At 38.4% G+C, this 521,461-nt stretch overlaps 26 protein-coding genes across 39 annotated transcripts; 17 read left to right on the top strand and 9 right to left on the bottom strand.

Moving 5' to 3' along the window:
* The first annotated feature begins 14,658 nt into the window (after window positions 1-14,658).
* tgfbr2b (transforming growth factor beta receptor 2b) lies at window positions 14,659-34,970 on the top strand. Its single transcript, XM_087787706.1, has 7 exons — window positions 14,659-14,901; window positions 18,533-18,674; window positions 19,770-19,960; window positions 24,273-25,045; window positions 25,122-25,263; window positions 32,008-32,132; window positions 32,651-34,970. Exons 1-7 carry the CDS (start codon window positions 14,829-14,831, stop codon window positions 32,828-32,830), a joined length of 1,626 nt encoding a protein of 541 aa, XP_087643832.1. The 5' UTR covers window positions 14,659-14,828; the 3' UTR covers window positions 32,831-34,970.
* An 18,015-nt stretch (window positions 34,971-52,985) lies between these two features.
* Window positions 52,986-99,013, top strand: stt3b (STT3 oligosaccharyltransferase complex catalytic subunit B). The gene is made up of 16 exons (XM_087787705.1): window positions 52,986-53,510; window positions 68,962-69,070; window positions 75,512-75,799; window positions 80,110-80,175; window positions 83,566-83,665; window positions 85,299-85,397; window positions 86,996-87,142; window positions 89,542-89,590; window positions 90,269-90,423; window positions 92,166-92,377; window positions 93,075-93,262; window positions 94,032-94,203; window positions 95,236-95,409; window positions 96,041-96,154; window positions 96,722-96,928; window positions 97,039-99,013. Exons 1-16 carry the CDS (start codon window positions 53,245-53,247, stop codon window positions 97,111-97,113), a joined length of 2,421 nt encoding a protein of 806 aa, XP_087643831.1. The 5' UTR covers window positions 52,986-53,244; the 3' UTR covers window positions 97,114-99,013.
* Window positions 99,014-99,825: 812 nt separating this feature from the next.
* LOC148084602 (oxysterol-binding protein-related protein 10-like) lies at window positions 99,826-142,045 on the bottom strand. Of its 2 annotated transcripts, XM_087787703.1 has the most exons (12): window positions 141,608-142,044; window positions 134,584-134,759; window positions 128,604-128,683; window positions 124,377-124,574; window positions 114,317-114,542; window positions 110,029-110,159; window positions 102,663-102,812; window positions 102,102-102,600; window positions 101,436-101,622; window positions 101,171-101,353; window positions 100,963-101,116; window positions 99,826-100,851 (listed from the first exon to the last, which is right to left on the bottom strand). In XM_087787703.1, the coding sequence occupies exons 1-12, from the start codon at window positions 141,850-141,852 to the stop codon at window positions 100,804-100,806; spliced, it is 2,277 nt and encodes a 758-aa protein (XP_087643829.1). In that variant the 5' UTR covers window positions 141,853-142,044; the 3' UTR covers window positions 99,826-100,803. The 2 variants fall into 2 exon arrangements, with proteins under 2 accessions (XP_087643829.1, XP_087643830.1); XM_087787704.1 differs by lacking the exon at window positions 124,377-124,574 and having other exon boundaries at window positions 141,608-142,045.
* Window positions 142,046-145,903: 3,858 nt separating this feature from the next.
* On the top strand, window positions 145,904-150,074 carry LOC148084601 (transmembrane protein 42-like). Its single transcript, XM_087785980.1, has 3 exons — window positions 145,904-146,139; window positions 146,444-146,590; window positions 149,285-150,074. The coding sequence occupies exons 1-3, from the start codon at window positions 145,963-145,965 to the stop codon at window positions 149,429-149,431; spliced, it is 471 nt and encodes a 156-aa protein (XP_087642106.1). The 5' UTR covers window positions 145,904-145,962; the 3' UTR covers window positions 149,432-150,074.
* A 1,249-nt stretch (window positions 150,075-151,323) lies between these two features.
* Window positions 151,324-155,800, bottom strand: LOC148084600 (palmitoyltransferase ZDHHC3-like). The gene is made up of 6 exons (XM_087787701.1): window positions 155,498-155,800; window positions 154,917-155,041; window positions 153,814-153,910; window positions 153,034-153,115; window positions 152,659-152,789; window positions 151,324-152,308 (listed from the first exon to the last, which is right to left on the bottom strand). The coding sequence occupies exons 1-6, from the start codon at window positions 155,798-155,800 to the stop codon at window positions 152,150-152,152; spliced, it is 897 nt and encodes a 298-aa protein (XP_087643827.1). The 3' UTR covers window positions 151,324-152,149.
* A 1,951-nt stretch (window positions 155,801-157,751) lies between these two features.
* exosc7 (exosome component 7) lies at window positions 157,752-160,742 on the top strand. The gene is made up of 8 exons (XM_087785979.1): window positions 157,752-157,826; window positions 157,895-157,996; window positions 158,316-158,410; window positions 158,483-158,648; window positions 158,727-158,797; window positions 159,553-159,676; window positions 159,743-159,898; window positions 160,599-160,742. Exons 1-8 carry the CDS (start codon window positions 157,770-157,772, stop codon window positions 160,701-160,703), a joined length of 876 nt encoding a protein of 291 aa, XP_087642105.1. The 5' UTR covers window positions 157,752-157,769; the 3' UTR covers window positions 160,704-160,742.
* Window positions 160,743-161,351: 609 nt separating this feature from the next.
* LOC148084598 (tetranectin-like) lies at window positions 161,352-164,505 on the top strand. Its single transcript, XM_087785978.1, has 3 exons — window positions 161,352-161,499; window positions 161,565-161,663; window positions 163,874-164,505. Exons 1-3 carry the CDS (start codon window positions 161,403-161,405, stop codon window positions 164,278-164,280), a joined length of 603 nt encoding a protein of 200 aa, XP_087642104.1. The 5' UTR covers window positions 161,352-161,402; the 3' UTR covers window positions 164,281-164,505.
* A 587-nt stretch (window positions 164,506-165,092) lies between these two features.
* Window positions 165,093-174,241, bottom strand: cdcp1b (CUB domain containing protein 1b). Its single transcript, XM_087787694.1, has 13 exons — window positions 173,881-174,241; window positions 171,446-171,661; window positions 171,013-171,348; window positions 170,729-170,944; window positions 169,737-170,087; window positions 169,442-169,657; window positions 168,962-169,318; window positions 168,475-168,834; window positions 168,215-168,412; window positions 167,120-167,476; window positions 166,699-167,055; window positions 166,539-166,623; window positions 165,093-165,799 (listed from the first exon to the last, which is right to left on the bottom strand). The coding sequence occupies exons 1-13, from the start codon at window positions 173,927-173,929 to the stop codon at window positions 165,301-165,303; spliced, it is 3,597 nt and encodes a 1,198-aa protein (XP_087643820.1). The 5' UTR covers window positions 173,930-174,241; the 3' UTR covers window positions 165,093-165,300.
* Window positions 174,242-183,263: 9,022 nt separating this feature from the next.
* On the bottom strand, window positions 183,264-184,954 carry LOC148084596 (transmembrane protein 272-like). 2 transcript variants are annotated; one of them, XM_087785976.1, is made up of 5 exons: window positions 184,865-184,954; window positions 184,731-184,793; window positions 184,620-184,670; window positions 183,741-183,932; window positions 183,264-183,579 (listed from the first exon to the last, which is right to left on the bottom strand). In XM_087785976.1, exons 2-5 carry the CDS (start codon window positions 184,789-184,791, stop codon window positions 183,329-183,331), a joined length of 555 nt encoding a protein of 184 aa, XP_087642102.1. In that variant the 5' UTR covers window positions 184,792-184,793; window positions 184,865-184,954; the 3' UTR covers window positions 183,264-183,328. The 2 variants fall into 2 exon arrangements, with proteins under 2 accessions (XP_087642102.1, XP_087642103.1); XM_087785977.1 differs by having other exon boundaries at window positions 184,620-184,667.
* Window positions 184,955-185,214: 260 nt separating this feature from the next.
* LOC148084595 (uncharacterized) lies at window positions 185,215-188,176 on the bottom strand. Its single transcript, XM_087785975.1, has 4 exons — window positions 187,785-188,176; window positions 187,390-187,439; window positions 186,282-186,852; window positions 185,215-185,526 (listed from the first exon to the last, which is right to left on the bottom strand). The coding sequence occupies exons 2-4, from the start codon at window positions 187,431-187,433 to the stop codon at window positions 185,248-185,250; spliced, it is 894 nt and encodes a 297-aa protein (XP_087642101.1). The 5' UTR covers window positions 187,434-187,439; window positions 187,785-188,176; the 3' UTR covers window positions 185,215-185,247.
* A 2,649-nt stretch (window positions 188,177-190,825) lies between these two features.
* On the top strand, window positions 190,826-193,320 carry rpz2 (rapunzel 2). Its single transcript, XM_087787692.1, has 2 exons — window positions 190,826-190,926; window positions 192,387-193,320. The coding sequence occupies exon 2, from the start codon at window positions 192,428-192,430 to the stop codon at window positions 193,118-193,120; it is 693 nt and encodes a 230-aa protein (XP_087643818.1). The 5' UTR covers window positions 190,826-190,926; window positions 192,387-192,427; the 3' UTR covers window positions 193,121-193,320.
* Window positions 193,321-194,083: 763 nt separating this feature from the next.
* Window positions 194,084-199,491, top strand: krit1 (KRIT1 ankyrin repeat containing). 2 transcript variants are annotated; one of them, XM_087787690.1, is made up of 18 exons: window positions 194,084-194,282; window positions 194,417-194,479; window positions 194,946-195,119; window positions 195,239-195,395; window positions 195,509-195,601; window positions 195,661-195,790; window positions 195,852-196,095; window positions 196,569-196,678; window positions 196,749-196,892; window positions 196,955-197,111; window positions 197,192-197,299; window positions 197,416-197,572; window positions 198,226-198,377; window positions 198,438-198,604; window positions 198,661-198,748; window positions 198,815-199,021; window positions 199,083-199,199; window positions 199,279-199,491. In XM_087787690.1, the coding sequence occupies exons 3-18, from the start codon at window positions 195,018-195,020 to the stop codon at window positions 199,366-199,368; spliced, it is 2,223 nt and encodes a 740-aa protein (XP_087643816.1). In that variant the 5' UTR covers window positions 194,084-194,282; window positions 194,417-194,479; window positions 194,946-195,017; the 3' UTR covers window positions 199,369-199,491. The 2 variants fall into 2 exon arrangements, with proteins under 2 accessions (XP_087643816.1, XP_087643817.1); XM_087787691.1 differs by lacking the exons at window positions 194,084-194,282; window positions 194,417-194,479 and adding an exon at window positions 194,509-194,634.
* Window positions 199,492-200,509: 1,018 nt separating this feature from the next.
* On the top strand, window positions 200,510-204,967 carry cyp51a1 (cytochrome P450 family 51 subfamily A member 1). Of its 2 annotated transcripts, none has more exons than XM_087787689.1 (10): window positions 200,510-200,725; window positions 200,786-200,881; window positions 201,647-201,823; window positions 201,882-202,008; window positions 202,711-202,885; window positions 202,946-203,065; window positions 203,130-203,325; window positions 203,481-203,576; window positions 204,137-204,305; window positions 204,561-204,967. In XM_087787689.1, the coding sequence occupies exons 1-10, from the start codon at window positions 200,570-200,572 to the stop codon at window positions 204,737-204,739; spliced, it is 1,491 nt and encodes a 496-aa protein (XP_087643815.1). In that variant the 5' UTR covers window positions 200,510-200,569; the 3' UTR covers window positions 204,740-204,967. The 2 variants fall into 2 exon arrangements, with proteins under 2 accessions (XP_087643815.1, XP_087643814.1); XM_087787688.1 differs by having other exon boundaries at window positions 200,783-200,881.
* A 984-nt stretch (window positions 204,968-205,951) lies between these two features.
* akap9 (A-kinase anchoring protein 9) lies at window positions 205,952-253,403 on the bottom strand. Of its 6 annotated transcripts, none has more exons than XM_087787695.1 (51): window positions 253,196-253,402; window positions 246,742-246,990; window positions 244,495-244,539; window positions 244,176-244,238; window positions 243,336-243,479; window positions 242,405-242,560; window positions 242,122-242,319; window positions 238,939-241,704; window positions 238,109-238,189; window positions 236,135-236,261; window positions 235,277-235,499; window positions 234,055-234,103; window positions 233,106-233,444; window positions 232,543-232,812; window positions 230,835-230,956; window positions 230,601-230,773; window positions 229,991-230,217; window positions 226,222-226,384; window positions 223,452-223,546; window positions 222,267-222,384; window positions 221,677-221,715; window positions 220,533-220,765; window positions 220,240-220,359; window positions 218,271-218,447; window positions 217,934-218,038; window positions 217,233-217,385; window positions 216,934-217,020; window positions 214,779-215,753; window positions 214,381-214,515; window positions 214,262-214,306; window positions 214,069-214,203; window positions 213,950-213,994; window positions 213,022-213,810; window positions 212,852-212,909; window positions 212,499-212,620; window positions 211,836-212,009; window positions 211,601-211,768; window positions 210,817-210,922; window positions 210,587-210,746; window positions 210,300-210,450; window positions 209,894-210,229; window positions 209,543-209,824; window positions 209,292-209,476; window positions 209,119-209,227; window positions 208,312-208,506; window positions 207,979-208,182; window positions 207,680-207,906; window positions 207,531-207,619; window positions 207,312-207,459; window positions 206,493-206,617; window positions 205,952-206,426 (listed from the first exon to the last, which is right to left on the bottom strand). In XM_087787695.1, the coding sequence occupies exons 1-51, from the start codon at window positions 253,241-253,243 to the stop codon at window positions 206,383-206,385; spliced, it is 11,577 nt and encodes a 3,858-aa protein (XP_087643821.1). In that variant the 5' UTR covers window positions 253,244-253,402; the 3' UTR covers window positions 205,952-206,382. The 6 variants fall into 6 exon arrangements, with proteins under 6 accessions (XP_087643821.1, XP_087643823.1, XP_087643822.1 ...); XM_087787697.1 differs by having other exon boundaries at window positions 209,119-209,224; XM_087787696.1 differs by having other exon boundaries at window positions 233,106-233,441.
* Window positions 253,404-255,682: 2,279 nt separating this feature from the next.
* dus3l (dihydrouridine synthase 3-like (S. cerevisiae)) lies at window positions 255,683-260,152 on the top strand. Of its 2 annotated transcripts, none has more exons than XM_087785973.1 (16): window positions 255,683-255,770; window positions 255,944-256,045; window positions 256,371-256,614; window positions 256,680-257,031; window positions 257,318-257,370; window positions 257,457-257,546; window positions 257,621-257,662; window positions 257,725-257,877; window positions 257,934-258,050; window positions 258,198-258,263; window positions 258,335-258,445; window positions 258,869-258,965; window positions 259,136-259,211; window positions 259,517-259,705; window positions 259,772-259,900; window positions 259,963-260,152. In XM_087785973.1, exons 2-16 carry the CDS (start codon window positions 255,951-255,953, stop codon window positions 260,033-260,035), a joined length of 1,887 nt encoding a protein of 628 aa, XP_087642099.1. In that variant the 5' UTR covers window positions 255,683-255,770; window positions 255,944-255,950; the 3' UTR covers window positions 260,036-260,152. The 2 variants fall into 2 exon arrangements, with proteins under 2 accessions (XP_087642099.1, XP_087642100.1); XM_087785974.1 differs by lacking the exon at window positions 255,683-255,770 and adding an exon at window positions 255,785-255,802.
* Window positions 260,153-261,193: 1,041 nt separating this feature from the next.
* On the top strand, window positions 261,194-265,389 carry LOC148084589 (zona pellucida sperm-binding protein 4-like). Its single transcript, XM_087785972.1, has 12 exons — window positions 261,194-261,361; window positions 261,879-262,259; window positions 262,320-262,429; window positions 262,488-262,677; window positions 263,108-263,230; window positions 263,289-263,458; window positions 263,519-263,616; window positions 263,874-264,031; window positions 264,095-264,272; window positions 264,345-264,480; window positions 265,199-265,274; window positions 265,346-265,389. Exons 1-12 carry the CDS (start codon window positions 261,226-261,228, stop codon window positions 265,363-265,365), a joined length of 1,776 nt encoding a protein of 591 aa, XP_087642098.1. The 5' UTR covers window positions 261,194-261,225; the 3' UTR covers window positions 265,366-265,389.
* Window positions 265,390-271,449: 6,060 nt separating this feature from the next.
* tpbg1b (trophoblast glycoprotein 1b) lies at window positions 271,450-277,201 on the bottom strand. Its single transcript, XM_087787686.1, has 2 exons — window positions 274,015-277,201; window positions 271,450-273,147 (listed from the first exon to the last, which is right to left on the bottom strand). The coding sequence occupies exons 1-2, from the start codon at window positions 274,302-274,304 to the stop codon at window positions 272,298-272,300; spliced, it is 1,140 nt and encodes a 379-aa protein (XP_087643812.1). The 5' UTR covers window positions 274,305-277,201; the 3' UTR covers window positions 271,450-272,297.
* A 146-nt stretch (window positions 277,202-277,347) lies between these two features.
* Window positions 277,348-281,016, bottom strand: tmem222b (transmembrane protein 222b). The gene is made up of 6 exons (XM_087787687.1): window positions 280,828-281,016; window positions 280,480-280,564; window positions 280,080-280,111; window positions 279,250-279,346; window positions 279,033-279,163; window positions 277,348-278,030 (listed from the first exon to the last, which is right to left on the bottom strand). The coding sequence occupies exons 1-6, from the start codon at window positions 280,944-280,946 to the stop codon at window positions 277,943-277,945; spliced, it is 552 nt and encodes a 183-aa protein (XP_087643813.1). The 5' UTR covers window positions 280,947-281,016; the 3' UTR covers window positions 277,348-277,942.
* Window positions 281,017-284,493: 3,477 nt separating this feature from the next.
* Window positions 284,494-287,134, top strand: paqr7a (progestin and adipoQ receptor family member VII, a). 2 transcript variants are annotated; one of them, XM_087785971.1, is made up of 2 exons: window positions 284,494-284,614; window positions 285,641-287,134. In XM_087785971.1, exon 2 carries the CDS (start codon window positions 285,651-285,653, stop codon window positions 286,704-286,706), a length of 1,056 nt encoding a protein of 351 aa, XP_087642097.1. In that variant the 5' UTR covers window positions 284,494-284,614; window positions 285,641-285,650; the 3' UTR covers window positions 286,707-287,134. The 2 variants fall into 2 exon arrangements, with proteins under 2 accessions (XP_087642097.1, XP_087642096.1); XM_087785970.1 differs by having other exon boundaries at window positions 284,494-284,618.
* Window positions 287,135-289,642: 2,508 nt separating this feature from the next.
* sh3bgrl3 (SH3 domain binding glutamate-rich protein like 3) lies at window positions 289,643-294,880 on the top strand. Its single transcript, XM_087787685.1, has 3 exons — window positions 289,643-289,884; window positions 293,178-293,345; window positions 293,589-294,880. The coding sequence occupies exons 1-3, from the start codon at window positions 289,840-289,842 to the stop codon at window positions 293,652-293,654; spliced, it is 279 nt and encodes a 92-aa protein (XP_087643811.1). The 5' UTR covers window positions 289,643-289,839; the 3' UTR covers window positions 293,655-294,880.
* A 388-nt stretch (window positions 294,881-295,268) lies between these two features.
* trappc9 (trafficking protein particle complex subunit 9) lies at window positions 295,269-373,752 on the top strand. Of its 2 annotated transcripts, XM_087787682.1 has the most exons (23): window positions 295,269-295,317; window positions 296,141-296,736; window positions 298,206-298,351; window positions 299,102-299,227; window positions 301,165-301,191; window positions 302,378-302,499; window positions 303,601-303,726; window positions 304,615-304,831; window positions 307,770-307,913; window positions 308,661-308,787; window positions 311,593-311,735; window positions 313,013-313,098; window positions 315,745-315,871; window positions 315,966-316,098; window positions 318,517-318,674; window positions 321,256-321,408; window positions 321,522-321,640; window positions 330,966-331,108; window positions 335,781-335,891; window positions 348,464-348,617; window positions 349,012-349,102; window positions 372,070-372,293; window positions 372,754-373,752. In XM_087787682.1, the coding sequence occupies exons 2-23, from the start codon at window positions 296,153-296,155 to the stop codon at window positions 372,931-372,933; spliced, it is 3,441 nt and encodes a 1,146-aa protein (XP_087643808.1). In that variant the 5' UTR covers window positions 295,269-295,317; window positions 296,141-296,152; the 3' UTR covers window positions 372,934-373,752. The 2 variants fall into 2 exon arrangements, with proteins under 2 accessions (XP_087643808.1, XP_087643809.1); XM_087787683.1 differs by lacking the exon at window positions 301,165-301,191.
* A 9,739-nt stretch (window positions 373,753-383,491) lies between these two features.
* kcnk9 (potassium channel, subfamily K, member 9) lies at window positions 383,492-407,287 on the top strand. The gene is made up of 2 exons (XM_087787681.1): window positions 383,492-384,459; window positions 405,375-407,287. The coding sequence occupies exons 1-2, from the start codon at window positions 383,889-383,891 to the stop codon at window positions 406,253-406,255; spliced, it is 1,452 nt and encodes a 483-aa protein (XP_087643807.1). The 5' UTR covers window positions 383,492-383,888; the 3' UTR covers window positions 406,256-407,287.
* A 5,936-nt stretch (window positions 407,288-413,223) lies between these two features.
* On the top strand, window positions 413,224-415,750 carry LOC148084582 (uncharacterized). Its single transcript, XM_087785969.1, has 2 exons — window positions 413,224-413,259; window positions 414,869-415,750. Exons 1-2 carry the CDS (start codon window positions 413,224-413,226, stop codon window positions 415,475-415,477), a joined length of 645 nt encoding a protein of 214 aa, XP_087642095.1. The 3' UTR covers window positions 415,478-415,750.
* A 3,078-nt stretch (window positions 415,751-418,828) lies between these two features.
* On the top strand, window positions 418,829-461,671 carry col22a1 (collagen, type XXII, alpha 1). The gene is made up of 65 exons (XM_087787679.1): window positions 418,829-418,906; window positions 422,116-422,256; window positions 422,344-422,910; window positions 426,996-427,076; window positions 431,193-431,304; window positions 432,308-432,431; window positions 432,680-432,955; window positions 433,048-433,128; window positions 433,951-434,064; window positions 434,181-434,216; window positions 434,323-434,385; window positions 434,573-434,611; window positions 437,632-437,685; window positions 437,771-437,824; window positions 437,919-437,972; window positions 440,994-441,047; window positions 441,113-441,157; window positions 442,324-442,377; window positions 442,448-442,501; window positions 442,731-442,766; window positions 443,133-443,162; window positions 443,243-443,296; window positions 443,385-443,438; window positions 445,054-445,107; window positions 445,523-445,576; window positions 445,660-445,713; window positions 445,800-445,853; window positions 445,971-446,024; window positions 446,119-446,163; window positions 446,246-446,308; window positions 446,507-446,560; window positions 446,716-446,757; window positions 447,476-447,508; window positions 447,594-447,647; window positions 447,835-447,888; window positions 447,967-448,020; window positions 448,092-448,145; window positions 449,455-449,508; window positions 449,714-449,818; window positions 451,270-451,314; window positions 451,537-451,614; window positions 452,097-452,132; window positions 452,203-452,256; window positions 452,523-452,567; window positions 453,003-453,038; window positions 453,114-453,227; window positions 453,496-453,549; window positions 455,214-455,267; window positions 455,353-455,406; window positions 455,518-455,571; window positions 455,736-455,789; window positions 455,867-455,920; window positions 455,999-456,052; window positions 456,130-456,174; window positions 456,254-456,307; window positions 456,383-456,436; window positions 456,535-456,588; window positions 458,818-458,889; window positions 458,965-459,000; window positions 459,075-459,119; window positions 459,193-459,372; window positions 459,448-459,514; window positions 459,582-459,764; window positions 459,928-460,005; window positions 460,081-461,671. The coding sequence occupies exons 2-65, from the start codon at window positions 422,166-422,168 to the stop codon at window positions 460,272-460,274; spliced, it is 4,857 nt and encodes a 1,618-aa protein (XP_087643805.1). The 5' UTR covers window positions 418,829-418,906; window positions 422,116-422,165; the 3' UTR covers window positions 460,275-461,671.
* Window positions 461,672-463,025: 1,354 nt separating this feature from the next.
* On the bottom strand, window positions 463,026-481,736 carry col9a1c (collagen, type IX, alpha 1c). The gene is made up of 37 exons (XM_087786076.1): window positions 481,673-481,736; window positions 479,199-479,270; window positions 478,303-478,432; window positions 475,352-475,748; window positions 475,085-475,165; window positions 474,239-474,256; window positions 473,586-473,675; window positions 473,483-473,518; window positions 473,075-473,146; window positions 472,968-473,012; window positions 472,846-472,881; window positions 472,754-472,777; window positions 472,623-472,676; window positions 470,573-470,644; window positions 470,325-470,363; window positions 470,140-470,196; window positions 469,010-469,063; window positions 468,846-468,899; window positions 468,722-468,775; window positions 468,600-468,653; window positions 468,481-468,534; window positions 468,353-468,406; window positions 468,236-468,289; window positions 467,945-467,998; window positions 466,870-466,914; window positions 466,726-466,779; window positions 466,608-466,661; window positions 466,484-466,537; window positions 466,302-466,373; window positions 466,182-466,217; window positions 466,071-466,115; window positions 465,975-466,007; window positions 465,456-465,602; window positions 464,832-464,886; window positions 464,558-464,752; window positions 463,370-463,456; window positions 463,026-463,228 (listed from the first exon to the last, which is right to left on the bottom strand). The coding sequence occupies exons 1-37, from the start codon at window positions 481,734-481,736 to the stop codon at window positions 463,026-463,028; spliced, it is 2,799 nt and encodes a 932-aa protein (XP_087642202.1).
* An 8,787-nt stretch (window positions 481,737-490,523) lies between these two features.
* fam135b (family with sequence similarity 135 member B) lies at window positions 490,524-519,541 on the top strand. Of its 2 annotated transcripts, none has more exons than XM_087787678.1 (20): window positions 490,524-490,901; window positions 496,269-496,365; window positions 497,465-497,544; window positions 500,377-500,513; window positions 503,562-503,632; window positions 503,763-503,936; window positions 505,305-505,431; window positions 510,249-510,396; window positions 510,487-510,536; window positions 510,788-510,943; window positions 511,263-511,336; window positions 512,153-512,307; window positions 512,407-513,985; window positions 514,569-514,732; window positions 514,976-515,067; window positions 515,146-515,243; window positions 516,015-516,166; window positions 516,239-516,349; window positions 516,640-516,753; window positions 518,311-519,541. In XM_087787678.1, the coding sequence occupies exons 2-20, from the start codon at window positions 496,289-496,291 to the stop codon at window positions 518,514-518,516; spliced, it is 3,765 nt and encodes a 1,254-aa protein (XP_087643804.1). In that variant the 5' UTR covers window positions 490,524-490,901; window positions 496,269-496,288; the 3' UTR covers window positions 518,517-519,541. The 2 variants fall into 2 exon arrangements, with proteins under 2 accessions (XP_087643804.1, XP_087643803.1); XM_087787677.1 differs by having other exon boundaries at window positions 490,525-490,901; window positions 500,374-500,513.
* The last annotated feature ends 1,920 nt before the right edge of the window (window positions 519,542-521,461 follow it).

Here is a 521,461-nt window from a genome sequence, read left to right as displayed (position 1 = left end):
TCAGGCCAAAGATTCACTCCAGCTGTTTTAATAAACAACTATTCATATTGAGAATTCATACTAAATAAGACATTTCCAGAATTTCAGGCCCTCTCTGCAATTTTAAGACCCAATTTCGACCACATTTTCAGTGGATAACTAACATGTATAAAACATGAACAGCATAAAACAGTAAACAAAAGAACTTGTAAGAATGGTAGAAGTCGCCTCTACTACGGGGCGTTTCCTTTTCTCCACTTGGTATGAGACCAGCTGGAGACATTATATATCTCTCGTCAAACTTTCATTGTTCAGAGTTGGCTTTATGACCATCATTGGTGACACTGATGCCTACTCTACGTTCGATTCTTCTCTCTGTCGCGCTGCACTCTTTTGTGTCTAGGGACAGTTGTGTATTTCTTGGCATGCAACGTTCTATTTGTAGCATTCCTTAAAACCCCTGAAAGAGCAGCTGGTTTAGATCCTTGGTTTCTCTCAGAATTCAGCTTTTGTAGAAAAAAAGACAAGAATTCCAGAAATGCTGTGTCTGGAAGCCTCCCCCGCATCGCTGACCAAGTTCCTGACAAGAATCATATTGTCCTTCTCGAGCGAGACAAATGACTGAGAAGAGACAGCTACAGCAGAACATTTCGAACTTCTTGACACTACAGAGGAATTTACTAAATAAAAATTGTTGCCTTCACTCGTCGTAAAATGCTGATCTCTGAGATTTTGTTATGAGTACACTAAATAGATATTTCCATTGTTAATATTTCCCCGTTCATTTGGGTTTGTAGGCTCTTGCTTTGATTCCTCCTTTTGGATTTTTTCAAGATTTAACAAACTTTATTTTCTGCTACATTAACAGTAGCTGAAATACCCAGCGTTACCCATGTCAGGTACACATGTTTTCTTGAGAAAGGGTTTAAAGAAAAGGGAGAGAAGTTTATAAAAGAAATATATAAAAAACAAAATAACAAACATACAATGCAATAAATAAGACATTCACTGGACTGAGAAGGGAAGTATTGTCAATGGATCATTAGTTGGTTTAATGTTAGGAACACCTGAATAGGGCGCTTCCAGGAAACTTCTTGACAGGATGCTTGAGCCACCACAACCGGTTCTCACTAAGTAAAGGAGCATAAGTTGAACTCTGAGAACATGGCCAATCTTCTCACCCTAAATTTAAGAAACAATCCAGACAGAAAATGTCACTTCAAAGGGGTGTATCCCGACTTGTTCTTTCGCCTCTAGCTCATATTAATCCGCTTGTTAAAAGATCCCATTTCCAGGAAGCTTTGCCCTTTTTGCCAACATAAGAGGAGCCGATTAATAGAATTAAACATTTCTCTTGAGCTGTCTCCATGAACTCTTAAAATATTGCACCAAGACAGGATTTTGGATGAAATGAAGTTTATGCCCGATGAGGGACCCCAAACTGATTCTTGATCATTATTGCAGCTGTAACGTCTTTAGTTTCTCAAGCTGGTGCACTTTTGGGCTCTGAAGTGGCTAATGATGAGAGCTGGAGAACAAACATCACAGAAGGAAGGAAAGGAAGCCAAAATCAACGTGAGAGAGAAACCTCCGGCCGCCTCGCCTTACTCTGTCAGAGTTCCACCACCAGCCCAACATCTTTACAGCTCAAACTTTATTGCTTTTTTTTTTCATTTTAGTCTCACTGCCCATCTGTCTGTGTGTGAGAGAGGGCGCTCAGTTGCCATGGCATCTGCAGAACAACAAGTGTACACAGAGGATGAAATAAAGAAGTGTCGGCTAAAAGCTAACACAGCTTGTTGAGACCGACTGGAAAGAAAGCATCATGGAATACACTTCTGGCCATTATTTATACTCAGTGTTAAAAAATAAGTTTACAATGAGAAACCTCGGTACTACCTCCCACCGTGAAAACAAACAGAGCCTCGTTTCCTGCCAAACAATACTCTTTTTTGGTCTTTTTAAAAGCATCTCACCGTGCCCTCGGTGCCACAGAAAAGTAAAAAAATATTTGTGATGCAGCTATGAAGCAGATTAAATTATTTATATTCACAGCATCTGTTGTTTTGAATTTTGGAACTTTGTGTTTCTCTGTTACAACAGGCCCACCCAAATTCTATGACCTATCATTGTGGGGCCTGAAGGGAGGAATTGTTTGTGTTTAAGGAGATAATAAAAAAGATGTTACACAAGCTACCAACAACTGCCAGACTTTCTGAGTTTAGCTGGGAGAGGATTCTGATTTAAGTGACCATTGACTTCAGAAAAGCAGACACTTTCGTCTTTTGCATCAAATTCAATTGAAGCATCTTGAGAGATAAAATAGCTGCAAGTCAACAAGCTGGTTAAGTAACACTTCCCTTATGTGAGAAAAAGCCCTGTTCATAAAGTAACATCCATTGGCAACAAGCTAGCGTGTCTAACAATTGGTGTTACAATTTTTTTCTTCTCAAATCATATAAGTCGCCTACTGAGGCTTATCATGTTAACAATGTTTCGTCATTTGTTTTATCCATTGGACTCACTGAGGACAACGAAGCGAGATAAACAGGTATAAAGAAACCCCTTCCTAACACCTTTAATGTTGCATGAAGCAGCAGATTCAGCTTGTTGCTGCCGGCGAAGACTCTGGAGATGAAGGAGTTTTCGTAGGAGTCTGTTCGGAGGGCAAGTGGGTAGTACTTTCCTTATATATGATCATCGCTGACGAAGAGCCAAACGCAAAGAAAACCCTCTTATAATAAAGAAAGTGTTGTATTTTTGAGGTGTCAAACATTTTATCAGATTAATCCCAGGGCTCTTTGGATTCTTTAAAATTAATCACAGTTAAATAGTAATCTTTTTTTTTTGGCATAGAATCTAAAAGGAAGGTATGTACAGTATCTCTTCCAGCTATTAAGACAAACATGCTCTTTGATTTGAGCAAAGTGCCACCAAACTCAGAGATTTACAAAAATATTTTTAACTATGGTCTATGTGATATAATTTATATAATATAATCACAGGGTTGCTGTAGATTCACATAGATCAATAGTATTCCTTTTCATTTATTTTATTTAATGTTTTATTTAGCATGAACATTTAATTAGCTATTTGCACATCTAATGTAAGTTAAGGAATCCTTTTTTTTGTTTGTTTTTATATTTATCCACATGTGACCAAAAGAACAGGTTTGCAGGTATATGCAGGTTAAATTATTTTTCTCCAGAGGGAGGCTCTCCTTTAGAGATCGATAGCGAAGTACAGTCATCCAGGAGAGGCTCAAAGTAAAGCCGGTGCTTGTATAGAGAGGAGTCAGTCGAGGTGACCTCACTTAAAACTGAAGATATTTATCCCCATTAATGGAACTATTGTTCACATACTTTCAACAAGTTCCAAACAAATGAAGAAACCTTAGAACTATTTTTATTTTTGTCAATATATCATACAGTCTGCTAACTTTTAGAAATACTGTCTGACTGAGTCATTCTGTGCTGCAGACAGCTTTAGACAATTTAATCTGATTTATCATGACAAGGGAATATCTGGATTCAGCAGAATGCCATTGTTATTTTTCATTGGAAATCTCAGAGTCAGGCAGGGCTGCCGGTAAAAAACCAACCCTACACCACCAAAATAACAAACATGGAAGAATAAATTGACACCTGACACTTCTGAAAAACACTCTTGCCAGTGGCTTAATGTGAAAAAATGATTTTACAAATTCAAAAGTTGCCAAGTCTTCTGTTTAAAAAAGAAAAAAATATGTCAGGTAGTTGATGCATAAGTATCCAATTGTGTATTTTTCCTCCTCTTGATGCCTTGAAACGAGGCTCATGCTCTGTAGAGATCTAACTTAGCAGCTGTACTTAACACTCTGGCAACACAATGAGGTAAAAATTGAGCCACAATGGCAATACTTTTTACCGAGGTCGCACCACAGAGGCTGGAAATAGTCACGGCCCGGACCATTCCCTGCGGCAGGTCTAAAGACGGAGCTCAAAATACCAGGACGATGGTAGATGGAAGTCGGACTCTCCCGACACCAGTCGGAATTTTAATCTTTGCGGATGTAGGGAGCCCGAGGGATGCAAAAGAGCGACGACTGAATGTTGCAATTCTAATGTAAGATATTGAGTTGTGATGGATTTCTTAATCGCCAATAAAAAAGACTTGTATTTCATGCTGGACGATGGGATTTCATCATCTCCCTCTGCTGAGTTGAGAATTTGTGTTAATTAAAAAATCACACGTTTACGATATGTTTGGGTTTCTTTATAAAGCTTCAAGAGATATTCTTTGCCGGAATTTGAACTTGTAAAGGAAGTGACATATTGCGTCACACTTTCATACATTGGCTTTTAACTTAACGGTAAGTTAGAGTAAGTTTTAGAGAGTAAAGTAAGTTAGTCTGCAGCCTACAATAATACAATGAAACAACCCTAACTGTAACCTTTTATTGTGATGGAAGCCACAGCAGCAGAAACCTGGATATAACCAAAGTGACACCGGACCATCACTAAAAAATGACGTGGATTTTTTTAAACTCAAACCGTTAAGATGTCAACAGTCAAGAGGGGCTTAAGACGGAGTACCTATAAAGACAGTGAAACCCTGTTGAAGAGTGACAGATGATTTAAGATTAAAGGAGGATTACATCAGCTATTCTTGTTACTATTACTATTACTATTACTACTACTAACAGACTGTTGGACGATGTTAGGAAGGAGTGTCCATGGATGATGATGTTTGCTGATGATATAGTTATTATAACTGAGAGTAATGGCGGTGAAGCCAGAGAGGAGATGAATGAAGATCCGTAAAAGGAAGTGAGTTAAGACAGACCTAGAGAAAGAGAAGCTTTATAGTGGTCCTGCCTTGATGTGTATTTCCGATACAGTAGCTCTGACATGAAGACAAGAAGCTGTGATCCATTGAAGAAGTTCAGGTTTCCTCTTTCCTGATCCGCTATCGCACATGCATTTTCTCTGCACTTTAACTCCTTAAAGGTCAATGTTTTGTTGTTGGAAGATTTTTTTTTTCCAATGCAGTGACTTTAGTGACGAAGCATTTGTTTTGCTAAATCTGTCTTTTCTGACATTTATTGCTTGTTAGAGACAAATTATACAACATTTTCTTTCCTATTAAGTCTTACAGATTCAATAACTGTTTTTGTTTTGGGATTGTTTTCCGAATCCTTATCTATCATGCATGTGTGTGTGTGTCAGTCTAATGTCTTATAGACTAAACAAAATAACTTGAATGACCGTCTAGACTTCTGACCTCTCAGTGAAGGTTTTAGGGTTGGGGGGGGGGCTTGATCAATCAGGTCAAGTGGGTCAGAAGACCTCCATGAAAGTTCAAATATGACCAGTTTTGAACAACATTATATGACATTTAATACATATTAAATAAGTGTGATGTTCATTTCAGTTTCGTTCACCAATTGGAAGGCCCATATTCTGTTTGAACTTTCTCTTTTATCTCTTCCCACTCTCTCATCAGAGTATTATTTTAGTTTAATGATTTATTTTTCATCAGTTAATGATAACTTTTTTGGTTTTTATAAGTGCACTTATCCTTGACTTCTTGGTGGTACTCAACTGGGGAAAAAAACATTGGTACAACTACTTCTTCTATAACGACCAATAATAAAGCAAAAGATAATGAGAATTAACAGCAGTTTAGTTTTATTACATGTTTAACTTAAGTATTTATATATTTAGTAGTTTCAAAAGCATTTGCAGTATGTCCTTGAATGCTTCATCTGACCGTTGGTGAACCGAGGGAGACAATAATAACATTTGCAAGTGAATGGTTGATATGTTACTTATATCAAAAAATGGAACCAGATACGAATGAATTACAAAAAAAGGTCGAACAAAGCTGAGCTCAGAGTCCTTTAATTGAATAGGCCTTCAGACCAACAGTCCACGCCAATGATCATGGCATCAAACGTTCATTTGAGAATGAACAGAATTTCTGAAAACCAACTGATGGGAACACAGCAACTGATATTTATTGGGGTGTTTAATGATTAGACTATAATAATTCTCACGCTCAGATTTATGTCAAAAATAAGTGTGATTTCCTCAACATAGCTTCGTCATCAGCTTTTCGGTAAAGGAACTGGGAGTAGTCTAAGACACAGTGGGAGGGCTGCCAGTAAGAGCTCGAGAAGGAGCTGCTCCAGAGTAACTTCATTAGATCTGAAGAGTCAAAGTGGAACTGATGCTGCAGCGACTTCATTTGGAAGTAGCAGGCCGTCCTCGCCCTGAAATTCCTCGCTTGTATTTAATGTTCATTATATTACGTGTCCATCAGCGGCTTGTTGAGAGATGCAATTCCGAGCAGTTTACTCGACGGAGGCACCAGCAGCTCAGTCGAAGCACGAAAGTAATTTTCTTGTCGTTTACATGCTGCGTTGGTGCGATCAGGGATCATACAGATCACTTGCAAAGGATGTAATTGTGAGGCAGTTCTCTCCGATCGAACACGTCTATGGGACTGTAAATGCTTGTTCACAGTCACGCTGAATTTACAAACCGAAGAGGGAGACATGACTCCCTCTGCCTCTGGAATGACATGTTAAATTGAACCCATTTGCTGACGTCATAAGTTTCTTCAAATCTCGGATGTGGTGACTTGAGTTTCTGCTTGAATTTAACGAACGAAATAAACCTGCTTCAGTGTTCATTCATTCACTTTGGAATCCTCATCCCCAGCATGTCATGGTACAGGGTAGTGAAAACCTTTGCTAAGAAACAATCATGCCCAAACACAATTCAGTGCAGTCACACTGAGGGTCACATTTAGTCCACTTTATCTCTGGTATCTCACATATACTGTAAATTTGTTTAGCAAATACAATAAATGCGATTGTGTGTCAGCTACACATTTCATCCTCCGGTTAACTTGAAAAGGTCTCTGAGTGCAACTTCCATATAAAAAAAACACTCCCTCTGGCCTATTCTAAAGCACTTCGGCGAGCACATAGGTGACTGGGTGGGTGACTCGGTGTGCCCTGTTTTGAATGTGATTCTTATAAAGTTCAGTTTCTTTTCCTTATCTGTGTGTGGTATTTCCTGTCCACAACAAGAGCAGAAGGTGGCACAGGATGAGTGTTGCTTCCTGTTGGCACACCCAACATCTACTCGCCGCCAACCTCCACTACTGGCAGAGAGAGCGAGAGAGGTGTTGATTCCAGCATAAAATTACTTCATATGTTGGTCTGAAATCAAGAGCTGAGTGGCGACTCCTGCCGCTCTCGAAGGACGTGACTGAGCTATTGTGATCTTTGAAGTGGTTGCCTGCAACTGGACAATGATTTACTTTCAGAGGAAACGGTTTGGATGGTTTAAAGAGCCACATAAATGTCGGGGAATTACAATTCCGTTTTCGTAAATCTGTGGGCTGACACAGTCATTGCACACTATGAATTTTTAAAAATGGCTGCTTCTTCTAATATTTGCTCTAGTGATCTCTCAATTCCAGGCAGAGTCGAAACTCAAACAGCATCTACTCAGAGAGAAAACTTCAGTTGAATTTTAAAAGACTTAAAATACCAGATGAAGATAAAAGGCTCCTCAGAAGAATCTTTCAGATGTTAATCTGACGATTGAAAATAATAAGCATCTGCTCGTCTCTGCGACTGATGATTTGGGGCACTTTCATTTGTCCTCCTGATGCTACCCTCCGGCTGAGGAGTGATATTAATACACAAACTTACTTTAAAGCTTGGAATGTTGTCTCATCCCGGCGTGGTCTTTCTCGTGGGAAGCACAGTGAGGGATCTTTGCTCTCAACAGGGTGAATCTGTTTGTAAATATGCAAGGGGCAACCAAACCCACGAGGTCTCGGCCCTCAAACACTCGCTGAATCTTAATGTTCATCAGAAGTGGGTTTTTTGGCGAACCATGATCACCGGTCTTGCTCGACCGGCTGGAGTCGGTTAAAACTCCCATAATAACTGAAGTGCAAATCGGATCGTTTATGTATTCGAGACCCGGAGATGTAAAATTAAAATTCCATGCTTTGACTTTTTAATGGAGCCTTTGATAGAAAAACTGAAATAATTTTAGAGGAGCCAGTGAGACATCTTCAACTTTAAAGGTGCGATAAAATCGATGAACAAATAAAACACTTTCAACTTCAAATGCTAGCCAAGTTAAAGAGATTTTCTGTGGGACATATCTACCTAGAAGTACAGATCTTTAAGTAGGTTTAAAGGTACATTCCAGCGGCTGTTTTAACCTTGTCCAACACTCACAAGCTCATTTTTTAAAATCAAATTAATAAAAACTTTTATAGATAATTTATCTTAAGACATATGAATAGTTTTGTATAAATTGTTGGATTAAAAAAAATGTATTCTTGTGTTTTTGTTTAATTTGCTTCTACATCATGTTGCTCTGCCCTCTAGCCAAGCTTTGCTATTTGGTCATCCTGGAGGGTCTGCCTTGCTTCTGAGAAACTCAATGAACGTGCCACCCAGGGGCGTGTCGACCCCCTGCCTCAGCAGAAAGCTCCTGTCGTGTGAAAAAATGTGATCGACACAGGCAAGTGCCACGTACATTGACATCTGTGTGCATGAAAGCCTGGTCTTCCAGCACTGCTTGCCAGAACAGGAGAGAAGACGGCAGCAGCTATAATAACGGGGGGTACAAATAACAAGGTTCTACGAAGGGTGCAAAGTCCTCTAACCACGTTACCCAGATTCCCGCCCATTTGGACTGAACCTCTAAAGGACGTGCGGCAGGTATACAGGTCCTGGGGGCTGCACAGCTAGAGTTTGCAGAACCTGGGTTGTGAAAAATGTGTATTTAATATTGTCGATGCCGGATGGAAGTGATCAACAACATAACCTGCCACCACTGGATTTTAAAGATCTGTAGGACCAGTCTTGTGAGACAGACGCTTACTAACTCTTTTGCATCTATGTTCTTTTTTATTGTGATGCACCATTTAGTTTCCTGTAACTCCTTTTTTTGTTATTTAAGTTCTTGTGTCATATAGAGTTATTAATATGACTTTGTCCGCCGGCTGTTTGCTCGTTGCTCATCGTACCACATGGGTTCCACCCCTCATGAATCATATATTGCGGATATGATTACATATATTACTTGCAATACTTTTGTTGCTTCAATGCCACTTACCACATGTGCATTTGTTTAGCAATTTAGAGAAGAAAAAAATATATTGTGTCAGTTACATGTTTATCTCTTAGTCACTTAAAATTAATTTAAAATTCAAGAAATCATTCAAAAAAAGTTGCTGCCTTAAAGCAAGACACCTATCATATCGTGCATTTGAGGGTTTCCTCTGGAATCCAAAAATCATAAACCATCTTTGATCTGAGAGCTGGTAAGCATGATTTCTCATCTAGTTTCAGTCCCGTGTAATTATATCTTCCCAAACAAGACACAGCCACGTTGAACCCATTTATTCTGGATGAAGCAGCAGAATTTTCTCAGGCTGCTCTCTAATTTAGGTTTGGTGATTGTCCTCGTGAGGCAGGGACATGCAGTTCAACCTTCAACTATCGTTCTTATCCCCTTGTTGGTAGTAATAGATCAATTTTCAATCGTCTAATTTTGTTTTTGTTGTTATAGAAGCACATATTTAGAATGGATTTGTATCAAACAAACATTGTTCATGTTTGTTTTTTCACTTTGAAAGCTTTCATATGTCATAAGTAACATTAAAGTGTCCTCCATTGTTCATATCCTTGGATTATCCAGTGAACGAACAACTAACCAGCTCCCTCTCTTTCTGCTGGCGATTGATGTTGCGGATTTTAGGGGGTTTTAATGTTCTTCATGAAAAAATCACATGGTCTTTTGACATCATTTGTACAAGTGAATATACTTAATTATCATGGTTACATTGAACAGATGTCAGTGCCAGCAGTGTGGACTCATGAAAGACTGCTGAACTCTACTGTGTCTTTCACTTTTAGGACATCTAAACAGAAATGTTTGTGGTCAGTTTATGTTGGAACAGGCCATGGCCACACACCTACCAGGAATTTTGTCAAAATCCTTTGATTTTGATCCAGAATAATATACAGAACATCCCATACAGAACAGCTGTGTCTGCATAGATATGTAGCTGCTGATATAATTTATGGTGACTGTCCCTGTGAAAGTCAGCGTTTTGTTACTTATTAGAAAAGATTCAAGCCAAGTGCAAGTGAAACATTATACATATATTTATACATTATAAAATTTGTCTCCACAACACACTTCCTTTAACTAAGTTACGGACAATATGATTTCACAAAATATCTTCATTTCTGTTGTGACCCCCCAAGACTCCACTCACCTGGCAGTGGAACCACCAGTTTGAGGATCAGCTTCTTTCCCTCGTTATATTGTTTATTATTCCTATCACCGTTGTTGTAATTATAGCTTTTCACTCTTTTTTTTAACCTACTAATGTGACTGCCTGGAGATAATTATTGTGTATTTTGTGATAAACATAAGACTTTCTATCTGTGAGTCTATGTTGCTATATAAGCATTATGACACGTGTGTCTACAACTGGTAATTTCTTAGGATGTCTACTATAAAATGAATAGCATAATTTGTCACTAACATGACCTCAAATGATGCATCACATTACTACACGACCCACACACACCTCTGAGCACCTTCCTGCTTCCACGGGTCATGTACCTCTGTCACAGAACAATAGACATGAATGTGTCACTGACATAAAGATCATGACCTCTGTGGCTTTGACAATAAACTCAGCCTTTCTTCTCAAAGTGCTCTGGTGCTGATAGAAAGAACCCACTCACAGTAGATGGTGGAGGCGGACACAGAGACGCTGTTGTCGTCAGAATGCGACTCTATAGGTTGTAAAACAAGAAGATGGTTTAAAAGTGGGTGCTTATGTGAAAGACTTGATCTGTTCATTTCTGATACTGTGGTGAGCAAGCATTCCAATTATATACCAACACCATTTGTGGTTACATTTGACATTTGGGAGATGAGAGCTGTGAGATCACGTGGACCACAGATGCCCACCACATCTCTACAAGAGAGCTTGTACTGTGTCTACTGTGTTTAAATAAAACTTATCACCTAGTATAAATTAACCTTTTTTTTGGTGCAAAGACAAGGTCCTCCAATAGGTGGCAGTGTTCCAACATCAGTATTTAGTAAAACAAGCAGAGCCAAGTTTAAGGGAAACATATGGCTATAAAAAGTGAAGTCAAGTACAAAATACTGCCATTCATGAAGTGTCCACTTGAGGCTGGCTGCACGAGGACTAGAAGTCACGTACATGCAAAAAAATTCAACATTATAAAATAACGTTCAGCCTTGTTTATCTGAAAATCTGAAAGATTTTTTTTTTTAATTTAATGTTTATTTCATTTCTTCAGTTGTTGTGTTGAACAGGCCTAACAGTGAAGTCGAGAAAAGGTAGTCAACAGTCCTTCACTGAGCTGATATACTGTATATGCTTTCCTCGTGACCCTGGTCTGTGAAAGGTGCTTTACAAATAAAACGTAATTACTTATCTACTATAGAAACTCACAAATAACCAGGGTTGCCTCTATCTGGGTGTGAACAATTTTGCTATAAGGCTGCAGCACAAACACCCGTTGGCCTTTATTCACATTTCAAGCATGTTTCCCAGCTCAGCCCACATCTCTAATGATTACCATCATCTTGAAGTGAAGTGAGATATGCATATCATCTTGTGTGGGAGATGAGCAACTCGCTGCCAACGAAAGACGCCTGCGACCTCCGCACGCCTTCCGTTATTTGCTGCGATTGTTTGCCGTTCTCCTTATCTTGAGGAATGTGTCGGGAGATTTGTCATCAGCCTGCTGTGTTTACCTTTCCACTCCAGCAAAGCGGCCTGCACGAGCACCTGTTTTTAAACATCATACCGCTCATGTTTGTTGGTTTATCTGTGTTTGTGCGACGAGCTGGAAAGAATCCGAGCCAAACGGCGACCTTGTGGAGAACATTAACTAAAACCAAAGTGACCAACGTGTTTACAGTCGAGCTACGTACAGACGAACTACAACAGAGATGTAGAAACACTTTGTTTGGGTGTTGTGGTCAGCAAAGAGGATGTTTCGACCCTTTCGGGTGACCACATATACTCCAGTCAGCAGGAAGTAGACCTTTTAGGATCACACTGCTCTCACATCTCCACCTTGTGGCTTGGACCCCATCACACAGCACAGGACACACAAACACACACACACACACACTCTGAGACAAATGGAGGTCAACTCAGGCTGCACCAATATTTCTCCTAGCTCCTAGAGTTGTTGCAAACTCTGCAAACTGTAGTGAAAACCTCCATTTCAAAGTATATAAAGCATTTTTTTAATCATAATGAATAAAATCTGTTTATTCTTAATTATTTGATTATTGGAGAAATTATTATAATATGCGTTTTAGTTTTTCATTTTAACAGCATAGGTAAAATGGTCAGTTATAATGTTTTTTAATATATTTTTTATTTGATGAAAGGAATGATTCAACTAAAAATGATGACTAGATTGATCATGTGTCAAGTATAATATATAGTAAATATTTCAAAATGCATAACTGTGTCTACTGTTCATAGAAAAGCATGTTTTTTTGTTCACTGTATCAAACCAAACCCATTTGTGTCCCTTTCAAAAGCAAAGACAAATGCCACATTCCATAATTATTATTTCGTTTTTATAATGTATTAAAAAAAAAATTCATACAGATTATGAATGTACCACTCTGTGACTATAGGTTCATATTTATATGGTTTAATGTCTAAGGTGGGAAATATGTGTGTGTGTTACATAATGTGACCCAACAACAATCTACAGCAGATAAAAAATGGAAGAAAAGGGGAGTGTTGGTCATAAGCTTCGGGGCTCAGATTGCTCCATTTGTTCAGTAAATGCAGCGCCATAAAGATAACAGAGGTGCTGTTAAGAGTGTGGGGAGGAGTGGGCGCCGCAGAGTTATAAGCCGAGGGGTCAGAGGGTGACGGCTGAAGCCTGACATCATGGCTGGAGTATGCAGAGCGAAAACACATGACTGGGAAGCCCCTGTGATCGTCAGGTATTTCATGTGTGGTAATAGAGTTCTGAGCCTGGTGTGGTCGTCACTCTACAACAACACTGACAGTAAAGCAGTGACCACAGAGTGATCTTTGTGAGACAGGACGTCTAAAATGACTGTTCAAGCTCGAGCCCCGGCCTCCGTAGTTCAAGGTTTAAATGATGCTCGGATTAAAGCTTTAAAAAGACAAGAGGGACATAGAAGGTCTGGAGCAGGCGGGCACATGACGTTTATTGAAGCATGACTCACAGGCACGTGATATGGATTAGACGTCTCTCCGAAAATGTACAGGAAGTTGCTGTTTTTTGATTAAACCTACTTCGTTCAAGGCAGGAAGTCGCAGCAAGAAGGAACATTTTTAAGTTATGAGAAACTATTGTCAGTAAAAACAACAATTCCAAGACACAGGGTGGGATATATAAGTGTATTTATTTACCAGTCTGCAACTAGAACAGATCGGGCCAAACATGTGGCCATTTGACTCCATTTTGTAGACCTCATAACTTTTTTATTATTTATTTTGGTTTAAACTATAAGTATAGGTTTTATCTTTTGATATTTTTGTAACCCCTGGTTATGAGAAAACAGCGTTTGGAAGTGGAGAACTTTAACACCATGATATTCTTCGGTCAGGATATTGAATTGTATTAGATTTGATTAGGTTATCTGGTATTTGGTATGTTGACATCAGTTATGAAATTGTTTTTCAGCCAAATATACATATTTAAAGCTCTTGCAGGCCACATAATAGATTCCCTTGGCCTCGTGTTCCATTACTATAATCCATGACCACAGTTGATTTAATGTTTCATTAACCCTTTCTGTAAATGTGCACATGTCCAACATATTCTAAACTTTTCAATTGTCAACTTGGCAATAGTTTAACATGTTATCCACACATATGTGATCATGATCAGAATGAAAATAAAACATATAATGCCTTAAATGACAGTTTTTGTTAGTACAATGTCATAACAATTGTAGTGCGAAGTAGTTATTATCAAGAAAACATTATAAAATGTCTAGATCTCAGTTCTAACATTAAATTCGCTATTTTTCTTACATGTACCTTCAGTTATGCCACACAAATGCACACGAAGAAAATAAGTTGCTATAATAATTTTTACATGACTAAAGGTTTCAGCTACAAAGTATTTTTTCCAACTGATTTTTTTTATGTCTGGCTTTTGTTTAGTCTAATTTTTTAATGAGAAAAGTTGTTTTATTTTCCGCATCATTTTTAATAACCAAATCCAAATGTAAAAAAAAAAAAATGTTCACTATGTTTTTAAGTAAGAAGGAGCAATATAAAAATATATTTATATGATTTTGTTTCATGATGTATTTAAGAGATGTATCTGTAACTTGTATTATTGTGTACTATGCGTTGTCTTGTTTGTATTGTGAAGAGAGAACAAACTGTTATGTATTTTTAAACAAGAATGCTTTAAACAACTCTTAAAAAAGGCCTGAAGGTCTGACCTGTAGTTCCAGGCTCTGTAATGACATGTTGGTGAGTGGAGTGTGACAGCAGGAGTCAGAGAAGAAGAAGAAGAAGAAAAGGAAGAAGAAGAAGAAGAAGAAGAAGAAGTAGGAGACGGAAGAAAAAAAAAACCGTGTCCAGCCCCTCAGAAGAATTCCTGCGCGATGAAAAGTGAGTCACACAGCAGAGTGAGGCAGAAGGGAGACTTCTTCCTGCCGCTGGTGCTCCACGAAGACGAGAGGAAAGTTCTCGAGGAACATAGTTGAGTTGAAGGTTCTCCGCCACGTTCATGAGCAAGAGACGCGACCCGCCCGTCAATGGAGATACTTCGCTTTTTAGCTTTCTGGTTTGGAACGACGCTCTTCGCTAGCGAGCTGCTGCAGGAGGCGGGTGAGTCCACTTCCTGACAAACTACTCTTTATTACCCTCTCTTTACGTTAACTTTTGAGAACTCGCTAAAAGTTTGTAGCGGAAATGACTATCACCTGTTGTGTCAGCTCACGCGCGCGCCCCTCCATGTTGCCCCCCCTCACTGAGGAAGACGCGTCGTCGCTCCATGACTTGTGGCTCATAATCCTGGTTCCTCTCCCTGCTATTATCTCTGGCCCGGGGTGACAATTACCGGCGTGCGTCCCGTCCACGAGGTCCTGGGTTAATGATATTATTTCTATACTTCCAGCATGAACTGAACACCATCACTCCTGTCAGATCCACTCATCGTTCCTTTAACTCGGTCACTGTGCTGGGGCCAGTCTGTGGCCCTTGATGTGAGCTCCTAGCAGGTCCCATCGTCAAGTATGCCTCACATAAAACCGTTGACGTAGACAAAATAGTGAAGAGTGATATGGCAATATATATCATAGGGATGATAGAAAAATGTCACTTCTATCCAGTGGCGGCTGGTGAAAAATATATTCTAGATATTTCCAGTACTTATCCCTGACTGAAAGAATCGGTCGAAAATAGTCTCATATTAAACTTAGAAAATATTAATTACATGTACAAAGCAATTATTTGACAGCTAATGATGAAAACAAAGTTTGTTTATTCTCTTTGTTTAGATACAAATGAAAACACCTTGTAATTATACTATCACATACATCATGAAGAATAAATGTAATTATTTAAAAACTAAAGGAAAGCTATTTACAACCTGTCCTCTTATCACAAACAGACACAAAAACACTCCCAATAGTTTTTAAAAAACTAGTAAAAATTAAAATGTCGAAAGCGGGGATAGAACCGGTGAAACTTCATGTCCTGGAAGTAAAAAAAATATAATTATTATTTACCATATTAGCTAACCAAGCTATCGACAAAGCATGGAAGTTTACCATTATGTATTTCAACTGCCATGGTTGGTTTTACCAGCGCCCTGAAATGATATCCAGAGACAACGCTTCTCGGTTACGTTTGCACGAGCTACAAAACGTGACGTCACTGATGGGCTCTTCAAAAAGTGACCCCATGAAGGACCGGATATGATGTTGATGTTGTCCATGTTGATGATTATTTTCAAGTTAAAAAAGGAAACATTATAATAAACATTTTAAATTCAATTGAATATAAAAAGATGGGAGGAACGTTTTATAGTGTACGCTAGCAGTTTCGGTACCGACGCGCAGAAAATACTGCTTGTTTCAACCCCTTCAGTACCAGATAGACCGGTCGACTCTTGGTGGAAGTGACAGGTCCAGTATACACATTGATACGTCAGTGCAGAAAAAGAACCTCTGACTTCTTAAAAAAAATAGCTTCTGGATTTTTTCAGGTAAAACCCATGTCAGTCGTATTTGAAAAATATTTAGGAGTCAAATAGGATGAATGGAGAGTAATTTTTGACCCTACTTTAAAGTACAGTTGTTTTTTTTACCATAATCTCAAATAGGTATCAAAGTATAAAGGAACAGTTTTTTTGTACCAACTACAGACATTTTGAAATTGAAACTTGGTTCCAAAAACAAGTGAAATGTTCCAGGTTCATATTGTTTATTAACGGGGTGATAATATCCATAGTAACTGCAATACAAGTTGAGAGGGAGCTGTGTACAGTAAATATAAATCCAACGTCTTACAATAAGGGTGTTTATATCATCAGAGCTGATACGTTTTTTATGTCGTCATCGTGATCTGTTGATCAATATGACGATGCTTCTGCCATTTCTTTTTTTACAGCTTCTGTTTATACACAACAGGTGATAATACTCACCTTCACTCACCTTCACACTTTAAATTGTACATGAAAGTGGAGGAATTGCAAAGAAAAAGAAAAGTAAATAACAATAGAAATCCCGGATAATCATGGTTTTCATTTGGTTACCTGACTTTAGTTTAGTGTTATATTTACTTTATACTTACTATATTTTACTTTATGTGTTTTCAACGTCTTTTTTAATCAATGATATCTATTGTTAATCAATGTATAGTTGTATGGTAAGTAACCAGCAGACGATAAATATTTCAGTTATTATAAAGTTTTTTCCATCACATTGTTGACAGGAGAGCAGTTTCTAATATATTTAATTTCATTCCAATACATTTATTCTTCATACTGACACATAAATGCTGATTTGATGTAAATATGTTCTAAATCGTCAATAATAGCATCAAACGTTTGTGTAGTATTTTTGCACTTCTCTACTGCAGCTCACCAGCAGGCTGTGAAGTATTTCTGCTGGTTGAAGCCGCAGGTTAACTCCACCCTGCAGACTGACTGACGTGACAGAGGGGCTTTTGTGTAAAAGTTGAGCAGACACACATTCACACACACACACACACATATGCTCGCCTCCTCCAGTGAGTGTGAAGTGGAGCGGGGTCCAACTGATTCTGATCGTCTTCACAGCTGAGGGCGTAAAACGTCTGCTTCCCTTACACTTGCCAGACATTTGATTCATTGGTCATGAGGCTGAATAAAGTCTTGAGATAACCACTGTCTGCCCCAAACTGTCCTGCAAGATCTGCTCAGTACAACCTTGTGTTTTGATTCTGAGTATACTATTTCAATTGAAGCTGATGTTTCTTTCATCGAGAGGATGTTGCTTAACCTAAATGTACTCACCCTTCTTTCTGATCAGTTCCTGCCCCCCCAGTGACAACAACAGTACTTTCATCTGTGCTACTTTCCACTTCAGTCTTCTTCTTTTTTTTTGTGAAGCAGAAAATTAGAACTATGCCTCATTATAAATGGAAAAAGAGCTGAGCCAGAGGGCAAAACAGTAATTATTCCGAGGTATTTTCATGAACCCCTAATCTTTTGAGGGTATATGTCAGGGGAGAACTCATTTAACAAACTTTCTGTCAGAAAGTTTGAGTCTGACTGATATTTTCATCCCTGGAGGCTTTAAGATCTCTGTCACCTGTCGTCTCTCCCCTTAAATTCCCCAAAAAGTTTTATTCTCCTAGTCTTAAGTCTCTGTAAAATTGACTTTGAACATCTCTCTTTCCTTATCTCCACTTAAACACTGACATCTCTATCAACATGAATAATTAAACTACTTTGATTGTATGATTTTGAGATAAGCGTTGAGTGGGCCACATCACTAAAGACTTAAGTAAACCAGTTGTTTTTTCAGATCGGGTATCCTATTGGGTGAAATGCATGTCACTTTCTTTGAAGCCAGCAGTCAAAAAGAACTATAGACGCGAGCATGGGCAAAGAAAATACATACATTCCAACTTTCATTAAAGAAAGCTGGCACAACACCTCCATCATAGCGTCTTCACAAATTAAAGAGCAGAATTCCAGTTTGATGTTGGTCTGTCTGCCAGAGGTCTCCTGTGATGAGTATCAAAGCCACAAGCAGTCATCACAAAATCCTGCCTGACTCGCTGATGCACCGGCGCTCACGCCTGAACAAGTCCAAACATGCGGGATGCCACTTTGGTGACTCCACACAGAGACAGAAATCTACCATCTGCCTTCGCAGGGCATGTCTCCTATGTGCCTTAAAAACAACCAATTTACTGTCCTAGTTCCGATCACTTATGACCATCTTTTGCTTTTTGTTTTCATTCCCAGAGGCGACAGTCATAAAGATTCGGAGGCTATGTAGGTTCTGTGACGTTCAACCGACAACCTGCACGGGTCAGGGGACCTGCAAGGTGGAGTGTGACAGAACAGCAATCTGTGCACATGACGACGAAGTGTGTGTCACTATCTGGTAAGTGTGTGCTGGTTTGACCAAAGAAGCTCCATGTGGTTGGCAATGTTTCGTGTGAAAGGTGTGAGAACGAAACATAGTTATGTGCTGGTGTGTCTCCAAAACAAGTTGAAGAACCTGAAATGTTACATTAAAAGATAATTTCTGTCCTTCAAACATGACAAAGATGTCTCGGTAAATTCAGCAGCCTAATGACAATAGTTACATATTTAGTAACATATTTATACGTCCATGGTGATCAGTGTTGGACTTTAAAAGTGTAATACACTATTTATTACTGGTTACTATAGTGTTGAAGTCATTAGTTACATTTCAGAATTCAAGTGATTGAAAGGTGAAGCTTTTACATTTATTTTGCATTTGTGTCCAACACACAAAAACACAGGCTTTTATATATACTGTATGTTTTCGATTAGTTGGAGATTAGGTTAAAACAACACAAGTAAAATACAGTAGAGTTCACACAGAAGAGCAGCCTCCTTCACGTGCTGGCTTGAATTGCTAATCACGTTGACATCACGTCAAGACAGGAAATCCCTTTCCTCTCACTTCCTTTTTTAACGTCAGCACATATTCAATGATGCCTTTTTTTTATAATCCCTGACATTTACAATGTAACTCATGAAAGGAAGCATTACTTTAGTTGAGATTACTGGCCCTAAACTTGTGATTAAAAACACATTATCTACACTGAATTGCCTTTTAAGTCATTAGACATGAGAATATGTATTAAGCTACACATATGAACCAGTTTGCCATGATAATTAATTTAAAAGTCTGAGGCCTATGTTCTTAGTTCTCAACTTTCTTAGGTGTCGAAAAGTAATCTGCTGAGTCAGTCTGATTAAGCTGTAATGACAGAAGAAGGGATGTAACTTATCCAGTGAGCTTCTGTCAGTCAGGAGGACAATTGTTTGAGTGAAACTAACGTCATATTTCTTTGAATGTTTTCTGTGCCATGAAACAAAAAGCCAGAAATTTGTTTTTATTTATCAACTATTATATTATATATATACAGTATAATTAAATAGTTAATCTTTATATATCGTTACATCAAGCTTTCTAATCAAATGTTTTGTCTTTTTCCCTGACAAGGAGGAGGAAAGAAGACAATGTCACCTTTGAGACCATCTGTCACAACCCGGCTCAGAGCCTGTACGACCTGGTTCTGGACGACTACAACAACAGCGAGTGTGAGATGAAGGAGAGAAAGGAGATGGGCTCTGAGTTCTTCATCTGCTCTTGTATCGGGGAAGAGTGCAACGATCAGATCTTCTTCAACCCTCGTAAGTCGATCAAGTCCTAATTTATTTCATCTACAAACCCTACAGATGGTGTTTCTAGCAAGGACAACTAAAGGTGGTTTGTGTAGATAAGAATAGATGTTTGGAAAGAAAGTTTAAACTGTGAAACTGCAAGAATCATATCGAAGTCACTTTGATAAAATGCTGAGTTTAAACCTCAGATTACACTTTTTTTTATTATGTTATGTGTTTTACTAAAATGTGAAAAAACAACTTAGGAGTCATATTTTAGTGAAATTATATTTTATAATTTTATTTTTTATTTTAAAAAGATTACAACTAATGTGGTTTGAAAATAAAGAGTTAAGAAGAATATACGCAATATATACGAAATATATGCCCGAATATTTAGTAATAATACATTTCGCATGGTTTTGGGGATAAAGAAGTGGAAGAAAACAGAATAAAATAAGTTCAAATGCAGATGATTGTTTTGTTTCGTCCACTAATATGAATACTATACATTTGTTCCTGAATAATGACAATCTATAATCATGAATGGCTCTTTCTTCAATTGTGTCTTTTTTAGTGTAACTTAGTGGAATGCTTTGTCTTATTAATGGGATTGGACCATTGTGTTGTGCAGGTTAACACAGCCGTATTGGACAACCTTATCATTCATTTTATGGAAGTAACCAATCTATCTAAGTAACGAGAAATGTGTACCCATCATTACTTTAAGAAATTAAGATCATCCAGTCCAAAAAATTGCTAAAACTTTGAATGATCTCAACAGGTGTGTCCAGACTTTTGGCCTGTACTGTATGCTCAGCATTAGGGGTGTTGTGTCCGACTGCCACAAGTCCACATATAAAGGAGGAAAGTTGTTGGTTCCGACATCTGTGTGACATAAGAGGCTAACGTCACTGTGGCGGTCACCCCGACGTGACTACCCTCGCTTCTATTAGCATGTCGTAAGAGGCAGCATGTTTGAACGTTAACATGTGTGAGCTGTTATGTTCTCTAGATCACTAACTGCTCCGCCAGACATTTGTCTTGTAGCTACAACACTAGGACTTGAATCGGATGTATCATGACAACGCCCAGTTAGATTAACAAAAGTTGGAAATTATCATAAACAACTAAATTGAAAGCATCTGTATCGATGGGTTTGCATCATGGAAATAAAATTGCTCAGTGTCTGAGCACGACACTGGATCCGCCTAAAACTGTTGTTGCATATCTTTGGCTCTTTTTTTCAATTTAAAAAAACATCCGTAAAACATAATTTGTGATCTTTTATATTCGATATTTTCAGTGGTTCATGTACTTTTGAAAGTGGCATATGTTGAACCCTGTTAGGATGGAGAGTTCATCCATCACATGTGAGGGGAAGATGGAGCTTGAGATTGACACTTGGCTCAGTCATGAGTATCTGTATCATCTGTTGTGATGAAGTAATTTGTTGAGCTATAAGACAAAACTCTCCATTTACCTATGTTACTACTCTCATCTATGGTCACTACCTTTGTGGCAAAGAACAACATGCTGGATACAACCGTCCCAAATGACTGTCTGGACTCTCTCTTAGACAGAGGGTGGAGAAGATTGCTGACCTGTGATAAGTGGTGGAAGATGTATTCTTACCATGAATTAAATAGTAACAACTAGCTTGACAGTCTTATTCATTCATTCATTTTTCTTAGCTCCAAAATTATTTTCACTATTTAGATAGATAGATACTTTATTGATCCCCGAAGGACAAATTGCATTATTCATATTGACTTAAGAATATTTAATATATTTATTTATTTGTTTGTTATGAATTGGTTATTTCTTTGAGAATCGGTTTGAAAATATCAATGTCAGATAAAAGTTCTTCTTAATGAAGGATATGGATTAAATCAAGTTGTTATTTTCAAAAGCATCATTTGTTGAATCTCAAGAATGCTGATACATGCTGTAAGTATTCAGGGATGTTCCAAGTGACCCTTATTTTAATCACTAAATGAGTTTTATTTGAAACTATCAGAAGCTAAAATGAGTTTCCTAGTGCAGATAGGTGGCTGAAGCACTCTCTTGAGTTGCTTAAATGTTTTTTCAATGATCATGGCACTTGTTCTTTTAAGTTGTTCCCCAAAAGAAATTTGTTGATTTCAACTCTTCAACAGACATGCCAAGCTCAAATTCCTGTTGAGCTAAAGCTATACTCTGATCTCCACTTCCTCTGCACCCAAGAGGAATGTTTATGATCGTTAAAAGCAAACAAAGTTAGCGTCTGCAGACCCGTCCAAAGCCACTTGACCACTTATTGTATCTTTTTATGTCAGATTCTTATAATTTAGGAGGTGGTGTGTCTGGAGCTACGGCTGTGGTTTTTACTTCATGATTACACTTCTGCTAAGTTCATGGTTTGAATTCCCAAGCTGTCATAAAACAGTACTTGTAAAAGCTACGGTACATAGAGCTGGCCAAACTACAATACTGTATGTGATGAATGCAATCATAGTTGTACTTTTTTACTTGAAATGAATTACGAGGATTCAGTTCTTTCTTAAGTTAATCAGGTTAAAAACACATTACTCAACAGCACATTTAGTGAAGAGGATCGAGGGAGAACATCTAGAGTACTTCTCAGTCTGGCTCTGTTTTTCACCGCCCTCTTTTTTTTTCTTCTCTTCCTAAACAGGAAACCACATGTCTGAAATCCTCAACATGGCCTCAGCCAGTTTGTTTTGATTTAGGTAGACTGAGAAGCTCTTTCCTCCCCAACAGTCCTGTCACTGTCCCTCCTGTACTCTCCCCCCTGGATCCTCACTTCTTCTCTTATCAACCATATACATTTAAAGAATTCTGATAAGCTTGCAAGTAGGGTTTTTTGCGATTTTATTTAATGTTAATTTAATTTTCGAGCCGTCAAAATGACTCGTAAGCGGAGAGAGACGCTTTAACAAGTTGATCAGTGACAGCAGCTGAAGAGCAGCAGTAAGAAACAAACTACAATGTTTTCAACAGCTTTATATCCTGACAATGGTTCGTACATACGAATCGAGATGTGTGTCTGCCGACATGTCTGTGTGTGTGCGCTGCTCTCACCTCTGCCTGTGTGCGCGTGTGTGCGCACCACCGGTGTGTTTGTGTGTGCTTATCAAAGTTACCTTATGCAATCACACAATTCAAATTGTGTCAATGATGATATATTATTGTGTATGACAGGAAATGCACTTAAACACATGAGAAACTGTGCAAAAATATGCAGTGAGAAAAAGAAGAATGACTGTCTAGTGTTTTCACTTTTCTTTACTCTGCACTGAAGTTTGTATGATATATTATTGACTTTTAAATATAAATGTTTACATCACACTTTTAGCATGTTTTTACAGTAGTTTTTAGTATTTGCAGTGAATATGTTGTTTGTTTGCAAGTGTAATCAGAGTAACTAAATAAACCTTTATCATAAAAAGTGCTTAATAACTTTATCTTGAGAATACAAGAGAAATACATCTTAATATAAAGTTAATAATTAGTATTATATTTAAAAAAAAATGCATAAAAAAGAGGAAATTGAAAAAATAATCGTAATCGCAATATTTCGTAAATTAATGCCTTTTTTTTATTATTATTATTGTCCCTACTTGCAAGTGCAAATAAACTTAATTAAATATATTAAAATAAAGCCAGATCTTATAGAAATAAGTCCAAGATATGTTTTGGTAGTTTTAAGTTTTAAATTTATATTTGATTTGTTGTCAACATATAATTTTTTCTAAATCTGAGAGCATTATCCCCCATAGGAAAAAAGCAGTAGTTTAAATATATTGACTTGTTCACAAGTGAGGGAAAGATGGAGCATTAGATCAAATGGGTAATCAGTCATGAGAGCTGAGCCGCAAGACAAAGTTCTCAATTTACCATCTATGTAACTACTTGTATCTATGATACCCAACTTTGTGACTCAAAAAACAAGTTATTTGATACAAGCAGCCCAAATTACTTACCTCAGTTTGGCCTACCTCTTAAAGATAAGGTGAAGAGCTCAGTCCTTCAGGAGAGACTCAAACCACTGCTCCTACACACAAGAGAAGACATTAGTGTGACATTTCTAGGATGTCTCCTGGAGGTGATCCAGGCATGTATGAATTGGAGGGGACCTCAGGGCAGACCAAGGGCACAATGGTTTTCCCAGGAGAGGCATTGAAGAAGAAAATAAGCTTTTCCTTTAAGAAATATGTTCCTGGAAAAGAAAAAATATCCTATTTACCATTAATGAGCTAATGGGGCTCTTCTATTTTTTTTACTTTGTCATGTAAAAGAACATCATAATAAACAACCCATTTTCTTCTTGTTTTCCCAGAAATGGACTCCCAAGTTACAGTCATCCTTGTGAGTCTGGTTCCACTGTTGGTGATGGCCATTGCTGTCATCACCTGTTTCTACTGTTACCGGGTGAATCGTCGACACAGTGCCAGCTCCAAGCGTAAGAAAGGGGCCCCGATGGACTTCAGCGACGGCCGCGCCATCATGGGGGATGAAGAAGGATCGGACAGCAGCTCCACACATGCCAACAACCTCAACCACAACACAGAGTTGCTGCCCATCGAGCTAGACGTCCAGGTGGGGAAGGGCCGCTTTGCCGAGGTTTATAAAGCCAAGTTGAAGCAGGGGTCGTCAGTCAGCGAGGAGCAAGGCTTTGAGACCGTGGCTGTCAAGATCTTTTCCTGTGAGGAGTACGCATCCTGGAAGAACGAGAAGGACATTTTCTCAGATGCGGACTTGAGACACGAAAACGTCCTTCACTTCCTGACAGCAGAGGAGAGGAAGGTTCAGAGGCAGTATTGGCTCATTACTGCGTTCCACTCCAGGGGGAACCTGCAGGAATATTTGACTCACCACATCGTCACATGGCATGATCTGTGGCTGCTGGGGGGGTCGCTAGCTCAGGGACTGGCCCACCTACACAGCGACCATACATCAGGTGGACGCTACAAGGTTCCCATTGCACACAGGGACATTAAGAGCTCCAACATTCTCGTGAGGAGTGACCTCACCTGCTGCTTGTGTGACTTTGGTCTTGCATTGCGCCTGGACAACACATTATCAGTGGACGAGCTGGCCAATAGTGGGCAGGTAAACAATCTCAAAAGTTGTTTAGAGATGTCCCATTAGAGGAAGAATCTACGAGTAATTCTGTTTCTGCTCTCAGGTGGGAACTGCAAGGTACATGGCTCCGGAAGTGTTGGAGTCAAGAATCAACCTGGAAAACATCGAGTCCTTCAAACAGGCTGATGTTTACTCCATGGCCTTGGTATTGTGGGAGATCATTTCCAGATGCAGCGCAATCGGAGGTAAGATTTGGTTGTTTAAGGACAAATGTGTCAAGGGCACGGGGTGAAATCTGGCCCTCATGTCATTTTATGTGGTCCACTGGATGGTTTTCTCAAAATCAAAGTACATTCATGTTCACGTTGATATGGAGCCCATTAAGTAGTCAGCGTTTAAGATAAGGAACAGAGATTATGTATAACAACAAATGTACTGACTTCCAATAAGGGTAAAACTCATGTTGAAGAAATTTGATAAAGAGAAAATTAAGCAATGAAAATATTACAATCAGACTCCTACTTCTTGTTACAGGCCCCTGACTTGGACTATACTAATTTGAGTTATTACTATTTTCACCTGACTTACCACCAGCATTATAAACCAGTATACCTTGGATATTTATATAATTTAGAAGATTAATGTAAGTAAGTAGGTAATTTATACGATGGTTGACTGAGTCATACTTTAAACTTTATTTATTCATTGATTGCCATGTAATACTGACCATAGAATAGCTTGATTAATGTTGTTGAGGACAATCGATTGTGTATAAAGGTCATTGTAGGGCTGTTGTAAAGCACAATCTTTGAAATAGTCCCACCATCTTGGAGATGTGTGAGATCCCCCTTGACTTCACAAATGCACCATTACTGCTGTTGCCTTTGGGCCACAATAACAAGGCCAGGATGTGTGCAAATAATAGCCGTGGGTGATAATCTCTGGACAAACCATGGAGCTGTTTCTCATGTCGACAGCAGTCATTTGTTTTCACTTCCTTTAAACTGTCTCTGTTGGATACTTCTCCGGCCGCTTCTCTCTCCATTGTGTCAAAGCGGTGATTGAAAGCAAGTACAGGCTTTTTCTGGCATTTCTCTTTCTTCCTGTTTCACCCGACGATGCCCCTCTGGTGGAACTTTTGAGTGGGGCAAAGTGCTACCACAGAGCCTGCTGCGGAACAAACCTGGCCAAGTGACCCACAATCCCACTTGATTTTCCTTCACAACATTAGAGCAGTAAGCTGTTTAAATAAAAAGAACCTTCAGCCTGCTGTTGTAGTGAGTGTTAGGTTGCTCAGGTTGTTTTGTACCCTGAGAGTAAGACGGGAGGCTTTCAAAGTGATGAACTAGTACTTGATTCTTAAAAGATTTCAGTCTCTTCCTCTTCTCAATCATGTCTTTTTATTATGTATGACATCTGATTTCTAATGACTTGTCCTTTATAGCTTTCATTTAATTTTGACAACCTTCACTCTACTCAGGTTTTCTCACTTCAACCCTCAGGCAAATAAGAAAGTCAATTACCAACAGTAGTTTTGCAGACATCCACTGAGCTTTTCACATAACAGAGGAGACAGACAGCCAGAAGAGAGAGAGATTGTGGCTTTGATGGAGGCTGCAGATCAATCTCGCCCCCTAGAACACAGACACCATATTTTAAAGGATAAGATATTGTCACTTTTGGATGTGAGTCAGCCTACCTTTAGAGGCTTGTGAAATATGATTAACTCTTGAGCGTGCTTTAACATCCACTTATATTAATTTGGCACGTACAAGAAGCACAAGGATCCTTGCATATTTTGCACTGAGTAAAAAATGTGAGTCCTTCAGATACATTAAAGGCACTGGAATCAATTCTCATGACTTGGCATGGCCATCCCACTTCTGACGACACTTGTCATGAAGAGGGGGGTGTATAGCTAAGGAGATATTTTGGGTTCCTGCTATTACGTATAACTTCATGATGGTTGCTCAACGTGTTCACAAAAGGCTGTGCAGTATTTCAGACTTTGTTTCTATGCAAGTTGAGAATAAAGCACAGGAGGTTTAAGGGCAGCTAATGTGAAAACTCTCCTGACTCACTCACATGTTTCAAATGTTCCTCTCAAAGATGCAGTAAGTCCCTCATCATGACCATGTTTTGAACTCGTTACTTTATAAAGTTCTCCCCCGTCTGAAATCTCAGCAAACGAGAGGTTATGAAAGTGGAGTCCATTTTGATGTAATAATGGTCTTCACTCCTCCTACAGCCAGATGTAATCACTAGTGATGAAGCGTCAACTCTGCACTAAACAAAATGACACTGCTTCATGAAGCTTTATCAGCCCATCACTAGTAATCATGCCCCATTTTGTTCATACAATGAGTCCATTGGAGGTGGAGACTTCTAGGATCGATGATTGGGTGTGGTTATGTTAAACAAGATTTCATCTCCAGAAAAACAAAAGTGTTTTCAGTGGGCAGGGCTTAAGCACATTTTCTAATGTAAATATTTAAATCGAAATCAACACATTAATTGATCTTAACTTCCTGAAGCATGGTCATATTTTACACAGGGTCCATTCAGAATATTATTTATTTATTAAGATTTTATATACATTTTTATTTATTAATGGTTGATACAAATCAAAAACTATGTAAAGATTGTGCTTTACATTTTGAATATATTGCTGAGAAACTAGTGGCAAAACATATAAATATTCTTATTTACAATATTTTTATTTTATGAAATCAAGTTATTATCTGGAGAAACATTCGTAAATGTAATTAAAAGGTTATTAAAATAATCTGTTACATGTGAAGCACTGAGTGAACTGTCACAAAGAATGAATTTGGGATATCAGACTGAATCCATTCACTTACGACAGAAGGGATCAACACTGTGATTGTTATAATAACAACTACAGGAAAAGAAAGACGACAGAAAATGAGAGGGTAAAAGTGGAAAAAATGTGTAAATGTTGGTGGTTACCTACACAATTGCAGCACAGCATAAAGGCAGGGTATTTAAATAGTCATTTCTGTTTTTAAAAAAAAAGGTCAGTAGGAGGATTATTGCTCCTTACACGAGGAAATCCAATGAAAAAAAAACAACAAAAATATGTTTTAAGTTATTTATAGTTTCTTCCTGTAAATCTGTTAGTCATTTGTGATCCTCTGAAACCCGCCTGGGTGCCTCGGGCTCTCACAGTGACACATCTCAGAGGCATGACTGTGAGGATTTAAGCGAGGCCCCTCTTCCCCCTCCACCTGTGTGTGTGTGTGTGTGTGACTGTCTCATCAGGAAGCTTCATAACGACTCTCTGTCTGTTCCTGAGGCTGCAGTCTGATCTGAGATCTGCCAGGCGGGAAGAACCAGCTGCCTGACAGCAACAGTCAGATATGAATTAGTTTGTCTTCTGTGAAGGAAAGCTGGAAAAATGATTATCAAAGCGGGAATCTGGATCCTGGGCTTTGCTCCTCCTCCTCCCCATTTGCCTGTATAATTTCACTTGTCCCGATTTAGCGCTGGGAAAGACCACGAGGACGTTCCAGGCAGGGGTGGGGCTCTGTAGGGGATAATAGAGGAGTAAAGCGTGCAGTGGTAGACAGAGAAATGCATTCGGTCCCAGGAGGAAGAAGTAGGGCGAGACGAACGGAGGCGTGGCGGTCTGAACAGCTGCTTTCCAGATGTGGAATCATCCAGCCTCACTGATCACTTGGTGTGCTTTTAAAACATATGGTCTTCATAGTCGTGTATAGATCCAAGGGTTTTTTACATCAGGAACAGGCAACCTACGGCCCCTGGGCCTTGTACGGCCCGTTATGTTTTCTACTCTGGCCTACCAGGTTATATAATACATGTTATTATTATCAAATCACATTTATTTAGACTTCCCTGCAATTCCCACTTTCACCAGCAGAGGAAGCACTCCAGACACAAAGGGTTTGTTATTCTGCATTGTTGACTACAATGAAAAACCTCCTTTTGCGTTAAAGCCCAAATTGGTGTTTTTAAACACGTCTGGATTACACAAGTAAACATGCTTGTGTGGGAAAAGAGAGGTAGAAGAATTAAAAGAGATTGTCTGTAGACGAGAAATATTACTCTCTTGAGCTCAATAACAAGATAAGCAATGACTGGTTTGTACTGCAGCAGTGACAAATAAGGATCTTGATGATTTAAACAGTTTGAGAAAGACACTGTAATACCAATGAAAAAAGGTACTTAATGGGGAATTATATGTCATCCATTCTTGAGTGTCTAGAAAGGCTATTTAATATGGAATATATTTTTATTAGTAGTGTTTTTTTATTATTATTCAATATCTGATCATCTTCTCTTGACAAAGTATCTATGCTTAGCCACAGTACAGTTAAGCAAAAGCTGCTAGTTTTGATCTATGATGTTTGTCGCCATGGTTACAGACGCTCAACCTGCTTCGGGAAACCGAAAAGCCTGAGTTATCTCTAACTTTGCCAAAAACTGACTTAACAAGTTCAACAACTTTGTGGACCACCAGTTTAAGTCTTTTCCACCACTGGTTAAGACTCAACATCCTATATTTTTGATCGCTGCTGTTTTTGCTTCATGTCTGCACACAATCTGTTAATTTACAATTTAGCTGAGGTTGGGGCAGCAGCCTGGGCAAGGGAGATCAATACAAACCAAAAAGAAGATCTTTTACATATTTCTGACTGGTCACGGGGTTGTTTTCAGACTAACCACTAGACTGGTGTCTGGGGACAAATATGGGGGGCAAAATTAGTCTTTTACTGGGTGAGCGTGAGGTTAGGGTCGGATGGTTAATAGGCAGGTAAGCCCACATAAGTCGGAGCCACATGCTGAAAAGTAAGCTACGCTAATGTGTAGCCTACATGTGAGTCAGTACTAAAACATTTAACAACCTGTGAGGAACACAACGCAAATGTCACAGCTACCACACAGTAATGAACACCAGCTGGGCTGGTGACGGGTGGGATTAGCCGAGATGTTGATAGATTTCCGGGAGAAGAAATCTACGATTTTGTTTTCAAGCTACAGAGCTATTGAGGGTAAAACATCAACATTGTTGAGAAGATAAAAGTAGCTTTGATGCAGCCCCGCAACCAAAGAAAAACAACCAGTGATTCATACTCTCTACACATGCCGCTCCTCCCTCCAATGTCTCACAAACATGGTCGTTATTGGCAGAGCCGAGGAGTTTACTGAGGAATCTCTCTCCAACAAATCTAGGAGTGAACCAATTCATTTTACATTTTCTAGAGCAGATACTCAGATGATGTCTTTTGAGACTCGGACAGGTTTTTGTCTGATTTCCTCCTGGAGCGTAAATTTACACAAAAGCAACTTTTTCTTTTAAAATAATCCAAAGTATATAAAAATAACAAAATAATGTATGAAGGAATATATATATATGTGTTACTGTGATCATCACATTCTCTGCTCATGACTGTTTAATCTTGTATCATTCCTACATTCTTATGTGGAAATATATGTATTTTCTGAAGCTGCTTTTATTGTCATTCCATAATGCTTATATCGGTGCACGCTTCAAACCTTATGCAAGGATTTCTTCCTCTTAAAGTTGCACTGTAACTGACCCTCAACAGGAATCGGTGATAATGTTATTGTTGGAGTGCATTATGGGACTTTTGTTGTGAGTGGTAGTTCTGCTTTTTGCTGGGGAGAATGTATTCTTTTTTTATTATTATTATTTTTCAATAGTATACTTGGTTATAGTATACTTGGTGATCATCATATGAAAATTGAAAAAGCAGCCGTTCTCTGACTTTTTCTAAAACCACTTCCACTTCCTGACACCACCTTGTTTTTTTTACTTGTTAGCCAGCATACAGGAAGGATCATGTTAACTGCAATGTAAATATCTTCATGTTCTGTCTCAGGAATTATTTATGTGGGTGAATTATTATTTAAACAGTGGAGATGTGAGTCACAGGTTGTCTGGTCAACACACTTCCTCAGTTGTCCTCTTGGCAGCTGCTTTACTTTCCTATAACTAACATGAGGGAAAATGACTAGGTAACTGCTGCCAAAATTGCAATCACAGGAAGACAGCTGGAGTTTTGTGTAGCTGTTCACCTGCACAATATCCTAGTACAGCGCGTGATTCTTGCTAACTCTTACCGGACGATAACTTCCTACTGAAAAACTGCCCACACAGATTTCCCGTAGAGCTGAAGGTATAAGAATATCTGCTGTTGAGGATTTAGATATGGACAGGTTTTTGCTTGAGGTTGTTTTTTCTAAAAGTTTTCTCTCTGAGAGATAAAATGTTTTGTGTCTCAGACAGCTCAACTTCCTGACAGCAGGTTTCATAACCCCCAGGGAGACTGTTCTTGTTGACAAGGAGGGAAATGGAATCTTTTCTGTCTCAAACCTCATAACCAAATTGTTCTTGTTTGATGTATGTTTTTGTGTTTGAATTGCCCAAATGATTAACCAAAACTGTGCAGAAAACATTATTCTTCCTATACTACTTCGCTTAAGGGTGTTTTATTATAAAGTTTAACGTAATTGTCTATCTGAGAGAAAAGTCTGCTTTATATTAGGAGTGTGTATCGTCAACAATCTGGCATATGTATCACGAGGCAATGATACGATATTTTAACAGATATATCTGTACTGTAGGAACAAGAATATAGGTGTAGTATTGTCCGAGTACTTGAATGGTGTTGCAGAATTCACAGACCACATGACTCTTGACAAAGTCATAACTGTTTTCATTTGTTTTGAAACCAAAATCTTTAAAAACATCAGCTTTAAAAGCTGCCAGAGTCAACGGTATCCTCTTGTACTCAGTTATCGTCAGGATCGTGCAGAATGGATTGCTCCTTGATCTGCGGAGGATGTCATGACTGGAAGTAATATAAAGAAAGAAAAAATGGTTTCAGAAGCCCAGAACTGTCCAGTGCACAATCATCTGAAGCTGCCTTTACACACTTAATGTCACATATTTGAAGACCGTCCTTGTCCTTGTTTGCTTGCAGAGGTCAAAGAGTACGAGCCACCTTTTGGGAACTTGAGGGAACACCCATGTGTAGAGAGCATGAAAGACAGTGTGCTGCGAGACAGAGGAAGACCGGAGATCCCCAACAGCTGGATCAACCATTCAGTAAGTCAGCAGATTGTCTTGTTTTTGTACCACACTTGAGCTGCACATGTTGTGTACTCCTCGTGTACATTAAGAGCCACACGTGGTTATGACTGGGTTGTGATGAAACCAGAATTATTGATGATTTACTTCTACTGGCTAATCACAGCATGTGTGTAAAATCAAATCGAAGCAATAAAGATAAAAATATATTTAAATGAATATACTACTTCTGCTGGGTGATGTAGTTTTGTACATTTGTGATGTTGTTTATATAATTTTTTTAGTGCACTGTCATTCTAAATTACATGAGACGGTACAATTATTTTTTATTTGTTTAAGAAAAAAGTTTTTACATGCGACAAATTATTAATTAAATAGAAGATGATGATGGGTGAGGCCACATATCTGCCTTTCTAAATCTGTGGGCGTACCATTTATGACATTCATGTGAACGTTGGAAGTAGGAAGTCAATAACAAAACGATAGTGTGGTAACATGGAGTCATGGATATCTGTGTCCCACTGCTCCCCCTGCAGGGCATCCAGATGGCGTGCGCTTCGATCGAGGAGTGCTGGGATCACGACCCGGAGGCCCGGTTGACGGCCCAGTGTGTGGCCGAGCGCTTCGATGAGATGGAGTACCTGGAGAAGCTGTCGGAGCGTTCCAACTCCGAGGAGAAGATCCCTGAGGAGATCATCGTGGTGGACGAGAAGTAGATCCTCCACTTCCTGTTTGTCCAGAACCTGCGAAGTAGATTGAAGGACCTTCACCTCCAGACTCCAACTTTGTATCATAAGCTTTTTTTTTTACCAAAAACGATTGCACTTTATAAGTATCTATGCACAACAAAAGCTTTATATACAGTGTCCACGTTGACAAACACATCTTTGCAGGTAAACAAAGTAAAGGGAGAGTTTTTGTCAAGATGGCGTGTGAGGGAGATTGATGATGGATCCAATGATTGTCACAAGTTGCCCTTCTCTCCAGTGTGTCCTGGGTCTTCTCATGGTCTCCACCAGGTCCTGGCGAGAGACAAGAGACCGTTAGGCTCAATAGACTTGATGAGGAATAAATCCAACACTAGTGCTGCCTTCAATAGCCTCAACATTTATTGACTTTGAAATCATTCAGTTACAAACTTGAGTTTGACCTTTGGACTCAGACCAGTGAGCGTTCTCCAGCTTCAGCATAGGAAAACCAAAGAGGGAGGAGGATCAGGAAGTTGATGATATTCACAGGTTCTCCTTCAGGAGAACTCCTCTAATGTGCCTTTTCTGCTATCTGCAACCAGTTACACCTCTTGTTATACGTTAATTTTTTTCATAAAGCTGGCAAGAGTTGTGAAATAAAGGTTTTTTTATTGAGCATCAAAGTTTTCAAGCTTGTGTGTTTACTGCTTAATCTACCCACTAGTGCCTCTGTGATGTCACAGCAATATTTTCTTCTGTATTACTACAGGTGGCGCTATAGGTACGGACCACTGCTTAGTGTTGTTCTCACACTCAGCAGTTGCAATTGGATTTTAAGAAACATATTCATGAGTAATGAAATAAGAAATGAAGGTTTTGAAGTGACTTTAAAGTGCCTTAAATGCCGGTTTTCCAAACTTCTGCTTCCTGGTCTGACCACAAACTCATGATTGGTTGAAATATGGGAGATCGAACCGCAAAGCTTAGTTTTGACTTCTGTGGAGTGTAACTGTCGATTGAGAAGATGTTTTTTATTTTATTTATTTTTTTAAATTGCATCAGTGATGTTCAGAATCCTTGTGTGCTGTGTTATTGTTTCATATTATTCATTCCTATATTATTAGCATTATTGTTAATCTATTTTTCATTATTTCTTTTAAATGTGTCTTTTCAATGCTGAATAATAAAATCAATAACACAGCCAATCACAGTGAGCCTGTGTTCAAACCAGGAAGTAGGCCAGAAAATTGGAAACTAATTGTCTTGACTTTTCTTCTGTCCAGTGTTATACATTTTATATGTGTAGTTTCATTAATGCCCTAGCTCAGTAGGATATGCTGTTCTCTTAAAATGTTGCTGGGTTTCATCAATTAGTTGCTTAAAGCCAAAGATTATACAGCAAAGAGCTCCATCTAGTGGACTCTGAAAACGATGACGATGTTTCATGAAGCTTCATCAACCAATCACTATGTTAAAGTGTCCTTAAATCTTTCATTGCAAGTTTCATCTGCTCAGGCAAACACATTCTGTATCTTCAACGCCATCTGAAATATATTTATTAGCAAGTGCCAGTTCATGTGTGCGGGGTGGACGATGAAGATCCATGATTCAATCAGGAAGTTCTCACTGACTGTCAGTCACAGAAGCTGCTTTATTCTGTGCAGGAGTCGTGTTTATGTTTGTAATCTATACCGTGGTGGTTCTGGTTGTTGCTCCCACTGCACAGTGTCATCATTGTAATGTCATATTTACATGTTGGGTTGTTTCATTTGACCTGAAGTTGTGATGATGGTCAGAAGACTCAGCCACATAAATGAGGTTTCTGAGACCACCATGAATACACATTCAAATAATCCTTAACTGCTACAGTTCATTTTGGGACTCTAGTGTGTTTTAATATGATTTATTAACATAGTAAGGCAAAAAAAAGATCTAAATTAAATGATTCACAGTTGGAGCAAAAGTCATAAATATATGAGAGCTTTACTGCCGGTCATCAGCTTCGTGTTCCTTACCAGTCTTGTGTTGTAGGCTTTATACGACTTAAGTTTATATAAAAATGATTTATTTACGACGTGAAAGATTATTGTCAATATATTTGTTGTGTTGAATAAAGATTTTGCTGCTTTGAATTTTCTGAAAATAAACATGTGATGTTCCATGCTTACTTCAGCCTCGTTTTCTCAACACAAATACACAATTGTTGGTGCGAGCTTGTTTTATTTTCAGCTGGCTCACAAGACCGTCGGATTAAGTTAAAAACAAAGCCTTCTTGGCAGAGGTAATTACAGTCATTCAAACTGACTGTATTCTCTTATTTAATTATTAACATAATTGTGTGACACATTCTTAGATAATATAAATGAAGTATTTCTAGAAACAACTCACTTCAAATCAAAATACCTTTTAAAATAAATGGAATTAATATTTGATAGACAAGAGGTAAACATGAAAATATTCTCACACTAAATTAGGAGAAAAATATGTCTGAATAAAGACTTACCTCTTCAACAAGACACTAGAAAAGACATTTAAGTCTTAATCTCACACGTTGCTTCTGTATTTACATCAACTCAGCCGTGGGCGACTTGCTCTAAATGCGCCGGAGATAAATTGGACACTGCCTCAGAATGCGTACACAGAAGGACTTTCATTTTAAACGGATTAACGGCGAGTGTGTCTTCGGGAACAAAAGTAACATTAGTCTTGATTTTTCACAGCCCGCAGAAAAATAGCAGTCTGGAGCTTCATTACAGGATCCAATCAGAGTTCCTATTCTTTGTCTTCCCAGGCAAAATAGACAGGTATTCACGGCATTTGTCATTTTGTGGAACTGTCGAGGAGAAAACTGTGTCACGGGCAGGTGTTCAGACTAGAGCTCACTGTCACACATCTAACCACACAAGGGGCCAAACACACTATAAGTCAACAAAATGTAATGTTTACTGAACCTTCTATGTCTGGCGCTCTTAACAGGCGTCTCATTGTTGGTGTGTATTACACCTGCACTGTACCGTTAGTGACCCACTTTATTTATATTCAATAAAAGATTCAAATTAGCATTATTAATATTATTTTTGCTAGCATAAATGTTGCCAAACAAAATATGAATTAAAGAAAGGAAAAAGTGATTTATAAATATTAAGTTTCACAAGTCAAACTAGCCAAATAAGCAACATTAGCCATACTAGCTACACTAGCTACACCAGCTCCTGTATACTAGCCAGCATTGTATTGTGAGTTGCTGTACTATTGTTTCTTTCTTCATGTACTACACCTACACAGATTAGTAAGTGATAATATATTGACACAAAAATACTGTTCACTAGCTACACTAGCGGCACTTGCTACAATAATGTAACTGAGCATTAGCTAAATTTGCAACACTATTTACACAAGCTACATTAGCTGCTGTATACTAGGCATACTAGCAACTATAGCCTGACTCGCTACACTAGCTACAGTTTACTAGCTACACAGCAAACAAATCAAACCAAAATCGAACGTAACAGAGAATGATTTCTTAGCTTGTAAAAGCGATGCTAAGCTCACTTGGTAGCATGCACCACTTTAGAACTTCGAGGACGCCAATTCTTTTTTTGATAGTAATCTAAACAGTCTCTTTCCCCATTTTGTTTTAAAGATAAAGTATTTTCATAGGTCACTATATCAACATGAACGTCACCTTAATTGTTTCATCTCAAAGACTGTCCAGATTTGGCCCCTAGGTCTAGTGATTGAAACCATCAAGAGTTGTATGTCTTCTAAGTCAGGGGTCCCCAACATTTGTGGTACCGCGGACCGGTTTAATGTGGGCATTATATTCACAGACCGACCTTTAAATTAAAAAAAAAAAAACATTTTTGTCACTAGTTTACAGGTTCATTTTTTGAGTAAACTTGAGTTTAACAAGCGTCTTGACGTGTCAAGAGTGACAGGCTTATGTTAAATCTGAGAAAATAACATTATTATAAAAAGAAAGTAAAATGCAATAGAACAGAAATGTTTTTTTCTTTCTGTGTGGCCCGGTAACAAATGCACCCGTACTGGTCCCCGGACTTTAGATCTTAGTTACCAACAGCGAACATGTATTACCTCTTAGCACAGTACGACTTAGTTAAAATAAACAAACTCATCCTTGTTGCTGTATTCTTGCTCTGGCTTTAACAACAATAGTTGCCATAGAAACAACATTTGCCTTGCAAAGCAGCAGGTTTTATCTCTGTATTCCACTTGGAACATACAGTCGACCTTCACGCCCACTCGGGGACACCATCAACTCTCGCCCTGGATTATCTCATCAGCCTCATGTTTGACACTGAAGGAGACCCCAAGTTCTGGAGGTGCAGCTCCACGACTGACTGTCACTTTAGAACCAACAAATCTCATCACAGTTAGAGATAAAGAATTGTTTTGTACCTCATGAAGTTGATTATTACCGTAGATAATTATTTATATGAAACTTTAGAATAAAAAATATCTCAATGGTGGTTCTTTTGACCTCACAGCCTTGAAGTATCTCGCTGATTTAATAGAGGGAGACACCACAAAACGATGACACCACCAGAGTATAGTTGTTTTTTTAATGTTTTTTTCTGACTGGAAATGTTTGTAAGTACAGGTAAAAAATACCACACATTAAGATCAACTTATTTTTTATTGAACTCAAAAAAACTGAAATATCGATGATGCGATGACTGGGGGTTATACCCACCTGACCCCGGACAGTGAATGAATCTGCTCGAAATGGTGCAAGGTGCCGTCTATTCGTTGCATTCCTTCTTCTCGCCAGTAGAGGGAGGTGTCGCTCTATTGTCCAGAGCAGATAAATACTCCTGTGTTGGACTCCTGCTGACTCTGGTGAGTTACTGCACCGCTTCTCTCCTCACTTGTCCTGCTCGACCTCTCCAGGCATCAGTTGAATGGATGAATGATCAGTTACTGATCCGCTGATCTCAATTATACAAAGCCAAAAGCTTTTTTTTCCTCAAAGCACTAAGCGTTCCTACTCTGGTTGCCATGGCGACAGCTCGCACATCAATAGAAGTTGTCTTGGAGAGACATAAACAACATTTTAGGCACAGTAAAGCAGTGCTGGGGATGACAAATGTGTCTGCCGCAGGTCCAGTTAGTGCCACGGTCCATTTCACCCATTAATCTAAGTTGTTTCCCAGAACACTTCATTATTTCACACCCTTGAGACACATTTGGTGCAGCTGAGATTGTGGTCTTGTAATGAAGTATTGTCAAATTGTAACCGTGAAATAAACAGAACAATTCAGCGAAAAGAAGGATGTTTTACTTTTCATTTGATCTTACCGTGACAGCAGTGCTGGCTACACTAGCAAACATAGCAACATTAGGACGGGGGAAAAGATCAGATCTGAATCGGTGACCCCACCAGCCGTGGAAACCCAGAAGGCTGGTGCTAGCACTGGAGCTCCCCTGGTGCCATCCACGATAAGACAAGGTACTCTCAGAATCCTGTCCCACTGCAATGAGAGCACGGCAGACGGTGATCTGTGAAGGCAGGTGAAGGGGTTGACAAAATATTCATAGTGCTATGTGGGCATGTTGATGGCCATCTTACATTCCTCCGCCTCCCAGATCAGGACCAGATGATAGGTGTGGGGTAATGCAGCATAGAGAAGATCACAGCCCTCTAAAGCCTTCAAACTACTTTTCCGAATGACAGGAAGTTATCTCACCCCAGAATAGACCTTGTTGTCCAGTCAATGTGGCAGCTATGACAGCAGAACAAGGGGTAGCAAAGGATCCCAGGGAGGATAGGAGATCTCGGGACGTGGACCTGGACATGTTTGATGGTGGTTGTGGATGGGCGTGGTCAGATGTGGGACGCCCCCAAGAGATGAACGTCCAGAGCACAGGCTGGTAATGGTAATTTCCAGCTGGACAGTGAGCTCTTTGTCAAATAGGCTTACGTCAGCCTTGGAGTCAATGAAGGTGGCCAGCAGAACTCCAACAAGAACTGGACAGGAATGACAATCTTTGTTAAAGTGTTCAGAATCCCCCTTTTACCGGCTGACCCCTTTTTTTTACTGAGACGCAGGCCAGGCAGAGAAATTGAAGCCCAGTGAGCAGACGTCAGAGAGGCTGTGGCAGAGCATGTGGTCAGGGCAGGTAACTTTAGCAGGGGACAGGTGAGGAGGACAGATCTTAGACAGGAAATGTCAGTACCGGCAGATCAGACTGGTGGTACAACCTTGAAAGTCTCACATGAACAGAGTAGAACAACCTGGTGACAGATGAGAATCTAGGAGAGGCTTATATGCAGTAATGATTTCAGATGAGAGTAGGAATGCTAAGGCAGGGGGGGACAGGTGTAAAGGAGCTGTGATATGAATCTATTAGCATTTAGACTAGCTAGTACATTTAGAGTACATTTACCACATATATCCTATTAAAATCTAAAGAACTTGGACTCAACTTCATAGTTAGTTTGAGCCACACTGTCACTCTAGTAATGTTGCTCATTACTCCCTCATTACTCTTATATGTTTCCAAGTGTTCAAGATCACTAGGTGATGGAGTTTACATAAATATTATTTCTATCTTTGTGTAACCTAAAACACACAGCAAAACTAGCAAGAACAGTATGTTAAAGCTTGTATATAGAGTATACTCACTTGAAAACTCAAGTCATAATTTAACATGATATACATAATATATATATATATATATCAGCTGCTATCAGTTATTGTGGTGTCACTTGACCTCAAATATTTTAGTTTTCAGTTAGTGATTACTGAACTACTTTGGCAATTCAGAATTCCTAATAAATGTGGGTCAAACTCTGTAAATCTAGGCTGGAAAACATGCGACAGACTATGAATGCAAACAAGAGCTTATCAGCTGGAGAACAAAGAGCGACCCACGCCAACGTCACGTTTAGTCTCTTTGTCTCTGCATCGAGATTCTTTCTACGCTCATTTGTTGCTTCTTACTCCTAAATAGCCGAGTCAGTACTTGAATCACAGTCATAATCATTTACATAATAAGCGCTTAAGCAGTCGTGTCTAAAAGATACCGTAAATATGATATCAAATAAAAATAAAGCAAATGATATGGAAGGAACCATAATAACTATCATGTCATGAAAGTTTCATTTAAGTATAGTTTAATGTTATTTAACGATTGCTCATTTCACAAAACATTTTTGACTAAGATGAAAATGCAATTTCAAAATCTGATTCATACTTCCTGTAATGTAAACATACATTTTATTAGAATGTTAAAAAGATTTTTGGCTCTTATGTATGATTGACACTCCTGATCCAGTTCATGTCAAGAGGCTGTAGATCTATTTGCTTATCTCTTGGTTGTGTTTTTGTTTTGTCTTCATTGACACAGCCGTGACTTTATCACCTACAACAACGTCTTCTCGAGTCACTGAGTCATTGCAGCAGCTCTTGATCTAATAAGGTGCGAGTAAGACCGAGCGTTGTCACTGTCTATGTGTCATGTGTTGCTTCGGTCTATAAACTAAAAAAAAAAATCTCTTCAAATTGTATGTCTGAATCACCCGGAGAAGAGAATTGTGAAATTTTGCCAGACCTGGTGTGACTGAGCAACTCGCCAGAAGAAGCCAGGAGACGCTCCCGTGACCTTGGATATCTGGGAAAAGCTTAGCTTTTGTTTTCTTGCCACATATTCAAGCACTTGAGTAAATAAAAAATGTTTTTAAATCACTGATGCTTGACAGTATTAGCCACTTTTGAAAATCACATGTTTAGTCAGTCAGATGCAGTTTGTGTTTGTTTGTACATCAACGTCCTCCTTTTATAAGCATGTCTGGATGTGTGTTCAATATATTAAAGCAGCACTGGGTAGTTTTTGGTACTTTATATTTTTGTACTAAAATACACTGCCATCACGTGAGCCCGCAGTCCGCTAGTGACCGTCAAGTCAGCCCACACTAAAAAAACCTTGCGTGTCTATTGCTAAGCTAACGGTAAAGACGCTGAAAGCTACCTGATACATATAGTCCACTTGAAAATTGCAATAAAGTAACAGTAATAATGTTTTATGTTGTTTTTATTCAACCTTATGCAATCCTGTTCCACTCTCTGTGGAGTAAATATTTAAAACATTTATTTATATTTATCATTTTATGTATTTATTTATTTTAACGAACAACAATTGTGTTAATACAGATATAGTGGAAAATGTATCTAAACTCTGTTTTTGAGGTCAATTTGAAAGTGATATCATTATATAATCTTTCAATAACTACACATTTAGACCTTTACTACTATCCTGGTAAATTTGGAGAGATTTTACTGTGAATCATTAAATATAGTCATTATGTGTTAATTACGATATTTAAAAAATGAAAATGAAAACAAATCATTAAAAGCTTAGTGAAAAATTCCACTGGATTATTATTCATGAAGACCTTGACTACTATCCTGGTAAATCTGGAGAAATTTTACTGCAGAAATTTGAAATAAATGATCATTAATGTCATTTAAATTTGATAAAAAAAAGGAGTGCCTTCAAATTATTAACATCATGTCAGTTAAAATCCATTAATTTTTGACGCAAAAATTGGTGTCCAAGTCCTTTACTGACAACAGATACTAGTCTTTAACACCGTGAACAAACCCAAACTTCTTCATGGCCCTGGTCATGGGTATGTTGGCACAGGAAGGATGGTACCAGTCATAACAAATGGAACATTGTACCATAACCTCCTGGTTATGGCTTGGCAAATACAATAAACCTGGACTGTGCTCTCATCAATCTCTTCTCTGTGTGCCTTGTTTTTTGTGCCCATGGTAAAACATGTTTTTTTAAATCAAATTTCTACAGTAACATTTCTCCAAATGTTCAAGGATAGTAGTCAAGGTCTTCATGAATCATAATCCAGTGGAATTTTTCACTAAGATTTTAAGGATCTTTTTTTATTTTAATTTTTAAAATGTCGTCATTAATGACTGTATTTAATGAACATTATTTCAAATTTCTACAGTAAAATCTCTCCAAATTTAGGATAGTAGTCAAGGTCTTCATGAATCATAATCCAGTAGAATTTCTTTTTTAAAGTTTCATTAGATGATATTTAAAATAAATGTGTAGTTATTGACAGATTATAATGATATAACCTTTAAATTTACCCCATTAAGGTTTAAGATACATTTCCGCTATAGCGTTATTAACACAATTTTAATTAATTAATTCGTATTGTTGGTTAAAATAAATAAATGGAAACATAATGAATATAAAGAAATTATATAATCATTTAGTCCAAAGAAAATCGAACAGGATTGTATCAGGTTGAATAAAAACAACATAAAACATTATTTTTTGTGTGAAAAAAAACAATTTTCAAGTTGTCTCAAGCTATTTGGTAGCTTTCAGTGTCTTACCGTAAGCTTAGCAATAGACGCGCAAGATTTCTTCAGTGCAGTTGTTTGCGGACTGCGTGCTCACGTGATGGCAGTTAAAATACTTGTGATGATACATCAACTTAAATCTAGTTGAATGACTCATATACCGTGACTTGAGGTGTTTTAAGTGATTTTTATTTTCACTTTCGAAGTTTGTAGGGATGGTAGGAATACACTCTCCGTAATAAATATAAACAACAAACTTCTTCACGACATACGTCACTTCCTCATTACCGCCTATTGTATATCAGTTTCGACGTTCAAGTCCAAATATTGTTTAAAAAGAAAAAACGATGCGCTGATTGGAAGCAACAAATGTTTATCTGAAATAATTAGATGTGCAAAGCTCAGTACACACACACACAGATCTTTTGAGCATTAACCACTGGGTGAAAGTAACCAGGAGAAACCATGGAAAAAAAGGTAATTTAATCTATTTTTGGATGTGTTTTTTTTTGCTTTGCATGTATCCATCTCAAAATAACATGTTGGATTACAGGTTCAGCTGCTCACCAGGCTCTTGTTGCCTAAATGGACGCCTACATTTAGCCTGAGCTTCATGGACGCCAAAACTTAGTTCCTAGCTACTTGAAATCCTACAATTATCTGGTAGCTACATGGATGCTAAGACTTACCTAATAGCTACATGGACCCCAAGACTTAGCTCTTAGATTTGTAGACGCCTAAAGTTAGCTTGAAGCTAAATGGATGCCTACATTTAGCCTGATGCCTACATTAGCACTTAGTTTGTAGCTACTTGAAGGTCTACACTTAGCTGGTAGCTACATGGATGCTAACACATAGCTTGTAGCTAAATGGACGTCTACACTTTCCTCGTAGCTATCCATGTTGTTTTCTCATCATTTTAGTGCATTTAATGTTATTGAAAGGAGGAAGCAGTGCTGGAACAGCTGGCCTGCAGTTGGACAGAAAGATGTCTTGTATCCTTCAACATTCTATGAGCCAACAGTGGACAAGTGTTGCAAATGACAGAATGATTCCACATCCTTGTAACGTCTTCTTTATCAAAGCCGACGTCTTTTATTCCGACTGTCAGGAAGCCGTGATGAAAGTATTGTCATAATCAAGGCATCTAAGGAAAATTTCAATCAGTGCTGCCGTTGCCTCTGAGCCTCACGGCGCTCTGGGGAAACAACTTTTCATAAGCTGGCAGAGAATGACGGATGAGTGCTACGTTTGCTTTTGCCAGACAGATACAATCTTGTAAATTGAGCAAAGACTCTCTGATCTTCCAGATGAGATATCAAACCATAGTCTTACATACGACTCCATCGTGTTTCTGCGGTGTTTTATTTTTTGATACGACATTAAATACGCCCCTCAAGGGTTACGGAAGGGTAACATGGCTGACGCTCCCACCTAAACGCAGCGTCCATCAAAGTCAACATCAGTTCACGTCGTGCAGCGTCTTACAAGTGTGACGCGGAGGATGGATTTGGGTCACGTCTCGTGGAGGTAACTGCTCTTTATACAATATTGACTGCAGGAGAAATGAGGCATGATGGAACTTAAATGGCGTGTCACTGATGAGCAGGAAAGTATCTGAGAGCACCTGGTCTCTGACCTCTAATGTCCCAACATTACTCATATGCTCCGTAATAAACCAATCCAGGTCGTAATTACACGATATAACTATGATTAATACATTAACTACTTGTTCAAATATTTATCGGAAGAGGCATTTTATTTTAGTATCCTTGATTGTTATATTTCTCGTAATTAAATTAGAAATACTATGAAGATATTTTCTGTTGCCACCATTTACATTTGTTTAATAAAAAACGTTTTTGTTTCTCTAATCATTAAACATGTTACTCTTTATTCAACCTTTTATTTATGACCAATTTATCACTTCTCCATATACATTATATACAAAGACAGAGTAAATACATATGTCCATGACATTATTTGAATAGTTATTTTTTATGAGTATTTTACTAAGAGATGAAGTGCTAAGTTCCGTACAATTTTAGTTAAAATTTAAATTCCATGTAAGTACCATAAGCTGGCATTTAGTGACAGTGGTGAGGGGGAAAAATGCTTTTACCAGGCAGAAACCTCAAGCAGAACCAGACTCAATGTGAAGGGTCTTGTTCTCAGAGTGAAAGGAAAGACAGGAAGATGGAGAGAAAAGGACAGGGAGGAGGAGAGAAGAGTGTAGATCGGGGGCAGCAGGATTAAGACAGGATCACAGAGAAGTTTCTGGATCCACTGGAATTGTCATGGCCAGATGAAGGAGATGGTGGATGAGGATGGTACGAGATCATGCTTGTTTCAGAAGATAAGACCATGAGAAGGAACCAGATAAATCCCTACATGGAATGTTACAAAGTCAGATAGCTGAAAGGACTAAATGAACAAATACTACCATGCAGGTTTAACAATGATTTTACATGAATAGTAAAACCATCCATTCTACGAACACAAACTGAGGAAGGAACCAGTCTGTGTAAGAAATCAAGGCTGCTTGGAAGTGCAATATTCATGGAACAAAACATCGAAAACAACAAGTGAAAAGACTTGAGAGTCAAGAGGAGTTCATGGACAGACTAAGCAACATGTGATCAGACACGTTTTGAACACTTGAAAGTTTCACATTGAACATTGGCTTAACTCCAGAGCAGCTGCAGCTGTGCTTACAGGTGAACTGACTTGACCCGAGGGATCATGGATTTACGCTTCTTCCCTTTAATTATTTTTCTTCTTTTTTGATGGGAAACAGACATACTTTGGTGGTCCATTACTGCCGCTGCATGGATCTGTTTTTCATGCACCACTGCAGTGCATTGTGGGTGATATAAAACTCTGGAGTGAAAGTCGTTGTTCAATCAATCCCCCTGCCTTCAAGGCTGGATCTCACGAAGTTGACTCTTAAGATGAATAAGGGAAATAAAGCAGCAATCGAAGCCATTCACTTAGCACTTCATCTCTTATTATCCTCCTGATTTAGTGATGGAGTCATGGATGTTTCATATTGTGTAGCGGCTCTGATGCTCTATGACTCTCTGCCTTTTTCGCTGCTGAGTATAGTATCTGGATACTGGAGAGGTTTTTGTCATTGAGCTGACTCTTTAAGACTTGTCTTCCCGCTTGAGCTTTTTGGGAGATGCTGCTTTAGTTTTTATGGAATTCATTTTATATTTAATACTAGCTGAAGTACCCGGCATTGACCGGTGATTTTTACAAGATAAAAAAAAACCTGAAAAATAATTTAGCATGCTCGCGTGGAATTAAAAGGGTGATAGCTACAGAATCGAGAAAACGCAGAACCTTCTAAGTGCTACAAGGAAGCCAACAATGTGGGAGGACCTGTATTTATAAATAGTTTAGCTACAGAGTTCTATTGGTCCTAAAACCATCCTTGGAAAATGAGCCTATTCATGCTATTATAACAGTAGTAATAAGGGATTAGTTACCGCCCAACAGTTTTCTTACTTTTTGGCCTTTGCCGACGAATAAGGTCAAAAACTAAAAATAAAGCTTAGTCCAGATTTTGAGCCCAGACAGAGCTTATTCAAGTGAAATTTATAGATATAGATGTATCAAACAAGGATATTCATTTCATTAAGATTTTTGAATTTTCATTGGGTTTTTCTTCCCCCCTTATGTCTCCTTTTTTTAACCTGATCAAAAAAAACATAACTGAGAAGCGAGTAGTAACATGCTAATTTTCAAACAAGTTTGTCAAGCATACTCACATAGGCACAAACACACACACGGACCCTCTATTATAGTAGAGCCTCACTGGGAAGCTAAGTGGTTTATTCAAAGTCTTGGTGAATCTCTTAATGATCGTGGAGCAGCTGAGGGTGATCCCGAGGTACCAGCTTATCATCACTGGACCACATTGAACATGAGTAAGGAGGAAATCAAGGTTTGGTAAACTACACTGACCCCGTGAGCCGGCATAAGCGAGAACAGCTACATTTTTTCTGTGTAGTGTAATTGCCACTTAAGGCTATTTAAGATGCCTTTAGATCTAATTAAACATGAAAGGAAGAGAAGCTTGCAGGTTGTGTGTTGGAAAGTGTATGAGGTTAATGGTGGAATTAAATAAAAATTGAGGCAACGTTTGAGTTGCTGCCTCAAGTAGGGAAGCTCTGATAACTTTGTATAGTCATCTAAGTTTACTTTAAGACGGTAGCTTAAGGGGATGTTATATCTTCAACTGTCAATCTAGCATTGTCCAGTGATGTGTGTCGTTCAAACCAGCACATCCTGTATTTATGGAAGCGTGTCTCATCAGTATTTTTCAGCTGCTGTTATGGTCTTCTATTTATCTGCAACCATTGTTGAACGATGGTTTTTGAGGTATTGGTTACACATTTTGGAATTCTCAATAGAAAAATTCCTCACAGAAATGATTTTTCTGCAACAAAGACTGTCACAATGACAACTTGCCCACAGTCGAACTACTCATTAAATTTATCAAAAAATATAGTGCGTTCAAAAATACAATTTCACAGTACAATTTAAAAAAGAAAAACTAAGGCTACTCTTGTTTAAAATTGCACTTATATGTATATGTTTACATTGTTGTATCAAAATGTAACTTTATTTAGTGTACGGAAGCACCAGAAAAAAACATTTCTATCAAAGAAAAAATACTAGATATTATAATACTAGATTGTCTTCTCATATTATTCATCTTTTCGGGGGTTGGGTCACGGGGGCAGCAGCTTTCGCAGAGAGGCCTAGACTTTCCTCTCTCCAGCTGCATCATCCAGCTATTCCTGGGGGACCCTGAGATGTTCCCGGGCCAGCTGAGAGACGTGACCCCAACACCTCACCAGATGTCATCCTAATCCCATACCCAACCCACCTCAACTGACTCCTCTCAATGTGGTGGAGAAGCTGCTCTACTCTGAGCCTCTCATGTTTCTCTCAAGATCACTAAAAATGAGCCCAGCAGCTCTCTGGAGAAACTCTTTTGGGCTTAACGTGCATCTGACTTCAAAGACTATTAAAAGGATGAAAATCCGACTATATACTCCAGTATGTTATACCTTAACAACCTTCTTTTATTTCAAAATTACATTTCCAGCCTTAGTGATGTGTTTCATCACAAGTTAAGATCTTTGCTGAACACGTTTGTAATCCAAATCTCAGATGATCCCTCTGTTTCCAACTCAAATCTAGAAAGAGCAGGATAAGCGGGCCAGGGTGTTACACAAGCCTGGGAAAAGAATCCAGAAATCAGAGTTTGGGCTGGATTATACCAGCACAGCAAAGAATGTTGGGGCTTGTTGCTGCTGTTCCCAAGCAACAGTCCACTCTGCAATTAGATATTCTATTCCCAAAATGTAGATCACAACTGCATCAACAACAAAGAAGGATGGAACTAGCACAGTTACAACTGACCTGAGATTATGATTCAGAGCTCTACTAATCTCTGTTGGACCATTGAGCATTGACTGTGTATGTGTCTGTTTATTTGTGTGTGTCTGTGTATTTGTCTGTCTATTTGTGTGTTTGTATATTTGTCTGTCTATTTGTGTGTGTGTGTCTGTATGTGTGTATTTGTTTTTCTATTTTTGTGTGTGTCTAAATGTATGTTTGTATTTGTCTGTCTATTTGTGTTAGTGTGTCTGTATGTGTGTATTTGTCTCTGTATTTGTATGTGTGTCATATGTATGTGTGTATTTGTGTGTCTATTTGTCTATGTGAGTGTCTGTGTATTTGTGTGTGTATCTGTATGAGCATTTCTCTCTATTTGTGTGTGTCAGTGTCTGTGTATTTGTCTTTCTATTTGTGTGTGTGTCTGTATGTGTGTATTTGTTCTCTATTTGTGTGTGTGTCTTTATGTATGTGTGTATTTGTCTGTCTATTTGTGTGTGTGTGTGTCTGTATGTGTATTTGTCCCTGTATTTGTGTGTGTGTCATATGTATGTGTGTATTTGTGTGTGTATCTGTATGAGTGTGTGTCAGTGTCTGTGTATTTGTCTGTCTATGCGTGTGTGTCTGTATGTGTCTTTTTGTCTGTGTGTTTGTGTGAGTGTCTGTGTATTTGTGTGTGTATCTGTATGTGCGTATTTGTCTGTCTATTTGTGTGTGTCCGTGTCTGTGTATTTGTCTGTCTATTTGTGTGTGTGTCTGTATGTGTGTATTTGTATCTCTATTTGTGTGTATGTCATATGTATGTGTGTATGCGTGTGTCTATTTGTCTGTGTGAGTGTCTGTCTATTTGTGTGTGTATCTGTATGTGCATATTTTTCTCTCTATTTGTGTGTGTCAGTGTCTGTGTTTTTGTCTTTCTATTTGTGTGTGTGTCTGTATGTGTGTATTTGTTTCTCTATTTCTGTGTGTGTCTATATGTATGTGTGTAGTTGTCTGTCTATTTTTAGTGTGTGTCTGTATGTGTGTATTTATCCCTGTATTTGTGCATGTGTCATGTGTATGTGTGTATTTGTGTGTGTATCTGTATGAGTGTGTGTCAGTGTTTTTGTATTTGTCTGTCCATGCGTGTGTGTCTGTATGTGTCTATTTGTCTGTGTGTTTATGTGAGTGTCTGTGTATTTGTGTGTGTATCTGTATGTGAGTATTTTTCTCTCTATTTGTGTGTGTCAGTGTCTGTGTATTTGTCTGACTAATTGTTTGTGTCTGTATATGTGTATTTGTCTCTCTATTTGTGCGTGTCTGTGTATTTGTCTGTATGTGTTTATTTGTGTGTGTGTCTGTATGTCTGTATGTGTGTATTTGTCTTTATATTTCTGTGTGTCAGTTTCTGTGTATTTGTCTGTCTATTTGTGTGTGTGTGTGTGTCACTGTCTGTGTATTTTTCTGTCTATGTGTGCATATGTGTCTGTTTGTGTTTGTCTATTTATTTGTGTTTATGTCTGTATGTGTGTATTTATCTTTATATAAGTGTGTTTCTGTGTATTTGTTGTGTGCGTGTATGTGTTTTTGTCTGTCTAGTTGTGTGTGTGTGTGTGTGTGTGTGTGTGTATATGTGTGTATTTGTCTGTCTTTGTGTGTAGGATCTGCTCGTGTTAAAAACGGCAAAAAGGATTGACATCCTCTTGATCAGTTGTATGACCTCCATCCTTTTATCACGCTCACTCACATCAAAGGGGAGGAAACAGATAGGAGCGGAAGATTGTATATGGCAGCGTTTGGAGCTTTTTCTCCCTTGGCAATAAAGCACAATTTAGACACCTCAGAAAGGCAAACAAAATGCACCCTCTTCATTGAGCAAGCATAACAGGGGAGCAAAGCATTCTGGAACCTTCAAGTGGTCCTCTTGAGACAGAGGACAGCAGAGCTGAGAACAATGCTGAACGGGGTCTCATCTCCAGCTGGCCTTTTGACAGTAAATACAATTGAATACAATTGAATCCATCTTATCAGCCTGCCTTTCTGTTTGTGTCGAAAGGTCATCGACAGCATGAATGCATGTGCTGCAAGTGAAGGGTAATTGAAGGTGGCGTGAGGCCGGCATGATAAATAATAAAAGCGTTATATGGACATATTCATGTCACAAAGCTCCAGGGATTGATGCTTGAGGGATCGTATCCGGAACCGGCTCTCAGTGTTGACAAGCTTTCATGGCTGATATGACTCTTGTCAGAAAACCCTTATTAAAGTTTTCTTTATTAATAAGAAGAAAATAAACAGGTCCACATCATTTGATTGTGATTTGTTATCCACTGGAAGAGAGTGTTGTCTGAAATGTATTTTTTCTGGTTAGAAAAGCTTTTCTACTCCACAGTCATTGTTTCCTTCTCTACAGCTCATTCCCTTATCAGGTCAAGGGAGGCTGGAGCCTCTCCAAGTACTAATGGTGAGAGGCAGGGGACACTCTGGACAGGTCACCAGCCTGTCACAGTACACACAAAGACACAAAAACACTCACATACTCACAATTGAATCAACCCTGTGTTTGGACTTTGGGATGAAACCAGAAGGTGGGACTAAAAACCCTTGTACAGAGTTCATATCTTCACTAACTTTTGTCACTTACCTCTGTATGTCAACCTCAATCAAACTTTATGACTTCATAAATGACCCTTGTCTGTTCTTTCAAACACTGGGCTGTAATTTTTCTCTCATCCGTACTTCTGCTTCATAGCTGACAGGCTCGGCCTATAGCTCAGTCTTTACCCTCTACTGTCACCGGAAGGATTATGACCAAGGTTGGCATTTTCCATCTGTATTCAAAGGTTAGAATCTGCTTGTGGTTTATGTTTTGATATATATCTTTACCGCTTTAAATTTTTGCACCATTGACTGGTTTAATGTGGGTATTACTTCCATGTGTTTTGAATAAAAAAGATATATACAAGATGATGATGAAACAGCTTGTTAACAGACTTGTTTTTTCAGTTAACTTGACCAAAACAGGCAAGAGTCACAGGCTAATATTACTTCTGAAAAAATCCCATTTCTGACAGTAATAATCAATAACCAGTACAAAAGAAATTATATAAATGATCCTTTTCTTTTGTGACCCATTTTCAAATACCTCATGGATAGGTATTAGGTCCCGGCCTGGAGGTTCCACAGCTTTAGATGATGAATTTTTCATCAGACGTCTTTGCAGCGTTTGGCTTTGAATTGTAGGATTTACGACACCTTATCTGATACAAAAGTGTCTGTTCAGCTCCTCCGTGTGACTCAATCTTCAAGCAGGGTTCAGATCGTCTAATGGAAAGGTAGACTCAAACATATATTCTGGTTGATTTAACAGACGGTTTGTTATTTTGGATTACAGGTCATTCGCTTCACTGTGTTCTTCTATACGGTTTGTCTTCAAAAATCGTAACGCTAGTCATCAATTCCTTCCTGTCTGTGATCTGGATCTCGGTTTCCTCCTCCCCTAAATGTCATCTACACTTCATGACACACTTGAACGAGTTTCAAAACCATAACTGTAATGTCATTAACAGTCTGCTTCACTGCACTGCGGTGTCTTTGTTGAAGAGGACAAATAGCATCAGCCAGTTTGTCTTTGCTTGATTTCTTAATTATGTAAATGTACTGACCGTCCACTCCCACTCGTAAATCACATTTGATTTGTCTCACAGATGAAAGATTGTAACGTCATGGCTGCAATGTGTCGCAATACATTTGGAAATACTGCCGACAAGGTCCAAATATAAACAGTGAATAACTTTAACTAAAGCTTTTGAAGTGTGTTGGCAAAGTAGTCACATTGCTAACTTATTCGATGAATAACTACCCGGGATAAATGGTTGTTGACTTCCAACAAACACACTTCACAAACTTCATGATATATTTTTAATCAAAGTGTATTTTTCTCAAAACATGAAATACATTTTTGTCTATGATACAAAGTTGTTGGTTGTTTTGTGCTGTCATGAATACGGTTTCAGTGAAGAGATGATGTGAGATTGAAGAAAATGATGGTTCCTCATATCTCGTCTTTGGTAGGGGACAAAAAGTGATGAGACACATCAATCTTTATTTCCCTTCGCGTCATCTTGATGAGAACGTCCAAGGGCAACAGATCCATGCTCCGAGACAATATTACTCACCCCATGTCAACACATTTGTGTTGGTTCTGGGAATACTTCTACCGGCTTGCCATGGACACCTTTCTGTGTTCATGTAATAAAAGCTTGACAAGGCTCAGGAATCCAATAACTCTTTAAATCTAAACTATGATTGACGTGATGTTTTCCAAGCCAGAGTGTAGATATGATGGATTGTGTCGTGAGTTTTCTTGTCAATCATTTTTAAATGTCTTTAATACTTGATGTCTAACACAAGCTTCTCAAAACATGTATAAGAAAAACAGTAGGTTTAAATATATATCCAAAAAATTAGAATTAATTCATCCTCTTCTCCAAATATAAAAAGCTACCTTATATTATATAATAATTCATGTTCTGCTATTTTATTCCTATTTGGTAGGCAGGGTTAAATGATGTTTTAAAAGGTCATTATAAATTCCATTAATCCCATTATGTATTATTATGCTATTGTTATAGTAATGACCTACATTAGAAGGAACAATTCGGACCTTAGTTTAATTCGTGTTGATGTGTATTGTATTTTAAGTTACACATTTTTCATAAATCACAATCCCTCTTTTCTCCAACTTCCCAATAGTAACAAGCGATAGTAAAAGATAATAATAATCAAGTTGAAGTTGTTATCTTGAAGGCGTTAAATAAAGGTATAATCACACAATGATGCACGATAACGGTACATACATGTATGTGTGTACTATTTATAGATATGTGTGAATATCTTTTGCATTTTTAAAAAGAAACAACAAATGAGGATGTTAATCGTTTCATGCATTCGTTTTCTAACCACTTCCTTATTAGAGTCACGAGTTTGAGTGTATTCAAGTTACTTTGGTTAAAGTCTAGGTTACAGTCCACATTGAGGCAGCTCTGGCTTCAGGTGACTTCATGTATCTGGTTGGAGTTCTTACACTTTGGTTTATAACGCAATACTTAATAACATGGTTCTTTCGTTGAGTCAAGGTCCCTTCATAAATATGACCTGACAACCTTAAAAAACAAGTGAGCATGCATTAATTCAATGCAAAATACACCATAATGATGATCTAAGCGATGTAAGAACTCTCATTTATGAAATAAAAGACCGATTTAAGATTATAGTGTGTTACATTTTCATTAGCCACTCGTCCTGTCTGTCAATTTATCACGCTTTCTCTGATAGGTCGTACGTGACAGAACGCCGTCTGCTCGTACTTGTCCATTTCTGATTGGCCGCTGCCGCTGTCGGAGTCCCGCCCTCCCGCCTCGACCCAACCCCTTTACGCCGGTGTTGAATCGTGTCGCGGACTGTTGCGGACTTTGTATGTGGCGCAGGAGGATCCATCACGGGATGTGACGGCTGCTTGCTGGGGTAGCCATTCTGTTGCATATTCACGCGCAAATATAGACGCAGCCGGAGCTTGGGGTTAGAGAAAACACCGGAAAAGCGGACGCTAACCAAGCACGGGGCGGAAGGAGCTCGAGGAGCGTGGTGGCCGGAGGGACGCTCAAGCAAACCTAACCCACACGGCACGCAGCAATGGCGGAGCACCACACGGCCATCGACGGCAAACACAAAGCTTCCAGTAATGCGGGCAGCGCGGCGCACGGGAACAGCCGACCCGGCGCCTCTAGTGGAGGAGGAGCAGGCGGCAAAGGAGGCCTGTCGGGTGGACTGACACAGCCGGCGGGGTGGCAGTCTCTGCTCTCCTTCAGCATTCTTTTCCTGGCCTGCCTGGCTGGCTTCAGCTCCAGACTTTTCGCCGTGATCCGGTTCGAGAGCATCATCCACGAGTTCGATCCATGGTGAGTAAAGCTAGCTGAAGACCCCCGCGTTCTCTTTGGAGTCATGAATGGAAGCCCGGGCTCGACTTGAGGATCGTTCCCTCACCCTGGGGTCGACATTCTGGTCGTTTTTGTCCGTCTCGGTGGCGTGGAAACTTACTAGCACTGGCAGGTTGACAGCGTTACCATAGCCTGTCATAGCAGCTCCTCCAGCCGGGCGTCCTCCGGGTGGACACCGGGTCACTGGACGGACTCGTGTGAAGGACCTTCACGGTCTCTATAAACTAGTCATTCTCGTTTTAATTTCACCTCAACGTTGCTCGATCCGCAATGAATGAATGAATGAATGAATGAATTACAGTTTTTTTTTTTACAACTTTTCATGTTCTCCGGTTCTTTTATATAGAATATTTCGATTTGTGTCTGGTCATGTGCAGTCAGTCAATTGTCTATTCAGATGATATATTTATCTATGAATTACACCTAAATATTTCATACAACCGTAAAGCGTTGTGAAACCCGGAAGTGTGTGCGTGTATCGGTGTCACATGGGCAGCCCCCCTTCCGTGGCGTTCAAGCACCTCGTCTGGTGCAATATTATATTACATTTGAAGGACAGCTTCTGCATCTTTTTCACAGTGACAGGTGGGGTCGATTGAAGTGTGAGTTTGTAGCAAAGGGGGTCACTGCTAGGGCGAGTAGATGGACAATTTCGACAGAGCTGGAAGTTAAGCGATTGGAATTTGCACTTCGAAATGACCCTTACATGTTGTGAACATCTTAAGGCTGAGCAGGGTCGTGTAATACTGCCTCTATTACCATTATCGTTGTGATGTTGCTATAGTGGTCTGCTATATATGCTATATATATTAACTTGCACTGTCATATCTTTAATTTTATAATTTAGTGTTTTTAATTACACTTAATGGGTTTTTTTCTTTTAATGATTTCAGAATAATAATAATGCTTTACTGGTTAGCAGTTGAAATCCATGTTGTTCTTTTCTAGTAAATAATCATCAATTAAAAGAAAAGCAACAAAGTGTTGTACACAAGTCAAAACAAAGAATATCTTAATGGGTCACTGTCACTATTTAACACGGTTTTCAAGTTTACAACAGTTAAGTCCAACATTTTTCTTGTATATTTCAGTGAAAGAACAGCCATTGTATGTTGATGTTTCCCCTTAATCCTTTGATTTCTGCTAGTCTTTTTGTTATATATATATATATATATATATATATATAACCTTCTTTCTAAACTAATGAATGCACTTGAGAAATAATTGACAATCAAGGTCAAGGTACATGCAGCGTCACAAAGTTCCAATTTCACTGAACTGCGGTAGTGAGGCAAATATTTTCATCTTTCCTGTATTACCACTCCCTGTTCAAAAAAGAATCATCAGATCTTCTCATTTCTAGTCTCCATAAATCCGCAGCAGAGTTGATCTATCTCAGTTGGACCACTGGTGCCAAACGGGTCACAGCAATGCGCAATTATATCCTAATATTTGTAGTTTATTTAACATTGCATTGCCTTCAGCTGCAGGTAATTACAATTCACAAGACTTTCCATTACCATTGCCTGTACTGTCATGCATTTCCGTTTGGGATTTTTCTCCTAACCCTTGGGCAATGAGTCCACTTTAGGTTTCTCTAAACAGTGCACAGATAATTATTACATGTTTACTTGGTGGAAGTGTACTCTTCCTATCCTTCCACATATTTGAATCTTATGACCTTGATGTGCACATTGTTTTGACTCCTCCCAATTACTGTTTATAGAATTCAAATGTAAGAGGCCTTCATCCCCCGTTCAAATATTACTTTAATGGTAAGCTATTGTATATCTCCCTAACATTCTATATAATGCATACAAAGTCAAACAGTGCTTTTATATTGACTAGAGTTTTTTGTTTGTTCTAAACCTTGTTACCCAGCTGGTTTTCGTTTTAGTGTCTCTTGAATGGACCGGCGACCTCTATTGTACTCATCAGTTTCTGTTTGTACAAAACTCTCTTTTCATTGAAATATGGGGATCTTTTTTGAGGGACTGATTGTACATCAAAGTGGGTGTGATAAAAGCTGGCTAGAGGAGGAGTGAAGCCCATTGTTGCTTCATCATTGGCTTTGCTCTTGCAACCACTTGTTGGCTAACAACTTAAAAATAGTGCAACGTCATTATTATGGATAGAAGGACTTCAATATCAGGGTTAGTTTTTTCCTATTACTCCAATAACTGTTAACATGAAGTAATCTTTAATTGCATATATATTTTATATTAAAAAAAAACAATGAAAAATAAATTATTGAACAAAGCAGTAAGGCTCGTCTAACATATTGCAGTATGTAAGTAAATAAATTACAGTTATTTAGAAAGCGCCTTTCTAGACCATGGTCACAAAGTGCTTGAAAAATCAAAAGTAATACGCAGTTAAAAATGCATACAAATAAAAAAAATCAAAAAAATCTTAATTGCCAAGACAACATATTCTAAATGAGAAGACACAAACTCCTGGATTATAAACCTGGAATGGACACCATTTTCCTAAATTTAGATTTTTCTCAGTTTGTCAGTTTTTTTGCAGTGTTGTACTAGAGACATGTCTTTGTTTAAGACAACACCCAGGTTTCCCAGGCTAAGTTTACAGGTTGTGCTCCCTTCAGATTCTTGATCACATACAAGGGTATACTTTATTTATGTAAGAAGTGATGTTGGATATGCACTCTATTGTACAGTTTGCAACTAATTATGTTGTTTTTCTTTACATCTAATAGGAGCTTGCTGTAAAGCAAACTTGGGAGCTTTAAAATGTGCTGTTGAATAAAACATATTATACATTATATATCTTTAGAATTTACCTTGTATTGAATTTTTCTCGATGCCTTTCCAGTCGCAATACAAAAATACACACATTTTCCCTTTAGCCCTCTTCATGATGCATGTTTATAGAACCTGTATTTATCCATTTTCCTTATAGTAATGTAGATGATTCCATCATATTTAATGGTTGGACGGAAGCCTTTTAAGCAGTAAGTCTATTTTGACTTTATCTTTGCTCAAGAAAAAAGGAAATGTCCAAAAGCAAAGACTCGCTTGTTTAGATAGATAGATAGACAAACTTAATCCCTTTTATTTAATCTTCCATTTCTCTTTCTTAACTGTCAGACCAAACAAGAGGCTTTTGTAAAGTTGTAACCTCACAAGCCTTGACTGCACGCTCATGGAAAAATACTTTTGGATTCATATCCAATTTGCAGAGGTCTGTGCTGCAAACAATGACAAACCTTTCCTCTCACGAACGATTGTATTTGAGGTGTATTCCCTACCTAGGTGTTCTTCGTATACGGTGCCAGCATGTCTTCACCTCCTGTATGTGCTAATTTGCAGCTTTGGGCGGAAATAGAAGGCAGATTTTTTCTTGTAATTATACTCTGTGTTCAGAGTGATTTGTAGATTCTGTCTGCTTTTACTTAGGCCTCACTGGTCACAACATGGGCCAAGAAAGTGTTGATCATTTTCATCCACCCAGAAAGTTTCTCGGAATTGTTATGGTTTTTGAAATGTATGCATATGAAACAGGTTAACCCACTATATTCAAGGTAATAAGGTGATACATTTACATAAAATAATGACCTTTGTGACACAGCTTGAATAAAATTCCAAGACCCTTTATAGAGAGGAAGGACATGGATAACGATTAATAAATAGTGTTTTTCTTCAGGTAGGTTCGAAGTATATCCAGGATCAGAAAAGTTAAAGAAAAATGATCCAAGGTTGGTTTACAGGGTGGTAATTACACATTAAAGGTGATGTTTACCTTATTTTCATGGTTAAATTAATCACCATGGTCTTTAGTTATAAAGTGCAGAGAAGATTTTGTTGGGAAACTTGCCAGCATTGTAAACACAACACTGGAATTTTTTGTGGTGGCAGTACAGAATATAAAAATGAAAAATATGTATTGAATACAAAGGTTAATTAAATAAATGATATTAATTTAATAAAGTACAATTTAAGAAAAACAAAAAGAGTAGTGATGCACCGATCCGATATAAGGATTGGGCAAAGGGTCCGATCCAGCCCCTCTAACTCAGAATGGGTATCGATAGAAATGGCTCCGATCCAAGCAGTTTAATAACGCTTTATTTGCACTGACGTCACACGGCGGTGCCTGACAAGCAGCAATTCACAGCAGCCGCTCTGCTGCAGGGAAGATCTGAGCAGATGTTCGAAGGAGAAATCGAGCTACAAGATTCAACACCACTAACTTTAATAAGTATCTAGAGGAGCATCATGACAAAGAATGAGCTGATCGAAGAAACAAGAAAGATGAAATGAAACGGTTAACTTTACTGTTCTGAAGGGATGAGGGAAACTTCCAGTTGACCGCATAAAAGGCAACAATAACCAACGTTCTTGTTAGCGTGTGAATGTTGACTTCATCGTTGGAATCTGCTTCTGTTCTATATATGGTTTGTGTTCAATACTGGTTAAATAAAGGCTCAAAGTGTGGAGTTCTGTGTGACTTCAGCGTCCTGGTATACAGGACATCAAAGATGACAAAAAAAGATATAACTTTAAACGCTTTACTAACCTACTTTTAAATCGTGTTAATCACGGATCAAATGATGATCAAAGTTTAACGATTGCGACAGAAAACCCCTTATCATTCAATAAATCCAGCACCATGTGTTATAGACGTGAAGGACGGGATTAAACACTAGATAGATGGATCTGTCACTACTAAAATTATTATTGAGTGTTATTGTGGTTTAAAACCGTGATCATGAATGAAAGTCCTCCAGACATGCTTTTTGCTTTCAACTGCCTCACTCACAGACTAGTTTATTGTATTTGTTTACGTCATATTGTTCTAATATATGATTATGCTGAGTTTGCTTCTTTTAATTACAATTATTCACAAAACCTAATTAACTTAAAGCAGAGAAGACTCAAAGAGGGCTTGTATTTGACTTTATTCTACAAAACTGTTATTTAGTTCTGGGGGTTTTGTGTTCACTTAGTTCCAAATTCCCCAAAAGTATTTTGTTTCACCAACATGTCAACTTCACAGACCACCTACGTTTATTTTCAGGTTATAAGGGAAACAGTTTACAATTTAACTTTCTTTTTCCTATTTTGATTTTGTTCACAAAATGCTGGTTAACATTTATTTGAGCTCTACTTTATTTGAATAAATACCAGCTTTGTAATTCTACATGTGGTATTTTTTTTTTTTTTTTACCAAAAGCATCCGCAGTTTTATTTTACAAGCGATTCATATGAATTTCAGTTACAATGATCGTGGACAGAACAAGTAAATGCTTTAACCAAAACAAATTATACTATAACTTGAGGAACAGTCGCTTACGTTTCTTTTTGTCATGACCAGTAATTATTAAGCTGATTTATTTATGTAGTCTATTTATATTCAAATAAATCTTGTCAGAAACGGTCTGATTATTTGTAAAAAATTTAAGGCAGAAACCTTTGAGATCTCATGTATTCAAATGATAGAACCAAATGCATGACTCGGTTCCCAATAGCACATCTGCAGATGTCATGCAGCGTGGAGGTGTGCTGTTGACACAGATGTTGTCTGCTTGTACATACTTTGTTGTCAGGGCTCTGTTGATGGTTGTTGTTCCATCACTAATCAGTGTTGGAATTGACCAAGACAATACTTCAAGTGTAACAATACATTTAACTTGGTAATGTATTCTTACATAAGGGACACGTGGCTCATTGTTCAGTTCAGTCATTTATTGTCATTGCAACAAGTACGAGATTTAAAAAATGTGTAATCTAGTGCAAAAAAATCATTAAATACTGTATTCTATTCAAGCACCACATGTACTCAAAGGCATCCATGTCAAGGGTTAAATCGTCATGAATTAATACAAAATGTGAAAGTTATACGTGGCTATCTTCATGCATCAATGCACAGTGTTTTTGGTCTGCGCTAATGAGAGAAATGATTACCTTAATAAGAATTTGTGGAGAGTTCCTCAACCACAGAGACGCTTATGAGTAAGAGTTGATGAAGCTTTTTTTTATAAAACCTGCAGCTGCTCTTACAAACACAGAAGATGTTCATTTGTGAGTAACAATTTCTGAGATGAACGACACAATGTGTGGAGAGATTGGTGAAATCCCCAACATTCCTGCACAACATGTTTATAGTGGTGAAAAATGTCCCTCCACAAGTTATGGTGAAACAATTGGATAATTTGTTTCCCCACAGAGCGGTGGCACAACTCTGTTGTGTACTTGTTCCAGAACGCCGTTACTCCAAACAGAAGACTGTGTGTGGGGAATTTGTTTTGGGAACAGCTGTGGCAGTTTTTAATTGGCATAATTAATGTTGACTCATGTTGGGTTTTGAAACTGAATTCTACTTTTATCTGTTTATTTATTTCTTCACTGAATGTTTGATCTCTTTTGATACTCATTATGTGCAGTCCCAATTTCAACATGGGATACATTTTAATTAACCTACCAAGTAAACCATTTGTTGCTACAAGAAATCTTTGTTTTTATCAACAAAAAAAACCAAACTTAAAATCTCTGCGAACAAGAGGTTAAGAGAGTGGAGTCCATTATGATGTAATAATTGGCTTTACTCCTCCAGCCAGCTTTAACTATGCCCACTTTGTTTATACAATGATCCTCTCGGAGGTGGAGTCTTCCAGGAATGAAAAAGCTAGAAGTTTGAAAAAATTCCCGGCAGAGTGGGTGTGGTTTGGGTAAACGGTGTTTCCAGTTTCTAATGTAAATATTTCAATTAAAAGATAGTTTTGTACAAACGGACACGTACTGATGAGTACAAAACAAGTCCAAGATTAATTCAAGAGACCCTCAAATCAACACATTATTTGCCCTTTAAGGAAAAACTGTATCTTCAGTTTCATAAATGAATCGCATCTGACATTTTAATATGAACGCAAGAAACGAACTTATTATATTTCTTTGAAAAGAAAAACAACCTTTCAGGGTAATTCTTTATTTTTAAATATATTCTGTATCAACACAGACTTTTAAACCGATAAACATGTAGTTTCTTCTTTTACTCAGTATTTTGTTGCTTTTGTTCACAACAGTGCGCTTCATTGTTGATGGTTCAATGGGTGGTTAAGTTGTATACAAGGAATAGGCAGAACTGCACGACCGTGCACTTATGGTACATCCCTATCCTTTTATTGACAAGAGTCAACATGGAGCTCTGTGGGCGACTGCACCTGCATACAGAGAGGCGTCAAAAAGAAGAGTGGAAGGGTAGTTGAAGGAGGAGAGAGAGAAGGAATTAATGCCTGTCAAGCATCCAATATGAGGGAAGCTTTGGTGATTGAGCCAAGTAGATTTTATTGTTTGTTTGTCTTGTGCATGTCTTCACTCTGCTTTCTTATTGGTATGGAGGGAATCGATTAATCTCCATCAACAAATCGGTAACTGGACTGATAAATATATATATATTTTTTAACCATAATTCGTTATGAGCATTTTTCCAAAACATTTTTCCATCTATTTTATCAAATTTTAATCATAGTAAACATACAAAAGTAACAAAAGTTTTACACAGAACTTGACGGTTAATTTTATTTGTATGTTTTGTAATTATTGTCGACTGTCAGGTTTTCAAGAGGAATTTGAGTTCCACTTAAATAGTGGGTGTTTTTTTTTCAATAAATATATTCTGATGGTATGGTCTGCCCCGCAAAGTTTAGTTAACAATGTTTTGGTTTCTGAGACAAAGTAAAAAACAACAAACTTACTAAAATACTTTATCGTACTTAAATTAGCCCTTGCTTTAATATTTATTTCATTCAAATAAAGATTTAACAGATTTCTCAGGTATTTATAATTCTCTTACAGCAGATATCAAAGCTGGGATAGCAATTAAATCTCAAACTGACCTTTTCAAGCCCACTTTTTGTAAGATGCAAACGTTGATCCATTCAGCAAGGATTTTCAAAGTTACCTTCTAGAGTTGGTGTCCTTGATTGCTTATTTACTAATTTGTGAGATGCTTGCCCTGCTTTCCTTCTTTTAATTTCATTTTTAACTTTCCCTTTTGTATAATAAACTTGGTAATGGATTACAAAGTGCTACTTATTTTGTGGAAAGTGGGAAATTATATTTATATTTTCAAATGGCAGAATGTTGAATTTTTTTTTTTTAGTAGTGCAGTTATCTTAAAATAAGACTAGTGTTTAGAGCAATGATAAATGTGTTGTTGACAGGCACTGTAATGGTTTCAAACACTGTGCTGCTGCCTCATATAGCGAAAGTGGATTTGTTTGTTAAACTGCCAAGTGTGTCATTTTCAATTTAAAAAGGTAAAGATGTTGCCAATGTTCACTTGAGTCGTTATTATCATGATGGCTATATGAAGCCTACTTGGATGCCATATCAATGTAGCAGATGGACGAACTTTGTGCTCTCAAGCAGGGCACAGGGACAGCTGGAATACACTTTCAGTATATTAATGGTTTGTAGTACTTGTCAAATCGTCTTAGTTGTCAACTAAACCGACTAACTACTTATCCAGAAAAAGCCTCCAACACTAAATGAGACAATCATTTTTGTACTGAGATGAGTGTACTTCTTTGCATATGCAGATATGGGTGCAATTGGCACAAAGCAATCCATCTGCTATAAAAAGTCTTATAAGTTGCCATTACTCACTTGATGCTTAAGGCACTCTTCATCCAGAATGCAGTGTCTTGCCCTTGGCAACCATTCAAATTGTATTGGTAATCTTCTCTTGAGGGGCATATTTTACAGTGAAAATAGGCCGGCTGGCATGAAGAGAAGTGGTATTAAAATGTACTTATTACCACTCAATGCACTTTCATAACTTCAGTGCAACTGTCCTGCAATCACAGGGCAAGTAGGAAAGCAGTGATGCCAGATAATTTCACTGCCACTTTCATGTATTATGGCCATTACTAAAACCCATAAACCAACCTTGATCTGAAGGCTCATATTTAAATTTCAATCTAATTTAAGGTGGATACATTTTGCAGTTCACGCACTGATAGGGCAGCAGGCCCACGTCAAGAGATTTGTAACAGGTTTGCCACCTTAAGTGCAACTTTGTTTCTTAGCAATGGTAAAGTGGTATCAGTTTTCCTGATTCCATTACTGTTTCTCAAGGCATTGTTTACATCTTTTTAATATCTTTCATGTGATTGTTATCGAGCGATTCTTAACACCTCTGATTCTACCTCAATTACTATGAAATTGATAAGATGCATGAAAACTATATCAACTGAAATGCTTTTTTTTTTTTGATATGGTTATAAATTACCCTGTTCTCCTGCAGCACCAATTAAATTGAATGTTTTCTGCTAGAGTACTTTTACATTCCAGGCACTTTTTCCTGATGGGTTATTCCACATTTCCCTAAGGTGGGGCTGCATTGACCCACTTAATTGTTACACTCAGACCCTTTTTGCATTCACTGTCCACATTTTTTGTCAAGCTGATTTGGTGTGCTTGAAGAGACGTAAGACGGTCGATTTGTTGTTTTTTGTTAAGCCAAAGGGTTGGCTTGGAACAAATGCTTTATTCTGTTTGAGCTGCCTTACGGATGTCATGTTGCATAAGCTTTACACTTGTGAATCTCACAACCTCTTTTATTTGGTACGGTTAGATCACTGTGACAATGCCTTGTCCTCTGAAAGAATAACGGTTAACTGCATTGGTGTGGGTGCATGCAAGATTAACAGTTTGTCTTACTTCAACAGGGTTCCAATATTCTTCGAGATCAGAACAAAGTTTCTTTTATTTTACGACCGTTTATTTGATAATTTCATGAATAGATGATTGCCAACATACATGCTAACTTCAATGTTTTTAATTTAAAAAAATCCTTTCATTGAAACATCATTATGATAATTGTGTTGTACATATTTTATTAGTAGTAAGACAGTATTTAGTAAGGGGTAATATGAAGTCATGGGTGCAGTTAGCTTGTGGTATCTCCACCTGATGCAACTCACTGGCTGCCCTTGTGCCTACTGCTGGGTCATCAGCCTTTGGCCACCCTTTTTTAATGTTTGTTCCTTTAAACCGTGGGCATCTGCTCTTGTTACTGCTCCCTGCTGCTGGCTGTTGGATCTCTCCTTTCTCACAATTTGTCCTTCCAATCGACCCAGAAACTCACTTGCTGTGCCTCTTTAGCCAAGTTTCTAATAAGCCTCTTCACAGCGGTGCTTTTGATGCCAAGGGGCTTCTGGGACATGCTGGATGAGCACCCTACCCAAGCCTCTGCTGCCAACCACTGTGGACGCAGTACGTCAATTAAATGTCTCCCATCCAGACTCCAGATGTGGAAAAAGATCCCACTCTGGAAACGGCACTAATGCTCTCTGAAAATGGTGCATTGATGGTACCACTAGCTTTGAGGAGCAGTTATAGGCTTGGATCACCTGGACACACTATGATCTAATGATAATTTAATATAGGCCTCTAGTGCAGATGTGTCTGAAATATTTTCAAAGAGAGCCGCAATGGATCACGGGAAAACGAGCAGGAGCAAAATTTGAATAGTGAGATCATACCATGAGCTATCTCATTGAGAGGTTCATAACGTAAAGCAACTCAAATCAAACACTGCCGCTACACACTAACAGGAAATAACGCGACAGCTTCTTCTTCTACTACTATTTAACGATGCTTGCAACCAGCTGTAGGAACACTATTGTCAACACCTGCTGGCAGAACGTTTTGCAAGTTTGGAAGAAGAAATTAAGAAAAAATATGAGAAACTAAATATTCGCAAGATATTTACGCTGGTATCAGCATCGAAGACATGTCATCCTTCTACTGCTGGCTGAAAATGCACCTTTAAGTATATGCATATATATATATGACGTAACATTGTTTACAACGTCACTAAGATGGCAGCCGTTTAGGGTAGAAAGTGTCCATCGAACCATACTCAGTTTTGTGGGCGTTTTAGTTCACCAATTTAGTGTGCATGGCGCACTCAATTTTGCATACTAGGAATTGAGACGCACTTACGCACTAGAAATACTAACTTTGAGTACGCAAGTATGTGATTTGAGACACAGCATCGGTTTTCTCTATGGTGGAAGCTGTGAAACGGATCAATAGCAGAATAAAGACAGTATTTTTCAAACGTTTTTCTTACGCCTCATCGTTCTTTGGTTGAGCCTTTAATTGGAGCCCCAAACATTGTTAATGAAGCTTCTGTCATGCTACTTTCAAATAAATGTTTGAAGTTAATGCAGGGATAGATAGATAGATGGATCGATAGATAGATAGAACTGTATTGATAAGTATATTATTGATTAAGCTGTAGCTTCTGGCCATTCAACACTAATACCTTGAATAAAAATATTGGCCAGATGAACTTCCGATAAGAAGGTTATCTGCTTTTGGCAGAAGGTGATTTTAAGCTTTTGTCCTTATGATTAGCAGCAAATAAGCTAATAATTCAAATGAATGACCATAACCTACAGACCTAATCACATCATCATTCATTTAATGAGTATTATTAAAGATGGTATACCTTGGTACTTCATTTCTGGGGACAAGTTGTCCTACCCACTGCTTTGAACTTCTAAATTTAAATATACTTTCATCATAATTTCCAAGTCCTTGAAATTTCACTTGATGATCAATATCTCTTTAAACTATCTGTCCTGTTAATGTAAATTATGTTTCAGTTTATTTAAAAGTTGTGTGGTTTTCAATAACATGAAAATAATAACTTTGATTATTACTGGTTTCCGTGTGGACTTTTTGGACTACATGGTCATCTCTCTGATTAAATTTGCTGATGTGACTCTTGTACAGAGGAAGTTGCTCCTCTTGCCTTGAAAAAGAAATAATGTATTTTACTATATGTTCCTCCATTCACTTTTGTATATTCCAGAGTAATCCATTCTCTTTGTCATTATGCTTTGCGTAAACACTCATTGCAAGATAGTTGGGTGGGGCTGCTAGAATATTTATTAAATGTCATTATCTTTAAAAATGCAGACATTATTTTTGTTAAACAAATGGAAGCATTGTTGTAATAGATGGATCATTTAAAAAAAACAACCTAGCATGCTGAATAAATGTCAGTGCTGCGGATTTCCTTATCATAGGGGCGGAGCCTCTTTGGTACTTTAGTACATATGCGGGGGACACTCTGAGAAGTTGGCCAGCTTAATGCAGGGCACACAGAGACAGCCTGTGGGAGGAAACCAGAGCAAAGCCTTCAACACTCCTTTTAAATTGAAGGTGAGACCTTATTCCCCACATCCTTAATATAAGGTTTTTTCCACTGCTGATTGAGATAATCCTCCTGATGATATATTTATTTTCAGGCTCAGCCACCTTAGTAACCCATCCATGATTGAACTAGGACAAACAACCAGTTATCCTTTTTGCATTTAGATTTGGATGTTGGTACTTGCCCCTAATCTCTAGTATTAAACCCATCATCCTGATTTTCCATCTGCTGTCTTAATAGTCTTAAGTGAAGGGCTCATAGAAATCTGTTTAAATTGAGAGTTCTTTTTAATGTGTCAATCCAATCAATCAACGTTGCACACATGGAATCAACATTTGATAACGGATGACTTGGTACTGATCTGACTAGACCTGATCAAGTTCTTGACCCTGTACTCTGAAGGCCCTGTTTTCATGAACATTGGCTGATTTAAGCACTCGCCGGAGACGCACCGGATAATGACTATGAAATGTACAAAGCCATGCTTGCAAGTAAAGTACCAATTTAAGACCTTCTACAAAGACCTTCATACTTTCTTTTGAAAAGGATGTTTGATGTTGGTTTGCAGCTGAAGTTTCTCTACAGATTAAAATATTTTTGAACAAACTTCAGCAAAAGCCTTGTAAAGTACCAATAAAGAAGTGTCAGGATCAGGCTTTGAATAAAATGAGCCATTGGCTGCACTGTTTTAGGCATACTAATCCGTCGATAAACCCCCAGAGAACAGGGCTAATGTGTGTCCAGCTGTCGTGAATTTTGAGCTCAGTCGAAAGATGGTGGATGTCTGGCATCAGGGGTAAACTGAATTCACCTTTTTTCTTTTTTTTTTTTTTAAATTATGCAACCTATTTACATTTCATCAGATGTAGTTTTTGTTCTGAAGGGGTTCGATTTTTGTCATCTGTTTGGGTCTGGTCATTAGATTGTGTTCTGTAGGTCATCAAGTACAAACTGGGGTCTACCATGTGATGAACCTCGAAATGCCATTTCTTTGAATGGCTGTGGCACAAAGGGTTGAGACCTCAAAATCATTATCTGGTATCAGGTGCAACAGTGAAAAGCAGACCGTGCAGGGGTTACTCACGAGTGTTATGGGAGTGGATGATGAGATGATCATCAAAGCAATTGATGGTCTTGTTTACAAGGCTTAAGACTGATACATTGAGTCAGACAGTGTACTGATCGACAGATCGGCAGACTATACTTCTTTCTTTTTTTTCCACCTCTAAATGTAAGTAAATGTGCTTAATTAAAATGTTATGAGTGTACTGTGCCTTGTGTGGTAAAACTGTCTGGCTTAACTGTACATAGTGCATTAACTTCCACCTTGCTGGTTTAATCTGTGTTGTTTTTGTTGTAGTAGCTTCAGTTAATTAATTGCCAGGAAAAATTTGCGTTTGAAATCTTATGATGTGTTGTCTGTTGGTTGTCCTTTGACATTAACTGCTGTCATGATAAAGCACAGTATGCCATTTCCCACCTGATTTATTGCCATCTCACGCACCTAATTAAGATGATACATTGATATATGATTCACCAAGTGTCACTTCCTGACAGGCAGTGGTGGCCACGCCGGACACTCTGCCCCCATTACAGTGTTGGCAGCTTGTCAAAGGACCATTTGGGTCACCCTTTCACCTGCATGAAGCAATTAGATGAGCCAGAAGAGTGAAGTTGTGAGTTTTGGGTGATTTAGGCATGAAACCAAATTTAGAGCATAATCTGAGGTAGTTTAATCCCGTGAGTAGTTGTTCAGTGGCTGTACATCTTTTTGTCTTACAATGTTATCATGGCCAAGAGGTGACTCTCAAAAGTGATGCTGCTTGTGTGGCTTGTTCACTCTCTGCGTAATTACTCCAATGTTGGAGGTTCTGTGTTCAAATCCCATTGAGGTAACTGGAGTCTTGAGGCAAGGCTGTCACCTTGCATTGGTTTAAAGTAGTAGCCAATTGATGAATGGAGTTTTTAACCACCTAAGGATACCAATCTAGTAGGCCACATGATAATGGTGAAAATGATAACTACAGTTATTTTGATAGATGTTATTGATGTCAATGATGATCATTAATGATCACAGATATCAATCACCATTTTTTTCAGGAGGGCTGGCTCTGTGGTGACAGTTGCTGAGAGGAGATCTCTGGACAAACTACTGTCCATCATGGATGATGACAGTCATCCTCTGAACACTGTCATCAGGGAGCAGAGAAGCAGATGAAGTGCATGATAGCTCCTCCCCAGATGCAGATGATACCCATATATTATATAGATTCATTACACATAGAGTTAAACATTGAAGACATTTATTTCTTGAAATGTTTCTATAAGCTACAATCATCAAAATGGTAATAAATAAATGTTTTAAATGTTTCACTCTATATGTAATAAATCTATATAATATATGGGTTTCACATTCTGAAATGAGACAAAAAATATTGAACTTTGTTATCTTAAAATGATTAATCTGGACTAAAATTATTAAAGCTAATATGATGTTATGTTATTTTAAATGACGTGTATAGTGAACCGTTTGAATTATGGAATGAAACCACACGGTTTCACTATTTTACTATTGTTATTGTACTCTTTATCCTGCTAGCTAGAGATGTTTTCAATATTCCCTTATGTGATGGCAAGTAAGAAATATACTTACAAATCCCAACAGAGTCCACTTAGCCACTGACTTATTTCAACAGGAATTGTGTATTCACTCGAAGTGATGATTTAATATGAATTAAGTCGCCTGCAGGGATCCCCACAGAGTAAAATATGTCACTCCTAATATTCATCAGTCTGTTACAGTGTTATCCGAGCACTTATTAGAAAGACCAATTTCCACCCTCAATTTTCTGACCCATCAATCCAACACCAGCATTTTTTTCTATTGTGCTCCAGCCGAGCTTCTCTGTTTGAACTTGATTTTCTGGTTTGTTAATACATTAACGCTGTAACGCCATGTGTCTTCTCACCATGACCATTTGGATTTCTCATGCCTCACTGATGTCTTTGCCGTTCCACTTTGCTCAAACGCTGTTGCTTGTTCTTCAGAAAATTGTGTTTACCATATAAAATACATCGAGAGAATGAGAAAAAATAATGACGTTTGTAAAAAGATTGTCTCCTGACACAACTTAAATGGTTTCTTTGTATTTATTGTTTGACAGTTGGCCCAGAAAATAACTCCTTTCTTTATTCCTTTTTATTCCTGCCACTATAGGTTCAACTACAGATCAACACATCATCTCACAACAAATGGCTTCTATGAGTTTCTCAACTGGTTCGATGAAAGAGCCTGGTATCCCCTGGGAAGGATTGTTGGTGGCACTGTAAGTATCTCCACACTTCACAGGAAATAGCTGTTACTTTGGTTCACTGCTCCACAGTGAATGAATAATGGTTTGTCTTAAACATTTAAAGGAGGAAATAAAAGACGTTAATGGGCATTGTTTTTAATGCAGAGGGTACTTATGCCAGGTGTTCAGTCTGAAATATTATCTTGATAGTAATGGTGTGCATGCTGGGTTCAGCAGTTTGGCCTTCAGGCCCTCAAGATTCCTTAGAACAGCGACAACTAAAAAGTTAATGGGATGAACCAATTAAAAAGGTTTCTTTGTCATTTTAATTCACCATCCAATAATCATGCTGTGTTCACTTCCCTTTTGCCATCTGTTTTTTTTTCTATATTTTCAATCACAATTTTGTTACCATTTAACCACTTTTTCAATTTGCTCCTCATGCTTCCCTTCTTTCTACCCCTCCTCCTGTACCTTTTTTCATCTCTTATTCCTTAATTTCCCCCAGTATTCTCACTGTGGCAGTTTGACAAGTGATTTATACCCAATATAACATCACACAAATAATGTTTCAAGCTTGCAATGGTTTCAGGTTAGAAACCAAACTAGTTTAAGTGACTCTGACGCGTTGTGTGTTTAAGGGTAACAAATGCATCACATACGTGTCAAATATCCAGAGTACTGGATTAGTAACAGTATTCTGTAACCAACTATTTTTATAGGTGGTTTGGGGATTTATGTATGTCCATTTTAATGAAGCGGCTGATGCTGAGTTGTGTTTAGCCCTATTCACACGGGATAAGCATTACCTGGGGACCTCTGGTAATTTGTAATGATTACGGAGAATATCTGAGTTTTAATCCCATGTGAATGCGCCATATCTGTGATTTGTAATGTAATAATTCCACCGCAAATTACCTACTGTAATTCACCAAACACAGACGTCTGGTGATAATAAAGTAAAGTAGACGTGCAGCTACAAACCAGCCTCGTTGTTGCCCACACAAATACACTCGGTTACACTACTGTAACAGACTGTGTCTCTTCTGTAAGAATAATGTTGGGGCAAATTTATGTGCAGGGCAGCGCTCTCGCTGTTGAGTGTCTGCACAAGTTGAGAAACGAAAGAAAATAAACGGTTGTCCACTTTCTTTTTCTTTTCTCGAAACGAAGAACGCTTGGTTACACTAACTTTCTCTTTCAGTAATTGCGCTCCTTTTTACATCTGTATCTCTAGATAATGTCAGTAAAAATGACCATTTAACAGACATTGCTTATCCCGAGCAAATGCACTAAAAATAACGCAGAGGAGTGGGGGGGGGCAATTTACAAAACACTGAGGTCCCCAGGTCATACTTATCCCGTGTGAATAGGACTTTAGTCTTCATCCTCCTTCAATATAACACACTTAAAAATATCCAAATACCTCAGTACTGCTTGGTAGGAGAGATTGATTGTTTAGGAAAAACTAAAACAATTCCATTTTAAGCTTGTTTGTAGCCTCTCGTTGAGACTTCATTAAAAGATGGACATTCGCAACCCTTAGTCCACATGAGGGTGAGAAGAATGTAAATACTGTTATCTTGGAATAGATTTTTAAAGTAACTCTACCAACGGACTCTAGAAATGCAACTAAACAGTAGTGTAAATCCAAGAGTGGCCTTTTGGTTAGAATTGCACAACCAGAAACCAGTGTTTAAGCTCAGAATAACGAATCTATCTCCTCTGTGCTTCTGTTGAAAAGACGAGATGAACTACTATTGATATTTGGGGGGATTTTGCATTAAGAATGTGCTCTCAATGAAATTGCCTGGGAAATCCAACCGTTCATGCCAACTACCTTGTTTAATAGCACACTGGTTAAAATAATACAGGAAGCCAAAATACCTTTTTTATTTTTACATCTTATATCTACATCACGATGAATGGAATGGAATTTTGAGGGGGAAAAAGCTGACACTTCATCAGTTGGCGGTATGCACCTCCAAAGTCACAGCTGCTACCTAATAGTAATAAAATAGTAGATGCTGACACTAAAATGACACTTGACCGAGTGTGAGGCGGGGAGAACCTCAGCCGCAGTAAGTTTTATCATTAAAGCTGTTCGAAACCAAAAGAAGACGCAGACCAAGCATCCTTGGTGCCAAAGATGAATCTACCTGAACATTTTTTGGATTCAGAAAAGAAGCTGCGGCAGAAGCTGCCTCGCTAACGATGCAACAACAACCACCAGCATGTAGTGTGAGCCCAGTACCAGCGGACATCTCTGACAGCCTTGTTTGAGAAAACTTGTTATGAACAAGAGTGAAATGGTACAGTGCAATTACCCCGAGTCTGCATGTTTAGATGTGTAGTGGTTGAGTGAGATTTATCCTTATTTATATATATCTGCACTCTAGTTTGTGTGAGATTCCTGCAAAATAATATTTATAATAATTTGTTCATGTTATTATTCCTACCAGGCCTGTTCCGCAGTCCTTTGTTTCTAATTTAGATTAGATTAACTTTATTAATCCCTCTGGAGATTTTCTCCGGGAAATTTAGTAATTTAATAGAAGTTTAAGGGTTAGTTCAGCCAAAATTGAAACTTCACTCATTTTCTACTCACCCTCATGTCGACTAAGGGTTGGAATTATTTTCGGAGTAATTCATTACGTTTAGAGTTCTAGACAACATTTTTTTTTTTTCCTGAACAATTCTTGTCGAGGCTTCAATACAAGATGAACATGACGGAGGCATATTGATGTTTTAAGGAATCTTTTTGGAGGAAATTTGTCCACTGGTAGCCAGCCACTTATTAAAACATACTTTTTTATCGATAACTCCAAAAAGGATCTGATTGCTCTGAAAATAATTCCAACCCTTAGTAGACATGAGGGTGAGTAGAAATAAAGTGAAGTTTGAAAAAGTAAAGTATCACTTTAATGATTAAAATGATAATACAATTGGATGATGGAAGTCATTATTCTACTATTTTAAGTTTTTTCTTTTTCGTTTAATAAAGATTTGTTTTCATTTGAATGTATGCTTAAATACGTCTTTTATTTAAATAACAATTTGTTGCTTTTGCTTAGTGAATAATGCAGTGGAAAATGAACTTCCCTCACACCAAAAAAAGGCCAAACAATAACCCAATTAGATTGTATTCAGCACCATGTAATACATTTTACTGACTAAAAAACAGGAACAAAATCCTATTCTGCTTCTCAAAAGTAGCCTAAACAGTGCTCTTAGCAGCGAAGCCAAAAGAACATTCGACAGTGACAGCTCGCGTTATAGAAGTATCTCTGGGGAAGCCAAATGAGCTGCTGAAGGTTGGAGATGAAGCGCTTGTCAAAAGAGGGAAAAATAAGTAGGACGTTTATCAGCCTGTACTGGAATTTGATGTTTGCAAACCTCATGGCCTCAATTCATAAGCTTATGTCATCCAGCTTGACCTCAACACCTTACTTTCTGTCTAACCACTCTTTAATAAAAAGTATATCCATGTTTAATGGAATTATCTGTCAGTGGTTTCCAAACACTTTAAACAAGCTCAAGAGCATGTGCAGCTTCCACCGACAGGCTAATATTGGTCATGTACTTTATTGTTGAATAGAATAACCATTTGTCAGCCAGGCTGGTGATAATCTAACGAGAAAACATGATGTCTGTTGATGAATATGAGAGGGAGGAATGATAATTTGTTTGCTCAAGCTGCACAGTTTATAGTTTTAAGCAAAGTGTTAGTTAATATGTCACAGTTCATTTCTTTCTTCCAGTCTTCTAATTGAATTCAGCCTTCATTTCCACCTCGCTGTGTCTGTCATTTCTTGAGATTCTGTATTTGCATCAATAGTTCTCTTATTAGGTGGGTTGAATTGAAATGTTCAAATAGCAGAGGAAAGGGAAACGACATCCAGACAATGAATAATCATTTTGCTCTAAATGTCAGGGAAGTGTTTTAATTTTTAAAATGTTTTGTCTGAATCTGCATAGAGAAATGCACAACGTATACATTTGCATAACTTGTGTATGTTTTTTTTTCAACTCCAATTTTGATCCATAACCTTAAACTCATGCATATTGTTTTAATTCTTTAAGCCCTTTGTGACCCTAGTCTAGAAAAGCGCTCTAAAAATATTACTTACTTACATATTAGACAGGTTTTAATATAATATAGCATTGAGTCATGCGTTCCAGTGGGAAATCATTGAGAGCCAGAGAATCAAAGTAAGTACTTTGTTAATCAGTGCCAAGCTTTTTGCTTGAGTTTTGTGATTGACAGAACAGAGCTGTGAAAGTTGTAACCATCAGCAAAAATAGTTTTGTGTTACATATTAGTTAAACAAATGGGAAGTGCTTCTTAGTGTGCGTGCAGACAACAAATTGTATGGTTTTTTGCCATCTCTTTAGAACAGCTTTTTGTTACTATTATTTGTCTTTTTGGCAAAATCACATTTGCATGAATCAAATGCTTTTTCTCTGATGCGTGACACCATAAATATGTTTTGACTCACACACTCGCACATTCATCATGAAATAATAATGAGTGTTTTTCACACTCACTTCAAAACGTAGGTGCTGCATTTACCTGACATGAACTGTTGCTTGAAATCCAACTTTTCTATCCGTGGATATGTATGTATGAAATGCCGTGTGCTCATTTTCGAAGCATGTTGTCCAAGGTAGGCATTTAAAATTAGTTTGATCATTTACCTATTAACCATTAGTTTAGCTTGTTGTATTTGTTGTTCAATTGTGTTAGAGGTTATAACACTGGTGTAGTGATTTTTTAAAATAATAAACAATAAATGGTTATTGTGTTGGAAGGGGAATCAAAGTAAAATAGAGCTATTAAAGCATTAACTTCCTAGCCTTCTTACAAAGATATTTGCTTTAATTTTTGCAGCTTTATCTTATGTCATTCTCTGGCTTACACACATGCTAGTCACACACACACACACACACACACACATGCACACGTTTAAATGATAGTGCTGTAGAAGAAAAGTGCCAAATGGGTCCGTTTTGAAGAGCGAGAGATGAACTAGTATCAGATAATGTGACAGCAAAGTTTACTTCTGTCTAGACCATTCTTGTAGTCTTCTTTTTAAATCCCATATTCTCTCCAAACCTTCCCATCCCTGAAGGCTGACTGTCAGAAGCCCTTTCTTCGCCAAAGAAATGGCAGAAAGAAGGCTTCTTGAATATGATGTAGTCTTTTCACTGTAAAAGTCCATATTTTTAGTGATAGTTATTGCGTATAAAGTTAAACATTTTGCAAAAATGGATAGAAAATGCATGGGTTCGTCTTTTTTGAGCAGTTTTAATCTTAATTGGACTCTTCTATTGTACCTTATGACTGTTAGAAGCAAGTGAAGTTGAGTGTGGATAGCAAGCTCTTGATCTACCTTAGAGAATTCTTAACCCCCTCCAGACTTGATTGTTATTAAAGTAGATTTCCCAATGACCACAGGGGCCCTGAGGCTTCTTCTAATTGGTGGCGAGAGAAACTGAGTTTGTTAAAGACAAGTCAGATAGCCTTGATAATGTCTTCTGTGCATCAGGGACATCCTGGTCTGCTGAAAAAGACTGAAATAAGAAGCGCTTATTACCGCACCCACCTTACTTATGGTGCCATTAAAAAATGGTAAACTCCCATGATGACTTTCTACACACTTCTTTATTTAGTGACTGCTGATTATTAAGTTGAGCAAAGACGGTAGGTTTTTGAGTGTAATATCTGTGTGTAACCAGCTAGCTCTCAGCTGCTCAGCTCAGCCAAATCAGTGGGAACAGCAGGGAGTTGCTAGGTAGCAAAAAAACAATGTTAAACCCCCATTGTAGAAGTCGGCCAGTGTGATCTGTGATGCGCATCATGGGAACTGTTCATATTAATTTCGAGTCACTGTTACCAAATTTGTTCAGAGTGACAGACCTTGCATGCTGTGCCGATGTTTTCGGGCATAGACTCACTGACTGGTCTGCGGCCCTTTGGTTTGGGACCCTCTGGTTTGAAGCACTTTGTAAAGAGTTAACAACCAAAGTTAATTCTGTCAATGACATAGTCTTAGAGCAGGGGTGGGCAATTATAATTCTTCAAGGGCCACATTAAATTCTGTGAATGTTGTTGGGGGCCGTCGAGCAAAAAGAAAACGAGAAAATCCCTTAAAAAAAAGACATTCGTCATTAGGCCATGACATTTATTAAGCTTATTAATAAGCTGCAATTTTATTCTTCGTAGTTGTACCTTTAGTTAAACTGAGCATAAAGTACCACGATGCAATGATTGTGTAGACACAAATACTCACCTTGCATCATATTAATTAATTTGATCAAGCTTGGGTTCATTACGTTTTATTGATTCATTAATTTTACTTACTGTATATTGTGTACTGGACTTCTGTGTCCATGATGCATCACTTTGTTACATCAACTGTTGTCCCTTTTACTTTTTGTGTCTTACCCTATCTTTTTCTGTGACTCACACAGGTGTATCCAGGATTAATGGTGACAGCGGGCCTCATCCACTATGTGCTCAACTTGCTCCACATCTCTGTCCATATCCGTGATGTCTGTGTATTTCTGGCCCCCGTGTTCAGTGGCCTAACTGCCATCTCCACGTTCCTGCTGACACGGGAGCTATGGAACCAGGGGGCCGGGCTGCTGGCAGCCTGCTTCATTGCCATCGTCCCAGGATACATCTCCCGCTCTGTTGCTGGCTCCTTTGACAACGAGGGCATTGCCATCTTCGCCTTGCAGTTCACCTATTACCTCTGGGTATGTATATCATCGAAATATATGCACATTTATTTAATATAATTTTCCCATAAAATAAAACTCATCCTTGCTGGTTCCGCTGCTATGTTTTTATAACTGGAACTAGGAAATTGTCATCAGCAAGTACCTGATTTACTATTGGATGATTTATAAATCCATTTATTGATTATCTTAAGATATGAACTACATCACTCAGCTGCAGGGATGTAATTTATTCAATGCCACTTTAACCCACATTCGTTTTTATTATATTGGTTTACATAAATGTTAATATCCAATGTAGAGTTAGCACCATGGCTTAGTGTGAAAGAGTTTTGCTCTTGGCACTGGAAGAAATGGAAATTTGCAAAGCTCCCTGTTGACGTGAAGCTTGAATGCTGAATACTTCTGTGTTCTGTTTTGATTTGATTTTAAATTCACAGCCAACTATATTCAATATAATTTACTGTTCCACTTAACCACTTACTGAATAATAACAGCAACAACAATAGCATTTTACCATCTTTTTTTCTGAAGCATTTTATGTTTACTTTTTGTTTGAACATAGGGTTATATTTTCAGTAATTAAATTCATAACGATAAACACTTTCAAGCACAATTAATATTGAACGCCTTAATTACAATGAAACCATTTACCAGTCACTGAAACAGCATAGGAGTTTGTCATTAATGACCTTAGAAAACCAAAAAAACCTGTAGTGTCCATGAAGCCCTTTGTTCTGTTTTTGGAGCAAAGCATCTGGTAAAGTGGTCCTTTTTTGTGTTTCTCGGCATCAGATGTTGAATTATTTATACAAAGGCATTAACGGGCACAGAGGGGATCTTAACTGACCATGTGGAGTCCAGGAAAGCCACTCTGGAAGCTGCTAATAACGTGGCCTTTAAGACTCTCCAATATTGAAAGCAAAAGTTATATTTACACTGTAGTTAGTATATATAAGAAAGCAAGGTCACATCTATGTCATTGCATAACATTTATTTGATTTATAAGGCTTTATAGAAGAGGTAATGAATGTCTATGAACATGTTTAGTAACTTATAACAATCTTTATAATGTGCTAGACTTTAATGGTTTTAACTACTGTCTTAAAATTTAATGTAAGTCAGTAATGGTTATTTCTAGAGCGTCTTCATTTAATTAGAAAATCACAATATATAATTCTGAAAGTATGTTCAAATCAACAGAATAAAGTTTTATGTTTAATAACGTAAGACAGTGTTGACAAACTGCTTAAGTTATCTTTATTATTTATTTTCTCGTGTAGTTCTCAAAATCCAGTATATGCTGAATCATTAAGGCGTTAGATCCACAACTTTAAATCCTTTCCTAATAAATGTATAACCTTTTGTCTTGTGAATGTGTAGCACATTAAAAAAAACAACCCTTCATAGTGTTGGTTGCATCTCTAGTATCAAAAATGAAGACCATTTGGCAACACAATCTTTTTGACTGAGTGTATTTTTAGAGTAATCCTCATTTTGGATCTTAAAAAACACTAGCCTATTATTCTAAAACATGACTTACGGTGCAAAGAAACTCATAGATGGATGGATGGATAGATGGATACTTTGTCGATCCCCAAAGGAGAAATGATTTTATCCATCAGCAATAAGGCCTCCATCCATACAAACATCCATAAATTGATGTAAAGACAATCAAATAAATACAATAATAATGGAATGTACATAAACAGGATGCTATGTAAAATTGCCAGGCTGTTAATTTAATCGTTTTAAAAAAGCATGCATTACATCCAACCAATGTATATATTTTTAAATAAATTTCCCTAGTTTTGTCTAAAGCAACCTCTACCGTCAGAGATGCATAATTTAGTATATAGTATTGCTTGACAAGGCTGAGACATTGCAGCTACTTTTTCCCAGCTGAATGTCTTTCCTACTTTTTCACCTTGGATCTGGTTCTATTCCTGACACAACCACAAAAATTCACTAAGAAATGTTCAGAACCCATCCAAGAGCTGTCACTGTAGGCATTTGTCTCGAACCAGGAAATGTGCATCATGCTGTATCGGAAATGTCTGCTCCATCCACTTCATCACAATTACTTGTTGTCATCTTTTGTGCCTGGATAATACATCTCCAAAGTAGACGGGTGCTTTTGGAGCCAGTCATCAATGTCTTTTAAGCTGATGTGTCATCAGCCGAGCAGTGCTGTCAAATAAATCCCCCCTTCTATTCATCCACCTTGAATCTCATACACTCTTCTATTTGGCAAGGGCACCGAAAACAATCATTAATCCCGTACACCGTGGCCTCCCATTATCGGTGTCATTTACACGCAGTCGCCGTTCCATTTTCTTTTTTCTCCTTGCATTTCAGACAATGTTCACTCTTGCTCTGTTATTTTCTTTCCTGTCCCCTCCTGCTATCTCATTAATGTCATTTTTTCCTCTTCTCTACATGGCACAAAGCTTGGAGCTGTTCTAAAGTCTTACCCAAACCGTCATTATAGCAATCCTTCTTCTATCAACTAATAACCCATTTAACTCCACTCCTTTAATCTGGGTTTACCCCCCAACACATATCCACACGCACATAATCTATAATTGAATCCTTTCCCAGTGAGGAAAGCTACACACTTGAACACCATGGCTCCTATGATACACAATCATGGTGCTTGAGTTAAATTATGTGCTTAACTATTGGATAATAGGAGCAGTGTTTATGAACCCTGTTGTTACTTGTATTATAGTTCGCAGCACACTTTCCTGCAATAACATCAAAAGCATTTACATAATTGCTGAGATCTTCCAGTAACCAGAAACATCAACATTGATTGGCAAAAGCATTCTTGCTACTAAAGGTCGTTCGTGTTTCACTCTTTCATGATGATGATGAACCAGAGGCAAATCTCTGAAAATGTCCAGTTACTGATTCTTAGCATAGACTGAAGTTTTGATGACTTATACGTGTTAAAATCGTGTATTTTTGAACTAAAAAGCTGATTTTGCCGTTACCCAGAATGTGTAATAAGAAATATGCAGTAAGTATATGAAATCAAATGGCACATTTTCATCTCTCTGAAAGCACTTGAAACTATAAACCTTCCCTTAGAGAACTTCTTTTCATAAAATGAATCTATGAGAAGTCTGTGTTAAAAAAAGGAAATCATTCTTTCAAGTGTCAAGGAATTTTGAGCTTCTCCACTGCAGGAAGTTTGGTACAAGACTTACAGATTCACAAATATATTGTTTATACTCCCAGGGTATTGATTAATGAGCATTGCAAATTAAATTCGCATTTTCTGAGGTTTTCTGTCTGAACACAAACATCTACTCCTTCATGCTGAAGTTCTTTCAACTCCGATTAAGACATATCTTTTGGCTCTTTAACCAGCCGTTCTCAAGTCTGTATAAGAGACTTCACATCGCGCTCAGCGTCTGGAGAGACCAGTTGAACATGGCTTGCTCATGCTTTAAATAGACTTTAGCTTTGGCATGACTTGACTGAGACTACTGCCTGAGGGGACCTGTGCAGAAGCTGCTGCCTTTCTCTGACATGAGACCTGATTTCCCTCTAGAAATTGTAAAACCAAACGCTCAACATGGATGAATGTGCTTGGTGGTTTCTGTGCATTTCCCATGTGCATGTCAGTTTTCTGAGACGTTTCCTTCTAAACAAACAAACAAGAGCTACAAGCTTATGAATTCCATCTCCTTGAACTGAAGTATAATCGGGTCACCACAGACTTTGTTTTTGGTGTTTTTAATTTTATTTATTTTGCATGGAGGTAAATTTAATTTTGCATTTCACACCTAAACATGCATCTAGCAAAGTTGTCACAATTGCTCAGGGTTTCTATTATAATGTGCTTTTAAGTTCGGCTAATTTGGCAATTAATCTATTTTTATTTTCACTAATCTCTGCCTGTGAATAGATGGATAGATAAACTTCATTATTCCCTCTGGAGATCATAGTTTCTCAAATACACTGCTCTGCCAAAGAAGCCCAGCTTTGATTTTAACATTCATTCATTGTGAGCTTTTCCAATTGCAATTTCCCAATATTTATTTAAATCCATGTAAATAATGGATGTATCAAATTAATGTTTTGGTCATGTTTTATGGATGCAGTCCTTTTAAGATTGTATTACATTTACTACAAACCTCCTGATCTTAACACATCACAATTACTGATCTGTGTAACATTAGCATGAAGCTAAATTCTGCAGTTGTTTAAGTGAAGCTCAAAGACGACAGCGGTAAAATGTGGTACATAACTGAACAGTATCCAAATCAAGTGAAAATGCTAAATATTTTTAATGCCAATTTTACTGTTTTCTCTTTCAGGTGAAATCGGTGAAGACAGGTTCTGTATTTTGGACTATTGGCTGCTGTTTGTCCTATTTCTATATGGTAAGTGATAATATTGTGTTAAATGTAATGTTTGTGGGTCCAATGTTAGTTTAAAGAGTGCTGACTCAATCTCACAAAAATCGATAGAAAGGACACGGCTAGGAAAATATTCTGCATCACTGTGGTACAATGATAATGACTTTTACTGAACTTTCCTATCATCAAATTAAACTACGCACTTGGTTGCTGCCCTTCAAAACACAGACATGAAGGTTTCACCTCTCTTGTTGAGAAAGACTGTTCCCAACCACATGTTGCAATGATGACACCACCTTTGAGTTCATCTTTCACATGTTGCATAAGTTTCTTTTCATGAAAAAATAGACAATTGCAGAAATTGTCTTAGACTTTCTAGGAAATACTTTAAACTAGCATTTGGTTTATACCAGGTGTGCTTTTTAGATCACTTTGCAAAGGTTTTCTGGGTAGATTTAATAACTTGGAAAAAAAAACAAGACATGTTAATATTATTGTTTTTTAACTTGTTCCTTTTTTTATCATTTTTATTATTATTTGTATGTACGTTTAATCTTTTTGGCAACTTGCTTCTTTATCTTTCCCACAATGGGGGAAATTGTTACAGGAGTATTGTATAATATTGTTAATAAATACATGTTTGGATTTTGGTAGTAGGAAAACATTTTACAAGTAACTTGCATACTGGAAATCTGTGTAGGCAGCCCTGGTTTAGACTGACATATCAATCTCTGTGTGTCAAGAGCTGCTGTCAAATTTTTAGAATCATACTAATCCCATGTGTACCAAGATTGCTCTGCACTCTGGCTCTCGGTTAGTGGCAGCGATTTGGAGAGTGACTTGCAGGAACATCAATAAGTATGTTGTAGATAGTTGGGGAGATGACATGGAGATAATCCCTTGGTTGCTGACTTATCCTTGGCTTGTTTGAATCGTTTGCACTTATGAAATCCCGCACGTCAACCTCCATCGAGCCAAATCTTTAACTGGCAGCAATACAAAAGTAGAAGATTACCAAAATCCTTCCTCATTGATCATGTTGGCCCATTGGTGAAATGGGGATTGGGATGGCCAAATTTAGAAGAAGTGGCTTAGTAGGAGAAGAAAAAGGGCAAGAAAAGGAGATTCTATGCTGGAGATGTAAATGTAGATTGTTGCGGCTGTCAAATATATAACAATAAACTTACATTTGCACTTTTGAGCGGATGGATTTGTGTTAACATTTAAAATCAGTTTTACTTTACCAAAATATCCAGAATAAATCATTTGTTTCAAAGGGTGTTTGGCCTATTTTTCCCCTTCATACGTGAATAACAAATGACTCTATAAAGTATATTTAATTTGTTGTCCCTCAATTTATTTGATCTAATTTTGCCGTGACCTCTTTTTTTTATATCACATTTTCTTCTGTCATTGCAAATAATGTATGTAATTTTACCCCCTTTGTATCCGTTATCTCGGCATATTTTCCCCTAACTACTCACTGTGGCTCCCTCTGCCTTATGCCAGGCAGTTTGCTGTGTATCCTAATTAAATGCAGCGGGCTCATGGCTACATGTACACGGAGGAATGCTGTGGTGATCAGAGGACGGAGGGCAGAGAGGAACATTTTTGTGAAACTGATCAAAGCATAGAGCGTTACTAGCCACATTCCAATAACACCAATATCTGGCTTTCATCCACAAAGATGTAAGTGCAGTGTTAAAGCAGAGCAAAAAAAGAATTCTTGGATCAACAGTGCCTCTGGAGTGCTAGATTGTTTTGCTTTTGAAACTAAACTATTTCTTTGTGATCTAATGTTTAAATCATTGTACTTTATCTGCATATTCTTTTCTTTTCAAATATGAGTTTTGTAAAAATCAGTAAAAAAAAAAGAAGCTTTCTTTAGAGCAAAAGCACACTTCAAAAATATCCTTATTTAAAAATACATTATTTTTCCTTTTTTCCCTGCAGACTTTGGTAAAACCTGGTATGAAGCAACAAAAGTCCTGACTGGGGAAAAAAAAGTTCCAAACATTTTTTCATTTGTGACTGCAGTTTGCCTACGATGGATTGTAGTTTAATGTATTGTGTATTTCTAATTTATACATGAGCATTCTAGTTGTGTTGGCGTTAAAGCTAAATCAAACTATCATTTCTGTTCCTGAAAATGATTACCCAGAGTGGTAAAGCGGCTGCTGAAGTCCATAGATGATGATTGTGTTGAAGTTATGAAGTTAACCCCTTCAAGGGGATCAATTATTTGAACTTCATCATTATATGTATGACTGCTTGTAGTGGTTAAATATCATCCTTGATTGAGTATTATTGTTCCGTTGAGATGGTGCAGCACTGTGTCTGCTTTCCTGTCTGAGTAGAGCCTGCGAATTGACAATACTTGTTTTGAAAAAGTGATATGCAAATAACTTATTATGCTTTCTTTACTGGATAACTAGCAATACCTCTAATCTATATAATTGACAGACATGTTTTGTAGATAAGCAGAAAATGTGGGTCTACTTTTGTCAAAGCAGTATAGTCAAGTTCTCCTCTAAAAAAAAGCATAAATGGGGATGCTGCATAGTTCAATTTCTTTTTTTCCTCCCCCTGGGTGTCATTTCTCATTTCCACAAAATTCTTTCCCATCTTAGCCATTCTGTGCTACTTACAGCCATCGCTATTTCAATTTGAGCTTTTATGTGTTCAAGTACAGGCAATTGCAAAGTTGTCAGGGTAGATTTTGTTGAGTTGTTTTGAACCTCCACACCCAGTTAGAGCTGTATTCCTCAGTGAACCTCGAAACAGAAAATGCATAATTTTGTCTGAGCTTTTAAAGTTATTGGCTCATTACCAATTTAAATCCAACAAGGAGTTTGTCTACTTTTCAAATGCAAAAAGCTTATATTTTAACGACCTTTAAAGATAAATATCTAGTGTTTCAATTTTATTTGAAATTGTTTGGAAGTTTGTTAAAAGAAGTTTGTCATTGTTTGTGACATAAATAAATGAGAGTGCATTTGATTTTCAATTGTTTGTGTTGGAACTTGGACAAATTTATGTAAGATAGTATTGAGCATTTCTCTGGAAAATCACAGTTTGTTTCCTTTAAAAGCAACACATTTTTGAGTCATTAATGTTATTTAAGAAATACATTTAATAATTTATAAAAATGCTTGATGTGAATTCACAATTGGTATCGGCCAAAAATGGTACAATCCTATTGTTTTTCTGGTTTTATTGTATCTCCCATTCTAATGTGTTGGCTCTGTATGTTTGGAATCCCTAAATCAACATTTCATTCAACAATTGACTTGTCACTTTTCAACAGAAATCTGAATGGCTACAATTATAATTTCAAGTTAATAATAGTCTGTCAACCTCCATAATGGAGATGTTTCCTGTCATTTGTTGACTGATTTTGCTTGTTTTTTGCAGGTGTCTGCATGGGGAGGATACGTGTTTATTATCAACCTGATTCCTCTGCATGTGTTCGTGCTTTTGCTGATGCAGCGCTACAGCAAAAGAGTCTACATTGGTAAGCTGAAATCATGACACCTGCAGGTTACTACTTTGTGGAGAGAGACTGTGTCCCTCTAGTTAGGTTGTTTTTGATGATTAGCATCGCCAAAAGACAAATTGCAGCCTTGTCTATTTCTTTGACTCCAAACAAAAGTCTGTCCTCACCGATGTCCGCCCACTAACATTCAATATTAACCGACCACTCTTCAACCATTAAAAGCAAATAGTTAATACACAAACAAAAGCTGACTCTGAACCATACGCCTTAAAATAATTGCAAAATCTGAGGTCACAAACCTGTACTGATTTGAATAAAATACCCATTTGGTCAACTCTCACACATTTTGGTGTTGATTGAATTATTGATCTCTATAAGTGGAGACACTTTCTGGTGCACATGGCAGCAAAAGTCAACTTCCAAGCCAAGGGTGGATTATATGATAGTATAAATAATTAATAATAAAACAAATGAATACAAATTGAAAAAGGCAATTGTTGGCATAAACATTGTACAGTATGTGATCCCTCCAATATTGAGTTAAGCATTTTTTGTGTTCATTGTTTTTATGGTTTTGCCACCTCTTCTCTCCAGAGCCGATCACACTGGCATTGTCTTTCTGAACTTTTTAAAAACTTCCTTACTCTAGCCTTTTTATGCAATTACCTCTCCCAATAGTCTCCTTGTATGACCTGAATTTGACATGTTTGAAGTGTCAACACAGTTGTGATGGGTCATATTAGGACAACTACATTTTTACAAATCTAATGTCTCCTTTCAAGCCCTTACACTGAAGAATAGTTGTATCATTTTATCTGCACCTGCTAAAACGTTATCTCAGAACCACGGGCAACATTGACCTGCCTTGGTGGGGATTGATCCTAATGCTGCGTTTTGGAGATACTGGGCCTCCTGGCCTGCTCCATGTCTGAGTAAACTCAGCTTTCACATTCTTAAACTCACTAATGCAGATTTATTTTAATTCACTGTTGCAGTCTGTTAACTTCATTCCTGCTCATGTTAATGGGGAGAAATGGCTTAACCAGGTTTATAGACTTAACTGGGGTAAGACCTCTGTTACTGCTGTGTGTGCAAACTTACCTCTTAGTGCCTTTCAGTGGCCATCCCAATTCTGGCCCAGTTTTGGCTATAGAAGGGAGAATATGCGTGCTAGTGCAGAATCTTCAGGGCGATTGTTCTTCAAAAGTCGGTTTTAAGAACTTTTTTTTAACATATTCTGCTGTGCTGATATAATTCTGGTTCAGCACTGCAATTCTAAAGTTAATCTGAATCTTATCAAAACTTTACGCTATTTCCAAACTCGTAGAAAGGTTTGCAGAATTCCTTCTATGCCACTCTAATATGTGCTTACATTACTTTTTTTCGCCTTCAATACATCTTTCCCCTTTGAGTTACTGGCTAGAAGTACTGCTCTCCAAGAAGTGTGAAATCTAAATGAAGACTGTGCATAATTCTGTCAAACAAGACCTTATCACACTGTGCTGAGAAGGTTTTCACGTCTTCAATAAATGGCATTGCATTTTTTACTTTAATAACTTGAAGCCCAACTTGGTACTTGAATATTCTTAGTAATATTTTTAGAAGACGTGTTAATAAAAGTTATTTATGTGGATTTTTTCTCTCTCCTCAGCTTATAGCACATTCTACATAGTGGGCCTTGTACTGTCAATGCAGATCCCTTTTGTGGGCTTCCAACCTATCAGGACCAGTGAGCACATGGCTGCTGCCGGTAAGTTCCTCCATCAAAGGATTTTAATTTTACTTTTATGATCATTTTTATAAATGCTGCTTTGTTGTACATACTTTGGTATGAAAAATGTACAGCTTATTCTTTAAATGTTCACAGAGTTAGATTAAAAGTTTGCTCTTTGCAACCCACGGACCGTTAAGTTTCAACCATTATTTAAATGTGTGTCCTAACTATGAACTCAATTTCTAAAACGGATAAACATTTAGAAGAACCATTAAAGTTCTATTATCTTATTTAACACCTGTGAAAGAATGGCAATCTTCTATAGAAAAACCAAAATGGACAAAAAGGAGATGTCTGTAAACTTTTTAATAACTTTTCTTTCAGTGTGTAGTGATTTCTTGTCTGTTATGTCTAACTGTCAGTGCTCAAGGATTCAGTTCCAAATTAGATTGTCATTAATACAGTCCTTATTATTTAGACATGGAATTTAAAGATTTTATTCTTAATATTAAATGTTCTCCTGGATCTAGAATACATTCTAGAGGCTTATCTAGGTCTGTCAGCTGCTTTAAACCCCTTCCAATTCAAAATATTGAGCTTCCTGCATAAGTTAATTTCACTTTCTGTATGTTGGTTTATTAAAGCTTGTTCACAGTTGTGTCTCGACCCATCTGCTGCCTGACAGCAGGGATGGCTGCTAGTGTGTTTGTGCGAGGAGCTAGCTTTCAGTAACGTCCAGATTGCATTCGAACTGTCACTGGCAGCATATTCTGCAACACTTCAGCAGGTGTGACTTGATGTTTTTTTGGGTGTCAAAAACACAGACTGTATTATGGGGTGCTTTGAAGAGTACTCAATCAAAATCATCCCTGCATTGCCCAGCGTTCTGTTTCCCACTAACTTTCACCGAGTGAGGGTTTTTATGTCCTGGGTTAGCAGCTGCTTGGAACATCTGGCGGCTACATTCCTGATGTGCCTTGGGACAGAAGAGACCTGTCGGTACCTTTTGAGGTGTCATTCCCTGAAGGGAGCCAGCAGGGTTGTGTATAGTGACAAGTGTGTTGGCACTGTAGCTGCTCTGGAGGAGGTTGGAGTGTAACCTCAGAAATGAGTGTGGCCTGCTGTAGGGGGTTGGGTGAGGGTACAGTCAAGTGGGACTTGACAATAATGGAAGCCCACTGCTTTTCTTCCCAATTTTTCTCTGTAGAAATCCCAGGAAAAAAACTGTTGTATTGGGAGGAAGTGCAAGTTAGAGGATGAAAGGAATACAAAAATATGCCTGAAGACAAACGAGAGATGGAGAGAAAATTTTATTTATCTAAATATTTCATTTGTTTGAAACATGTTTGCCTTTCATAGTAGTATCACAGAAGGTATCTTTGCCCAACGCTTCAGCAGTAGAAATCTGGCCTATGTTGCCCTAGACTTGTTGAGAGGACATAAGTATTTGTGAGATCCCTGAGTTGGTATTAGGAGATAAATATATTTGCATGTCTTGCTCTAGTCTTTACTCAACAAAAAGTCAGTGGATTGTGTGTGTGTGTGCACTTGGTGTTTCAAACAACCTTTAGCATCTTCTTCACTAACTGAGCTATGCAAAAATTTAATTTTCGTCCATCCTTGTTTCCCTTTAGGTGTGTTTGCACTTCTCCAAGCCTATGCCTTCCTGCAGTACCTGAAAGACAGACTGACCAAGCAGGAATTTCAGACCCTTTTCTTTCTCGGCGTGTCTCTGGCAGCTGGTGTGGTCTTCCTCACAGTCCTTTACCTCACTTACACAGGTTTGTATATATAAATATTCTGTATTTATTCAAATTCTTTGGATGCCAGTGAAGTTTCAAGCAATTAGATCCAAATGTGTGGTTGCAAAAATTGTGATCACTTGAGTCGTTTCACTGACCTTGAAGAAGAAGAAGCTAATTGTAATAAATTTGTTTTGCACAAATCATCAAGGACTGTCACAGAGACCAAATTATTCTTCATTAATCTTTGCGCCTTTTGAAGTAAATCAGACGATGCTACACTTGTTTCTACAATAATAAAGACATTGTAATAAGGATTAGTCCCAGCCTGTGTTGGCCAAAACAAACTACAAATGCTAACTTATTGATATAAGTATATTAAGATGAAAGTCCATCTACAGCCTTAAAAGAACATCCTAGTACATCATTTTGACAGCTTTCAGCACCAAGTTAATCTGTGTGAGCAGTATATACACCTGTATATACTTGGGTATATTCATGCAGCATCATGGGAATGAACAAAAAGACATGGTATGTGCTGGTGGGAGTGGGTGGAACATTATCATGTAGGTATGGTACAGATCTGTTACCATTATGACACCGGTTCTAACATAAGCTGTGGTACCAAGACTGAAAAGCAACACAGAAGATGTAGCTCCAATATTATACTGATGACACATGACTCAGACGAGGTGAATTAGTAATAAGAAAATGTTTTGGTTTACTCTAAAAGCAACATTTCTATCTTCATAAATCAGTGTTTCCTGATACCTGGTGCTGCTTCAGCTCAGCCTTCATGTTTTCTATGGTATATTCAGCTAATGGTCAGAGTAGAGCCCTCTGGGTGTCAAAGTTGTCAGCATGGTAGAGAAATATTGACTGCCTCCTGCTCAACTGCTGTGGCTCGCAATGGCATAGTAAGCAAGTCTTGATAAATGTTGAGCAGACCATCTCGAGGTCCAAATGCTGTTTGTTTGTGTGTGACATTGTGTCTAAAAAGTGAAAGTAATCAGAACTAATTCAAACTTTTGGTCTTGATTGCTATTTAAAACCAGTAATTTTTCTTTTTATCCGTTCATGACATTGCTGAAGCTTTAGCTAAGCTAAAGATGTCAAAAATATTGAACATTGCATGTTTTCACTCCCGTTTCTTTTTTTAAACCCCCCTTTGCCATTCCCCCGAATCTTGCCGTCTTCAGGCTAAAGTAGGTCGTCTGTTCTTGATTCATATAAATGATTACCTGCACTGAAACTTCCTTCAGAGAGAGAACATGACGACCTCTGAAATGCTTGGATTTGTGTCTTCTGGTGCCTCATGAGCTCTTAACTCGCCCAGTGTTTACAGTGTAGCAGTACTTCAAAGAAATCTGTGTCAGATTTACCATGTTGCTACAAAATTGATCTCAGAGCCTCAGTTGAGGCTGTAGGCGGAAAAAATCAGCTGTTTTTTGTGCCCCTTTTATCGTCTGAGCTTCTTGGAAACTAAAACGGTTTAAACTACTTCCTTCAGTTTCAATCCCCAAAAATGCCGTGGTTCATTGTTATGGTTGATGAAGCTTGAAAATCGATCAGTGCAATCAGAATAATAATGAAATGCTTTGAATGTTCATATTTTGCTTTCATTTGAAATTCAACCTTTATTTTATAAATGAATGTATTAATTAATACATTTGAGTTTGATGTTCTAATTCCAATATTTCAAAAAGAAGTGTTCTAATGAATAATACATTTTTTTCATTTTGTAGCCTTTTTAAATTTCCTTCACTTTTTCCAGCAGTTTAATGAGTCAGTGCGAGTTTGTCTCTGGGGCAACAATCTATTGGCACTGATCTACTTTCATATGAAGGGATTTAATTTTCATTAAATGCAGTTCTGTCTTTTAAAACCTCATTTTCACTGATAAATCTGACCCAGATATTTCTCCTAAAAATATAAGTCTAGTTTCATCTTTTGGAGTAAAATGTTCTTCGGCAAAAAGCTGAGACAGAGATTTAAATATTAACTTAAATTGAGAGTATGTTGCTTTTAATCATTCTTCTTCCTTTTACTACAAAGTTCTCAGCGAAAGGTACACTATGCCAATGGGACGGAGTGTTTATTTTGATATTGTCTTTAATTCATGGAAGCTCTTTCAATTTCTATTATCTCAGAATTCCTTTCCTTCATCTTTGTCTTTTTTCCGTTGTGTAATTCTCTTTATAATCGTTGACATGAATACTATCTGTCTCTCATCATTGTGTTGGCGTTCCATAGGTCACATAAAAACATTAATTTTACAAATGCATTTAGAAATTATTTTAGTTTCACTGGCCACATAAAATGACCTGATGGGCCATAATTGAGACTTGATTTTGCATCAGTGTGTCTTAAAACACTAGAACACTAGCTAACCTTCTTCCTGTGACTCGTTATTAATTGTACTTTATTACTTCCTCCAGGATACATTGCTCCGTGGAGTGGTCGCTTCTACTCTCTGTGGGACACCGGGTAAGTTCTGCAGCCCAATTATTATTCAAAGTTAGACCAATTTAAGTCATTATATCATTGTTTTTTTAAATTGTAAAGTCTCTCCTTAAAGAAGATGAGACTTAAACACTCATTATGTCAACCAAATGCAAAGCAGTACAAAATAAAGTTAAGGTCTTTAAAAAGAGCAGATGATTTATCCTCTTCACGGGAAAGTTTGATTGAAAATATTCTTCCTTTCATGTTTTCAAGATTTACATCAACATATGAAGAGTTACTGGAACCATTACCTGCATGATACACATTGAGTTACATATTTAAAGAAGATAAATGATGGGGAGAAGAGTGAATGACTAAAAGGGAGGTGATTTGTGTGATGGAAGGAAAAAAGGAAAGCATGGAGGAGTTGACATTTTCCCAAACTTTACAACTATGAGGTATAGAGGTCGGGGGTCATCTGACTTCGAACTGCATGTTTCTTTAAAATGTGACTCAATGCTGCGAGCAATGATGTTAATTTACCGGATGGAAGAACACTGTGTTAAGTGACTTAAGTGCACACAAATCAATGGCCAGAGGCTGTATTTGTTCACTTTGGTACCAGACAGGCCTGTTGATGTTCAAGCAGCATTTGCCTATTCAAAACTCTTAATATTTAACATAGTTAGCCTTCCTGCTAACTCTGTTCTTCTTCCTCAGGTATGCTAAAATCCACATCCCCATCATTGCGTCCGTGTCAGAGCACCAGCCCACAACGTGGGTCTCCTTTTTCTTCGACCTCCATATCCTGGTGTGCACATTCCCAGCCGGCCTCTGGTTCTGCATCAAGAACATAAATGATGAGCGGGTGTTTGGTAAGAACGTCCTGAAGCAACCTCTTTCAACGAATGCAGCTGTCGCCACTGTGTGGCTCTTCATGTTCAGAAATTGCTTCCTTTAATACCAGATGGCTCCCACTTGAGATTATGATCTAGACTTCCAAAACAATGGCAGAGCTCCTTTTGTGTAGACGCTGGATCTTTGTGAATCCATAACCTGCTGAGCTGCATCTCAAGGCTCTCTGCAGTTGCTGCCATTTCCCTCCATGACATTAAAAAAAGATGCAGAGTAAAAAGGGGAAAGAGCTGTCTGAGTCTGCTCCAGTCTGCCTACAGCAGAACCAAGAGTAAATACAGAGGTGAAATCAATGTCTGTAACAATGAGGCTGGTGTCTGAGAAGAAGTTAAAGAACGTAAATACCTACATAACAGACCGGCACACTTTAAGTAGAAGTAATGCTGAGTTTAAACCAGAGAGTCTTTCAGATTAGCATTTGGTGATGTCCAGCACAAACCACTGAGCTACTTGATGTGCTTTAATAATCCAGGACTCGTCACAACTCTTGTCCACGCTCCATAAGCCTTCAGCACATGGTGTGATTCAAGTGTGTGTGATGGCAAATGACTTTATAGCAGCACTCCGCTCTATTGCAAGAAAGTAGGTTAGAGCAGCACAAGTCGCTCGAGAGTGGCTCATGGCTCTGTTCAAACTCTGTTGTGGTAGCTTGAATGTTTTCATCGCACAATTCAGTCAGAAGGAAAGTAAATAATTAGAAGTACTCGGAGGGAACCACCTGAAATGAAAGCATGTGAACAAGGATGTCGCTGAAATGACTCTCAAACAGTGAGTGACATTGTAGAGCTTTTGTTTTCGATTCACAACTTATTTGAAACGAGATTGAACAAACAGTACTGCGTATCAGTGTTTTCTTTGAATCATCAGGATTAGTCAGCAACTATAAAAGCGGCTTTAACCAAATAATAAACCGGTCTGTCTAAATATGTGTGCGTTTTGAATAGATGAGAAATAGTGTTTTTATTTTCAAGAACATTGTTAACATGAGCAATATTTCAGAAGCTTTTAAAAATATTTTGAAAGTCACTCATCTGGTTAAATGAAAGAAAATCTAGATTTTTGATAAAAACGTAATAATAATAATAATAGAATATTTTCATAAAACTTGGGATGACACATCAATTTAAAACTAGTTAATTCAGTCGTATACCGGGACTTGAGGTGTTTTGTGTGATTTTTACTGTATCCACAATCTGAATGATTCATTACCTCATCAGTATCCATCCTTCAGACAACGGAAGTCTGGAAAAAGAAAATGTGTCCAACTGCTGTAAACCGGGACATGGCAAATTTTGTGACGTTTAGCGAGTGCTCATGGGAAATGTGGTCTCCCGTCGGGCTTAACAATACCACTTTAGTCCACTGGCGTCGCTCGACTTCAAATCACCTAAAATCGCTTTAAAGTTACCATTTAGGTCAACACATCACTTTGAAATTTCAAGCTGAAGGTCGGTTTGTCTGAGCTTCAGCTTCGCTTTCAGGATCAGTGGAACCCCAGATGTTCAGTCATTGATTAGACTTTCACCTGCAAAGTTTGTTCTGCAGCGTTCAAGGGCAGGAATCCAGCGCACGCTTTGATTCTGGACTCTAGCGAGCTACAATTGAATCATCACATCCTCTTTTTTTTCTTCCATCCTGTTGTGTGATGATAATTCTTTTCATCTTGTGTCTAACCTGCTTACTCCTGCCTCTGCTCCCGCAGTGGCTCTGTACGCCATCAGCGCCGTGTATTTCGCCGGCGTGATGGTGCGTCTGATGCTGACGCTGACTCCAGTGGTCTGCATGCTGTCTGCGGTGGCTTTCTCCAGTGTGTTCGAGCACTACATGGGCGACGACACCAAGCGGGAGAAGCCCCCTGCTGAGGACAGCAGCGACGAAGATGATAAGAGGAACTCTGGGAATCTCTATGACAAGGTCAGGAAAACATCATTAGCGACACGTCATACTTGACTGAAGCTTCTATCAGGTTGTCACATCCTCTATCCGATTAGTTGCTTGTGGGTTTAGTCAAGGTGCGATTAAGCTGTTGCAATTGTTTGAGGCTGATGCCATCATTTTAGCAGTCTCTCTTTTTTTCCTTCATCACTGCCAGCAAATGGGCTTTATCTATTTTTGGTCCACTGTGAAATCCCATCATTCTGCATGTGGCTCACAAATTAGTCAAACGGAGGTTTTACAACATTTCAGCTCAGTCGACAAAATTCGCTCATATCTGTGCATGTTAAACCCTGAATAAATGATGTCTTCTATCGAGTGATGAACACTGGAGCGCTGTGCTGAAGCTGCCGGACGCATTGAACCAGCGGGTTATTCTGGCTCCTAATAAAGCAATTCAAAGCCAAGAAGACGACCATGTCGGGTGCTCGTGACGACCATTAAGGCTTAAAGTATTCTTTGTTTGGTCACGGTTTGAGTCCCAGAGCGAGACATTCTGTTGTTCTATCGTTCACAGTCACCAGCAATGTTTCTCCAGACACACCGAAGTCTTCAGGATGCACTTAAAGACTCTCCTCAATTAGTTTCTTCAATAATTAATGTCGCTCAATAATTCATCTCACTGGGTCGCAAACTTTTGGCTCGTTAACATACCGGCGTTTGTCGCCCTCTGCAGGCCGGAAAGGTGCGCAAGCACGTGTCTGAGCAGGAGAAGGCGGAGGAAGGTTTGGGCCCAAACGTCAAGTCCATCGTGACTATGCTGATGCTGATGCTGCTGATGATGTTCGCCGTCCACTGCACCTGGGTCACCAGCAACGCCTACTCCAGCCCCAGCGTGGTGCTGGCCTCCTACAACCATGATGGGTGAGTTTTATAACACGCTCTGAGATGAGATGCACACTCACCTGCCATGTAAATGAGACAAAGGATCATTGTGTACATCGCTGTTGTTACGATGACAAAGCTGCTGCAGTTACATCCTACAGCGCAGCATAGTGACACCACCAGATTTTTCATTGCACGTTCACATCCAGCTGAGCATTCGTCTGATATTACTTTTGTTACGATGAATAATAAAGCGGTAATTATGTTTATTACAGGCTTATTCACATAACTACTGCAATTTTCTTGATTACCTCTGTTGCTGCATTTCACTTGTCACACCTGTATTCACTTAATCCTGTCAAACAAACCTTAGATGAATTATTTCAATTTTTCACCCTGTAGCTGCTCTAGAAGTCTTATGCTGATATTACTGCTCTTGAGTGTTCGCTGTCGCTTGTGTGTCATGTTCAAAAGGGAAAATATAAATGCAGTTTCTTGGGAGGTCAAGTTTAAATACTTACACAGGTATGTTGTCCTAGTTTTGAGGCTTCAGGGGAGAAATGACAATCACTCACTGAATCCTACACACTTTCACACACTTGCACACACTCGGATAGTTTCATTGTCGTCTGTTTGTGCTTCCTCTTGGAGGGATTGAAGATCTCGGAGAGATTTATAAACTCCTGACTTCATAATTCATGTGCACTCCGTCCTCGACTCTTGTTGCTCTGGTGATAAAAAGACTCTTAAATATTGATGACCTCCACAGTTAAGGGACTTGACCCCCTTCTTCTCCTCTCAACCCCAGAACACGGAACATCCTGGACGACTTCAGGGAGGCGTATTACTGGCTGAGACAGAACACGGACGAGCACGCCCGCGTCATGTCCTGGTGGGATTACGGCTACCAGATTGCGGGCATGGCCAACAGAACCACGCTGGTGGACAATAACACGTGGAACAACAGTCATATAGCGCTGGTGAGCTTGTTCACACATGCATTGAAGAGGCCAAATCAGATGAATTATCAGTATCGCCAAGTCATCCGTGCTTTCCAACAATCCTCATTATCGTCCTCGGATTGTAGCTTGGAGTTAACTGCTGTCAGATTGTAGCTGTGATTTATTCCCCTCCTCCTGGCTCACTCTGCTGCTGCACTTGTTCATTCAAGATATTTCTTGTGGCTAATTATTTTGTATTTTTGTTCCACTTAACTACAGTTCGCCGTTTCTTTATTTGAGGAGATCAATACAAGTTCTTATCGTGTGTAGCTAGCAGGTCACACGGGGCTAAATTAAGTTGTCCATCCTCGATATTAGCAGCTACACTTTTCAACACACGTGTCCAGTAAACCACATATACGGTGATCCTCTCATGCACTTCTACAATAGTATTGAGGTAAATGTTTACTGTGCTGGTCAAGTTTGAGCTGACAAGATGCATGCAGGAAGTTAGAGAATAAAGGTAATCATTTACTAAATGGAAGTCTCTTTGCAAACGTTGATAGAAGTGTTATTTAATAACGTACCACACACATCCCTTCATGAACAGAGTCTGGCTCCAGGACTGGACAGTTGTTATTCAAAGTAAATAGAAAAGTCAAAGCTCAACAAAGTTGCTAAATAGTCAACACAAAAGTGCACCTAAACGTCTGTGTCACTCTGGTTTCCTCCCTCAATGCTCCTGTGCTGAAGAGATGAGCAGACAGTAGATGAGATTGAAGAAACGTGACCTTCACTCTCGGCCTCAGAGGTTCTTCTTCCAGGACTGCAGTGATGTGTTCAGGCTGCTGCTGCATGTGCTCTACTTTCTGTGCCCTACAGTGGTGTAGCAGACAGGACTCCACACTCCTATCTTTGAACACTCTCCAGTGATTATGCTAAGTCCTTGAACCAGTCTGACACGCTCTTGACAGAACCTTGCATCACACGGTCGTCTCTGCTGCTCACTCCTCAAGCTCCACTCCTCGCGTCAGACGCTCGTCGTCGCTAACTTTGTTCTCGGTTGTGTAGGTGGGAAAAGCCATGTCGTCCAATGAGAGCGCTGCCTATCAGATCATGAGGTCCCTGGACGTGGATTACGTCCTGATCATTTTCGGCGGCGTGATCGGCTACTCTGGCGACGATATCAACAAGTTCCTGTGGATGGTGAGAATAGCGGAGGGAGAGCACCCGAAAGACATCAGAGTGAGTTTCCATCATTGTCTCATCAGAAGTCAAGTTCTTATGCTTTACTTTATTCACTGTATTCTGTCAACATGCACTTATTAATCCAGTAGTTTCTCGTGTTTGTCTTAGTTATTCTTGTTCTGCATGTTTTCTTAATAATAACCACTTAATGTCAGTTCTTTAATAAAACTCTTCCTATCATTCAGTTCATCCAAACCACTGTACCTTTAGTTGTAGCACACATTCAAGCAGTATAATGCTCAGTGTCATACTATTGAAAATAACAGGATCTTATTGACATGATCATGAGTCATGAGAATTGCGACTGGTGTCACAATTTATTACATTTAATTGATTAAGAACAACTTTGTTTGTTTATCAATTTGGTTTAGTTAATAATAGTTCATACATGAAAGTGTTAAATACATGTGAATATTGAAATTACAGTTAATGCAGTAGATATTTTCAGGATCTGATAAAAAGCCTGTCATGACAGTGATCCCATGTGACTTGACAGGAACCTCTTCAGATAAACCTGGTTCACATTGTTTCACTCTAGAGGGTCTTGTCTTCTTCTCCTCCTCTCTCATGATGAAGCAGTTTTACTTCCCTTTCCTAATGTCTGTCCTTAACTGTGGCGCTCCTGCAGGAGAGCGACTACTTCACTCCTCAGGGGGAGTTCAGAGTGGACAAGGCCGGCTCTCCCACTCTGCTCAACTGCCTCATGTACAAGATGTCCTACTACAGATTTGGAGAGATGCAGGTGAGCGAACGGATGAATGATTTGTCGTGTGACTAGTTGCAGAACTGAAAGTTGCAAAAGGAGGGATTGTGGAAGATAAACCGTAGCCTAAGTTGCTCCATCATCTTTACCTCTGAAAGTCATTTGTGCTCCTACTGAGCTACTATTTCATCAGAGTCATGCAACTTCATGAGTCTGTTCTGGCCTCCATCACAGGTGTTCACAGACACCAATATTTAAAAACAAATAATAGCAAATACTGGACCTCTTGAAGGTTGTTTTGCTCCAGGAGCCTCATTATTATCGTAAGTGTCTCCTGAGAGATTCTGCTGCAGCAAGATGGTGGTCAAAATCTTTTACTGTCATGTGTAGGCATTTTCCCTTAAGTGTGATGCTGCTCTCGATGTCTGAGGCACCTGTTTTCAAGCTCAGCGGCCATTTTGTGGATTGATAGTGTTTCTAGAGCACTTCTAAAATGACCATTAACAGAACTCTTTAGGGATCTTTTCGATAGATTTAAGGCACCTCACCTGAGGTCACCTTCTCCAGCTCGAATGTGGTCTTGACACTTCACCGTCTCTCTCTCAGCTGGACTTCCGGACGCCGCCGGGCTTCGACCGGACCCGTAACGCCGAGATCGGAAACAAGGACATCAAGTTCAAGCACCTGGAGGAGGCCTTCACCTCGGAGCACTGGCTCGTCCGGATCTACAAGGTCAAGAACCTCGGCAACCGAGAGCCGCTGGACCGTAAGCTGCGCAGCGTGCTGCCCAAGCAGAAGTACACCTCCAAAAAGGTGAGAGAATCATCCTGAGGGCTGCTGACATCTAGTGGTGGCCTCGGAGATCACACCACACACCACTTGTTCTAGATCTAACGGCCCATCCGTTTGTCTTTGTGTCTCAGACGGTCAAGAGGAAGCGAGGACACGTGAAGAACAAGATGGCGCTGAGAAAAGGAAAGAAGCTGCAGAAGAAATAGTAACGATGACGATGACAAACTCTTCTAGGAAACAAATTAAAGCGAAGAACCCAACAACCAATGAAGAAGAACACGGGGCGGCTTGTCTGACACTTGGTCTCTCATTAGAGCGCCGCCTTGTGTTGAGGAAGTGTCATATCTGACTCGTCCCCGAACTGTTGTGCGTTTTATCCTCGGACGTTTTGTCTTGCTTTTGTTTTTTTGTTTATTTTCTTCCTCTTGTTTGTTTTTGTTTTTTTGTTTTTTTAAACTTTGTACTTGAATGTGTGGCACAGGGCTGCTCATGTCATCAATTTGTGGTACATTAACGGCTTATCAGCGGGGGGTTGGGGGGTTGAAGGGGACACCGGAGGGAAGCATTCGCACCAAAGACCCATCCACCCGACCTCGCCCCGGGGCACATGAGAGTGAGGCGTCGCAGGAGTGAACGCTCAGGACTCGTTCCTGACTCGTGTACAGACGAGCGTATGCGGTATGGAGGAACATCTGGCACAGAACCTGTAATATTAACCCTCCATCATCTTCATCATAATCATTATCATCTTCATCATCATCATCATCTCTTTTTCTGCCTGGCACCCTGTGGTTAGTTGAAATAAGTCCGTTAGCTCAATTGGCGTGTAAATATGTTGTGTAAAGCAGAAGAGGAGATAATATATTGGACGGTGATTTCTACTTGTTTTTTTGCGACAGACTGCAATAATTCTTGTACAGAGGGCCTCGAGATTCTGTTGAAGGAATGAATGTGAATTTCTACGATGCCTCCCTCCCTCCTCGTCCTCCTGCTCATCAAATAGCTTAGATTGTACATTTTGCCGTCGACAAACGGAAGCTAGCGGCGCGTTCAAACAAACGTAGTGGTAACAAATTAGGCCTCCTGTCCTGCAGAGGGAGCTCTAGTTCAGTGAGCAAGCCTAGTGCCTCATTGCTGATCGTCATTAACCTTCTTTTCGTTGTTCTGCTGGTTCAGCTTTCATGATGGTTCGCTGTTGGAGCCGTGGAAGACTTTTGTTGGTAGATGGACACCGAAGAGGGAACCTGAGTTTAAAGATGCATGTTTGGATGTGTGTGCGCCGAAGAGTCCAGTCCTTGTTGCTCTTGCTTGGAGTTGTTTTGGCGGGAAAAATTGATGAATTTGAACAGTCACCCTGGTTCTCTGAAGGCACCTCATAAACTAAATTGTTGTTAATCCCACTTGTCTGACGTCGGTGTGAATTGAGTCAAACGTTAACCACTGGAGTCATTTTAAATTCACTAGTTGCATGTTCATGATTTCTACACAGAATTGGTTGCGTTGTTCCACAAACGCACATCCCTAACTTCTCAGCCACAATCCTAAAGTTTAATTATGCACCTCAATCTGGCTTCATCCAGGCGTAACAAGGACTTAGATCTTCGGCGACCTTTGACCCTGGGAATTCGGTGTTAGCACTTTTTTTTTGATTGATGGAATCGGATTCTTGGAACAACGTTTTGCGTCCTCAGCTCCATTTTTGACACTTTTTTTCTCCTGCTTTCCTTTGATCACCTGGTCCAGCGGAGCCACATCAGAGTTCTCAAGAGGAGAAAAAGAAGCCTTAACGTGATGTGCAGTTTCTTCTTCTTCGTCGTCGTTTATTTTATCAAGAAACGACCCTGCAGTTTTTTTTCTTCCCTCCCACTCATCGAGCGGCTCTTTGTTGGATGAAGTCCTGCTTCTCTTGCTGAAGTTTACATTCTCACGTCGTTGCTCTGTTCGGTCTCTAAAATATACACTTCAATGAGAACCAGTGTGCTCGCTTTCTTTTTCAACCATGGAGAAGACTGACCGCTTGGAGGCGCTGTTGGCCTTTAAACTCTGGCAGCGCTGTTTCTGTTTGTTTTTGAAATTAAAGTGAAAGTTCTTCCTCCTCTAAGAGAAGTGTTTTTCCATGACTCCTTTCAAACTGTTGATTATGTATCGTCCATAACTTTATGAACACCTTTCATTTAAGGGAAGAGCGTCTTTTTAGAGAAACAAATTGACCGAAACAAACTTTATTTTTCATATTTGAATAACTGGCTTTTTCAAAAACATCTTGGTCATGTTGATACAACTGATTTTTTGTACAACGCGTCAGTGCACTGAGAAATGTTCATTTTATTTTTCCCTGAGGGATGTTTGAAGCAAGGCTTTGAGAAGTTGTATTTTCTGTATACATGTGTTCATCTCGGTGTTATCTTGACCTTTTAAGTATATATTTTATTGGGTATTGTTTGAATGGTTTAAGCGCTTCGTGACACTGGTCTAGAAAAGCACTATAAATATTATTAGTATTATTTCTCCGCAACCTTTTTTTTTAAAAAAGGATTTACATTTTACATCTGGCTCCCTCTAGGGTTACAATAGCGTTACTGCAATGACAAAACATTTCAATTTTACCAGATTTAATGATTAGTTTCTTAAAGGTAAGGTAAGGTAAAACTTTATTAACGAGATAAAGGCTCTTGTAATTTCTTGTTTAGTTCAGGTGAATGGCATCAATAAAATACGAGTCATGACTATTAAAAACAAAATAAATCATTGAAGTATAAACCCCCCCCCCAAAAAAAACAACGTGATAATGTATTATTGATCTTAAAAACTTTAATGGTTTTAAAATACATTCTAATTTTATTTCAGACAAGTTGAAACACAATCTAAATGTTATTTAAGTGAGTAGTTTAGAAGTTCTTTGAGACACAGAGACAAAATATTGTATAAAAGTAAATATTTATTGACCTTCATTGAACAACAATCACTCTGTGTTCCTGTGAGTCTGAGGAACAGAAGTTAACTACAGTCGTCAACTTTCCTTCAACTAACGTGTGGCTACAGGTCGGCATCTGGTCGTTTGGCTGAACATGATGAAGAAATGTCAACATTTAAAGCTTGTCGGGTCAGAACTGCTGCAGTCGGCGTTTGTGTTGGTTTGTCTGGACGGACTCGGGTTGTGTTGCTACAGCAACAGGAGCCGGGAAAGTGGTTCCGGACACACGCTTGAAGATTTCAAGTTAAAATACTTTACAAAAGTGTGTGTTAGTCATGGTGCGACTTCATTACATAAATTAACTGTTTGGTAAGACGAATAAAAAAACATTTGTGTGAGTCTGTTGCTACAACACACAAGACAAACTGTGTCTACATTCATAGTGACAATCGCTTCCTGTTCCGCTGTGACTTTAGGTATTTGACACTTGAATCAAACTAGATTTAAACGATAAAAAACATCTTTACATTGAACCGAGTGTAGAAGGTTAGCATTAGAGCTATAGTTGATGTTATGAGCTAATCTTTGACTTTCAGCTCTTGTGGGCCACGGAAAGTGAGTATGGAGGCCAGATTTGGCCCCCAGGCCTGGATTTACAATACGTTAGTGTTTCAAACTAGATTGAAGTTGAAGTGTCGGGCGTGTGCGACGCTTGTGGAGGTTGAAAAATGCTATTAGCATTTAGCCTTATTGTTTACACCTGCAGCTAGCCTGTTTGAAAAATGCTTGGTCAGCAAATATCATGAATGCTTGTGGCTCGGAACCTCTTCAGAAGATGAAGGTGAACGCGCCCCAGACCGTTGCTCACGTGCATCTGGACTACAAAAGTCAGTATAAAAAGGCAAGAGTGAAAATAGAAACTCCATGAGGCTAGGAAAGTGTCCAGGAAGTCTCCGCGTTCCACTTCCTGTCTGGACTTCTGCTAGCAGCTGGACTTCCACAGTGGGTCTTTGTAGATCCAGCCGTCACCCTGGAAATGAAAGGTCAGCGAGAGGTCACTCTGAGGCGTCTGGGATTATTGATCATGACACAGTGTCGTCACTACACAGCTGTTTCATGAGGCCAGATGTGCTCCCGTTACCTCTTTGGTGAAGAACTGGGGCGTCCAAGGTTTGTTGTCAGCAGCTCTCTGGCGCTCCTCGCTCCGCTGACGTTCCTCAAGCCCGTGTTTGTGCTCCGTGGCCCGGTCCAGGTTCCCCTCCTTCAGCGACTTGGTGACGTGCTGCCACAGGCGCCTGCAGGGGGCAGCACAGTCAACGAGGGCCGCCACAACGGCAGAGCTTCCTCACCTGGACTCTGTCCGCCGCTGCCTCTCCACCGGCCGCAGCTTCTTCCTGGTGACGGGAAGTTTGTTGGTGTCGATGACTTTGGTTTCTCCGCTGCTGTAGGTGAACTCCAGCGAGCCGTTCCACTCGCCCTGAGCCCGACACACCACCGTGTTGGTGCCGTTGTGTTTGACCTCGGCCGTCACTCTAAGAGAACCACGACCTTGTGTTAACACTTTGGTGCGACCTTAAGACTTGTCCAGGGTTAGGTTCGTGGCCTCGGACTCACCTGTGCACTTTGCCCCCGTAGAAAGGTTTGGTGTGAAAGGTCACAGCGGCGGAGTAGCCGCTCTTCACGCAGTTGATGGAGACTTTGCCGCCCAGCTCCACCCACGGCACGGTGAGGATGGAGCGAGCGTAGGCGCAGGGCAGCGTGAAGACGTACTCCTCGTCGTGCTCCAGGAGGCACAGCACGCCTGCACGGTGGAGGACAGGGTCAACTTCAACACATGACCTCTGCAGAGATGGTCAGGTGATGTCAGGTGACCTTCTCTGCAGAACACCGACTTCTCTTGTGTGACGTCATAATCTAATCCTAAGTAATGAGGCTGATTACTCTGGTCATGTGACCCTCACTGCTTCACTGTTCATGTGATTAGTGGAGCGTCCACACAGCTCTCTCTGACCCGATCAGCTCCGCCTGACCAGTTTCCTGATAAACACAAGCGGACCTGACGCACGCCGGAGTCACGCCAGGAAGAAAACAAACACTTCCTGTTTCTCCTCGTCTGACTCTGGCTCAGAGTGACTTTCTCACTAAATACGACTTGCACTCACTACCATCCACTGTAAGAACATTTGTTTGGGTAGAATGTCATACGTGTCAAAGTAATTTTACCAGAGTAAAGTCTATTAATACTACAGTACTTTCACTTTCACATGTATCCTGGCTTACCTTCTCCCACCATTGACACGCCGATGGACATTCCCATGAACTTGCTTTTCGTCCACACGTGTGCGTTCACACACATCCTCTTTTCCCGGCACTCGCAGTAAAACCCTGACACTGGAGGATGATGGGAAACCTGCTCCGCCACGAAACAGACTCTGTAGCAGCCTCCTGGTTGGTCCTCAGTCTGCTGTGCATTATTGCTCCCCCTGTCTGGCTCTCGAGCGGGGCCCACATTGGCCCTGGTGCAAGGTTTGACTCTGTCCCGAGGCACTTCCCAGGAGCAGAGGAAGGTCTCTCCCAGCACCGGGTTGTAGGGCTTCTTGGCCACCGCACCTTTGCGACCCTCATGGAAAGCGGTCAGGTAGTACTCCACGAAGCGGATGATGCGATCCTCTGCGGTGGCGCCGGCTGTGATGGACAGGAACATGTCCGGGTGGGCCATGAAGTTGGCGTACATCTCCAGCAGGGAGCGTTTCTCTAGGATGAAGGTCGGAAGCACCACCTCAAGGGAGAAAGTGCACGTTTAGATGAGAGCCTCACAGCGAAGGTCAGCGGGTCAGTTACCCGTGTGAGGTCCATGCCCAGTTTCAGTTGAGACAACAGGTGCAGGATAATACTGCGCTGATCGTCCAGGACGCCGAGGTCCTCCTCATCATTGTCCTCCGTGTCCGTCACCTCCTCGGTGGGGCTTATGTCTTCTACCCCGGACTGGTGCTATTCAAACACAAGAACAAGAATCTTCTACTGACTGTTGCTCATATGTTGAGGCGTGACCTCTACATGCAGTTTTCATCCATCATCATTATCATCGTTAGCTTATCTGGAGTCAGTTAGCAACGCCCTGACTTCCCTTTACCCTCGTCATCGTCCCAGGGGACACTGAGGCGTTCCCCAAGACAAGCTAGAAAGACTCGTATACCCGTGATCCTTACGGCCAACACCCGCTGCTCATGACCATGTATTAGGGTTGGAACGTCACCAACTGGTATCCCAAGATCTTATCTAGGATATATCTCCCCCTATTTAAGGTCCTGAAGAGGGGCCTGCCAGATGGTTGGAACCTCTGAATCTGTGGTTAAGCTCTGTTCTTTAGCTTTAGCAGGATCACTGAGGGAGCATGGCAGTTTGGCCAACCAGTCTACATGTGCATTGTGGACCTGGAGAAGACATTTAACCATGTCCCTCAGGGATACTGGGGAGAGTGCTGCGGTTGTGTAGTGTACCTGATACCCTGAATCCCTGTGCTCTCCGCTTTCTGTACAAGCATTACCCTTTGTCACAGTTTATATCTAGGGGCAAAGAGGGCGTTAAGAGGGTGATCTTTATCCTGCCCCAATTGGAGGGGTTCAAGTATGGGGCCATTACTGTTGCTAAAGCTTTGCAAATGCGTGAATGTATTTGCAAATATAATCAATGTCTCAATAAGAGATAAATGTTAATGTTCATTTTTAACCAAATAAAATGTGATATCTCTGGTGTCAATAATGCAAGATTTTCAATAGTGTCTATAATAATAATAATAATAATAATGTCTATTTATATAGCGCCTTTCTATACAAAAAGAAAACAATGTCTGTTATTGATTCGTATACTAAATACTAAATATTCTTTACATCGCAGTAAGATTTTATAAACAATCACTAGATAATCCTGCCCACAATGTATGTTAAAAACTCTATCAAGTGGCATGGAGGCGTATCAGCCCCCTACTGGCAGGACGGTGTCATGGCAGCTGAGGGATTTGTATACAAATACACATTTGCGGATCGTGAACCATGGCAGGACTGATGCAAATGTGATAAATAGCAGGTTTTTTATTTTTTGGGAAGTTGTGCGAAGTTTGTGATGCTTGACTTGTCAGTTTTTTTTGTTATAGATTTGAGCATATTTATTCTGAATTAAACATTTACAAATCGAGTTACACATTTGTGAATCGAGTTAGGCATTTGTGACTCACTGTACAAATACACAAATATATTTGCAAACCCTTTCAAGCATTTAGCAACAGTAATAGACCTGTACCTCAGCGTCTCAAGGTCAATTTGATTAAGATAAAGGTCAATGTTTCATACACCAATGTTTTTTTTCCACTAGCATTGAAACAGTAGCATGGGGTGAAACTGGAAAACTGTCTAAGAACTGTGCCATCTCCTCGGCTTCTTGTTTTCCAACACTCCACATCAAAGAATCTAAGGGAATTCATGCAGCACATGTTCTCGCAACAACCTATATATACCAAACTACATGTGCCGCTCAGCTCCTCACCACCACTAGCAGCATTTCACGTGTAACTAGATTCCACCTCGACGACTGCTCACAGCCTCCAGCTGCTACATCTGGTGATCCATTTACGTGGCGCTCTTGAATTCAGCTGTAAGTACAGTGGAGCCTGAACCAGGCTTTACATCCTCTAAGGTGAGTGGCAGCAGCAGGAAGGAAGCATGTATAATGCAGAAAGTGCTTTCGAGCCTGTGGGCAACAAAAACTCTCTTCCTTTTGTGCAACAACCTGCGTGTCCTATGTGCCTTTTTTTCCCCCCGACCTGTGCTGGGGTTCCAGGGCTCTTCATCAGCAGTGAGTCGGAGAAATAAACCCAACCTGAACCTCCTGATAACTGCTGGTGCAGACAGAGCGATGGCCTGTCACCTGAATATTTCATCCTCTGCACGCCACGCTACACAAATCGGCTCTTCCGGGTGCAAACGGCACGAAAAGAAACGGGCGCACACGAGCAGGAGTCCCTCGAGCGGGCTAGGTTCTCGTCACTGGGATGTATTTATAGACGTGAGAGGGGGGGAGGAGGTCTGTTGTGATTCCAGCAGTTCTGACTAATTAAACAGGCTCTTGACGGCAACAGGAAACTACTGCCGAAGAGGTCGGAGCGTCTCTGCACAAGCACTTCCTCGTAGCTTATAAACCGGGAGGTTGTTGTTCCACCAGAGAGTGTTTACTTCAGCTCGTCTGCTCTGAAGTGAATAATAAAGTGACATGAGGGATCAATTATTAGTCGACTTACCTGTTTACGAGGGAAAAAGATTTATGTTTGTTGTAGATAAACTCTCTTGTTTACTGATCCCTAAATCATGTATTCATCTACTTTCTCACGTTTGTTTACATCCACAAGACACTCTTTTACAGCTTTTGTAATTCAAATCTAAGGGTTTTTTCCAAGCACATCGAGCGAGGAGATCACAGGTAAACCAAGAATCGATTGAAGTCATTAAATCTTCAAATTGCTTTCAGAAGCTTAAAACTATTGACGACTGAAACTTCCTATATCTCTCACCTCCAACTGGTTCAAAAGTCAAACCATTCAATCTTGAAAATTCAAATGTACTGTTTTCTTGGTCTCAGGAAGTTCCTTACTTGCAGTACTGAAGTTCACCTGAAGGTATTCAAAACGCTCGTCTTTATAGGAGGGTAATGGAAGCACAGCTTTTAATAATCTACATGACAAGTGACTTTTATGCATGTTTTACTTTTTTGCTTCTTTAATCAAATATACATTTCTCTCACCTGGTTTTATTTTTCCTGCTGGATCACTATTTTATGTTTAATTGTTGTTAGATTATTATTAAATAATTAGGGTTAGTAGTTGTAGAACGAATTATACTTTATAAAATAGTTACAAAGAAATCAGGTTAAGATGGCAGATTAGACATGCTAGTTTTCTCTCCAAACGGTTTGATGTAGAAATATGAATACATTTAATAAAATTAAATGTAATAAAATTAAATTGTATGATATTTAAATGAATTCTTTGTTATTATTATTTGTATTATTTATTATATGTGTTATTTATTATTTACATTTATTTTAGACACCAAGGTTCAGGCTAAGCTGTTAGCATTCAAAGCTTAACGCTTAATGTTCCGAAAATATTGTGTTGTTACATAAATATCAAATAAACTGTAAATAGACATTTACTTTGTGATAATGGATTCGTTTTGTCAACAAAGTGATTCAAAAATCAGAAATTTTCAAGAAAAAGAATAAATACCAAGTACTTTAGCATACATGCTAATGTTAGCATGCATCAACCAAAAAGTAACAAATCTAAAGTGACATATTTGATTTGTGTATTTCTTGTTATTTAATCAAGTTTTTCTGATGGAGTGTCAGAGGTCCATTTCAAAACAAAACAACTCTAAGTATTTTGTTCCGATTGGAAAAAGTAGTAATTAATGGGAGACCAAGATGAGACAACACTTGTAACTTATAACCGAGAGAGTTTTCTCTGATGTGGACTCACCTGCTGACAACTGGATCTCATCTCCGAATCAGAAAGAGCCTCCAAAGTGAAACAATAAAAATCCAACCGAGGTTTTTGAGAGATCACTGAGATCTCTCTTCTGGCCGAGAGCAACTCTGCATCTCCTCCTTCCCTCCACCAAGTCCCGGAAAAGATGGAGGCAGAGAGAGAAATGCTGGATGTCCCACTTCAGTCGTCCATACTCCCTCTCCGGCTCTCCAGACACTTCCGCTACTCCACAACACTCCTCCTCCTCTGCACTTGGCTGCTGCCTCCATGGCGTCACAAGCTCTTCTCCCACATGACTCCATCTCTCCTCCTGCTCCACCTCTTTCTACATCTCGTCCTCCCTCCCTGCCGCACACATTTAATGAACAGAAGTCCACTTCTCATGTGACGCTTCACCTTTTGACTAACTGACCACCACCATCTCAGATGAAAGGCTTTAACTGAGCATCTGGTGAAGGAAAGTTCAGAGGAAGTTTTCTTTGATCTTGTAGTTTCTCTCCTTCGATATCTTATTCTGTTTCTTCTTCCTTCTTAAATGGTTCCTCTATCAGCTTCAGGACTGGACCTCCTGCAGATCTCTTTCTCACGCTTACTGCTGCAGCCTCCTTATCACACTTATTTTGACAGGATTTCCTTAGAATTGGAGAAGCACATCAGTCATGTGATCGTCTAACAAGGAAATTAAGTCAATTGAATCAACAGCTAAGTTCTCCACAAACGCCTGCACCAGAGATCCACTTCCTGTTTAAAAATCAATTCTTTTTTAAGGTTTTAAATGTCAACATGGAGAAAAATATGCTGCAGCTTTAGAGCGTTTCACTTTAAACTCTAAAATGATTTCCACAACAAGCACGTTTATTCTTTGGGACTCTCCAAAACACAAACACACATGAAGAGTTCATTAAACCCAGAGTCAAAGAGCTCATATTTGACTTCTTCATGTAGGACAGGGTCCATAGAAAACGATGATAAACCTCAATATAACTACAATGATAACCACCTTAATATGTTTTCTTGAGAGGACGAGATGCTGCCCTCTACTGGACTAAATCGACTATTACACATTTATGAGCGTTGATTATTTTTTGACACATTTATCTTTACATAAGGAAATTCCACGGATTTATGCACACTAAAAGGAAAAACTATTCATATAATATATATTTAATAAAATTACATTAAAAAGTAAATCTCCATTAAATAATTGTTGTTTTACTGTACCTAATACTTAATAATGCTACTTAAATTTACATATACATCAAATGTATCACAAGTACTGTATCAATGAATACATTTGATATTATGGTCATACCATTATTATATGTAATACTATTTTACAATATTATTAATCATATTTTTATTGAACAAATTCATAGAATTAAAAAACATCGGTAATCTTTTATTAACCCTCAATATATATATTTGTACAGTGTTCAATGTTCACATTATATTTAAGGTTGTATTTCACACAGCATTTTTCTTTTGTATAATCTATCATATTTATTTATATTGTTTAAAGTTAACTCTTCAAAAAAAGTAATGTCAATTTTGAAAGCAAAATATGTTTTATTTACAATAATTAAGTAATATGAATTATAATACAAATTAATGAAAGTTACAATACATGAAAGTCTGGTTTAAATAATAAAGAGTTACACAAGGTTAAAGGTTTAGATTCTACATCCTCAACATTAATATCAACAACAGAAAACACATTGTAGCGGATTATGTGTTTGCCAGAGTTTCTCCGTCAATGACCCTCCTGTGCAGCATATTATGGTTTCCACGGTGACTCACTGATGCGAGGCTCCATAAAGATTCATAAAAATGCTACATTTCTGCGAGCGCCAGCAATTTCCCCTTCATTTCCACACACTCCCCCAGCAGACCTCCTCATGTGGCTGTGGACCAGGACGGAATATCAAACACCAGCCGGATGCTGCTCTATAATACACTGAACCTTTATTATGAGTGTTTCACCTGCAGGACTAATGACTTCACCTGCCGCACAGTAGGACCAGAAGTATAGCTGAGGTTTCACTCTGATGTTGCTGTATCACTGGGCCCTTTGTAACTCCTGTCACTCCATCCCATTCGTCAGCTACTAGTTACTATTCTTGATTAAATGTTTGTTTCTGTGACTATAAAAAACAACTGGATATACTGTTGTGTACTACACTGGTCCTGGTGACAAAGATGGCTCATCTTACACTCGGGAAGAATCCTGTAATTTAGTGAAAATAAGCGAAACAAAAACTCTATGTGTGAAATATCTTCAAGAACCTTTGGGCGCTCCAACTCATTATTAAAAAGTTTAGAATCTCTTGACAAGTTCAACTAACACCACAAATGAACCTCCAGCTACTCAATTTGTTGGAAGAACTCATCAGAGAACACTGAAGTCTCTCCTGTCATCATGACTCTGGGCTGTTAAATAAGCACTGAACGCACTCGAGTATTAACAAGTGAAGCGATTATTTTCACTCCAAGTGCAGAGGAGCAGAACGAGAGAAATGTTCCGGAATAAAACTCATCGTGTTAACATGTTCCTCTGAACACACTCGTCTTATTTCCCTAAATTTGTCTCAAACGTGTCACTTTATGAGGAGAACCTGACTGACTTGTTGAAGGATGCTACTGTCTGTTATAAAGCAAAACCACAGATATAATCACCTCTTATACGTCCTTTATGTCTCATTAATGCCCCCAAGAGTCGTGGCTGCAGGAATGCTTTTCCTGACTCTCCCTGAGTCACAAGACTGACTTTCAAAGTACAACTTTAGACTTCTGTCACATTAGGACTTAAATGAATTCCTGACCTGCAGGAATCTGGAACTAATAAGTTACATGGTGACCTTAGACATGGACATGTTTGTGTTAAAAACGTTTCTAATGCTTATTTCAGCTTTTTAAATGGTATTATAATCGGTGCAGAGTTTTGATTTAAGCATATTCATTACCCTTTTTTTTAATTTTGTTTTACAACAAATGAATGGCACACATTAAAAAATAATAATCTTTAATTTTACTTCCAATAAAATCAACAACACAAAGATCTTCTAATAGAATCTGAACATGTGGGCTGCACAATCTATTGAGTATGAACCCAAACCACTTAACCCCTTACATGCTGGTTTAAAGTAGTGCACACAAGGGTTCTTTCCATTTCCAGTGTAACCAAAATACATTTTCAAGATTTAAAAAAATGTAGATGCTCTATGTTTTATTCGTCTAAAAATGTAGATTTAGTTGAGTTTCTTATTTGGTGTTTGTATAATTGTGCAAAGCAATGACATACAACTGGCAGAAACTGCGTTTGAATTTTGCCAACAAAATTTGATTGGCATGCTTGTTAAAGAGGTACACCAGTTAATTCCCTAACTGATTTCCTCTCCACACATTTGCATATCCTAATCCCCTGTCTCACAGCTTCTATGATCACATGACATCAGCTGCTGACATGTCATGCTGCATTCAGAGAGAAGGTCAATCTTCATTAATTTACTGTTTCAATGGAGCTACTAGAAGAGGAAGATTGACGTTTCAAAATTGACACGTGACCAACAGTATTACACAAAAAAATCTACCAAAATCGAATTCAAATAATTTGAATTAGATTAAATTAGTAATTTCTCTGAGATAGTAGATGAAAAAAGCAAAGACTTTTACCTCAGCAGTGAGGGACAGACTCCTTTTCCTGAGGTTCGGTGATGGCTCGGCTGATCGTAGAGGAGTCACGCCTCCGTTCTTCAACTGTTCCCCTGAACTTGATTTTGGAACAGTCCACACAGGAGCAGCATCTGAAAGAACAGATAGTATATTTAACATAGGCCTACACAATATGTGTATATAACGTCGAAATATAACGCACTGGTTTAAAGACAGACAGTGTGTGCAGGACTGTAGCTAACAAAGCATTTCTTATCATTTTCCCAGTCTGAGCTGAGCTCCATCATCACAATCTTTGTACTGGGCAACATCATTATACTGTAATAAGAAGCATTTAGTTGTGTCTCATAAGACGAGTTAATAATCATATTATTTCAATGTAATATTATCATACAATCAAAGATATCACAGCGTTTGAAAACGGCTAGAATATGGCTGAACTAAGCAAAATAATATAGTTAGACAAAAAAATAACAATGTCTATATTGTACATTTTCACATTTGTACATTAAATAATTAAATCTAAAAGAATAAAACAATTCACAAATTCTAGCATTTTACCAATAAGACAAATTAGGTTGTATCTTATCTTTCATTCTACTGATGTTCCAGGTGATATATTAATCACAACACCAAAACATATCTTATTAAAAAAAAAAATGCTACGCTAACAAGCTAGTGCTTGGTTGCTAACAGATTCAAAAGACTTATAATTAGGTGAAATGTATTGAAAACCAAGTGCTTTAGAGCAGAAAACCAAGTGCTTTAGAGCAGTTAATTTTATTGGTCTGGGTGCTCTAAAACGAAAAAAGATAGTAAAACAATAACAGTTTTAAAGGCTAGCATAGTTAAAATGCTAACATGTTGTGGCGCTAATAGCTCAGATGCTAAGGCGCTCAGACAACCGTTGAGTTAAACCAACTCTTTACAACAAACAGTCCTACTACACAAGTTATACAATTCTGAACACCGACCTACATTTTGTGGCTAAAACCGAAGTTTGTTCGGTGGTTGGTCCAATGATGGACAATGATTAGTAGGTAAACTACTACTAAGTAGGTGGGTTATTGGTGGCTTAAGCTAACTGGGCTAAGTGATGTTATTGTAGCATCTTAAAACAAGCTAAAGCTCTAATGCACCATAAGTCCTCTCAACCATGAGCTCATCGCTACGATTTCTCTGCTGTTTAAGTGCAAAACAAATACACAAAAGCAGAAACAGATTTAAAAAACAGATTTTTTTTAAACAAAATGCAGAAACTTTTTTAAATTTGTTCAGCGTTAATAGATATTAGTTTTGCACTTCTTAGCCACAGTAATGTTGACACAAGAAGGTTTTTTAAATCTCTCACCCATGAGACTAACATAGTTCAGCAACAACATCTAAAGAACCTGTAAGATGCTCAATAATGGTCAGAAGTCAGTTGATGTACAGAGAGAGAGAGGAAGAAAAACATGGAAGCATGCAGGTGTACAGAAGCCAGCATGCCGTTATAATGGTTTCCCAAATGCATCCACTTTTGAACCAATGAAATCTCAGGTAATCCGTCGTATCATTTACACAATAACCCTACAACAAGCAGTTGCAAAACCAGCTGTACATTCATTTCCTTTATGGATTTGTGTTCCCTTAAAGGAAAGTATAGGGGTTCAAGCTCTTGGCAGCAGGTTGGTAGGGGAGTGAGGGGAGGAGGTGAAGTCTAGTGAGAAGTTAACAGGAACACAGTTCGTCTAATAGAATCTAATCACGGTGGGCTGCACAATATGTCTGAACCCAAACACATTAGTAATTACACTTCCATCAAGTTGATCAATTCAAGGAAAGAATATAAATAGATTTAAATGATCGTACGTGCTTGAAATAGAGGGAGAAGGTGAGGATGTTACAGCATTTACTCTGGAACTCTGCTTTCATTAGGGGAATATTAGAGGAGATATAGCAGGAGGATCAATGCTGCTGTTCAACAGAGGATTAATGTATTTCTTCTTTGTCTGCATTGAAATACGAATGTAAACAAGGGCAAGAGAATGAATCTCAGGCAGACCCTGAACTGACCCTGAAAAATCAATCTTCACTCTGACCTCCCCATTCTCCAGTTGCAGCAGCATTGATCTTGAATTTTGATCTCATGACCTGGCAACAGACGAGTGGCTGAAGATGACATAGTAAGTACAATTGTAAAGGATGACTTGCTTAAACTGCCGATGTTAACTAATAATAATATCTTGAGTTTGTTGACATCAATCGACAACAGCAGTTCCGCTCACACCTTGATGCTACGTCTGCCATGACAGATATTGTGCAGCCCTTTCTAACCTAAGACGTCACACAAACCAACCCTGACATCAACATCTACTCTAGTCCTCATCCGTGTTGGTAATCCACTCCAGTACAAAAGGATTCCTCACTGTGGCGTGGGAGAAACATGCTTGAAGCAGGGAGCAGCCGGACCCCCGCAGGACTTATCAGCCAGGCAGCGTAAAGAAAGTAGTTTGTACTTGCGGCCTGGTGGTCCCACTCCACACCAGGACCTGTCCGAGGAGCAGGTACAGGGCAGGGGGGACGCTGGTGCAAAAGAGAAGACCAATAAGCTGTCAGGAGGGACAGAGGCGGAGACAAAGACGGACCGCCGCTCTGCAGGTTACACTGATCATGAACGAGAGACCTGTGAAGTTCAGAAGACTATTGCAGCCGAAAACAATCGCGAAGGCAGCGGACATTTAGAAGAGCCTTTCACTTCCTACTCAGAGAGTCAGAATCCTTCCACAAATAGAGAACGTAGACTACGACGAGACTGTGAATCGATCGTCCTGAAGGGCTAATGAGGGCGCAGGGCTGTCGTGTCCAGTTCCTAGAATTTATATAAGATGGAGTCGAACATGGCAGGTGGGTCCAGGACGCTGATAAATGACGGTTTAAAGTGCTCGACCCATCCACCGAGTCCCACAGAAGCACCCTCAGGCTAGAGGAAGTTTATAAGAAAGAGCTTTATTAACATTGTCTGACAGTTTTAGGCACCAGTGTGGATTCATTTGGCTCAGACTTGAGTTTTAAAGTGCAAATTAGCCATCTGGTCATTCACACACTAACCCGGGACTGTAATTCATGCATGTCTTTAAAGCAGCACCGCTGCACGTTTGTTCTGAGCAGCTCACTTAAGGTTCAAGTGGCACGATAACTGTCTTACCTTAAGGCAAGCTAGCGAACTGTACAGTAAGACCTGAAATTACATTTGCTATAATAAGCTACAAACTAACAATAGCTACAAAATAAGTACCAGAAATGTAATACACATCAGTATGTAAACATACTGTTGTGTTAGGTGTGATCACTTGGAAGTAAACAACTATATAAATTGAGGTTTTGATCCTATAAGGGTAAAACAAGCAAAGTAAGTTTGATGTGTCTTTGGCCGGGCGGCTACCAGAGGTCACAGACTGAGGGGTCTTTAAGAGTTTGGATCTATGTTTTCTGTATTTCTGTATAATTTGCAAGTCAATTTGGGACAGTTTTTTCTAGTTTTGTGTCTTGTTTTGTCTTATATATATTAGCTGTATAGATGATAAAATTTGAAGTAATGATCTTTATTCCTTAACCATCTGACTGGGTGGTTTCCATAACTTCAAGATGGCGATTATGCTCAACCCCTACTTATTAAATCTTAAAATGGAGGGCTTCAAAATATCCATAAAAGTCCAAAAAGACATCTACTCTAAAAATAATTTCAACCCCTGGATTAGGGTGAGCAAAATTTAACTAAATCACTTAATAAAGAAAAATAACAATCATTTTATAAAAATGTCCCTAGAACGGTCACTTAAGGTATACCATGTGGTGTTACAGGTCCTGCTCACTGACATCATTAAAGAAAATGTTGAGTATTCTCTGGATTTAACGCTGACATCAGAGACTTTAGTGCAGTGCTGCTTTAAAGAAAGAAACACTAACACGTTTGTACAAAGTTGCACTCTTCCAGCGTGTTGGCACTTTAGTAGGTTGGTGTGTCGTTAGTGACATTGAACACAAACACAGAGATGAATGGAGAAAAACAGCGATCAGTACAAAACATGACAGAGAAGTGAAGGAGGTGTAACAGAGGGGAAGTACAGTCAACAACATTTACTACACACGTTGATGGACGACATTGTGCAGGGACAGAAGCCACAGTCCATCTGGGCCTCGCCACCAACAGTGGGTTTGGACAGACTAAACTGGAAAGGCAAGGGAGATGGAAGACATGACGGGGCCTCCGGTAGCAGGAGCGACATGGGGCCCATGGTGGACTCACCAGAGGGGGCGCTGTGATTTCGGTGCAGGGCCTGAGATTGGGGTGGCGCCTGGTTCTGGGTCTGTTGGAGGATGTTCAGGCATTCTCCCAGGCAGCTGAGTGTGGCCGCCGACGTGGCTTTGAGAAGCAGCAGGTCCTGGTCCAGGCAGGAGAGGGGCCCCTTGGTGGGAAGGGAGTCTATAGACTGGACCAGGTTTTTCTGTTGACCTTCAGCCTGAGACATTACCTGTAAGATACCAGAGTGGAGAGAGTTGAACCCCTTAAATAAATGGTACCAAAAAAGCAGGCAATCCTGACAGTACACATCGTCTGAAGATACACAACAGAACTCTTATCAACACATTTGTGCGTTCAAAAAAAAGCTTTAATATGAACAATTGTGTCTTGAATTGACGGACCTCCCACCGTCCGGTTCTTGTTGATTTGAGCCTGGAGACCTAATTACAGATGAATGTATGATTATGATGCACCGTCGCTTCCTCCATTGCCAAGCAGCTAATTGAAGTCTAATTATTGCTTTAATTTTTCTAAATGATAATTAAAGGCATTTAAGTCTGAGAGCGCCTTCATTACTCATTCGGTGGACAATTCTATCACTTCACATTAGTGCCGCTGGAGATAAGAAGCTGGATGACGCCGACATGAATTGAGTGTCTGGGTGGATAACATTATGAACAACACAGCTGCATTAACATTTGGTTAAAAAATGTAAAACAAAACTAAGAGACAATGCAAAGTAAGAAGACATGAAATTAACAATAACAACCAACATTCTTTAAATCCGACCATGTACGATCACATGACCCTCATGCCTTCAGTTTAACAAGCTTAATGTGAACAAAACTTTCTTTGTTAGGAGTGAAATTTCTTTCTTCCTATCCCTCAACTTCCTGCCCCACTTATCGATATTATCAGTCTGTGTTAATAAATAACAGTGTTTCGCAGAAACAGCAGGAATGATTCCCAAAAGGCTTGAACAAGACGGTTCTGATTCTACAATTCACATGGATAAAGGAGGGAACATACTGTTGTTGTTTCCCTTTTTTTTAAGGTTAAAATTTTACTTTAAAGGATTGTTTTTGTTTCTATACCTTATGGCATAGCTCAGCAAAGTACCTGTAAGTAAGTAAGTAAGCGATGTTATTTCTAAGCGCTTTAACAAACACAAACAATACACAGTTAAAATATATACTTAAAGATCAAGACACATAAGACAAACATGAAAACCAGAAAATCAGGGAAAAGCCTTTTATAGCCTATTATAACGGTTAAACTTTCTTCAACACTGTTCCCTGTATTTTAATAATAAATTGGTCTTTTAAAAATAAAATCTTGACTTCAATGACATTATACAGTCTTGACATATTGCTCTTACAGTCCTAATAACATGTCATAACATTGTCTTTAAACCCTAATAAATTGAATGTACAGTATTTGTAATAAAGTTATACACTTCTGCATTATAGTTTCTAATTTGTGCTTTTCTTCAGTGTTTGTTTTCCCCTGAAATTACTTGAAAGAATATTAAAATAATAAATAATTTATCAGTACATTTATCAACACCAAACTCCAAAAAAGGCCAGAGTACAAAAAGTATATTTTTTTTAGCAAATGAGAGTTAGTGGCTTACTTTTGTGCTTGTTAGTTTTTTAACCTTGTAGATGGTATAATGCATTTATTTAAATAGATAAATGATTGTTAAGAGTCACTTTGCATATGCACACATGGCAAATGATGGAATTAAATTAATCTATTCAAACGTAACACGTCAGTTCCACTGTGGTCATGACAGTCTGTAGCAACAGAAGGAAACACAAGCGAAGTCCTCGACGCCTCAACTGCATTATCATTGGAAAGAGAGTTCTGGTGGGAACGTTGAAAGGAAACTGCAAAAGTTTTCACACAAGTCAACTTGTCTCCGGTTCCTTCTGAATATATTTGACTGAAAAACACAGTGACTCACCTGCAACAGCCAAATGTATCTCAGGGAGTGGATTTTTGCTGCTGGTTAATGAATCCATGTTGTTTACCAGGATGAAACATGTTGCACACATTAATATTCAACAGCTTGATAAACAGACTCCTCTATGCTATTTTGGAGGATGTCGCTGATCCGGGATTAGATGTGACAGTGACGTTCATGTTAAACACTGATTTTGTAGCGTCTCTGTCGCACCCGCCCACAACCGTCTTTAAATATCTCCGGCGTCTTCTCGACATCACAAGATATACGTTTGTGTAGATTATGACTTTGTGTAAAGTTTTCAGCTCATCCTGAATAAAGTTAGGAACAGAAGGAACTGAAGAGAATCTCAAGTCAATGCTCAAGAGACGTGACACGACAGAAGAGAATAGATGAGAAAACAACAAACAGATGATTAATGTGAAAATGTATCAACATCAGCCACATTTAGACCAGTTTCTAAGATTCATATTTAATATTTAGACCTCAGGAGTGCAAGATTGATCTAATATCTAAATCTATTTTCCTTTTCCACCTAATGTAGTTCATTTAAAAAACTGGGCTAAAGGTTGAGCCCCGAAAATCCCCAATTACATACAGATTATGGCTACAGAATGCTAACAAAACAAGCTTTGAAATAGTATAGAATTACTGGATGGTCATCCACCAGATAGGAAAAATAATAGTAGTTATCAAAAACAAACAAAAATAACACACTGGTTGCAAATTTCTTACATTCAGTCAGAATGTCATTTAGTAGTCCAATTTTTCCAACACCAAGTCCACACATTTTCTTTCAGTCTGAGTTTAAAGGACAATTGCTCTATGGTTTGTGTCCCTCTTACGATTTGTATCCATTTCTTCAAATCAAGTGCTGCTGCTTTTTCTTGTTCACATGTAACCAACAGTATTTTCGTAAGATACGCATCACATCATTTTACATAATCACAATATTTCCTGTTAATGTTTTAAATGTGTTTGGGAGAATGTCATTAAAACAATTATAACTATATTAGGTAATTAAATACAAGAGCACAGTCTTTGTAGATTGAAAAAAGAATGCGAGCCTCATAAGCACCTGGTGGTATAATCTGATTTGTTAAATGTCCTTTTTGTGTGAGGATTTATATGAAACAAGACATGCAAAATTCTTCCAACCTAATTCCCTCCAGATCATATATGTTGTTGCATTGTATCATATTAAAAACATTTATTTTAAAGAAATAGGTGAGCAAGAGACACTCTGTATGAGATGTTAAGGACATCAAAGTGAGAAAAAATACACTCAATAATGTTCCTTAAGTTGTGCATATACAACAAACATCCTTCTCATCTAGAGAACTAAAAGATCAATTAGAGGTTGATGCTATAATAAGGTCTCGAGTGGGAGCTACTTTGACGCTAAATACCAAATACATATACTTAACCTCAAAACTAACACCCACTCGCAACTATTCTCGCTGCTCAGTGACCCAGTTGAGACATAAAGAAACATTCCAGATGTTCTAACTGCTTTGATGGAAGCCTGTGCCTGACATGACTTTAAAACACACTAGGCTACCAACAAGTTCTACAACATGAACCATTGGACAGAGAAAATAATCATAACAAGTGTCTGACTGCATACACTACGGGTGCTCAACAAAGTAGCTTGAAAATTAGCATTTAAACGACTCTCAGTGGATTTCCCAGGTGGGTGGGTCAAGTCAAGGGCAGAACACCCCCATGAAAACATGTCCAATTATAATTTCCAGAATTGCAGCTGCATTTAGTGTTAATTGTAAACGGGCTGAAAGGGAGGGAGCAGACCCCAGGTAAATATTTTAAAAACATCAATTTTCATATAATTTCAATACATATGAAATAAATATGACTTTCATAATTTAAAATCAATTAATTGTAACACCTGAAATCAACCTGAACATCCTCTCTCCTTCCCCTCTGTTTTTTTTTTAGTTTTTTTTAAATTGTATTTATTTATTTATATCATCCCTTTTCGTTTATGATTTGGGATTTTTGGGGTTTTAGACACTGCGATCGATCACCGATTCACTGATGCACTATGGCAAAAAGGGCAACAAGGCATCCTTTTAGAAGCCTATGAAGAACTCAAGGACCACATTTACAAAACAGGAAACATTGCTTTTTATTATTCTGAGTCAAACCATTTTCATAGTTGTCTCATGCTTTTATAGTCACTTTAGAACTATAGCAAAATGCATTTTTCATTCATGGCTTGATGGTCTAGTGGTCTGATCCTGGCTTCCCAAATCCCAGTTGTCACTTCATATTTTAGTCTTTTGCACTAGATTTTGCTACTGAAGGCTTACAGTACCTGAACCATGGTTAGCCTTGACAGGTGATTTAATGGTGGCCTGTGCTGCCGTCCACCATGTGACCGACAAAGACAATTTTATTTGTATAGCCCATTTTAACAAACAGTTTGTCACAAATGAACTGTGTTTTTTAACTTTGGTTTGTCCTTAAATAAAGTAACATCATGTTACTTTTCGTGTATTTATGGCTTGTGTATAGTCTGTGGAAAAGTGTAAATGACAAAATAATGTTAGATAATCAGTTCAATGATATCAACTAATGATCACACATATTTTAATGATAACAGAGGGTCTATTAGAATGTTTTAGAGTGTGTAGTGTGCAGTGTAATAAATATTGATTGATTTGTGGCGACTTCTGACTGAGATAAAACATGAGATCATATAGATCCTGGAACTTAGCCTGGTCTGGAGGAGGCTAGCTCCACAGAATAAATCTCCAGGGTAACTGATGTCATAACATATCCCACGTTCCTCTATCCCGCTTTGTGCAACGGGATCATAGATAAATCGAGCCAGGATAACCAAGATAGCTCGACTTAATCCCTTATACTAATTTTGTGCAATAGGCCTCTGGTGCGTGACTTGTTTACAAACACTTTCATGTCTCTGCGCCGACTGAGCCGACACGCCGTGGGCGGGATTACATCATTGCATCATCACGGGTGGGATTTACGACACCTGTTACATCATGGTGGACGGCTATGGAGTGATATTAATGCCACCAGTTTGAGCGAGTGTGTCTTGGTTGTTGTACACTCAAAATCACTCTGCTGCACGCTCAACCAGTCATACACACACGTTCAACATGTCATACACGTGCGCTCTAGCCGTCATACACGCGCTCAACTTCACTGCTGCTCACAACACCAGTCTCACGCGCTGATGCTTGAAGCCTTTTAAACATCATTTGAACATCTTTACCATGGGAGTGAACAGAGTTGTCAGAACGCTTAATAAAGTATGACTTTATCTGACTGTTTTGTTGACACTCCCTTTAGCACAGCTTTTATCTAGTGGATGAATAACGCAACCGCAGTCAAACGTTTGACTGTATCTTTTATTCTATGCGTTTTATAATCCGATGCGCCCCATTTATGAATATAGTTCTAAAATAAGCCATTCATTAAAGGTGCGCCTTATAATCCGGTGCGCCTAATAGTGTGGAAAATACGGTAAATTGTTCTGCTGTCTCAACACTTTTGTAGCCTTAAACAGACTGACATTGTGCTACCTTTTCTGAGGGTATCGTCCAGGGACAGATGTCTCAGACTTCAAGACCACCTCAAGTAAACACGTCTAAACTAATGCACCAACAGGAAATCTAGTTCTTCACGCCATCATTTCAACATGAATATCGTCAAGTCCCTATCCCCACTGTCACATCCTTCTAGTGCTGAAGTTTTGACTGAAAGTTGAAACAAAGGCCCTGGTGTCGTGCTGTCGCCTCCTGTCCGTCCATCTATCAGGGTAAGAGTGCATCCGTCCAGTAAAAGCGTGTCAGCAGGAGTCGGACCACATCTCCGTCCCTGCTCGGATCAGCTTGTCACAACAGACTGACGTGAGCTCATCAATGTGTCTGTTCGGTGCAGCGGAACCACAGGACTCTTTCTGTAGCACGGCAGAGCTGGGGTCAGTCTATTTCTGGAACCATCAGTGAAGCCACCGTCTCCACAGTGATCCACACTGATCACTGTGTCAGGCGACTGTGAGTACGACTTCATATGTGGAATGATCTTCATGATGAATCAAAAGATGAGCCATGAACTGAGCTGAAAGTGGAGTTACTGGACATCTTAGAGGATCTACCACTTGGCTCAGTCTGGATCGATGATGGTTCTACATGGACGGTTCAGTCAGTGCTGGTGGGTGGTGGATCAATGTAGCTGAGGATGCAGAACCACATGGATAATCCAGGAGCTGTAGAATCACAGTGTTCGACCCAAGACTGTGAGAAAAAATAGACAACTCGTGTGCTTCCAAATTAAACAGATTAATCTCTATATTGAAGCTTTTCCACCAGACTCTTCCACAGTGTTTTTTTGCTGCAAGGTACTGGGAAGAGACCACGTATAAAGTCAACAGCTTTATCTGTGTACTGTGTACACAAGTACAGCTCCTACATATTCCTAAGAGTTCTTTCTTCTTGACCTTTCTACATAAACTGCCATTTTTCTGTTCTGTATAGTGTATAAGTGTGACCAGGGATAACTGATCGTTGACTGAAGAACAAAAGGTGGAAGAGCCTCTCAAAAACTCCCTTAAATTTTTTGGAACAAAATAAAAGAGAATCAAAAGGACGGAGGCTTTTACTCTGAAGCACCAGACGAGTGTTTGTTTGGGATGAGGATCACACCATCTGCTCTGTATTTACTCCAATTCCCAGACTCCAGACCCACTGTGTGTCTGAGCGAGGTGAAAAATCATCCCACACTTGTGTTTCTTCTGTCAGTGAGTCATTTGATGGAGATATTCTTAGCAAGGTGAAGCGGACTGGAGGAGTGGTGCAAGAGAGAGGGAATTTCACAGCCAGGTTTTCAGTGCGAAACAGACGCCTGAGAGGAAAAAGCTTAGTGACAAAAGTGCTTTCAGGTGATTTTTTGGCAAAGAACTGATGCATATAAATAATCTTCTTGAGTTTTAATTACATTAAAGTAGGTTCGTAAAACGTTCTGGTGTCTACAGGGACTTGTAAAGAGCTTCAAGATAATGTCACTGCGACAATCTTCTTCATCTTTCACAGCTTTTACACAACCTTAAGGAAACAGTCACATTACTTGGCTTCAAAGAGGTAATGAGGTCGTCTTAGCAACGGCTCCTATTGATCAACATCCCTTTCTTATGGTGTCATATTAGTTAAACGGAGAATAGTAAAATGAAAAAAGTGTACACAGATTATCTTTATTTTTCAGTCAGAGTTGGACTACACGTAATTTTCCAAATTGAAATTAAATAAATCTGTGCAAATTAATTAAATTGCAAAAACATCCTATGGTCAAAATTAAAAAGTGTTTATTTTAAATTCTCAAGAGATGTGCTTTCATACAATTAGTTCAGTATTAACTTTCCATGGCTTCTTAGAGGGTCTTTCTTTTGACCTCATTAAAACAGTTTTTTGGAACAAATGTGATTCAAGTTTTTTCAAATTGCAAATATCAGCAACACAATTTAAACTCTTTATAGCTGAAGATTGTTGTCACAGTCTTGGGCAATTTCAGCAATGCTAAAGACACAAAACACGCATACAAAAAGGAAAACAATTCATTTCTGAATTCATAATATCATGCAACAGTGAAGAGGGTGTGAGTAGGGAGGATGAGCATGGGAAAATGCTGAAAGACAAACAATCTGAAGCCCAAAAATAATCTGCATTTTGACCTAAAATCTCTGACAAAATGTTATTCAAGTGGCTCCTAAACACAAAGCTGAATCTGTATGTATTATTCCTACAGAGGACACAGTTTTTGCTCCTTGTGTTCAGGTCAAGCTGAATGGAGGGTGTAAGACAAGATAGACACCAGAGTGTCCTGTGTTGTCTCAGGTGAGTGCTGCAGTGAGTTCAGCAGATCTCTTCTTGGCAGCCGGGGTCCTAACTGCAGTGTTTCCACAACAGTTCAGCAGAGTCTGCATTTCGATGCCGTTTAATGTTTATTCAGGCTTATCATCAGAACACGGGGAGAGGTGTCTGCTAGGATGATCATGTGAGACGATATGCAGGTGGAATATGAAAGTGAATAATCCATGTATAGCGATCTTCAATCACAGTCTTAGATCAGTAGATTCATTATAATTATGCACTTTAAATGTCGGACCTGCTACATGGAAAACTGGGAGTTCTACTCTACAAATGCAAATACAAATATATCAGTTTAATTTTTTTTACACTTTTACTTCAATATACTCTTATTCTCTTGCAAAATCAAACATTGCAGTGTTCTATAATTCACTGTTTATTTTGTATATCTACTAATTCTTAAATAATTAAAATAATTTCTTCACATACTGTATCTTTCCTTTCTCTTCATATTTTGTTTTAAATAAACATTATTTTGATTAATATAAAACAAAACATTCATCCCATCAATAACATATGTACTTTTTTTGGTTGAATTACCTTACTACCTCGTAGGATTAATTCTCTGGCGTGTTTGTTTTTTTGTGACTTATTTTCCCGTCTGTTGCTTGTCAGTGGAGCTGAAAATATTCCGTCAAAGTAGCTCCTACCCACGGTTTGCTCCGCTATAATATGAGAACAGGGTAACAATGAACTGTGAGTAAGTTAAAATGAGCCATCTTATTATGTATTTGGTCACAATCAGCTGAATTTCTGTTCTGCTCAGGATTGTTGAGGAATGAAGCGTGACGCTCAGCTGAGTCGTCAGGAAGTAGCTAAATAATGTAGATGGTTAAGGAGGAGAAGAAGAGAATGACAAATTTATCTCTGGACGAATGGAAAAGATTCACATCTGAGCTGAATAGGGAGAAGGTTTGTCGCCATCATGTCAAGTTTGTGCTCTTGGTTTTATTTCATCAATCTCGACAGTCAATCATCGACATGTATATAATACGTTTGTGATGGTTACTTGTTATAGGAAAAATGATTATAGCACGTTGTTTTCTTCAATGTTGTTGATTTGAAAGCCTCACCAATGCACCATTTATCTAATCCCGACAGCGATGTGACTGTGTAAGTACATAACTGCACAAATACCTAGTAATTGCAATTTGCTGCTCTCTTGTTACAAACACACCTTTGACAGATGCAGGTGTGGTCACATGACTACCCAGCACTCACAGAACAGTGTCACACATGGATGCTGAAAAAGGTAAGTGGGTTGCGATAAAAACAAACTACTACGAGTTGCTATGATATTGACAGATTCTTAATTAAACATGTAAAGAAAATAATATCTTATTATTTTACAGGTTACAGTTAACTAGATGCCAGTAACCTGTTTATTCTGCCCTTCACGATATTAAATAACAACGAGTAGAAACATAAATATTATCAATTTTAAGTCAAAGATACAGTATGTGATCTATCAACTAAAATGCATTTAAACCTAAAAATGTTATCAGATTGACTACACAGAATACAGGTATTGAGGCACCATAAAACCAACACTAATTGACATGACTTATCCAAAGAAACATTTTTATTTAAAATTATTTTGAAATGAACTAGATTGTTAACTTTTAGTTTTTTAGTTGTTGTGTCTTATGTGAATGTTTTTTTTTATCTTGAATTGAACATTCGACACAAATAGCTTAATTGGGAGAAAATATATCACACAGGATTTATTTTAGATCTGATATCCAGACATTTTCCATGTTTCATTGATAATAACCACTTTTTCCTACATCATTGTACTGACAAAACCAGTTACTGTCTGTAAGTCACATGATACCTTTAAAAGTTGACGATTTAATTGACACGAATGCTGAATACGGAAAAAAAGAAAGATTCAATGGAATCATGAGACGAATAATATGTTCATCCCTAGATATTTTAAAATAATTGCTTGCTCATGTTTTTTTTTTAAAACATTTTGGTTGTTACTCAATTCAACGTATCTCTTTGAAATTGATATAACACAAACTTATTTGAATATAAAGTAAGAGCCACAGAGTGAGACGATGAATGGAACTACAGGACAAGTTAATGTTACTAATTATGGTACAAGACACTAGCACTGGCATCAGTTGAACGGGTACATCATGAAAACAGAGCTGACCCAGCCAGCCGTGCAGGTACCACCCACCTCTTTGACCTCCAGCAGCCGTCCCGGGTACTGATTCTTGGCGCGGCGAGCTGCAGCCGGAGATTTGTGGTGTGTGATAGTGACGATGTTGCCCGGTGAGGCCGAGTGGCTCAGGTGTCTCTGAGAACCCGGGGATGAGGATGAGGTTAGGTGGGGAAGGAGGGAGAAGCTACGGGTCCGACCAGAGGACGAGGAGCCCTGGGGGAGGGAGGGGACGACAGAAAGGTTAAAGGTGAGGATGTGATAATGTGAAGCAAATGGTGAAGGGAAAGGTTTCACTAAGCAGTGCAGAGCAGGTAACATGCGACTGACTCCACCTCTGACCAGGTTTATCTTGATTTAATTACACAGAAAAAGACTCATGACACACAATCTTACACTCCACTAGATGACTGCTGGTTTTAAACAGGACCAAAATAGATGCCTGCAACCTTTCGTAGAGGGAAATAATGTCAAGATCTTTAACTTTCCTTCACATGCAAGAATGTCAACATTATAATGTCAAGATTTGCTTTATTCTTAAACACAACACAGACACCTCAGTCTCATCTAATGTGCTCAGAACACACGGCGCACCAGATCCACACACAGGTCTGGACAAGGATGAAGAGAAAACAGATCAAATAAAGAGCTTCACAGAGGAGGAAAGCAGCATCTGTTTATCTGAAGTGTGTCTCTAGAGTTCCACAGGAAGTCCAACGCAACCACAAACAAGACCCAGATTCACTTTGATCACTGATCATTATTTTCTGATTCTTCTGTGTCTCTGTGAGACACTTAACAGCACCAGATGAGGAGGATCATTATTCAAAGTATGAAAGTCAGGAATGCAGCGCTGTGAGATCACAACAGGGATATTAGGTTGGCTCCACTGAACTTGGGGCACTTTAATATTGGAAAGGCAGGAAATGATGAACGGAGGCAGACGGAGCTGTAGGGAAACTTATCAGGTGGAATAAGTGGAATATTTCCAGCTGCTCTCACTTTGATGATTTGTGTTTTAAGTTTATCTGAGAATTTTCACTCAAACTAAATGTAATGTTTTGGCGACAAAATAATCTTAAAGATGACTCAATACTGAAATAATATATGAAACTTACTCTCACTGTTACACTTTTTATACATTCTAAAAGAAAGATCAACCTTTTCTAAACGTTGTCTACTACTATGGTGATACCTGACACATCGTCTAGAACTTCCTCTCGGATAATGTTAATTTTTTGTTTTTTCAACTCAAATGCTAATATGAAGTTTAAAAAAATAATCAAACAAGGATTTACTCTTCACTTTCAATTCCACTAAGTTGGCTCTACAACCCACTAATAGTTGCTTTTAAAATACATTATTTTATAAAAGGTCGACACCGAGTGTGTCAAGTTGTTGCTCAGTTTTTAAGGTCTTAATTTATTGGAGATCTCTTAAAAAAAATGAAATGTTCATTCCTTGATGTTTTTAATGACAACTTCATGGTTGAAAAATGAGGTTTTCCGCAACCACAGGGCTCTCTATTGACTTTGGCACAGCCCATAATAAACCCATTATTTCACCGGCCAACTGCAGATTGTCGACTGTGATAACATGTGTTATCTCGGCTTCACTCAACAGGGAAACACAGAGACAAACAACGATATCATATTCAAACAAAGCCAGTAGTTGGAATTTCAAGATACATTAGATCAGGGGCGTCAAAATCAATGACAAGAAAGGACGAAAATAAAGTTTTTTGATCTGGTATCATACAGATCTAGCAAATATTTGTTGCTTTAGTTAAAGAAATCGGCTCAAAATAAGTGTGTGGGATGTCATTATGATTTCACTTTATTTCAGGCTAATTTTAGCGTAAATGTTTCATCATTTTAGCAAATATAAAGTTCACTACAGACCATTTCATCGGATTCCGTACTATTTTCAGTTTTTTTCTAGTTAATAAACTTTCATCCAGTGTGTTTCTGTCACGACGCTACTGTAGAACATTGACTCAGTGTTGATTTTTATTTCAACTTTTTCTTATAAAGTTCTTTAAGGCCACAAGAAATCAGTTGGCATGAGTTGGACAAATTAGCAATAACAGTTTTAATGGTTGAACAGATTTTTATCAAACTCTTTCCTCTGTACATGTTTGTTTCACACATCAACACGACTAGTACTCGACTGTCAAACAAAAGTCTGAAAAGCATTTTACAGCATTACAGACACTCGCAGGCAAAGATCTGTTTCCCCGATGAATAAATCCTGCTTGTGTCTGCTTTCGGAGATACATGCGGCGCCTCTGGCCCTGAAACCAACAGAACTCCTGAGATAACGATCCGAGAGTGTGCCGGGAAGATTAGCCATCGCGGCTGGAACCGTAGTAACAAGCTGCAGTGACTTTAGACTCAGTCGCTGAGCAGGATTTTATAAAACTCAGCTATTAAAGAAGAAACAGAAATTGACATTTCCACTTCTTATGATTATCCCATGGTTTGACTTTCTCTGACATTTCAAATATAGTCAGAGAGAAGTTTTTTTTATTCACTTTCAAATGTTTCAAGGTAGTCGAGTATGGACTTCTCTGTATGTCACCCTTGAGATGGAAGATTCTTCTGGTCCAAAGAAAATTCTCTTTACACTTAAGTTTGCCCAATATAGACTTATGCTACATATTAGAAATTGCAAATTGAACTAAACAGGTCTCAAACCTACAGCAGGAGGGCCGTTCTGATGCACTACATTTCTATGTGGAAGTTTTTAGAAGAGTGGGTTCGAGCAAGAAACTACATAATTTTCCTAAGTCAGGTGGTTAAATCAGATGTTATCATTTATAGAGCCTCGATTATATTGTTAAGATTGAACAGATAACTAAGGTAAAATAACATGAAAATGCCAAAATTCCCTGTCAAAACACAAATACAGCTGTAAGACCCCCAACCTGCAGCCTGCCCTTCTGGTCAGTTGAGTTTGAGACCCCTAGGCTAAAGTGGGTCAGTATATACCAGGCATTTTCACACTCTGTCCTTGTTCAGGTCAGTTTCAAATTAATTTGTCATCGATCAGATGCTCTAGGTCAAGGTGAGCCATTCAAATTCCTGAGGGACCACGTTATATAAAGACTACAGAGGGGGGCTGTTAAGCAGAAAGAAAGAAGGGATTAAGAAAATAACTTAAATGTTTTTTAGAAGCTCAAAGTACGAAAGTGACATAAAAATGCAAAACATTGTTTTACTTACTTACTTACGTTATTCTATTAAAATATTGTTTTTATTTATTTTAAATGTAAATTTGAGAACCTAAACATGTACATATAATGGTTATTAGCTTTCTTCAACTATTAGTATTTAATTTGGAGGACAAGAAAACACTCATAAAAGAGGCAAACATAATGAGGAAACTCAGGCAGTCATTTCTAAATGCTAGATTGTTATTCTAGTCTGGACTCATGAGGGTCGTGGCCTTTCGCTTTTGTTCTAACCCTGGATTTGTCAGTGTGAGACCGCATTACTTTGACTCACAACAAAAACCTTTTTCTGACCAGAGAGTGATGAAGATGCACATGACATCCATTTTCTCAATATTACATTTGTCTGATTGACTTTGGCAATAAGGATGTTAATACAAGTACATTTACATGATATTCAATTTATTATTTTGTAAATGATGCACTTTAGTGTACCCATTGACTTCCTACCTGAACCATCAAAGCTCCAACTCGACCGATGCCACAAAGTGATCCAGAGTTTTTATTATATATTATATTATTTTTTATCGTAGCACTTTGGGATTCTTTCTTAGAACATAAAGTGCACTATAACAAAATGTATTATTATTTAGACTTGACTATCTGACTAAAATAGATGAACTCTCATTCTCGTTTACAGGGAATTAAATATTCTCCCGTTAAGTATGTTGGTGTTGCTAACAAGAAAGTTAACTCAGACGCTTAACAAAGCCTATGAATCAACAATTGCTGTCAAGTGACAAAGATTACAACGACAAAGTAAATGTCTCTTGAGGAGACACAGTTTGGAAGCAGCTGGAAAACCTTGGTGTACAATCAGACTAGATAGCCAGAGTGATACTGGCTCACACTGAGAGACAACATTCAGGAAAATAAAAATCTTGACTCATTCAGCAACAGATAAAGATAAGCAGATGAGTAAATGTTCGACCTAACACCACAGCGTTAAAAACAGAGAGGTTTCCTTCAGTGTGTGAAAATGTTTCAACTGCATTTGTGTGTGAATTCTTTACCTTCGCTCCAGTGTCGGAGTGGCGCCTGGCACATGCTTGTAGATGGGTGATCCAGAACTGCTGCTCCTTGGCATCGGAGGCTGTGGAGAGGACCAAACGTGAAAATACATCATCAACAGTTGCATTGATTGTACACAACAGATGTTAAAAAGAAAATGCTATTCATATATTTTGGTTAAAGTTGCATTATTCCTAACTTCACAGAAGGTCATGCAGTGTTATGTAGAAAAGGTTTAAACAAATGCTTGATGTCGTGGATCAAATAAGCACCAGTTATAAATATAATGAAACCAGACTGGGGATAGAATGCATGATTTTAAACCACAAATAACCTCAAGAACATGATTCATTTTAAACATAAATGCAGCACTTGAGAAGCCACTACAGGAAGCAATGTAGTTAATAATACAGAAGTGTTGAACAAGTGTTAAAAGGCTAAACTGGGCAAGAACATTCAGTACAAGGGTTTCTATTTAAAAGAGTATGTGATTAGTTACTCCTTGACCCAGCTTTGATCTTAGCGCAGAAATACTAGTCAAGATAGGGGACCATTAGGGTGGCCAAACTCTCGATTTTTTAATTCCTTGACCACCCCAGAATGAGTCCAGCTCCCTTTTTGGACGTGCACTTGAATGCAACACAGCATGTAAGCCAATGTCCCACCAGCCATGGACCAATTCTAAGATAGGGTACAAAAATACGATTGGCTAAAAGGTATTCGCTTATATCGTTTTTTTCAACATACCCATATGATATATATATATACAGTATGTACATACCAAACAGAGCATAAGCCAAAATAGAAAGTACGTTTATTTGTGATTATACTTGTATTCAATTTTTTATTTTACAAATAAAACTCCTGACCCATGATGACAATTGCTTCTTGTGTATTTTACTTCAGAAATATGTTCTATGAATGTTTTGGTCGTTGGAAGAGATGACAAAAAAATGATTAAGAGTTGTTAGATAATGTCATTATAAAAATATAAACCAGAATACGATAGAGGAACATAAGTGCTTTTTGGTAGCCTCACTGCACTATCATCAATCTGGCTTTTGAGATTGTTTAAGCCATCTTTGTCGAAAACACAAAGATAAGGCCAGAAGAGACTGAATACAAAATGATCTAACTGTGAGCAAGTCATCATGTTTTTCCTCTTGTTGTTACAATAGACATGTTTATACTGCTTAATAACTGGCCTTATTTTATTTATTGAATTAATTTTGGCCTATCCATTTATTTTTTACTTAAACTTAATTTGACATTTCTACACCTCAATGTCTGATATGGCGGATAAGAAGGTACAAAAGTGTGCAGTCCATTTCCTGTGACGTGTCATCTTGCCAGTGTCAGACTGGTCCATTTGCACTTATCAATCCTGTGTGATGGTGGCACACCCCTGAGAGATTAAAAAATGGAACATTGACAGACCATCAGCCACTTTGAAATATCACCATTACGAAGGAGAAGAAGATTCTCAGTTCCCTTCCAAGAGTCCTCTAACCAGGTGACCTTATTAAACCACTGACATGATTCTACTGATAAAACGGAGCTCAGCTTCGACACACATACTTTTTTTTTATCACTTATCATCTTTGCATTATTAATATCTTATCTGATCTCATTCTTTCAGTCAGATTCTCCCATGGTTCTGTGGGAGGCAGTACAAACTACAGAGAGGGATACAAGACAGGGTGTCAGTCCAGGACAAGTTTAGAATCATCTGTGGTGTTTGTGGGTTAAAACTCTGATGAAAAGGAATCTGGAAGAAGAGGGAACCTCTGCCAACCATATGCTCCAGCTACACTGAGACGCATCAGGAAACTGAGAAATGAGAAACATTGTGAATATGAGACAAAAAGTACCAAAAATTATACGACGGAAATGAAAGGGAACCAAATCTGTTAGGGCACCTGACACACTTTTATCAGTCCATTATATAGCTATATTCATAGTACATATCACTCATTTATATAGGTCAGTGGGCTCCTACTGAAGCTCGTAGGTGGTTTGGCCTGAAAGAAGCCGCACAGCTGGTTCAGGAAAACAGAAACGGTGTTGATAAGAGACACAAAAAATAAATATAAATCAAAAATAATTAAACAATGCCTCTTAGGATCTCTTTTAAATATGTGTATAAATAGCTAAATTAAACTACAAAAAAATAAAAGGACCCAAGTAACAGCGTCGCCACATATGAAACTGTTCAATTAAAACAATTTTAAGACTTCAAATCATAAGAACGTTATCTTAAGACACTAAACAATAACTCTGTATAACAGAAGAGAAAAACAGGTTCCAGTGAATCACAATGAGCGACAGTGGTGAGTAAAGACTTTCTTTTAACAGGCAGAAACCACAAGCAGAACCAGACTCTGTTAAAAGTATTCTGCCTATGGGCTGGGAGGAAGAAGAAAGACAGGATTAGAATGAAATCATAGAAAAAAAGAAACATATGGTAGACATTTAAATAGAGATTGGTGTGACAAAAGGATGTTGTTTTGTTCATGTTAGCAGATAAATGTGTGCAACTAGTACGAGACACAAAATATACAGTATTCTGAAGGTTTTAGGTGTTAGGTAAAATAGAAGTAGGGTTATTTTTGTGTTAATATAATTGTATAATATATAAATATGTCAGTGTTAAAGATAAGATAAGAAACAGAGATTGTTTGTTAAAGGAGAAAAAAACAACAGAGAATGAAGATACATTTAGCCTGTATGAATAAAAACATCACAGCATACTTCCTGTTACAGTTTGGTTAATATACATTTTGTCCAGTCCATGACCGTTGAAAAAAGAGTTTTGACAACTGTATACTTGTCAATTAAGGTTTTTAACAAGCTACTTTTAAAAGAGGCATCCATGAAAATATAAGTAGTAAAAGGATTACTAAACCTCAATCTTTGAAAATTTGCAGAATTAGCATTTTGGGAGATTTTTACTCTTTTAATTACATTTAAAATAGAGAAAATGTCGTAGTTTGTGGCCACAAATCAACAAAGGTTGTTAAAGTTTTCAGTTACACCCACTAACAAAGTCCCTTTAACAGGTGCCGGCAGGAAAACTCTCAGTCAATCATACAACACAATTATGTTCCTTTAACACAACATGCAGATGATGAAATCCCTCCTTTTGATACAAACACTTCACACCAATGCGAAACATTCCCAGTTAAATCCCGTGCTCAGCTCATTAATTGCCTCCTTGAATTTTAGTACAGATAGATCCATTCAGGGTTCGTATTTCAGCAGCGACGGTGAAATGTAGAGTGTTGACCAGTAGAGGAATCCACCTAAAGGACCCCTTGGGCATCAAAATATCCTCTTACTCGAGTGAGCAACAAGGACGGCTTTCAATGGCACCGCTGGAATGTTTCCACCTGAAGAGAGGTGGCATTAAGCACCAGAGACACAAAACCAGGTCAAATGAGCCACCTATGGAAATGACATACTAGCCAAGAGGAAAAACGATTGAATGTTTCAGCCTTTTGTTTGATTGTTTATAAAGTTCCACGGCAAAGAAGTTTGTGGTAAAGCAGTAGCGTCAGGTGTCACATATTCTACATCAGGCTTCTTTCCAGTACATTTCCCTGCCTATACCCGTTCAGTCAAAAATAAACTAAACTTAGACAATATCAGTTTCATGTAGAAATCAACACATTGAAAGCTAATGAAGAATAATTGTGTTTATTATCCTCCTTGTTTGGATACAAATAAAAACACATTTTAATCATATGATGACATATATTATACAGAATAAACCTAATGATTTAAAAAACTAAAGGAAAGCCCTTAACAACCGGTCATCACCATCAAGAGGTTTTATACACTCTCACAAAAAGACACCAACTAAAACGGAATAAATAATAATGTAAAAAAATAAATGAAAGAAAGATAAAGAACCAAAAAAGCACAGCCAAATTGTTTGGAGGGCGGCGGCTCATTGCACATGTTGGTATGACATTTTGTTTCGGAACAATACATTGGCCTGTCGTGAACGAAAACAGTTAAAAACTATGCATTTTTTTTACTTTCTTTAAAAAAGAAAGATCTTGATTTTCCACTGGGAAAGCGAGCTTTTGCCCTTCTGCTCCACGGGTGTGTTGAATGCAATGCCTTCTTAACCCTTAAGACCACGTCTGTCCTGAGCACAGTGGATCACTAATGCATTAGCTGGGAAAATGCTGTATCTGGTACATTTTGTGCAATCTTTGGTTTTCATTGCACAATCAACAATGTGTAATATCTAGCATCATAATCTCCAGAGTAAAGGAAGATATCAGTCGTGTCGATAAGTTACATCATGGCTGAGATGATTGTTAGGGAGGAAACATGAAAAAGTGAGCAAGAATTTTCCCCGTTTGCATGCGTCACTGTAAAATCTTGGCTCTGATTGATATTTTCCGCTCCCATAGCACAGAGTTTGTCACACTTAATACAGAAGGTAGCTTTTGTGAATTTTTGGATGTATTTACAGATTGAACCTAACCTTACATAACCGTTTCTTGTTGTTGACTATGTTTCAAAAACGTTTGCTAGGCTGTTCGGACTTCCCTCATCCTGCCACACACTTAATCTCGTAAAAAAAGGTGAAATTAAAATAGCTCCTGAGACTGCTTCTTTTCAGAGGGTCATTGTTTCCCCTCTTTGCTCAAAACACATAGATCACCGAGTTATTCAGAGAATATAGGCCAAGTTATTCTGACTCATCCCCTCAGAGAGGACATTCCATTGGAGCAACAGTGAAAGAGGGAGTCACGCCTGCACTGATCATGAGTTACTCAAAAACTAACTTGATTTGGCTCAGTTATCATCTTTGCCTGCTCATAAGTGTTGACAGATCGGTACATTACCATAGTGTATTTTTGACATCCTCCTTCTAGAAACATTTGAATGGATGATTCAACAGAGCAGGTCGACCTCACAAACTGTTCACAGTGAAGTACATCCAGTGTTTAGCTCAAGTTGTATCACCTGAGATACTGAGAATTATTTTTCGGCATCCTCCACATGCAGCACCACAGGATACAGTGAGTTTCAGAAGCAATATTTATCCTCGGCTCTCAAGTGGAATTACCTTCACTCTAGGCGAAAATGTTTCTTTTTTTTCTGCATAAACCACCAAAACTATTTTGACCCTGACTTGAGAGACAAACAGGATTTTTAAATTGTGAATGCATTATTTGTTACTTAATGCAACTCTTTTTTATGTATACATATTTAATTACTGTACATATAAAAAGGGAGTGGTTGATACGCAATCATTTTGACTTTTAAAAAATTCAGTACATTACCTAAAATTCTGTGATAAAATGAAGGGTTCTTTTGAACAAATTTTCTACAAGTAATAATTCCTTCTCTTGTTACACTTTTTATGGGGGGAATAAAACATAAATATTTCCAGTAACTTTGTTTCAGATTGGATGAGAGTTTTGTGCAGCATCTAATTTAATATAGAAGACTTGATTAGGGATTTACTGAGGGAATTAAACAGACAAATGAAAAAACGTGTCTGCAGAAGAAGAACATTTTTACAGCATTCTGCTGATATACTTTGTGTATCAGATAATGAAATGCACAAAAAGGGAGATAGAAAACAGATTACACAAATAGACAAAAAATTCCATACAATTTTCAAGGGAAGATGTGACATTTGGTCTTTAAATTTTATTTTTTTAAACAGTAGTACAACTAAGTAAACAGTAGAAGTAAGAAGAAAAAACAGACAAATACATGCACACAAACAAATATATATAAATAATTTTACCTAAAGGAACTCCAAATACTTTTATAAAATAAACAATTTACTCATAATATATGATTGCATTTGTTTTGCTACTTGACCTCTGATTTTGCAGTTGTGACGAGGTAGATTATTCAAAATGTCAAGCGCATTCATAAAAACAAGTCCGCTCCAAGCCAAGTGAGTCAACCGCCAGCAAACGTCCATGTATGGCTGGTGTAGAGTCCTACCTCTGAGTTTGTACAGCTCCCCATTGACGGAGTTGACAATGAACATGTGTGGAGCCTCGTCACTCGTCGTCACGGAGGCACCGATTAGAGGGAGGGAACCCCTTGGTTTTTGGCTCTTCCCTGGATCGCTGACAAAGTACAGCAGCTGTCCCGCCTCTGCATCCACAACAAAGTACCTGTGTGAAGAGGGAGCAACGATGAAACAGATGCTTTTATTGGCAGTTTTTAATAGTTTGAAACAAAGATTTTCTCAGTGTTGAGCAGAAAAGACGCTGAACAAGAGCTGTGACCTTAAGAAAAAACTGAAACGTGTTGCCAATTTTTTTTTCCTGTGCTGTGAACTTGCATTTGGTTCAGCTCTCCTCTGACATCGCTCATGTTACCGATCGATTTCTCTTAGCATGCCTGATTACGGAGGGTCAGGTATTGATCAGGCCTTTAGGGAAAATTCTTGCAATGCACTCGGCAGTGTTGAGTTAGCAGCGGCCCATCTGAGTAGTAAGTTTGTTGAACAGAAATACTGTAAATACGTGAGGTATTTTAACTGTAAATGGTACAGTATATTAAACTAGGCCGCACAGAATGAAAAAAAATGTGAAAAAAATATACTACTATGAGGTAACATAAGCTTGTGACTCATTAAGAGTGGGTCGTGGTGACATATATTTCCATGCCGGTCATGTTCTTTGTTTATATTTTATTTTAGGATCATTTTGTCATAATAGTAATAGTAATAATAATAATAATAATAATAATACATTTTATTTAAAAGCGCCTTTCAGGATAATGTCTACATCAATGTGAATTTAGTGGAGGAGACGTTTATTTAGTCTGTTTATTCCTCATTATTTTCCATAATTGCCAATGATGATCTAGGCTGAATAACTCAGATATAAATAACTCAATTTTTGTTTTAATTTAATGTTAACAGCATATTCATATTTATTTCCTTTAAACGTGTAATACCATTTTAGGACGATCATACGGCGGTCCAATTACATGGCGGAAAAAAAATGGACGTAGTGGTATTAAACAGATCTTAAATAATGTCCTTACCTCCTGAGTATGTGTTAAGTATTGCATAACAATCATTTTTGACGATTACAAAAGTAATTTTGAAGACTTAAGATTAAGAGTTAAGATTCTGATCAGTATAGGGTTAAATTTGGCTGAAAATCTCTCCGATCAACACATTTTGTTTCATCATTCTCAACACAAGCGTTAACTCCAAGTTTATTTTCACTTGTATGTACAATGGAGGTCAATGACATGTCCTGTAATTCAAAAAGTATGTATATTTGGATTGGAAACCACCAAAAACTATACCTTTTGTTTAAACAAATAAATACTCCAAAAAGAAGGTTGAAAAAAGAAAATAACTTTAAATTAAACTCTAAGTGGTGACTCAAAAGAACAAAAATAGAGAAAATAAAAAATGTTATCGCATGGGGGCCTTTTTTTTAAAAGTTTAAAGCAACAACACTTTTATAATAATGTCTTTTGCTCGATTATGAGTTGCTGATTGTGTGGATGAATGTGTGGTTGAAACACTGGCTTATAGATAAGAAATAAGAAAAGATCATTCTGGCTTTAGTTACTTAATTTATTAAAAACTAAACAAAAACTAAGACCCAACTCGAACTCAAATAATTTCAGCAATACAAGTTCAACCCAGTAGCTGCGTGTTTTATACCAGTCACATTCCCATGAACCCTGTACCCTTCCCTGGAGCAGATGCAGCCAACACTGCACTCTGAAAATCGATCCACTTTCACAGTCTTGCATCCTTCCCTGAAGAGCGCCCGTGAATTATGACCACCACATCTGACCTGGCAACGATGTGCCTACGTCAGAGTCCTACCGTTCCGCCCCTCACACACACACACACACACAATGTAGCGTACTGTACACAAAGTCTAATCCCATGTTCAGCCAACAGCGGCAGCTTTGACTGGTGACCCCTGCAGGCAACCTCGTGTTTGCTGCTACGCCACAATATGAGCCTCTAAATGATGGATAGGGCTGGATAATAAAGCTGTGGTCCAACATGCTGCCTTGAGTGTCATTACGGAGCTAAAAATGTCATGAGAGGAAGCCTTGACACAGCAATAGGCAGCTGAGGCAAACATTTATATGGTGACCTTTTCTGTACAAGTCAAAAGAAAATAAATCTAGGCTGTAGTTTATGTTTGGCACCCAGTTTTAAAATGCTGGATGCATCTCACCTCCTAGAAGAGGGGTCTTACACTTCTGACAGGGGGCCATTTGTGGCCTATAAGATGGTGTTCACACACATATATAATATATATATATATATTTATTGACATATATTACAATATTACACTTTTTTCTTAGTTATTTATACTGTATGGTTTGACGGCCTGTCACAACTGTGTAAAGTATAAAATATTGGCCCAATAGAAATTCTGTTGCCCACCCCTGTCCTAGAGTCTAGGACCAGGAACAGGCATTAGCAAACTATGCTTTTTCATCCAGCCTGCCTGACCATGTTATTACATATCACATACATTTTGGCTATGCATTTCCCCACATTCTGCCAGCAGATGAAGCCCTCCAGACACATTGGTGACATGTGGTATATTAATATGCATTTATTAGCTGCAAAATTGATCCTTAATGATAAAAGCATTTGGTCAATTTAGCCATTCTGGCTATATTCTGGGTTAAATCCCAAATTGGCCACAATGCATTGGTCGCACCCAAATGTGGTGAAGAAAAGCTCATAGTGAGCATCTTCGGTTCATGGTGACAGACTTGGTGTTGTGTTGAACCTGCTTTGTGAAACTGAAAAGTTTGAGTTGTCACTTCCCGAAAAACTAACAGGGTTTTTGGTAAACCTGCTTCCTGAAACCCAGCACCTCAGAGAATCACCAAAACAAAACTAACCCAAGACTTTGCACTGGAAAAAATGGTACACCAGCAGCACCGTTTCAAAATAATATCATCCATGAGTCAATTCTAATATTTATGCTTTTTCTACGTGACAAGCCTTTTAAAATAATGCAGTCGGTGGCCTCTTGGTGATTCTAGGGTATTTTACATTTCCCTTCACCAAGGAGCATACTTGATTGGCTCACACTTTGGAAAGTTGAAGATGTATTTGTACTGCTGTTGTTCAGTACTTCCACCTTACTTTTGAAAGGTTTTGATGGTATTTTCTTCCAGGGTTTCTTACATCTTCTAACTTCTACCATACGCATCCTGTTTCATTTAAAACGACCAAAAATGATGACTTTCTAAAACTACACTTCTTACAACAAGCTGTATATTCAACATTGTTTAATGGTTGCTAGATGACTGTTATAACTACTGAATGCCAAGTTAATATGTGGTTCACAAAACATCTTAAAATACTTTTATTGAGTTCACCACCATCAACAAAGAGCCAATCAAACGGCTCGATCCCTTCCATTCATGCATCTTTAAAATTAGAACAGTCTGTTTCCTCTTTCAACTTACAAAGACGTCTTGAGTGATGTGCGGAGTTCCATAAGCATTCAAGGCTCAAAGAATGAAGTCACAGTGTGACAGAGCTTCAGGGCTCTTTATACACGACTTTGACTTCAATTATATTTTCACTGGCTTCTCAACACGACAGTATTTGTATCAACTCATACCCTTTTGTTGACTTGAAGGAGGAAAAACAGGCGGATTGAGAGAGCGACAGTCATCACTGATGCAACACTTCAAACAAGCCTTGAACACACTAACACAAAAGGGAACAAACATAATTGAAATATCAGAGGAAACAACCTGTTGCCAATTTCCCAGTGGCCTGAAGACCAATTCCGAGCCACACTCAGGACAGAAATGACACAGTGACTCACAGCTTTAATATCAAAGCAGCCAGGCTTGGTTCCCACACCATGTTTGACGAGCCCCAAACTCCAGGTGTCAACGAAGAATACAAATATAGAAATTCACTTTCCACACAGACAAGTCAACCTGGAGGGTTCCTGGAAAGAATTGGGAAGCGGCCCTGACACACAAGATGATTGATGGATCGCCATTTTATTAGTAGCTAGAGGTTGATATTGATGTGAAATCCCTTCATCATACAATAAACTTGTAATTATTTCATTTATTAGTGTAATGCCGGAAGTACTGTAGAATAAACAGTGCAGTAGAATAAACAAATAGTTCTTATCACCAAATTGTGTTCTCATCTTGAAATACCCATTTATATCATTACTTTACTATATTAATTTTTCATCCAGTAATACATTTCTAATTTCCTTTGGTTTCTTAACTGGTGTATTTTTCATTAATTTCCATCCACTATATTTAAATGACACAATAAATTGTAGATTGATTTTATTGTGTAGTTAAATTAGAATTAATTAGTTGATTAAATTATGGACATTTCCACCTCCAGTATAAATATGTTTGGAATTAAATTATAAGAAATATTATTTAATTAATAATAGCAATACAGTGGATTTAAGCAAAAGACAAAATAACTTAATTAATAATAAAAAAGAATTAAGCAATATTAAGCTAATGTACTAAAGTTAATTAGAATTGTAATACATTTAAGTACAGCATAATATTAATAAACTGCTGACTTGAAGACATTAATAAGAAAAATGTTAAGCCAGCAATTTTATCATAGATAAAAAAAACACATTTGAGCGAGAGAAGCATGTTGTCAATCATATTAACTTCCACATGAGAAACATAAGGTTGATGCAAGAGCTGCGGACATGCATGGAAGAAGAATGTTTTATTCAGTGATCCCACTCTCTGTCTGCTCTGGTTCAGGTCAAGAACATACTCTGAGATAAGTCGTCATCCTTCAGCCACCATCACACACCAGTGTGACAGAAACTATGACCAAGAAAACAGCAAACAGATCTCACGAGAGATAGTTCACCTCTTTAAACTGACACTGAAGAAGCTTCCTGGTTCTGCTTTGTACATAGAAGCCCTGATCCGTACAGTTTTAGGATGTTTTATTTCTCACCAAATCAAACACCTAGAGTCCCGTGTGTGTGCTACACCGTGCTGTACGGTTAATAGAAAGAGAGCGAGCAGGAATTCTCTCACTGCCTCACTTACACTGATTTACAACACAAACACGCCACCTCAGCACTTTTCTAATTTGTCACTACTCAAATGAATTAAAAAAGCAAAACAAAGGCTTTCCATCCAGCTCTCACAAACATCTTTTTATTTATTCATGGTGTTCTTATTTCCAACATCAGCTAACATAACAGATAGCTTACATCTGAGAAAGGCACTTTACAAATAATAATTACTTACTTGCATTTATTTGTGGTTTACATACAACCAACACATTTTTCCACTGAAGTCATCAAAGACAATAAAGATTAGAAAGAGCAGAAAGAAGAACATTCTCATTATTTCTGCCTTTTATTAAACATTTTTTATTTAAAAACAAAATATTCAACTCATAGTAAGTAAGTAATTATAAATACAGTTAAAATACATACTTTAAAAAGGCAATACTGTGACTAACACAGAAGCCCCAGGATAATTAAGAAAAAGCCTACACAAATAAAAAAAGGTCTTAAGATGCTTCTTAGTGGATTTCTCTCCTGTGGTCCAGAAGCTTATGCATGGAACCATCAGTAGATTCTGATCCACAGACATAGCCCGAGCTGGGGTGTAAGGCTGGATCAGATCACTGATGTAAGGAGGAGCCTGACCATGAATAGCTCTGAAAGTAAGAACCAGAATTTAAAAAAATTGACCCTGGAAGAAACTGCCAACCAATGCAGAGTTTTAAGGAAAATGGGAAATGTGAGTTCTTCTACTAGAACAGGTCAAAATTCTCGCTGCAGAGTTTCGTATTATCTGTTTCGACACAAAAATAAATTGTTACAATAGTCCAAACCAGAAGACAGGAAACGTTTTCGTGCCGTGCGTAAAAATGACTGGCATCAGTGTCAGAACAATGTAAATGCAAAGTTGAGGGTTCTCTGATGTGTTGTTGCCACATATCACATGAAAAAAAAAATACAAGATAAAGGATCTTGTTAAGTCCGTTCTGGCTTTAACTTCCTGGTAAGTTAAATAAAGTCTCTTCGTACTTCATATGAAAACACTGTCTCCAAAATACTGATGAAAAGCAGTTTGGTGACACATGACACTCACAGAGTCCCGGGGTGGATTACTATGCAAGTAAAGAACATTATTAAAGGATGTTCTACTACACAAGTCTTGACTGTCCAAGCTAAATCCGATCATTAAAGAACATGTTTTCAAAAATAAACAATCTAAATGTGTTTGCTAATGTGGTGCTTTATTGTTTTAATGTTTTGTTTGTTCAAAGATGGGCAAATGTGAGTGTAAAAGGGAAATCAAAAACATGTGCATTATTTTGAACATATCATCTGCTGATTTAAACTAGTCTCAAAACCTGCTAGTGAAACTGAGTTAATGCAGTGAGTCAGTTACACACTTTACATAAATGCTAATAAAAAAATAAACGTAGTTACTAAACCAAAAAAAGTATGAAACATTTAAATATGAGTATACTAGTTAAAAACATGACATTTGCAAAAACAAATAGGAAAAAGAGAGAGGGGGGAGGAGGGAAGAAAAATTGAGTTCAGGTAATAATAGCTAAAGGGGACTGCAATTCTGTGAATCCTTCTTATTTAATTCGTATTAAATTTGGTAAACATTCCACTTAAATCGTGAGAGAAAACGTGATGATGCAACGCCTCAAAAACCACTAGCGCAGCGATGAACATGATATTAAAATTAATGAAATGTCAACACGTTCACAGAGCAAATACATGATAAAGTTCAATAAAACTAGACACTCTGACTTTGTCACTGTTTGACTTGGCAGTTGTACTTCGATATTAGAAAGAGGATAAACTAGATCGAACTAGCCTGAAACTTAGGTGGGTCCATCTTTGCAGGAGCTTCTGAATGGAGTCTCCGTGGACGTGTACGAGATGATGATGAAAGTGCAACGTGGACTGTCCCCAATAAAAACCAGAACCCGTATGGAAGGGGGTTCAGATCTCACCTGTTCTGCCAGCCTTGGATGAGGTTCGTGTACTTGCTGAGAACTCCCTCCAGCTGCCTGCTGTGACTCAGCGGAGGAACCACCGAGCAGTTGCCCGGCGAAGCCCCGCGACTCTCCCCCGGACAGCCCGCAGAACCGGGGCTATGGGACCCGCTCCCTACGGACTTTCTCGACGAGAACGAGCCTCCACGATCCGACGGAGAGTTGGTCGGTTTGGTGTCGACACTGCAGAGGTTCTTGTCCATCCTGGCGACGGGACGGCGGATGTGGCGAGGGAGATGGAGAGCAGGACTACCGGAACATCCGACGAGAAGAAAACAAAACTAAAGCCGAGGTGATGTGCGCCCTCTCAACGAGATGTGCCGATGATGTGAGCGAGCCAGGATGCGTGACGAGGCAGACATCTTCCTCGGCGTTCGTGGTCCGCTGTGTCATCTGCAGAGAGAGCTCTACTAGCGCTGCTTCCAGCGGTTTCCTGATGGGAGGAGCTTAGACACGCCCACCCGGTGCTGACACGCCCCCCGGAAGTGATCATCATCTTAAAATAACTTGAGGTTGAATTATTGAAACTTTTGTTGGCTAAAACACTGTAAAAATGTACTAAAGCATGTGTCAGCATAATTAGTCACCTTAATACTACTAATGCTATCGTCCTCTTCTGTGTGCTTTTTGGTTTTTCGCTATTCCTTCTGTGCTACTGGAAAACAGAAATTTCCCTGAGTGTCATCTCAAAGGGATCAATAAAGTGCAGACGAAGTCGAAGTCTAAGTCTAAGTCTAATATACTTTTTTATTTTCTTATTTTTGATTTAGCATTTCAAATAAAAAAAAATTGCTTAGTGATACTTTTCTGACACACATTGTTATTTTTATGGATGTTCTAATTTAAGCACTAATTCATCACACAGGATGTACAATCATGAGTTAACTCCACCAGAGTTGATGAACAAAGAACAAAGTTCTGCAGTCCGATTGATCAATAAATGAGAGCCATAGGATCAATGATTCATTAAAGGCTTGGATTGGCGATGGGTGACAACGTTGAGAGGTCATGACCGGGTCATCATGTGTCAATCTACCATGGCAAATTAGTTTATTTATCTGCTTAACTAAACAACGTCTGGCAGTAAAGTTCCTTTAGCTAGATAATAAGATAAGGGTTTCAAATCATGTGCATTTATTGACATCCTTTATTTTTTATTCTGAATATTTGCTTACATTTACATAATAACATTAAATTTATTAATTTAAAATGTATTATTTATTGAGAACATATTTAATTAATTTGTTTTGAGGCCACAATAATGCTACTTTCATTAATGACCATGTCATTCCAGTTCCTTCTCTATGTTGACATTCTTTTATGTTACACAAGCAAACCAAGAATGCAGTGAACTGCTGTGTCTTTCTAGTGTGTGTGAAATCGATGTTCCATTTGATAGTTAATATCTGGTGAACGCAACCCAAACCATGAAGGAAATGAATGCTGTTTCAGCAGAACTCAAAACAATGGAACATCTGCTGTAATATATTCTCTCTTGTTAATAACCTGCCTGTGAATGATGATGAAAAAAAGACTGTGGCAGCATTTAAACACATTACTATGTACATTTATTACATGCAGGAATCAATATTTCTGCTTCCTTCTGTCGTATCATCGCTTTGACAAGCATCATCTTCATTAGCATTACTCTTTCTCTTCAGCTCTCACTTCTGCTGCTTCAACACTTTTCCATGCAATATGTTTGGTTCTCTCCACCTCACATGAAGGATCCACAAGGGATTAAGCTTGCAGCAAAAAAGAAAGAAAAGCCATATTTCCTTGTGGGCTGGAAAAGAACATCCAGAGACCGCAACAATGATTTTGTTCCGTTGTTTTTTGTTTGCTGTATTCCTCTACCTGTCTATAAAAATAGTGACTACATGAAAATGGTCTGTGGTGCAGGAATGGTTGAGGACCAATGTTATAGATGTTAATGCTCTTGAAAAGTGTCAGTGTGTCAGTAAGTGGTTGCCTGAAGCTGTTTGAGCATGAAGAAGCGGTAACAGACTCTGGTTTGACGACATCCAGAGTAACATTGGGTTTGAGTTAAAAAATGTATGTTGATCACCAAGTCCAGTAGAATCACACAGCTTACTTCACAGACACCCTTAATGGACTCACGGAGAGCCACTGTTGACCCTGTACACCCACAAGGTCAGCGTGTGCGTGTAGGTGTTTACATTTCACATGGTACGCTTATATGTATGCGTGTCTCTAGGGTTGTGTGGGCTGAGAGCCATTGAAATGGAGATAAAAGTTGGAGCGTGTCAGTAAATGTGTGACTCATTGCATGTATCTCTCCCTCGACAAGTGACCTCATTCATATTCATCCAGGCATCCTGCTGTTGAATACAAACGACACTCTTCATGCCACTTCACTTTTATTTTTGTTATCATTTCCATACGAGAAGCAGCTTCGCCGTGCAAGCAGTGGTCTTCAGAGGAAGACACTTCAGGCGTAACAACAGACTTCCATCCCATCAGCCATGACATTCTCTCATCTAATGGAAGAAGTGACGTCTTGACTTGAACTGTGACTCATTGATGCTTTTCAGGGTGTATGAAACCTTTGAAGCAAGGGTCCCTACAGGTCTTGCACCACAGACCACTTTCATGTAGTCATTATTTTCACGGACCGGCCTTAAAAGTGAGATAAATATAGCAAACATAAAAAAGCTGTCATCAAGATGGCGACACACACAGTAGTGTTGCAGCTTCTAGAGCTCCTTGGTTAGCAGAAAATAACAGCGCGATTATGGACTATTTATTATTCTAATAATCTTAATATTTCTAATAATCCAAAAATGAATTACTCATTGAGATTAAAGATAAGTTCTACGCAAAATAAGAGGCTAAATGCTACGGTAAGAATTCTGGTTAAACAACAACATGGCCATCCAGCTCTTCATATTTATGTTACAGCCTACAATGATCCTACTCCACGAGCTGGTCTCTCAAGTTAGCTTAATGAGAGGAGAATAGTTTAAGATAATTCTGGTCTGTAATTTTCAGCTTCTACTCTTCACAACCTTCTGCAGGGCTGTGATCTTAAAACTTAATTCCAATGAAACAAGCTCACTGTCCTTTCCTCTCCAGCTCGTAGCTTATTATCACGGAGCTCAACACACCCACCTTAAAGGTCACAAGTATGGCCATTAAAGCTAGAAGCTCGTACTGTGAAGGGTCTATCGCCACCATGTCACCTCTCAGGACGAGAAGCTAGTGTGCGCTCAAAACACTGGGATGTCAAGGCAGGGGTGTGAGCAGAGGCGGCGAGCTCAATTATTCTGAGATCGAACAGAAGAAGCCAATTAGCACTCGAAGCTGAGGCCAATTTTTCTTTTTTGACGAATAAGCTTTAGGCTGGAAACAGAGAAGACCATTACAATAAAATCCTTTCTCAAGTCCAGCGTTTATGGTTTAGACAGATTTCCAGAGCTCATTTTATATTAAAATATTAAACACTTCGGAATTAGCTCATTTGTCTCAATATTAAATTTGTTGTACTTTCGTAGCAGGTCACCTCTACAGTATCCTGCAACAAAATACATCTGTATTTGTTAAAAAAAACAAACAGAAAGTTTCATTGTTAAAACCAAAATATATATTTTTATTTTATTCAGCCCTTTTTTCTGTGCTTTTATTTATTGCTCTGTTAAGATATTTTTGTTCCAATTCCATAACGCAAAATGTTTTGACTACCCCTTAGTCCATTCCATTAAACCTAGCCCCCCTTGGACATCTTTCACAAAACATTAGTTTTCTCTTGCCCTTTAAAGTATATACTTTATTGAATATTGTTTTGATTGTTTAAGCGCTTTGTGACCCTGGTCTAGAAAAGCGCTATACAAATAAAAATAACTTACTTACTTAGATTAAGCCAGAGGAAGTACGGGGCTGTGCCATCTTTAAAATGTATTTTAAAAGTCCACTTTTATAAACTGGGATTATGTGGTGTTGCTTTTTAACTCTTAACTGGATTCATCAACTGTTTTTTACTTTATTTAAATAAACAAGTGTGTTTTACCTTAATATTTCGATATGCTATTTTATTATTTAAATGTTATGTATCTTGTTTATTATATTGTGTTACTATTTGGTTGTTTTTAACGAACTGTGCTACTTTAAATTACTGACGTTATTCGTTTCCAAGACTGCAACTGCATTTCCCATAATGCAGTTCTTTGAAACCGTGCGAAAGCGTGCTACGCGACTGCCCCCGGACGGCTGAAGTGGGAAGTGCAGTGGCTCAGACCACTATGCGGGCATCTGCACCTGCGGAGACTGTGAAGATGGAGTAGGACGTCCTCAAGATGTTCCCCGGAGTTTTCTATGCACTGCTGGCGGGGTTCCTCGGCGCCGTGGCGTCGTCGTCGGCCAAGCTGTCCCTGGGAGCAGACTACCTGAAGGGAGTCTGTGAAACCGGACTCCGGACGTGGGGCGAGCAGAGGAAATTCAGACAAGCGGACGAAACCACCGCGTGTGACCGGGTAAGACGAGTCCTGGTGTAGCACTTAAGGAATGTCGGGGGGCTCCCCCCATCATCACCCCTCTGACTCACCATCAAGGGGATCCACGCATCTCGTGCTTGTCCGCGTGCGTGTGACATTGCGGCTCGCGTGATATCGCGTGATTATGATGAATACCTGACACGACCTTCACGCGGCTGTCAATCAACGTCGTCCCTCTGTAGGAACGTGTTGGTTTTATTCAGGAATGTTTGTTACTATGAAGGGTCGGATCATGACGTGTTGAACCAGATCCACTGACTGAACTCCCCATGTGTGGTCTCAGCTCCACATCCCTCTGCGGCTGCTCTGCGGGGGTCTGCTCTTCACCTGCAACGCTGTGATGTGGACCTTCCTCGCGAAGGCACTCAGGTACTCCTCGTCCTCCACCAGAACCACTGTGACCACCACCGCCTCCAACTTCATATCTTCCGTAAGTATGAGAGAGAAGCATGCAGCATATACACTAGTGAGGATGAGGCTTCATGATACAGTATCGTTTATCATGCTGTATCGTGATGCAGTGTCTTGGTTTTGAACGGCCACTAGATGTCACTCTCAGTTTGACCATGATGCCAGGTTTCATTGAGTTAGTAGAGCCAGTTATTATAATGCAGAGAGTGACATCTAGTGGCCTTTCAAAATGAAGACACTGCATCATGATACAGCATCACTCAGCTGATGCTGTATCATGAGGCCTTATAAACCCATCACTAATATCAGTGACGTTCAGAGAGGTTCATGGTTGGTGAGGCACTGTCATCCTTGACAATATCATATGAAGATGGTTTTAAAAAAAAAGATTTAATTATTAATTTCTCAAAAGTCTATATTGAATTGTTGTGATATGTTGTGGGAAATTAGTCTATATCCTCTAGATCTTTTGGAGTCATCGATGGGGATAAATATTGATTCATAGCTCTATAAACCTGTCATCTTTGACTTTGACATAAGAGTCATAGCTGAAATATTAAATTTTAATTATCAATTTATTTAAAATTAAATTATATTCAATGATCTGAGACCTTTAAATTGCAATGCTCAATGCTCTTAATTTGAAAGCAGAACATTTACTTCCTCCTATTAAATGGTGTTTTGGGAATTTACCATAAAGTTTAGCGAGAAATCTCCAGATTTAAGTTTGGCTTAAGAGTGAAGAATCCCAAGCCACGGTTAGCTTGACAGCATTATGATGTCAGCGCTGTATGACTCGAGCACACTTTGTTGTCAGTAAGACTATAGTAGTAAGTAAGTAAGTAAGTAAGTAATATATATTTATATAGCGCTTTTCGAGACCAGGGTCACAAAGCGCTTTAACAATCAAAACAATACTCAAAACAGTACATACTTCAAAGATCAAGACAACACCGAGAACAACACAGGAGTTCGAGAAATTCAAGGAAAAGCCTGCACAAATAGAAACGTCTTAAGATGTTTCTTAAAGGAGTCAGTAGACTCCATCAAGCGCAAAGAGAGAGGAAGATTGTTCCAAAGCTTAGGAGCAACAGCCTGAAAAGATTTCTCTCCTCTGGTCCTGAGCCGTGTGCGTGGAACCATAAGTAGATTCTGATCCACAGACCTCAGAGCCCGAGCTGGGGTGTAAGGCTGGATCAGATCAGTGATGTAAGGAGGAGCCTGACCATGAATAGCTCTGAAAGTAAGAACCAGAATTTTAAAGTTGATCCTGAAAGAAACTGGAAGCCAGTGAAGAGTTTTAAGGACCGGAGAAATGTGAGTTCTTCTACTAGAGCGGGTCAGAATTCTCGCTGCAGAGTTCTGAATCAACTGCAGGCGAGACAGCTCCTTCTTGTTAAGACATGAAAACAAACTGTTACAATAGTCCAGACGAGAAGAAACAAACGCATGGATTACAAGCTCCAGATCATGTTGTGACAGCATTTTCCTAAGTTTAGAGATTTTTCTCAGTTGAAGGAAACAGTTTCTGGTCAGTTTTCTACAGTGTTGAACAAGAGACATGTCTTTATCAAATACAACACCCAGGTTTCTCAGGCTCAGTTTGACAGACTGACCTAAGTCACCCAAGTACTGACTCAACCCTGGAATCGTATCATCAGGAGCAATCACCAGAGTTTCAGTTTTGTCCACATTAAGCTGTAAAGTGTTTTCACTCAGCCATTGTTTGATTTCTAGCAAACAATTGACTAAGCTGTTCAGCCTTTGGCCAATTACATCAAATACTTTGATAAAAAGCCTACAAGGAAGGACGTCATCTGAGCAAGAGGAGGGTTTCATCTTGTTCACTAGTGCTGAAATATCACCCAAAGATACAGCAGAGAAGGATGACCAAGAGGAGGAGATGGGCTCAGAGACAGTAGGGGTTCCCAACAAAGGGGGAGAGATTTTCTCTTTGATCAATTTAATTTTGTCAATGAAAAATCTCAACAATGCATTGCTGTCAGCTTCACAGAAGACCGGCGTGATTTGAGGAGCAGGAGACACGAGAGTTGGAAGTTTTAAGTGTTAACCTTATGTTGCTTATGATTGGTTAGTATTGCAAGGTACTTTCTGTGATTGGCTGGATTCACGTAAAAAGGTAAGGTAAGATAAATATTAAGTATAAAATGGGTCAATTTAAGTGTGAGGAAAACAAATAATATTTTATTTAAGACCAAAATGTAGTTTTTACATACTTTTGCATTTTTCTCAGTCTTTTCTCTTTTTTATATATTTCAAATTAAAACCGTTTCTGGTCTAAGCTTTATCTGGAGATTAAGTCCATGCACCTGTCCTTCGCCACACAAACCTCTGTTACTTTATTGTAAAAGTCCACCTTATGTCCTTTAGTTATAAAAACTCTCTCCGCCTCAATGCAGTTTTGACGTAGTTTGATGAGGCTCATTAGTGTTTGCCTCAAAATTGCCTTTTCACTGCGGTTGTATTTCCGATCAGCGAAACTAAATAAGACCCTTATAAACATTACACTATAATGTTTCAAGACATCAGCCAGATTGTGAAAAACCAAGGCAAATAAACTCATCTGTGAGCATTATATTGGCGACATTCATGGATTGCGCATTGAGGCACTGCCTCACCTGCCTACCCTGACCGCACGTCCCTGACTAACATTCACAACACATTGCTAAAGGTGTGACCTTGTTGTGTGCAGGCGTTCCTGGGCCAGCTGATCTTTGGTGAAGCCCAGATAACCCTGTGTTGGGTCGGGATCTCTTTGACCTTCTCTGGTCTGCTGGTGCTTCAGAGGGTTTCTCCACAGACGGGTCAACAACAAGCAGCTGCTAAGAGAGACAACTGATTTAATCCCAGAACTGTGACATGTTTCATCCTAGTAGGTTTCAAATTGTTGGACGATAGCATCATTTCGTTCTTCAAGCTTGTTTATGTTCATACAATACTACAGAAACGCATGGATCACACAAATATTTTTGAAAAAGAAACAAAACATTTTTTTTGAGAAATGTTTTTAAATCTTAGTCAATGTAAGTCATCACTTGTCCTGGTTTAAAATCTGTGCTAAATCAACTATGTGACAGCAATGGCCGCCCCCTTCTACTGATCTACTCACCATCATCAAGATCAGCTCCTAATACTGTAGAAAAACTATATTTGAAGATCAAACGTCAACATGACTTGCCATGTTTGGTTGTCTTCTTCTGTTTAAAAAATGAGCTGATGTAGGTCTACAGCAGCGACTTCATGTAGCAACAGTAACTATGGACATATCTGTGAAACATGAGCAGCCTTCTGATCACCAAAGTTTTTTATTTCTACACTGCAAACATCAAACAGTAGCTTTGTAACTAGCACATGTAAAGCAAAACCAACAGGGCTGCAACATTTCTGTGAGATTTCAATGTGATCACGATGCTTTGTCATTCCTGCACATTCACTCTTCTTTCTTGCACTGTGATAGATCAATAAATGCCCTAAGAAAGACATTTGCTGTCTGTGAGTCTTAATATGTACACCTTAGCTTTCTTAGCATTGTGGCTAATGTCGCTAAACTAGCTGTGAGCTAAGATATTGTAGATTATAAATTGATAAATAATCTATTATTTATGTTGTCATTTTCGTACCAGTGACATCATGCTATAAATTATTTTTTATCAGCATTTTTTATAACATTTTGAACGTTTCATGCCTGGTTTTTAACATGCCACAAGACATTAAAGTTAAGCTAGTCTTTTGGTGGTAAACCAAAAAAAAAGTTACATCATTTACAAATATGTGAAATATTTTAGATATTTAAAAAATGTTGTGTGATTGACATTTATCACTGAAATACTAATAATATGTTAGCATCATGTTCAATCTAATTTTAGAGGACCATGAGAAATGACTTCATTATTTAAATGGGCTACACCTTTTTATATATTTAAAAAAAAACAAGGAAATCAAAGAAGTTAAATTTGACCTGGCCACTTAATAAACATAAATAACTACAAATGCAGCCTTTAAAAATTAGGGCCTGTTTTAATAGTTTATAGTCTTAGTTAATATTTTTAGACCCTGGTCTAGAAAGGCTCTTCACAAATAACCTTTACTTATTTTATTGACTTAAGGCCATCTTTTGATCAAAAAAATGTGTCATGAATCACACCAACTCTAATAAAGGATCTCATGAAGCTAATGTTTGGTTATTGATCATGCCATCTTTACACAATTGAGTATTTTCATAGTATGTTTTTTTCTGACATGCTATTATATTACCATCCTCACCTTAAGGAAGACTCTCCAACTCTAGTTAATGAAACAATAAAAAAAATGGTTCTAGTCGGCTTAAACTTGGTTGAGATCACTAGTGTACTGTATACTGTAGGCATGATGCCCGAAATCCAGCCTGCAAAGTTGGCTTAAACCAGAGTAATGTTCATGTAGATAAACCTGAACTATAAATATGTCAGTTTTTAATATAAGATATGGAACATAGCTTATCAATGTCCACAATTATGCAGCGACTTCAAATAACAGTAAAACTGATGAAGGAAATTAATCTTCTTGGTGAGTGTTTGATAAAAGAGAAAAAATAAGATATATTGAGCTTTTAGGAGTACAAAATAATATGGAAATCAGTCTCATACCAAGTGTTAGTTAATTATACTTTCTTTTCGGCCTGTGACCTAAGATAGTATAGGATTTTTTGAGTGTAAGTGGTGTAAAACTAGTCAGAGATTGTTGAACAAAAACTCATAGTGTATTTACATGTTTTATTACTCATTCCTCCTTTAACCAAAACAATAAAAAGGCAACAAATTCATGAAAATATACTTCCCGACAGTGAGCTGGTGTACTGTGAAAACCTGTTCCTGGGTCATGTGAAGAACAATTCTTAATAATTCTATACTAAAACAAGATCACAAACATTTCTCTGCATCAGAATTGGTTGAAAGGGCATGTGGGTCAGACCGAGTCATCCAACCTGATGATAGTCACAGCTTCATCTGAAGAGTTACAGAAACATCTTCTACAGCAGCATGTGCCGCACGGGTCATGAATTCCGTTTCACCTTTTGCTCCAGTTCATAACAACTTGTGGTCCTAACTGAACATGCAAAATGGTGTTTGATGATGTCATCAAGTCCTGCAGAAGAGTGTTCAGAATGTTCATCATCATCGTCACAGAGACTCATCAGTGTGTTGCTCAAGAGGTGCATGTTCTGAACAAACGATGGACAGCTACACTCTAGAACGATTGTGTTGACACACACCTGAACATGCTAATGTACGTCTGACTGCCACATTAAGGCAACATGACTCAAGTGTGGGGCTCTTAAGGCAGATCATCCAGCAAGTGACGGCTCCTGAGACAAAACGGCACACAACGATGATTCCAGCCTTTTGATCGTCCAATTTTTTACTAGGAGGAATTGGGATCCAAAACCGAATCCCAAAATATTAAAAATTGTCAGGGGGTGGGGGGGATTTTTTGAGGTTGGACAAAACTACAGTGGTCATGCTTGTCAAGGTCCAGACTGACGCGTCAGCAGCTGCACTGGCCTCACACGGCACTGGCCTCACACGATGTACTGGTAGACGTCTGCTTTGCCGTGATCCGGCGTCGCGAAAGGATTGAGCCAGGACACGGAGAAGGGGTGACCAAAAACCACCTTCATGTTCAACCATTTGGACCTTTTGGCCCATCTTCTCTCTTCCTTCTTCAGCTGCTCGATACCCTGAGAGGGTCACAGAAGGTCAAAGGTCACCAAAAGAAGCAAAAAAAACACTGCGTCTATCCTTACATGAAGACTGTTTGCTGTAATATCAGTTTGCGTTTAGCCTGCCATTTTAAGATCAATGATCCCAAATTATGTGACCATGGACCTCTTAACTGCAGCTGCTGCCCCACGACCCTCCCTCCGATAACCTCAGTCAATGGATGAATGAATATCCCTTTTTGAAAAGCAAAGTCTCCCACTTTTATAGAACTACAAACCCCTTTCCGTACTACAAAAGTTACAAACATATTAAACAACATGGGTTTCAGAATCCTAGGCTACACTCCGCTACACTCCGCCACACTCACGGTCTCATCAGTGCAGATGGAGTGGACCTGGGTTCCAAACATGACCGCGGTGAAGATGAGGAAGAGCAGGGCCTCAAAACACAGCAGGATGAGGAGGATGACTGTGGCTGGCGGAGAGAAGTTGCTGCACTCTAGTGAAGTGGTGGGTTGAAGTAAAACGTTAGAGGACTTGACGTGAGGAGGCGTAGATTCAACATTATATACACGAATAGTAGCTCAGTTCACTGTTAGCTTAGCAACATAAAAACTATCTTTTATCCATTCTTGTTCTATTCTTTTGTCTTGACAAAACTCCAACAATCTTCCTGCAGTTTTAGTTTCCTGCCTCTCATCTCTCTGTGGCTTCTCTTGCAGCATCACTGTCACAACACTCACTTGTCCAGTCGGCCTCGAAGCAGAAAACAAAATGGAAGGCCACCATGGTCAGAGCGTGGAGAGAGATCAGTGCAATGTACATCTGGAAACAGAAACACACAAATCAACTTTTCATTTAGATGACAAAATCTTAATCTTGATTGTTCGTTCAAACATAGGCATTTGTTTTTTCTTTCATTCTGGCTGACAACTGAGGTGAATTTCACTATAGACCAGTGGTCACTAACACCGTTTCCTCAGGGTACATGAGTGGCACATGGACCTGTTGTATAAAAAGATTGTTTGGAACTAGCCCTTTTCCAATGTTTTACTATCCGATCAAAAGACCTTTAATTATTGTAAAAAACCATTGCCAGTCTTTTGTGTATTATATTTAGCATTGGTAACATATTGGAAAGAAACCTATACATAGAACCTGTAGTAGCCCACCCTTGATGAAAGACTAAGTACTCACACCAAAAACAACAGTATGAAAAAAAAGAAATAAAAGTTATAATGTATATGACATCTACATACATTCACTAGTGATATAACAAGAAATGCATGTTTTCTTTAAGTACAAGTTTAAGTGATAACCCATTCTTGTTGTTGTTGTACAGCTCCTTCATTAGATTAGACATGTACAGTATACATTATAAATGTGTCAATTAAAACGGAGCAGCACAGTACAAGTCCAGCATACTGAGGGTAGTAATCGATCTACAAATTAAAGGGCATAATGATGTGGCTTATGTTAGAATTTAAACCACCTTAAGGGTTTACTGATAAAGATGTACTCACTGTAAACAAAACAAAGTATTTCTGGTTCTTCTCTCCCACACAGTTGTTGACCCAGGGGCAGTGGTGGTCCATCTTCTTGATGCAGCGTTTACACACACTGAAAACACACATATATATATACATGGTTAACTGGAGCAGAGATTGAATACTAGGGTAAAACTTGGGTCCGAGTCTTTCAGTGCTGAAAATATTTGATGCTTTCTTTTTAAAAACAACAGGATTAAATCCCTGTTTTAGCCTGTGTAGCATGTTCACACCATCCCCAAGAACTTTTACAGTGAAAAAAAAAAACACAAAACACCTCAAGTCACGGTATACGAGTCATTCAACTAGTTTTAAGTTGATGTTCATCACAAGGTATTTTAGTACAAAAATATTAAGGTACCCAAAACTACCCAGAGCTGCTTGAAGTGGATGTCAGTGTGATATCTCGGATACTAAAACTCAGCAAACACAACACGAATAACGAAGACATTGCAACGTGTCGATAAAGATTTTCACTAGTTTTGATACACAAAGTAAAGCTTTTTTTTCTTTCTATAAGTCTGTGGAATTAAAAAGAAATGACATAGTAGTACAAGTCAAAACTACACTGAATGAAACAGCAGAACTTTTATAGAGGAGCGAGTAAAAGTAAAAAATAGAGAAAAATAAGAACTTTAGTTAAAATATATTTATAGATTAAATAGACAAAGATAATAGAGTTTTGTCAATCAACGATCATCCACTCGCATTCATTGCAGTGTTGACATTTTTGCACTGTGTTTTTTAGTATTATTATTATTTCTCTTGTATATTTTGTACATATTGTTAATACCCATTTATTTTTGTTACAAATTCCGAAGTCGTCCACAACTTCAAATTAATTCCACGTATGTATACTAATATGTACTGACAAATAAAGCTGCTCTTGAATCATTTGTTGTTGTACCCCAAAAGAAAATGAGACAATCATGGGAAGGCCACACTAACATGGTTTAGAAAAGTGAGAATGAGAAAGACAATGACAATTTTCTGCGATTATCATTTTTCCCCATTTGTAGCAGGAATCAAGCCGCCGATTGTCTCTAGTGTCACGACTGACCGGGACAATGGTTCTCTACCTGCAGTGGTGGGCTCGGTCCGGTTTGATGCTGCAGCACTTTGGACACTTGTACACCACTTGTCCTGGTTTGAGCTGCAGACTTTCGATGTATTCTTTGGTTGCATTCCCTTTAGGCACCGCCCCCTGTGAAAACACACAAATCCCAGTGAGCAAGCAGAGACAATTGTATGTTTGGTTGGAGATTTAAAATCAGTTTTTCGTTAGCTCAAAACACTTGTTGAAATACTGTTTTTGTAGGTCTCCAGATTTTATTTTTTACCCTGGAATTCATTTTTATGGACAATAAAGCTGCAAGAGCTTTAAAAAAACAACTTTTGCTGGAATGACTGAAGCTGCAGACCAGATGTGCTGACACAGCTGTTCACATCAGAATGTAACTAACCAGTGAACTGCCAAGGATCTTCAAATTAAATGTAAATGTATATTATTATATAACGTACAGAAAGCTTAAGTCATTCAAACAGAAATGATTGAGTGTGTTGGAATAAATGGATGATTTCCTGTTTGTTTGTTTGTGGGCGAGAATGTGAGACACACAAAAAAAAAACGTGGCAAACAAAAGCAACAAAACAAACTCACTGGGTCTGTGCACATGGCCTTGGCATGTGACGCAAGAGCAAGAAAGGCCAGAGCGTTGAAGACGAGCCCATTAAAAAGGCTGTAGAGCACATTCTTCGCTGGTGCGAGCATGACGAAAACGACCACGAACTCGGCGTAGAAAACCAGGAACCAGGTGATGACGCCGCACACGATACCACAGCCATCGCGGATGAACCACATGGTGCCGGCGCCAGTGCGAGGAGGGGGAGGAACGCAGTGCTCGGGCTTCAGGTAGCCAGCTTGACGCTCGATGTCCCTGGTGCGGTGAGCAGGGCTCTTCATTCTACAGCAGCGGGGCTTCTAACCGCATGCTGGACCGACTGGAGAGGAGAAGAAAAGATGACCATCACAGACGAGAAACATCCAAAATTATACATAGAGGTGGCAGGTTGGATTTAAGCAGACCTGGTCAAAGTTCAGCCCTCTGATTGCATTTCTCGGCCCTTTAAAATTATTATTTATATATAGCCAACACATTTATTACTAAACTCATTTAAGTTTTTTAAGTGCCTTATTTAAAGAGTTTTTCATTCATTCATTTTCCTTTTTTTTTAGTGTATTTTTTAATTGTGAAGCAAATATAACACAATAAAATAAAAACTTTTAGCTCTATTTTAGGGGGGCATTAATCAGTTGCATTTATTTGTCATTGTACAAAAAAATATATACAAGATCAAATGTTCTACATTAAACAAATGGATGAAAAATGATGCAATGTTAAATTAAATTACAGCTTAGGTCCATTAATAATGTCCTTTTTTAGTTTTCTCCACCTAATTCCACTGCCACAGTATTAAATGTGGCATTACTGACATGATGACCTTGATGAGGCCGCAAATAAAATATATTTCTGGGACTACAAGCAAATTTAATTTCCCCGACATCCAGAACACAATGTAAACAAAAAGTGGTTTATCAAGTTATGGAGATCATCTTTTCCGCGCTTTAAAATAAGACTCTTTTCTTCTTACAGGTGATTACTTTGGTAGGATAGTGAAGAGTGAGAGAAAGAATTATGAATAACATTAACTCTGAGGTAACACCATCACCATAAGCAGACTTCAGTTAAAGCCTACATGGGAATAGCTACACAAATTACTACTGAAAAAAAAATATTTTGGAGAATAAACACTTTTTTTCTTGTCATAACTTTACTCTTTGAGAGCTTTATGTCTGGTTCTCTCGAGGATTCTGCCCTTGAGAGGCAGCTACGCCTGTCAAACCAGCAACTCCTCCATGGAGACCTCAAGCTGCAGGCAAATAGCATTAGTATGAGATTTGTCATTCTGGTACCATTGTGCATCTTCATAAACAAACTATAAAAACTTAAATACGCCTTTCATTTTACCATAAAACACAACAATAACTGTAGCCAAAGTCCGAGTCATCTTCTGAATACTTACATACTTGCATTTTCTTTTCTTTTTTAAATACCAGGAGAAGAACTAACTCCAAACTTTAACAAGGAAGTGACGGGCATCACACTTAAGGATACATTGTAGGATCGGTGATATAAAGTAATAACTCCATGGGTGTCTTACCACACTCTTCCTGGTGCCTTTGCCAGTCGATAATGTCCCGGTTTTGTGAGTGAAAAAGGTACGAATTGAAGACTTTTCGCTCCGACTTCGCCTGTTAGCATGTCGCAGCTAGCGGCGCTTAAGCTAGCCCACTCTTCCAGCTGGACGTCCACTTTCCCTGTCACACGGGGGAGTCCGCAGGCTTCAGGAATGTCTGGGCTGAACCAGGGGGGTTCGGACAGGGACGGTCGGTCCACCTGCGATCCTCCACCAGGTAGATCCAGATCCTGCGAGCTAACTTGACAGACAAAAAAAGATGAAACAAATTCAAACAGGAAATAAATCCTCCCTGTCAGTGCAATGACTCACTTTGCCCTGAGAGTTGACTCACAGGCGCACTTCCACATTCGAAGGTTTACATTTAAAGAGTGGGAAAGTGGACGAATACAAACAAACTAATGTGTATTATTGCAAACACGACATTATGAAATGAAAATACCATCATTCAGCAAAACCTACTTGTATTTACGCTAAATTAAGGACAATTTTAAAGACCATTCTTTATTTATTTTGCGTTAAAAGGGGGCAACGCGTGCATTAAAAGGTGTATTTCTGTCATTAAATAATGAACAATTCAGGTTATTTTAATTCTGTAGTGACAATGCCTCATCCCTAGATGGCGCACTACGCCATATGTGCGGTTATTTAAGAGTAGAAGAAGCAGCACAGCCATGGCAACAGTTCCAATAAGTGATGGTGAAAAAATATACATTTTACACGGAATACGAGTGAGTTTAAGAGGACTAAGTGCGAGCGTTTTCTGTGGAGTCTCCGTCTGAGCATGTGTCGTTGACAGGATGATCTCCGGGTGGACGGACGAGGCTGTGAGGACTACAGGCACATGGACATAGAGACGGACGTGGTGTCCAACACTGATGGTTCCGCCAAAGTTACTCTGGTAAGATGTTTTCTTAAGTGATCGAACAAAGATGCATATTTCGACCGGATTTTTTAAAATTACTTTTCCGAACTAACTCGAATTTCAATGTACGTCGTACCCACTGTCAAGCTATAGCTATAAGCTATATTTATTTACGTTTAATTCAATTTCCTCTCGTCAGTTTACATGTAACTGCGATTTGTATGTAATTTTATATTAATTAAATACCCTCATTATCAAATATAAATGTTTATAAAAGCTCTTGAACAAACTTGGTTTGTTCCTAATAAATGTTTTGTTTTTTTAATCTCTTTCCTGACTTCCTATCTTCTCACAGGGTCACACAGCAGTTCTGGTCGGGATCAAGGCTGAGATCGGGAAACCAAAGCCATCATCTCCAGATGAAGGATACATGGAGTTCTTTGTCGACTGGTAGGTGTCCTGCTGTTCAAAAAAAGTGACGTATTGGAATACTCTCACACGTTCTGTTTGTCTTTTCCCCAGCTCGGCAAATGCAACTCCTGAATTTGAAGGACGAGGGGGTGAGGAGTTGGGGACAGAGCTGAGCAACACTCTCTACAAAGTCTTCAACAACAAACACAGCTTGGATCTGAAGAGTCTCTGCATCAGTGCTGGGGAACACTGCTGGGTTCTCTACGTGGACGTTCTGGTGCGCTTCTCATCATCACCTCATTTGGATGTGCTTCATTGTCTGGTCATAATCTTTCATTCTGCTTTGGTTGTGTAGCTGCTGCAGTGCGATGGAAACCTCTACGATGCTATTTCAATAGCCATCAAGGCAGCTCTCTTCAGCACCAGGTAAGTCCATCTAGCATCTTATCACACTGTGTCCAGCAGCTTTGATCCTCCATCTTCAGGAGTTACTGTAGATTATAAGGGAAATCTGAAATAAAATACAGTATATTGTAAAATAAACATTTTATAAAATAATGTAAAAGCCAGGATGTGTTCCTTAAGTGTTTCTGTGTGTCCTGGCATACAAAAATACACCAAACATGTTTTGAAATGTAGTCTGTGGGAGACTTTGTCTATCAGGGAAGAAACCAACCAACTCTTCCACTCTGGCTATTAACGTTTGTATAGTTCAGTTGGTTTATTTAGGTTTGGAATTTGACTTAAACCTGTAAACTTAAACAAAGAACAGAAATACGAATTGGTTCAAAGTCACATTTCCCCCCAACAATTAGAGGGAGGGAGAGAGGGAGTGTAATCAAAACAACACACATACATTTTAAATGCCTGTCCAACTTTTCTCTAAAGCAAAGAGCTGTTATGTGGTGTTTTTATGCCAAATCACAGTTTAGCAAGCAGTTAATTCAGTGGCATCACTAACATTTGAACTGTCTATTATCGAGGCTGGGGTCAGTGTTTACCTGGATCAAAGTAATCCATACTCCCAACCCCGTTGCAAGCATTGATTTAATTATAATAATAAAAGTGGTTAAAAATATGATAACAGACTTTTAGCTCAGATTCTTCACATAATTTTGCACTTTTTGTTGACGGAAAACCCTACAGCAAACAGACCAAAATCTCTTTCTTAATCCCTGCAGAATCTCCAAAGTGCACATGTCAACAGATGAAGAGGGAGGGAAGGAGATCGAGCTGTCGGACGACCCCTACGACGTTGTCAGACTGGATGTGGAAAATGTTCCTTGTATAGTGACGCTGTGTAAAGTGAGGACTAAAATGTTTGTAAAACTATATATTTTACTGGTCTGACCTCTGGCTGCTGACCTTCAGGTGGGACACAGACATGTGGTGGACGCCACGCTGCAGGAGAAGGCCTGCTCAGTGGCCAGTCTGGTCATCTCTGTCACACAAAAGGGGGCCATCACCTGTGTGAGGAAAGTGGGCACAGGCAGCCTGGACCCCGAAAGTGTTTGTGAGATGACAGAGGTGAGTGATGGACCATGAACATCTGTGACACATGCAACATTTTTTTGGCAATTTTACGATTGAGATTCACAGTATAAAGTTGTAAAAAATAACCTAATGGTTAATGGCCCTGGCAGCCCTAAAGTGCTGTGACACTTGTCAAAGATTACAGGTTTATTATGCTATAAATAAAAAATTATTGAAAGTTACAATCAATGACCGTCATAGACGTCATCTAGAGGATGTAGACTAACAGCCTACAAAACATCACAACAATTCCAAATAGACTTTTTTAATTCATCCATTTTTAAATCATCTTAGTCATACGATATTGTCAGCAATGACAGGTTCATGATGTAGCTGGTACGTAGGTGAGCACATCGGTCTTATGAATTCATAGAAGTCGACATTTAAAAATCAACCGCTAAAGCGCACACTAAAATCTCACTCTTGTCATATTCTGAAACTTGGCAGCCCTGTGTAAAGTGTCTTTAATAGTAATAAAAAGATACTCTTCAATACAATTAACTGTTATTACTATTATTGTTTTGTAAATTATTAGTAGTAGTGTTTTACATACGTTAGTAGCTAGTGTTCGTGGCTAATTACCTTAGCTTAGTCAAGTAGAACCAAAACTCCTTTAGCTGAATAAACCGAAACGTAACTGATGTTGTGAAAAAGGCCTTTATGATCATTAACAAAAAGGTTTGTTTCTGTACAGGCAGGTAAACGTATCGGCAAAGCTCTTCACCCACCGCTCATCAGTCTGCTGCAGCAGGAGGAGCAACTGGGGACCAAACGACAGAAAGTGGGATTTCTCGGATGACAATGTGTAAAAAGATCATTTATATTCTAATAAACAATATTTTCCACCAACCCAAAATGTCTTCTTGCTGGAGAGAATACTAAGAACACCATGTCAGTATTAAGGGGTTAGTTTGGCGCCTCAGGCTGCCGGAATAGAGACAAACAATAAGTCTGAGATTGTCATGTATATGTTGTGTTTCCTGGTCCTGATGCTGCTGCAATATATGCAGGTACTGAACACTGCCTGCAACTCAAAACCACTGTAGATCAAAGTACCTAGTTGTGTGGCTATAATACCGTGGAGAACATGTGTGAACATTTCTCTGATAGATGACAAAGATGAGCTGTAACATGGAAGCTTCTATTTCAGGATTTGTTTCTGCCACGTGTGCGTCTATACGGAGCCATAACACCAGATGTGACTCTGGAGTCGCTCCATTCATCTTTCCAACACACGCCTCATGCTGCTGAAATACTCAAAGCCTTTGGCAAACTTGTATAGAAAGTTTTTCCACCCAAAACTTGTCACACAAAACTTTGTGTTTGTTAAAAAGTTTATGTTATCGAGTCAGTCGAGGCCATGTGTTTGGCAGTCACTCCACAGACCCACCCTCGTGGAATCTTCCAGGACGTTGGAGGTTTTGGACCAGAGAGCAGAGGGAGGGAGCAGAGGGGATCAATCTGGAGCGTCCACGTTGGTAACTTCTCACTCGCCATCATGGAGTCCAAGTGTGTGTGTGTGCTGCTGGGAATCCTGCTGCTGGTCAACTGCACCTTCCAGCAGACGCCACCGAAGAAGAAGCCGGCCAAGAAAGGTAGAGTGAGCATGAGCTGATGAAGCCTTGGTTTGGATGTTGACGTCTGTGCTGCCGCCACTCAGACGTGACTAAAGATGCAGCCATCGAGGACCTGCAGAAGCAGATCAACGACATCGTGGGAGAACTCAACCTGCTGAAGGAACAACAAGCTCTGCAAACTGGTAACGTCACTGACCAGCTGGTTATTACCAGAGTCTGCTAACATCTGCAGACCTTTTCACACACACTACCAAACCATCTATTTGGCTGGCACAAGGTCAAAATGAAACTATTAAACTGACCATTTTGACCACCAAATGTTTACAAAATTATTATTTTTTTGTAAAATATATGAAATGCGCAACACTTTTTTCTTTAGAATCTTTAAATAAAATCATATTAAATTATTTATTTATTGATTTTATCTGCTGATACTCACAAAACCACAATCCCATCACAACAATGGAATAACTCAAGCTGGGACAAAAAACAACAACAACTAACAACGACAATAATGTGATAAAAATTATGGTGATGACGCTACTGTTAATCAACTAGGATGCCAGTACGTCTGCCAACGTACTACTTTATTTACACAATTTAATACAAAAAGATGGCTATAAAACTAGTTCAGAAAACAATAGAAAAATAAGGTTTATTCACAACACTGTGAGTGAACAACTATCACAATACCACCACAACTCTACTACTATAAATACACAATAGCACACAAACTTGACAAAAAGTTTTATATATTGCTTCAATAACAACATTTCAGCAGCAACACTGAAATAAAACTAAAACACACCAAAACGAACAATAATCAAAGCTATTAGCACATTTGTAACAACATGCTAACACTGTTAGCACATTATGAAACTACTGTTGAAACACAATATCGAAACCGTAACAATACACACTCGCAACCTGCAACTAAAACGAATAACTTTATCAACTTTGAAGGTTTTGGGCTTTGATTGAGTTATTTTTACAAGCTCTGAATTCTCTCTCTCTCAAAAAAAGAACAAAGTTGTGTTTATAAGCAATATATTATCTTATCTATAGCATTTTATAACCAAATTATCAGTAAGTATGATATCAATAACATTATGCTCTGTAATAGTCCTGTATAAATATTCAGATTTCTAAGAAAAAAACAATCTAATATCTCTATATAGTCTAACAAATTTTAGAAATACTGAGGAAGTACATTCTTCAGAATACCTTCTGTCATGTCAACTACATGAGAATATAAATATATAAAAAAAAAAGATTTTAAAAATGGATCTTATTTTCAACGTTTTATTAGCATATTATCCAAAAATAACGTATCTTATTGTGGCAAAAGAGAAATTGTAAATGCCTGAAGAAAAAGAAAAAGAGAGGTAGAGTATTCTTTGCTTTACTGTTAAGTGGTGATATAAGCTTTTGGAGAAAAACTTGGCTTTCCATTTTTAACGACCCTGGCAAAAACACATGTACCTTTTCCACATTTCCTCTGTAAAATTGCATTTGCGTTTTGGCATTTCTACTTTTTATTTGGCTTACTGGCAGACAGCTCATGCGTGTTCCGTGTGAGTGGCTTTGGACGAACTGAGTAGAGATATAATCATGAATAGGATTCGTTCATATTTTAATTTACAATTCAAGTGGAAATAAGCACGTTCATGTTTGTGTTGCTATTAAACTTCCAGCCACGAGATGGCAGTCATTACATCCTCCTCAGCTAAAGGAACCACGAAATCTTGTGAGATCAAGGTCATGATTGTGGACGAGAGGATACGGTCATTTACAGCAGCTTTTAAAGCGGATGTTTAGACATATTTTGGTTTCAAAACAAATGAAAGCAGTTACGACTTTGTCAAGAGTCACAAGAGACACAAAGGTTCCTCAGCTCTTAGCCTTAAGCAGAGTATATTTTATTATTCTCTTACTTTATGTTTGATTACCTTTTTACATTAATTTAAGTTTGGCATATATGTATATAACAATTTTAATCTAACAATACACAAACTCAAAATCTTGGACATTTGAAGGATTTTATAAGCTCTCTGTGTACAGCCCTCCAAAAAGAGCACTTGTCTGGTTACAAGAGGACATATGGTCACTCTATAACAAAGATATTTGTTTCATGAACTGTATTTTCCATCTGTACTGTTCTTCGTTAACAAAGTATTAGCTCTAGCGTGTTAAATAACCAAAGAGGCTAGTTTATTGTGTGTTTATCTTAGGAGGCAGACGAATGGAAAGCAGGAGTCAAGTCTGCAGAACACATGTTTCAGCATCTACGCTGAACATCAAATCACTTCCAGTTGTTGTTGCTGCTGTCAAGCATGTGAAAACAAACCCTGCCAGTTCTGTAGATTCCACTTGAATCTGTTTGTCGTTTTAGTTTGTCTGAAGGGAGTCAAGATCCACGGAAAGTGTTTCCTGGCCGACCCCGCGAAGAAGCGCTACCACGCGGCCAGTGAGGACTGCAACGCCATGGGTGGCGTCCTCAGCTTGCCCATGTCCGGCGACGAGAACGACCGGCTCCGAGACTACATCAGCCAGAGTGTGGGCCCAGCGGAGCGGATCTGGTTGGGCATCAACGACATGCTGACCGAGGGCACCTGGACGGACCAGGCCGGCACCACCATCACCTACAAGAACTGGGACACGACCAACCCCCGATCCCGTCAGCCGGACGGAGGCAAGTCAAAGAACTGCGGCGTCCTGGACGTGGCCTTGAGCGGGAAGTGGTTTGACGAGAACTGCAAAGAGGAGAAGGCCTCCGTCTGCCAGTTCAACATCGTCTGAGAGAAGACAGACCTTCTGCATGGTTGCTTTGCAAATCAACTCCATAATCCACAGACCATATTTCTTTCAGCGCATTAACACTCAATCTATGCACATGTAGAATGTGATGACAAACCTTAACATTATCTTTGTAATGGTGCATCTGATTTAATCCCATTAAGTCTGCACTTATGGAATGATGAAATAAAAGTGTAACATGCTAAGAACATCATGTTGGCCCAGTAAACTAACTATAAACTCAATTCATTTGTGGTTTCAGCTTCCGTTCATTTCATGAGCCACATAATTGGATCATGGTAAACTGAGGGACTGGTGTTTGTGAATATGGATACATAGGTTTACCATGGGAGTGCGCCCCCTAGTGTATGATTGCTTAAGTCACCGTTAGCAAGTCAGAGGGAAGCAACACAATCTACATGCTCGCATCGCAATGTGCAACATGTGGATAATCATTTATGTGGAATATTGATGTGCCAGTCCAGGCAGAGTATTTTGAAAAGTTGATTTTTTTTTTGTATTCAATTGAAACTATCTATTCATATTCCAAAAATACATTTGAATTATTTAAATATTAACTTAAAAAAAAAATAATATTATTGAACTTTTCAATGTACAGATTTAATTAAATTATTCAATAAAAACACAGTCAACCTTTCTATATTACATTTTTGAAAAAATTATTCAAAAACATAATAAAATTCTTAAAAAAAGATTTCAATAAAAAAAAAAATTAAAGTTCCATTTGAAATGTTAAACTATTATTGTGATGGCATCTACATCCATAGTGGAAAAGTTAAAAAACTCCAAGTAAGAAAAGTGTTGCCATTCAATTTATTAAAAAACGCGTATTTACAAATAAAATTGTCCTCAAAAAGACAGAAATACAACATTCAGCCCCAAAAACCCGAGCACAGGGCCAGACATTTAATTAAAGTTCATTTAAAAAGATTTTCAACAGCGTCGACTTTTGAAAAATTAGTTCCGACAGAAAAGCGTCACAAAAAATGTGGTCCAAAAGATCTAAAATGTCTCCTCTAAAATGGGCGGTTCTGGCTGCAGATCGGTAGCGGACAGTCGGATGGTGTTCATGTCCCCGGAGCTCTTAAAGGTGTAGAGCTCGTTGTCCACCATCCGGCGGTCCTCGAACCCCAGGCTGTCCTGGCGGTCGATGGGCGTGCGAGGGCGAGACGGGATGAACGTTTCCGAGGGGTCTAGGAAACTGCTGTACTGGTCCATCTCCGGCTCCGGCTCGTTGATGACAGGCAGCGTGCCGTCGACGGGTCCCATGAAGGTGTTGTAGGAGTCCACCTGCATGCCGTTGAAGTGGTCCTGGATGCTGTCGGAGTAGTTGGAGTCGGCCATCAGGTGGCTGTATATCCTGGACTCGTCGATGGAGGCGTAGACGTGCGACTCGTTGTCAGAGCGACTTTTCGTGAAGTGTTGGTCTCCGGGACGGAAGATGTTTCCTTTACCCATGTAGATGGACGCCTCTTTGTTCATCCGGTCTTTCTTCTTCTTCCTGTTTGTGGAAGAGTGTTTGAATGAAACATGACTCAATTTGTCCATGTACTTTGTACCATCTACTAACTGTCAAAAAGTAAATCTTTTTTATTTTAATAAATAATACATTTGTTACATTGAGATAAAGTCAGGCTTAACAGCCTTTAATTATCTTTAAAAAATGAAATTAAAGATTCTTGATGTGGGTCATTTAGGGCTGATAGTGTTTTGCTATGTGAACCAGAGTCAGGGGACTGAGAAGGAGCTAAACCACAGAGAAGGAACTAAACCACAGAGAAGGAACTAAACCACAGAGAAGGAACTAAACCACAGAGAAGGAGCTAAACCACAGAGAAGGAGCTAAACCACAGAGAAGGAACTAAACCACAGAGAAGGAACTAAACCACAGAGAAGGAGCTAAACCACAGAGAAGGAACTAAACCACAAAGAAGGAGCTAAACCACAGAGAAGGAGCTAAACCACAGAGAAGGAGCTAAACCACAGAGAAGGAGCTAAACCACAGAGAAGGAGCTAAACCACAGAGAAGGAGCTAAACCACAGAGAAGGAACTAAACCACAGAGAAGGAGCTAAACCACAAAGAAGGAGCTAAACCACAGAGAAGGAACTAAACCATAGAGAAGGAGCTAAACCACAAAGAAGGAGCTAAACCACAGAGAAGGAGCTAAACCACAGAGAAGGAGCTAAACCACAGAGAAGGAACTAAACCACAGAGCTACCAGGCATTGCATGCACTTACTTCTTGACCAGGAACACAACAGCCAGCACCAGCAGCAGGAGCAGCAGACAGGCTCCAACGATGCCCAGAACCAGGGCCAAGACATCTGTGGAAGCAGAGCGTAGATGCGAGTCAAGTCAATTCAATTGTATCGAGGAAGACTCCATGTACGATCCCTCACTTGTTTTGGGTTCCAGAACTATTTTGGTCACGGCACCAAAGTGCTTCTGCTCAGGGATGCAGTTGGACATGTTGAGGTAGAAGCTGTTGGGGATCAGCAGCTTCTCGTCCACTGGCTCGTCCTCCCGCCGGCTCATCATCTCCTCCTCGTAGCCCAGCATCCTGACCTTGATGCTGGTGTGTCGATCGCTGCATTTGGGCTGGCTGAAGTTAACCACCTGCATGTGGGCCTGGTACTGACTGGGTAGGTTGACGATCCAGGAAACTGTAGACAGGGGTCTCATACCCGCGGACCAGTTGGGGGTGGCCAGCAGGGTCTGCGTGCCCACTTGAGGGCTGACGCTGTAAATGATGGTCTCTGAGAGATAAAAGCAGGAGTTTAAACACTGAAAGACACAGCTGGACCCTCAATGAGGTAGTACCTGGGATGCCTGGGCTGAAGGAAACATTGAGAAAAGGCCCCTTGTTCTTGTTGAAGTCTTTCACTGTAGCGGTCACCGACATGTTAGCGTGAACCTGAACCTTCTGGATGATCCCTCTCAAGCAGAAATCCCCCACAGAGAGACCATCGGCCTCTGCCAAGTGCAGCGAGGTGGAGCCATTACATTGCTCTCCGGGAAGCGCCTGGTGAAAACCCTCGGACAATGAAACCAGATCCACGGTCCCGTCCACGGGGATGACGACGTCCCACTTGAAGCTGTGGAGCGGCATCGGAAGACAGGAATCCAGGGAAGGCACGGTGAGAGGAATTGAGGGGCAGGAGGAGACGTTCTTACACTCTGGCAAAAAAAAACAACAGAAAAATAACTTATAACCCATAAAAAAAACATGATAACAACAAATATATATAATTTGAAAGAAAAATAAACCCAAAAGTGTGTTAAAAACACAAGAGTAATGTTGAAAATTGCTAAAATAAAATGTGGACTATGTTAAGAAAACGGGGACATTGTTTTTGTCGATGCATGACATTACATTTAGACAAATGCTCATATTACATGACTCAGGCAAATCAAACCTTTCCACGGCAAGTTAACCCTCATTCTCAACTTTTGTTTTATTTTTTCCAAAGAGCCACTGAAGGTATTCCCCCCTGACAGCAACTAGGAGCCACAAAATCTGATTGACTGCTAAACAGCTATACAAGTATGTTATATTATTGTTATTATTCATAAAACAACACACACATGTTCACCCATACATTAAAACTAAAATAAAAACTATAAAAATGAAAGATTCTTAATTGAAAGAGCTCAAATAAACAGCATAGAACCACGGCAGAAGTTTCTAGCCAGCGTGTATAAGAATAATATTATATACAATGTCACAAACATGTGATATTGCCTGTGGCCTGTAAATAAACATCCTTGTGTTCGCTGAGAGTCTCTGCTCCCCCCTGTATTAATCCATCAGTAACCTAAAGCACACACATTACCTGAAGTAGGCAATCTGCCATTTGACAGACGAGAACCATGGCCTCAAAATCATCGATTGAGTTTTAAGTTATGAAAACTTACCGATAACTTGAGTTGCAGTAAGTCTCAAGTCTTCCTTGGGACAGTCGAGGAAAGACAGCGTTGCTTTGGATCCTGCCGGCACCTCTAAACTCTTCACAGGTTTAGAGTTGAGACTCATCTCACAGTACGTGTCAGAACCAACTTTCTGGATCTGCAGTGAAACTTTCTGTTGCTTTGTCAAATCCACAGAGCAAAGAACTGAAGAGAAGAGACAACATTAACAGCCATACATTTAAGCTTCTGGAAAGATTTGCTCGTACCTGGATGACCACTCCTCATCCCTGACACCGAGTACTTCAGGTTAAGTCCCTCCAGGGTACGGTTGGTCTCGCAGTTCTTCAGCACCATGTGAAAGTTCCCCTGTTGATGCTCCGGCTGAGGATCACTCAAAGCCACCTTGGTAACCTTCTTGTTTTGTCTCTGGTACTCCACACCAAATACACCGTTCAGACATTCTGGCTCTGTGTGTTCGTGGAACTTCACCGAGTAGTTGTGCATGCCCGGAACAACAAAGTCCCACTGCATCTCCTGAGCGTCTGGAAAGTCGCTGGGATAGTTGGCGGAGACAAAGTCTGTTGTTGACACTCCACGAGGAAGGTTGATCTTAATGATGGCCAACTCTAAAGTAAGGAGAGAAAGACATTAGAAATCTTCCATCTGCAGAAGACCTTCTGGTGCAAGAAGAAAAAGTTCTCCTCAAACCTGGATATTTCACCCTTTTCCCCAGATAACCTCCTGACAACTTACTGGTGGTCTCTGGTCCAACTTTAAGCTTGAAGTCGACAGCATCCAGGCTTATGTCTCCAGGGACTTGCAGGGACACTGTGCCTTTGTAGAGAGCCTGGATGGTGGTCACTGTGCCACCCTTACAGAAGGTTCCAATTCTCGCGATTCCAGTGCGAAGGTATGTGACGAGGGAGTATGTGTGTCCGTCCGGGCAGGTCTCCTCATTAGAAATCTGCTGCATTCCTGGTTCAGGAAAGTCCAGCTGGAAAGCCCGGTTCGAGGTAACTTTCAGATCCCATGTGAAGGTGCGGTTGAAGTCCGGGAACAGGGAAGACTCCGGCTGAACAATGTCACCAGAGCAGGAAGTAGCAGTGCAGTCTGGGAAAATCAATACTTGTGAGTTAATAATGACAAGTAAAATAATAATTATTTATAGCAGAGCCCTCACATGGCATGGAAGTCATTGAGCTTATAATAATTGTTATGTTTAAATGTTGGTACCAATCTCTCTGTTGATCTCGACGCTGTAGACATCCTGAGGTCGGGGACAGATGAACTCCACCGAGGTATTTCGAGGATCTCCGAGAGTCAGTGAGTCCGGGAGACACTTCTGATTGGGTGGTCGGTCCACACAGACGCTGCACTCGGGTTCCGCCGACTGCCTGGTGATGCGGACGATGGTGTCCTTGTCAGGAGTTATGGACATTGACCTGCTGCCTTGATGGATTAAAGGGACAAATCAGACAATGTTTTTGTGCTTTGAGAAGAAATGCCTACAATGATGACTGACACTGACCTCTAGGGCTCGTCTTTACAGAGAACAGCTTTTGATCCACTTGGCCACCTTTGGGCAGTCTGGCTGACAGGACGGTATTTCCCAGCAGATCAAGACGAGACAGAGTTCCTCCTCTGCAGTAGCTCTGTGTCTTCACTTCTCCGTCACTTTTGGTTGCTTTCACGGAGAAGTGGAATCCATCCTGGCAGCTGTCTGATGCAGACACCTCTCTTAGTCCTGCACCAACCACCCCCAGAGTCAACACAGTTCTGTCTGGGACACTGATCTCCCATGACAGGGACCTTTTAAAGTCTTTAAACTGGTCTGGGTCCAACTCAGCAGATCCTGGGGTGCATGAGGTCTTGGAACATTCTAGAAACATTTCAGAGAAGACACAACTGTTAACAGTAAACAGAAAATAAATGGGTTTCCTACACATGACTTTTCAAACTAAAAAGAAAATGACAACAAACCAACACGTCACCTACACAAGTCACAACTCTTTTGAATGTCAATTTACAGTGTAAAGGGCAGTGGAGACAACGTTTAATCTTAACATGCCGTTTTATGTGAAATACTTTTATTTAGTTGCAAAAGAGTATTTGGAAAAGTGGGATATGGATGAGGGATTTGTTAAGTTTGTTCAGCTCCTGGAGGAGGTTTGGAGCATTTTTGTTTGTGGTTGAATTAAAGGTTTATGGTGGTGAGTTGCTTTTGTTGTGCATATTTATGGTGGTCGATTTGTTTTATTTATTACTCAATAGAAAAAAAGATGCTTCAATTGAAAAAATATTTTCAGCAAAAGAAAGGTGTTTAAACACTTTTTGGCAACTCATTTCCATGCGTTGTTGACATTATTGTTTTCAGTTTATCTTTGCATTTTGTGTGTATCCACATTTTTTAGCTTAGAAATTTAAGTTTGAAGAAAAAAAAGGAATAGTTATTATTAATTGTATTAGTTCTTTTATTAATAACATGGTTGTCTGACATTAACACTACACAGGTATGCTCACCAATTTTCTTTGCCAGATCCACCTGGTACACGTCTTGAGGCTTCAGACAGCTAAACTCCAGCGACAGGCTCGACACGCCTGTCAAAGTTTTTCCGTTGGGACTGCAGACGGACGAGCCACCTTCTAAGGAGCACAGCTCGCACTCTGGTTCTTTTGGATTCCTGCTGATCACCATAGTTGTAGCATCAGCCACCGTCACCACCATGGTCCGACCCTCTGCGCACAGAACACATAAACACGTCAGATACATGAAAGGAATATTTGAATCCCAAATAAGTTCTTACTCAGGGGTCCGGCAGATGCCTGGAACAATACAGGCTCCACGGCTGCATTTGGGTTAGCTTGCAGAGACACAAGAGATCCACCGAGCAGGTCCAGGTGAGTCACTGATCCTCCTTTACAGTAGCGGACCTTTTCATTGGTCTTGGGTATAGTAATGGTGTACTGGTATTCACTCTGGCAGGGTCCAGGGGTCTCCTCAAGACCTTCTCCTAGAATGTCCAGTCCAACTACCGTCTTCTCTGGAGCCTCTGTGGTCCATGTAAAAGTTCTGGGCAGCTCAGTGAGAAGAGAAGATTGAGTTTCTATCGTTGCTGGGCTGCAGGAGTCTTTTGTGCAAACTGAAAGAAAGAGAAAATATATTTTTATCTACATGTTCGTTTGATCTATTGGAGTAAACAAGGTGCCAAAAGCCAAAACATTAGTCATTTCACTCACTGATATTTTGACTAATCTTGACAACGAACGATTTTTCCACGGCCTTGGCGCACTTGAACAGCAGCTGGATTTCCACTTTAGGTTCCAAAACAAGAGAGGTGGAGCAGGTGTTCTCTGTGCCATTGACCTTACAGACTGAGCATTCATCCGGAGGCAGGACGGAGGACACAGTCACCGTGGAGCCCTCGGCTGGTTTCACCTTTGTTTGGAAGCATTCTGGGAAATTTGAAATGTTTTTATTATCCTTTGCTCACACAAAAAAAGAGTAAGACACGCAAGATAACGGTTGATATAGTGATATCTGGCACTGCTTGTGCTTAAAATAAGATAAGCAAAGGGGATTACTGGTGTGAGAAATGATAAGGAATCTTCCAAAAAATAACAAACCTTGATGTGGGAAGTAGATAGAAAGCATATATATGAATTAGAATAAACATTCTGAAATACGGCTTTTAATTTAACAGGTTGACAATCGAATATTGTTGTCATCAACACTTTTGACGAGCAATGATTAAACAGTGTTGGCTGGATAGACAGTTTCAGTTTGTTTGGTGCATCGGCAAAGTGAAATCATGTGCTCCAACAGCAAACACATCCTTGTGTATATAACAGATTAAAACTAATCAAGATTTATAACGTATCGTTTTTTCGGGAAAAGGGGTGATTCAGGACACACGCACTTAAAAGCAGCACTGGATTAAAATGTTGTGTTTTAGCTGCGTTTACCCTGACAGAGATGCACACATACTAACCTTGATTCTATAAAACATACTTCCAGATGCAGCAGATATAAATAACAAAAATATACAAAAATGTCCTGAAAAGATGCTGCATTGATGTATGACATTTTGGTTCATTTATCAGCCTTTTCCAGGATTTTCTTTGCTTCCAAGTGGAGTGTTACATCATTTAGCCTCTGCTCCATTAGGCAACTGAACGTCAGCTAAAATGTGGTTAATAAGTGAAGAAAGAGCTGTGGCTCTAAAACATCTGCCTTATTGATTAAGAAAGTACTCTGGATTTTTCCAGAACTGTCCAACAGAATGCGAGGTAAGCTGCACTAAATTCCACATAAACTTGCAAGAACTTGAAAGTAACACAGCCTGAAATGCAGGCTCAGGTAGGTCCTGTGACACAGAGTCAAATGTCAGATGGTTTTGGAAGTTGTAGTTGGTGCAGAACGTTTGGAATATTTACAGAGACTATGGATGTTGTATGATAAATATTTTTGGGTAAAAAATAATCATAAAATTCATTCTGAGTTTTCATCCAAGAACCGTTTTAAACTGAGAGAATATTTGATTTAAAAAACACTAATCTAGGTCAAATTTATACACAAATTTGTTTGGTTAAAAAACACAAGGATACCCATTTCATAATGCAAGGAATCAATGATTATTCAGTAAGTGTTAAATCACAATAATAAATTATGTTTTTCAGAGTCCCCCCACTAGACCGGCATGAAATGGTTCTGCCCAGCATTGCTAGGACACAGTGAGCAGATGTGTCAATAAAGCAATAAAACGAATTCAGACTTATATTTTGAAAATGGAAAAGTAGTAAAAAGCAAAATAGTGAAAGAGTAGCAACAGTGCATCGCCTATTGTTCCTCAAAGAAGGTGCATAGGCGGAAATTTAATTTAATTTAATAGTAGACCATGGTATTCTCTATGTTCCAGCAGCTTCACTCATGACGGGCAGTTGTGACAATACAGTTTTTATTGTCCATTATTGTCCAAGTATTAACTTTATTAACCAAGTTGTTAATAGGAGTCTCACAACAACATTGCACAGGGTTTAAATGAAAATGAAAGTGTATTTAGGGGTTATAATATATTGTTAAATGTCAAATAATTAACAAAAACGTGTTTTATATATACATATGAATGACATTTTGCAGTAATAATGAAGTGGAGCATCCAAAAGGAAACCAAAAAGCTCAGATAAGAGGCAGCAATATAAAGATAAACAGTAATGTTTTAACAGTTTTCTAACTTCTCATGCTTAAGTATTAACTCGTTGGTGGAGAGGTTGTCAAACAACAGAAGAACAGACGCATGTCGAATAAAGAGATGAAAAGTTTGAAAATGTCACTGACACCCAAGAAGAACAGATTGTTGGTCAATAATTAATGAAGCTTGTATGAATCCATGCCAACAGGAAGTTGCACGAGGCGCTTAAAATGGAGGACAACAATGACAATTCTTCATATATTTTTTACGCCAATTAAACACATTTTATATGAAGCTATAAGCTATTAGCATAATGACATTAGCATGTATACATTAGCTTCATCTCTAGACCCTCAAATCTGCACGTGTCGCGGTGCTTTGACCTATAGTTCAGACGGACTAGTGTTTTAAAACATTTGTAGGTTAAACACAATTTACTTTTTTACATTTACAAGTCAAGACGAGTTCAACAAGTGTTCTCACCTGATGACGTCACCAGAAGCATCACTATGGCGCAGGTGTGGAGACGCATTTTTAAAATGTCACAGAAAGTTTCTTGTCGTGTAAAAAAATCCTTTTTTTTTACTTCATTTTCCTTCTGCGACGAAGGCGTCCAGCAGCTCCGCGCACTTCCTGTTACCTGCTGGGCTGGTGCGGCGGAGGGCGTGGTCCCTGACTGACGGTTACCTGTCCGGACTTGACGGAACCGCCGTTGCTGCCTTCAACCCGAACCCGCTAATAACAAGAAGAAGAAGAGAGTGGGATCCGAACCGACACCACGTGACTTTCTTCCCAGTGCGGCACGATTGGCGCCTATTTTGGGCTCGAGAACATGCCAGAGATGTGTTGCCGAGGCGTGACGACTCATGTATTCCGGAAGTGACTGACGTTAACCGTTCATGTCGTGATCGTGATTTTTTTTTTGCTTAGTGAGTGAGTGTGTGTGTGTGTGTGTGTGTGTAACTGTCAGTTGTAGTCCCCTGCCTCCACATGTCTTGACACAAACACACACACACACACACATTCCACCACAGAAACACACCTGAGGCGATGGTGAACAGACACGTTTGTTGACTTTTTAACTTATTTTACTAATGTTTATTCTTCTTCTTTGTAACCAACTGAAAAAAAACAGAATATCATTTTGAATATTTTAGTAGATGTGGATTTGCTGGTCAAACATGTTTTAGTTACCCCTACTAGTTAGTTAACCTGTCGGTCTCAATCAGGGATTTATTCGAATTAATATGATATTTTGTTTTTTCTCACTTAATTGATTTCTTCTCCTCTAGCTGGAGCAGAATAGACGCTCAAACACTCTCGCTCTCACACATATTCCAGGTGAGGTGACGAGGCTATTTATACATCTTAGCCGTTATTCACATCATAACATGTTTCCATTGTGTGAGTTAAAGTAAAATTGAATTGTTTTATATAAGTCGCTCCAGTGGTGTCTGCCCTGATGGTTAGATAGAAGCACCTCAAGCACCAGTAAGAACAAAACATGACTAAAAGTCTCCACTAAAGTTCAGGGCCAAAAATAGCTGTTTCAGAAACTGAATTATGCACATGAAGTCTAAATGTTCTGTACTTTTCAAATAAAATAATGTTTTTTCTTAAGTGATTTCCACTTTTACCTATCAGCTTCTCTTTCTAAATTCTCTCTTATCTCTTATCATATTAACTTGAGGACGTCAGTCTAGAAGGTTGTTGTGGAGCTGGTCTGACAACTCTCTGTGGGCGGAACAGTGAAATCAAAACGGGTCTTTGTCTCCGGACAAGTGTGAAGCAGCTGTCAGGGGGTTACCAAGAGCTCTCGCCCCTTCACTGACCCTCTTAACCAGGAGAGCATGTGCACTAATCTTTAGACGTGTGGCTGAACACTGGTAATATCTTTGTGTTTTCATTTCATCAAGCAGGCTTTAGTTCAGCATCAGTGTCGACTTCAGCATAAATGATCATAAAGTGCATCAACACATGTCACATCGACAGAATCATAAACACATCCCACCAAAGTACACACTAGTATCTCCACTCACTGTTCAGGTGTTAACTCACATTAAACTTTTTGTTTGTGTGTCTGTCAGTTCGTCTCAAGCCTTGAACGTCATATTTACAAGTCTGTATCTTTGTTGTCACAATTAAAAATATGACCATTCTATGAGTATTTCTAATTACTTTCAACTTTGATTCTGTATAAACGTGTTACACAGAAGTAGTTTTACCTTTTATTTCTGTTGGAATATTTAAATGTATCTCTCAGGCTTTGATCCTATCACAGTGAAGGTCCTGGGATCAACTCAGGCCATGCCATTCTGTGGATGCTAACTCACAGACATCTTACTGCTGTGACATCAGGAAGTGATGTGTAATTTGTTGGTTGTGAAAAAAGAAGATGTATGCATTAGAAACAAATCTCAGATAAGCTTGATGGTAAAATTATAAACCACACTGTTATATAGTAGTTCACATGTTCAGGCTCCATTTATAATCATTCACTATCGATGCATGTTGTTAAGCCCATATCATAAACTATGATAAGATTTTGTCCTTTTGCATTATTGATTAACTTCGATATTGCTATTGTTATTTTTTTTATCTATTTTTTTTTTTTCGAGTTAAATGGACATTTCTTTTCACTCTCTTTACTGCCCTCTGTTGGTCATGATGATACATTGTAAACCCGCTCACCTTAGGTCAAATTATTAATTAAATTGCCTAAAAGACGGGCCACAAATTAAAATAAATATATTTAAAAATGAATCAAGGAAGGAATATAAAGGAATTATGTTGTATTGATAATGTATTGATAATGTTTTGATTTATGTTAGTTTATTCATTTATTTTTTAATGAATTTATTCTCAACATAAATATGAACATTTTTAAAAGGCCTTTGGTCGAGATATGATGATGAAACCCGAGATAAAAATAAATGACTTCTTAATAGAATACAACTGAACTAAACGACTGAATGGAGAAAGAATAGAAGGAAAAAAGGCAAACAAAAGGTATAGTTCATATAGTTCTTCGACAATAGATTTAAAAAACGAATTTCATATTTAAATTTGTGTTTGAAATATGTTTGTTTAATTGTTGTCAGTCAATATGATTGGGATCCCTCTACACAAGACCTGGGCAAAGTCTGGCCTGGGGGCCACATACAGCCCTTAGATGACATTTTTTTGTCCCTTGTGAGGCCACATTCAACATGTCATTTGTATAATTTCTATAGTTTCATTTCTATCATAGTTTTTAGTTCACCTTTTTTTCAAGTCGTTTTTTCTTTTCTTTTTATAGGATGTCTTTTGCCATTTTGTGCCTTTTTTTATTTTTTATTTAAATGTCCCTCTTTTTTTTCTGTGGCTTGACGGCCCCCACTGCAGTTGCAGTATATATAATGAGGCCCAAACTAAAAATTCAATTTAACCACCACTTCTCTACAATTTCTACTGTCCAGCAGGGGGCAGTATAGAAAGTTTTGAGGTAACAGGCAATTTGATTGTTTTTTCTGTTCAGGATTATAATGTTCTTTTCTTTTGAATTATGACAAGATCACAAGAGTCTCTTTTTGACAGGGCACAGCAGACACATGTTGACATGAGTGTATTGTAACTACACACAGGTATGAGGAACATTTTTATCTGGAATAGATTGTTGTGTTAGGAATGCGGACACGTTGTTAATTCTTCAAATTTAAATTGTGAGTCGAGGCACCTTATTCTCTTTAAACATTTGGACATGAAACACACTTCATCACTGACTTTCTTTTCATTTTATTTTTCATTTTTGTTGAAAACCAGGATGAACTATCAAAATGTTTTGTTGTATTATTGATACATATTAAACCCATATCATAAACTATGTTAAAGATTTTGTCTTTGCATTATTGAGTAACTTCGATATTGCTGTTATTTTTAAAATCTATTTTGATTGTTTTTTCGAGTTGAAAGGGCATTTATTTTCACTCTCTTTACTGCTCTCTGTTGGTCATGATGATACATTGTAAACCCACTCACCTTAGGTCAAATTGTTAATTAAATTGCCTGAAAGACGGGCCACAAATTAAAATAAATATATTTAAAAATAAATCTAATGATGGAATTATGTTGTATTGATAATATTCTTATTGATGTTAGTTTATTAATTAATTTTTAAATTAATTTATTCTCAACATAAATATTAACATTTTTAAAAGGCCTTTTGGTCGAGATATGATAACATGTTCCGTCACTCATCAAAAACCTGAGATAAAAATAAATGACTTCTTAATAGAATACAACTGGAGAAAGAATAGAAGGAAAAAGGCAAACAAAAGGTAAAGTACATATATTTCTTCGCGTGATAATGACAGTAGATTTAAAAGGTCATACCTAAAATGTCAAACTGAGGCCACATTCAACATGTCATTTGTAGAATTTCTATCGTTTAATTTCTATCATAGTTTTTAGTTTAACTTTTTTTTTCAAGTATTTTTTTTCTTTTTTATAGGATGTCTTTTGCCATTTTTGTGCCTTTTTTTGAATCCTTTTTTTTATCCTTTTTTAAAAAAAAATATTTAAATGTCCCTCTTTTTTCAAGTCTCTCTTTCTGTGGCTTGACGGCAGTTGCAGTATATATAATGAGGCCCAAACTAAAAATTCAATTTAACCACCACTTCTCTACAATTTCTACTGTCCAGCAGGGGGCAGTATAGAAAGTTTTGAGGTAACAGGCAATTTGATTGTTTTTTCTGTTCAGGATTATAATGTTCTTTTCTTTTGAATTATGACAAGATCACAAGAGTCTCTTTTTGACAGGGCACAGCAGACACATGTTGACATGAGTGTATTGTAACTACACACAGGTATGAGGAACATTTTTATCTGGAATAGATTGTTGTGTTAGGAATGCGGACACGTTGTTAATTCTTCAAATTTAAATTGTGAGTCGAGGCACCTTATTCTCTTTAAACATTTGGACATGAAACACACTTCATCACTGACTTTCTTTTCATTTTATTTTTCATTTTTGTTGAAAACCAGGATGAACTATCAAAATGTTTTGTTGTATTATTGATACATATTAAACCCATATCATAAACTATGTTAAAGATTTTGTCTTTGCATTATTGAGTAACTTCGATATTGCTGTTATTTTTAAAATCTATTTTGATTGTTTTTTCGAGTTGAAAGGGCATTTATTTTCACTCTCTTTACTGCTCTCTGTTGGTCATGATGATACATTGTAAACCCACTCACCTTAGGTCAAATTGTTAATTAAATTGCCTGAAAGACGGGCCACAAATTAAAATAAATATATTTAAAAATAAATCTAATGATGGAATTATGTTGTATTGATAATATTCTTATTGATGTTAGTTTATTAATTAATTTTTAAATTAATTTATTCTCAACATAAATATTAACATTTTTAAAAGGCCTTTTGGTCGAGATATGATAACATGTTCCGTCACTCATCAAAAACCTGAGATAAAAATAAATGACTTCTTAATAGAATACAACTGGAGAAAGAATAGAAGGAAAAAGGCAAACAAAAGGTAAAGTACATATATTTCTTCGCGTGATAATGACAGTAGATTTAAAAGGTCATACCTAAAATGTCAAACTGAGGCCACATTCAACATGTCATTTGTAGAATTTCTATCGTTTAATTTCTATCATAGTTTTTAGTTTAACTTTTTTTTTCAAGTATTTTTTTTCTTTTTTATAGGATGTCTTTTGCCATTTTTGTGCCTTTTTTTGAATCCTTTTTTTTTATCCTTTTTAAAAAAAAATTATTTAAATGTCCCTCTTTTTTCAAGTCTCTTTTTCTGTGGCTTGACGGCAGTTGCAGTATATATAATGAGGCCCAAACTAAAAATTCAATTTAACCACCACTTCTCTACAATTTCTACTGTCCAGCAGGGGGCAGTATAGAAAGTTTTGAGGTAACAGGCATTTTGATTGTTTTTTCTGTTCAGGATTATAATGTTCTTTTCTTTTGAATTATGACAAGATCACAAGAGTCTCTTTTTGACAGGGCACAGCAGACACATGTTGACATGAGTGTATTGTAACTACACACAGGTATGAGGAACATTTTTATCTGGAATAGATTGTTGTGTTAGGAATGCGGACACGTTGTTAATTCTTCAAATTTAAATTGTGAGTCGAGGCACCTTATTCTCTTTAAACATTTGGACATGAAACACACTTCATCACTGACTTTCTTTTCATTTTATTTTTCATTTTTGTTGAAAACCAGGATGAACTATCAAAATGTTTTGTTGTATTATTGATACATGTTAAACCCATATCATAAACTATGTTAAAGATTTTGTCTTTGCATTATTGAGTAACTTCGATATTGCTGTTATTTTTAAAATCTATTTTGATTGTTTTTTCGAGTTGAAAGGGCATTTATTTTCACTCTCTTTACTGCTCTCTGTTGGTCATGATGATACATTGTAAACCCACTCACCTTAGGTCAAATTGTTAATTAAATTGCCTGAAAGACGGGCCACAAATTAAAATAAATATATTTAAAAATAAATCTAATGACGGAATTATGTTGTATTGATAATATTCTTATTGATGTTAGTTTATTAATTAATTTTTAAATTAATTTATTCTCAACATAAATATTAACATTTTTAAAAGGCCTTTTGGTCGAGATATGATAACATGTTCCGTCACTCATCAAAAACCTGAGATAAAAATAAATGACTTCTTAATAGAATACAACTGGAGAAAGAATAGAAGGAAAAAGGCAAACAAAAGGTAAAGTACATATATTTCTTCGCGTGATAATGACAGTAGATTTAAAAGGTCATACCTAAAATGTCAAACTGAGGCCACATTCAACATGTCATTTGTAGAATTTCTATCGTTTAATTTCTATCATAGTTTTTAGTTTAACTTTTTTTTTCAAGTATTTTTTTTCTTTTTTATAGGATGTCTTTTGCCATTTTTGTGCCTTTTTTTGAATCCTTTTTTTTATCCTTTTTTAAAAAAAAATATTTAAATGTCCCTCTTTTTTCAAGTCTCTCTTTCTGTGGCTTGACGGCAGTTGCAGTATATATAATGAGGCCCAAACTAAAAATTCAATTTAACCACCACTTCTCTACAATTTCTACTGTCCAGCAGGGGGCAGTATAGAAAGTTTTGAGGTAACAGGCAATTTGATTGTTTTTTCTGTTCAGGATTATAATGTTCTTTTCTTTTGAATTATGACAAGATCACAAGAGTCTCTTTTTGACAGGGCACAGCAGACACATGTTGACATGAGTGTATTGTAACTACACACAGGTATGAGGAACATTTTTATCTGGAATAGATTGTTGTGTTAGGAATGCGGACACGTTGTTAATTCTTCAAATTTAAATTGTGAGTCGAGGCACCTTATTCTCTTTAAACATTTGGACATGAAACACACTTCATCACTGACTTTCTTTTCATTTTATTTTTCATTTTTGTTGAAAACCAGGATGAACTATCAAAATGTTTTGTTGTATTATTGATACATATTAAACCCATATCATAAACTATGTTAAAGATTTTGTCTTTGCATTATTGAGTAACTTCGATATTGCTGTTATTTTTAAAATCTATTTTGATTGTTTTTTCGAGTTGAAAGGGCATTTATTTTCACTCTCTTTACTGCTCTCTGTTGGTCATGATGATACATTGTAAACCCACTCACCTTAGGTCAAATTGTTAATTAAATTGCCTGAAAGACGGGCCACAAATTAAAATAAATATATTTAAAAATAAATCTAATGATGGAATTATGTTGTATTGATAATATTCTTATTGATGTTAGTTTATTAATTAATTTTTAAATTAATTTATTCTCAACATAAATATTAACATTTTTAAAAGGCCTTTTGGTCGAGATATGATAACATGTTCCGTCACTCATCAAAAACCTGAGATAAAAATAAATGACTTCTTAATAGAATACAACTGGAGAAAGAATAGAAGGAAAAAGGCAAACAAAAGGTAAAGTACAGATATTTCTTCGCGTGATAATGACAGTAGATTTAAAAGGTCATACCTAAAATGTCAAACTGAGGCCACATTCAACATGTCATTTGTAGAATTTCTATCGTTTAATTTCTATCATAGTTTTTAGTTTAACTTTTTTTTTCAAGTATTTTTTTTCTTTTTTATAGGATGTCTTTTGCCATTTTTGTGCCTTTTTTTGAATCCTTTTTTTTTATCCTTTTTAAAAAAAAATTATTTAAATGTCCCTCTTTTTTCAAGTCTCTCTTTCTGTGGCTTGACGGCAGTTGCAGTATATATAATGAGGCCCAAACTAAAAATTCAATTTAACCACCACTTCTCTACAATTTCTACTGTCCAGCAGGGGGCAGTATAGAAAGTTTTGAGGTAACAGGCATTTTGATTGTTTTTTCTGTTCAGGATTATAATGTTCTTTTCTTTTGAATTATGACAAGATCACAAGAGTCTCTTTTTGACAGGGCACAGCAGACACATGTTGACATGAGTGTATTGTAACTACACACAGGTATGAGGAACATTTTTATCTGGAATAGATTGTTGTGTTAGGAATGCGGACACGTTGTTAATTCTTCAAATTTAAATTGTGAGTCGAGGCACCTTATTCTCTTTAAACATTTGGACATGAAACACACTTCATCACTGACTTTCTTTTCATTTTATTTTTCATTTTTGTTGAAAACCAGGATGAACTATCAAAATGTTTTGTTGTATTATTGATACATGTTAAACCCATATCATAAACTATGTTAAAGATTTTGTCTTTGCATTATTGAGTAACTTCGATATTGCTGTTATTTTTAAAATCTATTTTGATTGTTTTTTCGAGTTGAAAGGGCATTTATTTTCACTCTCTTTACTGCTCTCTGTTGGTCATGATGATACATTGTAAACCCACTCACCTTAGGTCAAATTGTTAATTAAATTGCCTGAAAGACGGGCCACAAATTAAAATAAATATATTTAAAAATAAATCTAATGATGGAATTATGTTGTATTGATAATATTCTTATTGATGTTAGTTTATTAATTAATTTTTAAATTAATTTATTCTCAACATAAATATTAACATTTTTAAAAGGCCTTTTGGTCGAGATATGATAACATGTTCCATCACTCATCAAAAACCTGAGATAAAAATAAATGACTTCTTAATAGAATACAACTGGAGAAAGAATAGAAGGAAAAAGGCAAACAAAAGGTAAAGTACAGATATTTCTTCGCGTGATAATGACAGTAGATTTAAAAGGTCATACCTAAAATGTCAAACTGAGGCCACATTCAACATGTCATTTGTAGAATTTCTATCGTTTAATTTCTATCATAGTTTTTAGTTTAACTTTTTTTTTCAAGTATTTTTTTTTCTTTTTTATAGGATGTCTTTTGCCATTTTTGTGCCTTTTTTTGAATCCTTTTTTTTATCCTTTTTAAAAAAAATTTATTTAAATGTCCCTCTTTTTTCAAGTCTCTCTTTCTGTGGCTTGACGGCAGTTGCAGTATATATAATGAGGCCCAAACTAAAAATTCAATTTAACCACCACTTCTCTACAATTTCTACTGTCCAGCAGGGGGCAGTATAGAAAGTTTTGAGGTAACAGGCATTTTGATTGTTTTTTCTGTTCAGGATTATAATGTTCTTTTCTTTTGAATTATGACAAGATCACAAGAGTCTCTTTTTGACAGGGCACAGCAGACACATGTTGATATGAGTGTATTGTAACTACACACACGTATGAGGAACATTTTTATTTGGAATAGATTGTTGTGTTAGGAATGCGGACACGTTGTTAATTCTTCAAATTTAAATTGTGAGTCGAGGCACCTTATTCTCTTTAAACATTTGGACATGAAACACACTTCATCACTGACTTTCTTTTCATTTTATTTTTCATTTTTGTTGAAAACCAGGATGAACTATCAAAATGTTTTGTCAGACGTCAGGAGTGCCGCCGTCAACGGCTCCATAGAAACCATCACGTTCTGGCAGAAGTCTGTCTCTGGCGCCCACCGTCAGACAACAAGTCACACAGAAGAAGCAACAACAACCCAACGGTAGCACGACCAAGACCACCCAGATCAGCGTGGTGACAGCGAAGGCAAACTGGTACACGGTTGGTGGGCAGTAGCCGACCTGTCCGGGGACATAGTCGGGTGGATAGACTTGATAAACCCAGACTGTGCCTGCAGGGACAACATGTGTCAGGAAGTAAATCAAAGGTTCGGGGCAACCATTATTGAACCTCCACTAAGCAGCTCAGGATCTGAGAAATTATCCCCAAAACTTCTAAGGCTGGGGTCAGACTGGAGCAGTAGGGGGAGGTGACAACAGCATCACACATTACCTGCTACGAACCAACAGGTGGTGAAGATGTGCAGCAAGACCACAAAGATGGAGGCCAACGTGTTGACGACACCTCCCTCCCAAATGTTGACGGTGTACAGCAGCAACATGGACATGAGCGAGCACACGCCCAGCACCAACAGGTAGACCGGAATCAAGGGCTGCACCGGACAACTTCTCAGATGAGTCGCCCCTGGTGACGCACATGATGGAAGACCGGAAGTAGTTTGAGAAGATTGACACATGCAAGTTCAGTGACCTAAGGTGATGCATTTTATACGTTGAAATACACTTGGAAACGAGATGAACCTAAATAAGCTTCACACTTACTGAACTAGATAGAGATAGATACATTATTGAAATGATTTTGTGCAGCAGCAATAACACATTCATCCAGACAAGAGTTCTATTGTAGCATCTATCTATCAAACCACCCTAAATTCGCTCATATAAAATAATAAATGTAACCCAAAAACTGATAATGGGACTAACTGATGAAAAAGAATGCTTGGAATGCCAAAAAGCTTTGTCAGTACAATGCTATAGCTATTGATGCAATTATTATTCTCTAATGATTACAAAAAAGTAATGCAAATTATTAAGTGACATCCTAAATAGAGCTAGAATAGAGCTAAAAGCAAAAGAATACAATCAAAAAGGAAAAGAAAAGAAAGAAAATAGAAAATTAGTCCTCAGAAAAGGATCTTTGAATACTTAAGAGTTAAAAAGTGTTGTAAATGATGGCACAATAGTATCATTCCTGTTTGTTTTATGCATCTTGGCCTTTTGAATTTATATTTTAACTGTGTATTGTTTTTGATTGTTAAAGCACTTTTTGACCCTGGTCTAGAAAGGCTCTTTACAAAAAACCTTTACTTACCAACACCAATGGCAGCGATCATCATCATCCACCATATGACATTCACCACTACTGCAGACACAACATCAGTTAAAGTACAGGAAAAAAATAAAAACAGCAACAACGTCTCACCAACTGTTGAAATAAGCACGCCACCGTGAGGCTTCCATGCCAGCAGCGCACCAGGGTTCATGCCTGCATCAGAGATACATGGCCATCAACCAAACACCTGAGAGTAAGCGGCACATTTTGATTTTCCTCATTACCTGCCACTGTCCAGTTAAAGATACTTGAAATGATGCTGGAACGAATGTTTGCGTTTCATCTGCTGCTACTCTAGCAGGATGTTGGCACAGCTTCTTTCTACATGCGTGTCGCAACGTTCTCGGCTTCAAATAAAACAGGAAGTCATGATAAAGTCTGTTATCTGATCAATACTTCAAGTGTTTATGATGTCCTCTTTCACTGCAGTTACTTTTAGTCCATTAGACTTTAATCTCAATTCAATATCATTTACCACTCAGGGGAAAGTTCTTTTGGCAACTGGGAAGGACGTCATTTTCCATGTTTAAATGATCTCATGTGGTTAAACAATAAGTGCAGATATCTCCATCAATGAAGATGCAACATCATTTATTTATCCTTTATTTCACTTTTCAAGCTGGAAATCAATGATGATCTGAATGAGGGGAGCAGCAGGGAAGTCCATGCAGATGATTCCGAAGCGTTGGTTCAGGTCGGCCATCTTGAGCAGCAGGTAGTCGTACAGCTGCGGGTTGACCCTCTGAGCGACGGCCCGCGGGTGAGCCAGAACACCGGCCCCGCTGCTGTAGGTGAGGAACATCTGGCCCATGTCTCCGGTCGGTGCTGCCTCCAGGTGGTGGTAAACACTCCGCCATTTATCCTCCACCTGAGCCAGAGTGGGAACCTGCAGTGGCCAGTCAGAGGATGGAGAGATCACCGCAACCACTAGTGGTTAAAATATGTACCACACTCAAGGATGAACTAAAATCTATTGTGACCCTGTAACATTAACATTTCAAGGCTTTTTTGGCCAGTAAATCTGGAGAGACAATGTAAAATAATAATAAATAGTCCAAAAAACATCAGTGAAGCTCGAGGCTTGGGGGCCTAATAAGGCCCACCAAATCATTGTATGTGGCCCACTGGATGGTTGACTCACAATAGATTTATAATAATGTTGATATGGGGATGTCACTGTTTAAGATAAGGACCAGAGTTCATAGATTGTTTTCAAGTAAAGTGATGTTAAATGAATTTGACAGGAATAATCAAGATAATTCTGTAAATAAAACAGATGATGTTCATCGAGGTCAACAGTTTAGAAAAACTACAGCAAATATATTTTTAAAAAGGCCCAGACTTGAGTTGAAAATAAGTCACTCCTGAATTCATTGCATTAAATACAATTGAATCATTTTATATGAAAATGTATGTTAATGTGCATGTTTTCAGAAAAAGACAATACCTTATAGCAGGAATCTGAATGTAACAAACCTCCAATAAGCTGCTTTTATTTCTTGGTGACCAACCTTTTATAATTGCTGTGTATTTTACATTTTCTGGTTAACAGAGGCTTGTGGACATTCAAATTCCTATGAAGGCCATCACTAATCACAGAAACACTGATTTTAAAATGTATAGGAGGAAGAAATGTCGTACCTTCCAGTCGTCAGCGATGTCCAGGGAATCATACCTCATGCCCAAGTCTGGCCCAGGGAAGTTCTGCAGCATGACGAGTTTCCCCCGGGCCTCCCCCATAGTGGGCACACGTCTGCTGTGCCACAGCAGGTCCCAGTGAGCAAAGCGGTGAATAAAGTCCACCACGATACCGTAGATGTCGTTGGTCTCACTGAACTCCTCCTTCAGTCGCATCAGCACCGTCTCACTGGGATACCGTTTGAGGAAGTCGGCTACGCCCTCCAGCACCTGGCCAAAGTGCGCCCACTGGTACGACACCCCGTGGTGGATGGTAAGATTCCCATTGATGTGTCGGACCCGGACGTCCAAGAAGCGGACGCCGGCACGCAGCTGCGAGGCCAAGCTCCAAGTCTGACATTCGGCGTACACGCCGCCGTAGAACGCCATCGTGTTGTGAGTCCCCGGCATGGTGACCTCGGAGAGAGGTCGATCATCTGGGATCTTGGTCATCCAGGAAGGGTTGAGGGATTCGGGGTTTGGGGTGTCATCATAATCTGGTCTCTGGATGGCACCATGGCACAGACCAGTGACTCTACAACAGAAGGTGGTCACAAGAAGGGAAGAAATAAACAAAAATACATTTAAACCATTAAAAAATAACACACACATACATATATATATATATATATATATATATATATACACGGTACACACACACACACCCAATGTTCAGGAAATAAGCAGTTTAGAAATTTAAAATATTTAAAGTCAATACCATAAAAAGAACAAACATACATGTGCCAAGATGGTTTAAGAAAATGTAATAATTGATATTAAAAACACATCTATACATGAACATTTTGTAAAATATGTGCAGCAATGTTACATTCATTTAAAAAAAAAAATCTAGAACTACATTCTATGATGCGTTTATTCATTTACAATTGTGTTTTCGTGAATAAATACTAGTTAAATAAACAAGAGTTGTGTTAGTGTTGTAGAGGTCTGGTGTAGAAGCTCTCAGTCCAGAGACAAGCGACTTGACGACTCAATTGGCCTCAGGTGTTCCTCGTCAGGAAGGTAAGCAGCAGACAATGCTTTGACAAATTTAAGATTTTTCCTTACATACCCGATCATGACCATTAGTGTGAAACACAATTTCTGCATTTTCATTTTTTCCTGAAAAAAAATATGGGGGGGAAATGAGAATTAACCCAATGAAAATGAACATTTGAGTTTAATAAATGATCTTTCAGAGCCTTTACTATTTTTTCTATTAAAAATCACAATTATTTGTAGCTGTAGATGTGAAGCTGAAAATCTGGAAAGTTAACCGCGATTATATCTGAACAATATAATTCTAATCCAATTAAACACACAATAAAGCATAAAAAAGTGGTTCAGATAAAGGTGGAGCCCATTTCATGAGCCGCTCTCGTTTCAATAGCAGGCTTAACCTTTCTAATCCCAAAACCAGTGCTGAGTCAAACCTGCTGATGCATCAACAAACTCTTGCTGTTTTACCTCAGTCCAGACCAGGAGCAGCAGAGACGGACACGGGGCCACAACCAAATGACACAATCAGTCGCTTCACCTGGAACGTTATAGTGGGAAAAACCAGAGTGGAACAGCTGTGTGTGTATTTTTTTTTATATGTGTGAGTGTGTTTGTGTGTATTTGTATGTGTGTCCAGTGTATGCTTTTGTGATATTTTTCAAGCATGTGTGTATGCCTGTTTGTGTGTGTGTTTGTGGCACAAGAATTGCTTAAAAGTATTTTAATTTGACAAACTATATAGTTGACAAATGTAAAGTAAGAGTGATGTGCAGGTGCTGCTTACTTCTTGGGTAGTTTTAAACTTTAAGTTCTTCTACTAAAGTAGACGTTTTTCATCTTTTACACACTTAGTTTTTTGTTAAAATCTGTTTATTAGTTGATTATTTAAGTTTTGTTGATTATTAATTTAATTTTTAATGTCCTTACATTGTTTACTTCATGTTTTGCATCGTGGGTCTAAAAGGACCACAATTTCATGTATGCTGTATGTCTTGATACATGTATATTTGACAAATAAAAGAACTTGAACTTGATTAACACCATGACTTATATTCAATATATAACTAAAAATAATAATAAGGAAATTATTCAATTATTTGACTGAAAATTTTATTTGGAATTAGTTGAAAATTAAGTTTCCCCTTCAAATATTTTTCAGATCTTGACACGATTAGCGTTCATTTTAAGAGTAAGAATTTGTGAAAGAAGCTTCCTTTGTTTACTGAAAAAATCAACAGATGTGTGTTTCCCTCATGCCACAAGGGAAAAGCTTACACATTACACACGACCCGTGACCTCCAACTTCAAGTAATATTTGGTCAGTTGTAAATAGAGGCCAGATGAGGTGAATTCAAATGTTTGCATAGGAAAATATTCAAAAATTTCACTTTTAGACATGATTTTCTCTTTTTTTTCTTCTTTTTATTCCGGATATGTTTTTGTGCTGCTAATGATACTGAGATTATTATTAGTTTTAATGTGAGATACAAACCACATCTAAAGGATTTTATTCATATTACTCGAAATATATTACTGAATGGCCTATTTTCATGTTCCATAAATCTATTATATGTAGGTTTCTGTTGAAAATTATATGTATGCTATTTGCTCTCCATCTTGGGTAGTTTTAAACTTCAAGTTCTTCTACTAAAGTAGAAGTTTCCATCTTTTACACACTAAGTTTTTTGTTAAAATCTGTTTATTAGTTGATTATTTAAGTTTTGTTGATTATTTATTTAATTGTTAATGTCCTTACATTGTTTAATTCATGTTTTGCATCGTGGGTCTTGATACATGTATATTTGAAAAATAAAAGAATTTAAATTTGAACTTGATTAACACCATGACTTATATTCAATGTATAACTAAAAATAATAATAATAAGGAAATTATTCAATTATTGACCGAAAATTTTATTTGGAATTAGTTGAAAATAAAGTTTCCCTTTCAAATATTTTTCAGATCTTGACACAATTAGCGTTCATTTTAAGAGTAAGAATTTGTGAAAGAAGCTTCCTTTGTTTACTCAAAAAAGCAACAGATGTGTGTTTCCCTCGTGCCACAAGGGAAAAGCTTACACATTACACACGACCCGTGACCTCCAACTTCAAATAGTATTTAGTCAGTTGTACATAGAGGCCAGATGAGGTGAATTCAAATGTTTGCATATGAAAATATTCAAAAATGTCACTTTTAGACATGACTTTCTTTTATTTTTCTTCTTCTTATTCCGGATATGTTTTTGTGCTGCTAATGATACTGAGGTTATTATTATTTTTAATATGAGATACAAACCACATCTAAAGGATTTTGTACTCGAAATATATTAATGAATGGCCTATTTTCATGTTCCATGTTATATGTAAGTAAGTAAGTCATTTTTATTTGTATAGCGCTTTTCCAGACCAGGGTCACAAAGCGCTTAAACAATCAAAACAATATTCAATAAAGTATATATTTTAAAGATCAAGATAAAACTGATAACACAACAGGAGTTCCAGAAAATCAAGGAAAAGCCTGAACAAATAGAAACGTCTTAAGAAGTTTCTTAAAGGAGTCAGCAGACTCCATCAAGTGCAAAGAGATATGTAGGTTTTTGTTGAAAATTCTATGTATGCTACTTGCTCTCCTTCTTGTTTAAAATAAAATAAGATATGAAATAAATATAGTTAAACATAATACAAACATAAGCTAATGTAAAAATATAATGAATTATGTCACTATTAATATATTTACACTGATTTAATCAACAGTTGTTTTTATTGTAATTAATTATTGTGTTTACCTGTTTTCTTTATCATGTGTAACTAAAGTTTGTGGGCAGAGTAGTTCATCCTCGTAATATGGTGTCAGGCAAGTGCAAAAATGCAATAAAACACAGGTTCAAACTTTGACTTTTTACCCACAAGTCCGTAAATGTGTTTCAATAGTTTGTGCATTTGTGTTAATAGTTAAAAGAATAGTTTCAAGTTTTCCAAGCTACCGCAATACAGTAATGCATCATAAGTTAAGTAATTTGACTTAATAAAAGTTAACAGAATTTAAGTTTATGAACTTATTGCTTCAATTTTGTATACATATGCCAGAGTGTGTTGTCAGAATGATAACAAAGGAAAGAAGGAATATTGAAGTAAGTGGCTCCTGTATGATGAGTCATTATGGTTTGGAAGAGTCTTGTTAAGAACAGAGAGGTGATGTAAGACTACATAACAATGCTGTCAAAGCATGTGGACATGTTTGTGATGCTCTAGTGTATTAACAATTCACCTTCACAGCCAAACTATTCTCAGGAACTATGTTAATCTGTCATCTTAACCCATCAACTCTTCAAATAAGAGATTCTTATCTGAATTAAACCAACAAGACTCGCCCAGGATGCCCTGCTGGGCCACACTAGTATCTTCAGCGTGTGGCTGTAATAACAACTGGCGGGTCACTGCACACAGGCAACGCCCTTCAGCCAATCACAGCGAAGCATGAGTGAGTCACTTCCATGTTTTCACTTCCTTATATGGCAAAAAGGGGGCGGGGATTGTTTTACTTAAAGGAAAATGGTGGCCAGGAAAGTCAGACGTCCCTAGAAGCGAGAATACAGGCTGTTTACTTACAGGTAAGTTTCTTTTTTTAAACGTTTTCTCAAACGAAACAACATTAAATGAAGATTAAATGGTGTTTTGAGCCTTCTTGGATTTGGACGTAGTCTCGACTGGTGGTTTATATGTGTGGTTCACGATCAGGAAACGAAAGGACGAGCGAGGAGGTGCGGCTCTTTCACATCTCATCCGCTTTTTATTTATTTTTTAAATAAATGAACTTGATTGAGAACTTGAAGAAATGTTTCCTTACGTATGAGAGTGTGTGTGTGGATGGTTGTCTGTTTTTGTCTGCCCTGCGACAGACGTCTGGCGTCCTGTCCAGGGTGTCCCCTGCCTCTCGCCCTATGATACCGGGACAGGCTCCAGTCCCCCCGCGACCCCGGAAGGGATAAAGCGGTAGAAAATAAATAAATGAATGAATGAGACGCGGAGATGGCTTCAGCCAGAATTCTATTGTTTATGGCAGGTCTTTCCTGTGTTTCTATGGTGACAGATACTAGATTTTCTTGCGGAGCAACACTGATGATTAATGCAACAACCACGACAAATATGGATCTAACATGTAGTAGATCAACTATACTCCAAGTATACTTTATTATACATGAGTAAAGCCTCTATATTAGCTCATTTGTAGCTTGTTATTATGGGTGAACTGGTTCTTTGCTGGGTTTGTTTTGGGGCAGGACCATGAGTTTTGTTTGCATATGTGATCAAACTCCGACGTTGATGGATCATTTCAAGATTCAAACTTCAACTGTTGGTCAAAATGTCAGACATAAATGAGGTAGTGGGTCGAACACGTCGCTCGAGGGAAGAAAGGTGCACAACTGTTAATGAGGAGTCAGAACTTACCTGACTTCTCTTAGTTAAAGTTATGATAACAGTTCACAAACTCACAAGTTGATCTTATTCTTTAACATTTAAGTAAAGGAATTGTATTAGCAATGTTTCAAAAATTGTGTATATATATATATTTAGTTTTCTAATAGTAAAATACATTAATTTTCTAAACCAATGTTCCAACACACAATTTTCATTTATATTTCCTGCCGAAACGTGTGATCTGAGCTGAATGGTAGTTTAACTTAAGATTAAAATAAGACTCAGTTGAGTTTTAAGTGAATGGACAATTGCTGGTTGGATGAAGTAATCCTCAGAAGTGTCTGAGATGTAAGTAAGTAATTTTTATTTGTAAAGCACAACTAAACAATACACAGTTAAAAATACATGTATTTAAAACTTTAGAATGTCAAGACAACACGGTGACAAACACAGCAGCCCCAAGATGATTAAGAAAAAGCCTGCACTAGTTTCGGGTATTGGGTGAAATGTGATGTTTAGTTTGTCAACTGTGCAGCAGCTGTTCTCTGGGCTGCTCTGTAATATGAGAGTTAGCTTGAGGGTGGAGAAATGCACATGTGCTATTGTCACCATTCTTAAAGACGCGTACTAATTAACATCTTTTTTTTTTCAGATTCCAACTTACCAGAGTGAAAAGAAGGAAGTCCAGCAGTGATGGCCAACGCTGAGCAGATCAAGCAAACCGCCGCAAAGGTTCTGTGTTGTGTGGAGAAGGTTTCCTCCTTCGCTTCCTCCATAGACCCCATCTTTGGCATCGTCTCCTCGCTGGTTGGTGTTGCTCGCAAGGGCCTCGTCCAGGAAGAAGCCCATGCTTCGGACAAGGATTTCCAAGAAGTCCGTGGCAAGCTGGAGAGCATTTCCCAGAAGAACCAGCAATGTCTCAGGCAGATCCGCATCGATGAGGTGAACGAAACCTTCGGAAAGTACGAGGAATACATCAAACACCAGTACACGGCCTTCAACAACATGGTGGCCCAGATCAAGAAGGATCCGGACAACACTCAGCGCTTCATGGCCAACTTTGAGAGGATTTATGAGCGAGATAAGAGCGACTTGAGCCTCGACGTGTATTACCAAGGCGTCGTTGGAACCAGCAACCGGTTGTTTGGGAGAAACCTGCTCAAAGTGTACATGGATCATTGCGACAAGGACCGAGAAATTATGGAGTTCCGCTGCTCTCACATCATACACCTCTTCCATATGGGACTGATTGCCCTCATGGCTTACACGGCTGTTACGGAAGATGATGAGGACGAGGTGCGTGAGAAATGGGCCAAGAGAGTGCAGGAGATCCAGTCCAAGATGCAGGAGGTGCTCAGTCAGTGCGAGGAAAAAGAGGCTCCTTGAGTGAGGGCAACAAGACTAGGAGCAGAACCAAAGTGACGCTGAGATGTGGCCCAGTTAAAAAAGACAAATCATTTAAAAGTATATGCACTTAAATAAAATATTTAATGTCAGTCTAAATTTTTCTATTTTATTTGTTAAATATGCAGCTTCATTGTTCGATACAACAGTGTGTTCTTTTCAATAAAAACTTGAGTTGACAAGATGGTGTGACAAGTGTGGTTACTCTGGTCAGTCAAACGGGAGCAGAAGTGTGTTTATGTTTCAGGTGCTGCAGAGCTAGGAGCTCAAGCTTGTCAAACAACATCAGAGTCAAGAAACGGGTATGTATTTCTTTAAATGCAGAATTTCTGGAAAAAAGGGAATAAAAAACTCGAAAACTAAAACTAAAAAAAGGGGGAAATGTATGTATGCTTTTAGAAGTTTAACCTATTTGTCGTCAGAATACCAATATATCATAAACAGTCATTGTTAATTGAGCTATTTCAAAATACAACTCGTCTATATCTTCATCCATTTCAACACAATATTAAGATCTTCAGGAAAAACCTTTTCAGTAATTATCATTATACTTCGCAACTTCGCTTAGTGCTGTTTTCATGAACTGAAACTGAAACTCATGAACTTGTCATGTAAAGCTTGAGTGACATTAAAACTTTTTTTTAAATAAATGTGTATTTTACACAAATCAAAATGTTTTTATTAAATAACACATCTAAACAAAAGCTAAGGGACATCCTGTAATATCACCGTAACACACATTCATAAATATAAATAGTATAGTTCGTAGTTTTCATTCTCATTAATGGTGAAATTGCAAATAATTAACATTTCAAATCTCATATAATTCTTCTATAATTATAAGTCTTAAAAATACACATTGATCATTTATAAATTTGAAAAATATCTCGTTACTATAGTACCTTCAGAAATCCTGCATTGCGTCCACCGCAAATCTAGAGGTCGCTGTTGACACTAAACTTCTGGACTGGAACGTAACGCGACTCCTCTTTGTCCTGCTGCAAACTTCTCACGAAAACTACCTGAAATCAGCAATAAATGTTAAATTTCATCATAATTCATGATCGAAGAGAGGGTCTGCTGGAGTGAGCGGGGGTCCTGACGGAGGGAGGACTTGTCTTGGCGGAAGTTGTCGTCGCTTTCGGTGAGTGTGATGTATTCTAACCTGTACTTCTGTACACAACACTGTACTATTCCACATTCGAGACCCACAACTTAGCTGCACACCAGACTCGCCATATAAAACACATGGATCTTATACTTTCTTTTTTATAACAGTTTGAATTGAACGGAGTGTCTGGTTTCCGGGGCGTGACAGGACCCTGAACGCAACAAGTTGAGGTCTGTTTATGTTGTGACTTCGTATTTCAAACTATTTCAACTCCAGGCTATACTTTCACTCTATTCTAAGAGCTTTTTTGAATACGGAAAAACTCCCCTGTTTACATTTTGAAAACGCAATTTTCGAGAGATTCATTCGATTTTAACTCACACCTGTAAGTACCATGTTCAGTACTTTACAATTCACTGTATCTTTTTGTATCTACATTATACAATACACGTATTTAATTACTTTATAATCAGCTGATTAAACTTTCTGATATTGAAAAAGTGGTATTTTGGTATACGAGTACTTTCAAATTGTTCATTATTAGATTAGATTAGATTATCGTCTTTCTGGGATCCAGAAATAAACTGCACTGGGTGTCATGTTTGTTGTGTGGCATAAAGTCTTTAAAGTCATATATCTAAGATGGATATTCTTTTGTGAGTTTTTGTCTCCAACTAAAGCGACCTTGTGTTTAAGGCTGCAGGTATGCCTCTTCATAGTATATGGCCCATCATCGGGAGGATTGGTCGGGACTGAGAAGTCTTCACGATGGGCAATGAGGACATCTTGGATGAGGTGTTTGTTGCTGTCATTCGCCAAAAGAGTCAAGTCAGCTTGAGCTCAAAAGAGTACAGAGCAAAAGCCTATGAGGTAAAAGATTATCGTTAGAATGAACACGTACACAACAACCACACAACACAGGAAACCATCAACATATTCAGAAGTGTTTGTCCTGACCTTCTCTGACTTCTTATTGGCTGCCTGTGAAGATTTTGCTTTCAGAGGTTCCTCTAGAAGGGAAGGAGAAGAAGAAAAAGAAAGTTCTTCTGGTGACAAAGATTCAAGCAGGAGTTGATAAATCTAAATCAATTCTTGATTATGTGGATGAAACTATTAAACCGCTGTCAAACCATCATGGATTCATTGGTGAGAAAAGTTTCTTTTTCTTCTTGTGTCTTTGAAAGTTGTGTTTAATCGTTCTGAATATCAGAATTTCTCTTTATTGAAAGTGATTCTTAGAATATGTGGTTTCTGTTCAGGCAAACGTGTGGTACACATGAGGAAATTCCAGCTGGACAGAAACAAAGAAGGTAGAGAGGCTTCACTTTTCGTAGTTCCCGTCGGAGTCAAAGGTGAGTCAATCACGTACTAGCGCTTAAAAGGTGATTTTAAATGAGTCTTCCTCACTCAGACAACAACAAACTCGCCCACAATGCTGGCGGTCCGAGCTTCTACTGCCTCCATGATATCATGCGTGTGTGCAGTGAAAACAGCCCTCACTTCTGCTCCACCACCTCCAGAATGCTGCTCGCCCTGGACAAGTAATGACCATGAAAACAAGCTGCAGATCCTTTTCTGAACCCAATCGTTGTCGCTCCACAGGTGGTTAGCGGAGCAGCACGCTGTGGCACACGCTATTCCCGCCCTGTTCCGTCCGGCGCCGATGGAGCGGGTCAAGAGCAACGTCAGTAACCCGGCCTACAGCAGTGAGGGCGAGTTTAGTGACGAAGGTCTGCACATGGGCTACACCTCCCTGGAGATCAAGACCAAGATGATGTCCCTGGAAAAGGCAGACATGTGCATTCTCAACCCGCTCTACGGTTCTGACCTGCAGTACACTAACAGGGTCAGTAACATTAAGACTCATTTACAGTGTTGATGAAGTTACTAAAAAAATCAGTTCAATTTCCTCAGGGGCCACGTTATAAACTTTAACTGTTATGAGGGGCTGTCAAGCCAAAGTAAAAAGTGACAAAACTAAAAACAAAAATAATAAATAAATAGAAGTGCCCTCCTAAAAAGCTTTAGTCTTAATCTGCTTATATATTAATTCAATGTTTAAATTTGATGTATTCAAATATTCATGATCACTCATTTATATTTTTAAATTGCAAATAAAATACATGAAATGCAAAAAAACTTCCATAGAATATGTTGTGTAATATTCAATTAAGGAAAGGATACATTTAATTTAGAAATGTTTTTTTTAAGACAATTTAGCCGACCAGGGTTTAAATGGATTCAATCTCCTCTGAATTTTCCTCCTGCTTTTTATTTTTTGTATTTTCTAATATCAAGTTCACCTCGACTCCTCTTCAGGTGGATAAAGTTATAATCAACCCATACTTTGGTCTCGGAGCACCAGACTACTCCAAGATTCAGATCCCGACCAGAGAAAAGTGGCAACACGGTTCCGGGTCTGAAGACAAGTGAGTTGATGACATCACTCTTCCATTTTGGCTTCTTCTGGGACATTTTCAATCCATCCTGTCCTCGAAGGGAGCGACAGTGGGTGGACGACTTCCCGCTCCACAGGAGTGCATGTGAAGGAGACACGGAGCTCCTGGCCAAACTTCTGGACAGTGGCTTCTCAGTAAAGCAGCTGGACAGTGACCACTGGGCACCTGTTCACTATGCATGCTGGTAGGTCAGAAGAAAAACTATCTTGTGACTGAAGGAACCAACAAACGTGTGTTTTCGTCCAGGCACGGTAAAGTGGAAGCTACCAAGCTGTTGCTGGACAAAGGGAAGTGTAATCCAAACTTGCTAAATGGTCAGCTCAGCTCACCTCTGCACTTTGCTGCGGGCGGCGGTCACGCCGAGATCGTACAACTGCTGCTGCAACATCCAGAGATCGACCGGGTGCGACTGCTTCTCTGAAATCAATCTTAGATTCTAATTTCACTTGTAAACACGACTAAACGTGTTTCTGTCCCTGCTAGCATATTGAGGACCAGCAGAAGAAATCCCCAATGCAGGTGTGTGAGGAGAAGAAACAAGGCGACTGGGAGGAGACGCTGAAGCTTTTGCAACAAGCAACCAAAAAACCAGTGAGTCACTCTCGACCTTCTCTTTTCATGTCTTCAATAACTCAACACAAATGACTTCTGGCTCTATTCACACACGTCACACATGTTTTAGTGGAGTTTACTTCATTTTTTTATAGTATGAGAAAGTACGCATCTACCGCATGGACGGCTCCTACCGCTCTGTGGAGCTCAAGCACGGCAACAACACAACAGTGCAGCAGATCATGGAAGGAATGCGTCTTTCTCAGGACACGCAGCAGTATTTTACCATCTGGATCTGCTCCGAGAACCTTCGTGAGTTCACACTTCAAATAGACTGTGTAATGAAGGTGTGATGTTTGAGAACACTACAACATCTTTGATTAAAACTGAACTACATTGGGTCCCTCTGATACTGAATAGACATATAGAACCCTCAGCTCTAAATAAAAATCTAACCAGTGGGTAGTTCCTAAGTTTGATGCAATAATGCAGAAAAAAGTGGAAATTAAGTACTTCAAAGATCAGTGGATTGGCAAAGCTGTACATGGAAGACAATATGAAATCAATAATGGACCATAGGAGGATCTTCAACTAGCTGAAAACATTAAATAATAACAACAATAATACAATGAATATGAAGAAAACCAACAAAGAGGTAGTAATCAGTAACAAGACAACAACATTAACTTCGACCACAGACTAAATAATATCAGAAACAAATCTAACAAAATAAAATGGTTTCCCTTTAAGATTTTGTTAAAATGTGGGTTGTATGTTAACCACAGACGCATGAAAACTAATGCCAGCCTAATAAGTTAAGATAAAAACAACAAAAATAAAGACTAAAATTTGTTGGATCAGATTGTTTAAGGCAGCCTCTTTGAGCACCACTCCAGGACAGCTTTGTACTCGGATGTTTGTGATCCTGACTGACATGTGTTAGCGTCTTTGTGTTTGCGTGTCAGACCTGCAGTTGAAGCCGTACCACAAGCCGCTACAGCACCTCAGAATCTGGACGGAGATCGTGACCGACCTGACCGTGCTGGATCCACAGAGGGAGACCGCTCAGCTGTTCCTCCGCAGAGATGTCCGGTTACCCCTCGATGTTGAGAAGAAGGTAGAGTGCAGGAAGATAGTTGTATCCTTAACAAGTTGTTGACTTTAGTTTTTTTCTCAGGTAGAAGATCCCCTGGCCATCCTCATCCTGTTCGACGAGGCTCGCCACTGCCTCCTGAAGGGCTTCTTTCCTGCCCCGGACAGCAAACTGATCACACTGGCCAGCCTGCTGCTCCAGATCATCTACGGGAACTACGAGAGCAAGAAGCACAAGCAGGGATTCCTCAAGTAAGTAGAGATGCATCTGAACTTAGAGAGACTCTAATGTCTCTTTTCTGTTCTAGTGAAGAAAACCTCAAGTCCATTGTCCCCATTCTGAAAGTGAAAAGCAAAGCTTATCACTGGACCAACCGGATCCTGCACGAATATAAAGTATTTAAAAGTATAAGTTAGGATCTCACTGAGGACGCGTGAACGTTTTGTTCTTCTCTCTGCCAGGCTCTGAGCAACAGTGAGGGCGTGAGCAAAGAGATGCACCACCTGCAGCGACTCTTCCTCCAGAACTGCTGGGACGTCCCGACTTACGGAGCTGCCTTTTTCACGGGTCAGGTGTACACCAAGGCCAGCGCCAGCAACCACAAAGTGATCCGAGTCTACGTCGGGGTCAACATGAAGGGTCTGCACCTCATGAATATGGAGACGAAGGTGGGTGGTTTGACCACAAACATGAAAGTGATCAGATGTGACTCAATATTTGTATTTCTAGGTTCTTCTCATCAGCCTGGAGTACGGCACGTTCATGTGGCAGTTGGGACACGCTGACCAGTATTTCCAAATCCACAGCGGCGACAACAAAATGAACTTCATCGTGCACACAAAACAGGTGAAAACATACACGGCAATCATAATGTCACTGTATTAGTCATATTGTTTCTAAATAATGTTTTATTTTTCTCCACTAGGCGGGGCTAATTGTCAAACTCTTAATGAAGCTCAGCGGACAGATGACTCCGAACGACAAAAGTGCTTTAGACAAATACACATATGGCTGAGAAGACACTGCTGCCAAACACCTCAGGTCTGACACATCATCGTCGGACAACGTTAATGCTGGAGAGAGTTCACAAATACATGTAAATAAATATATTTAATGTTTCAATAAACGACTGGTTTGATTTAAAATATTGTGTCTCTGTATGTTTTTTCATACTGAATGGTAGCAGTAAGAATTCTAAGTAAGTAAGTAATTTTTATTTGTATAGCGCTTTTCCAGACCAGGGTCACAAAGCGCTTAAACAATCAAAACAATACTCAATAAAGTATATACTTTAAAGGGCAAGATAATACTGATAACACAACAGGAGTTCCAGAAAATCAAGGAAAAGCCTGAACAAATAAAAAGTCTTAAGATGTTTCTTGAAGGAATCAGTAGATCCATCAAACACAGAGAGAGGACGATGGTTCCAAAGCTTAGGAGCAACAGCCTGAATTGATTTCTCTCCTCTGGTCCTGAACCGTGTGCGTGGAACCATAAGTAGATTCGGATCCACAGACCTCAGAGCCCGAGCTGGGGTGTAAGGCTGGATCAGATCAGTGATGTAAGGAGGAGCCTGACCATGAATAGCTCTGAAAGTAAGAACCAGAATTTTAAAGTTGATCCTGAAAGAAACTGGAAGCCAGTGAAGGACAATCACAATGCTAATGCCTACAATTAAAAAAGGAAGACAAAATTGCCAGATTTATATTCACTATAAAGTTTCATCGATGACCTCTGTGGGCTCATCAGACATTCTTAAGACATGGAATTTTGTGTTTCGCTTCACGATTCCTTTATTGTGTCGTGTTAATGTTATTTTGTGTTTAATTAATTCAAGTTTAATTTCTATTTTATTTATTTTTTTTAATTTTAATACAGACGTTGTTTAAAGTACATATAATGCTGAAATATTTAATCCATCAGCGATTGTACTGGACCCTAGCATGATGATACGTGTCGTCAAACTTTATAATTTGATAGTATAATAGTTCGTCTAAAGGCCTGCACTCTGCAGGTATGACATCATATAGTGAGACATCGCTTCAGAAAGCAGCAGCCAATAGGAGTGGCTCTCGCTTGACGGACACATGACCAACAGCCAATAGCAAGGCTCGTCTGGTCAGGCGGGGGCAGGACTTGCGTTGGCAGGTAGAGATGGAGGGGGAAATACGAGCGTAAGAGTCCTGGTCAGGTTCCAGTGAGTGAAGACTGAAGCCATGTCCATGCACTTGTACCAGGTGGGCAGCAGCCTCCTGCAGGACACCGTAGGGAAGATGGACGTGACTCTGGTGGTTCTGGCAGCTTCTGCGGTCACGCTGCTGCTGGGATACTTGACCAAGTTGATGCTCAGACAGTCTCCGGACAAACACCTGGTGAGTCCTCGGAGCCTCTTGACGTGTTCAGTTCTCGCTTTAATGTTGTTTCCTCAGAAGTACCCTCCATACATCCCGTCCAGCCTCCCCTTCCTCGGCCACGCTGTTGCGTTCGGGAAAAGTCCCATCGAGTTCCTGGAGAACGCTTATGACAAAGTACGTAAAGTCGCTTTAACAACAAGTCAGGCATATTTTAAAGAAAAACATTAAAAATAAATGTATTTAATGGCTACTGTTGTGATTGAATTAAAATATCGGTACTCGATTATTTAGGTCTACTGAGAGTGATAGCGTCTATAGTGTTTGTTTTTACCATCAATATTTAAGCGGAAAAATGTCATTATTGGGATAAAACCCATTGTTACAATTATTAGTACAATATAAAAGACAAAAGGAAAAAATTGTTACACAAAAAATATACTGTACTTATATAATGCTTAACGAACGCTAGGGGGAGTAGTATGCTTTGAGTTAAACTTAAATTTACTGCAAACTAATGGTTTTGTATGCCTTTTGTTTAGTGAATTGTTATAGAAGATTTGAAGTATAGTAGTAGTAGTAGTAGTTTCAATGAAAATGAGTTTTAATTTTATTAAATGTAGATTTGTAAACATGAACTAGGCTATAATTACTATTATTGACATTGCATGATAACTCAAATCGGGAAATAAAAATACAATTAAGAAGAAAGTAATGCATTTAAATAGTTTAAAGTGTTAAAATAGTAAAAAGTACATATCTACCCGAATCATGAACTTCAGTTCAAAGTTCAAACATACATGCTCAGCTGTCCTCTGACCTCCTGAGGGACAAATGTGGCCCTCTTGACTACCTGAGGATAAAGTTTTGTTTAAACCTTTTAGTATCTATTATTCAAGTGGTGTCCCAGGTGTCATGTGACCAACTGTCTCCCTGCTGCAGTACGGTGCAGTGTTCAGCTTCACCATGGTGGGCAAGACCTTCACGTACCTGCTGGGCAGCGACGCAGCCACTCTGCTCTTCAACAGCAAGAACGAGGACCTGAACGCCGAGGACGTCTACTCCAAACTGACCACTCCGGTCTTTGGCAAAGGAGTGGCTTACGACGTGGCTCATCCTGTGAGTGCATCACGACTGCAGGGCGACCGACGCGTCTCACCGTCTTTTGTTCCCTCAGATCTTTCTGGAGCAGAAGAAGATGCTCAAGACCGGACTGAACATGGCTCAGTTCAGGGAACATGTGAAGATCATCGAGGCTGAGACTCTGGAGTATTTCCAGAGATGGGGAGAGAGTGGGGAGAGAGGTATGTGTGCCTGTCAATCATGTTTCCTCAAGGGCCACATTTATAGAGCGGCTGTTGTGAGGGGCCATCAAGCAAAAATAAACACGCTAAAGATGCAAAATATATTTTATTTTGTTTTATATAATTTTGAAAAAATCTGATATAAAAGCAATTTTTCCAAATATGTTCAGTCACCTTAACCATTTTCTATTTAAATTATTGACTGTAAAAAGTTGTGAAATCTATACAGGCTAGATGTAGCAAATTGACGATATGATGCTAATTCAACTTGAGCTAACGGGTTGGCGAAATTTTATGGTTTATTTTGGAGATATTTATGCTCTAATGAACAAAATGAGTTTATAAAATCAACAATTTCACCTGGAATATTGTTTCTTTACCAAACAATTTATTTATCAATCAGTTAAGCTAACTTGATATTAGCCGCAATACTGCTAATGAAATGCTATGCTACTATGGCTTAATGTTTTTACTTCCCTTGTGGAGCTTTTCTAATGTAAACATTTATAAATGTATACAATCAAGGTCAAAAGTCCTAAAACAAAAACCCTTTTGTCATATTTAGTGACTAGTATTAAATAAAAAATGTGAAATAGAAGGAAACGATTGACAATGTAAGCATAACTAAAAGTTGCTTAAATCTGTCATTTGAAATTCCCCTTCAGTATTAGAATTGAATTGTGTTCCCGCTCCGTCCATCAGACCTGTTTGAGTCCATGTCCGAGCTGATCATCTTGACGGCCAGCAGCTGCCTCCACGGCAAAGAGATCCGCAGCATGCTGGACGAGGGCGTGGCTCAGCTGTACTCGGACCTGGACGGAGGATTCTCTCACGCCGCCTGGCTCCTGCCGCCCTGGGTCCCTCTGCCTAGCTTCAGGTAGAACCTCTGAAAGAATCCACGTCTGCAGAGATTCCAAGCGTTCCTCTGTGCTGTCAGGAGGAGAGACCAGGCTCACAAGAAGCTGAAGAACATCTTCTACAAGGTGATCGACAAGCGCAGGAAGTCTGGAGAGAAGACGGACGACATGCTGCAGACGCTCGTCGACGTCACCTACAAGTGAGGAGATGCATCCGGTGCTGTGGAAAATCATCTGCTGGTCGCTCACCGCTTGATCTTCCAGAGATGGACGCCCGCTGAACGACGACGAGATTGCGGGAATGTTGATCGGACTCCTGCTGGCGGGTCAGCACACCTCGTCCACCACCAGCTCCTGGATTGGCTTCTTCTTGGCTCGAGACAAAGCTCTGCAGGATCGCTGCTATGCTGAGCAGAAGAGCGTGTGTGGAGAGAAGCTGCCCCCTCTGGACCTGGACCAGGTCAGTGCAAAGATCAGTTGAAGTGATGGAGGCACTCAACCAGTGGCTTCAGAACCATCTTGATACATTACTTCAATACAATACTTCTAATCCCTTCTCAGTTGTGTTTTAAAAAAATGTTGCTTCATCGTGTTTTTCCACGTTTTGCTCTGCAGCTGAAAGATCTGAGTCTATTGGACCGATGTCTCAAGGAGACCCTTCGGCTGCGCCCCCCGATTATGACCATGATGAGGATGGCTCGATCCATTCAGGTGACTCTCGTTCAAGTGAAAGATTACGGGCTGTGAATTGACAAGAATCTGGCGATAAGATGCGTATCACGACACGGGTGCAACGATACGATATAAGACAATACTTATTATATTGCGATATTTATAGTATTGTCTGAGTACTGGACTCTCTTTTTTCAGAATTTACAGAGCATTGCAGACTCTTGTCAAAGTCGTAAATGTGTTTTAAAACCCAAATATGTCCAAACGTCACCTTTAAAAGCTGCTGGAGTCACTGTATCCTCTTGTCCTCAGGCATCAGCCGGAAGTTTAACAAAAATGAACAAACGCTGTAAATAATTGCATGGTTACTGTAAATACTGAAAAATAAAACCTTTATTGATTATAAAATAAAAACGAGCTATGATACAAATAAAGTATGATTTAAAGGAAGATAAATAAATCAATACAGTATCGTGAAAAAATGTCAGATTTATCAAAGTATTTTCGTTTTCGTAGTATTATTTTTACCCACATCCCTATTTGTTTTTGTGAATTGGGGTTTGAACCCATGTCTTATTTGCATCGTCATTTTTCTCCAGACTGCGTCGGGCTACACCATACCAGTGGGTCACCAGGTCTGTGTGTCCCCAACTGTCAATCATCGCCTGCACGACACCTGGGAGAAGAATCTGGAGTTCGACCCGGAGCGCTACCTCAACGAGAACGTGGCTTCCGGGCAGAAGTTTGCTTTTGTGCCGTTTGGAGCCGGTGAGAAGGAAATATCTAAGGATTACTTTACATTTCCACGTAAAACCTCGGTCTGAGCCTCACTCTGAGAAATGAAAGGTCAAAAGTTCACCAGGGGGAGGTTGAAGGGTCAGATAAATTGATATTTGAAAATTGAATTAAGTTTAGATTTGAATTACTAGGTTGGCCGAGTTAAACAACGTGAAATGTTCTATATAAGAAGATTCATTTTGTGTTAACGTCGCATCTGTGACCAACACCTGTTGTGTCCTTCAGGTCGCCATCGCTGCATCGGGGAGAACTTTGCGTACGTCCAGATCAAAACCATCTGGTCCACGTTACTGCGCCTGTACGACTTCGACCTGGTGGACGGACGCTTCCCCACCATCAACTACACAACCATGATCCACACGCCGCACAACGCCATCATCAGATACAAGAGGAGGACACCCTGAGAAGGAACACAACGGACTGTAACATTTCTCTGAACTTAAATAAGACGATGAACCTTCACCGATGATCCTTAAATATTCTTCAACAATGACCTTCAACACTATTAATGCTTGTATTTATGGACAGGATGTTGATTTAAAAATAAATCAAGAATAAAACAAAAAGGAAGAAGAACCAAGACCACTCTAAACATTTGTTTATAGACTGAAACATTAAACCCTCAAACTTAAGTTTCCCTCTTTATTAGTTAGAGTTCAACTCTTTGTAAACATTATTTTGCACCTTGTGTATGTTTGCTTGTAGCAAGTACAGCACTTGGCTGGGGTATTATTTTGGTCTTTCAAGATACATAAAAAAAACCCATCATGTGACGTTATAACTAATAACTTGAGTCGTTTACAATTTCTTTTTACTCTCACAGAGTTACTGAGCCAGAAAGGGTGAACTAGAGTATGGTACTAAAGTTACAATAAAATTATTCTGGAATTATATTTCATGATTTCACATCCAATTTAGTGTTTTAATAGAGATAATAAATGTTCAACTTACCTCATCAATTGACACTTAATGAGAAAATATCACATGTATCATGTTAGCTTGAATGTTAGCATCTTAGCTAAGTAGTTGTTGCTCCTGCACCATCCAGTTTTATGTTAAAATTTAAAAAAACAGTTTTGTTATTTTTCTATTATTAGATGGAGTTTTCTATTTTTATTTAAATACATCTGAACAAAAGAACAAGCTAAATGAACAAAAACAATTAAATAAGGCTGTTGAGTAGCGTTATATGCTACAACATTAGCATCATAGCTTAACATACATTGCAATATTCTTAGCCGACATTTGGATTTAATGTTTAAATATTGATCTTGTTTCATGTCCAAAAACAATGGTAATGTTACTCCTTCAGTTTGTTCTTTAATAGGTTTTTTCTTGTACTTGTACTGTGTAATGAATTTTTAATATAAATACATTTATTAATTCAATATCCAATATGAATACAACAAATACATAATAAATCATATAATTAATAATCTACATTTTAAATGTAGTCATTTTTAATTAAAAATAAAATTATTCATCTATAATTAGAGAACATTTATCAAATGAACAATAGCGTGTGAAACCATTATGTTTTCAAATATTACCAAAGGTCACAATGAAGGTCACAGTGTGACAGGTCGTTAGTCAACTAGGAAATAAAACAAAAATGAAATATTGTACTTGTCTTTATTTCAATTTTAGATAAAATACAAAGAAATTAAAGCTCCTATTGGCTTTAGAAAAATACTTTCTCTACAAATCTGTCGTCAGTTTGTCTAAACAAAACACAGTGTAGTGTAGAATATCCAGTAGCAGCCATCTTTGACAAATCAAACACCCACACATTCTCCACCCACTCACGTATAAATAATCACAAGGTTTTAAATTAGCATTTAAACACAACTGATTGCAGAACAGACGCAACATATAATTCAACCTTTTTTTTTCAAGTGCTGGCAACAGAAAGCCTGAAACATTGACAAACGCAGTTAAAAAAAAGAGTTTGGTCCATGTGCAACGATACGATTCATTGCAGAACGACAGAAAACAGCACAAGAGAAGGCAACCCAGTGTCTTCACGCCAAAATGGCCGCCCAGTGTTTCATCTTCTCAGGCCAAAGTGCAAATGAGCATATGAAGAAGAACCTGAGGACAGAAAATACATCATTAACAATCGCGGTCGCCCCTATGATGCGGAGAGCGTCGCGGTACCTGACGTCACGCTGCCCAGTCGCCTCTGCAGCGCCTCCAGGCGAGAGATGTAGTCGGTCAGCGCTCGGTCCGGGTCGTAGCTCTGCAGGTGTGAGCAGGTCAGAGCGCCAGGATCTCCGTGGAACCTGCCAGGAAGAAAAACAAAAACATTTGATAATGGCATACATATGGCAACAAACATAATAGCAAGCAATCAATACATCATTCATAAACTAATAAATACATTCATAGATCTCTTTATATTTTAAAGCAAGTGATTGAAACACATTTATACATAAATAAATATATTTTATCCAAATGTATTGTAATGAACGTGTTTGCACTTTGTTTACTTCTTTCAGATTGTTAATCAGCAATTCTAGGATAGTTATTTCGTCCCTTTTTCTGCCGTTACTATGATGCAACAATGTCCTTTTTAAAAATGTTGAAGATTGCTTAAATGTGTGTGTGTGTGTGTGTGTGTGTGTGCGTGTGTGTGTAGCTGATGGTCCTGCCATATCTCTAAAAATGTACATGTATATACAAAAATATTATAAACGGTAAAAGAATTATAGAAAATTAACAACTCTAGATACAAATAATTTCAAATCAAATCAATATGTTTTAATTTAGGCCAGAAAGTGACTATTCATTTACGAAATTAAGTGTATTATTTAATATAATTCTGTGCGAGATGTAGTTTTACTAAATGTCCACTAGGTGGGTCTACAGGCTTTGTTTGTTTTAGAGTTCCACGTTTTAAATCATATTTTAACGCAGGACTACAACAATATATTATTGTATATTTAAGTCAAGCTATTAACAACAGAGGGGTCGTACCTGTGGTGTGTTGGTGAGACCCCTGACCTCGGGGACTCTCGTCCACTTCGTCTGCTGGAGCTTCCTCCTCCTCCTCCTCCTCCAGATCTTCCTCTGAACACCTCCACACTGCTCGGCTGGAGATAATGCGAGTCTCTTCCTTCAGTATCTGAAAACAAAACAGCAGGTTGAAGGTCGACTGCCACCTGTCAATCCATCACTTAACGGAGGCGTGCCCACCCAGGAGAGCAGGTGACCCGTTCTTGTTGTCTGTGGAGGGCGACGTCATCCCTGTGGCCCGATGCCAACGTTTCACCAGGAAACGCATTCTGAGGAACAATCGTTGTCACAAGAGTGTAATTACATGAAGAAGTGCTTCATCTTTCTACCTGGAGAGGGCGATAGAGACTCGAACGGCGGAGCGGAAGCGTGTAAGCCCACGTCTGTTCTGACTGCGGGGGTCCGACACGGACGGTCGGCCTCCCATCCTGGAGAGCAGCGAGAGAGTGGCCTCCTCACACTCCTGGAAGCCGCCCAGCAGCAGCAGCAGATACTTCTTCTGGTAGATGAGAGCTTTTCTGAAACTCTCCGACCTCAGGTACCTTCCGTACATCCGCTGTGAGAGGAGGACAGACGTTAGCACTCGTGATCCGCCGTCAATCATCCCTGCTTGTCGGGTTTGTCAGACCTTCAGCGCGGCGTTGTCAGCCTCGGGTCCGTTTATCTCTCGCTCGGTGTCGCTCCTCAGCTCCATCTTGAGTCGGGCCAGCTGAGTGTGCGAGAGCTGCAGCGACTTCTCCAGACGCGTTCTCTCACGAGCCCAAGCTTCCCTCTCTTGGGTCAGCAGCAGACTTGAGGTATCACCCTTTAACCCGCTTTTTCTGGTGCTGAACTGTCGGGCGATAAACCAACCACGAGTTAACCGGGACCGAGAGAATCAGAACCGTTCACATATCTCTAAAATGCCATCATGTGTGAAGAAAGATACATTAACAAGCCCAAATCAAACTGGGTCACATACGTTGTCCTGTGAGATGAGCGTGGCTTGTCGGTAACGCCGGAGTTCTTCCTCCAGGCGCAGGGTGTGATTCCTCAGGTCGTTCTTCTCCTCCGTCAGGCGGCTGACAAAACCAGTCAGCTCAGCATTTTGACGAAGCAGGCGCTCTGTCAGGGTGTTAGAGGAGCTGATGAAGCCTCCCGTCCCCGACAACACACCCTGGAGGACACACAACACAAACGTACGTCATTTGAGGAGGAAAATTAATTAATGAGGTAATTAATGATTAATTAATCACTACACATCGATAAATGCTTTTTTACTTATTAACTAAATGACTAATTACAACATTTACAAATGGAGTCTACTGAGTCCTTTAAGAAACATCTCAAGACGTTTTTATTTGTTCAGGTTTTTCCTTGATTTTCTGGAACTCCTGTTGTGTTATCAGTTTTATCTTGACCTTTAAAGTATTTACTTTATTGAATATTGTATTGATTGAGGGCATTGTGACCCTGGTCTGGAAAAGCGCTATATAAATAAAAAGTACTTGCTTACTTACATCTATTGAGGTTGTTATTCTGAGATAAAGGACAATAACTCCTCAATTATTAAGATAATATTTAGACAGTATCTGTTGACAACATTAAAGATGAAACATCAAATGCATTTTTTTTAATGTATATTTTAAATATTTAAAGTCATAGTTGCCAAGCTCTCTTCGACACATGGCGTCAGAGGTGGGATGCCATGGCTCAAGAAAGCAACTTCCCAAGTGACGCACAAATTATTTTAAGTTAGTTTTCTACATCATACAAATATAATGCTGACCTCAGGGGCCGATGGTAGACCTGACGACTGCTGCAGCATAGTGATGACCTCATCAACAGTGGACTGGACCAACGACAACTCATCGAGGTTCACCTCTGGATTCAGTCTGCTGATTTTGAATAAACAAGAGCTTGAGAAACACAACAAGCCAGGACGTCACTGACACCACTCACCTGCTCGTGGCCTTGCTGCTCATGTCACGCACTTTGGATGAAACCAGCAGCAGTTTGCTCAGGATTTTGTCAGCTGTGCGCCAGGGGCCCTGATGTGACCCGCTGTAATCCACAGCAGATCCCACGGTTGGAGCACTTCCAGTCTTCTGCTGGATTACCCAGTCCTTGGTGCGATCAGTGGACGACTGCGGACCACAGGTTTACTTTTAATTAATTGCTCTATTTATACTCATTTGTGACAGAACTCTTACACTCTCAGAACACACAGCTCTGTTCCCTTCTACTCCTTCTTGTCGGGTCACTTGTTCCTCAAGTCTCTCCCTCTCCTCCTCCAAACTCCTGATCCTTTCCAGTTCTTGTTCCAGCTGCTCTTGAGCTTCCAACAGCCGACTATCCAGGCTTACCAGCTGGGCCTTGGCCTCCAGCAAGGCCTCCTTGTCACGGTTGGACTGGTGACTCATCAAAGTAAGCTCCTCGTCTTTTCTCACCACCTCCAGCTTCTGTGCCTCCAGCTGGCTGAGGAGATGGACAACCTGGAAGAGAAGATCATGCACGTGTTTGCTTCATCCACAGCCGCAGGAAAGTCTTCAAGTTAATCTCACCTGTGAGTGTTTGGTGTCCAGCTCCACCTGCAGTCTCTCCAGAACACTCTCCCCCTCAGCGCTCGTCCTTCTTCTCTCCTCGGGCTGATCTTCCATAGAGTCTGTGGAGACTCCAGCTCGCAGATCCCTCTCTCTGCCCAGGGCTGTGGTCATCTCCTGAACTTTGGCCCGCTCCGTCTCCAGCTGGACCTGAAGCTCCTGCGAGTGCGTGCGCATGTTCAGATGTTCTTCTTCTGACTGATGGAGGAGCTGTGAGGAGGTCTGTCGCTCCTTCTCCAGGTCAGAGGTCAGCTCAGCAACACGCCTCTTCTGTTCTTCCACTTCCAGCTGTAGATCCTGCAGGGACACAAATGTGAAAGTCTAACTGAAGAAAGAGCAACAGATGCTGCTTCTATTCAGAACATACCTCCAGTCTTTCCCTTTCACTGAGCTCACTCCTCCCAGTTCTGCACTTCTCCTTTTCCATGGTCCACTGGAGGTCACGGCTTCTCTTCCTCTCCTCCAGGAGCTGATCATTCAGCTCATCCGTCAGTGAAACCTTCTGCGATATCTCAGACCTGAAGAGAGAGAAGTGTAAGTGTCAATGTAAAGCATGAACAATTGAGAACATAACATGGTCATGTTGCTGGAAACATCCATTTTAACCTGAGAAACAGAATAAACTTTTTTAAAGGAAAAACCATAATGACTAACCTGAGAGTCTCCAGTTCTTTGAGGTGTTTGTGCTGAGACTTGAGGGTCGTCTCTAGCTCCAATTTAGTCTGGGAAAGTTCGCTCTTGAGCTCCTCCAGCATCATCCTGTCGGCCTCTGCAGTTCCTTCTGCTGCTGTAGGCCGACTCTCCTGGTGAGAGTCTGAGCAGCACAGAGAAGAGGTTAGCAAATGAATCAATAGGATTTCAATGATTTGTATACAATCACTAACATTGATGGAGGCTCTCCAGCTGACCACGCAGCTGCTGGACCTCCGACATCAGACTGGATCTGTCTGCAGTGTGGAGCGTCGCCATCGCCTCTTTGTGTTGGCCATCCTGCAACAACAGGAGTCATTCTCATATTCATTCATGGAATACATGAATACGTTTTTATACTGCCAAATTCAAATTTCTAAAATATCCTTATATTTCTTCAGCCTTTCAGATAAAAATTACATTGAGAAGAATGAAACAGCTTCTGCACTTAAGGAACGATAATAGTTGGGGTGTTGGAGACGGCAGCGTTAAGAACAGACTCAATGAGTTAAAAAGTGTGAGTCTAAATAATGGATGTTCAAATTTGACAGTGAATAGCGTTGCCTTCCTAAATGCAAGTTCATTAAATACCTTTTAATGCCATTTGATATTAAATGAATGACTAACTTGAAAATAAAACTGAAAAAAAAGTAAAACAACAAACAAATCACATACATAGCTTAAGGGATAATTCAAACATTTTCACATTTTCTTTTCACTCATTTTCATTTTCACTTCAATAGATAACAACAATAGTCAATCACTAAATTATTTAAAATATATAAATGTTACCAAATATTTTGAAATTTATGAACAAATGTGAAACATTTGTATGGGTCGCATTAGCCTTTTGACCATGCTTAAGAAAAATGACTTTGGTGGTTTAAGCGATGTGGTTCTTATTCAGATGCACTTGGTCTAGAATATACGGTAGTAAACGATTCTACTTTCATTGAGGTGAGCTCTAGCATCACTGACCAGTTCAGCCAGTCTGTGCTCCAGCTGATTGAGGTGTATGATGGCATCATTGGTGTCCAGCTGGTCTAACTGGCTGTAGAGGGCACTCTTGAGCACACCACGTTCCCTCATGAACACCTGCCGGACAGAATCCAGGAGCTGCGCTCGCCAGTCTTCACTGCGTGAGGTCTTGATAAACAAACAAAAAAGCAGTTATTTTTGGGAACATTGGGCTTGAGTTAAGGGACGTCTCTACCTGTGGCTGCATCTGGATGATGACACCTTTGAGAGAGTCCACTGTGGATAACAGAGCGTCCCGCTCCTTTAGCCAGTTCTGAACGTTGGACTGACTCAGTTCACCTTCAGGGAGAGACATTTCTGACAGAGAAAGAACCTCCATTCCTTCTTGGTGAACTTCACGCAGCAGCATCTGAGGTGAAGAAAAAATGTTCAACCATTATTTGACTATCTCTCCGGCAGTCATTCTCTTAAGGTCTAAGCTCCGAGTCATCATGCTGATGTGGGATGGTGGGGATAGAAAAAGTGTCTGCTGTAAACGAAGGGATGAATCTGAACTCTACCTCTTTTCTCTTCACTCCTACCCATCATCTTGCTACACTTTTCTTTTCCTCTCTTCTGTACCCGTTTTTCTGCAAATCATCGCGTTGTTCGAAAATATCTCTGGGTCTGAACCCAACCCTCTCTGTCCCTCATGACGGATCAAATTTGTCACATCCTGATTCTGGACCTGTGACAGATGTAATCTGTAAAATATCTTTCCTACTCAAGTAACGGATGTTAGTTTGTTAAGGAATGAGTAGATGTAAAAAAAATATAATAAAAATAAGTGCAGCTCTGATGAAAAATCAGGTGGGACTGTTGTTGTAGACAGTAGTTGTCATTTCATGGCTCATACTACCTTGATTCTGTCAGGAAATGGATTGTCTGTCTCCCTTCCAGCGCCCTCTGGCGTCGTCCTGAACTCCTGCTGCTGACTTTGGTTCCCGTATCCCGTACGTTGGCTGTAGTCCGAGCTGCTGTCTGAAAGACGAGAACAAATGCAAAACATTTACAAGTCAAATGTCAACAGTCACAAGACATTTATTCAGGCCACAATGCAGTTGTTGAATTATGTTTAAAATACACTAAAGATAGTTTACATGTCTGAGACAGACATAATTATTGACAAAATAACAAATACCATGTCTCTCTAAAGTAGCTAACTTTCTACTAAAACGTTTCTGATCATTATTTACATCACCACTGTCTTACCGCTCGTGTAGCCGTCCTTGAACTGTGAAGAAAGGCGTTCTTGTCTGGAGGTCGGAGTCTAAAACGAAAGGTTGCATCAAACATTCATATATATGTATGTGTTGATCAATATAAACAATTTATCATAACAACTTTACAGTATATTGGAGAAACAAAGTCATCAGTCTCACCTCAGCAGAGCGTAGCTTGTCAATCACAGACCTGAGGGCCTTGCACTCATCCTCCAGATTCTGGATGTCTCTGCGGAGATTCTCACTCTCTGAAATGTGTCGAGCCTCCATGTCGAGGATCTCGGCCGCATGCAACTCCTGCATCTGGACGATCTTCTCCTGGAACTCTGACACTACCTCCTCCATCTCATCTTTAGCCTCACTTGTCCCGCCATCACACTCTTCAGTCTGAGTGAAGGAGTGTGTCACAGGTGTGGGTCTCTGTTCGGTGCTCTTGTGGGATTTATTGGAGGAATTACTGGAAGTGGCAGAGGTCTTCCTGGACAGTTTCTCTTTTGTGCTAGCTCCTTTCACAACAGGAGGTGGTTTGCTTCCTTTCCTTTTAGGCTGACTTGTGGAGGATGATGAAGATGATGAAGGTGGTTGAATTGATGGGGACGGAGATGGAGGTGCGGTGTCTTTCATCACTGATGATCGAGTGTCCTGCAGCTCCTTGTTGAGTTTACTGAGTGAAAGCTCTCTCTGACTGAGCTCCTCCATCAGCTTCTCATTGTGCAGCTTGTAGCTGCTGAGCTTCTCTTTGGTGACGTCAACATCCTTCTTCATTTCTTCAAGCTCCTCTTTGAGTTTAGAAATACAAACTTCACCAACGCCCCGCTCTTCCTGGAGATTCTCAATCTGCTGCCGGTAGACACTCGCTTGTTCTTTGGCTGACTCTGCTTCACTTTGGGCTTGTTGCAGCTGTTGAGTGAGGACGGTCTGACCATCAGTTTCCCCCTCAGCACCAGTCTGTGGACAACAAGACGTGTCACCTCACAAGAAATAAATGTCATGTCATTCAATTTGAGAATAACCAATCATCACCCGCTGCTGTTATTTACACAATTCACATTCTTAGCTTTCAATGCAAAATGAAATAAAATCTTACTTGTGAAATTTCTTCTTTGAGATGAGCGATGGTCATCTGCCGCTCCTTTTAGGAAGGACATGAACATATTGTCATTATTTAATCAGATCAGATCTCACTTGTTGATACCGCGCACACACCTGCAGCAACTCCTCCAGCTTGTCCAGGTTCTCCTTGCAGCTGTTCAGCTCTTCTTTGGTGGCTGAGGCTTCATTCTGAGCTTTCAACAAAGCATGCTGGAGATCAGAAGTTTGAGCTTCAACCTTTGAGGACACCTACAGAGAAGCAGTGTTAGCAAAAATTCATCTCTTGTGTTAAACTGTGAATATTCACCATTTGAAGCTCGTCTTGTAGTTTGTCCCCTGTGCTGCTTTTGTCCTACAGGAGAAAATATCTCCGTCACTCACACATCTGTAATACAAGAGCAGGTACTGGATAGAACAGAAACTTACTTGAAGATCCTGCTGAAGCTTCGAGCACATCTCTCTGGAGCTGTCCAGCTGCTCTTTGGTGAACTTTGCTTCTTCACTGACTTCCTTCAATTGTAGCAGTAGCTCTGACACGGACGGCTGATCTTCAGCAGAGTCCTGATGGAGAGTTCATGAAAATTGAAATCTATTAACACTCTTGCCCTCAATCCACGTTCCATTCTTATTATGCTGTGTATAAATGCAGTACATGCTTGAATCAAGCTCTTTCACAGATGATGCAAAAATGAAAATGTTAATTTGAACCCATTCTTCAATGTCTTTATCATGTACATCACAATATGGATATAAATTTCAATGTAGCACTCCAACTGTGATGTACACAAATCAATGATCACAGACAAGACGCTAAACAAACTGACCTCCATGCTGTTCTTCTGTTGCCTCTTAGTCATCTGATTGAGCAGATCGATGAGGACAGTCAGTCTCTTCTCGTATTCCATCACCTCTTCATCAGAGCTTGACAGCAGCTGTTCCTGAAGCTCCTGGTCTTTTTGAATCCCACAGAGACCCTCTTCCAGCTCCTGGAGCCTCTGTGTCAAGTGGACCACCTTCCATGTGGGAGCTTGACTTACATTGAGGCCCATGTGAGGGATAGCAAAGTTAAAAACGTCCACATGGCTCTGCAAGTCATCTTTGGCCATTTGCTGCTGATGAAGAGCTTCGAGAGATGACTGACCAACCATAACAGCAGCCATTTTCTCCTCCAGGTCCTCCTTCAGATCTGACACTTTCTGTTGGAGACTGTCAGCACTTTTCTGAGTTTCCAGCAGCAGTAGACGACAGTGAGTCAACTCATTCTCCTTTTCGGCTAACAAGTCCTCCAGCTCTTGTATGCGAGAGCCAAGTTCTTCTACTCTGGATGTGGCGCTCTTCTCTAGAGCTTGGACCTGCGCTTGCATGACCACAAATCCTGCAGTCTTTTCCCTGAGTGCCTCTTCAATATCTTCTTTGCCATCATCTGGATTTTCACTCTCAGCTAAAGCTTCTGCCATCTGCTTCAATCGCAGATACGTCTCCAGTAACTTGCAGTGCTCGGATTTAAGACTACTCAACTCTTTGGTGGCAGAGTCCATCCTCTGTTTCATCTCATCGTATTCGTCCTGACTTGGTCCAACTAACTCAGGTTCCTCCTCAAGCTTGCCACCATCTCCGTCTTCTTCCTCCACTGCCTGTTTCTGCTCAATGTTGACCAGCTCCTGCTGAAGTTTCTCAATCACAGCGTTCAGTTGCTCCAGTTCCTCCTCGTTGTTCCTTTTTGAGCGTTCCTGCTCACTGCGAAGACACTGCACCTCTGACTCCAGGTCTCTTATGACCTCTTCACTGTTGTTCAGGGCCTAAAAGCATGAAATAAAATGTCAATAAACTATACCAATATTTAGTTATTTCCGGGAAAACAATTATCCACAATTATAAACCTTTAAGTCCCTGCAGTTTGAGTCTGCAACTTCATTACTTTGCTGGGCAGTTTTGCTAAATAGATCAAGGATTTTAGGGGTTAGATTGGATCATTGTGAGAAGATCCTCATCATTTTTGAATTGCTTTGAGACAATTTACACGTTCTCCAAATATAACTTGTTTTCCTGAACAATAAAAATGATAAAAAATATAAAAATGTTTATATTTCCTTCTGTCCTTTTTAGTCCATTCACTCAGCTTATCCAAAGTTGGATCCAGCAGCTATAGCAAAGAGGCCCAGATTTTCTTCTCCCCAGATAAATCTTTTCCAACTCTATAGGCCGAGGGGGGAACAAAGTCTCTCCAACGAATCCTGGGTCTGCCCCAATATCTCCTCCCACTCGGAGATGCCCGTAAACACCGCTTCTGTGTGCGTGTGCATGCATGGCTCCATAGAATGCTAAAAAGGTTCCCAAGCTATCTCAACTAGCTTCTCTAGTAGCATCTTGAACGACTTAGATTGTTTAAATAAACTAAATGAGCTTTCATAGTGTCATGACTTTGTTATGCCCGACATTATCATTACTTGCAACATTTGATCTTTTTTCTATTTTTTCATATATTTATCTGACATTTTTATTTTGATCTTTCTTCTCACTTGAGAGCCCCTCACAGAAGTAATCTGGCAATTTAGGGAATCTAAGTAACCCATGCTTTAGTTGACAATCGTACAGCAATTGAACATACATCTCCAGATGAAGGGGGTGACTGGGAAGAGTAGAGTACTCAATACTTTCAACCAGGAAAGTTGATCAAGAGAGAAACTACTTGACCACTTTATGTGTTCAAAAAAGCTATGAACCACCCATCATTAACCAAATTGTGTTGCACAAGCTTTGCAAGGACTCAGGGGTTTATAAAGCCACACCAATAAATGGAAAGATTATTTCACAACAAAAGATGCGAATAACTTACCAAGCAAAAAAAAAATAGAAACACGAAAAACAGAGCCACAAAAATTAAGCGAAATGAAACTTATTCAACACACACTTACTAGCAGGGAGCTATGCATATTCGAAATGGGCTGTTTTCCATTTTGAATATGCATATGATGTTACCTTGTTATCAGAGGTTGTTTCCATGTGTTGCAGCTTAGTGATCTGTTCATTAAGAAGAGCTATTTGACTGTCCTTCTCCTCCATCACCTTCAAAAGTCAGAGGTTATCATGTTGGGGGGTTTTATAAACCAACCTTGAACAAGAGTTACACTAACAACGTGAACCTCAGCAGAAGCATGTCTGCAAAAACTGCAGTAAGGTGGCGATAAATAAAATGCATGTACGAGAGCTGCGGAGAAGAGGTGATGAGCAGTTGACACATTCAATTGAACTCTTCTCTTCAAGACCAGAACGCTCACCTGCAGCATGCTTTCCCTCGTCTCTAAGAACTGCTGCTGGCTGAATAACTCCTTCTTCTGGATCTCCAGCTGCATATGAAGTTGCTGCACCTCCTCACTCTTGTTCTCCAGCTCCTCTTTGAACTGCTCCAGCTGCTCCTCCAGGTTACAGATCTGAGACAACGCATGAACAGAATATTGGAGACGCTCGTCTAAATCATGGTTATATGGCATGGGATATGATTGTAAAGAAATTAAGTAACATGTTGAGAATTTTTTTTTAAAGAGGATATTTCACAGTATCTGAATAATGGGACGAATAAGTTATTCTTGAGTGTGAATAAAAAGATTACTTTTGTATTTTAAATACCATTTCAGTGTCAGGGGTTTTCACTTGTTAGTATTAAATAAAATGCATAATGAAACAACAATTCTAAATTAAAATGTTCCAACAGCTTAAGGCAAGTTAAATCTATAACTTTTTAAGATCTGAAATTTAATTTAAGGCCAACGCGACTTATATTGAAATATTAAAAAACCCACCATGAGACTCATACATTTACAGTCTTTGTTTTAGATTCTTGTATTTAATACATTTTAATTTCAGACTATTGATGAAAAATGAAACATCATGTAATTACCATGCTACACCACTGGACAATTGAGGGTAACAATCCAAAAATGAATCTTTGTAATTATTTGTTGTGACAGTTTATTAGTACCTCCTTCTCCTTGCGTTCCACAGCTTCTCGTTCAGTTTGTAACTGCGCCTCCAGTGTGTGTTGTTTGGCCTCTGTGACGGATGCATGCTGTTTCTTCTGTTCTACCTGCAGAGAGACGTAAAATCAAACACCATTGTTCTAAAATTGTCATGCAGTCCCTCCTTCTCCTTTAACACTTGCTAGCTTTCTCTGCATGAGACGGATAAGGAAAACCCACCCACACATTTTTATGTCCCTCCTCCCGTTCCTGGTCTTATACGTGCCGTCACACACACACCCTCAGCCATGCAGCTATTTCTCCACAAATCCTTCATCATTCCCTCCTCCCCTTCCTAACCTTCTCCAGAGACTCTGTGCTGGACAGCAGGGCCTGCTCCAGCTCTCGGATGCGACTCTCCAGCTTTTCAATCTCCTCGTCACGTTCTCCCAAATCACGATGCAGCTGCTCCGAGCCGAGCAGCAGCTCGCTGCACCAATCTGCCTTCTCCTTCAGTTGAGAGGTCAGCTGCTCCACCTGGTAGAGAGGGAGAGTGAGGGGCGTGCATAGAAGGAGGGAGGCAGGAGAGAGGGAGGGAGAGAGAGAGAAGAGATGATTTCATCTAATTTGCTTTGTGGCGGCATGTGCAGCGACACACACGGCTGTGAGGTCAGCTGATCCACCTGAGAAAGGAAGAAACGGTGGGAGGAAGAATGAAGAAAGGGACTGACGGGGAACAGAGATTTCATTCAGGGGGGACAAACAGAACAGTACATGAACCAGGAAGCCTGCTGGCCGGTACTGATCCACCTGTGAGAAAGGGAGAACATCAGATCAATGAAAGGGGGGCGAAGAGAGTAGAGACGAGGCCGTTGTAAAAATATATATATATTATAATGACTATATCCTTTTTTTTATCTAAACAAAAGGCCCAAAAAGGCGCATGGGCTCAAATTCTAGAGACGTTTCAAATAATTTACTGAAGGTTCTGAGTAAGTATATCACGTTCAACAACCAATTAGAGTTCCCCTAAAGATAAAACCATCAGCATTCCACAGAGATCACCAGTTACAGAGCTAAATAAATGGAGTGGGTGGCTAAATTCTCTTCATTAAAACTCTGAATGAGATTTTAGAGGGATTTTTAAAACCATAAAAAATGTTAATAAGTTTCACAAAATTTGTTATCATGAAATTTTCTTTCAATTTACTTTATTTAAGATTGTGACCATGAATAATTTATGTCTAAACATATTGTATTTAAGAATATATAGAAAAATAATAACTTATCTAAAAAATATGTTCATTATTTTTACATTTAATTTAAAGGGGAATATTATTAACCACAGTGTTAACAGGGCTACCATTTTAGGTTATTTCAAGATTAATGTATTTAAAAAGTTAGGCACACTGACTTATAAACAATACAATTATGTATTTATTTTTATGTTAATATGGTAATTTGGTACGGTAATTAAGACTACTATTTTTGAAGTTACAATTGACAATTTTCTACTACAGAAAGTAGAATAAATACATTATGTTTTGACAGAATCCCTCTAAACACGAACTGATCCAGGCCTGTTCAGAAGTATCACACTTGCAAACATCCTGCTCCCGGAGTAAAGTGTTGACAAGAGAGGGGAGGGCGGGGAACTGGAGGAGCCAGGAGGGATCAGCAAGCCACTAACTACTGGGAGCAAGAGGGAAGGCTGCATAGCACTAGAGGTGTTCTGGAGGAGGACACTTTAAGCGAGAAGCAATACCTTCAGGGGACCTTGTTCCACCTGCAAAAGCCAGGGAAAGAAGGCACAGAGGATCAGCAAAATTTGGAGAATTTGCGGGCAAAGGAAGAGTAGTGAGAAGAAAAGGAAGCAAGCACTTAAGAGGTGAATAACAACAGCAGCCTGCATCTGAAAATGATCAAATGGACTACAAAGAGAAGTTTGCATTAAGGGTCGTGTTCTGAAGAGCTTTGACGAAAAACTTCAGGTTAATCTTTAATGATTAAATTTGTAGATTTACTTATTATTTTTAGATGTAATAAATAAAAGCACAAATTAAATTCTCCATTCTGAATATAAGATGTTACAAATGAATCCCTTTATCGAACCACGACATAACCTGGTTATCTTGTATTTATACTGTATTTTACATTCATATAATTTAATTAAAAAATATTATATAATTCTATGTTCTATAGAAAACACTGCAGAAAATTAAATAAATAAAAGAGGGACTGTTGATTGATCACATTCCTGCCACACAAGACTTGAATGTCACACAAAGAATGCACATGTAGTCCGAACAGTTCCGTTTCCTTTTGTTACCTCTCGTTTTTTTTGCTCTGTGCCAGTTTGTAACTTCTGAGGATTCTTTAGCTGATGTTCCAATTTGTGGATTTCCTGCTGGAAGAAGTCCCTCTCGTGTTCTCGATCCACAGCTTGTTCCTGTACGACACCGACAAAAACAAGTGATCAATGGAGTGTTCTTGTTTTATTTTGTGTTTGGAGAGTTTCCTGGAAGCAGCAGAGAATATTGAACTTGTTGATGTGAAAAGTCAAAGATGTAATCCTGTCATCATCAAACTTGAAGGAACATCGCTTGATCTAAACTTTCTTACATCAAGAAACCTGCGGTTTTTCTCCAGCTGCTTCTCCAAAGCTTGGATTTGTTGCTGCAAGTCTCCAGTCTCTGTCTTCTGAGCATCTTCCAGTTCTATCACCCTGTTGACCTGCTCCTCCAGCTCAGCCTCCAGCAGTCTCGTCTGCTTCAGAAGGTCCGTGTTCTCCTTCTCCGCCTGCCGCTGGACCTCCACCTTCTCCTTCATCAGTTTCTCCGTCTCTTCCAGCAGGTCTAAAGGAGATGTATAAGCATGAGCTTCATTTCTGCAGGTAATTAAGCAAAAAATGTTATTTATATTAATTTTATGAATGAAGCATAGCTGAGTTGAGGCTGTGGAAGAGTCCAGGTAAATAGCACTGGTATTGAGCGTGGAACTCACAACCAAGTCTTCAGTTAAAAACTTTACTTGTCAGCAAAAAGTGAAAAAACTTAAAGTTTATTTTATTTTGTTCTCTTTAAGCTGATGAAAGGTGTTGACTAAAAACAGTCATGAATCATCATTAGCAACAAAGTGCAGTTAAATGTATCAAATGCTTCAAAAGATTCGACTTTTAAACCTGACTTTGTGAATTATTGCGACTCTTCCATCATCTCATCCAGCTTTCAAACATCGACAGTGATTGAACATGATTTCACCAACAAAATGCCGTCACCAAAAAAAATCTTAATTTTCTGTCACCAGTCATTTGACACCCACCAGTTCGCCCCGAGACTACACCCAGCAGGATTAGTGCAAAAGAGACAAGGTGAGGAGACGAGAACAGTTCAGACACTTCAATGTCCATGCCCACTAAGCAAATTCAGGCGAGGGAGGGAGGATTGATGAGCAGCCAATCATCTCACTTCCTTTAACCCCGTCATTCTCATTTCAGAGAAGGTTTCATGTCAGAGCAGAGGAAGAAAACAGCGACTTGAACAAGATGTCTGAAGAGCTCGTCATGCTAAATGAGGACCAACATTGATGTTAAAATGACAAAATCAAAAAGAAAGAAAAAGAAGCCAAGGTTAGAATTGTTGTAAGCCCAGAGCAAGCAAAGCTTTTTTCGGGGTGAGATGCTTGATTTCGGGTTAGAAAGATAAAGTGTCACTTAGCGAGACAATGTCTAAAAGAGAGGGCTGAGCCATGCTCAAAGTGGACACACCTGCTTCAGGTGCTGCAACCATTGCAGCTTCAACTAGGCCTACAGGAGAGTAAGAAAGCACAGGAGTTCAACATGCTCGTTTTTTTAATGATGAAAAGGACTTATGAAGAAGGCAGAGAAATATGAAGAGTTCAGAGAACTTATTTCTGTTTTCTTAGCTTTGATATTTAAAGACTGAGGCGTCAGGGCTCTGAAAGGAAGGACATCGGAGAAAATAACCCTCAGGGGTTAAGATTAATAAACTCACATTTTGCTCAAATTATGATACCAAGAGATACCTTTTAAGAAATACACATTTAAACCACAGTCTGTTTATGGTTTTACTTGTGACTTTCCCTACACACCAATATCACAAACAACAATAGTGAAAATATAATTACGTTTAATGATCTATTCTTCAAGTTTTAATTATCATCAGTTTACAAATATATCTATCCATTACATCGGTGCAGAATTAATGAAATGTGTGATGAAGGTCACATAAAGATAGTAAAAGATTACTATTTTGTTTACTATGGTTTTAGCCCTCTACTATTGTAAAAGAAAAATACATTTTAAATTGTAATTGTTATTAAAAGCATGACACATACGAAGTTCGCGCGGCCCTGCATCTTCCCGCATGGCGTCCTGTTGTCGTGACAACAACTCTCGCTCCTCTTGCATCTGCAGCCGCTCCTGCTCCAACTCCTGAAGCCGACTACTTGTCACCTGCAAGTATGACGCGGAAAACAGATAAAAAATCAATAATTATAAAATGTATGGCGTATGACTCATAAGTAGTGTCATACGAGATGAGATAATGCTACCATAAACCAGTGACGGCAAGTGACGGCAACAACCACAAGTGATAAATGTTAAACATTTTGTAAAACAAATATTAATCAATTAAAAATCTAAGTATTCATACAAACAATTTGAGAAATCATTTTGAATAATAATAACAATAATAATAACCATACTGATTACAACAATATAAAAAACACCAACAACAAAAGTGTAATAATAATTATTCCTGGATAATTTCAAGTCCCGTATCTTATCTCAATCACCTTATAGCAATATATATATAAACTTTTTTATGCTAATATTAAATCAGAAGGTACTTTCTATGGCGCAGAAATATAAAGAAGAAAAAATGTCAAGACAGAACATACAAACAATTGTAGCACGTTAGTGTTTCTGGTAGACAATGAACTAGTTAGTTATATAAAGACTCTTGCTTGTTTCAATGAGTTTAGAGAGCGTTTACCATAGTTTATGAGTAGCTCAGCAAAGCTGATCATCAAATTGTCAGTGACCTTTAACCATTCAGGCTTCAAGGTTACTAACTGATTACTTTACTGAAGTGTGTCACAAGATGCCGATTATTTCTCACTCCTATCACTGAAGATGCTCAGCTATTATTGAAGTAGACAGATGCACAGTTGAATGAAAAACAAACTTTGGAGTTAGACGAGTTATAATCTGGCCTTCTGGATTGGCTGCTTGCATTTTTTCTATATTAACCACTGACAAAAAATACTGTTGTACACTGAAAAGGCAATTAACAAACCTATGAGGGATTCTGAAGACGTTACTGCTTTCATTACTACTATAGTCATATTTTTGTCTCCGTTTAATAACCCAATTTGCCTGGAGATCACAGCAGAACCAAAACGGTCGTGCAACATTGCAGAAGTTTGAGAACATGTGATCATATTTTGGCTAAAACATATTGAGGAGCGTGACATAAATACTCCTTAGTGGCAAGTTATCAATAAAGATGGATGGTGTACCTGCAGTTCTTGCTCTAGGTTCAGCTGGAGCTCTTCCTTCTGACGCAAAAGCTCCTCCGAAGCCGCTCTTTCACCAGTGTACCCATCAATCAGGCCTGAATGTGCACAGGAGATGAAATAATGGTCATTTTCTTTAGCAAAAACGTTACACAATTAAACAACAAAAAAATCAACCTTGTCAATATGTGTGCCAATCAAACAAAGAAACTCCCAGAAGTACAAGTAGGTGACAGAATCCTAACGTACGAAAAGCTGTTAACACAAACAAATGAGCACGACTGACCCACTTTGCTTCTCATGAAATAAATGAGTGAGCCATACGTACAATGAAATGCTTTATAACTACTTTGTTGTAGTCAGGTCAGCAAGCATTATGAGCAGCATGGCATCCAGGTCACACGTTCAGTAATAAGTAATAAGCCCCCTCTGCCACAGTGAAAATCTGCTTTGAATCTACAGTCAGTGTTACAGTGGAAGTGTAGATGATTTCATTTCTTCTCAGATGGTGGATAACACTGGCTTTAATATATGACTTCAAATTCAATAATCCATTTCCTTTTTTGTATAACTTCACCCAAGGGTGAATTAGATTAAATGAGTAAAGTCTGTCTAATCTAATCCAACTCACCTGTGACAACAAACATATTAAGATATTCAGCATTTCACTCATTGTCTGTAGCAGTTTTACTTAATCCAGATTATTTCTGTTAAACAGATATTAATATGCGAATATCAAGTCTTTTTTTATAAACCGTCTTTGCTTACATAGTTAAACATAATTAGGCATAATGTCAACTGTAACTTTACTGGATTATAATGTATAAACTAGTCCCTCCAGTCATATCTTAAATAAAATAAGTAAGAAGAATGCTCCTTTACATTCTTCTATAAAGGCTGGTCTGTTCAGTGTTCACTGTTATGTGAATTAAAATGTTCGATACACAACATTAAACGCATACTTTGACATACAGTAATATCATATATAATCTTAAAACTATCATAGTACATTTTAAATAAATGTGTATTATCATACCTTTTATTGCAAATAATAAAAATAATACATCAATAATCATTTTTTTTCAAGAAATAATATGTTTTCAGTGACTTCATTCAGGGTAGCTGAAAAGGTTGGCTGTGTTTTTTAAAGGTAAATATCAAACAAGTTGTGACATCTGAGCAGGAACCAGACATAAGAGAAGTTTGCCTAAGGAGGACTCTCACCTGCACACAAAGCTGGTACCACATGATCTGTGGTGTCTTACTGACAACAACACCACTAAGACTATGGTCACATGACTATTGGATCCGCTCAACAGCATATGTTTTCTCCTTTTTAAGAAATTTGAACCTCAGCATGCATCAGAATAGAAGGAGGTACTGACTTTAATAAACTCTTCTAGGAAATTTAAATAGATATTCTTAATCCATGCACACAGTATCACTACAGTTGAACCAGTTAGAAAAGACCACACCCTGGGCATTCTATGTGCAGATTATCTCACATAATACAGGAAGAGTACATTCTTTTTGATGAACAGCTTCAAGATGTCAAAGACAAAATGCCTCATTACACGTCAAACACTCCCTAATATTTTAATTGAGCAACATTCAACACGATGATCCACAAGAACACCCTGTTTAATTCAAAGAACATCTGACACTAGTGGTTCTATAGAGGCAGTGTTCGGATTGTTAGAAATTACTAAATGGATCATGTCTATTACTTTTGTAGTAGAAATGTCAATGACTGTAAAGTATTAGCACATCAACCGTAACTTCACTCAAGTAATAGTACTCATAGCAGTTTCAGTACATACAGTTATAATACTAGTACATTAGCAGTTGTCTTATTCCCTAGTCATTGAGTTTAAACAAATATTTTAGCAAAATATTAGATGTTACTTTCATCAGTTGGTACATTAGTACAATGGTTGCTTGAAAGTTTAGTAGTTTCAAGTGGAAAGCGGATTAAACTGGAATAAACTACTAAAAATAGTTAATACATTTTTACCTGAATCTTACCTGTCCTACATTATTTAAGAATAATTTTGTGACTAAAATAATACACTTTTTTGATTTCAATTAATTGATCTTTAGCTGCATCCAAATAACAGCACCACCATTCTCCTGCTGTGTTCAAAATGATCAATACATACATCATACATCATGCAGATACTTGTCACATCCCAGGGACGGATAATGTTGCACAGCATAAATATTCATCTACAAAATAACATGTACACTCACCAATGTGGAACTTGGACCAAAGAACAGTGAACTGTGTTTTGTGTGTGTGTGTGTGTGTGTGTGTGTGAGAAAAACTACCAGTTGTGGTCACAACAGGTGATACTTGAAGATCAGCTGTTTCTGACAGGAATGGCGACACCAGATTTACAACCTTTTAACACAATCTGGAGAAGCCATCAAAAGAGAAAGCTAAATTAAACTTTCAATTCCATAATAATGCCTAGAGAACAATCACGAGGATCATCTACAGTTGCTGGGTTCTGACTCAAAGGTGTATAAGAAAAAACAAAGTTTGAACATATTTTCAACGTAACTTTCCCTACTGGTCTTATCACTTTGGAGTGTGCCCCTCACAGAGTACTGAATATAGTTTGTATTCTGTCACAAAACCTTTTCTCAAGCGATATCAGGGACTCAAGCTTCTTTTTGCGATTCTTTGTAAAGGGGTACCCACAGATGCCATGATGGTATCACAATTTATATTCTCGTGTGTGTTTCAGATTTGATTGAGATGGAAACGTACCTTCAGCTCGGTGAAGCTCGAGAGCTAGCTGCTCTCGAGCTCGCGCCTCCTCCGTGAGCCGGATCTGGAGCTCCTCTTGCTTCTGAAGCAACTCGTTGATTTCCTGATTGTGGCGGAATGACTCCCGCATCAGTTCAGTCTGAGTCAACCTGGCATGTTCAAGCTGTGAACAAAAGAACATTTTAAACATTATTAAGTGCTGACAAACATTAAATAGCAATATAAAACACTTTTATTTCAAAGATTGATTTATATTTTGAAACCAGGAACCGCAAAGACAGGGATCGTTCATGTCAACTTTTTATCTACGGGAGATATTGTTCAAGATTTTTTAAACGAAAAACGTTTCAGGAATGACTTGTTCACCAACATTAACCGTAAAAGTTACGATATGATGAGCTTTTGTTCTCAAAGATCCAAACAGACCCGTAGTTTTCACATAAATCTCAACAAGAGATAATAAATGTATTCTATACGTTTTCAAACAATTTTAATTAAAATTTGAAATAATTAAGAGTTAGAAAACCCCCAATTCATTTTAATTAGAAAAAAGAGAAAACTAACTTGATAAAAGTAGAGAAAAATGGTGGATATGTCAGTTATTTCATATATAGGGTTTAAATACACCCTTTACACATGGACTTAAACAATGATTACTGGATAAAGGGAAGATGTCCAGAAACAAAGTACTTTTACTGATCTCTACATGACTTAAATTATAGACTTGGCCGAGTGATACTGTGTATGATGCAGTGTTTTTGTAGGATGTAGTGACAACAAAAACTGCATCATACAGTGTGTTCTCTCTTTCTATTGTAAATGACAGCGGGACAAAAAAGAATGCTACCAACATATTAGATATTTCCCTTTCTAAATCCAGATCACAAAAAGTACAAATTTAGGACTGGTGTCGTCTCTAAAAACTGGTCAAGGGTCAGCAAAGCTCCCTCATCCTCAAATGGCAATGACATTAAAATGTCAGAGATCAATAGAGCCAAAAGGACGAAATGATCCATGGTAAGAAGCGATGCCATCCTCAGGCCATCAAGCCAAAAACACTCCACAGGAAAAAAAAGAGATCATGCATGTGGAACCTAATTACGGTAGGATAAATGATGTCACATAATTAATTTACTTGCAGACTTGTCATGTTTTATTGTGTTTCAGAGAGGCGTGGGCCTATAGCACTTTCAAATTCAACGTTTTACAGTCAAATGTTACGGGGCAAAGGTCTTGTGAGATTACAGCAAACCCGGAAGACTCAATATTTGATCTCATGCTTCAACAATACAGAGAAGCTAAAACCAGAATTATATTTTAATCAGCAGGAGTTTAATTATTCAGAGACAGCTTCAATCTAGGAGTCGCAGTCACGCAGAACTTACTGTATAAGGAGGAGTTGGTAAGGAGATTTTGGATATGACCTTCAGCAGGTGACCATTGGTCCTGTGATTAACGTGTGAGATCTGGGTCTGAACCACAACAGCATTTTTCTCATTCAAGGTGCTACAGAGAGGGAAAGGTCTCGGAAGGGGAACCCGGGATTCCACCTCGTACACATCCTTGTCCTCCCCTTCCATCCATATGCTGCTTTGCTTCTTTGACTTCCAATAAGAGCGGTACGAGTCCATGGTGACGATGGAGATGATGCTTGGGAGTCATAAGCACTTGTTTCAGCCTAAAGTATGGCCGCTGAGGTGGAAACAACAGCCAGGTCCCGCTGGGATCAAAGACCTGAAGTCGACGGCTCCAGGCAACAGTTTCCAAGTGTAAACAGCCGAAGAGTAAACAACATCCGAGGAGGAAACATTCACGTCATCATCTGAATCATACGCTACCGAGCTGAGGTAGAGTAAACAGAGCAACAACTATCCAGTGACGGTGATAAGAATCCATTCAGAAGCAGATGAGAGTCTCTTTAGATCCTGAATTCCATCAGTAAAAAGGCAATGGTGTCTCAAATAGAATCCACTGTGATCTCCATGTAGCTTCCGAGTTGTTGAGCTCTACCTTTGCTCCTCTTGCTGTCCCATGAGCTTCACTGACAAACACTGGATCACCGTAGCAACCTGTGGGGTAGCTTCCCAGGCCCCCCCTTTTTTCGATCTGAAGCAGCAGCCAGGCACGGGTGAACTTACAGCAGCCGGGTTTTTAAATTGAGTGTTCGCTTCCTTCTAGTGCTGTCATTGCCTCTTCACGCATGCCCAGTTGAGCATTCCATGTTATTACTCACTCGCCGGCTCCCTCCTCCTCCTCCCGTCAGCCGAGGTTTACTTACCCCAGGCGGGACACTGTCACTCTGCTCCCTGCTTCCACTTCTGCTCTCACACACATGCACTAGTGCGTGATAACCCTTTACATTTTTAACCTCCAAGATAATGCAGAATACTCCGTTTTCTTAACCACTGGCTTTTGTCTCAGTGCTTTAAAGTGAGGAAAGCAGGTGTGGCTTCACTCTTGAGGTAGATTTGCAAACAGATCACACACACAAATAACCAGAAGAGAGAACACGCCCCACATAGGCAAAGTTGCCAAACCGGATTTGCCTCCCTTTGTAACAAAAAGAAAGCAAACGTGCTCCCAACTGTCCCACGTCAAGCACTTCCATGACAGCAGATAATAGCAGGTGAGCGGTTCAACGCCGTCACCTGGCAAATCATTGACTGGCAGCTCAGGATTAAAACAAAGTGACGCCACATTCCTCGCAGCCATTTCAACAGCCAAGGCGTGATGAGGCGGCTTTCGACAAGACTAGCGTTCCACTCGATCAATAGCAACAAGAAAAATCATTGAACAAACCATTAAAGGAGCACTCCGGTAGACGTTTATTACCCTGATGAGTGCGGTTAGTCGTAAATGTGTCGTAGAATCGGTTTCTTCACTATAGCTTTGAAAACAGAACTCAGTGTGGAGTCCACAGAACATCTATAAAAACACGTTTCAAGGTAATAACCTTATATAATCACTTATAAGATCAGCACAAATTTTATGTAACTTTTTTTTTTTAAGTGAGTGACAATATATTATTAAATACTGCAGGCTTTTAAGAGTTAAAGCAGCCATTATTTTATTACTCTGAGGACATTCTTTGGACATGCACAAACCCGACCCCGATAGTCATCTTGTGAATTCACTGCAGTTATTTTTAGATGAGCACGATGAAACTCATTCTAGCGTGTGTAACTGGTGAAGTTCAGCCAACATGAAAATGTGCAGTCAGTTACAGTAACACATCACAGACGTGGCCTAGTTTAACTGCTCTGTGGCAAATGATGGACACAGTGAGAACCCTGGATGGAGGAGGAGTTCCTCTCTAAACGCCACATTGTGATTGGCCGACCGCGAGAAACAAAACTACCCATGTAAATATAGCCAGTATCTATAGGCAACCACAGAGAATGAGGCGACTCTTTTGTGTTTATATAATGGACAGAGACAATGTTGCTGCAGTCTCATCACCATGATGTCCTCTGGGGACAGGAAGAAAGTATCAGCTGTGTGGACTCGGGACATATGAATACTTTTAGAGTTCTGCTGACTCAATCATTTGCAACTCACATGTTACACTTATAAGTATAACACTGTGATAATTGTAATACAAAATACATGTTTATAATAGATACAAATATAATCCGCTTAAATAATAGAGCGAAAGTTTTCCACTTAAATAACGCTCATTAAAAATATTGTACTATACCTCTAAATATCTTTCAAGGTATCCACATAACTCTCAATCAACATCACCCTAGCAGAGCTGAAAGCTTTCTACCTGGTTGGTGGTGTCTGTGATGGTCATCAACATCTTCTCCAAGGCCGTCTGCAAGCGGCTGCTGATGCCCATTAGATGCTCCTCGTTCTCGAGCTGAGGTTCAACTCCTAAAAGCAGGCTCTCGATCAAATGCTGGGACATCTCCAGACCCTCGCGAGCGGCAGATTCTCTGGACCAGAAGGAGGCTGTGGTTGCCTCACTGCCGTGGGAAACTTCTACGGATTGACCTGGATTGACCACAGAAATGGAGATTAAGCTAAGCGTGTGCTGCACAGTTTAGTAACACCCTGCTTTAAAAAGAAGAGAGGACGACAAACTGATCTTACAGTCTTTTCAGTCTAACAGGAGGTAACTTGTCAATTTAAAAAGTCGTTGTAATGTGTTTTAACAAACACAACACTTATGAAAAAACAAACTGCTAATCATTAAAGAAGGAAGTTAGGTACAGAGGTTTGTCTGCATATTAACAGCACTCCCTTTATTTAAGATCAACTAAGTACTGTTTAAAAAGTTGCTAGTCATCTTAAGAAAATGTCAATGCTCAATTGTACAGACAAAATATTTACTTCCAAACATTTGAAGAAGAAATGAGACGTTTGATAACACTTGCCTGTGTCAGACTTTTCAGTGGTATCGGAGAAGGATGCTGCATCCTTCTGAGCTTTGCTGATGGATTCTAGTAGAGTCTGCATGTGCAGCCCCATGGTTTGCTCGGCTGCGGCAGTTGTCTTCAGAACCTCAACCAGAACCTGACTAAGCTTCTCATTAGCTCTGAGAAGTTTACTGGAAGGATAAGTAAAGGTTTAAGCAATCGATGTTTAAACAACAGAACTTCCAAATATACCTTTCATTGTCTTCATAGAAGTGTTCCTCATCATCCAGAGGTGATCTCCGCGAACTCTCCTTACAGATGAGTGTACCACCCGAGTCATCAGCAGGTCTTTTGACATCTTTCTTCTGCATGTTCTGCAAGGAAAGGAGTGAAAAGACAGACAGCAGCCCTGTCATGATGAAGGTTCAAATCAAATGCTCATCAGAAGTTCAGTTTGCATCTCAAACTGAATTCCAACAACATGCGCAGAGACACAAGCGTCCAACTCTCTTCAGGCTGGAAACAGTGCCGTCTTTGTGCTGCTATGGCAACAGGTGCAGTTGAATTACTGGCACTATAGCACCACCTAACGATGTAACGTTAAAAAAGCAACCTGCAGAAAATTAAATTGAAGGACTTTTCACATTAGAAGTCGTTCGTCATCAGCAGTGGAAAATATATACGATATATTTTATATATAAAATATTTTATGATTATAAATTAACTGCAATCTTTGTGCATACAATTAATTCCACTGAAATATACATTATATCAGCACATCTTACCTAAACAAAAAGGGGTGAGGGAACAACTTTTGGTAAGCAGGAAAACGTCAAGTGTAAAAAAAGTATCTTGAATAATATATAGCTAAAAAAATAATAAGCATATTTTACATTTTCTTGTATATTTTCAAATTCTAGTGTTTTTGATTAGACTACATTACCACAAACTGGCTTTTGTGTAGAATAAAAATACACAAAAGTATTTGAGCTATTTTTTAAAAAACTGTTATTCCATCTATTTTAGCTTCCATTTCAAATGGCAATTGGCACTTATGAGGCCAGAGTAAAACCAGAAAACCCATTTATGAATGTTTGTGAAAGCGAGTCACGCATCCATTTCCTTGTGTTTCATTTAAAAAAAATAGAAATTCCATTCAAATTCAAACTTATTAAACGTATTTTAACCCTTTTGTTATATCATCTCTGAAAACAGATGTTTGTGGTATCCCTTTGTGTTGTCTCTGGGTCAAGGTGAACAACATCTACCACTATATACATATTTATGGAAGCCAGGATAGGTTTTTTTTCTTTGGTTTTCATTTTCTCTTCATCACATCTTTTCCTTCATTTGAGTAACTCTTATATTTTAAGTTCATTCTTTTAGCTTGATGGTGAGCCCTTCCACAGCTTCATTACAAATCTCATATTTTCTGACACGATTTCAGTCATCATTTGAATCGAACTTAAATATAAAGACTTGTGTTGGAGCATCTAAGCAAAGAAAAAAGTGGATCTGACAGCTTCGGCCATCACATGGCAAAAGCCTAATCAGGCAAGAGTCTATTAGGTCGGGGAATTCAATCTGAGAAGTGCTATGTTTTTTTGGAAATTATTTAACAAACTGAAACCAGTTATGAAAATCATTTATGCACCTGAATAAAAAACTTTAAACGCTAAAGGTTTAACACTATTCATATGAAATAAGCAAAACATTGTGCTCAGAAAGGTTTTCTGACTATAACAAAGTTATAGTCAGATTATTAGTGATAATAGGACACCATTTAAAATTTAAAATCCATAAATTCTAGTCACAGGTTTCGGCTATAAAAGAAACAGACTACATGACTCTCATGACAACATAAAAATAGATTTGCGTGTTAAAAACGAGAACCTGAATAATCACATTCTAGAATAAAAGCTACAGAACGGTTGCAGACGGAGAGTGAATATAAACTCACAGGATCATGTCCATTTTTCTTTAGAGCTTCTGTCAACTTTTTAATCTGTGCATCTCTGTCTTCTAGCTCTTTCTCCAATCGCTCCTTTTCTGCCTCTTTCCATGCTCCCCTGGATGGAGGCGAACTAGATGTCTGCTCCTCAGGCATGGTCTCCTCTCCATCCACTTCAGCTGACCTTGTCTGCATAGAGGCGCTGGTCTGACATGCACGCTTGTTGATCCGGGCCAATTCTGTCTGATGTGCAAACTCCACAGACATCTGAACTATCGCCTGTCAAAAAGATGAATGCCAAAAAGAGCCTTAATAACCTGCTAGCTCAAAGACATGCATGTTTTAGCATTAAGCAAGACCCCCTGTGGATCTGTGCGTCCAGAAGATTTTGAATTATTTCTGCATGGATCTTGAGTTCACTAGTCATGACGCACCACTAAGCAAGTATAACCAGTTTAACTCCTCAAATAAACTTGCATTGCTAAATGAGTATGCAATTCTGACGACGGCAACGTTAATAATCATAAATCCCTTTCTTTGCATCATTAGCATAAGATAAGATGGTCACTTACCTTCGCAACTTCCTCCTCCACCCGTTGCAAGTGCTGTTTTTCATCAAGTTTGCCCTGCTTTTCAACATGAGTGGTCCTTAAAAACCCCTCAGTCACAGTTTTACAGGCGTCTTGATTTTTGTTGACGCTTTTGTCGATGTCCTTCGGTTTTCTCCTCTCTTCTTCTATTTCTTTGGCCAGCCTGGCCACCTCTTGACGATGTTGCTCTTTGAGTGCAGTGACTTCATGCATGTACTTGTTGTAGAGTGCTCTCCTCAATGTCTGCAGCTGCGCTGTCAAATCGGCTGGCCAGCGGAAATCCACTCCCACCGCTGACAATTCTACGTCAGTCAGCTCCTGCTAGGAGAGAAAAAAAAATCAGAAATTCAACAGAAAAAGTACCAGCTGAGGGCTGAAAGCAGCTGATTCCTGGTTATAATTAGAAGCCATTAAGGAATACAGACACATTTTTCTAAGACCTCCCCACCCTTTGACAACTGATAAATAAACCTTTTGTCTTTGGATCACTGCTGTAGGGGTAATGAGCACACAGTAATGTCAGCTTTATTTCTGCAAATACACCAACATATCCCACTTAAAAGTCCCTGTCACTGTGACGGTGCTGCTCAATTTTAAATGCCTTGTCTACGGCGTGTCAATATTTCATCAGATTTGAGATTTATAATAAGATAAGGAAGGAGAAAAAAAGTGATTGGAGGAGAAAAATAGATACATAGCCTAGAACAAATGCCTTCCTAATGCAACCATGAGCACCAGAATTAGAACACCAAATTATGTAACTTTTAAAGGGTTGCTTCTGGATGCTGGTCTTTGTTGAACTGAGCAGCAGATTCAGGACAAGTTAAGCCTGAAGGCTGTAACTGCTCCAATCAGACCGTGCTGTCGGACTGTCTTAAGACACACTATAACACTATCCATGTGACATGGTGGTTTAAAGATGAGGCCAAACCTTCAGTTCTTCATTCTCTTGCGAGCTTGACTCTGGAACACTAAGCGTGCTGCAAAGAAACACAAAGAAATTCAGTTAAAACTTGGGTCAGTGGAATTTTTCTTTCATTCTTTGATGTGTCATATGCGTATTTTCATAATGAGATTTATATTAGGGTTAAACGTTTTTTATCAACTTGTTAGGTGTGAAAGCCTTTGTCTTAAGTTTTTTTGTTTTCGTAGACTTCTTGTTGAATAATGCGGCATAAAAATAGTCACAAAGCTCAAACCTAAACACGTCTTTTACTTTGAAGATGAGACATGGAAATAAAGGCCTTGAATATTTCAACAGACAAAACAGTCTTTGATCAAACTTTTAAACTATTCAAGCTCACAAGGCTGTAGGTTTTTAATTAATTTTAAAATTGATATTAAAACATTTAAACAACACAGTTTTTAATCAATCTTAAATCCGCTTTTAAAATTACCAGTATGGGGGAACCCCGCTGTATTAATAAAATGCCTCAGTGGAGGGCGGCAGAAGCCCAAACGTGATACAACAACTGATCAAACCATAAAAGCTCCTCCAGAGCGATGGATGTTTAGGATCATGTTTTTAAACTAAATTGTGATTCAACAAAGTATTACCGGCTCAAATGTCAACATGGTTTGTCTTTAAATAGCAACCTTTCTCAAAACACGCACAAAACCCTTTTTGCATCCAACGTTACATTGTGGTGTAGTATTTTGGTGCTGCATAAATTTGTTACAAATTGATGAAGGAAAGAGTCCCAGATAGACAATTATCGGGAGATGACACTGCAGATACAATTACACGCAATATTGATGAACCCGGTAGCGCAACGACTGCATAATTACATAATGGCTGCGTTTAATTTGTAAAATTCGGAACTGGAAACCCACAACGACATCACACATGCAGCAGGCGGCTTCGACAGCTTTCTGGTTGTGACTAAGCTGGCATGTCACAAAAATATTGTCTGTCTTGTGACTTAATTAACACACAGACTATACACAATATAAGAGAACTACATGGTAGTGATGCATTGCTGCACATTGAATCAACAGGATCTCAGAAACATAAGGTGTTTTTTTTGTAAACATCTAATGGATTGTTTTTACAGTGAGGAAGAAAACAATAGTTCCAAGTGTGGATTGAACTTTAGACAACATTTTTATACAAGCAAATTTAATAGTAGGTTACACTTGTTAGTCGTCATTACCCGTGTTGTGTGACTGCCTGCAGTTGCTGCTGCAGCTCAAGAAGTTCTGTTGTGTATTGTTCCTCTCGTTCTGCAGCTTGTTGCTGAAAGTGAGCCTGCTGACACTCAAACTCCTTCCTGTGACTCTCTTCCATTTGCTGCTGCTTCTCCTGTGCCTCCGTCATCAATCTCTTTAACTCCAAAGAATCTGAGGAAGATGACGGCCTCATGTGCTCTTCTGCATCTGATCAATTGAGTGAACGGACAGGAAAGTTAGGAGGTCATGTAGCAAGATAAGTGTCAATTGGATGCACATGTTTAAAGAAAGCAAAATAAATGTGTCAAATGTTTTGAAATGAGGTATTATACAAGGTATTATTAGGTATTATACAAGACTCGAATTAATCAAATTATACTTGTTTTGTTAATGTAATGATACCTTAAAATGACATGCATATTTAAGCCAACTAATTTATGGAACTCATTTTGATGTTTAAATAAAATTATTCAGACTATGTTGTAAAATGGTGTTGTATTGTTCAACACAGAAATTCAAGATCATGACAACATGACAAGATTCAAGGTACTTACTTACTTAATATGATTAACATTTTTTGTGTTAAGGAAGTATTTTATGTAATACTAAAATCAAAAGTACAATAATAATGTGTTGGCAAATAAAAATGTTGATAATAGTGTATTAATTCCTTAAAGGACCCTGAACAATTAACAAAATGTATGTTTGATTAGAAATAACGTCCATATTTTAATGCATTTAATTTGTGTGTATTAATCTTGTGCTGTTTTTTTTATAGAGGATTCTGAAAAATATCCTACACACACTTCACCAGCGGACACAGATGAGCTCAAAGTTCTTACCACCATCTACTTTGAGCTTGTGAAGATGAGTACGAGTCTCCATCTCCTCCTGCAGAAGTTCCAGCTGTGCAGCATGGATCTGGGTTAGGCTGATGCACTGTGCCTTCAAGTGCAGGCCACACTCCTCCTAATATAGAATAAATATTTACTATACCAAAAAAATATCAAAAAGCATTTGTGAGTGTGCTGCTTCATTTCTGATGCCCTCTCCTTCACGTGTCAATCTTCTCTTAGACCTGGGATTAATAAAAAAAACTAAGGGAGGATTAGATTAAATTAATCTTAAATCTGCCTAAAATAAGTGAAAAATGAATTGATATAATTGTATTTTAGTGAAATGAAACTAGCTTTATTACTATCAACAGAAAATCCTTTACTAAGAGTCTTCTTTTACAGTGACGAGTGTTTCCATGTGTGATCAGGACACACCACTAATCTCATTAAAATAAACTTTTGACACTGAACCTTGGTCTTGATGCTGGCGTTTGAGCTTAGCTGTGTGCTTCCATATCTCAACTTGCATCACATTGATTCTCTACTACAGGTAGAAAAATAATAAATACGTTATCAAAATGCAGACAAAACGTTTATTCCACATTTAAAATAAAAAAAATCCCTGTTCCACACCTCTTGTCCAGAAATTATACTCATAGACAAAATATTAACTTTTTGTAGAGTTGACAGTTTCTTCTTACTTTTGACAACTCCTCAGTTTTCCCTCCCCTCAAGTCAAGAGTCTGAGTGTTAATCTAGACAGTTCACTCTCATTTAAATTGAAATCAACAATAATACCCCTGCATATTTCCACCAGGTGATACATCAACAGACTCCCTCAACCCCTGTACCACTGCCATCCTCATACATAACCCCCTATATATTGTTACCCCCCTTCTTTTTTGGCCTTCCTCAAAAATCCCTCCATAAACTCCAACTGGTCCAGAATTCAGCCATCCAAATAATCACAAAGACGTATTACCCCCATCCTCCAAATGAGTTGATTTCCTGCTGTGGCCTTCTACTATGCACTTTTATTGTTTTTGTGATTTATTGTATTATGTGATTTTGTTGTTTTCTTTGGTATTTGTAAAATGTGCCATCAACAAGGAGTTTAACATAACTGTTCAGGTGTATAACATTTTGTATTTATCGTTTTTGTTTACCTAATGATCAGGAAAAAGTAGAGGGTTTCACCGACCAACAGGCTGGACATCTGTCTAGTGTTTTTCTTTTTAATTCTGAATCATGATCAAGCGATACAAACTACAGTATAGTATTCATGTACCTGTAAAAACGATGGCAACCTCTTACACATACCAAATTTATATAATTACCCTGTTTCAGCAAAAATTGGCATTTTCACTCATTTAATTATCATGTTTTGGATAAACAGAAAGCAGGGAAAAACAGTCTTTTAGAGATTTAAAATACATACCCCCTTTACAATCTGTACACGTTTTATCTGCGTGTTGCTTTGCCTTTTTAGGAATTCTGCTTAATTGCATATCCCCAACACAAAGCAATCCCATTCTACTTCTTCTTGTGATGAATTATTCAGTAGTAAAGATTTACCTGGGTCTAAAAGCTTCACCTCAGGACAAGAGCTTATTATAAATATAAATGTAGTAACAACAGCAACAACAGTAACAACCCACTAAGAGATGACAAGGATGAGAACCTTATTTGCATTTCAGCCATAGAAAAGCTGCTGCATTATGTATTAGAGCAAATTCAATAAGAAGCCACACAATTACAAAACAGTGGTCTTTCATGTTGCACCTCATTTGAAGTTCACAAAAAAAACAAAAAACTCAGCTGTTTAAGCTACATGCTCTATTAAAAAGGAAAAGCTGGAACTATGAGGATTCTAAACTCAATAAAATCATTGTACAAAAAACTATTTGTGAAGGAAACACACTTTTGTCATATAAAGTCAGGCAAATTTTAGGAAGAAATGTGAAGTTAAAGAATATTTACATGAGTAGACATCTCGCTCTTGTCCACTGAGCTTTGGCCCATGACAGACTCCATGCAGGGCTCAGTCTCATGTCCACTAACCTGTTGAACAAGCAGAATAATGTTTGTGTGGCAAAGTTTAGGAAGAAATAAAGAATCGATTGAAACCAACCTTTTGAAAGTTTTTCTCAATCCTCACAAGTATAATAAAGTGTTGACTTCTTTTTGTGTTAAGATTATTAATATATTTTTTTATAAACCTTACATGTGCAACTATGGGTCTCGTACATCACAATTAATTCTACTGACATTCTTGATCATAACATAAATAACATGGATCAATAAATTATTTTGGATCATGAACATGCTTAATTAAGATTTGTTAAATGTTGCTGTTGCATGCCTTTAAAAAAAGCAAAAATAAAACATGAATTAGATCCTATGCTTCTAATGTCTCAAATATCCATTATATAATATATATATATAAATATATTGGTTTCAGAATTTTTTTTACTGCACAGCTGATCTCAAAAGAACAACAAAAAAAGTAATTAGAAAAGCTGGAGAAGCAGCATCAAGTGTGAGGATGGTAAATATTTCATGGAGTTGCTTAACACAAGAAATGAGCAGAATATTGATGACACTTCTAGTGTGCTATTGGAACTGTATCTCTTCATAACCCTGAGTCTATCATTATGACTAATAAAAGGCTTCATAGATGTTTGATTTCTACAGTCACGACACAGAGAGAAAATAATCACAATGTTAAAATGCTTGACATGCACTCTTCATTTTGTGAATCTTGTCGACACAATATTGAGAGACAGATTCTCACATACAATGAAACCAACCTTTTTGATGGTGGAGTGTGCGTCAGTTGCGTCCTCTGCGTTGGTCTTCTCTTGTGCCTGTGAAAGGACCGGGCTCTCGATCAGCGACTGCATCTCTTGCTCTGCAACACTCGCAGCTCTCTCTTCCTCCAGCACTGCCTCCTCTTCCTCCTCCCTCTGTCTGTTGCAGTCGAAAAGAGCTGCTTCGAGTTTACGCTCCTGTTTCGACCTCTGACGTCGCTTTCGCCTGTTTGATCCTGAGGCAGCAGACTTCTGAGGTGAGGACGGCCCTTCAACAGGTCCCTCCTGAGAGGATTGTGCTGCTGAAGCAGATGTGGATGGGAGTCTATGAAGCTCCAGTGTTCTGCGGATGCTGTCTCTCTCAGACTCTGCTGCTTGTAAGAGTGACTGAAGAGCATCTATCTTTTCTTGGAGGGACTGAATCTGAAGGTGATGATCATCAACAGAAGACATCTGTGTGTCCTTGTGGAAGGGCTTATCTTGTTGCTGGACAACATCTTCTTTTGAAGCCTCACTGTCCAGGGTCTGATTCAGGCTGACACTTTTATTTTCTTGAGTCACCTTCAAAAGCGTCTCTTCCAGCTGTCCCATTCTGACCTTGGTGAACTCCAGATTCTCTGTAACTTTAGAGAGTTTCACTGTCAAGCCCTCCTTCTCCTTCAGTGTAACATTAAGTTTCTCCATGATCTCCGTCATATCGTTCTCCAAGACTGCAACCTTTTCTGATTTTATTTCCCTGTTTCTCTCTTCTGTCTCTAAAATCTGTTTTTGAAGACTGGCAATTTTCCCTTCAAACTCAAACGCCTCCTTGAGTCTGGTTTCTTCCAATTTGTTTTTTGTCTCAATGAGACATGTATACTCCTCTTTGAGTTCCTGGTAGTTCACCTCAAAGTTCTTTTCTGCAAAAGAAAATGTTGTCCTCTGTTTTTCAACTTCCTCCTGCAGTACAACCACATTTTTCTGAGTTGAATTTCTTTCCGTAATTAATTTCTCAATCTCCAACATCTTTGAGTCTAATTCCGTTTTAAAAGCACTATTAGATTCGAGCAATGTCACCTTCTCCAGCTCATGCTCCTGGATCTTCTCCTGGATCTTCCTTTCCCACCAAAGCTCTCTTTCTTTTTCTTGATTCTCAAGCGACTCATTCTTCTTCAGTAACTTTTGTGTTTCATTTTCTAATCTCACTCTTGCCTCCCCTTCCTTACGAAGATCTTCAAGCTCTACCTGAAGTTCTTTAAGTTGTTGGACCAGTTCATCTGCTTTAGAGCTGTGCATCGCTAGCTTAAGATCTTCTTTAAGGCCGAGAATTTGATGCAGAAGCTCCTCCTTCTCTGTCGCATCATCTGCTTTCTCTCTTTGCAACAAAATAAGTTGTTGGTCATATTTTGACCGCAGCTCACGTAACGCAGCTTCATGTTTTACAGCAGCTTCATTCAAGAGGTTCTCAGTGTTCAAGTAGCCTTCTCTCTGCAAGTCTTCTCGTAGAGTGGTTAGCTCTTCCTCATGGCTAAACAAAAGCTGAGTTCTGAGACGCTCCAGCTCTGCTTCCTGTGACTCTGCCATGCGGTCAAGCACAGCATCTTTCTCCCTTTCCAGCATCTCCAACTTAATCTTGTAGTTCGTAGTTTCCGATTCATGTTTGGACTCTTCCTCCTGAGCGGCTTCTTTAGCAGCGGCCAACTCCTGCTTCAAACAATCAATAGTGTCCTGAAGTTTCTGGAATTCAATTTGTTGGGTTTCCTGAGAGTTTAGCCTGAGAGTCACAATCTCCAATTTATTTTTATTTGAGTGGGTATCTTCCAGAAGACTCTCCACCTTATTCTGCAAGTGTATCTTCTCTTCAGTGATTCGAGCTAGCTCCTGATTAGTCTCATTGTGAATAGCTTTGGTTTGCTCTAAATTGTAACAAAGGTCTGTGATTTTACTGTTGAGGATTTCCACTTCAACTGAGTTTTGTGATATTAGAACCTGAACTTTAGTGTCATGTTCAGCTTTGACCTGCTGAAGTGTTTCTAGATGTTGCAAATGAAGCTCCTGCTTCATCTGAACTATTTGCTGACCATACATTTCATCCAACTCTGCTCTCAGATGTTCATGTTTCCTCTCAGCCTCAACTATTTTTTGCATTGTATCACTTTCAGATAAACTCCCTTGGTGGCAGCGTTTCTGTAGATCCTCCACTGTTGCCATCAGTTGCAGGATTTCCTCAGAGGACATTCGTTCTTTTTGTCTTGAATTTGAAAGTTCACTTTTACAATTCTCAAATTCGGATCGCTCTTTGTCCATCTCTAGTTTGTAGCTCTCCAGGTCTACTCTGGTGCCGTCCAAGTCATCCAAGCATCTTTCAAGGTCCAATTCTTTTGCAGCTACTCGTTGTTCAAAGTCCTGAAGGCGCTTCTGAGTAGATTCCAGCTCATCTTGAAGTAAAGCGACAGAGCAGTCACGTTCAGACAAGACTTTCTTTTGATCAGCAATAATTCTGTCCTTCTCATCCGACTGTTGGACAATAAAATCATCCGAAACTTTCGATGCATGAACCAGCTCTTCTCTAAGAAGAATCAAGGATTGCTCGTGTTCACTAATAATTGTGGTTTGTTCAATAATGAACTGATTCTTTTCCATCAGCGCTTTCATCAGAGATTCCTCTTCCGTTTTTAACTCAGCCATGGAGTGCTGTTGACTGATGATGCTTTTCTCCTGCTTGTCAATCAGCAGATCCTTCTCCTGGATCCTTTGAGTCAGCGACTCCTCTGTTCTTCTGCTTGACTGCAAAAATTAAAATATAAACAAACCATTAATAGAATAATAAAGGAATATACCACAGTAATAACTGATTTTTTATGGCGAGCATGTGTTGAAACCACCTGAAGCCGCTGGTTCTTCATATAAATTATTGACTGTGAAAAGATGACTTTCCTCACATTAATCCAGTTATACAGCAGCTTTAAAAAGAATCCCCTATAAACACACTTGTCTGATAAGGTTTGATTTACAAAGAAGGCAAATATATCCAGTTAGATGATCAAACAATTACATAATAAAATGTTCAAATGGTCAAAAGGTGTAACATTGCAAAAGGACTTACAGTAGCGTAGATCTACATGAACAGTAGAAACCCTAATAGAATGTAAATAACTGTAGCTTTCATGTGTCATACAAAACATAGTGATTTAAATGTTTTACCATCTCTAGCTCAGTGAGTTGGAGCTGCAGCTGGCTGATAAGTTCAAGCTGCTCATTGCTTTTTTCTGCCTTCAAACTGACAGCGGTGTTCATTTCCTCAATCTGCTGTTGATACTGGGACAGTTGCTGTCTAGCCTGGAAGAGGTCTGCTGCCGTGCTGCTGTGGCTGCTGTTTCTCAACGTTTCTCCAGCCTGCAACTTTGATGGGCAAGAAATAAAATGTTTCAGTTTTGAGTTATTGTGAACAACATCGATCACAGCAAAGGTGTTAAAGAAGATTCACCTGCTGGAATTGAATGTGCAAATTTTGGCTCTGCTCCGTCAGCTCCAGAAACTCTTTCATTATCTCATCCTTTTCCTTACGAGCTTGCTGGAGATTGGCTGTGAGTTGGGTGATGATGCCATCCCTTTGCTTTAATGCTGCTTCAAAGTCCTGCAACTGAAGAGTCATTTGAGTTAAGAAATGGACAGAGAGAGTGAAGGTAAAATGGTAAAATGCAACAATGGATGTTGATTCATCAATCCTTATGAACTGTATTACAGAGAAATATTGGTTATAGTTATATATTTATTTATTATTTTAACAGTATTCCCAGCAAGTGTCTATAAGATATGTTAGAAATATTTCCATTATTGTTTTACCTAAACATAATGTTTTTATAAATATTGTTTTGACTTATTTGATCCTATTTTGAGTTTCGGTAAAGATGCCAATATTACAAAACCTAATGTACAGATTTTTTATAGACTTTCTTTCTCTTAAAAAAAATGGCTTCAACTTTTTCGCCCCTTGTCAATTTTTATCTTCTTAAATAACAATTTAAACGTTTTATTAAAAATTACCAAAAAAAACCAAGTCAATATTTAACATTTTTAGCATTTTTAAATGTATTTATTATTATCGAAAATAATTGTGACAGTATATAAATATACTGTTGATTTGTTCAAATAGACAAAATATATCCACGACTATAACAAACATACAGTTCCTTGTAAATGCATGAACATTCTTAATTGGATCTTATTTACACCCCAAGCACTAAATACATAAAGACACCAATTAGCGCACCTAATTGTGTCTTTATGTATCATGTACACATATCAACACATCAACTATCATGATTAAGGACACAACAAGACAAACCAACTTTAACAGATATCTAATTAGCCACCTTTAAGTGACAAGCAGGTATCCATTTATGTTATATGCGTACCTGTTTTACCCCCTCTGTGCCAAAGGCAGCCTTTATCTCCTCCAGCTCTTGACTTAACTCCTGCACAGCTCGAGATTTATCAGCAAGAGCGTCCTCCATGTCTTGTAGAGTGCCTGGCTTCGTCAAAAGTGATTCAGGCTCCTCCTTAAAAAGAAGGGGATGAAAATCACATTATCATCTGTGCAACAGAAATGTAACTAAATGAGATATGAGCCAAAACATTCAGACTTGTTCTTCAATTAAATGCAAGCGTCAACTGTTAGTTTGCTTTGTCGTTAGTTTGATTAGTGTGGTTAAGATAAGCAAAAAGATACAAGTTAAAGATTTTGAGGAAATTAAAGAGTAGGAACGATCAACTGAGAAGCTTCCTCTCTCTCTGGAGTATAAAAAGGATAAGCCGCATAAGATTAATAAACCTTTTTTATCACCCTGCCAACAGAAATGTAACACGAGGTTGGAAAATGTCATTTATAGTTGGCAAATTTTCAATCAGAGATGAAGCGTAGTATCTGAAAACAGTACCGATGATGACACAAACGGATTAAACACACATTACGATTGGCTTAAATTGCTCCTGATTAGCCAAGGTGTCCATGCCGACTTCTTTCAGCTGCCAAAAAGGCCAATGCAACAGAAGCATAAACTACGTTTAGACATTCCTAAGCTAAAATGCAGCATCCACGTCTGTAAATGTAAGACCTAAGTGTGAATAAGTTTGACAACAGCTTGACAAGAACGTTATTGGAAATTAAAAGAAATTAAAAATGTTAGTCAAGAAAACACAGTGCTGGAGGATTTGCCAAGTAGAGTTAAAATAACTACTTGAACAGATTACTGTACCCAGTTCACATCTTCTGAGGACATCATTATAAGGGTCTCTGTCACATCATGGCAGCCATTTACCTGTTCATTCACAAACTTTGTCATTGCAATATTAACACAGCGCAACACACAGAGAACCCGCATGAAAAGAAAAAACTAAAAAATTGCTTTTCAATACGTTTATCATTCACTGGTAGATCGATTAATGTATTTGTAATTATGTCTTTGGATATGGTTGCTTTTTTACCTACTCAATACTAGTGTGAACTAATTTAAAACCCCAAACAAAAAAATTCCATTCTAAATGCGCAGAAATTTCTAATAGACTTTTTCTTACCTCAGATGAATAATCTTCAGCAGTTGTGGAAACTTCACTCTCAGGCTAAAGAGAAGGGAAGAAACATTATACATTTAATGGATTATACAAATTCAGACAATTTAATTCACAATTAAACCAACAAAATAAAAGTCTGTTAAGCATAAACAGTTTTAAAAAGTTAATTGAACATTCTTTCTGTGGTTGAGATTTCCCCGAGTGATGACTTATAAAGATATGAAGATATAATATGAGTTTATAAGAAATTCGACATGAAAGACTTGGAAACCAAAGAATTTTCAAAAAAATCTGGCAACCTTTTCTTGACAATATGGCCTCCAATAAGAATATCTATAGACCTCATTTGGATTATATTATAAATGATTAGTAAGTAAGTAAGTAAGTAATATATATTTATATAGCGCTTTTCGAGACCAGGGTCACAAAGCGCTTTAACAATCAAAACAATACTCAAAACAGTACATACTTCAAAGATCAAGACAACACCGAGAACAACACAGGAGTTCGAGAAATTCAAGGAAAAGCCTGCACAAATAGAAACGTCTTAAGATGTTTCTTAAAGGAGTCAGTAGACTCCATCAAGCGCAAAGAGAGAGGAAGATTGTTCCAAAGCTTAGGAGCAACAGCCTGAAAAGATTTCTCTCCTCTGGTCCTGAGCCGTGTGCGTGGAACCATAAGTAGATTCTGATCCACAGACCTCAGAGCCCGAGCTGGGGTGTAAGGCTGGATCAGATCACTGATGTAAGGAGGAGCCTGACCATGAATAGCTCTGAAAGTAAGAACCAGAATTTTAAAGTTGATCCTGAAAGAAACTGGAAGCCAGTGAAGAGTTTTAAGGACCGGAGAAATGTGAGTTCTTCTACTAGAGCGGGTCAGAATTCTCGCTGCAGAGTTCTGAATCAACTGCAGGCGAGACACATCCTTCTTGTTAAGACATTAGTGACATTTAGAATGTTTGATCACCGAATTCAAAGTGCAACACAATTTTTTGTTGTTGTTTTTTCTTCTCCCATTATTGTTCTGATTTGTTTGATTATGATATTTTGTATGCAACTGCATATTCACCTGACTTCTGTTGGCTATACATTAAGGAAGAAGTGTAATGTGTGTATATGTGTGATATGTGATATGTTGTCTTTGTCAAAAACCTGAAAAATAAAATATTACAAAAAAAAGAAAGATAGTGCTGAGTAAAATGACATAGCTTAACATTTCCGAAAATCTTCTATTACTAATCTATCCTAGAATCGGCAAAAGATAAAAGCTTGGATTAGAGATTAAATAACATCATAGATATTTATAATTATTCATTGCTGTTAATACAATTGTATCCTTTGATGATAGAAAGTTCTGCAAGTCCACATGACTTGTTTAAGCAGACTGAAGCAGCTTTTTAAACACAACTGTCTGTCTCCATGGCAACAGTTAGGACTGCAGGCATTAAATGTGCAATGGGTTCAGGACAAGAGAGCCTTTGCAGTGCTCTTGAAAGAGAGTGAGAGGATTTTAATGATTCAAAAACATGCACAGGAGCACTCAGGCATGTGAAAATATTCCAAAACACTTGGGAGTTTGATTATCTAAGAAGATGAAAATGGATGATTCACAGGAAACACAGATTATGTGGATGTAGATGATGCATCATTTGTGGACAAAAGCTCTTTTCGATAGAAGTCTGACCTTTCAGACAAATAATCAAGCAGCAAATCTAAATATGCAGTAGCCATTTAACAGAGGAGACAATATATTATTTTTCATTAGTACAGTGAATTATTATTATAATTATTTTTATTTTTATTATTTCCATGATTATTTTTGAGCTTTTAAATCAATCATCAACTTTGTAAGGTCTTACTGCAGTTTTTATTCTAACTAAGACAAAGATATATTGATGAATGATTTTAAGTTATTCTATTTTAATTTTAATACAAGTTGAAATAAGAGTTATGCAAGTAATAAATAAGAGATAGAGAGCATAGAGCAATATCGAAGATATTTGTTGAATATAAAGCATTGGAATGCTACTTGAAAAAAAGGTTATAATAGGAGATATTTAAAAAAAACTTAAATGTGTGTCAATGGATTCGACTGAACATAATCTATTTTAGGACAATAGATCCAACACTACATGTTATGTTTACAGCTTGATGGCATTCTCTCATCCTTTACAAAGCAGTTGCTATGACAACTAGAGCGATATTTGCAGTTGTAAAAAGCAAAGAAAAAAAAAAGGAAAAATGATTCTACCTCTATGGTGTAAGTCTGATCATGCTTGACCGTGTCTCCACTCCTTAGCGTCCGTGCAAAAGTAAACTGTGTCGTGGGAGGACCATGTTGTGATCCTTCTTTCTCCTCAGAGAGATCTTCTCTTCCCACGGAGTGATCCTGACCGTCGTCCACCGTTCCCTGAGCATCCTCGTCCGGCTTCTTTTTCCTTTTCTTTTTCTGCTTCCTTTGGGAGTCGGCGTAAGCTTTCCTCTGACGATACTCAGCCAACTGTTGAAAAAACAACACATGAATATGATTTTTATCAAAACAGAAAAGAACAAACAACAGGAATCTTCTTCATATTTATTTAAAGTAAATCTACCTACTCTGAGGCGACACAGTTTGGCAAGAGTCAAGTGAAACATTGCGGGTGTTAGGAGCAGTGAATTCTTGGCCACAAACGAATCTTCCCACTGTGTTCATTATATCCGGGACATGGCTTTTGCTTCCTCAACAGTTAATCCCAACTAATAAGATTACAATGTATGTCAGTGATTTGTCAGCTAATTGCAGTAATCACTGAACTCCATCTAGTCTGTTGTACCAGTTACTCAGCAAAAACACAACCAGCTTTCTTTAAACAACTGAGCCCTGGTCTACAGTTGACAAATCCAGAATCATAATCCATTTTCTATAACTTGGACCAAACGCTTATTGAAAAATAGCTATTCAACAAAAAACATTAATTGTTTCATGATACAAATTGATACAAAAAGTAAATAATGAAGTAAAAATCTTTGAAAATTCAAATACATCCTGAAAACTGTATTTTAAACCTGGCCTTATTTTTGACTACATTACAGTTTATTGACATGAAACAATAAATATTATACTCTTGAGAAATTATTTTCGGTGCGTTACCTATTGAGGATAAAGGCTGAGGGCTGTCAAAGTTAGACAGCAAAGTAACATTTTGAATCAATTAAGAACTTGATGAGAACAATAAGTACAACACTTACTTTAAATAAACAATTAATTATTATTTGTTACAAAACATATATTTTGCCTATAATACCTATTTATCATTTATATAATTTATCATTAAAGGATTAAAAACAGACATAAAAACAGACATATAAACTCAGGCAAACTGATTTCTGGTAATCAAGATATATGTAACTTTTCTAATAATTAATGAGAGAATAAATAAGTTAGAGAGAATGCCATGTGACATTACTAATATGTATTATTTACAAGCCTCTGGTTCTGACAGGGAGCAGAGATGGTGATAGAGAGAGCAGGCGCTACAGATGTCACAGCACACGTGTTATATGGTTGTCAAACATTCGCCGTTACCTTTCTGAACAGAAGAATTTTTAAGATAAGAAATTATCTTGAAATTATATCGAGATCAAGCATGTTCTTAATCAACTTTGAAGTGTTCTACTTTTTACAATTTAATGGTAGACCTGCTGATTGTAATAATGGACTCATGATCAGTCACATGGTTTATTACAGAATATAATATTCCCAATAATTCATTTAAATAAAAAAATATATGATACCACAAAAAGGTTCTATATTTCCATCATATCATGATCTTCATGATACTAAAAAACATAATATTGAAAACAATTTTAAAGTAATTTCCTTATAAAAACCTTTTTTTAATCTTGATTTTCTGGAACTCCTGTTGTGTGTCAGTTTTATCTTGCCCTTTAAAGTATATACTTTATGAATATTGTTTTGATTGTTTAAGCGCTTTGTGACACTGGTCTGGAAAAGCGCTATACAAATAAAAATTACTTACTTACTTATAAAAACCTTTTTTTAATCATGACAAACCTGGATGACTAAGAACCAATATGGACAATCAGGTATCCACATTTAAAAGGGAGGTAAGCAGAGTTATTTTCTACTCTTGTAAGCACATTTCAACAGGTCTTGCTCAGTGCTGATGCACAAAAGGTTAAAGGCTGTTTCCAAAGAGCCAGGAGTGGGCGCCATGGCCGATCCCCTACGTGCAACTCACAGTGAAAAGCTCAAAGGCCCTCTGATCTGTGCCTTTGCACCTCCACAAATGTCCCACTCTTATTCCAAATATACCCACAGAGTTGTACTTCTGAAAGTCCCTAGACATGTGAGAACACAAAGGATGATAAATGGAAATAAACTCCAGTGCTGTAGACAAAAGATTCTTTGATGCATCAACCGTAGGTGTTTGATACATGACGGATGAGCCAGACTTTGAGAAGGAGTGTGGGGAACACCCGAATGAGCTGATAATCACAATTGGCAGTCCAACTTGGCTGGTCAGATCAGAGCAACAGTGGAGCATATGGAGACCGAAGACTGTTTTTCTCACCCCATACGGACCAGCCGGGACTACGTAGGTGTGTTAACATAAGTTGTATATAAACGTTTACCCGGAAACACATCCAAATCCTCCTTTTCTTTCATCTATTTGAGTGAGTGACTAAGTCGCTGTTTTAAAAACCATCCCAAGAGAACAGGCCAAGGGATTCGTATCTAATAACATCGATTGCTTCTACTAATTTCATGTAATAAATTCACTCCATTAGTCGGCAACGTACTGTTGCATATTATATTCCATTAGATAATCAGCCTCAACATTAAGACCACTTGCCTAATATTATAGAGGACTGCTATTAAAAAAGGAATAATTGTATTCATAAATAACCATTAACCGATCAAAATACTGTTATAGAAGGTCTTTCAAACGTATGCATGTACTTTATTAATTATTGCAATTGGCTCAGTCTCTAGACTCCAATTAAAATTTAAGCCTGCCACTGAACAGGCAAATTACCTTTGAACAAACACACTTGGCAACGCACAAAATTGCACAATACTCCCAAAAGTTAAATTTGAGGAAAAGTTAAATTTGCCAAGACATTGCTTGGGAATCAGTGGTTGCAGAGATCCAATAGTGCCGACCTCAAATGCATAGATTGGTTCAATGTAGGCTTTTTTTTCCACGAACTGCAACATGGTTAATAAAGAAATATTAAGTGCATTAAAAAAATCTTGTGTCAAGGGTCCCAAGGAAAATCTTTCTTCTCTCATTTCCAAAGAAGACAGTAATAATAAAAACAACAGAATTCTCTTCTGCCCAATAACAAATGCCTCACAGACCGGTAATAGCAAGCACTGTGTTATGTTATCTGTAAACAAGTATTGTTTATTTCATATGCACCTTGTCTTGCCTTATTATTATTGTACCATCTGGTTTTATACTGTTATTCTTACATTTACCCAGAGCATCTTCCCTTGGCCTAACATAATAAAAACATGGCAGCTATAAGTATACCATCAAAATATAACTTCAATTAAGATGCTACCGGTTGTGTACCTGCTTGAACAGGCATAAGAAAATACAGACAAAATTTATAAGATCAAGAAAGATTCCAGTGAAGAAATATTTGATGTCTCTTGTTTTCTTACTTTCTTCTCTTACCTAAGTGATAATCACATACGAACACAACAATGGTACCCGGAGCTGACCTAGCAATACTGGTTCTAGGCATAAGGAGATGTAAACAAGTTGTTTGTCCAAGGGCGATGCATGACAAATGTGTGGTGCTTAACAAAAATGGAAGCAGCTGCGGGTGAAAGTGTTAACTAAAAACAATTCCCAACTCTCTTTAAAGTTAATTATTTATATTGTAAAAGATTAGGACCATTACAGTGAAGGAAGAACCAATAATTCTTAGAGAGAGAGTCTTATAAAATACTGTTTTTCTTCATGGTTGCAAACGGAAAAAAAGAAAGTAAACAGAAGGTTTACATTTCATTTCATTTTTGACCTCGGTTTCAGATATATAATGAAATGTTCTGTCCTTGTCACGCTTGCGTCACTCGTATTCAAGACATACATCCTTTTCATACAGCAGATGTGACGCTAATATGAGCGGTTTTCTCCCAATGAAGTCCACCGTGGTAATGTGTCAATTATTTGCTGTATACCCAGTGATCAACAATAACAAGCAAAAGCTATAAACAAATAGATTTCACATAATGCTTTTGTCAGATGCTGGTGAATATTACAAAAAATTGTTCACAAAAATGATAATTTACACATTAATTCAAGACTTTAAAGTAATTACTACATGTATGTGACTTCACAATGGAATATATTCCATATATATTAATATAATATATTATAGTATAATGTCGGAGAAGTCAGGTTTTAATTCAGATCGTATGTGGCACAGAAAAAAGGTTTGAGTACCTCTTTAATGTTATTGAAAACACTGTCATGTCAAAGCTAATACTTTCTGTGACCTGACACTCGCAGACAATAGCTGTAGAGTCAGCAGGCAAAAACTAGAGAGCCCTTATTTCTTTGTCAAATAGTGCGAGTCTAGTAACAGCAATTATAATGTCACACTCTTCGTTTTCCAAAAAACGATAAGGAAGGTTTAATGATGGGGAAACAGTGTTTTTCCAAAACTGGCCAATTGACCAATCCCTTTTGAAAATGAGGTACTGTAGATTGGCCGGTAGTGTCGTCGCACTGCACAACAAAAGGTCAAACCCATAAACATCCCATGCTATTTTTTATGGTAAGTCATTCAGTTGTGAATGAATCTGTATGTTTGAATTCTCAAGTAAGTTAAGTAGTAGTTCAGTTTTGTGAACAAAAGATGATATGAACAAATCCCTTTTTCCTAGTGAGCAAGTTGAACAGATTTGAATGATTTATCTTTATATTTTTATTTTACAGTTGCACACAACTACAAGCAGCTTTCCAGACATTACATTTATTTAAGAAGAAAATGCAAAATAAAAAAAGTCATATTCAATTTGATTTTTATTTGATTTTTATTTTTTTTATTTATTTAAACAATTTTTTTAAAAGGCTGCTCAATCTGGACATTGCACACCATCTCAGATCATCCAACAAACTCCGTTGTCCGGTTTCACCAACAATTTCTTCCACTCCGATTGTGCTCCATAAACAAGGTCAGTGGTCCACGCTGACATGATTAGTAACCATCACTCTTTGGTTGCTTTCAACTTTTTCATTGAGTGTGTGGGGGAGGAAATCAATACAGAATGAATCACTACTATATTATATGATACTCTTATGTTAGGTTCAAAAACAATATAAAAAATATTGTAATTGCTTGCTCTTTTTCATGTCTAAAACTCAGATTATGAGTTTTAAGTAAAATAAAAAACTGGAAGACGGCATATAGAATTTCATCTTGTATAGAAACCTTATCATATATTTAGTCTTAGATTTGTTTCAATGTATGGGCATTAACTGTAAAGACACTTTTTTAACTTTACTTAAAAATCATCAATTAGGTACTGAACATCTGTTGCATTCAATTGAATTACTCCTTTTTTGATCTAATGTAAAAGTCTAAAACCTTCAGCACCATATTATGTTTGCAGTTAAACACACCCTGATGCAGAGTCCCTACTTTAGTCAGTTACAGAACACATCTCAGGAAATACTATTAATGAAAAATAATCAGTGTGATAATAGTAGACATGAAGGCCATTAGGACTGCTGCCTCTTCCTGCTGATAGTCAAACGTACCGGACCTAAATATAATCTCCCATTGCAACATGATTACAATATTGATAATAGCATTTATTATCGGGAGTATATTAGTAATATAGAAAAAATGTTATGCATTTATTTCATTGATGAGTGCCAAATGATTTGCAGTTCAAATACATCGGTTATAGTTATAACTGCAAAGTTCTATTAATTCTGTTCAATTTTTCATTGTTTATCTGTATTTTATATTATATTATAAGTATATTTCATTTATTTAGGATGCCTTAAATGTTTTCTCTTTTTCAGTTAATTTAATTTTACACTAGAAACTAGCAAAAATACTCCTTTTTAGATTAAGAGATTAATTTACATTGGCTGCACCCAGAAACATTAAACAAACAAATGTAGTGTGTATCAAAAAAAACAACTAACACAACAATGCTGTAGATGACCTTAGACGTCCCCTCCTTTTTTTGTTGTTTTCCTTGATTTAAAATAAAAACAACTCAAAAGATCTCCAGACAAAGCATCACTCTGCGTCTGTATATGGGACACTGTTTGCATTGGCAGTGGGGTTACGTCCTGTAAATCCTGTTACACCAGCCCATCAGCCTGACTTTAGGAGACATTCTAAGCCTCTGATTCCTTCCCTAGACGGCTGAGCCGGTGCCTTCTTTTAAAACCAAAAGTTGGACACAAAAAATAGACGAGTTTTTGGAAGATTTACGCAGCATGACAAAGAAGTATGTTGCTAGGACAAGCTAAGCTAACACCACCGGCTGTCAAAAGCCCGCATGCTGGCTGGGACTGACAGCTGGGAGGAAATAAAGGGGGGTGTGGGTAACAGCTGACAGCCCCCCGAACATGAAAACAAGGGGTCGATATTCTTATTTCACTATTTTCAACTAAAAGTAAAAGTACTATGAAGTTAGTCCAGCAGCATTAGAAGAAACATACCTTTGCTTTGCCGGCCTCCACTTTCTTTTGCCTCTCTTCGTCTTCCATGGTCTCCGCGGCTAAAACAACATGTATAAAAGTGCATGTGAAATGTATTCCAAAAAGTGTATCAACTACAAAAAAGTGTGTTTTTGTGTCGCATGGGGAGACTGCTGCTCTCACTAGCTAAAAACTGCTATCTCCTAGTAGGAATGCGCGGCCATGTTTTCCACGTAAACATGAGACCGTGCGACGATGACGTCGCCCATTGACCTTAAGACACGCCCCTCTAGCGTTAACCCTATGCTGCCTTCAGGTTCACAGTCAGTGTAGTAATACTCATAGATCACTGATCAGATTTCATATAGTAACTGTAATAATACTTTTTATTTATATATTTTTTAAACTACTAAACTAAACGTCACATCACTGTGATCAGCCCACTATCTAAAATTAATGTGGTATTAATATTGATTAATAGTAAATAAGCTTGGTGTACATTAAGAGCAAGTTTTGTTTTCATTTGTTTAAATATGGCCACTAGATACAAGAGCGAGAGATACTATTATGAGCACCATTGTGTCTTGTTCTTGTGGAATTCCCTTTTAGTTGCTATGGCAACAGCAAAAAAATCGAGCCGGTCCTCCAAATATGGATATTATCAGAACAGATCAAATAAAATATATGGTTATTCTAAAAAGAATAACTCCCTCAGATAACAAAAATAATAACTACATGTGTATATCTGTTTGAAATCATGTGATCTACTGTGGCTTAAAGACACTTGTGTAACATGAGACACCAGAGTGCATTTCATTGACAGATGGGAAGAGAAGGAGAACAATGTTTAGTCTTTTTTTTTTTTTTGCTTAAATTATTCATGTGTCCGGGCCTTTCGGTTTTGATCAGACTTTCACTACTTTTATTTTAAACGACTAAACTTAAAAACCAGAAGAAAATGATAAACCTGATAATGCAGGCTCTTGATTGTCCAGGGATACATTAAAATGTTTAAGGAATATATTTATATTTATTTATATGTCTTATTATTGTACAAATGGACGTGCATTACAACTCGTCAAATTGATATATACTTTTTGAATGAGCCAAAACACAAGATGGATTATTTGTCTTGTCTGTAGGTAGCTAAATATGGTGAAACAAGCAAGCAAAGCCTCAGAGTAGAACTTCTCTTTTGCTTTTTCAGGAAAAACACCTCCTTTTGGAAGTATGGAAGGCTTTCAGGTTTTTTTTATCTGAAAGGAAAACTTGACCATATCCCACACTTAAAAGAAAAACAGCATGATTTAGTCTATTTCATTGATTTAATGTTTATCTTACTATATCATTTTGCTGTTTAAATTAATCAAAATGTTGAACTAAACCATAAAAAAAAGATTTTTATTGTATAAAATACAAATTTATCTAGGCTTTGTCTCTTATTTAACAAAAGGACGTACCAGCAGTGGCAGCAGCAGCAGGTGAGGACGCTCTGTTTCTTCTGCTGACCGGTGCTGAACAACTGATGGTCTGGCAGATCTTGAATTCTACCCATCTTCTTTTGGACATGATCCTCACTGGCGAGACTTGTTCGTTTCATCAGAGTCCAGAGCAAGGTCTAAGTATTTGCTAGTTGGGATTGTTTCTAAATTATTGATGGACTAAAGGGGTTCGGTGTCAGAGAGAACATATGCCCAAAGGACCATTGCAACACTTGCTAGTGTTTAAAAGACTTTAGCTATATATAACTATATTGTATTTGGTTTTATTCTATTCTATTAGCCTAATTAGGGAGGTAAACAATACCACTACTTTGTAAGTGAAATATTAATGTATGATGAGATAATCAATTAAGAGGCGAATGGTTGATTTTAAAATATTTATACATTTATATATACAATTATTTTTAAATAATGTTCTCTGGCTGGCTGGCTCACATGGATGCTGGTATCCCTTAAGGGGGGCATAGTATCAGATGTTATTAATAAATACAATTATGAAGCTGACTATGGACTGTAGTAAATAATCAGTATAAAGATCTCAGAGAAGAACATATTTATCTGCACCTTAAGAAAATCGAGCAAAACTTCAAAAATATATTTTACAGTTACATATATTTTATAATGTCAATATCTTTATATATGAAATGTATGATCGTATGAAGTGGTACCTCTTGATGTAATAATGTTATGCATTTATTAATTTTCATGAAAAAAAAACTATGTAGAAAAAGACAATATATATTATTGACAACAATTTCATAAAATAGGGATTCAAAATTGAGAAATACTTAAGTGATTAACTTACAAAATAATATTTGAAATGGAATTGGAGTTAATAAATACACTTTCTGCACCTTTAATAATACCATTGCATCGAATACATGTTTTTCTTTTCGTACGTGCCACGTTACAATTATTCTTTTTGTTTTATTCAGGGTAGGACACTTCGCAAGCGGAACCTTTTGTTTGTGTCCGGGACTATCACGGCCCATTGCAAACTGTTGCACACTGCTACACATGCCGTAGTATGACAGATATTAGCATGTCCCATCGTGCATAGGTGACCAAACTTCCACAAGTGTAGAGAAATCAAGGTAAAAAATAAAATGTTGTCAGCTGCATCATGGTGGGTGTTACAGTTGCACGTTACTTGTTTGTTACTGTTTCTGTACTGTAGGTTAGCTTCTATGTTGTGAGGTGGTTGCAGTGTTAGTTATTCTCAAAACAAACATTTTGTATGGATAATCGTTATTTTTAATGTCTACAGAATAAGAATGGAGAAAACTGCTGAAGATTTTGTGGAAATATCTACAGAGGAAAAAAAGGGGAGAAACCTCATTGTAAAGGGCGAAGCTTCCCTAAAACCGGAGTGAGTCACATTCATTGTAGTTGTAGTAGTTACATATATTTGCTGCAGTCACAATAGTACCTCGACTGAAAGGATATATTGTAGCTTGAACAAAACTTACCACTAGTTTGATACACCATTTTAACTGTTGACCTTTCAAATATATTATTTTTAATGATATTTATTTAAGACCCTGATTATGCTTTCATTTTACCCAATAGTTAGAAATAATTTAATGCGATAAAATACGTTAAATTAAATGTTGTTTTTTTATTTTTCTAAAAGAAGATCTGCAGGAACCATGCTGCTGATGGAGTCGAAGCTGATGGTTCATTTGCTTTCACAGATTCGTCACGAGCAAAGACAAATTTCACGAGTTTCTTGACGAACAGTGGCTGAGTCAAAATGCTTGTAAAACATCAGTGGAGTCAAAGAAAGATGATGAAAAGGAACCTGAATCCAAAAAGTTCAAAGCAAACCCGGAGGAAAACACAAAGCTTGGCAAAAAACACAGGGGACAGAATAAGTCCAGACCACATACCAAGCCGACAACTTATGAAGAGAAACGTCTCTGCCTCTCAGTGCTTCAGGTAAAATAGTAACAGAAAAATGTCTAAGTTGACCCTTGACAACATTTTCTCTCTTGTTCTTACAGGATAATAAGGAATGTCACTTTGGCACCAAATGCTACTATTACCATGACATTGGCGAGTATCTTGCTATAAAGCCTGCCGACATCGGCGACAGTTGCTACATTTATGAGACTTTTGGAAAGTGTCCGTATGGTCTGACGTGTCGCTTTGCAAAGGCACACACCACAGCAGACTTGAAAACCATGGAGAAGGCTGATGTGGTAAAAGCCTATGAAGGAAGGACTGTGGTGAAGAACGTTCTCGATAAAGATCTACAGTTCCGACTGAAAAAGAGACAAGTCAAGTTTGAGAAGTCGGAAGAGTTCCTCAAAACTCTGGACAACAACAAAAATAACAAAGAGCAGAAATGTGTTGGTGAGAAGACAGATTCTTCCCTAACATTTGAATTTATTTTAAATTGTTTGGATTTCATGTACTTTGGCGTGAGATATTAAGAAAACACGACGTGCCAATAAAACAATTATGTTTTTATGTTTAGCTACATATCTGTAACATATTTTCATAATATCACTTATAAATGTAATATATTGATTTAATCCATCAATGGATGGTAAAGGGTTCTACATTTGTAAATTAATTTATAATGTTTCATTTTGCTAACCAATTTTGTTTTTGGTCTGTGCTCTTGCTTTAATTTAAGATGCCTCCGAAGGTTCAGTAACGGCGACAGGTATGGCTGATGACAATAGTGAGGTAAATTATCCTCCATAATGTTTTGAATTTTTTTTTTAAAGATGACCTTTTAGACTACTAACTTAATGGATCTTGTTGTTTGTTAGAATATCACAGACAAGACACCTCCAGTAAAAACACTTGGCCCACTGATGGATACAGACGTTATCAAACTTCGTGCTTGTGAAAAGAAGCAGGTAAAACGTGAATGTGATGTTTTGCCGACTGCTGCATATACCGTATGTTCATTTTTCTGATCTCTTGACTGAAGGTGGACTTTGAAGACAAGCTCTACCTTGCTCCTCTGACTACGGTAAGTAGTTTAAGGATAAACTGATGATTTGGAGAACTGGATAAGTACAATTCTGTTTCCAGTGTGGAAATCTTCCCTTCCGTCGCGTTTGTAAGCGCTTTGGAGCCGACATCACATGCGGGGAAATGGCAATGTGCACAAACCTGCTGCAGGGTCAGCAGTCGGAGTGGGCTCTGATGAAAAGACACGAGAGCGAAGATTTGTTTGGAGTTCAGGTAAAAGTTTTGTGAGAGTTTCATCCTAAGAATCAGATTCTGATGTTTGGTTTCAGGTGGAGGGCTGCTTCCCTGACACCATGACGAGGTGTGCAGAGCTCATCAACACCAACATTGACGTAGACTTTGTGGACATCAACTCAGGCTGCCCTATAGACCTGGTCTACAAGAAGGTATCCCTAAAGTCGGTCCTCCCAAATCCTTAGGGAAAACTAGTATTGTCCTCAATAGTCTCTAACCAAGTGAGGTTACATTTGGTTAAGAAAAGCTGAAATGGTAGAAAAGATCAAATGAAGTTGTTGACTTTTTCACCCCTTTAGGGCGGAGGCTGTGGTTTGATGACGCGCACCAAAAAGTTTGAGCAGATCATCAGAGGGATGAACTATGTGAGTTGTCACTTGAAGTCATGTTCTGTCTATCAAATGAAGCTGTAATTCAAGTGTCACTGCCACACAAGGTCCTGGATGTTCCTTTAACAGTGAAGATACGCACTGGTGTCCAGGAGAAGACCAACGTTGCACACAAGCTCATTCCAGAGTTGAAGAAGTGGGGTGTCTCCATGATCACTGTAAGTGATGGCATCTTGTAGCCATTCTTCATGAAAATTGTAGACAAGAGGCACCAATATATTTGTACTTACTTAATTTTTTCTATTTTTTTTTAACACAAACCATATTGTAACCACAAAGGTGTGGTGGTTTAGACTTTTTTTAACTTCCATTTTTAGCAAATGTTTCTTATTGGACCAGGAATGGATTATTAACTTTTGTTCTTTTTAAAGTTCTCCCTGTTCCGCTTTAATGCATTCTGCTGCTAAGGCGCCCTCTTCTGTTGGGAACTAGCAACAATGGGGAAAACTGCCAAAGATAACTTAATAATAAATAAAATAACATCCATGTGAATGTAGTCACCATGTGTTATTGTTTCCCCAAATTTCATGTTAAGCTTAGAAACAAATTTCTTGCCATGATTCCAAAGGTCTGTTTTCTAGTTACATGGTCGATCCAGAGAGCAGCGCTACACCAAGTCAGCAGACTGGGAATACATCTCCACCTGCTCCAAGGTGGCAAGTCCTGTCCCACTTTTTGGTATGTGAACTTGTGTAGGCTCGGAAGACTGATGAGGTCAAATTCAAACTTCATTTGTCATTCATTATTAAATGGTTCAGTTGCAGTTTTAAAACAAATCAAAATTAAAATATTGTTTTTGTATGTCTTAAACTGTTTTGGTGTTGATGATGTTTGTTTACTTCTATCAGGTAATGGAGACATTCTCTCTTATGAAGATGCTGTAAGTGCAAAAGAAACAGGAGTTTCTGGAATCATGATTGCCAGGTCAGTATCAACACATTAATAGGCTCTGGATGCGTGGACCGTGATATTTGAATTATCTTTGCTCATCAGGATGTCCAGTTATTTCTTCTTGTGTGTACAAAATGTAGTTTTAGAAGACAAAGCTGCTTTAGAAACTTAAATTGTCAATTTGCTAATGATCACGCTCTGGCTTCTTCAATGTCAGTAATAAAGTTGTATCTATCTAATGACCTAATTGATCTTAATGACACATATTCAAAACAATTCAATAAAATCAAACCTCATCAAAATTTAAAAGTTAAAATTCTCTGTATTTTTTTATTCAGAGGAGCGTTGATCAAACCCTGGATCTTCACCGAAATAAAGGAGAGCAGACACTGGGACATCTCCTCAGGCGAGCGGCTTGACATTCTCAGAGACTTCTCCAACTTCGGCCTGGAGCACTGGGGCTCAGACACCCGAGGCGTGGAGAAGACCCGCACCTTCTTGCTGGAGTGGCTGTCCTTCATGTGCAGGTGTGGAACGATACAGCGTTGGCTTCTACAACCACTAACCTACTAACCCATACTGGTCACTACTAGATACATCCCGGTGGGGCTCCTGGAGCGCGTCCCTCTCAGGATCAATGAGAGGCCTCCGTACTACATGGGCAGGAACTTCCTGGAGACGTTAATGGCTAGTCAAAATGTCGGCGACTGGGTCAGAATCAGGTAAATAATCATAGTAATATTCACTCTGATGAGAATTGTCAATGTTTTCTTTTACCCCACAGTGAGATGCTCCTGGGGCCAGTTCCAAGCAACTTTAATTTCCTGCCCAAACACAAAGCCAATTCATACAAATGAGCGTCATCCTGTCGTCACCAAGGAGTCACTGACTAAATAAAAGATATATATCTGATTACATTTTTTTTGACTGATAAAAATTTGTATGTGGAGTCAAAATAAATGTTTTAGTCCCTATGTTTGATGGGCTTATCGTCTTTGCTTTGATGCCATGTTTTTACATTCATTCATTCTAATGTTCATTCCTTTTTGAAATCATGAGACATCCCAGACAACACATTAGTAATGCATATTCATACAATTGTTAGATTTTTTTTTTTAATGTTAATTACTATATTCTATTAAGCATAAAGGTCCACACTTCCAGACCAATTAAATAAATGTTCATATTCGTAAATCATTGGAACACTGATACATTTGATGTTGCTCCTAAGCTTTGGAACGATCTTCCTCTGTCTTTGCGCTTGATGGAGTCTACTGACTCGTTTTGGGTCATAATTCTCTACTGACTCACCTTTTTTATTTTTGCAGGATTTTCCTTGATTTTCTGGAACTCCTGTGTTGTTCTCAGTGTTATCTTGACATTTAAAGTATATACTTTATTGGATATTGTTTTGATTGTTTAAGCGCTTTGTGACCCTGGTCTGGAAAAGCGCTATATAAATATAAATTACTTACTTACTTAAATTTTGAACAGCTCATGTCAAAGTGCGTCTATGACCAGATCTAGTCAATAAACATTTAACTTCAGTGTTAAAAACAAGTCTTCATATCACATATTGCTTTTCTATTCTTTAAATAAACATTTAAATGCACTTAATATGAAATTCTCTACTTGTAAATGGAACATCTATCTTTCAATTGATGTGCAATGTCTTTGCCATCTCTATATATAGTCTGTTAAACAATCCGATATTTTAACTTGCATATATTTAACTGAACACTTCGGAGAACTGTAATACAATTAGAAAAAAAAGACAATCCAAATATGTAGAGGAGAAAAAGTAGTATTATCGTAAAGTACAGATAGCTCCAAACAATTCTGTCTGGAGTTCATTTACTGGTCCCTAGAGGGCGTACGTACTCTTGCTGAGATAAACTCCAGCTACACGTGACAATAAACCGAGTCGAGCCTCCAGGTGCAGGTAAGTGAGCACCAGGTGATGCTGATCATGGGCTTGATGACGGAACCTGGGACAGGATTTAAACCCACTCCGCCACACAGCTGTACTTCACCTTCATTCGGAACCATGGTTCAGCTCAGGGTCGGGTTGCTGGTTCTGTTGGCACAGACGCTGCTGCTGGCGCCAGTTCGAGGACGGTCGCTCAATGAGTCAGAGATTCTCGACAAAGATGCAAAGCAGATCCAACCAGCGTTGCATGATCGTAAGTATTCCTGCACTTTTCTCAAAGCTCAACGAAATTGGAACATTTTACCTCAAGCTTCATTGGGTTTTCTTGAGTGCAGTGGTGTGTATGTTATACATTACTTGATGTTACCAAAACCTTCCTTCAAATGTTTTTAATGTAAATGTAGTGAAATTGGTCACTTGTAGCAAGTTAAATAAAGGACCTGTGCACACAGGCATACTGTTGTAGTGGTCTGTAGCCGTCAAAGTTTTGATGGCTTGGCTGATACTGATATGAATATACATTTAAAATAAAAAAAACCACAAATAAAGTTTTGGGTAATGAACAATAGTTTATTTTCAGACAGTCAAACAAATTTTCCTACTTCAGTTTTTCTCTAAACATAACAGTGGCTAGATAATGGTAGCATACTTGAATGAACTTTTTTTTTTTTTTTTTTAATACCGTTTTAAATCTGTTAACCTGAAGCATGCATATCAGGACTGGATGCCAGCTCTTGTACAGCAGGTCAATCTTATTCTCTCTGTTCCAGATCACAAAGATGAGAATAATTATGACGAAGAGGTCCTGAAAGCCAAAGGCCTCACTTCCGATGGCTTCCCCGACCCTGAAGCCGACGATGACTTCCGGGACCCTAAAGCTGACGACCCTGAAGCCGACGATGACTTCCGCGACCCTAAAGCTTTCGACCCTAAAGCTTTCGACCCTAAAGCAGACGATGGCTTCCCCGACCCTGAAGCTGACGATGGCTTCCCCTTTGAGAAGACCTTTTACCCGACTACATGGAACGGTGACATTGATCGTGGTTACCGGGTGCAATATATAGAGCCTGTGGGAATCCAATACCTTTGCCAGGAAACCAGCTTTCATATAACTTTTTCCAAGACTGCAGTAGGGGATGTGAAAGTTATCGGTAAAGGACAAATTCATGCATACGGTCAAGGGTGTTTACTGACAAAATGCTCCATTTCAGATTCAGCCAATGCCATCACCCTGACGGCTGTTCCAAATACGTGTGGATACCAGGTGGACACTAACATTAATGTGGCGGTTATCCCCTTCGGTGGCTGTTATGTGACTAGTGTAAGTACAAATGTTAATTTGTTGAAGCACAAGCGTTCATTAATGCTCTGCCTTTCAGACGGCAAAGTACATGGTGGAGCTGCAGTTCACCAATGAGCTCGCTCAGACGCAGAACGCCAGACTTTCTTGTGACTTTCCTCGTATATCAAAAACGGGTGTTTCTCATGCTGCGGGTGACTCGGTAGAAACGTCCAAGTGTCAAAAGAAGCCTCCACAATTAAGTCTGAAATCTGATGCCACAGCACGGAGTGAGTGGTGAACCCTACTTTCTTTGACGATATAGATTTTCTCTTGACTTCTATCTGTAGAAATGTTGAGGAGTAGGCTCAGCAATGACTAAGAAAATTCAGGACATCTGTTTTTTTTTTTGTTTTTTTTTAACTGTGTATATGAAGCTTGTAATCGGTGTGTTGGTTGAACTTCAATAATATCGGAAGGCAGATTGAACATTAAGACTTTACAATCTAAATACCAAATCTTCTATTGATAAAGTTGGTTGTAGGGAAAAGATGGATAAGGTGTTTCTCTGGCCAGATTTATTCTATTTATTTATCCTTAAGGGTTTTACTTTACATTTTTAATTGCTGTTCAACTGTACTGAGAACTGAGTCGACAATGCATTTCAGATGCAATTGTTTCCTCAAACTATGCCATAAAGATGCACTTTTTGTTTCATAGATTGTTTGATTCCCACTGAAGAGCGAGTGACTTGTGGCCAGCACTCCATGTCTGCCTCAGAATGTAAGGCTATGGGATGTTGCGCGGATCCTCACTCGTCATACTGCTACTACCCTTTGGATGGTAAGACTCGGACATCCTTTGTTTTGATGAATTGGATCTGAACCTGCTTGTTTCCTAGAGTGCACCAAGGATCAGCATTTTGTCTTTGCCATTCGGAAGAACTCTGCATCTGTGAGCATCGACCTGAGTAAACTTGTACTTTCTGGATCTGCCTGTTTTCCGGTCATTCTCACGCCGGAGTATGCGATCTTCAAGTTCAAAGTGACAGAATGTGGCACACATGCTTATGTGAGTAAGTTTGCATCTACTACCTTTGCTGGGCTTGATCATCTCTGCATCCGTTTTCAGACTGTAGGAAAAACCCAAGTGTACCTGGCAGAGGTGCAGACGCTTGTTCAAGCTCTTAATCTCAAGTTTGGCGTGATTACCAGAAGTGATCCTGTCAGGTACTTGAGCACATTCCTGCATGGAGAAAGTGACTTCATGTGAATGTTTAGGAATTAAATATCACTTCCACTTTTAAAATGAGTCAAAGATTTTTGTTTCCTGAAGTAAACAAGCTGTTGCGCTAAATAATTGTAAGTGATGTTGACCCCGTGTAGAAAGTCTCGTGGCTTATGACTAACTTTGTAGATGAAACTCCAAATGTGTTTATGATCACTTAAGCAGTTTAAAGTTAAATGATTTGTTTGAATGTTTTAAGATTCCTGATCGAGTGTCGCTACAACAATGAAGAATCGCCGTATGCAATGGAAAGTGTTGGCTACATGGTGAAGACCCCAAGTGCAACCTCCAAGTCTGACTTGCCATCGAACATAGTCTCTGATGGAAACTACGGTGTCCAACTAAAGATTGCAAATGGTCTGCTATACATGGTCTTTATGCACACACCCAGATCTGAACCAGCTTATCTTCTATCCACAGATGCTACCTTTGCTACCTACATGCCCACTCACCACGCGCCTCTGCGTCTCCTTCTTGGCAAACCGGTCTACTTGGAACTGAACCTAAACACCGAGAGTCCAGATTCTGTCCTGGTGGTGAACTACTGTTTGGCTTACCCACGCTCTGCAAAGAACGCCATGGTGATGGTGTATGAAGGGTAAGTCTCCAACATCACCGCCTTAAAACCGTTTCATGGATGTCACTTCTGGTTCTGTTTTGTAACAACCAGGTGCACGAACCCAAACGACAAGACTGTGACGATCATTCCTATCGGTAATGTCAATATTAACCGCTATCAGAGACGTTTTGTGGTTACCGCCTTCCAGTTCATGGACCAACATACAAACAAGTACCTCAACGAAGAAGTGAGTATTAAAGTACAGAATCAATAGAAATGAAATGAGCAATACTTGATGACTAAACATAAGCTTCTGATGGACCCCATTTAAATGGGGAGCAATGTGAAAACCCAACATTCCTCAAATGTTGACCACTAACCCTCCAAGAGTCCCTCATTGTTTTTATCTTACTTTATAAAGTTCTCGGTGAACAAGGGTTTACGAGGGTGTACTCTTTGACTTGATGGCTTCACTCCTCCTCCACCTTGTTTATAAAATGAGTCCTGTGACTTCCAGGATTTGTGTGCTGTGACAAACTGTTTGAAAAATTGCAGCAGAGTGGATGTAGTTGTTAAACAAGATTTCATCCCTAGAAACAAGAGTTTTCAATGGTAATGGTCTGCTTCATGATGCTGTGTAATTATTTCCAGAGCCCAGTAGATGGTGGTCTCTGCACCATCTTTGTTTTGAACAACCTTTCTAATGAAACATTTGCATACCTACTGACCTAAACAACATGATATGGTTTTATTAATCTTCATCAGCCCATCACTAGTTTTCAGTGAAGGGCTTAAGCTCATTTGCTAACATAGAAATTTTAATTAAAAGTTATGCCAACAGGCATGTTAGTTTAATCTTGGACCTCTATTATACATAAGCAACACATTGCCTTATAAACATTTATTTTACCAATTATGATGCCACTGCAGCCTGCAAAAGAAATTAACTCGCTTGTCTTCTGCAGATCTACTTCATGTGCTCAACAGAAGTTTGTCGGCCAACAGAAAAGAACTGTGAACTACGTTGCTTTGATGGACCTGGTAAGAGAATCTCCTCCCCTCACTGTCGTGTTCAAGATCAAAAGGTCAGGACCTGTTTTTCTGTCTTTCAGATATCCTATTGCCCAACTAACCCATGGAAATTAGGAAATGTGAGCTCATTAAAACACGTTTGACTCTTTGACTTTGTCTTGTCTCTGATTTGTTTTAAAAGTTGATGCACCAATGGTTCACTTGAAGTATACATTTGGCTAAAGACAATGTTGCCAGTAATGGTAATCAAGGTCAAACTTCTCAAATTAATTGTAAGACAAAGATTTGTAGCTGACTTTTTTCTTCTTTTTTTTTAGACTTTAACATGTCTGCAATGGCATTAAAGCACACATACTAATTTAGACTTGAAGGTAACTTTAAAATTCAGCAACAGTTATGACATTGTATTACACTTAAATTGTGCTGCTGTTCTAAAATGGAGGAATGGTTGTGATGGTTCCTTGAATGCAGGCAGAAGTACATGCATAAGACCCTTTAAAACACATTTGTGGATTTACTAAATCATCAGTTTTGAATGTTGGAGTCTAAATTCAGTTTAATTGCAAACCTTTACAATCTAACTAAATCATTCTATTGATGACATTATGGGTCTAAATTCTTCAATCTCTAACTAGAGTTGTGTCAAAATTATTGGGTGTTAATCCCTGGGTTGAAACATGTCTGGCGGAAGTTGGATTAATGTATAGGATTGAATGCAATGAGTCTAGGTTGTTACCTAAAATGCAAGTATTGGTTCTGGCCTTAAACTTGGATCCTTAATGTGTTCATGATATTGTGACATTTTAAATGTTGTTCATGAGCTGCCTTTGGCCGGACGGTGACCTCCTCTCAGTCGGTGAGGGTGGTACACACCCAATCACATGCACAGGAAACACCCTGTGGAGCTCTGGCTTAAGAGGCTGTATCCAGTAATGTTCCTGGTCCACGTCAGACTCCTGTGGTCTCAGAGTCTGTCCATCCACCCTTTCCGTTTTAAAGTATTTTAAGTGTTGACTCATCGAACTTGTCTCTAACGTATGATTGACACATGGTCCCCGCCCCCCACACTTATTGTCCCTTTTTCTCTTTGACACAATTAACTTGGTTGACATCAGTTATGTATTAACGTTGACATTGTCTTCAATGCTATTGCTATGTTTTTTTTGCTTCAAATGTATCCATTAAATAACTTAAATCACCCATCGTTCTACAAATCCATCTATTTACCTGTCACCTGACCAATATGACATGTCCATTTATTTGTCTATTTATCCAACACTGAACTATTCCATCATTCATCCTCCCATTTAACAATCCACTCATCCATTGACTCATTCCTCCATCCATAAATCTATCGCCTATAAATCCTCCCATCGATCCATCTATAACCTATTAATTTCATCTATGGATTCAGTAATCAATTCATTCATCCATCTATTGTGTTTATCCATCCTTTCATTCCTGAAATCCATTTATTAATTCAATCCAACTATCATTCCAACCATTCATTCATCCTTCTATCCACTTATTCGTCTATCATCCAACCTCCTATTTAACCATCCATTGATTCATTCCTTCATCCAAAAATATCACCTTTCCAATCCATTGATCCAATCATCCAACATCCCATTAAACCATTTCTCCATCCATTGATTTATTCCTCTATAACCTATCCATCCATTATATATCCACCCACCCTCCTTGCAAGGATCCAGCAATCTATTCATCTATCCTACCAAAAATGTATTCAAGCAACCATCGATGTATATGACAATAAACACTTTGAATTGAATTGAATTGATCTCCTTGAACCTCCATGTTATAGTAGTTAGAACTTTTGGACATATGCAGCCTCTTCTCACTCCTACAATTAAAATCGTAATTTCTGGCTATGCAACACAATTATGCAACATTACAGTGAGCAGATCTGTCTTCTAAGCAATAACCTCACCTTTGACTTCGTACTTATAGCTGTGAAGGTGGTCCTAATGAGGGTGACGGTGGTCTCTCTGGACAATTGGAAGGTCATCAGAACCTGGAGTGGGTTCACATGGTCCACAAGAAGGTGTCATCTTGATCAATTCAGATTGTTCAGCACTTTGAGTATTGATCGGTTTACCTCATTAGTTCTCAAGCAAATCATCAGAAAATAAGTGTCCACTCCAGCTGGTCCTTGCCTGAAGTGACTTACAATCATGAAGGCTCTTGTCAGCATCAGGCAGGGCCAGAGAAGGGCCTCTGCTTCCTTAGCTCTGGGCTCATCATGCTGACATGTCAGCGAGGACAGGAGGTCCTCAAAGTATATTCAACTGGGCCAGAACCAGTCAGTCTTTTTTTCCTCTTCCTTTTTTTTGCTACCATCGAGTTTCCCACACTAATACTAACTCTGCCCAGAGCAATCGATGCACAGAGCTGATGATAAAGTGTCACAGCAGCAGTTAGTATCTTATTCTTTCTCTGAAATGGGTCAAGACCATTTATAATCGCACTCCAACATGGATCTTATCCCATTACCGAGAGCTGGCAGCAGCTTTAACTGGTCATTGTGTGGCTTGTTTATCTGCTGGAGCTGATGAATGAAACGCCCTATTATGATTGGGTTCTATCTCTGTACATATCCAAAAAAGATCCATCAGTTTGACTAGATGAACCCAGGTGTATGGGACAGTCCACCCATTAGAATATAGTTTTAGAGTTTTTCTGTCAAGAGTTTTACCTCACGTCAGCATGAAAAATAATTGTACTGCGATATTGCTGAATTTGTGGAAGTTATCATTATTACCATGACAACAGCATCCGATCTGCCCCTCTATCGCTGACATGCCCACCTTGGCAAGAGTCCATACACCATGTTCCACAATGCTAATAATTTCACGCTAACCATGTGACCGAAAGGATGTGAGAATCAACCCATTATTCAATGCTTTTCTGAGGTTGGTTTTTCGGGCCACTAATTGCCTAAGGGTAAGCTGTTTACTCCTCAAAATGATTATTAAAATGAGAATAAGAATTATAACAAAATTAGAAGTATAACAAAATTGTTGGCGGTCTAGTTAAGTGTGAGGCAAAATAATCCTGTAAATATTTATTTGGTCCAGGTCATGTCTTGTGTTCATATATCGGAAGTAAATAGGTTAAGTTTAATTGATTGCTCTTGTGCTGAAGTAGTGTCAGTGGTCTTGGCAAACTGTCACCTTGATAAAGAGAGCAGCACAACAATAGCTCGACATCACGCGAGCAAAGTGCTGTGACTGCTTTATGCAGCATGCACTGTCAGAGCCTGTTTAATCTTAATGGTGGCCAAGGACTACATTGTGACAACAACGTGTTGCTTCATGATAATTAGTTTCTCAACAATCTCATTTAGGCAGGGCTCAAGATTTGACATGTTTGAGAAACCTTCATTTTAGACTTAAAAGTCCAACACCTGAGCAACGCCTCCATGGACCTACATCCCGGGGTTAAGAGTTAAAGTTAAGAGGTAAGAGTTAAAGGAGGCCACAGTTGGTGTTGTCTGCGTCACTGGAGTCAACATCAATACAAAGCTTTTATGTTGAAATATTGATAAATCTATAGGGCACTCTTTTCAATGTGTGTCTGTTGTCTGACTGTGATGTCAGAGGATAAGATCGCTCCGAGATTCAGCTCAACATACATGTGTTAGTGTTAAAAACTCACATAAAACAACACAATTATAGGTCAGTATTTATTGTTTGATGAAGTACAGCAAACAGCAGAAACACTTGATACAGAAAGGATTTATTACACAGCAGTAATATTGTATTTTTAAAATACCTGTTTGGTGTTTCATCCGTCCTTGGGGCTTCAACAGCAGGCTATGGTTTCGTTTCCATGTCGCTCACAGTTTCAGAGTTATGGGCATCCAATCGACTCAAGCGGACTGCTCAATTCGAGTTGTTGATGTTTTTTTATTTAAGTATGTACATTTCAAAGCAGACAGAACATTTGTGTGTTATGTGTTTTAGTAATTATAGTAAAACATATTCTCTGTGATCGAGTCCACAAGATAATGGTCTAAATCTGTGACGTTACGTTGATGATTCATCTCAAACGTTTCTTCATCAATAACCCAAGTCGTGACATTCGGCATTCCAGCTGCTGAGATCTTCTCCTGGGAGCTTCACCCTCGGGTGGTCATTACGATGACAATGTAACAATAGCAGGCCGCTGGTGCGCCGCTGTCATCATGATTCTCGCATTACCAAGCAGGACAATGGAACGCCTGTGAGAACAAAGCAGCTCTTATTCGGGGATGAAAACAAAATATATTCCGACACCTCACTCTCCAAGATCGGCCTTGTCTGCTTCAACTGTGTTCTATTCAGTGAGTCAATATGCAGCCACAGACAACACACAAACACAACTATCTGCTGCTTTATTTTACCCAAAAATTGAAGAACAAAACTGACCATCATACTAACATCTAACACTGATCATGTTGGCTATATCACAGCAACAGAAACAATAAGCACAGAACCATCATTTGAATTTACCCGAGCAAAGATCATCACATGTCACCAACAGTTCGGATCCGATCCAGAAAGAAGAGTTGTGGTGAAAACAGTCAGACTAGAGAATCGTCTGCATCTCGTCAGAGGAACAAAAACGGTTCCTGGTGCAGGAAACACATGTGGAGTCAAGACATGTTCAGCAACTGGTTCTCATCATCCTGACAATAAAACTCAAGAAAACCATAAAAAGAATCCAGGAGACCCCCCCCCCCCACCTGCAGATCACTCGGAAGCTCATTTCCTCACTTTAGTAACAACAGCTGGAAGGAGAGAATCAACTCCAAGGAATTACTTGTGGTTTATCATTTAGAGATAAAGGAATTTCATGAATGCTAGTAAATCCATTCACTGTACGGATCATCTAGATTAGATATAGTTTCGAACGCCTTTTGTTCTTTAGATTTGTATTTGCCACTGGATTGTTTTGATAATCTATTGAAATGTGATATTTATTACCTTCAGTGTTGCCTTCAAGATCTCCATCTGACCGTGGGAGAGTCAGATGAATACAGAGAGCCTTCTCCTGAACATTCTAAAGATTTTCAATTTTCAAACCTTAGCCTGTGCCCATAATTGTTAGTTTAATATACATATATATTTTTAATGACAGATACTTCAAAACAGGAAAGACATCTCTACTTGCTTATCTTTTTTACATCACCTGCCACTTTAAGCCTCTTGTAACAGATTTTATTTCTAACAATATGTAGAAATTTAAATAAAAGCGAGAAAAACAACTAAATAATTGTTTTTTAGGAAAAGTTCTACAGCTCATACATCTGTAAACTCTGGACAACTAACTCAGAATGAATATAATAAATCTTGCCTTTTAGCAAGTCGGCCTCCACTGTCTTCCTCATCCTCCCATTCGCCTCTTCATGACCCTCATTTCATAAACCCCCATTTTCTTGCTTCCTTTATTTCTTCTTACGACATGTTCTTGTCGCTCAAACCATCTGATGTATTTCCATCTCGATACCTGCCACATATGTCCCTTCTAGTTGTCATTTGTCTCATAATCCCTCACCCTAGCTGCACTTTCCTCTTCACCTCCTTTCTTATTGGTTGTATCTGCTATTCATGCATCTTTACTGTCTACTGTCTTTCGTCTACACATGTGTACTCTGTTTCACTTCAACAACTTTTCTCTGGCTTCTCAATTATTTTCACTGCTTGCTCAGTATTAATACAAACTAATAACGGTTAATGCTGTATCATTATTAAGTTTCAAAGGCCACTACATGGCACTCTTAGTTTAAAAAATATGCCAGGTGGCATTGAAGCTTACTCTGTATCATGAGGCCTCATCAACACTACAATACAAGTAGTTGTTATTTTTATCAACACTCTGTCAGTCTCAGGTCATCTGTAATTAAAACATGTGATATAACTCTAATACAAACAAATAATATTGCGTCCCTTCTTCAATGACAACACGGTGGCTCAGGAGTTTACCAAGAAATATATATACTTTTAAGACATGCACAGGTTTTCATGGTGAAACATGCAATCATTAAAATTATAATTTTATATATCTATCGTTTTTTATTGAACAAAGAAAATATTTAAATTGTAGCCAGAATGTCTGGTCTAATTTTTAAAAGAGATATTTGTCCAAACTAATCCCATCCTAGGGGCTTTAGGAGGTCAGAAGGACAGAAACCAATCCAACCACACCCACAACGACTCGCTCGCTGGTCAATAACATGATAGTTAGTGGTTTTGTTAACATGAGGTCTAACTTCAACTTGATTTTCACACTGAAACCAAATCAAAACTTTAGTTTAACCATTGAACGTGTTTCATAAATTAGATTATTATAGTTAGTTCATTAATGATATCCATGTAGATTAAAGATTAAAACCCACAAGTGATACAAATTGAAAATAAGATAATTTTATTGTTAATCTACTATAAGACATTATACAAGTTAATAGTCATGTTTATTTCTGAATAAACAATTATGACATAGTTGAAATAAAATACTCTGAACTGTGGCCCATTTCTTTAGACTCCAAACATGCTCCAGGCTCTAGGGTTGCTGATGATAATTGAATTTAAAGTCAACAGTTGTGAGGACGACGATTGTTTTGGAAATCAGAAATCTTCTTGTGGTCAGTGTTAATAGTAAAAACAACTCTTGGACAATATATCTACAGGATAGTATAAAGGTCATCATGCAGGGAAGCATCAGCAGCATCATCATAACATACATGTCATTCCAGAATATTCCATCTATGGCCCTTCATTCAATTTGGTCCATAAACCCATAAATAATAACTGTATTGTTAAAAGCAGTATTCAGCGTATAATGCTGGAAACCTTTTTATCGGTTTACTGAACAACAAATATTGGCTCAGGTATGAGTCGGTGTGACTCGTGAAAGAAGCCCTAGACTTGTTCAGTGTCGGACCAACTTCATGATGTGTCAGACTACAGCGATCCTTCATCAGTGTTCTTTAAAGGTAAGTTAATAAGCTAATATCTACAAACACGTCCTTCAGTTGTCCGCACTCGTAGAGACTTGCGATAGTCTTGGGTCCGAGTCTATCTCGATGCGATAGTGGTAACCCTCCCACACCTCTCTGCAGGCGTCCCGCAGGTCATAGACTCGCTTCTTTATGCCCTTGCGGTTGAGATAGAGCACGAAGAGGAAAACGAGTCCTACAAGTCCAAGGACGATTCCCAGAAACACGTAAGAAGTCTGCAGAGCCAGGTCTGCGCTGGCATCCCTCTGGTGGCACCCGAGAGTCAACGTGCCAGCGGATAGCAGCGACGTGTTCCTCATGCTGGCCGGGAACGCACACACCAGCTTGTCGGCGTCGCGAACGCGCCACTGGGAACGGTTCAGCCACAGAGTGAAGGGTTCAATTCCACAGACACACGTAAAAGGGTTCTCTCCCAGCAGAAGTTCAACTCTGGGAAGCGAGTCCAACTCCTGTTGACCCTCCTCTGGGATGTTGGTGAGAGAATTGAGGGTCAGGTCCAGCTCCTGCAGGTGGTCCAGGCCGGACATGGTGGCGTTGTGGAGGGCCACCAGGGAGTTGTTGGACAGTTGCAGTCGCTGCAGGTGCGTGAGGTGCGAGAACATACGTGGAGGCAGTAAGATGAGGCCGTTATGGGACAGGTCCAGTCCCTGCAGGGACCTGAGGGAGCTCCAGCGCAGAGATGTGGCCAAGTCCATGACGGAGGAGTGGTTATAGAGGGCTCTGCTCAGGTTGAGCTCCCGCAGAGACTGGTTCAGGATGGTGAAGGCTTCCGGGTGGATCACAGTCAGCTGGTTGTTGCTTAAGTCCAGAGAGCGGAGGCTGACGAGTCCTGCGAACGCATGGGACTCCACTTCCGAAATCCTGCAAAGACGCCATATGCTTAGACAGTTATCAACAAAATGTATTAATTCTTCTTTATTATTCATGAATTTTTACAGACTCTTACTCTTAGATTTATGATTCCATCTTAAACATCGAAAAGATACATTGACCGAACACTCTTGTTTCACTCTGACACATAAAAATGTATGATTCAAGATCACGGAAGACTTAATGATTTTAATGTGTTTTTAGAAGAAACAACTAAAGTATATAAGTAAGAGTATAGAAATAATAAATTAAAAAAATACATATTAAAGAAAGTTTTTTTTTACATGAATACATTTTTCCACATGTATCAACATGCTTAGTGAGACATTTCAAACACAGAAATTCTGTAAAATAATTAAGGTGGATAAAAGAAGACATTTCTTAACACCTTTTAAGTTTACATAGTGACAACTCAAGTATGTTCAGCATATTCTATTTATCAAACACATTTGTACTTGAGAAAAATGGATCAATGTGACCAAGATCATGGTCGCATTTTTATCATGTTACAGTCAAATAATACGGATCACAAACATTTCAGATTTTGTACTTTTCCCCACCAAAGTTGGAAAATTGTTTAGTTTTATTTACCTCAACTGACATCAGTTTATAACAAAATACTCACTTGATTCACACATCTTTTGAGTGCCGTTAAAATTCTTTGTTTTTGTGTTGTTTAAAAAAGTTTAACGTATTGTATAAAGCGTTGAACCTTTATTTTCTGAATAATAAAGAGTATTACAATCGTGTCTACAATTTTAATTTACATTTTAATTCCATTTATCGAACCCAGATCTTAATGGTAAACTTAAGTTTAATCGAAAAACATGAAGTTTCTCGCCGAACCATCACCGTTACCTGTTGTTGCTCAGCGACAGGTTGATGACGTTCTCCAGTCCTCTGAGGGACTCGGGTCCGAGTCTGTCGATCTGGTTCCCGGTGATGAACAGGTTCCTGGTGTAGACCGGGATCCCCGCCGGGACTCCTCGCAGGTCTCTGGACACACACTTGACCGTGAGCGCCGCCTCGGAACACTCGCAGCGCGGGGGACACGCCGCGTCCGCCGAGGCGAGAAGAAGAACCAGGACCAGGAGCCGCATGACGGAGGGAGGAGGAGCAGCAGAAGAACCCGCGCGGACTCGAACCATCAACTCAGCCCGAGCAGCTCCTCAGTCCGACCGCAGCCGTGGAGCATATCCGCGAGAGAGAGAGAGTCCTGGAGCAGAGAGATGGTCTTCAGCAACTGAAAAGTTCAAAGATGGTGGGGGAGGAGGTCCTCCTCTGGGCTGCTGGACCAGGACCGAGGACTCGAGGAAGCGTGCAGCTCGGAGAGGAAAGACCCCACAGTCCGTCCCGACTCACGCTCGGAGAGGCTTCACCGGAACACAGGAAGTTTGCTCCGACTTTCTTCCCACCCGCCCAGGTGGTCCGCGGCTGGGGTGGGGGAGGGGGAGACCTCTTTGATCCCCCGCCCCTCTGCGTGATAGTGGCAGCTGATGGATTCCAGCACATGTGGGAGGAACACGATTGTTTCATGTGCAAAAGAACATACGTGTTGCAAATGTACTCTTCTCTGAACGTCTTCTAGTGAGTTGCTTTGTCAAAGATGAAACACCACATACTTTTTAAATTAATAAAAAAAACTTGAAATATGTTATAATAAAGTCTTTATTGGAATCGTCTGCAGAGATACAGGACTACTATTTGGAGCTTTACGTTCCAAACCATCAAATATATGTTGTTTGTTCAGTTAGAAAAAAGAAAGCAGGAGCAGACTGGTGTCTCTGAGAAAAAAGGCTCCCATGTGTCTTTTGTTGTGAGAACCACAGGTCTCCAAATTCCTGGACCCAGTTCCTGGATACCACACCGGCCCCTCAGCAGGTCCGGAGAAGCCCAAGTGTTCGGATCTAACTAGTCGTGTCAGAGCAGGACGGATCGGTTTGCATGTGAGGAGGGAGAACGATTCATCAGGCAAATATATAAACAATATTGATGGGATTTAGGAATAACAATCGTTTTGGGCAGAAATACAGACTCTCAGTGTGAGGTGATGAAGAGAAAATGATTTGCAAAACAGCGTCAATATTAGAGCAAGTAGAAGTTATTTTCTGAGTCACGATTGACAAGTTAAGAACGGCGCTAAAGTCAACTCAAGAAAAACATTCTTAAGATACTGTAAAAAGTGTCAAACTGACTCTAAGCAAATGACAGGTTTGTATAATATAAGAGTTAAACTAGTATTTGCTCTCTCCATTTGAACCATTAAAGACTAGCTTATTTTTAGGTGGAGTCCAAACACAAAACAATTTATTTCCATTATTTCCAAGGCTTAAAATGAGAAAATTATTAACAAAAAATGGTGTTTTTTTTCCACCACTGACAAAAAACAAAATAGGTTGTTGAACAGCATGTAAACACATTTTTTTTTTAATTCAAATGAATTGTAGGTGGTCTTGTTTAAAACTAGTATCCAATAGTTTGGGCCACTTTGACCCTAGACCAGAGAATATATGAAATAAAAAGGGAATAAACAAGCAAATTAATTCAATGTTGCTCCACATCATCATTAAAGCAACAAACAGTAGGAGATGCAACCACAATATTGCCGCCTCAGCAATATTACAACTCGGTCATTGATTTTTAAAGAGTCGCTGAACGACATTACAATACACAAGGCACCTCTGACGACAAGCTTGGAAGGGACGGCAGCAACATTCGACGAGCACTTGTGAAAGCTGCAGGGGAGCGAAACAAAAGCAGCGACACTAGTCCAGCGCTCAGCAGGGGAGAGTCAGGATATTCAGCAGGACGTTGGCAAGTTTGAAAACCTGAGAGTCAAGGAGACCAGCTGCTGCTGCTCAATGTCGCACACAAATATACCAACAACCGATCACATCACTGAAGGCTGCAGGTGAACTTCTCCGGGATGATGAATCCTTATAAATATAGAGGTAATAGCAGTGTTGCTCATTCATTAGAGAGGCCATGGTGACCCGTCTGATTTCCCCCTCTAATATTTTTGTCTACAAGCCACTATCATGCGAGAAAAAAACAGACTGAACATAAAAATATTGGTTGTGATGAATAAAGATGAGAAAAACATGGTTTACAAAATACAAACTGCAAAACTAGTTTATGTTAATTCAAATCAGCAATCATTTTGGAACCCCATGAAAAGGCTTTCTTTGCATCAGTTGGTACATTTACTTGCACAAACTTGAGCTGAAACAAAGTTATAATTGTGTCCTTATGCAAAGCACTTCTGTCAGTCTGAGAGGTGATTTAGTTTATTCAATAGCCTGGGAAGAATAACAGTTACAGAAAAACAAAAGTTAACTAAATGAAAACCAACTTAAAGTTCAACTAATGTGTTGATTTGAGTGTGTCTTAAATAGATCTTGGACTCTATTGTATCATTAGTATGTGTCTGTTTGTACAAAACTCTCTTCATTGCATTATTTACATTAGAAAATGATCGTATCTGAAGATACTAAACAGTTATCTCGTTTATCATAACCACGCCCACCCTGCTGTAATTGGTCAAGCTTGGAGGTTCGTCTACACGTGTCACTAATCCCAGAAGTCTCATTGTAAAATCAAAACAGGGGGTTATTACAGCTGGAGGAGGAGTGAAGACCATTATAACATTATAATAGACATCGCTCTCATAACCTCTTGTTTGCTGAGATTTCAGACGGGGGAGAACTTTATAAATACAATACAATGTTATGAGGAACTTACACTTAGGTAATTTAGTCTGGAAAGTTGTCACATTAGTTGCCCTTTAATAGACAAATTTAGAACATAATATATTGAATCTGGAGAAACAATTGTAAAATAAAATCTTGCATTTTGCAGTGTTGCATTTCTTTCCTCTGAAAAAAAGTTAATACAAGGCAGACTTATTATATAAAGCCTCTCCTCCTTGGCCCTATTGGGGATACAATATATAATTGCATCATGTTCACTTAAGACCACTTTATTTTCAGAAATCAATAATTGGATTTATAAATTCCCTTTGTTCAGAATAGAAAACATTTTTGGTTAAAAAGTTCAAACATGGCTTTATGGAGGACCATTTCCGGGGAGTTCCCAAAACAAAGACATCCTCATTGACTTCAGGTCTTCTTAAAAAAGCATCCGTTTTCATCTTGTGAACTTTCATCTATAAAAGTCTTCAGCAAATGTGTCGATATCAAATCTCTTATTGATGCTCTAGTGAACACATGGCTTTCAAATCAGCTAACTCCAACACAAAAGCACCCGACATGTTTTAGGGACAGATCTCGTTCCTATAATCCAAATCCATAGTTTATACAATGCTCTGGTGAAAATGTAAACTCGTATGAGGTCAAATGTTGAAGGATTTGGGGAAATGTTTGTCTGAACAAGTGTCTGGAGGCGAGTCGTGGCACAAGAGTTCCTGAAGGCGATTCAGTGATTTATAAACGGCTGGTGAAAGCGGAAAGTAAAGGCGGAGGTCATGGCCCGAGGATCAGTCGAGGCCTGAAGGCATTCCCGTTTCCAAACTAGAGCCAATCCTACATTACATGTGTCCTGAAACCTGAAGTTAAGCTTATTTTCAAAGTGAGTTTGTGACCATTAAAGCAGCAACGTCAGCATGTCCAGAACCCCCGCCCCGCCCCCCCCCCAATAACAGTCTTGATAGCTTGTCACCTCAACACTTTCAACCACAGTAGAAGTGGAGTCCTGTTTGAAGTTCCCATACAGAGGCTGAAGGCTGCTTTCTGACGGTGGCGGGAAGAAGATCTCCAGGAGTTCCTGGTCACCGCAGATTGATGGTCAAAACAACCGTCAGGATGAGTCCCATCAGGAGCAGGAAAGGAAGCCACGTCTTCAAGAAGCCAGCACAGCTAAATGAAGAGATGCATTGTGGGATGATACATCACTGCTCAAAACATACAGTATATTGTTCTACATTTGTTCTTAGTTTACTTTCTTTCTGCTGGTCATGTGATCCTTTGCCATTTATTGTTAGCGATAAGAATTAGATCGTGATTGTAAGCAATCAAATTTCCTCCATGTGGATCCAGAAATCTTGTGAGGATTCATTATGCACACATGAGTCTGTTGCTACTGCCACCTGCTGTCCGAATAAGATCATTTCTATCAGATTTTTTTCTAATGCCAAATAAGGCAATTACATATTTTATAAAGATGGGGCGGAATTATTGTGGAACAACTGAATCATAGCATGGGTGCAAACGATTCACATATTCAAAGCTTCTTGTTTGTTCTCTTGCACAATAATCAATCTTTTTTCTGCCGTTACTATCAAATACCCTCATTGTTGGAATCAAATTATTATTATTATTTTTTAATCTCATCACTACGCTCAGCCCAGGGAGGAGAAGTACATATATCAGTAATTTACCATAGTATCAATCACAGGGCTTGATCATGGAAATCATTTTTCACTCAGAAATGAATTTTTAAATTACAATGAAAATCTATGTCAAAGAAAAACTAAGTGAAAATGATGTTTCTAACAGATAGGGCTGCATATGAGGATTATATTAAATGTTTGGCCAAAAATGTATTGAATTATTTCTAATAAATATGATTCTGACATTTCGTTATCAAAAGAGCAAAAGTTTGTGATTTATATAAGCCATAACTGAACATTAACACTGAAGGCTTCAATAAAAATAAATGCATGTTTAAACCTCACCTGTTATTATGGCTAGTGCTTGGTGTCTTTTAGTTCTGATTTAAATTTGTCTGGCAAAAACTTTATTTAAATCGAGCAAAACAACTGAGCAGACACCCAAGGATTACAAAATCAACAGGTCCTGGAAAATATTGTTTGGAAAAGGTGAACTTTCTCATAACAGAGCTTCAAGATCTGTCCTCACCTGACATGCTTCCCATGGATCAGTGTGAGGAGGCACAGGTTGACCATGTTCCACGTGCTTTTGTTTTCATATTTCATCAGATTCAGCGCCATGGCAACATGAGAGTGACAGTTATCACAGCAGAGGTTGTGCTGTGGAGAGAGAGAGAGAGAGAGAGAGATACGACAAGATTACTGGTAAACTCAACATGGTAGGATTGACCAGGCACCATGTTTACCATCCTGTGTTTGTACTCCTCAGAGGCATCGTGAACCGCTGTGTCCCAGGCGTTGGAGCCGCTACCGTACACCTTGCTGATGTCGAGCATCCAGTACCTGGTGGCGGAAAATGTGGTTACAAACTAAAGCACTGAATGCTTGGCTCGATGGAGCATGTTTGTCTTTGCAGAAACTGTGTGAAGTTGAAACGTTTTTAATCCGTCACAGATGTTTCTGAGCTTTGCAGCGTTTGATTAATTCTCTGGGCTGTGCAAAACCACACAGTTGACTTTTGTTCCTCCAGGAAGTAAAGTTTTAAATGAATTTAACAACGCTGCAGAATCATTTAGTCATCACAGATATGAACTCTTCCAACATTGACCTTTAAACTTATAGTTAAACCCAAATCAAATTCTACTTGCTTTCTTATCGATTTCCATTACATCCCCTACATAGCCGTATTAATCAAATAAAGTCCTTAAAATATTAATGCAAGCAAAAAGGAATTTAATCTCAAATAAGTTGTTGACAAGAACACTTACTATAAGGAAGTATTAAATAGATGGACCATTATCCCACTGTGTAAGTAAAATAAACACTAGTGTACTAAAACAACTGTTGTCGTGTCATTAAACAGTTATCATTTGTTATCCCTGTACCTACATAGGTAAACGTTGCCACTACTACTCCCCTGGTATATTACGATCATTTTATTGAGCCATAACACTTCCACTAACTCACTCCAACACTTCTTTTTCTTTAACAGTAAAATGGACATTGAGCAACAGCTCAAGTCATGATGTCACAAGCACTGTTTGAGAAAACCTTTGAGGTTTGTTATACAACATACTTTGTTGGTCTTCCAAACGCCATGTTGTCCTCCTGCAAACAAAAACATTTGATTGATAAATTGTTTGGATATTTACATTTTAATAAAATTAAAATGTAATATATATATATATAACTAACTAATTTCCGTTTGTTGTTTAAATATTTATCCTCACAAATTAAATGTAAATATCACCTTGTCAAACTACTACAAGAATCATTTCAGTCAGCTTTGAACATCTGTAGAAAGTCTGCCAAGACAATCTAAATGAGTTCTTGATACACATAAAATTCTAGACCATTTTAAAACCATTTATAATCGTAATACCTACATTGGCTTATTTTCACAGTCAATTTGACTGATAAACATGCAACTACTGAGAAAGTTCCTAAAACAAAACAATGTTGTGAAGACAACTTACTGATACTAAGTAAGGTCCAGCAAAGTCTCGGATGACACCGCTGGACGTGCAGATCCCCATGTGCCCTATAAAAGGAAACAACCATCTGAAAAGACAACAAAAACCTATCAATCATTTTTCGTTACATAGTTTTATTTCATACATATAATAAAAAGGTAACGATTTGTAAAGTTAATGAGGAGATCAAACGATCCATAATATTCTACTCATAATTCCCGGTTATTAAAAGTAACATTAAAGCAGACACTAAAGTGTAGGAGCAACAGGATTGAACTGCTGCTGCTAGGCTGCTAAGCTAACCGAGCTGCCATGACTCGGTCCCTCGAACCCGCGTCTACAGGAACTCACGACAACACCGGGATGGGCGTCCAGACGATGCAGTGAGGGAAGCGGCTTGCGGCCGCGTTTATCTTCTCAGAAGCGATGCTGTAGTTCCTCATGCTGTCCTTCTCAACATCATCCGCCATCGCCAGCTGAAGGAAGTCAACTTCATTAAAACACTTGCATGAAGTCAAGCTGCGAACACGACACACCGCAGGTCAGCAGGACCTGTCAAAATAAAATAACTTCACGGTCCTAATCATGTATTATGACAATGGTTTTCGACGACATTGTCACAAGAGAAAATACTTTCACATATCATCTTGTACGATACACACATATTTACTAACACGGAAGTTAGTAAGTGTTTATTGCGAGAAAAAAGTATGGGTTGGTATAGGTGTGACAGCTGCTTCCGGTATGGTGAACCCTGAGCCTTCTTGTAGTGAGCGCAGCAGTAGTAGATCCAGAGGAACAAACTCGGAATAAGTAAAAAAAAATAGAAAGAAAAGATACTTATCTGGGAAACGTCAGAGTGAAAAATAGTGTTGGTGTTCAACTCACACAAGATCTCCAGAGGGATTAATAAAGGGTCTCAAACCTGTACTGTGTAAAACACATGGCATGAAGATAGAATCTTTACCATTGATTTCTCTAACTTGGTATTTCAACAAAAATATACACTAATTAGATAAATATACGTTTGTGTTTTCATATGAGATTAGAATTAAAAGTACAAAGTTAATACAATATGGAAAAAAATAAGATGGTTTGGTTGGTTTCTATTAATCCATCCATTCATCCGTCCACCTGTCCGTCTGTTCAACCATCCATCTGTTCGTCCGTCCATCCAACGATATCTATCCATCTATCCATCTATCCATCTATCCATCTATCCATCTATCCATCTATCCATCTATCCATCTATCCATCTATCCATCTATCCATCTGTCCAACTGTCCGTCCATCCATCCGTCCATCCATCCATCCATCCATCCATCCATCCATCCATCCATCCATCCGTCCGTCCGTCCGTCCGTCCGTCCGTCCGTCCGTCCGTCCGTCCGTCCGTCCGTCCATTCATCCGTCCATTCATCCATCCAACCATCCATCCATCATCCATTATATTAATCCATCTGTCCATCCATCCACCAATCCTTCAATTCATCCGTCCGTCCGTCCGTCCGTCCGTCCGTCCGTCCGTCCGTCCGTCCGTCCGTCCGTCCGTCCGTCCGTCCGTCCATCCATCCATCCATCCATCCATCCATCCATCCATCCATCCATCCATCCATCCATCCATCCATCCATCCTTCCTTCCTTCCTTCCTTCCATCCATCCATCCATCCATCCATCCATCCATCCATCCATCCATCCATCCATCCATCCATCCATCCATCCATCCATCCATCCATCCATCCATCCATCCATCCATCCATCCATCCATCCATCATCCATTATATTAATCCATCTGTCCATCCATCCACCAATCCTTCAATTCATCCATCCGTCCGTCCGTCCGTCCGTCCATGCATCCATCGATCCATCCATGCAAGATCGCCGAAAAGATACCAGAGCATAGAGAGAACAGAAATCAATTGACCACCAAAGTTGTGGTTATTAAGCATAGCTCTGATATCATGGCTTCACATGGGTTCATCAGCCTGATCCAAGTCTCCTGAGAGATAAATGAAACAATCCAGAGCCCAGAACAATAGAGACAATGAGCTATCAATGGCAGTGGTAGAAAAGAGGAGCCCAAGGGAGCTACAGCAGCTCTATATACTCCATACTAGCTCCTATTAGATGTGACAGGTGATATATTGTGCGAAGGGCAAAAACAAACTAGTCAGCGAAAGCCAGCAGACAGTGATAAAGGAAGCTGCACTGGGCTCATCATCAGAGAGCTGTGGGAATTCTCCAAATGCCACTTCAATAAGAGGGTAGGCCCTCCAACCCAATTAGAATAGAAGCTCCGTAGCTTTAGGTTCAGTAGGTGTGACGTTGTTGCTGTTGAACATCTGAGAAGAAAATGTCAGGTGAGGGCTTTGTTCTGCAAATGTGCGTCAGTGAACTTAACAGAAAGATTCGCTGAAGAGTTTCTCATTACTGAGTGTCAACATCACTGACGGGTCTCCTGACTAACATCTACCACTTACCATTTGATAAGATATGTTTTCTCCTAACTTTGACCCTTTTGCTTTAATGGGCTGTTTAACGTCCAACTTTCTATACTAATGTATGATCACCAACTCTGTGACCCCGAGAACAAGATCGTAGATACAAGAGACACAGAGTAGAACCAATACTCCTCCACATGAGGAGAAGCCAGGTGAGGTAGTGAGGACCTTTTAAAAACAACTCTGATTCCAGTCTAACTAGGAGGAGAGCCCAGGGCGGATCCAGGCCAGGCGTGTAAGATTATGGGCCATATTTTAATTGCGAATTTTCAGATTTGTGATCAGACCTCTGAACTTTTTTACATGCAACAAAATGAGCTAAAATGGTGATAGTAAGCAATGTTTTTAATCTCTGTTTAAAACAACGAGTATCAGAGTATATTCCAAACACTAACATCAACACCCAAAAAGACACAAGTTAATAATGAATCCAAGCATTGGAATCTTTATATAAGCTTCTATATATACGTATATACCACAACCCTTTATGAGTGTTTATCAGATGCAGGTACTTGTCTAACACAATGTTTGGAACAAAACAAAGTCATAAGTTCAATAAAACAGCGCCGTCTCGTGGTGAGAAAACCAACTACATGGGCATGCTGTAGGAAAGATAGAGGTATCACAGGATAAACGTTTGTTTATCTGTTGCCTAAAGAGGCTTTAATTTACCTGTCTGTCTGTCTGTCTGTCTGTCTGTCTGTCTGTCTGTCTGTCTGTGTGTATGTTTGTCTGTCTAAATGTCTGCCTGCCTTTTTGTTTTTGCTGCTTTTGTCTATCTATATGTCTGACATAAGATGTGCACTGAAAAACCTGAAACTGAGTAGTATTTAAGTCTTGTGTTAAGTCAAATCCACCTGAAAAAACAACAACAAAAAAACAACTGATTTGCTTGTTAAGTGTAAAACAATATTTTCTGAGATACTGACAGACGACCATTATCACTTCTTAACTGGTTAATGGTCAGGAAGTCATCCGACTATCTTTCAGTGTACTGACCTGTTGAACCGGCCTGTTTACTGCTCCAGTAGGTTTTTGTGCACATACATTCCTCATGCAGTCAAATTATGGTTTTTCGAGTTACAAAATGTGTTATTTTACTGCTCAGTTGGATTGATTGTGTCTGATATTTTTCAGTGTTAAATAGTAACTACATATTGTAGCTGTAACGTGCAAACGTTTCTAAAAGGACACAATGATAATGTAATGAACATTTCACTCTTTCAGTAACTGCAAATAAAATCAATGAGATGTCAGCAGGAAATTAACCATAGAAAAAGCATTAAGGAAATTAGGCAAATGCAAAAAAACAAGAAAAAATACATTGGCATTAAAACCATTAAATTTGAAATTAATGAAAATTTTTAATTTGCTGGTTTTACTCTTACTTCCGGTTGGCTATGACACAGGTAGCTTGACAGATATTGTGAAAGCGTTTCTGAGAGGACGAGGAGGAGGAGGAGAGGAGGAGGAGGAGGAGGAGGTCTGTAGTTCACACTCTTTAGAACGAGAGGAGACGCCCCACAGGTGGCATTTGGTGGAGAAATGGATCGAAGTGGCTGGAAGGTGATGTGAGTGTCGACCTCAGAAGTTGGGATCTGTCTTCAATCTCGCACCTGGGATCAACCTTCTACACAGTAGGTAAAGAACATCTTCATCTACGTCATAGAAGAGTGAAGTTATGAAAAAGTTTGTCTCCAGATTGTCGTCTTTCCTCCTCTCTGTGTGTTGGATTGAAGTGTGGCGCCAGAGCTCTCAGTGCATTAAACGTTCTTGTTTAGACTTGCATCACACTGGCTTGAAATTCCATCTCTCCTCTGGGGTAAAATATTATTCCTACCCGAGAGACACATGAATGAGAAGACCCAGTCCAGGAACAGATATTCCTGTTACATAGAACAGTTTCCTTGTGACTTCATAACAACGGTATGTCGTTTTTTGTGCTGTAACTTCACACTTGAGAAAGATGCCGGGAGCAAGACTGTAAAATACAATGTTATACACTGAAACAGGTAATATCAGATTCTTTGAGGACCACATACCAACTTGGACCGAACATAGAATTATCTTTAATGTTCACTCCGGTTTCCTCCCAGAGCCCTAAAAAAGAAACAGAATTGGGAACATCGGGGATAATGTCTGTAGGTGTGAGTGTGTGTGTGAATGGTGAGTATGTCTTTGTGTTCCCTGCCACAGACTCACGTCCTGCGCTCCTTGCCCTAAACGGCTTGGTTAGACTCCAGCCTCCTACTGAGCACCATGGCCTCAGATTCGGGGGAGTGGATTTTCATTAAAATGCTTCCCATTTGGGTGGGAATTCACAAAGTGATGACTGAAGGTTTTGAGGAACCAACAGCAAATCATCTCCCAAAAAGAGTGACCTGTGGTTACCAAACCTTGTAAATGAATTTACTGAGAAATTCTGTCCATAAAACCTTTTTATAAAACCAATGTTTTTTAGAAAAGGGTAACTAGGAAAAAAGAAGTTATAAGACGATAATAATAACGTGATAAAGGTTTAGTTTTATTACTAATCGTTACTCTCACTGGTCTTATGAAGTCCAGGTTGTCAGATGTTCTTTAGATTTATATTAATATATTAATATATTATATTAAATGTGGTAAATCATCACCTGAACAAAACCTTTACTGTTTCCCTGCAGCCCTACCATCATGGCGACGACGGTGATGGACAGACTTGGACGAGTCTTCATCAGCTTGCAGCAGATCAAGCAGCTCCCTCTGCTCCTGACTCAGTCCTCGCCCTCGGTTCCCGGCACCGTCAAGGACAAGGATGTTCCCGCTTACTTCAGGGAGCGCTACGTTCTCAGCGGCTACCGCCCTCTGCATCAGAGCTGGCGTTACTACGTCCTGTCCTTGTTTCAGCGGCACAACGAAACCGTCAACGTCTGGACCCATCTTCTCGCCTTCTTGGTGTTCCTTCTAAAACTCTGCCAGATCACAGAGTCCGTGGACTTCGTCAGAGATCCTCACTCGTGGCCGCTCCTCATCCTCATCCTGTCCGCCATGACCTACTCAGCCCTCAGCGCCACCGCCCACCTGCTCGGTGGTAAGTCAGAGCTGTGCCACTACACATTCTTCTTCCTGGACTACGTCGGGGTGGCTCAGTATCAATACGGCAGCGCCGTGAGCCACTTCTACTACGGCATTGACGAGGGCTACCATGGGAGGGTGAGCGGCTTTTTCATGGTGGTAGCGGCGTGCCTCAGTTGTCTGTCGTGTTTCGGATGCTGCTACGGCAAATACCGTAACCACAGCCTACCGACCTGGGTGCGAAAGGTGGGCCAGGTGGTGCCGTCGTCCGTGGCATATATCTGGGACTGCACCCCTCTGATGGGGAGATTTCTATCCTGGTCTTCAGCCGCCGATGACCCCGCCATCGTCTACCACTTTGGCCAGGTTAGCTTCTTCCTCTGCTGTGCCGTCTTCTTCTCGGTGCCGGTGCCGGAGAGCTGCTGCCCCGGACGCTGTGACTTCCTGGGTCACAGTCACCAGGTGTTCCATTTCTTCCTGTCGTGCTGCACCTTGAGTCAGATCCATGCATCCGTTCTCGACTACGAGACTCGGAGGCAGGTGTACTTGAGTCTGCATCAGAGCGGAGATGCTGCCTTCTGTGTCGGCCTGTACATGCTAACGCTCGCCGGCTGCCTGCTGACGGCAGCCGGCGTGCTCCGGAAAACAAAACGAGTGATAGACAAGTCTCAATAATTGATACAGTTCATAAAAAGAAAGTAAGTGCATAAAAAAATGGCAGTAGTTGAGCGCAAACACATAATGTGACGCAACACAAGTTTTATTGTTTGCACTATAAATGGTGACTTCTTCAAGAAGAGCCAAGAAGAAGAAAGTTTGAACCTATAGCTGTCGTTATCGTTCAGGTTCCAAAACAAGATAAATCACTGGTAAATGTTCTGTTTCAGCTCCTGCTAATGTTAACCTCATTGATACGCACTGCATCGTAGTCTTATTTATGTTCATTCCTACTGTCTGTAAAAAATAGGTTTTATTAATGTCCTTGAACTGTTAGAGGATTTTTTAACTATTGTATTTGTACATTTTCTGCCAGAGCCTAGATCTACCTCGATTTCTAAGGTATAAAGGCTTCCACATGAACAATAAACTAACTTTTAACATTGTTTTGTTGATGCTTTTGTTTTTAGAAACATCTGTAAGTCAGTCTGGATAGTACCTGGACAGATTGAAGAAATTAATGAAATCACATGCAAGCATGCTCTAAAATCTTGGTTATGACTTGAATTTAGGTCAACTTCATCGTGGTTCTGTTCAGTCACTGACCCCAGAGTCCATTGGACTTCAACAACTTAAGGCCTCTCCCACTTTTTAACTCTTTCATGTAAAATCAATTGAAGAAATTTGAAACGCAGAGTTAACATAAGAAAAAGGTAAAAAGAAGAATCAACAATGAAATGTGTAAATTAATTTAATTTACATTCTCTGCTTACAGTGTAGAAAACATATTCTTGCACCTTGTTTTCTTCAATGTCTTGTTGATTTTAATATCTGGTACAACAAATGGTATATATTAGTTTGGACAAATATGATAAGAAGAAAAACGTATCGTAAGAGTATAATTTAATAAATAATATATAGAAATGTTCCATGTAGGGCGGCATGATATATCGAAAAAATATTGATATTGCAATATTGGCACATGCGATATGCATATTGAAAACATTTGCGATAATTGATCTTTTTTTTTTTATTTCTTAAACACGCAGTTCGACCAATCGGTGTCACGTTCTGTAAAATTGTCAATTTGTACTTCTATGTCTCGTTGTCGTTTACATCTCTAGCGCGGCCCACTATATACATGGAAGTAATACTAACTTATGATCTACTCAAACAGTAGTGATCCAGCCACTCATCTCTTTCAACCCCCATTGCTAAAGCAACATATTGTAAGAACTTTTCATCTCGTCTCAGTTGTTTTCTTATAAGATCGCAGAACTTCCAAACAAGTGTAAACCTGTCTTCTTATTATTTATTTGATGATATCGTGATGCGCTGGCAGCTCCTCTCTGATGTCACTCAGTTTCGCAGGAAACCGATGCAAGTCCTGCGAGACTGAGCGTTATAAGTGATATTTTTCTACGATCATGTCGGCACCGAAGTGCGGAAATAAAGGAAAGGGAAATATGGCTGAGTTTTCCTCATCTAAGCCTCGGACCTCCCCTACAGTACGCACGCGGCTACATTTTTAAGTGAAAGAAAAAAAATATCGCTAATATGGATATCGCAATTCAAGACACCAATGTCAAATATTGCACTAAGCCCTAGTTCCATGTTATCTTGATCAATAGCTATGACATTGTACTGAACAGTTCTTTCAAAGCAGTCCATGTTTTCTTTTGTCTTTACAAACATGATACACACTTGATTGATAACAAGGCTGCTCTAATCATTGTTAACATTAGACATTTGGAACTGAATGAGGTCAAATAAACGTAACTTTACAAAAAAGTTTTTTAAGTGAAAGAAGTGTTTGGGTCCTGCTACCGTAGTGAAAGAAATGATTCCTCCCAGCGGTTGGCAGACGACGTGGATTCAAGTCATGGTTACTAAGTAATGACTTTATTTAAAAAAAAATCTTGATTGTTGCTCGATTTCTCCCTTTGTTGCTTCACAAATAGAATTAGAAAACATTTTGTATAGACACCAGGTCATCTGAAATCTTTCCACTCAGGTTCATCATCTTTAAAAAGTTGAGAGGAAGTTTCAAAGCATCGATAAAGTGCATTTGTGTTTAAATGGCCTTGAATTACAATAATATTGACACCGTTCTATGTGGGAAGCTGCATTGAAATTTCACCATACATATAGGCCTGTATATCTGATTCACACAAAATGATTACGTAAAAGATTCTGGACAGGTGTGGGATTTCTATAAAACACTGCTATTTTGCCACCGACTCAACATCAAATGAAGAAAGCTTTATACCCCAGAGAAGGTTTCTTCCTGAGGGCCGATGATGAGAGACGGTGTGTGTGTGTGTACCAGGGTGTGCTGGTCCGCCAGGGTTCACTTACTCAGATAAAAACTCTGAATCAGCTGAATTGTGCTGTTTTTCTGGACGCTCTCCCACATTCCTTGTGCCTGACTCAACTAAATGGGAGCGCCTGCTTTCTTTGTGAGTTTGTCCTCTTCACATCTAAACATGAAAAGATCACCTCGTCCCCAAGTCTGGGTCTTCTATCAAGGCCACTCTCTGAACTCACTGTCCTGTACTTTGTGTGAGGCAGGAATGCAGAGATAAAGACATTTATTTTTTTTATGTCATCACATTCGATCTTTAGGCACATTTAGTTTTGTGGCTTTTTTGGGCTGCTGCTCTTGATGTCATAATAACAAGTTACATTACAACACCCACACTTCTTACTAAATACTAACTGTTATGGTAAACCTCAACAAACCTCAAACAGTTTTGAAAAAAAGAAATACCTGAAGATAAATAGTTTGCTATTGCTTATCTTTCAGTAATATGTAAGTAAGTAAGTAAGTAATTTTTATTTGTATAGCGCTTTTCCAGACCAGGGTCACAAAGCGCTTAAACAATCAAAACAATACTCAATAAAGAATATACTTTAAAGGACAAGATAAAACTGATAACACAACAGGAGTTCCGTGTTGAATTTTCGAAAACTGGTGCAAATACACACAGAAAATAAGTGTTATAAAATGTAATGGGGGGAGGGACTGGATTTTATGGGTTTATTTTGAAAATAACAAAGTGGAAGTTGGTCAGTGTAACAGTGCGCTTGAGAGAGGAGCAGCAGCAACAGTGCATCCACGCAAAGACAAGGCGGAGCAGCAGAAATATCAATGGGGATCAAACTGTACTACACCACTGTCAGCCCGTCCCGGACGGTGAGTCTTCCAGTCCGTCTGCAAAATAACCCTTTAAAGATGGTCCGTTCGTGTGTTGTTAGCTCGTGGATGCTAACGGACGTGTAGATCCACCCAGAGCTTCCTGCTGACGCGGCCCGTCGCTGCTTCCTTCCAACACAACATGTACATTTACATGCACTTTTAAAACCGCTACACGTGGCGACCAGGATGAATAGTTTCTTTAATACATACACAAAGTCTGCATACGTGTCATTTATGAGTCATGCACCGCAGCGTTTCTGAAGTTACAACTCGACGTCCAACTTACTGAAACAAATGTAAAGAGTTCTGCACATATTGTACTCATCTGAACTATAATGGTGTTTTTCTGACATTCTTTTACACCTTTCTTATCAGCAGGCCCCTAAACTTTATTGGATCTTTACTTCTCTGACTTGATGTGACTTTTTTTTAAAACCTTTTTAACTGTAGTTTGTTTGAAACATCCTCAACTATTGACTCCTCCCTCATTGTTTCTCCCCCCATATGGTTTTACTTATGTTCTGTTTGAACCTCTCGTTTCAAAGCACAAAAACAGATCAAGTCTTCTTTTACTGGACGCTTCTAAAAGGGCTCTTGGATTAAAGCCATTATCAGTGTATATGAAACCAAACACAACTGTCACTCTTAACTTGTAGAGGTGTGTGTTTGTAAGAATCTGGTGATATATAAGTAGTATTGTCCGAGTACTTGATTCTGATGTTGCAGAATTTACAGACCACATAACCCTAGATGAAGTCGTAACTGCCTTCATTTGTTTTGAAACCAAAATACGTCCAAACACTGGCTCACAAAGCTACTGGAGACGACTGTATCCTCTCGTCCTCAGTCGTTGCCGGGATCTCATGGCATTTCATTGTTTCGATTTGACTGATGCCTTCTAATGGACGGAAGTTTAATTGCAACAGAAAAATGAAGAAACACAATAAATATTTGCGTATTAAACATAAATAAAAATATCAAATTATTACATTTTCCACCTTTTTTTCACACTCAAAATATAAATCGTAAAAGGTCAATGATTCAAAATAAAATATGATTTTAAAGCACTAAATTATTCTTGAAATGTAAAGAAACTCGATAGTTTGAACTGTTGAATCGACACAGTTTTGTTAAAATGTTTTTGCAATAAATGAGTGTATTGATATTTTCCGACACCTCAACTAGATGGCTGTTTTGTGCTCACATTCTGATGAAGTGTAGCCCAGACAACATTTTGTATCAAAAGAGTATTGTTTAAATAATAGCTAGACTTTTCTACTGCTATTTAAAAATAATTAACAGACTATAGGGAAGAAAAAAAAAAAATCTTTACATAGTTATTCTTCTTATGCTAAGGCGTGTCTTGAAATAATCTTTTACCAGGAAGTGACCTGTGACCTAATGGGCTTAACCTACTGATAAGGAAGTGTTTTTACTCTGGAAAAATTGAAATGACTCGCCCACATTTATAGTATATGACGTGAACATACGCTTGAAGAAAGTTGTATTAATTCATTGTGTTTCATTGTTGAAGAATCTTGCCGATAACGGAAATAAACAATCTAGCTTAAGATTTGACATGGTCATTTTTTATTAAAAGAACTATTTTTACTAACATTCGAGCTAGGATCAACTGGTGACTCTATGATGGACCAGATTGAACTTGGAAAATGTGAGTGCAGCAAATGACTAACCTGCTTTATATTGGAAAAGAGGAAGTTGTACAGTGTATCTTACAAAGACAATTCACATATTAAAAACCTCTGTGCTGTTGCAAATGTTGTTGCAGAAACAGGAACTCCCAAGTTTTTTTTTAAATTTTACCACAAGGGTACGGTTCCTCATTTGAAACGGATGATGATGTTAACAAACAACTTTTAAACACCTGACACCACTTGACTAACTATTCTTACTCTAAGATGAGTTGCTGCTACAGATGGCAGTGGCACCCTCTCTAATTACACAACCGACTTCCTGTTTGACAGGAAGTACAATGTGAGGCTGCAGGAACACATATGTAGAGTAAAGACAAGCAGAATCCAGTATCTCCGCACATGCTCTCTCTTTATTAAGAACTGTAGCATGATCTTCATCAATGTCCACCTGAAGATTTCTCTTGAAATCTCAAATATGCGTTGTTGCTACAAAAATCAAGATATATGCTGTGTCTCAAATCGCATACTACTCTTAGTATGCTAGAAGTTAGTATGCATCAGTTTAGTGTACGTACTAACTAGTACGCAAATTCTCCACAGATAGTATGTCTCAAATCAAACACTGCTGCTACACACTAACCGGAAATCACATGACAGCTTCTTCTTCTACTTCTATTTAACTATGTTTCAACCAGCTGTTTGAACTCTTTCGCCGACACCTGCTGGCAGCACGTTTTGCAAGTTTGGAAAAAGAAATAAAGAAAAAATATGAGAAGCGAAATAATCGCAAGATATTTAAGCTGGTATCAGCAGCGAAGACGTGTTTATCCTCCTACTGCTGCGGAAAATGCACCTGTAAGTATACGCATATATATGCATTTATATATGACGTAACTTCCGTTTAAAACCTCATTAAGATGGCAGCTGTTTAGGGTGGTTAGTGTCCATCGAACCATGCTCAGTTTTGTGGGCGTGTTAGTACGCCAATTTAGTGTGCATGGCGCACTAAATTTCGCATACTAAGAATTGAGACGCACTAAAGCACTAAAAATACTAACTTTTAGTACGCTAGTATGCGATTTGAGACACAGCAATAGATTACTATTAAAAGTCTTAAAAATGATATACATAATAAAGAATATTATCATTTATTGTAATGCTTTTAAATATCTAGAAAACAAAATAAATGTATTTTTAATGTCTTTATGACGTACTACTTCCACTTCTGTTTAAAACAAAATGGTAAACCTCATTCTGGCTTGGAAATGCTTCAGCAAAAACAAACATAAAGGAACTAAAGTTCAGCAAGTACCATGACTGTGGAGCAAAGCAACGACTCAAATAAATATTAACAAAACTACCAGTGAGTTATTGATCTTTAAAAGATGAAGAAACGAATATTTAAACATTGACTGGTAAAAAAAGTAAAGTAACTATAAAAGATTTTGTCACTACAAGATATTTATGCTGTTCTCTTCTGACTTGTAGATGACAAAAGTGAGTGTTCCGCCCAGATTGTCATGACATGTATTTTAATAATAAACTATTAAACTAAATGTACTTTTATCTTTCTGTTGCTGGTCCGAAAGATAAGCAAAAACCCATTAACAAACTTCTCCTGCTCTTGTGTACCAGGTGAAATCTCAACAGTCTGACGTGAGGAGAATCCTGGACAGTAAGAGTATCCAGTACGAGCTCGTGGATATCTCAGTCGATGGTGAACTCCTGAAGAAGATGAGAGCAGAAGCAGGAGACCCGGCGGCCGCTCCGCCTCAGCTCTTCAACGAGGATCAGTACTGTGGGGTGAGGAGGCCAAGAATGTTCTTTGACTCTTTTCCTGTTATGTGTTGCATTAAATAGATTCCAGACTTTTCTCCCCTTTTGCATGAATGTGATGACATTATCTGACTATTACCATGTACAGCAGGATTTTAAACACTATTGTTTAGCTAAAAGAGAAAGCATTTCCTGATGATTCTGTTGAGATAGTTGCTGTAATGTAGCTGTGTCATGTTTGGACTAATCTTCTGCTGCTCATTTTCTCAGAATTACGAAATGTTTACCGACGCTGTGGAGGCAGATACGGTGGAGCAATTCCTGAAACTGGCCTGAAGATATCACAGTTCCCCTTCTGAGGCTCAAAGTGTCTCCATCACTGACAATGTCCAACCATTTTTCTCTGCCATATTCAGGAATGCCAAATGATGACACACACGTAAACACGCACACATCAAAAATAGTGCACATGTCCTCGACATACCTATTTCTTGTGTAGTAAAAGTATATGTTTGCACCTGGCTATTGAATGTTATTTGAAATTGTCATCTTTAAAATTTAAAATTACATCAATTCACAATACTCCCCCCCCCTTTCTAATTAGAATACCTCACTGTGCACTCTAGTGGCAGGATGGTGTATAGCATAGTGAGATTGATATTGTGTTACCCCTGACTACGCAAACATTAAACCGCAGTTGGAAGACAATTAATTAATTAATTAATTAATTACAATAAATCACTTGTCACACACCTTTTGTGAACCTGTGAAACGTTTAGCATATTAGTAAGAAAGTTCTTATGGGCTGTAAACAAAGTCACTCAAACCAAATCCTACAGGTGCAAACATGGACGGAAGGTCCATCTTAGTTATCTCGATGTAACACGGCCTACAGTACCATTTTGTTTCAATCAATGACACATTCTAATATAATAACTGTATCTGCACAATTCTGCACACATCATACCAAAGGCTGACTTGATTAATAAACAGTGTATTTTACATGCTAACATTCCAGAAGATCTTAAGAAATGAAAGCTTGATGCGCTCTGGCGGCAGACGTGATGCTTGTTCTCCATTGTGATGTTCATGACGGTGTAGATGTTGCTACTTCTGTTGCGTTCAGTGTCCAGATGCAGTCATGTGAAGTTGCAGCCACAAGTTGCCTCATGTAAAGATATTTAGAGGGACCTGTTGTAGTATTGTTAGGAAGTATCTTTAATCCAGGTATTTCTTAAACATAAGCATACATGCATTCTTCTCTGTCGTTGTCTTTTTTTAATGTCTTAAACTGTGGACCAACTCAACACGAGCCAGACGTCCTCTGTTCAATTTCCACTTTGATTATCCGCACTGTTTCCTCTGCTGATGGATTTGATTGTACCGATGAGCACTTCCTCCACATTCCATGTCTTTGTCGTAACTCCTGCTTTGCTTTTGGACCAACTCATGTTGGTCTTCTTTATGGAAATAGAAAGAAAACGTGCAATCAAACTCTGTTGTCTTCCAAGAAGATTGTGAAAAGTGAGAACTGGGTTGAAAAATAAAATTTGTCAAATGAGCTTGGTTCTTCAATGACTTCAATAAATCACTGAATCACTGTGATGTGAAGATGATTTAAGGTTCACGGTTGTTTTAGGCGAAAAGTAGTGTGTATAAGTGTTAGTTACATTATTATGTGAAAGAAAAGGTCGACTTTCTTTTTAATTGGTTCTCTATATGTAGTGGAACCGGCTTCCAAAACAAGCGGAAGCAGGCGTTTCAGAGTAATACTCCGTGCTCGTTACAAAGCTTTTTTTGCGCGGACTCAATACGTTTTCTTTGAATGGATTTTTTCATTAACATACATTTTTTAGAACATCCAAATAATCAAACGTGTATAATCATTCAATTTTCTCCACTATACCGTAGATCCACTTTATTTTGAAAGTAATCGGAATACGGAAGTAGAGTTGTTTATGTCCTGCAGCTAAAGAAGGTTTGACAGCTCACTGCTAAGGTAACATGAGTTTCATTCAATGTTTAAATGAACAACTACTCGCCATTTGCGTCTGCTTAAAATGAACACAAAACTACTGAGGTCAATTGACATAAAACCGTGTTATTAAAAGAGCACCGCGAAAAAGAGCTACACCGAGGTTAGCCGAACCTAGCTAGCTGAGACCAGTGTACACGGCTGTCAGTCACAGCTACTTTCACAAGATGTTTCAAACTATTTTAAAGTGTGATACATGTGACATTCGATGCAGTATTAAAAAGACTGGACAACTCAAGGCTAAAAAAACATAGCTGTTTGTTCTGTCACTTCGCAGATAAATGTTATTATTAATGTTATTATTATAACTTTCCATTTTTCTATATAAGTCAAATATAATGGTAATAAAAAGATATATCAATGTAATCGGCATTTCTATATCAATTGCTTTCCTCTATGTTTTGGTCAAACCTCTGTACTGTTTGTTTTGTTTTCCCAATATAAAATACACTTCTACCGTTGAACATTATATTTTCCACATAGATAATAGGTTTTGTTTTTCGTTATTATTTTATTCATTAACTCCGAGGTCTTAGTGTTCTGGATAACAATAAATCAAAACAAACCACTTTTAAAGTAAAAAAAAGGACATGTATTTCCTTTTTAAAGCTTCTCCAAATACACAACCTCCATAAAAGCATGTGAACATTGTTGTTAATGTCTTCTCACTAGCCTTTGCTCCCTAAAACTTATTAATATTTATTATATTGTTCCAATTTTAAATTATCTTATTGCATTTTTGGCATCTTCTTGTTTTTTTTCCCCTTACATTTTTCTTTTTGTGCAGCCACATGTGAAGATGAGTGTTCCGGACTACATGCAATGTGCAGAAGACCATCAAACTGTACTTGTAGTGGTCCAGCCTGTGGGCCTCGTTCCTGAGGACCAGTTTTTCAAAATCTATAAGCGCATAGCTAGTGTGAGCCAAGTGAGCATCAAGAACTCTCAGCGCCTCCTTTACATCCGATATCGCCACCACTACCTCTCCGAAAACAACGAGTGGGGGGACTTCCAGACTCACCGCAAGGTAGTTGGCCTCATTTCAATCACAAACTGCGACTCGTCCAAGGACTGGCCACAGATATCTGAGAGGTTCCATGGCCAGAAGGACATCTACAGCTCTACGCTGTACGACTCCCGGCTGCTGGTGTTTGGGCTTCAAGGGGACATCGCGGAGCAGCCACGTACAGACGTGGTCTTCTATCCCGGGTTTGAGGACTGCTCTGATGTGGAGAAGAGGATCGAGGACTTTGTGGAGTCAATATTTATAGTCCTGGAGTCCAAGCGTTTGGACAGAGCTACAGACAAGTCTGGTGACAAGATCCCTCTGCTTTGTGTGCCTTTTGAAAAGAAGGACTTTGTGGGTTTGGACACTGACAGCAGGTGAGAAATCCTTCATGTACTTCTGTGTTGCTTAACACAACCAAATTGGTTCCAGGAGCAAATACAATGAAAACACAAATTGTTGGGTGAAAGCCTTAAAATTTAGATTCAATTTTCCTTCTGGCTCACAGAAGAAAAGAAACGCAGAAAATATGAAGCAGGCACCTTAACCCTTTTTATTTATTTCTTATTTTGTTTTGTCTTTGTTATGTGTTGCATGGTATAACTTGTTCTTATTTACTGTATTTCTTCTTGTTTATCTCCTTATGCTTTTTTCGTTTCTTCACAACTGTCCTGTGAGTTTATTGTTGGGTGTGAAAAGGTGAGATGAAAATTTTAAGCCTTGGCCCATCCTGACAGTAGTTCATGTTTTTATAGTGTTAACTTTTGTGGTCTGCCAGTGTAGAGGTAAGTAAAGCGCAATGGGGTATAATTATATTCAAGATTTATTACATTCCAATGTCAAATTATGTGAAAGGCGGAAGAAGTCAAATAGCATTAAAATGAACTTATTTATGCACTAAAGCTTCCGTACATTTCAAACGTGTACATTAATGATATTTATTTTACATATTCAACACAAAGACTGTTGGTTTCCCCTCCTTTAAATATAAAGTAACCTCTTGGTCAGATTCTCCAACAAGGGAGAAATAATGAACTACAAAATCCAGCATCCTCATCATGCAGAGCAAGAGTTCAGCATTTTAAACATTCATGAGTAAGTGAAGTTAAACATGCAGGTTCAGACCCTTAATACTCTTGCACTGACCTCTCACTGGATCTTCCTGCTGGGTTTCCTGACTGCCTTTCGGCCAAAATAACTTCAGGTTGATAAAACAAGTTTACGCAAGGAAAACACACATCTAATTTAAAATTATTCTTAATTTAAATTGCTAATTTAACTGAGAACTTATAGCAGAGACATGACACTTGAGTTAGCCTTTTTTGGAATATTTCAAATTCTTAACTGTTGACTTGATGTTGTATTACATTAAATGGTTGACAGCAACATTTTAAAAATTCGTAATATGGTGAACAGTTCGATTATTCAGAGCAAATCATAGAAAACACCTCTCTAATGTTAAAATATTTGCCTTTATATTGTTACAAAAACTTTTTCTTACCTCATTCTACTTAAGAAAAGTTCAATTTTTAAGATTGCCTTAAATTAACATTTTATTATATTTATGAGACACCATACCTCTGCTGTGACGAACAACCATTAACCATTTTCTAAGACTTCTTTTTTTTAACAATGTATTTGTGTTTTAGATATGAAAGTGTGGTTTGAACCTAAGCTGGCATCTTGTCAGTTTGAAACTTCCCTGATCCTTGTGCCCTTCTTGTCCATTGGCGTCCTTTTATATTCCGGATTTCACTCTCCCTGCTCAATATTATAGTGGCATTACAGAGATGAGTAAGAAAAACAACTATGATTTACTCAAAAGTGTGTGTAAATTCCTCTCTAGGCACTACAAGAAGCGTTGTCAGGGAAGGATGAGGAAGCATGTTGGGGACTTGTGTCTCCAGGCAGGCATGCTGCAGGACGCCCTGGTCCACTACCACATGTCTGTGGAGCTCCTCCGGGGTGTCAATGACTTTCTTTGGCTTGGAGGTAAGAATGCATGGTAACTTTGGACACACCCACTCGGTCACACCAACATAAAGTATTGATGTATTGCACTGATTGGAATTGAACAAACTGCTGCCTTGAGAGTCATTAAATAGTAAAAAATGGTTCTGAATCCAACATATTTGACCTCTTAAGTTTTTTGTGTTTAACTGAGTCTCTTTAGGTTCATGTGTATGGCCATGTGAACACATCAAGTTGATCAGAACCTAGAATGTAGAACAAATAAGAGTTGAGAGCTGAATGTGCTTTTAAATTACATTAATTAAGGCTTCTAAACTAAACTAAACTTTTAAATCCTACCTCAATTAAAGATTTAGTTTAAGTGAGATGAATTGTTGTTTTGCAGAAATGTTGCTTTGAACCCTGATGTTCTGTTTCAGTTTACATTTTAATGCCAAAGTGTTAAGAATAACTTTTAGTGATCGGACGCTCCTGTTGCCATTGTCGCAGCTACCTGGCGTGTCGGTTCACCCTGACCAAATATAGACAGGAGCACATAGAACATGTCAGATGGACATACAAAGCTCTCGAGAGTCAGCTCAGATGCTAGCTGTTGTGACTTAAAAACTGAATTTGTGATGTCAAAACTATTCATTGACAGAATCTTTCCAGCAACTCAAAATGCCAGACACAGTGACTAGTTAATATTTATTATATTGTTCCAATCCAAACGTGTGAAAAAAGGTATGTTGAAGCCATGTGTGGAATATTGTCATGGTTACTGTTTTTCAGCTGCGTTGGAGGGTTTGTGCTCTGCCTCCGTCATCTTCCACTATCCTGGAGGCACAGCCAGGAAGAAGGCAGGGCAGAAGCCAAGCACGTCACAGCCGGCAGATGCAGGGAAACGCCACAGACCTGGTGAGATCCTCTCTTCTTCTGACAGCTTTATTCTGATCTCATTGATGTAGGCGGCAGTTGCTGCAACCTTGCTGAGAACATTTTTCCCCTGATTTTCTTTTTCAACAATTCAAACAAATGCAGTCTAGATGTTGAACTGATGAACTAAATGAAAACCGTAAAGCTAACTTTTGATATTAAACATGTTTCAGATCCAAAACATTTCAGGGGCGTATCTAAGTGTCGTGTGTTGATTCTTCAGTAAAGGAAATTGCAGAATTATAAGTTTATGTGTATTCTGTTCATTTGTCTGTTATTCTTTTTTTTGTTTGGTGCTGGTACAATACTGATTTGTACTGTGAAATTGTGTACAACAACTTTTAGTACTTTGCTTTTGTGATAAAAATGAAACTGTTGCGTCAAAACAAATGAAATGACATAATGGGCAGATCTTGATGAGATCTTACTGGCACCACGAGCACAAGGGTGTCAGGTGGAAGACTCGCTTCATGTATGGTGATTGAGAACAAGCACATGAAACCTGAGTCGACTAAAAATATGATCTAATTTTTGTTATTTATTGTTCCTTTTCAATGTCATAAGTACGCCAACAATTCCTCTGTGTTGCAATACCTGCACGATGGGGAGATGAATAATTCAGCAGCAGCAGAAACACAAAGGGTTGTAACCACTGGTTAAGAGATTCCTTGGTTACACTTTAGATTTGTATTCCTCAGATATTAAATTCAATTTCATTGTGGAGGCAAATTTGGGTTGAGAATTGAAATTTGATCGCTTGAGCAGCCCTGATCTGAGTTTAAAAAATGATTGTACGCTTTAAAATCTTGTCTATTCAAAATCACAATAATGCTGTGTGCTCTTCTGTTAAAAAAAACTGCTTGGATATATGAAAGTACATAAATGATTGATTTGAAGTCTTTTACCATGTTATTAACACACTGTTGTACTAACGCTGTAATGTGCACATTTACCAGGATGACTTTCAACACAATTTAACTTACATGCAACAAATAATGACTATAAGATCATGCTTGTGTACAAGGTGTGTAACTGTGGATATGGATAGTATGACTCAGCTTTTCTAAGTCCCTTAATATTGATGGATTTCTTGCTGTAAAATACCCCATAAACCTTAATTTAGAGAATCTTCAACTTCCCACCTTAATCCTTAAGCCTATAGTTTGTCCATTATCCACAATTTATCTTGATAAGCTACATAGTACACACAACAATGTTTAGTTTAGGTGGCTTAATGTGTATAACACTGAATAATTATTACATAATATAATAAACAGTAGAAATAGCTAATCATAGAGACGGCACAAACCTCCACCAATGAGCTAGTTTCTCATGAAATGAACAATTAAATCAATAAACAACGTCCATGGATAAAGAATTGGATTGGCTCATAGTAAGTGATCAGCAGTTAATGGCCATACAGGGGAAAGATGAATCTGTCAGAAAAAAATTAAAAAACTCCAAAAATGATTCAGATTAAACCGAAATGTATGCCTTCCTAGGCATATGTAATTACATATATAATATATGCCTTCCTAAGCATATGTAATTACAATATATTTTGAACAATACATTCAACAGAATAATTGCAATATAAATTATCTAAATTAATTTATATTTATTAATTAATTTATATTTTAATTACAAGTTGAGTGTTTGGAAAGGGAATTAATTAAAAATAGTTTTGAGTAGAACTGACTAGTGACATTTTTTTAATGTAAAAAAGAATGTTAGTCGATTGAAGTCCGTTCAATCAAATTGTTGGCAGGAAACTACTCTCATAACTGTATTCAAATAGTTAAAATATGAATATCCAGATGATACCTTCAATTCATTGGCATGCTGCTTGTTCAACAGCAGATTGTTAGGACTAACAAGCTAACATCTCAAATTTGTCTTCATTTTCTCTCCGTCTGTAGGAGCTCAGGAGGTTCTCATTGATCCAGGTACAGTATGTCATCAAAGCTGCAGTAGTGGTGGATGTTTATATTTCCCCTTTTTTTCCTTTTTCATTGTGAATCCGTTTATCAACATTATAATCCGTCTTTTTCCTACTGCTCCATGTCTTTGTGAATCTTCTCACATCAAAGAAGGTTTGAGAAGCGAGTAGTGCCTCCTTTTTATTGCTTTTCCTGGTAGTCTTTCCTCAAAAGCCTTTCCTTTTTTTTCAAGATATGAGAGAACATCATCCCATCTTTTATTCAAATTCTTCATTGTTGCAGGATTATGAGGATTTATGTTTGTTTTATTGTCACATCACACAGCCTTGCCACCTAATGGTCATTTGCCAGAACTGGTCTGATTGGTCTCCTTCAACATTGAATTAACCCCTCAGGGCAGAACTCTCTGAAAACGGGTAGATCCGGATCAACCCCAGTGAAGGCCCTCTAGGAGTTTGGTTCAATGTCGGATGGTTAGGAAATAAAGATCATCACGCTGAAATCTTATTATCTATTTATTTTTTGTTATATTGTTATAACAGTGTATCCACACAGATCATCAAACACTAAACTGCACATTATATATTTGTATCAAAGAAAAACACTATTTAAACCACAAGTCTGGTCTGTGGTTTAAAGGAACTGAAGTCTTTTAAAACAAGAGTAACAGAGACGCAAAAGAGGGTTTATTTAATCTGATAATAACCATCATATGTTTTGTACCAAATAGCAACAAAAAAGTTAATTTGAATTAAAAAAGCTCACAAACAAGTGCATTAATTACGCGTGAACAAAACCCAGCAATAAGTTCCCATGTTTTTCGTTTGTGTCTTGAAATCTACTTGACTTAACTGATGGTTTGCAACCCAAACTGTCTTAAAAATGCAGAGAGAGTTTGTTTTTATTGGCATTTGTTTCTTGTTTTCACATGTAACATCCAGCATGTTACAGAAACACAAGTATTTATTGTTTAATCATGACTTTGCTTTTGGTGCATGTTTGTTTCATTTCAACAGTTTGCTCTGTCATCTGGTGTCAATGTGGCCGTAAACATGTTTCAGAAATGTACCAATGAGATGTAGAAATACTCATCCACCATCCCATTTTCACTTTCTATTTTCAGTGATCATGCGCTGAGAATAAGTCACAATTAAACTTGGCTAAATACAGATTCTCTTGTTTTTGACCGCAGGTGCTCTGACAGCAGGTGGAATCAGTGCCGACACCAGCACTGAGATTGGACGAACCAAGAACTGCCTGAGTCAGGAGGACATCATCGAGAAATATAAAGAGGCCATCTCTTACTATGGAAAGGTGATAAAGACTTAAACTCTAGATCCAACAGGTTTCTTAAACTCCAATTAAATCAAATGAGTTAAGGCAACTATACAATTTCTTACCCCTCAACTACAATTTTAAAGCTAAACAAGCTCATCTATTCGGATGAACTGTAACAACAACTATGGGGACTAAAACAAAAATTATTTAAAAAACACTGGCCGAGTCTGTAAATTTGCTTTTCTGTCCTCGTGCTGGAAATACCTTTTTAATAAAAAAATTATAATAAGTCAGGCACAGATAAATAGATAAAAAACTACACAATTATAATTGATAATCACATCTTTAGGTGGATGGATTAGTAATATTTAAATATATGTTTTAGTGATCGTGCATTAAATGCTTTTGTTAATAAAAAAAAAAAAAACTTGTCATATTTATTTTGATCAGCAGGGGTCAGTGTTGAACATGACTCAATAGCCTGGTGTAAGCGTCATAGCAGCCCCGTTACTGTCACTCAAATCACCTTAAAAGAAAGCCTCAGCATCAGTTCAGCAAATGTATATAACTGTATTAATTTGCGATTCATAGAGTCAGATTAAGAGGTTTTTTAGCAAGTTAAAAACTCCACGGACAGCAAGTACAAAACTGCTTTAAGCTGTTCTGACTGGACTTTATCTTTATTGTCGTAATTGCCATTTTGCACTGACCTCCCAGAGACCTTTTACTAGTTGCAAGTTTATTTCACTTTAATATCCTCCTAACACATGGTCATTGAGATAAAAATGCAATTTCAATCAGGGCATAATGAGAGTGGAAGTTGAGGGATTTAAAAATAAAGGGAAAGCTGTAGCAGTAAGTAGTGCTTGTTTGTTGATGTTGAGTATCAGGAGATTTCTGTGTGTGTTGTATGCATGATAAGTGGCTCCAAATATACATTTATGAATATTATAGTCAATATTATTTTAAATTCACTACACAATCTATGCAATTAATTGATAATGTATATTTATGTTAAAATATTTGGAAAACATCAACTCGTTAGTATGAAATCTTGAAAATACATGAAAGTGACATTCAAACGCATGATTTAAAGGATCTAATGAATTAATACGAATGATTCTCTTGTTTGCTCAGTATAAGAACGCTGGCGTGATCGAGCTGGAGGCTTGTGTGAAGGCGGTCAGAGTTCTTGCCATTCAAAGAAGAGCCAGGGAGGCTTCAGAATTCCTGCAGAATGCTGTTTATATCAACTTGGGACAGGTATGAGAGTTCTATTAGCACCTCATATAAACTGGTCAGCATTTTATTACTTCATTATTTTATACATTATAATGTTTTATATCGTGTAATATATTTAATATGCAAATATTTGAACCAAGCCTGTGGACCCACTGCGTTCAAACAAACTTAAAAAACGATAACTGGAATTTAATAAGCATGGTGCCACAAGCTTTTTGCATAAATAATTGGTTATTGTCAACATTATTTTCACGAACTCACCTAATACAAAACATAATACATAAAACAAAATAAACGTAAAGTGGATAAAACAAGATGGGACCAGCTACAGTATATGGTCACATTATATGAGAACTATATGGGAAACAATACCTCCTGAGGGATCAATAAAGTTCTACTTAACCTAACCTAACCCAACATATAGAGTTTGTGTTTTAATCTTTTTTATTTTTTACTAGTTTACAAGTTTCTTTATTAAACTTGACTGAAACAACCGTCTAGAATTGTATCACAGGCCAATGTTAATTTGGAGAATAGTGATACACCTTTAGTTATAATGAATACAACAGAAATTGTATAAATTGTGTACATAAAAAACAAGCATTCTCAAGCAATACAAACATCATACTTTGACACCAAGTCGCCTCAAAACAATGTTATTTATTTTTAAGCACAAACATCCATCTTCTGTCAACAAACTACATCCCATCTGCATTTTTCCAGGTGTAATAACAATGCCGTCTCACAAATGGACGTTGGAACAACCTGGTTTCCTCTGATCAGAAGATTCTATCTGTGATTTAGTTTTAGACTGAGCAGGCATGATTTGGCCCCCAAGACTTGAGTTTGACACATTATGCTTTAACATGATCTGCCTCATGTGAAATGAATGATGTTGATTTTCTGCAGTTGTCTGAGGAGGAGAAGATCCAGCGCTACAGCATCCTGTCAGAGCTCTATGAGTTGATTGGCTTCCGTCGCAAGTCTGCATTTTTCAAACGTGTGGCAGCCATGCAGTGTGTAGCCCCGACTATTTCAGAGCCGGGCTGGAGGGCTTGCTACAAACTGCTGCTGGAGACTCTCCCTGGATACAGTCTGTCTCTGGACCCCAAAGACTTCAGCAAAGGTACTTAGCCTGTAGCTGTGGTTTTCTGTCCTTAATACAACATCCGAGTGTAGTCACATTTCTTCCAAGTCTGACACCAGTGCTTCATGTGGAATGATCCACCCTTGAGCAATAGCTGATATGGAGCCTGTGTTTTTGAGCCACTTTATATTGACTCTCACACAGCAAAGAAGTATTCTCCATTTATGAAGGAAGAATTTCTACCTGCACCTCACACAAACAAGACACTCTAACCAGGGGGCATCTCTAAAAGTCGCACATATTCCACACTCTTTTAAGCATAGTTAACAAAACGCAACATATATATTTAAATGAACATGTTAGGACTTTAATTGAAGGGCAAATAATGTGTAATGTTGATTTAAGTGTTTCTTAAATGGATTTTGTACCTCTATTGTACTCATCAGTATGAGTCTGTTTGTACAAAAATCTCTTTTTATTGAAGATTTAAGAAAAAAAAAGTTCTTAAGCCCCGACCACTGAATATGCTTCATTTTTCTGGAGATTAAATCTTGAGTACAATAACCATATTTAGTTTGCTGTGATTGGTCAATCGTCAAGGTTTTGTTAACCAGTCTCATCAATCCAGCTCCACCTACAAGGGTCTCATTGTATTAAGAAAGCGGGGTGTGATTAAAGCTGGCTGGAGGAGTGAAGACCATTATTACTAGGGCTTTACGACTATTGAAAATAATATAATTGCGATTATTTCCGAAATATTGCGATTACGATTATGTATGCGATCATTTTTTCAATGTCCTCTTTTTTATGCATTTTTTTTTATCTAATACAATAAATAATTAACTTAGCAGTAAAATGTATTTCTTTGGGATTGTAAGATAAAAGCAAATTAAGCATATAATGAAATAAAGGCAGAAGGTTAATTTAGTTATTTAAATTACAGTTGTAAAAAAACATAATACATAACTGCAAATACTTAAAAAGTACTGTAAATACGTGCTTAAAGCATGATGTAAATATATTTATTAGTCAATAATAAATCAAACTCCAGTGCAGAGTAAAGAAAGTGAAACACTGTTCACTTATTCTGCCTTTTCTTACTGCAAATTTTTGCACAGTTGCTCTAGTTACTCATTGCACTAGTAGTCATTGCACATGCACTAGTCATATTTAAGTGCATCACCTGTCATACACATCAACGTATTATCATTTACACAATTTGAATTGTAGGTAGCAACGCACACACCACGGCAGATGCACGTCTCAATTCAAATTTACAAACCGATTTCAGGATGTAATCGTGTTGAAAACACTTTACTCTGTTTCATTCAATTGTCTGGGCTGCCATCGTCATATCAGACGAGTGGACTGTGTGTCACAACTCACTAACTAGCGTGTTGAATCAAATCATACGGAGGTTTGAAGAGTTTGGTTGTGATGCTGATACTACATGTTGTTTCAGTTTTGTTGAGATCACCGTCAGTGATCAACGGATTCAAGTGGAGATTTGTGTCGCTCTCCCTTGTTCGGCTAGGCACTGCAATTATATTTTCGCCCGGTCTGAAATTAAATTTACATAACATTTAATAAAATCGCAACCTTTGGGTTTTTTATATTTTTTAATATCGCGATTATATCGCAAATGCGATTAATCGATGATAGTGCACAATTTACACAGACCTATGAATGAACCTTCGCCCTTCCAGGGTGGTGTATGTGCGTGTATATACACACTATAAATGGGTTTGAGTGTGTATGTGCGAGTGTGCACGCTGGTGTAGTATAAGAGATGGATTTTTTTTTCCCATGGACATATTCATCTCCTGAACAACATACATTTGTCTTGTGGGACTGTCATCAAATGCAGCAGTCTGAAGACATTGATATGATGGAGCTGGAGATAATGATATCCTTGCCTCAGGCTTTGATGTGTTTAAAGAAACAGTTGCTTTTTCAAGTGGCACAGCAGACACCACATCGCTTTCTAAAGGTTTTGTATTATATGGCTTCTAGTTCAACAAGCTTTTCACCTTCACATGTTTCTCCACTCAATGGCTGTCAAGGGCTGACAACACAAAGGCCCGCTGAAGTGAGCAGAAACAGTACTTTCATTTGTTTCTTTATTCAGCTGAGATTATCTTTTTCAGCATGGCTCTTCAGCTCTGCCCTGACCTTGTTGCGTTTAAGAGGAGGAAATTGTTGTTTTGTCATGAACTCTGAAGCTCTCCAAGTAAAGTGCCACATTTGTGTAAACCATCAGTATTCATACACTTGGACACAATAAGTCAGGTTAAGTGTAGAATGTTGTAGATGGACATACCAGATAAAAGGAAAAGAGAAAGTGGAAAGAGGTGCTAAGAGACAATATGCAATCACACAACAATATCACTGCACAAACTCACTAACTAGCGTGTTGAATCGATGAGGTGATTTATGTCATGCTTTGGAAAAAAGAATGTCAAGGGATGATGCGCGAGATAGAATGTATTCCTTTCTGACATATTTTTTCTGGTAAGTTAATATTTTTTGAATGCAATATTTTCATCATTTATTCATATAGCACTTTTTATATGGACGTATAGGAACATATGGATAAAAATAATGCAGTCATGTACACATTGAACCAGCCCTGCACCATCACTCTTGTACATTCCAATATTTAAGAATATTAAGAATAATTCTTCCTTTATTCCAATGAGCTGATCAAGTGGGTTGAAAAGGATTGACTTAGAAGAAATACGCTTTTTTCATAACCCTACTAGTAACCCGTCGTCGGTCCTAATATGATGTCACACATATGCCAGGTAAAGGATAATAAATCTGGATATTTGACTGTTAAATCAAACCAAATCAGCCTCTTGCTGAAATAAAGAAAGGATGAGACCCCCGTTAAGGGAATGATGTTAAAATGTCATGGTCAGTTTAAAAATCATCTAATGTTGAGTCTTTTTCTAAATGTAACCTTTCTCTCCATCAGGCACTCACCTGGGTTGGGCTGCCGTTCAAATCCGACTGCTTCACGAGTTGGTGTATGCGTCCCGTCGTATGGGCAACCCAGGCCTGTCTGTCCGCCACTTGTCCTTCCTGCTGCAGACCATGCTGGATTTCCTCTCTGATCAAGGTCAGTTGATGAGTTTCAAAGACTTGGAAAACTCAGTAAACTCAATAACAAACTCTCATGTGGTGATTTAATCTTAAAAGTGTTAGATGCTTAGTGAGGTCTGAGGCTGGGTTTGTTCAGGAGCCAGCTGGTGGGCGTAGCACATGTTACAGACCATGGTCATGCTGTGTTGACTTCAGAGTGACATTGGAGTCCAGGTTGATAGTCGGTATAGCAAAACCCATCAACTCAGAAACATGTTTCTCATCAATCTGCTCATTATTTTTGAGAATGTTGGGAAATATGGGAAACTGTAGATGATATTTCATAGTAAAAATTATTTACCAAAGTCCCTAAAATAAACAGGCACATTGCTCAAATTGTGAAAAGGTTTTTGTGTCCATGCGTCCCTGATCAACCCCTTATTGCTCCTGATTGACATGCTTGCTTGCTGCGTCGCAGCCTCCTGCCATCATTGTATAATTGATTGTGTGAGTCAGTGCATTAGGCGTTTAGATTTTTATACCCCTGCAGCAGGGCTGAGGCCACTGAGAACAATTAAATGTACTTTTCCACCAGAGTAGAAAAGTGCTGTAACAACCAAGAGGAGAGTGCTGGGAAGAGACTTGTATAATGGATCAGCCACTGATTATTTGAGATAGGGGAACACTTAAGAAAGCTGTGACTTACTGTAATTGCTGCCATCGTCTCTTTGGGTCATTTGTTATACGTTTACTGGTGCAAATGCCTTGTGTTACCTGTTTATAGAGAAGAAGGAGGTGACCCAGAGTCTTGAGAATTACACCTCTAAGTGTCCAGGAGGAATGGACATCATCACACTCCCGGATGGTTTAAAGCTCCCACCGGTGCCCTTCACCAAGCTCCCTATTGTACGGTAAGTAGATATGAGGGTTTCATCTTACCTTCCTCTTTTAACGTTAGATCTACTTCAACTGATCTGCTGCAACATTTACTCTAAAGGGACAATACAATTATTCTGTTTGCATCCATTTGCCTGCTACACGCACAGAATAGTAACGACTTGCATAAAAAAGAGATTACTACACACCCATTACTACTCATTTGAGGTTGGGTCACAAGAGAGCTCTTTTGGAAGAACGTTGAGGTGTTCCCAGGTCATAGTTGAGCAGGATGTGTTAGACTTTGAGTCATTCCTGAATGGCTGAGCTCATCATCCAGACAAAGAAAGTCATTTGTGCAGCTTGTATCCACCATCTTGTTGGTGACCACAGTAAATAGAAGGAACATAGATGGACTGGTAAATAAAGAGCATCATCTTTTGGCTTAGCTCTTTCCTCACCCTGATATAATATACTAATTTCCCTCACTTGTGAACAAGATCCCCAACTACTACATACTTGAACTCCTTCCACTGGGAATGAATCTCTCCTTCTTTCCACCCTTTTCAGAGGCAGATAATACTTATTTTAGTTACAACTTTCTTTCACACTTATGTACATACGCACACTTCGAAGTGAGGTAAACGTCACAGTAAGAAAGATACAAATTATTTATTTCATTTTATTAAGCGTACTTTGAATGAGAAGGGGAAACTTAGGGGGTGATAAAGCTTCAAATCTGGAATTGGAACTTGATTTGTGTGTGCTTTGTTTGCACATTGTCAAATACCAGTCTGTCAGTAGTTTCTTCATCATATATCTGTTTTCAATCTTCCCACAGACCTCTTTTGCTGGTGGATTATTTGATTTATGCTTTATGCATATCTATATCCAAACCTCCATTGCAGCTGCTAACGCAGTTATTGGCTACATCAAACATGAACACCTTTGTGGAGTATGACAATTGAGACATATTTCACTTTAATTAGGGAAAATTCCCATAGTCAAGCTCACAGGACCTCATATTCAATACCACCAATTCCAGCTTGTGTTGGTGGTGAGGAATGGGTAATTGCTTGTTCAGGGTCATCTGAGGGGGACCTTCAACCATTTCTGCTTCATATATTGGCCCAAGAGTTCCACTGTGTTGGATGGTGAGCTTTGCAACATGACCTTCTTGGTATCAAGCACTGATTGTGACGATTGTATATATATATAACTATATATTATTGTACTCTCGCCAGTTCCAACAAGCCTGAGAAAAATCTGCTCTTCTATTTTTATCCTTACAAGAAGCTTTCATATTTAAATAAAACCCATCATTGGTTGTCTTATTGATTTTCCTAGTGCGTTGCATATACTTAGGTTGTATTGATTCAATCCTTTTTGCTGATTCCTTTATTGAGGTTGGAAGGGGCATAAAAACGAAAAAGGTTTTTGTAATATAATTTTTGCTTTTTAACAACAGCCTTTTCAAAGGTAGTTTTCTGCTGAATGCATTGGTACTGTGGAATCCATATCAACAAGTGCAATAAGATGAATAAGTGTGTTCCCTCTGCTTAAATGTAAAGCTGCTAATAATATAATACCTGTATAAATAAAGTTTGGCATTGAACAATAATGTTAATGATGGGTTAGGTTCTTCCTGTATACATGATTTAAGTTTCCCCCTCTTATCTTGTTTTTTCCTCTCTCTGTTTTTTTTTCTGTAGATTTTTTTCTGGTGTTTTTTCTTTAATAACATAATGAGACAAACACAGTAGTAAATATATTTATGTACACTTTCTATTAATTTTGCTTCATCAACAGTTAAATATGATTTTTTTTTTTTTTTCAAACTTAAGTTGTATTAGAATTTTCCACATTAAGGCAAACACACATACATCACAGAAAATAAAAAACCAACAACGCAAAAAGACAAAACAAAAATAAAAAAATAAAAAAATAAAAATGGGCGTTGTTCATGTGTCTTACATGCATCTTTCAATATATAAAGTACACACTGATACAGTCAAAGTATTTCACAGGTGTCGTTGTTGTGTAAACAGAGTCCACTTTTTCCATTTTTCTATAAATTTGTCTTCTTGTGTCCTTATCCTGTGGGTTAAAAGTTCCATTTCAAAAACTCCTTTGACAATGTGAGTCCATTCTTCCACTGTTGGTGGTTTCGTATTGTGCCATTTTTTGGTAATGGCCTTTTTTTAGCGGCTGCCACTAGTATTTTAAATAAATATTTGTCTTCCTTGTTTACAATGTTTGAATTTAAGCCCAGGTACAAAATTGAACATGCAGGTGGAATATTATAGCCCAAGATGTTTTCAACTGCTTCATGCACATCCTTCCAATATTTCGTGATTTTAGAGCAATACCAGAAAACATGAGCATGGTCGACATTGACTTCGTTACAATCTCTCCAACACGACTGGTCCGATGACAGTTGTCTGCTTTTAATTTTTGGTGTAATGAAATATCTTATTACATTTTTCCAGCAGTGTTCCCTCCAGATACGAGAAGATGTCGTAGAATGCTGCGTCTGCCAAATATGAATAATATAAATATGATTTTTTAATTAATAATTTATGCATCTAACCACAATTCCTAAACATTTCCCTATCAAAAACAATCCAAATATGTCTGACCTATTGGATGTATAAAACATAGAGTTCAAACATTCTTCTATCGAAGTGATTTGTTGTGTTTTAATATACAAATAAACCTCCAGTCTTTAAGAAGACCAGAAGCCACCACTGTTTAATCTGCATTGGTATCTGCAACCTTTCGTTACGAATACTAAGAACATGTGAGCTGCTGGTCATTCAAAGTCTATCTCTGTTGTTCAGATCTGTCAAGCTTTTGGATCTTCCTGTTAGTCTGCGTCCTCACAAAGTCAAAGACCTGCTGGGAAAAAGCATGACTTCAGCCAGCCCCTTCATCTACTCCCCCATCACTATACACAACAGAGGAGAGGAACGTAGCAAAATTGGTAAGATCAACTTAAATCATTTGCTGTGTGTGAGAAGACTATTGATATGATAATAAAGCTTCATGGATCCGTCTCTCCCTCTGGAAAACCTGTTGCCATGATGTGTGCAAACATTTTGACTAAGTGATGAACCTTTTATATGCCAAGTTAAAAGAAAGACGTGTTTTACCTTTGGAGGGTTTCACTGGGATGCTTTAAGGGTTTTTAAGAGGCTGTGCAGGACATCACTTACCCAAAAGTCATATAATGTGAAATGGACTATAAAGCAAGCAAAATGCTTTTAGGTGTTGGCTGGAAGATAACATTTGCTGGTTTGATTTAATCTGCAGTCATTTATTTGTCAGAATAAATTATATAGACAAAAGATTAATCTTGTTCTGGGTCTATTGTGGATCCAATATATTCATGTGTGGAAATAAAATGAGCCTTAATACTCTTCAAGTCTTCAAGTGCTCATTGTTGTGATATTCCAGATGGTTAAGTAACTAAAACTGATATAAAATACTCATTTGGATGGATAATACTTGTATTTAGGTAAAGTCTGTTTTTTATACTTGATGGCAGTATGGAATAAATGTATGTTTCAACATTAACCTTGTAAAAATCTTTGTCGAAACAACAGTAATTAATTTCAATAATGCTCTTTGCTTTGTGGTTGGTTCTCTGTCTTCCCTTCTGTGCACCTGGTCATATGTTGATGTAAAACACTTTTTTGAAAAGGATAAATGGTTGAATGTCAATTCAGAATCTCGGCTTCTTTACAAGGAGTCTGACTGCAAAATTGAGATGACAGAAATCCTCCTGGCTTTACCTTTTCGCTGGATTTTCCTCAGAATTTTCTCTTAATTGGGTTGGCAGGTGAGCCCACCTGTGGATTTGACCAAGGGTCATGTACTACCCCATCAGACATTTATATTATAGACAGCTCTCTTTTTCAACTGACTTAATTTCCCAAGGTACATTGCTTTCAAATTGTTGGCTTCCATAAATCCCTTTTTTCCTCTAAGGAGACGCCTGGAATTGATAGAAAAATGTTATCAATAAAAGTGCAGGTGGGAATTTTTTCATATCCTGTTTTATGTGTACAGCAATTTGTGATAATCCTCTGCCAAGGAGGTTAATCGTCTGTCTGTCTGTCTGCTTTTTTCTCGCTCTCTTTCTTTCTCCGTTTCTCTTCCCTCTTTCTCTCTTTAATGACTTGTTTGTGTTTTACCCCTAAAACCACCTCCATGTTGTTGGGAAACCTAATTAAATATGTGTTTGTGCTTCTTTTCTAGAATTTCAGTGGGTTCAAGGAGATGTCTGTGAGGTGCAACTCATGGTCTACAATCCAATGCCATATGAACTCCGTGTGGAGAACGTGGTAAGCTAAGATCGGGAAAAAGTATGCATTAAACAGATTGAAAAAAAAAACTATTTATTTAATTATTGTTGTATTGATTATAACGGTCCAGAAGGTGTTGTATTTTGAAACGAAAGACCATACTTCTCAAAAGTAACATTAGCCTCCGGCTAATATCTTAACACTTCAAGATGTTGGTTTTACTAAAAAAATAAGTCTGCAGACTAGAGAAAATGAGTAAACAACAAAATTGACATGGGACGATCTAGTTGTGGAGATACCTCTCCAGAGCTCATGCTGATTCAGCATTATGATGAGAAGTATTTTTCATGCACTTTACATCTTTGCGGACTCATACGATTTTAATTTTTTCTCTGTTGTTATCCGTTGGTCGGTCCACAAAAATAATCTATAATAATCTATAATAACATCATTATCAATCAATCGTCCCATTTGTTGTTTACTAATAGGTTAAAGAATGTTTATTTATCTTTCAAGTGCTGCTACGCTGTTGTGGTTTCACATCTCAATCATATCTAGAAAAAAAATGACCCCTACAGAAACCTGGAAGATCTGGATCTATTTGATTAAAACACAAGGAAAAAAAAAACTACCAAATTATAGAAGGAAGATGAGCGCAAAAGTGGAAAGAACAAAATGTTATCATTTTTGGCATCAATCTAGCAAGAGTTGGTTCCAACACTATATTTATCTCCATTTTGATGGGAACACTAGTTTCCCGAATTGTTGTCTCATCTTTTGGGGACTTTGTGTTTACAATGTAGCTCATTACGGAAAAAAAAAGATTGGGTGCCATCTGATGAGAAGTACGTCACCAAGTCCTCTCAGAGCTGAACCATGAGTTCACACAGATGGGTCTAAGGGCCCTTGCTGCTCTTTGGCAGCTGACATCTTCAAACGCTGAAGTAGAGCTACACAATTAGAGTCCACATGATGATGCAAGTGTCACTTTGACCCAGAAAGTACCCTGAAGCTGAAGCAGCAATTGAGTTGTATTTTAACTAGATTGCTTACAAAATCTTCTCTCGACATTTACCATGAGAATTGTTTGTGAAGTGGAGACATAAATCTTCAGCCCACTGTTCAGTCTGTTCTTTATTGTCTGATTGTCTAGAAAAATACACTTAACAAGCCGACATCCTTTCACATTATTCCCCTCACCTCTTCAGTATTTCTCAATGGTGTATATTAAATTCTTTATGGAATGAAAAAACGTGGCCAATAAATATGTAGATGTAGACTACTAGAATTTTCCCCAGCATATCCAACTGGGAGAAGACGTCAAGGCAGGACACCTATAGATGATTGATTTTATCATGCTTGAACTGGGAACACCTGAGTCTTCTCTAAGAAGATCTGAAATGGGTTTATGGGTAGAGTGGAGTCTGGATCTCTTGCTTCAGCTGCCGCCTTCTTGACCTTACCTCTTGGAAAAAGATTGATGGACGAATGGGCAATGGATGGATGGCTGATGGACAGCTGGATGATGAACAAATGTACCATGGATGGATGATGGACGAGCGAATGGTTAGATTGATGGATTGATGAACATTAAAATTGCAAAATATTGTGATTTTGTCTCAGTATTCATTGATCATTCTTATAAGTAGCATCACTGCTTTAGCACACGATGACACTATCAATTAATTACTGTTAAAAGTGTAAATGATTTGTGGCAGTAGAAAATAAACCGGTGCAGTCTGAGCATTTGCAGGAACACAATCATTATTGTTTGTTGAGTGGATGAATTAACCTTTCCAGGAAAGAAAGTGAAGTAGCTTTTTCCAATAGGTTAACTGAGGACTGTACTGATACCTCAGGCAGGGAAACTGAAGTCTAGCACTCGAGCAGACTTGTGTCCAGTGTGAGGTAGTGTCTGCTGCTGCTGCCCGTTAATACCACTATTATGTCACCACTGCTTGAGTCATGCAGTGTGTGGTAGGAATATGAAAGTTTTTGATGAATTCTTAAAGGACTTAACCACTGATGGCTAACAAAAATGATTTATTGGACACGTCAGAGTGAAACCTAGATAAAAAAAAGTTCAAATCTACATATGGCTTGACATGTACAGTAATTAAAAATGTGTATGCCTTATAAAATTGTATACATTAACAGAAGAGCATACATCAACAGTAGAAAAGTTAAATACAAAAGTGTCCCTTTTTTAGCCCTTGTTAACTCAGGGTCAAGGTGACCCAGTGGCCCTAAAACAAATGTGTCCCTGGTCACCTTGACATTTTGTGTTGAACTTTTCTACATCTTTTGTTGATGTATACAATTGTGTCCATAAGTACTCACTGTTGTACTCTTGCCACAAAATATACTAGTAAGTAGGTTTTCAGGGTATTAAGATGTCCATAAACATCTTTCAAATTGTTGAAACATGAAAACTTGTGTATCTCTAGCACATTTTCTCTCTCACTATATAAACAATACAATTTGTAAAAGGATGGTAAAAAATAACATGGAAAAGGGCAGTATGGTGTATACATGTGTGAGTGTGTTTTATTGGTTTACTGCATTAACAAACCAAATAATTAAATCAATGCTTCTTTTTTTTATTTGACATCAACAGTGTATGATGATCCCATGTGCATCCACTATAAACTAGTAGTCTTTTAATATGCAAGGTTTTGTGTTCAGGGTTTGCTGACCTCTGGAGTTGAGTTCGAGTCCCTCCCTGCTGCCCTGTCTCTGCCTGCTGAGTCGGGCCTGTATCCAGTTACCCTCGTTGGGATTCCTAAAACCTCTGGCAACATTTCCATCAATGGTAAACTTCTCTTTATTCACCCTTGAAGTTGATGCACTGGACTTTTAGACTGCAAAGGTCATTTTGATTTCTGTAAAATGTCTCTGGGCTGCAGGTTATCATGCGTCAGTGTTCGGTGTGACCAGCGAGTGCCTCCTGGAGAATCTGCCCTGTGTGAAGACCGGGGGTTGTTTGGTGGAGGTTATGCCTTCTCTTCCTCGGCTGCAGCTGAGCACTTCACTACCTAGGTGGGTTTTTGCATCTGAAAATGCTTTTAAAGAGAGGCTCCATTAGAGACGTTTTTATTGCACCACAAATAATCTAAATAACAATATGTCGGTGGTTATAAATAGGCAGTCGGATGTGCATCATTCAAGCTTGCGGTGGAGGATATACCCTGAGAGCCAATGCAGCCCAATATATTTATTCACTCCTCTATCATGTGATATTTCTTACAGAGTTGAGGTGCTATATAGTACAAAGTTTTCTTTCTTCTTTACTTCTTTGGTCATTGAAGAGTCTTCAGTCCTTCCTTAGTCCTGAAAGTCAGTACTTTTTTTAAGTTTTAAGGACTGTTCGCTTTAAACGTTTTGGCAGTTTAAATAACATTACCCTTTGTCCACTAATGCTTTTTTAAATTCTGCTTTACTATATAATTTGAAGATGAAACTATTAGATCAATGTTTAATTCTAATTCATGTTGGTTCAAAGATAGGAATCTATTTATTATTTGATGGACGGTATAAAAAAAGTGTTGAAGCTCAACCTTCTTATCCTAAGTAAGTCATATCTACTGGCAGGAATTAGATTTGACATTTCTAAAGACAAGGAAATACTTGGATGTTTAATGTTACTGATTACTGGACACTAAGTCCTGTCGTCTATTCTCAAAAATATAATAATGAAGTCTTACCAAGCCAAATTTATTATCAGATCCAGCAGCAGTGCAAAGCCATTTGCTACACTGGCCTACTAGTGAACCACACACAAGAACATTACACTGTAGACAAAAATCTCAGTATTATCTTGACCTTTAAAGTATATATTTTATTGAGTATTGTTTTGATTGTTTAAGCGCTTTGTGACCCTGGTCTGGAAAAGCGCTGTACAAATGACTTACTTACTTACAACGGAGAGTTGCGACAATGGTAGTTTCTTAGGAACACAAATGCACTATAATGACAAATATTGTCCTTGTCAGTTGCATTTTGTGGACACTATACCGTGTAGTACCTTGAAAAAAGACAAAAAAAGGTACCAGATAGTCCCTAAGGTGTGCCCTAAAGTGAAATAATTTTCAACCTCCAGTCGAAAAGTATAAGACTACTGATACACACTGCATGACTCTTGACATGACAAGATTTTTTTTACCGGTATATGTTTTTTCTTTGGAACTTAGCGTAGTATTTATTAGGTCAGAATAAAATAATAAATATAAGATAAAATATTTGAGACTAAAAAGTGGGCCCAAGTTGGAAAGATTTGGGAACAACTTTTATAAAGTAGTACCCCACTCTGGGGTACTACTCTGAATTTTGTGAAGTCACAGAGATGTAGCAGGCTAGAGGCCATTGCAATCGCAACCTCCAGATAAATGAACGATTGCAGCTAATTCAGTTAAGTATCTCCTGTGTGATGCCTGAAGACTTTAGACTCTGCAAGTGAAGCACAAGAATGGGATACTTTTTGTCTACTCGTTGAAACTTGAGTGGAAGAATGATGAGTTGTTTATGAGGAGGAAATGGAAAGTGAAATGGCACACTGGGATGTTGTAAATCACTGTCACAGCCAGATCCTACAAAATCTACTGTGTCTGCAAGTAGCAGACATTGCAAGGAAAGGATTATTGTAAGCAAGATTGTCTCATCCTCTTTCACCTAGCTAGAAGTGTAAGTGTTCTCTGCACAAAATCTGTATCGAGTAGCAAATATTTCCAACAGCAAGTTCCACGTAAGAGCTTAGCACCTATCTATTGTAGGAAGCATATGAGACTTCTTTATAGAAGGGAACTGTTAAACACACTTAATAACTGTAAGCTAATGTCATGGATAAAGGTCTTGCATGATTGATCTATCTTAACTATTTTTGCGTATATCCTCCTGCAGCATACATTCCAATCAGATTTATTCAACGTCAGTTTGAATCTTAGTGCAAGTCCCTTTATAAATATTGGCATCCGTAATCTTCGATCCTATTTAAACTCATGTACTTGTGAGTTAACAGGACACACACAATTACACTGGAATTCGTTTGATGTACAAGACTGTAATAACATGTTTATGGATCGTTTGTATTTTGACATTACTTGAAATATTCAGGTTTAGCAAAGTTTCCCCTTCCCAGCCTAAACATATCAATAGTACATAAACCTCCTCTAGATAAATCATTGCAGACAAACAAACAACTACTTTAGAATTCTGAACTGCTCCCAACCACGAATTGTCATTCACACATGGAGCTTTTGAAATGAGATCTATTTCCACACCTCACTGCTTCATCAGGGCAAAATGTTGTTTCACGGCGCTATTACCAAGTACAATGGAACTGAGTCTATCGCTCAGGCAGAAAATATTGACAATCAACTTTACTTTCTTCGTTGACAAAATGTCTCTCAATTTTTTCGAGAATAAGAACCGATGTAACGTCTTTTCGTTCATCTCAAACAGATCGGCTCTGACTGCCCAGTCCAAAGAAGAACTGTCCAACTGCGTGTCGCTCCAGTTATACAACGGAGAAACTCAGTCTTTGATCATCACTCTGGATAACTTTGGATCTGTGGACATTGAGACACTAGAGGTCACATCTAGAACCCTCAACACTAAAGGTTTGTAGGAATGTTTGATGGTATCTTGGTTTAAATGGGACTTTTGTTTTGGAAGCTTCAATTACACAACATAGAGCAAATGAGTACCAACTTCTTATTAAATGTCAGAAAATTCTCAAAAAGTCCAATGAAATACTTTTAAATATCGTCATCTAAAAATGATTGAGTTTTTTCAGTATCGGATAATCTTTTGGGTTCAATGTCAGAGCTGGCTGAGCTAATCTCTGTGCTACCAATTGACCTTAAAGAAAACATAAATGTTTTCTCCACACTATGTGAACTAAATGATAATTTTTATTCTTGGCAGATGATCATAACTTGAGGTTATACATTTTTGTCTTACACTAATTATCCTTATTAACCTGAGATGTGACTATAATATGCATCTCTCATCAAGAGTCTGGCATTCATATATTATGGTGTGAACTAATCAGTTCTATGTGTTGACTGTGTTAACATGTTAACATGTCTTCATGCTCTTGGAAGAATCCATATCTTTAGAATCTATATTTGGCTCGATTGCTTTCATGCCCCATGTGTAAAAAGAGAGGAATTATGCTGGTGAGCAGCCAAGATGTGTTTGCAAAGTGACATGATGCCAACTTAATTGCTGTGTAATTTCTGTCTCCGTCAAGGAACATCTGTACAGAAGGCCAATCGTTGCTTCTAGGTGGCTAAAGATTTGTCTGTGAATGAGAAATGGAGTTAGGCGCCAATTAAAACAGGCTGGGCAGCACTGTTCCATCTGTTTACTGTCTGCTTAATAAAGTGTGATTTACCAGGCACAGGCCTATAAATAGCATTTTACTTTGACATCAAGATGCCATAGTTTAGCTGTTACAACATTCACAGGGAGAGTTAATACACATTTAAATGTTATATGGTTCAGCACAAGCTTCTTATTCAAGCTAATGTTTCCTTGTGTATTAACTCTTACCTTAAACTATAAGGGATAATAGGATAAGCACAGACAACAAATACAATTATTTACATTTTAAAGGTTGTGATTGTTTCCTGGAACACTTTTTATAGTGATTAAAATTCCCTTCACGCTAAAATTGCTGCTATTTAATACAATGAAACTCCACTAATCTTTGAGTCCTGTTTTGTACCTAAATTGAAAACTTGATAGCAATACCCAGGAAGATATAACACTATTTTTATATTGCGGAATAAAAAAACAACAACATTTTAACACAAATGCAATATTTTTCATTACTTGAATAACAGAACTGCAGAACTGCAGAATAATCATTAATTTCATTTTCTGATTCTTATAGGTGTCGCGGCTGGCAATATAATTTAAATGATTAAATAGTCAGAAATAAAAAAACAATAAAAGAAAGGTCAATTAAGTATTAACTTGGTGCAAATGAATGCCAAAATAATAACCCAAATACAAGTTATAACACACTCTTCTTTTTTAGTTATTACTCTTGTAACTTGCATATAACGAAAATACCTTGAGAATAACAGCAAACAAACTGGAAAGCTCTGGTTATTTGTGCAAAGAGATTTAGGGTCACATTTTTAGTTGTTTTTCTAACAACAGTGGTAGTAGCTTCATAGTGTAAGTTTCAGGCCATCTCCTGTCCGCTTTAATCTCCATCTTTATTAGAAAGAAATGTTTGATACGAAGCTTCAGTATTGATTATTCGATATTTAGTATCAATATTATTATATAATATTATATCAATATTTTTTACAACCCTACTCTCTTTACATGGAGTATATCCTCGATCACTTCATCTAGTTTACTCCGGATCTCATCTTTCTCTTCTTGTTGACATTCTAACTGTGGGGTATAGGCAGGGAACATATTCATTGTGACTCCCCTTCACTCTTTAAGCTCAAACTCCTGTCTGGCTCCCTCTTCACATCACAGCGGTCCTCATACTGTTCCTTCAAAATGATGCCTACACAGTTCTCTCTCTGTCTTCCCATTGATGAGCAGCAACACTTTCTAACCCATCCTACCCAATGTATGAATGTCAACATGTTACGCTTATTTCTGGGCTGATAATGGATAGAAGATCGCAATTGTGAGGTATTGATTCATCAAATGGTTAATGTGTATGAAAAAGTTACATTGCTTGTCGTGCTGAGGGTTTCTTCCCACTGTTTTCTAAGCGTCTGCTATAATGGTTGCTGCTCACCTGCAGAAACAGTGTGGCTCAGCTGGTGCTCCTATCTGAAGTGGATGCAGCTGAGGCAATCTTCTTGTCGCACACAGGAGAATACAATTCTGTCAGGTCTCTTGAAAGAAAAATGCTAAATAAGTCAGGGGAGTTTAGCTTTTCTCTGGCCCTAAAAGCACAACAGTGAAGGCAAATATGGATTATTTGATTTAAATTATCATTTGAGCCATCAGCATATAAATATTTGCAACCAATTTCAGCCAGTGGAAACAACCCATCTCACAGTCAAGAAATATGAAGTTTAGAATGGGAGAGACTTTGCACACTGTTTGAAACCCTCAGAAGTGATGTGAATTAATGAATTTGTGAGCAGCAGTTATGATATGCAAAGATCTTGAAGTGTTTTTCAATGGTTTCAATTATGTCGTCTTTCACATGTGCAGAGAAAATGTTTGGAGAGTTTCTGAGCTGGGACCTGGAACAGGCTTTGTCTCATCTGCCTCTGAAGTCTGGTCAGTCGGTGACTCTGAAACTCACTGTTAATGCCAACCTGGACTTCTCTGGCCAGGAGAACTTATTGCATGACCTCAACGATGGTGAGTGAAGTTTTTTCTTCTTCATAAGGATGCTATGAAGACACTTTGAGTTGAATGCTCCATGTAACAGTTAACTGATTAGAAATCGTCTTAACAATTTGATGTAATTTCAGATGGAATCAGTGTGACTGGCCTACCCATCTCCAGTCCACTGCGACAAGTTATTAAAACCAGGAATGAGAACAAATCACTCAACAGTGAGCTGGGCAAAGCAGAATACAGCCACATCAAGGTCAAGTAAACATTTATCTTTCATTTTTTCCTCTCAGTTTCAGTTGCAGTGACATACTTGTTCAATTGACTGCATTTCCTGCTCAACAAGGTTTCTCAATTTAAGGCTCCAGTTTCTATTAAAACAGAGCAACCTTTAGTGTAGGCAAGATGTGAGAAAGTAAAAATGTCAGCTACACAAAACTGACAAAAACTGACAATTTGAAATGTGGATGAGTATCTAATTTTCTCTACAGAAAAGGATTTACTCTCTGATAACAATGATCAGAGCAGCCTGATAAACAATGTTTTTCAATCAAGTTGTGACTCCTGTGTGTATAATGTGCCTAACATACAAAATGGAACAACATGGAATTCGTAAAAGCACTATTTTTGTCAGTACAGTGTCTACAAATAACTATTTGTCAAGAAAACGCGTATGAGATATTTGTATTATTATTGTTGTATTAATCCAATAAAAGTACCTTTAGTTGTAAAACACATTGAAGAAAACAAGGCTGTAGATGATATTATGACCAAATCAAACTGTCTTTTTAATTAGTTAACTACTGTTTCTCTAATAGCTTTTTATGAAACCCTTATCCATTATTATCTGCTAATTGTAGCAACCTACTGTACATTTAATTGCTTTCCATGATACATGCACAACTCCAATTAAAGCCGGGCTTTGTAATTCAATCACTATGAGGCCATGAATTAATATTGTTTCAGCGCCCAAGTGAAACTATTCCCATTAAGTCTTTGTGTCTTGCTATAATTTTGGCTGGCTGCTTCCCCAGTGTGATTAATTTCAGAATGTACTCAGCAAAAGGCTCAAGAAAATATGGTAGTAGATGTATTCCTGGCTGTATGACTCATTGTTGCTGTATTGTTCTCAGCAGTTTATCTTCAACCACAGACTCTTTTGATGTATGATGAGGAAGTAGAGTTGGACAGGGATGCAACATTTCAGCATTTTTACGAGAAAACCTTTGATCCTGTTGAAGTAAACACATTTTCAATGTTGTTTGACAATATGGAGGTGGAGAGCTTTGTGAAGTGTCTGGGTGGTTGGTTCCATCTTTATTGCTTAACCATTTTGGGTCGCGAGGGCAGCATAGGGTGCAAAGAGGTCCCAATAACCAGTTTTTCTTGGAGAACAGCGATGTATTTGAAGGTCAAACAGGAGATATAAGGGCTCTCTCAATTCCTTAGTGGAATATTTCTACACCTAGCCCTTTTTGATAAACACTTGTTTATCAGGGGCAGGCGAAAAGGTTCGGCCAAGAGATAGGACCAATGAGTAGGTCCAAGGGGTAGGGCCAAGGGGTAGGGCCAAGGGGTCGGGCTAAGGGGTCGGGCTAAGAAGTAGCACTTGGGGGGTAGAGCTAAGGGGTAGGGCTAAGGGGTAGAGCTAAGGGGTAGGACTAAGTAAGTAAGTAAGTAAGTAATATTTATTTATATAGCGCTTTTCGAGACCAGAGCTGAGGGGTAGAGCTTAGGAGAAGAGCTAAAGGGTAGGGCTAAGGTGTAGGGCTAAGAGGTAGAGCTAAGGTATTTAGGAATTTGGGCTACTAAGGAGATATAAAAAAGGTACAAAAAAAAGTTTACTGTTGCACCATGAGGGAAGTCAGTAGAGAATTGACTGATATGATGCAGAGGAGGAAGGGAGGAATATTTTCTGTTCAGGGGCCCAGTGGGAGTTAAATATGCCTAGAATTATGTTTGTTGCATTGTTGCATGAGTTCCATTCTTTTATCATGGCTAAGCTGTACAATAGAGGCTTGACAGCAAGAGATGCATTCAGTATTGGAATGCATGGAGATGGACAATGAAAATATGTCCATCAGGTATCTTCGATCAAGAAAAGGGATGTTTAGTGTTAACAATAAAAAAGAGTGAAAGAAGACTTGAATTCTTGGAGGATGTGACAAATAAAGTGAATAAGAGAATTGGAAGAAAAGGTAGAAGAACAATGGTTGATTTTAGGGTTTAGGTGAGGCACAGTACTGAAGAACAAGAGGCATATGGAGGAGGATGGTCAGATCACCTTCCAGTTGAGGTGTGAGTGTTTTGGAGAGAAGGAAGAGAGGATCTCAGACCTGCTGTAGCTGTAGAGGAAAGTTGACGAGTCACACCATGTTAAATCAGGGAGAATGAGTTTTATGTATATGACACCAGCAGAGTGTGAGTGTCTACCACGGAATCACGGTGTTTTGACACAATTAATCAGATGTGTCAAACAACCCTGTGAGGCGTGTGAGCCGCAGAATGGATTCATGTAGAGAAAGAGCACCACATTGAGGATGTTTTTTAAGTAGTTCAGAGGTGAGAAGGAGCTTCACTGTAGCTGTGATGCTCAATATGCTGGTTGGTCACCAAAATAGTGTGTGTATATTAAATGGCTTTGAAACGAAAAAATGGGGTACAGATCAAATAAAGATAATTATATTTTAACGCATCGATAATCCTTGTCTTAAAGATACAATTTTCAGTGTCTTGTTATGGGTAACGATATAACATTTTGAGGACCAACCTTGGAGTTATGAAGATTTGGTCTGATGATTTAAAAAGAAAACTCTGCAGGCCTTAACCTCTCCTCCCAGGCCCTTCCTCCACGGAGAGGAGGGGCATCTATGTAAGGAAAAAAAATCTCTCAACCACAGCCTAAACACAATTTAACCACATGACACTGATATTATGTAAAAGAGGCTTTTCCTTGTGAAAAAGACCTTTTCCTACCCTAAATTTTAAATTTTGCCCTGATTACTTCCTGATCAAAAGCAAGTTAACTCAACTTTTAACTCAGTGTTTTCTGACCATACTCAATATACTCACAAACACACATTCGTTCTCTCTCAAATGTTCATACTCATACACATACATGTAATTAAGTTGATCAAAAGACACATTTTACATCTGGTTGTTTTCAGTGAATTAACATACACACTTTTACTTTATCACAAAAGTCAAAAGTCAACTACCATTTTCTCCAGCTGTTTTGCCAGATGTGCCCAATTAATTAACTAAATTTCTATCCAAGATTGGGGCTTGAGAGAGGAGGTAGAGGTCTTCCACATAGGGGCTTAAGGGAGGATGTGTGAAGGGTCTCGGAGGTGAGGTCTGCAGCCAGACCCTTCTCAGACATCTGAAAAGAATGTGCCGGTGGTGTAATAACATTAATGAGGATATTGGCGCTGTAAGGATTTTAGATCATGTCAACGATTAGCTTCCAGCTCCTTCTCCACATGGTGATGGACACACCGTGTGAATGGAAGGTAGGATGATCAATTGGCCGTCTGGTAGACTGCAGTGATGATATCTCCTACTGTCTTCGGAAAGAAGATCCCAGACCTAGTCTTATTCAAAAATTCACCAAGTAGTAGTTTTCTACATACATGTAGTGACTGCATTGTGGCCCAGCACAAGTTGCTGCTATATTTGCAACAGAAAGTGCTGCTCACAGTGACACTAGCATTGCACCAGTGCCTAGGAAATCTGTTTTGGGGTATGCAGAGCTTCTGCTGGCTAATGAAATCCAGTCGAAACAGAATTGGCTGTCTGCCTGTCAGCCAGGCAAAGAGCTATTTTTAGAAGCGTGGCTCTGCCCATGGCAGTACAGCTCAGTTCACAGATGCAGATCCCTACTCGTGATACAGATATTTATAACTGCCTCAGCTGTCTGACGAAGTGTGAAACTTCTACTGAGCAGCCAAATTACTTGTTCTTCTCATCCTGCAATATAAGAAACCTTTTAAACTCATTTACCCTGACATCTGTCACATAGTGTTTTCCTTCCCCTGTTCTGCATACCGCCACAAGTTGTTCCATTGTGTGTACATATTATGTAGGAATCTAATGCATACACGGTACAAATCTTAATAACACATTTGCACCAACACATATACAGACATAGTAAAAATAGATGCTGTTCATACACATGCTTGCACACACAGCCTCTAGGAAAAGGAAGCACAAAAGTGCTTTATTAATTTCTCTATGCTGAAATTGTTGCCACTTTTCCTCAACTCCTGTGTGGAGATGATTTGTCAAAACTAAAATATCTATCTCAACCAATGGGTAATGTTTCGCAGAGATAACTCAGTTGCTGCACTCCATCAAACATTGTTGTGGTTCATCACTTATCAGCTAAAGTGATAATGGATTTTCTACCTGTTGTTGAAAGTATAAATTAAATTTGCTACTTAGCCAGCTGGTGGCATGAGGACTGACTGACATCAAATACCTTTTTGCTGATTGGATTGGCTATGTACATACAAACAAAAAAAAGTATATTGTATTCTAGATAAGGGGTTTCACTTTTCTGTCTTAAGAGGATCTGCAGTTTCTTATTTTCGCTTGGAACAACCTAACCGTAATGATCATTCTTTTAAACCAGTGGTTATTAACCTTGGTACCGAACCCCACCAGTTTCATATGTGCATTTACTGAACCCCTTCTTTAGTGAAAACTAAAACATGATTTTCTGCCGAGCCCCTGAGACCGACCCACCGAACCCCTAGGGTTCGATTGAACCCAGGTTAAGAACCACTGTTTTAAACTCTTCATTTCCACTTTGAGAAGTAAATATAATAATAATTTAACACGAGATGTATGGCACAGTAAATATGAAATTAAATACATATAAAGAACACATAGTCAGATATCCGTCTAATCAGTGTGAACAAACAGCTGTCATTCGTCAAATCATTAGCAAAAACACAATATAACAATTAAACAGAAAATAAACATTTACTTCTCTAAAAACAACATTATAAAACATCTTGATAACAAAGCTAAAACTTATGGTGAATAGAGATGGTGATTTGATATGAAGCATATAGAAGGAAACGTAACACTTGCGTCATCTCTGACTTCTAATAGCATGAAAGTTATGCAGCGGAGCTGACGTCAAGTGCTTGCATCCCTGAACGAGAGGGCTTCTCAACAATTAATCAGACCATAAGTCTTATTAAAGTATCGTCTCTTGTTCATATCTTGGTGCAGTAAAGGGAAAAAAAACCCCGCTGTTTCAGCTGTCATCCACAAGTTATTGTATGATGCATACAGTCCTCCTGTCTCTTTTAATGGTTTGGAAGTGTGAAATCATGATAGACTGCTGACCTCAACTGTGTATTACGGCATCTATATGGCAATGTCTGCAGTCTGTTTATGTTGGACACACTCATCAACGAGACTTAAAAAAAACTCAACCTTTAATTTCACCCAGAATAATATACTGAACATCCCTTACTGAACAGCTATGTTTGCATAAATATTAACCAGTTGACAGTTTTGATTAAAACTTTTATACCACCTGGGTGTAATTATTAACAAAAAATATTTGATCCAATATTTACCACTTCTCAACAATTTAAGGTGCAACGATGTTTTGAGAGTGACAGTTAATCTCTTTTTCGGTAAACCTAAGGAAATTATCAGCTCAATGAAAGCAGAAAAAGATTAGCAGAAAATTTCAAGTTCAAGTTGTCGCAATGCAACGTAATAAAAAATCTCAGAGGATGTAGTCGGAAACCAAAAATGACACCTGTGCTGACCAAGAGGATTTTGAGAGAGGTGAAAAAGAATGGATCACTACCAAGGCCATCCTGAATAATCTGCACACAACTTTTCCAGATAAGGCACACAAAGGCCAAACATCAACTCGAAGAACACCATCTCCACTGTCAAACATGGTCGTGGGAACCTTAATGCTTTAGGGGTGTTTTTAAGTCAATAGACTAGGGACTGTAAACAGCACCATGAAAAAAGAGCAGTAGATCACGATTCTTAATAAATACATCAGGCAGTGTGCAGAGAAACTTGGCCTTGGAACCTGTTGACATTTCACAATGACCCAAAGCATACAGCAAAAGTTGTAAAGCGTTTAGCAGTGGCCCAGCTATAGTCCTCACCTGTACCCAATTGAGAGTCTGCGGCTGGAGCTGAAGATCAGGGTGATGGACAGGAGACCCTCCAACCTTAAAGAGTTGGATCTAATCCCCAAAGATGAATGGGCAAATATACAAGTGCCAGAAGCTGGCAGTAATTATAGGAAGCGTTTGATAGCTGTGATAACCAGTAAAGGCTTTCTTTATTAATTATTTTGAGGGGTATTAATAATTTTGGAAATGCCAATTTTTGTTGTAATATAAATGAAACCTGAGAATTGTTATTTTCCATAATGATGCCTCTTGCACCTGGTCTTTTTATCTTTTGGGAGATGGCGGTCTCATTCCCAGTCAAAACACCTTGATCGAATAAAAGTAACTATGAATAATTTCGGGTTCAACAATATCTATACCAAGTTTAGTACATTTTTACAAATGTCTCCACCAATGGTTTTAACCTTGACAATATTATGTATAAGATCATTTTAATGACTCCTTTCAGAGGTCTGGTCTTACCAGCATCATCGACAAAATCCACATCATATATTCCTTGAAGAAAAATATACTGACGGTTCGTCCAATAATCCGGTGTATAAATGTGCTGGCAGGAAATCAATACAGATCTTAGTCTCCCATTGTAGTCCATTGGAATGTAAGAAATATATCTCTGATACAAATGCCGTAAAATGCTCTTTTTTTTATCTATGGAACCTGAGTTACTTTAGAATCTTACTTTATTTCCAAAGACTCTGGTTAATCTTTTTGGCAGTCATTTCCAACAGAGCTAATTATATTGTGTTTACTGACTGCATATTGCTCTTCAGCAGTCCTTCAAGCCACAATGAGCCCTAGGCATCTCTAACTTTTCCTGTGGAAGTTTAACTTAATCATCACCAGGGTTTTAACATTCTGCATTTGAAGTAATTCATTTTCTTCGCAGCTCTGTGCTTTAAAATCCAGTCATTTTTCAGATCTTCAAGTTAATGTTTTTCTTACATAAGGAATGTATATACTGTACATTAAAAACAAAACACAAATACTTATTAATATTCATCAAACTCATCAGTCATAGTCTGTCAAAACTGTCAATTATTTCATAAACACAAACACTGAAGTCCAGGAGCCTCATCTACAAAGAAATTCGTTGAACTTCTACACTCAAATCCAGAAAATCGAGCACGTACAAAAATATTCAAAAATATGAATCTGCACGTACACACAAATAAAAATCACTTTTCCTTTGTACATCCCAATTAACATAGAATTAATCTAAGCCTTGTTAGTCCCTTTACATGCCCTCATTTACATATTTAAATCATAATTAATTGAACCCGAGCCCGTGTTTTTTCTCTCCTCAATCAGAAAAAAAAGAAGAAGAAAACATGTATTTAAACTGGATTAACAGTTTATATTGGTTTATTTAAACATTTCTGACATGGTTCACATACTTAAATTTAAATGACTCCGGTGTAAATGTTTATGTTTTACATATTTTACAATAGCGAATACTTTATTAAAAGAAACAGGTCTTATTTGAAAGAGTTTAACAAGATTAAAACTGTAAATCAGTAACTTAAAGCATTTAGTAGTGATGAAGATGATGATGATGGTCTGATGGTCTGAGCTTCACTTGAATGTGTGGCGCAGCACACGCGCAACTTATTATTACATTTATAAAAAAAAGCATTTTGTTTACAAATTACAAATGAACAAATCATGTGACGGTGTATTTATATAAGTGTTTTTCAAGGAGATCGCTCCAATCATGTGGTCACATGACTTTAGCTGCTTTCATTCTTCATTTTCACTGCAGTTTCACAAGAATGTCTGTGACTCTCTTAGAGAAAGACTTGAAGCGATCAGACGCTGATTCATTTTTTAGTTGTATTATAAAAACAAGCCTATAATTCCTTAACATTTTTGAAATATCAGATTCAGTATAAAACGATCGATGTTGTCTTAACAAATACAGATCATCAGTTTGGTGAATGAGAACATATTTATAAGTTTGTGAATAATTTAATATTCACTCGCTACAAACACTTGCTGATTCGTACGTACGCAACCTACAAATGCGTTGGGAACTCCTTTCTAACACTCTTTTCCTTATTGATACATGTGGTCTTTGACGTGGAAAAGTTTTTTGTACATCTTAGTACATTAGGCCCCAGGTATTTTATGATAAGACCCTCAGAGTTAGAAAAGTCTTCTAGAGTTTTACTTGTGGAAATACTTCGGATTCTCTCTCAGAGATTATCTGAGGGGCTCAGTCATTCAGGAGAGACTCAAAGATGAACCACTGCGTGGCACCTTTTGATGCCTGGAAGCCTCATACTGGAGGTGTTCAGGGCTTGACCTACTAGACCCTTTTATAAAGTTCAGGAAATTTGATTCCCCTGAAGAATCTTAAATGGTTGTTAGTTTATACATCCTTGTATACATTAACAAAAGTCTGTCTTTCTACCTTCTACAGTGAGTTGAATTGAATATCTCATCCTTACAGACCTTTTTTGTGATAGTTTTCTCCATGCTTCTTCAGGCTAAAGCCATGCTTCTTTACTTGAGTGTCCTTTCAGAACTATCTTTTCCACCGCTCCATACTGATATTGTGTTTGTGATATGACAATTTCAGTGGATATTCTGAGGTCTGCTTACTCAAGATCTTGTTGAGTTGCATTTTGCCCGTCAAAAAGAAGTAGACTTTCTCTTTCGCTTGTAATCATTATAACTCTTAACTCTGTTTTTTGGTGACTCACTGACTGTATCTTTTGATTGGGCTTTTTATTTTTTAAATTAAGGGATTTTTAATTAGTCTAGTTATATTAAGACAGATGTCATAAACCAATATCATTGCTGCGTCAAACAGGGGAAATGAAGTCCCTTAATGAAAGGATGACTCATTGTTTTTATGTTGCCGCATATAGTTTACAAAACATTTTTGTCTGACCTCAATAGAACTTACATTTTTTAACAAAACTCTACGTTCAGTTATGTTGAGTCTCCTTATCATCATGCAATATCCTTATGAACTGAAACATCTACAGTAGTTGTGTATCTATGTTTAGAACATGATGTGGCCACTTCACTGTAATTTCCTCCAAACCACTGCATATCTGTCAATACCAACCAGCATTGTGTGTTTTTAACGTGGGAACTTATCACCGTTTGGATCGTCTATTGTGGGTATTTATTGTACATCACACAGGATAAATCGTATTTTTTCAGCTCTAAATGTTACAATAAATCAAGCATTAAATTTTGGGAATTTTTTCCATCTTTAATATTAATTTATTATACATTTCATTACATTCATTCAATTATAATCTTTTTTTTTGAATGGACAGAATCAAATGACATTTGGAAATGCAACTGTGCACAATTTTTTGTCATCAATATTCAGTGAAGTTGTGCTACCTGGCAGGTTGTAACTCATGCTTCTCTCTCTCTTTCTTTTAGACTTTGGAGGCAGTAATGAACTTAAAATACTCGGGTGGAGCAGGCATAGTTGGGGGTTACTACCGGGAACTCTCTCTTGGGGTCCATATTGATGTGGAACCATCAGTGTTCTTCACCAGAGTCAGCACGCTTCCTGCAACAAGGTACACACGTTACGACGTAAACATACTAGACATTTTTTATAAAATGTTTCATCAGTCATTGATAATACTTTTTTAGCCCTTTAGGCATTATATTAAAATGCCAAAAAATTATCATTGCTGTTCTCACATCCAGTTATTTTTCATTTCATGGTTGTCGTCTTTATACAGAAGTTATTCTGGTTTAATTAACTATCTAGATCTTAGAATGATGACAATAAGAGCGATGATAAAATGCTCTCAACACACTTATTTTTCTGCATTTTTCTTGAATCCCAAAGTACTTGGTAGTCGCAGCTCGCTGTCAAATGGCAGACCTAACTCCCATGTGGAAGGAGGAGGTATATTAGCTGAACCCTTGGGCGCTTCTAAAAACCCTCCTGCACTGACCTTCTGATGCATCATCCCAGGATAATCATACAATTATCACAATATTTTTTGTTCAGGGATTATGTGACATTTTTTAGCCAAATTGTGGTTTTACAAAGAACCCATATTGATCCAGAAATTGCTGAATTGATTGATGTGCCAAGTGTTATTGATCTGGCCTTTATAATCAGCCATGGATACAGTCGCACCAATCCGTGGAATTATTGCTGTCACAAACTCTTATGTTCCAATCCATATTATTTATATTGCATTGATCATGCAACACATTTTTAGATTCTTTATCTTTATCTTTATCTTTTAAGTATATGTTTAAGACACATTGTTGACATATACATGAATAAATCACACAAGGGGTTACATTCTTTTAGCAGTCTAAGTTGCATTCCTAAAAAAGTGTATATTTACCAATTTGCAAGTAGGATTTTAATGATATATCTACATCACTTTTGAGACTCAATTTATATTGATCATCTCTGTGCTTGTCTTCCTTTAAAAGACACTCCCATGAATTTCTATAACATCTTATTCAAAGTCTATTCAGTGGGCAACACATAAAATATTCTCTTACGCTTGTTAGGTAGAACACGGACCTCTTTATGCCTCCGTTGTTAATGCTTTTCAAGCATCCTGCTGTTGACAATATCCTTTATGAACACATTAATTTACACCCTACAATCCAGACAACATTTCCTACCTATACTAGAATCAACCTACTTATAAAATCCCATTTTCAAATCGAAATTAAAATTCAATAAATGGACTAAGCTGCATCTTATCTCCAATTTTCTATCAGTGGTGTCACATTTTGTTTTTATGATCATAGCTGCAGAGAGTTAAGTAAAAGCCTTTATTTAAATAATGGTTGAAACCAAACGTAATCAGATAGTCACTTTTATATATTTTAACTGTGTATTGTTTTTGATTGTTAAAACGCTTTGTGACCCTGGTCTAGAAAGGCGCTTTACAAATAATCATTACTTACTTACTTACTTACTTACTATACCTCTACTCCAAGTAAGGATTTTTCTTCTGAGACCTGGTATGGTATAATTCCGGACTCACACCAAAACTGCTTTCCGTGCTGCGTGATGTTATTTTTGCTTTTGGACAATAGAACCAATGCAAGTTTTACGAAGGACTCGCACGAAAATTACTATTTCATCCCTGTCATCTGGTGTTTTTCAATTTGGAAGTCAGTAATAAAAGTTAAGATAATAAAACACTATCCAACTGGCTCTCGCTTTTAATGCTGAATCATAAACACTACTTCATAAACAACACGTTTGCCATCACAACCCTCCTTATAAGGGTCTTGCTTTACTTGATACCATGGAGGTTCACTTGGGACTTCCAGAGTGTTTCTGCTGGACTTGTAGGGTAAGGCCAAGGGTAAGGGGCGACTTGGTCACCACAGCTGAGCCAAAGTTCTCAGAACTCTTTTATAAATATAATATAACAAGGTTCAAAACGAAAAATCAGCTTTTTTAATTGACAGCTGTCTGATCCAATAGAATCGATTTATGCTCCGACTAAATGGGCGGACCATGTGACAAGGAAAGCAATTCTCAAATTAGTTGAGGTCTGGTCCAATCAAAGGTGGATCTTGACTTGGGACCATTTAGAGTCAATATAGTTGTAGATGTACTTGTATGAACGGAATAAAATACAAAAGTCAAAGCACAGCGGATAATAATTCTTCATTTTACAAGAATAAGTAAAAGTGCAGCATCATCCCTCTTTGGAAAGAATATTATGGTGTGGGTTTTCTCTGGACTCATGGCAGATTCCTCCCAGAATTAAGTGAGCAAAAGAGTGAGAAATGTCTTTTCTTTTTTTTTTTTTGCAAAAATAATAAATGTTCAAAATTTTAAATCATGTATAAAGATGAGGGTGACTTTGATCTCTATTGCTGTGAGTTATTCAAGTTCAAGTTTGTTTTCCTCTCAGTCGATTATCTGGGACTATTCTCTGCTGCCGTTTATCAAGTTGAGTCAGTGCTTCTTAACTGGGTGATCTGACTGATCACCTCAGCTAAACACCCTGGCCCATAAATCAGTAGCCAGCCCTGAATAGTTACTCATGTCCACTAATAAAGACAGGAAACCTGTGTAGGAGTGAAAATGTTAGCTTTGAATTGAAGCTACAGTTTAAAGGATAAACTGAAACGCATTTCAGAAAATAAGAGAACAATTTTTTTCAACATTAATTTGCCTCTAAAATATATCATTAAAAACTTTAAAACAACTCAGAGGGGCAGCCAGATGGTGACAGCAATCACATGACTATTTCACAGACTTTATTGTAGAAGCAACAGTTTTTACTTCATACTTACAATGGCCTGGATAAGCTGGCTCAAATAAATCAAATGTAAGGTCTGTTGAATCAAAACAACGATGCATATTGATTTTAAGGAGGAGGTAAAGAAATCCAAGATGCTCAAATGAGCTTGGGAGGCTATACAAATCTTAAAATGGATTATCACACAAGGATCATAATTTACCACGACTACTGATAAAATGTTTATTAAGAGGTAAGGAACACTGATGCTGCTGCTGCTTGAACAACGTCGCCAACAAGGTTGAGTGTTAAGACACAGGATCCAGCTGACTGTCAAGTTATATACCAGCTGCGATACTTGAGTCCCAGTAGAATAATCTAAGATTATTCTGTCTGTCTGTGAACAAAATTGTGATCATCAGTTACACATGCCACACAATCCATACATATCATTATATTATCCTTAATTTACATATTGAGTGGTTTAAATAATATAAAACCTGCTGATCATTAATTTTTTGCCTGTCTATTAATATTTTATTTCCAAATCTCACTTTAGCATAAAAAAGCCTGGACAGTCTGCGTTCATGTCAGTTTCTGAGTTTTTTAAAATGTGAAAAAGTGTTGTAACCATTCATTTGTCATGCGTTAACCTAGTGTGACACGTTTGTAGTGGAACCCCAATCTTCTCTATTAACTGACCCACTGAGCAGGAAAATACATATTTTTAGTTATTATTAATTTAGATCCAAAGCAGGTGTATTGACAACAAAATAATATCATGTTTGCTGCCCTGGCTCTATGCCACCTGTCACCCTGTATGGTCCAGAGAGTCTCTTGCTATAAAAGAATGAATTAAAGCATTTTAGAATTATTGTTATATTAACAAGCATCCTCAACTCAACGATACACAGCACATGAATAATTTATCCTGATGTGTCAAAACCCCACTGTGGTGGGTTTTTACTGTTGACATCATCACGGTTTTGTTCAGTGGCCTGTTTACTCTGATTACTCATTACCAGACCAAAATAGTCCCTTTGATGGTCCAGTATCACTCCTCTATCCTAATCTCAATCACAAATTAGGCCTCTTGTGATGATTGAGTCGAGCAGGTCTGGAATGATGACATGGTCGGGTGCTGCGAGGCCTGATAAAAGCAGACTAACGTTTGAAGTCTGGCCGAGTGGCGATGACTGCTGCAACCTGTTGTCTCTTGATCTTGTTTACTGTGTATTTTTAGACTTTCAGTATGACCTTTTTATGTCTAATTTACCCAATTTAATGCTAGATTTCTAAGTTTACTTAGATGCACAAGTAGAAATAAAAACTTCCAACATCCCAGCTTCGTTTCTATTCTATGCAATTCTTATTTTTACTTGTTTGTATGGCTAACTTTGATAGTCATAACCTGAGGTTTCAGCTGGGCGCAAGAAAAGTGTAAACATGTTGTCACCTAAAAGAGCTTTAGAAACAACAGAACTTAACTAATTATTAGTCACGATAAAGTTCTATCTTTTATGGATGTAAAATTTGTCTTTGATTTTATTCTTTATGTTGCTGAGATGTGACACTTGAGTTTGATCATTTACAACTTCATAATAAAAAACTCCTATGTCTTCAACATAAAATTGACATCTCACACAGACCGACCGAAAAAGGTTTTTAGTACTTAGGAATTACACTTAAAATCTTTTAGTGAAAATTAAAAGGCCAAATTTGGCCCATATGACTCTCTTTGGACATATCCGACATAAACTCTTTATTTTTAGGACAACATTTCCTGAATCTTATTTAGTATCATTTCTCTTGACATGGACGTTTCAAATAATGTCACTATTTTCAGTTACTGATGAATTCCATTATTTCTGTTCTCAATGTTTGAACTTCTCTAGTATAATTTTATTGTGAAATTCCTCTCTTTGAAACACCAGCAACCACCACCATAATTGAACCATTATATGAAAACTCTTTGACACATCTGTGTTGTGTTTGCATTCATCCACAGCACCCGCCAGTGTCACCTGCTGCTCGACATCTTTAACCCAACCGAGCATGAGCTGACAGTCAGGGCAAGGGTCGACCAGGATCTTGTCCTTCACCCCAGTGAGTGTCAAAGGTAAGTGTAACGACTCATCTTTTCCTTTTCATAGAAAGTACGTGGAGTATCAATTATGTTGAACTCTCCGGCAGCTATTTATGCTTTGTTACCTTTGTAATTATTACTTGCTTTTCATAGGCTGTGTGAAAGTCTTTGAGGCATGAATAAGAAAACATTAGGCTACAAAATTAAAAAAAATATGATCTTTTAAGTGTACAAAACAATGTCTGCGACAGCTAGATAGTGTGGCCATAACGTGGCCATTTCCGACTCGATGTCCCCCCTCTCTCCCAGGACATTGTTGAACCTCTCACAGAGGCGAAATGGAAGCATCTTCTGACAGGAGACTCTGCCAGACATTCCCAGTAGACCCCTTTGCAATCTCCAGAAGCTGTGGAAAGAGTCCAATAAGAGGCCTTTTTTGGCCTGTGGCATGAGTTTGTTGAGAGTCGGGAATGACTTCCATATGGCTTCAAAAAGGTTTTGGACCAACATCCAATGTCTCAGGAGGTGGAAGGAGTTTACTGTCCAAACTGTGTATAGTGGCAATGGTGATTTGTTGACCTTGCCCTGGGACGTTGTTGATCAGTCGAAAGAATATTCCGAAAAACCTCCTCAAACCCAACAATCTGCCTTCCAAGGGTCAGGATGTGTTGTGTGCTCAGCTATCTCTGGGGCTGAGGTTGCTCAAAAAACGATGTTTCCGAGCTCGGTAGGAAAATCTGATCCTCTCAGCAAAAGCTGCAGTCCTGTGATCCGATGCTGGAATAACGGCCTAAGAAGAAGATGAACAATATCTACCATATTTCTGTTGCTGTTATAGACATCTAACCTTTCTTTGAATAATACCATATATTTAATTTCTGTTTCAAGTTTCGAATATTAAATAAATGCTCTGATATTATATATTTTGTCTAATGTATCCATTTAATAATCATTTGTTGAATCTCCCATACTTTTAAGATTGGTCTTGTCTTTTCATTGTCGAGGATTCATTGAAAAGATTTGTTATAGAAGATGTGTTTTATGAGGGATGCTGAATAACATACATCTGAATATATAAGTGAATACATACATGTGTTATTACATATATGATATTTAATTGCTAGGGAGTAATTTCTGGTCCAGGGGCCACATCTTCAATTGCCTAATCCTGGAGCAGGAGGTAAAGTTAATAATAATATTTTTATTTATATAGCGCTTTTCGAGACCAGGGTCACAAAGCGCTTTAACAATCAAAACAATACTCAAAACAGTACATACTTCAAAGATCAAGACAACACCGAGAACAACACAGGAGTTCGAGAAATTCAAGGAAAAGCCTGAACAAATAGAAACGTCTGAAGATGTTTCTTAAAGGAGTCAGTAGATCCATCAAGCGCAAAGAGAGGAAGATTGTTCCAAAGCTTAGGAGCAACAGCCTGAAAAGATTTCTCTCCTCTGGTCCTGAGCCGTGTGCGTGGAACCATAAGTAGATTCTGATCCACAGACCTCAGAGACCGAGCTGGGGTGTAAGGCTGGATCAGATCAGTGATGTAAGGAGGAGCCTGACCATGAATAGCTCTGAAAGTAAGAACCAGAATTTTAAAGTTGATCCTGAAAGAAACTGGAAGCCAGTGAAGAGTTTTAAGGATCGGAGAAATGTGAGTTCTCCTACTTGAGCGGGTCAGAATTCTCGCTGCAGAGTTCTGAATCAACTGCAGACGAGACAGCTCCTTCTTGTTAAGACATGAAAACAAACTGTTACAATAGTCCAGACGAGAAGAAACAAACGCATGGATTACAAGCTCCAGATCATGTTGTGACAACATTTTCCTAAGTTTAGAGATTTTTCTCAGTTGAAGGAAACAGTTTCTGGTCAGTTTTCTGCAGTGTTGAACAAGAGACATGTCTTTATAAAATACAACACCCAGGTTTCTCAGGCTCAGTTTGACAGACTGACCTAAGTCACCCAAGTACTGACTCAACCCTGGAATCTTATCATCAGGAGCAATCACCAGAGTTTCAGTTTTGTCCACATTAAGCTGTAAAGTGTTTTCACTCAGCCATTGTTTGATTTCTAGCAAACAATTGACTAAGCTGTTCAGCCTTTGGGGCTCAGTTGGGTCAAAAGAGCAGTAGAGCTGGATGTCATCAGCAAAAATGTGATAAGAAACATCTGGAAATCTCTGAATGATTTTACCAAGGGGAATCAAGTACAGCAAAAACAATAAAGGACCCAGAACAGAACCTTGAGGGACTCCACACAACAGATCTGCCGATTCAGACCTCATTTGATTGGCAGATACACTAAAACTGCGCCCAGAAAGGTAAGATGAGAACCATTCTAACACAGACCCAGACAGTCCCACTTCATCCCTTAGTCTTCTCAGCAGGATCTGGTGATCAACTGTGTCAAAGGCTGACGACAGATCCAAGAGAACCAGAACAGTGAATTTACCAGAGTCAGCCGACATCATGATGTCACTGGACACTTTCAATAAAGCTGTCTCCGTAGAGTGATGTTTACGGAAGCCAGACTGAAACTTCTCATGGATGTCGCTCTGATCCAGGAACAAAGACAGCTGCTCAGACACCACCTTCTCCAAGATCTTGGACAAGAAAGAGAGCTTAGAAATAGGCCTGAAATTACTGAGGTCAGTTGGGTCTAAGCCTGGTTTTTTGAGCAGAGGCTCCACAATGGCATGTTTAAATGCATTGGGAAAAACCCCTGTGGAAAGGGAGAGGTTCACCATATTGGTAACCCAGGGGCCAATTACATCAAATACTTTGATAAAAAGCCTACAAGGAAGGACGTCATCTGAGCAAGAGGAGGGTTTCATCTTGTTCACTAGTGCTGAAATATCACCCAAAGATACAGCAGTGAAGGATGACCAAGAGGAGGAGATGGGCTCAGAGACAGTAGGGGTTCCCAACAAAGGGGGAGAGATTTCTCTTTGATCAATTTAATTTTGTCAATGAAAAATCTCAACAATGCATTGCTGTCAGCTTCACAGAAGACCGGCGTGATTTGAGGAGCAGGAGACACGAGAGAATTAATCGTGTCAAACAAAACTTTGGGGTTTTTCCTATTTGCTGCTACCAGTTTTCTGATGTAGTCAGATCTAGCAGTTTCTACCATCTCATTGTAAGAAGTCAACAGATCCCTGAGGTGAAGTCTGTGCACCTCAAGTTTAGTAGACTTCCAGAGACGCTCAGTCTTTCGACAAAGTCTCTTCAGACTCAGGAGATCTTCATTTGTCCAAGGGCACCGTTTTTTCTGAATTTTCAAGTTCGATTTAACAGGTGCCACTTGATCCAGTATTTCAACACAATGATCAGTGTAACAGTGAATCAAACTGTCCACATCTGGACAGTCATCAAAGGAAAGACGGTCAAACATAGCAGAAAAACTGTCTGCAGTATCGGCTGAGATGACACGCCTCTGAGACCTAACTTTCAAAGGCTTAGGTTCAGGGATGAAGTCCAGGTTGAACAAGACAAGAGAATGATCACTCAGATGGACATCATGTACAGATACATTAGAAATGTTCAGGCCAAGAGTAAAAACTAAGTCTAAAATGTGGCCTTTTTGATGAGTGGGTTCAGAAACATGTTGCTCAAAATTAAAGGCTTCAGTTAAAGTTAAAAGTTCTTTAGCAGAACAGGATGTGACGTCATCAACATGAAGATTAAAGTCTCCAAGAATAAGAACAGATTCCATCTGAATAATGGAAGATAAGAAGTCACTAAAGTCTTTCAAGAACATCGCCGCAGGACCAGGCGGACGGTAGATTGACACACAATAGAAAGGTCTTGTAGAACCAACCAAGATCATCTGAGACTCAAAAGAAGTGAATTCCTGTGTCTGAATCACTTTGCAAGAACAACTCTCCCTAAAAACAGTAGCAAGACCTCCTCCACGACCAGAGAGGCGAGGCTTCCCCAGGACAGCGCTCCCTACTGGACAGAGTTCGTTCAGATGAATAAACTCTTCCTCTCTCTGCCAAGTCTCAGAAAGACAAAATAAATCCAAATTAACTCTTGTGAAAAGATCATTAAGAATAAAGGATTTATTAGTAATGGAGCGAACATTAAGAAGTCCCACATTCAGCACCGATGACGTCACTGACGACGCCGCGTCACTGACAGGCGCGCAGAGCGGGATCTTTTGAAGCGAACAGCGGTCACGTGGGTACCAGCTGTCACTGAAGTTCAACTCGGTTGTAAAAGTCGAATTAAAGAGAGGAAATGAAAAAATCTTACCACCTTTCGTTGAGGTCTGGACAGACGGCAAAGCTGATGTGTCGTCACACACAGTGAGAGGAATGTCGATCAAACATCGATGACGTTCGATGACGTCAGAGTTGTTCCGAGCGATCGCAACTGCACGTCTCATCCTGACCTGTACTCCAGCCCGACTCGATCCCTTGTGGAAATCGCCCGGTACTCGAGAGATCAAACGATATTCCACAGAGTCCGAGTCGATGAGAAGCGGAGCCGGAAACACGTTCACCGGACGTTGGTAACTGTCGCGAGTGAAGTCCTCCATCGACTCTCTGATGTTGAGAAGAGCATCACGATCATAGATCCGAGATGCTTGAGACATATCTTAAGTGATATGAGCATAATATCCGGACAAGTAGTCGTTAAAACGACTGTTTTTGGCAATTATTGCAGGAGCTTACGTTTCAAGCAGCCGATCAAAGGCTCACCGGAAGCGGAATTGTTAGTTACTAAGTTTTTATTTATTATTTTATTACAAGTTACTAATATTTATGCTCTCACTTTGGGGGTCACCACAAGCCGTCTATCTACACAAGTTCTCATAGCATTCATTTGACTTCCAGAGCAAATTTACAGTCAATTGTTTTTTGTTTTTTTTATCTTAGCCAGACTGCTCGGCTTTCTTGTGGCGTCTACTCACAATTGATGGATGTGACCCCGGGAAAGATGGTCGTCTTGAATCATCCATTTACTGCTAGTTGGGTACCTATCCTGAACTTTTCAGTTTACACTTGAATCCCTTTGGAATCTGTTTATCCACCACCATTGGTGAAAGCAGAATAGCTGGGATGAGAGCGTCACTCTTCCTCCATCACCCACTCCACTGCGCCGTGAGAGTGGATTAAACAAGCATTGCCAAACACACGGTTCGTCTCAAACTTATCGTCTCTTGACATTAGCCGCCCCTGTCAGTTCATATTTCCATCCTTTTGTCGTGATGAATGAGATGTCAGGCGAAATATGTTTTGTGGAATCTCCATCCAGGACTTGAGAAGGTAAACTCTCAATCTGACAGCTGCAGAAATGAATGTGTCAATCACTCGCCCCAACAAACACACCATGATTGTTTCCAATTAAATACGTCATGGCTGCAGAAATAGAGAAGCTATAACCATGGAGGTGATAGTTTTCCATCTGTGCGAAAACAAAGACCTTTAAGTCTCCACGTCTTCCTGTCTATAACCAGTTTGAAGACTTCTCAGTTTTTCTCCTGTGTCTTATTAAATCACTGTCACTGAGGAAGAAACGGGTTTCTGCTCTCCATAAATAGAGGTGTTTCTCCTCTCTCTATTCTAAGATCAACACCCCCGCTAATCTCTTGGACCGCTTTCTTTGCCTTGTCCACTCCCTGCTTGAGTTTATTTAATCACACTTTTTCTTGTTGGATTCAAAATAAATGTAAAAGTATTTTCCACGTTTTTTCTACAGTATAGTTTAAAAATATTTATGAGGAGATGGAGAGAAGTATAGTCTCCTTGTCTGCAGGATTATTGATCAAAGGACACTTTGGGCTTCTATATTGTATATTGGTGTTAATTGTATAATAAAAAAGGTCTTATTTAATAAAAAAAATAAAAAATAACAAATAGTTTTTCATGGACGAGATACCAATCTATGTATCAAAGTAAAAAGTCCTGAGTAATGGAAAAGCACTATTCACTTTGAATGAAGAATAATTGCAGATTCCTCTTTGTTTGAGATGCTCACAACAATAGTTAATTGCAAATTAGCAGAGCTGAGCTCACCTGAAGGTCTTTCATTCAAGCAAAAAGAGGCGAACTTGTGGTACAGTTGGACAGCTGCGACCTTTCAGGCACATAGACTTTGATCTAAAGAGCAAGCTCCAACGACTGGAGGCCTCCGTCACGATATGAATTCAAAGAAATGAGTGTTTCTATGGTAACAGACCAAAATGCTCATTTTATCTCCGTCAACTTCAATTAGTTTAGACTGTGGCAACAATGGTGTGTTAAATGAAAAGCTGGTTTACGAGAGTCAGTCATGACAAAAGACGATTTGGGGCATTCCACCAGTGTCCTGTCGGCACGAGGCTTATTTTACACGGAAGCGACAGTTGTTTGGCCAGTGTGAGTGCAAGTGTCAGGTCCAAACTGGGCCTTATTACTCAGGACTAAGTGGACCAGTTCGGCCTGGTATCATCTCCCCTCAAATGCACAGTTGTGTAGCAGCTCCTTGCGGCAAACTACCCTGAAGCTGTACCTTAAATTGGAACAATTTTGTTTGCATGTTTTGATGTAATGATATGTTTTTAGGTAGCAAAGAAAAATAACTAGTCATTTTTAAAGTAATTTGTTTTACATTGGAGCTGGGCTTCAAGAACCTTTGGATCTTGTTCATAAGTGAAGGGAAGATTGAGCATTATTTGGACAAGTGGATCAGTGCAGTGTTTTCAGTTATGAAGTCTCTATAGTGGTTAAGAAAGAGTTGAGCCAAAAGTCAAAACTCTCCATTTACCACTGCATCTATGTTCCTACTCTTATACAGTATAAGAAAGTGGAACAAGATTGCAGATAAGAGCGACCAAAATTACTCTACTTTACTTCTCTCTTAGAGATGCGGTGAGAAGCTCAGTCATTCATGAGAGACTCAAAGTAGAACCTCTGTTTCTCCACATGGAGAATCCAAATGAAGTGTCTCTGGCATCTTTTTAGGATGCCTCTCTGGTGATGTGTTTATGGACATGACCAAGGGAGGAGACTTTGGGACAGCGTTACACGATGGAGAGACTATCTCCTGATTGACCTGGGATCACCTTTGGGTTCTTTAATAAAAGCTGGAAGAGTTTGCTGGCGAGAGGAAAGTATGGACCTCTTTGCTCTGTCCGCTGCCCTAGCGACCCTACTGTCGAAGTGTGCTACTGATCAAAACTAAGTTCAAAAACATCATCAACCATTTTCTCCACATCCTGTTAAAAGTGTTTTTAAATTTCATCATGGAAGTTGTTTATCGTTCTTCGTGCACAGTGTGTTTGCACAGATGCCCTCTGAACTGCACACCACTCCAACTCCATTGATATTGACAAGCCTATGTTATGTTTAGATCTCATATTAGTCTTGATCCCTGTGGTTGAGCTTGTTGCTTCTGCTCGCCAATATCATCCCTGCAAGGGCACTTCAGTAATCCCACCTGTAGCACTGCAGCACTTTACCGCTCACACGGCTGTGTGCTCACATCCCACTGTGTATGCGCTTTTCCAATCACACGTATTTCCATGGTAACAAAGTTTTCCCTATGCTGTTTTATTGGCAGCAAATCAAATTGTTGTTTTAAAAAAATACAAATCCTGTTCTTGTTTGATTAATTTGGGGTATGAATGTTCATTTTCTTCTAGTATACACGTGTTGATGTTTTAGAAGCACTGCAGCGCTCAGTGCTCGGGAAGCTGCTGGCCAGCGGTGCTCACAAAGGGTTACACCGAGTCAGCCAGGTCTAAAAATAAACAGCCGACTCGCCTCGGCACATGCATCCACAGATTCTTCAGCTCTGGCACGTGAGCTAAAAATAACCCTCCAACGAAAAACACGTTTACTCGGTGCAGGCTCTGTTGCTCAGTTACACACCTGCTATAAATAGAACTGAGGATAAGTTGGTTCATCACATTAACAATTTATTCAGGACTCGAGTCACATCACTGTTTTTGTACAAAGGTATTGAGAAACTGCTGCTCCAAGCTTCATGGAAGCTAAAGCTGACGTGATTGGTTTATAGCCAAGACTGCCGGGATGAAGATCAGCACCCCTCATACTCATAAATGATGGATCATGTTTAACAGCGTGACGAAAGTAGATTTGAGAACTTAAATTAAATGAGATCAGAAATGATGTTCATCCACTTCTGGCTCTAATGCTTTTTATATAATTACTAAACTCGCCAGACGTCTTTTGTTTCATTTGTCAATTCTTGTCATTTATGCTTTGTAAATATGTTATGATTAAAGTGTGGTGAGTTTCAACAAGAATAATTCAGTTTTTATTTGTTGATAAAATATTTCAATATAAATGTACTTTCCATAAACGACTAATAACGACATTGTGATGCAGGCAATTAGGATGTTTGTTTGCTGTTAGTATTTTGTGATTGAATGATAAACCACAGATGTAAACGATGTCCGAGTACAGCGATGCGGATGAAGTTGTGAAAAATATCTGGTTTGAGCCATTTGTTGATGTTTTTGAAAAAGAATATTGAGTCAAATTTACAAAGTACTGCCACCAAATTTATTTGAACCATACGATCAGAAAGCCATGACTGGCTTGTGTCAGATGAACACTCTCTCAGGCAGATTTAACACTGTAGCTTTTCTGTTTTGTTTCTCTTATGTTGACATCTTCTCCAGCTCTTGGTGTTGTTTTAAAAGTGTAGATGTGGCTGTCGTTTTAGGAGCCTGTGCATGATGGTTCCAGAGGTTAGATTCCACATAACTCTGCAGTGAAAATATAGATGTAGAAAACAGACTATAGTTTCTATATATTACCCTTGTTCTCTGAACTTGATTCATCTTTAAAAATTACCCTTTGGTTATGAAAACATGCTTATATGTTCAAAGCTGCGACCAACCATTAGACATCTAGAAAATTCCTAAGAGCAAGATATAAAAGCACCAGATACAATCATTATTTTTAAAACAAAATGTGTTGACATAAAAGGTTCAGTTTTTCTTGTAGAAGCAGTTTTGTCAAAATTCTATATCTGAATACTTTCTGCCACTCTGAAGTCCAGGTGTTACACAAGGATTACTTCTTAGTTTTTACTGTCTCTCACTTTGTTGCACCTTTGCTGGAAAATTCTTTACAACTACAATGACGTGGGCGACACAAACGTATTGTCAGACTGTAACATGTGCTTGTGGAGATGGTTGAAAGAAACGCAGAAACCAGATAAGTGTGTGACTTCAGTGGGTGACATCAGGCCAGCACCACTAATCTTCAAAGCTGATGCATGAGTGGCAAAACAGAACCTGCAGCTTCTGTTTAGAAGAACCAGTAATTACATTATTGCTTTTCCCCCTCAATTCCCTTTGATGTGTCTCAAGACTTGTTTTCCTTTTCATTTTGGATTTGCTGGACTGGTTAGACAACGTTCACAAGCGACCTAACGCTTTCGCTTAACGTGTGCTCGGCCGCTGATGGACAATGTCTGGTCCCTTTTATCACTTTGTTTTGTTTTTTAATTCACACATGTAGTATTCATAGTGTGTGTTAGAATTTGTGTTCGGAATGTTCTCAATTTTCTTCTTTATCTAACTGACTTTCTCTCACCGTTAATATATTTTAGTTATAAGTTATACAACAAGGAAGTAAAAGTCAGAAAAAGTGCCCAAACCTTCAAGCCATAGTCCTAGTTTGAAGAAAATTTCTGTATTAAACAACAGGGGAGGTTTTTATTGTAGTGATGTGAAAAACACAAGCTTAAAAGCAAAAAAGGACAACTAATGTTAAAACTCAATCTGACTAAGTCAAATGTTTCAATTGTTGAAGTCTTCCCCTCCAAGATGCAGTAAGTCTCTCACCATTACCATGTTTTAAAGTTATAACTTTATAAAGTTCTCCCCCGTCTGAAATATCGGTGAATGAGAAGTTACGAGAGTCCATTATGACGTAATAATGGTCTTCACCTACTCCAGCCATTCCTGCTTTGTTTCTTAATGAGTCCCTTGGAGGTGGAGATTTCCTGGATTGATTACACGCGGTGACAGATCTAGGTGCTCAACCAGCAGAGTGTGTGTGGTTATGACAAACAAGGTTTAAACTCCATTGTTTTTATTGGGCTGGGCTTAAGCACATTTCCTAATGTAAATATTTGAATTAAAAAAGAGTTTAATACAAACAGAAACCAATAGGTCCAATAGCAATTCAAGAGACACTTAAATCAACACATCAGTTGCCCTTTAACAATGCAGTGTATTGACTTGGCTTCAGCTCGCAGCTTGAACTCAGGGAGTTGGCCTTTTTTTTTAATGTGGCTTACTCAATTCGTTTACTAAATCCTGCAGTCTGACTGTAATCCGAATTTCATTCACAATAAAAAACCAAAAGGGCACTTCTCAAATCCACCAACTACCCTATTTCTTGCCGACTCTGCACATCTGGCAACCTTATCCCACTTTCTCGCTGTAGCTTTTGACAATGTTCACTTCTCAGCTACAACTCCTACCTTAGTTATAGCTGATGCACCAGAGAGCAAGATTCTATGTTTGGCCACAAACTATGAGTCTTTTACCAGACTATTCTTGTTTACTCCCTCTTCTATCGTTTGTCAGCTCCACAGTCTTTATTCCATTTGCTATTCAGATGAATTCCAACTCACATCCACCTAAACCATTACTTAAACCACATTTGCTATTCCCACCATCTTATTTCCATTAATTAAAGGATGCAGACCACCCTGCTCAACATTAACTGTGAAAAATCTGAATTATCCTAGTCTAAGAAACCTCAGAAAAAATACAAAGATTAAAACATATCTTCCTCCTTTCACCTTCACTCTCACAGTTCACTTTGTTCATTTTGGGAATTGCTTCTATTGCATACTGCATATAAACAAAATTACCCAAACTAATGCTCCTCGTCTGCAACCATCACTCTCCTGTTCCCCCACAGACACCCTCATCCACACCTTCATAGCCTCAAGACAAGATTATTTGTGACTATACGCAGCACATCTTCTCACCCACAGCTCCACTTGCTTCTGCTACAATAGTACATCCCACTTAAAATGCTCCTCAACGCCTCGATACCCACCAGAACTCGGCCAGTCTGTACTTCACTGACATTGTCCAACGACACATTCACTCTCCTCTGTAAGACTTAACCGATACCAACAACAAAAGTCACCTTGTTAAAATGTACTAGGGTTTAATAGCTCCTTTGTGTAAAACATAATAGTCCATCCAGCGATGCATTTTAGGCAAGAAAGTTTCACAGGGCCAGGTGCCGAAGTAAAGAGGCTGTCTGACCACAAGCCACCTTAACAGACCTGAAAGTATTTAAGAAAAAACTTCACAGTCACCAAAGATAGTAAATCTTTGCAGACAGAAGCCTGCTTACTCACCCTAAATTGAGACAGAATCAATAACTTATGTGGCATGTTGGTGAGAGTAACCATGGCCGCAGGCTGCAAAAGGTGTCTTTCTCTAGGCCAGAAATAAATTATTAATATAGAAAGTTTCTCCATGTCTGCATCTTTCTTTTAATCATAAAACTTTAAAGACCTTCGAAACAAGTGATGGCGAGTTTTCTAGTTTCTATCATGTGTTTTACGGCCTGTTGTCAATGTGTCTTCGTGTTATAAGGTAACGAACATTCTGAATATGCAGGATGATATGACTTTAGTTGGTTCCTTTAAAAATACAAAACAAACTGTAAAACACTCACGATACCATTGCAACTAGCTAAACCCATTCTCTGACAAGAAACACTTGTTTTAGGTGTCAGATAAAATATTGCAGTTTTCTCTTACCTTAAAGTGATACTTCATCCAGACTTTACTAATTTTCTACTAACCCTCATGTTAACTAAGGGTTGGGATTAGTTTCGGAGTAATCTGTTCCTTCGTCATAAACAGAAATGTAAGTTAATTTTAATTTAGGGAGCCCAGTGGTCTGTCTTCATCTTCCTCCAAAAAGAAGCTTAAAAAAGTGCATACAGTCTGCCTTCTACATAGGAAGCGCTCGCGATATCTACACCTAGTTCTTTTGGTTTTATATCGCTTGTTATTCTTTTAAATGTCTGCCACAAACAACCTTAAAAAATGGACTTAATTATTTTTTTCCGGAAATATTTTTCTCAACGAGGCTTCAGTACAAGATGATAATTACAGATGAGCAGTATGTAGCAGTAATTTGAGACACTTTTTGGAGGAAGATAAGGCAATGACACCTGAGCTCCAGTCGCTTATTAAAATGGATGTACATTTTTGTATACCTCTCTAAAAGGAAAACATTTCTCTGATAATCCCAACCCTTAGGTTGAGTAGACAATGAGTACATTTTGGGTGAACGAACACTTTAAACACATTTCTTCTGAATAGAAGCAAAGAGAGTAAAGGAAGACAAGTAAGTTATTGAAAATAAATTATTATAATAATAATATAGGAGGCCACAGCATTGTTTATATTACACAGACACAGAGGAGAGCAAACAAAAAGTCAATCAACAAAGCTTAATAATAATAAAAGAGCATTCCATCCAATAGCATAAATGGCTTTTATTGTCTTTTTCTGTGTGCGTAAATCAGTGCAAGTGAGTTTGTTGGTTCAGAACCGAACAAGGATGGGACCCTGAAGGTGTGTTTGTCTGGTTGCAGGATGGCTATCCAAGTGGACAAGTTTGATTTCGAGAGTCCGCCGCAGCTGCAGCATGAGAGCGTTTGCCTGAATGAGCTCAAACAACTGGAGGAGGAACGTCAACACGCACAGGGCTGTCAAATCAACAGCAAGCTGGGCATCAACTGGACCATCATATCCTTTAAGTCAATGGCACAGCAGTCATCTATTCTTAAAAGTAAAAAGCTTTGGTATTTTTAAATTTAAATTTAAATTAAATTATTTTTCTTATTTACTTGATGATGGTGTCATTTATTATCACTTCATACATCTTTAGACTGTAAATAGTCCACATGAGCTATAAGAAGCACTTGGCGCAGCACAACACCACCCATAACTTCTCCACGTGACATCTTCCTCGCCAAAATATAACACCTAAACTAACAAGGCCAAGAACAAATATTATATTAAGATGTTTTACTACTTTTATCCTAAAAAGAATCTTTGATAGAAGCTTTAGATGGCACTAGTATGAGTAAGTATAAGCTGAGTGTTCAATTTGAGTGTTTAACTCCTTTACTCTACTCACCCATCGCTGAAGCGCAGTGGCGAGGCGAGTGTGGAAGGAGTCCTAAACCAGCTGGTCCTGGAGCACCTTCAACTGGCACCACTGCAGTGGGGTGAGTGGCACTTTTCAATCTTTAACTTAAAACAACAGTGTGTGTTCCATTTATTTCTGCATCAATCACTGTAACCGGCACACTTGCTGACAAGTCTTCCATGACAGTTGACATTGATTTTAAGGCTGTGCTGCAAACTTCACGTAGGAGTGAATTTATTTAAATTTCTTTTGTTATCTTGATTGACTGATCCAACTTGGCAAGACATCTTGACCTCAGTCAAGTCCATAAGGATTCTAAGAATACCCAGGATCTTTTATTGCTATTCCATTATCTTGATATGGAGTGCAGTGCAGTGAATACAATTTTATATATACTTGATATATATGTAATGTGTTTTACTTATTCTCTCTTGCTTATGGGTAGAGAAAACAACGTCTTGATGAGTCAAGAGTTACAGGCTCAAGTACGTATGAGGGATAGACGTTTGAAAAACATTATTTGATCCGGTTAACAAATGCCAAACAAAATGGTTGGAGAATACTTATCTATACACTTACAGTATCAAAGTTGATTCAAAAACACAAGTTTAATATATTGTGTTTCTCAAAATAGAATTTTATTGAAAATTTACAAAACCTAGGAAACAATATTCAAATGACTCTCTTGAAGCGTGTAGATCTATTCAAGTAGTTGCTCTCTATTATCTTTGATCTATTGTCAAGTGTTGCACAAACTCCTTGTCTTACAAATATACCAAATATTGTTATTTCAACCTCTGTTCCTATTTCTTAAATAGCTTCTGCAAGGTATATATGAAACTTTAAAACACCACATGCATGTGCATTCAGTGTGGATGTCTGAAAAGCGCCAAAGATCGGATAGAAAAACAGTTTTAACACAAGTCCGATTGTCCGGTTGTGGTTATGGATCATTCAAGCTTCAAAACAAGGGCCATCTGATTTTCTGATTTTTCTACAATCTTAGAGCTTATGCTAATGTTAGCTGTAGAATTTCATTGTCGGTCTATTCTCTCTGAGAAATGTGTTACTGTGAGCAAAGCCGTGATTCTTTGTTAACTCAGACAATAGCAGCCGCCTAAGTCTCTCACCAAGGTGAAGTCATTAGCCTCACTTCCACCGACAGCAATCTCAGCAGACGAGCTAGCCGGTGTGCATATGTTCCCTCTGACTACTGAGGTGTGAACTGCATGGCGTAGCATGTACGTGCATATGCTTATTCCGCTGCCTGAAGCAGAGTTTAGTCCTCTCACTTCGCATGCATACTAAATAGAGACAGTCGTTTCTTCAAATGCTCGTTTTTAAACCCCATCCCTAACCTTTGACGGACAGGCTGTCGGACTTGATGTAAATTCCGTATTAGCTTAAGAATCATGATCTCGCCATAAATTTGAATTTCATTTACATAAAGAGCTTTGTGTCAAAATGCTACTTAGGTTACAATTATTTAATAAAAACAATGTTTTAGTGTTTTTTCTTGGACAGGGATTGGGGTTAACAACCACTGTTCTTATTTTGTGTCTGATGTCACCGCCTTTTTTTGTCCCCTTGGAATAGCAGTTAAAGGTAAAAGAAGGTAAAATGTTATAAACTTAAGAGAATTTGTTAATGTCTTGTCTTGGCCTTTTAAAGTTTCTAGATTTGCAAATGTTTTAAGCGGTGTATTGTTTTGCTGTGAAAGCACCTTGTGACAATGGTCTGTGAAAAGCTGTTTACAAATAAAATTGACTTACTTACGTACAAGCTGAATGCGAAGCAGATTGTTATTTTAGGTTCGTGCACAGAGCTGAGCAGAAAGACAAAGCTTACAATTTTCTGGTATATGTTTCAACTATCATTATTATTATGGTCACCAACAATGCTCATGCAAGTGGCACAGATTACTTTTCTTTGTCTGGACTCTCCTTTTAAGAGATAAAGTGAGAAGCTCAGTCATTCAGATGAGACTCAAAGGACACATGGAGAGAAGCCAGTTGAGGTGGCTCAGTCACGTTAGGATGGCTCCTGGACGCCTGCCTCAGGAGGTGTTTCAGGGATGGATGGATGGATGCTATGATGTTTTTGCTTTCGTCCATTTATACTGCTAAAACATCTGCTGTGTAGCATCTGAACATGTGAGTCTTGTGGTCAGTTGGGTTATTGATAAAGTGATCAAGGCTGAAGGAAAATAAAATAAGACATGCTTCTAAAAAAAAAGCTAAAACACAGATCATATTAAACATGCACTTTCATTTACTGCCTCCTCTTATATATGTAAAGATATTTGCCTAAGCTGTTAGGTTTGCAAAATAACTTGCTCAATGTTAGATGGATGACGTAATCATCTTCTTGATCCAAAGTGATGGAGACTAATAATTGGTGAAACAACATTTGGGCTTTTAAGTATTACTTTCTTCTTTGATGCTGTTGCAAAGCCTTTAAATGGAAAGAAGCAAAAACCTCTTTCCTCTTCGAGTCCCATCTCAATGGAATACAAATTCAGCCATGAATGGAAAGACAAATGTTTAGCCTCACAGAGAGACGGGGTGACGGGGGAGCGGGTCGTCTGTAAGAGGCAGAGATAATTGAATAAGCCTGCACGTCTGAAAGAGATCACTCTCATATTTTCCTCTCCCACCCAACAGAAGTGGCAAAACTGTCGGTGCAGTCACAGGTGATAGCTTTAGCGCACTTGCAGGATGCCTTTTGGGATGATGTGCCTCAGAGCTTTTTTTTTTCCATGTGCCCTTTTGTCAAGAGTGCTGCGGGTTTGACAAATGGTGCTGCCAAGTGAGCCAAAGCCCTCGTCACACTGAGGAGCAGATATGGTGATGATTATCCAGGTGTCTACATTTGTAAGAGTGTGGAAGAAAATGAATATCTGGAGAGAAGAAGTACATTTCTGATATCACATGAAGCACTGAAGGATGTGTATGGATAAAATAAATAACGTAATAACGTAAGATATGGTCTGCAGGTGGTCAGAATGTGTCCAGTTTGTTTTTGTGAAAATATATAAACTATTTACCTTATTTTATTATTTCTTCAAAATGTCATATTTACCATTAGTTTGCCCGCTTGAGTCAAGTCAGAACATAGCATTTTAAAATGCAAAATGGAGCTTTTCCAATATCTGAGTGTTTGTTTTGTTTGTTATAATAAGAGATCCAGTAAAACCACCATTCTTTGAGTTAAATTCATCTTTCTTTGTTCTTGGCAGGTGAGCCGCTCAAATTCAATGTTGCCTTCAATGTCATTTGTCCAGCTACCACCCAGTCCCCTTTTCTGTCGGAGCATATAAACAATGACCATCTGAGCCAATCTCGTTTTTTTGTTTCTTATAAGTAAAATCATGCTAAAATCTAAATGAAAATATATAACTGACATTTTGGCATTTAATTTGCCATAGTTTATGTATTTATTAATGTGTCTCGAGCAGTGAGCGAGTGGGTGTCTTTATACCTTATACAATTCGTTTTTTTTCATTTTTCAGAAGCAGAGCTCTGCCGATAAGCAGCACTAACAAAGCAGATTAAGGGCTAGTAAATTACTATTGTACATAGTTTGAGATGTTGTTTTATTTTATAAAAATAAACACTACATTGCACAATTTATTCAGGAATCTCCATAAAATGGGCATACTATGTGAGCTTTTGAAAAAGTAATAAGTAATAAAATAAAAATGCAATAATTTCATTATTAGTAGCAGAATTTTCTTTCTTCAATGTTTGTATTTTCTGATGTAAATTTGAAAAATTTGGCATTGCCAATCATCAGCCATGTCTTGCATTATCAACAAGGTTTATGCAGATAAATTCAGGTAGAAAGACAGCCCTGACTCTTTTATCCATCCATTTCTTTGTCTGTTTTTAACAATCTTTAAATGTCTTTGTTTAACTTCCAATAAACGTGTCTTCCTCATAGCTCAAACATGACATTATTTATAGTTATTTACTTGTTTTACAGCTTACTTAATTAGTTATTGATCATGTTAGTCCTTTTCCTTGACATCATTATGATGTACACACAATTTCTATGTATATTTCCTGTGTGATAGGACACAAGTGTGCTTTACCTTTTTATGATGTAAGGCTTGTTTGAGTGCTCAGGTTTATTCCAACATGATATAGTATTTGACGTCAAGCTCTGATGTTTATTTGCATTCATTTTAATATTTGAAATAAAAGTCTTAACTAACCGAATTTTGCAAGACTAATCACCCAATCACTTTCCCACCTCCACCACACCTTCTCCATATCCATCTTTTCTAGTGCAGATTCAAATTAAATTTGCAGGGGTACTGCACATTTAGCTGATTGATGCACATGAAGAGGAGTACCAGCGAGACAGGGGTGGATTTATCTGCTTGTTTTTCAACTGTGAAGCTCCAGCTCTGGCAGACCACCATCTAGCAGGTCTCATCAGAGGTGTGTGTAGCAAAAAGGAGACAGGAGTATTTTCAATGCTCTCTCAGATGTTCGTCCATTCCACACTGTCTGGGTGTGCGATTTAGTGTTTAATGAATCCCTGTTGAGACTCTATTAGGTGATGATCAGAATGATCATCTGTGAAGTAATTTTACCATTCGTGTCCTCTAAAGTGTGGTTTGAACCTGTATTCAGCAGCAATAATTGTTGAAAGACGACTGCTAAAATAAAGTTAATTGAAGATATTTTAGGAAATCAAAATTGAATAAAATGTTAGTGGTAGAAATTTACAAAAAGCATGCATACGTTGATATCATTAATATAAATAGGTATAAGGGTCGGTAAAAATATGATATATTTCTTCCTTTAATCGATTTCTTTTTGCTTATTCTTTTCCGTTTTGACAGTAACGTGTGTGTGTGTGCACGTGTAAAAGCTAAACATGCAAACATAAATACATTGTTAAACTTGTTAAAAGTTTGAATCATTTTTTACATCTACCATCAAATACCTATTTGATCCCCTACAAACAAGAAATAATTCTGTCTCCCACAGACAAGTCCTCTCATTGAAAAAACGTTATTCTAATCTTTGTTATCTGTATGAAATAAACCCATCTTTATTTTTTTTCATCTGAATTAAAGGCCAAGACTGTTGACTTAATCAATCACTATTGACTATTGAATCAGACACCATTTGCGACACAAAAAAATGTGTAACATAAAGATAAGATTGTAGGCCTACACAAGGCTGGAGTGGGATACCAGTGAGAAGAAGATGCATGTATGGAAAACAACTGGCGATAATAAGACAATGGAAGCAACACAAAATTATTGTTAATCTCTTTGATGATCCATGGAGTATCCCACCTTTTCGGCTATCAGTGATCACACTAGTGAGTCCGCCTGGGACTACACAGAAGGAGCTTTTAAGGCAGATAAGAGCTTGGTCACAAAGAAAACCATTGGTATTGCTATGTCATAAATAATGAAAATCCAAATGTGACTGTATACAGTAGTACCTCATATATGTTAAGGCCCTTCTAAAAATTGCACATAAACACCTGAACAATTCATAGTGAAGTCGTCGGTGGCAATGTTTTGAGGATAAGGAATTCAGACCATGATCCTCATTGGGGGTGTTTTTCTGCTACAGAACTTCAACTTCACTTATTTGAGGGAAAGATGGATGGGGTCTTGCACTGTGAAAACCTGGGTTACAACCTCCTTCTCTCAACCCATAAACTTTAAGTTAGTATTGGATGGGTCAAAACGAAAAGCTTGAGAAAAATTACTTCAATATCACCCTAGTCAGTCTCTTGACCCCTTAATCATATCCAGAATCTGTGGAGGGAAGTGAATCTCTGAGTAAATGCGACAACCTTGAAACCTGAAGGATTTTGAGAGGATCTGCAAAAAAGGAGTTATCCAAAATTCATCTTTTTACGTTTGTGAGGGGCTACAATAAAAAAAACATTGCAACCTTTTTTTCAATTTTGTAGTGAGGTAGACAGAGTCACAAACGCTACATAAAAAAACAGCAAAAAAACATACTGACTCTGGGTTGTTGCCCATAGTGTGCAGGTAGAAACATCAACATGTTGTTCGGGAGGTTAAGAATTCTGTTAACAGATACAAACACAAGTCTGACATTATCAAATTTGGTAAATATTCCTCTGCATTATTTGTTTCCCATCTACTCATTTCACTAATGTTAGTTGCTTGTAAATGCTAATTCTTCTCTTAAAAAGATTTCCTCGGCGCAGCTGTTCCGTCTGCCACATTTTCAACTAAATAAAACAACCGGCACTATTGATTTTTTGGAGGAAAACAAGAGTATCCCCACAGGCTAGCTTTTCATCCCTGAAAGATGGATTACCTGTCATCTCGGAATAGAACCAATGCTGGCCAATGCTGTCCTTGCCAGACAGTCTCCACAACCTCACCATATTTTTTTAAAATGCAAGTAAAACTAGACAGTCTTGTGATCTACGTTGCTTCACTGTCTGCTGCACAAATGAGCTATCATGTGTTGTTACTTGGAGCTGCTAATGCTTCAATCAATCCGTGGGTTACACCAACAGATCTTTTTTTGGCCAAGACACACTTACATGTTTGTATCTGGATCCTATTTTTTATATTGAAAAAAATGTATTAATGAAATTTCATTTAGTGATTATTTATATTAGAAAGCAAGTCAGTACTTTAGTCTTACAAATAATTTTCAAGTGACATTTTAACATCCCAGGCCAGACAGCTTTTTTTTTTTATATTTGTCATCCCTAGGGAAGACATTTGATCACTGGCATTTATCTGTCTGTTTGAAAAATTACAATTTATCAACAAAAAAAGAAAAAAAAAAGAAAAATTAAATACCAGATGATTATATGATGGTGTTTTTTTTTAAAATTATCTTGTGGATCCATTTGTCATTTGAAGATTTGTCACATGGCATTTCAAAAGAAGCTTCTATGCAAGCTCACTGTCCCCTTGCCTCATAGTTGGGACAACGATGTCAATAATGTTTCCCATGCAATTTATACTGACAATAAATACCAAAATAAAATAAATGTAAGGCAATAGTGTTTCTCATTGTTGCCACTTTCTTTGCACAGATGATCCTGTTACATGGGTCTGTGACAATGAGTTATATATATACAGAATATATATATGTATATATATATATATATATATATATATATGTCAATTCATCCTCACAGACCAAATCAATGACACTTTTTTTCTTAGCAGGGATAGACATTGATATATTCCAGAAGATTTTTGTTGTTTGAATGTGCATCATGGTTTGTAGCCAGCCTGAGGATTGTGTTAAGTTTGGCTGAAAAAGCCCTGTGGGTAACACATTTTAGTATTCTGTAGACTTCGACAACCCTATAAGATTTCTGACCCTGATACATATTGAACGCTCTGGTAGCTCAGCACTTGCTGGGAACCACTGAGCGAACGCTGTCGCCCACTTCATTCCTACTGTCCTCGAATACCAAGTGGACTTTCTTGAGCAAAAGACACAAATGTGAAACATTCAAGTGACAATAAAGCATATAATGTTCGACACTTTGCTCTATTTGTGCATTTAACCAAAAAACCTGTGTGTGTGTGTGTGTATACACCTGCATCACTTCTCCATATTGCCTTTTTTTCGCATGACATGCTTTATTTTTTGAACCAGGAGGAGAATAAAACAGGATCAATCAAATTCTTCTAGGTTAACAAGCCAGGTGTGATCATTTTTGGTTCACACCAATCAGCAGGACGAAGACATTTGTTGAGTCTTTTTGTTTATCTGGGATGAACAATTATTCATTTCCAAGAAGAGTTATTTCGTCCCTCCACACACAACATGTTTGCTGTCTTTGCTAATATTGTTAAATGTGTGACACTTAATGTTAAAGGAATTACTTCTGCTACAAAAACATGTCTCAGTAAGACTAATTTGTTCAAAAAGGGCTTATAGTGGACATAAAGGCTTTGTAGATGTCAAAGAATGTAATGTTTGAGAAAAACCTTTTTTTGCTTTTGCTTCTTGGGAGTTTAATACACATTTGGCTACCAGTATAAGAACGAATTAGTTGATTGAAATATTTGGCAACACAGATCCTTAAAACTCTTCACTGGCTTCCAGTTTCTTTCAGGATCAACTTTAAAATTCTGGTTCTTACTTTAGATCTATTCATGGTCAGGCTCCTCCTTACATCACTGATCTGATCCAGCCTTACACCCCAGCTCGGGCTCTGAGGTCTGTGGATCAGAATCTACTTATGGTTCCTCGCACACGGTTCAGGACCAGAGGAGAGAAATCCTTCCAGGCTGTTGCTCCTAAGCTTTGGAACCATCTTCCTCTCTCTCTGTGTTTGATGGATCTACTGACTCCTTCAAGAAACATCTTAAGACGTTTCTATTTGTTCAGGCTTTTCCTTGATTTTCTGGAACTCCTGTTGTGTTATCAGTTTTATCTTGACCTTTAAAGTATATACTTTAGTGAATATTGTTTTGATTGTTTAAGCGCTTTGTGAACCTGGTCTGGAAAAGTGCTATACAAATAAAAATTACTTACTTACTTACTTTCTATGAAGGTCTAATGTATATTGAGAATCACCCTAATACAATGTTATTGTTAATAACATTATACGTTGCTGTCACTTAACTTTTAGATCTTCTTAGTTGTAATTATAATGAGAGACTTGATTTATTTGTGCATTATAATTGTTTTGGTATTGCTTTTTATACATATGTTTTATGTTTTCATGATGAACTATAATGTCTCATGAATGTTTTTATAACCCATTATCTATTGGACCTTCATAGAAATTCCGTTTGGTTTGCCTACAGAATGTCGAGGATTCCACATCTCGCTGAATCAGCTCTGAGTAATGAGCCTGTGTTTGTAATCATGCTTGTTCCAGGTTGCCAGAATCCAGAGATCTTTTCTTACACCTTCTCTTTAAATATCTCATCAAAATGAATGTGTTATTCATCTTTTGTTAGTAAAACCATTCAGGAACAGCTTTAGGATCGGTATGACAAACACCAACATTAGTTCAAAAAGAACGTCGGGTTCTCGTACACAATTGGGTCAGGGGCTCCGGAGAACAATTCTTGTTCAAACTAGGCAACAGGGTTCTTTGAGCTTATGTTTTACCTGGGAATTTATTTTTGTCTAATTGTTGTTAATTTTCTCAAATTCTTTTTCATCTTAAATATACTGTAAAATCAAAAAAATATAACCAAAGTAAATGATTTTGATATGGCTCAATATGGCTCAATATCTCAAGATTTAGACCCCCTTACTTGTAACCAATGCAGCTCTGCTGAAAACATCCGACCTGACGAGTAGCAGCAAAAAAAAAAAAATCGTCGACACAGCAATCTCTGGTTTCTTTAAAATTAAAGAAAAGAAAAAAGACTACTTAAGGATGGAAATAAACAAAGACACAACCCTACAGGAGCTCGTTCATAGGGGTCCAATCACTGGTGTTGTTGCACCGCATTGGCCTATATTGACCAAGTCATATACACAGACTAATATTAGCTATAGGCTTTATCTTTTGAATCCCTCCAAATCGTGAAGCAATACACTGCAGATGGGAGCCTGTGCAATGTGTATATGTGTGCTCCTCTGCACCAGTGTCCATTTATCAGTTTCCTTCCCCCTCAGGCCCGTGTTGTAGTAAATAACAGCGTTTGTGGACAAAGGTTAAGCGGTGAGTCAGAAGCAGTGATGACAGGTAGACCAACGAGTTTAAACCAGGCTGCTGTGTGCACTGTACACACTCTCTCACAACTTATTGCTTTTTTGAGTGTGTGTGTGTGTGTGCAAGCATGCATTACTTGTGGAAGCAGTGGACACAATGGATTCATTGCCGTCTGTTGCTATATGCTTCACAAGTTAACCAAATATCGTTCAAACCAGGAGGAGATCTTTTTATTTTAGTATAAATGCTTTAAGGCAAACCGCTCCACTTACCATCAATGTTCCTACTGTCACCTATGTTCACCTTTCTTGGGACCTGAAGAACAAGCTACAACATCCTTAATGACATATCAATCTCTAGTCTCTCTGTTAGAGATGGAGAGCTCGGTCATTCAGGAAAGACTCATAGTTGAAACGATGCTCCTTCACATGGAGAGAAGTGACTCGACCTTGGATAAGCAGTAGAGGATAGACAGAGGGATAAATTATTTGATTCAGTGAAGCAAGTTGTGTCAGCTATTCTTCGCTTGCCCTCCCTCAAGTCATGAGGTTTTCTCCCCGTTCACATTGGTGGTAAATTCCAGTAGGATGGCCCGATACATGACCTCAAGTTGATATAGGATCTTATATATCATCATGAACAGAAACCTCTCCAGTGACAATAATCAAATTTGTGTACTTCTTTTTTGACAAAGACATCAAGGCAGCAACAATACATTCCTAATTTGGTAAAACAAGATATTCATTTGAGCAATATATTGGGGGTTAAAGATCTAATAGTCAGGGATAGAAATACAAAATCTAGAATTTCAAAGCTGCAACAGCACTGTTGTTGTTAGTTGTAGCAGTGATTGATTCCTGGAGGCTCCAGAAACCCTCACTATGTATTAACCAGTATATCTAACAGCACATCTTTCTGTTCCCCACAGTTGTCCATACATAAAAAATACTGTGAACCACGTTATTGTTGAGCATATTCCGTTTTTTTGTGTGAAAGATTTCCCCCCCTGAGACATTAGCTATGGGATTGTGCTTCTGCAGGAACACACGGAATGTGGCACTGCTCTGAATAATAAATGATAGCAGAAGGACTTCAGTTCTGCCTTGTTGCTTGAGCGTGATTCACACAGTCTGGCATGAGCGGGATGCGGTCACATAACAGGTGGAGACGCACATACGCTCAGATTCAATCTCAGTCCCACAAATACATGCATGTGACACTTTGCTGCTCAATTGCCAAGACCATTTTGTGTCGCGTTATTATGGTCATTATTTCTGTTGAGCTGTGAAAAATGTGAGTATATAAGTCAATTTATGCTGCACAAGAAAATTAAACAAAATGTTCTGACCAATTGATTTATTCTATTACAACTTGAATAGTATTTTTCTTTTAAAAAACGTATCAAGCTACACTGCTGGTCAAATTGGAGAGGATTGCTCAGGCAGTAAATCATTGTATAACGGTAAAATGCATCTCATGACTTCCAAAAATTGTTCCTAATTACTGTTTTCTAAGATATCACACAAGTCTTTTAGTTCTTCAGGCGATTTTCTGTCAAACATTAGGTCAATATCCAAAGTCAATATCTGAAATTAGCTTGTTGTCCTTGCCCAATGAATCTTGAGTTGGTGAGGTGGATCATATGTTATTGTAAATGTCAATGTTTAGCTCCAAAATTAATTGCATTATAAGTCAGGTAAAAGTCTACAACTTTATGCAGCACCCAAAATGTAATGTTGTGTAGAGCTAATTGCAGCATGATTTGGCCAATCTGCATATTTTAACAGCAACAGCTGTGGGGTACTGAAAGTCCTGTTGGGCTCGCCTACAGCTAATATCTCCTCTGAAAGTAAAATCAGTTGGACATAGACACCAAATTTTGTCTCGCTCAAGCACTGAAATCATAAATATTATTACTGTAACACAATCATGATTACCATTCAAGAAACAGTGTTGTCAAAATAGCAAGAAGAAGTCTGATGCTTATACTCGAGGTTACACTCGTAAGACACTAGAGACACATCTGCAGCAATGTGATGGCTTGAATATCAACATCTACCATTTCTGTTTCCGTCCATTCACACTTCTCTTGATCGCCTATGAAAACTCCCTGCTGCCACGATAACACCAGTAAAAGGCTCTAAAAACAGGCAGTAATAGTTGGATCTTTTAGACAAAGCTGCTAATAGTTATTGACCCTAAATGATACCCCCTGAAATTGCATGAACTTGGAGTTTAAGCTAAGCTAAGTACGTGTCTTAATGTGAAACTTGTTTCAAGGTGCACTATTTTCCTGTGGTCTCTCTAATGGAATTTTTGCGTTAGAAGTTGTATATATAGATGTATGGTAATCTTTGTTTCGCCTTCTGGAAATCAAAAAGATGTTTTTTCCACTCATTTCTTAAGTGGTTTGGAAAATACATGAATAATCCACCAGCATGTAAGAGTTACGGCAAAATCTAATGAGATCCTTTTTTTTTTAGGAATTATTGTGCATATTGAGAAATCCAAGTTCGCGGTGAGTGTTTGTGTGTAAATGCTCTCGTTAAATTTAACTTGCTTTCCAAGGATAATCTTATTATCTTGTCAGTGGAGTTATTTTACAACTAATACAGTATGTCCGCCTGGAAGAGCATGGTATAATTGTTACAAGTTATATTATTCTTCGTTAATAGTTCATAAACATGAAACTTCTAGAGTTTTTTCTTATATTGAGGATTTAGGTAGCATACTTGAAATACAAATACAAATACAATTTAGTCAGTTTAGTTTTTTTATAAGTCGCAGAATAATTAAATGATTTTTATTTAGTTTCAGTAGACAATGAGCAGTGTATGAGTAATATTACCGCACCCTTCCATCTCCTCAACTGCCAGTTGTTTTTTCTTACTAGTTCTGTAAACTAGGAATGATCAAACTGGGACACCTGGTTCATTTTAGCAAAGAGTTGTCATAGGCCTTGGTATCAGTCTGAATTTTCTGAATATTACTGGATACAATTTGTCATGTTTGACTTCTGGAAACACACAGACACACAGCTAGATTTTCACAAGCTTAATTGGAAGCAAATGCCAACGACATCAATGGTTGTTAAAAGGATGTTTGGTTGTTTTTGATACATTTTGTGATTACTGCTCATAAATGTCTGATACATTTTCTGAGGATGTTTGCTGGTTATTGTATCTCCATGAACACTCAAGGCTATGTTTTAAATACCGTTTGAGTGCAGTCAAGACATTTCAGGTACGTTGCCATATTTGTTTCTCCTCCTTAATCCTTAAGCGTTCATGATGACGGGCTCAGTTTTTTCTATCCTTCACAGCCTTTATGGGGGTTGAAACCCAAACTTGTACTTGGGGACATCCGAGTACTTTGCATTTGATTGGTAGGGTTGTTAATAGAGAAGCGGTGAGCTTTTAGAACAAAGTTGTCCATTGACAGTGGAGCTTTGAATAGAAGGGAATCATTTCTACGTCTATGCCGTTCGAGCTGCAGCGACATGGCAACATCCTCTCCCGCAGTTACATAGTCGGGTTGCTAATGATGATGAAAATTGCCGCCTGTGACCAGAGGCAAGTGCTGCTATTCTTAGAAGCAACACGTTTTTATTTAGAAAGAGGGAAGCGTGTCTGAGTTGGCGGCGTCCAGCACCAGCTTTTCTGCTCTTCATTAATCTCTTGATTCTTGCATTTGACAACTTCTAATGTACTTTATGTGCCTCTCATTCATCATTCTGGGTGCATTGCCTCTTAGATGACCCTCTCCCGCCTAGGCTGAGGCGGAACGACTCTGTTTACAAGAAGTATACAATCATTTTTTCGAACTGATGCTCAGTACTTGTATTTCAGGTTTTCAAAGTGCTGATCTAAAGACATTTCCCAAACATGCTAACGATTATTTATATTGTAATAATGACTATTAATCATTATTATGCCTAATACCATTTTTTATATACTGTATATATAAAAAATAACTGAATAAATATGCTATCTATTATTGCAGTTTCAAAGAGCAAAATCACTGAATCTCTGGTTGATTTTTTCTTTTGTTTATCTTACATTGTTTATTCTTTTTAGAATGGCTGAAACCTTGTGCAACTTAACTCTATCACATGCTTGTTATTTGGGCAGTTTAAAGTATGATCCATGTGGTCGCTCTCTAGTTGTGGACTGACTTCTGCTTGAGCCAGCACTTGGTTAGATTGGAGCAAAGCTTAAATCTAATCTAAGAGCAACTTTTGTGAGAAAACAGCTATCCTGTTTTAAATGTTGGATGCAGTGAGTCCCTCACGATGATAATATTTTGAAGTTATCACTTTATTAAGTTCTCCCCCGCCTGAAATCTTAGCGAACAAAAGGTTACAAGAGTGAAGTCCATTATAACGTAATAATAGTCTTATTCCTCCTTCAGCCAGCTGTAATTATGCCTCATTTTGTTTATACAACAAGTCCGTTGGAGGTGAAGACTTCAGCAGAGTGGGTGTGGATATTTGATTCTTATGGTAAACAAGAGTTCATCATCAGAAAAATGTGTTTAGAGTGGGTGGGGCTTATGCACTTGTGTAAATATTTAAATAAAAAGAGAGTTTGTACAGACACTTCCTGATGAGAATAAGATAATTTTAAGAGACACTTAAACAACACATAAGTTGCCCATTAAATTTAGAAAGCCAAATAATGATCACGGAGGAGATGGAGTTCTCTAATAAACTATATTTGTATTCTCATTCTTATCTATTTTAAAAGGTAAAAAGTGAGTGGGAAGGAACAGCCCCGATTATGTCAAAAGGCAATCAACTTGATCAACTTGTACAATGTCCCTGTTCACCATATACTAGTAGACCACACAGACAAAACACGGAGTTTGAGTAAATGAAGTGCTTTGCAGCAATTTGTCCATAAGTTTACTTATCATGGTAGTGTCAAAGCAATGGAAGTTTAAACGTGACAAAAGTATCCTTACAATGTGTTCTTTTTCTGGTCCTGAAGTCAGACTGTTTCATCATCACATTCTTGACAGCAGTGAAGACTTGATGGATTTTGTCGTCAGCCTCAGCATTTCTTCATACCCGAGCGCTGTATTGTTCTCAAGCAGGTGTTAACCCTTGAGAAAACAACTTCTGCTTTAGACCATAGAGTATGTATTGAATAGTAAGTAAGGGGGATATCAGGTCCTTTTTTAATTGTATGTGAGTGGAAGGGGTGGTGTGTCCAATGTCAATAAATGTTATACCATCTCAATTACTTTAACACTGTGTGAAGGATTGTTAGGCAAGTGATTGTTGGAGCGTGATCACAGAGCCATCAAACATTTTGTTGGAAATAATTAACAGGGTCGCAAGAAACGTGTTTAGAAGAAAAATCCCAAATTAACTGCTAGACATTTGAGAAGCTACCAAGAACCCATTATCCTCCAGCGCTGTTATATTCTGGTACTACAATCAACCTGGAGTGCAGAGAAGTACAATGTGTTCGGTGGTCAGACACATTGCCAAGGTACGAAGGGCTTAAACCCGACCACCTTTGATCAATAGATTTCAGATTTTTCAAAGGTTTCATGGAACGATGAGATGAGAGTGACTATTGATGGACTCTCGATGGGCCCTGGCTGGTTCAGTGATAGGCATAGAGATCCAGTTTGTCTCAGATGGCAGTAAAGCAAAGGAATAAGGTGTTAGTATGGTATTATTAAAGAGTTGGACCTTTTTTGTTATAAATTGATTTAAATTCAACTCCCATACCTACTGCCCACCTGTTCCGCATTGCATATCCCTCATAACACCTTTCATCTACTTTTATCATATTTTATTGTTTATTTTTATGCGGCAGCATTTTTATGAGGTTTTGTGAAATGGAGAATTTTGAAAGGTGTCTTTAAATAAAATCTATTATTATTCTTATTACTGCCAGTTTTTGGTTCACTTTCTTTAAGCAGTGTTAAAGGAAATGTCTGTATCTATAAGGAAGACTATTATTTTTATGCTGGACTACGCTCCATCACATGCACCAAAGTATACCATTGCCGGCCAGTAAAGTTTTTTAAAATTGGTGGAATAATGACATGGCCCCTGTTCTCACCCTATTGAGAGTCTTTGGGCACCTATTAACTAGGAGATTTACAGTGAAGGAAAAAGCTACTTTTCTGCTTCTGCACAAAAAGTTGATGCTGAACAGGTCAAGAAGCTGACTGATAGAAAATAAATGAATTTTTACACATACAGTTTGTTTCATATTTTCACTTTAATAGGTGAAAATAAAGAAATATAAATCTTTATTTTACAATATTTTAGTTGCATGATTTTTCTGCAAACTAACAGTTGCCCAATAATTGTGCACACATACACATTCTCATGAGAAAGCCAAAAGATCACTATTACATTGTTTATTTTTCAGGTTTGAGTAGTTTTTCAATAAGAAAAGGATTCCTCCAAAATTAAACTTGCCTAATAATTTTTCACATAGTGTTTATTTTTGTCATTTCTGTTTTTTAGATTTTTACTAGAGCAAACGTGCGTACCCGGGTAAAGCCGGGTATTTGATTTAGTTTTGTTTATATAACAAAGTAGAGGGTTCCATCCACAATCTCAGGGTTTCATTTCATCTCTTTTGCCAATTACTTTCACAGCAACACATTGTCGAATCTCACCTGCTGTTCCTACTGTACCCAAACTGTGCTTTATTTTCAGAGTCAAAATGTTGTATCTAGTGTTTGGTTAGATATGGTAATTTCCAACACTACTCAGCAGAACAGCCAAAGTCAACGTCCTGAAACGTCCACTGCCATCATTGAGCTCTCATTTTTTCCTGTTTGAATCCTTATTTTTTAAAGAACATCTCGTTATTGACTACATATCCATAGAGGAGGTTGTTGTAATCGAAGGATGTTGATCAATCATATTACAGAACGTTTCATATTTGCAGGTTATATAAGTGGGTGATGCAATAGGGATCTAGATGTTAAATATTATAGCTGAAGAAAAGTGCTGTCTCACTGAGGGGCCATTGAAACGCTATGGCCCCCAGCCATCACACTACAGCTTCTCTCATCGCTATTGATTTTTTCTATTTTAAGAATGTGCTGTCTTGCAAATACAACAGTCCTCCTGAGCTATTTCGACCTCAGTCAACCTATTAACAGAGGGAATGCTTTTCCCACCTCATTCTATCCTTCTTTTGTAGTAGCTCACTCTCTCTCTGGGTTTTCATCTCTTCATATGGCCATTCAGAAGTCAACTCTGGGGACAAAAGTGTTACATTTGCATCGCTATAAATTAAGAGGGAACGCTTTAACATTCAGCAGTCATTTCATTTCAGCAATATGCTCACAAATATATGGGTCAACATTTCAAAAGAAGTGATTGATGCTGACATTAATGTCTTCTTCATCTGGGGATTCTCACGTCTCTAGTGGGTCATGTCAGGTCAGGTACAGCCTTTTAGCTAGGTGTTGGTCACAGATCTCTCTAGTCTCTGGGTGATAGAAGTTTGGACACAATAACCTCAAACATGTTTGTATGACAATGTTTTTCAATGTTATTTCAAGCAGGGGTCTTAAACCCATTTGCAGTCCATGCGATGATATTGTCTCGGTTTTAAGTCTTTTTTATAAAGTCAGATGGATAAAAAATACAGATTATCAACTTAAATGCTACCATTTTCCAGATAGATGGATGGATGGATACATAAATACATAGATGCATAGATACATGGATACACAGATTGATGGATGGATAGATGGATTGATACTTAGATAGATAGACGATAACATATTCACCAATGACATTGAAAATGATACAGTGAGCGGACTATTATTAAACAGTGTAATTAAAAATGGTGCCAAACATTAGAGCTATCCTACATATTTCATTGATGACGATATTAAAAAGGGAAAAATGGATGATGTGGTCAATGGTTTTAATACATTTTTTTGGTGTGAATGATACATTTATAGTGAGAAATCCCAGTTCAATGTTCCTCACAGCAGTGTATAAAGAAGTAATAATAGATATTGTTAATACATGTAAACCAAAAACATTCACTGATTAAAATAAAATTGATATGAGAATTGTAAAAAAAAAAGTAATTGAGGGGATTTCAGAACCACTATCATACATCTGCAACTTATCATTCTAAACTGGTTAATTTCCCAACAAAATGAAAACAGCTAAAGTTGTGCCGCCGTATAAAGCTGGGGATAGACACCACTTCACAAATTACAGGCCTGTTCCTTTGCTTCCACAATCCCCAAATCCTAGAAAAACTATTCAACAACAGATGAGATCATTTCATCAACAAACATAAATTACTTTCAGAAAGCCAATATGGATTTAGAGCAAACTGTTTACCAGCACTAGCTTCAACAGAGGCAATTGAGGAGATCACAAATGCAATAGATCACAAACTGCACTCAGAAGGGGTATTTATAGACTTAAAAAATGTTTTGACACATAAGTCATAACATATTGATAAATAAACTTGAACGCTATTGCATCAGGGGTTTGGTATTGCACTGGGTGAGAAGTTATTTAATATACATCATCATGCTTGGACATTGCTTGTGGCGTTCCACCGGGGTCAGTATTGGGTCCAATTTTTTTTTACTTTACATAAATGACATTTGCAAAGTTTCAAAAATATTAAAATCAGTTTTACATGACACCAACATTTTTTGTTCAGGGGGGATTTCCATGAGGTGCTGGGGAAGATCACAACGGAAATGGGCAAACTGAAAATTTGGTATCACAATAACAAATTATCATTCAATTTAGTAAAACTAAATTCATGCTATTCAGCAATTTCAATACAAGTACACAATTACAAATAAAAGTAGATGGTGTGGATATTGAAAGAGTTAATGAAAATAAGTTTCTTGGTGTAATAATTGTTAATAAAATAAACTGGAAGTCTCATTTAAAACATATAAAAAACAAACTCTCAGGAAGCATTTCCGTTCTCAACAAATCAAAACACATTCTGGACCAAAAATCAGTCCACATTCTTTACTGTTCAATTATTCTATCATATATTCATTACGAATAATCCATAATTCCGGTTATAGAGATCACACAAATTCAATATTCCAAAATCAAAAACCCTTAAAATTCATTGACCTGGTTCACTACAAAACAGCACTAATCATGTACAAAGCAACAAACAAAATACTGCCTGAGAACATTCAAAACTTGTTTTTTAACAGAGATGGGGTTTATAATTTGAGGGCGTAGTTAAATTTAAAACAGCAGTGCGTATGTTGGTTTTGTTTTATTGTCTGAAGTTTATTTTCTCATGTACCTTCACATGTTTGGAATAAAGCATTCTTTCATTCATTTATTCGTAGATACATAGATAGATACATAGATAGATACATTAATAGATACATAGATAGATAGATAGATAGATAGATAGATAGATGCATAGATAAATATATAAATATATAAATAAATAAATAGATAGATGTATAGATACATACATAGATACATAGATGATACATACATAGATAGATACATATAAATATACATAGATGGATACATAGATATATAGATACATACATACATATATACATATATAGATATATACATAGATAGATACATAGATATATACATAGATGTATACATAGATGGATACATAGATACATAGATGAAATAGAACAGATGGCAAATCTAATTGGACAGAGTTACAGAGTTAAAGAAAAAGTTATAAAGTTCTCCCACGGAAAAGGTTCAATAAGTACATTAAGTCGTAAAAAAACGGTTATTTTATATTTTTATACCGCTCTGGCTATTCCCTCTCCTCGGCTTACACTTGTAGGTAAATCCATATTTGTGAGCTTGTGTGTAGGTCTCCTGGGTCAGCAGCCGCATATTGCCTCATTATACTTAGTCCCACCGTCGTATATATGCTCCCATAAGATGCAACTACTCATTAAAGTAAAGTAAATTATGCAAATGATGTTGAGATTTTCATCACAGAAACATGTTTAACTCATTAGAAACTAATTAAGTGGTGTGAAAGTTGAATTGCCAAAATGCGTATTGAACACCTGCTGAGGAGAAACACTGCAACATCAGGTAAAAATAGAAGGTTGTTTATTTATGTCACTCTGCAGGATAAGCTTCTAAATGCCTTTTATTATTTCTCACTTTACAAGTGTGAAAACGGACAACAGATTGTCCAGGTTTTAAACTGTATGGAGATAATTACCTTCAATGAAATCCATGAAGACCAGCGGATTTGGCTTTGGCCTTCTACACCATTTTTTCAGAATCAGAAAGAACCTTTTCGCCAGTGATGTCAGAACAAACAAGAATTTTGTGAAAACAAAACAGGAATTTTTCCTGGCAAAGTGGAAAAAACAAGACAATCACCAAGGCTGCCATTTGTGCGCCAACAAATAAGAGACAACATGTAAGACATTGTTAATTAAAATGATCATTTCATCATAGTGATCTTCAAATCACCCAAATATTCTCAGAAACAAATCTAAAATTTCTCAATTTGATCAGCTGCAATTATTGGCAAAGTTAGAAACACATCATCAACAACAAAAAAATAAATTAACGAGGAAGCATATATTTTACTCATCGAAAAAAACAAGGTATAATAAGATAATATTCATAAGACATCATAAAATATAAAAAAAAGGCTTCATAGAAGACCTTATTACTAGTTAAAAACAAATATGGCAACTCATAACAATTAGATAGACTTTTAAGTGGTGGATTTAATGCATTATTAATCCTGTGTTCAAAATGTTTTTCTATTGTATTACAAAAGAACAAATAATGAGCTTAATAGCATATAGATCAATAATACATAAACAATATAACAATTTTAACTTAATCTAGTTTTGCCACTCCTTTGATCTTTAGTTTTTCAGTAGAAATTGTGTTGTTAAACAGATACATGTAAACTGAGATTCTGCTAACAATATCAGATTGAACTAAACAATCATGATTAAAACATTTATGTTGCATACCTTGCTCCTTCAGTGCAGCACTATAGTTTCAAATCGGCCTTTTCTTAAGTGTTTGAGTTGCTCTGGTTCTCGATGCTAACAGAGGGGTCGTTTGTAGCTGATTTAAATGTCCATTATCGTGCTAAACCGATATTAGTCCACTGAGACGATGCTCGTAAACATCCAACCTTTGCTGATTTACGACCTACGATTTCTCCAGGCTGCTGGCCGGGTTGATCTAAACTGTCTTTAGCACTTTCTACTGAGGGGTTGAATTTGCTCATTCACGCCTGGTTTGTGTTGCAGTCACCTTCTTAATCGTCAGCAGAGAAACAACATCTGTTGGAAACTGATACACGAGGAAACTTATGGTTGCTGTAGAAGTGGCTTTTCAAAAAAAAAAAATGTTGATGCAAACCTTTTAGAGTGCATGGCTGTCAGGATCATCAATACAGATGCAGTCCCATCACTGTTCAGACCTCAAAAGCTGAGGATGATGTAGTTAAGACACTGCATTTACAGCCAATTTGATCATTGTGGGAAATGGGCTTATTGGTGGTGGTTTGTGTTTAAGTGCATTTCTTGTAAATAATGTAAGAAAGTTACACCAGTGGAATCATCTGAGGGAATGATTCATTCGCCATCATGCGCTGATGTTATTGTTTTGTCTTAAAAATAATTATAACAAAGGTCTGTGGGTATATATCGATTAATCTGTTCTCTTCTCCCTTAAGATGTCTTACTCGTCTCCTTGACGACACTCAAGTCCTTCATCTCCTGCGTCTTCTATATTGTCGAAGTAATCATCTCGGCAGCTGTGCTACATTGTTCGCGTGTCACAACTGGGACTGGGTGCTTAAACAGTGACGTTGAGCTTGATCTCTGTGTTTCCTGAGATTTTTCCTTCTCCCTAATGTGTCGCTTATCTGTGAGCAGATTTTAATGAGCTGAACGTGCTCACAGCATCACCGTGTAAACACTGAGGGATCTGGTGTCAGTTTTCATTATCTACTCAAGTGACTGCAGCACAAAGAGGGTGGAGAGGTGCCGATGTAATCTCTGTAATCTATGTTTTTCACACCAATATTGTTGTGAACAGAGTCATCTTCTAGCTGGTGCTGTGGCCAATCCATCATAGACCATGAGCGACAACAGTTCTGTTCTTCCTGGCGGCAAAACTGTGCCATGGCTTCCTTTCAGTGGAGGTCGTCAAAGAACACTGTACAAAATAAGTAATTTAACATTGTTTTAAATGCTAATTTAGTCTTCAAAGTTGACCTTCATATTCTATTTAAACTTCATTTAAACGTTTTTTCCCCTCACTTTCACTTTTCATTATATTATTGACTTTGACTATCTTTCTGTGTGTGAATTTTTTTTGCTAACAGCGAACTGTAAAACAGAATGAACAAGATTGCCGTTACAATAAGTGGAGATAGACTATAATATTCAAAAATAATACTCCCAATTGCTTTTAGGAGTGTTGATATATAGCAATTTTTTTTCATACTGAATCGATATTCGAAACCACTCTGTATATTTTATTATTACTTTGGGTAAATAGATAGATGGATACTTTATTGATCCTGAACAAGATATCACAATCGGATTACTTAACCATACTTATTTCAGGGTTAAGTCGACTCCAGCAACTTTTAAAGCTGATTTTTCTTTTTATAAAACAAGTGAAAACAGTAACGATTCTGTCAAGAGTAATGCAGTCTGTAAATTCTGCAACACCAGAGTCAAGTACTGCAAATATGTCATTGTTTCTACAGCAATATATCACAATATCATCTATCATTGCCCCTGTATCGTTATACGTATCATATCTTATGATTTTTGACAACACACACCCCTGCTACTCCTGTTTGAGCTTACATGTTGCGTCACAGCCTACTGCCGCCAGTGTGTGAGTTATTGTGTGACATATTGAAGTGCTTTGGGTGCTGAAGAAGCAGTGAAAGCTTACACAAGTATCAGCTACTGTATCCATAAACAATTGTCAGCTAGTTGTTAATACGTTCCAACATTTACATTCTTCAAAGTTTGTTACTAATCTCTTTGACTTCTGCTGTCATGAATATTCACTTCCAGAAATGGTTTTAGTAAAAAGCAGCAAATATGGCCCAGGGAATTATCTAGTTGTGCTGTTGGACTTGCTGTGTATTTATCATTTATGTCGACCTGTGTCACCTGTAGCTTCTTTGAATAACTTGATTGTTTGAAATACTTTTCACTATTGGGCCAGAATTGTCTTTATATGTAAACATGTCCAAGAAATACTTACTCCATAAAAAAACAGTAGTGTAGAATAAGTGTCCCACGGCAGTAAATACAAAAACTATAATGTTGAATTAAAATAAAGCATTTTTAAACCAAGACAACATGAGAATATTTTAATACGTCTCTGCTCCTTCTCCGTGTTTTTCCCAGACGTGCTGGTGAACGGGAAACCATGCGACTGTGACATCATCGCAGACTGTAAAGTGGGTGATGCGGTCACTCTGGAGGTCAAGCTGGTCAACCAGAGCAAGAACTCGGTGGGCCCATTGGCACTAACTGTGGTGCCATATCAGGACTTCCAGAACGGGGTTCACAACTACGATCTTGAGGACGCTGTCACCTTCATCGGCTCCAACACCTTCTACATCGACACGGTCAGGCATTCTCAGATTTGAATAGTGTCACAGGAAGTGAGGTTTTGAAATGTTTAGTGTGACTTCAGGATGAGACAGATTCATGAGGTGCAACTGAGAAAACAAGGGATTTCTTTCTTTTTTTTTAAAAAGCTGTGTAGAAGCTGTGAAACAAGTGAACATGGACATGAAGGAAAGAGAGTCTTTACCTCCCCTCCCTCTGTCCACTTCATCTTTCCTCTCCCCCTCTTTCGTGTTCTCTGTCATTGTTTATGTTTTTTATGGTAGCAACAGACCTTCCTCTCCTGTTTCACCAGACTCGATTCAAAGAATGATCTGTGGATTGTTGATTAAACTAGCAGTTCGTACTGTAGCTCTGCAGTGATCAGCTCTGCTTCCAGATCCAAACTGCTGAACTAGCTGAAGAAATTTAGTGTAGAAACATGAGCAACCATCTGAACTTTTCGATGTTCGTCTGCAGGTGAAGCCCAAAGGAACGTCAGTGTGTGAGGGGGCCATGATCTTCCTCTACACCGGAGACTTCTACCTGAACATTAAGTTCCAGGATGACAGCTCAGGGCGAGAGCTTCCTCTGGCCTGGTTCACCCTGCCCAGTGTCCACATCAGGGTGCACGACATGCCCATGCAGGCGGGGGCCTGACCCTCCCCTGAAGGCTTGATGCCTGAAAGACTCGATAAAAATGTCAGATACTGTATTTGTCAGGACCATCATCAAATTGTTGATATTCTATTAAGATTCAATCCTTTACGTTAACTTTTCTCTATGTAACTGAGTTGTGTTTCAGCTGTATGTCCGTCTTCTGTCGGTAACTGATCCTGATATGAGGAACATCCATGGAAGCATGTTGTCCTTTAAAGATGATCCTCACATAGTATTGGCTTCTCCGTTACCAAGACATAATTTCCATGACTGTCGCACTCACCTCATACTTACTTCTAAATAACCACCATGTCCTCTCTGTACCTGTGTATCTACCAGCACCCACAGCTATAATAGACAGTCAGCGTTGACTGAAAAACATCGTCAGTCGAAGGTGAAGATAGACGGAGTCAGAGATCAGGACTGAAGGGAGTCAAGTGGATCTGTGGCTAGCTGGACCATGAATCCATTTCATCTGTCGAATCAACTACGAGAGAATGAGCAGGCAAGCTTTGACGAGAGTCATTCAAGTAAGCAGCTAAATATAACATTTCATCTTCTTTTATTTGGAATGTATATTACTAATTGAGTACACTGGTGTAAACAGGTTAAATGTAGTTCTGTTAAGGACTAAATCACTATCGTGATGGTTGGTGATAGGGACCTCACAAGTCATTTAAGGGAGAAATTAATAAGTACACCTGGGAGCTAATTCTTCATCCACATCACAGCTGGTCTGGTCCACGTCTTGTTTCATATGGATGTGGACGCCTAACAATTGTTGTAAACGACAACACAATAAAATGAAGAGAAAACTCATCTGGTTTTGTTTTTGGCGACCTGACTCTGGTTCGTGTCTCTGTGCTGATTTATTTCAACCAGTGGTTCTCAACTGGTGGACCGATTTTTTTTTTTTTATTGTTTTAACTTTGAAGGGAATTCTACACGCTGTTCAAGAGTGATCATGATTTTAAGATCAACTTTATTAAGACAGAACTTCAGACCAATAGAGCAAACATTGCAGCCAGATCATTCCAGCAAATCACTTTGACCCCTTAGTGACTTACCTACGAGCATTTAACCTGCCTGGGTTAGGAATTCCATAAATCATGACTCCTTTTTATTTTCCTTCTTAGCCTTCTGATGACTTTTTTTTATTGCATCTTGGCATTCAAATGCTTTTTTCCTCTTTTCTACGTAGTTCTCTATCCACTCTTTTCATAGTTTTTTCTCTTGATTTGGATCAATAAGGGGAGACGGTGGCTGCCAAATCCCGGCCAGCTGAGAACATCCAATCAAGGGGTCACCAACATTTACACAGTCGAACAAAGAAGAATTTACAACAGAAGTTATTCACAGTATTTTTTCACGATCGTTTAGTTTTGTGTATCAGTTCCAACATTAGGGACCACACCTGCTATTTATATTTTTTTTTCATTAAAATAAAAACTTTTTTATAGACTGAGGTCGATTGTTATAGAACATACGTACCTCGTAGGAACCGTCTGTCCTTGGGGGCGAAAGATGGTTGGTGTCTCTTTACTGTTCAATCAAGCTTTTTTTCACTCTAGAAGCTGCTCTTCTGTCTGAGACCTGATGTGATGGTCAGTTCAGCCCTCGCAACCTTGCCTGAACTCTTTACCTCTCATAGCATATGTCCATTTCTCTGTACGGCAAAGACTGGAACTTGTAGGATTCTCTTATTCACACACATGTACTCCGTCCTCCTTCTACTGATCTTCATTGGTCTCCTCTCCGGCTCATCCTTCGACCTCTCCATCTTCTCCATCTGATCTTTACTCTCACTACAAATCATTTCATCATCTGCAAACATTATGATCCATAGTCACTCCTTTGTCACATCGTCTCTCAGTCTGTCATTCACCATAGTGGCAGGAAGAGCTGATGTAATCCTCCTTCATCCTTGAATCCATCCTTCACTCCTGCACCACCCTCGCGTACTTCTACGGGGCTCGACACTTGCTTGCTAGAAACTCTGTCTAAGCTCTTTCTGAGGTCGGTGCAAGCGACAGATCTGTGGTGCTCTTCTACCTTTAGTCTGCTCTCAACAACTCCCGAATTTTCCTGATATGACTCATCAACTTGGTCATGGATTTATTGTCCCTACTTAACACGCCAACACCTCAACTAGGATGTTGTTATGGCGTTCACGCCCTCATGCTCTTCATATCTTCCTCTCTCTTTGCGCTTGATGGAGTCTACTGACTCCTTTAAGAAACGTCTTAAGACGTTTCTATTTGTGCAGGCTTTTCCTTGAATTTCTCGAACTCCTGTGTTGTTCTCGGTGTTGTCTTGATCTTTGAAGTATGTACTGTTTTGAGTATTGTTTTGATTGTTAAAGCGCTTTGTGACCCTGGTCTCGAAAAGCGCTATATAAATATATATTACTTACTTACTTACTTACTTACATCTGCCTAGAGTGATGATGGTAAAAGACATAGATCTGTGAGTCCACGCAGACCTTTTGAGATTCTTTGAGCATCATCACTCATTCTGACCGTCAGGCTTCAAGAGCTTCTTTTGAAGAGGAAATGGATCAAGTTTTAAAGTTCAGTCAGGGCTTTGAAGACTCTCAGAAGACAATTCATGTGTTTCACTGTGAGTCTTATGTTGCGACACCTGCCGACAGTTCTGTGTCCAGGCTGATGTTTGCAGAAACCGTCTTTCCTGAAAGAGTATTTGTGACTTTCTACCTTCTGTGACTAATGATGTGGATTCTACCAAGTTCTAATGAAACGGTGACATTCTTGCAGGAACAAGAACGGAGTGTTTGTTTACAGTGTTGGGCCGCCGACTGAATTTGAAGCTCTTGCATTTTCAGACTTAGTGAGAACTTCAAAGGTTGAAAAATGTCATTCTGCTTCTGAAGATTCTCCTGCTAGTCAATGATTAGAAATTTTAAGGAGAAGAACCTGATTTATTTTCCTTGCTTACATTTTAAACATTGCTGCATCTTTCCCACAGAAAAACAGGGATCGAAGGAAACAAGAAAAGAGCTTCTGTAGCGACCAAAGGGTGGTTGTTTGTTTAAACAACATCCGTTTTCAGGCGACTTTCATTAAGCAAATTCTGAAAAAAAACCCACCAGGCCTTAATAACAATGCAGCTGTTAGGATCTTTTAATTAATGAATCCTTAGTGTACTGAAAGGTTGACCTTCATCACTGGTTCTGTTCATAATTATTTCTTGGACAGGATTTCTCAGGTTGGAAAGGGTCTTCGGTTTGGTGACCACAGAATTCCATCACTGCATTATGCACTTGTGGTGTTTCGGGCACCCTCTGGAGACTTTTGAGGATGACCCCTGGCTACCCCTTTTAGGAGTAAGTAAGTAAGTAATTAAGTAATTAAGTAAGTATGTAATATTTGTAGAACGCTTTTCTAGACCAGGGTCACCATGCACTTAAACATTTAAAACAATAACCAATAAAATACATGCTTTAAAAGGTCAAGACACATAAGATAAACACAGGAGTCCCAGAAAATCAAAGAAAAGCCTGAACAAATAAAAGTGTCTTCAGATGTTTCTTGAAGGAGTCAGTAGATCATCAAACACAGAGAGAGAGGAAGATCGTTCCAAAGCTTAGGAGCAACAGCCTGGAAGGATTTCTCTCCTCTGGTCCTGAACCGTGTTCAGGAACCATAAGATTCTGATCCACAGACCTCAAGAGAACCAGAATTTTAAAGTTGATCCTGAAAGAAAAGGAGGAGGGGAGGGAGGACAGACCTCAGGACAGACCAGGACCTATAGGAGAGAAATTGTATCTGTTTAACTGTTAAACACGTCAACGTTTCTGGCAAGAGGAAAGTCTGGATCACTTGTCTCACTGTTTTGACTTCTGCTGACGCAGTAGAAAGTGGATGGATCGATGTGTCGTGAACATACAACTGAACTGTTGTTGCTATTAGAACATGTAGAACTAGAGACAAATATAAGATCAGGGTTCATCCTATACTCTTCAATCTCTATTTCAAATTGTTCCCTGAACATTCTAGCGACACACTTCAGCCAATAGATGGATCAATGAATTAGACTTTAATTTCTCATTGTGTGAGTCTGTTTCCTGCTGCTATTGATCAAATTGACTCTCAGAGTCCACTGAGTGACAGAAAAGACTTATTAGTTCTGCTGATATTGACGTTTTCTTTTAATGAAGGACAACAAACATCATGGAAGTTGACACACACACACACACACACACACACACACACACACAAAAGACTGACTGACCGTTGTCTTCAGCTAATCAGGTGGGATCCTTTGTTGTTTCTCGTGCTCCAATCTGTTGTTTTTGTTCACACAAAAAAACATTCTGTAAGGAAAACTAGAGGTTATCAAGAGCAAAACATGAAGGTCGATGGTTATGTCAGAAAATATATCGTCCTATTATTACTTCAAACCTTCTTCACACCCCAATTAATGCACCAATTATCTGCAAAAAAGTCGTTACTAAAATGTAGAATTCAGCAAATCAAATTGAGCGGTCCACATACGACGATGTGTCAATCACTCCAACACTCCCTCTTTGCACATAATGCTTTCACCGATCACTACGGAAATGAAGACTCATCTTGTGGACTGTCATGATGGATGGAAGACTTCAAGACAAACAGAAAAATGAAAGCAGATAAGAAAATAACTACAGTTTATGGTGAGATCAACATAATGTTCTGAAAACTGATACTACGATCGTCGTCTTTCTTCTTGACAGGTAATAGAACATTGTGTCTTTATTTATTCGTCTAATAGAGTTCATTCTAACAAGTATCTGCTTGTTAGAGGATGAAACAAACGCGACAACAATGATAATGATGCTAACAACTATGTTACTGCTTTATCTCTTTCTGAAGGATTTTTTACTTTTATTATTTATGTTGAGTTTCTTTAATTTGTTACGAGGTGAAGATTTATCCTATTATACACGTTTTAATTTTGTGACTAAACATCAGCACTTTGATGTTGTCTATATAATCTTTGATGTTGATTTCACTGACCTCATTCATTCATTCATTTCTACCGCTTTATCCCTTATCGGGGTCACGGGGAAACTGGGATAGGCTCCAGATCCCAGTTTCATTGGGCGAGAGGCAGGGGACACCCTGGAGAGGACGCCAGCAGGATTGCTTCTCAACAATCTTCGAACTTTAATGAGATATAAATTTAATAGCAGAACACACACTTAAACACAGACTAGAGTCATTGTGTCAAAAACTAGAAGATGCCATGAGAAAGTCTTCTCACGAGTGTTGGTTTTGTGTACATTGTGGGCTTTAATATTAAAGCAAAAGTGACACAGCACTTTACACTCTCTCACTCTTGCGACTACATTTTTACCTTGATTTAAGAATGTGAAGTCTGCGCAGTTAAATGAAACTTCATGAATTTTTTATTTTCCACCTAAAAATGTGAGACTACAAGCGTGACTAACATTCAAACTGAGCTGCAATTTGGTTTCCTGGAGGAGACTTACTTAAGGGGGTCCTTAACATTATGACCGACAACTGACGAACCTGCGGCTGTCTTATTCTGTCCATTCTTATGTGCAATGTCCTAGAAGTTAAATGGTGAACACAGTTCTTTGCCAAGTCGTTCATTTTGCTGGAAGACATTTCGGTGTTTTGATCAGTTCTTTGTATTGCACCATCAGAAGTCACAGCATGTCTCAAGTCTTGAAGGGAAATGTGAGTCAGAAGGAATGAAACAAAATGTGTAACTGAGAATAAGAAAATAAAGAGAGCAGCAGAGTCAATGATTGTGCGAATACAGAGCGAGACAGGCTCAGGTTCAGCAAGTGGCGGCTCTGGACAGACTTTAACCAGACTTGAATTTTACGATTTAGAATTTGTTATTTTGGAGAAATAGTTTCCTCAACAAGTGAAAAAATATATTCCACTTATGTCTGTGGAAAGTTGCTCTAACTGGTTCAAAGATCATGATCTGGATTGAAACCTTTAAGTGTGGGAAGGGGTGCAACTTTTATGTTTGTTTTTATTTATCTATTTATTTCATGATTATCTTTTAAATCCCAAAGTTTCTTCACACGGTTCAATTTCTTCTATGTTGGAACAGAACTAGATTTAATAATAATAATAATACATTTGATTTATATTGCACTTGTCGTCAAACATGACCTCAAAGATTAAAAGTATTTTTCAAAATCAACATAATAAGAGCTTTTGAATAAAAGAGTTCAGGCTCTAAGGAGTCTTCAGTTCCAGTAGGAGGGTGTTCCAGAGGCGTGGTTCTGCTGAGCAGGGTGTTTGTTGGTTGCATTTATGAGTAAGTAGTAGGATGTTGAAGTTTATCCGGGTGATGTGCTCACTGTGATGTTAATCGCAGTTTACTCAAACACACTGTGTTATGGAACATTTTGTCAATCACAGTCACATTGTTGGACTAGATGAGACGGATCAAGCATTTGCCAGTTCACTTCTAGTGTTCTTCTAGTGTTGGGTTGATGAGGCCTCATGAAATAGCTTTGTAGTAAAGACACTGTATCATGGTACACTTTCTTTATTTTAGATGGCACCCTTTGCTTTACAATCTTTGTCTCTAATCTACTGATTCAATGAAACCTGGCATAGTTAATATTTTCCATCTTGTGGCCTTTCAAAATGAAGACACTGTATCATGATACACTGTTAGCTCCTAAGCTGCTTCATGAGCTCTAATCAACCCGTCACTACTCTTTTCTTCATTATGTCTATTCTGACCACAGCAGCTGATCCAGCAATGTTTTAGTGTTACACACTAATCTGTGAAACATCTACACACTTTGAACCCTGCAGGTTAGAAGATGATGCAGTTGATCTATAGATTTTTACGAGTGTTTAGCCTCCAGCGCTCTAGCAGAGAAACACAATAGACAAACACAAGAGATTATTCCGAGCGAAAGACGACGGTTTGATTTTGTGTTGAACAGTCGATTTGTGCATCATGCGCTCACCCTCATGATGGAAAACACACGGAGAAATCCATATGATGCAGATTTTGGGTTGAAGGCGATGAATCTGTCAGGTGAAGAAGGAAATGGAGATGCTGAACATGAGCTTGGTAACAATGAATCGATCGTGAATCATTGGAGACGGAAAGCGCAGACTAATTTTAAAAAGGCGACGAAAGATTTCTGAGGTATTAAAAGAAAATGGCCCGGACCTAAACTTAAAACAACTCTTTTGGTAGGTAGTTTATTTTACATATCTTTCATTATTATTTATGATTTACTTTAAACTATTTGCCTTCATGTTACATATCCTGCTCATAATAATAGATTAAATTAATTAATTATTATTTAGTAAGGAGTCCTTTCTTTTCTTTTTAAATGTATTACTTAAATTATACTCTATTGTCCTGAAATTAGGATCATTTGTTTTCTTGAGCAGAAGATGCAAGCTCTTGTAAACGGCACTGACCCCAGCAGCGTGGAAGGCAGCTGATTCAGTTCTGTTCCTGATGTTTGTGTTGACATTATCAGGGGTTTTGATCTGCTGCTGAGTGTAATCTCTGCACATCAACTCTTCATGTGCACTGTCTACCACCCAGTGAGCATCACCGAGAGACCCTTATGATCTATGTGGTGTCTGATCATCACTGTAAGTTTCATGAAATCTCCATGGAGACTGGATCTCTCCAGCCAAACTGTCCCACTCTGTCTAGAAAAGGAGAAATGTTGTTTTAGGGTAGATTTATCGACGCCGTCACTCGTCACAGGACAAAACCTTCTTTTATAGGCAGGATGACGTAACCACCTTTGCTTTGTCCTTACTGCAGGATCCGATGTTGTCAGTGGATTTAATTGTGTTGGGACGAGATTGAAATTCATTCAGATAAAAGTCACTTTAGAGACTGACCTACAAAACAGTGAGTCGTTAGAGGAAGGTCTTAAGTAGCACGGTAGCAGATGGAACCAAGTCTCCTTTCTTAACCCTTGCATTTTACAAGGATTGAAAAAATGAATTCAACCCTGTTCAACTTTAATTTAATTCGTTATCCTCCCTTTCCTAAAAAGTATCTAAAATCCTGGCATCATTTACTTTAAAGATGTCGTCTGTGGCCTCACTTGAACAGAAAGAACTTAAGGACTAGAGGCAGGAAGTGGGAGCCATGTACTGTAAATACTTTTTAGACAATATAAACATACCTGTACAAAATAAGGAATAGCGTGACTTCTGCCGTGATTCCTTCTGCTTGAGCTAAAGTCTTGTATGTAGAAACAATGAAAATACACCAACATCCAACAAAAAATACCAACAAATAGACTAATAGAGGTTTGAATCGTTTTTTTCCATTTTATTACCTTATTGGTAAAGAAAATATCAATAGAGTTCGACAGCATTCTGCTCCTGTGTCAGTCTAGTACCGCTTTTCTCTTCAACATCTTTTTATTTATTTGTTCATTTTAAGCTCATCGTCATTCATTAGCTCATCAGGGTGTGATGAGATGATGAGACTCACATCAGTTTGGCATTTTGCATGACACTGCTGAGTACAGATGAACTTAATCAATGAATCATTTTCTTTCCTTTAGGCGGGATCAATATCCAATCACCTGTGCTCTCTGGTTCAGAGGCATGTCACGCTCCACATCAGTCCACAGAGTGTTTTGTGTATTGTAGTTTAGTAAGTCAAACTAAACACTTGATGGATTCACAATTTTAATTTATTTTTATTCACTTTTTAACCATTAACATACGAAAGAATACAGACTAAGAAATAAAATACTTTTTGACATTTCAGAAGATGAATTAAAGCTATTTCAACAATAGAAGATGAAACTATACACAAATTATTTTAAGAAAGGTACAAAGTTCAGTCGCTCATTTATAGTACTGCACAGAATGTTTTTCATCAAGACAAATATTAAAAAAAAACATTTTGCTCTGCTGTGTCGCTGTGAGTCTCATAACTATTGTTTTTAAACATCATGAAGGTGCAGAAACAGGCTTTAGAACATTTTCCACTGTTCCAACATCCTTCTGATCTGTAGACCCTCTAGTGTGCCCAAGTGCTGGTGTGACCAGGCCATCAGGTATCGGACCAGTGTAGTCATCCGTGACAAATATAAAAAACTTTATAAAGTCTAAACTTGTTTTGTCTCTCTGAGCGAGGCTGTTTCTTACATGCCGCACTATTCTTACTCAGAGATGAAATATTAATGTGCCAGCATGATGTTCTACACAAGCAACTTTGTCAAGACCTGCAGTGTTTGAGGTAACACTGTGTCAAAATCTGTGAATAAAAGCAACATATTTGTCAAGTCTCTAACGTGGAAAGAAGTTTAACAATCCAAAGTTTATTTTAAAAAATGTTTTGTGCCCCCATTTCTACTTTCATGTGTTGTGTGTATGTAGGTATGTGATATATAATATATATTTTCATGAATATTTAGATTGTAGATTATCACTGATGGCATCAAAACTGTGAAGGAATACATTGCCTTCTACAGTACATACAGTTTCTTCAAAGTATCCTCCTTTCTTCGAATTACTGCTATTCAGACTATTGAACTAGCTTTTTTTGGATGAATTTAAACATAGTCAAATGACATGTTTTTTTCTTAAAGGTGTCTCTTGTCTGAGTTACTCTGTGGAATATCTTGACTTTTAAATGGAATTGGTCCATCAGTTGTGTTGTGCAGAAGTCAGATTAAAAACACACCTGACAGTCCTATTGGACAACTGTTAGAATTCACATTATGATGAGGATGACAAGACCATTAAGAAACAAAGGTCAGCCAGACCAGAATATATATATATTGCAGCATGTTTGTGTATAGTTGTTTTTTTTGTGTTCATATAATGTGTGTGTGTATCTATAAACCTATTTGCATGTGTATATACTGTGTATGTAAAGGTGTGAATATAAATGTATTATTTGTGTTTCAAATTTTTTTAATACATGTTCATATTTGTACATACATACATGTATATATATAAATATATATTATTTTTTGGGTATGTGAGTGTATACATTGTTTATATCATTGAATATATACTGTATATATGTGTGTGTGTTTGTATGTGTATATAAACGTGTGTGTTTATGTGTGTGTATAAATATACCATGCGTGTGTATAACGTGGGTTGGCTTGTGTTTGTATACCTGTTTGTATCACATATCCTCCCCACCCCCCTTAGGCTGTTGTATAGTTCGCACCCTGTTTGTATGTGTAAAGGCGTGGAAATAGATTCCTTGTGTGTGTGAAACTATTATCGTTTATAATTGGGGGATTTATACACTTTTATTCAATATATTTTACTTCATGCTGTGGCAATTTAACGGTTCTTAATGTGTTTATAAATATATATATTTTAATGTTATTATGAAATATATCCGAGTCTCTGGCTAAACGCTGGTGTGTGGCTTCAGCACCATGGACAGCGCCGCTGATGCAGCAGCTGTCGGTGTGTAACAAGTGTGTGTGTTGAGTAGGAGTGGTCACCGTGGGAGGGGTTCTGAGGGGGGCTGCGGTCACTAGTGTCCTTTTTCCACGCACCAGAATCTTCTTAGAGAGCTTGACAAACCAGGAGCAGGATGAATCATGACACTTGGACAAGAAAAGCCAGAGACAGAAGGATCGACGCCCACTGGAAAGCAGAGTGCGTGGACTCCACAAATGTGGACCTGAAAATACGAGCCGAGTGGATCTAGTCCATAACACAGTTCCTATCCTCGATATGACTCATTTGGATCAGCGGGTTCGGGTCGTGCGCCACTGCAGACGTGAGAGCCACTTGTTAGTCCAGGTGATCTGGGATCTGCTGCTGCGCTGGAATATAGTTTGTGTAACAAGTGGAATGGAAAGTGAGGACTCAGCATGTTTTCGTAACGTCTCCGCCAGGAACCTGGACGCAGGTCCAGAGGCTCGGAAGTAAAGTAAGAGGAACCGGACGAAAGGGGATGCGCTGGACCTGAGCTCGGACGCAGCTCGTTTGATGGCACTGCGCACCGGGAGAACTTGGCTTGGTCAGGTCCTGCGCAGGGTCTCTTGGCTGCGGGGCTCCTGCTCGAGACGATCCAGCAGTCTGCTGTGTCTCTCCGTCGCCCCGGAGCCACACCTGGGCGGCTGCTCCCGACACAAGGTGTCCGTCCTCCAGCCGGGGCGCGTGTACCGGAGCGCACTTTTCTGCGCCTCCGCCTCAGGGCGCAGCGGCTTCTCCAGCTGCACATTCCCGGGGGACACCAGGGGACATGAGCCCCTCGGTCGCTGCTTCCTTTTGGCCATGAAGAGGCAGAATGTGCGGACTTTATCTCTGATTGTTTGCACCTTCACCTACCTGCTGGTCGGGGCCGCGGTCTTTGACGCCCTGGAGTCCGACTACGAGATGCGCGAGAAGGAGCAGCTGGAGGCGGAGGAGAAGCGCCTGCAGGGGAAATACAACATCAGCGAGGAGGACTACCGCAAGCTGGAGAGCATCATCATGGAAGCGGAGCCGCACAGAGCCGGGGTGCAGTGGAAATTCGCGGGTTCCTTCTACTTTGCCATCACCGTCATCACCACCATCGGTAGGTGTTCCACGTTTCAGTCTCACCAGGAGACGTTTAGAAGCTTAAAAAAGTCTTTCTGGGCAGCTTTGACAAGTTTAAAGTTGTTGTGATTTTACGCAACACGTTGCTGACGTAGCTGTGTCGTGGACTGAAAGTGCGCAACAAGAGGTTTGGTCTGCGGTGTTTGAGGCAGAGAGAGGTTCAGTGCCGGTGTTACATCTGCCTTTAAACTGGGGAGGAAGAGTCAGACGCTGCCAGGTGTTCATGTGAGGTGCTGGAGACAAAACCTACTCGAATGCAGGACAGTTTCCACACATCTGTGAACTCTGGATGACATACGTACAAGTGGTACCAGGAAGCTTAATAGCAAGACATTCCAGGATTTTAATTTGAATTATATAAACGAAATCAAGAGGATGTTCAGTAGACAAATTTCAGTAAACGTATTAATAGAGAATAATGATAATTCAAAAATATTGAGTCACAGTATTTGGTGTATTTTCAGAACACACACTTTTCAGCACCTTTTTCCTTCCCTTTCTTGGGAACCATGGTATGGTATGGTACATTTGTGTGAACAAATATAAAAAATAATAAGACAAATCATTTACAAGACTTTCATTTAAAGGTTGTTAGACATTTTTTTATGTTTTCAAAATAATAACTACTTAATACATTAATAACGTTGACATTTAAATGGTAAAAAAAATATTTTAGGCATCGCATGTTTTCTTTTCTGTCTGTTAATCACATGATACACAACAGTTACCACTGGATTCATAAACAACAAGAAAACCTCTAATCGTTCTTTACATTAAATGTTTTGAGAGTCATGTACATTTCTTTCATATGTTCGTATGTTTTAATATTTGTTTTGATATTGTGGAAAACAATGTGAAGTTAGCAAATGTTAAGCATTGTATTAACTGTAAATGAAATACGTTTGTATTTGTAAATAACATAAATCAGTCGTCCCTAAACCCCCGGTCTGGGGACCAATACAAGTCCACAATCCATTTGTTACCAGGCCTCACAAAATTATATATACCCATTATATATAATTTATTTTATTGTTGTCTGAAATGTGTTTTGAAAAATGATTGTATTTTCTCTAGTAACATTAGTCTGTACCTCTCGTTTCAGTTGAGTCAAAGCAGTTCTGGGTAGTTTTGTGTACCTTAATATTTTTGTACTAAAATAACTTGTGATGACACATCAACTTAAAACTAGCTGAATGACTCGTATACCGTGACTTAAGGTGTTTTGTTTGATTTTTATTTTCGCTGTAAAAGTTCTTGTGGATGGTGTGAACATGCTACATATCGTTGTAGTGGCGTCATAACACATATCATATTTCATTCGCCACAATCTGATTCATTACCTCATCGGTATCATCCTTCATTCAGACAATGGAAGTCTGGAAAAAGAAAATTCGTCCAACTACTGCAAACTTTTGCTACGTTTAGCAAGTGCTCATGGGAAATGTAGTCTCCCGTCGGGCTAAACACTACCACTTTAGTCCACTGGCGTCAACTTCAAATCGCATAGATCTATTTCAACTTAAAAAAGAGGTTTGTAAGCGAGGGGAAATTAGTGAAACTTTAATCTTGATATAATTATTTTGACTTTTTTTTATCTGAAGGTGCTTTATGAAGTATGAATGAAAACTAGACTGAATAATATAACTCTGAGAAGTGCTTCTTTCCACCCATTAAAGGTTGACATTTTATGATCCATAGCATTCAGGCAGTGTCAGAACTTTGTGTCTGTATTCCGAAACTGTAAAAAGTACACATTTTACTACAAGAGCCTTAACTACCTTAACTGCAGTTGATTTGTTAAAACAAGCATCAGATCCTTAAAAAATGTATCTGGATCCAGATGGTTATATAAAACAAAAAACTGAAATATTTTGTGTCTTGCAAGATACGAAAAGACGAACAGAAATCAAGCAGAGAAAATGGGCTGAACATCACGTATATCTCGTATAGACTAGAGCTGCCGTGTTTTAGATTCATAGCGCCTCCATGACCTTCACCCAGCCCGGTGGGACCAGCCCAAGGTCAGTTCTTCTTCAGTCAAACCACCTTAACCAGGAGGGATTAAACCAAAATCTTATCTTGTGATTTCCATCTGGAGCACCAGAGAGGGTTTCTCCTCCACAGCAGCGACACACTATTGTTGGGGACTCTCTCCTCGTGGTCACTAATGCACCGGGCTGGTCCTCCTGTTTGCCCAGCAACACTTAGCCGGAGTTGTTTCCAGGCTACAGCAGCTGGAGTCATTGTAATATTCATGTTTTCTGAAGTGGTGAGATTTGCTGTCGGCTCTCTGGGAACCAGAAGCTTTTCTGCTTCACCTGCCTTCAGTGAGCGTGAAGGTGCTCCGGCGAGCGTGTGAGTGTGTGAGTGTGTGCTGTGTTGCCGAGGGTCAGGGCGCCCGAGTGTTGAGTGTAACAACAACACATTTACACTCGTCTCTTCAGTACAAGACCAGGCTTCATTCCTTCAGTAAACTGGACCAAAACAAGCATCTTGACGTGTCAACAATCACAGGCTAATTTATGTTGTTCTTTTTTCAAAATAAAACACCTTTCACACATTGACAATAAATACTTTCTTTATTTTTCTTTCTTTGTGGCCCAATGTTTGGGGACCAGCTGCTTCAGGGACCGCAATAAGTAATTGAATGATTTGAATTAGAATAAAAGGATTTAAAAAATGCAATTACAACATCTTCTTTCAAGTCTTCAGCAGCCTCTCAATTAGGATTAGATATAGGAAAACATTTTCTATAAATCTTGTTTAAAAAAAATTAAAATTATTTGTTTTATCTGTATTAGACAATTCATATTTTGTCAAAGAAAATGATTTCTCACTTGGTCTTAGTATGCTTGTCCAGCATATAAACATGTATTTTATGAAATACACACGATCATTAATTATTTGAAGAGGGCGATGGTCCTTAAATTCCAAAAATAACCTTTTTTGGTTAATATGAGAGCGAAAATTATCGTTATGACCCCAACCGACAGCATTAGGTCAGAGACGGGGGTTTCATTCATTTCCATTATGGCTGACGTTCTGAGAGAACTTGTTGAATCTTCGGGGTAATGAAAACCAACCTTGAAAGAGTCTTTATCTCACTTTTTAATGCACACACAGACTGTGAGGGGGTCAGGGGGAGGCAACTGTTGCAATTACACTGTCCCAACACTGGGGGAGCCAGAATCAAGATTGATAAATCTTACATACGATTTGATCATGTTTTGAAGATTTTACCTCACAAGAAGGATCTGGCTCAGGTTGTAGAGCAGATTATCCAATGATTCGAGAGTTAATGGTTAAAATGCTGGTCTATCCTACAAGCTCATCACCACCCAGACGAGTCAAGCCATTATGAAATTCTCTTCCTTCAGACGAGCTGGATTCATGAATAATAACCCAAATAAATATTTTATTATGTTCAGTGTATGATGCTGCTATTGTGCTTCACTGACTCTGATCTCAAATCACTTGTTTTCTATTCTTTCAAGCCTCCAACGGCAATATCAGTTCAAGACAGGACATTTGCTCTAAAGTTTCTTAATTCTAATAATTCTACTAGTATTAAGCAACTTTTAGAATAAAATAAAGTTAATCCTTCTTCTGTTAGTGTGCACTGAATTATTACTAAACATTATTGTGATTTCTTTTTAAGACCATGTTTACAAATGAAAGAGTTGAAAGAGTTTATACTTTGAATTCAAATGAATGACAAGCCACTGGATCCACTTCGCTCCATCTCCAGTGACCTGATGTTGTCTCGACACTCCACGATGATCCTCAAAGAAGATTCACGATTTGATAGCCTTGAGTCTGAAGTTTTATATTCCTGTTGTCTCCGAACGCATCGTTTGTCGGAGCGAAGCTTTAACGCGACTCGTCATCTTCTATCCATCAGTGCAGGACGTTTACGGAAACTGATGTGCTGTTACACCGCCCTGCCTCAGCCGCCAGATTTATCGCCGCACTGACTGATAAACAGCCTGACAAGGTGATAACTTTCACAGCCAGAGGACATAAATAAAACCAGCATCTGCAAAAGCTTGGGGACCTCTAAATATATCAAATGAGAGATTTTGTAGAGGAGCTGCAACTCACTGGTGAAAGAGAGAAGGACCTGAAGACCATCTCAGTCCAAGGGAGACCCAGGTGACCACAGGAGAACAACACAGAAGAGCATCAGGATGGAAATCATCTGAAGACGAGCTGCGATCATAGTATAAACCTGAAAGTGTCATAATTAGAACAAAAGTAAATCACCAACATCCATTGACTTAAAGATCTAATCCTCTCATTATTCTCATTTCTAGACTCGACAGCTTTGATCACACGGTTCACAAGTTTGTGAAATTCAGTCCAGCTTTAGAGCCTTGTTTCAAACATCGTTGCCCTCCTCATCACATGTCCAGTTCACTTTTGGAGCAGACCGTTTGAATCTTCAGAACCAGTCGGTGGTAGAGGACAACAAACGCTTCCTGCAGGAGTCGACTGAAGTCAAGTTTCTGCTGCCGTAAAACGATGAGTCAGCAAACCCAACTTCCCTAACAATCTCCCTAACAACGTTCCTCATCATGACATAGATAGTTGTGCAACAATCCCTTGTGGTGGGGTTTAAAAACCACCAGTGGTCTCTCAGTTATGAGAAAGTATTTAAAATGTATAGAGGTGGAGCTGGTATGTTTTGGGACATTTGCAGCTTGTGAGTTGATATTCAGCAGATAAATGAGATATTAAGTGCAGGATTTCTATGTGTGTCTGATGATTAGGTATTAAAGTTCATCACATCAAATTATATCATTTACATCTTTTTAATCATTATTATTGTTTATTTCAGTGTCATCTTGTCCTTACATCTTTTATTACAAAAAATGTTTCTACAAAAAAAATGATTTATTTCATTTTGTATAAAAAAGATTGTCTGTAATCAAACAATGTACAACTAAAATAAAAAAAATGAATCAAACTATTTTAAACTGTTATCAAACTATTTTAATTTTCAATTTGAACTTAAATCAAGATACTATTGAAAATGATCAAAGGCACAAACAGTTATTACGTCTGCCCTTTATTTAAATGTGTCTAATTAACTGAACAGAATATTAACATTATTTTATTTATTTTATTATTGAGGTCGCTGAATTTTACCTTTTTTTAGAACCAAATACTGTTATTTCCATAATAAACACAACATGGGATGGTGGATTGTGGTGTCAGTACAGAATAAAAGAACAAGAAATAAGCAATAGAAAAACAGAACCAAGCACCAAGGCGCCTAATCTGAAGTGAACATAATGTATGTAATGTGATCATACTCTGTACATCATGTTTAGTTTATTTGATCATATAGTTCAGACCAAACAGATTTATAAAATGAAATACCATAAAAATGAGAAAGTGTTACATATTTTCCTCACAGGTCCATCTGAGGACAGTCTTTGAAGACCCTAGCTGGTCTCCTCTTGCACGCCTCACCACAGAATCCTGTCACAGGAAGTGTCCTCCGTGATCTCTGCTGCTCAACATCCATGATCCTCCGCGTGTCCCTCCGTGACAGTCTTGTTTACTCTAGATCTCCACTGTTAGCACTTCATCGCAAAGGTTCTCATTTCATTGAGAGCGCAGTCATTGTCCTGCACCTGCTGCACGATGCAAACAAACTCTCTTCTGTCAATATTTTACCTCCAGCCGTAATAGAAGCCACTAACAAACCACTGCTCTCACTGTACATACTGTCCCGACAACAGCACCTGAGATGTCCATCCCAGCCACGACATGTGATACTGGATAGATTTTCAACACAACATATTATACAATGCATATTTTGTTATCCTGCAGTATTAAAAAAAAACTATATTGTTATTAATATACAGTATGTATGACTGATCCGTCATACAATCTTTAAGATGATGAAATGATTTAGTTTACGATTGCTGCACAGCAAGAAGCAAGAAGGTTGCCGGTTTGTTTCCAGGACAGGAAAGAGCAAATATGTGACCTTTCTGTGTGGAGTTTGTATGTTTTCCCCTGTGTAGCGTGGGTTTACTCCGGGCACTCCGGTTTCCTCCCACAGTTCGAAAACATACAGAGGTTGATGGTAACTTTGGGAAATTGTCCGTAGGTTTGAGTGTGTGTGTGAATGGTTGTGTGTCTTTGTCTGCCCTGCGACAGACTGGTGTCCTGTCCAGGGTGTCCCCCGCCTGTCGCCTGAAGAAACTGGGATAGGCTCCAGCCCCCCCGCAACCATCTCAAGCGACACAGAAATTAATGAATAAATAGAAAAACTGATCCAAAAAAAATAAAAATAATCATCATGAAAAATGTATATATTTTAAAACTATCATAAGATTTTCCAAGACTGGAAAAGTACATTTTTGTTTAAAAAAGTGAGCCAGAGATGGATATATGGATGACTGCAGCATCTTCAGTCATGAGTAGCTGTAATGTCTGTCGTTATGAAGAAAGAGCTGAGCCAAAACAACAAAGCTCTCCATTCATAATCTATGTTCCTGCTCTCATCTATGGTCACCAACCTTGTGACTCAAAGATCTTGATTCCATCGTCCCAAATAACTTCTCTCTGTCTGGACTCTCTCTCAGAGATACGGTGAGAAGCCATTCAGGAGAGACTCAAAGTAGAACCACTGCTTACCCACGGGCGGAGACTGCTGCCCCTGTGACCCGACCTTTGCGTCCAAGCAGAGGAAGGATGGACGAATGAAACAGAACATGTCCTTCATGTTGCATCAACTTTATCAATTCTCAGGTCAGGGTTGCGCCAGAGCCACATGGATGTTGTCAACTGAGAAAGATCTCTAAACCTAGGAAAATGTTGTCGGAACATGATCTGGAGCTTATAATCCATGCGTTTGTTTCTTCTCGTCTGGACTATTGTAACAATTTATTTTCATGTCTTAACAAGAAGGAGCTGTCTCGTCTGCAGTTGATTCAGAACTCTGCAGTGAGAATTCTGACCTGCTCTAGTAGAAGAACTCTTTCTTACTTTCAGAGCTATTCATGGTCAGGCTCCTCCTTACATCACCGATCTGATCCAGCCTTACACCCCAGCTCGGGCTCTGAGGTCTGTGGATAAGAATATACTGATGGTTCCTCGCACACGGTTCAGGACCAGAGGAGAGAAATCCTTCCAGGCTGTTGCTCCTAAGCTTTGGAACAATCTTCCTCTCTCTCTGTGTTTGATGGATCTACTGACTCCTCCTACTGACTATTTGTTCAGGCTTTTCCTTGATTTTCTGGAACTCCTGTTGTGTTATCAGTATTATCTTGATCTTTAAAATATATACTTTATTGAATATTGTTTTGATTGTTTAAGCGCTTTGTGACCCTGGTCTGGAAAAGCGCTATACAAATAAAAATTACTTACTTACTTTCTGTTCAGAGGCGGGAGAAATACCTTATAAACCAGCAGCATCATAAAGTGACACTTGGAACAAGAATATTACAAACACTTTTCTCAAATGTCAAGCGTTCAAATTGTTCCGGGTGAAGAGAAGTTCCTGTCTGTGATTGAACGCTGACACATGGTTTCATTGATCCTCGGTTTGAAGAGTTACTTTTCAGCCACACTTTCAATGTCCTCACCTCCCTTACTTTTCAGCCTTTTCTCCTGCGGCTCTCACCCTGGTTAGCTGGGATAGACTTCAGCCTTCTGTGAACCCTACAGGTTGTAAATGAAAGAAATAAAAACCCACACATTATAAAAACACGCATTATCGATCTCATTATTCTTCAACATTAGATCGAAGTGTAACTTTAGAACACTAAACGTGTGTATTATTAATGACGACAACTGTGTGTGTAGGTCTGTGAGGACTCAATAGAAGGTGGTCATTTCACCGTCATCTTGAAATGCTGTCACTCTTCATGACAGATGGTGTAGGACGAGGGATGTCGTGGGTTGCATTGAAGACAGCCGCCTTAATTGACGGTGCTCTGTTCGTGCTAGCAAGCGGACAGTTTGATCGCTGATGCGTCTCAACATTCCCCGCCGACCAGCAGCTGCATTATTGGCCCGACTTGACGGGAAAGTTTGTGCCTGTAGATCCCTTGAACACCAGGGATCGTCCACCGAGTCTGAAAACTCATTGTCATAAAGAGACGAATGCTTGAACATAGCTTAAAATCTTTAACAAAACTGCTTCTCATTTTATCATTAGAACATAAATTATGCGTAACTTTTAATGTTTTGGTATCATTTGTACAAATTAAAATCCAGTTTAACGGTGATATATTAACGTTTTTCATCTGCTGAACATCTCACACTTTTCACGTTTGGCTGACTTCAGATGTAGGAAGAGGATGTTTAACCCTTTGGCTCCCGTTTGACAGCCAATCATTATTCTCCTTTGAGAAGCATCAGCGAGGAAGCCGAGTTTAAGATGTCAGGTTTGGATGAGTTGCTGACAGGATAAAGTTGTTCAGCTTTCAGGACCTGGCAAACCAAAACTTTTAACATCACATCAGCTAAACTCTCGCAATGAAGTATATGTTTGAATTAGTCATAAACTGGTTAGTGATCATGAAAATTCTGTTTCAACTTAAAATGTGTTTTATTTTTCTTCTGAAGGTCGGTCCATGAGAATAAGGCTGAAATTAAACCAGTACGTGGTGAAGATGATGACTGTTCCACAGAATATGTGGTGAATGGTTAATACAAGTATTGATAGAAGTATAAAAGATAAATACTAAATTAGCAAACATTGTAGAAGAGATGATTAAAAGCAGTTAAAAGACTAATACTGAATTTTTAAGAGACTCTATGAGGCGATTTATTTGATTTAATGAGTGTAATTTGGTGCAGTTATTATATCACCATAGTTATGTCTGACAACAGGTAGAAAAGAGCAAACTCAAGCTAAACTAATGTGATTTATGAACACAAATAGTACAATAAAACTAATGAATTCAAGTTGCACTGTGGTTGGTTACATAAAACAAAAAACATAATGTCATTTATCTTCTAGCTATGCAGAAGAAAGGCTGTGAAAGAAAAACAAAGTATTTTTTGTTTTGCTGCAGAGAAGCCCCTCTGAGCCACACAGCAAAAATAAGTTTGTTCAGCAGTACCGGTTACCGGAATGCATTTGAATTCAGATATCATCATATCATCACAACGAAACACTAAACACAGTTTCTAAATAAGACTTGTTGACCAATAAAGTATATTTTTTGCTGGACAACATATTTAAAACATGAGATATTTCCTGGTGACTTTCAAATACAGTGGCAAATAGAAACAAATTTAAATTGATATTATTATTGAAATTAAAATGCTAATTTGGGGGGGCAGTGGTTATTGCGATCACCTCACATTGATGAGGTTGTCAGTTCGCTTCCAGGTCGGGCAGGAGTCAACTTGTGACCTTTCTGTGAGTTTGTATGTTCTCCCCGTGTTGTGTGGGTTTACTCCGGGCACTCCGGTTTCCTCCCACAGTCCAATACATACAGAGTTTTGTCCTTGGGAACGAGTGTGTGTGAATGGTTGTGTGCCCTGTGGCGCCCGTAGAATCTTGGAAAGGCTCCCGGCGACGGGATAAAGCGGTAAAGAAAAATGAATGAATGATATACTTCTAAAGGATGACCACATGAAATATATGTAATTAATCTGCCTAATATAGCAAGTGAAGTTAGAGGGAGAGAGCCATCTTTCCCATCTATATCCTTCTTTCCAATTGCTGATTTTAAAATCCTAATCATGGCACTCTTGGCATTCTCAGGTAAACTCAAGCAACTCATGCCTGAAAAACAAACGGAAAATAAAGAAAAAAGGAAGAAGAAAACACAGATTTGGTGAAAGTTGCTCTTTTTAATTTGAATATATATTCAATATCAATATATATGGTATTTACATGGGTAAAGTATCAAACACATTGTATTTTATCCAATATTTAATGTATATTAGATCATGTATCATCTTTATTGTGAATAGTATCAATAAAAAAATCATTGTGATTATATTTTACTTCTTTTAAAGAGGGTGTGTGTTTAGAAAATATTCTCTTGTGATATTATGGCACATTTGATCAAATATCTACTGTTACTGTTCAAATCATATTCAATTCAATAATCACGTTATATCACAGAGTTTTATCTTTTCATCTTACATCAGTTACATGTTTCCATGGTTCACGTACAGTTTCTATTGGAATCATTGAGATTATAGAGATTAAAAGAGCATCATTTTATTCAAACATACATTTAACACTCAACTTTACAGTGGATTGGTGTTTTTGTTCATGTTAGCATCTCTGTTGATGTTGTTTCAGACATTTTTAAAGATGTATTTTTTAAAAATCCAGAAAATAACGTCTTGATTTGTGAAAAGAAAAATAATTGTGAAGAGACTGTATTTCAACGTTTCATGATAAACACAAACGATAAAAAAGGACACATATTATATTCCAGTTTATACAAAAGTGTTTTGAAAACCATTTGACATCCGCTGAATGTCGTCATCACACTAGTGCTCAGGAATTGAACGAAAACCTGCAGCCACTGCCCGTTAATCTCCGCCCGGCGCCGCCACCAGCTGAGCCGGTGATGGAGGTGTCGATGTGGATCAATGGGAATGGTTGTTCCTACGGTGCTGCTGCTCCCTTGGTGAAATGATGGCTCCGGAGCAGACCGGTCGGGTGTTTGCAGGCACTTAGAAGGTGTCAGTGGGGAAACACTTTCAGAGATTTAAAAGAGGAAACAACACACAGTTAGAAATCTGAAGTAAAAGTGTGATAAACTGAAGAAAACTGACCAGAAACTGTTTCCTTCAACTGAGAGAAATCTCTAAATTTAGGAAAATGTTGTAAAACATGATCTGGAGTTTATAATCCATGCATTTGTGTCTTCTCGTCTGGACTATTTCAACAGTTTGTTTTCATGTCTTAACAAGAAGTTGCTGTCTCGCCTGCAGTTGATTCAGAACTCTGCAGCGAGAATTCTGACCCGCTCAAGTAGAAGAACTCACATTTCTCCGATCCTTAAAACTCTTCACTGGCTTCCAGTTTCTATCAGGATCAACTTTAAAATTCTGGTTCTTACTTTCAGATCTATTCATGGTCAGGCTCCTCCTTATGTCAGTGATCTGATCCAGCCTTACACCCCAGCTCGGGTTCTGAGGTCTGTGGATCAGAATCTGCTGATGGTTCCTGAACACAGCTCAGGACCAGAGGAGAGAAATCTTTCCAGGCTGTTGCTCCTAAGCTTTGGAACGATCTTCCTTTCTCTGTGTTTGATGATCTACTGACTCCTTCAAGAAACATCTTAAAACATTTTTATTTGTTCAGGCTTTTCCTTGATTTTCTGGAACTTCTGTTGTGTTATCAGTATTATCTTGATCTTAAAGTATATATTTTAGTGAGTATTGTTTTAATTGTTTAAGCGCTTTGTGGTCTGGAAAAAGCGCCTCTATAAATACAAATTACTTTCTTACTTACTTACTTACTATATCAATAGTTCTTATTGGTCGAGCCTAGATGATTGACATGCAGGGTGCCCTTTTCTTGAGTATTTCTCAACATGTTGACTGTTTTTAAGAAGCACAGAAGTCTAAACGCGGCAGAAGGACGCGCAGGATGAGAAGTGCAAGATTTACTACTCAGAGTGATATTTTGGTTCTTCAGGCAACACGAACAGAAACAAAGCGACCTGGTCAGAGCAGAAGCTTTTATTTCTCATGTGCCAATGAGCAAACTGCCTACGAGTGGGCGGCAGCGGAGTGAGTGAAGAATTTACAGCCGATTGGAAAAACAAATGACTGTCAGAGGTGAATGAAAGGAAACAGACCCAACTAACAGATAACAGATGACGATGAAATGATGATGACATTTAATCCTGACATGCTGAGGCTCATTAGAGTATTACAACCTTTCACAGTTTCGAGTTTAGTTTAGATCAGCATGTTCTCGTTTAAGATGAAATGTACATTTTATTTTTAAGCATTGTTCTATATTTTCCATCCGTCCATCCATCCGTCCATCCATCCATCCATCCATCCATCGGTCTGCTCAAGGGGGGCAGAAGCTAAAAAAAGACGTGTGTTTACAAGGTTTGTTTGTGTATTTTCATCTTATGGACATGGTGTGTTTATGATGATAACATGTGTTTTGTTTATGATGAAGTCAAGACTCTTCCTCACATGTGTTTGGTTCCATCAAATGATATTTTTCCTCACGACTTCCTGCTGCTGCATTTTCATGTTGGTCCAGATTACAGAACAGAGCCGTGATCAGACTAAACCTGGGTTATTTTCTATTGTATAACAAGTATGTTACGGTGCACCAAACACCAGTCCCCGGTTGTAGATCACCTTCAGCGTGGATGACCGATTCAGCACGACGACTGTAACCCGCTGTTCCTTCTCTCCTGCTGGACCCCAACAATTATCCTCCCTCTGTATCTCTGAGCACTATAATGCACTCCCACACTGCCTTATCACAAGCGCTCAACTCCATCTGCAGGGAAAGTGGGCGTGTGTGGTCTCCTCTCCTCTATGAGTTATTGCCGCATGAGATCGGCGTTGGTGGATTGTGCTCACAGTGTGGTCCGTGAGTAGATTCTCTGATACCAAATGTAGCCCCCCTCCTGGAGGCTGGAATCAAATCCAGCTCGAAAGCATCAGAGACAGTTACACAAACTGAACGAGAGCAACGATTCCCAGCGCATTATATGATGAGTGTGTAAACAAGAGGGATTGATCTCATCTTGTCATGCAAGGAAACATGACTGTTCAGTTGTCTGCAGCTGCTTCCTTCATCTGCCTGCTGCTCAAGATGATGAGTGTGATCATGACGCGTGATTGTGACTAATGCAAGTAAGTGTTCAAACACACTTCATTAATGCCCGGAGATGCCTGCTGATTATTCCCCGGAGTATTTTTAGAATATTGCAATCAAGATATACAATAAAAAGAAAACAAATTGATGCAAAAAAAAAGATCAAGACGCCCAAGTTCAAATTCAACCACATTTGATTGCACGGCCTGCATCCAACCCTACCTCAATTATCTATTCATGTGACAAAATATAATATATTACATACCAAGTATCAATCCACCATCCCTCAATCATCCATTCATCCATCCTTCCCTCCATCCGACCATTCATCCATCCATCCATCCATGCATTCCTTTATCCATCCATCCATCCATCCCTCCCTCCCTCCCTCCCTCCCTCCCTCCCTCCCTCCCTCCCTCCCTCCCACCCTCCCTTCCTCCCAACATCCATCCATCCATCCATCCATCCATCCATCCATCCATCCATCCATCCATCCATCCATCCATCCATCCATCCATCCATCCATCCATCCATCCATCCATCCATCCATCCATCCATCCATTTAGAGAGATAAGTAAGTGAGGGAGAATTGTAGATCTTCAGTTAATTGTGTTAATTGTAAGGAAAGGGTAAGGGAGCAGTTTACCTCATGGAAATTCAGACCAGTTTCACTGAAATGAACCGAAAATATATATTCTCCCCTTTCTCTCTCTCTCTTTTTTTTACTCTTTTCTTTACTAAGATAATGTGAAGATTTAAACATCCCACAAACCTGCTCAACTTACATCTCTTCTCTCCTGATTCTATCGCCACAACCTTTTATAAAATTAAATTGTTTTTCTTAAACCCCCGGAAAATATAATCACATCTACTCTCCACGTCCTTGGTATTCTTTGGAAACTTTACCATCTACTTGCTGATAAAGGTCAGTAACGTACAAACTTTTTCATCCACACAATCTAATCTTACCTTTCTACAATAAACTTTTATCGGTAAAAATAAAAAAAAGCTGAATTATCTCTAAACTTGTTTGAGAATTGGAAAATAAAGTTCTTAAGTAGGTGGAGAAACCTATTTGTGTTCTCAGAGAACAGCTGGAAGAGGTTTCAAGGGAAAATAAATTATTTACCTGTTTAGATGGATGGATAGAAAGTTTCTTATTGGTTGTGATTCTGTAACGTGACACCTAATTTCCCAAAGGAGATCTCCAGAGGGATTAATAAAGTCAATCTTATCGAATCGAATCTAATCGAATCTAATATTGACGTCTTGACCAGGCTTCTGAACAAAGTTTCACTCCATTCATACAGAGTAGAAAAAAAAAATCCTCTTGGTGCCAAAATAGGTAAAAAAAAAAAAGTCAAGATGTTAATTTCCTTCTGGAATCACTGGAATCTTTTCACAATTTTGCAATTCACAAAGAAGAACTGAGCCACGACTGATGTCTGACTCAAGCCAAGCACGGGACAAGTACAAAGCCTTTGTTGTTACTGCAAACTGGTCACATGTGGTGTCAGTTTCTCTGGAAAGTTGGTCTCCGTGAGTGCCGCACATACGCCTGTTGCTTAGCAGCACTCAACGGTCATATCTGCCAATGCTGGGCAATGAGCTTCATTAGCTGAAGCACAGCGGTGGATATAACGCCGAGACCTGGAAGAACAAACCTGAGCTCTGCATACATGGAGAACATATTTGAGATGGTTTAATAGCTTGCTCTGTGGCCTCAGGAAATCTTATTTTAGTTTAACGTGGGGACGACTCCAGAGATCAACTTTGACATCAAGCCTGATTTAATCCAAACTGACTAATTAAATGCTCGGAAATTGAGCTGCAAACTCCAGATATGTCTATAAACTTAACGCAAGTGAGCGTCTTATTAAAGCCTCAGTGAGGTAAATAGATGAACGGAGACACTTTGCATCACAATAGTTGACATTTATGAGGATTATCACGTTCGTCCACGGCTCAGGAATGTACGTTCGCTCCAGCTGGACTCCCATCTCTCATCCGGCGTCAGCTGAAATTGGCTCCAGCCCTCATGCCAGCGTTGTTGGAGATAAGCGGTCAAAGAAAGTGATGCAATGGATCACTTGTCAGCATATAGGTGGCAGTGGTCACTCATGGTGACACGCTGCAAAATTATCTATAGCCTGCAGCTATAGTCTGAGCTAATGGGTATTTTATCACTTTATCAGCTGTTGCTTCGCAGCTCTTGATCTCGCAACACTGGTTTGGCCGAGCAAGAGACCTTTTAGAATGTGAGAGGATTGAGGAATAAAGATAATCAGATATATTTTTCTTTGATTTATATATAAGGATGGAACAGGGCTATTGAAAAAATGACAGTTTCCAAAATGAACAGTGAAACCACACACAATTCATAAACATTAAAAAATAGAACTTCGATCAAAGACGTGCAGAAGAAAATACCTGAAATATCACCAGTCTTGGCAAGAAGTTAACTCTGATGCCCCCCTGGCCATCATTTAAAATATATACAAAAAAACAAATAACAAAAACAAGAGGGGAAGGAGAGAAAAGAGCAAATTAAAGTGGATTATTGGACAAACAATTGGCAAAATGAGCAGAAGAAAATGGTTTAAATGTCATGATAATTTGTAAATATTCAAATGTTTTTCTTCTCCCCCCTCTATATCTCCCCCTAAAACCTTCACCGAGAGGTCAGTAGTCAACACGATTATTTTCATTTTGTGGAGTGCATATAAATATAGATGAAGACATAGTCACCCAAACACCATCAGGCACAACAGTCGTCTATTCAAATACACTTCGCAGCACCTTCCCCATCTGCCTCTTTTGTTTGGTCCCCTGCTGTGAAAACTGGGCGATCGCCGGCGCTGACAGCTCAATCTCGTTATGGAGCGATGTTATCATTTCTGCTGGAGCTCAGTGGTGCCTCCCGTCTTCTGAGGCGACACTTCAGACACATGCAATTAAAAAGGAGAACATTGGGGGAAACATCCTTTTCAAATCAAGCCTTGCTTGAAGATTCCAAAAGCAAAAGTCACCTTAGTTAATGTTTGATGTTTTTTTTTTGCATCAGCTCTGGGTTATAGGAACATTTAAAAAGATTTATTTTTGTTTCACGTAAGATTTAAAGTGTCAGTTTGATTTTCATGATACATTCAAGCTGTTCTGGATTTTATATTCAAGATCATTTCTGTAAAAAGGTGGTAAGTGGGGTCTGAGTTGAAGGAACTACTCAGGAAACATAATTGATCAACTATGATGATGAATGATATGGTTTCATTAAACACAGTCCTCATTATTAAGGCCACTAGATGGCACTCTTCGCACTCTAATCTTTGTCTCTGAAATTATTTTTTTCAAAAGGCCACCTACTGAATTACAATATCATGACATCTTTTCAAGCATCCCTACTCATTATTGTGTTTCATTAGACAGTTATGTTTTATTTTATCACAGTAATATCTTTACTCATGGGAGTCACTCGTGTTTCAGCCTCTTCACTGGTATCCACTTGAGGTGCTGACTTGACAGTTACTAATAGGTTTTAGGATATTTTTTTCTGACAAAAAAGCAATATTTTTATTTTTTATTTAATTTTTTTATTTACAAGTTACGATGAAATTATAAAGATGTCACTCATCTCTATATGCCTGATGAAAATGTTGGATTTTTTTTAAATGGTGTTTCTGGCAGTGTCAGAACATCATTACTACAAGTGCATGAAACTTCTGTTGCCACATACCACATTTTTATTTGCTTATAACAAAACCATTTAACGGCTCTTGTGTGAGTTTATGGTTTTATCTTCCTGGTGTGTTTGAAAAGTCTCTCAGTAATTCAAATGAAAACACTTTTTCTGATCCACGAATGTAAAGCAGTTTGTCGGTCACATGACGCTCACAGACTCTCTGGGTAGGTGTTCCAGATAAAGTTACGCAGTGATGACCATTGTTAAAAAGCTAAAGACCTACATTAGATGACTGTTCAAAAATGATAAAAAATACAGAATAAAAAAAAAAAAAGGAATGTCAAAATGTTGCTTAGTGTTGCTTTACTAAATAAAATGAAACAATTAGGATCCTTAATATTCATAATAAATATAAATATATAATTAAAATGTAAAATATAATAATTACCAAACAAACAAAATATGCAACATATAGTCAAAGGTTAATAGTGTGTATCGTAATTATAATACCCTTTTGCTTCTTGAGGAAGTAAAAGGAATAACATGGTGTAAGATAAGACGACAACCCATTAAAAGAACCGTTGACTGGGGAAATAATAGCATAAAAAATACATACATAATATGTTGGCTTAAATATAAAAATCTATATTAATCTGTCTATTATGACAATTGTGGAGTTCAGGGTCAGATGACCTGGGAATATATGAGAAAATACAGTTGAATATATAAGTGCTCTGAGAGTCCAAAAGCTCTTGGTCTGCTTCTGTATTTTGGAGCTGTAGCTGCTGGTCCAGGCCTCACCACAGTACCGTACGTATCACTGACTTTAGGAACTTTGACTTGGCTGCTGCTGGTAAAATGATGATATGAAATGCCTGTGGTGTCTCAGCTGATCAACTCCTGCAGCAGCCTGCTGAATTATGCATGCTTGTTGAATTCTCCTTCATTTCTAATGAATATTGCAAATTGAGTCAGGACTCAGTGTTGAATGTTTTCCCTGTGAGAGCCCAACTTTAAGTCGAGGAACGTCAGCAGTGAAACCGTTGGTGTTTCAGATACGAGTCTGAGTCATCAGCGGTGAGAGTTGTTTTCTTCTTCCTGTTGTGTCGATGAGCTTCAAGCATCAATCACGGTGAGTGTGTGGGCAACCTCAAAATAAGTCGTAGTAAAGTGGGTTCAGTTCAAACAAATACTGAGTCACTGCCTTTATTGGATCAGGGTGAAAATGAGCTTATACCATTCTTAAATAAAGGAACTATGAAAAACTTGTCGAATACATTTATATATGTCAATATATATTCTTCATCTGACGGGGAATCTTTGACACCTGCTTGGGTCTGTTGTTGACAATGTTTACATCCTTCCAGGCTGTTGGAACGATCTTCCTCTTCCTCTGTGTTTGATGGATCTACTGACTCCTTCAAGAAACATCTTAAGACTTTCTTTTTTGTTCAGGCTTTTCCTTGATTTTCTGAGACTCCTGTGTTTGTCTTGACCTTTTAAGTATATATTTTATCGAGTATTGTTTTGATTGTTTAGGTGCTTTGTGACCCTGGTCTGGAAAAGCGCTCTATAAATAATGATTACTTACTTACATACTTACTATTTCTCATTTAATTATCATGTACTTTGTTATAAAACCTGTGCTTAAAAACATTTCCTTTAAAGACATTATCAAAGATAATAATAATATTGATGCGTATTCAGGCAAAACTTTTGTTTGTAAACAATTCATGAGGTTTTTTCTTTGACAAGAACAGCATATTGTATATCTATATCTATATCTTTATCTATATCTATATCTATATCTATATCTTTATCTATATCTATATCTATATCTTTATCTATATCTATATCTATATCTATATCTTTATCTTTATCTTTATCTATATCGTGTAAAAATACATTAAGTGTAAAACCTGATATTTAAATATCACTCTGGAGTGATGAAGATGTATAAATGTCTGCAATGATCATTCAAATGTCTGTAGTTTAGATTGCCCGAGTCTCCAGTGGCCGCTGCACACACACTGCAGCGTGTGCTCTTCACCTGTGCACACAAAAGCACCTGTGCATGCTTGAAGCTCTGCAAATAAGTCTGTATCCAAGACAACTGCAGCTGATACAGCCAAACTGTTTGGACGGCACAGCGGAGCAGCTCAATGAAAACAAGACAAACATATGTGAAGATAAAAGTTATGATATACAAATTATGTCCAAGATTTTTTTCCTTCTTTGTGTGTCTGATTTTGAGCGAGCAAGAGTACTTTGTACTTTAGCAAATAACCCATGAGGCAAATGATCTCAATCTCAATCAGAAACTTTCATTGCCAGAGTGGTCAACACAAGCTTTTTTTTGTGATGACAGTACAGAATAAAATAAGATAACACACAAAAAAAGCTTATTTTTTTAAAATCCTGTTGATGTTATAGTCCCCCCTGCAACCTGGTTTTCTTTTTTATATATAACTAAGAAAAAAAGACAATTCTTGTCTGTTCATGTTACGCTGCTTGCAATTTACAACTTAATGAAAAATCCTACAATTGATGGTGATGAAATTTGTTGCTAATGGCGACTACTCTTGACTTGTGATGTGTATGTGGCTGTTTAACCCTTGTGTTATCTCAGGGTCAAGCTGACCCGGAGGCCCTGAATACAAGTGTTTTTGAGGTATCCCTTGTATTGTCTTTGGGTCAAGGTGAACGACCTCCCTTGCTTCCAGAAAATATATGCATACATATGTATACAACATATAAGTGAACCAGAGACAACGCCAGGGATACCAAAATCATATTTGCTTTCGGCCCCTCGGGTCACCTTGACCCTGAGATAACACAAGGGTTAAATTATTATTAGTTGATCCAGTGTTAAGGACAACATTTTTTCAGGGCCACATTTGAACAGTGACATCATAACAAGAGTCATTTTATGTAGATGTTCAAAATAAAAGTGTCTCTATCTTCATCCAGCTCAACAAAAAGTCTCATTAAGATAAAAAAAAGTGTATATTTTACTGGTTGGATAATAAAGTTTCTGGCAGAGAGCGTGGGAAACATAAAATCTATAGGATTGTGATACATAATACATTTGATGAGTTCAGATGAGCGTGACGCCAGATGATTCCTATTTTGGGGGAAAAGTCTCAAACCAAGGACACGTCAGGGTCTCAAGTATGCTCGTCACTGTCGAAAAAAAAAAGTGGTGTTTGTGTGAGTGTATGTGAGTCAGCAGGTCTGAGGATCAGTTTAATTATTGTAAAAGCTTCACTGGCTCTCTCTGATCTGAGATACGTCCTGTTCTAAGGTTTTCAATGGGAGTTAATGAGGGGGCTTTTCTTTCTTCAACTCATAGCCAAAACACAGTTCATAAGTCATTTTTGTTGATGCACCTCTTTCAATATTAGTTTAAAGAAGCTACCTGATGCGTGAGCCACGGAATATAAAATACGTCCAATTTCAATGAAATTTAGACCATAACTAATACATATTGACACAAACTCAATTCTCTTTCCTGTCTAGTTAGTTCTGCGCATTCGTTTGATCCAAGGATGAGTAACATTTTAGAATTAAAACAGTCAATTTATTAATAGCAAATAATGATTACAAAGTTAGGCCTTACAAGACTTTAAATACAACAGTTAACAAAGAATGCAAATTATTCAGAAATACCAGAAGTTCCGAGCTCGGTCCAGTCTCTGTCCGACATCCTGGTTCACCCACCAGATCAGACCAGAGTGGCAGCTAATCTTTTAGCACATCCTTTCTTTTAAAGACCTCTAGACACTCCCAAAACACGTGAAGTAAGTTGAGTATACAATTACAAACTCGGGGTGTGGGATGTTTTGCAAAATCTGACTCCTTCATGAACAACAGATGTTGTTTGACCTGAACACTGACCTAAACAAATAATCTTCAGTCTTCCTTCGCACTTGTTATCTCAAACCAGGTCTGTAGACCCTAAATTCTGTGTCTTGCCATCTTTAGAATGTAAACGTTTCTTATCTCAACAATAACAGAATTTGCACATGGCTACATCCTTCTTTTCCCAATACATATGTCTTTCACAGTCAGCACCTTTGACACAAAGTGGCGTCAAGGTCCATACAAAGTTAAGGAACAGATGCCCAGAGCCTAACCTTTGAACCCTGTTCCCTTGGAAAGACGAAAGTCGAAAGACAAAATACAAGAATATGTTTGAGCTCTGATTAAAAGACAACATCATCAATGTTAACAATTGAGTACATTCCCCCATTTTCAGCTCCTCTCGTCAATTGTAAGGCCCACGGGCAACTCTGGAGATTTGAACAAGTGTAATATAAAAAGCTTTATAACAGTATCTTTAGCTCATTGTGACGCAGTGACCTCTGAGGACTACTGTAGCCTCTTCATCTTACACATCTCAATCATTTCTCTGCTGTCTTCACAGGTTATGGACACGCAGCGCCGGGAACAGACGCAGGGAAGGCCTTCTGCATGTTCTATGCCGTCCTTGGAATACCTCTGACCCTCGTAATGTTCCAAAGCCTTGGTGAGAGGATGAACACTTTTGTGAAGTACCTGCTGAAGCGCATTAAGAAATGCTGTGGGATGAGCATCACGGACGTGTCCATGGAGAACATGGTGACCGTGGGTTTCTTCTCCTGCATCGGCACACTCTGCATCGGCGCCGCAGCCTTCTCCCACTACGAAGAGTGGAGTTTCTTCCAGTCCTACTATTACTGTTTCATAACGTTAACGACGATAGGCTTCGGAGACTTTGTGGCGCTCCAGAAAAACAAGGCGCTCCAGAAGAAGCCCCTGTATGTGGCGTTTAGCTTCATGTACATCCTGGTCGGCCTGACGGTCATCGGCGCCTTCCTCAACTTAGTGGTACTGCGCTTCCTGACAATGAACAGCGAGGACGAGCGGAGGGACGCCGAGGAACGGGCGTCCCTCGCCGGGAATCAGAGCAGCATGCTTATACACATTCAGGACGAGACGCTGCAGCGCGGCAGGAAGCGGCGGCGGGAGCTGTACCGGGCGGAGGTGACGGATCTTCAGTCGGTCTGCTCCTGCATGCACTACCACTCTCATGACTTCGGGGGCTCTGGGCTCGGGGGCCTGGGCTGTGCCCTCTCTCATAAGAACTCCTTTATCTCACAGCTGAACCCGGCTCAATACTTTCAGCCGGTTCCTTACAGGATTGAAGAAATTTCTCCCAGTACCTTGAAAAACAGCTTCCTACCGTCGCCCATCAGCTCCGTTTCTCCGGGTCTCCACAGCTTCACAGAGAATCACCAGCTTGTGAAGAGACGTAAATCCATTTAGAAGATTTTATAAGCGAGGCCATGTACCTATGTGGCTCTTGAGCAAAGTTTGTCCGAGCACTTTTATTCCTATTTTCTTGATTCCACGTGACAGGAAGTCCTAGAGAAAGACTGAGCAGAGATATGTGCATGGACACACTGAGAAGCATGACGCATGGATATCTATTTTTACACAAGATTTCAATAACAATCCCCCAATATTGCTCCAATCTAACTACACATGTTTGGGGGAGAACTATTTTTCCAAGCTTGTTTCACGTAATATACCATTGTCTGACTGCAGACAGGAAACCGACATGTCTGAATGCTTCAGGAATTGTTTTCTATAAGATGTCTTATACTCAAACGCTTTTGCCACTCTTAAAAGCCAAAAGGTTACTGCCAATATAAGCATGTGCGTTTGATTTCCTTTAACACCAGTGCCATGTCGTGAAGGAAAAATGGCGTGAAAGATTTTTGAATGTACAAAATGAAGTTTTGACCAAAAACTTGTTGCATTTTTTAGAGTATCATGTTAAATGTCAAGTGCCCAAACAACCATGTTCCAGAGAGAATAATAACACAGACTTAAATTATTGAATAAATGTGGTATTTGTTCTATTATAAAATGAGTATTATTTTATTTATCAACCCAAAGTGAACAATACAAAGAAATGTTTATTTCACGATAATGTAATATGCCTTAAGTAAAATGAATAGATAGACTTTGAGATTTACAGAAACCTTACTAATGTCCAAAACGCTGGTTGGTTTACCTCAAAGTATGGTCAATATATTTCAATAACAACACAGTACCCTCATTCCTAGACTGTAAAGCTCACCTCATACGCTCTATCTGTAGATTTAAATATGGTTTCTGGTTCCATGATTGACAAAAAAATGCTACAATTCTCTGTTTTGCTGTCGGCAATTTATTTCGTCTTCCTCTGAGCATTATCTCTTATGTCTCACTTTCATTCTTCCTTTTGGAGCGCCTCCTGGAGGCTGTCAACCCATAAAAATATATAGACTTGCCTTACCAAAGTAAGTTTGACAGTTTTAGTCCAGAAACTTCAGCTCATGCCGTTCAAATGTCGACGTCTTTTCTCTTACGATATAGTTTTCTTAAAGAGCAGATGGACCATGATACGACCTTGATGACCTGGAGTAAAAACAAATCCTCCATTAATAATATAAGTGTTTTCTTGTAATTTTCATAAATACTTGTTAGTTCAGGGTCAAGGTGACCCAAAGTCCAACATTTTTACAGTGGTGGAGGTCGTTCATCTTGACCTAGAGACGTCACAAGGGATACCACAAACAAATTTGTTTTCGAGCCTTCGGGTCACCTTGATCCTGAGATAAAACATGGGTTAAAAGTCAATATCTCTATGGTACATGAAGAAAGAAGAAGAAAACAACATAAAACAGTGGTCACAATCTATGTAGTCAGTTTCACAAAATGCTTTGGGTCTCTTTCCTTGAGTAATCAAATCTTTCTCAACCATTACTGAACATCAAAATAATGTTTATATTTATCATGGTATATTAGATCCCCCTTCGCTAAAAAACAAAGTTAAAATGGTAGCACAATAACATTTGTAAAGGACTTTGTTTTTGTTGCATAAAAACGTAACCTCGGTTTGTCCATAAAAATGTAGATAACAGGAATATTTAAGGATTTTATTATTTTTATTGTCATTCCATTCACTAGGAATGCCGGAAATAAGTTGAGGCCCAATGATATAACAACAGATAAAACACACAATAATAACAGAAACATGATGTGTTGTAAACCTTGGCATTTATGTTGTGGTAGTATCATAATAATAAATATGATAACAATAATTACTAAGGTATATTAGTCATTTTCCTTGCTAACAGGAGGTAACAACGCAATAACAATACAAGTCCTTTCTAAGATCAACCCATCATATTTTCTGGCCTGTTTCTTTACCATCTGTCATATATTTTCAAAAAGAGCATTTGAGAAAATCAGTTTTAAAAACCTTAGAAATGTAGTAATGATCTGATGAAGCTTCATAGGACACTGTCATGTTGTTTAGAGGTCAGTTGGTGGCGCCATCATTTTAATAATGTTGTGATGTTTCATTTGAACAGTTGTTCAAAACAAAGTAAAATAGTGCAGAGACCGCCATCTAGTGGTCTAGGAATATAATGACACTGCTTCATGAAGCTTCATCAACCATCACTAGAGAATTGTTTAAATTAAGCTCTTTGACACGACTTGTCTTTGGCCCACATTTTGAGCAACCAAGAAAATCGGTTACACTTTCAGAGACATTAATCTTTCTTTAAGGGACATATTGACGATGTAGGTCCAAGACATCTACCTTCTGTCTCTGATGTTGTGTTACCAGCCACTCAATGCTTAATAGGAACCAACTAGCCATTATCAGTCTGTTTTTTTTTTAACGACAACCATAACTCGGTCTTCTCTCTTGAAGCTGCATGTGATGTCCCATGTGAACACATTCACGATCTGCCACATTTCATACCAACGGCCCTCATGTGAGTCTTTAGCGCAGACGGCGCACAGCAGCAGCTGCAGCCTTGTTGTCAATCAACAAACTGAAGTTGAATTCTTTTGTCAGCCTTTATGTGTTCTTGGCTTCCAGGCATCATTTAGTGCATGTGGCGTGGCGTGTGTCTCGAGTGACCACGCTGAGATTTTACTGACAACAAATGTTCAGGGGAGATGAAATTGCACTTGTGTGGGTAAATCAATATATCAGAAATGTTTGTTTTGAAGAATTTGTGAATTTTTCTGTTTTGATGAACAAATATCAGACACAATATCCCCCCACTTTGTTTGACAGCTATGTTCTGATTATGAGTTTACAGACACTCAAGATGGAATTTGTTTTGAAACGGTAACCATCATATTATTTGTATGTTTAAATCTACATGTTGTCAACATTTTATTTCAATGTTTGTGCATGATTGGATGTAGAAGTCCCCGGGGGAACGCGTCCGAAGCAAAGCCATAAACGTGCTAAAATAAAAATGAAATACATATTTCTCAAATATCTGTCTTTCTTTCAACGTAATTCAAACATTACTTTTGTCTGGATTAGAGTTTTTATGTAATTTAATCGGTTTTGCTGATGTTGACTTTTGATCTTTGTGTCAAACCTCAGAACAATGGGCTTGATCTGGTCCGCAGTGTCATGCCATGTGGCCCGCAGGAGATAACAGAAGATAAGGAAGAAAGATTGTGGATGTCGAATCATACATAGACTTATAATTTGAATAAAAGTGATGTTGGATGCAAGAGTTTATTGAAGAAGGACAAACATCGCTAATTAAGATAGACTGAGCCTCAAGAACGATTTCATCATAAACGGACTCATACTTCCTGTTAAAGAATATGAATATTTTAGCCCCTTTTGTGATTGAGTTTGACAACCTGGGGACTGGTAAACAAAACAACAGGAAACTGGATTCACGAGGAAGCCCAAAAATCTATGAGCGTGAAACAACACCTTAGATTTTGCTGTGAGTGTCTGGTTAATAGCTCTGTGGTACTTAAGCGTCTTTTGTTTTTTTGCAGGATGTTTGGATAATCTTTTTGATTGATCGATGACATTGGTGGCATATCAAGAACTGCCCTTGCTAGCTTCCTTTTGTTTTAGCTTTTATCCGATACCATACGAAACCGTGAAACAGTTTAAGATTCAATAAAAGGGATTTTTGTAAAACATGTTTTCATAGAGATAATACTTGTCAGAGTTATGTTCTGTCATTACTGCCATGGGAATTCATTTTGTCAGTTTTCCCGAGCCAGGTTTGCCAGGTGAGTGTAAAGTGCTGTCACATCTGTATTTGCAAATCTATATATATTTTTTAGACCATATATATCTATATTTTACTATTTGTACCTCTTTATCTTGGGTTGTTGTGTCCTCGCACACCCCTTCAACATCTTAAGAGATGACTAGAATGATCCGATGTTTTGGTCGAAGGTGCTCAAGAAGGTTCATGTGTGGATAAGATAAGAAGAGTATTTAAGATGGCACCCTCCACTCAGGAAGACATGCTCTGATAAGGAAGTAATAAAGAAGATAAGGATACGACAGGAAGTGAGAGGGACGGGAAGGGGGACATAAATATGAGTGGGAAGTGATTTCAAGTTTGTGCACAGGTTTGAGGTAATTTTCGTCACACAGCACAAATGACCTGTATCTTATTTGTGGGACAAATTGAAGATTCCATATCTAGTTATTTTCTCTGAGACAACGTCACTTTTCGTGAAACACAACAACAAGAACAGACGCACGAAAACTTTCTGGCTCTCACGTCACCAGTCTTCAGTGCAGCTGCAGAGAGTGGGAGAGAAGTGTGAGTCTGTCTCCGATTGTATCGCTGCCACAGTTAAGTAATTACAGTGCTGGCCACATACATCAGGCAACACAAACGTCTGCGAAGAAAGAACAGAGGCGGAGGGGCGGTCAGGCTTTCTCCTTATGTTAAGCCTGTAATTTAGCATCTTAAATGATCACGGACACAAAGCCAAGTTGTTGTGTCATCTCCAGCAGAGAAATGGTTCCAAGAAGCAGGTGCAGACGTGCTGCCACTTCCAGCCCGAGGGGAAGGAGGCAGTGAATGAAGACTCGGAGAGAGCGTGATTTTGGATGACAGATCGTGGCTGCCTGATGAAAGATTGATGCACTGTATCCATCACACGTCTCCGTCAAAACGTCTCCTCCGCTGCGGGAACACGCGGTGACCCTTGAGATTCACTGAATCACACTTGATTGGTTACAGTTGACCTCATTCAAGGAAACTGAAACTCAGATGGGATTTTAACCGCAGAAGCAGACTTTCCATCTCTCATAGAATCCTCTGAAAATAAACACTTCTATGGCAAATTGGTTTGAGGTCGGTGAACACAATCAAGGGTTAAATCGCACTGTCGACATTTAACATTTCAAGTGCGCTTCATAGTTTGAGAATTACGGGAGCCAAATGACAGCACCGACAGGTCACGTTACCATGGCAACCAAGAGTTAAGATCAAATGTTACCCGGTCCGTCTGAATCCGACGTTGAGGGAGTTCTCTGTATATCAGATGATGACCCAATGGGGCAGAAATCGACGTTTATGTCCCCCTTATTGTGTCACCTGAGTGACGACTTGGGGCGTTGATATGGCCTGAGACGGTTGACGACGTGGGTGCGAGGACGTGTTGTCTATTGTTAACTTCATTAACAAGCCTCATTTTCCACCTGTTTATCATTGAACACTTCAGTCCGAGCTTCGAACGATTTGTCCTGATATCAAGCTCTTCATTACAGTAGCTACAGTGAAGTCAACTTTGCTCAAAACTTCTCTGCACTTTGTCGTTTGATTCTATTTCAGGAGTGATGAAGTCTGTAGGCAGAACATGTTGTCCGCTGACACATAAATCGTCTCCATAGTAACACATCCACATTTTAAAGAAATAAGCCAAATTATTAAAAAAATCAAGTTTATGTTCACAAAACTAAGATTAAGTCTCTTTAATTCAATTTATTTGTGCCTTAAAAAGGGTAACGCGAATGGTGAACTCTGGTTTTAAGACCCAATATTACAAATTCTATTTAAATCATGTACTAAAAAGATGAAATAAAATTTGAAATTTATATCATGACAAAACAGTGTGTGGTTAAAACAAAATAAACCATATACATGTTACAGACACAAATATTAAATGTGTCTTAATGAAAACGAATATTGGCCAAAGCATAAATAAGAAATTTAAACGAGTACAATTATTATTATAATAATATAATTATTTGATTAAAAATTTAAAAGTTTAGCGGATTAAAAAGCACATCGAGAGACAAACCAGTGACCTTCTATTTCTATATTAATACTGTCAGGACATCTAAATAATAAATGGAAACCAGCAAGACAGCAGTTAAGTTAAGATGAAACCGCTCGAATGAAGAATCTAAACATGTATCCGGCCCAGCTGCCATCTGTAAAAAAATTATAAAATATATAACAAACATTGACTCGCATCTACATGGAGACTTATCTAATCTTCCGGTAAATACATTTATAAAAGTCAGTCCTGGTTCCTGTTTACAAACAAAGTCTCTGCTTCCACCTAGTGGCCAACAAGTCAAAAAGACTTTCATCTGACGTCAGGTTACGGACGCGTCGTTTCAAACTAATAAGAACAAGCGGCAATATTTAAAATATGATAAATATTTATTTGATATATATCAACTGTAAGTCAAGTATGTTCGTTTGAAGGTTGTTTAGTTTACATTAAAAAATAACAAAAAACAATTTTGATAAACTCTATAGCATTAACATGAAAATTAACCAACTTTCACTAATGTCTGTTTTTAATAGATTAGTTAATACCAGATTAATGATTTTTTTCTTGGATCAATAAAAGCTTATTGGATGCCAATCTACAACAGGTGTGTCCAGGTGAATGGAAATATATAAAGATACACTTTTTCACTTCTCTTTAAAACCTTTCTACTATCTATGTAGCATTTATTATGGTGATGGAATTCATTAGAATAGTGATACATAGATGATCTTCCATGAAACAGTGATCTCATTTTAGACCTCAGTAGGTGGCGCTCTCAGTATAACAATGTTATGACATTTAATTGAATAAGTGGTTTAGAGATAATTATACAGAGTCAAGTGTCCTCTGAAAACAAGGACATTGTTCAGTGAAACCTCATGAACTGTTTCATGAAGCCTCATCATCACTAAGTTCCAGTGAGGTCCTTCTCCAGTGTTTGTTCTAAATAATCAACTGGCTGAGCTCTGGTGAATCCAGAGCCCAGTGTTGTGCAGTGGCACAGCAGCAGGGGATTGTCATTAGCTCGCTCTGAAACGGTAACAAGCTTATGATCATTAATGCAGCTTAAACGCTCTTCACCATCACCGGGCACCACATGAGCATCGACCAACTGGACAGCGAGACACTTGGACGGGGCTCTCCACACTCTGGTGGACATGACTCGGCACATTCTCAACCCTTTGGCAGCCACGGTCAGTATTCAGGAAATATAGAATGGTATATATATATATATATATATATTGTGGATAACAGGGAATCTATTCAAAAGAAAATGTTGCAAACTAAGATAAAGCTACCTTGTGTTTGTTTTTTAGTTTGGTTGTCAAATAAAAAAGTACTCCAGTAAAGTTTATCATATGAAGAACTAAAGCTTAAATTACTAAAAGGCAATACGATCAACTATAGTATCCCATACGAAATAAAACACCATTTTTTTATATATACATAAATAAAAAGATGATCAGTGTGTGTGTTAACATTTTTGCAGAATACACAATACATAGAACATAGAATATAGAATAATAAAACACCTGAGACACCTTGTAAGTGGGGACACAATTTGATGTTCCCATTTATACACCAGCTGAATTACAAGGCGTTGCCTGGAAGTTTTATTAGATTGAAAAGCGCAGGATAATGTTTTATGGAAAATGCAAAGGTCATGTAATTTAGTTTTATAAGTATCGTCCCTTTAACATGCTTGCATTGACGCTAGAATCATTTTTAGGTCGACCAAGACAGTTTCTGAATGATAAAGAAAGTCCTAGAAGAGCTCTGTAGGAGCCCTGAAGCACCCTAGAGAGGGTATCTAAGCTGACTCAAGTGCCCTTTGAAGATATTAATCAGAAAAGCATCATACATGCTCCAACATGAATTCATATCTGAAAATCACTGCTGTTCACAAAAGTGACCTTTTTAGAATTTGGACTCAATCTGTGTATAATCTTGAACCATGCCTCTAGCGTACGTGTGAGGTACTACACCCTTCAGTGTCCAAAATGTGACTATAGTTTCAGACTAAAGTGTGTCACATCCTTAGATTTCACGATCCTGTCTTTTAGAGGATGAGACAAGATACATCGATCATAGATAAACTATGAATGTATAATTTACTTTATACTGCTTATGTGTGCTAAGGCACACCATTGATCATGTTAATCTGTTTTATTTTTTATGTTTATAAATCCCATGCCAAGGTGAAAAAAAAGTTTTTTTGAAATGTAGCTTTAATTAAAAACAAATCCGATTTTTTTAAAATCACTGCATATTTTTTACCGATCCCTTAACCATTACACAACCTCACAAATGTAGGTGCCAATGATGAGGTGTTACGTCATGTTGTCTAAAGTAGCCTAAGTGTGTTTTAGTGGGTGTGTGTTCGTGTAGTTGTGTGTGTGTGTGTGTGTGTGTGTGTGTGTGTGTGTATGTGTGTGTGTGTAGGTGTGTGTGTGTACCCGTTCTTAATCTCTTATGGACCAACCGCTCGACAACATGTCTTGAGAACTATCACGTAGTTTACTAACATCTAAGTGTAGATTTTAAAGTTCTCTCTTTCAAGATAAATAAGGCACAAGGGCAGCAGAACATGCTTATGAACGTTCAAATATGTCCAATTTTATAACATACTAAGTACATACTAAGAGTTACAACTGCTTTATTGTTAAAAGTCATTTCACAATGCTCATGAAAGTAACTTGTATCATTATATTGTGGAATATTGTTGTGAACAAAAGTGAATAAAGTTTATCCGTTAGATGTCTTCTGTCATCAGTATCTCACTGTCCTGTATCTTTTGTTCAGGGGGCCACCCGCACAGACTGGTCCTGCACTCCGGTTAAAAATACCACTCTACTCCTGCACGGTCAAAACCTCAGACTGGCCCCTAAAAATGGACACCATTCAAAAACACCTGGTCTCCATCTGTCAATGACACATGTGAAGGAGGAAGTGGGTCAGTTCACGGCCCCCGCTCAGAGACTGGAGGCCACAAACCTGTTGCAGCTCAGGACGAAGACGGAGCTGAAGGATCGGGCAGTCGGGTTTCCTCTGAAGCTGGCACCGCTGGAGCTACCGGAGGAAATCCGAGAAGCTCAGACTCTCAAACTCAAGGAGGATTCTATACCTCCTGGCCGTTCTGAAGGGGACGAGCTCAGGTCACGAACATCTACGAGGCACAGACTCGAGTGCATCGCGGCAGCAGACCTCAGCGGCGACAAATCTGCTCAGCAGAAAAAGAAAAGGTCCTCGAGAATAAAAGAGATTGTGTGTCATGGCACCCGGGCACCGATACTTAACAAACCAACACCGCCTGCGCACACATCTTGTCCAAGACTCCTTCAGCAGGAACCCATGAGGAGGCGAGTGATGCCCAGAAGAGCAGGGTGTGCGGAAGAAGAAACATTCACTTAACTCACGATCACGATGGACTTGAACAAGAAACTTTCTTAAGGATCTAGATTACAATAGGTTTGCTAACATTCAGAAAAATAAAGATAATGGACTTTTGTATTCTTTTTGATTACTGGCAATAGACACACACTAAAATTTGATTAGAAAGAGTAGGACGTGTTACTGAAAGTATTAAAGATATGACTTATAATCTAATAATTCTTTTGTTTTTTAAGTGATGTGAAACTTCTCATTATTATTAGATCGTTACAATCAGCTATCTGACCTCACTGTGCTCTGTTTTGGAAGTATGTCCTGCTGATGTTCAAGTGTTAACTAAACCAGATTTGTATGTAGTAACAGTTTATACATTGTTTTCAAAGAATAAAACGGTCAAACTAAAACAAAAGTGGTTACATTTGTAAGGAAACAATTTTATAATATGCTCAGATGATTTCAGGTTCATCTAAAAGGGCAACTAATGTGTAGATTTAGGTGTAGCTTAAATTGATCTCTCCCTGGATTAGGCCTCTATTGTACTCAGTAGTGATGGCAGATGAAGCTTCATGAAACAGTGTCCTTATTTCTTAAGTCCACTAGATGTCTATGTCACTCTATGCTCTATAATCTATTGTTTTTGAAAAGCTATTCAATTGAAACCTCACATAATTTGCATACAATAAACAGAGGGCGCCCCCTACTGTCTTCTGAAAAATATGACACTGCTTCATGAATCTTCATCAGACCATCACTACTCATCAGTATCCGTGTTTGTACAAAACTCTCTTTTAATTTTTAAATTTTTTAAAAATATATCTTATATCTTACATTAGAAAATGCTCTTAAGCCACGTCCACTGCAACAACCACACCATCTCTGCAGTGATTGGTAAAACATTGCGGTCAGTCCCGTATGTCTCCACCTCTAAGGGACTTAGAGGAGGCTGTGAAAACCATTATCACATCATAATGGACTCCACTCACGTAACCTCTCGTTCGCTGAGATTTCAGACTGGGGGAACTATATAAAGCAATAAGTTCAAAACATGGTCATGATGAGGGACTTACTGCATTTTGGAGAGGAAGACTTCAACATTTGAAACATGTGAGTGAGTCAGAAGAGTTGGGTTTGTTACGCTGTTAAGAGTAATACATACCAACAGATATCAGGTTATATATAAAATAGCATATATTTGTATTTATACTCAGTGATTCTCAACCTTTTTTAAGCTGTGAAAACAAAACAAACTTTTTAAATTAGATCGTTTCATATGTCGGATGAAGAGGGAACCGTGGCTAGCTTGGACCAGACCATAACTGCACACGCCCACAGTGGTGGAACCGTGAGGCTGAAACACGCTTTATGGAGATGTGACATTAGGTGCAGCGTTCATTAAGCATTGGTGGACAGTGTTGCCATGACAATGTGTGATTCCGTCGACCAGGATGTAGATGCCTTCATCATGTATTGTGGTTAACTAAAGTCGTAATACTTTCTTTGTAGGTTGAGCCACTATGTTTACTCGTTTCTGCAACCCAGATATGCAGTCAAATAAATGAGAAAAAATAAATAAATAGAAGGTCATAAACTCCATTAATACTGAAAATAAAATGCAAAATTTCACAAAAACCCCATCAACTGTAAAGTGTATATTTTAAAAAAAAGGTGTACTTACTTCCTCACCATTGTTATGTTTTATAAACTTCGACTCTCATCTCCCTGATTTAATTAAACTGTAAATATATTGACATGAGGAATTTGTTTTTTCAGTATATCATAGAAGCTGACACTTACAAAATGTCCTGAATGTCGCCGTCTACAGCTTTGGAGGAGACTCGGTTTCCAAACACGTGATGACAGCTGCAGGCCTGGTTAAAAAGGAAAGTTCAAACGAGGGCACCATCCGTCTTTGGATCTTTACGGCCTTAAGACACATCACTCTTGAAAGTTATATTTATATACTGTATATAATATCAGTTTTCGCACATTTACAATGAACACAAGAAGCTGAGATTTCTGGATATCTCCCTTACATAAAATGTGATATAAATGGTTAAAATGTCATAAAAAATTGGTCATATATTAATTATAATGAAGGTCTTCTGTTCTCCTTGACCTTCAATGAGAGGTCAGTAGTTATCGATGTTAATTAAATACATTTTAAATCTAATAATTAAATGTCACTAGGGTCACATCTGACAGTTACCTGCCAATCATCATCTGACCATTAGGATACAAATGATGTCGTGCATGTCTGCTTTCATGGAGACTTGTTTTTACATTAAGAGCCTAACATTTCTTCCAGAGCACCTCTCTAATGCCACATACTCAGTTCAAGATCCACGAGACCCTCAGACACACCTCTCATCGCAAATACAACAAATCTCACCTTCGTTAATGTCCAACCTTCCATTGACTTCCAAGACTTTCCCTTTAAGTTCTCCTGTTCGCCAGTGAAATATCATAACAGAACTCGTGTTCTTATCAAGAAAACGAAGAAGAGTAAAGCTATTGTCTCTCCAAGATGTCTAACATGGTTATATGATAAAATATAAAATGCATAACTTAAACATTTGTTTTTGTGTGCTGAATAAATCCTCGAAACAAACTTCACAGATGTTGATGCGTTCAGTGTTTGCGTCACCAACATAAACCAAATTTCCACTTTCCTTGTACCATAAATATGAGCTTTAATGCTGTCTTACTTCATAATACTCTTTTTTTCATGTTTTAAATAGAAGCTTATATATTAAAAAAGGAAAAGAAAAAAAAAAACACCTCAAAGCAAAAGGAACTATTAGCAGAACATAACAATAATAATAAAACTGGTGATGCAAAAATAGAATAAAGTCCAAAACCAGGGAAATGTTCTGCAGCTGAGAGGCCTGACAGACGTCTATGACAAAGCTGAACATTTGCACGTCTATAATCACTTTTAAACACAGCTTCTGAGCATGTGGCAGGTTGAGTGAACCAGCCCACCACCAGCCTTGATGCTGGCTCCGATGTGGCTCTGACCGTGGCAAAGGCCGGGCAGTTGTGGCGGTTCACTCCGAGCTTCGCCTTTTGGGTGCAGCTGTAGGAGACAGAAGGGGAAAAAAAGGATAAAAATATCCAGAAAGTGTGGTCTATAATTGGCTGCGCCGACCAGCTTTTTTATGTGTGAGCACAGCCCAGTCGAGAAAGATGGAAGCCACCAGTGCAACTCTACACCTCCTTTCCTCCCGGATCCCTCCCACTCTGCCCTTCCATTCACAAGGTTGCTCAGACTCACCTCACTTGTTTGTTGGAACTGCACACTGGATTAGCACCTGGGATTAAACCATGATTTCCTCTTAAACAGAACCGCGCGACTGAAGGGTTGGATTAATTGGGAAATGAAGCTCCACAGATGCTGATTCAGGTGCGGCAGCAGGAGACTGAGTGAAGGTCCAGTCACGAAGCACCTTGGTAAGAACAGATGAAGGCTTTATTTTGTATTTATTTAGTAACCAACTTTCTTGTTAAGTTAAAACCTTTATTGTAGTAGATGTTTTTAATCTAATGTGTCCATTAGGACCTGACACGAGGTTCAACACAACCTGCTGTTTTTGACATTACGCTCTGCAGGTCCCAGCTCAACCATTTAGTAAGACGTGTGGAAACTAGCTTAATGAAACAGTTCCCCACGATGGAAAGTTTGACGGGAGGTTACCGTTAAACTCCCCTGACAACTTCAAGAAAAAGCTTTATCTGGAATTCCGACAAAGTCGAAATGACAGCACAACTAAATGAAGTGCAGCGTGACATGTCAAGCATGATATATTGTTATTGCTTCAGAAATACTGACAGCTGTCCCAGCACAGTTCCAGAGATCCCCGTTTATCCTGTGAGTCCTTTGAAATATGAGTTTTATGAATCTTTACTTGGATTCTTTACAACAAGCTTTTGTTATTTTCCAAGTGAAGATTATATTGTTTGTCGATTAGTTGCAGCAGTTCTTGAATGTTGACAAACTTAAACCTGGACCACCCTCCGAGTGACTCTAGAAATCCACCTACAATAGCTCTTAGATGGCATTGAGGATCAGACAAATTCAATGGTTGGGTATGGGTAGTCCATTAGAGACAATTTCTTCTCAAGGTGCCAAGATGGAAGTCAAAGTGGATCCAAAGAATTTAGTCCAGAGTCAGTCATATCTGTTTCATTAGGTGGTATCATTCACATGGCAAAGTTGGAGCGAGAAGTAATAATTTCTCCCAGTTGTCATACTTCACTTACAAAAAGAGGCAAAGAAATTGACCAACATCAAACAAAACATTACAAAATGACAGCATTGCTAATTACATCTGAACTCCATTGAGTTGTATGAAAGATTCTTAACCCATAGTGTTATCTGAGGGTCAAGTTGATTCAAAGGCTCGAAAACCAACAACCTTGACCCAGAGATAACTCAAGGGTTAACCAACATTTTTTCACGTTTCGAGCTCTGTAGTAGTTTCTATCAGTGTAGTAGTTATCTACAGAGTTTGCTTGCTAAAAAAGAGGCCTTGTTTTATGAAGAGCCTCACAGGTTAGTCCTGCTAGGCTAGTGCTGGACAAATAATAAAGTTAAACATTCAGTACATTTTTGAGCTAAATTTGGTAGAAATCATGTACTCTGAAACAATGGTGGTGGCTTAATGACTTTAATGGCTATAGACCTATATGTAGAGTAAGTAAGTAAGTAAGTAAGTAATATTTATTTATATAGCGCTTTTCGAGACCAGGGTCACAAAGCGCTTAGACAATCAAAACAATACTCAAAAAAGTAGAGCTTGGACTTGTTATACTAAATAAATAAATCTACAAGTTATTGGAACTTAAGGTCATCAAAATGTTGTAGTCCTGAAAGAAATATTATTCTATAATATTACAACATAACTTCCAGAAAAAAAAAATTGTTCAATCAATATAAAAGTTACATAATGAAACAAACACTTGTTAAGTAAGTTAATATAGTTAAAATAGTGGAAAAAATATTCAACTGTACACAGATAAAGTTTTTATTTTTATTTTTGAAGTTCAAAATTCATGAAGAAAACAGGGATTTTTTAAAATAAATAATATATAAGGTAAGGTAAGGTAAGGTAAAACTTTATTGATCCCTCAGGAGGTCTCCTTCGGGAAATTGTTTTTTTCCAGTAGCCAGCAATTTTTCATAAACAATAAAAAATAATAGATTAATATATTAGAATAATATATATCACTAGATATACTATTCTATCCATCTCATCCAAGTCTTCAAAAAGACAAAATGCTGAACTCAGATATCTAAAACAAAAATAAAATTGGCAGTAATGTGTTGTTGTGGTTAGTGAGGTCATGGGTTTTAATCCATCTGGAGTCACATTCAGAGAAATAGAAAACGGTTAAACAGCTGTACCATCTGAAGTTTATTCCCATTGAGATATTAAATAAATACAAAATATGTTTCCTGGTCAACCTACTGGGCATTATGTTACTTTTGACTTGGATCTGTTCTCTCCCACTAGATTTTTCTTCGTTTTTATGTTCATCAACATTCAAAGGATAATGTGGAAATACAGTGTTTCTATCGACCTTCTTTTAGGGCACCATCCCACTTAGGGTCGTGAAAGCCTTAAGAACGTCACTCTCAAAAGTGAAATAAATATACATGTATATCATTTTAAATCTGTACACTCTTCCAATTAAAAACATCTGGAAATCTTCCTCACTTTAGTTAGGTTAGTTTTATTTCATTGTATTTTAAATGTCAATATTGTCCTTTACAAACAAGTCAAACGGACAGTTCTTCTGTGTTTCATTATCTTTCTATGGAACTCAACATGATGTGTGTTTGTGTATGTTTATGGTTGTTTTTAGACTATACATTTTTTGCCTATTGAGAGCTTCTGAGGGTTGAATCAGGTCGCATTATATTAACGGTTTTCCAAGGTACAGTAGGAGGTGTCATCTCTGGTCATGCATGTACAGCACTGTAGAAGCTTTTGTTATGGCTATGGTCAGTCACACCTCAGCTCTATTAGCAGCAGCTGGAAGGTCAAGAATAGTCTTAACACTTTCTTCTTGCTTGTTTTGTTTGGTGGGCCGAGCCACCCAGCAACAGCTTCATGTATGAACGCAAGTTTGATCTCAAACCTTTCAAGCATAAACTTAACCCAAACACAGGTCCCATAGATGATAATTAAAGGTTTTAAAGTGGACATTTTTAAAACTGATCTATTGGATAGATTCAGGACAAAACAGTGTATTAAGAATTACACTAACCCGTGACAACTGTACAATCATCATTTTCTATTTACATTGATGACTCACTGAACAAGTCTTTTTCATGAGTCGTTGATGTTTCAGATCTGCAGCACTAGGTGGAAATAAAGATGCTTTGTTGCTGATGGTGCCTAAATAAAACTTCTAAAATCATAATCTTCTAGCATGTTTCTCTCCAACCTTCTTCTTATGGTTGCTGGTTTCATTAAAACACCCGAAAACAAAGTCTTACATTTTTATAAAAAGATTGAAAACTTCGGTGTACCTTTCACGTACCAAGCACCTTCTGTAAAACAAGTGAATTGTAGGATATCTACAGTCTTGCCAAGGTTGTTCACCTATACATGTCTGTTTCACTTGTGTTGACTGTTTTCTTGTTGACTCTCCAGGGTGGACGCTGAGTTTAGAAATCAACTAAAAAGCCCAACACATCGCTTAAATGGAGCTACGAAAGGGTTTGAGGTTCACACTGGTTCTGGTCATTCTGGTGTTAACCGTTTCCAAGTCGAGTGTGGAAGCACAGCGAGCAGGTAGGAAGTCATCCAAGATCATCGTCATCTTTATGAATAGATCAGAACGAAAAACAGTTTGTGATTAAACTCTGTCTGTGCTGACAGGATGTAAAAATGTCCATTACGACTTGGCGTTTATCCTCGACACCTCTTCGAGTGTGGGGAAGGAAAACTTCGAGAAGATCAGACAGTGGGTGGCCAACATTGTTGAGTCTTTCGATGTAGCACCGGACAAGACCAGGGTGGCTGTTGTACGCTACAGTGACAGGCCCACCACAGAGTTCACCCTTGGACGACATAAGACCTTAGAGGAGGTAAAGCGTGCTGCCAGGAACATTCGGTACCAAGGCGGGAATACAATGACCGGGGACGCCATCAGCTACACCACCGCTAACATTTTCACGGAGCGAAACGGAGCCAGACCTTCTGCAAGAGGAATTCAGAGGGTGGCCATCCTGCTGACCGACGGCCGCAGCCAGGATTATGTACTGGAGCCCTCGAAAGAAGCCGCTAAAGCAGGAATCAGGCTGTTTGCAGTGGGGATAGGCGATGCATTAAAGGAGGAGCTGGAAGAGATCGCGGCTGAGCCAAAGAACGCTCATGTCTTCCATGTTACTGACTTCAACGCCATCGACAAGATCCGGGGCAGACTGAGGAGGAGGCTGTGTGAGAGTGAGTATCTGTTTAAGTACAAGTCCAGCTGCCTTCGAGCCCATCATTCATTCCAATAAAGTTTTATATATTACATAAATCAGGAGATATGGCTGCGAAATAATTTAATTCAAGTAAAATTCTGCTTTAAATAGTAACACCAGACCTGATAGTGTCGATATGAAAATTTAATTAAAGGTTTTCTGTTCAAGGCCCGGAGGCCAAATCTGGCCACTCGAGTCATTTTATGTGCCCCGCTGGATGGTCAGTTCATAAACTAAAGTAGATTAAATGATAATGTTGTTATGTTGATCTATAAAGAAACCTGTGTTAGAGATAAGAAGCAGATGCAATTATACAAAGAGTTTAGTGAGAGCAGATAAACACATAACTCATAAATAAAGATTGAGTCTACATAAACTAAAATATCACAATCAGATATTGCTTTTTAGATGGGCTGGTAAATAAAAAATTTGTTTGTCCCTCAACCTGGACTGAAGATTTTAGCCCCTTGTGTGACTGACTTTGATACTATAATGGATGGTTCCAGACATGTATTCCTTTATTAACTGATTTTATTTCTCCTTATGATCAATAGAAACTCTCAAAAAAACAATATTTGTAAAGGCTTATGAGGAACAATTTGCATGATACATTATGATTATCTCACTAAGATCAAGCTTACAAACCTCCTCTGTTTCTACTGGAGCATAAACATTTCAAGGGACCTTAGCTCCTCCTTAATCTCTTAAATTAACCTTAGGCCACAACAACCAAACCTCAAGGCTCCACCCAGACCACAAGGAGCGACTGTGCTTGCCTATCATGTGATCACTGTTTCCTTCTGGTGGAATATGAAACCTCCAAGATGCTCACTTACCCAAAGGCTTATAAACGACAGATTTATATCCAACACGTGGACATAGTGGTGGAGAGAGCTCGCCACTTTTAGCCAATTTAACCTCTGTGTTATTGTTTCCTAAGCGGGAAAATGGGAAGCATGTCAGATCTGACAGTTTAGGTCCATCTTAGATATCATATTTGGTTTTCCACCCAAAAATCTGGAGTTTATTCCGTCGATTAGAGTCCTGCAGATCCCTATGTTGTGGTATTTAGTCTAAAAAAAAAAGTTTTGTTTAAAACTTGATCCAGTGTCTTCACACTGTCGTTTGTGGGTTGAAACACTTTGATCCATCACTCCATTTGCAGCATTAAAATGTACAAAAAAATAATACAGACACTACCAAATGTGTGTTTTAATGCACTGACAATGTGTTAAAGTTAATTCAGCAACTCAGAGTTTATTTCCTCTGAGCCCATTCATTCACATTCTTCAGGTAAAAACACCAAACAAATGTTTTCCTTTTCTTCAAGTAAAGGTTATTTAGTTTTACTTCTGTGTAAACTTTAAAACAAAAAGGCACTGACAAAAAAAGCACAAAACATTGGCCAACCGAACTGAATATGAGAAGTGAAGTGAGATGAAAGGGAACATAAATGACAGGACATTTAACTCTCATTTGATACATTTTTCTATATTTAATCAGGTTAGTTTTTTGAGTTTCTTTTAAAGTTCAGAGTAAGAAACACATTTTAAATGTATTACTTGTCTTCCAAGAAAAAAAAAGTACATTAGGTGTGCAACCTTCCTTTTATAGATCTATATTACACCATTTTTGGAAATCTTTTTACAATTCAAAGAATAAATCTTGTGTTTTCACATTATGGCACATATATGGGTTGTAAACTTAACTTACATGAACTATGGCCTCTCTAACATCTCATAGTTCTAGAACTGCCCAATGGCCCGAGATCGCCCTAAAACTTTGCCCCAAACCAATTTCAATTCATGTTTTGCTCTATGCACCCATGTGCAACATGACCTTTCCTACTGCTATTCTTTTTAACATCAAGCACTCCTGCATACATGCAGTCGTATAACAAGATCTGATGTGTTCTTGGTCTAAACTGCAGGAATCATAACAAGTGAGTCTTTAAGTAGATCAGTGGTTTTCATTTCTGGCCCACTGGGCTGTAATTTTCACTGAAAATTATAGAACAACATTTTCAAGTGGATCACTCACAGCTGTCCTCATGTTACATATTTCATTTTTATCTGTGTTCTCATAAACCAAGCAATGCTATTTTGTGCACAGTCGTCACCATCAATGTAGAATTTTAAACACATCTTTTTTCTTATCAAAGAAAAAACAGAAGTCTATCTGTGAAGAAAGAGAACAGGTGCTGATACTGTCTTAGTGTGGGATATTTGTTTTCTAAAGTGTAGGTTTTACATTGTAGCCATTTTAGCCTGCAGCCGTGTCCCTAAATTATAGCTTTAAGGCCACAAGTGCAGGGAGGAGCTCGGCTACGCAGCATGCTAAGTTTGATGTCTGTGGAGCAACCAGCTGAAAAAAAAGAAGAAAAAGAGTGACGTATTTCAACTACTTTACTGTGAAGTAATTGGTAGTCAGTTGGTAGAGCAATCTTTTCTCAAATCATAAAAAAGAAAAGCTGAAAAGAAAACTCTGGATTAAGTGTCTTATAGCTTGTCTATATTTTTGTCTTTGTTTGTGTATAGATTTTGTCCAAACCTTTTTCGAAGGGGTCTTATTGAAATGAGTTTCAGTATCTATTTCATAAATCTTTAGATACAAATTGAAAAGAAATACTTTATAGTGTAATCAAACAAGATTCTACTGATAAGAGAATATGTTTTATTCTTTCTAGTTATCTGAGCAGAATATTTACCTCAAACTTAAATGTACAAGCATTCTTTAACTGTGTCCTCATTTGTGTTTGTCAGATGAACCTTTTTTAACCTTATTTACTCCATTTGAAAATGTTATGTGTCATGTGTACAGTAAAAGGTTTTCAGATATTTTAGTTGCTCTTTGGTTTCACACAGTGTTGTTGCAAATATATTTTAAAACCCTTTCATAATTATTGGTGTAACTTTGGAAATGGGAATTTTACAATCTGTGGGCAGACGTGAGTAATCACGTAATAACAAAGGTGGTGGACTAAATGGACTTTCATGTAGTGCAGTAATGGTCCCTGGTCCCTGAGTTAGACCATGAGGAAGAGGCTGATGTTAGGTTCCCATCCGTGACGGAGAATGCCACAAGTAGATGATGATTAGCACTTTGCACGACATGCCTTGACTTTAATTTGTTGTCGGCCAATGACTCATCAGTGGTGAACCTCTGTGAAATGGTGGGATGCAGTTCTTTAAATTTTAGAGGGAGTCTGTCTGTGGACAGGGTTTCCAAAGGGTTGCAGGTCAGCTGCACCCAAATCTGCATGAGTCACATTAAGACTTCTGGATGCCTCTGGAAAAGGAAACATTTCATTTTGTCAACCTAGAAGTGCAAAGAAGCTTGACACTACTGGATGTCATGTCAATTCCAATCATTCCTGAAGACATCAGCGGTTAGCAACTCATCGCGGCTCACTAGTATCGAGGCTACTTACTTGGTGACTGAACGGTTTGCACATACTAAAAATACATGCTTACTTGTTAGCGCAGGGTAATCTGTTTGCCCATGCTAACAGACTACAAGTTTACAAATGTTATTTTATTGTTTATATATTAAAAAGTTCATAGCCTCATACTTACATTACATTGTAAGAAATTATTTGCAAGTATTTGACATACGATTTAAGAGTTTCCTTTCCTGTTAATGTAACAACTGCATGTAACAATAAAAATGATGTAGTAATATGTTTCAGCAAAAGTGAAGTAGGAGTCATAACACCAAAAGGAAACACAGCTCCTGCCAATAAAAACTCTTCCACATGGTGTTGTCTTTCTCACTGTCATCACCATCCCAAATATATATGTGTGTGGAAATATAAAACTTGTTTCTCGGGCTCGTGAATGTGGCCCTGCTCTCCACGGTGACCCACCAACACTCCTGAACACACACACACACACTAAGTGTCAAAGACCGGCAACTAAAGTATTTACGAAAGTGCTACACAAGCCTCTAAAATGACCAGATCAGATTTCCAAGAAGTAAAAAATTCAGTCCATGTTTATACATTCTTTGTTCTTGCCTTGACCACTTCATGTTTATATATAACCTTTACCCCTTTTTTTCCAGATGTATTGTGTCCAAACATGAAGGTTCAACCTGACCGGTTTAAACCAAACAGCACCAGTTATGGCCTTCAAGAAATTCCAGGTATGTACATTTCAATAAACTGTTATTTTTATTAACCGTATAGAAGATCATTGATAGACATTGAATTATTATGTCACTTGGGTTTGATATGCTTTGCATTGAACTGAGAGGAATGATGATGCCACATAAAAATGAAAAGTTGTTTACAAAATAATAATATATATTGTCTAGTTACACCACAAATACACTTTTCTGCGTAAGATTAATATTAAAAGACGATTAAAAAAGTTTTATAGTCTGTTTCCACTTGATTTAAATGGAAGACTGCCTTGATCCATCCACTTTATTGCTCTCATCAAATATACCATGTGAGGAATAATTGTTTTCCATCCATTATGTGAGCATCAGTTGTTAGCAACTAGGCATGGCTAGCAAGTTAAGTCCTACCTACTTTTTTAACGCACAATATTCTTAAACTTAAAAATTCATGGACAGCGGTAACAATCAAGATGTCCCAGCATGAACTTCTCGCTTAGAAACTTGATCTTTCCTGTTTGTCCCCATCCATCCAGAGTAAAAATATCTTTATATTTTATAAATATCAAGATCATTCTTCTGTGAAAGTTCTTGTCATAATGGTCTCTTCATCTGCCTTACACTAGAATGTACCAGAAGGTTCGCTTCTAACTTGTGGCAACATGTGTTCTTACTGTGTGGAGAATCTATGTTCTCCCCATGATAGGTTCACTCTTGGTACTCTTGGTTTTACTCCCCCAGTCATGTGTAGATTTATTGAATTAACTGTAAGTGTGTGTGTGTCTGGTTGTTTGTCTCTGTGTGTCCTGAAATGGACTAGCAACCTGTTCAGTGTCCCCGCTTCTAAGCCAGACTCCCGACACCCTAATAATAAGGAAAACAAGCTCTGTTTACTCATATTATTTAATGATATTTTGCCTTAACTAAACATCCTGTAAGGGTTTACTAAGACAATATGTCCTTGTAATGTGTCATGGTTTAGACACTTTCTATGAGATCTAAATGACATCTGAATCTTGTGGCCACATGTGCTTTCAAGTTGCAAGAATGCGTCTCTTTCTCTTTAATGCGACTGTCATTAACACAAAGAATTGTTGAGGAAAGATCAATTGTCTTTCTTATTTCTAGCTTCTCTTAGTTTGTCAATGTGAATTGAATGACATGAAAGAAACTTTGAGTCTCTCCCATCTCATATTCCAATGGATTCATCTTAATTAATACTTAATATTCTAACAGAAACAAAGGCCAGTCTTTGTAGCGTGTTCATTAACCAGCACACACAGAATTGAACCATGAGCACCAGACTAAAAACGAGGGAACTATAAAGGTTTTCTTGCTAACTCATTAAGCAGAGCAGCAGGAGGCCTGTAAAAACATAAAAGAAAAATAATCCATGTTTTAAAATCGTTGAATATTCATAGAGATCCATCAGAAACTATTCTCTGGGCTGAATGTCTTTATTGTCATTTCCCTTCCCAGGTAGTGAGTCGAGCTTTCTCAGAACTCTTGAATTGCGCTGCAGAAAGTTTGGATGTTGTTCTAAGAGAGTCTTCAGGGGATCTGGGTTCCTGTCTATGTCTTCCGCCCACATCCATCACACAAATAGAAAAAACAGATGTACAGCCAGGATACTCTGGACTGTGGTGGGAGAGAAGATATTTTGAGGTTAAGCCTGAGATTTACAATCACTACTATCTATAATTTTGAGATGCAAACACATCGTCAAGTTAAATTAACTTAATGAGTCAATTCAGAAGCTTTGTTCATATCTGTTAATATCATTGTATTGCTGAACAACAAATGCACTAGAAAACTGTCTAGAGTCAGAGATCAAGAGCAAAATAGTTTGACCTGTTAGAAGGACTCATTCTACCACAATGATGTCCAACAATTCATGCATCTTCTAGCACTTGTCCTAGTTCAGGTTGTGAGGTCATGAGTTAAATGAGCCAGACTTTATTCTCCCTAAAAACTTCCCACTCTTCTGGAGTAACACAGATGTGTTTCCAAGTCTCTCTAAAGTGTCCTGTGTCTGCAGAGAAAACTCACTTCTATCTATATAAAATGTTTTCCTTTTGCTTTGGTCAAAAAAACATTAATGGGAACGAGTGAGAGTGACTGGTAATAATAATGGTGGTGGTAATAATAATTACTTTCTTACTTACTGGTAAAGGGTAACTTTCCCCACATTTCTGACTGGAAGTTTCACGTCTGATGTCTTAACTTGCAACTTGTCGCCACGATAAACAGCACATCAAATCCACTATGCGCTAAGTCACTGTGCTGTATGTTGGACCACAGAAAATGCTCTGAATACTTTCCCCCACTTTCTCATAATTACAAAACAATTTGCGTCAGCTACCGCTTGTTGCTTTGAGAGCAGAATGAAAGACTAATTGACTCGAGCAGACTTGCGGTTGTTGTCAGACTGTATCAGGACGTCTAGTTTGCCCCCCTCAGGAGATTGAGCTCACGTTAGAAAAGGGAAAGTGTTTGTCGACATCAAACGGAGATAATGTCTTTTCCCCAGTTAGCACATGGCAAATCCCACAGCATCACGTCTTTTCACTGGCTCTAAATAACTCTTTGGGCTGATTACACCCTCGCCCCTGCCAGCCCAAATTACAGCTGTGCTGGAATGGCCCATGAAAAAACTGTACAGACAGCAATGTCGCCTCAAACAGTCCAAACTCTTTGGCTTCCCCGAAGAACACATTTGGCAGCTTTAACAAATCACACAAAATAACTTCCGAGCATGAAACATCCTGAAGTGGAAAAACTGCTCCCTAGTGTTTTTCATCTTTTCGCTTGTTTGGTGTTTATGTGTCTCTGAGCACGAACACAGTCACATGTGAGGCAAGTATGACTCTGCAGATGCACATTTGGTTGTGTATTCAGACGAGCAACACAATAACTTAAGTCACTGTCATTAATAAAGAACTAATTTGAGGATCAATATTTTCTTTCTGATGGATCTATGAGCAGAGAAGTAAACCAGTCAGACACGAAGATTGAAGTTTTGATGTCACATGGTTTCACTTAAACTTAAACCTGCAGGGATGCTACAAGTAGATGTAAAGGAGGTAAAACCTGATGGTTTAGTGTGGCTGTTACTGTATAAGACGACATAGAAGATATGAATGTCAATTATGCGTTTGTCATGAGCAACTCCATCCTGTGTTTTCAAACTTTTCTCTTAGAGGGCCACATTGATGACATGATAATGAGTGGGAGCTAATGTCAAATCATACAGAGAGTTTAAAATAAAAGCGCCTTTACTGTCATCCAGTTTTGAAAACATGTTTTTTGAACCGTTTTGTTGAATTATAACACATGCTAAGGGATTTAAATAAGCATAATGTGTTGTTAGGCTATATAACTAAAGAAAACCTATTTGTATATGAGAAATTTCCCTTTAATACCAAACCATTGGAAACCATTAATAATGCCCTTTAAATATTAATTCCGGTTAAAAAATGTATTTATTATTATTATTTAATATAGTGCTCAACATTTTTTTTTGTCTAGGTCACTTCCATTTTTAAGCTTCCAGTAAAAAAAATCCAAATGGGAAATATACATTATTTTCATCATAGTCCAGAGATATAGAAGCCACCTCTTAGGACGGTTGAAACTAAACAGATCAACACATACGTTTTGAAAACTGTTCCTAGAAGCTGACTCAAGCTGCAAAGAAAAGATCTAAACTTTTTAAAAATCCTTTGTGCTTCACCTTCATTATAACCTTAATCCAGGAGAGTTACTGGCTCCAGATACAGTAATTCAGCATATTTTTTATGGTCGAGATATATCAAACAAACGGACTACTGATGAGTTAGGATCCAGCTGGCATTGCCTTGGTTACTGCACTTGTTTGTTGTACTAGGGAGGTTCTTTTTTTTAAGAGCCTGAATGTGGTCTGTGGTTACAGTGACACCAGCTAAACACACGAGTACGCATGCTCACAACTCACCAGTGATGCATTCTTTTGCCCTCCGACTGTGAGTTCAGAGTCATGAAAGTTTTGAAACTTTTCTCTAGAAAACCACAAACAAAGTGTGAATAAGATAATAAAAATATAGAAAGAAATAAAATAGCAAGTTATTTGTTGTCTAAATTGTGTCCCCTTTTTATTTCCAGGATTTGACCTAATGGAGTACTTCAGTGTGAGAGACATACTGGGGACCAGAATGGATGAAGGTCAAAGTGCTTACGTGCGACTCGGCACTATGCCTATTGTACAGCAGACTGAGTGAGTTTCAATGATACATTCATTTTGCATGTTGAATAAACTTGGTCAAAAAATTACTATGTAATTCATGATTAACATTTTACATGCGTGGCAAACAGACTTCATTTTTAAAAGATATGAAAGGTAATTAAATGTTTTATAGGGTTTTTGAAAAAACATTTTAAAAATACATGTTTCCATTTTAACTACAGTATATATTCAAAGATATATAAATGATTTCATTTTTTGCCATAATCTTTATACATTAACCATCTGACAAAGCTGGAGTCTCTTGCTCGGCCAGCACTTATTGAAATTTAGACATCAAAAGAAGAGCTACAGAATATAATCTTAGGGGGTGTAAATGGTCCACCGTTCTGTGGTGGGACCCCTGCTATAGAGGTTTTCATATTAGTTACTAGTAAAATTAATGGAAATTCATAAAAGCTTGATCAGACACATTGTCTGTCATTGTCATATATGTACTAGTCTAATAATATTTCAAAGCTAAAATATTAAAATATACATCTATTTAGTTTGTCTTTTTTTAATGATTATATCTAAATTGCGGTTATTCATTTTTGGGCAAATTGGCCTGGTCACCCTTGTGAAGGAGGTCTTGATCTCAATGGGTTCTTTTCCAGTTAAATTAAGGTAAATAAAACAGAAAAAAGGTTTGAAAAAACGAAGGACACAGCTTTTGAATTTTATGTCAGCTTTTACTCTAACCTGATTCTTAAACTTAGTAAGGTTAGTAACTAACTAAATAAAGGTGCATATTTTTGCACATTATGAGATTTTGCTGAAGCAGCTACTCAATCAAGTCTATTGTGAACTGGACTGAGATATAAACTTTTGATCTTTATTGCTTTGGCTGATTAGCTACAGTAAAATTTAGATTACTTCAAGATTATTTTATCAAGCGAGTTTCAGGTTGGAAATGATTCTGCAAACTTTGTTATATGTTAAAACCAATGGTTTGTCTCCACTTATCAATGAATAAATAACCTGTTTCTTTTTCCAGGGATGTGTTTCCTCAAGGTTTACCGGATGAGTACGCCTTTGTGACAACCTTTAAATTCAGGAAAACCTCAAGACGGGAGGACTGGTACCTCTGGCAGATTTTTGACAAATATGGAATCCCACAGGTGTGTTGACTTTGTATTTATAGTCTACTATGTTTGTTTCTTTGTTTTAGCATTTTTAACTTTAGTCTTAACATAAAGATGTTAAGGGTTCATATACAGGAACCTCAAGTTAACTGGATAATAAAAAAGCTGGAAAATATCAACATTTTTAAGGATATTTCATATCTGCTGTAGAAACAATATTGTTTCTTTTTGCCATTACAAAAAACATCCTGGAATTTAATAATGACTTTGTTGTCCTCTTTCAGGTATCGATTCGGTTGGATGGCGAAAACAAGGCAGTGGAGTACAACGCTGTGGGACTAACTAAAGATGCCGTCCGTGCCGTGTTCAGGAACCCAGAAGTGGACAACCTGTTTGACCGCAATTGGCATAAGATTGGTCTCAGTGTGGAGGCCAAGTCGGTTTCTCTTTACCTGGACTGCAAACACATCCAGACGCTGCCAATAGGAGACAGAGAAGACATCGATATTCAGGGGAAGACTGTAATCGGGAAGAGGCTGTACGACAGCGTGCCGATTGATGTATGTTTCAGCTGCAATGTTTTGTAGTAGCTTGGATGTAGCATTTATTTATAAATATATACACATTTCCTTTTCCATTTTTCTCTTCACAGTTTGATCTTCAGAGGATGATGATTTATTGTGATTCCAAATATGCTGAGCAAGAAACCTGCTGTGATCTTCCAGGCGGGCCTGTGAGTTGTTATAAATTAGTTATGATCACTGTACTTATATCTGCTTTGGCTCCTGACAGAGCTGCTCAGGAATTCTTATAACTTATGATTTAAAAATGACAGCTTTAAAAGTGCACAGATGAGAACATATATACCCAGCAATACACTAACATTGTTTCCCATTTTTTCTCCCTTCCAATTTAGATTCAAATTATTTATTTTAGAAACTTGGCAATTTAAATTTTCTTATTTTGGCTATGCGGTTGCAGGATTACATGCAAGCGCATTTGATAGATAGGTAAACACTGTTTTGACTTTTAAAGCTCTTTTCATATTGATTTTAGTTATTAAATACCAATTTATTCCAATCATTTTGATATACCGTCACCAGTAAAGTAACTGCCACCTGAAATAAAAGTAATAATAATCAGTATTTCTTGATTTAGGGTATATTTACAAGGCGGTGGTTACACTGAAAACAGCAAAACACAATATAACACACACTCTCTGTGAGGTAGATGCATCTTATACATACTGTTGCTTATCTTGATCTGGAAGCATAGAGACAAATCTGTGAACTGCTCTTACAATTCTAATTTGGCAATTAATCTTTTTTTTTATTAATATATACTTTATTGCAACCATACTGTACATGCTAAAACATGTTTATACCAGATTAAATGTATGGTTGTCCTGGATCACAACCATGTTGGTTTTCTTCGTTCTAGTTGAAAATGTTCACGTAATAGCATTAATAAAACCGTTTCTGTGTACTATATACAACTGCTACACCCATTTAGACAATGGCTAAACGTTTTTATGTCTACCATCTCATTGTCGCAGTGCCCCAAGATGGTTGTGACTGAGCCCCCACCAGTTCAAATCCCCACACCAGCCCCTACGGTTGCGGAGCAGAAAGGACCTGAAGTCAACTGTTCCTGTACTGCTGGAGACAAGGTGAAGCTTCTGACCCCAATGTTCCAGACTTTTTCATAGCCTATTATTTCCACAGATGACTGGGAATCTTATCTCCCATTGCTCATGAAAAACATCTATATTTTCATTCCTCACAGGGAGAGATCGGCGCACCTGGACCCAAGGGTGACAAGGTCATCTACCACTGACATTAAGTTTCACTTTGTGTGTGACACAATAATGTCGTCTCCCTGTTTATGAGACAGGTTCTTTATAATGCGAACCTGCTTACGTTTGCAGGGTGACACTGGTTCACCGGGTGCTTCTGGACAGAGTGGACTCAGAGGAGAAAAAGGAGAAACTGTAGGAATATTTTCATTTACCAGCAAGCAGCACAATTACTAGTCTAATCTTAAAACAAATCAAATTGAAACACTATTAAGTCAAAATAAATTCCTGATATCAGAGGCATTTTAGGATGCATGAGAGAAGAAAACGTTTCTCTTGCTGCCTCGATAATAATTAATCTTTATCGATTAATTATTTGCAGGGCGAAGCCATCTCTGTCAAAGGTGACAGAGGAGAGAAGGTAAGTAGAAGCTGCATGGACGACTGTATCCATCTATTTTGCTGCAAGGCTGTGTTAACCCGTCACGATGTATCTGCATCTGCTGGTGATGTTAACACTGCTCTTCACCAAAATTGTGCGCAAGAGCATGAGTTCACAACATAAGACAACTTATGCACTTTTTTAATCTGACAACGGATTAATGACTGATTATAATCATGATTTATTTTGTCAAAAACCGATTTTTTTGTATTTCATTTTTGACTTCTTAATATGATATTAAAATAGTGAGAAAAATATAGTTGTTTTTTTGCACTTTATTTTAACAGAGTAATGATGATTTATTTGGCACAAAATGTTCTTTAAAGAGTGTTTAAAGTGTCATCATAACAAAGCTATCACAAGAAACTTTACAGTTTAAGACTAAGACTAAGTAAGACTATATTAGAGAAAAGGAAAAAAGATCCTATTGAATCAAAAATGAGTTGCGAGACAGTAGTGAGGAAAAGCTTCCTTCTAGAAGGCAGAAATCTACAGCAAAAACAGACTCGATGTTGACGGCCTCCTGCTTTGACTGTCTGGGAGAGTGGATGGAATAAAGAGTGAGGGAGGATAAAGTAAAAGAAAAGAGGAGAATATTAAGTAGAGCCTTAGAGTCCAGGGAGGTTCCCTGAGAGAAATCTGGATCCGTTGACATCGTAATGGCCCTCATTCTGACATTAACGCTTGTAACCAGACTAAAAGGAAACTCATATTTCAGTGCCATATTTTGGCTTTGGTGTCCTATTTACTGTGGTAGAAATCCTCATGCAGATACAATTTACTCCCAAAACTATGCTGAATATGATCAATTTTATTTTTTTTAATTTAAATAAAAAATGTATGACTATGTTCTTCGTTTAAAGCTATTATTCAAAACTTTGAGTAAGTAATTTGATTAACTTCAGTGGGAAAACTTAATGGTCATTCTCTAAGCAACGTTTTGGCCATCAGAGCATCGGCATTGTTTCAAAAGGACCGGTTTTGGTACCAGTATTGACTCAAACCTACCTGTGTGAGGCCTCATGACTTAAGACTAAGGGTTTTTAACTTCCAAAACAATATTATGCCATGAAACCATACGTCCCTTATATAATATATGTGACAAACAAGTAAATTGTTTTATTTTTTTCTTCAATCAATCAACAAGTGTTTGGACTTACTAGCTAATGACTAAATTTGACAGAGACAAACACATGAAAGGATAATCAGTGACTAATTCTGTTGACGGTTCTTTTCAGCCCTTTTTACTTTCAACATGTGCCCGATGTTAACCCTGATTACAACTCTACCTGCCTAACTGTTTCAATCCTTTCACTGACCACATTCCCTGCTCTCCTCCTTTCATATATTTCCCTTCATTCTGTTGACAACCGCAGCCGTTCACACATGTATCGGCCACAAAGGCGTATGAATTTCCATCTGCTCTCTATCACTTGCGCATGCTTTTTAGTTTTTCTATCATCCAAAAATGACTTCACAGTTAGATTTCATCTGTTTCCTGTGAGGGTGTGGTCATCGCTAGCCTAGTAATTTTATTGGTTTAATTACAGGAAACGTAACCACAGAATATCCCTCTGAACACAAATACACCCTGAACATAGCATTAGCCCCAATGTTGGCCCATCATAGATTAGTATGGAACATGTGAGGTACGAAGTATAGAAGATTATCCCAAATCTCTTTAAGAATTGGATTTATCAATCAAAGTACAGCCTGTTGATGGTTGGTTAATTCTAATGAGATGTTACAATATATTTGTAACTATTTTGGCACTGAAATAATTAAAGTATTACATTTAAAAGTTAGGTTTAGTTCTCCAGACCCCATTTCGATCTTGGTCTGGTCTCCATGGTCTATTTATTGTATTGGTCTCAGCCGGTTTAAGGCCATAATAATTGTCTTGACCAAGATAATTATTATGACTCCTTCATACTCTAATATTGATGAATAATATTTCCGTCAATGAGATTTCATCATGTGATTACAATGAGAAACAATATTGAGAAGGAGATATACAGAGGGACTAATAAAGTTTATCTATCCATCTAGATTTTGCTGGTCGGAGGTTGCCATAACTATATTTCCTTAACACTCAATTGTCTGGCCATTCGGGTGAACCAAATGAGTGCTCACTGCGCACTAAATTTTCGCACACTGCTCATTGGGGAGACACTTATACACTCAAAATATGAAAGTGCGCGATTTGAGACACACCCTTGGTCTTGTCTTGTTCCCGACATACACCAGTATCGGTAGTCACATGGTCTTGCTGTGGATCTCTTAGCTTCTGTCAATAATTTTCCAGCCAAAAAATGCATGGTAACATAAACTGTAATAATACACTAGTTTTGTTTTAACTGATCCAATCAGGAATGGTTAGAGAATGGTCTTGCCTGATCAACGCTGTTATTACAATAAGAGCAACTTTTGGTATGATGAGTTGGAACTGTCAGTCTGAAAACAACGCAATGTTTTATTGAAACAAAATAAACGTAAATTACGCAGCATATGTGGTCCCCGACCTAAAGCAAAACGTCATGACATCATTGTTAAGTTTAGTCCTGTCAGTCACTGAGCGGTCTCTAATTGTATCTTTCGCTAAATAGACTTGGCAATCCCCAGATAATGTCGGGCTGTAAATGTCTCCTTTTTTAAAATAAATACATGCTGGGGGAATGCCTTAATTTATGTCGGGGAATACCAAGAGGTAAGGAGGGATAAACAATCCTGCTCTAATTAAAGGGCATTTTCAAGATGACAAATAAGGAGTATTCTTTTCCGATCTGAATGAGTAGGAATGCAAGGATCATACTGGTATGAAGTTAAACTTCAATAACATTTGTGGACTGTTTGTGTGATGAGTTTGATATCTAACTTGATAACCATCTGAGTATTGTTTACTAACCCAACAGGTACTGACACCACACCGTCGTCATCCTCAGCCGTCCTGCCACATGTGCTTGGTCATGGTTTCTATAACACACACTTTGTGTCCACAGGGAGATTCAGGCACTATAGGTCTGGGAGGTGTCTCCGGTCAAAAAGGCGAGAAGGTGTGATCCTTGAGAAGAAGGATGTTGTGGTTTTTCCCTTCCTTGATGTGAGTCCATTAGCGTTAACTATTATTCTGTCTGACAGGGTGTCGGTGGAATACCTGGTATTGACGGGTTGTCTGGAGACAAGGGAGAAAAGGTAATTCATTACCAATAATAACAAAATGATAGATGTTTTAATATCCACTGGTGTGTATCGTGTTAACTATATTAACTGTTTTTGTCTTGACCAGGGTGAAGGTGGACTGCCGGGTACAGATGGACTGCCTGGTACAGATGGAGAGAAGGTGCGTGATTATATTCTTTCTTTTCCCATTATTACATTATTTTCCTCATCCTAATTTTCATCACATTAAATGGATATAAACAGCCAAAAAAAATATGCACTGTTTTGAACACATGCTATATATGTTCTAGGTCCTTCTTTGAACATCCATAGCAATCTAGATGTTGCTAAAATGGAAATTAAAACAAATGAATAGATAGAAGGAATTTCGTATTTTCCTAGCATTGCATTTTATCAAGATTATTTGAAAACATTTGAATGTGCGAGTGTTAGACCCATATATATCTTCTATTTAAGTACTAAATAGACATTACGTATAAATGACAAAGAATGATCCAAAAAAAAACATTTAAAAAATAAATGACCCAAAGTAAGTAGCGGAGAAAATTAGTTTTGTCATGGAAATGAGCTGAAATTACAGAAATCATCATTTTGAATATTTATTAAATATGGAAGGACATTTGACCATGGAATTTTCATTGGGTCTTTGGCTCAGTTTACTACCGGTTTTGACAGTTATCAAGTGAATAAAGTCAAAGAATTGTTAAAATACATGAATCTACCTTTATTACATGAACAATAAGTATACTGGTAAAATACGTTTATTCAAATATAAGCTTCATTTGCTACAGTCTATGTATGTGTTTTTGTAAATGTGAGTTGTGCAAGTTTGCTTCATTTTCTTAGCTGGGTGGAGCAGCTGTCGGTACAAGAGGTGCAGTTGTCTAACAAGGATAAATGTACTTGTTGTCAGTCGAGCATCTGGACCAGAACCGGCTACCTGGTCGTGTCCTGGAGGGATTGATCGCTACTATTTCATTAAACACAGGAAATGGCAAATAAGCGAAAGTCTCTAACGACGGAGTGCAGCGGTCTGTGTATTCATCAGACGAGTTCACCAATGAGGTCACACAGGGAAAAAAGAGACTGTTTGGCAGGCGGCAGGAAAGTTGAGAAAACTGCTTGTCTTGCCCTGTAAAGACTACAAATGAAGAAGTAAATGTTCCCGCTGTTAAAGTATAAATCGATAAAAGTAATTCTATCTGGAAGAGTTGTGCCAAATTGCCTCTGGCTGACTTTTTCCTGATCTGACGATATTCTCGAATCAATGACTTTAATCAGGAACACCAGCCCATGTTCGCTGAGGGCCACCTTCAATGTCTGTTGGAATTACTGATAAAGAGGAATGTGATGTTCAGCAAAACAAAGATGCATGACATTAAAAGAGCGTGATTCATTATTTAGAATAGATCATACACATTTTTATATAACTAGCATCATCAAACATCTTATCATTCCATATATATATATATATATATTATATATTGTTAATCAATATAAGCTCATTAGGAGCCTCTCCAACTTGCTCCCACATAAGAACGCTGTACCAGAGAGTGATAGATCCTTTAATACATTCCTGGATCCAGCTGGAATATCACCACATGCAATACCACAGCAGTTTTTATCTGTTCCCCGTCTTGATCGTTGTCAATGTTAATATCGTGAAGTGGATTATATTGGGACGAATTACTATCTAATGTTTTTAAGGATCATTTATAATGATCATTAACCAGATCATTAGCCAGGATGAATAATTGTTGTTTTTTTTTCAATTATTTACTATCTCACATGCTCTCCTAAAGTCCTATTCAAAGGAAATCACTTCATTTCCATCCCACTCTGACACTAACAGGAAGTAAGTGAGACAGCCTGAGGGTGGGTGGATGGAAGCAGTTTGTGGGTCAATGGGTCAGAGTAAGAAACTGTTGCTTAACCTAAGGCAGTCGTGTGGGCAAGAGGCAGCCTTTAAGCAAGGGTAAGACCCTCGCACTTCTGTCCTGTCAGCGGCAGTGGAATATCTAGACCACCCACCCAGACAGCAACTGAAGTGCAGAGTCCGGCGATGGTCAATAGAGATGTGAGGCAATACATTTTGGAGTAACAGAGTGGTTTAAAAAAACACAACAATATTCTTACTTTAAGGTTCAAGATGCATCGGAGCAAATTATAAAGTTTCAATTGTCATGTCATATTGTAAACCAACATTATTCTGTGTGACCTACATTTTGTAACGTTTATTCAGAATAATTTGTATTTTGTTTAAAGGAGTCAGCACTTTTTAAGTAAAATAATCTAACATGGTGCTGAATAAAGGGTAATAATAAAGAGATACTGAATATTGACCCAGCACAACCTTCATTATGATCATCTTTGTTACATTCCTCAACAACACATGTTGCATGGCTCAGGATGCTGCCTGTTTTTATCACAACTGTTTTTTTCCTTGTCTATTTCAGGAGAGGTTTGACTGATCTTTGAATCCACAAATGACTGTTGGTCATTACTGATCCCGGCTTACAGTTTCCATTTAGATTTACAATTAAATCATTTAACTTAATCCTTAGCCCTTAAATACCTTTAAGTAACTTAGGCTTACATGCTGGAGCTTTGAAGCTCAACTTCATGATTCACATTGTTGAATGTTTTAACTACCTTTCACATTTATTGTATGTTTTATTAGTTTTAGATTGATAATATTAGCATAAAAATGGCAATAACAATATTTTAAATACACATTTTCTACTTACTAACAAAAGGACATTAAAATAACATTATAAACATCTGTAAATGATGAACATGACCACGTAAACACAGATATAGTAAGCAATGACTACATTTTCCTAAAGATTTAAGACAGAGAGAATGTGATTACAGTTTTAAAAAAATGTTGATGCTGGTTTATTATTGTGAACATAAGAGAGAAGGTCAGTTCATCAATAATAACTTTAGCTTATTAGCTTAGCTTATTAGCTGCTGCGTCTTAGCTAGCAGTGAATTTCTCTGATTCTCTCACTGGTGTAACTTTTTTCTTTATGTAAGTCCACTTACCACTTTCAGGTATCGTCTCTTTGTCCCTTTTTAATTCCTTTTATTTACTAAACCTTCATTTTTGTCACTTCTGCGAGCTTGTTAAGACTGCTAGGTGGAGACATGACGCTAATGTATCATTCTCATGCTACAGGGTGTCCAGGGGGCCGTTGGATTTGCAGGTGCACCAGGACCTAAAGGTGTCATTGTGAGTATAACCTGATCATAAACGTCAATATTTAATCATGAAACTAACACACTGTGTCACTACAGGGCGACAGTGGGGTGAAAGGTGAAATCGGAATGCCAGGAGTCCAAGTGAGTACGAGTTTCATATTGACTTTCTCATTCGACATGAACTTAACATTAGGAGTGAAAATGTCTTTACCATGCGCTGAGCTCACAAACAGTCATGCACGGACACAAGGGACCTGTTAGCATTCCCTGGTCAGGTTTTCCCATCCTGTCGTCTGTAGAATTCCGAGGAAATCTTATGCACGAGACGGTGTTAAGCCGGACCAAACACAGAGATCGGTTAGAGGCAGTGAGAAGTGAGGGGTGTAATGGTGTGAACAGATGTCACCTGGATGATTAACTCTTTGCACCTTGTGCTGGTTCTCTGCCGGAGCTCTGTGTCGGTTAGCCCTGATGTTTGCTCCACAACAGTTTTCTTGCTCGTCTTTTAGCGAATGGAAAGATTCAGTTTTCACTTTTATTTGAGGTCAAACACTGAAACAGAAGAAGTGTGAGAGCGTGTTAGTATCAGAAACATCACTGACTTAAAGAAGAAGAGATTGTTTTACCAGGTTTGTAGTTACAGTAACTGAAAATACAGAGCTGGGTCTGTTCTCAAACTCACTCGCCATATGGCCCAAGAGGAACTCTGGCAGGTTTCAGCCATGTTGAAAACCCATTGATGCTTTTGTTTTGACGCGTTTTAAATCGGCACATCCATCAGTTAGTGAGTTTCCTGGAGGTGGAAGTTCTGGCGAAGCAATCTTCAGTGCATGGTGGAAGGGGGGTGTGGTGTGTGTGTATATATAACACAAAAATACACATACATATTGGATCTTCATGTGTGTGTGAGAAAATGCAGATCTATCGAGGGTAACGGACAGGGATTTTCTCCCCCGGACAATCGAAAAACAGAGACAAGTGTTAGAATAACAACAAAGTCAGAAACCTTTCAGTATCAGCAGATCCATAGCTCAGATCATGACACACTTAAATACAAACAGTTTGTTCTTTTTGTTGCTGGACGCAGCCAGCTAGAAACGGTTTTCTGTATGAGTGAGTGAACGCGGTTATAATAATTGCATGGGACGATAAGCTTTTTGTGAGCTGCAGTAGTCATGTTTATATGTTTATTGTGATAAGACTATAAAAGCAACATACATTCTTTAACAGTAACCTCTGCCTGTAGTCCTGTAGCTGGAATAACCTAGTAAAGGATAAGCAAAGTAAATATATGTTACTTACCTTAGGGAGAACGTGGCCCGGAGGGACCAGCTGGAGCAACTGGAGATGCTGGAAAAGATGTAAGTTTAGAACAATTTAACATAAATTTATGTTTTCTTGTAATGTTTATCTTATATAAAAACTTTTCAGGGCTTGCGAGGCATGGCTGGTGCACCCGGGGCCAGTGGGATCAATGGTGTTAAGGTAGGAACCTGGCGTCTGGTCAATTACAATTGTTAGTTTGCTGTCACAAACATTCCTCCATGAGCCGTTTTATACTTTTGCTCCTGCCAATTGGCCACATTTAACCTTACAGTCAGGTTTAGAATTGCAGATATTCTTGTGAACGAGCTTTGTGTGATGCACTCAATGTGTCAACAAATACTTATGACTGATCTTCCCTGTTCATTAATGCCGATGCCTTCTGTCACAGGGGGAGAGAGGTGTGCCTGGGTTACCTGGAGACGTGGTAAGAACCAACAAAAGAGCACATTTGATACATATATTATTTTATGTATGTAACAAATATTTCCTATTGTTTCCCTTTGTAGAATGTAATATTTTTGTTGACTTTCCAATTATAATTATTATTATTTATTTTTTTTATCCTTGTTCCTAATAGTGTTTGTTACATATTACACAATATACACAATTTTAATTTTATTTTTGCCAAAACAGTCACTGATTGGTTCATGTTTTGACATATTGCCAATATTTGTTTAATTTTATGATGCTGAAAATATGTATTTTATGTTTATCATTACACAATTTGAAACACTTATCATTTAAGTTTAAGTGAAGTTAAAATAATGTTTGAATTGTTGTTGGACTCTAGTTTCAGAAGGAGGGCCTGCGGGGAGAACAGGTAAAATATAATATTAAACAAGATGATAATCTGATTTTAAACTGGTTTAGTCACAGAAGTGATCATTTGAACTAATCCAGGGAGTTGCTGGACCACCTGGACCTCCAGGAGCAGATGGACCACCTGGACCTTCTGTAAGAATCATCATCTTTGATCCTTTGTTTAGATAAAATGTAATAATGCAAATAAGATACTGTTCATGACAAACATTCTACTCACTAGGGTCCTCCAGGAATGACGGGTTTGCCTGGAGAGCCTGGAGAGTTTGGCCAAAGGGTAAGACGATTTATTTTAATTTTGAGTTTTTTAAGAGAATGAAAGAAACAATAAACACTATACCAAACTCACAAATCAACTTAATTTCTATGGAGGAGAAACATATTCTTCTTCATCCTCCAGTCTGTGTGTTGACGAGCCATCAAGTGATTTTACTGACTGTAAACAAATACAAACAGGGTGAATCTAAGATATTAAAAAATATATATTCTTACACATCTTGGGTCGTTGGAGCAGATAACGAGTTATAAATGTAAAGTGTATCTAGTAAATTTCCAAAATAAAAAACTACTAGCAGACTTTGAATTACACTTGACACAGACTAAAACATATACATTATGTCACACCTATGTTTTCTGTGTGAGCCATGAGTGCACAAGCGAATCTTCAGTGCTGCCGACCAAAAGTAAACCTGACAAGACATATACAAAATAAATATATGAGTCTTTAGAGTGACTTAATCATCTTGTGATATTTAATAAACTGAAGGCACATTAAGAATCATTCACCAGGGAATTTAACACTAGAAGTCACAGAGAAGAGCCATTTGGCTTTTCGCCCTATAATGCCCAGCCAAGAGCCGATTGGCTGAAAATTGGCTGAAAAATCCCTGCGGACACTCATTTTGTTATGTAAACGATGCAATAATTGTCGTACCACAGGAGGGAAAATGGTGAGAGGGAGTGGGGAGGGTGGTCTCCTCATCTGCAGTGTGAAGAAATTCAAATTTTGAGCAATGGGAAAGTCAAATGATATCACAAATGCATGCATAGAAGAAGAACATTACAAAAGTGAAAAATTAATAAATAGTGAAAAATAGTGGTCAATGTTTGAGTTAAATCCAACAGATAGTAATCCAATAAGAAGTTCAATAATGTGTTTTCATCAGTGGCTTTTTCATCTATTTTTTTTTTATCTCTCACCGTGTTTAACCTTAATATCTTAATATTTTATTGTTATATTCTAATTTAATTCCATTTTTATGATTATTCAGACCTTAACTTTACCTGTTTTTCACTGTAAAAAGCTCCATCAAATTCATCAACTCCCAAACACTTACACACATTACAAACAATTGATTGACTCCACAAAGCATGGAATGAGTCAATCAGTCATGAATGAGTCAACAATCTCGCGAGGTTGCTCAACAAGGGAACATCCTTCACTACACGACGCTCTTGGTGTGAGTAGACGCTTCATGCACCCACGGTCTTGCTGTGAGTCCAGGGTTAGATAAGTTGGCCAGTAGGTCTGAGATAAAGTCCTTTTTTTATTTTCCTTCTCCAGACACATTCTTCATTCAGAATAGGGGAAAAAGCGTGACGTCATTGTAAACCTGCACCCTGTGAGGGAACAATCCTTACTCTACTTGGTTAAAGAACTGCTGAACTTGGCTGGCTCAAGCGGAATACACTGACACAGCGACATCTAGAGGTTAAAGGCAGTAGAGAAAAAACTAAGTAGAAATAAGATTGTGTATGATTAAGATATAACTCAGTACCTCACATGCTGTTTATGAAATGGAATTAAGAACATTCCTTGTGTCCCTGAGAAGATATGTCTGAAGAAGGGTTTTACATTGTACTGATTTTAATAATCATGCTTGTTTTTCCAGGGTAAAAAGGGTGAAAGTGGACTACCCGGTGTAGACGGACTTCCAGGACCAGCTGTAAGTAGATATTTAAATCAAAAGTTACATTATTCAATTTAAAAGTCAATTTGCTGTTAATTTATTTCCTCAGTATCTTTTGTTCCATTTATTTACACACTCATCTGTCTATAGAAACATAGTTAATTCTTTTTTACCCAATTTCATTTATTTTCATTTATCCTTCTTTCGTTCGTAATTGAACAAAAATGTATATTTGATTTGAAAAAAAAAAGATCTTTTAAAACCTTACATTTGCTTAATGCTTAAATTCAGTTTTCCATCTTATTATTTTCCTGTACAAGTATTTGACATTCCACTTTTTTTTACTGTTTCTATATTCAACTTATTGTGTTTTAATTGTATTTTATTAAAATCTCTTCATGTCAATTTGTGTGCTCACCTATTATTTAACTATTTCACTTTTTTTTTTTAGGGCTCCCAGGGTTCACCCGGGCCCCCAGGAAACTCAGGAATGACGGGTCCACCTGTAAGTAATATATTAATTGTGACTTTTAATTTAATGTGTTCTTAAATATGCTGGTGACAATTTGCTTCTCTGCACCTGCGAAGGGTTTACCTGGTGAAATCGGATTTTCAGGCAAACCTGGAGAACCTGGAAAAGCTGTAAGTAGACCTGATATGAGTGATGCGTGTCAGGATCAGGTCTTGCTCTTTGGTGATTTGATTGATTAACCACTTGTTTGTCAAAGGGTCTTCCTGGCAAAGATGGTCTAGATGGTCTTCCTGGGAACGATGGCTCAATGGTCAGCATCACAATTTATCAATACTGTCACAACCTAAAACTTAAAAAAAAATCTCTGAGGTCAATCTAATCTTTTTATGCCATAACTTTTTTTGTTTAAAACCTTGTCTTTTCAAAGGGACCCAGAGGAGAGCGTGGTTCAGATGGATTTCCGGGCAAACCAGGACCAAAGGTACTTTTATCTCAACGGGATGCAAACACAATATTTGCGGATTAGGAGATACTGTGAGTTTATGCAAATTTGACGTCCTCTGTCTTCATTGAAGAGCGAGGATGGGCCACCAGGACCCAGGGGACCACCTGGAGAACGGGTGAGCTCAACTTTCAGCAACTTGAAGACCAAAGAAAAAGTTGTGAGGTGAGTTAGACTCATGGGTGAGATACTTTTGACAGGGGGAGAATGGACAACCTGGTCAAACAGGGGCTGATGGACCCAGAGGAGAAAGAGGTGCATCTGTGAGTCCTTTTTTCCATTGTTTGATTCATACAGAGATGAAACGTCAATTAGTCACTGTAACAATAAGCCTTATTTGTATCTACTTTACGATGAAAGTCAGTCAATTTGAATTTCGGTTTGACTATTTAAAGTCATGAAATAATGTTAGCGTTCCTTATACTATAATTCACCATCTATTATCCTGGTTCTGGCGGCAGGGGGAACGGGGACTTGATGGACCGTTTGGTCCGAAAGGAGAGCGTGGCGACAAGGTAATGAGAATTTAACTGTGAAATCATCTTTAAGGGAGTCGCTACACTTGATGAAAACTTTGCGTTTGCTGTTTAAATATGCTGACTCAGCAGTCTCACCCTAATGAGCTTGTTAATATGCAGATGATGTTTGAGCTGACTGTCTCTTTACTCAGGGTGAAGTGGGAGCCAGGGGACCACCCGGAGTTCCAGGGAATGTAAGTGAATTAGCTTTCTTTACTAATGCATGTCCTGGCAAGTTTCAGTCTCTCCTTTTTCATTTTACAAAAGTGCAGATTCAGCATTTAATGATCACATTGCATTGGTCTCAACAACAACTCATCCATTCATTCAATTATTCATCAATCCATCAGTTCTTCTTCTTTATCATTAAATTCACATGCTCATGATGATCACAAATATAGATTGGGTCCATTAAAAGTTAAATAGAAATTCAATATCTGTGATAATATGTATGTAAATATAAAAAATTGTATTAATAAATGTTACCCTTGTGTTATCTTAGGGTCAATGTGACCAAAATGCCCAGCATCAAATGTGTTTGTGGTATCCCTTGAGTTGTCTCTGGGTCAAGGTGAACGACCTCCCTGGCTTCCATAAATTAAAATGCCGTGTTGGAGGTTGTTTACCTTGACCAAGAGACAAAACAAAGGCCTTCAGTTCACCTGACCCTGAGATAACACAAGGTTTAAAATAATTAAAAAAACATTTGTATTCGACATCTTTTTCAAGAAAACAGAAACACAAAAATATGTTCATTGTTGCGACTCAACTATTCTTATTTATACCTCAGGGCTGTTCAATCAATACCTAGTTAAACTTTCCACTGACCTGCATTGACTGAAATTAAGATTGTACTGTAGATTAGGAGTTTTTCAAATATTCACTATAACAAAAGCATCTTGTGCGTCACAGGTAGCAAACGTCATTCCAGAACCCGGTGAACCTGTGAGTAAACTCGGCTCACATTTGATTTATGCATTTTTCATTTTCTCAATTAGGGTTTTCATGAAATTCTTTGCTTGGATTTTAGGGAGTACCTGGAGAAAAGGGAGAGAAGGGAGAACAAGGCAAACCAGGAGATATTGTGAGACATTTCTTTCGTTCTTGTTTTTATTTTTCTAATTCATTCAACTGTCAATGTGTAGATGTGACCGCTAGATGTCAGTAGAAATCAGTTTGAGAGTGTGATTTTCTATAAAACTCTACATTGAGCTCAATATATTCCATAAAAAATATTTTCTGCTGTCAAACATTATTTATTTCAACTTAAGGGACCAAGAGGATTGCCTGGTGAACAAGGCTTTAAGGGTGCACTTGGTCTGCCGGTAAGATACCTCTTCAAATAATATTGGAAAACATTAATTCATATAAGTGAAATACTCAAAAACACCTGTGGACTCTAGGGTCCTAAAGGAGAAACTGGACTCACAGGAGAGGCTGGTCGTGTTGGGGACCCAGTAAGTTCTTGGGCGACAATCAAATGTTAAGTTAAATGTTGTACAAAGAGTAACTATTGTCTTTTCAACAGGGTCCAGCGGGCATCGCTGGTCTTCCAGGTCCTCGTGGGATACCTGGCAACGTGGTGGGTATTTTCACTACTTCATTAGGGTGCTAGATAGTACACATCATCTGAATTTGATGCTTGCTTTTGAAAATGAGAATTTATAGTAATTGTTGAGCTACTTAGTCCAAAACTAAAACATTTGCTGATGATTTCTGTCATGTGACTTCCTTACTTACACTTAAACAAAGTAATCATTGACTTTTTTTTGTGTGGTTTGCAAGCTGGGACATATAAATGGAAATGGCAAACTGAATGATTGATGAGAGGTTTTTCAGTAGATAAAAGTGACATCATCATCAAAAATAGCCATGTAATGCTTTATTAAGGAACATTATCTTTAAATGAAAAAGGGGAATACAGACAAAGATCAGCTAAATGCATACTTTAATGTGACGAAAACGTACAAACATGCTTTTTTTTCCCAGCTCATAAAATATGTTTTTGTCTTGTTTACCATTGTTTTGTAATATAATGTTTCTTCATTTGTAAGTAAGTAAGTAAGTAATTTTTATTTATATAGCGCTTTTCCAGACCAGGGTCACAAAGCGCTTAAACAATCCAAACAATATTCAATAAAGTATATACTTTAAAGGGCAAGATAAAACTGATAACACAACAGGAGTTCCAGAAAATCAGGGAAAAGCCTGAACAAATAAAAACGTCTTAAGATGTTTCTTGAAGGAGTCAGTAGATCCATCAAGCGCAAAGAGAGAGGAAGATTGTTCCAAAGCTTAGGAGCAACAGCCTAAATGAATAATGATAAAAAATAAATGACACAAATAAATTTGTGTCATTTATTTAAAATGTACCCATGTTAACATTATGTATGATGTGTAATTCTACTTTGTTAACCAAAGATGTTACCATTAGTCCAGAAAACCCTTTTGTAAGCACTCTTAGGGCAGCTGAACTTCAACAACCACTGTGATAATCAGACCAGAAACATGAATATAAGATGTATTCAGGGGCAAAAAAGGTCTCCATCATATATTTTTTTATTAAAAAATCCACCCACTGTGCATAACATTAGCATTTCTGGTTAACATATAACAAAAAAATGAGTCCTCTTAAACTGTCCATGATGTCAACATAAAATAAAAAAACATGATTAATTGCTTAAATCTATCAAGGTTAACAATGACCACGAACCATTAAAGTTGGGAAGTCACCATAGAAATACTTTTAATTAAATGTTGAGCAATTAAGAAAGAGCAACATCGGACCATAGTGAATGTCTTGATCAGTGTCTGTATTTTCAATTGTTTCCATGAATAGGTGATTTTTCACTATTGATAATAGCTAATATGTTGGCTCTTGTGTCTTCCAGGGCATCCCAGGGATCATTGGACCCCCGGGTCCAGCTGGAGAAAGAGGAGACAAGGTCAAATATTTGTATTTATTAAAGAAACTGAAACTGAAATTAGCCTAATCAGACACACACAAACAGACACTCGTGCATACATATTTCAAATGTGTGTTGTTTGTATGTGTGTGTCTGGAGTTGTACAGACGGTTCAGCAACCTATTATGTCTTTGGTGCTTTGGTGAACATTTTGTAATTCATCTTTTGTCTTTCTCTATTTCAGGGTGAGCCAGGAAAACCAGGTCAGACTGGCCCCACTGGCCCAGCAGGAGAGCCAGGACACATTGGACCTCCGGGACCTACTGGGAAGGGAAAAGATGGACAATCTGTAAGATACAAACTCATCAGCGTGTTGAAAAATAACGTTAGGATACTGATCACATTGTACATGTTTTGTAAACATAGTTCAACATGATGTTTTTTCAATATGTTTTAAAATTTGACAGATATAGCATAATAATAATGTTATTCCCGAGTGAAAACGTTTACTTTCTATCACATTTCAGATGTACTTTTTAGCTGATGCTCAAGTGCAAATATTTCAGATGAGTTCTCTTTTATTAAGTATCTCTGGTTATATAAATACATGTACTGTATAGTAAGTAAGTAAGAAATTTATATTTGTAGAGCGCTTTTCCAGACCAGGGTCAAAAAGCGCTTAAACGATCGAAACAATACCCAATAAAATATATACTTAAAAGATCAATATAACACAGAGAACAGCATAGGAGTTCCAGAAAATCAAGTAAAAGCCTGTGAACGAATGAATATTGATGTATAAATTAAGCATTAATTTAGAGGGAAACACATCCTAAAATATTCTATGCTTCATCTTGACCTGTGAATTAATGTTATATAGTCTGGAGTAAAACATTGACGTATAGTAAAGCAATAGCTAATGGCTAAACTAAACTTGTATGCGAACCTCCACCTCTAAAATTCCGATTTACACTCGCTAAATCTGTAAAATAAAGGCATGTTTGGATAAAATCAACAAAATAAAATACAAAACCAATGACCATTAAAACACCAGAAAAAACAACAGTTCTTGATGGAAATATCAGTCTTGCTTCTGGTGGCACCGCTCGTTTAACCAGCAGCACCGCAGAAAACCAGCAGGGGGAGCCACATGACGGAAAGTGAAGTGAAGATAAACCTCTACTTGATGAAAATCTCTGAGCCTGAAATACTAGTTTAGCTGCTTAGATCAATTAAATTAAATTAAATTAATAGTTCGCTCATGAACCTTTATGGTATGAATTACAAAGTTGATCATTAATGATTATAAATAGTTTCATCTAAGTTTCTACGCTATTGAAGTACAAAAGAATATCAGATTTTGTGGTTGGTTGCAGATTAATCCAAACCTCATTAAAATCTCTCCCACGTGTGCCCGCACGTCACGTCACTCACAAACACAATGTGATGGATGTAAAAAGTAGCATGAGTCAGCACATTTTCACACTACAGCTCAACATGTTCCTTCTTCGTCTTTCACCTCAAACATGTGTCCCGCTGACTCGGCTGGAGCAAACAGGAAAACATTGTTAAGACATATCACATTAAAACAACACAGGAGCGACCAGGAGAGCAGATCTCGCTCACAGCAGTTTAGGGGGATTTTTTTTTACGGCTTCCAGGTGCAGAGCTGAGGTTTATGCTGCTGCCTCATTTGTTCATCAACAACATGACTTCTCTTGGTTCCTCCTGAGGAACCTTCATTAAGGTGTTTGCCAGAAAAGCACATCAAGATAATGAGGAATGTTTCTTTCTTTTTAGGGGGAACCTGGACCGCAGGGTATCCAAGGATCTGAAGGTCCAAAGGTAATGTGTTTTTTTTTTAAATATTCAAAGGCTGATTTAACTAAGGCATGACATGTTAATATTGACTTCCATTCAAAGTCCAAGACATCCAGGGTGGGTGGAAGTTATTATTATCACGATCATTTTTTACTGTAAAATTCAGCATACATCTGTTTGTTTATTTATTCAATAATGCATGATTAACTAAACTGAATGTAACAATATTAATCTGTGTCATATCAGGGCCCACCAGGATTACAGGGTGATCCAGGCCTCCCAGGTGACAGAGGGCCTCAAGGAGAAGGCAAAGTAGGACCTCAGGTATGACCTTTCATTCTACAAGCAACACTTCTTCATACATCAATTCATCCCAACGCAATATATGGCACAACATTACCGTTACACTTTACTGCAACTGGGGGAGCCATAATAAATCTGTTTAATATTGCGTATTGCTCTTTTCTTTACAGTATGCATTATGCAAAAAAATGCAACAAACATTTGTTTGAGCTGCTCTTGTTAACTGTTTAAAGTCAAACTTACTTTGATACCAAGGCTTTATTTTGGCGCATCCCTGATCATTTTTATGTTTTTCAGAAATCTTCCTTTTCAATGTGTCACCCTGTTTGACACATATCTAAATAAATGTGTTCTCTCAGTCCACATTAATTACTTGTAAAGCTCTCAATAACTTGCATTTTATTATTTCATCAAACTACAATGGAACATGTTTATAGCTCAACTTTAATGTGGATGTGACATGATCTAAATTATTCTACAACATTTCTAATTGAAATTTTTAGGGGATGCCCGGAAAGGATGGAGTGCCTGGTGCTGGGGTAAATATGATTTGTTTTCATGTATGATTAACAAACCTCATTTTTAAATATATGCTCCTATACCTTTCAGGGCTTGAGGGGACCAGCAGGAGTGGCTGGACCACAGGGTCAGGCCGGACATAATGTAAGTGGAAAAATATGCATAAAAACTTGAGATTGACATGGAATATAATACGTAAATATATTTAGCTTCTTTGCTTTAATTGTTTAATAAAATTGTCATATTTTCACTTGTGACTCCAGTTCAACTTCATTTATTGCTTGATTTAATTTTTAATTGCAGATACAATATGAATGTAACATTGCTATGACAATGACTGAATGAGAAATCACATTTGTTTTTTCTATTAACTTTACAACAAAATGATTGATGATTTTTTCCAAATCTAGGGGCTCCCAGGAAGGCCAGGAGAAAAGGGATCTCCAGGAGAACCTGTAAGCGGTTGCTTTGGAGATATTAAGGAATTTTGTGATGCCTCACATGCCATATGAAATGGAATCCATTCACACAAATACACTTATCCTAAGACAAATCTTATGACGCTAAAGAGGCATCGTTAGATGATATGATTATTTCTAATATGATTGATTTGAAAACATAATAATATCTTAACTTAAAAGCCATCTAGTAATATGTTGTTGAGTGAAAAAGTCTGACCTTATTTTAATTATTGATAAAATGTAAACATCAGACATGTTTGACAAGCGTTTCTCACTTTAGTCAGGTAACTTCCTGCCGGACACAATGAACATTCACTTTGTCCAACTGATACTTGACCCGATTTTGACTTAAAGTTCTGATTCTGCAAGATCCTACATATTTGGGATTGAGATTTCTGAGTTAAACATGTTGTGTGCTTATCCTCTAAGGGAAAGGGAGTGGACCTGTCCGACCTGGATCTCAAGGTAGATACCATCACCGTCATTACCTCAGAAGCACTCATAGAGTTTAAACCTTAAAAGTTACTCTTTTATTTCCAGAATGTGTGCTCAGACTGCCCTGCGGGACCACCGGGGCCACCCGGGCTTCCAGGACTATCGGGCGATAAAGGCCACCAAGGGCTCGCAGGGAAAGATGGTCAAGATGGTTACCAAGTAGGTCAAAGTTGTTAGCATGAAGCCTTGTTTATGTTGTTATCATATGTCATGTCAATTAAAAGGCGGCTTAAAAAACAGCATGTTGTCAGTGTGTAGCTGAGAAAGAAGGATTGAGGTCAAAACTGCACACAATTTATCATCAATCACAGCTGCTGTGATGGATGGAGTCATGTCTGCAACATTGTTGGTGGGGTATCAGGGGACTTTTTAAAGCCTTTTGTACTCTTGCCACAGTATGGACTAATGGTCTAATGTGTTGTTACAGGGCCCCCCAGGATCAACTGGTCCTCCAGGGTCCAATGGAGCTGATGGCGCGAAGGCAAGTTGTCACACCTATTGCACCAATTACAGTATAAACAATCCTTTTTTTCATTTTCTGTCCCACAAGTTACTGGCAGAAGCATTTGTCGTCAATACCCATTGTTTGTGATAAGGTTTCATGATTTATCTGATGAGGTTTCATGTTACAGCTGATGAGAATCCATGTTACAGCTGATGAGAATTCATGTTACAGCTAATGAGGTTTCATGGTACAGCTGATGAGGTTTCATGATACAGCTGGCGAGAATTCATGATGCAGCTAATTAGGTTTCATGATATATCTGATGAGGTTTCTTGATACATCTGATGAGAATTCATGATACAGCTGATGAGAATTCATGATACAGCTAATTAGGTTTCATGATACAGCTGATGAGAAGCCATGTTATAGCTAATGAGGTTTCATGATACAGCTGATGAGAAGCCATGTTACAGCTAATGAGGTTTCATGACACAGCTGATGAGAATCCATGTTACAGCTAATGAGGTTTTATGATACAGCTGATGAAAATTCATGATACAGCTAATGATGTTTCATCATACAGCTGATGAGAATCCATGATACAGCTAATGATGTTTCATCATACAGCTGATGAGGTTTCATGATACAGCTGGCGAGAATTCATGATGCAGCTAATTAGGTTTCATGATATATCTGATGAGGTTTCTTGATACATCTGATGAGAATTCATGATACAGCTGATGAGAATTCATGATACAGCTAATTAGGTTTCATGATACAGCTGATGAGAAGCCATGTTATAGCTAATGAGGTTTCATGATACAGCTGATGAGAAGCCATGTTACAGCTAATGAGGTTTCATGACACAGCTGATGAGAATCCATGTTACAGCTAATGAGGTTTTATGATACAGCTGATGAAAATTCATGATACAGCTAATGATGTTTCATCATACAGCTGATGAGAAGCCATGTTACAGCTAATGAGGTTTCATGACACAGCTGATGAGAATCCATGTTACAGCTAATGAGGTTTTATGATACAGCTGATGAAAATTCATGATACAGCTAATGATGTTTCATCATACAGCTGATGAGAATCCATGATACAGCTAATGATGTTTCATCATACAGCTGATGAGGTTTCATGATACAGCTGGCGAGAATTCATGATGCAGCTAATTAGGTTTCATGATATATCTGATGAGGTTTCTTGATACATCTGATGATAATTCATGATACATCTGATGAGGTTTCATGATACAGCTGATGAGAATTCCTGATACAGCTAATTAGGTTTCATGATACAGCTGATGAGAAGCAATGTTACAGCTAATGAGGTTTCATGATACAGCTGATGAGAAGCCATGTTACAGCTAATGAGGTTTCATGACACAGCTGATGAGAATCCATGTTACAGCTAATGAGGTTTTATGATACAGCTGATGAAAATTCATGATACAGCTAATGATGTTTCATCATACAGCTGATGAGAATCTATGGTACAGCTAATGATCTTTCATCATACAGCTGATGAAAATTCATGATACAGCTGATGAAAATTCAGGTTACAGCTAATGATGTTTCATGATACACCTAATGCTGTTTCATGATACAGCTGAGGAGGTTTCATGATACAGCTGATGAGGTATCATGATACAGCTAATGAGGTTTCATTATTTATTTTTTATTTAACCAAAGGGAATTAAGGGTGATAAAGGAGCACCAGGGTCTGCTGGAGATAAAGGAGAAAAGGTAAATGTGTTTATTTATTACTAATTTCCTCAGCTGTTTATATTTCTGTGTTAAACATGATATAACCCTACTTGTACCTAAACAGGGTCATACTGGACCGCCAGGCCATCCGGGTCCTCCTGGATTAATGGGAGCAGCTGTAAGTGGGAACTTTTGCACCATTAACCTTCTATAGACTACATGGCTGAAATTGTTTACTTTTGCTTTAAATAGTCGCACATCTTATCTCACATTGCACTTCCTTCTGCAGGGTAATGACGGACAGCCTGGCACTGTTGGTCCCCCAGGACCTTCAGGTGAAAAGGTTGGTTTACACAACATTCGACTTCTCTTTAAAAAAGATGTTAACTTTGTGTTGTTGTTACACAATTAATATTGTTTTGGCATGTAGGTCAGCCAGTCTACACAGTAATAGTTGTCGTTAATCATTGCAGTTTCATCAGAGCGTGCATTTGTTTTTCTCACCAGGGAAAAGAGGGTCTCAAAGGAATTCAAGGACCTCCTGGTCTTCCTGGTTTAATTGTAAGATGCCATCTGGTGTAAATGTTGTCATCAAATATTTTCGGTTGTTTCTAAGACTAATTTTTACTGATCTCCAGGGTCAACCTGGTAAAATGGGAAAAGATGGAAGACCTGGTGAAACAGGAGAGCCTGTAGGTGGAGAAACACCAAAAAAGTACCTTGAATACTCATCAAGACGACGTTTGATGGCCCTTCTTATTGTTTTTTAGGGTAAACAAGGTGAGCCTGGATCACCAGGAAATTCTGGAGTCCGCGGTGTACCAGTGAGTATAAGCTTATAAACATGCCTTCCATGTGGACATACAAGAGCTTGATCGACTATTAATGCCAACCTGTACAGGGATTCAAAGGGCACAGAGGTGAACCTGGACCTCCAGGTGTAAAGGTAAATATAACATTTGAATAAATAGAGGTTATTGTTTAGTTATTCATGTGCAGCTCTGAGCTCTCTTTTTTTCAATCAGGGCGAAGATGGAAAACCTGGAACTATGGGGCGTGACGGAAAACCTGGAAAGGATGTATGATCTAAAGATAAAAACAAAATTGATTTTGTCTAAAGTCACGTTCATTGCTCAATGTTGTTTTCCCTGCAGGGTGCAATGGGACCTCGCGGCCAAGATGGAATTCTTGGAGCAAGAGGAGAACCAGTAAGTGAATCTTAAATCGCAGGACCAACTCTTCATGAGCTGTTTATTTTGGATACTTCTTATTTTACTCCCCTTCTAATATCAAGTTTGTTTAAAAGGGAAAACAAGGAGAACCAGGACCGTCTGGGAAATCTGGTCTTCCAGGAACACCGGTAAGTTTTCTACAGTATAGAACCAATTGTTATGATCAAAGTAATCACCAACTCAAGAGTTGATCAGGGCGTACCTATATCAGAGTAAAGTCACATTGGCTCCATTGGGGGACCACCAGTGGGCTATGTGGGAGTTGAAGATCTTCTCTGGAACAGATGCTTTTGACATTTAAGTCCCGGCATTAGAAATTATTTTAATTGCCCTAATATAAATAAGAGATTGCTGTCAGCAAGTTAGTGATGAAATTTAGCTGATGTTTGATTGATGAGAGTACATTCAGTTGAACATATGGATCTTTAATTGTTGGTTGTGTGTTTTTAAGGTTAGTTTGTCTCTACAGGAGGATCTTTAATTAACTGAATGTTGTATCACAGTTATGGTTCTTTCTCCTTCAAAAACTGCTTCAACATAGACCAACACTAGGATCATGACTTACAGAGTCAAGACCTTTCCAGACCAAGAGCATGACCAAGACAGACCTAGTCAAGACCATTCTATTCAAGACCAATACTTTTCCAAACCAAGAACGAGACCGAATAAGTCAAGACCAGGACTTTCCCAGATCAAGACCAATACAAATCCAATCAAGACCAAGACCAAGACCAAGACCATTCTATTCAAGCCCATTCCTTTTCCAGACAAAGACCAAGAAGAATTCTGTGCCATGACAAGAACAAGGAAATTTAAAACATTTCCAGACCCCCAAAAAACCCTAAAAAATGTGTGGTGGTGTTAGGTTATTTGTAAAGCGACTTTCGAGACCAGGGTCACAAAGCGCTTTAACAAACAATATAAAGTTAAAATACATGGTTTAAAAGATCAAGTCACATAAGACAAAAACAGGAGTCCCAAAAAACAGGGAAAAGCCTGCACAAATAAAAAGGTCTTAAATTGTTTCTAGAAGGAGTCAGTGACTCCATCAAACACAGAGGGAGTGAAAGATTGCTCCAAAGCTTAGGAGCAAGCGTGTGCGAGGAACCATCAGTAGATTCTGATCCACAGACCTAAGAGCCTGAGCTGGGGTGTAAGGCTGGATCAGATCACTGATGTAAGGAGGAGCCTGACCATGAATAGCTCTGGAAGTAAGAACCAGAATTTTAAAATTGATCCTGAAAGAAACTGGCAGCCAGTGAATAGTTTTAAGGATCGGGGAAATGTGAGTTCTTCTACTTGAGCCGGTCAGAATTCTCGCTGCAGAGTTTTGTATAAACTGCAGGCGAGACAGCCCCTTCTTGTTTAGACACGAAAAAAAACTGTTACTAATAGTTACTAATAGTTTAAACGAGAAGACACATTCATGGATTATAAACTCCAGATCGTGTTGTGATATCATTTTCCTAAATTTATAGATTTTTCTCAGTTAAGGGAAACAGTTTCTGGTCAGTTTTCTGCAATGTTGAACAAGAGACATGTCTTTGTCAAATTCAACACCCAGGTTTCTCAGGCTCAGTTTGACAGACTGGCCTAAGTCACCAAAGTACTGACTCAACCTGGAACCTTTTCATCTGGCGAAATTACCAGAGTTTAAGTTTTGTCCACATTTAGCTTCAAAGTGTTTTCACTCAGTGACTGTTTGATTTCAGTCAAACAATTGACTAAGCTGTTTAGCCTCTGGGGCTCAGTTGGATCAAAAGAGCAGTAGAGCTGGATGTCAACAGCAAAAATGTGATAAGAAACATCAGGAAATCTCTGAATGATTTTACCAAAGGGAATCAAGTACAGCTAAAACAATAAAGGACCCAAACTGGAACCTTGATGGACTCCACACAACAGATCTGCTGATTCAGACCTCATTTGATTGGCAGATACACTAAAACTGCGCCCAGAAAGGTATGATGAGAACCACTGTAACAAAGACCCAGACAGTCCCACTTCCTGTCTTCTTAGCAGTATCTGGTGATCAACTGTGTCAAAGGCTGAGGACAGATCCAACAGAACCAGAACAGTGTATTTACCCGAGTCAGCTGACATCATGATGTTACTGGACACTTTCAGTGAGGCTGTCTTCATAGAGTGATGTTTGCGGAAGCAAGACTGAAAATTTGTCAACATAATATAATAATACAGAAGCATTTGTGTATTTTTTATTTTGTTAACAAAAGACAAATTAGACCATTGATACCAAGGCAAGCAGTGCCAGATCTGTTACCACAGAGCTCCAGCTTTAAGATCAGAGGCATTTAAGTATGTGGAGTTAACAAGCCGCACCCATGTCTCTCATCATAAAGGGCCAAAGGGGAGGTCCTGGTGAGCCTGGCAATCCTGGACTTCCAGGCTTCAGTGGACCTAAAGGTCCTGCAGTAAGTGCTTTTTGCTCTTTATTGAAATGAAGACACATATCATACAGTTGTGATGAGCTTCATCTTTCATTTCAGGGTCCACCTGGTCCCATTGGGCCAGAAGGAAAGCAGGTAAAATACATATCTGTTGATGTATTTTGGTCTTTCTGCTTCATTAAGTATTAATATACATCTGCGTTTTTTAGGGAATGCCTGGCAGAGTTGGTGATCGTGGTCTCAAAGGTGAAAAGGTTAGTACTCCTGCTGTTCTCAGCTACGTGGATGTTCCAATGTTAAATAACCTTTTCATTATTTCAAAACCAGGGAGACTCTGGTTTTAAGGGAGATAAAGGTCACAATGGAGCGCCAGGAATACCAGGTAATCCCGGGCCTGTTGGCAGGAAGGGCCACACCGGGATGATGGGTATGTCTGGCCCACCAGGAGAATTAGGAGCTCCTGGACCACAAGGACAATCTGGAAACCCTGGTCTTCCAGGCCCTAGAGTGAGTCACATTCTTCCCAGATTTAACATATTTGGACCATAATTGAAGATTGATTCAGTGCCAATGTTGTATTAGGGAGAGTCTGTGTCACTGGAACAGATGAGACGTCTCATCCAGGAAGAGCTGTCCAAACAGTTGGACGGTAAGGCCACATCATTCCTATGACTTGTGATAGTTTCGGTAGTTCAAATTCTCTTTGTCGTTTCCAGAAAAACTGCCCTATCTCATGGCTCAGTTACAGCCTGCTCATGTGAAGAGTACAGCAGGTCGCCCAGGACCTCCCGGACCTTCTGGTAAAGACGGCAGTCCTGGAAGGAATGGTCCTCCTGGAGAACCTGGAATGCCTGGGCAGAACGGAGGAGAAGGGTCAAGAGGACCAATGGGACCTCAGGGTAAGATGTTTCATTTTTAACCCAACAACATCTACAGTATTGATGTAGTAATTACAGTTTTGTTACAATTATTACCTTAGGTGTTCGCCGAAAACTTCTTTGGATTCAAGTTGGTTAATAGTTTTTGAATACCAAGCATATGTATATCTTTTTTGACCTGTAGGTGAAAAGGGATCGAAGGGTGACAAGGGAGAAACTGGAGTGGGTGACAGAGGAGAAAATGGGCCTCCTGGCCCAATAGGTATGAGTCATTATTTTGATCGTTATTCAACTAGTTAAACCAACAACCTCACTGTCTTCTATGTATTTGAATTAGGTCCAGCCGGACTTCCTGGTTATGGCAAAGACGGAAGCCCGGGACAAGCTGGTGCTCAAGGAGAACATGGAAACCCAGGACCACATGGTCAACCCGGACCACCAGGACCTCCAGGCCAATGTGACCTATCACAGTGTGCCTACTACGCCAGCCTAGCAAACAGACCTCACACCAAAAATGTCAAGGGGAGATAAAAAGCAGTGTTCATGGACTTTTCAAGTGAATGAATGAAGTGAACTTATTATGAGCCTGAATGTTCAGACGCAGTCTCTTATTTGTCTGTTTTAATATGAAGTTTGAAGCATCATGGGATGGAACACTAGCTGAAGAGGGCAGCTAAACATATTTCGATAGATGGTTCCTGTAGAATATATATTGTGATAACTCTAAAGGAGCGTTTGAGTAGACGCTGCAGCTCATCTTACTCGTCTGTTTCTGGAACTCTTTGTTAAATATTTGCTGCATTCTAGCAGAGACAGAATGTAGCTCGGAGATAAGGGATTTAACCCAGAAAAGCCTTGCTCATTTCCTTCATGTGGTTGTATTAAAAATAGTTGTACGATTCGACTTATTAACTGAAACATATTTTTCATAGAACTAATCAGAGCAGCTTTTTGTTTGTTTTTGTTTGCCTCTTTTACTTTTTATGCCAGCTAGTCTGTTTCTGTCATTGTGTCATCTCATCTTCCTCCCACTGAGTCATTAAGCTTATGCTCTCATTCACTTAGTCGGGATGAGGAGGAGGGTTCAGTGGATCATCCATGAGGTAAATTAAAAAACACATCCAGTGGTTTATGTCTCAGTGCTTCAATGAACAGCCTCCAGGGGAGGATTTATCATGAGGTTGTGTTTCGCTTGCTGCACCTCTTCTCACCATCATCTTCTCTCATAGTTGTTAGTAGAAATTGTTACACAAAAGACCCTGAAAACATGTAAATGAGTTGTGTGAGCTGATCTTTTCTGAGCATTTTTTCAATAATCTGTGTCTTTTTTTTGTGATTTATCTTTAAAACCACAAGTTAAATTATCAATTAACTACAAATTTGTCAGGTTTTTGTATGTCTGACTCAGGTACCTAAGGGAGTAAAGATGGGTATCATGGTTTTGTCGAATATCCTTATTAAACTAGTACTTTTGAAATGGTGATTGACTGCGGAACATTATCCAAAAACTTCATCTGGTTTTTCAAACATTTTGACCAATAATGGATGCATTTCCATAATAATTCACATTGATCCATTTTATATAAGTCATTTTCTTTTGGTCTTGCAACAAACTGAGAAACTATTGCATTAGAACCTTTTTTTGCTTTTAAAATTGTGAATTTCTTTTTCACTTCTCAGACACCCTAGCAGTGCCCCTTACATAATATGGTGATGTTTTAAATACATGATGTTTTTTGTATTTTAGACAAAACATTTTATCAGGGAAAACAACACCATTAATGAATAAAGCAATGAAACAGGCTTTACTTGTCTTTCTGGCTACTTTGGTTTAGGTCAGAGCTGGTGCCGTATCTCGATAAGATTAATTGATCAGTGCTCATCCCCATTCATTAGTAATTATTGTCCACAAAGAATTCAATTTCTTTTCAGTGTTTAAAAAAAAAAATATATATATATACTTCTGACGTCTTCTCATTGCTGGTTTAATGATGCAGAATGAATTGCCATTTGTTGGTGCTATAATTGATGATGAATTAATGCAGATGTGCAGTAATTATTATGTTTTTAAAATACCTGTACTTTGCTGTAAAATAAAATAAATATTCAAGTGACGTTTTCACTGAAATCATTTGCTTTGATTACTCCTCATTTGAGTCCATCTTCAGGGCAGACAGAAGTTAAATTGAATTGGTCAACTTGTTATCAAGAATAACTGTTATTTTTAAAGTTAAAATAAATACATAAATAGTTGTACCTAATAGGTTAATTTAGTTGAATATTATTTGTGTGGCAACGTTTTTGTATGAAAGATATTTAAAGCTTATGTTCATTCCTCCTCCAGTCAGCTGTAACCGCTTTATTTATACAATTAGTCCCTTGGATGTGGAGACTTCCATGATTGATGACACGCAGTGATGATCCTTTATGCTTGACCATACACAGCAGAGTGGGTGTGGTTATGGTAAACAAGATGTTATCTTCATAAAAACAAATCGTTTTGGGCGGGGTTTAAGCACATTTCTCTAATGTAAATAATTCAATGAAAAGAGAGTTTAGTACAAACAGACACATACTGATGATGATACTGTCAATAGAGGTCACATCAATTTAAGGGACACTTAAATCAACACGTTACTTTAAATACATATAAATGCTAATCAGATTCATATGCAGAATGCCTTGTCTATTGAGCAACCTCTGATCAGCATCAAGGATTCTTTTATTAGCTGAATGATTTGATGGTGATGTTCAAGGTATCCTTCTGAAAATAACAAATAACCCATTTAAGCCATAGATCGAATTTTATTAAATATGTTATGTACTGTGTGTTGGGCTGACACAGAATAATGCATTCATGCTGGAATTCCATAAAGAAGATCTATTTAGTAAACTTCACACAATTACAATTATTTCCCTCAAATGGCCTCTTGAGGTTGGAAGGTTTTTTTTTTACAATTTAACTCAAAAGCAAACATATATCCTGTTATTTTACATGCTGTTCATAATGTTCCGACGCAGAGGTACGGACAGTGACCAGCAGTTTTATAAATCTATGTCTGCAGCTCAGCTAGTTGTTTTGACGTCAGTAGCAGCAATCTTTGAGTCGTTCCATCAGATAAGCTCTCGATAAAATCACAAACAAACATCTTTACAATATTCTACAGTTGTGCTCTGGTCCCTTTTCCATTTGTGTCCCTTAAATCCATGTTTCAGCCGAGAGTGTCCAGAGAGAGTGTCCCTGTGTTCCGTGATCGCTGCTGGTCGAGTGTGTCAATGAGCTCATTTGTGATTGTAACCAGCTGACTTCTTCCCGCTGACCATGTAGACTGGTGGGATTCTGCTGATGCAGGTCGACGGGTCGCAAAGACCTGGAGGCCCTGATGGCCCTCTTAGTCCTGGGGATCCTGAAAGGCCTGGATTTCCGGTCTCGCCCTTTTCTCCATCTTTCCCGTCCTTACCAACCCCGGGAGCGCCTCGTGTGCCTGTGAATGAAATGTAGATTCGTAATTAAAAGACATGGACTGGTTTCATCAGCCAATCAGAATCCAACTTTGGCCACTTGACTGGGGTCTGCAATTCCAAGATGCCTGTGACCATGTATGGCCTTCACAAAGATCCTTTACCTTGTGCACCTGGTTCTCCGGGGCTTCCTTTGATTCCAACACCAGCATCTCCCTTATCTCCCTTAGATCCTTGTTGTCCAGCTTCACCTACACATAAAACACAACACAAGTATTTCAGTGAAAGCAGAGAAAAGCAGAGAAGCAAAAATCTTCTCGGCATCAATCAGGGGTTGCAAGACAACATGGCTGGAGAATGATGATGTTTTTTGAGGAGCTGTCCTCATAGCAACGAAAGAAAATGAGCTGAGTCATAGAGTTAAGTTTAGATGTACTTTTCATCAGCAGCACATCTAGTCAGGCATTTTTATTTTGGTGATAGAAAATAAGACAGACAGACAGTGAGAGACTTTCTTTTTCAGTATATTTCTACATAGAGATTAAACCCTTTGAATGTCATGTATATATAAAAGTCTCTCAAAAGACAAACTGCTTAAAAACCATGGTGACTTGACCAATACTTTGTTTGAAAACGCCGCCTCTTACTATTTTTCAATTTGAAAAATTCCATGCCTTTAATGAAGAATAACCAGAGGAAATACAATTAGGTTTAATATTCCATAAATATTGAATGATTACAGTGATGTCATGTCCTGTGTTTGTGGGCTTTTATTTTGTTGTTTTTCCTATATCCCCCCCTCTTTTCTGTGTCGCAACTGGCAGCTTAATGACGCTCGCCTGGAACCTATCAGTAAAAAACAACAGCTGCTGACTAAGTAAGCTTCCCTGTTCCAGTCCGTGGTGTCAGAATGACCACCTTACCATGCTGGTTACTTTAGCCTACCCATCGTGCACCCATTATACTTGTTCTCTCACTCTGGTATACTTTTAAGATTTGCTGTGTTACTGATTTTGATCCACCATGCGTCTTCAGTTTCCTCTTATCTTTGTTTTCTTCACTACTATATGCTTGTGTTGAGAGCTTCATTAGTCTTAATTTATTTTTCTGCTTTTCAAGCTGCACGTTATATTCTGCAATTTATTGTTTCGATTGTTTTCCCTTGGTTTTCAATTGTATATCTTCTAGCCAGTTTTGGTACATACTTGGGTCCAGTTTTTACAAGTCTGGATACTGAAACTGTCAATCAAATATTTGAAACCCTTAACTGAGAAATATGGTGTCATTTTGTCCAACTGTGATAAAAGTCACATTTGAAATGATGTGATTTTTAGCATTTTTAAGATACTTGCCTTGTTTCCCTGGTGCACCTGGAAATCCAAAGAATCCTGGATGGCCTTTGGGCCCTGCAAGCCCTGGAGCTCCAGGAGTTCCAGCTGCTCCATCAGCCCCAGCAGGCCCTTGTGGTCCTGCAGGTCCTGGCGTCCCAGGTGACCCTAAAGCGGCTGGCCTGTTCAGGAGTTCTTTCATAAATTCAGCTAATTGTTCTACGTGGAGATGAAAAAAATCTTTGTGTCAAAGTCAGAGACATTTTCCAATACAACAGTTTAGACAATAAATCTGTACCTTGAACAACAGCTGAGCACATTTCACGAAGAGCTTCATCGTTCACTTTTGGACCCTAAAGGTGAACACAGAGCTGTTAATACTAGCTGATAATATCGCAGCGTTAATATCCAGATACATCTGTTTTAGAGACTTGGCTGTAAATCCTGGATAATCAAAAGATTACACAGGACGCTGATGTTTTGACAATGACATACAACTGCCAGCATGTCCCTTTTTTACAACCCTTAAGATCAAAGCTTAATGACTTAGTCGGGTTGGCGTCTTGAATTTCTATGTTCAGTTAATTCCCTTAAATTAGCTTTCAACTACTGATAGATATCCAAAATATAATTTGTCAAACTTGGTCATGGTCTTGGTCTCAGCTGAGATGATCGACTTCAAACCTACTCTATACAGCAATAAAAACAATAACTTTGTTTTATACTGTAAAAAGCAAAACACTAATGTCCCAATCCAATGGGTTCCAAAGTGAGTCAACTGGTCTGTAAAGAGTTGCCCTCATCCCCTTCTTGACTGTCATTGACTTTTATTGACTGACTTTCATCGTCTTATGTCTGAGTCGCTTAAGTACAACGCTTTATTAGTCTGAGATCACATGTGCATAATCATTTCCAAACCTACAGGGAGACCTCTAGGGCCTGGTGTTCCAGGAATTCCTGGTTCCCCTTCAAGCCCTCTGGCTCCCATCGGGCCAATCACACCCTCGTGGCCAGGCATGCCTGTTCGACCCTCCGATCCTGTTGCTCCCCGGTTACCCTTTTCTCCTTTCTGAAAGCAGAAGCAGGAAAACTGACCTGAATCCAGTCCTGACAAATGTGCTATTGAAACAGCTGCACCTGATTCTTTGTTCTTTACAAGAAGCTGGAGTTACAAGAGTAGCCAATAACTCATCTTTGCTGCCTCTTTCAGATTTCATATACATGATTAATGCTTCTACATCTTCGGAAAACGGTCACGTTGTTTGGTGGGTTCTTTTGAAATATAGTTTGGTAATATGTACTGAAATGAATATATGTTATATATACAAAGAGATTCTAACCAAAATACTGAATTTGTCATACAGAACTAGTTTCCCACACAAGGGTATTCATTCTCAAAGCCAAAATAAATAAACAAAATGAAAAATAAACAATTAAATACCTCTCCTTTGTTTCCAGTCACACCCGGAGGACCCTGTGAGTCAGTCCAGGACAAAATTAGAAACTGATAATAAAACCATTGAATATGTGAGCATACCTGATCTCCCTTGATACCGGGGTCTCCTTGTGTTCCTGTGTCTCCCTGTTTGAAACATTCATTTCATTTGATCATTCTTAAAAAAGATAATGAATAAAATATATATCTTACCAGACCGCCTTTTGGTCCCTCTGGCCCCTCAGGTCCCTGCAATCCATTAAATCAAATATTTATCCACACAAAATGACATTATTTTCGATATTTGTAAAGAGAAGAGAAAATGTGTCTCACCTTATCACCTTTAAATCCTGTGTGACCCTTCATCCCCTTCTCACCAGCATCACCTTTATCACCTCTGTCTCCCTGAGACGGCAAAGCATCGTCAAGCACAGTCACAGACATTAAACAATCAACACAAGAGTGAACGACACTTATCCAGTTTTTTATAATTTGCTCAAATTTGGGTCACATACTTGGATTCCTTGTGGCCCTTCTGGTCCAACTGATCCTTGTTTACCCGTTTCACCCTTAAAAGTAATGATAGTTTGAATGGATTTAATATCTTAGCGTTTAAGAACATCTTCTCTGCAAACCTACAGTGGCTCCTTTATCTCCGGGTATCCCATCTTCTCCAGAAGGTCCCTGGCCACCCTGTGAAAATGTTTTAGTTATAATTGTTACAAATGTCAAAAAAGTAAAACTGATTTGATCTTACAGTTTTCCCTGGAAGTCCGACCGGACCGGGGACTCCATCAGCACCTGTCTCGCCCTGAAGAATGGATCAGTTTGATGATACATCGGCTGGTGTGTACAAGACGTTAATTAATCCAAAAATATAATGTTTGTATTAATAATTCACCTTTTCTCCAGTTGGTCCAACAACTCCCTGCTTCCCTGGAAGCCCCTAAACAGAGAGAAAATCCATTATGATACAATTATTGTAGAAAACATTTGGCCTAACACAAGTTATTAATTAGATCTCTTTTGCTTAACCCTGTCCTCACCCAGTGGCTTTGTGATATATATATTAATTTAGAATTATAATAAGACTTAAGCACTTATATTTATTTAATTTCCCAACAATAGATGGAATCCAAGACTCCATTTGCAGTTTTTCAGGATGACTCATTTGTGCACATATAGTTTATTTAACATATATAACAATGTACTATTAAAGGCCCTATAAGTAGTTTATAAAATAGGGTTTCTACCTCCCCCTAATGATAGAATATTGGAAGTGTAGTATTGTAAATTCTTCCTTTCACCATTGCCATGCATCTGTTTTTACATTTGTTTAGAAAACAAAAAGGGTTCTATCAGCTTCTATTTGTACATTCAACACTTTCTCTGACCCATTGATGTAAGACGTCTGTTGGACATTAATAGACTCTGGCGGGTCGTCCAGACAAAGTTACAAAGTAAAGAACATTGTTAAAAATAATAAAGTTTTACTACATGAGTCTTGGCTTTTTTAAATTAAACCAAAAAAGACAGTAGATATGTATATTTATTAAAGTTCGGGCCAGATTTATTCAAGGTATTCTTATTTTAAAACAGCCACAGACTCACTGCAGAAGAAATGGAAAGATTTAGTACAAATGAAATGACTCACTTGGTATTTGAAGCGTTTACTAATTTGGGGTGTTCACAAACTATTTTTGTTTTCTTAAGAAGGAATAATTTAATCTAGTATTTTATACTTAAGAGAAGTTTTGGTGTCTTTAAGAAAAACTTCTATATTGACATAAAACTGAAAAAAAACATAAATGGCTTTGACTAAACTTCTTTTTCACACACCAGCATAAATGTCTTTTCCTGCAATTTATTGGGTCATTATGCTCAGCGCTTTTCTACTGAATTTATTTTTCTTAAATGTAGTCATTCTTGTTTGTCTCCTTACATGGAAAGAAAAAATGTGAAAAAAAGGTACTTACCGGAATTCCCACAATGCCCCTGATACCGACAGGTCCCGACGTTCCTGCTTCTCCCTAGAAACAATTTAAAAGAAAACAAACCAATTGACGGATTATTTAGATTAGACCACTCTGCCATACAATCAAAAATACAGATGTTTTTGCAAGGTGGATTGAGATTTCCAAATATCACATTAGTGTCTGGAGCTAAAATGTTTAAATATTTTGTAAGTATCAAGTTATCAGTACTCTATGTTATGTTTATTATCTCATCAAAACAGTTCTTAAAGATCAAAAGACGTATTTTCTTACCTTAGCACCATCAACCCCTGGAATCCCATCCAAGCCATCGCTCCCTGGTTCTCCCTAACAAAACAAAACAAAGTTATATTTTGTTCTCTTTAAATTGAAAATCCTTTAAGTACTTACTATCTCTCCTTTAACACCTTTTAGACCCTGCTCTCCCTGAGGTCCCAAAGCTCCCTAAGAAGAAGCAGAAATACCACTGAGAAGAAAGTTGAAGAGGAAAAACATGATCTTGCAATCATTCGACTCACATCTTCACCCTTCGGTCCATCTATACCCTGGCGTCCACGAGCTCCTTCCACACCCTGAGATAAGTTTGAAGACATTCGATTAACAAAATACATAACAATGGTTGAATGTGGGGTCCTACAGGTCCTCCAGGAGGTCCGGTCGGTCCAGGCATGCCATTGAATCCAGGGGAACCCTGAACAAATGGGACGAAAAGAGATGTTATTTATTGGAATTTATGCAGTAGAGGTCAAAGCAACATACTCTATCTCCTTTTTCTCCCTCTGCTCCTGCGGGGCCCATAGCTCCTCTTTGACCCTAAAAATAAATATATGTTTTCAATATATGGAATTGTTGTTTCAAGGACCATATTAGGGAAGTCATTTACATCATCTCCCATACGACCCGGCATACCCGGTGGTCCGTCGAGGCCGTTCTCTCCCTGAGACGAGAAAAGAGTGTTACAGTAATATGTGTTTGTGTGTCATAGATTATAGGACAAGATGGATAGCATACGACACATCAATACTGCGAGCGGTGCTAATAAACAACCTTTTCTCCTGGTACTCCATCTTTTCCATCAACACCAGCGTCACCAGCGTGACCCTGAAAACAACAATCAATGTCAGTTCTATCAATCAACAATCAATCAATCATTAATATCGCCATTGAATCATGTGAAACTCCGACTCAATGGATGAATGGATGAATGGATGAATGGATGAATGGATGGGTGGATTGTAGGTTGGTGCATGGATAAATTGATGGATGTAAACTGGATGACAGATTATGGATGATGAATGAATGGGTGGATGATGAATGATGGATGATGGATTAATGAATGGGTGGATGGATGAATGGATAAAGAATGGTTGGACGCTGGATGGATGGATTGATAATGGCTGATGGATAAATGGATAGATGGATCAATTAATGAATGGATGGATGGATGTTGAATAGATGGATGGATGAATGTGATGACGGATGTTGAATAGATGGATGCGTAGATGAATGGATAGATAGATGGAAGGATAATTCAATGGTTGGATGGATGATGAATGAATGGATGTTGAATATTGGATGACAAATGGATGGATGGATAAATGGTGGATGGATGGATGGATGTTGAACAGATGGATGATGGATGAATGGTGGATGTGTGGTTGGATGTTGAATAGATGGATGGATGGATGAATGTTGGATGGATAGAGAGATGTTGACTAAATGGATGATGGATGGATGAATGGTGGATGGATGTTGAATAGATGGATGATGGATGATGGATGATGGACGATGGACGATGGACGATGGACGATGGACGATGGACGATGGACGATGGACGATGGACGATGGACGATGGACGATGGACGATGGACGATGGACAATGGACGGACGATGGACGATGGACGATGGACGATGGACGATGGATGATGGATGATGGATGATGGATGATGGATGATGGATGATGGATGATGGATGATGGATGATGGATGATGGATGATGGATGATGGATGATGGATGATGGATAATGGATGGATGGATGGATGGATGGATGGATGGACCGATGGATGTTGAATAGATGGATGATGGATGTCTCTTTTTTTTTGTTGTCTCTTGTGAGGTTCTAGTTTTCTCAGGAGACCAGCATGGATTGTTATGGATGTAGATTGCTTGTTGCTCACCTTCATCCCTGGATGTCCAGCCAGTCCTTGTGGTCCAGCAGGACAGGCAGCTGGACACTACACAGACAAAGAGTACTACAGTGAGGACTGGAGTGTTTAGGAAACAACCCTCACATGACTGACTGTGTGTGTGTGTCCACCACCAAAAGAGCTTTTTTAGAAATGAAAGACATGAGAAAACTCACAGGTTCCCCACTCCCTTCACTGCTGGCACCAGGCGGCCCCTAGAACGAAGCAGAGTCACATCTAAACCATCTACAGTGGTTTTAGATGTATAGTGAAGACCCCACAGTAGAACCCAACAAGAGCATGTGACACCAGCATGAAACACCTTTTAAAACTTCTGAGAGGAAAATGTTCAAGATGGAGACGAACATCCTTACATGCAATACCCCAAAATTCCATGACAGGGTAAATTTTCAATAGCTCTTACCACCGGCCCAGGTGGTCCGGGAAGGCCGACCGGTCCTGCTACTCCGGTGTCTCCTTTGAGACCAGCTGGTCCCTACAATGATAACAAAACCAAAAGTCCCATCAAACCTAGTTTTTTTTTTTTTTAAAAAATGCATTTTTTATAAAGTGTTCTAGCGTTTGTATTGTTTCATAATTTTCCTGCATGGCTTCTATACCTACTTAAACAATTTCTCGAAGGAGACCTCCTGAGGGATCAATAAAGTTTTACCTTACCTTACCTTATACATAGTCTAAAATGATATTATAATTGTGTGGTTGTTGTTATTCTTGTACATAATTCTGCAGGACTAACATCAAGGGTGCTAAAGTGGTGTTGATAATAAGGTAAGGTAAGGTAAGGTAAAGGTAAGGTAAAACTTTATTGATCCCTCAGGAGGTCTCCTTCAGGAAATTGTTTTTTTCCAGTAGCCAGCAATTTTTCATAAACAATAAAAAATAATACATAAAAAATAAAATAAGAAAAGCAAGAACAAGAGGAAGAACAAGATGACACAATCTAAGTATAAAGATAAAGATAAAGAACATAGGTCAAAGAAAAACAACAAAGACAAAGGATACAAAGACTAACATGGAACAGAACATCCAGATACTCTCACTGCACTCCTGCCCCCAAACTCAGAATTGTACAATTTAATAGCCCGAGGGATGAATGAGTCCCTGAGTCTATTTGTTTTGCACCTGGGTAGGAGCATTCGTGCACTCATTCTGCTTCTCTGCTCACTGATGACAGTGCTGAGAGGATGACTGTCATCATCCATGATGGACAGTAGTTTGTTCAGTGATCTCCTCTCAGCAACTGTCACCAGTGAGTCCAGCTTCAACCACAGAGCCAGCCCTCCTGATCAACCTGTCCAACCTGTTGACACTCCTCTTGGACACATTTCCACCCCAACACACCACAGCGCAGAACATGACACTGGCCACCACAGACTGGTAGAACATGCAGAGGAGCTTCTTGCAGATGTTAAATGATCGAAGCCTCCTCAGAAAGTACAGTCTACTCAGAACCTTCTTATATGGTCTGTATTGCAGGACCAGTCCAGTTTACTGTCCATCCACACACCGAGGTACCTATAGTTGTCCACTATCTCCACCTCGTCGCCTCTGATGGACACTGGACTTGGCTTTGTTTGAATGTTCATTCAGGAATTCATTAATATTTAGTCAATACATCTGGGTTCGAGCTCTGAGAAGTATTATAGTTATACAAACGTTATTTCCAAGTTACTTTCATTCACGTAAAGTTGAAAATTTAAAATTATAACATTTAATAAAATTTGAATCAAGGAGGATGTTAGTCAATTGAACCGTGCTTTTAAAAAACACATTATAATGAGCTTCTTGGCAGAGGCATGCATTGTCTTTCGGTGGTTGTTTTTATACCCCCTTATATTGTATAGGCCCTTTCCTTATAGATTAGTTCAAAAAAGCTATACAAATCCAAGTGAACAATTTTTTATCAAACATAAATACCGTTTTAGAGAGAATTATGTTGGAAACATTAAACAATTCTCAGAAAGTCCACCATGAGTGCATTCTGCTAAGGAAGTTATTCAGCCAGAAAAAATATGTCTCTATAAAAGGTAGCTCAGCTCGGAGATGAAACATTATAAACAGAGATGTTGTTGTTTTCTGTCGGCCTGAGATTTAGCATTATAAAGTATTGTAACAGTATTTTATAACCGCTGGCATACATTATCTCCAGATTTTTTGAATAATTACAACAGCAATTATCAATCAGTAAACCTTTCACTCACATTTCACAGGGTTTAACGCCAGATAATGTGTACATTCAATGAAGTTAATTTTTTCATAACTCACTTAAAGACATGGATGTACAATGGGAATAAAACATTATATTCTGTAAGTAAAAAAATAAAATAAGTTAAAAAAAGCATATTTCTGCAGTAGATACAAGAATGAGAGGGATAGTAATTCTGCTGAAGGTTGCTAAAGGTAACTTAAAACAGCATCAATAATGATATAGATTTTCTTTTTTAATCTCTGACCTCTGGCCCGATATTTCCTTCATCTCCTGGGATTCCTGGCTTTCCTGGTGATCCCTATTGAAAATGAAAATGTCAACTGTGTACACAAACACAAGACACTTTAATTCCTCCTGATCAGAAGGTTCACCTACAGCAGGTCCTTCAGTTGCTGGGCCCTGTGGGGAGACACGAGAGAGCTGAACACTCAGATCATGAGGAATACTGAGAAATAAAGGCTACGTACCGCGGGACCTGGTTGTCCTGGAAAGCCGGGAAGTCCCTTGTGGTCAGGAAGGTGTTAAGGGAGAGGTCAGTGCAAAGTATTTTCATAATAATGGAACAATGTCAGTGACGGTGGATTCTTACTCTTTCACCCACTGGACCTCTGGGGCCCATTGGACCAGAAGAACCCTGCAGAAACACAACACATGACCTAAACAGCACAACGACGAACACTAAGCAAAGTGTCTTACAGAAGCTCCTGAAAGTCCAGGAAGTCCTCTTTGTCCAGGGAGACCAATCTCGCCCTGCTCGCCCTTTTTGCCCTGCAAGAGTAGAAGTAACTTCGGTAATACAATCACAACGATAAACATCTTGAGTTACCAAATAATACAATATATTATATAATATTTAACGTCCTAAGATTGATATAGTTCAGTTTAGGGAAACATATACATAACTTTAATCCTTGTATTATCTCAAGGTGACCCGGAGGACCAAAAACAAATGTTTTTGTGGGATCCCTTGTGTTGTCTCCGGGTCAATACGTTTGTTTTCGGGCCTCTGGGTCACCTTGACCCAGAGATAACACTAGCTTTAAAGTTATTTCAAAACAGATATTGGAACACTTGCAAAATACAATATTTGGGATCATTTCTTACAGGAAGCCCTGGACTGCCAGTGGACCCTGGAAGACCCTGCACAGAAGAAAAGACAAACTCATCCACTATAACTTGAAGCAAATCATCTGCGTGGAGGACTCACATCTCTTCCGTCCCTGCCGTTCTCTCCGGCAGATCCTCGGGGTCCTTCTGGACCTGGAGCTCCAGGTGGACCTTGAAGTGACTTGTCTGGCTGGAAGGGGAAACATTGTGTCAGAGAAAGAATTTATATCTTAGAAGTCTCTGTCTTCAAGGAGTAGCTTTTGGAAAAGTTTTTCCCAGCATGCAATATTTCTAACAGAGCAGGTAATGGAAATAATTGGTTGTTTATTTATTACTTATGTTCTCTCCACTGCATCTAAAGTTGTTTTCTTAGATGTTCCTAATAGTTTAGATCAGATTAACAGTTGATCAATTGGCAAATATTGTTGATCAATACTAGTGTTCAACTAAATATATCAGAAATTGTTGCTAATAGCTAATTTTAGCTGTGTCCTATGTGGTAAGGATCTCCCTCCCACTGTAGCTCTGTGAAGAAATCTCTTCTTTTACCATTTTCATTTCTTAAGGTTGGTCAACCTTAAACATCCTAAGCATTCCTCCGGCTACTTGATCGATAATAATCTAACTACGATGCATTGAGAGCTAGCATGTAGATGAAGTCTAGTGTAGGTAAACAGAGCAGTTAGGCAACAGAAAAGAAAGGGATTATGGATTATAAGCGACAGGAGGAAGATAGAGTGAAGAGATAAATACCTCAGCATTGGCATACATCTGAAGAAGCAAGAAATAAATGGGAGTTAGCAGCAGTAGTCCAACCACCATCACCCAAAGATTCAGCAAAAGCAAACCATCGTCATCACCACAGACGTGAGTAAAACCATGCTGTCATTTGAATCCAGAGCATGAAACACCTCCAGGACAGAACACGCTGGTCAGCCAGTTAAATCAGGTAAATATCACAAGCTACCCAGACACAATGATTTTACGGTTGAACACTTTTGGTTGGTCATGATTGACTCAGTGATGCCGTTTGTAAGAGGGATGATAACAGACTGCTTCTTTTTTTGGAAAGTCTGGCATCAATCTTGACTGAAGAAACTTCTCGTTTGCCTCAGTTTACACCATGAATCAGATGAAATACTTTCTGTGTTCTCATGGTAGTTCTTTAATTATTAGCTCTAAAACCCCCCAAAAAAGAGTTTCACATAATTTAAATGATACTTCTAGCCCATAAGATTGTCATGGTGAGTCACATGTTAACATCCATGATCAAAACAATGTTTTATTGCATCAGCCGTCCTAGAAACTTCAAAACCCGCTGTGTTAAAACCGCACGTGGATATTACTGTTCTAAGAATAAAGCCCGGTAACAATTTAGGTTAATTAACTAAGGTAACAGAAATAATAGGAATATTTGTGGCAGTTTTTAAATGTCTTCTTCCACTGGCTGAATGTACGTTTTGTTCCCCACATTACGCATTTGTGGTCGCTACGCTAACAGGGCCCCCCGTTCTTCCATCCCTGCTTTTTGTTGACTGCAGGCCTCGTAAAAGTTGGGAACAACCACAAGTTAGCACAGGTGCCAAGCAGATATTGTACCTCAGTAGCAGGAAGCTCACTGCAGCTCTCCCTCTGAGCTCGCTTTGGGTCGCAGTGAATCAACATCCACTGGAGCTCGAACTGGAAAAGGTAGATTTGAACACATCAATAAACAAGAGTTGGAGAATATTCTTGTTTGGTTTGTTCCTGATGGTGTTTAATGGAAGTCCAGCTGAGCAGCTCCTCTGCGTCAGCAGGGTTTTGGAACACATACACATAAAGGTGTATCACTGACGTTGCTGGAAAGGATGAGATAACCGTGCTCACCACCACAGATGTGTCGGGATCACCATCCAGTCTGCCAATGAGAGTGTCTCCCTCCGTGTTGATGGGGCCTTTGCCCTTGATGGGTTTCAGGTCCACCGGCTGGCAGTCCACGTACAGGGTGACCTGGTCGTTCTCCACACCGATCATCACCTTATGCCACCTGGTGTTGAACAGCACCGACAGACCGGGGAAGATGACCGTCTGCAGGTTTCCGTCCGGTCCCATCAGGAAGTATTCCAGGGACTGCTGATCCCCGTTCAGCCTCAGTCCTGCTTGTTTGTTACCGTCTTCATCCACGATCTGCCAGACGTTCCAGACCTTACCCACGGTGCTCTTGATCATGCGGAAGGTGACCATGAAGGAGTACTCGTCGGGGAAACCTCTTGGGAAGTTCAGCCTTAAAAAAGAATAGAGTTATGTTGAAGATTAAATACAATTGTTTATTGTTAACAAAAACAAACACCCTTAAACACAAGGGTAATCATATCTTAAATTTTAAAAAAGCCTACGGAGGCCCATAAGTGACATCAATATAATATTTTTTGTGTTATTATATCGATATCGTTACATATCAGTATCCAATTACCAGATCCTCCATGGGGGAGACCGATATCATGGATCAAGAACGTCTTATCAACATTCTTTCAAATATATTTTTGTTCTTTTTCCTTGTTTACTTAAACTGCAATAATAATCTTTACCAGTAGGTGGTAGTAATTAGGTGAAGAGGACACCGCTCTAATAACACTTCTCTAAAAAAAATCTCTTTTCAACTATCATGATCTCTTGTTTTGTGTAGCTAAAGCTATTGACACCTTGGGCAATGTATTCATCATTGAAAAAAGAACAACATTATATATCATTTAAGTACGACAAATGTAACTACAGCTAAACATTGAAGGAATCTACCTAGTGGTTAAAATAAAGAACTACAATTATGGATATGAACCCCATGACTCGAAAAAAGAGTTGTTCATTTTCGGTGAACTAGGATCAATGAATTGAATCACTAAAAGGAACTGTCATCCACATTGTTTAGTCGAATTAATATCAAGATCTATGAATTTCTTGAGATGCAAATGTCATAAGATGAAGAAAAAAATACATTCATGTCAGAAACTACTTTTTCATTTGTGTTAATGTTCTCATGTTCATTTCTATTTTCTGCTGAAAGTAGAACTCGACCTTGCAGGAATAATACAGGAATTTCTTATCTTGGCCTCTATTAAATGTATTTTCTTTTTATTTGTATATTTTTATTCATAATTATTTGTGTTACAACTCAGTACCAGTGAATTGAAATGTCGTTTCCTGGGAATCTCTAATTTCAAACTGGCTGTGACCCACTATCTCCCTGTTATGACCAAAATCACGAAGCATCAGAACAAATTCATCACACATTGGTGCGGCTGTTTGCTCGAACATTCTCCAGTGGGATCCCTCAATGAAGACAATAAGGTGCATGGCAGTTGGTTGTGTTAAATCATGAAGTGTTGCTTGGTTACATGTATGATGTGTGTATGATGATATGCTGCTGAAGCTAAAATCAGAAACAAGGCCTGATTCTGGTATTACTGCTTGTGAATGAGGGACCCGGTACAATAAAAGTGTTTCCTGTGGTCCAATAAAACAAATGTCTCTTTGTAGCAGGGCCCGAGGTGAGGGACTGAAAATGTATCCTGGAAGTGCTGCCAAAAACCTGCTGGCAAGAACAAACTTCAAAGTGTGGCGCCGGTGGATGGACAGTGGTAATAGGCTCGTGAATTTAGCGTGACAGACCCTGGTCGCCACTTCAGGGGGCCAATAACTTACGTAACATGGTTTTGTGGAGTCACTGCAACGTGCAGCTAAAGGTGGGTCGTCGTTCACTCCACGCGTTTGTGAGTCTCAAGACCTAACTAGTAATCAAGTAAGCACTTTCCACTTTGACTTTGCAGTTCACTTGTTTACTAGTTTGTTTTTTACTTGTGTTATTAAGGAATATTATAAAATACTCACTTGGTAATAAAATGTCATTTTTTCATGTTGTTTTTTCTTTTACTTGAATATATCATGAAGTTATTTTTATGGAATAAAATTATGTTTTATGGTCACTCAAAGTACAAACATTAGAGAAAGCAGCTCTAAATATCAGAATTTTAAAAAGTAATAATGAAATAGGTTGTACAGTAAGAAGGTTGAGGAAACCTTCCTGTATGGAGTTTGTATTTCTTCAGACAGTTTCCTCCCATAGTAAAGAGAGAGTTTGTGTGATTAGTGTGTCTCTGTGCGTGACAAGCTGGGGACCTGCTCATGGTGTCCCTTCGCCTCGCCCCTATGTAGCTGGGATAGACTCCAGCCAACTGGGATTCAATTAAGGATGAATACATTATTATGTATAATAATAAAATAATAAATTGAACAAAATATTATGAGAGCAAAAATGCGTTTAGAATATTCATTATCAATAAAATTCTATTTTTTAATGAGTAACCAAGTTTGACATAATAATGTTTGGAGTAATTATCTGTTTTCCCCTAAGATATTTACATTAATAGCTCAAATGTTGAATGTATTCTGCCCCTCAGTTTTATGTGGTCCAATGGCTCTCTGCACAACCCAAATTCATCTGGACATGTGGAGTCTTGAACACTCAGCATCACGGTCGTATCTGTGTTGTACCTGTAATAACAGCCTGTCCTGCAGGATATAAATCATGATCTACCTGATATATTCTCCGCTCTCATCCCCCAGAAACAGTTGATGTGAGCCATAGGAGTGTTTGTTTAATCTCCCAAATACCTTCAGCATCTCACCATCTGTTTGGACACGCTTTTCCGCCAAAAACCAGCAGCTTGCCATGCATTAATGTTTTACTGCACACCTGTATTAGTGCAACACCTGCAGTGGGAGACAACTTCTACCGACAGTATGTCTTTATGTGGCCTCCGAAAACATTTTTCTCCACTTACATGGTCGGAATTTGGAAGTTTGCCTCCCTGTCGAGGCGGTAAGCCACCTGAAGAGTAGTTGAGCCGTCCACCTTCCTCACCCCCTTCAGTGGAATCACATCCAGCTGGAATTGAGTGATGAGATCGAACCCTGCAAATGAGACGGAAATAAGGCCAAGGTCAAAGAAGTAGATTTTCAAGGTCAACTATTTCGAAAGAAATCATTTGCTGTGTTTAATCTAAAACAGGCAACGTTTTCACCTAAATTGTGTGAAAGACGTTTACAGATAATGCCCAGATGACCGAAAAACACAATTATTTACGCAGACTTATGTAAGGGGCTGTCAAGCCTGAAGAAAGGGACAAGACGCATTATCTTGATATGATGAGAAAAATAATGTTAAATTCTGCAAAAAAATATTTATATGATTTTTGGACTAAGCATGAAAATATCATATACAAGCATCATTGTTATTATTATTATTATTATTATTACTATTGTTATTGCTGTTATTAATTTTGGTGTTTCAAATTAGATTACGTACATGAGCAATTTTTTTTTCAAATTGTTCATATAACCAAAGTAGTTATGAACAACAAGAATTAAGGTTATACCAGGAGTAGCCCTGAGTCGGATCAAACTCTTCCCTTTTACCAAAAATCACAAATGGGAAATTATCTGAAGATATTTTATTTCATTTATATTATCATTCTTTTATTTTGTATAGACACTCCAAAAATCAAGTTTTGTATTTACAACACTGGCAATAAAGGAATCAGATTCGGAATAATTTGGCCCAACGATATGAGAAGGAAGTCAGCAGATGTGTTGGACAATAAAAGAGAATATTCTTTGGAGGAGCAGGGAGGAATGCTTGGCTCGGGGCATGTTTGACACATGAGGTCTATGGTCTCACCTGGAAGGTCATCTTGTCCACCTCTCATTGGTGGACAGACACTGTCTCCATCCAGCCTGTTGAGGTCCAATTCTGTTGGAAAAGAAATACAAATCAAGATTGTTGAAAGAAAAAAAATATTATCTCTTTCCCAGACGACCATTTTGTCAAAATCTTTATTCATTGTAAGACATAACAGCCAGAATTATTTACCGCTCGATTTCCTGTTGTAATTATGTCTTTAGCATGTTAAGCTCGAGGTGACAATTGTGTTTGTGGTATCCCTTGCGTTGTCTGTGAAAAAGCTGCATATGCATTTATGGAAGCCAGGGAGGTCGTTCACCTTGAGCCAGAAACAACAAAAGGGATGCTAAAAACACATTTGTTTTCGGCCTTCGGGTCACCATGACCTAGAGACAAAACAAGGGTTAATTTGTATTACAGTACCGTAAGACTGTGGGCCAACACAGAAAACATTAGGCATTTGCATATTTTTACTTTTACTTTACTTTTTCTGTATTTATCTGAAGTAACTTTAGTCTGTGATACTTTTCATGTTAAGACTCTTGTTTTAGACAAGTTGGCCTAAACAATGAGTCTTTAAACAAGACAAATGATAATGGTGTGATGTATTTCTGATGCCTTAGTTTTTTTTTGCCTTTTATATTATTTTATTTTTTCTGTTTTTAACATTAGATCTCATATTAGAACAGAACAAGGCAAGGTACTTATAATTTATATTATTTATAAATATTGAGGCAAATGTGCAAAATAAGTTAGCTTAAAAGAAACCTCAATGTTTAACTATTCATCATACGTGGTTTATTATTTGTTTATTCCAACAGAGGGCGTCCCGTTGTGGAAACCTTTACTGCTTTAATGACGTGAGAAAAGGGCACTCCAGACGGGCTCCCCTGTCAATAACCTGAGTCAGCTCGGTTTTGGTTACCATCAACACGTGGAAGCTTTTTCACAGCGACCACATAAGTGATGCCAAATAATTCTGAGTGGTTAGACGGTATTTATAATCCAACATTTAATAGCTCTTAATGCTTATCTGACGGTGCCGCAGACCTTAAGCTGTTTCAGTCAACGCATGGTTGCAGTGGTGCACACAGGCCGCCTGGCGCTAGTTAAACCAGCGAAAGATGAGCCGTTGTTAGGAGGCACAATAAAGCTGTCACATGCGACTGCGGGTGATGCTGCAACAATCAAGCTGGACGCCCACCATGTCCTATTAGATGTATGGTCTTATGCAGACAGTGGGCGGATTGTGATTATCAACAGATTTAATCTCATTTAATCCTGCAATAAAGACCATCTAAATCGTGGACACAGACCAGGCGACAACAATGATGTTTTGACAAAGATTGTTTTTTATGTACTGTAAATCAGACATTTTTGGCTGTGGGGCCATTTGCGGCCTTTGAAATTACCTATAGCCTCCCCAAGTATTTTAACACCAGAGGATGTTAATAATGTTGTATTTTTTATAATTGCAAAATTAGATATTTTTAAAATACATAATCAACACGTTTCAATTCCTACTACAAATACTAAAAATGCATCAATAAGTTTTCACGTTTGTGTTTAACCTGGTGCATGCTACATTAATACAACTATGAAGTAATGTGCACACAATGCTACTTGAGCAAAATGAATGAAATTTAGGCCAAATGGGGGATTTATTTTTTTTGCATAAATTTGACCGATACTTTCTATGAATTTGATAGGAAATTTAATTTTGTTGTGCAAAACCAATGTTTATGAAACAGTTTTGAGAAGGAAGACAAGTTTTTACACACAGTGCACATTGACAAAAAATAAGTTCATTCATAAGAATTTATTTAGTGCAGGTATCACCAAACTTTTTCATTCTGGGGGGAAGAATAGACAGTATGTAGACTGACTTACTTCTATTGCACTACTGTTGGCAAATCATTAAAATCCAAGTATTTAATGTTTTAGTTTTATACTTTTACAAAATTGTTGGCAAGTTACAACCTCCGATTTTTTCTCAAGGCGCTGACCCCTCTTAAATCAACGTTTGCTTTAAATATGATTGAATAAAATTAACATTTAAACATGTGTTCCACCTGAAAGTTAAATGAAAAGTACCCTGTGGTTATAACTTGAATATGACATGTTGGTTTTGGTCCATTATATCCTTAGACTTTGGTACAGGCCCATTTAAAATGGATTGCAGGCCACAGTCGGCAGTTAGTGTTTGAAAGTCTCAAGAAAACTGGTGGGATCACATGTGGCGTAAACATGCAAAGAGACATAAAATCAGCCCAGATGTGGAGGTCAGATCTGGATTCCACCGGGACCCTGACACGATCAGCATAAACCAACCTTTATTGATCAACGTTCTATTGAATTCCCAAAGTGTTAGCTGAGATCGTTTCATTTCGAAGGCATCTTCACAATGTAAATGTGAAATTAGATCACACTTTATTTGCGATTGGTGTGATCAATGTAATTTTGTGACTTACGTCCCAATGTTTGAGCAAGGAGTAGGGAGAGCAGAGTCAGCTGGAGGGGGCAGTGTCTCGCCATTAGTCGAATACATGGAAGAATTCTGTGGAGAAATCATGAAAGACAAATATGTGAATTATTATTTGGGCTAAACAAATATAAACTTATATTTAGGTCTACTACAAAAGAAGATTGTGGAGCAATCCGATTTCCTAAAGTTCTAAAAATTTGTGTTAAAACCACTTTACTTTTGAACACCCCAAACTGCTAATTCAGTTCAGCAAAGTTAGTGGGATTACATGATGAATATATTTGTATATTTACAAGGAAACTACCCTGTTCACCAGTGTTTCAGCCCGATACACCCATATATAAAACCGAGATTTTTGATGGTTAAAAATCTCATAATAATGTTGCTAATGTGTATTGACTTGGCTATATAGTTTTGACCATGTGATCTATTTCTGAAACACACATTTATCTCATGGATCGGCCAAATTCACTTCACCAAGAGCCGTCACAAGCGTCTTCCAGAGCCGCAGTACTAGCATCCCAGTCCACCAGCCCGCCATAAAATACCAGATATACCATTGTGAGTTGTGGTGCTGCACACAAACTACACCAAACTACCACGAGGTGATGCATCAATTGCGAGACAGGTAATGAGGTGGCAGATGAAGGTTCATTGACATTTCCTGAGAAAACGACTCAGATGTCCACATCGCTCTAGAGTAATTGCTTCCCAAGGGAGTTTTCCCAGGACAAAAGAAGCTGCTTTTCTATACACTAATAAATCAGATGATGCTTAGCAAGAGTTCATTGTGTAAAATAACAAAACCTATTCCAGGAAGTGGGCGATCAACATGCCAGTCCCGGTCACTTTACTTTTCTAAGGCCTTTAGTACATTTGTCGTGAGTGGTTGGAAATCAGATATTGATAAATAAACAAGATAAGAGTATTCATCATTGTTTTTATGTCATCTTTAATTATTTGAATCCACTTCCAATTCACTTTTTTCTCTTCTGTATCCCTGTTCAATCCAAATTCGTGTGTCATCTCTATATTAAATCCAGCATTTTACCAATATCTACAGTCCTTCCCTGGCCTAATCATCCGTTTAAAATGACATTGCATCAAGTGTACATCATGTTATATGTATAGAGGGAACTACAGCTAGGTTACCCTCTTACGGGTGTTACATGGGTTCTACAGAGCTCTTCTAGAGATTAAAGACCAAGACAAAAACATTTCTTTTATTATTGGCCAATAGTTATTGTTTGACTTTAATCGTATTCTTAGGAAGGTTTTAAACTACGTAAACTACAGCTCTGTAATGCAAACATTACATCATGTTATTACCTGGAACACATGACAGAGACGCCCATTAATTAAAAAAGATTTTGGACACTGAAAAAGATCAGGGATTATTATATGTGTTGGATTCTCTCTCTCTCTGACTTGAAATTGATTTAGATGTAGTGGGTTTGTTTTGTTTAGTGTTTATTTTATCTCAAACAATGAGCACCTTTGACTGTATTTCCACGATGGCCGTGACCAAAGACACGTGACATGTCCACCTGTCAAATATTAGGAAATATGAGTCTGATTGTTATATTGTCCTTTTATTATTTGAGGTTCGATTTGTCTTTGTTATCTCAGTCTCCGTCCTGCTTCATTGTCAGTCCGATCAGATTAATTTCCTTAAATACTGTTACTTAGTTTAGATTAAACACTGGCATTTTTGTTCTTTAACATTTCAATATGAACATTAATATTTATACATTGATCTTGAGCCACATTTTGGGCGATCCACATTAAAATCACTTGGTTCTGCCTTTGGTTTGACACATGTGAGTCTTAACCCCTTATATAACTAGCATAAAACTAATCATCAGTTTCATGTAATTTCGTTAATTTGATTTACAACTAAAGTCTCTCAGATTATTGGGTCTTCTGAGATCGCTTCCAATAAATCAAAACGATCAAAGTGAAATTTAACACGTTGCTCATTAACAATACATCTTAATTTTACATTTAAAAACCAGGAGATGACACTGGAAAGGTCTATTTAAGAACAAAAAAAATGTGTTGTTTGGAAATATTTGTATGTTTCTTATATTTATATGTTCTTTTTAAACCCATCAAGTGTCAACACAAAGTTTGTTGTATTCCTGATTTGTTTCTGAGAAATCCTATTCAAAATATAATTATTAGCTTTTATTAAACTGAACATATCTGATGTGGAAAGATGAAAAACAACAAACAGGCAAAAACACTCTCAGAAGACTTTCTCTTGGGAAGATTACATGTAATTAGGATGTCACAACAATAATTCTCTCCAAATGTCTTCCAGGAAATCTCCTTTAATGTCGATTCATTACCAACATGTCACGTGTTCTTTCATCCCTGACACTCAGGACTTTCCCTTAGAAGCGAAATAAACACCTCAGCTTTTCTGGCGACTCATCAGGAAATCTTATCGTTTCGTTTAGAAATATAAAAGTATTGTATTTATTTAAAGAATCTGGAGCCACCTGACACACATGTGCACTAATTCATGCCTTACAAAATTAAACATAAAGTTTACCTTGTCACTCCAGTGTTGGGGGGGGCCATACTAACTCCCCCTGTGAATGGGAGAACTGACTCAGCAGTGGGAGACGAGCAAAAATGCAGAAGCAGCCAGAGATGCAAAAATGAAATCCTTCCTTGAGTTGGTCTTATCTGCTCATATTGGAGAGAACTGGCACCAGGGATGTCCCAGTCATTCTCTATGATATATAAAAGTTTCTTCAACGCTCTCCCATTGGCCAGCAAAACCTTTGTAGGTGGTGTCTTCGTTTTTACTGCCAACTTTAAACGATGCAGGAACCTTAGGGCCCCCCCCCCCCCCCGCCCCCTCCTCCCTTACCAACATCTGAAGTGGCCCCTAATAACATGTACCGAACATGTATAATTGTCTTAATAATTATTGTCGGATAAGCGAGACCTCGCAGGTGCTGATGAAATGTATATTTCATAATCTGCTGAAGGTGAAGAATGCTTCTTGTGCGCCGTGTTGACGGCCCTGGCCTTGTTATTAGCGGTGCTGCCCGAGGGGCGAGCATGCTGTTTACATATCCTGCACACTGCAGCGCTGCATCTGTGGCGTCTGATCTGACCAGGCAGCGCCTTTTGAAGAGAAGGTGTTGATACACACTTTATTATGTTTATTCTTAATAATAATTCAAGTTGTTTTCCAGATTAATCATAGTGATTTGAGGTGAAATCCTGGGAAAATGGTATTATTAACCCTTGTGGGGTCTCTGGGTCAACGTGACCTGGTTGCATGTAAGCAGATGTGTTCGAGGTATTCCTTGTGTTGTATCCTTATTTTGACCCAGATACAACACAAGGTATACCTCAAACACATTTGTTTACGGACCACCGGGTCACCTTGACCCAGAGGCTGGACGAGGGTTAATAAAAACCTTAATTTCTCCATTCAAGTTTAGATTTGTCTTCCTTTTGGGTAAAGGGACTTTTTTTCTATTAATATTGTTTTTTTCTTCTTCATTTTATTTTCTTTATTTTTTATATATAAGCAAAAATGTCCCTTTTTCCTGGTTTTCATGTATTTTTTTGTATTCTAACGTGTATTTCTTATGCACCTTCTTAAGCTTCTAATGCATATTTTCAGATAATATTTTAAAATGGTGACCTTTAAAACTATTTTTAGATCCAAAGACGGTGACGCTGCCTCGTGATTAGCTCGCTTTTCCCACTTCACCACAAAAACAAAATCCTGTTTGCGTTCACCCTCAGGTATCAAACAGGACAATGATTCTAGGGTTGCATAGGACGTATTTTCACGTTTATGCTGTCATATCACACTTATAGTTGCAGCTTTTATTTTTGGATCCACAAGCATTACTCGCCTTATTGCCAAAGAATATTGATAATGATCATCATAATATGGCGCTACATGAATGTCCTGCTCAGGGAAACAAGGGCACACAGACCTCCTCTGGAGCTGGAACTAAACCAGCAACCTCCCAGTCATGACATATGCATGATTGGATGAGTTTCTGCTTTGACTTCTTAATAAGTGAACATATTTTGTACAACCGTATATTAATCATCTGAGTTACCAGACTTTAAACTTATTTATCTGCTCTGCAACACCTGCTTTTGGAGGATAAACTGATGAACGCAAGTTAACGACGACTTGCAGGTGCCAAGCATGTAATGACTGCCTGAACTTTACAAGGAGAAATGCCATCCGAGAGGAATTGTAGCCTTCACACCTTGGACCTTTGACCCAGCCCCCTGAGTAGTTGTGGAAGCTGCACACTCTCACCAGTTGGCTTCCAGACTTCAGGAGTTATCAATTGCTTCTGAGCAAAACAATTGTATTTTTATTTAATGACCTCCACCGTCCAACTAACTAAATCTGTACTGACTAACTCAATCTTTCATCCCATCAGTGGTTGAGTTGAAGGCATGATACTAATCAATGAGAAACTACAGGATGTAGCCTTGAGGAAAAGAAAAGCCTCAGAAGATTGTGGATGGTGAGATCCAACGAGGAATTAGCCACCCCAAAACAAATGCAATCTACGGCAATAAAAAGTATAGGGATGCTGTCATCTCCCTCGTATTGCGTTGTGTTGGATGGGTACAATAATGTTATAACAAATAATGCTTTATTTGGTTGCTTTCCAGAATTCAATTTTGCGTTATGTTACTACTTAAGACACCTCAAAGTTCTTAAAGTCCACCACATTTAATACAAAATTATTTTCCCAATATCTTTAGCATATATGGATAATAAACACTAATTTCACTTTATATAGAACCTTCAAAATCTAGGGGTGTTTCATGGCAAGAGAGTGATATGCAACGAATCACAATTCGTATTGTATTGCGATGTATTGCGATGTGTGTCCTCCAGTATCGCAATACTGGAGGATCTGTATTTGACTCTGGTGTTGCAGAATTTACGTTCATATGACTCTTGTCAAACTTCTGTCTTTTGTTTTCATACTCAAATATGTCCACACATCTACTTTAAAAGCCGCTGGAGTCCACTGTATCCTCTGGACTTCAGTACTCGCGGAACTCTTGCAGTGTTCTAATGTTCATCCACTGTATAGTACATAATGACTGCTGAATATTTGAATAATTAAATTGTAAAATAATACATTATGAACAAATAATACAATATGAACTATAAACCAAAAAGACAACAATGGTAACTGGTGAAATACCTATATAAATCTGTCTAATGAATGTGCTTTCATTTAAATATACATGAGACACCATAGAAAGACTTATCATGAATGTATAATATATATAGTTGGAGCCGGTACTTACTAACCACAGAAGTAATACATTCACCTCATTAACTACCAAGGTACTCCTCCACCTCAAGCTTTTGATTGAAGATAAAGATGCTCGTTCATCTATTTGAACTAAGAGACCATCCCAAGGAAGAAAACAGACAATTCACCAGAAGTTCAGAAATTGGCTTTTATTTAACTTGATTCACTTAACATTGTTTATGTTTTATTCACAATAACAGGTACAATTTTATAGCTTTTATTTTTCTTTTGTTGTGTATTCTTATTTCTGTTGACAGATGGATAAAATAATCATATTAAATACATACAGAAGAGGATTTAGGTCGGCAAAGAAAATAAGCAAAAAAAAAACAAAACAAAGCCCTAATCCTCTTCAGTGAATAGTATCTAATATTTTGGACAAATTCTATTTTCTCCTTCCCCTTTAAGATACTTAATATTTCCTCTGACTGCAATAGTGTGTGCTCGACTAATTATGGGATGCATATTCAAAATCCCTCAGTCAGCCAAAACAGTTAAAACCAGACAAAAGATTTGTTGATCAATCTCTTCACTGGCATGGGAGCGTCTTGGGATCCCTCGGTCGGAGCTGGCCGATGTTGCTCGGGAGAAGGGCGTTTGGTGCTCCCTGTTGAAGCTGCTTCCCCCGCGACCCGGCGAGGGATAAGTGGATGACGATGGATGGATGAATGGATTCACGCTGGTTAAATAACTGTATGTGCAAGTTTAGCTGGGGTTTTTTTTGTTGACAGGAACAAAAATGGAATATATATATATTATTTCTATCACCAACTCCACCATATCAACCGTAAATACTTCATATATATGAACAAAATAATACGAAAAACAATTTCTTGAAAATAACGAATGTCAAACGAATGTGAAATTTTTTTTTTTCAACTTACTCTCATGTAAAGTTTTGTACAAACACATACTGATGATAACAATGGAGATCATTTTAAGAGACACTTAAATCAACATATTAGTTGCCCTTTTAGACTTTTATATTTTGGATTAAGATTGTTTATACTCGCCCATGAAAGCCATTAATTTTATATCAGCAGTCCAACAACACATTCAACTACTGTAAACACATGCATGTGCATTGAAACACTTATGAACTCTTATATAAACACCTAATAGCTAATCCATTCACCCAAATATCTACAGATCCATTCAGGTTTCCTTAAACTCGTCTAAAACCGAGGTCCGTCCTTGGTGCTGGCTTTCAAGTTTGAGGACATGAGATGTGACAACCAGCTCGCAGTCTGACAGATGAGGACTGAGAATGTAGGAATAGAATCAACTCTGTGTCACCACCGGCTTAAATCTTCCTCTAAACCCTTTTCTCCTCACAACTAATACAAAGCTACACAAATCAGGTGATTTAAACAACACATCATATATGCATAAAATGCATCATTAAAGCAATTTTCTTTACTAAATTGACAATGAAAATTGACAGGGAAAGGGGTTTAATCTGCTACAAAAACTGCTTTTCTTACTGCATTCACCATGTCAGTTTTCATGCTCACAGATGCAACATCTTTCAAGAACAGCAAAGAAGAAACTAAAGTAAAAAAAAGTCCACCTTCTGAAGTTGTTTAATTATCAAAGCATGATTTCACCAGTCCAGACTAATACGTGTGAGCTCTGTACTCATTGGAGGGACACCAGGTTGACTGAGAAGTTTGCCCTGACTGTGATGAAAGCATGTGATCACCAGAGGAATGTGTTCCTCCTCTCCCCCAGCTTACCAAACAGTTCAAAAACTCAATCAATGCTTTTCTCTCCTGGCGTTCAGCCATCCCTTGCAAGCGTTGCGAGCTGATTAAGAGAGTGCTATTGATCGTTGTTTTCAAAAGCCCAAGTGACCACAGTCACAACAAATGGCCCATTTTTTTTTAAAAGAGGGAGAACCACAGTTTGTGAAGTCGTAAGGTTGAACGCTTTTTTCCCTCACAGCCGATATTTATTGGGGTGACTCAATGACAAAATAAAGCACAATGATTAAACAGGCTTGCTTGGCCGCTTCTTTACTCATACAGGAAACGTTCTGTTTGGTGGAACACATTTATTTTATAGAGGTTCAAAGAGTGAGCTTTTTATTTTCATTACTCCAAGGTTGAATGAAGCACATCAAGTAGCATCCTGATACAATTCCATGAATCTATTCCAGAGGTCAACCCTCTATTTTTAATGTACGAAATGATCTTGATTTAGTTCTTGAGAAAAAAAGAAAAAAGGTTTAAAACTGAACCAATTACAATAGACCATTGCTATGTGATTTTAGACAATGGTGTTGAAAGAGGCTGGTAACAAGGGAATGTTATTCCCAAATGAACTGTGTTGCGTAACTATATAATGTAAAATGCACAACACATATATAAAAATAGATAGAATAGAATAGATCAAAATAAATGTTGCACAAGCACAGGACCCCAAAGAAGTAGATGCTAATTCCTTAATAGTGTTTTTTTTTCCACCTGTCCTTCCGCATAAAGGTTTTCAGGTTTTTGTTGAACTGAATGAAGACATAGTGAATGAGATAACTCATAATGGGAGAGATAACTAACTAATGATGTCACTTCTCACATTTGTTCTCGAATTGAGATCTATTCATGGTCAGACTCCTCCATACATCAGTGATCTGATCCAGCCTTACACCCCAGCTCGGGCTCTGAGGTCTGTGGATCAGAATCTACTGATGGTTCCTCGCTCACGGTTCAGGACCAGAGGAGAGAAATCCTTCCAGTCTGTTGCTCCTAAGCTTTGGAACGATCTTCTTCTCTCTGTGTTTGATGATCTACTGATTCCTTCAAGAAACATCTTGAGACTTTTTTATTTGTGCAGGCTTTTCCTTGATTTTCTGGAACTCCTGTTGTGTTATCAGTTTTATCTTGATCTTTAAAGTATATACTTTATTGAATATTGTTTTGATTGTTTAAGCGCTTTGTGACCCTGGTCTGGAAAAGCGCTATACAAATATATATGACTTACTTATTTACTTGTTTTCCCATTATCAAATGACGCCCTCTCTTTAAAAAAGGGGGGCATTGCTGGATTAGGGGAAAAAAAACAAAAAACAAAACGAGACATCTGCCTGCTTTTACAAATCTGTGGGCAATATTGAGTAGTAAAACTAGATTATTTTACATATCAAGATGTCAGTTTACTTTAAAAATATAAGTAAAATAGATTGTTAATATGGTAAAGCATATTAACGTTAAAAAAAACAAAAACAATCACGTTCATGATGACATTTTAAATAATAATTATTTTGTAATAGGGTGTTCTTTTTCACGCATAATAATGTTTTTGTCAAACAGATTATCTTCATGATATGATACATACAACGGATGATTGTTGGCAACTTTGAGCTTCCGTATGAAGTTGTGCGACATGACAACGTTTTTTCAATATTCATCTGGACTGTGTTCCGCGTCACGTGACCCGCGTGTTTATCCATCGGATGTGTTTGTGGAACACTTTGGCGTGTGTGCGTGTGTGTGTGTGTGTGTTTTTCGGTAGAGCTTTTCGGAGGCTGTCTCTGACGTCACGCGCTCACATGGACTGCTTGTGCGGCTGCAGGACTCAGGAGCGGAGATTATTAACATTCCACTTATGAAACTGAAGATAATCTGCGCGTGCGTGCGCAGCGCGGGGACACACGCGCAGAGATTACGCGACGGAAAGCGTCGCTTTTCCCCCCAATTGCAAAGCCTGGCCAGGAGAGAGAGCCGCGGATGGGGAGAGAGAGAGGAGGTGACTGCAGCACACTAGTCTGGAGGAATAACCATGGCAACTGCAGCAGCAGCAGCAGAAGCGCGGCTCTGAACACTGTCAACTGCGCATCATATTGACAAGGAGCGATTGAAGGATCCTGAGATTATCCCTGAGAAGGTGAGATTGTTTTCTCCGTTTTCTGACCGTCTCGTGTGCTGCTTGGGGGCTGGTTTGAGTCAGACCAGACACAGCGACCTCTCTGTGTCATCCATGAATCCGTGGATGGATCCATACGTCCATGGATCTGTTGCCACTTTATGATACAGTAACGTCAACATCCACGCTGAGATTTACCTGCTAGTTTGATGCTTCTGGTTTGAGGTATCAAAAGTTGAACATACATTTTTTTTCTCTGCTAAGAAAACGTTTTTGCCTTGAGTCCATCTATTTCACTCACCGTTGTCGCAGGACTTAAACTTCCTCCCTCGAGGTTCAACACTGCAGTGAAGGAGGAATATTTCTCTAGATTTAACAACAGAGCCAAGAAGTTCTCTATCCATCATTGTTTTCTGTGTGTGTCTTTAGAGGTTTGTAATAAATCTTGTTTTGGTCAGGGCGAGGCAGAGGATACATCATCTCATGTCGCATTTTTCACCTCAGGAACAAGATGAAACGATGAAGTTTCTACGTGACAGAGTATAGCTGTTGTTGTGTATTGTAATCACATCTCTGACATTGTGTGAGTGGATTAATGGCAGGAGTAGTCGATCACTACAAATTCCAAAATAGTCACACGATCTAAACAAAATAGACAATTTTGTCGCCCTCCAGATAAAAGTCTGATTGAAAACATTGATGATGAAGAACTCTCATTGAAGAGTCTAGACTGACTTGTTTTTGTGACTCACTACCAGGATTAAGCAAACTTTTATATCCCAGTCATATATCAGTATATATTAAGCAACAAAAATGAAAAAAAGTCGCTTCATATTTGAACCTCTAAGACTGTTATTTTGTTGGCTTGAACAACAAAACACTGTTCTTTTCCGAGGGTGCATCATAGGTTCTTTTTAGTCACACCACTCTTTCCACATATCCCTTGGACCCTGGAGATGACGGCATGAGTTTTGTTCCAGTTTTACAATCTGGAAAAATACACAACTAGAACACAACAAAATTGTGGCAGCAATGACTAGGTGTCTCCAACTCATTTGAACTACAACCTGACGCAGGAGTCGAAGCTGTACAGAAAAACAATGTTATTTGACAATTGTTAGCAACATAAGATACGTTGACCTCCTCAAGGTCCATTTGTAGATGTAGTGGAAGATGCAATGTCTTCTGTCATCCAGCTGTTTGTAAGATATATGCACTATAATTGTATTATTTAAGAGACCCTTAAAAGAAAGTTTGACTCCCTAGAATTGATGAAAATCTCAAAGTTGTAGAAGTGAAAGTTGCTGGATTAAAATTGTTATACATGTATACGCCATACTGAAATTAACGCTAAAAGATAATCAAAATATAAAGTATAAATTACTCGCTTGATCTAAGAGCGTGAACGTTTTACTACACATATTCACAATCAACATTCCACTCAGACTTATTCACACTGGTTCGAGACAAGCTTGGATCAGAATTAGAGTTACGACACCAGAAGTTTCAAACATTTGTTTACCTGCGAATCACACCTTAACTTGTATATCAAAGAACGAAGCAAGATAAACCCCGAGATGGGGACGAAAGAGGAAGAGAAGGTGACCCCCGCCCGAGAACATTTGAATAATTAGATTACAGGAAGACAAATTAGGAAGTCTCTCAGTAGGGGATGGGTGACGCAGGGAACTTGAAAGAACAATTTGACTTAAATAGAGCGACGTTTCTACAGCTCAACACCAGTCTGCCCGGGGCTATCCAACTGTAAAGTCGCCAGGAGAAGGAGTCCGGTCCGGTCGTTATTTGAAGCTTGTATTTTCTTTAACTTGAAGTGGGGAATAAGCGATCCGTTACACACTCTGGATTGTTCATCTTTCTCCACAAAGCGAAGTACAAGACTCGGGACTGAAGTGGCGTTGTGTTTCAGCGACGGAAGCGACTCCGTGTTTTGATCCTTTTAATTTCATGGAGGATTTCAGACAACAATAATACTGACAGAAACCTTTTGGACACATTTTGCATTCATTCATTCAGCACTGTTTTGGGGCACCGTATCAATACCGCTTTGTCAACTTTATCAGATGAAACCTTTTGGATACACATTCCTACTTGAGACTTGAACTGGTGGAATTAAAAGATACTTGTACCACCTCAGTTCCAGCCTGTAGAAGGAATTCTAAATTCTACTGTCGGAGAATCACAGTATTGGACGAGTTCTCCTTTGAACACTAGTCCACAGTATTCTGTTACTACTTGACTTGTAAACTAAGCATGAGGTTGTTGTGTCAATCTCAAACTTAAGCTTGAAGTTGGCTAACAGTTAAATTATATTTGAAGTGCCTCCAAAATCAGTATAGTTGGTAGTTATATATATTAGATATTAAATGGCACCGACCAAACTGTGTCAGTAATGATGGGTAAAGAAATTTGCTTTGTCTTTCTCTACCAAGTTCGGGTACACAGGGTTGGATCATGGGATCAAGATCTATAAATTCAGCCTTTGATTGGCTGTTGCATTACACATGGTTGCACCATGGAGAAAAACAAAAACAAATCCTGGTTATACCTAGAAACACTGAGAATGTCCTCAGTATGTCCACGTGTTGCTTTCATCAATCAAAACTAAGCAAGTCACGAAAACGAGATACAAACCAACACATATTCTATTCATGTGACGATAACTATACTTTTACTATCCAATACAATTTTGAGGACTCATAAAAACGAGTAACTTACTCTTTAATTATTATTTTTTATAATACACAATATTTATTTATTTGGTTAGCATTGCCATTTTAAAATTGAAATTCAGTAACCAGTGTCGAAGTGAGGGTATCAGTATTGGTAGAGGTGTGAATAACATGTTGACTCCTTCATTGATTTAAACCTGAAACTCCTACATTAGGGATTTGCACTGACTCCATTCAATAAACACCACTTTCCGACTGATTGCTCGTCACGGGAGCATCTATTGCAACGACTTGAGTCGAAGAGGTTTTTTAAAACAAGAGGTCTGCGGACAGAACAAGGAGAAAAATAGGAAGTTTAACGGATCATCTCATGTGGAAACAGTGTTGAAACTCGCTGCCTCTTCACTTAATCATTGGTAACAGCAGCTCAGTGAGGGATGACCTTGAGGTGAATCCACTCACATGACTTTGCTATTCATGTCTGCATGGGCTGCTTCTTTTTCGAGGTCAGACTGAACAGCAATGCTGTGGATAAAAATAAGCATTAATAGTGAAATAGATTTTCTGTTTTTAGGTTACCAGGGCTGCAGATGTTTAGATATCTTGCTCTCGTGTGACAGATGTGACATTTACCTCTGCATATCTTCTTTGTAGGATCAAACACATCACATCCGCTAGTTAAATGAGTTGTTGAGAATCTGAGCAGAAGTCAAAGGGAGAGTCTCTCTCATGATGAAAACATATCAGGACAGCAAATCTCTCTCTATCATCATCAATCGTTGTGTCGTCAAAGTCCTCGTGAAGTAGATTTTCATGTGACTGGTATTGCCCCGTGAAACATGCGCTCAGTCATCTGTTAGTCATGTGGTCAAGTCAGCAAAGCAAACAACACAGACATGGACAAATGCTGGTGTAGTCAAGCAGAAGTCCACACTCATTTTTTCGTTTCGCATCAGAACTGACTCAATAAGGAGATTTTGTCAGACCATCAAGACTATATTTAGTAAGACAGCATTGTCTCATGAGCCTATAAAAACATTGAAGCGAGACAAGACAACGAGTACATCTTTTGTCTGGAGGAAACACACAAACAAGAGTTGAAAGATATTTATACATGTATTTGTCTCATAATACATCAGTCCTTTACTTTTAAAAAAAGATTTAGATATTTGTCATGATGAAATGTGCATTTATGATTTGGGGGATATGAATCAACTGTTGTGTGTTAATGTAAGGAAGGGAAAACTATTAAACTAACTCATTTATTCATAGTTTATTTCAAAATAATATCAGCCAATAAAATAAGACGTCACAAACCTGATCATTTAATTGAAAAGCTTGTACATTGTATTACTAAAAACAAGCTCCCTTCTCAAGAACAAGACTGGTTATAGTTCGCACCAAACCTTTTCTTTGAATTTTAAATGCAAGTCAAGCTTTTTATCTCACTTGGTAGTGTTTATTTCCTGCTGTAAATTGTCAGACCTCTTTCAAATGAAAACAGTTTTAGTTATTTTCCTCCCCTAACATGATATCTACTTGACCTTTGTACCTTGATGTTGTATCTTCAACAATAGAATTGTTACCAACACTAACAACTGAGTTTCACTTTTTATACGTAAAAGACTGGAAACAAATATGTAAGAACAGGGGAGCTAAGTAGCTAAATAGTTTTTAACTAGGGCGTGGAATTAAACTCTTGGCTTTTGGCGTGAGAGCAGCTAAATCCTGAGCAAACACGAGTCGGTTTATTAATCCACACTGACTTTTGGCGATCTCGCAAAGATAAGTGTTCCAGAGAAAGACTGCATCACATTTTTGAAATAAGTTTTTACACATTTAGGATTAAAATGAATTATAATTACTTAATTTCTTGTTGTTTTTTTATTTTTTGTCAAACCACAGATTACAGTTGATTTCCTTTAGGTTGTAAATGCATGCATTCAAAAAAGTTGCTTTTAATATCTTATGTTTTTTGTATTTCTTGTCAATTATATGTAATTTAACCATCACTGTCACTGGTGAAGACATTTAAAGTATCTTTCAAGTGAGCCTGCCTTGACCATTTGACCACAGCATTCGGACACAGCATGTTCAACTGAGACACACACACAGTGGCTGTTATCTATGATCCGGCACACCATGATGTCATGTGTCTTAATGGCCGACAGCTTCTCTAATGGATGATTTGAGGGTCAGTGTAGGACTAGTGTGAAGGAATTATAACCAAAGACACTTTAGCAAATTGAAAGAGGGTTCATGATGCAGAAGAATGTTATATAGTTTGGCTTTTTGACCCCAAAATGCTTTCTGTTAGCTATTCATTTGGGAAAAGGAAAAATATGTGTTCTTTTAAAAGGGAATCTTCTTTGTACTATATTTTGATGAAGTCTGCTTTTTCTATAATACAAAAAAAGTGCAATTTATTTTAAAATGTATTGATACCAATCCACATCCAGTTTAGTTCCAGACCCAAGACAGTGTTGTGGCTTCAACAAACTGTACACAGTTGCCATGTTTTGGCATCATCAGAACATGAAAACACAGATTGATCTGGAATGTTTGGTTCTAGGAGGTTGAATATCATCCCGGAACAACCTGTTTAAAGTAAACAATGGCTGGTCTGGGAAAAGTCAATGTTTGCATAATGAAGTGTGAATGCGAAGGCTGATAGTAACTTTGAACTCTGCTCTCCTAGGTGATGAGTGGGTCCGGATCATGTCTGAGGTACAGGGAACACTGGAGTTTTCTGTAGAGCTGAACAAGTTTCACAATGTGGATCTTTTTCAGCGAGGGTAAGTCTTTTTTTTTCTAGTGAGGATCATCTGTCAGTGACTCATGATATTTGTTATGGCTTAAGAAAATCTTTTGGCGAATTAAAAGTGCTCTTTATTAGGGGTGTGTGTTGGCAAGAATCAATACGTATAACAATACAGGGGCAATGTTATGATACATCACAATATATGGTGATACTGTAGGAACAAGGATAGATTTGAAGTATTCTCTAATACTTGAATCTGTCATTAGAAAATGTACAGACCACATGATTCTTGACGAAGTCGTAACTGCTTTAATTTTTTTTTAAACCAAAACATGTCCAAACATCAGCTTTAAAAGCTGCTTGACTCCACAGTATCCTCTCGATCCCAGTCATTTTTGGAATCTCACTATATTTCATTGTTTCTTTAGCTGAGGAAGATGTAATGACTGATGTCATGTAGCGGAAGTTTTAATTGCAACTAATTTTTCTTTTATAAACAGACTTCATTTAACTGTAAAACATAAAAGAACAATGGTAGAAAATAAATATGTTTTGAAAGCAAAGAAAAACAACTCAATATATCACCATATCAATATTTTCCAACACCCCTACTCTTTATCTTCTGGTATAAACAACAATGCTACTTGTTAATGAGCATCTGTTTTGCTAAATATATATGAGCTTTTTAAGGAAATGCTTAAATATTTTGCTAGAGGTTTTATGTTAAATTAAAAGATTCAGCAACTTCATCCTAGTTCCATGGTTTAAAATAGGCATTATTTTCACTGGTTGGACTTGGAGGTCTGACAGATAAAAACAGCAAAAGTAAAATAGAATATCTGGCAGAATACGAATAAAAAATGCATGAACGATACATCTCAACATAACAATCAGCAGGAGTTCTGGATGAGTTTCTCTACAAAAGCATGATCTATAAAGAGATGTTGCTCATTTCTACTAGTTAACAGATTTATTTTGGCTTTCAAACTAGAACATTTTTCTTTAAAAAATTAAATGATTCAATTAGACAGTGTTAATCAATTCATCATACAGTTTATAAATAAGTATCTAATGACTCATGACTGGCACCTCAGCAAATGATCTAAAACGTGTAACCTCTTCTGATTGGTCAGGTTTTACCAGATACGAGCAGGACTGATCGTCTCTCCTCGGGTGACACACCGGTTAATAGTGACGACAAATGGTAACTCAGGTAAGAGATGCTAAAAACATCAGCACTCCCTCTATTACACGTGTTTCCTGGCTCACCTCACATGTCTTCCCTTCCTCTCCCTTGCACCTCTTCCATTTTTATCCATCCTATATCACTCTTTTTCGTTACAAAACTACACAGTGATGCTCCCTTACTGTCCGTGTCCCTGCATTTATAAATTATGACAAAGGGAATCTGAGCCTACTCGAGTGTGAAATCCACCGCAAACCAGGAGCTCTTTCACTGACGGTACTGATTCAGAGTAACAACTGCTATTTTTAGCCGCCCTGAGTGCAGCTGGATGTGTGTCTGGATGTGTTGACTTTGCTGTATTTGTGAGCATAACACAATCTAGTCCATTGATAATTTCAAGACCCAGCTGCCATGATTCTTATAAATATCCAGGCTTCATGGCTGAACACGGGAACATGGACAGACATGCATCAGGAGCTGCAGTCTCATGTTGGAGGGTATCACATGTGCACAAAGAATATTGACTACTGACCAAATATAAATGTTCTGAGGATCTGCTGTTTATTTATTTTTAACCCTACATGAGTAGTTGATAAACAATATGCATTTTCAAATGATCACCTTGTCAGACAAAAATAATCTTTTTCTTAGTCGTCATCCGTCCATGAATAACAGGGGGGACTTGATTGTAATCAGTGACATCATACAACGTATAATTGCTAAATAAAAGCACCTATAGCTTCAACAACATTTAACCACAACATTAAGAAATTCTTAACAGACAGACAGACATATAAAGCAAATGTATATATGTAAATATTTAAACTTTTTTTTTTTAATGATTATTTTATATTCACTGGGTTTATAATGGAACCGCAGTCCACATAAAATCACTTCAATGGCCAGAAGAGGCCCTCGTGTCGGACATCCCTGCCATATAAAATTGTAAAATATGCTGTATGACTTACTCCTAACGTCAATGCACTCAAAGTCTGTTATATCACAACATTGCTATCTTGACATTATCATCTCATATTCCTCACTGTTGTTTTTACTATAACATTTTCTAATATAAATCATATTAATTCAGTATTGTAGGGTACTATTGTAGTTCATTTCAGACCCTCTGATCAGAACACAAAATGCAATCTTTGTCATGGAGGCAGCTAAAGCAAGGAGGCCCAAACTTTCCTCTCCATGGCTACTTTGTCCAGATCTTCCGGGGGCCCCTTAGATATATTCAGGCCAGTTGAGAGACGTAGTCTGTCTATGGTGTCCTGGGTGGACATGTCTGCTTGTTCCCACAATGTAAACAACAAAACACTGACTTAAAGGTCAATTAATGTGAAACCCAACTGTCCTGAAGTAATTACTACTGTAAAAATGGCTTCACTCCTCCTCCAGCCATCTGTACTCACGCCCCGCTTTGCTGCAAAACTGATTAACTAGTTTCAATGAATCGATTGTTAAGTTTTAATCTAGCTTTGTGATCATACAAGGGTGTTCTCAGATAATTATTCCTTACTTTCACTGCAGTACTTACCCTCTGGTTATTCTCTCTGGCCACCCACGACCTTTGTTACCTACTCCTTTAAATCTGAAAACATTTCATCTCCACCTCTACTGTCTTCCTCTTGATCCCAACAAACAACCTGAGGTAAACACAGGTGTTGGATGGAAGTTTTAGGGTTTCACACACAAGGCAAGGATCCAACCGCACGAAACACAAGTTGATTAAGGCACTTTCATTTCACACCTAAAAAGACAAAAGTGCACAAGGCATTTAGTAAAACTGAAAATATCTAATGTGTAAAAATCCAAGGGCGCTGGCCAAAACCTAGGGAACCAAGGCACTACTCACAAATAAATGGTGCTGGAAAAGTTCCAGGAAGGTTAAATCGGAATCAAAAGTACTGACGTGGAAAAAAGTGCGGACATCAATAACGTACTGGCAACAGACAAGGAGAGAGGGCAGCTCAAATAAGGAAAAAAAACAGGACCAGGTGCTGACAAAAGGGAAACAATACAAAGGAAAGGGAACCATAGAACCAAAATAAACATTTAATGACACATGAAGAAAAGTTTCTCTAACTGCAGAAATTCTTTAACTTTATTATTACATTTGCATCTTTAGTTGAAATCAACAAGACATTAAAGAAAACAAGCTGCTCTTATCATTTATTACTTTTACTTTGACATCGTACACAGATAATAATCTACTTGACTTAATAACCGTAAATATTAGTCCAGTTTATTTTAGACTTTGATCGGACGGATTGAAAGTAGATGGTGGGGCGCAGTTGGGCTGCAAGCCAAACTTTTATGCCTCTGCGCAAGAAAATACTGCAGCCCCTCCATCCTCACTTCCCTTTATCATATTCCTCAAGGTCGTCTGCAGACCATGTATGTTGCTTGGGCCAGCAAGGGAGAGATTAGTGGAGAGACATTCCAAAATGCGTACATCCAAATGCACAAAAGTGCGAAGAAAAACATGATTGGGAGCTTCTATAATAATCTATAATGTTGACATCCTCTTGCACATTTATTTATATCGTTTATTTAAGCCCTATTCCGTGAGATAATTATATTTTTTATTTTAGTTTGTTGTTGTGGAGGAAAAGTTATCTGTTTTATGATCGATTTTAATACATATCTTTATCTGATATTTAGTGTTTACGATCTTAAAGAAGAGAATTGTAAACCAACTTAAATATGTACTTATTAATTGTACCGCCATGTTGAGCAGTGTATTGGCACATTTTGCCTGCATGCTGTTGGTGTATCAAACTGCTTTGTATTTCACTGCTCTTGCGACACAAACTCATCTGACAGCAAATGATCTGACCTTTGTTTCAGAAGGATGCAGCTTCAACTCAGCCGGGGTCTACGACGGCACCGTGTTCAGCCGGATATTTCAGATCCTTTACCGCAATGAGGAGATCACAGTGAACGACTGTATGATCTTCAAAGTCCACCTGCTGCTGGATACTGAGAAGGTGAGTCAGGCCGCTGACATTTCCTTCACATGGCATCCAACAGAGAAGAGATACTGTGGCGGACAATGACCAAGTCATCCTTGAGAATATGTCAATGGATAAATATCTCATGGAAGGATTCGTGACTTAAAATCGATTCTGCCATCTTTCTGTTCTTCCTGCGTCTGAATCTTTTGCTAGTACCTTTTCTAAGCTTTGTATTTTTTAATTTATCTTCTAAAGCTCATTCCCTTATCTGGGTTACAGGGACTATATCCCAGCTACTAAGGGCAAGAGGCAGAGGACACCCTAAACATGTTGATAGCCAGTCAAAGCGCACACAGAGACAAACAAATATTCAGAAACAAGAGTTTATCCAAAGAACCTCTTTATCTTTTTTGAACTGTGGGAAGAAACCAAACAGGGTCCCTAGAATGAACCCCCTCAAGAAAGTAAGGAACATAAAAACTCCCCACTGAAAAGATGCAGGTTGTCTTAAGCTAGTGTGAACCTAAGCTAAGTGAACCTGCAACCTTCCTGCTTCGTAGTGGGGACTAACCAATATCCCCTACTGTGCACCCAACATCTGTTTTAATTTATTTATTTTTTTTGCAGGACAGTTTCAGTTTGAAATATCGTGACACATCATGGCTATTTAACGTTATTTTTGTTATGATATTTCATTTTCTCAGGTCACTTTGTGAGTTGATTATACAATGAATTCTCCTTCTCTTGATCCTGACATTTTCCATAACATACTGTTATGAAATACTGATCTATGATATCAAATGAAATGAGTTTCTGTTGATACAGTATAAACATTTAATGGCTATGGTTTGTATACAGGCAGCCGAGTCTGAAGCCGTTATAGCGTTAAGCTTTCCCTGAGGCTCTCGTGCTCATTAACCTTCCAGAGGTTATCTGCTGACGGCAGCCACAGACGGAGCAGTCAGAAATAGCCCTTCATTTCCCACACGTCGCCCTGAATGTAGGATGGATCTATTGGAACATCAATACGAGATGCAAAGACCCGTGTTTACCTCCATTTATTTGCATGTTCTCAATATGAGACGCTCATGAGACGATTTTCTCTCTCATTTCTATCAATGCGAGCCTTCAAAGGATCGCCTCTGATCCTCCCTGCTTTTATTTCTCTTTGTCTGTTGCCGCCTTGTTGTTCAAATGTTTCCTCTCAGTAAAATGTGGTCAAAAGCACGTTAGAGTTTATTCTTTCAGAGCAGAATAGAAGATTTATAGTGAGGGCAAGTTTACCATTTTATATAGAGGATAAATCAGTTTCAGTTTAAATATAATTTGTATTTTTGTATTTTATTTGCCACATAGAAATCTAAAAAAAAACAGTTTTGGCCTGAAAAAAACAAAAATCTTTCTGAAGTCACAAATAACTCTAATAAATGTCTCTTATTTTCATATTGCATTCTTCTTCTCTTTGTGTTCAATTTATTAAAAAAAAACACTTTTGTTGTTTCATTGCCTTAAAACAAAAACGAAAAACGTACTCTTTGTGTTGCTACAATTCAGGCACTGTTCACCAGTACTATTAGCTTAACCCTTTGTCTTATCTCAGGGTCAAGGTCATCCATAGGCCAAAAAACAAATCTGTTTGTGGTATCCCTTGTGTTTTCTCTGGGTCAACATATGGAAGCCAGCAAAATGGTGGAGGTTGTTCACCTTGACCCTGAGATAACACAAGGGTTAAGCACTGTCGTAGATCTCGGTTAACTGTGCTTGTTTCTCTAAAACCTATTTAAGTTTTTGTACTTGCCATCTTAGTTAATCAGCCAAAGATCTGAGTTAAGTTCTAGTCTATCTCTAGTCTGTGCACTATTAAGTACACACAATTGTATCAAACCAGGTCAGCAAGCTTTGACCTTCCAACAGTAACTTAGAAAAATATGTTAACTATCAAACCTGCACCACATCGGCAAAATCATAGACACACATGCACGCACATGCTTGAACACACGCACGCACTCACACACATACACACACACACACACACACACACCTTTCAAGTTGAACTAGGTGACTAATGTTATTTATTAAGCTTCCAAGCATCTGGTGGTATCTGACGTCACGATCCAAATGCAATGGTGCTAAATAGACACACTCAGCATTTTGTGGTTTTCTATCCCACAGTAAACATTTCCAAATACTGACGTTGAACTTCAATAGCAGTTCTTCTCTGTTTTCTTTTGCCTTCAGAAACATTATTCCACACATTGATTGGTGAGCTTCACAAGCATCGATGCATTATCCAGTTCAGCTCTTCATCACTGACAGAGGTGCAAATATAATTGAAAAAGGGGAGGCAGATTTATGAAGAACATTTCCTGTGATAGAGCTGCAGTCACGTATTATTATCAAGAGCTATAGACATTAGGGAACTTTTTCAGTCAGGTGCTACATTAAGAAGCTGAGCTACGTTTTCATCATACTAAACTTCAGCAAGAATTAAGGGTGAAATGTGATCTCCACTCTCTAGTGCTCCTGCTGTTTAGTGAGTACCTCTTAACTCTCTAGAATTAAACAGAACCGTGAGGCGTTGAAATAACCCTGAAGCTACGATTTAACCTGACACATCACTGACGTGTGTGTGTGTGTGTGTGTGTGTGTGTGTGTGTGTGTGTGTGTGTGTGTGTGTGTGTGAGCATGTGTGCGCTTGTGCTCATTTGATCATCCCATGACCCCAGTTTTCATGCTCTAGTGCTTTTTATCTTTCTCTCAACTTGCACATTAAAGAAAAATGTTACCCTACCGATTTATATTCCAGCTTTTTTGTTCAGCCTTCTGTGTCTGTAGAAAACTAATATCTGCAAAAAAAGAACAGTTATCTTGGATAAAAACAACCTGATTTTGGGGTCAGAGAACAAACGTCAAAGAATTTGTTTCAAAAGTTTAAAATGTGTTAACCTCTAACTATCTGAAGTGCAAATAAGCTTGATATATCAAATTAACAACACGATATGTACATTATCTGAAGCAATAAAAACAACTATAACAAAGAAGAATGTGCATTCAATTCTCACTGATGTTGATCTTTTGCAGGTGGAGGAAGCCCTAAGTGAGGTGGACTTCCAACTGAAACTGTCCCTTCATTTCACAGACAATGAGCAACAGTAAGACTCCAAATATTTGCATACACTTTCTGGGCATTTTTCAGCAGAAACCATCTGCTGCATCCATTCTAGATCATTATGTTGGAGTTCGGATTTGTTCTATTGACACTGGTGTGAACTTCTTTCCCAGGTTGGCAGATATTGCAACTGTCCCTCAGATCAGCAGTCGGACGCTCAACCTCCACTTTCATCCTCGGAGAGGACTGCACCACCATGTACCAGTCATGTTTGACTACTTCCACCTGTCAGTCATATCTGTGTCCATACATGCTTCACTGGTTGCCTTACACCAGCCACTTATCAGGTGAGGACTTGTAATTAAAACAACCTTTACAGGGCATTAAAGTACCCCTGGTTGAAACAATAGATGGTGTATAGATAGAAAGATAGATGGATACATTAATGGATATATAAATAGATACATGTAGTGATGTTCTGATGAAGCTTCATGAAGCAGTGTCATTATTTTCAGAGTCCACTAGATGGCGGTCTCTGCACTATTTCCTTTGTTTTGAAAAAGTTTTCTAATGAAACCTCACATCATTTTAAAACTGATGGCGCCACCTACTGACCTTTAAACAACATCACACTGCTTCATGAAGCTTCATCAGACCATCAATAGATGGAAAGATGAATGAATAGATGGATAAATAGATAAAAAATATGGATGATGGATGTATGGAAATTAAAGGACTTTGGAGCCTTTATTTCAAGGTACATTCCTTATTATAATCTCAATGGAAGAAAAATCACAATATCTTATACATTTGGACAGAATAAACTATTGTGGCCAAAATACTTGTACATTTGTTTACAAAACTAGACTCGTAAGTTTAAAAAGTTTCTCAGTATTTCTTCAAATGGAAAGACTGTTACCTAGTTATGTAGTGAAAAACAGTGTTAAGATTATTGCTGGACTTTCCTGAGTAATGAGTTCATGTTTTACATACAAAGATGTCCCCTTTTGGCGCTAATAAAGAAAAAATCTGAACTTAATCTATATATTTGCTTTATTAAACATACTAACTTGCTCTTGCTACCATTCTATCTACCTGGGCCTTAGATTGTAAGCAAATTTACCTAAAGGAGAAGTAGATCTCCGGAGGTATTAAAAAAGTATATCTAATCTAAAGTAAAACAACAATATATAAGAACACAACCTTACAGTCCCACAAAGGTTATCGGACAAAAAGTGACCTAAATGAAAATAAATTTGCTCCAAGTGAAATATAGATACATGTATGTTGACCCCAAACAGTGCATTTGAGTTCTACATTATATATTTTAATTGATATAGCTCGTCAGCAAACCAAAATTGAATCTCACTTGCACACCAAGAAAAACTGTCACTGTGTCAACAAATAAACCAGAGAAGGGACCAGAAAACAACACTTGATATTCAGGAGAGCTAACAGACAGAATTGTTTTCAAAAGTGAGGCAAAATGCTGCAAGGTGACAATCAAATGAAAGGGACTGGCGGAGAGAAGGACTGTGAAAAAGAGTGAAATATACGAGGTGTGGCTGATATAATGACCCTCTCGTTCATCTGTGCATTACATAGATTAAACCTGCAGAATGTGATGGATGAGAGGACTAGCAGCTTATCTTGCTCTCTCCCTCACATGGCTGCCCTCATGATTTGTCCTTCCTTTCTTCGTCCTCTCTCCTCAGCTTTGCACGGGCAGGGAAAGGTTCCTGGCTGGGTAAAGACTCGTCTGAAAGAACAAGCGAGTCAATAGGTCCCTCTGAAGAAAACTTCATGTTTGTAGCCAGCTACTGCAAACCTGTAATCTCTGAGGTATGTTTTTTTTAACTGTCCCAACTTCAAATCACAATTTTTCAGCTCACACAGGTCTTCAACACGTGATCGCATGTCAAGTAATTCCTTGCTATTAACATGCTGACGCACCTAATGGTCATGGTGACGCAACGGGTCACGCTAAAGTGAGAGAGTGTTGTTTTGATCAGGATTAACACTTTCACTTAGTACATTGAAATTAATCCAAGACTGCAATGCAGTCTTTAGTGAACTCACCTGCTATGATTTCAACTCTTGGAATGATACCAACTCTCTGAGGGAATTAACATTGTGGGACGTCAGCTCCCTCTACTGTGTCTGGCACAATAAAAATAGCACTTAAGCCTCATTTTATCAAACTGCACTTTTTGTTGCAGCTGACTTTCTACCATTCAGTTGACTCTTCCTGCACCATGTAGTGTTATTCAAATGTGCTACATATGGCTGAATTACAAAATTACATTTCATGTACAATTTATGTAATGGGTACAAATCCCTAGGAAATGTATAAGAGAAAATCAATTATTTATATATTTTTTATTTTATGTTTTTTGGGGGGACTAACCATCGAAGAATTTGTCAGTATACATAGTGCTTAAAAAAACCTTAACTGAACATAATACTTTCTGTAATACTGTATAAATATAATGTATTATGTTATATGGAACTGAAATCGTGAAAATTTTCCAAACTCAGTATGTCAAACATATAGTTTGAATGTCTTTGAAATTGGATGTATTTAAATTGTCCTTAAGTTAAACCCTCCTAGTTCTAAATCAGTGTGATTCTGCAGTAGCCGGACACATTTTTAAAGGACGTCTGCAATACAAAATTATTTAAATCATCTGTTGCATCAGCATGGTCACAACATCTTTCATCTATCAACACTGTGTCCTGTTGATTGTCCGTTCCCATTTCGATGGCCTGTATCTGGAACCCACAAGATTTTTGTCATTTAACACCTTTGGAATCTTTCTTATTCTGATCTCAGTTTGTATACTGCACAGACGTTTCTGTACAACTTAACGGCTACTTTAATACACCGTTTCAAGTATGCTTAACCTGCCAGCATCTTCCATGCTATTATGTGTCGGAGTGTTTCAGTGCCCTCTCTGCAAAGCCTGCCCATGGTATTGTGTCTGTTGTGGTAGATCTTGGCGTCTATCGCTTTGGTGCTCAAGGCCTGTTCCTATGCTGCCATGATAAGAACCTCTGTGATGTCATTCAATCGAGCCCTGCCTAGCCATTGGTAGGGTTTGTTCATATCCAGACTTCAATTATCTATCGGTGGTACATCCCTTGCAGGGGTTTCTCCTTCCATGATGGTTCATCTGATTCCTCCTCTCTCGTTGAGACTTAGGGTGGAACCACCCTGGGCATGGTGAGTCACTGCCGAGTTCTCACTTCTGTGGCCTGAATTCCCTCCTTGTCCAGCCTATTATTATGTAACGGTATCTGATCACTGGTAGGGCACATTTGTACATTGCCTTTTTTCTGCCATTGACTTTCTCACTCGCTTGAGGGACTTGGCTGTTGCTGCTTTCCTAGCAGCCTCTTCATGGTATTCCAGTGTATTTGTAACTCTACAGCACATGCATTTATGCCTTCTATATGAACTACTGGCCCTGCATTCGACCAGACTTCTCCAACCTGAGTGACATTTTAACAACATTACTGAAAGTCCTGCTAGAGTGGACCAGTGAGTCGATGTCTCTCTCACTCTTGGTCTACAGCTTGATATTCTCCATGCAGATTAGGTTGGTCCCTTTTCAAAGTCTCTATCCATAGCCAGTCATGGCGATTATTGGGTTAAGGGCTCAGGGAGATGCAGAACGTTATTGGCGACAGATTTAGTATATGCCATGTTTGATGGAGACTTGTGCTATTGACTCAAATTTGCTGGTGTTCCATTGTTTCATTGAGTTTTGAATGTAGGCCCTTGTTGACCTCGTACAGGAGTTTCCATGTTGTTTAGAGAAAGTTGATTGGCCGATCGTTGGATGAGGCTGTTCCCTTCCAGGGATCTTTCTGGATCAGTCCCTCAGTCCGCCATCCTTGTTATTTGGTTTATTTCTACCGCTAGGAGTTCATAAAGGCTTTGAAAATGTCCAGGCTTCATTTTGTTCAGAGTTTTTATTACTTTTTCTTGGATGTCTACTGTGATGGTCAAGTTGATTGGCAAGTCAGCTCTTAGAGAACAGAGACGCTGTGGATTGTTATTTGATCCTTCTTTGTTCCATATGTCTTTCCAGTATTGTCTCCAGCCTTGGTGGGAGAGCTTCGTGTTATTACCCTGCCCCTGAGAGAACACTTTGTCTGGTTCTGTGGAGAACAGACGTTTTTATTCGCCTGGCTTTTATCTCACTTGTGCATCTCTTTAGTCGACTTCAAGCCTTGTGTGGCCCAGATATTCCCCAATTAGTCCTGCAACGCAGCAAAAACTGAAACACGATAGAAAATTAATACATTTATAAATTATTAATGAATATGAAAATGGTTTTGCAAATATTTACATGAGTTTCAGTCAAATATTTGGACTTTTCCATGTTGAGTCCCCCTACAGGTGTGGCCTATGAAGATGCTGGTAAGACACCACTGTCATTGCATGGTTGTGTCGTATCCTTACAAAAAAAGAAGAAAACACATTCCTTAATGTGGAACAGCTGTTGCAACCATTGAGGGAACAGGAGTTGGTATGTTGACTCCAGGAATCTCAATTGATCCTGGATTAAATGTTCTATAACTCTATCATAATCCAATATGGAAATAAAGCATATCTAAAGTTGTTTAGACTGTTATCTCTTTCATACACTATCCCATCTTAAAAATACATTTTAATTGGAACTTCTATAGATAAGTTTAGCAACAGTGCTTCAAGACGACAAGAAGCCACATCTATATTTACATCATAGTTGTTCTTCACATTTCCATCTTTTTCATCTATTAAAAACACATCTTTCAGATTCCTCTCCACGTCACAGACTGTACTATAAATCTTAATGAGCGCCTCTGTTAACCCTCTCTGCTGTGTTTTACTCCGACCCCTGGAAGGGTAATTTTAATGAGATGTTTTTCTTTTTTTTCTGAAGCAAGGGTAGGGGGTGAGTTGTGATTAGTGTAATGAGTTTTGCTCACAAATGCCACGTACCTCTATGGCTGCTAGTGAAATAAGGAAAGATGGTTTCCATTTTTCTCATAACCGTCCAAACGTTTAGTTGAAAAAACAATGAGAGTAACTGGAAGCTGCTTCGACTTACAGTAATCACATAGGAACGCAAAACAGAAAACTGAAATAGTATAGCTAAGCAGATGAGGTTTGGCACACCTTGAACATGTGAATGAAGAGAAACTACAGGTTTTAGGGTAATGAGTAGCTCATGCACGGGAGAAATAGCTATTTTTCTTCACCCTTCACTGTAACTGGCAAGCAGCCATAAAGGTAAAAAGAATTATGAAAGTAAACATACAGATGTTCCTTCCTGGTTCCAGTAGACCGCACAGCTGCAATTACAGGCGGCACTCAGGTGAGATGATAGGGTGCAACATGCAACGTGCTCCGAGCAAATTACAGTATGTTCTCGGACACTGAGGCATCTCATACAAAGCTCAGAGCCTGGCTGGCGCTGCCAAAACAACCCAGAGCTGAAAGGATCAGTGCAGGTTGATGTCGGTCAACTGTTCTGCAGGAGCTCTTCTTCAGGCCTTATTTGTATTTGAAGCTTAATATTATTATTTGTTTTTTTTATAAAATAGTACGTCTGTCTGTGTGCTTGTATCTTTGTATGTGTGTCCACCTTATCTTAAGGTCTGATAGACTTCCAAAGCCGAAAATGCTTGAAAATCATCATGTAGATATTGACCTCTCAGTAAAGATGAATTGATCAGATCAAAGGAAAGGGGCAACAGGGGGCAGGAGACCCCCATTGAAAATTAAAATATTTCCAATCTAAATGATATTCCTACTATATTCAATATATATTAAGAGATAATGATGATTTCCATTATAATTCCTTATAGCAGATGCTTCTTCAAAAATGTCTTTGGGACTGCTTTACTTCAGGAGCAATACATTATTGCATCGATTCAAGAGGAAAATGGGTTTGATTTCTGAAATGATGATCTAAATGCTTGCCTTGTTCAAGCAACAGATCTGTAGATTCCTCTTCATTTTTTTAAAATTAGTATGATTAAGTTGGTTGGTAGTGATGAACATATTTTGTCAGACCAAACCAGTCAGTAGGAAGAAGTATTGATTCATATTTAGAACACCAATCCAGTAAGTGGATTTATTCAGCGTGTGCCCTTGCTGTTTTCTCACCTCCATTTTTAAGACTTGTCTGGTTTTGAGGTGTTATGTCTGAGAAAAGGCTTCAGGGCTGACCTTGGTTGAGGTGATGAAAGTAACACAGAATAACTCAGATTTTTTAAAATGTCGGTGTAAGTTGAATTGAGCGTGATCAAGCAGACCTGAGTAACATGTTGTTTCACCTTCTTACCAATGCTTTGGTGGCAGTTTAGAAACGTGGCTAAGCGCAAATGAAGTCCACAAACGTTGGATCTTGGGTCAAGTTCCCAACAGGACATTCCATTAACAGCATTAACAGGGATGCGTGACATCCTGCCACAGCACCTTTGCTTATTGATCTGCTTTTACTGCTCCAGCAAACTGTGTTTAAGGGCCATTTGTAGCCTTTTTTGATCTTCCAGGTCGTCATCTTGACTGTGCAGTAGTTGAATCTATAGAGTCAGATGTGAAATCTGGCCCCTTACATCCTGGTTAGTGGAAATTTGACGAATGTTATGGTTCTTTTCTGCAGGGAAGCTTCTATGTGCCCAGTGAAAACTGTCTGCAGAGAGCTCAGATGTGGCACCGCAGGCTCTGTCTCCTCCTAGCGGTCGCTTACCAAAGCCTCCACACCTACTACATTGCACTTGTGAAGGAGATTCCTCAGCTGCTGGACACAGGTCAGCAGATACAACAATTGAATTCTTATTAGCTTTTGTGTTTGATGAAAAATAAAACTTACATATAGATATATTTTTTTATCTTTGCAGAAACTCTTCCCATCCAAGAAACTCTCAACAGTTTTACATCCGAGCTACAGGTGAGTGTTTGATATTGTTAAAAAAATGTATTGAAACTAATCATTGCCATACTTTGCTGTATATGAGGATAATAAACGTGTATGAGCATGAGAACTATGACAGTTCTTTGGTTATTTATTTAGAATTATAAACATAAAAATATGCAAGTATACTTAAACGTAATAGTCATTAGTGTATATTGTAACTTTTAGTCATAATAGGTATAAATATGAGACGAGACCAATAAATATACAATCTTTGTCCCCGTCAGCTGCAGGAGGGTCCGGAGAAGGTGGGGGAACAGATCAGCCGGGATGTGAGCGGACTCTGCTCCCAGCTAAATGCACTCTGGATTCGCTTCCTAGAGATGGCGGTGTTGAACCCCCACATCCACTCCTACCTGGCACAGGAGCACCACACACTCAGGGTGAGAATCACGCTCAGCTGTTAACTCTCAGCACACTTAGCTAAACAATTTTTATTTTATTTAGGGTAAAATTGAGCAAGAGCTGCTTCTTCACAACTATCTCTAGGGTCTTTTCATTTGGCAAAAGGCTTTACTATTCTTCTTGTAAAATGGACTCAGATAAGGATGTCCACATTTCAACCTGACCCATAACAATGTCAGGGATGCTGAGCTGCATCAGAGTGTGGTCAGACAACACTTTCTGGGGAAAAGAAAAACATGTTTCATGTGTTCTCGTTTACACTGTGTATTAAATCCATTTTGTCTCTTTGCTGATCAGGTCAGACGATTCTCAGAGGCGTATTTCTTCACAGAACACCCTAAAAAGACGTGTCTTACTTTTCAAGAAGAGCTGTGAGTATAAAATCCGTCTCTTTAATCCATAGCAGCCATGAGTCAACAGCACCATCTGATGGTGATTTGTCATCACGCTGTTGAAGGAGTGAACAGGCTATAGTTAGGAATGTGCCAGGACAAATATAAACATATGGTGCACTAATTTCATTTTCATTTTTTAGAGGCTCACTTTTTCATCATCATCTTCATCATCTTCATCGTCATCAGTAATAATGGTAATGAATTTAATAATAAATAATCATTCATTTTGAGTAGACGCATAATTCAATACAAAATATCAAACATTTAGTTTCTAAACAACATAGTTTAGAGAGGACACAGAGAAAGAAAATGATTATGCAATAATTAATACCAATTACATTTATACTGATGTCCTCTTGAGGTTAATCTTTACGGTTAGTTCCTACCTTTTACACATTCAAACAGACCTTCACTGTATTTTCAAAGTCTTTTTTTGTTTTTGTATCTTCCGATTCTAGCCCCTAAATGAGTGTTTAATTTAGTGTGGCTCTTAAATGATTACCTGTTGCCATACGCTTAACTACACGGGTATGTAAGATTATTCCACCCACCCAAGTTCCGCCTCTTGCTCAGAGTCTGGCTGAATCAAAGGACTGCATTCCTAAGATTACTGCAACCTCCAATAGCCGTGTTCAATAACAGACAGATACATCCATTTTAATAGATGGAAAAGATGGAAATGTGAAGACAGATACATCCATATATCATAGAGTGCACAAAAAACTGATCATGAAGTGCCAAATGCATGGGAAATTAAAAAGTAATGTGTTGCTCTGCTCTGTCTTTCTTTAGCATCAACAGACAAGGGCAGATTGCCACAGAGGTGCGGTGCTCCAACTACCTGACCAAGATGCCTCCTCTCACTGTCGAGTGCCTGGACATTGACGGCGACTGGAACAGTCTGCCAATCATCTTTGAGGACCGATTTGTAGAGACTCCTCAGACTGGTACAAGTCAACTTTAAATAATACAAAAATTGTTTTGCATCCGAATATGCACAGTTCAAATGTTTAATTCCTCCTATATTCATGTGTTTTTCTTTCTAGTGAGAGAAACCCTTGTGCCATATCATGAAACCATTGATCAGCAGAAACACCTACAAGCTGACATGAACAACATTCTTGAACTGAGAGACCAAGCGGGATCACCAGCAACATCACAAGATCCCTTGGACAGTGAAAACAACCTGGAGTTCCCAATACCTGCGTCACCTGTCGCCAAACAGCGCACTGAGAACATCTTTCCAAGTGATGGAATCGACGGCAGTGCAGTTGCTTTTGTGACGAAAGTAATAAAAGATTGTGACTCAATGGACAATGACAGTAGCTTGAGCCTGGATAACATTTCACTGAGAACACTGGACGTCAAAGAAGTGAGAGAAGAGGTTGTCATAGACTACAATAACAGCAGTGGAGAGCCATCTTCGCTTCATGAGAAAGTTGAGGAACAAAGAGAGCAAGTCCAGGATCTTGGATGTGAAGATGACCGTGTTACAAAGCCATTAAACCACTTGGATGTCGAGACTGAAAGTTACCCCGACAGGCTGTCAGCCAGTCCACAGCATCTTACATCCTGCTCCCCGAGTGGTCTCAGAAAAGACATGGTTCTCCACGCAGGCCTGGTCAGCTCAAAGATCATGAAGCGGTCGTCGTCAGTCATCTCCGACTCGGGTATTGAAAGTGAACCCAGTTCGGTGGTGTTGCCTGTTGAGATAGCGTTACAAGGAAAACCCATTCTAGACTCCATCGACAGAGAGATTCCGTGTCGCATAACCTCCCACCACACGGTCCATCGAAGTTCCCTGGAAGGTCTACGCATGGAGAGCAACTGCAGCCTTCCCAGTGGTGGAATACAAGCATCGCTCACTTCTATAAACTCTCTCCCCTATGAGGACGACCAACAGCTGAGGCAGCAGAGTAAACTGACCAAGTCCCTGTCAGCACCACAGATAAGTAGTCCAGAAGACAACGAAGAGTTGAACGACACTCTCCAACTTGAAGCAAATGATTCAGTTGGAAAAGAAGATTCATCAGGATACGAGTCTCTTCTGAGAAGACACGTTGATTCAGATGCTTGGACGACTAACCCGGATCAAGATAGCCCTGAAACCGTAAACCACAATGTTTGTACGGCGTCATTGCAAGAGTCTGAAGAAGTCGTTTCTCACTCCTCTGGAGACCAAATGTTTTGCCCGACATCCTCATTGGACAATACCCATCTTGATGATTTGAAAATCTCAGAATTTGTCTACAATGACAAGCTTGTGCATCAAGAGCTCAGGAGATCAACAGACAATGGTGTAACAGTTCCAGTGGAATTCAACGGGATAGTTTCTAGTGAAACTGAATCAGCTGATTTCCAGACAAAAGCCTCCAAAATCCCAAATTCCGGCCTGGCCTTCGTCAACAAGAAAATGGTGGAGGTTGTGAACATGTCCGTGTCCTGTGCCCCGACCTGTTTGCCGTTTTCCTCAGTTCTAAGGGATTCTGCTTCGATGAGTGGAATATCCACCCGGCAGACCACCTCACCCATAACACACCAACCCCTCGGCTCATTTGGTATCATTTCCTCCACATCACTGAGCCCGCTTGGCATGGACGATGAGACCAACGAGCAAATTATGAAGTAAGTGTTTCAACTTGAGTGTCAGGTTAAAGTGTGAGGGGGTTGGTTTTGAACCAATTGCTGTAAATGTGGTACTTCTTTCTCTATGACTGTGGATGATAGAGCGCCTTTGTCTTGAATTAAAAGTCCATGAGCTTTTATAATTTAAGTTTAAGAAGTGCTAAAACTTGAACAAGAATATTCATTTTAGATATTGGTTACAGTCATTATTTAGCCTCTGTCTTTCACACCTTTTATGTACTTATTAATATTGAATATTGCAGCCTTATTGTAACTATTATTTTAATTAATTTTTTGTATATAAGAGCCCCAGAAACAAGTACTTCTGGCAACCAATCTTTCTGATGTTGTGACAGTTAAAATACTATTAGATAATTTGATAAGCAGTCGTGATAATGAAATAAAACTTGTTTTAAATGTTTCTTTAATAAGAATAATACATGAAAGTTAGTTCTACTACAGTTACAGTTGACTTACTCAGTGGTTCTTTCCTTCAATGATCACGTCCGTCTCTCTAAAATATCTCGTCATTTTGTGTAAAAATGAATGCATAAGCACTACTGTTAATCCTCTTTTAACTCAGCTTCTACAAAGCTAAAGAAGATATGTTGGGAGAGATAAACTTTCAGGCGAGTTTATACAGCAGCCTTCCAATGCTGGCATCTGAACTACCATACTTCCCCCCGGAGGAGGACGACGGAGAGTTTGACGGTATACACCTCGTCGTGTGCGTCCATGGACTCGATGGTTCGTATACATCTGTTCAATGTCCTATGTTAGCTTTACGATGATGAATTTAAGAAGTTACATTACATTATATGCTTACTCAAACAAATATTTTGTAATTTATCATGGTTATTTTGTCAAAGAAAATTAAAGTAATGTTGTTGGATCTAGGCCAATTATCTCATAACAAGGTTTCATCGCATGTAATTTCATCAAGATAAATGTGTGAAATCAAATTAGCCTTGTTTATTTATCCTCCGGCAGGAAACAGCGCCGACCTTCGCCTGGTGAAGACTTTCATTGAGTTAGGTTTGCCTGGGTCCAGGCTGGACTTTCTAATGTCTGAACGGAACCAGGTAGAAATATTTTGCTGGTGAACAACATCACTCTAGCTGCTTTGTCTAAAAGCTTTTTCTTTTTTCATTCTCCTGTAGACTGACACGTTTGCTGACTTTGACACAATGACGGACAGACTGTTGGATGAGATCGTCCAGCATGTCCAGCTATACAATCTGACCATAGGAAGGATTAGGTCAGTATATCCTCCAGATCCTACACCCGCACTGTGATAATATGGTAGTTTACAGGGAGATCCAGCAGGTGGAAGCAGAGTTGAAGTTATCACAGAAATCCTAACTAAGAATCATTTAAGACTGAATGCACTGCACAACACAGCAATATGTTGCTTAGTTTAAATCTAATTAAGCCATTTATCGTCTTCAGTTATGTCCCTTAATATGTAGTTCATAGAGTTTCTTCTCAAGATGTTGGATGTCTCATGGGTATGTTTATCTCAAGGCAAAGCTGCCACAAGCACATCTGGTGCATTTTAATTTGGTTTATTCTGTATGACACTGATGGAAGAAAAGAGGAGGTGAACATTCATTTTCATAAGTTAGCATCACATGATGTTGTTTCCCGAGAGGAAGGGGATGGAAGCGACATTCTATGAGTCGCTTCGCCCATCATCACAGTTGGATCACTTGAAAAAAAACATATACAGTGTTTTTGTGACATCCTTCTTTTCCAGGTACAAAAACATAATAAGGAGAAGAACCAACAGGCCTAATAATTCAGGCTTTTCTTTGGTGACATCAACTTTAATTTCCATCATTACCAGGCGATACATTTCTAAGGATGATTTATTTGGTTGAGATATTGCTGCAGCAACCAGATCCAGGGATCTAAAATAAGATACATCGCGGTGTCACAGGGCAGCGGCGTAGGCGGCAGCATGTTTTCCTGGCCGCCCACTGAAGAAGCAAGTTTATCTCTCTGAAAGTTGTTTGTCTCCGGCCAACAGCTTCATCGGCCACTCTCTGGGGAACATCATCATCCGCTCGGTGCTGACGAGGCCTCGGTTCCGCTGCTATTTGCCCAAACTTCACACGTTCCTCTCGCTGTCTGGCCCTCACCTAGGAACCCTGTTCAACAGCAGCACGCTGGTCAGCACCGGTAAGACTTCCTGTCCATAGCGTCACTATCATTGTAATCACGATGACTGTGTCTGACTGTGGGCGTGCAAAGGTCTGTGGTTGATGCAGAAGTTGAAGAAATCCGGATCTTTGCTGCAGCTCACCTTCAGAGACCATGTTGATCCCAGACAAACGTTCCTCTACCTTCTGAGTCAGAAGCCCGGTAAGAAAGCGCCGCTCGACGATGACGCATGTATCAATTCTGCTGGTGAGCTCAGAGGCCTTCCTGCTGAGTGCCAAACAATCGCCGCCAAAGCTCAAAGAAGAAAAACCTCTCACTGCTGTTTTAGCCTTCAATGATTGTGGCAGCCTGACAGAGTGATCCAAAACCTGTCACTAGAAATGTTGCAGAGTACTTAAAGGAACTCAGAGCAGAATTGGTTCTAGTGACACCGAGTCTTGCTCGTGTGGGAATGTCCCACTGTGACTGTTATTTTTCTTCTTTCCTTTCAGGGCTCAAGTTTTTCAAGAATGTGGTGTTAGTGGCTTCTCCACAGGATCGTTATGTCCCTTTTCATTCTGCAAGAATAGAGATGTGTCGCACGGCTCTCAGGGACAGAACCACAGGTACACCGGCCGGATCCTCCTTATCCTTATCCAAATGCAACTTCCGTACAGTGCCAGTGAATTTTTTTTTTTTTTTTACCCACATTTTGTGCGAGAATCTGACTGACTGTAGAGCAGAATTGTCCGACTAATTCCTCAAAACTAGTTTTGGAATGGTTAGAAATAATGGTTATGTTAATACTACAAAACAGGAGGCGGCGATACTGTGAATTATATTTAAAAAAATGCCGCACATCTGTTGTGTTTTACAAACTTAACAAAGTAAATATTAAAAAAAGCTGATGCTGTAAATATGGTGTTAAATCAAAAACAAATAACTCTTAAGTTATTTGTCTCTTAAGATTTACATCATTAACAAATACATTATATAACAGAACCTAATCAAACATAATAAACAATCATACACCGTTAGTAATGTGGAGAGAGAAGGTGATGAGATATGAAGCAAATGGTGGCGATTGAACTCCTTTCTTGACAGGTTACTGTATGTTCCTGCTTCTTCCTCATTTTATGGTTTGAATGGTCTTTATTAACGAATCCCACGATCATTGATATCAGTGAACATTTCCTAATTGTGATGACAATAAACAGATCTCTGCACTGAGAGGTAATGAAAGACAACTGAGCTCTAATGTGTATTCATCCTTCTTATGATACTTAAACAATAATAACTCTGTTCTATTTATGTTTGAACAGTGCAGGAACAAAAACCGAAGAGGGATGATGTCAAAATAATTTGATTTACTCCAGAATTTTATACAGAACTTCCCACACTGACCAGCTGTGTTTGCATGGATATGTTGACGTAATTGCATATTTTGCTTTGAACAAGCAAAGGTTATTCCTTTATTAAATTTTACAAATGAATAAAGACTGTTTAATATGATACTTATAACCTACCAGGATGGAATCATTTTCTAAAATATCTGAATTAAAGGTTTTATTTACCACTTCACGCACTTTAAATCCTAATAAATTCCTTGAAGTCATAAACGTTTTAGTTCCAACGATTATTAGAGTTATCAGACACTAGCTTGTATCAACATTGTAAAGAAGTCCTTAGAGGTTCTGTGGAGGTATTTAGAAAACTAAGAAAAGTAAATTATTTCTAGACAAACTCAAGCAGCTGAAAGCGTCAAAATTAATCCACAGAATTCCAAAACACAAGATCAGAAGTGACCTTTCCTTTGCTGCCTTATCCGGGTTGGGATGCTCCATAAAAGGAAAAATGAGGCCAGACAATTTATGAGAAAACCTCCAGCCATGCACATCAACCAGCGTCGGTCGCAATAGAATTTAGTTCACATTTGGACTCTATAGGATGTCATGGTGTTTTTGTTTATAATAACAAACTATTTATAGTGATTCCAGCGGACAGTGTAGCCAGTTATAGCGTCAAGAGACCCAAGAACAGATTGGTGATCCTTGTGGTCCCTAGTCAGGGAACGCTGGGCTAAATTTGTGAAAGGAAAAGAACCAAAACTTCTATAGATATTATAGAAGATTTTACATTAAAAGTTGATTCATCATTTTTGTATCTCATCCTTCCTTTTTCAGGGCCGGTGTACACAGAGATGATCAACAACCTCCTGGAGCCACTCGTGGAAGCTAAAGAGTGCCGGCTCATCCGCCAGAATGTTTTCCACGCTCTGCCCAACACCGCCAACACTCTGATCGGCCGCGCGGCCCACATTGCCGTCCTGGACTCTGAGCTTTTCTTGGAAAAGTTCTTCCTAGTGGCTGGACTGGACTACTTCAAATGAAGACAAAAAAAAACTGCTCTATCATTTTAGATAGTATGTAAAAGTGCAAATATTTATCTGTTAACAGCTTGAAGAAGTCAACTGACGTGTAGCCAAGAGAGGGCGTAGAAGACGAGAGAGCCTTATGACTATCTGCCAAAACTAACCCGTGTTATCTTTGGTTTAAAATATTTCAAAACTTCCCTTTAGACTCGGTTTGGATCTGTGGTGGTGTGTGTGCCCGGGTGAAAACTTTAAAGGCAATAGATGCGCAGAATCCTTCTCCCTCTATTGTACAGTTGTAGAAAAATTATGTTTGTATACAAAAATATATTGTTGGACTTATTTATTTTTGAATCTGCTTCTCTGTGTATAGTGTAACTACTCCACCGACTGTGATATGTTATATGCCGTCAATAGCAAATGATGTTTTTATTGCAGAATAACTCCATGTAGCTGGTAACTAACCATGTCTCAGTGTTCATGTCAGACTTCTGACCTGTTGATCTTTACAACTCGACACCAAAGAGATGCTCCTCATCTCTATATGTTAAAATCACAATGCTAACATATGATTATGTTTTCCTCTGGCCAAGATTCTAGTTTAAGTGAGGCGACAAAGGTTTATGAATAAATGTGGTGACAGTTAATGTCCACTTCAGACTTGCTGCGGAAAGACTGGAAATCACGTACACACCCACCCAGAAATAACACATTTGAAGCCTGGTTTTTACAAATTGGTGCCATTATTAGCACAAACTGTGCTGGGAGGAATTTTGCTTTTTAATGACATTTTTTGTTCATAATTCATCGGGTCATGGCTGATAAGTGAAGACGATTTAGCCGCCATAACCTAAACTAAATTGTTGGTATTATTATGCAGTTTCATCGCCCATTCGTAATTCAACCCCTCCCAACTTCTCCTTCTCTGAACCAGGAAATGTCCAACGTACGGTAATGTTGGTGTGACGATGACGTCATCTGCTCCAAATTAAAGATTTGAGGTCACTTTGTACCACCACATTAAACATTTCTAATCATTTAAAGACTATTTTTGTCGATCTTATCATTTTCCAAGCTCCTCCTCCATTGTTTTACTTCCTGGTCTGAAGATGCTTTGTGATTGACTGACATGTGTGAGTTAAATCTTTTTTATTTATTATCGAACTTACATCAGTATCACCGTCTTTGTAGGGAAGTAAGAAACTTTGATTTTATTTTATTGAAAATTTGAATCATTGAACTTGACACTTTTTGTAGCTACACTGAAGTCTAGCTAAACTAGGACACTACATTTCCAAGTGATGTGTAAGACACAGTGATTCTAAACTTCACTTTACTTTACACTTGCCATATTATATATAAACTAAAATGTATCAAAAACTAGTAAAAGCACTCAGTGAGGACAAACCCCTGCTTCCTTGATTGTGCTACTTTCCTGTGCTTGGACTGAAGAAATCAAGCCAAAAGTCTATATATGATAGGACGGTTGAATGAAGAAAAAAACATTTAGTCACTAAGATCAAATAAAAGTGTATTGTTTATTTTACTGAATCAATCTCATGCAGTTTAAACAATTTCCCAAAGGAGACCTCCTGAGGGATCAATAAAGTTTTACCTTACCTTACCTTAGTTTGAAGTCTGTCAAGTTAAATCTTCCTTAAAATACTTCCTTAATTCACATGGAACTATAGTTCCTAACCGAAGTATATTTTATTTTAAGTAACCTAAAAGTAAACAACTCATTATAGGTAATTGCATAACCTCTGTTGCTCCATGAGCCTTTTCAGAAAGTTTTACTGCATGATTAAACCAAAATATGTAATAAAATGTCAACTTTTATTGGACAAGACCAACAAAAAGGTTTTTACAAGTTGATGTTACTGCGGTAATTTTCCGGTCATAAATCGGCCACTTGGAAAATATTGGAACATGAAGCACGTCATTTTAATCCCAACAGGACGACCCAGTTCAAGTTACCAACTTCCTGCTGCCCCGCCCATGCTGTGATACTGTATAACACATGAATATTGACTACTTATAGAATAGTACCTACATATGATACTCCTCAGGGCGGGAGTTTATCTAGTCATCACGGCAGAGTATTGTAAAGGCTTTTTCCCGCTCATTTCTCCTGCCATTATCTACTGTCCATCACAACACGTTTCCAAGTGACATCAAAGGAAATAACCAATCTTACATTTTAATCTAAATCCATTATGGGTGTCTTGTTATTGTCGCTAGCTCGCTGGTGAAGGTTGTGTCCTGCACTCGCTGTATTCATTCTCCTCATTTGTCAGTCACTGTCGTGTCAACCTTTGTGTCGTCTTCTCCTGTCGAGAACAAGCGCTGATGTGGGAAAGTGCTTTTGTACTCGCATGGAGACAAGTGTTACCGTGACCTCAGAGGCTGTCTCTTTACAAACACTCGCCACCGGTAAGATTTTCTTTATGTATTTCCATCTTATATTGTGATCGCCTGTCAGTTAGATGTCTGTACTTCAGATGCATTTCAGTATTTCAGGCCACTTTAAACCATAAAAACAACATACGATACTCATGCATGACCTTCAATATGACTTTATTGTGAACTCTTTCTAACACAAAATTTCTATTAGGTTAGGTTATGTTAGGTAGAACTTTATTGTTTCCTCAGGAGGTCTCCTTCGGGGAAACGGTTTTGTCTGGCCTGTCAACATGATCGATATGTATTAAAAATGTAATCAGCGATATTAAGCCATCACTAATATTGAAACAATATTAACTAACTATATAAAAATATGTGTTATTAAACTATTTATGTAAAATGTAAGTTGGCAAAGAAAATAGCAATTTTGATTCTGATATATATTGGAATGGAATATACAAAAAGGTAGAAATAGAATTACAAAAAGAAACAGTCAATTTCTATACTAAGAGAAGAACAATTAAGTTAATATATAAATAAAACGAATTGAAAAGTTGACA

The sequence above is a fragment of the Callionymus lyra genome, chromosome 3 (genome assembly GCF_982586985.1).
Source record: "Callionymus lyra chromosome 3, fCalLyr1.hap1.1, whole genome shotgun sequence".
NCBI classification, from domain to species: Eukaryota; Metazoa; Chordata; class Actinopteri; order Syngnathiformes; family Callionymidae; genus Callionymus; species Callionymus lyra.
This window is presented reverse-complemented; position numbering and strand designations above follow the sequence as displayed.

What these genes read in the sequence shown, in the direction of transcription:
- dus3l (XM_087785973.1), top strand. Translation starts at nt 255,951, where the DNA reads ATGGAGAAAACTGCTGAAGATTTTGTGGAAATATCTACAGAGGAAAAA. An exon ending in GAAGCTTCCCTAAAACCGGA is followed by an intron (nt 256,046 to 256,370) that starts GTGAGTCACATT and finishes TTGCTTTCACAG; the next exon opens with ATTCGTCACGAGCAAAGACA. An exon ending in AAGATTTGTTTGGAGTTCAG is followed by an intron (nt 257,878 to 257,933) that starts GTAAAAGTTTTG and finishes GTTTGGTTTCAG; the next exon opens with GTGGAGGGCTGCTTCCCTGA.
- LOC148084601 (XM_087785980.1), top strand. Translation starts at nt 145,963, where the DNA reads ATGTTCCCCGGAGTTTTCTATGCACTGCTGGCGGGGTTCCTCGGCGCC. An exon ending in AAACCACCGCGTGTGACCGG is followed by an intron (nt 146,140 to 146,443) that starts GTAAGACGAGTC and finishes GTGTGGTCTCAG; the next exon opens with CTCCACATCCCTCTGCGGCT. An exon ending in CCTCCAACTTCATATCTTCC is followed by an intron (nt 146,591 to 149,284) that starts GTAAGTATGAGA and finishes TGTTGTGTGCAG; the next exon opens with GCGTTCCTGGGCCAGCTGAT.
- akap9 (XM_087787695.1), bottom strand. Translation starts at nt 253,243, where the DNA reads ATGGAAGACGAAGAGAGGCAAAAGAAAGTGGAGGCCGGCAAAGCAAAG. An exon ending in CACTGAAAAGTCTGACACAG is followed by an intron (nt 230,218 to 230,600) that starts GCAAGTGTTATC and finishes TGGTCAATCCAG; the next exon opens with GTCAATCCGTAGAAGTTTCC. An exon ending in CATTTCCTGACAGAATCAAG is followed by an intron (nt 212,010 to 212,498) that starts GTAGTATGAGCC and finishes TCTTCACCTCAG; the next exon opens with ATGCTGCTGCGTGAAGTTCA.
- tgfbr2b (XM_087787706.1), top strand. Translation starts at nt 14,829, where the DNA reads ATGGAGATACTTCGCTTTTTAGCTTTCTGGTTTGGAACGACGCTCTTC. An exon ending in GAAGTGTGTGTCACTATCTG is followed by an intron (nt 18,675 to 19,769) that starts GTAAGTGTGTGC and finishes TTCCCTGACAAG; the next exon opens with GAGGAGGAAAGAAGACAATG. An exon ending in TCAGATCTTCTTCAACCCTC is followed by an intron (nt 19,961 to 24,272) that starts GTAAGTCGATCA and finishes TTGTTTTCCCAG; the next exon opens with AAATGGACTCCCAAGTTACA.
- stt3b (XM_087787705.1), top strand. Translation starts at nt 53,245, where the DNA reads ATGGCGGAGCACCACACGGCCATCGACGGCAAACACAAAGCTTCCAGT. An exon ending in CCTTTACCTCACTTACACAG is followed by an intron (nt 87,143 to 89,541) that starts GTTTGTATATAT and finishes TACTTCCTCCAG; the next exon opens with GATACATTGCTCCGTGGAGT. An exon ending in AGAAGTACACCTCCAAAAAG is followed by an intron (nt 96,929 to 97,038) that starts GTGAGAGAATCA and finishes TTTGTGTCTCAG; the next exon opens with ACGGTCAAGAGGAAGCGAGG.
- col9a1c (XM_087786076.1), bottom strand. Translation starts at nt 481,736, where the DNA reads ATGGCGAGACACTGCCCCCTCCAGCTGACTCTGCTCTCCCTACTCCTT. An exon ending in ATCCCGACACATCTGTGGTG is followed by an intron (nt 475,166 to 475,351) that starts GTGAGCACGGTT and finishes TACCTTTTCCAG; the next exon opens with TTCGAGCTCCAGTGGATGTT. An exon ending in ATGGACCGAAGGGTGAAGAT is followed by an intron (nt 468,407 to 468,480) that starts GTGAGTCGAATG and finishes GCTTCTTCTTAG; the next exon opens with GGAGCTTTGGGACCTCAGGG.
- LOC148084598 (XM_087785978.1), top strand. Translation starts at nt 161,403, where the DNA reads ATGGAGTCCAAGTGTGTGTGTGTGCTGCTGGGAATCCTGCTGCTGGTC. An exon ending in GAAGAAGCCGGCCAAGAAAG is followed by an intron (nt 161,500 to 161,564) that starts GTAGAGTGAGCA and finishes GCCGCCACTCAG; the next exon opens with ACGTGACTAAAGATGCAGCC. An exon ending in ACAACAAGCTCTGCAAACTG is followed by an intron (nt 161,664 to 163,873) that starts GTAACGTCACTG and finishes TTGTCGTTTTAG; the next exon opens with TTTGTCTGAAGGGAGTCAAG.
- trappc9 (XM_087787682.1), top strand. Translation starts at nt 296,153, where the DNA reads ATGAGTGTTCCGGACTACATGCAATGTGCAGAAGACCATCAAACTGTA. An exon ending in GGATTTCCTCTCTGATCAAG is followed by an intron (nt 307,914 to 308,660) that starts GTCAGTTGATGA and finishes ACCTGTTTATAG; the next exon opens with AGAAGAAGGAGGTGACCCAG. An exon ending in TGGGCATCAACTGGACCATC is followed by an intron (nt 348,618 to 349,011) that starts ATATCCTTTAAG and finishes TACTCTACTCAC; the next exon opens with CCATCGCTGAAGCGCAGTGG.
- LOC148084596 (XM_087785976.1), bottom strand. Translation starts at nt 184,791, where the DNA reads ATGAACCCTGGTGCGCTGCTGGCATGGAAGCCTCACGGTGGCGTGCTT. An exon ending in CGTGCTTATTTCAACAGTTG is followed by an intron (nt 184,671 to 184,730) that starts GTGAGACGTTGT and finishes TTGTGTCTGCAG; the next exon opens with TAGTGGTGAATGTCATATGG. An exon ending in CACCTGTTGGTTCGTAGCAG is followed by an intron (nt 183,580 to 183,740) that starts GTAATGTGTGAT and finishes TTGTCCCTGCAG; the next exon opens with GCACAGTCTGGGTTTATCAA.
- LOC148084602 (XM_087787703.1), bottom strand. Translation starts at nt 141,852, where the DNA reads ATGGACAAGAACCTCTGCAGTGTCGACACCAAACCGACCAACTCTCCG. An exon ending in CGTGTCAATGGTGGGAGAAG is followed by an intron (nt 101,623 to 102,101) that starts GTAAGCCAGGAT and finishes TCCACCGTGCAG; the next exon opens with GCGTGCTGTGCCTCCTGGAG. An exon ending in TACGGGGGCAAAGTGCACAG is followed by an intron (nt 101,354 to 101,435) that starts GTGAGTCCGAGG and finishes TGGTTCTCTTAG; the next exon opens with AGTGACGGCCGAGGTCAAAC.
- exosc7 (XM_087785979.1), top strand. Translation starts at nt 157,770, where the DNA reads ATGGCAACAGTTCCAATAAGTGATGGTGAAAAAATATACATTTTACAC. An exon ending in ACATTTTACACGGAATACGA is followed by an intron (nt 157,827 to 157,894) that starts GTGAGTTTAAGA and finishes TGTCGTTGACAG; the next exon opens with GATGATCTCCGGGTGGACGG. An exon ending in TTCTCTACGTGGACGTTCTG is followed by an intron (nt 158,649 to 158,726) that starts GTGCGCTTCTCA and finishes TTGGTTGTGTAG; the next exon opens with CTGCTGCAGTGCGATGGAAA.
- col22a1 (XM_087787679.1), top strand. Translation starts at nt 422,166, where the DNA reads ATGGAGCTACGAAAGGGTTTGAGGTTCACACTGGTTCTGGTCATTCTG. An exon ending in CTGGAGATGCTGGAAAAGAT is followed by an intron (nt 442,378 to 442,447) that starts GTAAGTTTAGAA and finishes AAAACTTTTCAG; the next exon opens with GGCTTGCGAGGCATGGCTGG. An exon ending in TTGGGCCAGAAGGAAAGCAG is followed by an intron (nt 459,001 to 459,074) that starts GTAAAATACATA and finishes TGCGTTTTTTAG; the next exon opens with GGAATGCCTGGCAGAGTTGG.
- rpz2 (XM_087787692.1), top strand. Translation starts at nt 192,428, where the DNA reads ATGGCCAACGCTGAGCAGATCAAGCAAACCGCCGCAAAGGTTCTGTGT.
- krit1 (XM_087787690.1), top strand. Translation starts at nt 195,018, where the DNA reads ATGGGCAATGAGGACATCTTGGATGAGGTGTTTGTTGCTGTCATTCGC. An exon ending in ACCTGCAGTACACTAACAGG is followed by an intron (nt 196,096 to 196,568) that starts GTCAGTAACATT and finishes ACTCCTCTTCAG; the next exon opens with GTGGATAAAGTTATAATCAA. An exon ending in GGTTCCGGGTCTGAAGACAA is followed by an intron (nt 196,679 to 196,748) that starts GTGAGTTGATGA and finishes CTGTCCTCGAAG; the next exon opens with GGAGCGACAGTGGGTGGACG.
- tmem222b (XM_087787687.1), bottom strand. Translation starts at nt 280,946, where the DNA reads ATGGCGGATGATGTTGAGAAGGACAGCATGAGGAACTACAGCATCGCT. An exon ending in GCGTTTGGAAGACCAACAAA is followed by an intron (nt 279,347 to 280,079) that starts GTATGTTGTATA and finishes TTCCGCCACCAG; the next exon opens with GTACTGGATGCTCGACATCA. An exon ending in ATCCATGGGAAGCATGTCAG is followed by an intron (nt 278,031 to 279,032) that starts GTGAGGACAGAT and finishes CTCTTCATTTAG; the next exon opens with CTGTGCTGGCTTCTTGAAGA.
- LOC148084600 (XM_087787701.1), bottom strand. Translation starts at nt 155,800, where the DNA reads ATGAAGAGCCCTGCTCACCGCACCAGGGACATCGAGCGTCAAGCTGGC. An exon ending in GACCGAGCCCACCACTGCAG is followed by an intron (nt 153,911 to 154,916) that starts GTAGAGAACCAT and finishes GTGTGTTTTCAG; the next exon opens with TGTGTGTAAACGCTGCATCA. An exon ending in CTTCGAGGCCGACTGGACAA is followed by an intron (nt 152,790 to 153,033) that starts GTGAGTGTTGTG and finishes CCACTTCACTAG; the next exon opens with AGTGCAGCAACTTCTCTCCG.
- LOC148084582 (XM_087785969.1), top strand. Translation starts at nt 413,224, where the DNA reads ATGACTCGGCACATTCTCAACCCTTTGGCAGCCACG. An exon ending in TCAACCCTTTGGCAGCCACG is followed by an intron (nt 413,260 to 414,868) that starts GTCAGTATTCAG and finishes TCTTTTGTTCAG; the next exon opens with GGGGCCACCCGCACAGACTG.
- sh3bgrl3 (XM_087787685.1), top strand. Translation starts at nt 289,840, where the DNA reads ATGGGGATCAAACTGTACTACACCACTGTCAGCCCGTCCCGGACG. An exon ending in CTGTCAGCCCGTCCCGGACG is followed by an intron (nt 289,885 to 293,177) that starts GTGAGTCTTCCA and finishes CTTGTGTACCAG; the next exon opens with GTGAAATCTCAACAGTCTGA. An exon ending in ACGAGGATCAGTACTGTGGG is followed by an intron (nt 293,346 to 293,588) that starts GTGAGGAGGCCA and finishes TCATTTTCTCAG; the next exon opens with AATTACGAAATGTTTACCGA.
- LOC148084595 (XM_087785975.1), bottom strand. Translation starts at nt 187,433, where the DNA reads ATGAAAATGCAGAAATTGTGTTTCACACTAATGGTCATGATCGG. An exon ending in ACACTAATGGTCATGATCGG is followed by an intron (nt 186,853 to 187,389) that starts GTATGTAAGGAA and finishes CTTCTGTTGTAG; the next exon opens with AGTCACTGGTCTGTGCCATG. An exon ending in ACATCGCTGACGACTGGAAG is followed by an intron (nt 185,527 to 186,281) that starts GTACGACATTTC and finishes TGGCCACTGCAG; the next exon opens with GTTCCCACTCTGGCTCAGGT.
- kcnk9 (XM_087787681.1), top strand. Translation starts at nt 383,889, where the DNA reads ATGGCACTGCGCACCGGGAGAACTTGGCTTGGTCAGGTCCTGCGCAGG. An exon ending in CACCGTCATCACCACCATCG is followed by an intron (nt 384,460 to 405,374) that starts GTAGGTGTTCCA and finishes CTGTCTTCACAG; the next exon opens with GTTATGGACACGCAGCGCCG.
- LOC148084589 (XM_087785972.1), top strand. Translation starts at nt 261,226, where the DNA reads ATGGTTCAGCTCAGGGTCGGGTTGCTGGTTCTGTTGGCACAGACGCTG. An exon ending in CCAACTAAAGATTGCAAATG is followed by an intron (nt 264,032 to 264,094) that starts GTCTGCTATACA and finishes TTCTATCCACAG; the next exon opens with ATGCTACCTTTGCTACCTAC. An exon ending in ACGTTGCTTTGATGGACCTG is followed by an intron (nt 265,275 to 265,345) that starts GTAAGAGAATCT and finishes TCTGTCTTTCAG; the next exon opens with ATATCCTATTGCCCAACTAA.
- fam135b (XM_087787677.1), top strand. Translation starts at nt 496,289, where the DNA reads ATGTCTGAGGTACAGGGAACACTGGAGTTTTCTGTAGAGCTGAACAAG. An exon ending in TGCTGCTGGATACTGAGAAG is followed by an intron (nt 500,514 to 503,561) that starts GTGAGTCAGGCC and finishes GATCTTTTGCAG; the next exon opens with GTGGAGGAAGCCCTAAGTGA. An exon ending in TTACACCAGCCACTTATCAG is followed by an intron (nt 503,937 to 505,304) that starts GTGAGGACTTGT and finishes CTCTCTCCTCAG; the next exon opens with CTTTGCACGGGCAGGGAAAG.
- tpbg1b (XM_087787686.1), bottom strand. Translation starts at nt 274,304, where the DNA reads ATGGTTCGAGTCCGCGCGGGTTCTTCTGCTGCTCCTCCTCCCTCCGTC. An exon ending in CTGTCGCTGAGCAACAACAG is followed by an intron (nt 273,148 to 274,014) that starts GTAACGGTGATG and finishes GCGTCTTTGCAG; the next exon opens with GATTTCGGAAGTGGAGTCCC.
- paqr7a (XM_087785971.1), top strand. Translation starts at nt 285,651, where the DNA reads ATGGCGACGACGGTGATGGACAGACTTGGACGAGTCTTCATCAGCTTG.
- cdcp1b (XM_087787694.1), bottom strand. Translation starts at nt 173,929, where the DNA reads ATGCGTCTCCACACCTGCGCCATAGTGATGCTTCTGGTGACGTCATCA. An exon ending in GGCATCTGCCGGACCCCTGA is followed by an intron (nt 170,945 to 171,012) that starts GTAAGAACTTAT and finishes TTCTGTGCGCAG; the next exon opens with AGGGTCGGACCATGGTGGTG. An exon ending in AGTTCTGGAACCCAAAACAA is followed by an intron (nt 166,624 to 166,698) that starts GTGAGGGATCGT and finishes CTGCTTCCACAG; the next exon opens with ATGTCTTGGCCCTGGTTCTG.
- cyp51a1 (XM_087787688.1), top strand. Translation starts at nt 200,570, where the DNA reads ATGTCCATGCACTTGTACCAGGTGGGCAGCAGCCTCCTGCAGGACACC. An exon ending in GGGAGAGAGTGGGGAGAGAG is followed by an intron (nt 202,009 to 202,710) that starts GTATGTGTGCCT and finishes TCCGTCCATCAG; the next exon opens with ACCTGTTTGAGTCCATGTCC. An exon ending in CCCCTCTGGACCTGGACCAG is followed by an intron (nt 203,326 to 203,480) that starts GTCAGTGCAAAG and finishes TTTGCTCTGCAG; the next exon opens with CTGAAAGATCTGAGTCTATT.